General features: G+C 33.9%; 92 protein-coding genes, 4 long non-coding RNA genes, 8 other non-coding genes and 3 pseudogenes across 149 annotated transcripts in view; 48 read left to right on the forward strand and 59 right to left on the reverse strand.

Annotated features, from left to right (window-relative positions):
* The first annotated feature begins 1,824 nt into the window (after positions 1-1,824).
* On the forward strand, positions 1,825-3,646 carry LOC105650059 (Leucine-rich repeat (LRR) family protein). Its single transcript, XM_012236938.4, has one exon. The coding sequence runs from the start codon at positions 2,172-2,174 to the stop codon at positions 3,384-3,386; it is 1,215 nt and encodes a 404-aa protein (XP_012092328.1). The 5' UTR covers positions 1,825-2,171; the 3' UTR covers positions 3,387-3,646.
* Positions 3,647-6,434: 2,788 nt separating this feature from the next.
* On the reverse strand, positions 6,435-12,698 carry LOC105650060 (transducin family protein / WD-40 repeat family protein). Of its 2 annotated transcripts, XM_012236941.4 has the most exons (11): positions 12,398-12,698; positions 11,965-12,089; positions 11,317-11,843; positions 11,057-11,176; positions 10,885-10,962; positions 10,353-10,529; positions 8,918-8,995; positions 7,916-8,091; positions 7,502-7,660; positions 7,181-7,241; positions 6,435-6,832 (listed from the first exon to the last, which is right to left on the reverse strand). In XM_012236941.4, the coding sequence occupies exons 3-11, from the start codon at positions 11,743-11,745 to the stop codon at positions 6,641-6,643; spliced, it is 1,470 nt and encodes a 489-aa protein (XP_012092331.1). In that variant the 5' UTR covers positions 11,746-11,843; positions 11,965-12,089; positions 12,398-12,698; the 3' UTR covers positions 6,435-6,640. The 2 variants fall into 2 exon arrangements, with proteins under 2 accessions (XP_012092331.1, XP_020541246.1); XM_020685587.2 differs by lacking the exon at positions 11,965-12,089.
* Positions 12,699-12,935: 237 nt separating this feature from the next.
* LOC105650061 (retrovirus-related Pol polyprotein from transposon TNT 1-94) lies at positions 12,936-23,145 on the forward strand. Of its 5 annotated transcripts, XM_089722017.1 has the most exons (4): positions 12,938-13,553; positions 14,082-15,322; positions 21,871-22,042; positions 22,713-23,145. In XM_089722017.1, exons 1-2 carry the CDS (start codon positions 13,143-13,145, stop codon positions 15,204-15,206), a joined length of 1,536 nt encoding a protein of 511 aa, XP_089578143.1. In that variant the 5' UTR covers positions 12,938-13,142; the 3' UTR covers positions 15,207-15,322; positions 21,871-22,042; positions 22,713-23,145. The 5 variants fall into 5 exon arrangements, with proteins under 5 accessions (XP_089578144.1, XP_089578143.1, XP_012092332.1 ...); XM_089722018.1 differs by lacking the exon at positions 21,871-22,042 and having other exon boundaries at positions 12,936-13,547; XM_089722019.1 differs by lacking the exon at positions 21,871-22,042 and having other exon boundaries at positions 12,941-13,553.
* Positions 23,146-27,151: 4,006 nt separating this feature from the next.
* Positions 27,152-30,263, reverse strand: LOC105650062 (gibberellin receptor GID1B). The gene is made up of 2 exons (XM_012236943.4): positions 29,386-30,263; positions 27,152-28,702 (listed from the first exon to the last, which is right to left on the reverse strand). Exons 1-2 carry the CDS (start codon positions 29,422-29,424, stop codon positions 27,707-27,709), a joined length of 1,035 nt encoding a protein of 344 aa, XP_012092333.1. The 5' UTR covers positions 29,425-30,263; the 3' UTR covers positions 27,152-27,706.
* Positions 30,264-40,885: 10,622 nt separating this feature from the next.
* LOC105650064 (protein VAPYRIN-LIKE) lies at positions 40,886-42,548 on the forward strand. The gene has a single exon (XM_012236944.4). The coding sequence runs from the start codon at positions 40,985-40,987 to the stop codon at positions 42,407-42,409; it is 1,425 nt and encodes a 474-aa protein (XP_012092334.1). The 5' UTR covers positions 40,886-40,984; the 3' UTR covers positions 42,410-42,548.
* A 1,551-nt stretch (positions 42,549-44,099) lies between these two features.
* On the forward strand, positions 44,100-44,887 carry LOC105650066 (histone H2AX). The gene is made up of 2 exons (XM_012236946.4): positions 44,100-44,404; positions 44,499-44,887. Exons 1-2 carry the CDS (start codon positions 44,189-44,191, stop codon positions 44,718-44,720), a joined length of 438 nt encoding a protein of 145 aa, XP_012092336.1. The 5' UTR covers positions 44,100-44,188; the 3' UTR covers positions 44,721-44,887.
* A 139-nt stretch (positions 44,888-45,026) lies between these two features.
* Positions 45,027-46,398, forward strand: LOC105650065 (histone H2AX). Its single transcript, XM_012236945.2, has 3 exons — positions 45,027-45,379; positions 45,468-45,691; positions 45,928-46,398. The coding sequence occupies exons 2-3, from the start codon at positions 45,494-45,496 to the stop codon at positions 46,147-46,149; spliced, it is 420 nt and encodes a 139-aa protein (XP_012092335.1). The 5' UTR covers positions 45,027-45,379; positions 45,468-45,493; the 3' UTR covers positions 46,150-46,398.
* A 1,413-nt stretch (positions 46,399-47,811) lies between these two features.
* On the reverse strand, positions 47,812-47,884 carry TRNAA-UGC (transfer RNA alanine (anticodon UGC)). The gene has a single exon. It is a non-coding gene; the product is annotated as a tRNA-Ala (tRNA).
* Positions 47,885-47,929: 45 nt separating this feature from the next.
* On the forward strand, positions 47,930-53,047 carry LOC105650067 (uncharacterized). 2 transcript variants are annotated; one of them, XM_012236948.4, is made up of 12 exons: positions 47,930-48,084; positions 48,171-48,270; positions 48,365-48,473; positions 48,736-48,824; positions 49,525-49,581; positions 49,790-49,898; positions 49,982-50,083; positions 50,229-50,293; positions 50,788-50,891; positions 51,015-51,079; positions 51,858-51,912; positions 52,741-53,047. In XM_012236948.4, the coding sequence occupies exons 1-12, from the start codon at positions 48,027-48,029 to the stop codon at positions 52,899-52,901; spliced, it is 1,074 nt and encodes a 357-aa protein (XP_012092338.1). In that variant the 5' UTR covers positions 47,930-48,026; the 3' UTR covers positions 52,902-53,047. The 2 variants fall into 2 exon arrangements, with proteins under 2 accessions (XP_012092338.1, XP_020541371.1); XM_020685712.3 differs by lacking the exon at positions 49,525-49,581.
* A 1,089-nt stretch (positions 53,048-54,136) lies between these two features.
* On the forward strand, positions 54,137-63,504 carry BSL1 (BRI1 suppressor 1 (BSU1)-like 1). Its single transcript, XM_089721066.1, has 21 exons — positions 54,137-54,511; positions 54,599-54,659; positions 54,762-54,840; positions 54,945-55,024; positions 55,112-55,206; positions 56,580-56,679; positions 56,775-56,844; positions 57,691-57,792; positions 58,002-58,083; positions 58,163-58,333; positions 59,589-59,772; positions 59,878-60,082; positions 60,162-60,329; positions 60,407-60,645; positions 61,047-61,131; positions 61,223-61,321; positions 61,918-62,117; positions 62,200-62,275; positions 62,517-62,652; positions 62,728-62,867; positions 62,978-63,504. The coding sequence occupies exons 1-21, from the start codon at positions 54,307-54,309 to the stop codon at positions 63,059-63,061; spliced, it is 2,661 nt and encodes an 886-aa protein (XP_089577192.1). The 5' UTR covers positions 54,137-54,306; the 3' UTR covers positions 63,062-63,504.
* Positions 63,505-63,515: 11 nt separating this feature from the next.
* Positions 63,516-64,755, reverse strand: LOC105650069 (Nucleic acid-binding, OB-fold-like protein). Its single transcript, XM_012236950.4, has 2 exons — positions 64,438-64,755; positions 63,516-64,219 (listed from the first exon to the last, which is right to left on the reverse strand). Exon 2 carries the CDS (start codon positions 64,196-64,198, stop codon positions 63,773-63,775), a length of 426 nt encoding a protein of 141 aa, XP_012092340.1. The 5' UTR covers positions 64,199-64,219; positions 64,438-64,755; the 3' UTR covers positions 63,516-63,772.
* Positions 64,756-65,293: 538 nt separating this feature from the next.
* On the reverse strand, positions 65,294-73,562 carry LOC105650070 (sequence-specific DNA binding transcription factor ATNDX). 8 transcript variants are annotated; one of them, XM_020685568.3, is made up of 19 exons: positions 73,232-73,562; positions 72,050-72,092; positions 71,701-71,826; positions 71,460-71,618; positions 71,210-71,293; positions 71,003-71,131; positions 70,563-70,781; positions 70,049-70,180; positions 69,847-69,942; positions 69,291-69,452; positions 68,663-68,954; positions 68,441-68,566; positions 68,294-68,363; positions 67,389-67,452; positions 67,198-67,275; positions 66,345-66,875; positions 66,212-66,246; positions 65,870-65,958; positions 65,294-65,719 (listed from the first exon to the last, which is right to left on the reverse strand). In XM_020685568.3, exons 2-19 carry the CDS (start codon positions 72,089-72,091, stop codon positions 65,436-65,438), a joined length of 2,718 nt encoding a protein of 905 aa, XP_020541227.1. In that variant the 5' UTR covers position 72,092; positions 73,232-73,562; the 3' UTR covers positions 65,294-65,435. The 8 variants fall into 8 exon arrangements, with proteins under 8 accessions (XP_020541227.1, XP_089577189.1, XP_020541224.1 ...); XM_089721063.1 differs by adding an exon at positions 73,050-73,105 and having other exon boundaries at positions 65,294-65,958; positions 73,232-73,559; XM_020685565.3 differs by adding an exon at positions 73,027-73,105 and having other exon boundaries at positions 65,294-65,958; positions 73,232-73,559.
* Positions 73,563-74,153: 591 nt separating this feature from the next.
* On the reverse strand, positions 74,154-74,513 carry LOC105650071 (cytochrome c oxidase subunit 5C). The gene has a single exon (XM_012236954.3). It carries the CDS (start codon positions 74,511-74,513, stop codon positions 74,322-74,324), a length of 192 nt encoding a protein of 63 aa, XP_012092344.1. The 3' UTR covers positions 74,154-74,321.
* On the reverse strand, positions 74,154-85,533 carry SCC3 (sister-chromatid cohesion protein 3). Its single transcript, XM_012236955.4, has 23 exons — positions 85,194-85,533; positions 84,939-85,107; positions 84,081-84,193; positions 83,733-83,825; positions 83,383-83,546; positions 83,042-83,278; positions 82,764-82,908; positions 82,496-82,674; positions 82,249-82,394; positions 82,033-82,160; positions 81,536-81,709; positions 81,071-81,232; positions 80,730-80,930; positions 80,520-80,654; positions 80,232-80,435; positions 79,969-80,113; positions 79,168-79,274; positions 78,328-78,465; positions 77,754-78,016; positions 77,446-77,570; positions 76,692-76,976; positions 75,753-76,624; positions 74,154-74,542 (listed from the first exon to the last, which is right to left on the reverse strand). The coding sequence occupies exons 1-22, from the start codon at positions 85,236-85,238 to the stop codon at positions 76,611-76,613; spliced, it is 3,372 nt and encodes a 1,123-aa protein (XP_012092345.1). The 5' UTR covers positions 85,239-85,533; the 3' UTR covers positions 74,154-74,542; positions 75,753-76,610.
* A 512-nt stretch (positions 85,534-86,045) lies between these two features.
* LOC105650074 (NPL4-like protein B) lies at positions 86,046-89,489 on the reverse strand. The gene is made up of 2 exons (XM_012236956.4): positions 88,363-89,489; positions 86,046-86,517 (listed from the first exon to the last, which is right to left on the reverse strand). Exons 1-2 carry the CDS (start codon positions 89,341-89,343, stop codon positions 86,269-86,271), a joined length of 1,230 nt encoding a protein of 409 aa, XP_012092346.3. The 5' UTR covers positions 89,344-89,489; the 3' UTR covers positions 86,046-86,268.
* Positions 89,490-90,390: 901 nt separating this feature from the next.
* LOC105650075 (peroxidase 39) lies at positions 90,391-91,886 on the reverse strand. The gene is made up of 4 exons (XM_012236957.4): positions 91,677-91,886; positions 91,392-91,583; positions 91,081-91,246; positions 90,391-90,979 (listed from the first exon to the last, which is right to left on the reverse strand). Exons 1-4 carry the CDS (start codon positions 91,884-91,886, stop codon positions 90,573-90,575), a joined length of 975 nt encoding a protein of 324 aa, XP_012092347.1. The 3' UTR covers positions 90,391-90,572.
* Positions 91,887-99,010: 7,124 nt separating this feature from the next.
* LOC105650076 (Rho GTPase activating protein with PAK-box/P21-Rho-binding domain-containing protein) lies at positions 99,011-101,966 on the forward strand. The gene is made up of 4 exons (XM_012236958.4): positions 99,011-99,500; positions 100,235-100,355; positions 100,446-100,796; positions 100,943-101,966. The coding sequence occupies exons 1-4, from the start codon at positions 99,196-99,198 to the stop codon at positions 101,564-101,566; spliced, it is 1,401 nt and encodes a 466-aa protein (XP_012092348.1). The 5' UTR covers positions 99,011-99,195; the 3' UTR covers positions 101,567-101,966.
* Positions 101,967-103,267: 1,301 nt separating this feature from the next.
* Positions 103,268-104,057, reverse strand: LOC149496466 (myelin transcription factor-like protein). The gene has a single exon (XM_089721130.1). The coding sequence runs from the start codon at positions 103,983-103,985 to the stop codon at positions 103,509-103,511; it is 477 nt and encodes a 158-aa protein (XP_089577256.1). The 5' UTR covers positions 103,986-104,057; the 3' UTR covers positions 103,268-103,508.
* Positions 104,058-106,565: 2,508 nt separating this feature from the next.
* Positions 106,566-107,223, forward strand: LOC119369812 (uncharacterized). The gene is made up of 2 exons (XR_016320940.1): positions 106,566-106,987; positions 107,064-107,223. It is a non-coding gene; the product is annotated as an uncharacterized LOC119369812 (long non-coding RNA).
* A 2,098-nt stretch (positions 107,224-109,321) lies between these two features.
* On the reverse strand, positions 109,322-114,767 carry RBP-DR1 (RNA-binding protein-defense related 1). Its single transcript, XM_012236961.4, has 9 exons — positions 114,344-114,767; positions 114,072-114,154; positions 112,185-112,236; positions 111,879-112,004; positions 111,709-111,788; positions 110,757-110,936; positions 110,033-110,378; positions 109,797-109,940; positions 109,322-109,718 (listed from the first exon to the last, which is right to left on the reverse strand). The coding sequence occupies exons 1-9, from the start codon at positions 114,510-114,512 to the stop codon at positions 109,591-109,593; spliced, it is 1,308 nt and encodes a 435-aa protein (XP_012092351.1). The 5' UTR covers positions 114,513-114,767; the 3' UTR covers positions 109,322-109,590.
* Positions 114,768-122,766: 7,999 nt separating this feature from the next.
* On the reverse strand, positions 122,767-127,240 carry LOC105650079 (Mitochondrial substrate carrier family protein). 3 transcript variants are annotated; one of them, XR_016320894.1, is made up of 9 exons: positions 127,082-127,240; positions 126,865-126,984; positions 125,530-125,591; positions 125,207-125,443; positions 124,953-125,123; positions 124,734-124,783; positions 124,188-124,320; positions 123,552-124,021; positions 122,767-123,181 (listed from the first exon to the last, which is right to left on the reverse strand). XR_016320894.1 is itself a non-coding variant. In XM_012236962.4 (9 exons), exons 1-9 carry the CDS (start codon positions 127,116-127,118, stop codon positions 123,085-123,087), a joined length of 945 nt encoding a protein of 314 aa, XP_012092352.1. In that variant the 5' UTR covers positions 127,119-127,240; the 3' UTR covers positions 122,767-123,084. The 3 variants fall into 3 exon arrangements, 2 of the variants coding, with proteins under 2 accessions (XP_012092352.1, XP_089577588.1); XM_012236962.4 differs by having other exon boundaries at positions 123,552-123,589; XM_089721462.1 differs by lacking the exon at positions 127,082-127,240 and having other exon boundaries at positions 123,552-123,589; positions 126,865-127,024.
* A 148-nt stretch (positions 127,241-127,388) lies between these two features.
* LOC105650080 (C2H2 and C2HC zinc fingers superfamily protein) lies at positions 127,389-129,147 on the forward strand. 2 transcript variants are annotated; one of them, XM_012236963.4, is made up of 5 exons: positions 127,389-127,663; positions 127,770-127,812; positions 127,929-127,970; positions 128,068-128,296; positions 128,676-129,147. In XM_012236963.4, exons 1-5 carry the CDS (start codon positions 127,656-127,658, stop codon positions 128,921-128,923), a joined length of 570 nt encoding a protein of 189 aa, XP_012092353.1. In that variant the 5' UTR covers positions 127,389-127,655; the 3' UTR covers positions 128,924-129,147. The 2 variants fall into 2 exon arrangements, with proteins under 2 accessions (XP_012092353.1, XP_012092354.1); XM_012236964.4 differs by having other exon boundaries at positions 128,068-128,287.
* Positions 129,148-129,969: 822 nt separating this feature from the next.
* On the reverse strand, positions 129,970-134,283 carry LOC105650081 (BRCT domain-containing DNA repair protein). 3 transcript variants are annotated; one of them, XM_012236965.4, is made up of 8 exons: positions 134,124-134,283; positions 133,449-133,778; positions 131,388-133,309; positions 131,037-131,306; positions 130,828-130,908; positions 130,590-130,692; positions 130,438-130,504; positions 129,970-130,233 (listed from the first exon to the last, which is right to left on the reverse strand). In XM_012236965.4, the coding sequence occupies exons 1-8, from the start codon at positions 134,182-134,184 to the stop codon at positions 130,179-130,181; spliced, it is 2,889 nt and encodes a 962-aa protein (XP_012092355.1). In that variant the 5' UTR covers positions 134,185-134,283; the 3' UTR covers positions 129,970-130,178. The 3 variants fall into 3 exon arrangements, with proteins under 3 accessions (XP_012092355.1, XP_089577586.1, XP_089577587.1); XM_089721460.1 differs by having other exon boundaries at positions 130,590-130,688; positions 130,824-130,908; XM_089721461.1 differs by lacking the exon at positions 134,124-134,283 and adding an exon at positions 133,895-134,081 and having other exon boundaries at positions 130,590-130,688; positions 130,824-130,908.
* A 120-nt stretch (positions 134,284-134,403) lies between these two features.
* On the forward strand, positions 134,404-134,475 carry TRNAP-AGG (transfer RNA proline (anticodon AGG)). Its single transcript has one exon. It is a non-coding gene; the product is annotated as a tRNA-Pro (tRNA).
* Positions 134,476-134,794: 319 nt separating this feature from the next.
* TRNAP-UGG (transfer RNA proline (anticodon UGG)) lies at positions 134,795-134,866 on the reverse strand. The gene has a single exon. It is a non-coding gene; the product is annotated as a tRNA-Pro (tRNA).
* Positions 134,867-134,958: 92 nt separating this feature from the next.
* Positions 134,959-136,528, forward strand: LOC105650236 (F-box protein At3g56470). Its single transcript, XM_012237105.4, has 2 exons — positions 134,959-135,088; positions 135,392-136,528. The coding sequence occupies exons 1-2, from the start codon at positions 135,063-135,065 to the stop codon at positions 136,341-136,343; spliced, it is 978 nt and encodes a 325-aa protein (XP_012092495.1). The 5' UTR covers positions 134,959-135,062; the 3' UTR covers positions 136,344-136,528.
* Positions 136,529-137,128: 600 nt separating this feature from the next.
* TRNAY-GUA (transfer RNA tyrosine (anticodon GUA)) lies at positions 137,129-137,220 on the reverse strand. The gene is given in 2 exon segments: positions 137,129-137,164; positions 137,184-137,220. It is a non-coding gene; the product is annotated as a tRNA-Tyr (tRNA).
* Positions 137,221-137,861: 641 nt separating this feature from the next.
* LOC149496468 (NAD(P)-binding Rossmann-fold superfamily protein) lies at positions 137,862-139,707 on the forward strand. 2 transcript variants are annotated; one of them, XM_089721759.1, is made up of 3 exons: positions 137,862-138,127; positions 138,256-138,330; positions 138,781-139,707. In XM_089721759.1, exons 1-3 carry the CDS (start codon positions 137,901-137,903, stop codon positions 139,580-139,582), a joined length of 1,104 nt encoding a protein of 367 aa, XP_089577885.1. In that variant the 5' UTR covers positions 137,862-137,900; the 3' UTR covers positions 139,583-139,707. The 2 variants fall into 2 exon arrangements, with proteins under 2 accessions (XP_089577885.1, XP_089577886.1); XM_089721760.1 differs by having other exon boundaries at positions 137,864-138,127; positions 138,259-138,330.
* Positions 139,708-139,922: 215 nt separating this feature from the next.
* Positions 139,923-143,790, reverse strand: LOC149496469 (bifunctional 3-dehydroquinate dehydratase/shikimate dehydrogenase, chloroplastic-like). Of its 2 annotated transcripts, XM_089721758.1 has the most exons (10): positions 143,509-143,789; positions 142,310-142,424; positions 142,004-142,222; positions 141,554-141,894; positions 141,403-141,466; positions 141,143-141,251; positions 140,773-140,928; positions 140,525-140,673; positions 140,272-140,434; positions 139,923-140,184 (listed from the first exon to the last, which is right to left on the reverse strand). In XM_089721758.1, the coding sequence occupies exons 1-10, from the start codon at positions 143,706-143,708 to the stop codon at positions 140,141-140,143; spliced, it is 1,560 nt and encodes a 519-aa protein (XP_089577884.1). In that variant the 5' UTR covers positions 143,709-143,789; the 3' UTR covers positions 139,923-140,140. The 2 variants fall into 2 exon arrangements, with proteins under 2 accessions (XP_089577884.1, XP_089577883.1); XM_089721757.1 differs by having other exon boundaries at positions 142,004-142,424; positions 143,509-143,790.
* A 9,894-nt stretch (positions 143,791-153,684) lies between these two features.
* On the reverse strand, positions 153,685-154,707 carry LOC105642442 (plant/protein). The gene is made up of 2 exons (XM_012227267.4): positions 154,275-154,707; positions 153,685-154,196 (listed from the first exon to the last, which is right to left on the reverse strand). Exons 1-2 carry the CDS (start codon positions 154,557-154,559, stop codon positions 153,924-153,926), a joined length of 558 nt encoding a protein of 185 aa, XP_012082657.1. The 5' UTR covers positions 154,560-154,707; the 3' UTR covers positions 153,685-153,923.
* Positions 154,708-154,980: 273 nt separating this feature from the next.
* On the reverse strand, positions 154,981-161,235 carry LOC105642444 (auxin response factor 2A). 2 transcript variants are annotated; one of them, XM_012227268.4, is made up of 14 exons: positions 160,318-161,229; positions 159,764-159,876; positions 159,186-159,281; positions 158,987-159,043; positions 158,677-158,835; positions 158,305-158,389; positions 157,745-157,835; positions 157,430-157,594; positions 157,191-157,310; positions 156,866-156,950; positions 156,607-156,778; positions 155,822-156,468; positions 155,376-155,563; positions 154,981-155,264 (listed from the first exon to the last, which is right to left on the reverse strand). In XM_012227268.4, the coding sequence occupies exons 1-14, from the start codon at positions 160,400-160,402 to the stop codon at positions 155,186-155,188; spliced, it is 2,142 nt and encodes a 713-aa protein (XP_012082658.1). In that variant the 5' UTR covers positions 160,403-161,229; the 3' UTR covers positions 154,981-155,185. The 2 variants fall into 2 exon arrangements, with proteins under 2 accessions (XP_012082658.1, XP_089577063.1); XM_089720937.1 differs by lacking the exon at positions 154,981-155,264 and having other exon boundaries at positions 155,437-155,572; positions 160,318-161,235.
* A 2,685-nt stretch (positions 161,236-163,920) lies between these two features.
* Positions 163,921-172,832, forward strand: DEG2 (DEGP protease 2). 3 transcript variants are annotated; one of them, XM_037636597.2, is made up of 21 exons: positions 163,921-164,301; positions 164,420-164,608; positions 164,697-164,747; positions 165,186-165,259; positions 165,441-165,504; positions 165,733-165,777; positions 166,332-166,439; positions 167,052-167,129; positions 167,251-167,317; positions 167,511-167,569; positions 167,812-167,911; positions 168,583-168,662; positions 169,434-169,490; positions 169,964-170,067; positions 170,658-170,745; positions 171,191-171,276; positions 171,400-171,424; positions 171,527-171,598; positions 171,858-171,908; positions 171,990-172,050; positions 172,134-172,832. In XM_037636597.2, exons 1-21 carry the CDS (start codon positions 164,122-164,124, stop codon positions 172,379-172,381), a joined length of 1,887 nt encoding a protein of 628 aa, XP_037492525.1. In that variant the 5' UTR covers positions 163,921-164,121; the 3' UTR covers positions 172,382-172,832. The 3 variants fall into 3 exon arrangements, with proteins under 3 accessions (XP_037492525.1, XP_020538534.1, XP_012082659.1); XM_020682875.3 differs by having other exon boundaries at positions 163,922-164,313; positions 164,700-164,747; XM_012227269.4 differs by having other exon boundaries at positions 163,923-164,313.
* LOC105643285 (putative indole-3-pyruvate monooxygenase YUCCA10 pseudogene) lies at positions 172,672-174,421 on the reverse strand (annotated as a pseudogene). Its single transcript, XR_016320879.1, has 3 exons — positions 174,346-174,421; positions 173,164-173,702; positions 172,672-173,064 (listed from the first exon to the last, which is right to left on the reverse strand). The product of XR_016320879.1 is annotated as a putative indole-3-pyruvate monooxygenase YUCCA10 pseudogene (transcript).
* A 1,066-nt stretch (positions 174,422-175,487) lies between these two features.
* Positions 175,488-176,248, forward strand: AGP26 (arabinogalactan protein 26). Its single transcript, XM_012227270.4, has one exon. The coding sequence runs from the start codon at positions 175,590-175,592 to the stop codon at positions 176,028-176,030; it is 441 nt and encodes a 146-aa protein (XP_012082660.1). The 5' UTR covers positions 175,488-175,589; the 3' UTR covers positions 176,031-176,248.
* Positions 176,249-176,449: 201 nt separating this feature from the next.
* LOC105642447 (protein NETWORKED 3C) lies at positions 176,450-179,740 on the reverse strand. The gene is made up of 3 exons (XM_012227271.4): positions 179,585-179,740; positions 179,011-179,154; positions 176,450-177,462 (listed from the first exon to the last, which is right to left on the reverse strand). Exons 2-3 carry the CDS (start codon positions 179,105-179,107, stop codon positions 176,687-176,689), a joined length of 873 nt encoding a protein of 290 aa, XP_012082661.1. The 5' UTR covers positions 179,108-179,154; positions 179,585-179,740; the 3' UTR covers positions 176,450-176,686.
* A 2,100-nt stretch (positions 179,741-181,840) lies between these two features.
* Positions 181,841-186,988, reverse strand: LOC105642448 (sodium/hydrogen exchanger 1). Its single transcript, XM_012227272.4, has 15 exons — positions 186,776-186,988; positions 186,364-186,565; positions 186,102-186,220; positions 185,924-186,021; positions 185,682-185,741; positions 185,293-185,339; positions 185,005-185,199; positions 184,682-184,728; positions 184,227-184,293; positions 183,990-184,090; positions 183,758-183,859; positions 183,399-183,537; positions 183,261-183,323; positions 182,759-182,842; positions 181,841-182,391 (listed from the first exon to the last, which is right to left on the reverse strand). The coding sequence occupies exons 2-15, from the start codon at positions 186,535-186,537 to the stop codon at positions 182,062-182,064; spliced, it is 1,626 nt and encodes a 541-aa protein (XP_012082662.1). The 5' UTR covers positions 186,538-186,565; positions 186,776-186,988; the 3' UTR covers positions 181,841-182,061.
* A 2,708-nt stretch (positions 186,989-189,696) lies between these two features.
* Positions 189,697-194,018, forward strand: TLP3 (tubby like protein 3). 2 transcript variants are annotated; one of them, XM_012227273.4, is made up of 6 exons: positions 189,697-190,670; positions 191,863-191,950; positions 192,172-192,301; positions 192,381-192,560; positions 192,760-193,242; positions 193,631-194,018. In XM_012227273.4, the coding sequence occupies exons 1-5, from the start codon at positions 190,320-190,322 to the stop codon at positions 193,229-193,231; spliced, it is 1,221 nt and encodes a 406-aa protein (XP_012082663.1). In that variant the 5' UTR covers positions 189,697-190,319; the 3' UTR covers positions 193,232-193,242; positions 193,631-194,018. The 2 variants fall into 2 exon arrangements, with proteins under 2 accessions (XP_012082663.1, XP_012082664.2); XM_012227274.4 differs by lacking the exons at positions 189,697-190,670; positions 191,863-191,950; positions 192,172-192,301 and having other exon boundaries at positions 192,368-192,560; positions 193,614-194,018.
* Positions 194,019-194,528: 510 nt separating this feature from the next.
* Positions 194,529-195,515, reverse strand: LOC105642450 (uncharacterized). Its single transcript, XM_012227275.4, has 2 exons — positions 195,085-195,515; positions 194,529-194,855 (listed from the first exon to the last, which is right to left on the reverse strand). Exons 1-2 carry the CDS (start codon positions 195,318-195,320, stop codon positions 194,759-194,761), a joined length of 333 nt encoding a protein of 110 aa, XP_012082665.1. The 5' UTR covers positions 195,321-195,515; the 3' UTR covers positions 194,529-194,758.
* An 8,567-nt stretch (positions 195,516-204,082) lies between these two features.
* LOC105642451 (protein TRANSPORT INHIBITOR RESPONSE 1) lies at positions 204,083-208,290 on the forward strand. The gene is made up of 3 exons (XM_012227276.4): positions 204,083-204,780; positions 206,256-206,748; positions 207,052-208,290. Exons 1-3 carry the CDS (start codon positions 204,317-204,319, stop codon positions 207,847-207,849), a joined length of 1,755 nt encoding a protein of 584 aa, XP_012082666.1. The 5' UTR covers positions 204,083-204,316; the 3' UTR covers positions 207,850-208,290.
* Positions 208,291-211,482: 3,192 nt separating this feature from the next.
* Positions 211,483-212,157, forward strand: LOC110010423 (uncharacterized). The gene is made up of 2 exons (XR_002285409.3): positions 211,483-211,622; positions 211,758-212,157. It is a non-coding gene; the product is annotated as an uncharacterized LOC110010423 (long non-coding RNA).
* An 81-nt stretch (positions 212,158-212,238) lies between these two features.
* Positions 212,239-214,598, reverse strand: LOC105642453 (uncharacterized). The gene is made up of 3 exons (XM_012227278.4): positions 214,275-214,598; positions 213,212-213,321; positions 212,239-212,812 (listed from the first exon to the last, which is right to left on the reverse strand). The coding sequence occupies exons 1-3, from the start codon at positions 214,447-214,449 to the stop codon at positions 212,528-212,530; spliced, it is 570 nt and encodes a 189-aa protein (XP_012082668.3). The 5' UTR covers positions 214,450-214,598; the 3' UTR covers positions 212,239-212,527.
* A 2,834-nt stretch (positions 214,599-217,432) lies between these two features.
* Positions 217,433-219,804, reverse strand: LOC149496470 (uncharacterized). Its single transcript, XM_089720962.1, has 3 exons — positions 219,469-219,804; positions 218,406-218,515; positions 217,433-217,972 (listed from the first exon to the last, which is right to left on the reverse strand). Exons 1-3 carry the CDS (start codon positions 219,644-219,646, stop codon positions 217,688-217,690), a joined length of 573 nt encoding a protein of 190 aa, XP_089577088.1. The 5' UTR covers positions 219,647-219,804; the 3' UTR covers positions 217,433-217,687.
* A 1,088-nt stretch (positions 219,805-220,892) lies between these two features.
* Positions 220,893-222,358, reverse strand: LOC105643286 (bidirectional sugar transporter N3). Its single transcript, XM_012228393.4, has 6 exons — positions 222,233-222,358; positions 222,111-222,147; positions 221,806-222,016; positions 221,553-221,714; positions 221,342-221,461; positions 220,893-221,262 (listed from the first exon to the last, which is right to left on the reverse strand). The coding sequence occupies exons 1-6, from the start codon at positions 222,276-222,278 to the stop codon at positions 221,020-221,022; spliced, it is 819 nt and encodes a 272-aa protein (XP_012083783.1). The 5' UTR covers positions 222,279-222,358; the 3' UTR covers positions 220,893-221,019.
* A 3,514-nt stretch (positions 222,359-225,872) lies between these two features.
* LOC105642455 (uncharacterized) lies at positions 225,873-226,912 on the forward strand. Its single transcript, XR_016320779.1, has 2 exons — positions 225,873-226,260; positions 226,381-226,912. It is a non-coding gene; the product is annotated as an uncharacterized LOC105642455 (transcript).
* Positions 226,913-226,989: 77 nt separating this feature from the next.
* On the reverse strand, positions 226,990-230,130 carry LOC105642456 (zinc finger protein CONSTANS-LIKE 13). The gene is made up of 4 exons (XM_012227280.4): positions 229,293-230,130; positions 227,796-227,972; positions 227,480-227,706; positions 226,990-227,394 (listed from the first exon to the last, which is right to left on the reverse strand). Exons 1-4 carry the CDS (start codon positions 229,854-229,856, stop codon positions 227,304-227,306), a joined length of 1,059 nt encoding a protein of 352 aa, XP_012082670.1. The 5' UTR covers positions 229,857-230,130; the 3' UTR covers positions 226,990-227,303.
* A 1,019-nt stretch (positions 230,131-231,149) lies between these two features.
* Positions 231,150-235,761, reverse strand: LOC105642457 (zinc finger (C3HC4-type RING finger) family protein). Its single transcript, XM_012227281.4, has 12 exons — positions 235,600-235,761; positions 235,411-235,498; positions 235,233-235,289; positions 235,095-235,127; positions 234,926-235,003; positions 234,790-234,833; positions 234,648-234,688; positions 233,493-233,575; positions 233,323-233,414; positions 233,152-233,221; positions 232,412-232,450; positions 231,150-231,443 (listed from the first exon to the last, which is right to left on the reverse strand). Exons 1-12 carry the CDS (start codon positions 235,659-235,661, stop codon positions 231,321-231,323), a joined length of 810 nt encoding a protein of 269 aa, XP_012082671.1. The 5' UTR covers positions 235,662-235,761; the 3' UTR covers positions 231,150-231,320.
* Positions 235,762-237,977: 2,216 nt separating this feature from the next.
* LOC105642458 (membrane-anchored ubiquitin-fold protein 3) lies at positions 237,978-240,781 on the reverse strand. Of its 2 annotated transcripts, XM_089721985.1 has the most exons (5): positions 240,547-240,781; positions 240,021-240,171; positions 239,544-239,697; positions 238,825-238,995; positions 237,978-238,392 (listed from the first exon to the last, which is right to left on the reverse strand). In XM_089721985.1, exons 2-5 carry the CDS (start codon positions 240,120-240,122, stop codon positions 238,337-238,339), a joined length of 483 nt encoding a protein of 160 aa, XP_089578111.1. In that variant the 5' UTR covers positions 240,123-240,171; positions 240,547-240,781; the 3' UTR covers positions 237,978-238,336. The 2 variants fall into 2 exon arrangements, with proteins under 2 accessions (XP_089578111.1, XP_012082672.1); XM_012227282.4 differs by lacking the exon at positions 240,547-240,781 and having other exon boundaries at positions 239,544-239,761; positions 240,021-240,167.
* A 3,050-nt stretch (positions 240,782-243,831) lies between these two features.
* Positions 243,832-244,562, reverse strand: LOC105642459 (Thioredoxin superfamily protein). The gene has a single exon (XM_012227283.4). The coding sequence runs from the start codon at positions 244,313-244,315 to the stop codon at positions 244,010-244,012; it is 306 nt and encodes a 101-aa protein (XP_012082673.1). The 5' UTR covers positions 244,316-244,562; the 3' UTR covers positions 243,832-244,009.
* Positions 244,563-246,210: 1,648 nt separating this feature from the next.
* Positions 246,211-247,060, reverse strand: LOC105642460 (Thioredoxin superfamily protein). Its single transcript, XM_012227284.4, has one exon. The coding sequence runs from the start codon at positions 246,835-246,837 to the stop codon at positions 246,529-246,531; it is 309 nt and encodes a 102-aa protein (XP_012082674.1). The 5' UTR covers positions 246,838-247,060; the 3' UTR covers positions 246,211-246,528.
* Positions 247,061-249,867: 2,807 nt separating this feature from the next.
* Positions 249,868-253,616, forward strand: LOC105642461 (Cysteine proteinases superfamily protein). Of its 5 annotated transcripts, XM_012227287.4 has the most exons (4): positions 249,868-250,204; positions 250,535-250,629; positions 251,436-251,535; positions 252,374-253,616. In XM_012227287.4, the coding sequence occupies exons 3-4, from the start codon at positions 251,447-251,449 to the stop codon at positions 253,239-253,241; spliced, it is 957 nt and encodes a 318-aa protein (XP_012082677.1). In that variant the 5' UTR covers positions 249,868-250,204; positions 250,535-250,629; positions 251,436-251,446; the 3' UTR covers positions 253,242-253,616. The 5 variants fall into 5 exon arrangements, with proteins under 5 accessions (XP_012082677.1, XP_012082679.1, XP_089577935.1 ...); XM_012227289.4 differs by lacking the exon at positions 250,535-250,629; XM_089721809.1 differs by lacking the exon at positions 249,868-250,204 and having other exon boundaries at positions 250,226-250,699.
* Positions 253,617-262,156: 8,540 nt separating this feature from the next.
* On the forward strand, positions 262,157-262,715 carry LOC105642463 (monothiol glutaredoxin-S6). Its single transcript, XM_012227293.4, has one exon. It carries the CDS (start codon positions 262,248-262,250, stop codon positions 262,560-262,562), a length of 315 nt encoding a protein of 104 aa, XP_012082683.1. The 5' UTR covers positions 262,157-262,247; the 3' UTR covers positions 262,563-262,715.
* A 1,548-nt stretch (positions 262,716-264,263) lies between these two features.
* LOC105642464 (eukaryotic translation initiation factor 1A) lies at positions 264,264-265,069 on the forward strand. Its single transcript, XM_012227295.4, has one exon. It carries the CDS (start codon positions 264,420-264,422, stop codon positions 264,984-264,986), a length of 567 nt encoding a protein of 188 aa, XP_012082685.2. The 5' UTR covers positions 264,264-264,419; the 3' UTR covers positions 264,987-265,069.
* Positions 265,070-266,991: 1,922 nt separating this feature from the next.
* On the forward strand, positions 266,992-267,639 carry LOC105642465 (monothiol glutaredoxin-S6). Its single transcript, XM_012227296.4, has one exon. It carries the CDS (start codon positions 267,089-267,091, stop codon positions 267,398-267,400), a length of 312 nt encoding a protein of 103 aa, XP_012082686.1. The 5' UTR covers positions 266,992-267,088; the 3' UTR covers positions 267,401-267,639.
* Positions 267,640-268,787: 1,148 nt separating this feature from the next.
* LOC105642466 (zinc metalloproteinase aureolysin) lies at positions 268,788-271,065 on the reverse strand. Its single transcript, XM_012227297.4, has 2 exons — positions 270,824-271,065; positions 268,788-269,110 (listed from the first exon to the last, which is right to left on the reverse strand). The coding sequence occupies exons 1-2, from the start codon at positions 270,877-270,879 to the stop codon at positions 268,918-268,920; spliced, it is 249 nt and encodes an 82-aa protein (XP_012082687.1). The 5' UTR covers positions 270,880-271,065; the 3' UTR covers positions 268,788-268,917.
* Positions 271,066-271,571: 506 nt separating this feature from the next.
* Positions 271,572-275,947, reverse strand: LOC105642467 (BTB/POZ domain-containing protein At1g03010). 3 transcript variants are annotated; one of them, XM_012227300.4, is made up of 4 exons: positions 275,433-275,947; positions 273,794-273,890; positions 272,505-273,698; positions 271,572-272,388 (listed from the first exon to the last, which is right to left on the reverse strand). In XM_012227300.4, the coding sequence occupies exons 1-4, from the start codon at positions 275,522-275,524 to the stop codon at positions 271,849-271,851; spliced, it is 1,923 nt and encodes a 640-aa protein (XP_012082690.1). In that variant the 5' UTR covers positions 275,525-275,947; the 3' UTR covers positions 271,572-271,848. The 3 variants fall into 3 exon arrangements, with proteins under 3 accessions (XP_012082690.1, XP_012082688.1, XP_012082689.1); XM_012227298.4 differs by having other exon boundaries at positions 273,794-273,860; positions 275,433-275,946; XM_012227299.4 differs by lacking the exon at positions 275,433-275,947 and adding an exon at positions 273,944-274,327 and having other exon boundaries at positions 273,794-273,860.
* A 3,317-nt stretch (positions 275,948-279,264) lies between these two features.
* Positions 279,265-283,499, reverse strand: LOC105642468 (Zinc finger C-x8-C-x5-C-x3-H type family protein). Of its 2 annotated transcripts, none has more exons than XM_012227301.4 (7): positions 283,087-283,499; positions 282,770-282,912; positions 282,209-282,271; positions 281,961-282,080; positions 281,537-281,824; positions 281,151-281,456; positions 279,265-280,390 (listed from the first exon to the last, which is right to left on the reverse strand). In XM_012227301.4, exons 1-7 carry the CDS (start codon positions 283,178-283,180, stop codon positions 279,998-280,000), a joined length of 1,407 nt encoding a protein of 468 aa, XP_012082691.1. In that variant the 5' UTR covers positions 283,181-283,499; the 3' UTR covers positions 279,265-279,997. The 2 variants fall into 2 exon arrangements, with proteins under 2 accessions (XP_012082691.1, XP_089577577.1); XM_089721451.1 differs by having other exon boundaries at positions 282,770-283,002.
* Positions 283,500-285,561: 2,062 nt separating this feature from the next.
* On the forward strand, positions 285,562-291,475 carry APG3 (Peptide chain release factor 1). The gene is made up of 15 exons (XM_012227303.4): positions 285,562-285,934; positions 286,062-286,118; positions 286,424-286,504; positions 286,620-286,677; positions 286,825-286,928; positions 287,216-287,267; positions 287,713-287,762; positions 288,693-288,758; positions 288,844-289,008; positions 289,532-289,604; positions 289,758-289,890; positions 290,215-290,272; positions 290,773-290,820; positions 290,986-291,069; positions 291,142-291,475. The coding sequence occupies exons 1-15, from the start codon at positions 285,791-285,793 to the stop codon at positions 291,211-291,213; spliced, it is 1,245 nt and encodes a 414-aa protein (XP_012082693.1). The 5' UTR covers positions 285,562-285,790; the 3' UTR covers positions 291,214-291,475.
* Positions 291,476-291,937: 462 nt separating this feature from the next.
* Positions 291,938-298,118, forward strand: LOC105642471 (catalytics). Its single transcript, XM_020682769.3, has 15 exons — positions 291,938-292,333; positions 292,417-292,489; positions 292,595-292,616; positions 292,706-292,784; positions 292,896-292,928; positions 293,247-293,395; positions 293,637-293,793; positions 294,255-294,495; positions 294,650-294,891; positions 295,644-295,907; positions 295,985-296,095; positions 296,648-296,872; positions 296,971-297,174; positions 297,276-297,452; positions 297,566-298,118. The coding sequence occupies exons 1-15, from the start codon at positions 291,965-291,967 to the stop codon at positions 297,764-297,766; spliced, it is 2,547 nt and encodes an 848-aa protein (XP_020538428.1). The 5' UTR covers positions 291,938-291,964; the 3' UTR covers positions 297,767-298,118.
* A 370-nt stretch (positions 298,119-298,488) lies between these two features.
* Positions 298,489-300,037, forward strand: LOC105642472 (Mitochondrial transcription termination factor family protein). Its single transcript, XM_012227307.4, has one exon. The coding sequence runs from the start codon at positions 298,580-298,582 to the stop codon at positions 299,780-299,782; it is 1,203 nt and encodes a 400-aa protein (XP_012082697.1). The 5' UTR covers positions 298,489-298,579; the 3' UTR covers positions 299,783-300,037.
* A 917-nt stretch (positions 300,038-300,954) lies between these two features.
* On the forward strand, positions 300,955-308,521 carry PEX6 (peroxin 6). 2 transcript variants are annotated; one of them, XM_012227308.4, is made up of 16 exons: positions 300,965-301,507; positions 302,024-302,659; positions 302,751-302,994; positions 303,140-303,281; positions 303,571-303,754; positions 304,086-304,274; positions 304,862-305,146; positions 305,353-305,424; positions 306,123-306,209; positions 306,331-306,453; positions 306,562-306,672; positions 307,164-307,202; positions 307,300-307,421; positions 307,511-307,655; positions 307,894-307,974; positions 308,137-308,521. In XM_012227308.4, exons 1-16 carry the CDS (start codon positions 301,226-301,228, stop codon positions 308,224-308,226), a joined length of 2,832 nt encoding a protein of 943 aa, XP_012082698.1. In that variant the 5' UTR covers positions 300,965-301,225; the 3' UTR covers positions 308,227-308,521. The 2 variants fall into 2 exon arrangements, with proteins under 2 accessions (XP_089577889.1, XP_012082698.1); XM_089721763.1 differs by lacking the exons at positions 307,511-307,655; positions 307,894-307,974; positions 308,137-308,521 and having other exon boundaries at positions 300,955-301,507; positions 307,161-307,202; positions 307,300-307,393.
* A 6,125-nt stretch (positions 308,522-314,646) lies between these two features.
* LOC105642474 (cysteine-tryptophan domain-containing zinc finger protein 3) lies at positions 314,647-325,358 on the forward strand. 5 transcript variants are annotated; one of them, XM_012227309.4, is made up of 15 exons: positions 314,649-315,241; positions 316,123-316,195; positions 316,276-316,406; positions 316,543-316,953; positions 317,051-318,396; positions 318,602-319,014; positions 319,107-319,856; positions 319,929-320,917; positions 320,995-321,155; positions 321,784-321,944; positions 322,940-323,100; positions 323,507-324,328; positions 324,470-324,597; positions 324,691-324,806; positions 324,896-325,358. In XM_012227309.4, exons 1-12 carry the CDS (start codon positions 315,071-315,073, stop codon positions 323,699-323,701), a joined length of 4,962 nt encoding a protein of 1,653 aa, XP_012082699.1. In that variant the 5' UTR covers positions 314,649-315,070; the 3' UTR covers positions 323,702-324,328; positions 324,470-324,597; positions 324,691-324,806; positions 324,896-325,358. The 5 variants fall into 5 exon arrangements, with proteins under 5 accessions (XP_089577382.1, XP_089577383.1, XP_089577384.1 ...); XM_089721256.1 differs by having other exon boundaries at positions 314,647-315,241; positions 319,107-320,917; XM_089721257.1 differs by having other exon boundaries at positions 314,647-315,241; positions 319,107-320,917; positions 324,915-325,358.
* Positions 325,359-327,946: 2,588 nt separating this feature from the next.
* LD (Homeodomain-like superfamily protein) lies at positions 327,947-337,243 on the forward strand. The gene is made up of 13 exons (XM_012227314.4): positions 327,947-328,395; positions 329,051-329,078; positions 329,807-329,937; positions 330,114-330,613; positions 330,697-330,790; positions 330,880-330,973; positions 331,094-331,214; positions 331,293-331,344; positions 331,417-331,457; positions 331,543-331,628; positions 332,946-333,377; positions 335,193-335,722; positions 336,334-337,243. The coding sequence occupies exons 1-13, from the start codon at positions 328,222-328,224 to the stop codon at positions 337,099-337,101; spliced, it is 3,051 nt and encodes a 1,016-aa protein (XP_012082704.1). The 5' UTR covers positions 327,947-328,221; the 3' UTR covers positions 337,102-337,243.
* A 2,751-nt stretch (positions 337,244-339,994) lies between these two features.
* Positions 339,995-345,902, forward strand: LOC105642476 (Cation efflux family protein). Of its 2 annotated transcripts, XM_012227315.4 has the most exons (12): positions 340,000-340,388; positions 340,537-340,606; positions 341,338-341,435; positions 341,577-341,731; positions 342,147-342,262; positions 342,871-342,967; positions 343,396-343,480; positions 344,300-344,362; positions 344,499-344,604; positions 345,139-345,284; positions 345,409-345,500; positions 345,585-345,902. In XM_012227315.4, exons 1-12 carry the CDS (start codon positions 340,050-340,052, stop codon positions 345,721-345,723), a joined length of 1,506 nt encoding a protein of 501 aa, XP_012082705.1. In that variant the 5' UTR covers positions 340,000-340,049; the 3' UTR covers positions 345,724-345,902. The 2 variants fall into 2 exon arrangements, with proteins under 2 accessions (XP_089577681.1, XP_012082705.1); XM_089721555.1 differs by lacking the exons at positions 345,139-345,284; positions 345,409-345,500; positions 345,585-345,902 and adding an exon at positions 344,700-345,132 and having other exon boundaries at positions 339,995-340,388.
* A 232-nt stretch (positions 345,903-346,134) lies between these two features.
* On the reverse strand, positions 346,135-346,210 carry LOC119369825 (small nucleolar RNA Z155). Its single transcript, XR_005177379.1, has one exon. It is a non-coding gene; the product is annotated as a small nucleolar RNA Z155 (small nucleolar RNA).
* A 94-nt stretch (positions 346,211-346,304) lies between these two features.
* LOC119369824 (small nucleolar RNA R41) lies at positions 346,305-346,400 on the reverse strand. Its single transcript, XR_005177378.1, has one exon. It is a non-coding gene; the product is annotated as a small nucleolar RNA R41 (small nucleolar RNA).
* Positions 346,401-346,994: 594 nt separating this feature from the next.
* LOC105642478 (zinc finger protein GAI-ASSOCIATED FACTOR 1) lies at positions 346,995-350,457 on the reverse strand. The gene is made up of 3 exons (XM_012227316.4): positions 349,954-350,457; positions 349,059-349,455; positions 346,995-348,469 (listed from the first exon to the last, which is right to left on the reverse strand). The coding sequence occupies exons 1-3, from the start codon at positions 350,168-350,170 to the stop codon at positions 347,290-347,292; spliced, it is 1,794 nt and encodes a 597-aa protein (XP_012082706.1). The 5' UTR covers positions 350,171-350,457; the 3' UTR covers positions 346,995-347,289.
* A 3,519-nt stretch (positions 350,458-353,976) lies between these two features.
* Positions 353,977-359,355, reverse strand: LOC105642479 (arginine-glutamic acid dipeptide repeat protein). Its single transcript, XM_012227317.4, has 4 exons — positions 359,193-359,355; positions 358,998-359,043; positions 356,880-357,710; positions 353,977-356,212 (listed from the first exon to the last, which is right to left on the reverse strand). The coding sequence occupies exons 2-4, from the start codon at positions 359,001-359,003 to the stop codon at positions 354,440-354,442; spliced, it is 2,610 nt and encodes an 869-aa protein (XP_012082707.1). The 5' UTR covers positions 359,004-359,043; positions 359,193-359,355; the 3' UTR covers positions 353,977-354,439.
* Positions 359,356-364,284: 4,929 nt separating this feature from the next.
* Positions 364,285-365,189, forward strand: NF-YB5 (nuclear factor Y, subunit B5). The gene has a single exon (XM_012227318.4). The coding sequence runs from the start codon at positions 364,335-364,337 to the stop codon at positions 364,857-364,859; it is 525 nt and encodes a 174-aa protein (XP_012082708.1). The 5' UTR covers positions 364,285-364,334; the 3' UTR covers positions 364,860-365,189.
* A 1,909-nt stretch (positions 365,190-367,098) lies between these two features.
* Positions 367,099-372,413, reverse strand: LOC105642481 (potassium transporter 5). The gene is made up of 8 exons (XM_012227320.4): positions 372,106-372,413; positions 371,763-371,988; positions 370,428-370,676; positions 370,052-370,102; positions 368,953-369,213; positions 368,694-368,861; positions 368,339-368,593; positions 367,099-368,236 (listed from the first exon to the last, which is right to left on the reverse strand). Exons 1-8 carry the CDS (start codon positions 372,268-372,270, stop codon positions 367,278-367,280), a joined length of 2,334 nt encoding a protein of 777 aa, XP_012082710.1. The 5' UTR covers positions 372,271-372,413; the 3' UTR covers positions 367,099-367,277.
* Positions 372,414-376,649: 4,236 nt separating this feature from the next.
* Positions 376,650-380,923, reverse strand: WEE1 (WEE1-like kinase). The gene is made up of 10 exons (XM_012227321.4): positions 380,401-380,923; positions 379,816-379,873; positions 379,664-379,730; positions 379,227-379,493; positions 379,009-379,076; positions 378,803-378,912; positions 378,687-378,727; positions 378,443-378,591; positions 377,460-377,813; positions 376,650-377,019 (listed from the first exon to the last, which is right to left on the reverse strand). The coding sequence occupies exons 1-10, from the start codon at positions 380,688-380,690 to the stop codon at positions 376,912-376,914; spliced, it is 1,512 nt and encodes a 503-aa protein (XP_012082711.1). The 5' UTR covers positions 380,691-380,923; the 3' UTR covers positions 376,650-376,911.
* Positions 380,924-381,153: 230 nt separating this feature from the next.
* On the forward strand, positions 381,154-385,539 carry LOC105642483 (kinetochore protein). Its single transcript, XM_089721148.1, is given in 14 exon segments — positions 381,154-381,267; positions 381,365-381,395; positions 381,474-381,593; positions 381,596-381,768; positions 382,214-382,270; positions 382,408-382,615; positions 383,082-383,410; positions 383,489-383,617; positions 383,726-383,859; positions 383,973-384,070; positions 384,222-384,313; positions 384,717-384,847; positions 384,976-385,057; positions 385,129-385,539. Coding segments are annotated over 13 exon segments (1,599 nt in total). The 5' UTR covers positions 381,154-381,243; the 3' UTR covers positions 385,049-385,057; positions 385,129-385,539.
* Positions 385,540-385,981: 442 nt separating this feature from the next.
* LOC105643287 (phenylacetaldehyde oxime monooxygenase CYP71AN24) lies at positions 385,982-387,956 on the reverse strand. Its single transcript, XM_012228395.4, has 2 exons — positions 386,816-387,956; positions 385,982-386,693 (listed from the first exon to the last, which is right to left on the reverse strand). The coding sequence occupies exons 1-2, from the start codon at positions 387,755-387,757 to the stop codon at positions 386,091-386,093; spliced, it is 1,545 nt and encodes a 514-aa protein (XP_012083785.1). The 5' UTR covers positions 387,758-387,956; the 3' UTR covers positions 385,982-386,090.
* A 1,091-nt stretch (positions 387,957-389,047) lies between these two features.
* LOC105643288 (phenylacetaldehyde oxime monooxygenase CYP71AN24-like) lies at positions 389,048-390,800 on the reverse strand (annotated as a pseudogene).
* Positions 390,801-392,550: 1,750 nt separating this feature from the next.
* Positions 392,551-394,525, reverse strand: LOC105643289 (phenylacetaldehyde oxime monooxygenase CYP71AN24). Its single transcript, XM_012228396.4, has 2 exons — positions 393,501-394,525; positions 392,551-393,333 (listed from the first exon to the last, which is right to left on the reverse strand). The coding sequence occupies exons 1-2, from the start codon at positions 394,440-394,442 to the stop codon at positions 392,722-392,724; spliced, it is 1,554 nt and encodes a 517-aa protein (XP_012083786.1). The 5' UTR covers positions 394,443-394,525; the 3' UTR covers positions 392,551-392,721.
* A 1,215-nt stretch (positions 394,526-395,740) lies between these two features.
* LOC110010416 (uncharacterized) lies at positions 395,741-398,440 on the reverse strand. The gene is made up of 2 exons (XR_005177346.2): positions 397,702-398,440; positions 395,741-396,045 (listed from the first exon to the last, which is right to left on the reverse strand). It is a non-coding gene; the product is annotated as an uncharacterized LOC110010416 (long non-coding RNA).
* A 1,131-nt stretch (positions 398,441-399,571) lies between these two features.
* On the reverse strand, positions 399,572-401,532 carry LOC105643290 (phenylacetaldehyde oxime monooxygenase CYP71AN24). Its single transcript, XM_012228397.4, has 2 exons — positions 400,553-401,532; positions 399,572-400,379 (listed from the first exon to the last, which is right to left on the reverse strand). The coding sequence occupies exons 1-2, from the start codon at positions 401,492-401,494 to the stop codon at positions 399,768-399,770; spliced, it is 1,554 nt and encodes a 517-aa protein (XP_012083787.2). The 5' UTR covers positions 401,495-401,532; the 3' UTR covers positions 399,572-399,767.
* Positions 401,533-404,439: 2,907 nt separating this feature from the next.
* Positions 404,440-406,617, reverse strand: LOC105643291 (phenylacetaldehyde oxime monooxygenase CYP71AN24). Its single transcript, XM_012228398.3, has 2 exons — positions 405,402-406,617; positions 404,440-405,307 (listed from the first exon to the last, which is right to left on the reverse strand). Exons 1-2 carry the CDS (start codon positions 406,350-406,352, stop codon positions 404,696-404,698), a joined length of 1,563 nt encoding a protein of 520 aa, XP_012083788.3. The 5' UTR covers positions 406,353-406,617; the 3' UTR covers positions 404,440-404,695.
* A 1,205-nt stretch (positions 406,618-407,822) lies between these two features.
* On the reverse strand, positions 407,823-409,581 carry LOC105643292 (cytochrome P450 71A1-like; annotated as a pseudogene).
* A 773-nt stretch (positions 409,582-410,354) lies between these two features.
* LOC110008675 (cytochrome P450 71A1) lies at positions 410,355-412,101 on the reverse strand. The gene is made up of 2 exons (XM_020682866.2): positions 411,166-412,101; positions 410,355-411,045 (listed from the first exon to the last, which is right to left on the reverse strand). The coding sequence occupies exons 1-2, from the start codon at positions 412,099-412,101 to the stop codon at positions 410,434-410,436; spliced, it is 1,548 nt and encodes a 515-aa protein (XP_020538525.1). The 3' UTR covers positions 410,355-410,433.
* A 1,239-nt stretch (positions 412,102-413,340) lies between these two features.
* ATATG18A (Transducin/WD40 repeat-like superfamily protein) lies at positions 413,341-416,983 on the forward strand. Its single transcript, XM_012227324.3, has 4 exons — positions 413,341-414,526; positions 415,851-416,058; positions 416,226-416,352; positions 416,619-416,983. Exons 1-4 carry the CDS (start codon positions 413,648-413,650, stop codon positions 416,707-416,709), a joined length of 1,305 nt encoding a protein of 434 aa, XP_012082714.1. The 5' UTR covers positions 413,341-413,647; the 3' UTR covers positions 416,710-416,983.
* Positions 416,984-418,538: 1,555 nt separating this feature from the next.
* LOC105642485 (glutathione S-transferase F13) lies at positions 418,539-419,582 on the forward strand. The gene is made up of 3 exons (XM_012227325.4): positions 418,539-418,775; positions 418,873-418,921; positions 419,011-419,582. Exons 1-3 carry the CDS (start codon positions 418,629-418,631, stop codon positions 419,466-419,468), a joined length of 654 nt encoding a protein of 217 aa, XP_012082715.1. The 5' UTR covers positions 418,539-418,628; the 3' UTR covers positions 419,469-419,582.
* Positions 419,583-421,952: 2,370 nt separating this feature from the next.
* On the forward strand, positions 421,953-423,165 carry LOC105642486 (glutathione S-transferase PARB). The gene is made up of 3 exons (XM_012227326.4): positions 421,953-422,235; positions 422,329-422,377; positions 422,556-423,165. The coding sequence occupies exons 1-3, from the start codon at positions 422,086-422,088 to the stop codon at positions 422,999-423,001; spliced, it is 645 nt and encodes a 214-aa protein (XP_012082716.1). The 5' UTR covers positions 421,953-422,085; the 3' UTR covers positions 423,002-423,165.
* Positions 423,166-423,393: 228 nt separating this feature from the next.
* Positions 423,394-425,210, reverse strand: LOC105642488 (pentatricopeptide repeat-containing protein At5g66520). The gene has a single exon (XM_012227327.4). It carries the CDS (start codon positions 425,086-425,088, stop codon positions 423,682-423,684), a length of 1,407 nt encoding a protein of 468 aa, XP_012082717.1. The 5' UTR covers positions 425,089-425,210; the 3' UTR covers positions 423,394-423,681.
* TRNAG-CCC (transfer RNA glycine (anticodon CCC)) lies at positions 425,209-425,279 on the reverse strand. The gene has a single exon. It is a non-coding gene; the product is annotated as a tRNA-Gly (tRNA).
* A 47-nt stretch (positions 425,280-425,326) lies between these two features.
* Positions 425,327-427,413, forward strand: LOC105642489 (dephospho-CoA kinase). Its single transcript, XM_012227328.4, has 3 exons — positions 425,327-425,618; positions 425,954-426,099; positions 426,796-427,413. Exons 1-3 carry the CDS (start codon positions 425,511-425,513, stop codon positions 427,256-427,258), a joined length of 717 nt encoding a protein of 238 aa, XP_012082718.1. The 5' UTR covers positions 425,327-425,510; the 3' UTR covers positions 427,259-427,413.
* A 3,541-nt stretch (positions 427,414-430,954) lies between these two features.
* LOC105642490 (uncharacterized) lies at positions 430,955-432,452 on the forward strand. The gene is made up of 3 exons (XM_012227329.4): positions 430,955-431,188; positions 431,288-431,363; positions 431,483-432,452. Exons 1-3 carry the CDS (start codon positions 431,141-431,143, stop codon positions 432,253-432,255), a joined length of 897 nt encoding a protein of 298 aa, XP_012082719.1. The 5' UTR covers positions 430,955-431,140; the 3' UTR covers positions 432,256-432,452.
* A 5,092-nt stretch (positions 432,453-437,544) lies between these two features.
* Positions 437,545-440,262, forward strand: LOC105642491 (Amino acid dehydrogenase family protein). The gene is made up of 5 exons (XM_012227332.4): positions 437,545-437,757; positions 438,598-438,781; positions 439,154-439,311; positions 439,469-439,681; positions 439,897-440,262. Exons 1-5 carry the CDS (start codon positions 437,644-437,646, stop codon positions 440,125-440,127), a joined length of 900 nt encoding a protein of 299 aa, XP_012082722.1. The 5' UTR covers positions 437,545-437,643; the 3' UTR covers positions 440,128-440,262.
* Positions 440,263-442,282: 2,020 nt separating this feature from the next.
* LOC105642492 (desiccation-like protein) lies at positions 442,283-443,652 on the forward strand. The gene is made up of 3 exons (XM_012227333.4): positions 442,283-442,638; positions 442,816-443,041; positions 443,142-443,652. Exons 1-3 carry the CDS (start codon positions 442,322-442,324, stop codon positions 443,517-443,519), a joined length of 921 nt encoding a protein of 306 aa, XP_012082723.1. The 5' UTR covers positions 442,283-442,321; the 3' UTR covers positions 443,520-443,652.
* A 2,966-nt stretch (positions 443,653-446,618) lies between these two features.
* On the reverse strand, positions 446,619-449,686 carry GH3.9 (putative indole-3-acetic acid-amido synthetase GH3.9). Its single transcript, XM_012227334.4, has 4 exons — positions 449,314-449,686; positions 449,068-449,169; positions 447,596-448,419; positions 446,619-447,380 (listed from the first exon to the last, which is right to left on the reverse strand). Exons 1-4 carry the CDS (start codon positions 449,601-449,603, stop codon positions 446,800-446,802), a joined length of 1,797 nt encoding a protein of 598 aa, XP_012082724.1. The 5' UTR covers positions 449,604-449,686; the 3' UTR covers positions 446,619-446,799.
* Positions 449,687-453,053: 3,367 nt separating this feature from the next.
* Positions 453,054-454,548, reverse strand: LOC110010434 (uncharacterized). The gene is made up of 2 exons (XR_002285435.3): positions 454,410-454,548; positions 453,054-453,241 (listed from the first exon to the last, which is right to left on the reverse strand). It is a non-coding gene; the product is annotated as an uncharacterized LOC110010434 (long non-coding RNA).
* On the forward strand, positions 454,490-458,653 carry LPA1 (tetratricopeptide repeat (TPR)-containing protein). Of its 3 annotated transcripts, XM_012227335.4 has the most exons (9): positions 454,490-454,886; positions 455,199-455,302; positions 455,740-455,875; positions 456,107-456,338; positions 456,554-456,711; positions 457,116-457,304; positions 457,497-457,597; positions 457,886-457,982; positions 458,351-458,653. In XM_012227335.4, the coding sequence occupies exons 1-9, from the start codon at positions 454,641-454,643 to the stop codon at positions 458,423-458,425; spliced, it is 1,338 nt and encodes a 445-aa protein (XP_012082725.1). In that variant the 5' UTR covers positions 454,490-454,640; the 3' UTR covers positions 458,426-458,653. The 3 variants fall into 3 exon arrangements, 2 of the variants coding, with proteins under 2 accessions (XP_012082725.1, XP_037492549.1); XR_005177369.2 differs by lacking the exon at positions 458,351-458,653 and having other exon boundaries at positions 457,501-457,597; XM_037636621.2 differs by lacking the exon at positions 456,554-456,711 and having other exon boundaries at positions 457,129-457,304.
* Positions 458,654-459,730: 1,077 nt separating this feature from the next.
* On the forward strand, positions 459,731-460,363 carry LOC119369809 (rapid alkalinization factor). Its single transcript, XM_037636605.2, has one exon. The coding sequence runs from the start codon at positions 459,785-459,787 to the stop codon at positions 460,169-460,171; it is 387 nt and encodes a 128-aa protein (XP_037492533.2). The 5' UTR covers positions 459,731-459,784; the 3' UTR covers positions 460,172-460,363.
* Positions 460,364-460,923: 560 nt separating this feature from the next.
* On the reverse strand, positions 460,924-462,915 carry LOC105642495 (heat shock factor-binding protein). Its single transcript, XM_012227336.4, has 5 exons — positions 462,691-462,915; positions 462,215-462,268; positions 461,857-461,880; positions 461,739-461,781; positions 460,924-461,303 (listed from the first exon to the last, which is right to left on the reverse strand). The coding sequence occupies exons 1-5, from the start codon at positions 462,691-462,693 to the stop codon at positions 461,155-461,157; spliced, it is 273 nt and encodes a 90-aa protein (XP_012082726.1). The 5' UTR covers positions 462,694-462,915; the 3' UTR covers positions 460,924-461,154.
* A 563-nt stretch (positions 462,916-463,478) lies between these two features.
* On the reverse strand, positions 463,479-469,074 carry ALG3 (asparagine-linked glycosylation 3). 2 transcript variants are annotated; one of them, XM_089721631.1, is made up of 14 exons: positions 468,866-469,074; positions 468,463-468,786; positions 468,332-468,366; positions 467,987-468,124; positions 467,516-467,584; positions 467,247-467,404; positions 467,108-467,174; positions 466,951-467,004; positions 466,602-466,690; positions 465,566-465,682; positions 465,218-465,327; positions 465,002-465,080; positions 463,884-463,940; positions 463,479-463,777 (listed from the first exon to the last, which is right to left on the reverse strand). In XM_089721631.1, exons 2-14 carry the CDS (start codon positions 468,611-468,613, stop codon positions 463,606-463,608), a joined length of 1,296 nt encoding a protein of 431 aa, XP_089577757.1. In that variant the 5' UTR covers positions 468,614-468,786; positions 468,866-469,074; the 3' UTR covers positions 463,479-463,605. The 2 variants fall into 2 exon arrangements, with proteins under 2 accessions (XP_089577757.1, XP_089577756.1); XM_089721630.1 differs by lacking the exon at positions 468,866-469,074 and having other exon boundaries at positions 468,463-468,840.
* Positions 469,075-469,536: 462 nt separating this feature from the next.
* Positions 469,537-470,589, forward strand: TSPO (TSPO(outer membrane tryptophan-rich sensory protein)-like protein). Its single transcript, XM_089721633.1, has one exon. The coding sequence runs from the start codon at positions 469,729-469,731 to the stop codon at positions 470,293-470,295; it is 567 nt and encodes a 188-aa protein (XP_089577759.1). The 5' UTR covers positions 469,537-469,728; the 3' UTR covers positions 470,296-470,589.
* Positions 470,563-472,745, reverse strand: LOC149496472 (2-oxoglutarate (2OG) and Fe(II)-dependent oxygenase superfamily protein). Its single transcript, XM_089721632.1, has 4 exons — positions 472,471-472,745; positions 472,328-472,359; positions 471,745-471,951; positions 470,563-471,011 (listed from the first exon to the last, which is right to left on the reverse strand). Exons 1-4 carry the CDS (start codon positions 472,706-472,708, stop codon positions 470,697-470,699), a joined length of 792 nt encoding a protein of 263 aa, XP_089577758.1. The 5' UTR covers positions 472,709-472,745; the 3' UTR covers positions 470,563-470,696.
* Positions 472,746-473,637: 892 nt separating this feature from the next.
* LOC149496473 (Rubber elongation factor protein (REF)) lies at positions 473,638-474,938 on the forward strand. The gene is made up of 3 exons (XM_089721634.1): positions 473,638-473,794; positions 473,897-474,121; positions 474,212-474,938. Exons 1-3 carry the CDS (start codon positions 473,759-473,761, stop codon positions 474,659-474,661), a joined length of 711 nt encoding a protein of 236 aa, XP_089577760.1. The 5' UTR covers positions 473,638-473,758; the 3' UTR covers positions 474,662-474,938.
* A 419-nt stretch (positions 474,939-475,357) lies between these two features.
* Positions 475,358-479,899, reverse strand: TOC159 (translocon at the outer envelope membrane of chloroplasts 159). The gene has a single exon (XM_089721629.1). The coding sequence runs from the start codon at positions 479,738-479,740 to the stop codon at positions 475,520-475,522; it is 4,221 nt and encodes a 1,406-aa protein (XP_089577755.1). The 5' UTR covers positions 479,741-479,899; the 3' UTR covers positions 475,358-475,519.
* Positions 479,900-487,330: 7,431 nt separating this feature from the next.
* On the forward strand, positions 487,331-498,085 carry LOC105642502 (AAA-type ATPase family protein). Of its 3 annotated transcripts, none has more exons than XM_089721573.1 (27): positions 487,331-487,633; positions 487,763-487,997; positions 488,117-488,268; positions 489,906-490,022; positions 490,174-490,320; positions 490,538-491,223; positions 491,450-491,574; positions 491,675-491,766; positions 491,964-492,180; positions 492,357-492,405; positions 492,638-492,786; positions 492,886-492,956; positions 493,025-493,198; positions 493,326-493,397; positions 494,324-494,425; positions 494,506-494,595; positions 494,903-494,978; positions 495,098-495,194; positions 495,293-495,377; positions 495,476-495,655; positions 495,756-495,878; positions 495,969-496,052; positions 496,226-496,410; positions 496,500-496,638; positions 496,731-496,790; positions 497,301-497,405; positions 497,607-498,085. In XM_089721573.1, the coding sequence occupies exons 1-27, from the start codon at positions 487,550-487,552 to the stop codon at positions 497,718-497,720; spliced, it is 3,810 nt and encodes a 1,269-aa protein (XP_089577699.1). In that variant the 5' UTR covers positions 487,331-487,549; the 3' UTR covers positions 497,721-498,085. The 3 variants fall into 3 exon arrangements, with proteins under 3 accessions (XP_089577699.1, XP_012082733.1, XP_089577700.1); XM_012227343.4 differs by having other exon boundaries at positions 487,334-487,633; positions 495,293-495,362; XM_089721574.1 differs by lacking the exons at positions 487,331-487,633; positions 487,763-487,997; positions 488,117-488,268 and adding an exon at positions 489,026-489,204.
* A 742-nt stretch (positions 498,086-498,827) lies between these two features.
* Positions 498,828-503,044, reverse strand: TPK1 (thiamine pyrophosphokinase1). The gene is made up of 6 exons (XM_012227344.4): positions 502,768-503,044; positions 502,577-502,673; positions 501,037-501,109; positions 500,524-500,625; positions 499,946-500,195; positions 498,828-499,267 (listed from the first exon to the last, which is right to left on the reverse strand). The coding sequence occupies exons 1-6, from the start codon at positions 502,898-502,900 to the stop codon at positions 499,149-499,151; spliced, it is 774 nt and encodes a 257-aa protein (XP_012082734.1). The 5' UTR covers positions 502,901-503,044; the 3' UTR covers positions 498,828-499,148.
* A 4,669-nt stretch (positions 503,045-507,713) lies between these two features.
* Positions 507,714-514,669, forward strand: PMS1 (DNA mismatch repair protein). Its single transcript, XM_012227346.4, has 12 exons — positions 507,714-508,168; positions 508,591-508,914; positions 509,682-510,872; positions 511,004-511,096; positions 511,192-511,460; positions 511,547-511,679; positions 512,121-512,189; positions 512,371-512,444; positions 513,408-513,473; positions 513,597-513,700; positions 513,881-514,062; positions 514,333-514,669. Exons 1-12 carry the CDS (start codon positions 507,935-507,937, stop codon positions 514,456-514,458), a joined length of 2,865 nt encoding a protein of 954 aa, XP_012082736.1. The 5' UTR covers positions 507,714-507,934; the 3' UTR covers positions 514,459-514,669.
* Positions 514,670-515,803: 1,134 nt separating this feature from the next.
* LOC105642505 (sm-like protein LSM4) lies at positions 515,804-518,240 on the forward strand. 2 transcript variants are annotated; one of them, XM_089721575.1, is made up of 8 exons: positions 515,804-515,962; positions 516,153-516,220; positions 516,325-516,366; positions 516,461-516,592; positions 516,694-516,771; positions 517,168-517,207; positions 517,375-517,536; positions 517,855-518,240. In XM_089721575.1, the coding sequence occupies exons 4-8, from the start codon at positions 516,554-516,556 to the stop codon at positions 517,875-517,877; spliced, it is 342 nt and encodes a 113-aa protein (XP_089577701.1). In that variant the 5' UTR covers positions 515,804-515,962; positions 516,153-516,220; positions 516,325-516,366; positions 516,461-516,553; the 3' UTR covers positions 517,878-518,240. The 2 variants fall into 2 exon arrangements, with proteins under 2 accessions (XP_089577701.1, XP_012082737.1); XM_012227347.3 differs by having other exon boundaries at positions 515,805-515,962; positions 516,494-516,592.
* Positions 518,241-518,250: 10 nt separating this feature from the next.
* LOC105642506 (Transducin/WD40 repeat-like superfamily protein) lies at positions 518,251-521,730 on the reverse strand. Its single transcript, XM_012227348.4, has 8 exons — positions 521,451-521,730; positions 521,157-521,364; positions 520,978-521,073; positions 520,690-520,764; positions 520,129-520,239; positions 519,327-519,418; positions 519,048-519,132; positions 518,251-518,847 (listed from the first exon to the last, which is right to left on the reverse strand). The coding sequence occupies exons 1-8, from the start codon at positions 521,570-521,572 to the stop codon at positions 518,482-518,484; spliced, it is 1,155 nt and encodes a 384-aa protein (XP_012082738.1). The 5' UTR covers positions 521,573-521,730; the 3' UTR covers positions 518,251-518,481.
* Positions 521,731-523,586: 1,856 nt separating this feature from the next.
* LOC105642508 (HSP20-like chaperones superfamily protein) lies at positions 523,587-526,033 on the reverse strand. The gene is made up of 6 exons (XM_012227349.4): positions 525,892-526,033; positions 525,083-525,269; positions 524,614-524,767; positions 524,475-524,518; positions 524,299-524,389; positions 523,587-523,975 (listed from the first exon to the last, which is right to left on the reverse strand). Exons 1-6 carry the CDS (start codon positions 525,894-525,896, stop codon positions 523,890-523,892), a joined length of 567 nt encoding a protein of 188 aa, XP_012082739.1. The 5' UTR covers positions 525,897-526,033; the 3' UTR covers positions 523,587-523,889.
* A 9,732-nt stretch (positions 526,034-535,765) lies between these two features.
* ABCC4 (multidrug resistance-associated protein 4) lies at positions 535,766-543,220 on the forward strand. Its single transcript, XM_012227351.4, has 12 exons — positions 535,766-535,939; positions 537,007-539,176; positions 539,337-539,657; positions 539,788-539,874; positions 539,968-540,594; positions 540,701-540,865; positions 541,056-541,350; positions 541,465-541,679; positions 541,932-542,237; positions 542,326-542,389; positions 542,475-542,714; positions 542,795-543,220. The coding sequence occupies exons 2-12, from the start codon at positions 537,071-537,073 to the stop codon at positions 542,893-542,895; spliced, it is 4,527 nt and encodes a 1,508-aa protein (XP_012082741.1). The 5' UTR covers positions 535,766-535,939; positions 537,007-537,070; the 3' UTR covers positions 542,896-543,220.
* A 550-nt stretch (positions 543,221-543,770) lies between these two features.
* On the forward strand, positions 543,771-545,368 carry LOC105642510 (nucleolar-like protein). The gene is made up of 3 exons (XM_012227352.4): positions 543,771-544,260; positions 544,865-544,986; positions 545,085-545,368. The coding sequence occupies exons 1-3, from the start codon at positions 543,927-543,929 to the stop codon at positions 545,196-545,198; spliced, it is 570 nt and encodes a 189-aa protein (XP_012082742.1). The 5' UTR covers positions 543,771-543,926; the 3' UTR covers positions 545,199-545,368.
* Positions 545,369-545,453: 85 nt separating this feature from the next.
* Positions 545,454-546,643, reverse strand: part of NLA (SPX (SYG1/Pho81/XPR1) domain-containing protein) — a 3,087-nt gene continuing 1,897 nt past the window's right edge. The window contains exons 4-6 of the mRNA XM_012227354.4: positions 546,116-546,253; positions 545,881-545,939; positions 545,454-545,793 (exon numbers count right to left, since the gene is read on the reverse strand). Of these exons, the coding sequence (XP_012082744.1) occupies positions 545,688-545,793; positions 545,881-545,939; positions 546,116-546,253 (303 nt within the window). The 3' untranslated portion in view covers positions 545,454-545,687. The remainder of the gene's footprint in view (positions 545,794-545,880; positions 545,940-546,115; positions 546,254-546,643) is intronic.

Below are 546,643 nucleotides of genomic sequence, written 5' to 3' on the forward strand. Positions count from 1 at the left end.
GACCCATAAACCTTATGAATTAGTTAAACTAACACCTAATGATTAAATTTATATGCTAACTCATTTATAAAATTAACACATTGATTGTAACTATTATAGTAAGAGTAGCATCTTTTACACACATATATGCAATTCTCTGCGCTCGATTTTTTATTCTTAAATATTCATCATGGAAAATAAACTCTAATAAATAAGTACAAATTATTAAGCTGAGATTAACTGGATTAATCTCATATTAATCTAATAATCTTATATTGGAAGAGAAGTATCCAATCCAGTAAATAATTCATATAATGTGAGAAATATTGGTTTATAGTTAGGTTGAATTCAATTAAAAAATGTATCCTTTTGGCAGCTCCATATCACATTGGTGGAAGCAAGAGGCAATCAATCACCCTTTCTTTCCCTTTCTATTCAGTCTCAGTGCACATGCACATGCCCATATCATCACTCCCTATCACACATTAACGTGCTGAGTCCTCTTCTCAAAATTAATTAATTCATTAACCTATAAACATAAATTTCACAGGTTCTTTCTCCGAGTCCTGTGTATGAAGTGCCAATATGCAGTTGGACAAGTGAGTTTTGGATACCGGAAAATTAATAATAGGAAAAAAAAGTATATATTTATATATCATTAATCTGCAAATTAGAATCGAGATCGCTGGACGATAAGGACAGAACACGAAGATACATAAATACGGATGCTGTGATTATAGAAGCAAATAAAGCAAATCCCAAAGGATCCTTAGTTTCTCGCATTAGATGAACTCCAATAATATGCACAACAAACGCCATTGAAATGTATACTCACACCCTCCATATGATGACATGAGTGACTACCTTGGTTGTTGCGTTTGGTGCATTTACCCACACTCATTTTGGTACAAATTGTGAAAATTATTATTTTAAATATTATTATTAATAATGTGAGGAGGTGAGATTATTATAAAATATATATAATTTAGAGTGTCATAAAATTGATTTAAAATAAAAATAAATATAGACATAAATAAATAATAATTTTTAAAATCTAATAAATATCTTAAGTAAAACAATATTTAACCTTAAATATTCAAAGTTACAAAATAGGAAATTAGTAATTTAAATACTCAATGATATATAACTAATATAATTAGAATTTAGTGCTGAATAATTAGCTAACGTTACTTAGACATTTGCAGTATTTAGAGAGTCCTCTTGTCGGGATTAATTATTTGTTATTTATTATATGATCTAGTTTTCTTTTTACATTTTGCATTTCTTTGTCAGGAAAAAAAAAAGGATTTAAAGCTACAATTATAATAAATAAATAGTAATTTTAAAATTTTTAAAAAATAACTGTACAATTGAAATAGAAAATTTTTTAAAAATTTGGAGGAAAAAATATAATCAATAATTTAATTTAATTATTATTATTATTTTGGTTGACCAAATTGCACAAGTATCCTGAGAAGACAGCTGAAAATGAAGAGGGGAAAGCGAAAAAACGAAAATAGAACCCACGCCACAAAAAAAAGACAAACAATGTATGTTAGATTTTTTATGGGCTGGCACCTGCTGCTCTGTCGCTCTCTTTTCACTGACTTTTACGTGTCAACCGCTCCTTGCCCGTGACATTTATTGCCATGCCTTCTTTGTTCACCCTATCCTAATTACTATTTCTACTTGCAGGGATAAATCAGCCTCTCCGTCACGTGACCTTTTCCCGAACCAAATAGGTCCCTAACCACGTAGGCTCGGACAACCGTTTGTCTCCGAACCTCATTCCAATAAACGAACAAAAGAACAACTATACTAAAAATAAAAAACAATTAATAAAATACATTATAGACACTTACCACACTACTCCTTGTAGTTGTAGCAGAGACACCATACACGATACGCAGAGAGAGATACTTGATCTTCTTCAACAAGCCAAAATAATGAAAAAGAGAAGCTGAAAGATTCAAGAAGAAGATTCAAAGGAAAGAAAGTTGCTTCTCTTCAAAGCTACTCTGTATATTGTAATCTTTTGATGCTGATAGTTTCGCCATTAAAGCTTTCACGCCATTTCCCACGAGAAATCGGTACACTTGTTCTCTCACGGAAAAGCTTTCTTCTTACCTCAAAAGCTCACTCTTTTCTCCTATATATAACCCTTCATTTTCTACTTTCTTCTTCGCTGCAAAATGGAAATACCAAAGCAGAAGCTTAGAGCTATAGTATCTTACGTTTTCTTAGCTATCTTTCTTCTACAATGTAAATTCTTCTCTGTGCATGCAATTTTGGACCCTATTGATTTTTTGGCTTTGCAATCTATTAGAAAGGCATTAGATGATATGCCAGGCTCCAACTTCTTTGCGTCATGGGATTTTACTTCCGATCCTTGTAATTTTGCCGGTGTTTATTGTGAGGCTGATAAAGTTATTGCTCTTAATCTCGGTGACCCCAGAGCTGGTTCTCCTGGTCTAACCGGCCGGCTTGACCCTGCTATTGGAAAGCTCTCTGCTTTGGCTGAGTTCTCTGTTGTACCGGGCCGGATCATTGGTACTTTGCCGCAGTCTCTCTCCCAATTGAAAGACCTCCGATTTCTCGCTGTCAGCCGAAATTTCCTCTCAGGCGAGATTCCGGCCACTTTAGGTCAGTTACTTAATCTCAGAACACTTGATCTCAGTTACAATCAGCTCACAGGAAGTATTCCTACCTCTATTGGTACTATACCGACACTGTCCAACGTTATTCTCTGCCACAATCGTCTCTCCGGTGCAGTCCCTCCGTTTCTCTCCCAGTCATTAACTCGGCTCGATTTGAAACACAACGCTCTCTCCGGTTCGCTTGCACCATCTTCACTTCCTCCTTCGATTCAATACCTCTCTCTTTCATGGAACCGGCTCACTGGACCCGTGGACCGGTTACTGAATCGACTGGAGCAGCTAAACTACGTGGACTTGAGCATGAACCAATTCAGCGGCTCCATTCCGGCTCGGGTATTCACATTTCCAATAACTAATCTTCAGTTGCAGAGAAATCTATTCTCGGGTCCGGTTCAACCGCCTGATCAAGTGACAATAGCGACCGTTGATCTTAGTTACAACAGATTATCGGGTCAAATATCTCCCATGTTCTCCAGCGTACAAAATTTGTACCTGAACAATAACCGGTTTACGGGTCAGGTGCCAGGAAGTTTCGTGGACCGTTTATTGGCCGCGAGTATACAAATATTGTACTTGCAGCACAATTATCTAACCGGTATTCAGATCAATCCAGCGGCTGAGATTCCAGTGAGCAGCTCATTGTGTTTGCAATATAATTGTATGGTCCCGCCCGTACAGACACCGTGCCCGTTGAAGGCCGGAAAGCAGAAGACTAGGCCTACAGCCCAATGCAGCGAGTGGAAAGGGTAAAGTTGGAAATATGGGTTATATGTGAGGGCAAGATGATACGAATATATTCATATTTTGGGTGCTTTTAAGAAAAAAAAATTATTTTTGCGGGTAATTTTCCTATTTTATTGATTTATTTTTTTAAAGTGAAATTTTTAGGGTAAAAATGATAAATAATGAAGATTTGTGGATACTTTGACGAGAAATTGTATCTATTTATGGGATTTGGGATTTCAATGTCATTCTTAATTAATATATAGGAATTAATTTTTGTTCAAGAATATTTTAATTTTGATTTTGATTTATTGAACTATTATTAATATTTTGGTACTATGTAAATATTGTACTAGATTTCTCGTTAATGTACATCTTAGAAATAAATTTTATGTGCATGTGTTTTTACTTTTTACCTGTCCTTTTTGTCTCACAATGTAGACAGACGGTAAGCCTCTCCAAGCCCTTTATTGGAAAACTCAATATTAAAATAAAACTAGTTTTGGTCATGTGACGACTTCTTTGAATCATTAAAAATCGCCAATCAAACCGATCTAAAGCCGTGGGGTTTAATGTATAAAATTGATTGATTTGCCAATAAAAAAAAAAAAGTTTTACTTATAATACTATCTTATTATTAGATAAAAATGAAAAAAAAAAACATTTTTCGCTTTTTTTATATCGTGAAAAAAAAAAGAAAAAGAAAAAGAAATGGAGATAAGAAGCTAAAATCATAGAGATGGTCCCGTGCTTAATTACCAGCTTTAAAAATGCACGAGCTGCGACTGTAAAATCATTAACTTGGTTGGGACACCCACAGCTATTTCTCAACTAACATTCATAATATACACCAACAAAAATTTCATTAGACTTCCATTAGTTTATGTTCACGGGAATGAAATTAATTTTTCTTTTTTATACAATTAAATAAAAAATATCAAATATTACATTTAAAATATATTTTCTGAAAAACATAAAAATATAGTTTAGATATGAGATGATAGAGATCATTCTCCTTTAACAAAAAATCTTGAGTTCGAATCCTATATATAGCCTCCTTTTAAGTGATTTATCCGGACTGAATTTAAATTAATTGGATCGATGGGTTTTTAATACCGGATAATTAAAAAAAAAAAAAAAACGATTAGGTGGGTTTAGCAGTTAGCTAACATAGAAAGTCTTTTTGGGCACATGGAGCAGAGTGCCTTTATCGTTATTTTTTACATCACTCGTTGTCTGGTTTTAGTTAGGGATTTCTAAGTTGGCAATCTGTCAAAACATTAAAATATTGTTAATTAGTCATAGTTGGTAACGCTTTTTCACATTTTGCAGGTCAAACACTTTGATTATTTTTTAGGGTTAGTTTCTTTCTTTTAATGATTAAATTAATGTGTTTACGTTCTTTTGTGGGTCTCTTTTCATTTCTTAGAAGTTAGAATCTCATAGTCTTAGAGTAAGACAATGACATCAAAGATTTTACTAAATCCAAATTAAATTAGATAACCTCCTTGATTTACATACTAAAACAAAATCAAAATCAAAGCATACTAAATCTTTCAATGCATACAATATAAATAAGAATTTAAATTCGGTTTCAATAAAATTTAGAATATTAAAAAAATTATATTTCAATGACTCTGAAATGAGATTAGTCTTGTATTTAAAAAAAAATACGAGAATATTTGTAAGAGAAAAAAAAAAATTCAAAATAATTTTTTTTTATTTTGATTAAGACATGATATTATTATTTTAATACCATGATGGAAATTAAATATTCTAACAAAAAGTGTGGAAAATATGCTTATACTTTAGCCTTAACAAGTAGGTCATATATGCCATTTTTGAGGCATTAAGTGGGGGCCCGCAAATCAGATTCTAGATGTTTTGTTATGCTGCTTTTAAATTGATCCCATCTTTAACTTTAAGGTTCTTTCTCAATTAAAAGCCATTCATTGATTAAGCAATTATTCCCCAAGTGTAAATTCTACTTCCCCATGATGATGGGCCCCCAGTGTTTATGTCCCCTTATCATGACAATTATCATGGGCCTCGCTTTACAGAATCTTTTCAGGCCCTACCCATTTCACTAAAAATAGCAAGGGAACCGAACCCCTCTCTCTTTTATTCATTATTATTTTTTAATATTAATTTAACGTTAACTTTGGAAAAGAAATAAAATATTAAATTTTTTACTTCCAAAGTATTAAACAAAAAAATAAAAATACAAAAAAGATTATTAGGTAATATTTCCCTGGAAGGATCAAAAAGGGGGAAAAGCTGGCGGTGGTAGCGACAACTGTTTGTAAAGAAAAGAATTATTACTTAGCTGTAGCCTGTAATAGAGAATGCTTGTGATTTGGTTAAGGTTGAGAAAATTAGGCCCATCGGTGGTTAGGGTTTTCAATTGAATATGGCCCACGTGATTTTTTATTTCCATAACAAATCTATGATTTTCATTCCACTGGTAAAAAATCATTTTGAGTATGTTTTTGTTGAAGTTTCAATCTATTGTAGAAATTTTTTATTTTTCTGATTTATTTTATATATGATGAAATCATAATTCCATTGTCCTGTTATAATGCAGTTAAAAATGATAATATAAACACTTCATTTAGGATCTATTTATTAAAATTAACTGTTAGTTATTTAACTACGAAACAGTAAATGTATAATGTTGCGTAACCGCTTGTAAGATTTTACACCATCAAAGATTCTCTATGAAATAAACAGGTATTATGTTTCGTAGATTTCGGTTCACCAAATTTGCGTGCATATGCTTTGTTATATTAAATGAGTACAACACAATTGATGACAATATAAGAAAAATCACTGACAAAAAATTATTACGTCTAGCTGTCTTGTGAATAAAAGGAAAGAGAATGGAAATTTGAGAAAAAGAAAAATTGAAAAGGGAAAAGGAAAATGTTAAAACTTACTATAAGAAATGCTAGACAATGGGAGGTGTTAGACGGACTATAATTTCCGTAGGTGACGTGCCAAAGAAAAAAATTCAAAAGAACCGTATCAACTGTTCCCAACGGGCAATCAGACTGTTAATTTATGAACTCCATAAAATGCTTCAATAACTAAATGTATAAAAATCTTCAAATTGGTGTTTATTTATGTACAATTCGAATCTTGTGGATGTAAAAAAATTAATTATTCATGTTACACGCTAATTACATATTATTTGAGTTTGGAGAGAAAGCGAATTACTACACAAACAACATATATTTTACTTCATAATATTATAAACAGGAGAAGATATGACAAGTTATTTTTCAATCAAATTGTCGTCTCCAAGATCTTTTCTTTACTGCAGGAATTGGAGCTTCTCCATTTCCAGGAAATTCCCATTTCACAATATCACCATCCCATGAAGAGCTGACGAGCATTGGATAATACGGGTGCCAACTACAATCCCTTACAGGTGATTTATGGTGTTTGAGTACTGCAACTTGGTCTCCCGTAACCTGCAGTAGAATTCAAGTTACTGCTGAAGCAAGAGCAGGTTTGGAACCGATAAGAATAAGAACACAAGCATCATGGTTAGCATTCATGCCAGAATACCAAAACACCATTTGGTGGATGAACAAAGATTTTATCTTCTACTTTACAGGCATTTACAGAATGTATCTTCATCTGATTACACCCTATTTATAGCAGAAAATTTCTACAAGTATGCTTCTTAAGTGACGCCAACAAATTCATTTCTATCTTCTTTCATGCAAGGAACATAGAGCCAAGAGTGTTGAATGGTTCACCAATCCATCTAAAAGCAGGCAGATGGAATAAAAGTAGCAGTGGATTTGATTACTTACCAAGTCATATACATAAATGCAAGAGTCATGAGAGCCAGTGTATATGTACTTTTGGCCAGTACTGCAAAAGAAAAAAAAAACGTTATTATTATTATTAAAGAAAAATGGGAGTCGGATTAGATGCTAGATTCTGAGTTCTTATAACTAATAGATATAATCAATGCTGGATGAGATCAAAATATGAATAAATCCCAAGTCTGATGAAATTAGGTTACTCGTTCCTAGACTATGATTGATCAACAACTTCTGAACTCTCAAATGGAAAGTGACCATAATCAAGCTACTAGGAGAAAGGATGAGAAAAGAAAGGCCAATGCTCACCTATACGCGGGGGAAAAGTAGCAGCGAATGAGAGTACGCAAGACTGAATGACCTCTATATGTAGCCACAGACTGATCACCTGGGTGTTTCAAATCTCTTGCCTGTGGAGGATAGTCCATCCATCTGTAGTCCCATTCATAATTCCTGAGCCCTAAATTGCTGCAATAAAAGGGAATAAAATATAACTGAATATTTTTAAGGTTCTGAATAGTTTTCAGTCTGGACATTATTGTAATCCTTTTCCAGTCAACTCAATGCAATTTACAAGCTTGTCCATGATAATGCATTGGAGTTGGGTAAAATATGATGCAAATACCAGACATATAAACAACATGATGCATTTCACCATCTGGTCATATTTTCACAAGTAAAAGACAGAATTCGAAGGCATCATATGAGATGAAGAAAGCATACCAAGTAGCATTAGAAGCCATTTTCCGGATATCCCAAAGTTTGATGGTCTGATCCTTGCCATTCGTGATAAGATAACGACCATCTCCACGGCTGTCAAGGAATGTAATGCCTTCTAGGTGTCCCATTAGGACTCCTGCTGGCTTTCCTCTTGCAATAAAGCACCGCCTATCCCATACCTACATTTAAACGTTCTCAATATCCATTTTAAGAATCCATGGTCCACCATCCAGCAATAAATATTGCAAAATAAAACACATTTGCCTCCTGATACTTTTTAGTTTGTGACACTTGAGTTGTAGTCACATCAAGTTTTTATGCCACTAGCTTACTCTTTGATACAGAAACATGGGGAAAAAGAGATCCTCCGAGTTCCGACCCTATTGGTCAACATAGTAAGTGACTGTCACATAAAACAACTAATGAAAAGTCCTACAAACAACTGTATCAAAGTTCTAAAGTGAAAGGATCTTAGTAGTTAGTACACAGAAGTCACTTATATTGCACCATCAGTTGATGAAAACCGTTATATTACCAGTATTGCCAGACATTTTTCGCTTCCTTTGTCTTTGTTTCGAGAAATATAGTGATCAAATTCTGATTCTTTCTTTTTCTATTGATTCTTTTCCGATCGAGATGTCTGGCTCCATGAGTCTATGTGTCTATATAGATCCTGTTCATGGATTAACGAAAATGTGCAAAAGCTTACCAACGGTAAACCAACTTAGTTAGCACTTAAACACTAAATGATGCTTTTATTCTTGTGAGTTGTAGAGTGCTGAAGGATAACCGTTAAATATGTCTGATGCAATCTGTTTGATCAGTCAATGCCCTAGCCAATTTCACTTCTAAATATAAACCAAACTTAGACAATCTATTTCACTGGTTTCTCTCTAAATACCATTTTGTCACAATATTGAAAATTATTTCAGGAAACTAGCCTAACAAGTAACAACTAAAAATTTCAATTCAGCTAATGCTTTGTATACAAGAAATTAAACTCACCTTACAGAGATTATCATCACTCCCAGAATAGATAAGATGGCCACTTTCATCAGCAAAACATACAGTGTTAACATCAGACTGCAGCATTCAGAACAAAATAAATTTAATTTAAAACCTGTGCCAAGTACTCATTCCAACCTTGAAGGTAGGTGACTTATTGAAACCTTGTCAGAGAGGAAAAGCTGGCACGAAGAAAAGAAACTCAAATTGAACCAAACAAAAAGGTTATGCAAAATCCACTGGTTTAAAGGTCACATTTACAAAAGATCATATCCTATCAAGCTTCTTAGTTACCTTATTTCCCCTATAAATTCATATCACTTGATATTAAATATTAGTTTGGTGCATACACTGTTGGAATTACATTTTTTTTCCCAAAAACAACACAACACAGACACATGAGACAAGAATATGACACAACCTTTACCAAAACCATGTTAATTTTGACATAGTATGCTAATCCATATATCTCATGCACACGCCCACTCAACAAGCAATGTAGGATCCCAAAGGACCAGCTCCCATGCGCCACAACACTGTAAAAAACCACACCATACATGAGGGTGTCTTATCTTTTTTTTTTTTTTTTTTGGTTAAATAATATCACGCACTCAGAGGGATCACATTGTTCATATTGACTGACTTAGCTATTAAGTATACATGTAGCAGTTGATCAAACCAGTCAATATAAATAAGCAGCCATGTTATTGAAGGATAGTACTGTAATTTCTCACTAGACAATAATCTACCTATTTCTCTGCTTCTCTCTCCCCCCCCCCCCCCCCCCCCCCCCCCCCCCGCGATTCTGTTCTCTCCTATTTTCCCTTCCCTTTCTCTCTGTTCTTGCAATTTCTCAGTACACAAACAATGGTTAAAGATTGCATGTCTGCAAATAGTAACATGCATGGACATTTAAAACCTGTATGGCTGAATCATAATTATCTAGCATGGTGATTATGACTCTAAGCTGTACCTCTCAACTCGATGAAATACAGATTGTGCAGTACCAAAGGCAACATCATTCATATATGATACAAATGAATTTCAGAAAGAAAGGAGGTAGAAATGAGAAGTGTGTGAATACTTTCACAATTAAAAGGACAGAATCAAATTTTTTCCTCAGCATATCATCATTAGAATATCATATTGAGTTTGTGATGAACTTGAAACATTATGTGGCCCTTCATATGTTACTGGCTCTTTAATCTTCAATTATTTCCTACCACCAGTTGGAATAGACACTAAATGCTGATTCTGTATCTGCTGGGTCAGAGTCTTCACATTCAATATTCTCTGTTACTTGCAGCGAATACAGGAACGTCTAGAAGTTCAAGGAATTGATGAAGTGGAAACTTCAGAGAGAAAAATAATCAAGCTACCATTATGAAAATCAAATAAGGGACGATAAAGGTGCTTATCATGATTGTGAACATACTGCATGTGCTGAAATTCGAAGTGAAAGCTTATTTGCTTCAAGGTCATATACATATATTGAATCATCACTACTTCCTGCAACAAGCTCACGTCCATCAGTAGAAAATTTCACAGAGAAGATTCCAAAAGAATAACCTCCATCATCATCAGCAGAGAAGTCCAATCCATCATGGATATCCTGCAAAGCATAAGAATTATGCATAAATAATATACATATTAAAAATCTCAAACAAAAAAGATCAATCAGAACAAACAAAATTCTTGGATTAAGCACCAATTGTGAAGCTTTGCTGTCATTAGGTCTTGACTTGCATTCCAAGGGCAAAACTAATCTATATTGCCTCTACTCCCCACTTGAGATGGGTAAATCTCAAGTAAATAATGTTAACAAGAGCATGACCGAAATTTAGAAAGAGAGTTTAATGCTGACTGCTAAATGTAATGAGAAGACATCAGAGATTTGTGTTTATTCCATACTATCTTTATTCAACTAAATCTACATGTAACAAATACAAGCAATAACCAATACATACCGTGATGTTTGCAAGTGACTCTGTTGCTGAAGATCCAATATCAACAATATGGACAATAGGCGACATGCTGGCATAGACCTACAACAGCAAGCTAAATGCTCATTTAGGCATTTGAACAGTGTTGATATTAGGTTCTAGCATATTAAAGAGATATCCAGATATACAAACTGACAAGATAGCGTTGATCTGGTGAAAGAGATGTATCAGTAACTGTCCAACGCAAACTTTTGGCAAGAATGTTCTTCTGAACTTTCCATCCTTTCTCTACATTATATATTCTAATGTGGCTTCCCTGAAATGTATATTTGCAGCCCCCCAACAAGAAAGAAAGCATCAGCGAACAAGTGCAATGATTGTGCTTTCCTTGCTCAATGAACTGTCAATTTCCCATATCCAGTCCAAATGCAAAGCTATAAATACTAAATAGAATACCTGAAACCCAGCAACAAATAGAGAACCATCAGCTGAAAATTGTGAGACATAGGCCCTGCTCGTCATCTGGTCAATAAGCCAAGGGCCATTGACTGGCAAATATCTTCCAAGCATATGACAACGATCAGCTGCAGAGAACCTCCCTCTCCCTGAATAATTGCCCTCTCGACCTGCCAGCATCTTAACTGTGGAAACAGCATACTCCCTCTTTCCAGGTATCACTTGGGCTAGCCGGTCATGGGGCCTTGATTTCAACTTTGTATTGAGGGAAATTTCATGATCTAAATTAGTCAATGATTTATTGGATCTCTGGCCATTACCAATTTCATTTATGTTTCTACCTCCATCACAAGGATCAGAATCAATCTCCAGTCTACTCATGGCATAACCCATTTCATCGATGGAAGCCCAAGCAGGAACAAAATACATTGTAATTCAACACCAAACACAATATTTCGCACTACAAAAGCATTGACAACGCTGCCTACTTTTCATATCACGTCAACTGGGATTCTGTAATGCGAATCCTGCAATAATAAAAGTTTAAAACTCTCCTTTAGTTCCAAAACTAAAGGATTAAGAACTGTAATTAGAAGTTATCTATCTAATCCAATAAAACATGTGAAAATGCTAAGAAGCTTCCTTAACCTTTTTCGTTTTTAAGCTCGGGCCAAAATAATATCATGCGTCTTTAACCAGTTCCAAATACAAAAGCAAACAAACAGAGAGTACAATGAAAAATTTCCACCTTTTCATCAGCACTCATCCACTTACTGCAAAATATAACAATTTCTTAGACAAAAATATGTTTTCGCAAGCTATCCTCATATGTACTATCAGATTCGACTAAAGCAATCAACTAATTTTCAATTTCCGATTTCCAGTACATGTGACCAACTGAAATTCCACAGCAAGAAAAACTTAATCATTTAAAACAGTAACTAAATCATTAATTACCTGAAGCTGCAAAGAGAACACCTAAGTTGTATATCACTAGAAAGCAAAAAATGAAATGGAAAATTGAACCAGAAAATCAAGAAAATGTAAAGAAGAAGATCAAGACGATAATTTATGCACTTACAAATATTTCTTGGTCGGTAGCTAAAGGTTTCAAGGGAATTGCAGGACATAACTATATACAGAGATATAGAGAGAATTTTTGTTTTTCTTTGTACTATGGATATGCTGGATGGGATTGACACATCGAGTGCACGGTGGACGAGAATGATTGGATACGTGGAGTCGACAGGATCGCATATAGACTGCACCGATCATTGACATTTAGCCATGAGTTTGATCCCTGGAGGTTCCTATTTTATTTGGTCTATCTCTATCCACGGTTGGACTATCTTGCGCTCATTCGCTGCGTCCGCTTCGTTTTGATAACCGATACTATTTCTCAGCTACTTGCTTTCGTTGACCAACAAAATTGTAAGGGGTAATTTTGATATTTCAAAAACAAAAAAAAAAAAAAAAAAAAAAAGAAGAAAAGAAGAAAAGAAGAAAAGAAAGCAATGTTGTGGCTGGACATAATCCAACGACCGAAAAGCCTGCAGTTGAAGCCCAAGTAAAGCCCAGAGTCGCTTGTTGAATTGTCGCCTGCACACTGGACCGGTTCTCTAACACTAATTCCGGCTTTGATCACATTCAGATTCTCAGTCAACAAACACCTCACAATCTCCGCTACTGGCCAATGGCGACTATCTATCAATAGCATAGCGCGGCAGTCGCTGTCGCTTCTCTTCCTAATCTCATTGACTCTTTGGATAAACCCTCCTAAAACCCTCGAATATGAACACGTTTATTGTTGTGCTAATTACCAGAACATGAAGCGAGTACTCAAAATCTCAGACGCAGCCCAGGCGGAGCTGCTCTGCTTCCATAGATCCTCTGTAAAACCCCAAACCCTAACCCCTTCTATTTTCAATTCCACCAAGTCCCCAATTTACAGACTTTCCCGCGCGCAAACTCACACTTCACAGCCTACCAACTCTTTCGGTAACATCATCGAGCTTTTCTCTAACAAATTCGTCCATGCTGAACCTGAAGAATGGGAGGGTTTGAAAGAAACGATCTCGAATTTACGGGACGAATTGGTTCAACATGTTGGGGATTTTGATAAGGTTGTTGAGGTTTTGGAGGGGAATGTTAGTTCCTTGTTGAGGAGGTATCGCAATGGATCTGCTTTCGTTGAGCTCCTGCAGCAGTTGGTTTCGTGGCCTAACTTAGCCGTACAGGTTCTTGCTTTGCATTTATTTTGTTGTGTATACTGCTTGGCATCCATGGTTGATTTTCTTTTATGGAATTGGTCTGGATTGTTGTTTAGTTTGCTTCTTTGTCAGCCTATTGCTTGTGTGTTTGTGTTTTTTAAATTGATATGTTCCAGCCAGCATCCTTACTTGTTTAACCGTTGTTTCTTTCTGGACTTTTTTTTTTTTTTTCCTTTTTGTTACTACTTTACTGTGTTCGGGTCATAAGAAGCAAACAATTTAGTATGAAATTTGTTTATGTTAGATCATTTTTAGCTATTTATGCTTGTACTACATAATTAACTTGTTCTGATGCTTTTATCTAAAGAAATTTTGTTATTTTGTGGAAACATTTTTGCACTCTAGTGGTATATTGAAACTATGGAAGCTGTTGGGGTACAAATGAAATATAATAATTATTTGGTCTATCTATTTTTTGAGTAGAACATTTTATTGCCATGGGATTTTTTTTTTAAAAAAAAAGACATGGATATATAATTAAAGTTTTGTGTTCAGGTTTTTAATTGGAGAAGAACACAATTACCGTGGATCACTCTTATGACATCAGAGGAGTATGTCAAGGGTATAACAATTGCTGGCAGAGCTAAGAATGTCGATCTTGCAGTAGAGCTCTTTGCTGAGGCTAGTGGCAAGAATCTTAAGACAACAAGTATGTATAATGCATTGATGAGTGCTTACATGTACAATGGTCAAGGTGATAAATGTCGATCAGTGTTTCTGAAGTGGAAAAAGGAGCCAAATTTTGATCCTTCAGTTGCAACATATAACATTCTTATATCAGTCTTTGGTCGCTCACTGCTAGTTGATCACATGGAGGCTACATTTGAGGAGCTAAAGTATTTAAATATCTCGCCAAATGTATGCACATACAATAATTTAATTGCTGGCTATCTCACTGGTTGGAAGTGGGACAGCATGGAAAAAATTTTTAAAATGATGAAGGAAAGTCCAGTTAAGCCTGATCGTAACACCTACTTGTTAATGCTTCGAGGCTATGCACACTCTGGGAATGTAGAGAAAATGGAAGAGATATATGGATTGGTAAAAGACGATGTAAATGTTAAAGAATTGCCATTAATTAGGACAATGATATGTGCATATTGTAAGAGTTCAATTACTAATAGAGTTGAAAAGATTGAGTCTCTATTGAGGATTATTCCGGAGCAGCAATATAGGCCTTGGTTGAATGTCTTGTTGATTAGAGTTTATGCACAAGAAGACATGTTAGAGGGAATGGAGGAATGTATAAACAACGCATTTAAGCACAGCACTGCAGTAAAAACAGTCAGGGTGATGCGGGCCGTTATTTCTACCTATTTCAGATACAATGCAGTTGACAAGCTTGCAGACTTTGTGAGACGTGCTGAATATGCAGGATGGAGAATTTGCCGCTCACTATACCATTGTGAAATGGTCATGTATGGATCACAGAAGCGCTTGCATGAAATGGAGAGCGTCCTTTATGAAATGGAGAATTTCAAGTTGGAACCCACAAGAAGGACATTTGTGATATTATATAAAGCCTATTTAATGTGCGGTCAAAAGTACAAGGCTGAACAAGTAACAGGATTGATGTATAAGCATGGATATGGGATTCCTTTGGGTGCATCTCCATCATGACATGCCTACTAACACAGTTGCATTCCATGCATCACAAATTACAGAAGGCATTCAGTTGATTATGTGAATGGTTCATCAAAATTTTCTATGGAATTGAGATTTCCAATAATCCATAGGTACACATTGAGTTTCATACTATGCCTTATCTATTTACTTATTCTTTTATCCTGTTATGTTTTATTTGTCAAAGTATGTCGGCAAAGGTTGAAAATAAAACAAACATGTGGCAAATTTGCATTTGTATTCTACTAATCAACAAAGGCAGGAAGAAAATAATGAAGGTCGGTGGCACATGTTAAATTTGTGCAAATTGGAATTGGTGGCCAATTTGCATTTGAATTGCATAGCTCTTTCACTCATTCACGCATTTTTTCTCTCCTATAAATAGAGGATAGAATTTCCATTTACTCACACCAGATAGATAGAGTGAGAGCAATTGTGAGAGAGCAATTGTGAGAGAGAAAAATAGTGAGATTTTTCAAGAAGAAAAATTAAGCTTAATTTTTCGGGTATTCTTGAAAGAGAGTTGTGAGTGTATGTAAACACTTTATTTATTTTTCTCCTATAAAAGATCTGTGGCAGTCCGGAGACGTAGGCGAGATTGGCCGAACTCCGTTATCAAATTGTGTGTTATTTTCTGACTTATTTGGGATTTTGCGTAATTTTTTCCCAACAACTGGTATCAGAGCCGAAGGTTTCGGCAGGTCCAGCCGGTTAGATAGCGGTATCGGATTCGTGGATATATTTCAAAAATAAATATACCACGACGACGAAAAAATTACGACGAGTCTATCGGTGTTGTCCGCTCGGAAAGTCGTTGCAGAATCGACTTAGTGGTGAATAGCAAAACAATATCTCAAAGTTGGTGGTGAACAGTACTGTTGGCTGTTGCTGAACCCGTGACTATTCAGCCCAGCACTATTTACGTATAGTACTATTTACGTGTACTATTACTATTGTATAGTACTATTCACGTATACGGTTACTATTCACGTATACTAACAATCAAGGCGGAGTTAGACTCGAGTGGGAGCAATGGCTGCAGATGAAGGAAAGTGGAAAATTGAAAAATTCGATGGTGCAGATTTTGGCTTTTGGAAAATGCAGATAGAGGATTATCTGTATCAGAAAGGTCTTTTCCAACCTCTCTCCGGAATAAAGCCAGAGGCTATGAAGGAAGAAGATTGGAATCTTCTAGACAGACAAGCACTCGGGGTTATTCGTTTAACCCTCTCCCGCAATGTTGCCTTCTACATAGCAAAAGAAAAGACCACGGCAGGTCTTATGGCGGCTCTTTCCAATATGTACGAAAAGCCATCGGCCGCAAATAAAGTTCACTTGATGAGGCGGTTATTCAATCTACGAATGACGGAAAACGCATCGGTGGCCCAACATCTCAATGAACTCAATACAGTGACAACCCAATTGAGTTCAGTTGAAATTGAATTTGATGAAGAGGTACGAGCATTGATACTTTTGTCTTCCCTACCAGAAAGTTGGAATGCTACTGTCACAGCTGTGAGTAGCTCGTCCGGAAGCAAGAAGTTAAAATTTGATGATGTTCGTGACCTAGTTCTCAGTGAAGAGATCCGACGGAGAGAGTCAAGTGAACCTTCAACTTCTTCAGTCTTGCATATAGAATCAAGAGGAAGAAATTCAACCAGAGGAAATGGACGCGGTAGATCAAACTACTGAGGCAAATCAAAGGACAGGAGGTCCAAATCCAGGAATCCCAGCAATTTCAATAACACGAAGTCCATCGAATGTTGGAATTGTGGAAAAACTGGGCACTATAAAAATCAGTGCAAGAATGCATCTAAGAACTAGGAGGGGAAGTTAGAAGCAAATGTTGCCTCCACCTCAGGAGAAGATGATGCACTTATATGCTCTTTGGAGAGCAAGCAGGAGTCTTGGGTTTTAGACTCCGGAGCGTCATTCCATGCAACTTCACAAAAAGAACTCCTTGAAAGGTATACCCCCGGAAACTTTGGAAAAGTATACCTTGGTAATGACCAACCATGTAATATTGTTGGTAAAGGAGTTGTGAAGATTAGGTTGAACGGGTCTACATGGGAATTGAAGGATGTCAGACATATTCCTGACTTGAGAAAGAACTTAATCTCAGTAGGCCAGTTGGCCAGCGAAGGCTACACAACAACCTTCCACGGTGATAAGTGGAAGATTACAAAGGGTGCAATGATGGTTGCTCGTGGAAGTAAGAGTGGTACTCTTTACAGCACAGGAGGAGCAAGCTATTCCATTGCTGTTGCAGCAAACAGTGAAACTCCCAATTTATGGCATCAGAGGCTTGGCCATATGAGTATGAAAGGAATGAAGATTCTACACTCACAGGGAAAACTACCAGGTCTTCAGTCAATTGAAATTGACATGTGTGAAGACTGCATATTTGGAAAGCAGAAAAGAGTCGGCTTTCAGACAAATAGAAGAACCCCAAAGAAGGAGAAACTTGAGCTTGTACACTCTGATGTGTGGGGACCAACTACTGTCTCATCCATTGGTGGGAAACACTACTTTGTGACTTTTATTGATGATCACTCTCGGAAAGTTTGGGTTTACTTTCTAAAATATAAGTCAGAAGTATTTGATGCTTTCAAAATTTGGAAAGCTATGGTTGAAAATGAGACAGGACTGAAAATAAAAAAGCTTAGAACCGACAATGGTGGTGAATATGAAGACACCAGATTCAAGAAGTTCTGCTATGAGCATGGAATCAAGATGGAGAGAACCGTGCCAGGAACGCCTCAACACAATGGTGTAGCTGAGCGCATGAATCGAACGTTGACAGAAAGAGCCAGAAGCTTACGTGTACAATCAGGCTTACCAAAGCAGTTCTGGGCAGAAGCATTCAACACAGCAGCTTACTTGATCAACCGAGGTCCATCGGTACCATTGGAGTACAAAATACCAGAAGAGGTATGGAGTGGAAAAGAAGTAAAACTCTCAAACTTAAGAGTTTTCGGTTGTGTAGCATATGTGCATATAAGTGATCATGGCAGGAATAAGCTTGATCCCAAATCTAAGAAATGCATTTTCATTGGCTATGGCGGTGATGAGTTTGGATACCGCCTCTGGGATGAAGAAAACAAGAAAGTGATCCGCAGCAGAGATGTAGTCTTTAATGAAAGAATGATGTACAAGAACAAACATGACACAATTGCCAGCGACTCAGAGCAGAGTGGGCCAGTGTTTGTAGAGGTCGACGACATCTCAGAAAGTCTGCCGAATGAGTTAGTTAAAGATCCTCAATCAGAGGAATCGATTGACACACTACAAACTTCTCCTCCACAAGCGTTAAGAAGGTCTGAACGTCCTCCAAAGCCTAACAGAAAATATATGAATTATTTGTTATTAACAGATGGAGGAGAACCTGAATGCTTTGAGGAAGCATGTCAAACAGCAGATGCCAGCAAGTGGGAGCTTGCCATGAAAGACGAAATGAAGTCTTTAATCTCCAATCAAACATGGGAACTAGCTGAGTTACCCGTAGGAAAGAAGGCACTTCACAATAAATGGGTGTATCGAGTGAAAGAGGAACATGATGGTTCTAAGAGATACAAAGCTCGACTGGTAGTCAAAGGGTTCCAGCAGAAGGAAGGAGTTGACTACACCGACATATTTGCACCAGTTGTAAAACTCAATACTATCAGGTCTGTGTTGAGTATTGTTGCTAGTGAAGGGCTCTACCTTGAGCAGTTGGACGTAAAGACGGCGTTTCTTCACGGAGACTTGGATAAGGAGATATACATGTACCAGCCAGAAGGATTCTCAGAAAAAGGAAAAGAGAATATGGTGTGCAAACTCAAGAAGAGCTTGTATGGACTGAAACAAGCTCCAAGACAGTGGTATAAAAAGTTCGACAGTTTCATGCACAATGAAGGCTTCCAGAAGTGCAACGCCGACCACTATTGCTTCTTCAAAAGATACAGGTCCAGTTATATCATTTTACTGCTTTATGTTGATGATATGTTAGTAGCAGGTTCAAATATGGATGATATCAGAAACTTGAAGAAGCAATTGTCAAAAGAATTTGACATGAAGGACTTGGGTATAGCGAAAAAGATTCTTGGAATGCAAATCACGAGAGATAAGCAAAAACAGGTGTTGCAGTTATCTCAGGCGGATTACATCAATCGTGTATTGCAAAGATTCAATATGAACGAAGCTAAGCCGGTCAGCACACCCTTGGCTAGCCATTTTTGCCTATCCAAGGACCAGTCCCCTCAGACGGAAGAAGAGAGAAAAGACATGGCCAAAATTCCTTATGCTTCAGCCATAGGAAGTTTGATGTATGCGATGGTCTGTACGAGACCAGATATTGGCCATGCAGTGGGAGTTGTTAGCAGGTATATGTCAAATCCAGGGAAAGCTCATTGGGAAGCGGTGAAGTGGATTTTGAGGTATCTACGAGGCACTACTGAGAAGTGTTTGTACTTTGGTAAAGGAGAACTAAAAGTACAAGGTTATGTAGATGCAGACTATGGAGGCGACATTGATCACTGAAGAAGCACCACAGGTTATATTTTCACTGTTGGTACTACAGCTGTTTGTTGGATGTCACAAGTACAGAAGATTGTAGCTCTATCCACCACAGAAGCTGAATATGTCGCAGTGACAGAAGCCAGCAAAGAGATGATATGGCTTCAAGGTTTGTTAACAGAGTTGGGATTCAAGCAGGAAAAGAATGTTTTGTACAGTGATAGTCAGAGTGCGATACATTTGGCAAAGAATTCAGCATTCCATTCTAGAACAAAACACATTGGTCTTCGATATCATTTCATCAGGTCTCTGCTTGAGAATGATGTGCTAAAATTAGAGAAGATTCAAGGAAACAAGAATCCAGCTGATATGTTAACAAAAGTGGTGACCATTGACAAACTGAAGTTGTGCTCAACTTCAGTTGGCCTGCTAGAATAATAGACCAGAGAAGACTGCCACGTGATCGATGTGTGAAGACAGATTAAAATCAATCTTCAAGTGGGAGATTGTCAAAGTATGTCGGCAAAGGTTGAAAATAAAACAAACATGTGGCAAATTTGCATTTGTATTCTACTAATCAACAAAGGCAGGAAGAAAATAATGAAGGTCGGTGGCACATGTTAAATTTGTGTAAATTGGAATTGGTGGCCAATTTGCATTTGAATTGCATAGCTCTTTCACTCATTCACGCATTTTTTCTCTCCTATAAATAGAGGATAGAATTTCCATTTAATCACACCAGATAGAGAGAGTGAGAGCAATTGTGAGAGAGAAAAATAGTGGGATTTTTCAAGAAGAAAAATTAAGCTTAATTTTTCGGGTATTCTTGAAAGAGAGTTGTGAGTGTATGTAAACACTTTATTTATTTTTCTCCTATAAAAGATCTGTGGCAGTCCGGAGACGTAGGCGAGATTGGCCGAACTCCGTTATCAAATTGTGTGTTATTTTCTGACTTATTTGGGATTTTGCGTAATTTTTTCCCAACATTATTTACTTATGCTCTTAGCAGTTTGTAAGCATCTGCTGGTAGCCAATATTCTTGTTCATTGTGTTACGAGCCATAGTGGTGTAGGACAAGAAAGAACAAAGGCAAACAAGGAAAAAATCCTTAATAAGAGAAAACTAATTCTCCATTGTTTTATTCTCAGATAATTATCATAGCCATAACAAAGTCTGATTATAATGTAAATAATTTGGCCCATTTATAGTCTTTGGATAACCCTAGGAATGGATTAGGAATCCAGCTTAATCTAATTGGAATACTCAGTCACAAATTCCTGCAATTTCTACTTTTTATATTTATATATTTTTTTTTTTCCCTAAATAAATACTCTTAAAATCTCTAGGAATAGGATTTGCATTACAAAGATAAGAACAGCTGTAGGCAAGGGTTCCTGTTTTCATGATTCAAATTCAAGCTATTAATGCTGAGATTGCTTAGTAAGGAAATCTTTTATCTGCCTGGCTATTATATTGATCTACACTCTTTTTTATTTAATATCCAAATAAATATCTTTCACGGAGCTTTGTAACCTTGGAACCACTTTGGTTTCCTTTCACCTCCAAGTCAGTTTTCAAATTTGGTGATATGCATTCCATTTATTTAACATCAACTTTCTTCAGAACTGGTTAACTCTATATGTTAGTAAAAATTTCTCTGTCTTCATGCTTCTACCAAATTTTGGATGGTGATATTGCATAAATAAATTTAAGTATGAACTTCAGCAACTATTGACATCTCTTCCCTGAATTTCCATGTCATTGTCATATGGTCAACTGACTTTGCATATTACGGCAGTGAGTTTGCATTCATCTAAATTATATTTCCTTCCATGATTTCTGTCATGTTTCAGTATGATATGATATTATATATTCTTTTTCACTTTCTAATCAATGGAACATTGCAATGCAATGGAATTCTGTTGTCTTTATTGCTGTATATAACAATTATAGTGCCCAGAATTCTTCTTGATTGAAGGACTTGCGCTCAGGCATGTAGGAGGTTGTTTCCCATTTGTTGGGAAGAAAATCACAGGAGCCAGTGAATATGGATATTGTAATTCTAGTTGATGGAAAATAATGCTTTTCCCTCTTAAGATGTTTCTTACTTTCGTTCCCTCCAGGATCTAACCTTTTATCCCTTTCTGTTTTTTTCCTATTAATAAAGTTTAAGCTCTCAAACTAGCTTGATGCCCTTAGTATAAGCACCGGTTGCTGGTGTAGAAATTTTGTTGTTCCTAGAAGTGATTCACTCAATAACGTGATTCATAAGCAACAGAAGAGAAGGAAAGGAAGAAAAGGAAGGTGGTAGGGGGATTGGAGGGAGTAGTGTTTACAAGGTAATGTGGAAAACTTTTGCATGGTCATTTTAAAGTTAATTTGTGCCATTTCACTGTCGTAATGCATTAGAAGCATAAATGGTGACGGACTGGTGTGTTTGATATTGAATGTGAATATCGTTTACATATAGTAATGAATAACTTCTACTGCAAACCAGATGTAGTGTAGTTGGTCTTCTCACGTTCTATAATGGATATAGGGAGTGAGAGGTCTCATTTTGACGCCTTTACACCACAAAAGTTATCTCTAATTTGGCGAATGTTATTGAAAAGAGAGGGCTACTGCCTGACCCATTTAATTGCCTCCTATGAATCATAAAAAAAGAGTAACTTCTACCACTTAAATCTCAATGATTTTGTTTGTAAACTGTTATGAGCTTGATCTGGTTCTGTCTAATTTTTAACTATCCACTATTGCAAATAAGGTTCACTTTTTCCTCTTAAAGCTGGTGAAGGGAAAACATCCCGAGCATCCTAATTCTTTCACACAGAAACCTCTAGAATATATATTTATTTGTGAATAGGAGATTCAATTCAATTTTTTCCCTTGGAGTATATAAGTAATTTTGCTCAAAACTATGAGGCAAAAATATCAACTGTTTCTTTTTTTTCTCTACTTTTTTTTGGGCTGGCTTGATATTTAGTTGATTTGCTTTCTATGGCAATGCAGAAACATTGAACACTGTATGATGGACTGCGACAAAGCTGAATGCCAACAGAAATTGAATTAAAGATTGAACAAGGCATGCAGGATGGTGTGTTTTTTGGGCGTAAATTCCAGTTGGCCACCTGTGTTCTAATTAATTTGACCTACTTATGTTGAATGTTACAACAGCTGAGAATAGGGTAAACTTTTGCCTTCAGTTCTGGGAGATATAAATATGGGTTAACTTGCAAGAGTGTTGTTAGTGTTTGCTTACCATCTCATGAAAATTTTAGCTGTGGGTTAAAAGTGATTCCTTGGGTTACATATGGAGGTCACGGAATCGTATTCAACAACTTAGTTTTTTCAATTGCTGAAGTTATTATGTTCTAGGATAGCATCTGATAACACTGGAACTGATTCTTCTGGTACCAATCTAGATTCAACAAGTTTTATTCAACATATGCCCACCAAATTTTCAGTGATGCTTGAGGGTTTTGTGAAGTGATTTTGGTCTGGAGAGGGAGGTTAAGTTTGCAGAGGTGGACCATAAAGAACTCTATTTGTGTAATATTCTTGAGCTCAGAACCAATACAACAATTCCATTGAATGGACCACCTGAGGTGGTGGCCTGGTGGTAAAGGCCTTGTCATCCACCTGCTAGATCAGGATATGATCCTCCTTGAGCGCATCCTACATGGCCCACTTGACATGGGCTTCCTCAGACTGGGCTTTTGCTATCATGGATTGTAAACCACAATGTCATGATCGTGCGGGAAGGGGACATGGTCTCCCACCAGTGCTTGGGGTTTAGGTGCCTAACGGGTGGGTGTCTTAGACGTCAACATTTAACCGGTGGCTTGAGCCGGCGTAGACAATGACTAACACACTTAGTAGGCTCTTTTTCTGTTGTCAAAAAAAAAAAAAAAAAATTCCATTGAATGGCTTAAACTTGCACTTTAATCATTTTTTGGATGCACGGTTTTCTACTCTTCACGGGAACAACCTCTACAGAAAAGTAGGGAGAAAGCTAAATACATCAACTCCACACAATGTAGCATCTCACACACATGTAGGATGCTTCGTGTACCGGGTCACTCTTCTTTATGTTTTTCTACTCTTATATTGGATCGTGGAACGTTGTAGTTGGCATTGTAAAATACTAGTTAATGGGGAAAAAATGAATAAATTGCGAATGAGACTCTGGATTCCAGAGTTAAAAATGGTGTTGAAGTCTCTTCCAAGCTGGTTGTTTTCATGACATTTATGTGCACTCTTATTGGGGCTGCTTTTTCATGGTATGGTAACACTCTGAATGAGATTGTGGTTTCGTTAATGAATTGATCATACGGTGATGGCATTTTTTTTTCTTCTTTTAAAGCAAAAACTAATGGATTTTATGTTCTGTCAGAAATTGATATCAGCCTAGGAATTTTGATTTGTTTAATTCCCCAATTTTTGTGGTATATATTGGAAATTCTTGAAACAGAGATGTTGGTTCTGCTTCTACTGTCGTCTCCAACTCTGTATATTCTAAACTGTGGTGGATGATAAGAGTCAGTAGTTTTATGATAGGGAACGTGGTTGGCTGAGCCAAAGACCTGCAGAGAGCAGAGCAGACACCTCACACTGCTTGACTGAACCAGAAAAAAACAAAGTTTTCCGTTTAGTGAATTTGTCTTTTTATGGCCAGTTGGGTTTTTACTTCATATGTTTTTTTTTTTTTTTTCTTTTTTTCTGCATGCTTCTTTTTTTCTAACGAATTACACGTGTCTCGATCTTAATAATTATTTTTCATTTAAATTTATTATTTAAATTTATTATATAATGAAGGTAATTTCTTGTGCTATTTCTTCTGGTCTTGGACTAAAGCTAAAATGAAATTGTTAAAAGCAAAGACGGGGGGGAACGTATCTGGCCCAAAACGACAAAATTAAACAAGGCATGAAAGTGATGACATTTTTTGGCTAATCAATACAGAATTCATGCACCCAAAAGTGCTAATCTTCTTACTCTTCCAATTTTAGTAAATAAATTCATCTCCATCCCAATCTTGTATGCTAGTGCCATGTGACTCTAGACAATCTCATAAACCAATCACAATTTACCACTGGCTGCTCCGAATTAGGTTGTTATTTTTAGTTTTATCCATAACTTATTTCTTTGATGTAACAAGCTAATGTTCAAAAAAAGAGTTAGTGCACTCAGCTTAAAAAAAATGTTCTTCCAGTCTAAAAACTCCAACAATATATCTCTCTGAAAAATTCAAATCCCGACAATGTTTTTAAGAACTTGTCAATATTACCAAAAACAAACTTTTGGATATATTTTTTTTTTAAAAAAAAATATGGTTTGTTTAAAATTGAATATCATCGTTTTCCACGTGCAACAAAGCAAAGGCATTAGCCTGTTCCTGTATGGTTATTTTCATGTTGTATTATTCAATTCAATCCTTTTTTGTGTTTTTTCAGTTGTAAATATGTGAATATTTTTTTATGCTCCATCAGAGTTGTGTCAGCTACTACTGTATTTTCTCTTGTTGTGTTGTTGTCTAGATGTTAATGGATGCACATGAAGCTGTCCCTTTTGTATTATTAACACGACATTTTATTTTTCTTGTGGAATAAATCCAACAATCCCTATCACTGATGCCCCAGTTTGGGCCAGGAATTTTCTTGCAATCTTCTCATTTTCAAGGATTTGAAACACTAGGAATGGTTTGGTTTTACTGTTCTGAAGGGAAAAACAAAACCAAAAATGGCATTTTTTCAAAGGTAAAAATAAAAAATAATAATAATAAGTAAATTAAGATAATGGTGATGAAATGTAATTCTTGCTGTCAGATTTTTATTTAATTTAATTTCTTTTAAAACAAATAAATGTTTAATAAATAATATTCTTAATTCAATTCTAATTTATATCATCAATTGAGTCAAGTCAAATTTGTTACATGTGAAAGCTAAATCCAAATAAATTGCTTAAAAAAAAAAAAGAAGAGCTAAATATGCATGACCCACCAAATATCTAATGGGAGCATTTGAAACTGAAGCACTTCCAATCCTAATAATTATTAAAATTGATTTTATGTATAGAATTATTATATTTTAATATAAATATATTGGTGGGTCGATCTTGTAATAAATAAATCTTAAAAAATATATAATAAAAATTTCAAAAGGAGGAGGCAAATGGTATGAACGCGGAAACTGTAAGTGATGAGGCATTAAGATAAATTATATATAGTTTTAATAAAGGGAAAATTAATTATCTATTTTTATTTTAATATTGACGACAATGACTTTGCCGTGTCGTGTTAGTGAATATTTCAAAAACATAAACACCTAATTACATACGACAAATCATAATAAGACATAGCAAAACCATGCTAATCCGAACGAGAATTTCATTATTTTTTTTTTTTATTTTTAAAATTGAATATTGATGATAGATGCAAAACCGAAGCATATATTCTAAGCAAAAGCTCAGAAAGTCAATTAAGGACAGGGTTCCATGTCCTTGTCCAACCTTTAGCTGTTTGTACAACAGAGTAGCCATTAATAAGCCTCTTTTAAAAGCAATCCCAACAGCTTATTTAAAATAATAATAATAATAATAATAATAATAATAATAAGGTTTTGGGTTTTGTTTTGTGGTGTGTTTTTTCAAAGTGGTCCCTCATAGTACTTCCAAAAATCCCAACCACTAGAGGATGAGTTTCCTCTCATCAAAACAAAGCCAATTCCTGTATTTGCCTATTTTCCCTAACTCCAAACAAACCCAATTACAATGGGTAATCAGGAGCTGACAACATTTAATCAATTTGATGTTGAAAGATGGTGATCTCCACGATTTCGACTCTTTGTCCAATCATTCATTTCTTTTCTTTTTTCTTTTCCTGATGCTCTGCTTTTCTTTTCCTTTCTTTCTTCCTTCCTTTCTTTCTTTTTTGGCTTTTCTGTGTACATCTTAATGGTCCGCACCACCATCCCCACACGAGTCCTTTTTCTGCTTTTCGTTTCTTTTCTTTTCTTTTACCCATTTTCAAGTTGATAGCCATATATATACCAAGCCACAAATTTTCCTTTCCTCTTTGTCATCTGGTTCAGGCTTTTTCGATCCATTTTGAGGCCATTGTCCTTAATGGGATGCAACAGTGTGAATATGATGTTTAGATCATTCAATTCAACCACCATTTTTTCCCAACCACCGGACTATTATAGTCCAAAGATTGGAATAACAATCCTTATTTTTTATAATGTACAATTTGAAACCTTGCTCAATGGAACTCTGTTTTGGGTTAGTCTTTTTATACGAACAAAGGACATAAAAGAAACAAAATTTAACAACAATGCTAAGTTCCTCTGTTTTCCCATGTTACAACATGATCAGTCTAGAAATCTAAGCACCAAACCTGATGTAAAAACAATTAGCTCGGCTATAGAACAGAATTGAGCAAAGAAATAAGATTCAAGCAAAATCTTTATAGTATATTTATATACTCATATGTATATATATATATATATATTCTAGGACACAAGTATGACATACATTTTCATGACAACATGGATATATATTCCAGTTCATTCGCTGAAATTATGATTGTAAATTACCAACTTACTAAAACAAACTGATTAACCACCAAACACTACCCTCAGGCTTCTCCTACCCCATTATTTATGGGCACAAGTGAAGCAGGTGATTGTCTTTTTTTTTTTTTTAATAATTTGGTGGCCCAGCAGAATGCCATTAACAAGTTCTGAATCCTTGGTAGCAGCTGAAACTGGTTATCTCGGATAGAAAGAACACTCTCCGGACCAAGAACAAGTAGTTCCCAAAGAAACAGAACTGAACATATCACCACCCCAAGTGGTGACAATGGTAAGAAGTAATAGAATACTACAAATTCCTGTAAAACTACACACCATCACTGCAAAGTGGGAGGGGAAAAAAGAGAACCCAAGTGAAGTGTCAAAGCTTCTATTATGTATTTGGCTGCCTGTAGGTAAAGGTTAAGTTGTCTATTAACAGTTAGGATTAACAAAGGCTTTAATTTCCTCCATTAGGCAATAGAAGTGATCATTATTTGGTAAAAAGTAGAAACCTATTGTAGCTTGCCTTAGATAAAGAAGTTTCACTTCATGGCCAGCTTTCTGGAGCCCTTCAACATAAGCTAATTGCCAATCTTGAACAAGATCCAAACCAGCCACAACAACTAGACTTTTAGGAAAATTAATTCCTTCAAGGTTTTTCCCTCTTGGACCAAATATATTGCACGCTGGATGGTCTCTATCTTCCCCTTCGGGTAGATATGCTCTCCAATACCAATCGCGGTCTTGAGTTGTAACAAAATATTTTCCATCTAATCTTTGCTCCGATTCAGTTCTCATTTGCCCGCCAAACATTGGATGAAGAAGAATATTACCCAATACCTCAATTTCTGCTTCTGCTGCTCTAACTGCAACATGGTGAGCTATATTACCACCTGAACTATCCCCTGCCAAATATACATGAACTTTCGAATCCTTCCCACTTTGAAGCCAAGTTCTTGATTTAACCCACTTAAAAGCTGCCCAACCATCATCATATGCACATGGGTAGCGATATTCAGGTGACCGGCGATAATTAACAGATACTACAACAGCTTTGCAAACATTCACAAGGCGGCGACAAAAGGTGTCGTAGATAGCACTATTGGCAGAGGAGTGAGTGAAGCTTCCACCATGGAAGAAGATTATAACTGGGACAATCTCAGTTGTGCTCAAAGGCTTTTCAAGCTCTACAATGCCCCACTGAGCCTCATTTTCAGGGGCAGGTTGGTAAATCCGGTTAAGGAGGCCTGTGGCTCTGTCTACATGATCAAAGGAGAAAACTCCATCAACCGGAATGGTGTTGGCATTGACTTTCCGGTCAAGAAACTCTGCCAAATCACGATTAAAGCTCCCATCCGGGCGGCGAAGGAGATTATATGCTAGCTTGAAATTTGAAATGAGGACCCATGTGTTTAGTGGCACAACCCTCTACAAGAAGACAAGAGAAATTAGAGATTAGATGTTCTGTTCAATTAAAAGCTAAAAATTCACCAAAATCTTTGACTTCTGTGTTGAGAGCTAGATTGCTTGCATAAAATCTGTACGAGCAGAAAATATATGAAAAATTCTTATACACCCAAAACAGCAAAGAGAAAAAGGTTGAATAAACCCTTGAAACCCCACATACCCGCTAGAAATAGTTGAATGAGGAATGCCAAATCAAATCATACAAAGGAAAACAAATGGGTGGGCCTAAAATCCAATTCAAGTTTTCTTCAATTTGAAGTACAAGTTTGCAGACTCTCAAACTCCAAACCCCAACAAAGAAATAGTTGGAAAAATCAAACGAACATCCAACAAAGAACCCCATAAACCATAAGTTATAACGGCAAAAGAAAATGATAGCCATAGTAAAAGCAGCTTAAAAAATGTCAAATTTTCAAAACCAAATCCAAGGAGTTAACTCCATTCTTTTCGTCATAATCTAAGTAAAAATTCCCATACATCAATTTACAAGAACATAAACCCCAAACTGAGTGGTGAAGGAATGGCCAAAAGATTTAACAGAAAATCGTTCAACTCAGAAACCAAAAAAAAAATAGGCAAAAAAGACAATCGCTTTTAATCTCCAAAAACAAGGGAGAAACAGAGCAACAAAGAATTTTCAATACCTTGGATTCATTGAGGTTGACTTCATTACTACCAGCCATGACGGGATGGCCCTTTAAACCAAGAGACCAAAACCCAGGAGCCAAATAGGCCTAAAAACTAATATAAAGCGAGAACCCAGAAGCCAAAATAACCTTCAAATACAAAAGAACTTCATAGATAAAGCTTCTCATTCATTCTTCATTCATTTATTCCATTGAGTCAAGAACTATAATAAGAAGAAGAACCCCAGATAAAAAAGAACTCAGCTGCATCTATCTTATTTTCCTCTGAATATCTGATTTTGTACAGCTATTTATCTACGTACAAGTGTCTTTTTTGTACGCTCCTTTTATTTTCTTTTTTCTTTTTTCTTCTTTTTTCTTTTTTCTTTTTTTTTTTTTTTTCCCAATTGATTCCTCGTTTAGAGTTCTGAATAAAGAAGGAAGCGACAGTTATTTCTGAAATAAGGGAACAGCGAGTATTTGAGAGCGAGAGAGAGAGAGATCGAAGACAGATATAGTCTGGTGAGAAAACAGCAAGCAAGAAGAGAGAGAGAGAGATATTTAAGACCGCGATAAGAGAGGGAGAGGAGATGGGAAGAGAGTCAAAGGGAAAGGGTGAAACGGAGGCGGACGAGACGAGAGAGACGACAAAGCAGGCGGCCGAATTAAACTGTTTAAATGGGTCCCACCATCTCTACCCCTTCCTCCTCTCTATTTATGTATACTCGGCATTATCATGCTGCTAGCCTAAGTCTGCTACTAAGCTAAATTCTTCTTTTATTTATTTATTTTAATATTTTTTTGCAATATTGATTCATTTATTTTAATATTAATATTATTATAATTTCATATAATTATTTAATTTTTTGGCTTTAATCCGTTTTAACTTTTGCGACATGTGTGATGTGAATGGGAATGGCTATTGACAGAACTTTTGGCTGCTTCTGCTTGCTTTGACATCAACATAATAAGTTAGAGATTTTTTCTCATTTTACCTTCAAAAAAAAAAAAAAAAGTTAGAGATTTTCATTTTTATCTCTCTTTTTCCCTTTCATTGAGAACTTTTTGAAGGAAAAGAAAGTTTACATCTTATATATATATATATATATATATATTTTTTTTTATCTCTTCAATTATTGAACTCAGTGTCTTTGGGTTCAGTTTTTGAAATTGAAAATTTCTAATTTCTAACTTCTAATTTTTAATTAATATAAACTAATTTGCCCTAATAACTTTCTTTTTCAAATTTCAATCCTACCTTCGTTTATTGTTAATGAGATTAAATATAACATTATATGTCAAGCTAAATAATTAAAAATTAAAATTAAAATTAAAATTTTCATTAGAAATTCTATTAATATTCTTGATAGTTTATCGGTGAACACTAAAATAAAGAATGAATATTATTAAAATTAAAACTGTTATGCAGTTCATAAATGGCTACATGCATTAATATATGATTTTGAAACTATAATTTAAAATTAAATAATTTTTTTAATGGATTTTGAAATAATTTTTGATTAATTATAAAAAATAATGAAAAAAAAAAAGAGCAGTGCACCTTCTTGGACCGAAAAACCCTCAGGCCCAAACCGACCGCCTAAAATGGGTAAGTGTGAAAATAGCCAGATTGTTGGGTGTGGCAATAGCTGTAAAGTTTTTTTAAAATAAAGAAATAAGAAAATCGTTTTGGAATTTATTTCCGCTAAAAACAAATCGAAAAAGGGTGGCGGACGAAGACTTTCCTGCGTGCGGCCGACGCCAAGGCACGTGGCGACAAAGGGTTCCGTCTCGACTCTTTTGCCAAACCCCACCCTTTCTCCATGTCCTAAACTACCCCTTCATCTTTTCCAAATCAACGAACTAGCCCCTATTCGAGGAGGACACGTGTTTTGTCCTTTAGTGAAAAGCGCGTGACGGCATGTATTTTGTCAGGGCTTGAGCCTTGTGACAGAGCAGAGGAAGAAACTTTCCTTTTAAAATTTTTAATTAAAAATAGATTTTCCTGATAGAGTCATCCAATGTGGGCTTTGGATTTTGTCGTATTCAGTGGAGTCCTGTGTATCTTGTCACTCGCCGATTTAAGACACGTGTTCATCTCAGACGGCTCACATCGTCCGTTGGGTCCCACGTTTTAAGACGTTTCTCCTCAAAGACTTATTCTCAAAACATGTTGATACGATGATCTGATCAACAAACCAAAGCCTTTCTCTCCATCGGTGGGACCCAAATATGGGTGTTACAGACTCTGCGATGGCCACGTGTTTCATTGAGGCTTTTGCCTTTTTTTTTTTTAAGCGGAAGTGATTGATTGATTGATTTTTATTTTTTATTTTTCTTATTATTATCATAAATGTGGGTCCCGGAAGTGAATCTCTGCCGTTGGTTTTGGTTGATGAAAAAATCAAAGGCATGATGACGGTTCTGTTAAGAGCGGAAAGTTGGAAAGAAGAAACCAAGCAAGGAGAGAAGAAAAGTGCTAAGGTACTTTTATTGGAGACATGTTCATTTGTACATAAAGTTAATAGGGACCATTGGATTTTGCTTGTATGATGGGAAAAGTCATTCTGATCACTGATGGGGTAATCCTAAGATTCTTATAGATTTTATGAATTTCTTTGTCAAAATGGTGACCTCACTATATCACTGCTCCCTCATATGGAAGTTTTATCTTTATTTTATTATCTTACTATTTAGTTCTGTCTTTTTTAAATTTTTATAGACATAATGTATGTAATGTAGGTGCATAGGTATAGGTAGTATTGGTTGGGGCCTTGGACTTGGTCCATGTCCTTACAATTGAAGAAAAAATAAATATTTCAAATTTAATAAAAAACAATACACTTGTCACCCAGTCTTGCTTTTCTTTTCTTTTCTTTTTATGGGTTGAAGAATTATTGTTGGATTGTTGTAAATTGGAAATGTCTAGTAGAGATGGAGATTTTAAATTATTGGTGATGCTTCAAATTTGCAGCCCTTTGCTACTAACTTGCTTTCTTTATTATTATTTAAAATTCTATTTATTTAAAATTTTACTGTCTTTTTTTTTTTTGTTTAACGAGTAAAAATATATATTCAATTATTATCAATAAGGTATCTGTTAAAGGTAGTAACCCGTTTTATTTCTCGTAAAGATGAGAATAAAAATTTAATATTCATAAAATACACTTGTCGAAATAAAATATTTATGTTCTACAGTCTAAATGAAAAGTATACCTCCGGTTATAAAAAAAATTAATATAACAATATATTGTATTTGTAGTTAAAAAAATAATTTGTTAAAAAAGTTCTTTTTTTTTTTTTGAACATTTATCTAAATAAATAGGGTAAGAAAAAAAAAAAACAAAGGAAGAAATTGATTGATTTAGAAATTAATTTCCACATAAAAAGTCTATCTCTTCGTTCATACCCATCCTAAACCACATCACTCGTGACTCAACCCTAAAGAATATTTAAAAAAAATAAATAAATAAATAAAATAGCACGCTAGTGCTTTAGTGTGTTTGGAAGCATATGAGGATATGCATGTGCCACACACACACTCCTTATACCAAACATATTGCCGTGTTGCTTTACTCTTTCTTTCTCTTTCCCTTTCAATAGCTACCACTTTTGTATTTTTCTTATTTCTTTTCTTTTTTTATTTACATTTTTTTTTTCCCTCTTTTACGCTCAGTTTGTCTTCTTTCGCGTTAGGTCAACAACTAGAAAAATGCTTTTGGCTTCTTCTGCTGCCTGTTTGGGTCAATTCCACCAAGTCCTTACAGTTAAAATTTTTATTTCTCACACACTCCAAAAATAATATACCAGTATATATTATAATATTTCCAATAAATAAAAATAAAAAAGGGTATAAATACCATACTACTACTTGATGTTTTTTTTTTTTTTCCTACTGTATTTTTGGCTTTGATATATTGATAGACATCGTTTTTTGCTGTTTGTTCTTGTTATTTTATAATTATTTTATTTCATTGTTTAATCTCTACATTCATTTGTTTATTTGACAAAGACCTAGCGTAATATATTATTTCAATATTTTTTTCTCATGTCACAATTGTCTTTATTTAATTTAATTGTAGAATGAAAAATATATTACAAAATTTCCATATGCATTAAATATTTGGCTAAACATCCATTTGATTCAATCGTTCGGTTGCTAATTAAGTGGCGACCAATATAAAAAAAAAAAAAAAAAAATTTGAAAACCAACTACAACTAATTGAAATTTCTATCAGCTATCAATCGATGATTGAAATTTTTATTAAGTATTTACAATCTAATTGTTGAATATAAATAAATTACTAGTTGAAGAAGGAATCAATCAATTAAATCGAAAACTCTATTATAAGTATTTAAAAATCAATATTAAAACACATGTTAGAAGGAAGAGCTACAAATCTGAAAGTCAATTTCATATATATATGTATTGAGTAACCTAGGTATCAAAAAATTGAATTTATAATATTTTCCATTATGAATAAACATTAGTAAAGACTAAATTTAGATAGATGGAGAATGACATGATTAATGATGAAAATAGTTTTAAAAAAATGAAACGATTGCATTCGTTTTCAAATGTCTAATTACACGATGCACATATATATATATTTACATAGAAATGCGCCAATGATTGTAATAACATAGGACAAAGAATAGTAATTTGAGAGTATAGCTTTTCTATTGGCCAATGAAAGACAGAGGTATGTGCAATGAACATGGGAAGGTCTTTTGGATGGCTAAGTATTTTTCCCATAAGTTAAAAACAAATCATTACCTTTTTTTTTTTTTTTTTTTTTTTGGTCAGAATGTCACCATTCATTCACCAACCAGACTTAGTACACTGTATGTGTGTAATTTAATTTCCTTTTAGTTGATTAGGTTCTTCATTTTTGACCAATACCAAAACCCTCACATGCATGATTAATAGCACCTTAAAAAATTAAAAATAATAATAAAAAATAATAACTTCCTTCTTTGTCATTCATTTTATATATACATGTATGGTTTTTTTAATACTTCTTCGAATTCATAGTAAATCTGGTTAATTCTTGCTTGCTTTTTGAGACGAAAAAAAAAGCTAGACTAAGGAAATTAGTATTGCGGATAATCAAACCTATAACTTAAATCATAGTGATCAACCCTGTAAATAATTTTTACCACTAAGTTATCTCATTCGAATTATATATTTATTATTTTTTTTCTTTGATTAACATTTTTATGTTTTATATTATTAAATTTAAATGTATTTTATTATTTGAATTATCTTTTTGTAAATCACATTAAATTTTAAATTTTAAATTTAATTGTGATTAGTTGTTATTAATTTTAAAATCACGTAAGCTTTATTGAAAACCCTTTTTTAATGGTTGAACTTTACTTTTTTTTTTTTTTTTTTTGTCCTATTTATAAGGTGGGATTATGAAATTAAATGAATTTTGTTTTTGAAAAAAGAGGGTCTAAGTTTGATGCAAGTTATGATTAATCCAAATATGGAAATTGAAGTCAACTTGATGTAACTTTCAATCACGCCTCAAATTGCTTGACGATAAGAGGCATGTTTGGTTACATATCCCTTTATATCTTTCATCTCTTAGTTTGAATATATGCTCTTCTTTGTGCTTTGCCTTGCTCAAGAAAACTAAAGAAAGAAATTTTATTTTATATCTATTTTCTTAAAAATGCCCAACTTGATAAAAGATAGTTGCACTATGAGTTACATTAATAAATAAATAAGTTTAGACTATTTAACAAAAGATCGGACTTAGCTTAAAGATAAAATTGAGAATCTGAAAACCGAAAGATTTCAGGTTTTATTCGCCTTCCTCGTATTATGTTGCAATAGTTATATTCAATTAAATTAATGGACCACCGTTTAACTTATTTAATAAGTTCTTTAATGCTCAAAAAATAACATATGCTTGTCAATCATGTGTAGCTTAATTGGTCTTCTCATATCGTAGAAGACGTGAAAGGTGCGAAGTCTCAAATTCAAATAGCCAAATATGATTCGTTTTGAGCCTAGTCAGCACAAAATTATTCTTGGTGAGAACCTTACCTTTAAACCCAAAATATATAATGCCAGCATGAAGTTTGTTTATCTTTATGTACATACTTATACCTTGTTTATAGCCGATGTGAGATTCGCTTAAAGTGTCACATACACCCTTTTAGAGACTCAGCATCCTTGCTGAAGTTTACCCCACTACCAGCTATAGGGATAAAGCTTTGCTTTGATACTAAATCTGTAACATACAAAATTTAGTAAGATATTATTCACTTTGAATTCAGCTCCCGTGATCTGTTTGTGGGATTTTACATAAGAGATTCACATTGGAATCTTTTTCAACATAAAAGTTATATTAATTTAGTAAACATTATTGTTAATTGTATTTTGCAAAATAAGAAATTATAAATGCTTCCTGATATATAGAAATATCATTAAAAACACATTTGTTTTGCTTTACAAAATAATATTGTAATAATTGTGGTGTAGTGCAAGCCACATCCTAGTACTACCCATCTTGCAACTCAAATTTTAAAAATAGACGCAAGTTGATAGCAACTTGGTCTTCATGGTTGATTGCTCTTAATTAGTGGGACTCTGTCTATGATGGGTGTTGACAGCAAGTTTTTTCATAACATAATAACCTTAATTTACATTTTGATTTTAATAATTTAATTAATTAATTAATTAATCAATTCTCCTCAGTCAATAATTAAAAAAAAAAAATACAACTTTAATCTAATTATCCGAGTCAAATGCTATATGATATTTTTTTTTTTTTTTTGTCAGTTGGTAGTAATGACATATCATAAATTAATCACATACGAAAAATATTTAATTATTCCTTAAAAATATATATATTTAATTAATTGGAGCACGTTTTAGTTATAAGATAATTAAATTTGAAATCAGAACTGGTGAAGGGTGTAGAGAATTTATTATGGGTTTTGGATCCAAACCCAACGTTTCTAACTTTGTTTTCTTAGGTGATTGGCTATTTATTTATCCATTTTTCAATTCCGTTATCCATCACGGAGAGAGTGTCTATGTAATGTTTACATCACCACACCAACGTTACAGTTACTGTTAGGCTGCAAATTTAAATTTTATTTTTTTATAATCACGCAGTATTACTTTTATAAAACTATGAATATTGAAAAATTAATTAATCATAATATTCAATTAAATTGTGAATTTTAAATATTACTACTGAAGATAGTTTAAAAAATCATATCAAATAGGTAAAGAAAACTAAAAATAAAAAAGATAGATTAACAGATAATGGATGTTTGAGTCAGAAGCCATGTTATGTAGTAATATAGTAAGCAGTGTAGTAAGTGATTAATCAAGATTTAAGGATAAGTATAATTTTGATTTTTTTTTTTAATAATACGAATATTGAAGTGATGATTGACAGCGAGGATTTGTAATATCGGTATGATCGAAGAAACAAACCAACACCACCGGAACCATCATATGGTTCCCTTTCTTCATTACAATCCTTAGAACATGTCTTCAAACACCAGTTTTGTTGGATTTTTTTTTGTTTTTTTTTTTAAAATTATATGCAGGCATTTCAGTATACTTTTTTTCATGTGAGAATTTTCCATTACTGTAATATATATTCATTTGTAAATTATATTTTATGAAATATTATTAATTAAAGTCAAAGACACTATCGAGCAGAGCAGATTATGAACTGTTATTCTCTTTAATGTTTGATGAAACGTTGATAAAAATAAAATAGCTGATAGCTATAAAGATTGGCTAATGATTATTAAAATGATTAATTTTGCTGAATAGACTCGAAATATTATAAATTAAACATGAATAGGATTACTGTGGAACAATATGAATTGATTAAATCCATGGTGAGCCCAACTCTAATTCAGCCCAGACAGCTAATTCACATATTATTAGAATAGGCTGGTGGTGTGAGCTGTGAGGCCATGATAGAGCTGAAAACACACTAAAGGTCCAAATCCAAAACTAAGATTTATAACTAAGACCGACCCGAAAAGCAAGATCCAAGATATAGCCCAACCCCTTCTATCAAAGCCACAAGATTATAAGAACATTCTGGAATCCTAAAATTATAAAAATTTCGCAGAAGTTAAAAGAAAAAAGAGTTAGAATTTGGACAGCCACTGTCTTTTAAAGATTTCATATATACCAAAAGAAAAATACAAGACCATTCTTTGTTGAATTAAAACGTTAATTATTCAATGATTACATAAGATTTCACATGTGATTCATATATAAATGATTGTTATTGAACTAATTCCACAAATAATAAAGATGATAAGTATATATATGACCTGATAATATATCAGGTTCGAATCTCTCCTTTCCCTATACTAAAAAAAAAAAAAGAATTGTATTTCAGGATTTGCAATATGATTTAAAATTGGAAATAATCTAAATCGCAGAAAGCGAATAGTTTAACTTTTTTTTTTTTTTTTTTTCTGATTTCAAACTATTGACCATCATTGTATTTCATCTTCTCTTCAGCAACAGTTACCAGGAAAATCAAGACCTTGTTTCCTATAATACTGACACGGTTGACTTTGAATCAGGCAATATAAAAATACCGAGTCAATAACTCGAAGCTGGAAATAAAAGTTGAAACATCCATCCTAATATAACTATAATATCATTTCCGAAACCAGAACCTGTAAACAAGCCTAGAAATGACTAAATCTTTAATCCTTCATCTAACAACTCCAAATCCAATATTCAATACGATTGGGTCAATTGGTATCCTCTAATGTCAAGTTTATTTTAGAATCAGAAAATCAGTTCGAGGTTAATACAAAATATGAAAAAGCTAACAGACCAAAAAACACTTTTGCCCTTCACAATCTCAAGCCAACACAAATCAGAAAAAAGAACTATTTTATGCAGATGCCATTGCTCACCTTGTCCGTCAGCTTAGACTTTCTTATAAGCATGTCGTAGGCCTTGCTTGATCCCAACTAAACAATCTGACCCGTCAACTAATAATACCTATACTATGAGAAGAAAATTCAATTATAATCTCAAAATGAAGAATATTCCTCATATTATGAAATGAATGATGCAACTGTGGTTAGCTAACAAACAAATAAGCACTTTTTAAACGATCTGACCCTTCAACTAACACCTATAATATGAAAAGAAAATTCAATTATAATCTCAAAATGAAGAATATTCCCGAATTTTATGAAATGAATGATGTAACTATGAATAGCTAACAAACAAATAACCACTTTTTATCCTACATAGCACATAGTATCAAGTTTATTCTATGCAGATGCCATTGTTCAGCTGGTCAACTTAAATAGATTTCTTAAAGAACGACGATGAATTCTTGTGTGGTTTATCAGAGGTCGGGATACTGACCCTTCAACTCACCCCTAAAAATATGAAGATATTGATGTGTTAATTAGCATCATACTTGATTTTTATGAACAACCAACCATTTGATTTAGTGAAATCAGATGTCCTGTTAGAGTTTTATGATTACGAAATGTTTTGAAAGTGATTAAAATTACATATATATATATATATATATATATATATATATATATATATATTCAAATGCTCCTCTGAATTGATGTGTGTGATTATATATAAACAATATATAATCTAACAGAGAAATGCTAAGAGACAAATAAACACTTTTGACCTACGAATTTGATGCTAACACAGTAAGAGAACATATATTTATATTAGCTTTCCATAAAAAAAATACTTTTGGTTGGACTTCAAGGCTTCACCCTGCCATTTTCCTGGAGAGTAAGAACACAAAAGTACATACCAAAAATAAAAAAGGCAAAAGTAAATAGCATCAAGCTGCTAAGAATTCTAATCACGTTCTCTCTTGATTGGGAATTAAATTTGAAGTTGAAAATAAAGCACAAATCTAATATGAAATGCAAATAAACATCAGTTGGTTCTCCATTAGCAAACTTCCAGAGGTAACATCCAAACAATGATCCTGGGTCTGCAACTATAAATAAAAAAGATAACAGTGGGGACATGTAGAGACGTTAAATGGATTAAACAATCTGCCGCCACAAAGGATGAAAATACTTGCTTTTTACACAAGTGGCAGAGTGTTCAATTAACAAGTGAAGGGGATACTAGCATCCAATGAATGGTTCATGACAAATGTCAAATGGTATTATAAGCTTTTTAGATTTATAATAAGGTTTGTGGTTACTACAACCAGCCAACCACACACAGTATTATCAGTCAACTTGACAAACTGCTCTTATATTATGCATAGTTATGGACCCTTTTATAAATAATCTGCCCTTCTTTCAAAGGTTTACGCCAAGTCCCAGGGAACATTATGAAAATCACGACCTATCAAACTGAATACTACTAGTATAAGAATCTTTGAAAAAAAAGTGTTTCATGAAATTGTCATGCTTATTAATGCCTAATGGAGATGCATGCGCAAGAAATTAAATGTTCTCATATAATCTTTATGCATAAACACTGTACAAACACAATGATCAGCTTCCAATAACTCCAATGAAAGAATCCTTTCAAAAAAAAAAAAAAAAAAAAAAAATCAATGAAAGAAAATGCCAGAAACACAGTATTTTTATACATTAATAATCTTGGCACCATATATAAGTTGTGTTAATTGATTGATATATTAATAGTTTATTACTTTTTACAGTGGATTTACAATTTAATGCACATATTCATTATAATTGCATTAATTTAACTACGTGTGCCCGACAAATTAAATTAAAATTGATGCTAAGTTCAAAAGTTTGAAAATTTAAAAGGAATCATTACTCATATCCTGAAAATCTTACAACACATTATAATTTTTTTACGATTAAGATTTGTCTAGACCAATCTATTGGCCTATTCCTAGATCAAAATAATTAAAATAGTTATCTCTAAAAATTATTTTCACTTTATTTTTTTTCTTCCATGAAAATAATTAGAAATACATTCATTTTAATAAAAAAATATTTTTATTGATTTGGTCTATTATGATATCCATATAAGTTTGATCAATTGCAATTCAAGAATTCAACGCCATAACATATGACTACCACTAGTGATTTTTTTCTTGAAATTTTGGATATAATTGAATCCGATTACAAAATTTTTGGAAAAGTATTATCTTATTAATATTTCTTGACATTATACAGGCTATCCTGTCTGAGCAAATATGAATTCTGAGAAAGAACAAGTTGCAATTAAGTTGATGTTGAAGTGGTTGATAATTCAGCAATCGAAATACTACCTTTGATTGTCCTGTCCTTCATCTAGACAAGTCCTACTTTGGCTGCTTCACATTCAAATGAAGCCGACGAGACCGCTTCCTCTCGTTGTCAAAGTCCCCACCTTCGCCTTCACATCTTAAAGTTTAACCTAAACCAATAAGCAAACTATTAATTAATCCATTAATCACATCAGTTCACAAATAATTTAATTCATTAATCAATCAATTAACCATAATTAATTCTCAAGAATGCAAACAGGTTAAGTAATCAATCAACTAACCTTCATCTTCATCTGCTCCCTTTTCCTCTCAACTAAACAGACCCCACTTGGAGCTTTTCTGAGAAAGGGAAAAAAAACAGAGGATTTAGAATCGCCATGGACAGACTGGTCAAGCCAGACGTGAAAGAAGTAGAGATAGCTTTCAAGAGGGGCCAAAAATGCACCACAACTTTCAGGCTTACAAACCTTATGCACACCATGTCCGTAGCAGTTTCCTTGACCACCACAAACCCATCTGTTTTCTCTTTCACTCAAGTTTTCTCCATAATCCCCCCTCTTTCATCATCATCTTACAATCTAGTTCTTTCTCAGTCACCTGATCCACCATCCCTCTGCTCTCCACCTGACGTCATCACCGTTAAGTCCGCCATGCTCCCCACTGGAAAAGCTCACATGGAGGATCTCCGCCGCCTGTTTTCAAGACCTGGATCACATATATTTAGAGACGCCAGCATACCTATCTCGATCGTGGGTCCCCATTTTGCTGAATACCTCATCTCCAATCACGCCCAAATATCTGATGTCTATTCCTATTTTAACAGGGCTATATCCGGTTGTACAAGATCCGAGTTCACAACCCTGCTAAAATCCGCTGTTTTATCCGGTAATGCGATTTTGGTGGCTAAATTGCTAGATATTGGCGGAGATGTAAATTGTAAGGATTCAGAGGGGCAATCGTTGATTACTCAGGCTATAAAAGCAGGTAATATAGAGGTTGTTCGAGTCTTGATCGCGTCTGATTGTTTAATCGATAACTTAATAGATAAAGTCTTGCACGAAGCAGCAGCGATAAACAGAGTGGATATAATGGAGGTTTTGTGTAGTCATTTTAAAGATATTGATGCGAATTCGATCGATTTACATGGTCGAACTCCAATTCATGTTGCAGCAAGCTATGGCCATGTAGAAGTCATTCGATTCTGTTCGTCAATTGGAGGAAAAGTTGATTCTGTGGACTGTAACGGCTGCACTCCCCTTCATTTAGCTTCAGAGAAAGGGCATTTAGAAGCTGTGGAGTGCTTGTTAGATTGCTCTGGTTATATAAAATATGCAGTTAATAAAGAAGGAAAAACGGCTTTCGCTCTTGCAGTTGAAAATGGAAATTCATATCTATATAGTCTTTTACAATTGGGAGATGCATTGCATAGAGCAGCTAGATTGGGCGATGTTAATGGAATCAAGAGGTGTATTACAGAAGGCGCCAATGTTAACGACAGAGATCAAAATGGATGGACCCCTTTGCATAGAGCTGCGTTTAAAGGAAGAATTGAGAGTGTAAAAGCCTTGATTAGTCATGGAGGTCGAGTTGATGTGGTTGATGATCTTGGGTATTCTCCGCTTCATTGCGCAGTTGAAGCAGGGCAAGTACAGGTTGCCCTGTTTTTGATTGCTAATGGAGCTAAAGCCAATTTGAAGAGTATTAAGACTAAGAATTGCTCTCCTTCCGTCTTTTCCAAAGAGAAAGAGCCGATTTCTATAGAAGCAGAGTTACCGGTTGAATTTGAATTTTGTAAACTGTAAAAAAGAGAGAGAGACAGAGAACTGTGTTGTGTTCCGCTCCTAGCTACCGCCAGCCATGTATATGAATCTTTGTTGTATACTTTTGAGGATCAAATTTATCAGCAAATGAGATTAAGCTTTGAATTGGTTCTTTTTGTTACTTCTGCTGATCTTTGGACGAAGTATTTTTTGGATCCTTGCAGATTGTTCACTCAAATGCAACTCTTGCTGGTTTATGGTTAGATATGGAATGGATTGATGGGATTAATATTGTGATGTTAACCTTAAAAGAAGGTTTTAAACCTAGTTATGAAAATTGTTATGTCAGATTTAATTTCTTTGGACCATAACAATATTATAATAAGTAGAGGATGTTACGCAGTTTATGGTATTAAATTTCTGTCGATCATAAAAAGATTTTTTTTGCCTCATTTGGTTCAATTTAACTTACTTCTGAGGAAGGAAGTTCAATTCCCAGTAAGTACAATTATTGGGGAAGTAATTTCCGAAAGGCATGATACGATTGCGTTTGGTTGATTATTTGAATTCCTCAAAAACAAATATGCATTAATAATATTTGATATTAAAAGTGACATAAATATCTCCATTAGAAAAGTCCTCACATAAAGCCTTTGGCAAATAATAAAAAAAAGGAAATAGACAAAATAAGAAATGACAATACTTTAAGCTCGAGAAGTTAAGTTCATAGGTGAAGAGAAAAGTAATTTCCTATAGGTTAAAGGAGTAGGGTTGTTAAATTATCGAAAACTTCTCTTATAGCGACAACCAAACATATGACTAATTTCAACTTCCCTTCCCTACTTGCCTCAATCAAACATGGCCTTTTTCCTGTTACAAGTAATTGGGATGAGTGTAAGGGTTGGAAAAAAACAAAAAAAATTCAAATCAAAATAAGACGATTTAATTAATGAAATCTGATTTTAACAAAGCAGTAAAACATGTAGTTTAAAGTCATAAAAAAATATATATCACAAGGAAATTTGTATAAATATTCTAATTTTATATTGACAATTATTTATTAAAAGATAATCAATGTAAATTTTCCTCGTTTCATCTATTGAAGGTCAACTGATTAAATAATTGAAAGGGAAAAAATTCTTTTAACTATTAAAAATCAATTTATTGTTAAAATGGTTTCATGTAATTTAAATGGTTTTAATAATTGAATAAAATTATTTTAAAAAATAAATGGAACTAACATTTTTTTTCTTAATTTTCACACTAAAAATTCCAAGAGCAAGGATTTAATGGTAATTCACAGTTCATATTTCGTAAGGCCAGGCTAGCGAGTGGCGAGTTGAGCTTTTATTGTTTGAGTGGGGCAATAGTTGGCCCAGTCCATTAAAGAAAGAGTCCATAGCCCAGGCCGAAGAATTTGTCCTCACAAATAGAGAACGACGCGGTTTTGCAATTTTTAAGCAAAAAGCGAATTGATTTGCCACGCCCGCTCAATCTGAAATTTTCAAATACAAAGGAAAAATCAACTGCCACGCTGGCAATCCTCACTGAACTCAAATAAACCAATGAGAGGATTCCCTATTTTACTTCCAACTCCAAAACGAAACTTCTCGCGCTCAATCTCAAATTATTCCAAAATGCAAAAAATCCTCTTGCCGCTCTGGCAATCCTTGCAAAACTCAAATCAACCAATCAAATGGCTTCTCTGTTCCGTATTTAAACACAAACGACCCAATCTCTCGTCTCACAAATTCAAAGTCTCAAGTTCTCTCAAAGTTTTCTCCCAATCTAGTTTGCCAATATCCAAAATATAGAATCATCATGAGTTCCACCACTGTCCCTTCTGCCACAGCTAAAACAGCCAGGGGCGGCCGTGGTATATCCAAAGCTAAATCGGTTTCTAGGTCTCATAAGGCTGGTCTCCAGTTCCCTGTTGGCAGGGTAGCCCGATTCCTCAAGAGGGGCAGATATGCTCAACGGGTCGGGTCTGGCTCTCCTGTCTATCTGTCTGCTGTTCTTGAGTATCTTGCGGCTGAGGTTCGTTTGTTTCAAAACATCAAGTTCTTTTGTTCTATCTTTTGTCTTTATGTTTTGGAGACTTGTTATTGATTTTTTGATTCTTCGTGTTTAGGTTTTAGAGCTTGCTGGGAATGCTGCAAGAGATAACAAGAAAAACAGGATCATCCCTAGACACATTCAACTTGCGGTGAGAAACGATGAAGAATTAAGCAAGTTGTTGGGTTCTGTGACCATTGCCAATGGAGGGGTTTTGCCTAATATTCATCAGAATTTGCTTCCAAAGAAGACTGCAAAAGGGAAAGGTGAAATCGGGTCTGTTTCTCAGGAGTTTTAGGGGTATAAATGCTTTTTAGTTTTTGTTTGGGTGAAGCTGGGCAGTTTTACAGGTAGATAATAGTTTGATGGGATAAAAAAGTGTTGATAGCATGTGACGAAATTGCTCTTTGGCTTGTAAATCTCATTTTGGTTGGTGAAATGGGAAATTGATGAAATTTTTGCTTATATTTTTATTTTGGTTCCCTTTTATTACATGGACGATATGAATTCATTTGTTTGCGTATGAGATTGGCCCCTAGAATCGCATTGTAATTGCACAGATTCCAGCTAAAATCTGATTGAATAGGAAAAATGTTAGCAGGTTCCAACTAAAATTTGAGGAACTTGAAGAATGTTAGCGTTTGGAAATTCACTATTTTATGATGTGATATGCAAATCGATACTTCCGAAAAGAAATTGGAATTTAGCCAGATTTGTTAGGGTTGAAGTGGATACGGCGTCGTTTCAGTGCTTGCTATTGGGGCTCTTCGTTGATTCGTTACTCATCTTGGCCCATCAACAGAAAATGCAAATTATATTAGTACTTTTACCAGAGAAGCCCATCCTGGCAATGAGAGGATTGAGTTAATCCAGAATCATCTTTTACATCCCACCCGTCAAACATTCCACGTTGGCAATCTGTGACTTTGAAACTCACGGGTCCCTCACTCGCTTTAGGTATACTTCTCACGCCCTCTCTCTCCGAAGCCCTTATAAGCAAACATCTAATATCAGACTTCAAATTCTTTCATTTTCTTATTCTCAGGGTTAGGCATTAATCGTAAACCAGCAATGAGTTCCGGAGGATCAACCAAGGGAGGCAGAGGCAAGCCGAAGTCATCAAAATCGGTTTCCAGATCTCAAAAGGCTGGTCTCCAGTTTCCCGTCGGTCGTATCGCCCGTTTTCTCAAAGCTGGAAAGTACGCCGATCGCGTCGGTGCTGGCGCCCCCGTTTATCTCTCCGCTGTCCTCGAGTACCTCGCTGCTGAGGTTAGTCCTTGCTATTTCATTTGATCTGCTCTGCATTTGATTTTTAATTTTAGTATATATCATAGGTTGGAGATCCTCTAATGTTGTTGGTTTTTGAAATTCCATTGAATTGCAAGTGCAATGATGAAACAAAGGCTACCTGTGAAAGCAAACATAATTGAATTGAAATTATTAATTGATTGGCTTGTAGTTATATTGGATTCTAATATTTTTGGTACTTAATTTGTTCAATGCAGGTTCTTGAACTTGCTGGCAATGCTGCTAGGGACAACAAGAAAAACCGTATCGTCCCAAGGCACATTCAGCTTGCTGTGAGGAATGATGAAGAGCTTAGCAAGCTCTTGGGAACTGTTACTATTGCAAATGGGGGTGTTTTGCCAAATATCCATCAAAATCTGTTGCCAAAGAAAATGGGGAAAGGGAAAGGTGATATTGGTTCTGCATCGCAAGAGTTTTAAGAGTGTTGTTAATGTTGCTATGTGAAGTTTTATGTTTTGAAACTTCGAAATTTGGTTAAGAATGGGATTGGAGATTATCACAGTGTACTTGTGATCCTTTTTGCTCCATGTAAGCATTAGTTTTTGGGAGGGTTTTATGGTTGAATACAGAAAAGATAAACAGCAATTTTGTTATTACCCATCTCTATATGTGATGGTGCTGAGCTTTTGATTTATATAATTAATGGAATTATGTGTTTTAAATAGTCATTGATGTGAATTAAGAAGTTAATGAGAAATTTTATGGTGCAAAGTGGTCACAAATCAAACATTCAAGTATTCTCATGAATTGCATTTTTGGATCATTAGGACAATGTGTTGTTAGTTTCAATTTGAATGTTAATGGATAGGTAATGTTAACGAGGAGTTTTATATCAAAATCTATCATTATCTATAGTTCATTAGTTGCCAAAAGAAGAAGGTAATCTAGGAAACATTTACTTTGTATCTCCAAACTCGAAAAAGAGAAGGTAAACTAGGGAGCATGTCTAAATAACATAATATCTCCAAACTTGAAAAGAAGAAGGTAATCTAGAGAAAAAAAATGTTTTCCATTGGAGATTAAAACACAACTTGGAAGAGGATGCAGGGTATCAAACCCTATACCTCTTGCATGCAAAGCGAGCGCTTTACAATTTAAGCTACATCCCCATGTTCTTTTGGGACCTTATGAAAATTTGAACGTTACAATTTAAGCTACATCCCCATGTTCTTTTGGGGCCTTATGAAAATTTGAACGTTGATAGGGAGGTAATGTTAATGAGGAACTTCCAGAATCTATCATTAGTTTTCAAGCTTTTATCAGTTAGGAAGAAAAAGGTCCAAATGTGAGTGTATGTTATGTCATGTCTGAATATCATAGTATCTCCAAACTTGAAAAGGAAAAGGAGAACGTAATCTAGGGGAAAAATGATTGCCATCGGAGATAAAAACACAACTTTAATGGAGATGCAAGGTATTGAAGCCTGTACCTCTCGCATGCAAAGCGAGAGCTCTACCATTTAAGCTCCATCCCTATGGTTTTTTGGATCCTTATAGACAATTCGTTGTTGGCTTCCATTTGAATGTTAATGGAGAGGCAATGTTAATAGGAATTTTGTACTTGGAATTGAAGATCTGTGTGATCATTTATACCAGAATATGAAGCTTCAACTTCCAGATCGTTTACTTTAACTTCCAGATCATTTACCCCAGGAAAAAAAAAAGGTTCAGTGTCATTTAAAGAACAGTCTTATTAAGACTATAGTTGCCAAGCTTCTATCAGCCAGTACCTCTCGCATGCAAAGCGAGAGCTCTACCATTTAAGCTCCATCCCTATGGTTTTTTGGATCCTTATAGACAATTCGTTGTTGGCTTCCATTTGAATGTTAATGGAGAGGCAATGTTAATAGGAATTTTGTACTTGGAATTGAAGATCTGTGTGATCATTTATACCAGAATATGAAGCTTCAACTTCCAGATCGTTTACTTTAACTTCCAGATCATTTACCCCAGGAAAAAAAAAAGGTTCAGTGTCATTTAAAGAACAGTCTTATTAAGACTATAGTTGCCAAGCTTCTATCAGCCAGAGAAAAAAAAAAGTCAATGTCATTTAAAATATTTTGTTTTGTTTCAGGAATTAGATGGAGATGCAGGGTATCGAACCCTGTACCTCTCGCATGCAAAGCGAGCGCTCTACCATTTGAGCTACATCCCCATTTGTTGGGGGTGTTTATAATTACATATTTAACTGCTCTGTCATCAATGCAGCCTCATCTTCGTTATCGTTGCTAGTCGCGGGAGATTCTCTGGGCTGATTACCAGCAGAACGTGGTGAATTAGTCCTCACAAAAATTAAAATGTCAGTTCCTCTCTTCAACCTCACTGCTAATTTGACAGTTTCGAGGCTCTGCTTAGGTTTGACCTCCTCCTTTCTCCCTTCCTCTGCTCCAACTCTCCTTGTTGATTTATATATGGAACTCTAAACCTCTCCCAATTGTCAGGAACCATGACATTCGGTGAGCAAAACTCGTTGTCTCAGTCCTTTCGTCTTCTCGATGAAGCTTTCCATGCCGGAATCAATTTCTTCGATTCAGCAGAAATGTACGTTCCTTTCGGGGTTTTGAATTATGGTTTTTGTTTAACTTCCTTTTAACTTTGGACTATTGAACTGTTACTTTGTTTAACTGGTTGATAGGTATCCGGTGCCTCAGCGCGCTGAAACTCAGGGGAGGAGCGAAGAGTTCCTTGCCCGTTGGATTAGAGGAAGGAAGATTCCACGGGATCGCGTTGTCTTAGCAACGAAGGTATAACCATTGCTATTTATTATTTGCTGTTGCGGTACAGTAGCAATTGTCATTGCATTTAAACTCAATTAATTATTATAAAATGTTTCTTTTGTACTTGCAAAGTTAGTCATAGCTTATTGCATGTCTGTTTTTATCATTGAATTTCAGTTTTAAATTTCTAACTTGAATTTCTCATTCAAACTCAGCCTTGTCATTTACAGCAAACCTTTGCTATTCCTGATTTGGTTATGATAACTGGTTTGCACATTCTTTTCTCCAGGTTAGTGGACCTTCTGGGCAAATGACTTGGATTCGAGGTGGACCCAACTCTTTAGATGCCAAGAATATCACTATGGCCATTGATAATAGGTTGGTCTGCCTATGTTCTTTTTATTTGACATGCCATCATTTGTAATAGAATAATGGTGTCTTGCTGGTCACTTGTGATGTGAACTTGCAATAGATTTGTGGTATGATTTGCACGCCAGTTGAAATGGCTACCAAGCATTCTTTAGTATCACTGTCCACTTTGATCTATAACCTTCACATATTCTCTGTTGATTTCTTGCTCGACTTAAATTGTGTTTGCATGTTCACTTTGATATTGCAATGCTTTGTGTTGCATTTCATGTGACCTGCAGATATCAAATTGTATATGTGCTTTTGTTTCTACTTACTGCATGTCCATCAGTGGCTTTACCAAGCAACTTATTAAGCAACTGTTATGTTAAGGTTTGATTTTTAATTAAGTGAGATCCCAGCACTCTATTGTCTGAGATGTGAATACTGATATCAGTGTCCGTGATTTTGCAATTAATGTGCCATTTTATTCAGCCAGGTTTTATACCGAGCAACCATCAATCAAGATTTTATGACTTTCTGTTTTTTGTTAACTGAAACAAATGGTCTTTTGCTGTGGGTATGATTATGGCATTTTGAAAGCCTATTTGGTGCTTACAAAAATATCTCATGATATATTGGCCAGGTGCTTTTTTATGGACCTTCATTTTATATCTTTGCTATTTTATTAGATTTTTATAGTTATTATTATTATTTTTAATTAATGCAGCTTGATGCGTATGCAAACGGACTACATTGATCTGTACCAAATTCATTGGCCTGATCGGTTTGTATGTAGACCTTGCTCCATTTTCTCTTTTCTTTCTTTCCTTTCTCTAAATGAGAGCGGTGGTAGAGGAATAGTGTATTGTTGAATTTGGAGTAGATATTCAGTTAACATAATTATAGGAGTTCCTGCAAATATCTCTGTAAATTTTTTAGAGATATTCCTATTGTATGACGCCTTTTGAAATGATCTGTGGTTGTTTCTGAAGCTATGTTCCCATGTTCGGAGAAACTGATTATGATCCCAGTCGACAGTTCTGTTCAGTCAGTATAGAGGAACAACTCGATGCACTTAGCAGAGCTGTTGATGCAGGAAAGGTAAGGGATAATATCTTAGTAGACTGTTGATTGTTCACTACCATGACATTGAAATAATGCTGAGCTTTACTTTTCATGTGTAGGTCAGATACGTTGGAGTTAGCAATGAAACACCATATGGTATTATGAAGTTCCTTCAGGTTTCTGAAAGGGAAGCTTGGTATCCAAAAATAGTTTCTGTGCAGGTTGTACCAATTGCTGTTCCTGGTCTTGTCCTTGTTTAATTCCCTCACCTTCCCCCACTTTTCCAGCCTCCTCTTCCCTTTTCTCTCTCTGTTTCTGTGCTTTTTTTTTTTTTTGCTAATGCACAACTCATTGTCTTGATGATAGAACTCGTACAGCTTGCTCTGCAGAACTTTTGATTCTGGACTAGCTGAGTGCTGCCATCACGAGGGGTACGTTCAATTCTGGTGAATATGCTGCTGTTAGAAAAAAGTTAAGGGATAAAATGTACGATGATGTTTAAACATGTTAGAAAAAGTTGCAACAGTATTTTTGTTTCAATTGGTATGGTCTAGAAGCAAGTGAAATTTTCATTATATTTGATACTTCCTGTTGTGTATGTTGTTCATGGAAATTGGTGATCAGACTCTTGGCAAACAGACATTAGGAAGCAAAGCTATAATTCCAACTTAGGACACGGTTGCGTCACTTAGAGGAGAATGCTTTTCTTTTCATCAGAGAGCTTTGATTTGTTATGAGAGTTTAGCTTTTAATGGGAAGTAGCCTTACCTCGAGTTTAGTTTTTTGAGTATTTTGTTCAAATGTTTAACAAAAGCTTTCTTCAGCAGATTTTACTGTGTTCTATGCAATGTAACTTGTTGGATTTTGTATTGCAAAAGATTTTGATAGATTATCCTCGTCTCTGTTGGATCTTGAACTTTTTTAGGATCAATTTATTGGCATACAGCCCCCTTGCGATGGGCATACTTTCTGGAAAGTATTTTGCACCTGATGGTGGTCCAGCAGATGCCCGGTTAAATCTTTTCAAAGGTTGATTACAAAATTTATTTATTTAGTATCTGTTATGTGATATTTTTTTTTTTTACAATTGCAATTAAACTCTCCCTATCAGGTTCTTCTTATGTAGACTATTTTCTTTGTTTCTCCTTTCAGGCAGGTATATAGAAGGGGAATCAAGATACAACCTATCAAATAGCATGATAAAAGCAGCTACTATGGTGAGAAGATTCATATTGGCTAGAACTTCAGCGCTGTTCCCTGATGGGTTTGTTAAATGATTAGAAGAAACAAGGAAGTTATTTCTAATAGTTGCTTGAATTGGTTTTAAAGCATCCATGCTGACTAGTAATTGAGTTTGAAAATGGGAACTGCATTCGCATCCCCTTCTCCCCCTCTCCTTTTCCTTCATTGGCCTTGATCATGATAAATGGCACACTGGTACAACAGCACGAATCATTTTGAACTGATAATAAGAGACAAAAGGGTGTTCAAAAATTGTCTAAAAGGCCTTTAGTGCTCTGTCAAAGAGATAAAAAAATCAGAATACTTTGAGTGACCACTTGCAAATTACACTGGTAAACATGTTGATGCTCATTAAATACATCATTAGGACAAAATTGGGGAGTTGAGGTTCTCAATAGAACACATCTATAGTGTAACTGTGTAAAGCTCAATATCAACAGTATGCTCTATTTATGTGCTCTTTAATTGTTTGTGACTTTAAATATCTTTAGAATATAATAAAACCATTTATTGATGTGTCTTTGACACTCTTGTTATGGTTTTGGGGTTTGAGCTTATGTCATAACCTACAAAAAGAAAAAGAAGTGGGCTATGGAACAGTTTATACTTAGCACACAAGGATATCTGTTGAAGTCTTAGGTTTCCCAACTTATTTTTGTAAATTACAAAACACTTCTTTGCTTTCCTTGCATATCTGGTGAAAACCTTGCATTCTAATTACTTCTTGTTCCTTCCATATTCTAATATTTGCAGGAATACCTGGGCATAGCAAAAAAACATGGTCTTCATCCTGTATCTCTGGCAATTGGTATGATAACACCATCACTTTCTCAAACACACCATCTCTTTCTCAAACACCTCTATATATGCTTGTGACACTTGCAGTTGCATAAGTGCACAATTATTAATGTTTTTTTCTGCCATTTTTTTCCTCACATATACTCCACAGTGATTCACATAATCTGGATGTTCTCACAAATTGATGAGATATAAAGCAATTCTGAGATTGCAAAACTTGCGGTGAGTTATGGATCTGTAAACGCTGGAGATCCTGGTCCCTGGATATTTGGACCATCAGATGGCATTGGATTTATGATTTGTAAATAGCACAGGCACCATTATGAGAGTGAAACTGCTGTGCATACTTATTGATTTTACTTTTTAAGATAGGGTGGTGGCCACCTATAGAAAGGTTTAGCATATTAGAGAACAATAATTCTGGTGGCACACATCATAAGGAACTGACACAGATGCCTGTGTGGGGGAATTTATATCAGCATATTATCTTCAAAAAAATTGGCTCTACCATCTACCAAGACTGCATCCAAAGAGAAGTGTTTGCTCCACTTTGGTTCTATAACATTGGATTATCTACAAATGGACCCATCTGAAGTTAAATGATTTGGCATTGCCTTGCTTAAACATAGTATCCAATTTTAATGAATAGCTAGTCATGAATAATGTGCAATTGATCCCTTTGTTTATCTTAATCAATTAGATGGAAGTATTATCCGATACTCTTTGATATTTTATTATTTCCATATTCTCTTATCAGCCTACCCTTCTAACTCTTTCTTTCTCCAATTTTTAATATTAATTTATGAATTCTATTATTCATCAATTATCTCATTTGCAGCTTTTGTTTTGAGACACCCTCTTGTTGCAAGTACTGTATTTGGCGCTACCCGGACATGGCAGCTCCAGGAGATTCTCAATGGTTGCAAGGTGAATCTAACACCAGAAATAGTTGAAGATATCAATAAAATTCATGCAAGGTTTCCTAATCCATGCCCTTGATTAATTAAGAGTCATGTAATAGAAGTAGACAAATTATCTGCAATTGAGCCAGATAATGTAATTTGAATACTTCAAGGGTGCAGTTTTTTAACTCGTAACATCATAAATGCTAACAAAGAAGTGGTATCAAATGTTTCCTTTTGTTCCCCGGAATGTTTCAGCGAGGGCAGACAAATTCTATGTTTTGGCCCATAGGTGCAGAAATTGTCGAACCTGCTTAATATGTGGTGAATGAAAGCTTAGCAGGTACAGGGCACATAATACTGCGTCTATAATTTAGGCTTGGACGCGTGCATTTGGCTACTGACATTGATATTGTATGGAAAACACTGGTTCTAGGACGCTGGTAAATCATGACCTTTCGTCGGTTAATTCTCTGGAACAGAAGAACTAGGATAACGATCGTCGACATCAATGAAACGATGTTAGTTTTATTCAAACTGGGAAATAAAAAGTTCGTAGTAGTTTATATTTGGTCGTCTAGGTACACTTGTCGGAGGTCTGACAGAGGTCCCTTTCAATTTATTCATTGGGACCAACCAATGATGATGCACTGCCAATTTTGTCAAGCACCATTATAGTCGTTGCTTTTCTTTCCTTTTCTTTTTCTTCTGGATTCTTGTTTATGGTCAGCAACTTAAGGCCCACACGCAATCTGTATTATTTGTAAATGTTAGGCTCTCATTCAGAATTAATTTTGTTTGTCTTACATAATTACTGGTAGAGATATTTTGATATTTACTTATTTTTTAATCAAAATAATTAAGGAGGCATCCATTTATTCTTGTATTACATTAAGTAATAATTTTTATCAACAATTATTTATTTTTATAAAGTTAAATTCAAATACAATATAAATGCAAATTAACTAATTAATTTTATTTTGAACTGATTAACTAATTAATTGTCGATGGTCGATAGATAGAAGTGTTTAACTTTTAACTTATAGTTGACCTTTAATCAAGTAATTAGGCTAGGTATACTGAGAGTCTCTTGGGCTGGCGTGGCATTTGACAGTTGCGTTGAATATTAAAATTAAAATATTACTAATATAATGATAAGCGGGACCGGACCATCTCAACGGTTGACCTTCTTCGCGGAAAGAAAATTCCTCCAATTTTTTTATTTTTTTATTTTGTTATCATAAATAGTTAATTACCATTAATTATATTCCGTCCTTGTAATAATTGTTTGTGATTTTTATTATATGCGAGTAATAATAAATAAAGTATAAATTATAATAATACCAAAGAGAAAAGAAAACAAAGATGGTCCGGAGCGTTTAGCCCGGGCCGCACCACCACTACACGAACCTTGCCACCGTGGCTCCGATCTTAGGGTTCCATTGGTAACGAATCTCAGATTTCGTGATCCTCAATCCGGGTGAGCTTGTTTTGGCTCTGAAATGGGTTCGAAGCCATGGCTTCACCCGGCTCCAACCTATCGTCCTTTGGAGACCTACTGGGATACAGATGAAGATGCTCCTGGTCCCCGATGCGGCCATACCTTAACGGCTGTTGCTGCAACCAACTCTCATGGACCTCGTCTCATTCTATTCGGTGGCGCTACCGCAATTGAGGGCGGCGGTTCTTCTTCCGCCCCTGGCATCAGTTAGGATTCATCATTTTCTCTCCTATGCAAATATGTGTTGCCACAAAGCTGCTTGTTTAATCAATTGCTGTTTTGATTTCTTGTAGGATTGGCGGGAGTCACCAATTCAGTTCATTCTTACGACGTTCTCACTAGGAAATGGACCAGGTAGTTTATTCTCATTTATTTTATTTAATTTGGAGTGGAGTGTTAAACGATGGAGTCGGATTTTTTTTTTTTTTAAATTTTAATTACGTGTTACCTAATCAGAATACGACCAGCCGGAGAACCACCATCTCCTAGGGCTGCGCATGCGGCAGCTGCAGTTGGTACTATGGTTGTCTTTCAGGTGATTGAATTTGAACCTAGAATTCTGAAGGGAGATTGAATTTTAGTTATAGTTGGTCACTGTGTCTTTGACATTAATAACACGGGTTGGTGATCAATGGTTAGGGCGGGATAGGTCCTGCTGGGCATTCTACGGATGATCTCTATGTGCTGGACTTGACCAATGATAAATTCAAGTGGCACCGGTAAGTTTCTGTTGTCTATTACTCTGGTTTTTCTTTGTTATCCTGAACTGTGAACTAATTACCTCTTCTCATGCTTGGTGTGAGTAGAGTGGTTGTACAAGGACAGGGTCCTGGGCCTCGCTATGGTCATGTGATGGATTTGGTTGCCCAACGGTTTCTTGTTACTGTCAGCGGCAATGATGGTGAGAAGTTTGGCTTTTTAAACTCTTAAATGTTTATGTTTTGTTCTTCGCCTTTCCTTGTATGTAATAGAGAACGAAACTCGCATTTTTCAAATATTACTGCTAATGGAACTGAATTCATTGTTCAATAGAGGTGCAATTAGAACAATAAATTTGTGTTTGTAACTGTTCTCAGCATGATAATTGGCCTCAATTATCCATATTACTTTCATTTGTACAACATTTTGTGGGACCTATACTCTGTGGATTGCATTTGCATTCCTTGTTTCAGAATCTGTATATAATATTCTGTGGCGATGAAATTTATAGGCCTTTGAGGGTAGGACCCAGGTTGCTGATATTTTTCAAACGTTAGTTGAGTTAACAAGACTAGGCAAAATTTTACCAAAGTGAAGGCATTATGCTTTGATCTTGAATGATTGTAAGAAGTTTGATGATTTCATCAAGATTATTGAACTGGAAAATATTTTCATTGGATAACAAGAAATATTGAACCTTTAATAACTTTGTCTAAGGAAAGCATGCTAAGTTTTTATCCATTGTGCGGGGGATATTGCCTTCTCCATGTTAAAATCCACCAAAAGATGGTGGAATCTAGACCAATATATTTTCTAAGTGAACCTTTTTTTTTTTTTGAGGAAGTCCTAGATTATGATTTCTTTCACACCATCATGGTAAAACAGAATGGCTTTTCTGCCATAAAAGCAAAAGCCTCTGATGATCAGACTGAATCTGTCACTTTTTTATCTAATTATAATGTGTGTCATTATGTCAATGATTGCAATGTATACTGTTTTTTTATGTGTATTTCTTAAGCTGGTAGGCAAAACTGGAAGAAGGGACCGATACTTATGAATTGGAGAAAGGGAAATCATGATTTGTATGATTGGTTTGCTTTGAGCCTCGCTGGGGTATGAAAGCTTTATCTGAGCCTAAAAAATTCAGTGTGGGAAAGGTAGTTGGTGATGCAAGAAATTGTTGGTAGTTGGTGATGCAAGAAATTGTTGTAGTATCTCAATTTAGATTGCTTATGCTTTGTTTTCTTCTCCAATTTGGTTTGAGTGTGAATGAATGTTGAGAACAAAAATCTTTGTCATGATAGGAACTCATTCTGTTGCATTAAATGCATCTTTCTCTCTAATTCTATGGTTAATCTTTTGTAGATGAATTTAATGGTGATTGTACTTTAAATCTACTTGTGTCATCACTCCCTTTTGTAGCTTAGCATGTGATGGATATTTGTGTTGAGTTTTTGCATTTGTACGTTTATATGTGAATGAGCAGTAGGAACATATTCAAATTTATGGACCTGATGGTTGTGTATTTTGGCTTGCATCAATGAAGCATAATTTCTTATTTCCCTTTCTTAATAGGGAAAAGAGTTCTTTCTGATGCATGGGCATTGGATACTGCCCAGAAGCCATATGCATGGCAGCGGCTAAATCCCGAAGGTGATAGACCTTCGGCTCGAATGTAAGTGTACTCCAATTTTCAATAGTTGTAAAATTGTTGGCTTTGTTTCTTGATCAATCTATTTTTCACTTTTAACATGGTATAACATTATGTAGGTATGCAACAGCTAGTGCCCGTTCAGATGGCATGTTTTTGCTTTGTGGTGGAAGAGACTCCTCTGGCATGGTATGATTTCTTCTTTTCTGAGGGTAAAGCAATTGATTGCAGTATATGTTTTATACTCTAACGTTTACACCTTTGACGCATGCCACATTCTATTGTTTCCAGTCTGTCGATGCAGTATTGTCTTCTTTTTTTTTTCTTCTAATATCTCGTTTCCTTTGGAATTGGGCAAATCCTGATGTGCTCATTTATTAACTTACATCTAATCTGTAGATGCAAGGTAATCAAAGTAAATAATTTATTCTGAGTGTAATTTGTGGTACTGTAACATTTGACATGTTACAATTTTGGTATGGGTACAACTAGGGCATTAAAAGATAATTGTTGGAGTATGTGGGTAATCCCACATCGGATAAATACAACTAAGTAAAAGGGCATATAATGTGAAGGGTGAACCAACCAAAATGGTTTAGGCCATTTTGTGTTAAAGGTAAGCCCAACTCATTATAAGCCTAATATTAAATATATAATTGAATTTGATTTGATTAATTGCTCTTAGGGCCCAGATTCTCAACAATAATGATGGCTTATGGCTTGAAACTCAAAAAAAGAAATGACTTCCTTTTTCCTTTTCAAATTAAATGAGAAGGCTTGTAAAATTAACAACAAAGTGGGATGGGACTAATGCCTATTCCTCCTCTGCTATTGGGAAGCTGGAGTTTCTATTTAGTTATGAAATCATCTCCCCATTAGTCCTAAAAAGTATTACTGTAACTTTCATTTATTTCAAAATTGTATGCAACAAGATACTACTTTTCTTAAATCTACTTTCCTTTCTTGAGCTACAGTTATTGATAATAGTACTTTGCTATTTTTTCATTTTAATTCTTTATTGATGTGTGCTAACAGGCACTTGGAGATGCTTATGGGCTTCTAATGCATAGGAATGGTCAGTGGGAGTGGACTCTTGCTCCTGGAGTTTCTCCTTCACCGAGGTATCAGCATGCTGCGGTGAGTGATCAACAGAGACCCGAACTTTGTAACTACTAGGTTTATGTTCCCAGTTCATCATAGAAATAACAGGCTTATAATGTTCTCCGGGGTTAAATTATTAGAGGTTTTGAATTCTGATACATGTATCTTTTTCATTTTTGTTTTTCCCCATGATGAGACAACACTTTCAAGTCCTTGTTAGTGATCTTTGACATGCTTGTTATCAGGTTTTTGTTGGTGCACGATTGCATGTTTCAGGAGGCGCTTTGAAGGGGGGACGTGCAGTAGAAAGTGAAGCAGCTGTTGCAGGTAGTCTTTTGGTATTTTAGGAAATATCATCATAAATGGTAAGTTACATTTAATATCTGTGCTGTTTCTGTTTTCTCAGTGCTGGACACTGCCGCTGGTGTTTGGTTGGATAAAAATGGGCTTGTAACTTCATCAAAAACCAGCAAGGGACACACTGAACATGACCCTTCTTTGGAGCTAATGCGTCGTTGTCGCCACGCATCTGCTTCTGTTGGTGTTCGAATATATGTTTATGGTGGTCTAAGAGGAGGTAATGGTTGCATTCCTGAATTGTATCCTAGAACTGTTCATTAGTTCAGAGTAGTTTTGCATCTATGGTAAAGATGAATGTGATAGGATTAGCTAACATGAACCGAGAATCAAAGGGGATTAGGGTTTGTTCATCGGTAAGGGGTCTGTGATAGAAAAGAGAAACCAAAGAGAGGAGAAAGGAGAGAGAGAGAGAGAGAGAGAGAGAGAGAGAGAGAGAGAGAAGTAAAATTAGGTTTCGATTCATTGATTGAATAGTATTCTTCCAGCTCATATATATATATATATATATATATATCAATGGTTGTGTGGCATACATGTCATCAAAATAAGCCACATAACCTCCACCTAAGCAATGACTAGGCAATCTAGATAATTGCTAACAAGTACAGTAATTATCCATATCCTAACTTATTACAAATCAGTCCTTAGTTCCCATTACAATATCATATATAGCCTAACAATGTGCAGCTGGTTTTACCACCTATGATTGCACTGTATTAGCAAAATGACATAAAAATCACAACTTCATAATATTTGCATTATAAGGTTTTGCTTTCATGCAAATTTTTTAGGCACTTCCTCTGTTTTTGGGTTCCTTATTGATTATCTCTAGTATGCTGAAGGCACTGGTTTCATATGATTATTGCTACTTTAGGACACTTCACCATCTTTGGGATTGGAAGAACAATGACAGGTTCCAGTTCAGTTACAGGGAATAAGAGTTCAAAAAATTGGAAGTGAGCCTTCATTTATCTAGATATTCCATAATCTGATAAGTTAATTGCACTGAACGGGGATGGAAAAGCAAGTCATGGATATGTGAATGTCTGGGTTCCGATTTGGCTGTTGCTTTATGATCCTTATAAAGCAACTCTTTTATATGTGGCTGTGTCATGCTTGTGGCCCTCAGTTCATGGTCATTCTCTTGGTCTTAATTTTGAGTTGTTGTTACTGAATGTTTGCGAGTGATATCTATATTTTTTTAGATTTGGTTTGGCTTTAACTAATGGTAATTGAACTATACTCTATAGAGAACTAATTTGATTGCATTTTCCTTAGGAGTCTTGTTCATATCTGTGTGTTTGGTTGGTTACTCATTCAGTGAAGTCCTTGGTTCTTGTTCTTCAATGTGACTTCAATTGTACAGGCAATAAGTATTTATTGTGTGGAACTCATGAATCATGATACTTGACTTGTGCAAGTTGAGATGAGATATCTGCATTTCATAACCAATTAATTTGTTCTTTATATAGATGTGCTACTGGATGATTTTTTAGTTGCGGAAAATTCACCATTCCAGTCAGACATGAATTCTCCTGTATTAACATCTGAGAGAGCCTCAACTATAACAAGTCCCAGATTGAATCATTCTAATTTAAATCCTTATGAAACAATGTCAGATGGTGGGTTGGAGATCCCTTCATCTGGTTCTATCAGGTTTTAATTCTCTCCCCCCTACTCTCTCATATGCATGATATTTTGCGGGTGGGATTATCACAGTTCAGCTTATCTTGTAAAATTTTATTGATTTATGTTCTGTAGTTTTATGGACAAAAATTCTATGGAGAAACTTAGGGAGGCTTCTGCTGCTGAAGCTCAGGCCGCTAGTGCTGTCTGGCAAGCTGCTCAGGCAGCAACTACCTATTCTGCTGAAGTGACATCTGTGTCTGATGACAATTCACAAGCTGCAGAAGCTACTTCAGATGGTAGTGACACTGAGGCTGATGTTCGCCTGCATCCAAGAGCTGTATGTCCTCTCATCTGTTTTGCCTGTGGTTGGTACTTTAGTTGCCAAGTTGCAAAATCATACTGTTTAGCTGTTTTAGGTTGTGGTAGCTAAAGAGGCTGTGGGGAATCTCGGTGGGATGGTGAGGCAATTGTCACTAGATCAATTTGAAAATGAAAGCAGACGAATGGTTCCTGTGAACAACGACACACCCTATGCAGCCAGAAAGTTCACCAGGCAAAAGTCTCCTCAGGGCTTGCATAAGAAGGCAAGTCAGAAAATTTTTAGACAAAGTTAGTACTAACGTATATACAGGTTAGCTCATTACCGTTTGTTACCTTGCAGATTATTTCTACATTGCTTAGGCCTCGGAACTGGAAGGCTCCTGTGAATAGGAGGTTTTTCTTGGATTCCTATGAAGTTGGCGAGCTTTGCTATGCTGCCGAACAGATTTTTATGCATGAGCCAACAGTTCTTCAATTGAAAGCTCCAGTTAAAGTTTTTGGTGATCTTCATGGACAGTTTGGTGATTTGATGCGTCTATTCGATGAATATGGATTTCCATCCACTGCAGGAGACATCACGTAAGTGTGATATTGGAGCTCTTAGAAGATACTTGTCGAGAACAAAGTTGCATGATGCAGATTGCAGGGAACTAATTAATAGCAGCTTTGAATTTTGTATTCTTTAATTCAGAATATAAGCAATTAAGGGAGGTATATATGCATTTAGGTTTCACCCTTTGATTCAAATCCCTTTACCTGTTTGCCCCCATGATGAAGTTCTAGGATATTTTTGACATTGTTCTGTCCAATTACTAGTTGCTTTATTTATATGATCTGGGATGGCCGATCATGGGAAACTGGTTCTAAACTTGCTCTTTGTGGTCTCTCTAATGACAAACTTCCATTTGTAAACCTCTTGACTTGTTGTTTAACCGTCTTGGATTTGTTATTTAATCTACCTGTCCAATTTTATGTTGCAGTTACATTGACTATTTGTTCTTGGGAGACTACGTTGATCGAGGACAGCACAGTTTAGAGACTATAACTTTGCTTCTTGCTCTTAAGGTAAAACCTGTGCTTGAGAAATATCAGGCAACACTTATATTTCTGTTCTTATATTTGAGCCCTTGGGCCTTTTTGTTTTTATATTTTGCAGATTGAATATCCTGAGAATGTTCATTTGATACGTGGAAACCATGAAGCTGCTGACATAAATGCACTGTTTGGATTTCGTATCGAGTGCATTGAGAGAATGGTATGAGTATATGTGTCATATGCAGTTGTCAATTTTCTATTGGAGAAACTCAGTTCATACCCTTAAAAATTTTTGAGATTTGTATATTTAGCCCCTATTCTTTAATTGCATGAACTTTCCAATTTGATGACATTAAGAATTTTGTTCAACAGTAACAACAACACCACCACCAAGCCTTAATCCCAAACTAGTTGGGGTCAGCTATATGAATCCTTTGTTTCCATCTTGCTCTATTAAATACAGAAATTTGGTAAACAGCAGTTTTAAAATCATTAAAAAAATTCTTTTCTTTTCCCTTAAAGTTGACTGATCAATAAGATGAAATGAAGCAGTTTATATGCTTGGAAATGAATTTTTTTCTTTTCTCTAACGTCAATAATGTAAAAAAAAAAAAAGAAGCAATTTCTTATTACTTTTTAAACCTATGTTAACTAATTTTGTTTTATTTATGCTGTTAATGAACTTATTAAATTGGTATAAGTAGCAAATAATTGAAGAAGACAAGCTCAATAGACAAAAAATTAAGGAACTTAAAAATGTGTTTGTCTATTGTTTTCTGAAAATTTTAGCGTTGCTGATAACCAGTAACCTTGTAGGGAGAGAGTGATGGGATATGGGCATGGACTCGTTTCAATCAACTTTTCAACTTTCTTCCACTTGCTGCACTTATTGAGAAGAAAATTATTTGTATGCATGGTGGCATTGGGAGATCTATTCATTCGGTGGAGCAGATAGAGAAGATTGAAAGGCCCATAACGATGGATGCTGGATCTATAATTCTAATGGATCTTTTATGGTATGTTTCACTTTGATTTATCCATTCTTTTGCTATATATTATCGCATCCCTTAATTTTTCTTGCATCATCTCTTTACACAGGTCTGATCCGACAGAAAATGATAGCATAGAAGGTTTGAGACCAAATGCTAGAGGCCCTGGTCTTGTCACTTTTGGGGTATATATGTCATCATTTACTTGTTTTACTTTGCATGGATTATAATATTTTTGTTTCATGTGTCTATAACCATGTGCAATATGTTCCATATATGATCTAGATCAAAAGTTTCTCATCCAAGGCTAGCTCTTAGCCTCTATTATGTCTAGCATGAAGCAAACCTCATAGATTGAAACTAAGCAAGGGACTGCAATTAATTAAGAATTGCACATGACTTTTTATTTACTCATCATAATTGCAGCCTGACCGCGTGACGGACTTCTGTAAGAAAAATAAGTTACAGCTGATCATAAGGGCACATGAATGCGTTATGGATGGGTTTGAACGGTTTGCACAAGGTCAATTGATTACGCTCTTTTCTGCAACTAACTATTGCGGTAAGCAAAAATAGTTTGTAGTTTCTCCTCGTGATATACTTTGTATATGCATACTAATTCCCTATATCCACATAGGGACTGCGAACAATGCTGGAGCTATACTAGTGGTTGGCAGGGGTTTGGTTGTGGTTCCAAAGTTGATTCATCCCTTGCCACCTCCACTTCAGTCGCCAGAGACATCTCCAGAGCGCGTCATGGATGATACATGGATGCAGGTAAATTTTCTTGCATTCTTGACCTTGCAACTATCCCTTGGTGTCTAAATCAATCCACAGGAGCTTTTTCAGCGGCGAGCTTATATTTGCCTCCCTTTGATATCTGGCAGGAGCTCAACATACAAAGACCGCCCACCCCAACTCGGGGTCGCCCGCAACCCGACCTTGACAGGAGCTCACTGGCTTATATATGATGTGACTACACCTGCATTTGTAATTAGCCAGATTCAGATGTTTGCCAGGATGATGCTCAACGTCTATTACTTCAAGCAAAATAATTTCCACTCTGCATAGATTTGGTGCTTGTGTTGTACTTTTAGGTGTAAAAGTGCAAAAGATGAAAAAGAAAAATGCATTTTTATAGTGTACACAGCTTGAGAATGATAGTAGGTTTTTGCAGTGTAACATATTGTACAATTAGTACGAGGAAGGATAGCTTTGTATTTCTTCTGCTGTTGATAATTGATACGGAGGGAAGTTGGGTTAGTTTTGTGCATTGTAATTTGTAATAGACGGTAATGAGAGGCATTTATTCTTGTATTAAGTTAATTGAACATTTATTCTTGTATTAAGTTAATTGAATTTTGATGAGTAACAAACTTACAATTATAATGAGATAAACTTGAAATTATCTTGACTGGGATTGGATTTGTCTGAGTGAGTGAAACTTGAAAAGCATAAAACTTAAATTTGGTGAACTGGAAGGCTGTTTACATTGTTATACAACGTTTTGAAAACATATAGTGGTTGATGAAATGGATTGAGGGCGACAAATTAATCCTGACATTCTGCCACATGAACTAAATAGGGGGAAGGAAGCAGGTGGTGACATGAGAAATTAACTCATTTTTTGAAAAGTATCTTCCACAAATAAAAAAATAATAATAACTATAAGTTTTATAAATTTAATTTGAGGGAGGGAAAATACGAGAATGGGTGGAAATGACAGTCTCCTGCACATATTTCCTGGAATTATTAGGGTCCGGAACCCAACGAATCTCACTCATATTAGGTGTCTCCACATATGCCATTGTAAATTCTCCAATCTTCTCTATGGTTCCTCTTTTACCTGCTCTCAAAACAAGATTGTTTCTACTGTAGGAGAATATGCCATTAGTTAAACGGACGATGTCACCAGCTTCAAATGCATCACACTCATCTCCCCACAACTGGAAGTGCACAGCAGCTGTTTCATCAGCCACCAGAGCCAAGCATGTCTTATTCTGCCTTTCTATTGTCCTGGCTTTTTCCAAAACTATGAATTTTGTGTTTATGTTTGTTTGAGCTGAAGGCACTATGTCTTTTAGGCACACCAAGGTTTCTCCTTCCATAATTTCTTAGACTTCTTCAACCTGTTAAAAGAGGAAAATCCTTAAGATTTTTATGATGCATTTATGCAAAATGATAAGGTAAACATCTCACTTAGTCATTTTTACAAACACTTAGACAACAATATACAACAGATAAAGAAGATTAAAGAAAAGCGCAAAAGAATATTTTAAAACCATCTATAGGTAGGAATTATAAAATCAGCTTAATGTATTACGGCATCAATGGCAGAAAGACGTACCCTTATTCCGGAAGAGGATTGTTTGCCTGCACCTAAAGGTGTTATGTTGGAAGAGAGGAATCTGCGTGCTGTTATCGAGTTAGCGTTCGTAAACTTGGCGAACTTAAATAGTTTGATGCGGTACGTTCTACGACATGTCGTTCCCGTTCTAATGCTAATTTAACCGTTCTGTCATCTGTTATCATTCGGGAAAATTATAGCTCTGCTCGCTCGCTTCATTTGTTATAAGCCTATCAAAAGACGTAAATAGCCCATGACCCTAAGCCAGCAGTTTCGGGACTCCGTGGCGTTTGTGAGCCTGAAAGTGCATGTTGCGCTGTCTTCCCCTCCTCACTTTTTCCCATGAATTGACTTATGGCTCCACCTATGGATCTAGTTAATAAAATTAAAAATTGTTGTTGAAACAAAAAGTATTTCTAGTTATACACTGCAAATAAAAAAACAAAATAAAAAAAATAATTTTAAAATGCATATTTTAATTGGTTTAGTATATTGATTAAGCTAAGCATCCTGATTTCCTTCTAAATCATGATGAATTTAAAAAGCATCATGATTTTTGAAATTATTTTTTTAATGAGATTATCATTGTAAATAAATATTGCTTTGTATTTGAATATATATATATATCCATTTTAAAAAATGTAAACTAAATAATAAGAGAAATTAAAATTGAGACATGAAATCAAATCCTAATACAAAAGCACATAATTTGAAAATGAAATGGGAGTATTGAGACTTCACAACTTAATGATCCACTGTGAATTAATTCTTTGCCAATTAATCAATTGCTAAAAACCCTAATATTTGATCTTCCTCGCTTCAAAACAAAAGAGGAAATAAAAAAACTCATCAGAAAAACAATAAATCCTGAACCTGATTACGATTATGATTATGATTAGAATCTAATTAATAAAATTAAGGGGAAAAAAAACAAAAAGAGGAACTATATTGATGGTGACAATATGCTATGGGGCACTAAGATTCTAGCAAGGCCATCATCAAGGCCGAAACATAAATATTTTGTTTGAGTCCCACAACACTCTCATTACCCCAAGCTTTGTTTCGGCCTCACTAAATGAGGTGCCGGTGGCTTCAGATGGGTATGGAAGCCTCACCCATCTATCAGCCTTAAGCTCAGTAACATCCACGACACACGTTTCCGATTCCTCCAAATTCTTCCCATACCATTTACCTTGAACTTGATATACTTTGGCCTTACCAATCTCCTCGCCTTGCTTATCTACAAGCACAACATATTGACCTGGCTTGCATTGAACAAATTCTGCAGCACCAATGCCAACAAATTCAGCTAAAGAAGTCTCAGCATTTTCACTAGTTCCAATTCTCGACGTGCTTGGAACAAGTCTTGCACCTGATGGAGCATTATCTTCTCCACGACTCTCAGGTGAGTCGTGAGAATGTGTTGACATACCTTGCTTTACTGAATGAGCACTATCAAACTCTACTGGTGCACGAACATCCTTACCTGCACGTGCTAGTCTTGCTTTTCGGTTGTTGAGCCTGTAATAATACAATACAGAGACAAGTGTTTGTCAGCAGAAGATTAACAAATCAAAATATTAATCTTGCATATTTCACTGATGATCCATATGATTGCAAAAACCTATAGATCCAACCTGGAATAAGGCATTGAGAATAAAAACTTCCTTGATGTCATCATCTTCATTATAAAAAATTATATAACATTGAAGGAGAAGAACATTCTTTAAACATAGAATGCGGAATTTTTTTCAAAAAGAGCAAACTTCCTCACCAATTTTTTAGCTGTGAAAATGTAACTTCTGAACCCTGGAAAACAATGTAGAAATTTATTAGGCAAGTTAAAGCATGTTATTATGTAGAAATTAACCTACAATATGAATACTTCATAGGAACATTTTACATACATGAATACTTAATTTATCAGCCCATCTCTGTATAGAAGCTGAATTCCGCTGCATATCAGGTTCATCCACCAGGGCCTTCTCAATCAATGACATCTGATAATCATTCATTATAGTCCGTTTGCGCTTTCTTGGCTTCTCTTCAAACTGAATAGTTCCAACTTTTCCATCTTCTTGAACGCCTTGGCGACCATTTTCTTTCACAAGATCACTTGATTTGGCAAAATCTCCATTCCCCATTTGACCAACAAAATTCTTTCCTCGTGTAGAACTTGTATCTGAACCGCTTGTTTCGACATTCTGAAAATCCCTGTCCATCTCTCTTGAAACAGCAGAGGCAGTCCCACCAGCTTTACCCTTGTCTTCCTTCATTGCATCATCACCACGATTCATACGCTCATTTTTGAAATTAAGCTGCTCTTCTTGAAAAGCAGAATTTTCAGACATTTCTTCTTTCTGATTACTGCTTACATTGTTCAGAGTTGAAGTTTCCTTCTTCAGTAAAGGTGAGTACCCTACTGTACTCTGAGCCTCCTAAGAGTAATAAACTTCATTAAGGTTTATGAAAGGAAGGTGATGTTATCAATAAGAACTTAAAGGGACAACTCCAGAAATCAGCATCATTCTGGAAGGGAACTTTGATTTTCAGAGAGTCGAGTACTAGATGCTCCTAGACTCGCAAATTAATAGTCAAAATTGAACAGACAAAAAAGAGTAGAGTTTGGATCTTGCCATATTTGTTAACTCTTCATCTTAATGGAGTCTTACATCATATATTTTTACCAGAATGGGCTTTAATCACCAAACTCATATAACATCACTCATGAGAAAACTAAACTGAACTTCCAGAATTTACCTGATGATGCTCATTGATGTCAAGTTTAGAAAACTTGTCTAAGGATATTGATCTCTCAAACTTGATTTCCTGAATTTGCTTACAGAATAATTTGAAAACAAATTTTCATTAATAGAGAAACTAAAGAGGAAATTAGATAGTCGGATATAATAATAATAATAATAATAATCACTAAAGGAAAAATGACTTACTTGAGCTTGGTTTTCTTCAAAATCAGCAGGACTAATCAGTGAGTGTAACTGGTTAAAGAACACCCTGACAAGATATTTAATAATCAAAAGTATTAACCACATTGCACCATAACTACTGCAAGTCAAGGATGACTTATTTTAAAGCATATATACATCAACCATGAAGCAATACACCACCATATATGCGGACAAAAGAATTCAAATTCCATTTTGACATTACAGCACCACAAAGTAAAGAAACATCAGCATCAACAGCTTCCCATAATATGAAATGTATGCTATCCCAATGAGCTTACTATTTGAATTGTCTTGGGATTAATGCATTTCTGGCTCCCTTATTGATTCAAGGATGTCACAAAACCCAGAGTAGCAATATAATTTGCACATCATTGTGTAACTAAAAAGGCATTTGGTTCAGTTGATTCATACAGCTGATAGCTGTTTTGTATCCAAGAGCTAGGTTGTAGGTATTCGGTAAGCTTTTTAACAGCAGCTGATGTTGATAGAAGTCTCAATCAGCTACTGATTCCATCAGCTCCGTTTTGGAGCTTTTTCGTATCAGCTGGTAGTTGATTTGTATTTATATTATATTTGCACTCCATTAACCTCATAAAAATAATTGCTAATACAAATTTTAATTTTTCAAATTAATATTTTTTATGATTAATTTATTTATAGTTATTTAAAAATAAATTTTTTATGAAATGTTATTTTAAAAAAATTTAATCAATATCTGAATACCTCTATAAAGTCAAGAGTATCCTAATTATGCATGAGAAATCACTACAACAGTTGTTCAAAAGCAGTTAATGGTCATGATATTCACAATTAAGAGAAACATATTATATTTAAAAAAAAAAAAAGAACTTGTAGGAAGAAAGAAATATGACTGAATCTTGAACCACCTTAAAAGCTGTACATCCTCATCATTCAAAAAGTTAGGAGTCAGAGACTCTGCATGACTTAATAATGAGCCTACAAATGAAAGTCACTTGTAAGGAACACAACTTATAAAAGAATGTCTGAGTAAATCATGTGAGAGTCATGCTTACGCAGGTTCCTGCAAACAGTGATCGCTTTGTTAGCACCAGAAGTAAAAGAAAATCCAGGCAAGGATTCAGATGGATTCATCCGCATGCACTCACAGAACTTGTGAAGGAAGAGATTTCTTTCCTGTTCTGCGGAATACAACAGAAGGTTGATATATGTAATTAAGAGAAAGGGGGCATATCAAGCTTGTTATGAGAATTTCAGAATCAGCTGAACTAACTGACCTTCACAAATGTTGGGGACGAAACAATGAAGGTTGGCAATTACTTTGACAAATAATGATGTCCTCTGATGAGCATATGTAGCTTGGGGCATGTTGCTAGGAATTAAAGTAATCTCTAAATTTATAGCACTTGATTGGTCCAATGATGAAAATGTATCCAAAAACCATCCAGCCGCTGTAAATACATCGTATTCCAGAGTAGCATCCTCCTCCCTTGGTGGAAGTTCAGAGGAGCACCAAATGGATAAAAACTCTCCATGAGGGAGTGAAAATATGGCAGTCAGAACTTTGGTCTGCGGGATGTATTGAGGTTTGAAAGAGAGGAAAAAAAAGAGTCATGACAATTTTCATAATGAATGCTCTGAAGAAAAACATGATCATGTAAAAGTAATACACACATGAAAATCAGGTAAATATTGCAGTGACTTCATATTTCTAGTGAATACATCAATCATTTTTTTTTTCCCTCTGTAACCTCTCATGAAATGATAAATTATTAGAAAGTCACTCCAGCAAATTTATTAGAAGTAAAAAATGGAACAAAGCAAGTATCCATCCTATGAAATCCAATGATAGCTCACAAAGCATGTTGTAATATAAGATCGAAAATATGAAAGCCCATAGCTTACAAAGCATGTTGTAATGTAAGATCGAAAATTTGAATCATCTGAGAAAATATCGGCCAAACGCATTGCATTGAGTCGCAGAAGCCCCATGGGAAATGTTCTTTCAGAACAAGCGCTGAGATGTTTGGGATCTTTACTAAGTGCAGCCTTTAATAATTCAAGAACCTACATCATAATATTAGAGAAGCTTGATGGTAAAACATTTTCAAAATAAAAGAGTTGATCCAGGAAAAAGTAGGATTGGACAAATTTTGTTTGTAGGTGAACTCAATAAATCCAGCATCATTTTCTCCAGCCTAATAAGTTTGTAGCAAAACATCCTTTTTGCTAGTTACTCAAAAGCAAATCTCATATCACTTTATACTGAAAAGTAGGAAAACTGGAAGAAGAAAAGTCCTCAAAAGGATTGTGGTTGAAAAATCCATTTTTTGTCAAAAAAAATTCCAGTATAATGAATATGCCAGTTAAAGAAAAGAATATACAAGATGTGGATCATAGTCAGCAAGGCGTGGCAGATCATAAGGATATTAAAGGATCTTCATAACCATCAGAAACTAACCTCTAAAGCAACAGATTTGGCCAAATCTAGGCTTCCTGGAGAACTTGCAACCTCATCAAGGTAAGAAATGCTTTCTGCTTCACACAGATGCAATAGCTGCATAAATAGTTGTGACGACATATTGGTATTAACATAGGTCAGCAAAGTAAGAGCCTATAAAAGATTATAATGCACAGTAAGCACTGGTATCACTATGACTTACAATTGATAGCACTTTAGCTTTTAGTCTTGATACAGCAGCCACAACTGTAGATGACTCTACAAAGGGAGCTGTGATTTTTAACTTCAAGATGCCATGAGCCAGAAAAAGAACACCACCCTTTCCACATAGTTCCTGGGATAGTATGAAACCAGACAATTTACTAAAATAATTAAAAAAGATGAATTACATCACGAGAATATTAGATGTGATCAGCGAGATCATCCATTAAATACATTTACACAAATTAAAATGATCTCATGTTCCACAACTGTAATAATATTTTTCTTTTTCCAGCCTAATCAAAGTGTTATCACTGTAGATCTCATGCTTCTCCAAATGTATCTCCTCCCAGCTTTTTCACAATATTATGCACACATCAAAGAACCCTTAATTCCAGCTCGACTATAAAACAAGTTTTCTCCCATCTTATTTCCGACAATCCAAACAATATGACACCTCCAGAAAAATGACTTTTTAATCCAAACAGATGGAACAGGAGTTTTATTTCAGAAACCTTGTTTCTAAGAAGGCGCTCCCTGAACAACTTTTGCTGGCATAATGACTGAAGAAACTGTAAAGAAGCCTCGCACTGTTGGCATAGATAGTTAACTATTTGCTCGGCTGTCGGACTTGATGTCATGTGAAAATCAGTATATTGAGCTGACAGCTTGACCTGAAGAAACCTGATAGCAACATGTACTGCTCCAAAAGCTGCATCCATAAATATGTCAACCTATAACAGAAATTTCAAGATCAGAAAGTGCACAAATGTCTCAATCTCAAAATTATGAACTTCAAACACAAAATTGTCAAATGATCTAAGACTATTAAGGAAAAACCAGCAAATAGATGGAATTAAATTAAAGAAACAAGACCTTTCTCAATTATTTCAAAATGCATTCGACCATTTCTTTCAAATAGCAGCTTGAACAAATCATGTTGAAGGAGTTTTACCTTTGGGTGTGCAAGCAACACCTGAACAAGATCTTGCCACTGTGATGATATACAACCTGTTAATAGATATAGACTGCATGCTACCAATGCTGAATGCAGAAGGGCCACAGAGCTTGTGTTACAATTTTCCTATATCATGAAAGACAAGTTCTGGTAAAAATAAAAAGTATCCATAGTAAAACCTTAAATAAAAGAATTAAGGCTTACCTGTCTGATACCACTAAGAACAATTAGTACATAAAACACCAGATCTAACAGTTGTTCTGATACTTTTACATCATCAAGCAAAATCTGTAAAATCAATGAATATGAAATTTATTTAAGGTGTGTTTATTCAAGGATTTTACTCCAGAATCTTGTAGTCTGTCAAGTCCTTGCTGCTAAGGGAAACCAACAAAAACATGATACTGCACTAAAAGCTGAAAGAAAACCTTATAAAAGGATCACTAAAAGAAACCTGCTCAAGTTTAGTATGCCGAGGTGCTAGGTCACACAGGGAATGCAAAAGCCGAACACCAGATAATAAGTATCTCAAAAGCGATTCATCTTTATCAGATGAAATAAGCACTGCAATTAGATGCAAAGGAAGAAAGCTTGCCAGTTTTTCCACATCAATCTGAAAAATGACACAATTTAAGATGCAAGACAGTAGTAAATAACAAAGCATAAGGATAATGACCAAAATTTTATTTTCTGACCTTTAAATGTGTTCCTTTTTCAGTTTGGAAGTGAATTGTAAAATTTTCGGAGTCTCTTATTAATTTATTAAGTTCCTGGGAGCTAAGCCCATGTAACTCTTTCACTGCTGAAACTAGGTCAACAACCTATTCACATAGTCAGAAACTTGCCAGCATTAGAAAGAGAGAGAGAGAGAGAGAGAGAGAGAAATCAGGATAAAAATGGATCACTTAAACACAGTTCAATTACTAGAGAAAAAAAAACAAGAATATAAACATTGCTTAAATTGACTTATTAAAAAATGAAATGACAAACAAGATGAATGATTAGAAAAATCAAACAATTTATGTAGCCAAATTTTTCACTTACTTGTTCAGCAATGCATGATGATTCATCTTTCCCAAGCCTCATCCTAGAGACAAGACCATAAATTTTATTAGGAAAACAAAGAACTGAAGCAACTGCAAAGCAGAAAATAGGATATTTCTCAGTGCATTTAAGGTCATTGTTCCAACTAATTTTGGCCAAAAATTTCAAAAGGGTGTTTTCTCTAAAAGCAGCTAAAATAGCAGACCCAGAAGTGTCCTTGCCAACATGCACCTTAAGCAGCCTAAATACTTTAATTTTGTCATTTATTAATGTGTTAAAGGCAAAAGCAAAAGCGTCAGAGTACATCAAGCAGAGGCCAATAAGTAAAAATATTTTAAAAGGGAGGGAAATAACAGCTAGTAGAAGCATCTCTCTGCTGTCCAACAAATGATGCAATAGTGACCTTGCTCTAGTGGCTATCATCATAATAACTACCAGATATATGCTCCTAGCAACAGAATGATAATCCAATCTCAATTTTCGACATTTAAATGGTGAGCAGCAGGAAGGAGCAATATCACTTGCAGAAAATTTGCTAACTTTTCTATATAAATTTCAAAATAAAATAAAATAAACTGAAAATTTTCTTTTCTTTTTTCTTTTTAAGCATGAAGACGTGTTACGAGGTGCCATACCACAGTAATATCAGTCAAATTTCAATACAGAAATCATGGTTGTAACTCTGATATCACCATATATACTGAAAAATGCATATGCACAACTACATGCAGAAGTACATTAAAAAGATTATTTAACAATTAAAATTTGAAACTCGATTGTTCTTAAAAATTAAAATCACTCATTGAACTCAACTAATATCCCATAAACGAAGACCAGTCAATCATAACGGTCAAGTTCATTAAAAATTGAACACCCAAGACCAAAAACGTGAAAATATACAAGTTGGATTACAAATAGAAAGAATTCAAATATAAAAACAGCAGATAATTGCATGAAAACTAAACAAACTAACGTACAAGTAGAGTGTGCTGGAAACGACCTCAGAAATAAAACCCTAGATTTTCAAGCGAGCAAAGAGAATTGAACGTTGAAACCCTAAAATGCAGAGAATGTGAGACAGAGAACAATACAAGCCAAACCAGAAAGAAGGGACCCAAATTGCAAATAAAAACAAAAATTAAAAAAAAATGTAATTTGAAAATATTAAGGAAAGGCACTAACCTGGGAATTGTATCGATGAGATTGCAATTGCAAAATGAGAGAGTTAAAGCGCCAAAAAGAAAAAAAAGTTTTTTTATTCAGAGACCCAGAAAGGAATACAAATTCGCGGGTTTTTGAGGTTGAAATGTACAGAGTGTGTGTGTATATGATTGAAGACTAAGTTAATCTGGTACGGGTTTTTTTCTTTTCTTTTCTTTTTTTTTTTTTCTTTTAAATTAGGATTTGGTGAAGCGAAACTGCGAAAGTGAGTAAATTTAGCTTTAACCACGAGGAAGAGAGTCAACTGGTCAAGGTTTTTGCAGCTGTTTTGTTTTTGGGATTTTCTTTTCCGTTTCTGCCTTTGCCTTTATTTTCTCGTTTTGATTTGTCTCTTCAGTTTACATGTGCATGTGCTGGCACATGTAAATTATTCCATGCAATTTCATACAATTAACGATGTGACATTATATAATCTAACGAGAGGTTGAGGGAATTATCGACTTAAAAATTAAAAGAAATCCGATTCTTTATTTCTTTTTAAATTTCATTCGTGACTTAAATTCAAAATTTTAATTTATCTTTAAGATAAAGAAAGCAGACATAATTTGACGATTAAATGCCTTGATGATTCATATAGCGCATTATAGCAATACCCATGTACTGTAATCATTGAAAAACCATTGACATTGGTCCAATTATCAGAAATGTTGGCTACAAACATTCAGAACTGCTAATTCTAGCCAAAACTTCCAACAGGAACTGCCACAGCCAACCCTCTTTAAGGATTATTGTTTTCCAATTTTGGTTAATGATTGCTCCTCATAATAGAAGACCAAAACCGCAAATTATACCCAAGTTCAAGATTTGTTTGATGTGATTAAGCCAAAAGAAGAAACGATGTGCATAATAAAATCATTCCCCACAAAATCACATGTAAAGCGACTTGTGAATAATCAAACTTCATACATTTAATAAAACCAAATATGTGCTTCACATCTTAGAACAAAATACTTATTCTTCCGAGTATGCTCAACTCAGAGCCAACAAAGTTACATCAAAATCAGAATACTTTTAGAGCTGTCCACGAAACAAATGGAAGCATGAAAGGAATTTATTCATCTACGACGACACTGATCTCGCCTTTCTCCAGCAAGTCATAAAATGCTCTCACCTTCCTCTGTTCATTCCAGTGATGCATCTTCCAGAGACCACCTGCAGCCAAGCCAAGTGCAATACCAATACATATCTCCTTCACAACACTAGGTCCTTTCAAGGTAGCATGAGCAATCTTACCACCAGCCATTCTGCTTCTCTAGTTAAAAGCTAATGAACCTGCAGGAAAGATGAAGGGAATTAAGGAAAGCTTTAAATATGAATTGTCATTTCAAGGCAATTGCTAAACAAAAGCAATCATAAGAAAGCAACATATTATATCACAGATTCAAACTATTCTCATGCCTTCTGCAAAATATATATACAAGGTTACTTCAACTCGCCCTCCCTCTAAGAACATGGATCTTAAAGAAATAGAAATTAAGTACACAAAAATAATAAATTCAACTCAGAAACCAATCATAAACTAAACAACTAAAGTAAAGCTGCCGTAGATTCATCTAACAAAGCCAATAAAGGGACCAACTAATATATTTACATTGCAACAACTTGATTACCTCTGCACAAAAAAACATCCTAATGCAATACCTACAAGAATATTTAGTTTCATTGATGCATAAAACAGAGAAAGCTGAACAAAGTTGACAACTTCATGCCAGTTTACATATTACATTTTAAGACATCCCCTTCATCTAGTCATGTAAGTCGTTAGTATATGTCACTCATTTGTTCTAGCATAGGTATTTGAGACATTATGCAAAAATCAATATTCATCTTTCACATATTCTGCAATCATTTAATTCACTTACAAAGAAACTCAATTTATAGGTTTGACATAAACTATTTCTAGCATTTCGAAAGTCAACCAGATTGTCAAACATTTGTAGAGGGATGGTTATTACTATCTGTTAAATATCTTATAAAACATATGTCAACACAAAGAGGGAAAATTTATTCATAAACAGCTAGTGCTTCTCCCGCTAGTATGATTTAACCTATCTAACTTTCACAATCAGAATCTTCAGCGGAAATTCTTCACTAAACCTTGCCCAGTTGATCCAAACGATTTTCCTAGATCAAGATAGCCCATTTACTAATCAATTATAAGTGGTATAATTATCTCAATCCAATGGGCTCTAGATTATAAAATAAGCAGTGAAATCGTTCAATAACCGGAAAAAACTATGGCGGCTGCACCAACATTTTCTGGAAATAATATTTTCATGGGAAACAATCAAGCGAATATTATAAAAGCATGTTTAATTTTGAAAAAGCAAAAGGAAAAGGTGGAGAGGAAAAAAAAAAAGAAAAAGAAAGCCCACACCACAGAAACTAACAGATTTTATAGACAGATATCTGAGCGAGAAATTTCAAATCAATGTTTCTGTAGGTCAAATAAATCAGGATTGGAAAGGAAGAAAGCACTTACCCAGATCGAATATGATTTAATAAATCGCTTGATTTGAGGAACACTTGATTCGCTTAGAAAAGAGGTAGAGCGTACAGAATTCTGAAGAAGGAAAAGAGAATGGGAGAATGGCTGCGAGATGATGAGAGACTTGTTTGTATACCGACTCTCTATTGGCTGAGTGGCTGAGAGGCAATTTGGCCTCTGAAAACGATGTAGTTTTAAGCGTCGAAAAAAGCAGAAGAAACGGCGTCGTTATTGTTGGACAATCACAATATTATTGGTTTCGTCAAGCGCAATACGGTGGCACAAAGTTTCATATTTGGAGTCAGCATACAAGTACTGAGGTGTTTAATTTAAAAACAAGCAGTTAAATGTTTGGTAAAATCGTCTAAAAATAACATTTAAGTGTTGAAAAACAAACATACAATGAAATTATAGAATCTTCTATGATGCAATCACAGAAGTGAAATTTGACTTGTCAAGTGTCCAGTCCCAGTGATTATTCGTGGTGCGTCCAAGAACTAAATAAGCAATGAAGAGATTTCCAAACGAGTGTAAGAAAAAAGATTTCTTTGAAACAAGAGATCCAGTGGTGTTAAGTGTCCGGTATGATCCAGTGCGAATGTATTCTCTTGATGCTCTGGAAGCAGTTCAGGCAACTATTAGCATTCATAGAAGGCATATTTTACAGTAACCGACAGAAATTGTGTAATCCTACACCACATTATGTTTTGTTGAATTCAAGAAATACATGTTCTACCACTATCCATGGAACACATTGAGAAAGGACTTGAAGATGTACATTTGTGTCAAAACCTCCCCACAACTTTTGATTTGAGCCTTAAATATACACCATACCTCAGGCAAAGCCAATTACTAGCTTGATGCCCCTGCAAAAGAAACAAGGTTATTAGGTGAATAACATTATAAAACACTGAAACCTTATAAAATTCTTACCTGATGTCCTGGAAGCTGAAACACCTGTCTTTGCCCGACTTCTATTTTCATCCCTTGAAACCTTTAATGACCTCAACTTGGATGATGACCTAAAGGAATGTATTAAAGGAGCCTCTTCCTCTTCCTCCTCGTCTTGCTTCTCTTCTTCTTGTACATCTTGATCTGAACCACTAATTGAATCCTCCTCTTCACTTGAACTATGCTCATCAAAGAGTCTCTTTCCTTCTATGTTTTGCCTCTTCCTTGGACGACCCCTGCGTCTTACAGTGGTCCCCTCTTTCTCATCTGCAATATATTAGCAAAATTGGCATTATATTAAATTCTTAAAGCCAAAGTCTAAAGCCAATTTCATTACCCAAAGAAAAAGAAAAACCCAAAATAAGATGTGATCAACATCTATGCTAAATTTCTTCTCAAAACTTGATTCGTTAAACACTAAGACAGACAAATTATCTGTTCTCAAAGAAGAATTTCCTCTAAAAAATGTGATACCTGCATGGAAAGGAAATTAATGACCCAAGGTGTAAGCACACTTACACAAAGTGCATATGCACGAGCTTGCTTGTGCATGCACACACACACACACACACACACACAGAGAGAGAAAGCAAGATAAGCAAGTGTAATGGTCATCAATATCAAGCTGAGTAAAAGTACTTTCAACTTAATTTTACCAAAAAAAAAAAAAAAGGTTGAGATGACAGCTGCAACTATAAATAGAATAGATTAATCATACAGAAGGTGAAGTGCATACCTGGAAAGCCATCATTCTTTGCATACTTTTCTCGTAAGTTATCCACGAATGTGTGATAGGGGCGCCAACCACTAGGATCTTCATCAGTATTTACATTCTCTGTCCGACTTTGGACATCTTTTAGACTACATGCAAAACAATGAGCAGGTTAGTGCAGTATGTTTTCACAAAACTGTAAAAAGTTGCTAACATTCTACCCTCAAGCCGTTTGACCAATAAAAATAGAGTATAAATAGGGAGAGAGTGCCCTAATCAAAGTGAAATTGACTACGCCACCAGCTATCAGAATTAGAGAAGCTGATTCTTACATTTCCAGGACGTCAGATGTCGGAAGTTTGGATACAAAATGGAGCACTGCACCTTCCAGAAAAGATAGCTGTTTTGGAGAATCAATGAAAGCATATTCAATACCTTCCTTGACAATTTTTAATATGTCTGCTCTATGCTTGTTCCGAGCAGCACCCATGAATGTTGCAGAGAGTCGAGCAGCCAGGTCCTTACACTCCTGAAAAGATTTTCCTACGGATCCATCATCACTTCTGGAAAGTTCCTCCAAATGCCGGTGATGAGCCTAGTTAAACAGGCAATAACTATATAAACATTCATATTTTTCACCAGCACTTTTTACTAAAAATTTTAAAGGGAACTTTTAGACGCTAATTATCTTTACAGTAAGCCTGAAAAATCAAAGTTCCAAATACCAAACTTCAAAGCTGCAGGTACAGAAAACAGAAAAATTTTCTTGATTTAAGAAAAAGATATGGTGAACATACCAAGATCAAAGCAAGTCGTGTTTACCCATAAAATAAACAAAAATTATGAAGTCACACATGCATTCTATCTTTTCTCTAAGAATAAGGCACCAACAGGTACAAGCCATACCCTTTTCAATGCTTCTAGAAAGATATTGGTAGTATCATCATCCTTTTTCTTTATAACTGTGATAAGATGCTTTACAATCTCTGCTATACTAGTTCCATGCATAACAAAATGAGAAATGATCTCAGGAGCAAGATATTCCTGCACAAAAAGGAACAGATCCGATAACTACAAAATACAGAACATAAGGGCATGTTTATTGTAAAGAACAGTTTTCTTCTTTTCATTTTCCATTTTCTAAGACAATGGTTTTCTTAGAAAATAAAACATAGAAAACAGAAAATAAAAAATGTGTTCACTTGGTAATAATAAAAAAATATATATTTCATTAAAAAACAAAAAACATTCATAATTTTCATAATTAACAAAATAAAATATTGTAAAAATTGCTTAGAAACATCAATTTTGTATCATTTTGTAAATTTTTAAAAATACATGTTATTATATATATTATAATATTAAAATTATTTACATATTAAACTATAATATGAAAAATAAAAATAAAATATTTAATTAAAATAAAAATATATATAACTCAGATAATTTAAATTGTTCATGATTATTCACTAAAAATATTTTTCCAAAAAAGTCATATATATTATAATTTTAATTATGAAAATTATTTTCTTTTCTTTTCAAATGGAAAATGACTTTTGCCACAAAAGAAAATTATGGTAAACTTAGAAATATTTTATGCTACCCCAATCCTTCACCAACCACAAAAGGGAGGAGAGGGAGAAGAAAAAGAAAAGTTCATGAAAGAGTACGGTTGAGAGATACTCAATTTGTTCAACAAAAAATAAATTATCACAATACTCTTATGTTCTACATATGTATACTCGCCTTGGAAACTGTACCACTAGCAACCAACTTTGCTGCAGCTATCACAACCGCATCTCTATTTGTCTCCTCAATGTACTCTTTGTTCGAGTCTTCATCTTCGGTCTCATCTATCAAATACATTAAGATAAATAGAGAGAGAGAGGTGGGAAGATGAAACCAAAGAAAATGAACAAGAACTGAAACAAAATTGCTCAAGCAAGCAATCTAGTACATGTGAATAGAATGGCAATTTTACCAATCCGATTCTGGGCTGATTTTGGCGGGTTTAAGTAATGAATAAATGAGTTTACAACGGGTTGGGTTCAAGAACCCATTACTATTTAGTTAATATTCTAAAAATATTTAAAATAATTATTTTTCTCCAAAGAACCGTGCGTGAGCTGCCTCATGCGGCATTTTTGTTTTTCTAATTATAATCAATGCTATAATTATATTTAATATTTATTTTGTATTAAGTCAAAATAATAATTTTACAGTTTTTAATTACTTTTCTATTTTTGAAAAATAAAAATAAAAATGTATTTTTAACGTTAAATGAATAATTATAATCGGGTTTGGGTACTAAAGGTGAATTTTTTGTACCGGTTTAAATACTTAATTTATATTCGGGTTTGGGTAGTGTATTTTAAGCGGATACCTGACCCATAGCCATCCCTACATGTGAACAAGTAAAATTGAATCCAGATAGAATCACAATAAAGAGACAGCAATAAGAACTACCAATATCATACAATATATAAAACTATGACCAGCTTTAGTATATCAAACATTAGCAAGATAAAGTAAAAAAAAATAAGCCACCTGAAATGTTGAGCTGCTGTTCAGAAAGTCTCCAGAATTTTTGAAGAACAGAGGTATCGGGACAATATCCTAAGCTTTCCAGCTTTGTTGAAGAAAAATTTGTCTGTCTGAACAAACACCATGCTTCTGCAAGTATAATACAGACCTACATATGGAACACTTTTTATCAGATCAAATTAGAGAATCCCATAAACATCCAATGTAACATATTTTTACAGAAAGCTTGTGGTCAAATCATACCAAAGCAAAAGTGAAGATCTTACTCTGCAAGCTAGCTGATTAGCATATTTACTAACTCTCTCTTCATTGGAAGGGGTAATAAGAAAGTACTCAAGTTCCTCAAACAAGACATTGCGTTTTGAAAGTAGAGAGGACAACTGTGCTTCAGAGACAGTTTCGCTGTTCACAATTGACTGCAGAGACCATGCAACATGCAAATACATGTTGAGAAGCAGAAAACTGACAACCTAGATGGAAACAGCAATTAAATTATGGTTAAATGCAAGGAAAATAATTGGAAAAACAGAAGTCTCATGAAGAACATTTAATACCTCATCATCCACATTTCTGAAATAGTGGAGAATTCTAACAATATCATCATACAAACTCTCTATAGGTACAGCCCTTGATAACTGAAGCTCATATAACCTTTTCAAATTCACAAGAAGAGAGTATTCATCACCATCCTGCAAATTAAAGAATGTCACATTTCACGAGCTTTACCAGCATCGCAAAATAAAAGGTAAAAATAGTAACTGTACCGCTGCTTCTTTCAATGCAGATTTAAGTTTAGCAATTAGCTCATCTTCAAGATTCTTTAATTTATTACAGGCAAAATCTTTAAGCTCTCCTTGACTCTCAGTGGAACAAAATGTAATAGCCTTTACACAAGATCTCAATGCCTCCTTCTCACCATGTTTAAAAAACGCTTCTTTTATGAGCTGAAGAACATTTTTGAAATTCTGAAAGATGAAAAGAATAACAAGTAAATAGCCAAGATTTGATTGATTTACCAAATTCCTGTGCAAGAATTCACTAGCATCAAACTAAGTTGTGAAAAAATATCAAATCAATAGCATTGACAAGGAATTCTTCCACCCACCTGTTCTTGTCTCTTTAGGGAATAAAGCTCCAGGTTCATGTGCACAATAATCTCAACCAGTGATGGCACTTTTGCTTTATCAGCGGTGAATTTACGTAAAAGGAGAGGGAAGTTCTTCATCATGGCAATTGTTATGTCTCTTCTATTGTTTTCAAATATTTCCTGACATTTCAAAGGACGATTGATAATTTTATATAAAGTGACAGTATGATAAAGACCATGTTACCATGAAGACATCTAGCCAAAAAAAGAGAGACATGGAATCACGGTAAACTAACATGCTAGAGTTTGAATCCGAAATCAGATTTTTTAGAAAATGGATAATTAAAACTGAGCAAAAGTTATTGCATCATAACCAATTAGTGTTCATACAAAAATTCAGAATTCAGAGAGACATTTGATGTATAAATAATCACTTCTTTGACCTAAAATGATTTTTATATATATAACCAAGGAATCACGCACTTTTTGAGCTTTATTATAATATTGCTTTCGATTATCAGAAGCTGGAACTATCCTCTCTCCTACAGCCTTCCGGACAGATGCAAAAAGAAGTCTAACCAAATTTGTTGCATCATCATCAGTAAGCTCAACCTGTGGATTCTCATCCAAGAGAATGGAAATAATGCATTTCCAATCCTGCAATCACAGAAAAGTTTTGCCATATTGCTAAGCATATTGAATGTAACCAAAATATTTCCTAGTCATCATCAATGATTGATAAGCATATAAAATTTGCAGCACATAACTTATCAAGCAGGAAAATTCCTTTGTTCAGAACATTATCAGGAGCAGCGTACAGTAACAGTGCAAGTAGAATAACAGTGCAGGTGGACATAATAAGTCAACTTATTTGGCCAGAATAGCCTGTCTACAGGTTAGGGCCAGTAAGTTCTACCTTACCCTCTTCCCTTTATCAAACCCAAGTTTAATTGATGTTTCTGAAAGCAATAACAATGTACCTTCATTGCTTTCATGTACTCCCAAACATCATCTATGACATAGATACTAAGGATTGGGTCAGTCGAAAACTCCCTTAGAATTTGCAGCATTCTGCTAAGATGGACCACAGAAGAACCATTGTCATTGCCTGGAAAAAGATGGTTATGACTGTATGAGCTCTGGTGCTGTGCAATTTTGACAAAAACCATTAAAGTAGAAACCACAAGCAGAGTAACCTCTAGTGCCAGATTGAGAGCCATTAAACTTCTGAGCAATCAAGTGATCATAAACCAACTCTCCTATGGCACGTCTGATGTCTGCTGGATCATCAATGAGTAAATCATACAAAGGACCCAAGTCATCATCAGGTAGAAGCTGATGCCTGCAAGACACCACAAGGTCCATTCTCAGGCAGACACCTTTTTGAATAAACATCCAGGGGATTTGAAAATATATATGTATATAAAATATGAAAATAGTAACCTTAGTAATTGCTTTACGAGTCCAATGGCGCTTACAGCAACAGAAACATCAATGTCATCAGCAAGCTCAATCATACGGTTGGAAAATCGTTCAGTGAATAAACCAAGAGTGGGCACATTATCGTCCATGTCATAAAGATTTTGCAATGCAAGGATAGATGCCTTTCTTACACCAGCACTCTTCAAGCACAATAGATCAGAGGCAAGTTCTAATGGTGTACTTATAATCATAAATCGAAACTCAAAATTAACTTGTTAGCATAACTTACTTTATCATTCAATGTCCATCCAAGGTACTTCAAGTATAAATCCTGCAGGAAAAGTGATGGATATGACAAAATCCACACACCAAGTGACTCTATGCATGACATTCGAATGTTAGGATCAATATCTCTGTACCGATGGACAAATAACCTTCACAAAGAGACAAATAAGACAGTGAGAATGCTGTTTAAATAAAAACTAAAATATGTTGATGAAACAGGAAATCTATCATATCAGACACAATTTCTTTTAATAATAATAAGGACAAGAAAATAATTCCTACCCTGTAAATATTTTGCGCATCATGTCTTCTAACACAACTATTTTCTCATGAGTCACAGATAATCTTTTATTTAGTGACTCCAGACGAGGTCCCTCAGTTCGTTTCTTCTTTTCAGCATTTAACTGTCTCTGAGTAGTCTCTCGCTGTGCCCCAAGAGTTTTAGCAACTGATATGAATGATTTTACCAGCTGAAGCCCCATCAAGGAAGCAATTTGACGGTAAACTCTTGGAGGAGTGCTGATTACCATAAAATGAAGCAAATTGAATTACTTAAAAAATTCAGCAACAATTTGTATACATCATTAAAGAGAGAGAGAGAGAGAGAGAGAGAGATAACTCACCATGACAATGCTATTATGTAGTCCATGCATTTATCAAACAATACCTTATCAAACAGAGGTCCATTCTGGCATTCAACCACCAGAATGTCCCAAAATGAGACCAGGTTTTCTTTGAAGTTCTTGAATTCTTTCCTCTTTGTACTTTGATAATCTTCAACTTCTCCCTAATTATTCCAGAGAGAGAGAGAGAGAGAGAGAGAGAGAGAGAGAGAGAGGGGTTAAGAAAATAGTCTAAGCACAAAATCTGAAATGCAAGGTTTAATAAATTGTTTAATTGAATTTCCACAAAAGTATTCTGCAAAGAGATTTCAATAATTAAGGATCAGGAAAGGAACAGAAGTATAAGATACTTTTCTAGCGAGATTGACAAGAGCAACCACAACATCATCAACGTCGGTCTCATCAAGCAACTCTTCCTTGATATGAAATTTAGCTCCACATGCCTGTATAGTGCACATGCTATTAGTACAATATCAGAGGGAGAGTCAAAGAGAAATCATAGTGACTATGAAATTCCCAAAAAAAGGTTATTTCTCTCCTAGTGAGTGAGGATTTTATTGCCATCTATAATTCTTTTATGTTACAGGGCCACATTTATATCTCTAGTTTTTACTTTGTCTTCCAATTAAATGATGTTTTCACATTAGTGTCTTCATTTCTCTTCTTAGAATGAAATAGGTTTTCACTTTTAAAATTACCTCAAACAGCATGGTCAAGAGTTCAACCATTGCAGGTTTTGGATCCTTTTCATATTGCTCAACCCAAAGCTTCACCACTTGAGGAATTTGTTTCCCATTACCTTTGATAACCTCTACAGGAAAGTTATCAACATGCAAAGAAAAGAAAATTGCAACGGGTGAAAATGCTTAGCCAAAAACATCTCAGAAAAATAAAACTAATCGAGAACCCATTTCAAGCACGACAATGACATGATAATGCATCGAGTTAAAATAATTAATTAGCAACCAGCATTTTTATAAAAGGAAAATACTGCATGTCACATGCCTATGTTGAGTGGTAGTGTAGGAATTCAGATCTGTTCTACTTGGTCAGTATTGCAGCAGAATTTTCACTTGAACTAGCAATATTGTTATAATTTCCACCCCAGCAACAAATCGACAAATAAGCATCAGTTGTCTATGAGATTACCTCCTGGTTTTCCTTTTTATATTACCACAACACTCTCCATTTCGCTAAGATCATATTATTGTATGGGAAAAAAAAATGCTACAGCAAATACAAACCATTTCTAGTCCACAATAATTTGAATTTACTGTCTATGGATAAACGAGTGGAAAAACAAGTCCTCAGATATTATGACGACAGAAGGAATATTCATAATATATACCATTCAACAGAACACTATTAATGGTGATTTAGTTTTCCAAAAGACATGCTCGCAAAATCAAGTATTCGACAATTTAGATTCCCGCTTCCAAAACCAGGAAGCAAGTCTCTAACTAGTGATTTCCAGTCATAATTTAACATAAATTTGAAATTTGAACGAATCCGCAGTCATATGGTTTATAAATGTAATAAAAGTAAGAGCTACACACCAATCAAGCTCTGGTCAAACTTTAGTGTTTCTGGAGCTTTACTCCGTTTAGCTTTAGGACGGACCTCATCGAAATCGTCGGGAGAAGCCTCTCGTTCCGTCTGGTTTGGGCCATCGTCACTTGCATCGCTCGCTCTTTCGTAGTTCTGAAGTTGAGCTCTACTCCTCTTCTGTTCACAGAAAAACAGAAAAAGAAGAGTTCGAATTATGGGCTAATAAGAAGATGCAAGTTTAGAAAGAAAAAATTGAGACTCACCGGACGGCCACGGGAAGTTTCGGGGTCTTGGGGTGCGTCGTCCATGATCTAGGGTTTGAGTTAGAGTAAAAGGAGAAGAGAAAGAGAGATTGAAGTTAGAATGAAAAAATTGCGGGAGAAAGGGGAGAGTAAGCGAGTGAAATTTGATAGGAAGAGCGAAACAATTGCCGAAGTTTTGCAGAAACAGAAATGGAAAAATAAAATCTCCCGCCAAATGAATTTATATCCGCCTTTTTTTTATGAGATTTTGAGCGTTGCGATGGCAGAGCAGAATACTCTCATCTTGTGTTGCTTGTGTTGTGTACGTGTCCGTGTCCTCTAACTTCCTCCACAGTTCCGTTTGCCTAGTTTGATGCTTATTAGTTTTCTATTTTTTTCTTTTCTTGTACATGTCATTACCACTTGTACCCTTTGATAATATATATATATATATATATATATATATATATAGTATATTAATAAAAAAATGGTTTTTAATATTTCGAAAAAAAAAAAAGATTTATTAATTTGGGTCCAGACTCAATTTATTTGTAGTCTATATTCGAGCCGAGTTAAGCGTAAAAATTTCTGTCGTAGCATCCCAACAAATCAAGTCAAATTTGAACTTTTCAATCCACCTCATGTGTATACTTTCTATTATTAGAGCTTAGTGGCAGCCCAGCTTGATTTAGTTAGTGGCTTCAGGGCAAAACCAACCTGAACACGAACGGATCTGGATCCATGGAAATCAAATCATTTTGTCAATTGCAGAAACCTAACAGAGTGTAACATCCTGATTATTTAATTACCTAAACAAGTCAAACAACAAAAACAGCGTGATTTCAGCAGAAGATGAAGATAAATGTGAAACCATTGACCATCAGATACTAAGATACTTGAATATAGATAAATAAACACCGAGTACATATAGACATTGTATAATTTAAGATGCAGGGACACAGAGCCCTTCTTGGCCACCAAGCAGCGCAGGAAATCAATAACAAGTTTGCTCTAGGGCCCCAAGTAAGAATGCATAATCGCAATTTTGTAAGTCACAAGAGACAAGATTTCTGCCCAATAAAATGTATCAAGCAATTCAAGAAGTAGCCATGGACTCAATCAGGAGTTGGTAACCTTCTGGTACTGTCGTCTGTGTTTGCACACACTCTGCCAATGCTGGAACATCACTAATATCCAGAAACTTGGCTAGAAACAACAGCAGATGAAAATCAGAAATTCTTTTCACGAATGGAAGATTCTTTGTTCGATCCAAATGAGTCTTCAGTGCCCTCACTGTCACTTGGGTGATCCTGTTCTCAATGGGAAAGGAAGATGAAAGAGGACCCTGCATTCAGAAAGCAACAAAAATGGTTACCCAAGCAATCGAGAACGTGCAAAGCAAACAATATCACCCAAGCAAGAGAAAATCATCCAGGATTGGGGTGTTAATGTTAATGTCTTAGGGAATCACAATGTTAAGGTAAAGAAAGAGGAAGAAATGAGTGAACAATTATGCAATCAAATGTGAAAAATATTAAGTATTAACTCAATACTGTCTTTCTGCTTTGTTCTATATCCCCATCAAGACTACGGCTTCCTACCGTGATAAATATGAGAAAAAAAGTGTTGCAAACTCATGGTATTCTAAAGTATTATACTACAATAGAAAAGCATAATCTTAGCTTTGACTGAGAAAAAAAACTTACTCATAGAGAAAGCGCCTGACTGTTCAAAAGTATACATGTGAAGTTTATCTGACAACATGATCCCATTGGACTATCCCACAAAATGCCCACTGGAGTATATGTCATTGGTTTTCATGTGGTGGACCACTTCATTTGTGCACTTTCTACATTGAATAGATGAATAACACGGAATTTCAACTTCATACAGTTGATGGGCCAAATTTACTATTCCAACCTCCTTGTCAATCTATAAGAGTGTCATCACTATGCAACCAGGGGATTGATCCTACAAACTAAATTCACGCAATGGAAACAATACTCATTTCCCCCTTTTCCACTCAGAGATAATGGACAAACAACTCAATTTTTGACATGTATTTCAAGGTAACTAAGAAGAGAACAAAAGGCACACTGCTCACTCCATACCACTAGTAAATAGATGTATTCAAATCTGATATGTAGAAATGCAAGGATGAGTGGAAATGCAAAAGACTGCTTTTGTTCTATCAAATTCTTAAAATATTACAGCCTTGCACTTCTTTATTTCTTCGACACAATCAATTTCCAAGGCACATGTCATTATATAGCTAGATAAAATGCCTCAAGCAACATCACTGGTATTACTTGCCATCCCTCATATGTTACTCCCTTGGCTTGGAGGGAAAAATAAAAGTTGAGGCCAAAGTAACAAATTTGACGGAACACTGTTTCACAACTAAATTACTAGAAAGCTCAAGTGAATAAGCATTATTTCTAGATATTGGATATTTCTAGTTTACATCAGTATTCATTAAATCCTCATGGGTAAATACTAAATACTAGGTACACCTCAAGGATCAACATTCAGTTTGATTTAGCATATAATAGAAATATAATTGTAACAGCACAGCATGCAGGTACTTACACAAACATATGCCCTAGCTATCGGTGTCATATTTAGGTTCCCAAATTGTTGCATCTTTCTATGGGTCACAATTAAATCAGGTGTCCTAGCTACTTTACATACCATGAAAAATAATTGAATCAGTCACAGGATATTAGCAGCAAACATCAGCTCCTAATGCCTCGAAATATTACAGTCTTGCTAGATTTTGCCATTATTTCACCCCTCCCTCCCTGTGTTTCTCAGCTAGTTCAAATACCCACCTTTGCCAAAAATGAGGATTATATCGCAGCTCAATCTGAAGCAAGCCGCATGAACATCAGACAAGGTTCGTTCTGAGGCGACCAACTTGATCTATCTATATTATAATTGATGGAAAATCATATAATATTTCCAGGTAACCTATCCTGCATTAACCGTCATTTTTCCCAAGCTACAAGTCAAAGGGTCATTCAAGCAAAGAATGCAACTGACGGTACATCAAACCAAGAAAGTTCAATCAATAATAATCGTCAATCCTACAAATGTTTAATCAAGCACAACAAAATCAACCACAAAGTAGAACTCTGACAAGGACCAAGATCATAAAATGCACAAAGCGAAACAGACAAGAATAACGTACCTGGTGATCCAAAATCTTAACCACGACCAAGAAAAAATCATTATCAACCTCTCTAACATCCTTTCCTCCAACAACAACATCCTTCTTCATTTTGGACAACTTAGGATCAATATCCTCCCCAATCTCTGTCTCAAACCAATTTTCCTTAAACAGTCTAATGCACATATCACTTATCTGGAACGCCTCAAAATGAACATCAGCCACCCCATCTTCATTCACTTCCAGCTTCACCACCGCAGTAACCCACTCCTTCAGCTCACTCTCTGCATGAAATTCCGCCGCCTGCAAAACCTCTCTGTTGGATAAAGTGTAATCTTTCTTGTCCTGCGTTATAGTCTGTGTAAATATAAAGCCCACTCTCCTCATCCCTAATCCTGCTGCAATTGCATCCACCAATTTCTCTTCTTGGGGATCTCTCAAAAGCAACAGAACTTCCTCTGTGCCTTGCTGCGGTGGCTCGTATATATAATTCACCTCTACTTTCCCTTCCTCAGACACCGTTCCATACATAAACCCACCCCTTTTAACAGCAAAAGCTAGTGTCTCATTAACGTACTGCTGGAATGCATTGGCACAATCTCGATCGAACGAAACCGACTCGCAATGTGGATTTTCTTGTCTAGTAACTCGCATTTGTTTCGCGATTAAATCATCCATAGTCATCTTGCGGCCAAACGATCCAGCAGGATGAATAGCGGGTCCTGCGATGGTTCTCTCGCCTTCGTAAGCTAAGAAAACAATGGAGCCATGAGCGAGGTTGAGGGCAGAGAGAGAAGTATTGGGATCGGACATATCAGTGAATTTGAGGAGATCGGAAGGGGATTTAGCCAAAAGTAGATTTTGGTTAGTAGAAAGGGTTTGATTATGAATTGGGATTCGAAGCTGATTTTGGATTAGGGTTTTGAGCTGAGAGACGGTGGTGTTGGGGTTACCCACCGAGACGCGCTCGAGGCCGTCTCTGCTACGGATTCTAAGCATCATCTTGGTAACGTAGATGGAGAGATAGCAGCTGCAACGGCGTAAGAGGATTTTAAGGGTTTTATGGAGGGAATTGAAGAGAACTGATACTTGGAGTGCAGAGTCAGAGAAACTTTCTATGGAGTTTGCTTTCTTAATGTGGAAGACGGTGAATCGGACAAGGAAGATATAATGTTTGGCTAAAGAATGTGGGAAGGAAAACGACACCGTTGCCATGATATCTTTTTCTGGTTTCACTAGGAGTCCAGAACCCACCATGACCATCACATTACTGGGCCCTGTAACGTGTTAACCCATAATGTTGCCAGTGCTTTCGCAAAGGCTAAAACCTGTTAGGCCCAATATTAGGATTAAAACAATTTTACCACAGGATAAAACTTGTAAACACTTGGTGTATGGGGTTACATAAATGAAACCGATCCATTCTGGGCGTTTTTATTTTATTTTTTTCTCTAATAGTAAGAAAATGGGATTGATGTAATTAGACTAGAATTATGGTGCCAAATCAATAAAAATATAAATTTTTATTAAAACGAGTACATTTGTAATAATACACTAAAAAAAAAATAAAATATGTATAATTTTTTTAAAAAATTTTATTTTCATTAATTTAGTATATAAATAGGTCATGAATAGAGTCAAAGTAAGTTTTATTGGTTTGGGATATGAATCCGCGTTGACAGTAATTAATTCCTTCAAAATTATACACTCTTTTTTGTTTTTTAACAAAAGTGTCTTAGTGCTCAAATGGGAGGTGATATCTTTAAATAAAAGCTTTCCAACATTAATGACTCGAGATTTATAGTCTGAATTTTTTTTATATATATATAATTAGGAGGTTTAATCCATTAGAATATAGAGTGTGAAGATTTTTTGTTTTCCAGTAAAGTGAGATTTTTAGATATCGAATTTGTATTGTCATCCATATGAGAATTCAGATCTGTACCATTCCAACAATCATCTTATTGGTAACCCGAAAACTTTGGATTGCCTAATTTTGGACTTCAACTTTGGATAAAACCATTTACTTTTTATTGCCAGGACAAAAATTTTACAATTAATAATTTAGAAAATTCTACAATTATCATAGCTAATTAGCCATACGACAAACAATCACACAAACGAATCATAACACATACACAACAATAAATCCACAATTCAAGACATTACAAAAGAAAATAATTAATCAAGAAAATTGTAAATGCAGACAGAAAAACTCTTTCTGTCAAGAATCAAGAATTGATAACGCTGCACTTGTTCCTGATTTCCCCCTGAGTGCCAGTAAGAACCTGAATTGCTCCCATCCGTTTCATGGACTGTGAAAACTCTCTGAAGAAAACATTCGAACGAAGCAACTCTCCAGCAATTTTGCTTGCAATCTTGTTTGTTAGAAGAGCTGCGTCAGATTGCAAAAGGCCCTTGTTCTGCTTTAGAATAACGAAGTAATCATTATCGAAGGTTAAAGAGCTGTCAGGGTCCAGCTCTACAGTGGTGGTGCTGTCGGCAATACTTTGGCATTTTGTTTTCAAGAATTCAGAGTAGGTGGAGTTGAGAGTTGGATCTTGGTCGCCTTTTCCAGTGAAGTTGTAAAGCCTGTTGCTAAAGAGATTGCAATGTCCTCGTCCAATTGTGTGTCCACCTACAAGAAAATTATTCAATTATATTTGTAACTTGAATAAAAATTCCTATTCCATCTATCGTTCTTAGTATTTTTTTTTTTTTTTTTCTATATACAAATACCTGATAGCACGACTAAATCATGGACATTGAGTCCCTTGTTCTTGAAATTTTGCAAGAGAGTGGAGAAATTGGCGAAAGGTGAAGGAATGTTGTCAGAGACTTCGGAAGCTAGAGAAACGATGCCGTCTCTTCTGCCAGTAAGCACTGGCCACAATGGTTTTTTGAACTGCGGCAAGGGGTTTGGTTAGTTTTATATACAGTATTAGACACCAAACATGATAAGTAATGATCTTTTGCTTTTGAATTTTATACTTGTACGTCCCCTCCAAAAAAAAAAAAAATTATACTTGTACGTAGCACTATATATATACCTGGAAGGAAACCGAGTCTCTAGCAGCTAAGGCCAGGATGTCAGCACAGGATACAATTCCTGGACATGCTTTCTCTATCTCTGATTTTATCTCTTCAATAACATCAAATCCTGCCAAAGTTAGGTTTGGAATTGCATCTTTCTCCGCTGTGCTATTTGCAGTCGAATTTATTAAAATTGAACCATCACAACCCTGAAATGTCAATAAAAAAAATATACATATATTAGCATATTTGATGCTTAAAGTCAGATGTTTGCATGCATGGAGGGGAAAAACTGGTCTTACCCTGAGAAAACAGTCATGAAAATGCATTCTCAATAGCTTAGCAGGCAAGTTAGGGTTGCTTGGGACATGGTTCCAGGTGATGTTTCTGACAATTTCTTCAGCTTGAGGACATGTCTTTTGGTAGAATTCCTTCCTGAGACCACCCCCTCGACAAACCCCAATAACACTCAATACTACCAAGCAAACAAACACAAAGCTAGTGATCTTCATCGTGTCTAAGCCTAATTAATAATATGAATGGTTCTCAATATTCAGCTTCTTCTAAGTAAAGAATTGGAATACATTGCTTTGGACAGCAACTACTAGTTCATTTTATACTTGTCTAATGGCATATTTCCATCTAAACTTCCAGATAAGCAATGGATATATATTTAATATGAAAATGATTATTCGAGGGTGGTTGAATTTTAACTCGGTTTATGACTTTATATTATACAATATAAGTCCATGCATCAGCCACGACCTATTTCTTTTTCAGACTAATGATAAGTGTTCTTTCAAGACAATTATTAAAAAATTAAAAAAACAAAAAAAATAAGTAACTACCATCTCAATCTATTCTGCTATGATCGATTATCTATACACAGAATGAGGATATATGAACCTAAGCACGCAATATACGATAACTCATTGCAGCTAGGCCAGGCTTCTTAATGGAAAATACATGCATCTTTTTTTTTTTTGTATGTGTGTGTTGGGGGGTGCACGCTGTGGAGGGAGGACTTTGAAAATTTTGAAGTGTTTGCAAATCAAAATCAAATGTATTTTCGTTAATCTTTCACTAAAGTCTTATATTAATTCAATTAAAATAAGAAATTTTCAAAACTATTAGCACTTTATTATATTTTTCTCGTATTTTTCTCGTATGATAAGAAATATCATCATTTCAATAAAGTTTTATTCATAGTTAGAATCATAAACTCGATCTAGATTTTTCATAAGCATTTTCATATCCGTTTTGAATTGTATAACTTATAACATTAATCTCGTTTCAGAATTTATAACTGTCTCTCCCTATAATTGAGTGTCTAGTTGTTAATCATCAAACTTTAACTTTAAACCGGTGTTCTTGGCACCAATCAATGTGAACAACCCATGTATTTAACTCCTCATATTCATCTAGCACGTTATTGCAAGGGCAAGTCGACCTCTAATTATAATTAATCGTGCATAATCAAAAGAAACAGCAAAAGTCAATGTTGCATACAAGTAACAATATTCTCCTTTGCACATGGCTACTGTGATTTTCAAATGGTTTTTTTAATCCAATTATTAGCTTAATCTTTCAAGTTTCAACTTATTATGTTTGGCTAAGTTCGATAAATTAATTTATTCCAATGATTGGGCTACAAGCTATACTTGTGTAATAGTTCCTTAACTCTTGCCGTAGAACTTGTGTCTTAAAAGCCTGATGACAGGCAGAGTAGGCCAAAAATTGATAATATCATAAAATGGTTGTCTTAGCTTCTGCTTCTATTATTCTAATCTTTGTTTAATTTCATAATTATAGTTAATTATACATGATTTCCAAAACTGCTTTTCTTTTTCTTTTTCTTTTTTTTATTTAAGAGATTGCCTCCCATGATTGTAGAGGTTTATCATACTACATGTCAATTTTTAATTTTCTTACGCGTTTGACATTAGTTGGCCATGACTTAGGAGTGGAATTTATTTTTCCATTTAAAGAATTGGAGAATGGACAAAAAAAAATTAAATATCTAATTATTTATTCTTCCTTCATTCCACTTTAATAGTAATAAATAAACATTTTCCATTATTCCACTTTGAATAGTCATTTAGAATTTTGAGGCTATAAATTAATTGTGATTTTCTAAGTTTACCCATATTTATTATGTGTAATTCATTTTTATTTTTACATTTAATAAATGGCAATTTAAACATTTTACTATATATTTTTAGAAAATTAATGAATTTCAATCATTTTCTTAATTCTTATAAAATAAGCAAATATTACTATTAAAGTGAAACGGATGGAGTATTTGTTATCCAATGATTTTTTTTTTTTTTTTTTGAGAAGAAAATTTCTATTATGCTTTGGTGAAAATTGTAATGAACAAAAAAAAATATGTATCAAAGTTGAAGAAAACAAAAAATCATTTATACATGATAGAAAATTATGGGAAAATCATTGAAAAGATGTATAGTTTTGTCAGCCCATGCAATCGCAATCAAGCAGAGACTGGATTGCAAGGGCCCATTTTTTCTCCGCATCTGGGCTCATCATTTTATTCAAACAGTACACATAAAAAGGAAAAAAAAAAAATAAATGGAACAAATAAGGGAATAAATATTTTTTTTACTAAAAAAATAAAACAAAACAATAATAATGATTGAAGTTTTTTTTTGAATTAAATCTAACTGTTATTGAAGGTATGAGAAATGAAGACTGATGTTTTTAATTTAGTAAAAATAAAAATTTAAGGGCTTAATTTTAACATAATAAGAAAATCTCAGTCAACTTCAATGTGCAGTTTAGCAATGATGACTAACACTGTCTAATTCTCCAAGTAAGAACTTAATTAAAGGTCAACACAATTGATACTGACGTTGATGCGTCCCACATCGTCCGCGGAGTACATTCTAGACTAGTGTATAAGGCTGGATTCAGTCCTTTTTCCTCTACGAGCTAGCTTTTAAGGCGAAATTAGGGGTCCAGTCCCTTATCAAACATGCACACTCTATGAGTAATGTAAGATTTCGAAAGCCTACTAAAAAAATATAATTAAAGGACAACAAAATAAACATAGATTTAGTTGATTTTAAAATAAAAATTTCAATTTGTAAATTTTATAAAATTATAGGGATTAAATAATTATTATTTCTTGATAAAAAACTGCATACTCTAGCAAAAGTAAAATTAAAATTTGAAGAGAAAAAACCAAAAAAAAAAAAAAAAGAGAGAGAGAGAGAGAGAGACGAAAGATACAAATACAATCAAAGAAAGGAATGGAAAAGGACAGAAAAGGGACTGGCCATTAGCCAGTAGGAAGGCTCAGTAGCAAGCAACCAACGATCAAATGCTCAGAGATCTGAAAGTGCATTCGAAATTCAAATAGTGGCTTCTCTGGAGGGAATATCTCATTTAATGCCCATTGGCTACTATATGCGGGGCCCCGTATCGTATGGGACCCACATGGAAATATTTGCCGGTTGCGCTGGTCTGCCATTTTATTTATTTATTTATTTTGCTTTTAAGGGGGCCAAAAATTGATGAGGAAGTAAAACAGAGATCCACACAGTAACAAACGACAAAGATCGAATGCGGTCCGCTCCTTCTCGATTTCATGCACTTGGCTCCCAACTTTCCTTTTTTATACTATTTGCCCACAAGTCTATCGCGAAAATGCCCTTCTTTTAATAGTATTAATTGATCCATTGTAACACGTAACACTATAATAAACATGTTCCATATAATGATTATTGCGAGTCGCAAACTAGACTTTTTCATGTCTTTAAATGAGCTTAAATGCAAAAATCTCAATAGCAATTTTAAGATCATCATCATTTTGTAATTTAAAATTTTAGAAAGCCTACTATTTAAAATTTTCAATTTTCAAACATACACTTAGATAACAAAAGCACCAATAAAAATAATTCTACTAAGAAACAAAAATCATAAATACTAAAATTTAAACATATACATAAAATTTTTTTTTTTAACAATAGCAACACAAAAAAAAAAAAATGTAGATAAGGAGTATTGCCAATTTGTGAAAATGACACACTTATGGCCAATTATTGCAGAGTAAGAATCAATGATGTACACGAAATTCATATTGTAATAGAATCATGGATGTACCATATAAATTATATTAGACCGACAATAATTTAACCGAATGGTTAAATCTTAAACTTGACTGCAATATCGAGTCGTGGAGTTAGTATTTTGAAGAGGATTCTAAACATAATTGATTTTCGATCCGAAATGAATTAATCTTTTCATTCAACCATTAAACAGAATATAAATGATATATTTTGTGACTAAAAAAGAAAAAACATAATTAGTAATTTAGAACGATAGATTAATTAATTAAATTTCTTTTTATATTGGCAATTTATCTCAAAGTCACTGTACTTATTGAAAAAAGACAGTTAAGAGAAAGTACAGAAAAATACAAATGAAAATAGTATTGAATAAAAACTAAAAGGGAAAGAGGAAGGAAGGAGGGGAGGAAGGAAGGACAACGTTGTTGTGAATTTTTAATTTTAAATTATCTTTTATTGTATGATTTATAATTACGTATTCCTATTCACTCATAATTATATAAATTGATGAATATAAAATATATTAGTTTTTTTTTTTTTTTATTCATTGGAGGCTTTTTATTGGCCAAAATAACACACAGTAGAGGCAACTCTCTCATTGGCTTATCAAATTGAAAACCAACCGGACCATCATCTAATTGGCTTAAAATATATTAGTATTTAATAGCAGACACCGACATTAAAATTGGCTCCTCCAACTAGTTGTGATTCAAAAGAATTAAAAAGTTGCTTTTTAATTATTTTGTATTGTTATAAATATCAAATAAATGTGTTATATATTTATTGGCAAAAAAAAAGTTGAAGCATGTCGGTTAGTTTCTAATAAAGTGCAAGGGCAGCTCACCTATAAGTAATAAAAAAGATATTGTCATCTCGTTGAAATTGCAAGAGAATCCAATGTCTTAGATGTTGAAAATGAAATGTTCATGAGACCACATTTTTTTAAATATTTTAGTAGATTTTTAGTTTTAGATTTATCTTTTCTATTCATTTTTATTTGATGTTAATTTTAATTTGTCGTTTAAGATAGATTAGTAAGTAGAATTTTCTTTAATTTGATTAACTGCTATATTTTATTTCACATAATTATTTAATTTTCAATAATTCTTAGTAATTTGCAGCTAAAAAGAAGTGACTTAAATAGTAAAATGCACTTTGAATTCAATATATCATATTTTAATAAGTTGGAAAAATATTTATTTGGAAGGGCAATTACCATCTCTAAAAACAATTAAATTAAATGGTAACAAACACTTTTACCCGCACTACGATGTGAGCTTGCTACTGTATTTTTGTTTATTTAATGGTTGTTTTATTTATATTTTTTTAAAAATATTTTATTCATATAAATCTGCATGTCTTCATCTATTTTACTAATAGAAAATTTATTCCATCAATGCAAGTAAAATCATATTTTGAATAATATTTAAAATAATTTTATAATTTATTAGGGTATTATGCTCTCATATTTATTTATATTTTAATATTAAATGATTTTTTAAGAAAAATGTAAAATTCACACTTACTTTTTTTATCATTTCTTGCCATGAAAAAAATATCGAATCCAAAAAAAAAAAAAAAAAAAATTTGTGTTCCTCAATTTCTCAAAATTTATCTATCTAGTGATATAAATTTTTAATACTCTATCAATTTACCTTCATAAATTGCTCATGAATCTTTTAGTTCTAGTAAAAAAAAAAAATTTACTTAAAGTGAAAAAAATTAAAAATAGTCAATAGAACAATAATAATTTAAAAAGTTTAAAATTTATCTAAGATACATAACTTATTTAAAAATGGCTAAAAAATGGCTTATGAAAAAAAATTGGTGGTAATTAATTAGACCAATGAAATTAAAATAAAATATATGTTAATATGGGAAAACGACAAACACCAAATATGTCATCTTCAGTCCAAGAGAAAGATAAATCTATGTATATTACAAAATTCATTTATAGGGATAGAATAGTCAAAACATAAAACTCTAGGAATAGTAAAAATAAAATAAGATAAAAGGTGATAGTTTAAATGACAATTCACTGTAAAAAATGGTAAAAGTAATTATTTAGTGAATTTGATTTATGAAAATTTAAACTTATCAGTTATATATAAATGAAAAAAAATTAAACTAATTATCATAAAATTTAAATTAATAATACTAAATGTTAAGGTAACTTATTTATTAAAAATATTAGATTAATTTAATTTACATTGTGAAAATAATGGAGAATTAAGTACGTGGCTATATGAGTGTTAGAAAGACATTAAAGTGATGAAGTTCGAAAAATATTATTTAGTAAATATGACAAAGGGCAAAATGGTAATAGTATGAAAAATGATGTGGTTTTTGTGGAAAAATACTATTCATAGAATAGTGTTTTTAGGATTTGTGTTATTGTGTGTAAATATATATATTTTGTTGAATAAATAAATAAATTCTAAAATAATTTATTTATGGAAAGTAGTGTCAGCAACTCGCAGGTCAACAAAACCAAGGGCACGAGAAAATGGAAGTGAGTTCTGTGTTCTAGGCAAATACTCAAAACGACGGAAGAATAACCCAATTCCGTTTCCCTTTAATCACGCGAAAGACCTAAAAAGGACTTATCATTATTGGAAATATCAAAGTTGTTGTGATTTGATGTTCTTCTCCAAACCCCAACGGTCCCTTTCCTTTCTTCACCAATTCGAATTGCCTTTTTAAAACAACCAACCAAACAGGTACTTAGTTGCTGTAGTTTGGAAAAGACATTATTATCTTATCTATCTAATAAAATAAAAACACATGCTTGCTTATAATTTCTTTAACCCAACCCAGCTTCCTTCCATGCCCCACTTTGCATCTTCCTCTTATAAACCCCCAAACCACCATTGCTAAGGAATACAAGATCAAGATCAGGAATATAAACCCAAGGCTTCAATGTACATATGGGTTTCTTTGTTTTTTTTTTTTTTTTTGATCACTAGTGTCTGGATTCTATTACCGGAGACCGACTAATCCTGCTCAGGGTTTAATCACAATTAAACATATAGTCTTTTTTTTTTCAATTTTTTTAAATTAGTCTTATTTCTATTTTTAGAAGAGAATGATTTTTGTACTTTACTATTATATCCTTATCGATTGAAATAAATAAAATTATTATGGCTGTACCCTATATTAACAAATTTCATAACTTTAATTACTTTTTTTCATGTTATATTAGGAAAAAACTATAAATTTAAAAAAGTTAAATTAATTGTTAAATCAAGAAAATTTGGAGACATGAAATTTTTAAATTTGAATGAAGTCATTCAAACTTTGACAATCATGGAGTAAGTATAGTGTAGATTTAATTTGATTGGATTTTAAAACCCTAATTAATTATGATAGTAGTTGTGATTAGTTATTTGCAATAATAATTTTCATGGTATCAAGCATGAATAATTAAAGAAGTAGCAGATTTTAAATGGGTAATTAATGCAACAATAATGGCCTTCTTGATAAAAACCATCAAATTGGAAGGACAAAAATGTCCAACAAAGAAGATAAAGTGAAAAGTCCATTCAAAATTTTAAAACGAGTGGCCGTTTGAACACCAACTTCAAAGAGCTTCAAACTTCAAAAACCCCCCTCTTCTCTTCAATGCCATCTTCTCATAGCCCGAACCTGAAACACAAAAATAACTTCGTTACACTAGACAGAGCCGGAGAGCGAAACAAACTCGTATTTCATATAAATTTAGAGAGAGAAAGTTATGACAGGACTTGTAATGGTGACGAAGGGAGGTGTTAGGGGAACACCAAAGGGAACAAAAGGAACCGAAGAAGAGCAAAACCAGTTTTCTATGGTGGCCATTCTCTTAGCAGCTATAAGGAAATCGCTAGTGTCTTGTCGTTTTGAGGAGAGAGAAGATGTGATTCCTACTGTTCATCATATGGAGATCGGTTGGCCTACTAATGTTCAACATATAACTCATGTGACTTTTGATCGTTTCAATGGGTTTCTGGGTTTGCCTGTTGAGTTCGAAGTCGAGATTCCTTGTCGAGTCCCAAGTGCTAGGTAGATATAAATCTCCTTTTCTTGTTATTTAGTGCCTTGTTTCTTACATGAACTGGGTTTTGCTTAGAATAATTTGAACGTACTTGTTGTTGAGGGGGATTAGATCTGACGAATAGCAAGGAGCAAGTTGTGTTTGTTTTAATACTTTCTTAAAACATAAAGAGAGTTTTGAAAAATGATCTGAGATTCTGAATTGAATTTGAACTAATTTTCTCTCTATTTTTTTTTCCTCAGTTGTTGTGGATGTTAGCCCGCCTGTGGCTACTGAAAAAATATTGGACTAGATTACTAAACCCCAGTTACAAAATCTAGCTTTATGAAGTGAAATGAACTTCATTTGTTTCTTAACTCAAGCATATTCAAGTAGCATAATTTGGGTGTGATTAATCTGTAGGAAAAATTCTCTTTTCTTCCCACTATGAGTCCTTTTGTTAACTTATTAAAGTTGTAGAATTTCGACTGTTTTTGTTCCCCAATTCTTTTCTCACTTGGTTGGCAGTTGAAGTTATTGGACTTAGCTCAATTCTGGTTCTTGATGAGTTCTATAAAATGGAGATTGATTTAGGATGTTTAATGTCCCATCTGAGTCAGGAAGAATACCCAAAAATGTTTGTTCTCAGATTTCTTGCTTTGTTCAATTTCAATTCAACTGGGTCGGATGTACTGATTTATGCTGGTTATTTTTGTGTATATTTTTTCTACAAGGCTTTAACTTCATGCATTACATTTTGCAGTGCTAGTGTGTTTGGCGTCTCAGCAGAATCCATGCAATGCTCTTTTGATTCAAAAGGAAATAGTGTCCCAACAATTCTCTTGCTAATGCAGGATAGGCTATACTCTCAGGGAGGTCTAAAGGTATTATTTTTCAGCTTCCGTTGAAATTATAAGTGTTATGTTACCTTGAATGAATAGCCTTACAGTTTATATTTTTGGCATGGTTTCTAGGCAGAAGGGATTTTTCGCATAAACCCAGAGAATGGCCAGGAAGAGCATGTGAGGAGCCAGCTGAACAGGGGCATTGTGCCTGATAATATTGATGTACATTGTTTAGCAGGCCTTATAAAGGCCTGGTTTAGAGAGCTTCCTTCAGGGGTGCTGGATGGGCTTTCTCCTGAACAAGTTCTCCAATGCAACACAGAAGAGGAATCTGTTGAGCTTGTGAAACAACTAAAGCCAACAGAAGCTGCTTTGCTCAATTGGGCCATTGACCTCATGGCTGATGTTGTTCAAGAAGAAGATTCCAATAAAATGAATGCTAGAAATATAGCAATGGTCTTTGCTCCCAACATGACTCAGGTACAAATTCATTGTTACATTTCTTTCTTGCTAAAGGAAAATTACACAGGATACTAGTTTTGCTTTTTAAAGCAAGAACGTCAGTAGGTTTTGATTTTTTTTCCCCAAATATAATTGATGGTATTCCCTCCTTTTTCCTTGATCAGATGTCTGATCCTTTGACAGCACTGATGCATGCTGTACAAGTAATGAATTTACTCAAGACTCTAATTACAAAAACATTGAGAGAACGCGAAGAGACTGCAACTGGAGGATATTCACCTATGTCATCTCATTCATCTAGTAGGCAAACTGATGAGGATTTTGAAAGTCAGCAAGAGATGGATACCAGCTGTGAGCTGAGACAGGAACCATCAGAATATGATGATGATCATGCTCATTACAACCCTCGTAATGATGATGATGAGGATGAAGTTGAGTCATTGAGTGAGATAGAAGAATGCTTCTTGAGGCAATTAAATGAGAATAAAAGTGGCTGCAATATTTTCTTCCAGAAACCACCAGATGATTTACCCAGAGAATTTCCAAATCCCAGAATTTTCTTAGGGTTTAAAACGGAATCTGGCATCTCATTTACTGGTAGCAAAAGTGAAAGTTCTAGTTCAGCTACAAGTGATGGAGAAGACTCCAGGGCAAATATGATCGCTGCAGGACAAGAAATTGATAGGAGAAGCCCATCAAAAGAACAAGAAAACTCTGATGATGTGGATATGGTCGAGAAATTAGACGTTACCATCTTGCCTATACAATCCTCCAGCGAATCCGTTTGACTCAGTTTTAATTCTTGAAGCGCCTAGGAGAATACTTCATTGCAGATTTTGGTTTGCTCCCTCAGAGTGGTTACATTTGTACATTAACACTGGATTAACTGTGTGAACTTTGCTTGAACTAGGTTTTGGAGGATTCAGTTGTCGTCGATTGTTAGAGAGTCATGGTTCAGCTTTGGGCTGAACTTGTGCTTGTTTAATGAGTTTCAGCATGGAGCTGAAAACTCGCTGTCGATGTCTTAGTAATGTGGATTTCTAACCTTGACATTCTTAGGCTGCAATGAGTCATGTACCCAAGTCTTAATTCCTTGTCTTTATCAAACAGATATGCAGAAGTCTGTGATGCTGAATTCCTGTTTAGCTTCATTCAACTTTATCTAGAAATGACGGATATTACATGTTATATGTGTTTGATTTGCAAAAGCTGTGTGGTCCATGTTTCGGTTATTGATAAAATTAGATTATCATCTGTGCCTTAAAGTCTTGGAATTCTTGGAGTTGAATTATTCATGTATAAATTCCATTTGCAGGTCTCTATCAAAAGGTTACTCGGAAGTCTTTGTAATGCTCAATTCCTACATAGATTTTGTTGAATTTTATATGGAAGTCATGCATGTTCCAATGTGGTTTTTTTTTTTTTTTTATCTCCTTGGTAGTATCTCCAATTTTAACGGTTAGACAATAGATTAATCCATTTTAAATTTGGAGAGTGATCATATTGCTATTGACTCTATGGCCTCATCCTATGGTGACATTTAATGCGTTTCAACCAATAAACAAAGTTAACTCAGCACATTTTGATAAAAATATACGTTTTGCGTTAGAATTTCTGCTTTGGATTCCATTCTTATGATTTCCTTTTATATCAATTTTATGGTTTGGTTGGCAGTATTCGATCAAAGGGAATTCTGATAGACACTATTAACTTAGTGATCAAGTCTTTGTTTCAGTAATTAGAAATGACAGTTCGAAATACTCATCATTTCTTTGCTTTAAGGAATCTCCATGTCCCCCCAAATTAAATTCAAATAGTTTACCTTTTAGTTGAGTTAGTTAAATGGGTTCTTAATCAGAAAATTAAGCAAACACAAAAAGGGTATGCATGTTCAATATTTTTTATTTTCTGGCATAAGAATAGTTTAGATCTGAATTTGGTTTTTTAATTTGTTCTGGCAAGCAAATTTGCGAGGGAATATATTTACTTCCGTCCTTGTCTACATTTTATTACTCTCAGCGAGATAGTGGAATCTGATCCCATCAAGATCTACCATTAACAAGTTTTGTCTTATAGTCTCTGTTCGTGCTTAAGGACGATAAAAAAAATATCCAAAGATTTTTCCCAACTTTTGCAAGATAGAGGATTAAAGATAATGAGATTTCTATATGGGTTTTATTTGAACGTAAGCTCTCTCCGATTTTCAAACTTACTTTGGAGGTATGGTTCTCGAAAAGTTGCTGCTTTGGATGCTTTGATGGTTGCTGCTGTAAGTGTTACTCTTTCCTCTCCCTCTTCAATAAACTCCTGAGATAAATCAATAGAACAGTGATTTATTTTAATCCAACTTAATTAGTCTCTTTAATTGCATTCTCAGAGTAAGAACAAAAATAATTTATTATTATTTTGATACGAAAGAAAATAAAAAGAATTGTTGCTCAAATACAAGCAGCAAATAACCTGGAGAACAAAAAAATGAACCTCAGAAATGGAAAGGAATGATATAGCATATAATTAATATTCGCAGATTCAAACTTCCACAAATTACTAGTAAGCAGCAAGAATCAATATTAATATGTACAATTGTGTTATCCATCAAGGATTTGAACTGTGCTTGACCTCTTCTTCCTATCTTTTCTCAGACCAGGGAAGCTATGAAAAAATTGATTAAAAAAAAAAAAAAAATACTAAAGCCCCAGAAAATAGAGAATAAGGCGGAGGAAACAGAAATCAAGAGGCCAAACAAGTCTCCCAAAAGAGCTTGTTCTTCTCCTTTTCATTCATTTGCTCATTATCTGATTCATCAACAGAAACACGTGATTTCTGATTTACTGATAACCCATCACTCCATTTTTGACAACCATCGACCTTAATCTCTTCTTTTTCCTGCTCTTGCTCTTCCTTGATATTATTCTTATTATTATTAACATTTGAATGAAGAGGAGGTTCTTCTTTAACTTCACAGCCATTGAAATCCCCAACACAAGAATAATAACAACAATAATATGATACATCACAACTGCAAGATTCTGCGTCGTCATCATCATCATCATCATCATCATCAACAGAAGCAATATCTTTACTGGGTTTGTTGTTTGGATCAAAATCAACTTCAGAATCACCAGAGGCTTCTATCAAGAAACAAGAAGATAAATTACATTTTTTTGAATCCATTTTCTTGGTGTAGAAAGACCAGAAATTTTCCATGAGTTTGATAGTTTCAGGCAGACTTTCAAGCTGAAGATTTTATTACTCTCTTAAATGATAATGGCTCAAGTCTTTATATAAAAACATTTCAAACAAAAAAAAAAAAAAAAAAAAAAAAAAAAAAGAGGAAGAAAAATATTACTTTTTCTTTTCTTGAAAAGATGAATAATTAATTAGTTAAAACCAAGGCAAGGAGGAAGGCCTACCAAAAGAGATCCAAATGAGACAACCATACCATGTGTCTAATCTTCTAGAAGGATTGATAATTTAGGCAATTTAATTAATGGATTAATTAGGGCATCTAGAAGGTAATTAATCCCTAAATCAGTAAGCTGACGTGTCAATCTGACATATTTGGTAACCTTTTAAAAATTTAATTAAAAAGTTGAGTCGCTGTAACTTGTAGTATATGTTAAATAGTATAAAAAGGAAATATTACATTTATTTCATGATATATATACACATTTACTACACTTAATTTATCTTTTAAGTCGAAACTTAAATATTTAATTTCTATCGACGAAATGATGATAAATTACACCAATGAATATTTAATTTAATTTTATTATCATAACAAATTGTGACGTGTTAAATTAAATTGATACAACGTGTTAAATTAAATGATTGTAAAGAGTTTATGAATTAATTTATTATTTAATCGGTCTTAATTTATTACTTATGACATAAATCAGATAAAATTCAGCTTTAATTCGTTAATTTTACATGTAATCGTATTTAAAGTAATTAAACAGCTTCACACGACATCCTAAAGTAGTGACGTGGTAAAATGGGGGATAACCTCAATTCAAATCCCATATGGCACGCAATTTACTCATTCAATATTTTATTATTCTAATAATTGACTGGGCACATCGACAGCCATCAGAGCGGGTCATGGGCTACCTGCTAAAATTTTTATTTTTTTTTTTAAAAAGAAGAAATATCCGTTAAATAATCAATGAGCCAATGAGGCTTAACTTATTTTAAGCATTTATTAAAGAGAACTGCGAACACGATGCCCCTATAAATAATACGTCGACACTAAAAACGCTAGAAGTGTCAAAATCTTCTAGAGGAGGAAAACAAAATCAGGTATAACAAAAACAAAAATGTAATTTCCATATTATACCAAAAGTCAAAAATAGAGACTTGGAATATTTTTGTTTTTGAACTTTACCAAATATTATTCAATTCAATGTAATAAAAATTGACGTCAGTCAAATTGTCCAATAATGAAGCTATACCAAGTTGATATTTATTTTTGGTTTGTTTAAAGCGTGGAAGATTACCTTGTTAGAGAATTTTAACATAAAAAATTATAAAAACAAACAAGTGGCAAATAAAAATCCTGGCTTTATTTATTATCATTACTACTTGGGGTTAAATTGTATGCAACAGTCGCATCATGGATTTTCACTAATTCAACCCTCTAATCTAATCACAGATCATAAAGCACGTGTCACATCAAGTTTTTGGACATAAAGTAAAGTCATGGTCCCCTCGGCACAATAACCCAACACCCACCATTTTATTGGTTGCCATTTATTTATAGCAAACCTACCTCAATCACATGCATTTTCTAGTCACACATTGAAGAAAAATAGAGCCTTGTTCAGCTGTGATTTACGGTCTCTTCCAGCAAAAATTAAATGTTTTTTTTTATAGATATTAACAATTATTATTATTAACTGTTTGATTAATTTTTTATAAAATATTAAAAGACGATAAAAGTTATTTGATTACTCTTTTTAAAAGTGGATAAAAAGAAAAGGTATCAACAATCTTTTTCCTTACACCTAAAATATTATTATTCATAAAATTATCATATTATAATTTATTAGTCTAATTATGCTTTTAAATAAAATTTAAACTCCATAATTTTATAATTCTAAAAACAAAGACAAAAACGTCACATGGTTTTATATTATTGACTTGCGTGTTATGATATGATGTGATAAATTGTCATCATTTGCCCAAAAAGAGCAATGACGATAAACTTGTCAACCGGACTAATAAAATATTTAAAGCATTATTGGAGGCGTTTAATTGTGGTTATAGTAGAGCAGAACTCTTTTGACTGCCTTTGAATTCATCAAATCAAATGTCAATCGTTAGCGTCAGAGATCTATCACGCAAGCATTTTTACCTCGCAGTCAAAACCCTGTAAAAAGTAACCCCCACAGTCATACCACTATTTACTGTTCCACGGTCCATTGAATAAGAAAAATCAGCAACTTCTAGACTTAAAAGTCTGAAAGCGACAAGGACGTTGGAAGCTAGAACTTCTTTTAAACGTGGCCAAATCTGATATAAACGACAGGCTAACCATGGATAAGTTCGTGCCGCTATATTCGGCATTTTGTCAAAAAAATCCACAAATCACGTTTTTCCACCTAAAGGCCTAAGACGAATTGGTAGAGTATAATACAATATCATTATTATTATAAAAGATTAAAGATACAGCTAAAACATCTACCAAGGGTGCAGTTTCTGCCCGTTTTTCAGTGTTCCACCATTAGCAGTGTACAAAGAAAACAATCATTATCCCACTTTACATAAAGGGCTGAATTGAAAAGAAAGGCAAGAAGATAAGCAAGCGACCTAATGCATGCATAAAATTTGGAAACATGATTTAAGATTTTGAAATTCACTATTGATGCCTTCAACCTGTGATCCATCTCTTGAGAACTTGAAAAAAGTTCCGTTAGAGAAAAACTGACCCATGCATACTTGGTAGATTTTTGAAAGTCAAACTTTTCACAAAGTTTGTTGAGGGTCTCTATCAGGTGAAGCTCCCTTGATATTCCGGAAGAGTTACCTGGTACCTTACAAAGAAGATGTGGACCAATTACCAACTTTCCGCAACTCTCACCATCTATGAAAGCATCTCCAAGTTCTGTAATGCTCCTGATCTCCAGCTGTTTTGCAAACTGCAACAATGGCATAAGTAACCAGACAATGTAGGGAACAAGAATCAGAGCCTAGAATGAGCATAATAAGTGGTGCAGTAAGCATATCATGTCCAAATAAAATGTCAACACACTAACATTAACTTCATTGTTTTCTTTCATTGTGCAGGCTTCATAAATTTCAAGCGAGTAAAGGGATCGTCCTTTTTCATTCGTTGTGCCTGCATTTTTACACTAGCAAATCAACTGATAAATGTATCAAGCCAATCACTTTTGGATTGGAAGTTTGAGTTTCTGTCCAATTGTAATTAAGTTTCAGTTTTCGTTTTTGTGGGAGGTGGTGTTAACAACCCTTCAAAATAAAATGCACCAATAGGAAAGGCCAAGCAACATGTATACGGGATCCTTGGCCTCCTCATAAGAGGAAAATGAAAGGGATAAAACAATGAAACCAAAAGCAATCTTAAAAAATTGGACACCATTAACTACCCAGATAACTGGGAAACACACCCATATTAATGTTGACTGATGCTGTTCAAAATGATCAACCCTGAAAAGTATAAACTTCTAAACAGATTTAGTATACACTATAAAACAAAGCTCCAACATACACGACATCATGTTAAGCAATTTGAAAGACTTTGATCCACATGTATCAATTAATGAAAAACCAAAGCTCTTTTTGGTCCAAATCTTTTTGCTTTTTTGTCCTTTAATGTATTTTCTGCAGAATCTGGTGTAGTCCATGTGCACAGAGAAAAAAATGTAATAGCAAGAACATTTGAAAAATATATAAAATTTACTTCATGCAACACATGAAAAAGTCATGTACACAGAAAGTAATTTTTGCACATCATAAAAATAACCTTTTTCGTTTCTTCAATACTGTATTTGTTGTCTAACCCAAAAAAAAAAAAAAGTTGATCCTTTTCTTTTTTGCTTCCAACCAAAATAGTCAGCTAACTACACAAAGCCTGCCTCTAACTCTTTTTATTTATTTATTTTTTCTATCATTTTTGTTTTTCATAACTATCTTTTACAATAGCAGAAAAAAAAAAAATATTAAGTTAACCAAATGAAACCTATATAATAAAACGTAGGATTACAATTCAATAATTTCTGTCCAGCTTGGCCTTCTGAATATTTTATCTACGGCAAATCATCATCAGATCTCAAAGCTTTAAATGTAGCCAATCGCTCAAATTATTAGAGTTCAACACTCATTGAGGGAGGGAGGTAACCAGAGGGGATGAGGAAGATGGATGAGAGGGCAAAGCAATGACTGTTCCCACTCTGGTGGTTGTTTGTTTGTTTGGTCTAGGCACCATAAAATTGATACCTAGCAGTGATACAAAATGACAAAAAGGAAGCTGAGATGAGTTCCTAATCACAAACATAAAAGGTGCCATCAGCCAAGCGTAAAAGGGTTGTTTTCCAGGGTTAGAACTCTGCTAACCAAAATGCATAAACAGGTATTCATTCAAAATGAGAGCAAGTGACTAACCTTATAGGTCCAAGAGTTCATTTCATCATTTGGGCAACCATGTTTCTCTTCTTTCTTATCTCCCTCTTCATAGATGGGATAATCCTTTTCTATCAAAGTAATGAACGAAACCTGAGATGAATCGTTTTTGCTATCCTTGAATACTGTTTACTGTAACAATAGAAATATTCATGTAAATTAAAATGCACAGACCAAAAAACTAAATGCATGCAACAGATACAAAATCAATAGTACCTGAATCATATGAAAACAAAACACCAGTAGAACATCTCCAAACTTTTAGAATGCATAATTGAAAAACATCAGCACAAAGATGTTATAAAAGAATAGCATTCTTAAATCCTTGAGATTCTACCTGCTGAGATTCATCAAGATAAAATCAACAAAGGCAAAAAAGTATAAATCCAATAAATTTCTAAATTAAATCATAGCATGACCTAAACAGACATAATAAATACCAATGTGCCACAAAGCAACAAATGCTAGAAGATATAAAAATCCACTCACAAATCATAGGAAATCAAGATGATGCAGATAGATGCCACAATACCTGAATACTTGCATGCCTTCAGCTTAACACTCGAGGACATGTCACAGAAAGGCAGAATGCTTAGTATGGCTATACAACAGCCAAATTTCCAGTTGTGTCAACAGTTTTGAAATTGATGATGCATCTCGAAAAGAGAGAAAAATGTGAAAAATGCGCAAGGGTTCATAGAACACATGGGAAATTACATGCTTGATGCTCTCAAACATCATCAACATAGCATGTATTAGTTTCCCATGATTCATTTGATTGATGATAAAAGAAACAGAATATTTGATTAAAGAAAATAAGTTTTCAAACTGCAGAAAGGAAAAAAAGAATATATCAAGAAGCATTAAGTTATGGATGTTTCCACCCACATTATATTAACAGGTGCTCGAGGGAAAAATCAAAAAATTAATTGATCTCTAAAAGAACTTCCATGGTACAGAAATTACAAATTGTATCGGTGCAAAATGCACCATGAATTACAAGTTTTGGGAATTCCAATCCCATGAAGCAATTACAAGGATGGAATAATGCACATGACCACAAGATTCTCAATCCATCCTCAAATGCTGATAATGCAGTCACTCCCATATATCCAGGTTGCACGCGACCACATATCACATAAAATTCTGCTGGCTTCCATGACTCACATTTTGATCAATAAGGTTTACTCTGTTTATTGTCTCTCTTAAGCTGAACTTTCAATTTCTTACCACCTAATTGGCATCCATTCATCATATTAATTGCGGTTTGTGCTGCTGCCGGCGAGTCATAACTTACAAATCCTGCAAATAAATTCATATTAGAGATCCAAACTCCACTCGTTAAATATGGATTCAAAAGTAACTAAAAAATGTCCATACCGAAACATTTGCTAACACCAGTTGCTTTATCAACAAAGACCTTGGCACTCAAGACTTTACCAAATGGCTGAAAAGCATTGGCAAGTTCTTGGTCACCAAATTCTTGGGGTATGTGATATATGAAAAGATTAGCACCGGCTGGACCTAAGTCAAAGAAAATAGAACATCTAGCATAACACCACCACCAAGAATACATAACAAAGTGACAATGTCTAGAACTATTACATAGAACAAACCTTCTAATTGACCACCAGAACTTGAACTGACACCTGAAGATGTTGCAGAATTACTGCTTGCAACAACAGGTGGTGCTGTACCAGGTGAACCACTCAAAGGTTGGTGACTTATCATTCCTCCAGGGTATGCCATGGGATACTGAACACCTGGCACAGCAGGATAAGAACCGACATAACTTGCAGGAGGCATTGCATAATTTCTAGGGCCCATACCAGGGGCAAGATCAGGTCTGATTCCACCACGCAATGCATTTCCTTGATTTACAGGAGGAATCATACTATGAAAAGCAGGTTGATTCTGCAATGGTGGCAAGCGATATGGCACAAGTCCATAGGTTCCAGGAGCCTAAAAGAGAGCACCAGTTACACCACAGTTTGGACTCCAATTTGATGTTAAAAATGAATGAAAGTTGAATTAAAAAAAAAGGAAAGCAAAGAACAACAAAATGATAGTCAATCAAGAAGCTCAAAAGAGGTTGGCTTCGATGTAACGGTAAAGTTAATGGGTGTGACCCACGAAAACAGACTCTCTGCAAAAACAAGGGACGGCTGCATAATTCAACCTTCCCTCACAGATCTAGGATGCTTCGTGCATTGGGTCACCCTTTTTAATCAGGATGCTCGAAGTTAGGACAGCATTAAGAAAAGATATTGAATACAAACAATGGCTAGGCATTGCAAAAGTTGAACTATTTATCAACAAATTCATAACAGCATAACTGACCTGGTACCCATATCCATTATAGGGGGGAACATACCCCATTGGCAAGGCTCCAAACAATGAAGGATGTTGTGAATCTGCATTTGGCAGGCTAGAAGCCTGAGATTGTGCTTTCTGAGCCCTTCTAGCTTGCCTTTCCTTTTCTGTATCTGCCCATTTGACAACCAAAGGAACACTTGAACCCTAGTAGAATCAAAGATAACAATTAGGGTGCAAATCATTAAATTTAAATAAATCCACATGAATGCCAAGGTTCTGGTTTACAAGTAGAAAGGAAGCATAAACTCAACAAGATGGCTAAATAGCAAGGGTCTCATTGCTGAACTATCAGTTGGTATATTTAGTGATAAGTGAAACGAGTCACACATATTTGTTGCCATGGTATGGTCAATTAACACAATTACAGAATGATGCGCACACATTTTTCTGCTTCTGCAAAAAATTCATTTGGCCTTAATCAAAATGCTACCACACCCATTGAAGAGACTTTTGGACCAAGTTACACTATCTCACACTGTCATCAACTGGTCTAGGATTAATGTTGACCTCCACATGAAAAAGTAATTACTTAAGCTAGAGAGGCTTTGGACCCAGCAAGCTCATCAACTCACTACAACATAGATTAAAGTGTGGATAAGTATTATAGCTATAGAGAACAGCTGACCTTGCATAAAATAAATGATTGAGTTGAGGAGGGAAAATTTTTCAATAGACCAACACATTTATCATGTAACTGTTGTGATGCAACTCATCTTGCAACAAGTCAACCACCATAGTCCAAATGCAAATATAACAGGAAGAAATCTCCAGAATTACTTAGCATCCATTGACAGGTGTATAATTGAAATGAATATGGATTGGTATTTGAATTTCAATAAAAAAAAAATCATAAAAAGATTCAGACCCTAAATATTTTTTGCACTTTAGCAGAAAACACACATGCACACACACGAACCTCCATTTTATGCTTTCCATTGACAGCCTCCAGGGCAGCAAGGGCTTGTTCTTTAGTATCATACTTCAAAAAAGCACATCCTACCAAATAATTAGTTGAGATCAGCTAAAACATTAGATTATAGTACTTTTTGATAACTTGAAAGCAAATTAGGATTGTTAAATAATTACCTTTGCTTGTTTGTTGAGAACCCCTTAGAATTTGCAAGTCTTTTATACTTCCATATTTAGAGAATAATTCAGATACTTCAGCTTCAGAAACATTTTTCGGAAGCATACCAACGAAGAGTTTGTGTTCTGGTTAGAAGCAATGCATAAAATCATTCAAAAAAAAGAGAAAGAAAAAGCACATAAGCACAAGATAAAACCAAGTTAAAGATAAATGAAAACAAAATCAGCATCAAACAAGAAACAAGAATATCGATTGCAGCAATTTACAGCAATCCTCTTAAAACAGTCAATGAAATTATATTACACCTAGCCTTTCCAACTCGCCATCTGCATACTTCACTTGCAACGGACTAGATGCCTGAATTGGACAGAAAGAATAGGGTGTATTTCAATTAGAGAGACATGATGGTTGGATCAGAGAATAATAAAAGTAAGAAACACAATTCAGCACTGAATGAGAGCAATATGTATCCGTTGCTAGATTATCCAATTAAGTAGACTCAAATTTGCCCCGAGCTTTTGCAAAATGTTTGCATCAAGAATTAAGTCATTGACAATTGGTTAAACAGTGAGGCTTGCTCATAGAGGGCTCTTAATTCACTGTAATACCTCGGTCAAAAAAGTACAAAGTTGCATAGGAGTGCATATGCACTAATAGTTGGGACATGAAATGCTATTAATCATACATTTTCTTAGATCAATTGTAGTCTTCTTCTCACTTTGCTCATTTTTTATGCAAGAAGAGACAATTTGGAAGTATAATATGTAGCGAAATGCTCATTCCCCTAGCCACCTAAGCTACGCCTAGAAGCTTCAAATTGAAATTTTCTTGCTACAATATCTTAATAACGTAGACAGTTATTACTATCTTCACTGAAATCATATATTTCATCTTGCAACCATCAGCATTAAAACCAAATTTGAACTATCTATAGTGTCAAAGAGTTCTACAATTCCATCACAACTTACTCTCATAAAAGGTGATTTCGTTCCCATAATAAATTACTTGAAAACAATACACAGTTTTTTGCTTTGCATTTTACTAATGAAATCTAGTTATTCTTCCTAAAAAAAGGTTCAAGCGACTTCTCATTCTATTGCCGTATTTTTTTTAATATGTTGTTCCCTACATGGTATGGTCATGTCCTACATAGACCACCGTGAACCCCGGTTCACAAGTGCAACACATTACATTGTTGGTAAAGGATGCTAAAAGGGGAAAGGTAGACCTAAAACCACATCGCGGGAAGTTGTCTCATAAGATCTGCTATTTCTTAACATTAGTGTGGATTTATTCATAGCAAACATGAAAAGAAGAAAAGTAGGATTCATATAATCAACCCAGACTGGTTTGGGATCAAGACTTAATTATTGTTATTGTTGTTCCTGTTGATAAGAACAACCTTTCGAACCACTAAAATTTATCAAAATGTTGTCACTAAACATTAGTCATGACTCATGATATACATTTTGCAGAGTCAAATCTGAATCTTGTGGCTCCTTTAACAACATCTTTTGTTATGGCAAAATAACCCCTTAGCCTTGTGAATAGATAATGGACTCCAGATTAAAGCAACGAATGGTTCTACACAGCCTAAAACTGCATTATGTTCACAAACTTTATATAAACAAGAGTGAGAACAACTAAACAAGATACTCTTGTAAGTTCATTACCAACTTCACTGATTTATCGTGCCATATAGTGCATTAAAAAAGGTGTGGCCATATACCAAACAATGCAGGAATAATTCAATTAACCTAAAAGTGTGAGAGCAACTAACCCATATACTGTTGTAAGTTCATTACTTAAATGCAGTATTACAAGTTTAATATTTAGAGAGTTGATACAGTTTTGGTCCATCATTGACTCTGTAATTGCTCACTAACTTGATAAAAACCAACTTCAGTACGTTGTATAGTGAATTAAAGGTATGGCCACTTATCAAACAATGTAGGGATAATAATTAACCCAAGTCATTCTCTCTACTTCACTGCTAAACTACATTTGGCAATTGCCATAAACAGCCATTTTTATGAACTACTCAATTACTATTCGTTAATAAGTCACCGAGATCAGTAAATGACACTAAATAGCTAAATAGGTAAAATTCCTACCAACATTTATCCACAATGTGGAATATAATCAAGACAAAAATAAGAAAAGCAAGTGACAGAAACGAAATTTACACTAACCCCAGGAAGTGTTTTCTTGTTATGGCAAGCATTGACTGCTTTATCTGCTTCCTGCCGGGACGGACATATTACAAAACAACACCCTACAAACACACAACCATGAAATTAGAGTTCAAACCACAACAAATCTTGAACTAAATGGAGCAAATCACGCAAATCCAAAAAAAAAGAAACCAGAAACGGAAAAGAAAGAAAAGGAGAAAAAGAGGAAATGTGAGATTCGTTAAATGTGAAAAGGAAATAAAAAGCAAGCAGAAACAAAAAGAAGGAACCTCTTGACGCGCGCGTGGCTTTGTCTTTGATGATGTTAACCTCGTCGACCAACGCAAACTCTTTAAACATTGCGAGAAGCTGAGCTTCCGTCATGTGCTTCGGCACTTGACCTACGAACAGCTTAACGCTCTCTTCGCTCGATTTCTTCTCCTTTTTACCCTCCGCCATTAATGCCGATAGACCACAGACAGAGAGAGAAACACACACTTTCTTTCTCTCTCTTTCCGGTTTTTTGTTCCTCTCTCTAGATTCTTGTTGCCTATGTTTTTCTATTTTTTCTCCGAAGGGTCGTCGCTGGGAAATTGGGGAATTTCTGGATGGCAAAGTTGGATCTTCGATAGATATATTATAATTAAATTATTTGCAAATGGACTCCATTTTCGCCTGATTTACGGGCGTGACCTTACAGCTGTTTCGGTTTCATGCTTAGAGATGGGTGTACCTTTAACAGTTGGGAGGGGAAGACAGCGGTTGTACATTTGAGAAATTGAGGAATTAAAAGACGAGAATGCCCTTTGAGTTCTTGTGCTCTCTTCTCTTGCATGGCAAGTCTGAGTCTGGGTTATTGGGTCTCTGTCCCTACCCCGAAAAGGGAGGTCTTATGAGAAAAAGACAAGTAAAAGGGGAATACTAAAATTTGATAAAAGTGGACTCTTGGGTTAAGTTAAAGTGGGACCATACTTGAGTTTGCAGTTGCAGCAACATATCTTTGAACATAAGCATTTATAGTAGTAGTAAATATTATCTATTCTTAAAATAATTTTCACAATAATTAAATCACTTAATTTTTTAAATTATTATTATATTTAGTAAAAATAAAAATAAAATTGAAAATTTAATTAACTTTTTTTTTTTGAAAAGGAATATAAGTTGGTTACTATTTCATTTTTCTCCACTTGATTTTGGAAAAAGAATGAAAATAATTATTTATTTTAAACCTAATTACTAAAAATTAAGGGTAAGTAAATAATCCTCTATTTGTTTTGAATGATAGTTAAAAATTAATTATTATCACCGAAGATTTTAATATCATCTCAATCTTATAATAATATGCGTAATTTGACTCTCGTGCAGATTATGAAAATATAATTAAGATGATTGAATTATAATTTTATAATTTTTTCCTAACATATTCTTATATTAAATCACAATGATTAATATTTAAAAATTATATATCCAAAATATTTAGAGGACAAACTTAAATATATATATATATATGTCCGTTGGTTTTATTACAGTGACTGGGCAAGTTATGGCGCTTCACTCCCCTGAAAAAGACAAGTCTCCCTCTTGTTTCTTTTGGTATCTAACGCTAACATTTTCCCTCCTTCCTTTTTGAATTCTTTTTGCCATTTTAGACACGTACTCCCCTTCACCAAAAAGGGCAGGAAATATATTTGTCAATTTTTATTTTATTTACTGATTTGTCCCTACATGATATGTAACCATAAGATAACCACCATTTTGAAGTAGAAAATATTTATGCGGTTTGAGGTTTTTTTTCGCTAGGAAAATAAATATTTTTCATTAATAAAAATACTTGAGTTATAATATTCATTTATAAACATTTTCTTTTTTTTTTTCTTTTATATACACAATGAAACATACACCACTAATCAATTTTCATATTTAATTAGATCCATATATTGTTTACACATAAAAAAATTTGCTTGGAAGGAAAATGTTTTATTATATACGATTCAATATCGATAATTAAGATCTAAAGTTATGTTTGGTTGGATGTAATGCAATGCAATATAATAAAAAATGTAATGGAATGTAATGCAATTAAGATTCCATTACTATGATTAGTAATAGAATTGAAAATATTTATGGGAATAATTACCATTTCATTTTTATCTTTATTTGTAAATATGTAATGTAATATAATTAAACACTTATCACCACTAAACATATCGCCACCACAACCACCAGTCTACCACCACTGCCATTACCTCAAATAATTTTTTCATATTTGACAGATGAAAATAATGAATAACAACCGTACCAAAGAGATATATATATTCCATAAATTTGAACTCATTTGGTTCGTAGTTTATTTTATTTATATAAAAACAATAAATTATAGAATTTGGTTTGACATAATAACTAATTATTTATTTGTGGAATAATATATTCAATATAAGTAAATTTTTTATATGAAATTAACGCCAACAAGATATGAATGACTACAAGTTTGACAAATAATTTATTTCATTTTATTTGGTCAAAGTAATACACAATAATTTTTTTCAAACAATAAATTTGATAAATAACTGAGTTCCAAATTACTCACTTTTAAGAATAGTCCGTCTATTTTTTAAAACAATAGAAATTTATTTTAATTTTCATGTGGATTTAGAAACAATAATCAATATTATTTGAATAATAAATTTTATACCATTGTATAAATCTTTTTATTTTTCGGCTGCTTTGTTTGTAATTAGCTCAATACCAATATTCAATTAAAAAAATTCATTATTTTAATTTTTAACTTATTATTGGTTCGTTAAAAAGGAGAGTAAATCAAACTTGATTATTTTAATTAAATTCAAATGAGTTTTATTAAACCATTTTAAACTTACTTATAGCATTTTAGCAAATATATACTATCAGTAAATTTTCGTAAATCATAAAACTAAAACCAAAATTGTTGTAATTACAAATTTTGTAAATGAGAAAAATATCTCATTATTAATAGGTTGAATATTGTCAATTGAGTCGACTATTAGGATTGAATTTACTAATAGTGATTTTAGCACTTACTATTTTTACATGTTCAAATGCATACGTAAAATGTAAGATCTAAATACATAGGTGGTGGAGTGGTTGAGATGGTGACGGTAGTGGTGGTGGTGGTGGCGGCGACGCGGTGGTGGTGGTAGTTGAGGTGGTGGTGGAGCGATGATGGTTGTGGTGGTGGAGGATTAGTAATGGTGGTTGTGGAGGATTAGTAGTGGTGACAAGGGTGGTAGAGCAGTGGTTGCAGCGGTGATAGTGGATTAGTGGTAGTGGTGGAGCAATGGTGGTGGTGGTAGATTATTGGTGGTGATTGATGTGGTGGTAGTGGATTAGTGGTAGTGGTAGAGCGGTGGTGGTGGTAGTGGTGGTGAGGTTGTGGAGCGATGGTGGTAGTGATGGCCAAGGTAGTGGTGGTGGTGATACGGTGGTTGAGGTAGAGGTCGTGGTGGTGGTGGTGCAATGGTGGTGGAACGGTGATGATGGTTGTGGTGGTGAGGTGGTAGTGTTAAATAGCATTAAATGGTAAAGTTTTTATTGGGATAGTTCGATGTAATTGGTATTACATTTGTTTGATGTAATGGACAATATATGTGTTTTTTAATATAATGAATATATATCAATTTAAGTAATGAATATTACATATATAATTTTAATTATATTATATTGTCTAAAAAAAATTTAACCAAAGAATGCAATCAATCATATAATGTAATCATTATTCCGCTGCAATGATTGATTACATCAAACTAAACATGGTCTAAATAACAATGTAAAAGATAAATGTCCTCTCTAAGAATTTATTTGGTTTAAAATATTTGGAGTGATTGAATGATCAATTGCTAATAATTCATTATTTAAATTTGTTATTTTAAACTGTTAACCAATGTATTTTAAATTTATTAATCACACTTAATTAATATTTAAAAATGTAAATATTTAAAAATATAAATACTTACACATCAAGACATAGTCTGGTGGTAAATGTATATACGATCTAGCAACAGATTTGCATTTAGAGGTGACTACTACTCAGCAACAGAGAGGTAAAACACTTCCTACCAAGTTTTGAAGGTGTTCTACAACCGAAGATTTTCACCATAAAAAATGAGATGGAATGAAAAGAGTTTATTCTAATGGAATGATGTAATATGGTTATGGACTGTTTTTCGCTATGTAATAACAGCATTGATGTTGCTATTAATTGGGTTTGAAGATCAGCGAATAGTGTTGCTCACACTTTAGCACAGCATATTTTTATGTTGGTTTTCATATTTGGTTTGAGCTTCCCCTAATATTGAAGCTTTAGTTATTTACAAGCGGAATGACCAGCACGTTGTCATGGATTTTTCACGTTTTCATTTGAATTAGTTAGAATCACCCGCACGTTGTCACAGGTTTTCCTCTTGCCTTTATGATATCACAAAATATAGTAAATTCATAGTTAGAATTTAGATTTAGAAAGTTAAATTTGGGGATGAATTACTTTTATAATTGTCGAGTAAACTTTACATGTGCAACTCAAGTAGTAGAGCTCTAAAAGAGTCTGTGCACATTCATAAATAACTGTAAGATAAAATATGACAATGTGAAATATAAAGCATATAGTGTCATAAGCGCTTATATTTTTTTTAATAGTTGCATAAAGCTTATACCAAAATGTAAATTTTATTATTTAATAGTTCTCTAATATCTATGTTATTCAAAAAAAGAGTTTGAAGAAAAAAGAAAAGTACGTGTTAAATGAAAAATTATTATTATTATTATTTTTTTTTTTGCTTGTTTGACAATACTAAATAAAAAGTTTACATTGTGTTATTTAAACATTCCAAACTCTCACATAAATTGTAAAGTATACTTTACCTATATTGTTTTTTGTACACAACAAAATACGTTTGAAAAGTCTCAAACAGAAAAACATCTCCATCCCAGGCAATAGAATTTTAAAAGTGTACACATCTATAAATTAAACCAAATAATAACATATAAGAGATAGAAAAAGTTTTCTAGAAATAATAATGGTTATTTCGAGTCAATAGGAAAATACCTATTAAAATGCTAAGTAAAAAAGACTATTTAAAATTGCGAGAAAACGAATTTGTAGAAGGAAAGAGAAGTCGCTAGAAACAGAGAACGAAAAGTTAAGTGGTTGTTTACAATGTAAAGATTCAAACCAGCATTTAAAACAAAAAAAGAAAAAATCTAACCGACCTAAATAATAATAAGTTGACATGGTAAGGATAAATCGGAAAAACATGAAAAATAGTATGATTTTACATGAAAAATACTGTTCAATGAACAGAGTTTTTGAGTTTCATTTTAGTATATATATAATGATTTAAGTATTATTAATGAATAAGATTTATCTCTCCTTTTCAAAAAAGAAAAAAGAAAAGAGTCTCTTCTTTTTATTAGGAAGATAAGCAATAATTCATTGATTTGTTTCAAATATGAATTTGGAGGATGGAAATTTCATCGCAAAAATCCAAAAAGCAGCCTTTCTTTCTTTTCTTTTTTTTTGGGTGAGTCGCCATTTTTTTTTTTTTTTTAAAGAGAAGAATTATCATTAATTATCACATGGCAAGTCCACTCTCCCAGATCGGTAATAGCAGGTGTTACTTGCGAAATTTGTACCTGAGGCATATGCGGCTTTACCAAGGCATTCTTGAAGTCTTGAAAAAGAATAAAAGCTGTAGCACTAACATTGAAAGGAGTCCAAGCCATTTGTTGCCAAAGAAATTTGTTCCTAGCATCCCACACACTCCATGCGACATAAGAGATAAAAGCTAACTTGTCGGTATTATTTTGCTTCAAAACCTGCAGATAAAGAGTTTTAAAAGAAAAGTTAGTAGAAGCTTCCTCCACCCTACACACCTTCCAAACCTCCAACACCTTTGTGCACAATAATAATGCATGATCAACATCCTCCTCCAAATCACAATAAGGGCATATAGTGTCCACATTCACACCCCTTCTGCTCAATCTCCGTCGAGTAGGCAATAAGTTACGCATAGTTCTCCAAATGAAATCTCTAACTTTTGATGCAACATTCAACTTCCAGATACTCCCCCACCCCTCACCTTCTATACGTTCATCACCCCTTCCCAACACCCTCAAGTCAAGACAGTAACATGATTTAACACAAAATACCTGACATGCCCATGTGTAGCAACATCTTTTTCAAGTTGTCCTTTCTCAAAATTTATCCTTTCGTTGTTCCTCTTTTATTTGGGCAGTCACGCTCTGGTCTCTTAAAGTTTAAACAAAGCAAGTATAAACAAAATACAACCAGGTGCTCCATATAGATTCACAAATTTTCATTTTAGACTTGGTATTTTTTTTTTTTAATTTATTTCATTCTCTTAACAATTAATACTCCATTTAATGAAATGTAATAAAATTATAACCCTTAACTGCTGCAGATCATATCCCTTGTCAAAATGCAATTTACATATCCTAAAATGTAAAATCACGTTTAATTTTTTATTTTTTTGCATTTATTCAATGCTACCTTTATCTACTAAGTTCCTGTCAACGTTACAAATTCCACGATGGTCTTGCGTTACGAGAGTTTTATGTTTTTAAGTAATCGCACAATAATTAATAATTAATATTTTTTTAAAAAAAAAGAAATTAATAACAGTAATAACCGCGTGAAGAATGCGAGGAAATTGTCTGATGGGTTCTTTTAAACACACACGAAAATGAAGTTGTTGACCCAAAAAAAAAAATAAATAAGGATGACGGGCGGGTCATTTTCGACACAAAACGTACGGGATGCGTTTCCTTTTGCAGATGTGGCAGTGGCGGTGGATTCATCGTTCGAGTGCAAAACAAGGGCAGTATAGTAAATCGAAAGGGAAGGATATAATGGTAGTTAAGCGTAAAATAGGAGGTTGAATGATAAGTTCGCCAGACTGTCCCGCCAACGCCTCCTTTCTTCCTTCCCTTTGTTCCAACACTCTCTCATCTCCCACGTTGCAACTTGCGGACCTGTTTCTGACTTTCTCCACACACTCAAACAGTTGCTTCGTCATTCCCATTATAACGTCAGAATAAATCGAAACTAACTATTAAGCTAACTCTGTCGTTCTTTCTTTTTTTTTTTTTTTTTGGCGTGGTATACTTTTAAAAACATACTACTTGCATAATATATTTTTTGAAAAAGAAATTATTTTAAAACAAAACTTAAAAAAGTTTATGGTTTTTAGAGAGATTAATGAATAAAAAAAATCATAACAAAATAAATGCATAATATAAAAAAAAGATAATAGGAGAGATAATAAAAGAGTTTAAAAGTTAAACATTTAGTTTACTCTAACAAATTGTATCATAAATAATTATTAGATTTTTTTTTTCTTGAAAATAGCAAACTATATTATATAAAAATGGATAGTCATATATGTGTATTTACTATAAACTCATAATCGCATAAATTAAATAAATATATTTTTAAAAAATAATTTATTAAAGTAATTGATTCAAGTAGTTCTCATTAATCAGACAATTAATATCAAATTTCTTAGTTGAATGATGTCAGAACGTGTAATAAAAATATTCTTTAAGCATAGTTACACACAAAGAAGAAAAGAGAAATGGAATATGTGAGACGCACTTTCTTATTTGGTCTAACAGTTTCAAACCCAATTCCATTTGTTTCCAATTCTGTGGTGAATATGCCAAAACGGATTTGTCCATTGAAAGCAGACCAAAATTTACCATTATTGTTGCTTTTCTTTTTCCCCTGAACAGATACAATTCTTGTTCTTGCTCCATCCAAATTCATCAAAGAGGTAAATACTGCCTAGTGCCTACTGGCAAGCAAAAAGGCTATCTATCTAATTTCTAATATAATAGTGCATTTAATTTGCGGATTGGCAGCCAGCCATAAACAGCGAAACCACATAACTGGGCCCCTCTTGGACAATCTCAGAGGTCAAAAGGCTATAATATAAGTTGATTGATGATGGGTTCAGTACTGTTTCAGAGTTAGCCTGCTTGACTACATCTTTCTTAGACAAATAATTGGCCAGAGAGAATGGATTGTTTGTCCTATGGCCTCTTTTTGAAATCAAAATAGGAATACCTGTTTGTGACATTTTCAGAAAGGGAGAGCTCTCACCACTTGTCAAAACTCCAATGAGTTGGAACTGGCCCATCTCCATTATTTGGTTTTTTTCTGTCGGCTTGAAACAGCTGTGACTAAATTTAGACACAAGGGTTAGACCAACATGGTCCAAATACAGCAGAAATATATCATGAAACAAAACAACCAATTGCAGAATCTTACTTTGGAGATCAAATTCAGTATTTTAAATAAAATCTTGCGTTTTAACTGTCAATGGGAGACGTATGAGCATTCTTGAGGAAACACAAATAAAAAGTCAAATGGAAGTTAGTTGCGCCTAAAACTTTAATCAAGGTTGTCGGTTATACCCAAATGAACAAGTGTGAGTTGGTTTCAATTTCAAGTTGCTCCCAACAAACCTCCAACTGGTCTAGACCAAACCCAGAAATTTCATCTGTAAGGCAAGCCCAGTGTAGGCCTGCAGTCTGTACCAAGAAGGGCATTTCATTTTCAGTATAAGTCTGTTCTACAGGATGTCCTCAACCATTAATTCATCGAAGTTTAGGAAACCGCATACTGCTGTTTAAAGGGAAAAAGAAAAGAGATTGTTGCCCATTTTTGCAGAAAAACTAAATAAATTTATTATCTCCACATAATACAACAATGTGTAAATACAACAACACATTCCCCAGAAACAAATGCGGGATTGAGCAAAAAATCAATCATACTACAAGTCTGCAACTTTATTGAATAAATGGACCCCCTTCCATGAAAATTGATGTATTAGAATGGCCTTATAAATAAGTCATTGTAAGAACAAACTAATAAATTCTCCTCATTTGTGACTTGCTAGCAGCGAAGGCAGCTCTTTGGCACTTCAAAACAAAAGCACAGTAAAAGACTGCAAGGGATCATAGATAGACAATACCATTGCTAGATGGCATTCAATCCAGCAAGTTCACGTAGCTTCTCGCACAGTATAAATGTAATTGTAGTTTGAGGTCCCAACCTTGCAAAAATTGCAAATCCCCTGAGGAAAATTTAAATGTTAAAACTCTAAAACCATGCATAGAGACAAAGAAGAATTCAGATAGAAACTTTGCAAAATAAGTCTATGTAACTAGTGCTTTTTCAGTTTTGCAAAATGAGTACAAGTTATTATTTATTTATAACCCAAGGAAAAATAAGGCACAATGGATCTAAGGATAGCAAAACAAAAAAGGGAAATTGGTGATCATGATGTACTAGTATGGTTAAAAGCCAAAATTAGAATCTTCAAAGAAAACTGAATTATTTCCAGACTTTCTAAACTGAATTATTTCCAGACATAGAAAGAAACACGCCTTAGTTATGAATCTAATGAGAAAGCACTGCTCATGAAGGTCCGGATAGAAACTTACCCCTTGTAAAGTGCACTAGGGCCTTCTGTAAGCACAACCTGAAACAAGAAATTGAAAAAAAGAAAATATTAGCCAAGAAAACAAATTTCCTTTTTAACTAACTCATTTACAAAAGCTGACTCTTCTTAAAGCTTTTAATACTTTATATAAACCCCCAACAAAAGACATAAATCAAAAAGAAAGAAAGCAAAGGACAATTCAGTACACATATTCTTAGCAATTTTTGTTCTCTTAAATATAATTTCCTATCAGCAGTCATGTAATTAGTCCAAGTGTAGACAAAGCCAAGCAAAATGGCAAAAGAAGCCAAAAAAAAAAAAAGCAGACATAGTATCAGCATCCCATGCGTAAGGAAGACCCAACCACAGGACTCTTTTGTATGCTCTGCTGCAATTGCAAAACCATGTCTATAAGTCACAACACCAGCGGAGCCTGGAGAAATTCCAATGCTCACCAGATGTACAATTATCCTGTTACAAATCATCCAAAAATTATAGCAACCATTTTGATTCAATATGGATAAAATCAAACACGAAATTATTTATCCAATTCCGGTTTCAAATTATTGTTCGCTGCAATGTTGCCCTAATCCCCTATTTTAGATATCATCAAGTTTAGAGAGAGTTGAGTCGATGCCTGATATCCGCAATGAAATCCATTCTTATAGCCCCCAACTCTCTTGGATTCCCTTTGAAGCATGAGGCGAGTTTTAATCATATCCATTGGTGCAGTTACAAGGGTACTCACTGTCCCTGCTACTGTGCTTGAGCTTCACAAGACAAAACACACATTTAATTAATTTTTACAGAAGAGAAAAAAAAAAAAACTCATATGAAGTGTGCTTGTAAATTGTATGGGTTAAAAAAAAAAAAAAAAGTTAATTCTGCAAGTCAGGTTAAAAATAAAATAAGGGAGACAAGATTACCAGTTTATGGGTGTGCTTATTTACAAATGAGATATTACATGGGTTTCTTGCTTTATTAAAGTGTACATTGTTTCAATTAATATGTCCAAGAGAGAAATTGACAAAAATGTTTTAGTTTTTATCGTGTTCATAGTTCTCATTATAGAAAATGGATGACCATAATTGGTCAAATTCCAATCAATAAATTACATGTTTCTTTCATTATGCTAATCAATGTATTGATGAACATAAAAACAATAGAGGCAGCAGTTCCGTACGCTAGATGTAGATGAAATCCTTCTTCCAGAGGTGTCCATCTAATGAGAACCTGCACTGGTGGAGAATCAGAGAAAATTTTAACAGAGAAGGGAAAATTTAAAATAAATGTAAAGACAAGATTATTTTAGACTTCAGTTAGATATAAATCAACCATTTAAACGATGTGGAAATTACTTCGGGGATATTCAAAGTGAAAAGGGACATGCTTAGAACTTGACCCGCTTGGTTTCATCATATGTTGCTAGTTGTGATGCAGTCAAAGCAGCAGCTCTGGCCATGGCAGGGCCAACCCCCTTCCAGAGAGCTCTAATTCCCTCTTCAGAAACAATTTTACGCATTTCTGCAATTGGTCCTCCTTGACTCTGGTTTTTGTTCATTTGTAACCGAACCTGATAAAAAATCAAAAGAAAGTCCCTTAGATCAGAATTCAAGGGGAAAAAAATGTTCCACGATGTCTAAGATAATATCAAACCTTCAGAACTTCAATTGGATTGGTCAGCGCAGTGGCAATTGCACCGGCAAATGCTCCTGATGCAATCTTGACCAATATATTGGTGGACCCAAAAACCAAATCACAGGCATGCTTTGAGGGTTCATAAAGCCCTAAACGGAGACCTCCATAAAGAATTGACCTTGTTAAAGCAGGCGTCAATCCTTGATATAAAGCCTTTGGCCCTTCATTTTTCAATACATGAACAAATACACCTCCCTGCACATTGTATATTGATGTTTCACTTCGACATAATCTAACAAACGAAATGACTATTGTAAAGCAATAGTAAAAGCTTGCCACACCATTCCAGTCAAAGGACCTCTTTGCCCCACAAGTTGCATTTGCAGCCGAACTTTGAGTACATCTGCATTTCAAGTTGAATTATTAGGTATCAACAGATTCAACAATGTTAAAGAAACTTTCATGTGCATCAGTTGCTTGAAAATCACACTCAGTATAGTTTTTGTTTCAAACGAAGATTTTTAAGTATCACTTCTACATCTTTCCTTTGAACTGCTAAATTTTTGCTTTCTTCTACTAATTCTTAAAGATTGCAGTCAAATAAATGTTAATTCCATCCACTTCTTGCCTTTCATATTTATTCATCATCCAAGTGTGTAAAAACTTAACTTTGTGCATTCCATGATTAAAAAGTGAAGTTAATCTCCAAACTCACAGTTTGTTTAGTAGGCATACAGGCTAATACACTTGTACATAATAAACAATCAAAATGAAGTGAAGCTTTGTGTAATAATCATGGTTGTGCAGTCACATTCATGGCTCCTCCTTTTTCCTATGATGTAAAGAAGGATAATGAAGTTTTATGCACACCATCTACTAAGAGTAACTAACTGCACAACACAAATAACCTTTTTTAAGCCCAATATAAATTAATAAAAAAAATTATGCAGTAACAGTCTGCCACATCCAGCTACAGTGTTAGTGTACTTTGAGACGAAATTTACAACACAGTGTTCATACTTGACCCTATCTCCATTTTTAATATGCGTTTTCAATCAAAACATTTACAAGTACATCATAAAAATACAACATTTTTCAGCAACTCGATTGCAATTTCTCTCTTTTACTTAGGTACAAATTTGTTCAGTACTATGGTAATTAGACTATGTTAAATTGATACATGCATAAGAAGACTTTCTAGCAATTTGTGGCAATGATCCAGCATCATCTCAATTTCTTATTTATTTATTGATAATCGATGAGTGGTCAATTTGAAGGAAAGAAGAGAAAAAAGAAAAAAAGAAACAAAAAAAAAAAAGCAAATTGCAAAGCAACCCAAACCCAAAAATGAAATAAAACCAGCACAAGATAAGTTTCAATCAATAGATTTAAGAAAAAACCGCTATTTATCTCCAATGTAAAAACCTAGAAAACCATAAATTATAATATATCAATGTCATAGTTCCCAGCTGCCCCCATAAATTATAATATATCAGTGTGATAATTCCCAGCTGCCCCCTATCTATCTTCTTCAATAACACTAATAACTGTCAATTATAATCCAAAAACAAAGCATTTACCTTTGTGCATCTTCTATCAAAATTTAAAGAGCCCAGTATACAATAATAACCAGCTGAGGATGATATATATAAAGATCAAGATGGTGAAGGAAAAACCTAAAGGATGCGTGACGCCGGTGGCAGCCGCGACGGAGGTTCCACTGGTGGCAAAATGATAGAAGACTTTAGACGGGGAGGCTGCCCAAGCCTGCTTCTCTTTGACATTAGCAAGAGATTCTGTAATGATACAATTTTCACATAAGATTTTATCTTTCATTTTCGAACTAAAAACAAAGCAGAGAACATAAGCTGTTCTAATGAACGTAAAAGAAACCTGAAAGCGACGAACTCTTGGAACCTGAGTGGCTCATGGTCCTGATTTCCTGGATCGCAACTTTCCTCTTCCCAATGAAGAAACAGAAATGAATACTGCGATAATATACTAATTCGGCAAATGACACCGTATACTCTTCCGGTCTTCCCACGTGAGAGGGGACTATTTAATTAATTTTTGATATGAAGATCATGACTTTTAAAATTTCACTAAAATATAAGGACTAAAAAGTAATTCTCCTACCCTATAATCGAAATTTCGACGTTGGAGTTCAGTAATTTAACCTGACTTGAACGACAGTGCGTTTATTTACCGCCCTACTTTAAAAAGTAGTGGCATGTCGCTTGCAAATCAATCGAGTATGGCGCTTAAAACTGTTTTACTTGGGGAGGTTTATAGACATGTCGGTTTTCTCATCAAAGGTTGCAGTTTGGGATTCCAGTGTTAATTTGTTTAGACAAATTTGAAAACCCTTTTGTATCTGCGTTCCTGCTAGGGTTTTGCCTCAGAATTGTAATTCACCATTCTAGGGTTTTTGCTCTATCCTGTATTGCTGTTTGATTTTAAAAAAGCGATGCCTCGGTACATCTTTCATGTCCTTCTTTGATCTTTGTTGGATTTTTTTTTTTTTTATCTCATAATGGATATTAATGTTTTTCTGTTCATATTTCTGCTTTGAGGTTTGCAGGTACTATTGCGATTATTGTGATACTTACTTGACTCACGATTCTGTAAGTCTCTCTGTTTCTCTGTAGTTCAGTTCCTTTCTCAAGGTTTATTGTTTGTAATTTGAAGATATTTATTTTAATTTTTTTTATTGCTAAATGTTTCCTTCTATAAATTTCAGCCATCTGTTAGAAAGCAACACAATGCAGGTTATAAACACAAGGTACTTTTTGATTTATGTTCATCTTTCATTATTTATCGTTTTTGCTGTAATTAATTATTTATTATTGTTGTAAGCTGATTCAATGCATTAAATTTAGACAAATGTGAGAAACTACTATCAACAGTTTGAGGAGCAACAGACCCAAAGTTTAATTGACCAAAGAATAAAGGAGCATCTTGGCCAAAATGCAGCATTCCAGCAGGTTGGAGCTGCATATAATCAACATCTATTGGCACAGAGGCCCCACCTTCCAACGCCAATAATGCCTATGCCAGTCCCTGGATTTAGGCCTCCTGTTTTTCCAAGACCTGTTCCTGGTACTCCTGGTAAAGCTGCCATTTGCATGCAATTATCATTAGTTTGTTTGCATTTTGTTTCTAAATTAAACAGATGTTCATAGTATGATTATGTTGTTACTAAATGTTTTCATACTTAGAGAGTTATGATTAATAAATTAGTTTTTTTTTTCTTATTATGGCATTTTGTGAGTTATCAAATGCTTCTGCATTTTTGTAATTGTAAAATTACTAAAGTTGATTGTTTAGCTACTTTCTCCTTGTTCATATTTGTGTATAACTGTTTTAACAATATGGTAATCCACTTTTATTTCTAGTCAATGTTTGACCTGCATGCAAAGTATCATGTAGTGATCTATCCTGTTACGATGAATAATTATGATAATTAACATTCTCATTTTGTCGGTAGGTTATGTGTCAGGTCCAACACCACAAATGGTGGCACCACCCGGTGCTTCTTCCTTATCTGGTCAAGTAAATGGCATTCAAAGGCCTCCAATGATAATTCCTCCCTCAATGGCTCCTGGGAGTACTGCAGCACCTAGTGGTGCCCCTTCCATGGTTCCACCTCCCACTTATCAAACAAATTCAGCAGTTTCCACAAATGGAGGCTTTGATAGCTTCGCTAACACTCCGGCTCCAGGGGCTAATCATTAGGCTGATCAAATTGGTATATTTTGCTTGTTTCTTGATGAGGAAAGGATCTGAAAGCCACCTTACTGATGTTTGATACTGTTTTCTAGGATAAAGAACTTGAGTTCGGAAGTATAAGTATTCTTTGGTTAAACTTATGGTACTAGAGTAGAAGCAATTTTGAATTGCATTATTCTCATGGAACTAGAATTCCAATAGTAAAGTATTCTATTTGGATTTTGGTACAACTCACAAATGCTCCTTTTTTTTTTCATAATTTTTTTATCCACCCTTTATCCCAAGTTTACATGCCCCTTAATTATATATTTGCTGAGTGGCTTGGCTGCAGTTTCTATGATAGTATGCTTGTTTTGCTGTCAAGAAGAAGAAGTTGATAACAGTATCTCCACACTAATCCTTCATTAGATCTTATCATATCATATGCTATGTAATGTGCCATAACGTGGTGCTAAATTGAGAATTGTTTGTGCACCAACATCATTTTTGTAAACAGAAACATATTTTATTGTAAAATCATATCTACAATCACCTTAAAGGTCCTGCTTTTTCCCTGAATTTGAATTTTATATCATTTACTCAAATTCTCAGGTAGAATTCTAACTTAAGTATTCAGTGACTCTGGTGCGGATGGTTACAAGGCCAAGAATGAATGTGTACAACCAGAGATTAATGCCCCTGGTTTTACTGGTATTAATAGGTAGTTTCTTCTGGATTTTAAATTATGATACTTCAAGTCAATCGCCTTCTAATTTCAGTTTCTGGATTATGGTGTGAATCATTTGTGTGAATACATTATCGTTTAAATTCATTTTATATTGTTATTTTAGTCAAAAGCTTGTAGCATTGAGACTGGTAGATTTGTCATTTTTTTCATGGGGAAGGGAGAACACTGCTTATCCATTTCTTATGGCTGGTGGATTGTTGCTACATATGTTATTTCATTACAGCTACTATAAGCTAAGGTATATAATTTTTCAGACATACTGTTGTCATTCTTTGGCTGTGGCTCAATTTATCGAAGGTAGCATTTGATGATGAGATGTGAACTCTGAAACTTAATCAGTTTAGCATATTGCAATTTCACAAAAACCTGATGTACAACAGTGTTCTATAATCGCCATTAAACCGGTGACAGATGATGCTTCAATATTTACAATGAAAAGAGCCCATCTATATTCCATTAACTTTCAGGCAAAAGAAGAGAAAGGGGACAGTAAGTAGTTAATTACATACGTCAACAAAATTCACCTTCGCTCCGTCATCTTTTGCTGGAGCGGCGTTTTGTCTTGGCAGAACTAGTGAAGAGGTGATGCCTGTCAATTAGTTAAAAGCAAAAACAAATAAGGTAGCGGAGACAAGTTTTAACTGAATCTATCAAATCCCCTGATTCAACCTACTATTATCAGATAAGAACTTGATTATCTCCACGCACGTCATTAAAAAAAAAAGAGAGAGAGAGATAAATGTAGAACCCCAAAACTTGCACCAAGCTAACAAGAAGCTAGAATAGGCATGACCTTTCGTATTCCAATTTCTGTATAACTATCCCATTCAACAGAAGCTCTGAACTGTAAGCCGCTGCTCCTGTAAGCAGGATCGGATGCATTTTATTTTAGCAAAATTAAGAAACCTTTAAATCTACAAAAGAAAAAAAAAAATCATATTATACCTTTGTTAAGGAAAGGCAAGCAGATTGCATGATCTTCTTTGCATGTAAGAATTAACAAATTTTCTGGGATCTTCAGTGCAGATATTTGATCTTTTTCCACTACCTAAGGAGCATTTTTAAGGGTTTTGAGTAATTTCATCAAGGATTAATGCAAGAACTATAAACTACGGGAGACAGAGAGTTGTATATTGCTACCTCCAAAACTATTAGCCTAAGAATTATAAGCAAAACTACCTACCTGGCCATGAACTGCTTTGACCAAGCTAGTAATCATTTCTTTTTCAGGTTTTATGTTTGGAGTAATCAAGATTCTTCGACCCTGTTAAGAGACCATATGTTAGTGTATAACTTGGTCCAATGACATGACAATTTGATAATAACAATTTCAATGGAAGCTGCCAAGAAAAGAAGGAACATGGCTGAAGCATCGTAAAATTAGATGATCACCTTTAAAAGTGGATGCTGGCTTGCACGAGCCAGTGAAATAGGCATGCTAAAACCAATTTCCTTTTCTTTCTTGGCATCTCTCAGAATGTAATTTTTCTCATCAATTAGACAGTTTGCTTGCCCACAGCTTTCGAGCCACAAATGATTTACTACTGGTTTACCAACAGCAATAGTTTCCAACATATTCCTTGTACGAACGAATTTGTCTGCTATAAAATGTGTGGCATTCATTGAACATGACGCGATGGAAATGCCCAATCGTCCCAATATCTGTTCAAATAGAGAGAATACGTATGTGATATGTAAGCGATAATGCTACTAATTGGAAGGACAGAAGGAAAAAAGAACTACCTTTTTCTGTTGCTTGATGATATCATCATCCAGATGCTGGCTAAACAGAACTTGGACATATGCCTTATCTCGTCGGTTCCTTAAATCTTTCCACTTAGAATCAGGTTTTGGGTCAGGAATGCCTAATCTAATAAGCTCTTTCAAAAAAGATGATTTGGGAAGGTTTTTGTTAAATGGTTTCTTGTAATCCCCTTTCCGGTTTATTGCTATGAATGAGGTATACTGGTTATTAGCTCCATTTGAATGCCTTGGCCGTTTCCGAAGCGTTCTTTTCCCTTTGGGGTACATCCATGCATTCAAATTTAAATAACTAGTTAACGAAGCTACCTCTAAGCTTCTTTGATTTTGTTGAGTCGATTTGTTGTTTCTTGCTACCTCAGGTATATTACAACAGAATTTGGCATGTTTTTCTTCAGCATTCGACACTTCAGATAGCTTGGCATTTGAAAGACTCTTTCTTTTGTATGTAATCAGACTGTCCTTCATGATATCATTCATCCCTTTCCTTGAATTACTCGGCCCATCTTTAGTCTCCTCCAAATGACCACCTGTCCTCGAATGGTCAGATTGGTGAGCAATCGCTTCCCCTTGTATAAGTTGATTGCAACACAATTTAGTATGTTTTCCGCCAGTATCCAACATGTCTGATGGCTCAGTACCCAAACGACTCCTCTTTCTTTTGTATGTAAATGCAACTATACCACTATTCATAATATCATTCTTCATTTGCCCTACATTCTCTCTTCCATCTTTAGTTGCTCCTAATGTACCTTCTGTCATCCGACTCTCAGTTTGGTAAGCAACAGGCTTCCCCTGAAAACACTGTTTTCCAAGTAAAATATTTTCAAATGTCATAGAGAGACTCCCATAATTTTCAATCTCTTTACGGTCGTTTTTGTTATTACCTTTCTCTTCCTTTCTTTCCTTGGCTGGTTTTGGATTTTTTCCAGCTGAATGTTCATTTGGGTGTGTAGTGTTCATCCCATTTAACCTTCCAGCCGAGGATTGGCTCCTTTTCCTTTTTGTTGCTATTGTCAATTTATTATCCAACTCCTGATTACTTTTGTGTTTCAGAGATGAGCTGGAAGTTCCTTTTCTAACAGAGCTCTTTCTTTGCTTTGATGTTCTTGCAACGCCTTCTAAATTAGAGCAACCACCCTTTGGAAAAGGTCTTTTGGAATGAGTTTTAGTCTTTGTCACAACAGTTGAAGAATCGGTTTGCAAGTTCTGTAGACAATGATGAACATCGCCTGCACTGCTATTTGTGGAGAGACCATATGCTAAGGCTTCCATAGCTTCAGCTGCCATTTGAGTGCTAAAACCAACATCAGACATATCCGGTGCATTTCTTTCAATTCCAAAAGTATCCATCTCCTGCACCAATTGGACTTCATGCAATTGCTCATTTGGGTGCTTGGCAGAGTTGTTTTTGAAATCCATTAAGGATCCTTGCTCTATCCTGCTCATCTTCTTTGGACTGTATCCTGAGATCCTTAAATCTGAAAGGGGTGAACTTGTGACTTCCTCATTCAGGCTTATAGACTTTTCTTCACACTTGTTGCCCGTGCTGCTTCCTCCTTTACTGTCAGCATGACTAGCCTTCTGATTTTCCGACCTCTGCCTGGAGGCTCCAAGACCAAAACATGCATCCGTCCTCTTGCTGTCATCAATCCATTCAAAGGTTCCAACTTTTCCAGCTTGGTTTCTAGCTTTGATTTGTTTAGACAAACTTTGACAACCCTTTTTGCTCGAGACAGGAGAAACTTTCTTCCTGGCGGCATTTCTAGGCTGAGCTCCTGGAGATAAATCCACATTGTTAAGTGAAAGGTAGTGATTAACGAAGTTAAGTGCTTTTGCTTGAGATGACTCTCGAGGTTCCTCATCGTCTATAGGTCTATCACAGGCTAGCATCTGAGGAAGGTCTTTTCCGCATCAACAATGAATTCACAACAGAAATTTTCTCAAAATTAGTCATTTTGCCTGAGGATGATCCAAGAAATGCACATGGAAAACATAAATGCAAAACCCAAACTTTTTCAAATTAATACTTCCAATACTAACCTGTATCACCAGCAGACCCATAAGAAGCCTGACAAGACCACCCTTTTTGTGATTCTCTTCTTCTGTCTGTTTTATAAACAGACATCCCATTGGCAGCAAAACAGTTACCTTCATCTTCAGTGTCAAGGACAACTTCCTCTTCATACTCAGTTATTTCATGGGGTCTCACACCCTTGATACAGTCATCACCATTAACTACTTGGGTAACAAAATCGAGCGTCTCCAATTGGGTTGCATCAAAGTAACTATCAAGCACAACTGTATCATATAGAGGTTCAGTATCTTGGAATAATTGATGATCGCCTTCCATTGCATCCTTGCGTCCCGATCCTAAATTCCAACCACAAAATATACATTGTATCAATAGATTATTTCATTAGCTTTCTACCTCACTTGTTAACTAAATATCAAAAAATCGAAATCCCACGTACATAAAATCGACCTACCATGGATTTTTCACTTCAAATGTTTGTCTCTCACATAAAAATCCAAATAGAACACAAAAGGGATGGCATTAAGAATTTATCCAAAAAAGGGCAAATGCAGTTTTCTATTTTCCATTCAGATGAAACACAAAAAAAGAATCAATTTCCAGAGAAGGACACCAAACACTGTTAAACAATCCGATCAATAAGCATTTTTCATTGTAATCAACAGGGAAAATGCAAAAATTACCGGATGGTGACTGAGACCGAAAGTTCAAGACTTCGGCCTCAATGTTGCAATGGTCGGCCATGGAATATGAACAGAAAATAACAATTGTCTATGGCAATAGTAATAGAGAATCAAGAGAAGAGAAGAGGAGATCGCTGGTTCTGTATAAGGAAAGCTACAAATGTAGCCATTTTCTAATGGAAGTTTGGGCGGGAAATGAAAAGACGAGTGGGAAATATTTGACAATTATTTATTCGTTATTAAATATGAAATTTTATTTATGTCAATATAAATCAATGCAGGGCATTTGGTCTAGTGGTATGATTCTCGCTTAGGGTGCGAGAGGTCCCGAGTTCAATTCTCGGAATGCCCCATTCTCTTTTATAGTCTTCTAAGACATTTGGGTCTTTTCATATACTTTTTCCTTTCGTTGCATTTGTCGTTTTGTACACTCCCACTTCTTCAGTTCTGGTTTTTAGACCTCACTTGAGGTACATTTTTGTCTTTTCGGTTTCTTTTATAGTCTTCTAAGACGCTTGGGTCTTTTCATATACTTTTTCCTTTCGTTGCATTTGTCGTTTTGTATACTCCCACTTCCTCAGTCTGGTTTTTAACCCTCACTTGAGGTACATTTTTGTCTTTTCCGTTTCTTTTGGAGGAAAGAAAAAATGTTACTAAAAAACTTAAATTAAGGGGCGTTCCGAGAATCGAACTCGGGACCTCTCGCACCCAAAGCGAGAATCATACCACTAGACCAAACGCCCGTTGTTGTTGTGTTCCATGGTAAGTGCATTCCTATAACTTTTGTTATTTTCGGACTCATAGTTTAGATTTTGAATACTACAGTCACACAAATTCCACCGGTTTAAGGAAAACCAGATTGCTATAAATTCTCAACTTGCTATTCTGTCTTACGAGTTACGGTGGGTGTTAAGTCTCTGTTATTCAATCCAATCCAGTATGAGTTCTTCGCCAAAAGTCCGAAGGTAATATCAATATTTTGATTCTCTCATTTGATTTCATGTTCTTGGTTCCCACTACAAATTACTTTGTACGCATTACCATAATATTGCAACAGTTTTAGATTTTTTGTTTCAAACACCAGATTTAATCACCGAAATTGATCGTCCTATGTTGAATCCTTCTATATAATCTACCTGCAATCTTAATTTTTCAATCCAAAATTGCAATTTTTCTTCCTCTAATCTAGTCTATAGTTGCAATATATGATTTAAAATTTTGTTTGTTATTATATCTTCTTGTTTGTATTATTATTGTTGTGATGGCAGGGCTAGCAATGTTGACAATACAACAAGACAATGGTCTGATCTTCCTCATGAGCTTTTAGCAAAAATTGCTTCTCTGTTAGGCATAATTGATCTTCTGAGTTTTCGCGGTGTCTGCAAAGACTGGAAGTCTGCTTCTAATACTGCTTCGGCTGAAATTGAATCCATATCTCGACAACCTGGGTTTCTACTCTACGGAGAAACTCATCCATGTGTTCTGCTTACTGAATCAGGCAAAAGGTACAAGATCAACATCCCTGAGTTAAACGATAATTCAAGAACCACCACCTGCATTGCCTCACAGGGCGGATGGCTGCTTATACTTACCCAAGAAAACTCTGCTGTTTACTTCTTTTGCCCTTTCTCTCGTTCGAGAATTGATCTTCCAAATTTGCCTCCTGATTTGAACTTGTCTAATTATGGTGCTTCCTTCACATCTCCCCCAACTTCCAAAGACTGCGTGGTTTCCTTCATTTGCCAGGAGAAAGACTCATTAGATTTCGAGTTGTACATTCTCAGTCGCGGAGATAAAGGATGGAAGAATTACAAGCTCGAGAATCGTAAAGGAAAATTGTTCAAAAATATTAAATTTGCAGGCTTTTTCGAAGAAGAATTCAATTTTTTCGACGACAATGATAACCTAGTCACGTTTTCCGTTAAGGATTCGCAGTGGAGAAAATATAACATAGTTCCTCATCGTGTACCTGCTGGAAATGTCTTACGATTTATGTTGATAACGAATCATTTTGAGAAGAAGGATATGAAGCAGCGATTGGGATTGGAAGGAGAAGATGTTTCCATTTCTGTTTGTGGAACTGCAGTTTATCTACCAGAAAAGGATTTCGCCATGTTTTCTGAAACAATTACTGGGTCTCCAGATTCTCAGAGCAAATGTCTCAAAGGAGTGTGGATTTATCCTCGATTCTTTTCTATTCCTATGGACCAGAGATGGTAGATATCACATAGCTATGGATAGGGTTTAGGAATCTTACTTCAATTTTGGACTTTCTTTTTTTTTTTTTTTTTCCCTTAAACGATTATGTTTTTATCTTTGGTTTTGGGTAATCAATTTATGCATTTCATTAGTTATTTTGAATGTCTCCTGCTTATGATTCAGTTATTACTTCAATGTTTTGTTAATTCAACGAGTTGATTGACTTTGGTTTAATTTATTGTTAATATATTAATGTTTATATCAATAATCATATACTTTTATTTAATATTTTAACGCAACAAGTTTCACAAACTAAAATATGCACGTATAATGAGAGTTTTCATGCAATGAGCGACAAGTATTCAGGTCGAGTTCTCGAATATGAGTTTTTACTAATTTTATGCTTTAGAAGAAGGATTATCCTATTGTATTATTTTGATTTATTGATCTTTCGTATGAATTAAAAAAATAATAATAATTTAATTTTAATATTTATATTGATAATATTTTAAATTTTGATATTTATATTTAAGATTACAAATCAAAGTAAATTAACTCAAGAAACTCATATAATACTATTATTTATAAGTCGAATCAAATTTACAAATCTACTAAGATAACTTAGTGTTGGATTAAAAGTTTAATCCAAAATATATTTTAATTTTTATTAATTCAAAAAATATATCGTTAATTATTTAATTAAATATTTTGGGTCTGATAAAGAATTAGATTAAAAGTGATTAAAAATTGATTTTATTTTTTATATAAATAAATAAAGCATATTTTAATTGTCCAAAAAAGAGGTTTCCGACCTGCCGGATTCGAACCAGCGACCTAAGGATTAGCTGTGGATCTCTCCGACTACAGTCCTCCGCTCTACCAACTGAGCTAAGGTCGGCTTTAATTAAGGAGTCCACAATAATATTATTCGAGAACTAGGTAAAAATACATAACCATAATTTATCTTGACAACATTTGTTTGAATTCGTTGTAGGCTTTTTGTCTGAACAACATTGAATTAAATATTTAAGAGTTTATAATACTTTCTCGTTCTATAATAATAAATCTATGGTTATTTTCACACAAATTAAGAAATTGTAATTTTTATGATTAAAATTAAGCATTTTTCTCTCTTTACTATAATTAGAAATTTTAAAAATATTAATTTATCATTTAGAAATTCAAGACTAATGTTATTGTTGGTTGGCTAATATTCTAAAATATGTATATAAACATAAAGAAGATTAATCTGTAATGTAGTTTTCTAATATTATATTTAATATTGTTTGCTTGATAATAAGCAAATTAAACAAGGATATAATAGAAATTAATAAATATATTGTAATCTTATAAAAAAAAATTATCTATATTTTTGAAACGACGAAAAATAAAGATAAAATTATCAGAATGGGACGGAAGGAGTATAAATTTGAAGTTGGAAATATGAAAAGGTTTAATTTAAGGTTTTGTTTGGAAATAAAAGGGAAAAAAATAATAATGAGACCGGAGAGATTATTTTGCCAAATACTGTAATAATTACCCAATCATTGCTTTACTCATCCATTTTACCCCTGAAAGATGGCAATATGGCCGGCACAATACGAGAAAAGAACTCAAGAAATAGTCAATTGCAAAGGGCACATGCTCTGTCCGTCAAACAAATTTTGTAGAAAAACTTGTAATATTGACACCTTTCTCTCTCTCTCTCTCTCTGCCACTCTTGACTTGAGCCTCTGTCTCTGTGTTTCACTTCACAGTTCTTCTACTCGTTCGATGTATAGAAGCATGTTCAAAATTGGATTTTGGTAAGTACTACTAATTGCAGCTTCTTACTGTACAATAAGGAATAAATTTTGATGTTTTAATTATAACTGCAGATTCAACTTATTCTGATTTGTTAAATTTGATTATACTCCTTTTGCCTTTATTAAAGCAGTAGAAATTCATCTATTTCGAGTGCTCCTCTTCCTCAGATTTTCAGTAAGGGATTTTCTACTCAGATTGGAAGGTGTGTGTTTCAATCTTAATTATTTCTCTCTTTTTATTATTATTATCATAACCATTTTTATTTTGCTGTATTTTGGGTTTTTCGATATTATCATAACCATTAAAATCAAGTGGGGTAGGCGGCCGGCTAGTAAATTGTTAAGAAAAAAAAACATAAATCCACATTTATACACACACACTAATCGTCTTATCTGCAACTGTGACCTTGGAAAAGGTAAAAGAATAAAGGGCTATAACTGTTTTTCCTTTTTTACCCACAAAATAATGTATTCAGAAGAAATATTTCCTTTGATATGTTCTCTGAGCTATAGCTTTTTTTTTTTTTTTTTTGGACATTTTTTAATGCGTTTTGAGCTTGAAGTTAAAAATCGTTAGGATACCAACATTTAATGGAAAACGTAAGTTTATATATACACTGGATGCATAACTATCCTTTTATGGTGTAACATAGGAAGCTAGAGGGCAAAGTAGCACTGATAACTGGAGCAGCAAGTGGTATTGGAAAGGCTACTGCAGCTAAATTCATCAGCAATGGTGCTAAAGTTGTCATTGCTGATATTCAACACCAACTTGGCCAAGAAACTGCGAAAGAACTTGGCCCGAACGCAGAATTCATTGCCTGTGATGTAACTAAAGAATCTGATATATCCAATGCTGTAGATTTTGCTCTCTCTAAGTTCAATCAACTCGATATCATGTACAACAATGCAGGGATAGCCTGCCAAAGTCCTCCAAGTATTGTAGATCTTGACCTTGCAGTGTTTGATAAAACCATGAATGTCAATGTGCGAGGAGTAATGGCTGGAATCAAACATGCTTCTCGTGTGATGATCCCACGAAGAACTGGCTCCATTCTTTGCACGGCCAGTGTTACAGGAATCATGGGTGGGCTATCACAGCACACATATTCTGTGTCCAAGGCTTCTGTTATAGGCATTGTTAAATCTGTTGCAGCAGAGTTATGCAAGTATGGGATTAGAGTCAATTGCATATCGCCTATGGCCATTCCAACTCCATTTGTCATGGAAGAAATGAGTCGGCTCTATCCTGGTGTTGATGCTGAAAGACTTGTGGAAATAGTACAGAATTGTGGTACACTTGAGGGGGAAAAGTGTGAGCCAATTGATATAGCGAATGCTGCATTGTATCTTGTATCGGATGATGCCAAGTATGTAAGTGGGCATAATTTGGTGGTAGATGGAGGTTTTACATCATTCAAGAGTCTGGGATTCCCTGCGACGAATCAGGTATAGTTTAGTACACTACTATACTTGTTTTATGAAGATTTTGAAGACTTGAATATTTTGAGTATGGCACCAATGCCAATTTTCATTTTTTCTTCTTTTTTTTTACGTTGCAACTTGGAGGGAATTTTCTATCTTGCTTCTCCTGCTCTAGAAATTATATACTGACTTGGCATTTTAGATCAATTTAGAGATGATTAGTCATTTGTCTTTCTGATTTGCATATCAGAAAAAGACAGAAGGAGATTTTCTGCTATTCTGAATCCAAAACAACATTGCAAGGGAGTTTTCTTTGAGAAACTTAATTCTGAAAATAGAATTTTGGCGCAGTACTACGACCTCTAGCACATAAACCAGAAGGTAGAGATTTTACCGATATAACATCATTATTAAGATTGATTTTTGGATACATATTAGCTATACGGCTGCTCCTTCTCAATAATTTAGCTCAATATAATACAGAATTTGATGTAATAGTTTAAACCAAACTGGTCTGGACTTGAGATAGGTGGTAAGCAGGCTCCTGGCAGTTTTATTACCTCAATAGCTTAGAAAAGCATGGAGAAATTAGAATTGCTCCAAAACCAGTTTGCGCATGAATGCCTCAGGTGCTGCAAAGCAATGCAGTAAAGATGAATTTTAGGGTACAGTTATTTTCATAGTGGCCATATTTTAAGAATAGTTGTAGAGATTAAAACCTAAGCCACCAGTGAAGAGTCTGAATTGACCAAGAGCCTGCCTGATAAACATCTCAACACCGCTTACTACAATTGCCCCAACCTCTCTAGCCTCTTGCAAGAGCCTTGTATTTCTGGGTGTGTAAACCGCATCGAATACCAAGTCATATGCTTTTAAAGCATCCTAAAGACACATTTTAAAATGTGAAAAAATATATACATGAGTATAAATTCTTTATTACAGAGCAGAGAGAGAGAGAGAGACAGAGAGAACCTTAGAAACAGGAGTTTGGTCTGGATTGGGTTCCATTCCAACAGCAGAAGCATTTGCAAGAATCATTCCGTTTTCAGGGCAGAAGCTTTTCAAACTTTCATATGGTAATGCTTTTCCTGAAACTGCATGTGCAAGAGCCTTTGCTCTCTCTTTTTAACAAAGAAATGTAGCAAACCATTGTTAGACATAGAAAAAATGTCAAATATTTTCAATAATATAAATACATGAATAACTTAAACTTAGTTTACCATAATTACGGTTAAAAATAACAATCTGAGCTCCTCTACTTTTGGCACCAAAAGCAAGAGCTCTTCCTGCTCCTCCTGCTCCAACCAAGACGAAAGTCTTCCCTGCTAGAGGTGAACCATCTGATGCTCCTCTATTATGGCTACCCATGGATCTCTCTGCTTTTCCACAGCAGTTATGAATGAGTTTATTCCATTTTTACTTTTACTTGGATCAAAACCTATTAACCAAATCACAAATCTCATCATCTGAAGTACTAACTCACCTGAGTTGCTTTCTTAGAGATCATTAATTACATTACTAATAGGTACTAGAAAAATATTACTTAAAAAGAAAAAAAAAGCAATATATTATTGCAACAAATAAAAGTACCTCTTAGTGCATCTTCTATTGCAGTAACAGCAGCTTCACAATCTGTATTATATCCAATCAGCTTCCCATCAGTAGGTCTCCTTACTATTGTATTTACAGCTCCTATGGACTGATCCACAAAATAATACACAGTTTGGATCAGATAATTAATCCAAAAATTGAAACTTCATTATTAATTAAAATTAATAATGGTTGATTAGTCAATAATTAGCTGAAAAAGGAAAAGGAAATGCTAACTTATATTTGCAGAGTTTTCTGACCTTAGCTAGTGGATGGACTTCATCACAGCATCCAACTGCAGCTTCTTTGTGTGGGATTCCAACACTAAAATCCATCAAACAAAAAGTTAAAAAAAAAAAAAAATTTGGTGCCTATATAATATTTTTGATTAATATCAAAATGGGTTTATACCTGAAACCAGCAAAGTCAGTGCTTGTGAAGGTCCTAAAGAATTCTTCGATATCATCAACTTGCATAGGAACATAAATCCCATTATATCCTGTGTGTCTGAAGGCAGGATTATGCAAGATAGGACCTTTACTGTGACCAACTGGGTTTGAAATTAGTCCAAAAACTTTAGTTTCTGGATTTATATATTCAAGCTTATAAATATGCCTAAGACTAAACAGAGTTGGCATGCCAGGAATTGGTTTCTCTTCCAGTGATCCATACACCAAAAACCCACCAAATTTTGGCCCTAGCAATTGGCTTATGAGGCCTCTACTGCCCACTGCAAGAGCAATTAATGGCACCTGCAGCCAAACACGAGACCATAATTTCAAAACAAAATTAAAAAAAAAGGATTATAATCTCAAAAATTATGTTTGGTTCCCAATTCCAGAGTGAACCAAATAGAAGTACCTGGCAATGAGCAAGCATTTTAAAAATAGGTGCCAAATCTGTAATATAATCCACATTGATTACTAGCTTAATTACATCTGCTCCAGTAGACTGCATATGCACAATTAGATTACCCAGCTTCTCCGCGGATGGCTTCTCGCCTTTGACATAGCTTGAAACAATTAATTTAGTATTGGATCGGTTGTATACATATTCAGCCATGTCAATATCAGAAACCACCTGAATATATATACAGTTCCATTTCTGAGCAAGTAAAATGAATACCAGTGACTGTAAGTTGAAAGGAAAAAAAAAAAAAAAAAAAACCTGGTGGTAGTCAATTTCCACAAATTCAACATCTAAGTTGACAGCCAGTCTCAGTACTTGTCTGCAAGTAACATTGAAGTAGTCCCCATTGCTTGAAATCTTCGATAATTTCGGTCTGTGAAACGACGAGAAACTTATTGCTTGAGATTCTGTGGTTACATTAATGTCTAACGTATGTTGTATTTTGGACATCGCCTTCCAATATCACTGAAAAATGCTTTATGTACAGTACCTAAACAGCTCTCCCTATCCACTTAAAAAAAAAAAAAAAAAAAGGATCCTTTGTTTTTTTGTATCAACTATCAATGGGGTCGTGGCTGGGTTTTATCGGTGAAGGTCAATCATTGTCCTGTATCCTGCCTCCTAGTCTTAGGAAAGCTATATGATAATTGATACTTACTGTGTTTTTACACAAATAGGAAGAAAATAATTAAGTCTTCTGGATTAAAATAAAATTAAAGGTAATTCAATTAAATTATTTTTTTATTTCAAAATTAATAGTTACTAGTAAAAATATTTATTATATATAATGTAAATAAAAATAATATTAAAAAATATCATTTATTACTTTTTAAAATACTCAAAAAAATTTATATTTTGAATCGAAATAATCACTCAAAAACGATTTATATTTATATTGTGAGACAAACAGAGTAACTGGTAAGGGCTATATTTTATTTCATTTAAAAGCAAAAAGGAGCTCTCTGGGACAAGGATACAATAATTTAATATGGAAATTAAACTATGTCTCTGTTTTAAATTTTAATTATGCACCTCAGGCGTAAGGTGCTTGGTCCCAAAAATTTGGAACTCGCAATAATTGACTCAGTGAGCCAAATCTGTTCACTAAATTGTTAACGGTATGGACCAACTCCCAACTTGCTTAATAGGTAAAAAATCATGGCACCAACCCCAATTAACCACACGTCAGCAAAGTTCCTAACTTTACCCATAAAATTTGTAACTTTACAGAAATCGTCTTGAACTGAGCTACTGTAAGTTTACCTTACCAAACTCTTTATGAGTAGTTGATACAATGTTTGTTCATCTAGTGCTGCAACATGTTTTTTAATATAATTGTAAGACTCTTATTTTCTTTTTCTTGTACTATTCAAACTAAAAAGTATGTAATCATTTGTAAAGCATTTGGAACTTACAGATAGTATTTTTTATTTAAGAAAATTTGGTTAAATGCGTACCTGAAAGAAACAATAGCAGGGAGAGTTCTTAGTTTAAAGAGATTCTCAGCTTGAGAAATGTGAGAGAAAAACATAGAATCAATGTGAAGCTCAACAAGGTCAGCTCCTTCTGCTCTTGCTTTCTCCATTGAAGATAGCATTTCTCTAGCTGTTTCGCATTCTAATGGTGTGCAAACCACCACATCGTTCTGTAGTGCCATAACAGAGAGAAGCAAGGAAGAGGATGATAGGAGAGTTGCTGTAGACTGTAGTTTTGGCTCTGGCCTCTAAATCCTTCATATGAACTCAAGGACTTCCTTTATAGGGGAAAAAGTACATTTAAAAAAAAAAAAATCTAATTGTTTTTAATTTTTTAAAATAAATATTCACTAACTTTAATAGGAAAATAGGTCAGATGAACGGGTTTGACTGGAAGATGGAAAATGAAAATCTTCTTTTCTACTTCTTTTATGATATATATCGAAAAAAAATATATATTCCAAAAATTTATTCAATCTCTCTATTCCATTATCCCCTGTATAAAGATTTCAAGATTTTCTTTTTTAGTTTGAAGGTTGGACTTAAATTTGGAACATAGCATTAGACATTTGAGTTTCGACTTTGGTCATCACGTAGTTTGTAATTTAATAAAAAAAATTGCGGCACCATAAATTTTTATTTTGAAAGATTAACCGTTTCAAGTTTAAAAAGTACATTTATTAAATATTTCAATTCATAAAATTAGATCAATTATATATTTATTAATCACATTTTAAATTAATATTTTACATATAAAAATTAAAATTATTAAAAATTTATTATTATTAAGATAATATTATAAAAATTCATAATTTTAAAAACATAATAGCTTGCTTAAAATAAGGTTATCGTCTAAAGTACTGATATCAATTTATATTTTCTTGGCAAAATTAACAAAAAAATTTTAACTTTCTATTATTACTTAATTTGGGTTTAATTGTGGGGCAGTTGTCCGGTGGCTTAGGGACCACCGTATGTGGGACTATTGCACAAAAAGTAGGTGAGACTTTAATTATTGTGTTAAATAGTAATCAATGATTAATGAAAATGAATGGTCAATAATATTCCATGCTCACGTGATGGGAGAAAGATTCATCTCTATCAGAGTAACCTTTGAAGCTATGTCCAAGTGATAATGCTATTGAATTTGTTGGGTAGAGACATTATATAAGCCCAGTCATAAGAAAGGAGTTGTATTTTTTTTTTTTGAATAACATTCGTTAAATCAGCGATAAGCTTATCAATATAATTGAAATCACATATTCATATTATTGCTTTTTTGATGTGAGTCTAAAATATTTTTGAAATTACCTTCTCAGTATGAAACCAAAACATCAATTATTATTCTCAAAAAGGAAAAAAAAAAATCAACTATCAAAGTTATCACATGGACTGCAATAATACAAATAGAAATTTGGGCTGGCTGTGGTAGGAAAGAGGAGGACATGTGAAACAATAATGAGTATGGCATGAAAAATTATACACCTTATAATTAAGCAGAGCCGAATACGTAATTTAGCCAATAATTTCATTCTTTGTCACATTAGCAATGGCACTTTTTTAAGTTTTTGAATTTTATATATAAAATATTAATTTTATATGTGATTAGGATAGCTTTTGGAATTATAATTTTTATATTTATTTAATTATTCAATAAAAATTTAATCGATTTAATTTTATAAATTAAAATATTCAATAGATCAATTAAAATATTTAATAATTATAATTTTATAAATTTAAATATTTATTAAATTAAAATAAAAATTAAACATACTACAAAACTTATTAAAAAAAATATAGAGATAAATTTATATATAAACCATTCAACAAAGACGATATATAAGCGCCACATTCTTTGAAAAAAAAAGTTGGCATAAGTGGAACATTGTCCCATCTCGTATCGCCATAATTGAGGATACGAAACGAAAAGGTAAAATAGACAATACAGTTCGAATCTCAAAGTTATTTGCAGCAAGAAATTATCATGGGAATATCACCCTGACCCTTGTAAATTTGAGTCCGCCATATAAAGGTAGTTTTCATGTTTTTGGACGGGGATATACATATAAAAGGAAATAAAAAAAAGTTATAGAAAATATCAAATAAAATGAATTGTCTCTTATTTAGAAAAGCAAAAAAATATAATAGAAGTGTTGGGATTATAACTTATCCCGAGTGGAGCCCCAGAAAAATGCTCCAATAATTATGTATTGGATATTGACGATCGAATCCACCAGAAATAATAATCACGGTAAAAATTAAATAATTACGGTAAATGTCAGATGAAAAATAAGAACACCGAGATTTACGTGGTTCACCCTTCAACTGTTATGGGCTACGTCCACGGGACAAAAACTCTGAATAATTCTTCTACTAAAAATAGTAGGTACAAAAGAGATTACAAAAATAGTGGCACTCTAAGTGTTTTCCAAAAATACCCCAAAATTATAATCCTCACTATTTTCTCTCTTTCCCAATTTTAGGAACCATTTCCTAAAATTTTCTATACACTTTATGTATTTCTATGCTTTTTGTTTTTGTACGCATTAATGAAGGAAAACCTTCCCCTTTTTATAGGAGAAGGGGACGCAGTGGACGCGTTAATCACGCGTCCACTTTTCCTTTTTTTCTTTCTTTCTTTGACACCGTCCTTTGAATAACAAAATGAACGTGTTTTTTTTTCTTTCTTATTTGTTCGGCAGTCTCTCTCACCAAAACAAAAAAATGTGTTTTATATTTTTTTCTTTTCAAATGTGTGTGGGTCCCACATGTCGGAGGGACCCCACAACAAGAAGAAGTAAAATTAACTTATTTTTCATCCAAATTCATATATTTAAAGTCTGTTTAATTTTTTTGGAAGGGATTGTAAATATAATCATTTTCCAGTGTGAAATGAATTAATCTCTCATCTCATGTTAAATCGAAGATAAAAAACACATTTAGTAAAATAAAAAAAAAAGTTTTTTCAATTGAGATAAAAACAAAAATCAAAGAAAGTAAACGAGAATTTCATTATATGGCAAGTCTAAGCCAATGACATCTTACATCAATGTGCTTCATCCGTGCATGATACATAGTATTTTTGCTCAAGTCTAACGCACTTTGACTATCACAATAAACTATATATTCTTCCTGCTGCACACCCAATTCTTGAAAAAATCGTTTTAACCAAAGCATTTCCTTTCCTGCTTCCGTTGCTGCAACGTACTTTGCTTCGGTCGTTAATAACGAAACACATTTTTGTAATCTTGACTGCCATGAAATAGCTCCACCTGAAAATGTAAATAGGTATCCTAATGTAGATTTTCTTTCATCAAGATCACCGGCCATATCTGCATCTATGTAACCAACAAATGCAGTCTTTTCACCTCCAAAAGTTAAACATAACTTTGAAGTTCCTCTCAGGTATCTGAAGATCCACTTCATTGCTTCCCAATGTGTCTTCTAGGGATTTGACAGAAATCGACTCACAGCGCCAACTGCATGAGCGATATCTGGTCTTGTACACACCATTGCGTACATTAAACTTCCGACCGCTGAAGAATATGGAACATTTGACATATCTCCTTTTTCTTTCTCTGTTGATGGGTAGGATTTCTTACTCAACTTGAAGTGAGCGACAAGCGGAGTGCTAACTGGTTTAGCATTCTTCATATTGAACCTCTCTAGAACTCGTTCAATATATTTTTTCCTGTGATAACCATAACCTGCAGGACTTTCTGTCTTGAATAATCTCCATTACGAGAATTCGCCTTGCCAATCCCAAATCCTTCATGTCAAATGCTTTTAACAAATCACTCTTTAACTTGCTAATCATGTGTGCATCTGGTCCAACGATTAGCATATCATCAACATATAAGAGAAGGATGATAAATTTACCATCAGGGAATTTTTGAACATATACACAAGGATATGCATCTGTCCTTTTGTATCCTTGATTCATCATGAAAGAATCAAACTTTTTATACCACTGTCGCGGTGCTTGTTTCAACCTGTACAAGCTCTTCTTCAAGCGACAACCCATGTCCTCTTTTCCCTTGACCTTGAAACCTTCTGGTTGTTCCATATAGATTTCTTCCTTTAGATCCCCATGCAAGAATGCGGTCTTTACATCAAGCTGCTCTAACTCAAGATTCAAATTGGCTACAAGACCTAGTACAACTCGAATAGAACTCATTTTCACAACTGGTGAAAAAATCTCATCAAAGTCAATACCTTTCTTTTGAGTGAAGCCTTTGACGACCAATCGAGCTTTGTATCTCACTGGGTTGCCATCATCTTTCTTCAATTTGTACACCCATTTGTTCTTGAGTGTTCTCTTCCCTTTTGGAAGTTTCACCAGCTCATACGTGTCATTCTTTTTCAAAGAATTCATCTCTTCTTGCATGGCCTTTGTCCAGCAATCTCTATCTTTGCAAGATTGCACATCTTGAAAGCTCTCTGGCTCCCCCTCATCAGTAATCAAAATGTAATCAAAACTAGGGTACCTTGTAGATGGTTGGCGTTCTCTGGTTGACCTTCTCAACTGAAGTTCAACTCCTTCTGGTGTAATGGGGTTCTCTGGCTCCCCCTGCTCAACACCCTTTGCATCACTGTTATCATCTACAATTGTCTCTTGATCCCCTATGACTGGCTCTTCTTCTTCTTCTTGTTCTTATTCTAGCATTCCTCCTCCTGTGGCATCATCTGTAAGAATGCTTCCTGGTGTAATATCAATAACACCATCACTTATGGATTCTTCACAAGTTGTATCTGCTACGATCTCATTCTCGTGGAATACTACGTCTCGGCTCCGGATAACTTTCTTTTTCACTGGGTCCCACAACCTGTAGCCAAACTCTTCGTCTCCATAACCAACAAAAGTGCAAGGAACTGACTTGTCATCAAGCTTTAATCTCTGCTCCTTTGGAATATGCATAAACGCCTTGCAGCCAAATACCCTCAAGTGAGAGCATGAAATATTCCTACCTGTCCAGACCTTCTCCGGGATATCAAAATCCAATGGTGCTGAAGGTAGTCGGTTGATTAGGTAGACAGCAGTATTGATAGCTTCTCCCCAAAATAGCTTAAGTAAGTTGGCCATTTTGAGCATGGATCTGACTCTCTCAACAATGGTGCGATTCATCCGTTCAGCAACGCCGTTGTGTTGAGGCGTACCAGGAACTGTCTTTTCATGCCTGATACCGTGCTGACTACAATAATCTCTAAACTCCTTAGAGATATATTCACCACCATTATTCGTGCGCAAACACTTCAATGCCACTCCAGTCTCCTTTTCCACCATCGCATGGAATTGCTGAGAGTGTTTGAATACTTGGTTTTTGTGCGCAACAAATATATCCATGTTTTTTGCGAGAAATCATCAATGAAGGTAAGAAAATACCTACTTCCTCCAAGTGATTCTATTTCCATGGGACCACATACGTCAGAGTGTACCAACTCCAACTTGTTGTCTCTTCTTCTAGAGCTTTTCAAAAATGAGACCCGATGTTGCTTCCCAAATAAACAATAATCACAAGGGTTTATTTTACCTTTGGCTAATGGTATGAGGGACTTCTTAGCCAACATATTCAACCCTTTCTCACTAACATGCGCCAGCCGCCTATGCCACAAATTTGGTGAAGCATCATTTGCAACTGTATTTAGTTGACTCGCACATATTATTGCTTGCGTCTTATATAGTGAGCAACATAATTTTCCTCTCGTCACCACCAATGACCCTTTGGTGAGTTTCCAATTACCGCCACCTATATGATGGTGATAGCCTTCCTTGTCCAGTACACTCACAGACAACAGGTTCAACCGAAGATCGGAAATATGTCACACATTTTTAAGTGTTAATGTGCACTCGACACTTGTCTTTATGCAGATATCACCGATTCCCACCACTTGCGAGACACTATTATTTCCCATTTTAATGGTGCCAAAGTCTCCTGCTTTATAAGTGGAAAAGTATTCCCTTTTTGGAACACAGTGATATGAAGCACCGGAGTCTACTATCCACTCGATATCTGCATCTCCAACATGACAACAATCTGCATCATGAGTGACTAAAGTCACCTCACCATCTTCTCCTGCGACTGTAGCGGATGTATTTCTGTCATTCTCCTGTCTTCGGTCTGCATTATCCTGTTTGAGTAAACGACAATTTCTTTTGAGATGACCCTCCTTATCGCAATGGTAACATTTTCTCATCTCTCTGGACTCGGATCTACCACCTGACTTTACATACCGTGGACCTCTACTCTTGCTCCGGCCCCTATTCTCTGTGACAAGGGCTTGTGAATTGGTACTGGCAACATCTCTTCTTCGTAGTTCTTCATTAAGTAGTCTATTCTTTACCATAGACATCGTTACCACACCATTTGGAGCTGAGTTACTCAATGATACCACAAGAGTATCCCAGCTATCCGGTAGAAATCCCAACAGTAGACATGCTTGCATCTCGTCTTCTAAGGACATACCGCTAACTGCTAAATCAGTTACGAGTCCTTCAAAATCGTTCAGGTGTTGTGTAATTGATCCTCCCTCTGACAGCTTCAAGTTCATGACTATACGCATCATGAAGACTTTTCCTTGAGCATTCGTAGCCTCGTACATATTCTCTAATTTCTTCCAGAGAACTTGGGGATCTTTTTCATTTCTCACATGGTTGTATAGGCTAGCATCTATCCATTGGCGTATTGTACCCAATGTCTGCTTTTTTAATTTCTCCCACTGCCTTTCTTTCATTTCTTCCGGCTTTACACTGTCACCTTCAATTGGATCATACAGATCTTTACAATTAAGGTAGTCTTCCATTCTGGATTTCCACATTGAATAGTTCGAATCCGTCAATTTGATCATTGCCCCGTCGTTAGCCATGCTGAATTCTGAATCTGACAAAATTTCACTATTCACGAAATTCACTATTCACGTGAATAGTAACTTTGACAGAATTTACCAACCAAAGGCTCTGATACCAGTTGTTGGGATTATAACTTATCCCGAGTGGGGCCGTAGAAAAATGCTCCAATAATTACGTATTGGATATTGACGATCAAATTCACCAGAAATAATAATCACGGTAAAAATTAAATAATTACCGTAAATGCCAGATGAAAAATAAGAACACTGAGATTTACGTGGTTCACCCTTTAACTGTTATGAGCTACGTCCACGAGACAAAAACTCCGAATAATTCTTCTACTAAAAATAGTAGGTACAAAAGAAATTACAAAAATAGTGGCACTTTAAGTGTTTTCCAAAAATACCCCAAAATTATAATCCTCACTATTTTCTCTCTTTCCCAATTTTAGGAACCCTTTCCTAAAATTTTCTATACACTCAATGTATTTTTATGTTTTTTGTTTTTGTACGCATTAATGAAGGAAAACCTTCTCCTTTTTATAGGAGAAGGGGACGCAGTGGACGCGTTAATCACGCGTCCACTTTTCCTTTTTTTCTTTCTTTCTTTGGCACCGTCCTTTGAATAACAAAATGAATGTGCTTTTTTTTTTTTCTTTCTTATTTGTTCAGCAGTCTCTCTCACAAAAAAAAAAGTGTTTTATATTTTTTTCTTTTCAAATGTGTATGGGTCCCACATGTCGAAGGGACCCCACAACAAGAAGAAGTAAAATTAACTTATTTTTCATCCAAATTCATATATCTAAAGTCTCTTTAATTTTTTTGGAAGAGATTGTAAATATAATCATTTTCCAGTGTGAAATGAATTAATCTCTCATCTCATGTTAAATCGAAGATAAAAAACACATTTAGTAAAATAAAAAAAAAAAAAGTCTTTTCAATTGAGATAAAAAAAAATCAGAGAAGTAAACCAGAATTTCATTATCTTTAAGAAATTACTTCCTAATTTTCAATAGTTTTCAATTTTCAAATCTTAATAATAAAATTTTAAATCCTTCCAAACACGAAGGTAAAAATAATTAGAGAAAGAAAATTAACACTTCTTTATTATTTTTCTTTCTGCATTGTTTTCTTTTCTTTCCTTTCCAGTCAAATAAAGACTTGGAGAATTATGGAAATGATGGACAAGATACAGGGTAATCATTAAAAAAGAAAAAGATTAGAATGAAACGGACACATGGCATTGGTTTTAACTCAAATAATGCACACAGTAAGCATTAGTACACGTGGCGGAACGACGGATGTGGTAAAGCAAGAGAAAATCCACTAAGATCCCAACTTCCAATCAGAAAGAACCAAGATGTGAAATAACAGACTCAAAAATCACATTATTCATGCCACAAATATAAATTATATAATATTTATAACATGGGCAGCTATAGAAATAGATATTTAAGGTCTAAAAGATTTAAATATTTTGATAATTCATGAATACGTATTTCTTTCTACTAAATATTAAATATAGTGTAACATATTGAATTAATTGAACATTACCATTGGACAGTCATTTCAATGGCAGCTAATTGAATAATTCAGTGGCCCACAGGGATGTATATAAATTGGCGGGTTGTTGGCAAGTTAAATGTAATTTTACTACTAGTCTCCGGGTACTGGTACTAGAAACACTTTAAACTGGCGGTGCATTAGGCTTTGCTAATTATAAAGTGAAGCAATTTAACAAATATCAAAAATTAGGATTCAACGTCAATGTTGGTCAAAAATAAATCCTTATACAGCTTCCATGATTCAATTACGGCGAGAAAAAGGAGACAGCAGAATTGGCGAAAGCTTCCGAGTCCACAACGATGACAACAATTGCGACAGTGACAACTGGCGATGGCAATAAAGGCCACAATAAATGGATAAACTAGTAAATAAATAATGAAAATGATATTATTTTAATATTTAAGGTCAATGTGACATTTTTTTTTAAAACATAGTTTCAAATCCAAATCAGGTAAGTAATTTTTTGCACCGAAATTTGATGGTGGACAGAAAAATTTTAAATTGAGATGCCCTTCCATGTATTAGTTATGACACTGCCACTGATTTATAAGCATTAGTATCTCCAGAAGAGAGTATAACGCCCTGCCCCAAATAGCTGTTCCCTCTTTAATATGGTAATGCAAATAGATGAAAAGCTAGTAGGAGACCAAATGCTCAGGCAATAATAGATTGGCACTTTAATATGATATTTCAATGTCCTTAAGATTAAAACTCCCCCTGCTAGACATCATCACCAAATCATATATCTTGTTCTACTGGAAAGCCCATCAAACCATGCTTTTTGCAGCAGCTCTTTCCAATGGACAGGGTGGGGTTGTTTTTGTTATAAAGATAAATCTCAGATATAGTTAAGCACTTATCACGGCAACATTCACCATAGATGCAAAATTCTTAAAACCGGTGAAAGGGGGACATCGTACAAAATTGGATACAAACTTAACATTCACTGGGAGCTTTCAAGAAAAACTGGTGCCGTGCAGCCTATTGGAATAGCATAAGTAGGAACTATTTTGGGTAATGGTTGTAATTATGGTCGAGTTCTGGTGCAAGTAGACATTCTAGCAGTTATGGTTCTACTTATACCAGCACTTTTAGCTTTCTAAATGTATAACCTTTATCTGACAACAGTTAGTTCATGAAGATCATGGAAAATCGGTACTGAAACATAAGTTGAGGTAAACTTCACACTTGACATGGGCTAGCTAAGAAGTTGTTTCTGAAGCTTGCATTTTCTTTCTTCCAGATTGTGCATGAGAGGATTCTATAAATAGGTTTGTTAAAAAAATAAATTGAAATATTCAAGTGAATTAAGTAGTTAATTACATTTGGAGTTTTTTTAAGTATTAAATGTATATTTTTATAGGTCATCTATTGGAGCAGTGAAAGGTTACACTTCCTCAAAATCGAACAAGGTTTTGGGGAATGAGTTGAAATACAAGACCATCATTTATCTTATCCTTACACTTGATGTCTAGATAGAAATAGGAGCCCCAAGAATTCAAACGCTATAATATAGGTTCAGGTCAAAGAGATTAGTATACAATGCAGTAATACTGATGTCCTGCACAGCGAGCTTAGGTAACACCATAACCTAGTAACATTCAGAATTATCCAATCTCCTCATTCCCTTTCAAATTGAATCAAAAAATCAACCACAACAACAAATAAAATGCTGAGATTCATTGTTGAAGAAATCATTGTTAATAAGGTTCAACATAACATAGAATTCTATGAAAGCCACAGAGCTAATGCTAAGCAATAATTTTGTATGTACTGACACATGCTTATCTATACATATAGGTTCAAAAGAGCAAACAATTCAACAAGTCCGTAATTATATGAGCATGTTTTGTTGCCCTAGAATTTTATTCCTCCTGTGCTTATAAACAGAGGTAAAAAGGAAAGAATTCCCAGTATTGCAATTAGACAAATACAGAGAGCAACGAAAATTGGAGAACAAAATAAAAAGGTAACCGGTAAATAACTCATAAACTTTTACCTTGAAGCTCTATCCGCTGGGCAATCAAATTCACGGCTGCATTTGCTGAAGAAAATGCCCCATGAAAGCTTTCTTGATAAGAAATAGATTCCAACTTTCTAGCCATCGTCAACAAGATCTCACCCAAGTCAGTTCGTTTCCCTACCAAAGACTCGTAATAAGACTGTGCAGCAACTTTACTTATTTCTACGTTGGTATCCTCGGGGCAGTACTCATCATCCAGCCATTTGTGCAAGGTGACCCTAAGCCATTCTGATTCCTGCACACGCGCCATTGAATTTGTTTTGACTCGTGAACAAACAGGAAAAAAAAAACACGGGAATCAGTAAAATTCGACCTGGAGAGCCTTCGAAGGGAGCAGCCAATGGTCGGGGACACGGAGGTCTTGAACTTGGGCTTCCGCGTCGTCTTCTTCTTCTTTGCTCCTGCTTTGCGGGTTTGAAGGAGACTGAGATCTGACAACTGTGGGCGAAAAACGAAGTCGTATTGGAGGACGAATTCGTTTTGAATTAGACGAGATTGGGAAATGGAGAGCAAGTATGGCAACTGGAGAAGTACAATTGACAATCGAGGAAGAGATGGTGAGATTGGTAGGTTTTGGTGTGGATAATGAGTAGCTCATAGTTTCTGAAAATTTCTGTTCTTCTTTGGCGGTGGCGGGAATAGGAGTGGTATTTCCAAATCGCTAGGGAAGATTGATTTCAGATTTGACAGTTGGCCCCTTTCGGATATTTCAGGCATTCTGCAATGTGTATGGATGATAAGGATTTGGTTTAAACTTTAAAACCTTTCTGTTATAAGAAAGAACGGCGTCGTTAAGGTCGTGCTACGGACAAAAAGTGATGTCGTTTTACAGTTGGGCTTTGTTTGTCGGACGAGACATTTAAAGGGAAGGTATACGTTGACCACCAATAAGCTACTGGCTTAATTGATTATTAAAAAAAAAGAAAAAAGTAATTGTTCGATTCGCTTACATAAAATCAATTGTTTAATAATATGTCCACCATTATAAGTAACCGGTCGAAACAAAATAAACTTTAAAGTTTTAGCAAGGAAAAAATTTTCCTCTCTAAAAATAGGCATAAAAAAGTGAAAATGTGACATTCAAATATTAGTTGAAGTGCATATCTTGAAATCATATTTAGCTGCAAGCTACAACACACGCATTGCTCCATGCACTGTCTCTCAGATTTATTTAAGGAATTGCATGAAAAAGGAAACAGAAAAGACAGTGAATTGAGCAAGATATCACACAGACTCTTGATTCACTTGGCCAATATCTTCCTTTGGGCAGATGAACATCTTTTGAACCTTACACTGGAACTTCCTGCATAAATATCACAGTACCACCCAGTTATATCTCCCAGCTAAACAAATTACAAATCTAATTTACACATTGTTTCAATCCACACAGCCATATCCAGTTTTTGTACTTAACTGCCATGGACAATATCCAAGAAGCATTATGTCCCCCTCAGCATCCGTGTACGTCACCTGCCACCCGCTGCTCCCATCAATTAAGCTTCCCTCGAAGTCGAACATCTGATCGAGTTCATAAATGAGTGTATCATATCCATCAAATTGTGTGATGTCAACTGATCTTCCCGCAGCTCCATATTTAAGCACCTAAATGTTCTCCAGAAATTCAAACATAAAACATTTAATCAGGAATAAAATTATTTGCCTTGCCCCATATATGTTCCATCAACAACAATGTCACTAACCATCTAATATAGTAGTTTATATAGTACAAAGGTATTATCAATACATGACATATCTAATCCATTATGCATTTCCCTTGTGGAATTTAGATTTCTTTAGCCAGTCTATACGTCTATATCCACGAAATGTCCAAGTCACGAGTATATAAAGAAAATACAGTACCTTTATGCAATGCAGATCAGTGACAGAACGACAGTTGTTGCTGTGATTTTCTGAATTAATGCCAGATGTACTCTTGGATGCCTCTGAAACACTGGATTCAGACATGTGGGGGACAGAATAAAGACTTTCATGGTCACTAAAAGTGGCAACTTGTGGTGAAGGGAGCTCCGGTGGATTTTTAACTAAATTGACTCCAAAAAGCATGTACCTGCCACCACCATCTGGTGGTGCATGTAGAATTTCATTCGCATCTTTTGGTTCTAAAGTTTTGCAGTCTTGAGACCCAGATCTGTAAGAGTTGAGATTCAAAACTGACAAGTTTCGGCTTCCTGCAGCCTTTTCGGGGATTCCAAAAGAGCTGAGTGGAGGGCAACTGCTACTAGGAAAACCCAACCTTGTTATGTTTCCACCAGGAAATAATAATGTTCCACTGGGACACCGATAAAATGTGCCATGAGTGGAAAGGCACAACTGATTCCCTAATCCCAATGTAGTGCTGTTTGAATCAGGATTTTGTGAAATCAAACATGGTATGATTGGAGGTATAAGCACATCGAACTTATTAACATCTGTGTCCCCTTTTTCTTGACCTTGCAAGACCTCCATGTGATTTTGTGTTGCACACTCAATTGGACCATGTAGTAAGCCTGGTATTGAAAAGACGTTTTATCAGCCAAAAGATTTTTCTTATCAGTCTGAACACATTTCAGAAATAAAATGTGAGTTCTATATATTCGGAGAAAAGAGAGAGCTTCGACCAAGAAAATGATAAACAACTAACTCACCATCATTGACCATGCTAGGAAAACCAGACACTGATGCATCCATGGGACGTGCCTTCTTTGGTGGGCATAGAAAATAATTCTGCTTTCTTTTTATAGGTTCTATGGATTCGATGCTCCAAGGAGAAACTCTTTCTGGTCGTACAAATCCATCCGATGTGGCATCCCATTTCACCTGAAAGAGATCAAAGTCTTAAATGAATCAAACAGAACATATCTAAGAAGAAGAAAGTATCTTCAATATCAAAAGAGAGCTTTTCACCTTAAGACTTCTCCATTCTGAATTTGGCCATCTAATGTGATCAACATCTTCATTGCCAACAATGGTGCCTTCAAATCTCTCAATCCTTGGGATAGAATGACTCACTTGGTTAACATATGAAAGAGTGAAAGAATGTTTAGACCACCAATATATACATCTTTTGTTATAGCATGTACAATTCACTATCTTATTGGATAATGTTTTTTCCTAGAAGTTATATTCTACTTAGTAAGAACTAGAATATGCTATTCAATAATTGGCAAATATAGGAACTCAAAAAATGAATCAATTGTGTAAGAGCTAAATGTTTCACAAGGATTTGCACCTCTGATCCGCACATTCGTCACCTTCAAACAGCATTCTGAACCTTGTACCTACAGAATAATCGATTTCAGCTGATTTCATATATTGGTCAAACGGAATGATGAATTCAGTGGGACTCGTCCTGCAAAAGGCCACATAGTTGTTCATTGCTTAGTATTTGGCTATACCAGGTTGCTCAGTTCACCTGCTTTTTTTTGGTGAAAATATTCAACATTTCTGTCAATATGGCTATAAGCTTACCAAGGATGGTAGAAGACAGTAAATCTGGTTCCAGTATTGATGGCATGGAGAGCAGTGGCCAAAATGCCATGGTGCATGCTATGAGCAGAGATGACAGTTGTCGATGCGTTGTTCTGTAGTTTCATTGCACGACGGACCCCAATGCGAAGTTGTCCATTTTGTCCTCTGGAAAACAATTATTCTTAGTCATCTGACAAATAGAGACCTTTATAGACTGAAAACAACAAAAATATCATGGTGCAAACAAATTTTTATGTTTAGCAGAGACAAATGCATGAAATAAAGTCATTCAGAATGAGAGAGGAGGAACAGAACCTAAGGAAGATAAATGCATCCCCAGCAACAAGCTTTTTGGAGGTCACAAATGTGCTCCAGCCAGTAGTAAGCAAGTGCCTCTTCGGCTGACCTACAATTTTGTTGAATAAAATAAGCAAATTGACTCAGAAATTCAACAGAGAAAAGTTTGTTGCGATTGTGGCGAAACTAATCCTGCAAAATTTTTATGGATGAAAGGCATAATGTGCAGTTGATGAAGTATATGTGCATTCATTCACTCTTTTTACAAAAAATACTAATTAATAATCTCTTATAAAGTTGCTGCACAGCAGTTTAGTTGCTGCCTCCATTATAAAAATAGACGTATAACTTTATGAAAAGAAATGTCCAACTAGAATACAACTACATGTAAAATGCCTAATGTCTTTTGTATCCAGGCTTTCATATTACCGTATTGTCCTGATCCACTGTTTGCCAATTCATTTTCAAATACAATAAACATTTCATTATATTTAACTGTATGTACATAGAAGACTCGTATGGCTATGCTAGTTATTTTTTCTACAATCAATAAGGTAACTAAAGAAAAAAGAAAGTACCACGAAAAACATGACGAAAGCACCATTCTAAACCATGTAAATCCTTTGCATGAAGTTTCTGTTCGGGGGTGTCTAGAGACATATCCTGCACCAAAAAGTATAAATATGAACTTGCTCCTTGTCCAAATCTCATGGCACATATGCTTGCCAAATAATTAATTCAGTTCGCAAGGAAGATGACTCCATACAGGAATTTCCGATGGCAAAATCTCACATAATGCTAAGAAACTATATAATTAGTTCTTAATGTTGCACATATAATGAGCAATAGAGGAGTTCAATGAAGGATTACCAACCATGCAGATATAAAACTATGTAAGTTTGTGCTATAATCACTGTGTTCTCATCATCTAAATCAACAGGGTTACCAACCATGGGTGGAAGGCAGTCTTCAGCGTGTCTTTTCAGAACGGAGAATCCACCATGTGTGCTTGTGTCAGATGATGTTAGTTTCTTGCTAAAGGATTGTGGATAAGTTTTGGGAGGCAAACGTGAGAAATATTCATCCTCGTTTGAGCTCAACTCATCTTGCTGTAAGAAATCGATGAACTAAACATGAATTGCCACGACAGAAGAAATGAACAATTAACTAATAAACTCTTTGTATAAATAGATAAAGCCAGGATTACAACATTGAACAAACACATTAAAATATCAGATGAATCAGCAGTCAGTAGCTAACCTTTGCCTCAGGAAGCAAAGTTATTTCAGCAAACACCTCATCTGTCCCAGCTTCAGCCTTCAAAACCACAAAAAATATTAACAAAAAATATAATTGATGACTCAAGATTCACAAGTCAGAACCCAAGAATCCATCCGTGTGTCTCAACTCAAACACATTGTTCAAAGCGAATAAAACATACAGTGAGAAGGCAGCATACCTTTAGTTGCACAGAGAGGACCTTGCAGAGGATCTTGGAAGGTATGTTGTAGATAGGCATTTCCGTTACATCACTTTGGTTCATGTGTGCCTCAACCTAGCAGGTAATAAAAAATTAAAAAAAATATATATATTTTAAAATACCACAAAAAAGCAAAACAATAATTATTAGTCTACTAAGTTATGTCCGATTGCACTGATATTATATGGGTAGTCTAATAAGTGAACAAAAAGTTCAATTGAATTCATTTTAACTAATTCAGTCAATTATAATTCATAAGCTCTAACTAATAGAATTCTAATGAATTTAGCTTGGTTCTGAAAGATCAAAAGTTAATTTTATTGAACAAAATATAATTAAATTCCTCAAAGCTTATGTCAAAGACTCCGAGTTAACTAGAGTTCATCTACTTCGACGCAAAAATAAGGTAACCGCAACGATACAGTACTTAATAGTCAACTGATTTTTATATGCAAAGGGGATGGAATAGTTTCCAGTTCATTCGAGGGTGCACAGGACGAGGAGTTGAGACAAACTATAAGAAAAATGTAACAGCAAAATACAGGGGAGAACAGTACCTGTTCCATGTGACCTTGAGGGAAGTAGACAACCTTCTCTCCAGAACGAGGTACATAAACAAGGGGACCAGCGCATGAGTGCCATAATTTAGTGTACAAGTCATCTGTATCACCTGAGATATATAGGGCAACATTATAAAAATTATAAAAAAAAAAAAATATTAGAAGATTTTATAAAAATTAAAAATGGGTTAACAGAAAGGTCAGCAGATAATTTAAAGAAATGCAGAACATAAAATGGGTAGCAACAAGGAAATGCATAGACGGCGGTGTCTCTTTGGTGAATGAGAACCAGAGGAGAAACCGATAGCATAATAATCAAATTCAAACTCCTTAAATTTCTGATTAACAAAAAATAATGTTAATTAAATAATTTTTTTTATAAAAATTAAAATATAATTTTAAGATAAAATGACATGCTTCATAAATCAAGATAATCGAAAATTAAAATAAAAAAAGGCGAAAAATTCCATTGAATAAATAAATAAACAAAAGACCACCAAAGCTTTTTTTTTCTTTTTCGAAAAAAAAAAAAAATGAAAGCGAGACGTCACCATGGGGGTAGGTAGGAGGCAATCCATGGACGCGAACCTCATTGCTCGACCCGTCTACTTCACGAACAACGTTACCTCTAGTCATCTCTTTCTCTCTCTTTCTTTCAATTGCGATAGACGGAGGAGGAAAACAAATAAACAGAAAGCACGGAAAAAGGAGAAGAGAAGAGTACTGCAGTACTGTATAGGCGCTAGAAGAAGACAAAAGGAGGCAGAGAGAGGCTTGAGAATCAGGTGAGTCGAGTCCACCTAAACAACGTGGAATGTGGCGCGACCTATACAATTTTAACCCACTTCCTCCGCCACCGTGCCACGAAAATCCGCCTTCTCTCTATAACAAACTTTTATCAAAATGAAATAAATAACTATTCTTACTAATGTAACGTTTTATTATTATCTGTTTCCTTGAATCGCTGTGGGTTTGCACCTGCCGGAGCCTTCAGGCACTGAAGTGTATGGGGGGCGTCGTTCGTCCACCTGTAGAGCGTGCTCTGTGTGTGTCTGTGTATATGGATGAGAGAGAAGGACTTTCTACTTTCTACTTTCTATTTGATGATATCATATCTCTTTTAACTCATGGCTTGCCTAGTAAAGCCACGGATGGTCAGTGTCGTCTTTATTTGGCCTGGCGATATTTGCTAGCTTTCTTTATCGTTGTCTTCTATGTGGGTATATTGCCTGCATTGTTCATCTCCATCATCTTCTTCTCTTTTATGGTTATCTCCGCCCTTTACTGATTCTCTTTTTATCTTCCTTTGATATCTTTATTTCTATTTTTGTCCGAAATACCATACGTATTGTGAGGCAGTTCCTTCCTCGCCGTTTCATCAATCAATAATCAATACTGTAGCTCATGTATCATGGTGCTGAACTGCTGGTACGACTCTACTAGGCTCTACGGCTCTAGCATGTGTCATCTGGGATATGGGATACTGTATGATTGCGATTCTAAATTTTTACATCAGATCAAATTTTAAGTGTCATAGATACTTTAATCCTGCTTGTGCATTATTGGACTGGTAGGGTCCCGGATTGTGATTAAAATATATATTTCTCTTTTTTTTTTTTTTTTTTACTTTAAAGAGATAAAATATATATATACGTATGTTAATTTAAAATTTATAAATAGATAAATGATAGGTGTATTAAGATCTATACGTAGAATAAATTTATCTTACATGGTTTCATACACTAAGTCAATTTAGAATTTTTAACATAAATACACAAAGAATTAATCAATTGACAGTTAGACAAGTGAAATTAGATTATATTTTTTTAAACGAATTTTATACTCCAATCAAAATTACCTTAATATTACTCTTGCTTGAGCTTGTAAGCATCTTTAAAAAGATGTGACAAATTAATCAATATCTATTATATATGTACCTTTGAAATTTTATCATTGATCTGTTTTCAAAATAAATAAATAAATAGGCGGAATTGTCTTATGTTTTCAAAAATAAAAAGGTGTGTCTTGTAACAATGAAAACTTTAATTTTGTCTGTCCTATTAATAGACTTGTTCTTTTCGTTCTTATTACCCTAATTAATTTAAGTTCAGAAAGAAAAATCCAGATAAAGAGTTGTCCGCCTACAACCCCTGCATGAATAGCAAGCGTCACTGTACTCATTGTCCTCTTCACCCTGTAGATAGACAAGATATAACAGCCAGGACAAAGTAATTAGTATTGAAGCTAACCCTATTGTACATAGCTGGCAAGCTTAAACATGGACCAATTAATGGCTTGGTTGATGGCTCGCTTTTCATTTGCTTCTCTGTTATCTTTTGCTTCTCAAATCGCATTGTTCACGTCAAAATTTTCAATTTCTTTTCTTGATTATGAAAGCGACTGGTAACGGTTGTCCGTGGACAGACGGACATTATAAAAATTTAATACCATTTTAATGTTTGTCGTTTTTTGCCTTCATTGTTTATGCAGTGAAAAGCCAGAATTGAACGTCTTAAAACGACAAACTGCATGCAGAAATTACAGCGGTGAAAGCGACGTGCTTTTCATCGGCGATGGTGAAATTCAGCATCTCCGTCGTCGGCCGCCCGACCGTTTCTGAGACAAAGCAGGTCCAGACAAGACAGATGGTTAAGAGAAGCCACGGGGCCAATGTCATAACGCGTGTCGCTTGGAGGGGGATTCCGTATAAGGGGACGTTACTTTTGCCTTGTTATTAGAGCGGAGAGTGGAGAGACATGCAAATCAAATGGATAATAATAGTGCCGTGTGTTTAATTATCTGTTGGCTTGTTCTCGTGTTTGATTTGAGTGCGTTACTACCTAATACAATAATACCAGAGCACCTGTAAATTGTAATTAATTGCCAATGTTCAACGATAATGGTACATTAATAAGATAATTTAGTATCTAAAAACGGATTTATTCTAATTATTTTGAATCATATGATGTTATGATAAGGCATTCAGCCAACCATAATTGATGACGTACTCTCAATTAATTAATTTGGTACTCTGGTGCCCAATAGTTTCAAGTTTAAATATTGGAGCTAAATAATGTATTTAAAGTCAAAACGGATTGTCAAAATTTGGTAGTATCACGTCGGATTAGAATACTTAAGTTATGTCATATAGGATTTCTAGAATTCTGAATTCTAAAATGTTTTAACAAATTTTAATCATTTTCATATTGATTGAAATTAATTTATGAATAAATACAAAAATATAAAATATCAAGACATAATCAATCATATAAAAAAATAATCATTTGATTAAATAAATAATTAGCAATACAAATTTCTCCTCCAAATGAAATGTATATTTCAAAATCATAAAATTTTATCATATGTTTTCTAAAAATAGTTTAATAATTATAATTTACAAAATATTAAACTTAAATTAAATTTGAACATGCAAATTTCAAAATTATTTATCTACAAATCAACTATATAAATATTAAAAATAAATATTTTAATAAAAAGAGAGATAAAAATTTAAATTAAATATTAAAAATTAATATTTAATAAATTAGTTGTGCATAGCACAAACATATAGTTAGTAATAGATATAGATATAGAAATATGAGTTTTAGTCCGATCTGCAAATGGCAACGGGTCGAGTATCCACTTAAAATGCAATATCTGAGTTCAAAATCCAATTATTATAAATTAAGTACACAAATTCATCTCAAACTCATTTATAAATTCACCTTTAGTACCAAAATTCATCATAAATTCAATTATAATTACTCGTTTAACATTGAAAATATTTTTTATTTTTATTTTTTAAAAAGTATGACTTAATAAAAAATATAACAAAAATATTTAATATAATTATAACATTTATAAATAAAAGTGTTTACGCGCTTTTTTTTTTAAAAAAATATTTTTTAAATATTAATTAAATAAATAATAGGTAATCTTTGAATTCGAATGTGTTCCCAATTCAATACAAACAGTAAACTATCCAAATCCGTATCAAATCTATTTATTGACCGTTTAAACTCGCTAAAATTCGACCCGCTCGGGAACTTGCCAGACCCGGTAACTTTGCTATCCCTAATCGATCAAGTTGATCCAATATTAAAACGGATCTTCGTTATTTAGCCCCTTTCAAGTATATCGGGTTATTCATTTTGGCTTGGGCATCGAAGAAAAGAATCCCATTGGTCAAAAACATGCAGGCGCCAAAAATATATGACCTAATCGAAATTCGTTAATGATAGAGAGAGAAAGCAAGAGATAAGGAAACTGCAAAAACCGGAGCAGCTGAAGTGAAGTGAACTGATCAACAATCAATTTAAACTGTTAAAATTTCAATTTCCACAAGTCGCCGCAGTATGACCATAGCTGCCTCTACCTGCTGCTTCTCTGTACTCACCTCCACCGTTAAATTCCGCTGCTACGCTTCTCCCCAACTATATCTCGCCGTGTCTCATCGATCCATCTTCGTCACTTCTAAAGCTATCAATCATAGAAAACGGCATTCGAAACGAGCTTCCTCATCGTCCTTTGATAAAGTTAGCAGAGATGTAAACTCTCATTGCTTTTTTTCTTTTATATGAACTTATTTTGGTACTAGATTCTCCTCTAATCAAGTAATTAACTATTGTGTTGCTATCTCTCTGGTACATTTAGAAAGAAGGCGCGCAGAAGAACTCGTTGGGAAAATCGAAAGATGATAGGTACTATTTATCCGATAATGGAGATAGTGGTGCACGGGAGGCGGGGAAATCTCAGTCAATGGCTTATAAGTCATTTGGAATGCAAAGGCAAAGGCAAAGAAAAGATAAGATGAAGTTTGGGTTTAATTTAAAGGAGCATGAGGTATGATACTGACCATTCAAATTCTTGGTGGAATTCCTTTGCTCTTTTATCAACTAACTGTATACGAGTTGTTGTTATGAGTGTTCAGCAGGAAACTGGGAATATTCAGGATGAGTCTTTTCTAGATGCGGTTGTCAAGGTAAATTAACAACTAATTTTGATTTCATCTATTCTGTTAACACTTCAGAATTTAGATGGTCTGTCTTGTACTCCACTTCCACTAGTAGTCATGTGTTATTTCTGCAATACCTAGGACAGGTGAAATGTGGCTATGAGGTTGCCCCTACTTCCACTAGTCATGTGTACTTAGATGAGGATATTTCTCAATATTTAGCTTTAGGTATTAACGCGTTATATATTTTTTAACAGATTTGGATTGGTGACAAGTGGCTATGGGTTTATCCAATAGACGCATGTCTGCTTGTTCAGAATCCAAGAATGATTGAGAGATAATATTTAGTAACTTGCAGTAGAAATTCCCATCTTGATAGATACTGATACGCATGTGTATGGTTAAACATGTCTATATACACTTGCTAGTTGCTAATTAAGGATCCTACTTCTTTGGTTTTTCTAGGTTTACTGCACACATACCGCGCCTGATTATTCCCTTCCTTGGCAAAAACAAAGGCAGTACACAAGCACAGGAAGGTGAGATTTTATATTTAATTTTTAATTTTACCTCTTAAATCTTCCAAAGCTTTATTTTATTTTATTATGAGTTCCTGATGGCTCTTTACAAATTTTATCCAGTTTATGCATCATTTCTTTAGTGTTGTTGATCTGTTCTATTAAACTCATATCTTCATTTGTTTTTAAATTAATTTTGCAGTGCTTTTATGATTGGGGATGGAAAACTTTTGACAAATGCGCATTGTGTTGAACACGATACACAAGTAATATACTTTCCGACAACTTTTATGAACACATTTGACACACTTTGCCAGTATTCTTACAACATCATACGCGAGTAGTTTCATCTATTTATGCATTGGTTTAGTGGAGTGGCATTTTCTTGGCTGTTCTCTTAGATTCCCAATTTGGTTGAGGCGCTCATGTTTTGATCAGGCTGCAATATGATTTGTGGGCTAAGATCGTCTGATTCACCTCTTTATGTGTTGTAGGTCAAAGTGAAGAGAAGGGGAGATGATACCAAATATGTGGCTAAGGTACGTTTGTGTTATCTAAAAGTTGCAAGATCCTGAATGGGTTGCAATAAAAATGTGCTTAGTTACATAAAAATGATTGCAGATCCCGTTGACAATGAAGTTTATTCACCATGATGCTTCTCTTCTTATTATTGTTATATGTTATGTCAAACTTCTCATGGTTTTGAACATGTGAATTCATTGTTGAGCAAAATGAATGATCTTATTGAGAGATTATTTCATGGTGCAACAGGCAAATTAGATCACTTGACTAATTAATCCATAAGTCTCAACAGAGGGGTAGTCACATTTTCCTGTCATTGTTGCATGATTTGCATATTTAGTATAGATAACCAAAATTCCTCTTAGAAAAGTTATATTTGCAATTAGCTAGTAAATGATTGTTATATGCTTCATTTCTGTCTCAACATTTAGCTTTGAACTCCTAAATATCCTTGGATCCTTTCATTTGTGTATGTTTACTCATGTTGCTATGCTTTTGATTTTTACCAATTATCCCTATCAGATATTGGTAAGTTTCTTCCATAAATTCCTCTTGGTGATTTAATGTGCAGGTATTAGCCAGAGGTGTTGACTGTGATATCGCTCTACTATCAGTAGAGAGCGAGGAATTTTGGGAAGGAGCTGAGCCACTCCAATTTGGACGATTACCTCGTCTTCAGGTTTTAGTTCTCTCTTTCATGTAGAGTCCTGAATCATCTTGTGCACATGTGGGCATGTGTGCTTGTGTGTTTTACTTCCATCTACGGATTCTTTGTTTGTATTTTCACTATAATTTTAAAATTATCATACTTTCCTTAGATGCCAAGTGCTGAACATTGAATGTTAACATGCATTTCATGATCTCTTAAAGTTGTATAGGAGAAGCAACACTGGTTATTTGATTCTATAAACTTTAAACCACAGTGGCATCTAATATCACATGATGACAGATGGTATAAATTTGTTATGTAATCTAAATCCACATCGAATATTTTGGCTTGATGAAATCCCCTCCTCTTTTCTTGCTTCCAGGAAGAAAAAACACCCCTTTTGTTATTATAACAGCTGTTTGATTTTTTCTTTTTGAAACTAACAGCTGTTTTGATTAAAAGGTATCCTGTTATGCTGAGTTTTTGTAGTTGTATAAGTTTTCAAAATGCAAAATGGCAACACATTCATTTGTAGTATATGAAGTCATTCCAATTTATAAGTTGGATATTGATGTTATGCACAATCTGCATATTTTTCTCCACATTCTAAACTACCTTTTATATTTCTTTCTACATGGGCAGGACGCAGTGACTGTTGTGGGATATCCCCTTGGAGGAGACACCATTTCAGTGACACAAGGAGTTGTATCGCGCATAGAGGTTTGGTTTAATCCTTATGACTGTTATTTCAGTTTTGATACGTCAGTGTCAATTGGATATCATTTGTAATCTTGTTGGTCACTGTTTGAACAGAATCACTGTAACATGTTTACCACTGCAGGTTACATCATATGCTCATGGTCCGTCAGATTTGTTGGGTATTCAAATTGATGCAGCAATAAATCCTGGTTGGTAGATATTGTCTTGTCAATTCTCTAATCCACATCGATGTATTTGCATTTTGAAAATGGCTTATGTTTTTGTGGCTATATATATATATATATACACTTCATTCTCTCCCTCCTCTCTCTGATCTTTCATTTAGTCAAGGTTTTATTCATATTTTTGTCAGAGCCAATGCTTATACCTGCTATATTTTAGGTAATAGCGGTGGTCCTGCCTTCAATGACCAAGGGGAGTGCATTGGAGTGGCATTTCAGGTATGTTATCTGGCATTCTGTTTTGGTTAATTTATTAGTTTTTGTCTGCTGTATTAATGTTTGTACATTTGGCCTGATCTGAAGAACTTGAGTTCATCCTTCCTGGTGTGAAATGCATCATGCTTGACTGTAGAAGTCTTCATAGTTTAATCAACTGCAAGTTCTTGCCACTGCTTGCAAAGCCTTTTTTTTTAAGATGCTATTTCTATTTCCTTATTATCTTTTCATGAGACTTCTTTTAGGTTTACAGGTCGGAAGACGCTGAAAATATTGGATATGTGATCCCAACAACAGTTGTATCTCATTTTCTAATTGACTATGAAAGGAATGGGAAATACACTGGTGAGATGCCCTAATTTCTGGTGAACTTTGCACATTTTTGTGATGAATGTTCTTATATTTAAACTCGGTGTGTGGATTAGATGTTGACAAGTAACAAACTGCGTGCCAATCTTAAGGACCAAGCATCTAAAAGCTTCTTCTGATTTTCCCTTATTCCAGAGATGGAACTGCTTTTTATGAAACTTTTCTAGATTGAATTATCAGTGTCATCATCTTTTTGTCAATTGACTTTCTTTAGGATCCGCCTAGTAGTTGTGTTTTACATAACCTATGAATAGGCCACTGCATCTATAAAGGTTGTCTCCACTATCAGAAAAGTAGTTCATATTTATTCTTATTGCTGAGATGACATTTCTTTCCATCTTTGGGCTTTTGGAAATTAGACAATTAAATTTATCCATGCTCTACATTATGGTAATTGAAATGTTGTACTGTTATGAATGGTTTTTGAATTTCTCTGTAATGTCTACCAATGCTTGCTGCTTTCTGCATTTATTTTTGTTGATATATATATATATATATATATATATATATAACACCAACTGCTATGGGATTGATCCACAAAGCATTTTCCCCCTTGTAAAAACCTTATAATAGAATCCCTTAAATGGTAATAAATGAAATTTCCTTGAATAAATCATGATTGAACTCTCATTGATCTTCATTTTCAGGCTTCCCTTCCCTTGGTGTACTGATGCAAAAGTTGGAGAATCCAGCATTGCGTGCATGCTTAAAAGTACAGTCTAATGAGGTGTGTCTTAATTATTTATCAAACATCAAATTTGTTTGCTTTGAAAATTACCTTTCATGTTATGCACATTGTTCATTTGTTTCTTGATGCCTTTTGTGGAGTGTGCTTTTAGTGATTCATATTAGTGCCTTGGTCATGTTGAACTTTCCTAGATTGGGTAGGATTAGAGTTTGATGATTGATGTGGTTCATTTCTTGATGGATTGAGAAATTTGGGGAAGAATGGAGTGCGCAATTGGATAGCTAACCATCAGATTTGTTGGAGCGAATGGAAGTAATTGAAGTGCAAGGTTGGATGTTATGAAGATGCTGAGGAAGTAAGGTGGAATCCTAATTACTGTGAGGGGATTAATTGAAATTTGCATATTTTCCAATGCTAAAGGGGTTTAAACCTCAAGTTCTACATTGTGTCAAAATTGGCAAAAATGATGTCGTTACTGATTTATGATTGTTGGACACGTATGCTTGTTCCATCTCACAAACAATTCCCACATGTTCCACACAAGGAATGGAAAATTAATATATTATGTGACCTGAAGCGCTGTACTTTCTTGTGGATGCCATGAGAAACTTGCACATTTCAAGGTTGTGGGCGGGAGTGAAGTGCTTATGAGAATACAAAAAATTGAGAAGTTTAGTCTTTGCTTAATTTTTCATGTTTTAAACTTTTAATATTCATTTGCAAGATTTATTTGACTGGTATTTTCCTTTTCTTCCCCTACTACAAATGATATACTTCGCCCAAGTTTCCTCATAATTTTGGTTTGAGCAGGGTGTGCTGGTACGGCGAATTGAACCAACCTCTGATGCAAATAATGTCCTAAAGGAGGTAACTTGGTCCTTGCAGCTTCACAAATTTCTTCTAGTCCAATAAGGAATCATAAATTGTTGTGATGGGGTTTCTCAAGATCACTAACCTAACATTTCTTTGAATAAATACATATCTTTGTTAATGGGAAAGGGAGGAGCACTAAAAACAAAAGTCATAGTCATGAAAGAGAAGTCAATAGCTATATGATGCATTACATGCATGCAGAAGGCTCTGAATCAAGCTGAGCCAAGTTACAAACTAATTCCAAACGGGCAATTTATTTTAGAAGAGGTCTGGTCCATGTTGGAATTGAATTTGTAACTTTTTTTTTTTTTTGGCATGTCTCCTGAATTATCATTGTTTGATGTGATTATGATGGAAAACTAATAAAATCCACCAAAAAGCAAGCCTGGCACTGTAATCTTTTCTCAGGAAAATCAATTTTCTCCATCCCGATTTTGTCAGAACTTTGATGCTGTTGTTATTTTCAGGGGGACGTGATTGTGAGCTTTGATGATGTTCATGTGGGTTGTGAAGGAACAGTGCCGTTCCGATCAAATGAGCGCATAGCGTTCCGTTACCTTATTAGTCAAAAGTAAGGGGCCTTATTCTATGTGCCAAAAAGTTATTCCTCATCATCTTGGAAAGTTTCACATTGCAGTCAATCTTACTATCTTATATACTCTAGTGTTGATATACAAGTGTGTAACCCCAGTGGCTTCATATGGGATGTTGGATTACTCTTCTAGCTTGTCAATCCCGACTAGGTGTTGAAAGGGTGTCTACAGTTAGAATATGTTATGCTAAAGATTTTAATACCAATTGATGCAGAATCTGATCAAACTATTTTAATGCTAACGTAAAGGAAAGGAAGTATGTGGATTGTGGGTAGCTACATTCTGCAGTTATGTTGTTGCATTACAGAATACTGTGATGGGAATTGGCTTTACTTCAACCACTGATCTGTTATTGCCTATTCTGTTGGCGGCTTTTGAGTTTTTGTTTAAACTGCAATGTTGACAGGTCCTGGTATTTGAATTAGCATTTTTATCGTTTCTTTGCCCACCTTTTACACCCTTGATAGTCATGCATGTTGAATTCTGGCCTTTGTATATGCAAGTTCTGCTGACTATGATATTTAGGCTTGAAAATGTTACTTATATTTGTAAGCATGCTTTTACACAGATTTGCTGGTGATGTAGCAGAGCTTGGTATCATCAGAGGAGGCTCACCCATGAAGGTTAAAGTAGTGTTGAATCCAAGAGCACATTTGGTATACTATTAAGAAAGTCAGCTTCTTACATGATATGTGAAGGGTAAAATATAACTAAGTCCCTAAATTATGTTCGAATTAACACTTAAGTTCTTCTACATTTGAGAAATAATTATGACGTCCGTAACTTATGTTCCGCCTCACTATTAAGTCATTTCATGTAAAAGTGAACTCTTTACCATTAGTTAGACATGCTTTTTGAATAGAATATGCTCACTTTGTGGATGGAATAAGCTCACATTGTGGACGGAAGGACCTGATAATGAGATAAAACATAAGTTAGAGACGTCATAATTATTTTTCAAATATAGAAAGGAGTTAAGTGTTAAGTTGAACATAATTTAGGGACTAGTTTTATTTTCCCATATGTGAATAATTCTATCAGTTTCTTTTCCATTTTTACATAGGTGCTTACTAATTTCAATTCAAATGTCCTTGCTTCTAGGTTCCCTATTATGCTGATGGAGGCCAGCCTTCTTATTTAATAATTGCTGGTTTGGTATTTACCCCTCTTTCTGAACCACTGATAGAGTATGTAATGGTTGCTTGCTTTTTGGCATTGCCATAGATGAAATTCTTGTTGCAAGTAATATGCTAATGCTAATAATGAGTTTTTATTTTTTTTATTTTCCTCCTCTTCCTTTCTAACGGCAGTGCGGAGGGTGAAGACTCTATGGGGGTAAGCAGCAAAAACTAGAGGATAGCTTTTTTTTTATATATATATATATATATATATATATATAAAGATTTTCAATTTGAGTTGTTCTACCTTTATGCTCAGTTGAAATTACTAGCAAAAGCACGTTACTCTTTGTCAAGATTCAAAGGAGAACAAATTGTCATCCTATCACAGGTAAACATTTGTACTTTGTCATCCAAAAACAGCTTCATGCTAACATCTCTTTTGTTTTGCATTTATCTTGAAAGCTCTTTTTCTTTTTGACATTAAAAATATATATATATATGTCCAATGATATACACTTGAAGAAATATATGTTCAATTACATACAGTTGAAGTTCTGTCTGTTCTCCGAAGAAATCTATTTTTTTATCTTAGTTTGATTTGTAAATTCACTTTGTTTATCTGTTGTTGTGAATGTTCCTTTTTATAGGTCCTATCAAATGAAGTCAACATTGGATATGAGGATATGAGCAATCAGCAGGCAAGTTATCTATTCATTAGAATTTTTAAACTCCCAACGCCTTCCAGCTTATTATGCATATACTTGGACAAAAAATTTCAGGTTTTGAAGTATAATGGCACTCGAGTGAAAAATATTCACCACCTAGCCTACCTTGTCGATTGTAAGTGGTGTGCGGTCCTTTTTCCATATTCTCTGCTATTCTTCCCCGACTTCCCTCCTGAAATATCTGATTTTCTTGATCAGCATGCAAGGAGAGATATTTAGTTTTCGAGTTTGATGACAATTATGTTGCTGTATTGGAGAGACAAGCAGCTAACGCTGCTTTATCCAGCATACTCCGAGATTATGGGATACGATGTGAACGATCTCCTGATCTGTTGGAGCCATACGTGGACTCACCAGGTGATAACCAAGTAAAAGAACGAGATCCACTTGGTGACGGTCCTGTTTCTAATCTGGAAATTGGCTTTGATGGACTTCTGTGGGCGTAACTGCTAAATGTGTTGCGTCAAATAGCTGTAAGGTCTTTGTTGTGGCTCTGCTGTACACAATTAAGCTTACTTAACCTTTAAAAAAATCAAGTAAAGCCTTAATTCCAAATTAAATGGGACCGATTATATGTGAGATATGAATTTAAACTTTATTATAGCAGTTGTAGAGAGTAAATATTAATAAAGTTTATTGCAATAATTACTCTCTATAACCGCTTTAATAAAGTTTAAATCTATACCCACGTATGGTCAATTCCAATTAGTTTAAAACTAAGGCTTGATTATTGATGTTTTATTTTTTTTTTTTTTTTTAAAGGTCAAGTATATAAGTGTATACAGTACAGCGCAATCGAGCCTTGCAACCATTTGACTTAACGATTTATAACATTGAATAGTTTAATTATTTAATGATTTAATTCGAAATAAAGAGCACGAGGGAGCATTCAATTTTGGGATGAGCCCAAGTTGGAAATAAGAAAAAAATCATCCTAACGCAGAACGGCCCAATATTTTTTTTTTGTTTTGAGAAAAACGGCCCAATATATATTAGAAACTCTATACTTGGTCAAATCTCCATAGACAAGTTTGCTAAGCAACACCATGAATGAGTCAACCATCCCCAATGGAAAATACTTCGACATAACCAATCCCAAGAACACCATCTCTCTGTATAGAACATGAACCTGATAAATCAATTTCAAAAATGATAAAACTCAGAATTAGTAAATTCAAGAAACTAAAATATTTATAATTCGTAAGGTAGGAGTTGAAGATATGTTTACCGGGCTACGGACAACAATGGAAGTTTTGGCACCATGGTGGGCTAGATCTAAAGCAATCTCCATACCGGAATTACCAGACCCAACAACCAAAAGATTCTTGTCTCTATATAAGCCTTGCTAATTTTTGAACTGTGTAGAATGAAAGAAATCGCCATTAAAACTACTCAATCCTTCAATCTCAGGTATGAAAGGATCACAAGTTTCTCCACTGGCAACCACCAAAAAACTTGCAGAATATTCCTCAATATCACCAGAACTAACATTCTTGGCCTTAAGAATCAATTTCTTTATCCCTTCATCATAAGTGGCCAACTCAACGGATCTTTGATAGATAGGAGAAATCTTGAAATGAGAAACGTAATCGTCTAAGTATTGGATGAATTGTCGTTTTGAGGGATAAGTAGGAGATGAGGCAGAAAAAGGAAAGTGAGGAAGTTCACAAAATTGCTTCTTTAAGTGAAGATGTAAACGATAATATTGCTTCTTTAATTGAATTGTACATTTTCTGGTAAACGTTTTGCTAAACTCCTTCCTAGTATCTAAGGACAATTTTTTTAATCATTTTTGTTCTTGCCAAGGAATTTATTCGGCAAAATTAGCTGTTTTGATAGTTGTTAACTGTTTTAGCAGTGTTTAGCTATTACCTGTTTGAGTAGTTTTTTATAAAATGTTACATGAATTAACTTTTCACGTAACATTCTACTAACCTCTAAAAGTTAATCCAAACACTATATTATCGAACAACTTTTTAAGTAGTTTTTAGTGTTTTGATGACTACTTAAAAAGTTGTTGCCGAATACATCCTAAATCTTAAATTTAAGATTCGCTAAATGCTACTTAAAAAGTTTCCGAATAAAGTCTAAATTTTAACCTAACATTCTTTTTATTTTGAGAAAAAAGAATGTTAATTTTGGTTTTCTACATTTAGCCTCTTTTTTTTTTTTTTTTTTTTTTGGAGTAGTAGAAGAGAGGAAATTTGAACCTGGATCTATTGTCAGATTGTATACGCACTTACCACTTTTATGTCTTAATGTGCAATTTTTAATATATATATCTTTAATGTAGAAGAAGAGAGCCCTTTTATATTGAAATTACGAGAAGAAAAATGTAAATATAACGGGATGTAAACAGGCTCTGCTTTGGATTCTTCCATGAACATTGAAGGCCAGGATTTCAAATTACAGGCTTTCAAAGGGCCCAATGGATTGTGGTTCCATATTCCTTTGAAAATGACCAAATCTGATATGGGCTCCACCATGTTCTTAGATGAGGCTCCATCTGATGAGTCAGGCCTACACTACACTCGTATTAAGTATTAACCAAACCAAAAAAATAAACTGAATTATCTAAAATTTCAAAACAAAACGGCACCGTATTCTATACCCAATATTATTGATTACTGTACATATTGTGACAAAAACCATCTGCCAGCAACAAAATTAATTTACTTATTTTATTTGAAAGAATGGGAAGGTGAAAAGTTTTTTTTCTTTTTTTTTTTTTAATTTGAAAACAAAAAGCTTGTGATAAAAGTCCAAAAGCTATTATGGTGTACTGACCTGTCAAGTGTCAACTAGAAACATGGTTAGTGACCTCTATATATCTTTCCCCTTTGGCCACCAATCAAATTGTTGACCTTACTGCTATAAATCAATTATCATATCTTTAGGAAAAAAAAAAATTACCACCATTCTTTAATTGGGAATATGGACAAACACACAGTGATGGGTACATAACCCATTCTCCTTCCACTGTGATTACATTATCTAATTAATTAATAATAAAGATTAAATCTCTCCTGCAAAGTGACAAAGGGAACAGAATGACCTGAGTCATGGGAAGAGTTCTACTAGTACTAGAAACAGAAACGGTATCTGGCTATTATGCACAGATAAAAACAGCATTTTTAGCAAAACCCAGATGAACTAAAGCTTCTAATTATGCATTTTTTCCCATATTTTGGTGTCACAGGGAAGATTGAACCCACATAAGGTGTCACGGATTAACATGCAACCAATAAAGCATCATTATTATTATTATAAGAATTTGTAGTCATTAGAGACATGTGCTGGGAATTTTTTTCTTAACTAAAGAATTTCACGGACCAGAAAAGGATAAAACGCATAAAACCATTCATGTGATCCTATTCACAATCTGCATATAAGTCTTGTCCCTTAGCTAGAATGCAAAGCTGTATTCACAAAATCAGGACCGATAAGCTTATGCCACGTAGCAATTACAGCCAACAACCAGACCTTCCCATCAAGAACCACCCTTTTTAGCCTTAATAATGAACCTCCTCATAATTCTCTCATAATAGCTAATTCTTTCCCTCTCTCTCTCTCTCTCTCTCTCTCTCTCTCTCTCTCTCTCTCATTTCCTCTTTCTCTGCAGTCTGCACATTTATTGAAGTTGATATTAGGTGAATGATTTTATCATCATTAATGGCTTCGTTTTGGTCATTCTTGACAATGTTTATTATTTTCATGGCATATTTTGCTTCACTAGCTTTTACAAGTCATGTAGTACATGTACAATTTTCTACTATATCAGCAGCACCAGCATTTTTACCTGAAGCTCCTCTTTCTTCCCCACCAACTTCAAGTTTGTCACCAGACATTGAGCCTGTTTTCCCTACAACGGGAGTGGCAGTGCCTTCTCCAGCTGAATCATCACTACCCACTATTCCTTCAAGCCCAAGCCCTCCAAATCCAGATGTTATTCATCCAGCGCCAGGTCCTTCAATGGCATTTTCGCCGTCTGGGTCTTTACCAGCTTCTTCTGCTACTTCTGTAAACCAAGCTGCTGTTTATTTTCTTGGTTTGCTGTTGGTGGTGTTTTCTTTGATGCAGCTTTCTGCTTTTTAAGGTACTATTACTATTGTTGGACGCTCCATTCTTGATTGTTGCTAGTGGTTTCACTTTCTTTTTTCTTTTTTTTCCTGTTTTTGATGTCTTTTTCTAGTATATAATAGTGTGACATATTGTGGGGTTAGGTGAAATTGAAAGCGTGCCATTGTTGTGAGTTTGTGACAGGATAGTGTCTTCACAAACAATAAATAAATAAAGTTGTAGTCTCGATTCAATTTCTTTTTTTATAGTTCTCTGTTTCTTCTGGTTTTTTGAGATTAATTACAGAAAGAAAACGAATCTCTGCTAAAACTGTAAATTTTATGTTTTATATTTTTGCTTGTTCCTTTCCCAATCTTTTAGAGATTATGCACCCATTTATGGATTTGTTTCTATGAGACAATTGAACTTACACATTCACTGAAGAGGCAGTGATATAAAAACACTGAATATGTTTTACCTGCGATTAAAATTCTCAAGATTACATGCCTAGAAATATTGAACTAGTATTAACGATAGCTATAAATTTAGCATGCTAAAGATTAGTCTTACATTGACTTCGTAAAATAGAGTTCAAAAAAAACTATGTAATGACTATCTAAATTTAGCACATGATATACACACTATTCTAGATATAACCTGTCTACAAGTATTTGTTGGCTACAAACTTATATCTAAACAGCTACTAAAGTGCCTCGAGAATTTGAAGATCCGTTGAAAAGCTTCCCTGCAAATATATCCTTCAATTTCTCGAACTCAAAAAGGCTCTTTCTCTTGGTCTTGGGGGAGTCTCTGGCCACACTCTTCCTTAGCTCCACATTCTCTAGCTTAAGCACATCTACAGCCACACTGAGCTGTCTTATAACTTCTCTCTTCTCTTCATCTTTCTTGAAAAGTTGATCCCTCTGAACTCTGTTCTCTTCTTTGAGTCTTTCTATTTCTTCCTGCAATTTCGCCATTTCTTCATTGGAAACTGCACTTGAAACTTCTATTACTCTAGTTTCTATTTTTTGTTCTGCTTCCTCAACTTCTGGTTCCACAACTTCGCCCATTTCTGCGTCAAGTTCAGTTTCATCTTCCAGCTCAGGATCATCAACTTCAGACTCTGCGGAGTCTTCTGGGTCATAAGTTTCAGAGCTGCTGTCACAAGATTGATCCATCTCTTCCATTAACTTCTGGGGCTGACATTTGGTGTAAAATGGGGACTCCATTGACTTCTGGGGCAGACATTTGGTGTAAAATGGGGACGCCAATGTTGTTAGGAGGCGATTTGCGGAGTCAGACTTCAGTTGATCATATCGTTCTGCTAACGAGCGATATGTCCTGTAAAAATCTTCAACCATGCTAATTAGCTCAGGTCGTTTCTTGTAAAACAGCTCTGCACGTTGGGAAAAGGAATCTGCATCTTCCTCTATCAGTTTCAACATTGCCTTCGTCTTCACGTCTAGCTCTGATAGACACAGATTTTAGATACCACCAATCAATCATTTAATCAAGATAATAGTTAAAAAATTACTCATTGAAATAAAAAATCTCAGAAATGTTAGATTGGAAATACCAATCCTGGGAAATACCAAAAAAAAAATGCATTATTAAACACCAATTTAGAACCTTGGCATATTTATGACAGTCACTCATGCCAAAACATATCATGACTAGTTCAAGTATATCAAACTAAATATCAAGGTTTATGTATGTAACTATCGACATCCCAGGTTGACTAGGACTAAAAAGAAATGGGAAAGGAAAGAAAAAAGACTCATTAAGTTAGTTTATCAAAGGGGTCCATGCAGGAATAAGAAAATTTAAAAAGAGTGCATGACCCACCAACTTTCAGAGTTCTCAAAAGTAATCTTCATTTTATACTTCAGAAAGGTTGGTTTACGTTTAACTAAATACCAATGGGGTCCATTATTAGGCTATAACGAATGCTTTTAGAAATTTAAAAATGATAAATAAACCTTCAGAAGCAATTCCTAAGTAACTTATAAATACAAAAAAAGAAGACAGTTGCTAGTGACTTCAAGTGCCCTCCGCATCAAGGACCTGCCAGACCAGGATACCAGGCCATCCACACTATGATATTTGCTAATGGTCATCAAATCACAAACATAATAATAAGTTGATAACTTGTATCTCCTAAATCTTTATTCTTTTTGTAGTTAAATTTTAACACTTCTTTGTATAATCAAGTCCTAGTATTGTTATTTATTTATTTTCGAGTTTATCTGAATAAATAGGACTCGTTCAACAAATTTTAGGACCAGATATAGCCGTTACCCAAATCCAACCGCAGAAGACCCTCCTCAAGGAGAGAAGATATGGCCCACATCATAGTGTCCAGAGGTTCTCTCCCAGTCAGTATAATTCCATTTTCAGTTGCCACTGTTATCCTTTCTCATCTAATTTTAACATCTAATCTATTGTTATGCAATAGCGTCCACTTTATTTGGTAGAACCTTCCTCTCGAATCCAAGAAGTGACAAGAAACTATTTCTTGGAATAGTGCCCTACGGTTTCTGCATAACAATTAACTAAAGAATTGTACCACTGTAGTTTCTTAATCCATCAAGATCCAGCGGCCATATACTACAATTTTTTTCATTTTGCTATCGGGAAACCAAATTTACAAAATTAGAAAACATATACCAAATTGAATCCATTGACTTAATCTAACCCCAACAAGGTAACACTAAGACCCGTTCTTTACTAGTTACACTGGCCAGTCAATTTCTAATAAGAATGGCACTGAAAGACAGGGAATTAAAAGGAAAAAAAAAAAGAGTAAAAGAAAAGGAGCTAGATTAAAGAAAAAATTCAAAACTTCAGATTTTTTTTTAAAACACACGCATACTCCCAAAACTGTCAAGAATCAAGAGAAAGCGACCCAAGATTTCAAGAATCAAATGCAAGACAAACCAAACACAAACCAAGAACAGGAACCACAGCTTTAAATAAACAAACGAAAAAAGAAATATGGGTTCAAAAAGCTTTTCACCGCCAAGAGTAGACTGTAGCCAGGGAGAGCGCCTGAAGCTATGGTGACTATCAAACCACCACCGATGTGACGTTTCCTTCTTTGTCATCTCCATCATCTCTTCTCTTCTTTTCTTGTTCTTGATTTGATTACCCTCCTCCTTACCTATTTTATATAGAACAAGACAGCAAAAAATCAGGAAGCTCATCAATTTCCGTCCTAATCCACAAAATATAGAGCCGAAAATCGCAGAAAACAAGACAAACGTTACCGCTTGTACTACTGGTTTTATTGTTAAGTACAAAAATGGGGTAAAAATACAGTTATTAAGTTAAAATGTCCGGGTTAGTTTAGTCATTACACCACTAAAACCACAGAGGGAAAACTGCAATTTTGAAAACGCCAAAGCAGTTGCCTGAAATGAAGTTTTTACCAAAATTCAAAATAAGAAAACAAGAGACGGAAAATCCGCAGCAAGTTAGGGAAGAAGAATAGCCATATAGACAGTTGAATAGTCAAATGGAGGTCAATGAATGGAAGAAAAAAAATTGCAGACATCGCAGAAAAAATGTAAAGCACAGATAAGGAAGTGTACCCGAGTAGTCTTCTTTTCTTCTAATAAGAGACGACAATGGAACCTCTTTCTCTCCCTCTCCTCCTCTGTTTTCTCAAAGAAGCTCACTGCTCAGTACATTTGGCATAGAATGGAGAAAGACTTGAGTTCTGACGGAATCGTTTAAATAAAAACACAGTTTGTTGGAGTTTCCAATTAGCCTTTGTCTCTATTTAGTTATTTTAATTATGTTTTTTGCCAATAGGAAATAGGCACGTGTATGAAAGCAGTGTTCAGCAGATCGCCATTTTATATTACTAATCTGTGGCGCTTGGATTGCACATCTGGCTCTGAATCTAACGGTAAGAAACTGATCCAAATATTTAAAAAAAAAAAAAAAAAAATAATGAGAAGGATGCAGCTGTGAAAGATGAATCACGCGGAGCGTATCGCTGGCCGCAAAAGAGAGCGGGAGCAACGGTCGAAATATTGGTCAATTACACCTCAACTTGCCTTTGCGTGTTTAACTAAATTTGGTAGGTTCATTATTTTCTCTGCACATTATATGCCAAATATATGCTCGAAAATTAACTCCGACTTTTCTTTTTAAAAAATTCGATATAAATTTAAATTTTATTTTAAAATAAATTTAGGACATGATTGATTCTTTTATTAAAACTAGTTTTTTTGAATGTGTGTTTTAAGTTATTTGTAGACGTTGACTTTATATATTGTGAATAAATATAATTTCATTTATATATAATTTTTATCAATTTTTTCTAATAAATAATTTATATTAAAAATTTTAGAGCATTCACAAAATAAAAAATAATATTTTTAAAATAATAAAATAAAAATTATATAACTTTTTTAAAAAAATTTTATTTAAAATAAAAAACTTTAGGAAATAATAAAATTATTAACAAGGTATATGTTAACAAAAGGATCTCTAACTGCTTTAACAGCTCTTAAATTTTATATAAATTGTAATGTTATGAATAATTTATATTATTTAAAATCTAAAAGCATTCACAAAATAGAAAAAAATATATATTTTATGAAATAATAAAATAAAAAAATAATAATTAAATAACTTGTTAACGAAAGAATATATTTTATAAATATATTATAATTTAACAATCTAATTTTCATAAAAATAAAATTACTTATCAAGCAATTTAATTTTTTATAATAATATAAATTTAATTAACTTAATTTTTTTGGATATAATATAGAAATATAAACTATCTATATTACTAAAATATGAAAAATCAATATTAACTTTCATAATTTATCAATTGAAATAATAAATTTTTATTACTGAATTAATGTGAAAAAAAAAACTAAAAAAAATTATTATTTTATACCAATGAATTTTCTATTTTACAAAAGCATGAAGAGACCCATTATTAATGCAATATGCATAGTGAGAAATCTATTTTTTGTTTTTTGTTTTTGTTCCGTTAATCTCTAAGACGAATTAAGAAAATAACAACACAAATCAACTAAAAAAAATTAATTTTCAAACTAAGTATTTAGAATATGAAAAAATAAAGTAAATAAAAATAATTAAATAATTAAATAAATAAAATAAAGAGAAAATAAGACATCACGTGATAAAATTTTCTCAAAATAAGGATTAACTTAACTTGCATTATTATGTTTTAAATTTATATTATAGAATAATTTATATAATATTAATTTAATTAAATTATATTTATTTTTTCAACGAACTAAATTTAAATCTTTAAATATATTATATTGTTACCATATTTAATATATACCTTATATCTTATTTAATATAATTTCTTATTTTATCCAATAAAATTCAGATTTAAATAGAAAATGAGCATCACCAATCAAAAAACTTAACATCTTTTTTGACTAAACTTAAAACGGCAACAGAAACAAAAATTTGAAATCTTGAAAACTCTGTTTGCATTTAGAAGCTAGCTAGCTGGAGTCCAAAATGAATGTCATAGGGAAAAACAGGCTTTAAAGAATGCCCAAGTGACGGTGAAGCGCCTAAAGTTGCTTGGAAACTTTGAACTCTAAGCAGTTGACAAACAAAAGGCCTATATATTTTTCAGAATTCAACTCGAAGGGACCCCATAAGCTTCTCCGCATGACTTCAAATATCAAAGAACCAAAAGATGCAGAATAATACAAACAGCAGCCAAATTAATATAAATGCAAACTAGTTGAGATCGTTTCAAATGTCCACTCTGATCAAATTATTATCAATGCAAATAAAAATTTAAGTCGAGAACCAATTTTGAAATACTTTTTGTAAATACATTTTGAAGGGGAATTTTAAAATCATTTGATATAAATCTTGTAACCTGCAAATTACTCTAATCCACAAGGATTAAAAATGTTAGCTTTGGAAATGCAGCCTCCAGTTTTCAAATTTGGCGCTCAATAGCACTTTTTTCAATTTTGTCTAACTATTTACAAGCATGAAAAACCCTCTTTATTCTATCTACTCGTTATATCCTAATTTCCTGTACTTGTTGCCATTAGTGAAGACTCCCCTCTGTTGGTGAACCAGGAACATATGGCGTAAATCCTCTTCCACCAAACACCGGACGCATGAAAGAATCATCGAATTTCCGCCAATAGTAATGGACAGTGTAAGTTGGGGTTAGAAGCATGCGTAGGCTTGCTGGACGATGAATAATATCACCAGAAGGATTACCATCACCGCTCATTTCTGATTCTAGATCTTTTCCATTAGCAATAAGAGGTAAATCAAGAGACTTTGAGTCCAAGTAAGCAAGCAGAGCATGGCTTGTGTGTTTCTTGGGTAACAGCAGCCTTATAAGAGGCTTGATCACTAATCCGAATACCTGGAAAGACAAATAATTAACCATCAAAGCACACAAGACCAGGATTTAAGCTTAAGATAATCAAATTTATCATTCTCCACAAAAGGATGAGCCCAAGTTACAAATTCAATGTCCACCATTAAGTGAGCTTCATGCTCATGCCAAAAAACTGATAATACACACTAGTATGAAACCTTGTCCATCCAAATAAATATTGTAATAATCAAACTGCTATTATACCAGGCCAGTTGGTTACCCTAAATAGCATATCTTGTTATCTACTAACTTATATTGCCAAACTGGACAGTATGCTTTCCTATATATATACATATATGATGAATGCATTATTTTCAGAGAGAAAATTTTGAACCAGGCTCAGGTTTCTTACCACAGTACTAAAAAGAACAACCGTGATGGTGCTGGTTATCATGATCGCATTTCCAGGCAGTTGGGTATGCCCTGACTGGGTAAACTGCATGGACGTCGCAAATACAAAATTGAATGCATGGTAGCATCAAATTTAAAAAAAAAAAGCCAATAACATCAGAATCAATCAATTTATTCTTAGCTCTGTGTATCATTTCAGTAAAGTTTTGTGTAACAATATAAAATTAGAATAATATTCTCATGTATAACAGAGAGTGCAGCAAAATCTAGATGCAGAAACCAGGATAACCAAACAAAGTGAAAGACACAAAGAGAACTCAATTCCTGGTACTATTCTTGTTTAGACTTTTCAATTTATTTCAGTAGCAGGATCAAACTACAACTTCCATAGCATTAAGAGCAACAGAATGATCGGCTTGGCCAACTTTTAAACTGATTGTCCTATCTATGTCTCTGTTAAACGGAAAACATCCTAGACTTATGAATCTTTGCCAAATATTTACCTGATTATAAGCAAGTGCCATAGATACAGCTCCTCGCATGAGCCCAGCCCACCATATTACAACCTGTTGAGTTAAAAATTAAATTATTTGTTTTCATTGGGATGAAAAACACTAAATTATGGGACAATAAATGCCTACCTGCTGCTTTAATCCAATTTTGTCACCTTGAGACTTCCTGGTCAGGTTGGATATAAAAGATAAAGGGAATATAAAAGCAGCTCTTCCAATCAGAACTAGCCCAAGAAGAATTGAACTCACACCAACTGAAGTACCAGGACTGTGAAAAGCAAGTGCAGAGTCAATACATGCTCTTTCCAATCAGTAAATTACAAATCTCAAATTATTTAGCACTCAAATTATTTAGCAGAAGGCAATAATAAGAGATCTTAGATAGTATTAATTTTATTCCATTGATAATATTTAACAGTGAGGAGCAGAAAAAATGTAGCAAAGTTAGAGATTTGAAGGAACTATCCTTGTGAACACTGTAGGATTACCTCTTGCTCACAATTTTCCACTTCTCCATGTCCAAAGCATCCATACCAACATAGAGAAATATGTAAATTTCTGCAATAAATGACAATGTTGCAAAAGAATGTCTGCAGAAATAAACGAACAGCAGATGAATTTTAGTAACATGGAATCAATAACCCACAATGGGGAAGAACTTGACATTATGAACCAAAATCAACTTCTATACTGAGGAACTATATAAAATATTTGAATTACTTGGTAGTGACTCTTGAACTTTCAGTTACATTATGCCAGGTGTAGTGAGACATGACAATCCCACAGAAAAACACAGTGAGGATGGCACTTAAATTGAACAGCTGGATGACAAATAGATTTGCACAACAATATCATTAGAGCAGGAACAAATATATAATATTTGAAAGTAAACACAGATTTTAACAAAAACGTTTATCAGGATCTAAGAGTTTCTTAGCAAATCAATGGAAATCTTACTTCAGCCATAATATATGAAAGATAAGCCATGAGAATCATCAGAGCAACTTCACGATCAGTAGAGTGCCTGAAATTGTGCATGATTTAGCTCATTCAGTTTCCAAAAAAAGTGGAGAAACTTATTGTAGATACTCCTTGACCATACCATACAATTTCCTAACCATGTAAGTAGCCAGATATATGCCACAATTTCATAAGCATAATACGCTATTTCTTACTCATGCAAAGTTCCAGATAAATTATAGTATTATGTTTCAAATGAACCAAACTTCTGTGTGATTTTCAAAATGAACAATATAGCAAAGTCTGAATATTAAGGATAAGGAGGGTTGCAAATCCTAGGCAACCAAGCCCCAGAAATAAAACCATCAAACATTTATCTAAACCTGGAGGTTTCATCTGCATATCTGAACGACAAATCAAGGACAAAATAATTTACTATCCCTTAAAAATACCTTCCAAAATATAACTTCTTTATGATGTAAGCACTTCCTAATCCAACCTGAAAGTACAAAGAAATTAAGTTGGAAGATATTTCAAAGTTCACAAAAGCATCTGGCATGCGCAATTGATGCATTCTAGAACTTAATACAAAATAACAGTAGTTATAAAATGGATAGAAGGAAAAAGGAAATTTGCTAGTAAAATGAAGGAAAAATTCAAAACACCAATTAAATGAAGCAAGATTAAGAAAATGCCCGCAAAGGAAATGAAAGTAAAACACGGAGATGCAAATAAACATTAAACAAAAGCATATCACAGAGAGAGCGCAACTCACTGCCACCCCAAGAAATGTGCTTGTAACAAACAAATATAAGAAATTGCCAAACAGTTGCACAGCAATACTTGAGGTTATGTGGGAGAGGTCAAATCGCTGGATCGCATTGAAAAGCACAACAACTGTGGCATCATTTACCACACCTTCCCCAAAGACTAGACTGTATAGCAAAGGTGTTTCTTCCTGATCAAGCACCTGTCATATCAATTACAAAAACTCAGCAAAGTACATCATGTTAATTCTTATTTACTTCTCATCGTTAGAAAGAGAACTTCAAAGGTATTATACCTGCAAGGTGCAAACAGAATCTGTGGCAGAAAATATTGCCCCCAGTGCTAAAAGAAAGGAAGGGAAAATATAACTAATGAGTGTGTAGCAAAAGACAATATTATATAAAGCAACATGGGTTTCAACAGCACTAAATTTTCATGCTTGTAATTATCACACATGTCATGATGTCAAAGCCAAACAGCAGTATATGATCTAGTCCAGCACCCAAAAGGGGCACAAAGGAAGTAAAGAGATGTAATTCCAAAATGAAAAAGGAAGGAGAAAAAGTTGGCTTCCCTTCTTGAATAGGTCCAGGACAATAGCTGCATCTAGGTGTAATATTTCCCTTGTATAAACATATGTGAGAGAACACACATAATTCTACAGAAACTAGAGTGCGAGAGTACCTAGATAATCCACTGTATCCAAGAAGTCGATATTTAATTTTTTGAATAACTTTGCTGAACCTGAAGCAACGGCAAATAAGTTATGGCCATGATAAACTAAAAATCCTTGAAAGAACATAAGCCAAGTTGTAGTATATCACGTGACTTCACAGTTCATTCTTGAAAACATGAATGCACGTAATGACTAACAAGTTACATCAAGAGTCCTTGAAATACAGTGCGTCCAAAGATTCGGAACATACCGACTGATATGATGATAAAGGATATTAAAGTCCCAACAGCACCAAATAACACGATTGTCATAAAGTTTCTAAAAAACTGCTTCTTTTTAACCTGGAACCTGTTACATGCAGGTGCAAAAACACCAAATCATCACCCTTTAAGCACATAGGAAGGGAACAGGTAAAACGCATCACTTACCCGGCATTAAAAATGATAGGTGGAAGAACATATATAAAGAAAAGATGTTCATCGAATAGAAAAAGGTGTGAACTTTTTCCTTGAGTAGTTAGGAGTATAATAACCCCAGTACAGAGTCCCTGCAATCAAAACAGCCAAATAATCATCGACCTCCTTCCATATCCACAAGTTCACCTAACAATATCACAATTAAGGCAATAAAATAAACTTCAGCATCGTAATCAAAAGCCAACTGTCTCAACAGTAAAACAGAGCAACTCACAATGGCAAGGGCAGTAATTGACTCATTCATCCATCGATTCTTCTCAAGAAGATGACCAATGATAATGCAAGCACAAATAAGTGTAACAAACAAAGTTATAGAATCAACATGGACTTCATCGGATCCTGATTTCAGCCCCAATCTCACAACCAGCGATCCCAAATTGAAACCCATTTCACCAACAATTGGACCAATAAGTTCACTGTTTTGAACACAGAAGTCAGCAATGATAATAATTAAAACAAAAATATAGATTTGAGTAAAATACCAAATGAACCAATCATCGAGTCTCTATTTTAAAACTGAACCAAAATAAAAGCTAACAAAAATCTATCAGTAAAAATAAAAAAACGAAGAAAAAAAAAAAAAAAGAAAGCTTAAGGGCTAAGACTAAGAAAAAGCAGAACCTTACCTTGAATTTCCACCTAAGCATCGTACAGGAGAGAAATTAGGATTGGATTTTGATGGGAGAGATTTATTCCAAACAAACAACAAAACCAAGAGAATTTTTGATTTTTTGATAGATAATTTCGAAGGAGGGAATCAAAAGAGACGAGTTCAGAGCGCCACCGCGCGAAAGTAATGACGAAGTTTTTACTATGATATGCTCGCGACTACTGAATTTCATGAATGCGTACCGTCCAATTTATCAAATCCCACTAGATTGTGCTTTGTGGGGCGGTGATGTAAAAAAGTACCTCGTCCTTATTTTTGTAGACTCCACGCTAGTAATGCCATTGCCGCTTTAGAAAGGAATTGAGTTGTCTTTTGTTTTATTCTACGGCGGGTCGTTTAATTAATTCCCATGTCAACGACAAAGTAATCGTCAACGGTTTTTTTAGTACCTCTTATCTTTCCATGTTTTACCTACCCGTATTTTTCTATGTTTAGGTGATTTATTTTATTCCATTGCTATAAAATATAATATACAGATTAATTACTTTATACATTTTCAAAAAAAAAAAAAGATTAATTACTTTATACAATATGAATTTCCTTTCTCTTAATGTATTTATTAAGAATTTATTAATAAATCAAATAATAAATTTTGAAATGGACCAAAATGGAAACTTACAAAATGAAATTACTTTATTTTGAGTTTTCCACCTTATCTCGTGGTGTTTGTTTGATATTAAAGAAACTATTGATGATGTAATATAATAATATATTCAAATGCAATTTACCATAATTTCTGTTAAATTAAATAACAAGAAACAATTCAATTTAACTTTACACTTTTTATCAATTCTTCAAATTAAATGTACTATCATAATTTTAAAAAATTTTTAATATAAAAAAATATAAATTCGCGAGTTAAAATATATATAATGACTTCCCAATAATAGCCCCTAATAGAAAAGTATTTCTATTCCTTAATTATTTTTATTAAAATAATTAGAATTTTCATCATTCATTCTTAATTCAAACCGGTGCATTTAGAAGGCTCAAGTTGGTGTAATGGGTCCCATTTTTCGATTATTATATTGTAAATTTTAAATGTTATTTGAATTTAATGTATAATATATCCAATTGTTTAAATTGTGTCAGAAGTACAAAATTCATTTTAGAGTAATATCGCGACAATCTATGAATTTTGAAATATTTTTATTATCAAATAAGCTTTTTCAACATAGCTTTATATATAACATTCATTGTAGTTGGATGAATTTATTCATGCCAATTATATCAAGAGGGATTATATTAAGAGGGTGCACATGGGATTGGCCCCCAAACTCTTTATAGAGACATAAAAATAAAAATAAAAATGGAAAAAAGTTAAAATATTCCCTGATATAAAAAATAATCTATAAAGGGATTAAAAATATATATATTATACTAAATTTTTTTTTTTCATTTATATTTTTTTATTCCAATGTATTAGATTTAAAAAAAAAAAAAAACTACTAAAATTGAGGAGATGTTAAGTTCAATTGTTGCATATAGTTGATAATTAATTTATATTGAACAATTAGCTATATGTGTTTATTGTTGATTTTATCAGTTCAATTCGAATCAAACTGAATCAAATCAAATAAGTAAACTAATTTTTTTTTTTAAATAAATCTAATCAAATTAAATTAAAATAATTCAATTCAATCGATTTAGTTTGATTTTTGTCTATTTTGTAACGGTTTAGGGCTTAATTTTTGAGGTTTATAAGAACAAAATCCAGTTGAAAAAATCTGTGTTTTTTTATAAAAATTAAAATTGGTTTGTACATGTTAAAAAATGAATTAAGCTCATCCAGTTCAATCAATTTAAATAGAAGATTTAATTAGCTGATGATTTCATTAGTTGCATTATTAACTTTACAAATATAACTATTAATAAAAATATTTTATAGTACAAATACCTTTTTTTTAGTTTCTAATTTTTTATTTTAATAAAACAAAATAAATTAACTATTAATTTTTTAGCGTGTGAATGAATTATCCAATTATAAATTGATGCGAATAAATCTTTTAACAGTAAAGAATATACCGAGCAAATTTTAGAAATTTATACTTTGAAAAAAATTAATATTAAATTATATAAATCACCAAAAGCGAATGAGATTATTTTGTAATCCCAACTCTATATTCTTAGAGTAAGATTTTATATATTATATTTATGTCAATTATTTTGGAGAATGATTTTTTCCTACATGGTTAAACTACTCTATTCCATTCACTTGGGAAACTATGTTGAACTTCCATAAATAATTTTAATTTTTTTAATATAACCTAAAATACTTTCAAAATAAATTTAATTTTATTAGAATTATTATAATGTGTAGGAAAAACTTGAATATTCAATCACTATCACGAGCTAATAGGAAAAATTTAGAATTATATACAAATCAGTGTGCTGCATCTTCAGGGTTCGAACCCTAGCCTTAAAGGGTCGCTCTCATGATGGTCTCCTGCAGAATCCGAATAACCGACGGTTTAAAAAAAAAAAAAAAAGTTGTGTTTAGGACAAAACATGAGATTATATGTGTTATGCAAAGTCCGGTTAAAACAGGAAAATGGAACCAAACTAATATAGCTAGGTTAACTTATTCGGTTTTGATTTATAATTTTAGTTTTGGTTATAAAAATAATAAGCTTATTTTGTCCAAAATTGAATTGACGCAATCAAACTGACCTGATTGATTCGGTTTGATTACAATACAATTTTAAAAAACTTTAATTTTGGAGTTTTCCGGTTCGATTTTGAATCAAGCCGACCAATTGCACGCCACTAGTTCCATGTCAGTGTTTAATTGCCTCAGGTTTGTAGTAGGATGGATCAATACATTGGGTACATAGTGGGAAGTGGGAACCCAGGCGCGCAGATAGATGGAATGCAACTATTGGATAGGAAAAACGGGGCCCATCCAAAGTAAATTCTGGTCTTCTCGGCCTGACCCCCCTGGCTCCATGACAGACACGCACATCACAGCGCATACCAAACCCTAATCTCTCTCTCTCTCTCTCTCTCCACTTTAATCCCTTGTTTAACCGCAATGTGCTTCAATGCCCTATCCCAAGTCCCGATTTTACTTCCCTCCAGATCCCTTTGCATCGTTGTTCTTTTGAGGTTTGCTCATCCCAATATCTGTACACTTCATTAAGTTATTGGAAATTGTGGATGTGGATAATACTGGTTTATGTTTCAATGTCCTAATTCTCTCGGATTGTGGAACTGTAGATCTGACTGTGTTTAGTTATGTGTTAATCCCCTTTTTGAAGATGTGTTGTTATCGATATTCACATTTTTGGGGCTGAATTAGCGGGAATAGTAACTTGCTTCCATCTAAAGTATAGATTTATAGCTTTTGAGCTTCTGGGTATTTTCTGTCAGTGCGATTTTTGTCTACGTAAATGTGACTGATAAGAATTTTCTGAGGATCGGACATTTGAAGATACTTTTTTTTTGGGGGGGTTTTTTCTGAGGGCCTTGATTCTTGAGAGTGGAAAATTTCAGGGGTAAATATGTCTTTCAAAAGCATACTTCAGGACATGAGGGGTGAGTTTGGGAGCATGTCTAGGAAAGGGTTCGATGTGAAATTTGGTTATGGGATGCGATCCAGGTCTCAAAGAGTGGTTCAAGATAGCTCTTTTGTGCCTGTTGATGCATTTAATCAGAGCTGTTGGGCTAACATGCCGCCCGAGCTTTTGAGGGATGTACTAATGAGAATTGAGGCATCGGAGTGTACTTGGCCATCTCGGAAGAATGTGGTTGCTTGTGCTGGTGTATGCAGAAATTGGAGGGAGATTATGAAAGAAATTGTGAAAACTCTGGAGGTTTCTGGCAAATTGACGTTTCCGATATCCTTGAAGCAGGTTTAATCTTACCCCTCTTTTAGCTTTTAAATAACTTCATTTTCTGTTATTTTTGTGTTTAGCAATTTTTGTTCCATATCTTATCTTTATATTTTAACTATGTTGTGATAATGTTTTATGATGGATTGCTGAATTTTGGTGTATCAATATGAAGGGAAAAATGGCGCAATAGCGTTTTAAGGGCAATGCCAACACAAATAAATAATTGCTTATAAAGATGGTGTCGAGTAATTATTGCCTTTTTCCAATGCTGATCATCCTAATGTGATGCATAGTTTAGTTGAAAAGAGTATTTATTTATGGGAAGCTGGGTAGAGCTAGGACTAGCTTTATACTTGGAGTGGCTCTTCTCTAATATTCAATAATGCGCAGAATCATGTCACTGTGAATTTCTTGGCTGAAATGTAGACTGCTTAATTTATTTATTTATGTTTTCAAAAGCATGATCTCAAACTGTGATAAAAATACGTGTTATGCTGTAAGAATTTTATTTGGGAAAACAAATTTTCCCCTATCTTACTTTATATCTTTCTTATTTCTGTTAGTTGTCTGCATAGTATATTGCTCATTTGGTTGCTTGCTATCTGTTTGTAGAATTTCTCCTTTGACATCCTAACAATGATATGATTTGAATTCCAAGTTTCTGGACAACCCACAAACAGAGAGGGAAGAACATGAAGTCAAAGTCTGTCATGTGATTTTTGCTCTTCTATCACTTCCTTCCCCATCACCCCAAAAAAAAGCCCCACACCCATTTTTTTAATATCACTAAAGCTATCCAGGTCTAGATTTAAATTGGTGAATGAGATGCTTTTATAGAAGCAATGCGCACTTCTCTCTGATTTCTCTTATTAATTTGGAAGACCTGTTATAATGGGCTCCAATCTCCAATAAGAATCAGTGTAGAGCAAGGAATGGCTTTAGTTTTATTAGCATGTGACAATAGTGCTGGATTGTCACACTCATACTTCTATCAGTTTTAAATTGATACTCTTTCAATGATTATTGAGTCCCCTTCATGATCATGAAGTTTTTCGCTTTTCTTAGGTGGTTTAAGGTGCTATGAATAGAAACTATTTAAGGGTGTCAATCTTTTATTGTAAACCTGTAAATGAAAAATTTTAACTTCAGTGGCACTTGTCCTTTCCTCTTACAGCTAATGAAGAAGTCCTTGCGTTGTTTTGTTTTGCAGCCAGGTCCCAGGGATTCCCTTCTTCAGTGCTACATCAAACGAAATCGTAGCAACCAAACATATTATCTGTACCTCAGCTTAAACCAAGGTGAATACCTGTATCCCTTTTTCTCACTTTGTATGAGTTCATTTGAATGTTTTTGCTTTCTATTCCTGGAGATGAGCGTGGCTGCATTCAATTGAATGCAATTTTTCGGATGGTTATTTTCCCTATTAACAAGTTTGGAGTGTAGTGTCCTCTTTTGGTTTGAGGATTCACTTTAAGCTCCTAGCATTGAAATGTTTTACTTATATACTGTGTATTGTCAGCTTCAAACGATGATGGTAAGTTTCTTCTTGCTGCACGGAGGTGCAGGAGGCCTACTTGCACAGATTACATTATCTCTTTAAACTGTGATGATGTGTCTAAAGGGAGCAGCACCTACATTGGAAAGTTGAGGTATTTTCACCCATTAGATGGTGGTGACTGTTTTCTCGTCTTTAAGTTGAAATTTATGAATTTATTTCCCTCACAACAGATCCAATTTTCTGGGAACCAAGTTCACAATCTATGATGCACACCCTCCAAATTCTGGAGCCAAAGTTTCTAAAAGTCGCTCCACCAGGATAGTTAACATGAAACAGGTTTCTCCTAGGGTCCCTGCTGGGAACTATCCTGTGGCCCATGTCTCATACGAGTTGAATGTCTTGGGTTCAAGGTAAAATGAGGTGTTTCTCAAAATTTCTTCTTGTTTTCTAGGGAAAAAAAAAAATCTTATGCAACAGGAAAGTAAATACTAAAGCAATTGTGGCAAGTATAGTTATCTCCTCTCGCTCTATGGAGGATGGGTATTTATCTTGTTGGTTATCATGTTATAATTTTCTGAGTTCCAATTTGTGTGATATTTTGGAATTCAGAGGTCCAAGGAGAATGCAATGCGTTATGGATGCCATCCCTGCCTCTTCAGTTGAGCCTGGAGGAGTGGCCCCCACCCAGACCGAATTTCTACATAGCAATTTGGATTCCTTTCCATCACTTCCTTTTTTCAGATCAAAATCCACCTGCACAGAGAATTTCCAATCTGGTCCTTTGACTGGCTATAAAGATGGAATGCTTGTTTTAAGGAACAAGGCACCTAGGTGGCACGAACAGCTCCAGTGCTGGTGTCTGAACTTCAATGGACGGGTGACAGTTGCTTCAGTTAAGAACTTTCAGCTGGTTGCTTCTCCAGAGAATGGAGTTGGCAGGCAGGAGCATGAGAACGTTATTCTCCAGTTTGGAAAAGTGGGCAAAGATGTTTTCACAATGGATTATCAGTATCCTATCTCAGCTTTCCAGGCATTTGCGATATGCCTTAGCAGCTTTGACACTAAGATTGCCTGTGAATGACAGACGAGCAGGTGTGAATCCAGTGGCTTACTTGAACTCACCATTTCTGTTTTCATATTAAGAGACCTTTCTGATAATATTGATGATGCTCTTCTGAACCTGCTCAAAATTTCTTTTATTTACTTCTGCACTTTTATTGTCTTTTATGCACATGTTTGTGGCTGTGATTGTTTGATAAACTCTTCATCCAATAATCGCATGTCAATCGATTAACTCTCAACCTCATGGTTAACTGCTGTAATTTTTTTTCTTTCGAATGAAATGAATTCTGTGGCGTCTCTTCACATTGTATTGAATTTCAGATCAATATTGATGATATGGCTTTGGGCATTGTTTTCTTATCTGTATGAAATGATTGAAGTTCGTGAATTTTTCCTAACAGGTGTTCACATGGTGCAGGAAAAGTTGGTTGTGGAAGCAGTTGTAGGTTTCTAGCTCTATGGCAAGGGGCATTCTGCAGTAAAGCTTCTGGGTAGTTCAATCTCCTTACTTCTAATCACGCTTGAAGTATTAGGACTTTCACTTCTTTTTTTTTTCATATTTTTTCTTCTGTACATATTAGCCCTTCGTATTATGAGCCAAATGTGCTCCACTCTGTAGGTAATGCCATGGCTGACAAAACATCATCTCTTGGTTTTGTTGAATGTTAGCTGCTCGACACCTTAACTGGGAGTTGTTGCATGAGTTTGCTTGTAATTTTCCTAATCCAGGGCTGTTGTATCTTTGGATGTTGTATTTCTGTGTATTGTGTAGCTTTGAAAATGTTTCCCTTAGCCAGTTGGTCATACACATTTGTGTTGGTGTTCTTGGTAGAATGTCACTGCATAACTGCACAGATTCATGGCTTTGAGAAAGGTTAACCATTTCGCTTTTCCTCTTGGTCTATGCTGGGGTTGGTGCTGTTTGTTGGACCAGGAAAAGGCGTGTTCTTTTTATGACTTGTGGGGTAATTTCTTTGCAGTTCACATATTCATTGCTCCTAGAAAAGAAAGTCAAATCGAATATCATTGAATCTTAAGTAAATTTTCGTTCTTTTGGACCTCAATAGATCCTCAAGTTCTTTGTGACGGTGAATTCCATGCGTAAGAGAGAATAATTATAGAAGCTTTGAATCAAAATGATATTGGAGTATAATTATATTATCATCACTATAAGATTATGAGTTTAAATTTTCATTTTAAGGATTGAAGGAATGAGCTGAGAATCGAGATATCTGATCTTCCAATGAAGCTAAGCTATGTTAATAAATAAAACCAACCTGAGCAGACTTTTTAAGTGTAATCATGCACGGCTATGGTAAGTAATATTACTTCCATTTTTCTTTTTCATCCAAATACAAATTATACAATCAGAAATTACAAATTAAAGGGTGAAGAGAAGAGCCTTCAAACCTCTGACAATACAATACTGATGAACAAATAGAAGAAAAGAAATCAAATAGGTGTATGTCTTTTCTCTTTTCTGCTGTGAGTTTATAAAATGCGCAAACGTTATTCCATCACTGTATAGATAGAATGAAGCAGGTGATCAGAATCGAGGGGGTCCACCAGGAGGAGGACCATATGGACCACGAGGCCCACCAAAGCAATCTTGTAGCAACCAGCAGCAGCACAAGCAAGACAGTCTGCAATTACAATTAGAAATCCCAGTTTATTGTCTCTTTCTTTCTGAAATCATAAAACAAATTTGACATTTGCTGCTTTTAATTTAATTTTATGAAAAGTTCAATTCAATATTAACTAAATCATATTTTATTATTTATACATGAATTTTTAAACTTTAAAGAAAGCCTTGCTGATGTAGAAAAGGAACAAATTATATGTAGAAAAAATAAAATAAGAGAGGCTACTTACAAAGAAGATACCATACTGCATAAACCATCAGCAAACCCTCCGAAAAAACCACCACCCCAAGGTCCTCCAAATCCAGGACCCGGACCCCATGGCCCTCCAGGACCCGGACCCCCCCAGCCAGGACCGCCAGGACCGCCAGGACCAGGTCCCCAGCCTGGGCCTCCCGGACCGCCTGGTCCAGGTCCTCCAGGACCTCCTGGTCCAGGGCCTCCAGGACCTCCTGGTCCGCCAAACATTGGTACCTTCTTACCTTGTTACTCTACTGTATTGAATTATCTCAGCCACACTCTAACACAAGGAGTTCTTCTTGAGCTTGGAAATGCAAAATTTGGAAAATAAGATCCAACGAGAAGACAATCACCCCAAAAAAATTTCCTTTTCTTTTTGGTGGACTTGAGAAACTAGTGTTATTGAGACAGAGGAAACGTGACAGTTCCTTAGCATTTATATAATAAGAAAAAGAAAAAAAAAAAAAGAAGCAACCAACATTTCTTTCAAAGGTTCCAATCTGACCTATCATTCAAAACCTACAAGACTGTAGCTACTATTCTTCTCTCAACTACCGTCAAACAAAACTAACACAATCACATTTTTTATGCCTTACCCTCTATTCTACATTTCTTTTGCCAAGAGATGGAGAGGAGAATACTGTGCTTAAAAACTTACCAGCTCAATTATAAATCTTAAAAAATAATATTTTATAATTTACATACTATTATTTAATTATAATTTTAATATTACAATTAAATTATAAAACTAAATGACTAACACTTGAACTAAATATAATGATGACTAATATTTATATCTAGTATTAAAATAAAAAATTATATTTCAAAAATGTCAAAATTTTAATAAAAAAAGATAAATATTGTTAAAAATCAATTAGGAATTTTTATATTTAAATTTAAATTTTTTTATCAAAAATATTAAATCACGAGTGCGAACAACGTGTACGATATGCAAGGTGTTAGCTTGGCCACGTTAAGTTAAGAGTTGGTTTGATTTCTTTGGGGTCTTCCTCTCCTTTGTATCCAATAAATAATAAATAAATAAACCTAGTTTATTTAAATTTGTGTAATTTATTGGGCTTTGGCCCAATAAACAATACATATTCAGGCCATAGCCTTTCTACAATGCATTACGGTTAACTAGAGAAGAATTGGGCCGTCCATGTTGTCCCTAAAAGGAGCAAAGGTGAGTGTGTTCTGCTTGTTTTTCTTTTTATTTAGGCTGGATTGTAATCTGTTCTTCAGGAGAAATTTTTTTTTTTTTTTTTCCCAAAAGTGAGAGGAAACCTTTTCATCTGCCAACAATAAGGAAAGTTTTCCTCTATGGTTTGTAAAGGAAAGGAAAATTTTCTGTCATTTCTTTTAACTTGTTTCTAAAATGACAAAATATTTTTAGAAATATCATCGTCCTTAAATTTTATTTTGACTGAATATAATAATTTTATACATTCAGCCTTGTGATTTCATGCGATAGTGCATAAAAGTTTCAAGTTGGCAAGAAAGAAAAGAAAATGGCAGCCCATTGACATCATCAGAAAATGTAAAATGCACAGAAATGGGCCTTTCAACTCGGACATCAATGTCAGCCTCTCGTCAAAAAGAAAAAGAAAAGAAAAGAAATGGTCCCCAAACAGCAAAACGTTTGGACATATTATTTGTCGTTGGTTTGGTGGTCCATTCCATTAGATCAATGTCCAAAAACAGGTTAATCAATGAAATTATTACAGCCATTGGATCAGGCTTTTGACAATCTGGATTATTTAATGAACCAAAGAAAGGCCCATGACAAAAACTGTTCAAATGCTACTCATGGATTTGATATCTCAATTCTTTTGGTGTGAGAGATCACCAACTAGTGGTCCCCCCATTTGGATGTTACACTTATTTATTACCATTTCCTCAAAAACAGAAACCCAAATTTCAAACCCAATTCTTGATATTTCATTTATTACTGGTTGTACTCTTGTTTCTTCTTCCTTCATTTTCTCAAACTATATGTGTCTGTTCAAGCCTAACCAATCTTGGTGCTAGCAGATTGGAGGTGAATAGCCACTTTATTAAATGACTCCATGTTCAACTACATGTCTCACAGTGTTAACAATGTCAATTCAGATCTTGACGTTAGCAGTCTTCTTCCAAAAATTTATTATTCCTTCCTATCCAGAATTTTAGAAAATTGATTAATATTCTTTATTTTCTAGCAAATGTTGACTTCTGAGTTTTAATCAAATGAACAGAAAAAAAAAAAAAACAACGAAGCATGCTAAATCTAAATTTATCATACAGTGGATCAATTTATTTTGAAAGAAGCTTTTAGAAAATACATGTATATACCGTAGAACATGATTATTTCTTGATCCCTAATTTGTTGGGGGCAAAAAGCTATCAATGAACCAACCCAGTTTATTGATTGATTCTTGATTTAGACCTAAACCTAATTGGCAAAGGCATGAGTTTGGTTGGATTATGCAAATTGGATTTGTCTATACCTTTTATCAATATTTAATTATTCTAACTTGTTCTTCACGTGCCCAAATAGGAACAAAAATTTAAATATATGCATGTGTTGTTGTTTGAACAAACCCATTTTCATTTTTCCCATGACTAAATTTTCAGGCCACCTTCATAACCTAATGGATAAACTTATCAGTAATTGCAGATAATTAAGTCATGGGTTTATATGAAAAAATAATAAAGCAATTTGCCCCTTAATTTAATATTTATCAACAAAAATCGATCGCTTCTCCTTATTAATATTAATATTATATTATCTCGTGAATTTATAATATAATATTAATTTATTCTTGAAATCTAATGAATAACATCATTTCGACAATAGTTTGATTTATGATTGATATCAGTGAATGTTGATAACCAATGGACACCGTTGGTTATCCCTACATAAAACACAATATGTCAAATCTGACAAATGGCTTCTCCTTATTACATGTGACTGTGAATTGATTTAAGCAAAGTCTGAAAGAAGCCGACCTCTATTTCTTGAGTCTCCATCTCTTTGCTAAGTCACGTTGCACATAAGACATACATACAAGTCTTTCATTCAGATTTAATTATTTGCAGGTCACATCTATTTATTTATCATCAAATTTGACTTTCAATAATTGTCCTTGTGTTTTTTTCTTTAAATCCTAATAAAAAATTTGCGAGGAAAAAAAAATTAAAATACCTCGTTATATTAGAATTTCATAATGAAATTTTTTTTGTGAATTAACTTGTGTTTTTTAATGAAAATCTTACTAACTTCTGTTGATCCAAATATCCAATTGTATGGAGGAGCCCACCCATTCTGAAAAATACTAGACTGAATGTTAATACCCATATTGCCACGTGGAGTTCCATCTTGGAGAAAGATTAGGTGAAATAGCAATTTCTTTTTAGTTACGTAAATGTAATTTCACACGTTTGCATTGATGAGGATAATACATGTACCTAAAATAAAAATTAACAAATTGTCAACTCGAGTATTATATCATTATTAAGAAGGGATTTATAAGCAAATCAAAAGCGGACACGCAAGTTATCATTACATCAAAAGGGCAAAAGAGCTTACGGTCGGTGACGATCGCTGTCGGAGCTTTTTTTTTTTTTTTTTTCAAATTCTGTTTACTTATTTAGTTAATTGAAATTACTAACTCATACTTATTGTTCAGTAAAATTATTGTTCCACTCCAAAAAAATATGAAGAATTAAATAATATTACTATATTAAATTGAAAATACGAAATAATTATAATTCTATGAATAATAGAAATGAATTTATAATTTCGGATTTAGTAGTAAGTTTCTTTCTTCTTGTTTTTTTTTTAAGAAAAACAAAATGTTGCCTAACAGAACAGAGACATAAAGCTAACGGTAGCTCTTCATTTATTATTATTATTATTATTATTTTTTAAAATTTTGGGGTCCACTTCCTCGCCCATTAACTTTTGTGGGTTTGGTCTGGCTTACAATTCTGTCTCTATTAGGAGAGAGTCATAACTAACATGTAATCCTATGCTCCAACGTCCCATCACATGTGCGAGTGGTCCAATTAATTCCGGTTCATACACCACCTTACTTAATTCGAACCAAACCGGCTTTTTCATAGCTCAACATTCCTACTTATCTAGGGCTCTGTATTTTGCCCAAAATATATATATATTTTTTAAATTATTCTTTGTTGAAACAACTAATTAAAGGGTTTTTATTTATTTTTTAACAATACTAATTAGAGTTAATGTAATTATTTAAGTTATATAATAATAATATCGAAAGAATAAGCTGGTTATAAATGCATGCATGCCAATTAGCAACTCTTTTGGATTAAAAAATATTAACATTTCACTCTTACACGTCTCCAAAAAGAGGAGGGGCAATGCTTTTATATGGAAAAGTAAAAGAGAGGAACAAACTTAATCTAACGAAAATAATTAACTTTTGGGCATAACTTTGCTTTACTTCAACAAGTTATTCCTTTGATACCATTTTTAATTATTTGTCACTGTCTTTTTCAAAATTACAATTCAATTTCAAAACTTTTCAAATTACATTAATTAATTATATGCATTACATTCAAATTAATAGAAAAAAAATTTTGAAATTTTGTAAAATGAGATCCTAGTATGTCAAAGCAGGATCTTCTAATGATTGGGCTCACGCTTTCTTTCTAACAGCTCTCACCTAACTTTAGACTAACTCAAAAGGCAGAACCTATATCAATATGCCATCCAAAATACCCTCGTAGTTGGATATAACTTCACTCCCACTTGCAAATTAATCTCTAATTATAAATTAACTTTTTTCAATTTTAGGTGATTAATTTGCATACTTTAATAATAATTATTATCATATCCAGTTTTGCAAAACCATTTTAACTTTTTTTTTTTCTTTTGCAAAATAATAAGTATTTTTTTATATATTATATAAAGAAATAATGATGCTTGTAATATTTATAGATTGTAAAGATTCTCTATGAAGTGGGAGCCATCTAATCCAGTGTCCCTCTCAATCTCATTGTTGCTTATTCCCTTTCAAGCTATAGTCAACAAAAGTTGGCCTGAAATCCTCCAATTGCTTTTTTAAGTAGCTCTTATCGGATTTTTTCGCGTAGCATTTTTTAGTTAGTACAGATATATTGGGGAGGTTTGATATTCCAAATTTATATGCTTGGCTGTGTTAAATTTTTTCAGAATTTTAATGATAAAAGAAATTTTTGCTGATAAAAAAAAAGTAGCTATCTTATTGGCTTCCCAGTAATTATTAGCTATAAATGTTAATTAATTTTACATACAAATTAAAATAATTACATAACATAGTTACATACAAATCCTTGGCAACATCAGATACAGTACTATTAATGATGTTGTATGTTTTGGAGGTAAGCATAATTGCCTTAGTAACATCAAATTAAACCTTAAACTATGATTAGTTATTAATCAAACAATTAAGAAAGTCATTAATTAGTATTATTAATACCAATGTAGGTATAGCTTTCCATCACGTGCAGCTTTACTTACATCATTTGATGTACAAGAAAGTCTTTGGATTCATGGTTTACAACAAGGAGATAGTAATAATTAATTTATAATTCCGCTCCACATGTCTCTAAATTAGGGGCCCCCCAATTAATTTTTATTTTCAAAATGAATTTTACTTTTTATTGCAAGCGACTTTTTTTTTTTTTTGATTTGTTTGAATATAAGATTTAATTTTCATAATTAGTGATTTCTTTATTGAAAATTCAATTTGATTAACACTAAAAAATTTTGATAAAATAATTATGGTTTAAGTGGTAAAATATATTTAAATTTAACGGATAAAATATAAATGAAAAAAAAAAAGAAATAAAAAGTTCCTTTGCTTTTATTAGAAGTAGATTGATACATTTTCCAATTTCCAGCTATTACATGTTTGGCAGATTGTATAACACGGAAGCTTCAAAAAGCGTGTATTTGTTGAAATTAAAATGTGACCCCTAAAAAGTAAATAAAAAAAACTTAAAAAGTGACCAATGGAAAGCGTGAAACGACACTTCCATGCGTTAACGCTTTAACAGCTTCTTAACGTTTTCCCCTCCCACTCTTTTTTTTTTTTTTTTAATTTTATTTTTTTAAGTTTTGCATATAAATACAAATCTATGAACCATGCATTGATTTCACTCTATTATGGCTCATAAATTTATTTTAATCTTGTGCTTTTTATAAAAAATCTTCCTCGTCTTCATTTTTTAATTTAATTTATTGAATATTTTAATTTATAAAATTAAATTTATTAAATATTTTATTTAATTCAAAAAATCAAATTGATTATGTATTTATTGGATAGTTTAAAAAATATATATAAAAGTTATCGTAACATCAAATTAGAAGGTAGAACGCTCTTGATAATATATATATATATATATATATATATATATATATATATATATATATATATATATATATATATATATATATATAAAAGACATTTGGGCATTTAATAAATTTAATAATCAAATTGTAGCCTTTTCAATTTAATAAATTATCTACAATAGTTTTTAATATTTGCACCAATTCTAATTAATCATAAATGGAGCCTACCTTCCAATTTTGTTTTAAACTTACCTATCTACCTTTTTTATACTGTTGCGTGCACCAATTACACCTATTAAACATCTACTCCTTCTATCCATAAAAGCAGATTTTTTTTTTTTTTTTTTTGTCTTCACACAAAATTAATAACCTATTTTCATATTTTTTTAATGTATTTTTATTTTAATATTAAATATTACTTTCAATAAAAAATGAAATGGGAAAGTAGTTGGTATTAGGACACATTAAATATTCCCTCCGTTTACAAATATAAGCCGTTTAATATTTTTTTTGCGGTTATTATAAAACAATCAAGTCCCTTAGATTAATAACAAAACGTTTTTTAATTTGAAAAAATTACCATCTATCTCACATCATTTATAATTAATATATAAAGATAAAATTGAAAAATTTTCATTAATTACTACTTAATACTCTCAAAATAATTTTAGATAAAAAAAACTCTAAAACGATTTATATTTATGAATAAAAGAGTAAGAATATATTAGAGAATTAAACAATTAACTTTTTTAGAAACGAAAGTGACATATTATATACGAAAAAAGGACAAAGAAAAGTAAATTTATATTTTTGAAAGGAAACAATACTAGTTAAATAAAAATTAGACATTATAATTCATTTAATCATCTTATTTTTTATTTGGAAAATAAATTATCATTAAATTAAAAAATTACCTATGCATTAATGCATATAATTTATTTATTTAATTTGTTCATCTTATTGATCCTTGGAAGCAGCACATTTCACGTGTGGGCTGCTTATTATAAAAATATAAAAATAACAAAACCAAGCAAAGGGACGTAATACATTAGTATAAATAAAGATATGTTATTAAATGGTAATTAATTCAGCATTAATCAACGCAAATAAATACTACTATGATCATCATTATTTCCCAAAAAAAAAAAAAAAAACAAATTAAGCTGCAGGTCAGGTGGGCGTATGAAACACCCCGCATATATATATACAGCAAAGTCCAATCCATTCCACTCGAGGGGAGGAGAGATTCCCGGAGAACCGTGCGTGGGCTTAATTATCAATTCTCTTAATTAATTAATTACATCTTAATCACCAATTCTAACTCCTAACCAATTAATAATTACCTTTACGTGCTCGACAACTCACCTTCTTATTACTTTATTCCATTAATATTAAACTCGTTAATACCTAAATTTCTGAGCTTGAAATCAAAATTAATCTAATTTCCTATACTCGAGTACAGACAAACCTTTACGGTTACCATCGACAGGGACGCTTGTCAACCGACGGCTCTGATCTTTCCTTTTTCTGACTTCAAATCTCAGCCGTTCAGTTCTTAAACAAATCAGCTTTTCGACATAACAAGGACAGGTCTATGGACTCCATGCTGAGACAGCGCCAACCCATAATACCATGTCCTTTTCATGCACTGACAATAGTGCCCTTCATTTTTATGGAACCCGGAGTATACTGTGTCAACAGATAAGGGTTGTTTTCGTCATTTTACTACACCCAAAAACAGGGAATCAATAGTTTTATGTGTTGCTACGTACGGTGCACCTGAGGTAATTATAGACACTTCTTTTTACCTTTCACAGCAATTAAAAGGAAATTTAATTACTATCCCTCCAAAAAACAGGGGAAGAAGAGGAAAAAATAATAAAAATAAAAGAAGTTTGCTATTACGAGCAGTTCGTACACTGTCAAAAATCGTTCTCATCTGACGGTCTTGATTAAGATGCAACGTGCACTCGTTTGTACTTTGATTAATATTTACTGTAACATTTATTTTTACTTTTAGTCCCTGTTGAGAATAAATCAGGGCCGTTGGAACCGAATAAGTGTGTTTCATCAGTTCGGGTCAATAATAGTGCATTTACATTGTACCTATTGGGGGAGAGACTGACTTACGGAGTGAAAGAGTCAAATATGATTGGACGGTCATGATGTCATCATATGCAAAAAAATTTCACATCAGATCATTCCTCATTATTTTAACTTTTTCTCCTCTCTCTTACTGTGGTCCCCCTGATATCCCGATTCCTCAGATCCAGCCGTGCAACGCGAATCATGAGATTCCCTCTCCACCATTTCTCTGTACACATCATCGCACTTTATAATCGCCTTACACCCCCCCTTTTTTAAACTCCCTTATGACAAAATGAAAGAGAAAATAAAAAAGCCTATCAATTCAGCGATACGAGAAATTGAAATTCTCTCCACGTCTGCCAGTGGCTCCACGCTCTATTACACACACCCGTTTTCTGCGGCTCCGCTTCGTCTCCAACGGATAAGATCCCTTTCTCCACCGTCTATCCAACGGTCAAGGTTTACCTAAATCCACGTTTCGCAATCACTGGAGGCAGTCTTACTGTTTAACCCTAGTTAAAATCTAACCGCACCGGTTACACAACATAAAAAACTCTCCTTATCCTCTCTTTTATCTCTCTCGGTCTCACTTTCTCTCTCTATCTCACTTATTTCACACATTCTCTCTCTACAGCACCTATAAGCTCCTTAGTTGATGGCCTTTCAGATCTAGCAACAATAACAATCGGAGTTCTCTCTGTCTCTTCCTCTCTCTAATATCCGTGTAGCTGAATCGCGGAAGAACAGAAGAAACGACGTCATTTCGGATTCATAACAATTGGCATTAATGTTGAGAATGACGAGCTCGTTCCCTGAGGAGGTTCTGGAGCACGTGTTCTCCTTCATACAGCACGACAAGGACAGAAACGCGATATCCATGGTGTGCAAGTCGTGGTACGAGATAGAGAGGTGGTGTAGGAGGAGGATTTTTGTTGGCAACTGTTATGCTGTGAGTCCATCAATGGTGATACGGAGGTTTCCGGAAGTGAGATCGATAGAGCTTAAAGGAAAGCCTCACTTTGCTGACTTCAATCTGGTGCCTGATGGTTGGGGTGGTTATGTTTACCCGTGGATCGCGGCTATGGCCTCTGCTTACCCTTGGCTTGAAGAGATCAGGTTGAAGAGGATGGTGGTTACAGACGAGACCTTGGAGCTGATTGCTAAGTCCTTTAAGAATTTTAAGGTTTTGGTGCTTTCTTCGTGTGAGGGTTTCTCTACTGATGGACTTGCTGCCATTGCTGCCAATTGCAGGTTTTGATCTTTGCTCTCCTTTTTTTTTTTTGCAGTTATTTTAAAATCATTTTTCCGGGTTATCTACGGCCGGTGAAGAAATGTGGGTTTGGGAAGGGAAGGGGGTGAGAGTTTTTGTTTTGTTTGGGGGAGAGCGAGTTTTGATGTGAAGTGAAAGGTGAAAATTTTCTTTCTCACCTTTTGTTGTGGCGAGTTATAAAGAGCAATTAGGCCCGAGTTCAATAAGGTTGAGATAGCATCTCTACTGCGGAGGTGGCTCTGTGTCTAGGTATCAAATTATGAAACTTGGTTACAAGTGGACTTCAATTCCTTGGATTTTTCTACTACAACTCTGCATATAAGCAAAGACTTTTGCATATCGGGGATTTTGCTATTTGTTTTAATTTGGCAACGTTATATTTGCTATACATCGTTGTATTTGTGTGTGATGGTGGTGAATGTGTGTAAAGATCTTTCCTCTCCTTTGTTTCTTCTTCAGACAGTTTCCAGTTTGGAAATTGAGAGACTTGCCTTGTTTTCCTCCCTCATTTAATGCACCTTTGTGCGTGTCCGTGTGTGTGCGCGAGAAGCCGGGGTCGGGCAATGACGGGGACGCACACGAGACTCTGTCTGAGGAATTTAAACTCAAGAGCAGTTTCAATCGATGCGTTTGTGATACTTTTTCATGTTTTGTTTTTGAACAAGATTTTGATGCGATACTCAGATTTAGTTTCTTGGATTTTGAAATTGGAACCCTGCAATGAAAAATCTGTTTCTGTTTTGGTCATCTTCTCTTTTTTTTGTTTATCTTTGCTAGATCTGGGATGTGCATTTCTTTGAATCACTAATAATTTGGAAAATCTATTCAAGTTGCTTTTTCATATGCCAGTTTGTTTCTTGCGGTTGAGCATGATGTGAGAATTTTTCTAGATTTTTGGATGCCTGCTTCTTGTGCAATGCAGGTTCCTTTTGGATTCCTCGACTAGATTCTCGTTACATTACTTTATGTTGCTATACTAAGAAATTGTGAATCTTTTATGTTTTGCCTTTTTTGATGTCTATTTACAAAGTAATGAAGATTTAAATGTAATTTTATTGTGAAGTTTTCTTTTTTTCTTTTAAAGGATTTGGCAGAGAACGGCATTTTTAATGTGCTTTCATACGTGAATTCTGGATCTGTTGATTGAGAAGATTTTTTCCTTAATGTGGTTATTTTGTCTGGCTCATAGATCCTACAAGTGAAGGGTGTTTGTCTTCTTTTCTGGGAAGTAGCATATGCATAGAGGAAAGTAGCTTTAACAATGCAGTCTGGTCATTTTCGATGATTGAATCACTGGACCACAAATTTTATCACAAATTTCAGTTTTGCTCACTTTTTTTCTTTCACTATCAGGCTAAATTTAGCGGGATAAATTTATGGCAACTTTTGTGTTTGAATTTTAGAATATTCCAGTGTCTTGGACCTTGTTCTTATTAGTTAAGCAACTTGCCTGTAGGAATCTAAGGGAGCTGGATTTGCGGGAGAGTGAGGTGGACGATCCTAGTGGGCATTGGTTAAGCCACTTTCCAGACTCTTTTACGTCACTGGTCTCTCTTAACATTTCCTGCTTAGTTTCTGAGGTGAGTTTCTCGGCCTTGGAGCGTCTGGTGGGTCGGTGCCCCAATCTGAGGACTCTTCGGCTCAACCGTACCGTGCCTCTTGACAGGCTTGCAAACATACTTTCTAGGGCACCCCAGCTAGTTGAGTTGGGCACAGGAACCTACTCATCTGAGCTGCGGCCTGATGTCTTCTCAAGCCTATCTGGAGCTTTTTCTGGGTGCAAGGAATTGAAAAGTTTATCTGGATTTTGGGATGTGGTTCCAGGTTACCTTCCAGCAATTTATCCTATTTGCTCTGGCCTAACATCGTTGAACTTGAGCTATGCTACTATCCAAAGCCCTGATGTCATTAAACTTGTCAGTCAATGTCAGAGTTTGCAGCGGTTGTGGGTGAGTTTATCTTTGTAACTCTAGTTTTAGATTCCATTAGGATTCGATTTGTGAGTTCCTCTTTTCTTTTATTCATGCCAGTTGATGGCACAAATTAAAATTCTTGGGAAGTTTATGAATCCATTTGAATGTTATCGTCAGAAGTTAGATTTTATTTTTTACCATTTATAATTGTGTGCTGGAAGCACATCAGGAGTGGATGTAGAAACATTTTCAAGTTATCAAATTTGGATATTGTTTTGGATTTTACTTTCAAATTTATGTTAGCTCTTGTTCTTAATCTAATAAAGTACGTGAATGCAGGTGCTGGATTACATCGAAGATATTGGACTTGAAGCTCTTGCAACATTTTGCAAGGACCTGCGAGAATTGAGGGTTTTCCCATCTGAGCCATTTGCTGTGGAACCAAATGTATCCTTGACAGAGCAGGGCCTTGTCTCTGTTTCTGAGGGTTGCCCTAAACTCCAATCTGTTCTGTACTTTTGCCATCAAATGACCAATGATGCCTTGATAACAGTTGCTAGGAATCGTCCAAACATGACTCGCTTTCGGCTTTGTATTATGGAACCACGTACCCCTGATTACACAACCCTTCAGCCACTAGATGATGGTTTTGGAGCCATTGTTCAACACTGCAAGGATCTCCAGCGCCTTTCCCTGTCAGGTCTCCTCACTGACCGTGTTTTTGAGTACATTGGAACTTATGCCAAAAAGTTAGAAATGCTCTCTGTAGCCTTTGCCGGAGATAGTGATTTGGGGCTCCATCATGTGATGTCTGGATGTGAAAACCTACGCAAACTAGAGATTCGAGATTGTCCATTTGGGGACAAGGCTCTTTTGGCCAATGCTGCAAAGCTGGAGACAATGCGATCCCTTTGGATGTCTTCTTGCTCGGTGAGTTACGGAGCATGTAAATTGCTAGGTCAGAAGATGCCTAGGCTCAATGTTGAAGTTATTGATGAGAGGGGACCTCCAGATTCAAGGCCAGAAAGTTGTCCAGTTGAGAAGCTTTACATCTATAGGACTGTCGCTGGGCCTAGATTCGACATGCCTGGTTTTGTTTGGACAATGGATGAAGATTCTGCATTGAGGCTTTCTTGAAAGGCGACGGGCTTTACCTCTTGTGCATCTGGCCCCTTGCCTGTGATGAATGGATGCAGCAGGGTACATGCTCCATATGCTACTCAATTGTTGCATATTTAATTTTCTGTAGCTTGATATGATTGCAGACCGATTGATCTGGGAACAAGATCTGGAGGGTATACTGAGGCTTGAGAGGTCAATTGCCATCCATTTTTACACTTGGCTGAGCCATTGGTTACCAATTACTGGTTAATAAAGAGGGGGAAACTGCAATTGTTGTAGTATGTATTGATCGGAATTGTTATTTAATTTGAGATAGTTGCCATGTATACTATTTGCAGACTTGGGGGAATTTTTATGAATTTATTTATGATTTTGGGATAGGAATTAATTTGTGGACTCCTTTTATGTCATTTTTAGGTTTACTTGAGGAATAAAATCTCAGATTCATGTGCATAAGGAGTGATATTTTACTTGCAAATTTCTTCTGCTGCTACTAGTAATGATAACAAGTATTATAGCTAGATTCTCACATTTCTTCTATCCATTTAAAGATGTGCAGACCAACTGAAAACTGTGAAATGTCAACATTGAGAGCTCTCACTTTATATGTAATCATGAAGCTCTCTCTTTATTATCTGTGCTGATGTCGCAGTCATAATTATTTCACTGATGAGGCATATGCCTGATTCCAGGTTTCTAATAATGAATCCAAAGGCAAAGAGAAAAGCTTTTCTTTTTATTAAAGTTTCAAAAGGATGCTTTTGCTTCTAAATCAATATTTCCGTGCCGTCAGGTGAAAGTTCTGAGTTTTGTAGGTTTATTTTTCAGGACATGGTTTTAATTATGCAAGCAATCCAGTTGAGTTAATTCACCACCTCCACCATGTTTCTTTTTACTCCTTTCTCCCCCCCTTGTCAGCTACTCCACTCCACTCCTGCTACAAGTGGCTGCTTTTCTCTGCCAGATGGTCGCATTTTCTTCCTGGGTTTCCCTTAATCTGAGAATTACAAATTGAAAAACCCAATTCTTGAATGTTAAGATTTAAGAAACTTGGTTAAATGTCGATATACAAAACCAAGGTCAGATGAGATAGACTTGGCAGTTGGGAAGGGGGGAACCAAGGAATTGACCTTTCTTCACCAAGATTAGCGGTACGCGTTGAAGAGAATAAGGTTTTAGATTTTACTACTATGACTATAACTACTAGCAGGTATGGTAACTTTCGCTTTGTTATTCGAATTTATTAGCCTCGACTGTTGTGCCACGTGATAGATTCCATGACATTGGTTCTTGTCCACAACTTTTTGCTTCTCTCTTTCCTACCTGATCTCCGATGCACAATACACTACTACTTTTCTTTTCCTCTTTTATAAATACCAAAAATAAAATAAAATAAAATCAGACACATAATAATACAATTCATTAAATTTGCATTAATAGACCAAATTCATATCTTGACATATAGATAACAACACATCACTTACTGCCTTCAAATACAATAATACTGACCCTCCTAAAAAAATTAAATAAGTTAGGTGAAATAAAAGAAAAGAAAAGGACCTGTGTGTGTGTGTGTGTGTGTGTGTGTACATGTGCATGTGTGAGTGGGGCAATTTATTAAAGTTACCCAACATTTTTATTGGTTTATGATGGCCACACGTTTGATGTATTTATTATACATCACAATGCATATTCTCTGTTACTATGATTCTTATTGCTGATTTCATCTCCTTTTTTTTACTGTTTTACACCTCATTATGACTCACAGTAACTGGAAATGGTACTACTATTAAGTATTACTAACTGGTAACTCTAGTGACTATACTAATACTATTCCATTGCAACATCACAACAGTAAGTAATAGATACTAATAATGGGTAATGGTCCAGTAAAAAACAGTAGTAAAAATTTGGTCTGGCCCACATCTATTGGGTGATGAAGACTTGAAAAACAGAGCCATACCATACCCTTTCATTAAGGGAATCAAATCAATGATTGTGAGATGGTGGGTTCTGGGCTACATGAATTATTATTATGGTGTCAAATGATTTTGTTACCTTCAACTTTATCTCCCTAATTATTTCAATTCAGCTTTCCCTCCCTAAACCTTGTGTTTTATGGTAAATTTGTTGCTCAACTTGGCTCCACCAACTAATTTCTGAAATGGGTGAGTTGGGTTTGATTTATTTCCTCTTCAGGCCCAACTCAAAGGTTTAGTTGAATCCCTCTGTGTAGTCCAGCCTAAGCCCATTTCGGCCCACATACAATTGAGAGTCAGACGTTGCGTAATTATCAACTTAACTTAACACAGTACTTTACCGTTGCCACCGATCATATTGATATCAAAATAAAAATTCCTTCCATTGTCGTTTCTTCCGAAACGGTCGCCGCCCTCAACTATTCCAACTGCTGAAACTCAGGGCAGGAATTAAATTAACAACAGGGGGTGATTTAGACTTGAGACGTAAAAATACGTTAGATGAATGGTCATTGTCTACGAGTCATACCATACGAATAGTCGTCGCGATGTAATGAAAGCGAAGCTTCTGTTTTTTATCAATTTTCAAATGTCGGCTTGACTCTAACCATATTAATTAGAGTAAATAAATAAATAAAACCATCTTAATGGTTCCTTTTTTCCTTCAACCTATTCATTCTGTTCCATTCCGACTACAGAGAGGGCAAAGCAAGAGGCAAACTTCAATGGGGAAAATCGTTTGCCAAGAGATAAGCGAAGGCGGCGATGGTGTGGATCTTACAGGACTTCTCATGGCGCTCGTGATTGCTTTGGTTCTCATGGTCATCTGCCGCCCAGTCCCGCGATCACCTGCTCCAACTTTGATCATGCGACGCATCGCTTAGTTACTTGTCTTGTATTATGTATTCTAGTCGTCCAACTTACTACTGCTGGTTAGCATAGCAATACGCTGATGTTGTTGTATAGTCTTCTCGGTCTTTGTTGGATCGTATTGGTCCATGGATATCCGTTTTAATTAAAACGTTCATGATCATCGACTGTAAATCAGCTCAATTGTTTTGAGTATTAAAGAGTTTCAGATTGATTTTGACAGCGTCTAGTTCAAGTTCAATATTAAGTTCCATCTGTTTAATATTTGAGTGAGTTTGAAATTGTTCACACAACTATTCAATTAATTAGAATTATAAATTTTGATATATTCTTAATTTAATAATAATAGCAATATTTAATCTAAATATTACATATTAATAGATATTGCAGAAGCTTTAATTTATATTTAATTAAATTTTATAATAATAATAATAATATATTAATTACTTTTATTTTAACAAGCAAACTTTAGTTAAACATATAAAAGGATCAAATTTAATTGTGAAAAATAATCAAATTTCAAATTATGTTTCAATCTCCGGTGTTCAAAGCAACATCAATTAATCCAGATTTGCGTCGGGTATGTTTACAAAAAGGGCAAAACGCTTACTACTTAGCGTTTAAAGAAACTCTATAATAAGAGTTTAAACTTAAGACTTTTAATTAAAGGAGAATTGATTTTTATCATTTCATCTCATCGTCTCCGTTTGTGAATTATTTATTATTTAACCAATTAAAGAAGTTAGGCCATATATACCTTTATATTAAAATTTATTGACACTATAACTTTCACATGGTTGTGAACGAAAAGCCAGAAAACTGATGTACCTAATAATTACAATGGGCTGGTGAAGTTAACTAATTGGTAGCTAAGCATCCTATTGTTCTCCTTGCACACAGATGAAACCTTGACTAGACTTTTCTCAGGAAACGTTGAGGGTCTGTTCGAATAACGCGTGAACCCAAACCAAACTTAATTTACACTTTCCGCGCTGACTTGACTAGTTGACTTAGCTTCAACTTAAGTATAATCTAATATATATTGTAGTCTTGATTTTTTGCTCTTCATTTCAGGAGATAACAAAGAAGAAGAAAAAGAAGAGGAAGAAGATCGGAGGGCGGATAAGATGGGGAAACTTGTTTGCTCTGAATTGTGTAATGACGATAATGCTTTCGATTTAAAGGGACTTCTCATGGCAGTCGTCATTGTTCTCGCCATCTTAGCCACCTGTATGCCTCCACGGCGCCGTTATGTGGCCATCTGTAGCCCCGCGCCATGTGGCCATCTGTAGCCCTCCACCACGCTATTTAGTGTTCCGGTGAGTCGTCTGAGGCTGTCTTTCTCAGCTAAAATAATGTTTCAAGCTTACCAAATGTTGTTTTTGTTTTCATTTGTACTGTTAGTTATACCATTACAATTCAGTGATTTTGCTACGAAGAGTTTAATGAACAGATAGAAGCAATGTTGTGATGAGATTTTTTCCCATTTCCTCCTTTAATTTCCTATCTCAATAGCTCTAGTGATGAGATTTCTATCTGCTTATGTAAGAAACAATTTCGTAACATGAATTCACAATTATGTGGATCTTATTGAGGAATAACTGATCCAATGTTTCATATAAACTAAGAGAATCAATATCTTTAGCATCACATCAAAATTGTTTTTCCTCACTCTCAAAAATTTTCCAACAACAACCCAGCTTGTATAATCATGTTTCGAGCAATAACACCACAATCACTCAAAACTCTAACATTCAATTGCTTTTGTTAGCTACACTAGCATCATAATAGGGGCCAAGGCACAAATTAACAAAGCATGCGCGGTTCAGAAGGCCTAACCAAATTTAATTTGAACCCTGAATTGTTTGCAAGAGATGCTCAATTCTATACTTCATGACTGGTTGACCATGCCGGGTCTTCTTGAACATCTTCTCTCTTTCAGCTTTTCTACGTGCTTCGGCCTTTTCCCTTTCTTCATTCTTTGCTTTAATAAATGCCTCCCTCTCAGTTCTTGCCTTCTCTTTCTCTTCGTGCTGCTTCTCATATAATTTTTTCAAACTGTATGAACCTTTTTTCTTGTTATTATTCTTTTTGATGATTTCACTACTTTCTCCAGTTTCATTATTATCCTGTAACCTTGAAGCAGTTAGTGACTAGTTCAAATCTTGCATGCATGTAAACCTTGACTCCTCGAGCGCATTTGGAAGACAATAACTTAATTTAAGATTTATAGCTGTAATTCTAAAGCCAGAAATATTACCTCTCCAACTATTTGACAAAATCAAACTAATTAACTATGAAAGTTGTTATAACAATCCATTTCAATTTGGAAACCAGCCCAAGACCCAGTAATCTTTAGTCATAAATCCAAATACATTATAATAATAGGATTTATTACAATCCAAATTCAAGCGGATAACAATTTCCCTGATCACATGCTTACAAATAGGATTTATGATGTTGCTAAATGTGCTATGAAAACAGAAACAATAGTTGGATATAAATGTGGACAAATTAATGTTCCATACCTCTAGGTTTGTCACAACTGAGGAGGTTTCAGTCTGCTGATTTTGTTGCCTTAGCTTTTTCTTAAACTTGCTCACGTACTTTGCATTCTTATAGAACTCTCTTTGCTTTTCTGGTAGGAAACAGAGATATTTTGCAATAAAAAAAGGTGCAACACCAACCCATATAAAATTAATTGAATAACAGAAACAAGAATTCCCTGTCACCTAACCCATTCTTGTTGAACAAAAAAGGCTTTAAACAAAGAATAAAGACATTAGAGACAGTACTTATTCTTCTTTGATTAAGAAAGAGCAGGAAATCTGGTTAATACAATATTCCACCATCCATATTGGTTGGCATGCACTAAGAGGCTAAGACCTTTGTCCCACGCTAAAAAATTGGTCTATGAGTACTTTGCTGGCGATTTTATTTGGTCATTCATTTTCTGATATAAACTTCCATAACATCTGAATCACTCTTCAAAATGAGTTCTAAGTAGAGCTATGTAAGGCTACATTTTGACAAGCTGGAAAATACATCCGTGCAAAAATCATTTAAGTACAGATTCACCCTTTCTTCCTGCCATGAAACATATAAATTCAACAAAATTTAAGCAGCAAGATGATACATTATACAAACAAATTTTCACAGTCACGTTCAAGAAAATCTGCAATTTTTATAAAGTTTTTCCCCTTAAACCAAGAAGAAACATTGCCAACTATGATTCCATTGCAGAACGAACTGTATTTGAAACGTTTCAACTAACCCAAAAGGGTCAATACCAATCATACATTTCAGCGTCACAATTTGAAATATTACTAAGATAATCCGCAGCAAACTATAAATGGAAAAAAAAAAAAAAAGTTCGAGCACCCTATTCAATTAAAGACTCAGGCAAGAAGCAAAGCTTGAAACTTGCACGCCAAATTAAGCATCCTATTCCAGCAAACTAAATTTGAGCTCAATCCAACATTCCATTTCTTACTGAAAGTACCACTGATTTTTTTAAAATCCTTATTACCAATTAGAGCAGAAAAAAAAAATGAAAAAACGAAAAATAGAAAGAGGAGAAGAATTTTATACTTATTAGAGCGGGATTGTACTTGTTTCTGGTGGATTTGGCATTAGCGAATGCTTCAAGGGAAAGAGCAGGCCCTCCTAATCTCATCATGTTCTTCTTCTTCTTCATGCTGATAGATGCTGAGCTGTTGATCTTCGTCTTGTTTTCCTCATCCTTTCCTAAGCTCCTATTCTTCATTGGTCCTAAGAAGTTATCTTAATTTTTTCGGCAATTGATCGATCAAATAAAGGAAACAGGGTCGATTTTGGAACCCTAATTTCGCCCGGTAACTAAACAAAGAGACGAGAAAGACGAGGAACGGTGAACCAACTCTCCAGGGCCCACAAATGATTTAATTTATTTTCACTGAAGTCACCTAGTCCACCACAACGACATCGTAGAGACAAATTCTGCCCCCGTATCCGACCTGTCGTTCAATGACCGGGACAAGAATGTCCTTTCTGAAATGTAAAACTGATTTCCTTCGAGACAAAAAGACGTACTCCACGTTAATCAGTTTGAAAGAAGATAGAAATTGCGCTGTAAAGGCGACCTGTCGTTTAAGACTGGGAAAAAAGGACACGTGCTATAAACATGCAAAGGTATAGATGTTCTAGTTACGTGATTTTATACGAAAGGAACAAAAAGTTTGTTGTAAAATTCTGCTATGAAACAGAGGAGTTTTTCTCAACCATTACTCCAATATCAGGATTCAAAGTATTTATAAAGTGAAATATTGTAAATTTTCAATATGAGATTAGTTTCTTCTTAAAAAAAAAAAAAAAAAAAGAGTATCGAGAAATTTAATGTATTTTAGGATTGTATATCTATATATATACAGTTTGTAACATACGTACAATATTAATTTCTTAACTTTGTACCATTTAGGATTAATTACTTCTTGTTTTGGATTTAGAAATAACAGAAAATGTATTTTTCTTCTTTCTATGTCTTTTTCGATTTTGTTTTGGTTTGTTTTAACTTGAAAAAGAAAGATTGAGGATTCAAGAAAACGAGTAGCAGAAACTATATATTGGAACCTTTTATGATGTGGAAGATTATGAATTGTCATTAATTAGGACATATTTGGAATATTACACATGAAAAATATTTTACAAAATAAAAAGACAAAAAATGCAGTTATATATTTTACATCATATAAATAATAAAGTCAATTAAAATATCTCACTTGCTCAAAACATCCATTCTACTTTGCAAATAAGCCTTGCAGAGGATTCACTTTTGCGTTGGCAAATTGCAGCATCATAGAATTTCTATTAATTATGCATTTTTCACCTTAATTTTTTGTTCAAAAATGACAAGAACCCTTTTTAAAGTTTTCCTCGCCTTAAAAGAAACTTGAATTTAGTTAATTAAATTGATTTGATTCGCAAACGGAACTGGTGTTTGTTTACTATAATTAATTTATTCGAGAATGAAATTATCAATAATTAATGGAACCCATACAATCATTTAAGTATATAATAAAAATGCTACAAAAGTGTATAATTGGACACAACCCACCTTTGACAATCAAGCATGTGAATGCAAATTAACTCATTCTAGCTCATTAATTAATTAAGCGGTCACACATATCTTGAGTTCACTTGATTCAGCTGCGGCTTTGTCCATGTTGGCTACTGATCGTTCAGCTTCTTCCTCTGTCTGGTTAGAATTGTCATCATCTTTGCACATTTGACAAGGCTCACTTGCTAGCTCTTGTGACTTTGTTTCAGGCAAAATCTCGTTCTTTTTCTTCTTGTAAATCAAGTACAATATCATCTGAGCTATTCCAAACCCGAACCCGAAAACATTTGGCGTCTGAATTATATATATACAAGCATTAATAACATATATAGATAATCATTGATTAAGAAGTTCTAATTAATTAGTGACTTACAGCAATATAATAATCTTCCACAGCAAGGCCATATCCCAACCAGGAAGCAGCACAGAGGGTCAAAAAGAATGATAATGAGAAGGGCATGTACTCTACACTCTTTGTTCTTATAACAAGCCTCTGAAATTATAAGATTAATTAATTTTCAGACATTAGCATCAATTAATTAGTACTAGAATAAGATATTATAACAAGCAAACTTTAGTTAAACATATAAAAGGATCAAATTTAATTGTGAAAAATAATCAAATTTCAAATTATGTTTCAATCTCCGGTGTTCAAAGCAACATCAATTAATCCATATTTGCGTCGAGTACGTTCACAAAAGGGACAAAACGCTTACTACTGAGCGTTTAAAGAAACTCTATAACAAAGGTTTAAACTTAAGACCTTTAATTAAAGGAGAATTGATTCTTATCATTTCATCTCATCGTCTCCGTCTGTGAATTATTTATTATTTAACCAATTAAAGAAGTTAAGCCATATATACCTTTATATTAAAATTTATTGACACTAACTTTGACATGGTTGTGAACGAAAAGCCAGAAAACTGATGTACCTAACAATTACAATGGGCTGGTGAAGTTAACTAATTGGTAGCTAAGCATCCTATTGTTCTCCCCGCATACAGATAAAACCTTGACTAGACTTTTCTCAGGAAACGTTCGAAAAACGCGTGAACCCAAACCAAGCTTAATTTACACTTCCGCGCTGACTTGACTAGTTGACTTAGCATCAACATAAGTATAATCTAATATATATTGTAGTCTTGATTTTTTGCTCTTCATTTCAGGAGATAACAAAGAAGAAGAAAAAGAAGAGGAAGAAGATCGGAGGGCGGATAAGATGGGGAAACTTGTTTGCTCTGAATTGTGTAATGACAATAATGTTTTCGATTCAAAGGGACTTCTCATGGCAGTCGTCATTGTTCTCGCCATCTTAGCCACCTGTATGCCTCCACGGCGCCGTTATGTGGCCATCTGTAGCCCTCCACCGCGCTATTTAGTGTTCCAGTGAGTCGTCTGAGGCTGTCTTTCTCAGCTAAAATAATGTTTCAAGCTTACCAAATGTTGTTTTTGTTTTCATTTGTACTGTTAGTTATACCATTTCAATTCAGTGATTTTGCTACGAAGAGTTTAATGAACAGATAGAAGCAATGTTGTGATGAGATTTTTTCCCATTTCCTCCTTTAATTTCCTATCTCAATAGCTCTAGTGATGAGATTTCTATCTGCTTATGTAAGAAACAATTTCGTAACATGAATTCACAATTATGTGGATCTTATTGAGGAATAACTGATCCAATGTTTCATATAAACTAAGAGAATCAATATCTTTAGCATCACATCAAAATTGTTTTTCCTCACTCTCAAAAATTTTCCAACAACAACCCAGCTCGTATAATCATGTTTCGAGCAATAACACCACAATCACTCACAACTCACATTCAATTGCTTTTGTTAGCTACACTAGCATCATAATAGGGGCCAAGGCACATATTAACAAAGCATGCGCGGTTCAGAAGGCCTAACAAAATTTAATTTGAACCCTGAATTGTTTGCAAGAGATGCTCAATTCTATACTTCATGACTGGTTGACCATGCCGGGTCTTCTTGAACATCTTCTCTCTTTCAGCTTTTCTACGTGCTTCAGCCTTTTCCCTTTCTTCATTCTTTGCTTTAATAAATGCCTCCCTCTCAGTTCTTGCCTTCTCTTTCTCTTCGTGCTGCTTCTCATACAATTTTTTCAAACTGTATGAACATTTTTTCTTTTTATTATTCTTTTTGATGATTTCACTACTTTCTCCAGTTTCATTATTGTCCTGTAACCTTGAAGCAGTTAGTGACTAGTTCAAATCTTGCATGCATGTAAACCTTGACTCCTTGAGCGCATTTGGAAGACAATAACTTAATTTAAGATTTACAGCTGTAATTCTAAAGCCAGAAATTTTACCTCTCCAACTATTTGACAAAATCAAACTAATTAACTATGAAAGTTGTTATAACAATCCATTTCAAATTGGAAACCAGCCCAAGACCAAGTAATCTTTAGCCATAAATCCAAGTACATAGTAATAATAGGATTTATTACAATCCAAATACATTGTAATAATAGGATTTATTACAATCCAAATTCAAGCGGAAAACAATTTCCCTGATCACATGCTTACAAATAGGATTTATGATGTTGCTAAACGTGCTATGAAAACAGAAACAATAGTTGGATATAAATGTGGACAAATTAATGTTCCATACCTCTAGGGTTGTAACAACTGAGGAGGTTTCATTCTGCTGATTTTGTTGCCTTAGCTTTTTCTTAAACTTGCTCACGTACTTTGCATTCTTATAGAACTCTCTTTGCTTTTCTGGTAGGAAACAGAGATATTTTGCAATAAAAAAAGGTGCAACACCAACCCATATAAAATTAATTGAATAACAGAAACAAGAATTCCCTGTCATCTAACCCATTCTTGTTGAACAAAAAAGGCTTTAAACAAAGAATAAAGACATTAGAGACAGTACTTATTCTTCTTTGATTAAGAAAGAGCAGGAAATCTGGTTAATACAATATTCCACCATCCATATTGGTTGGCATGCACTAAGAGGCTAAGACCTTTGTCCCACGCTAAAAAATTGGTCTATGAGTACTTTGCTGGCGATTTTATTTGGTCATTCATTTTCTGATATAAACTTCCATAACATCTGAATCACTCTTCAAAATGAGTTCTAAGTAGAGCTATGTAAGGCTACATTTTGACAAGCTGGAAAATACATCTGTGCAAAAATCATTTAAGTACAGATTCACCCTTTCTTCCTGCCATGAAACATATAAATTCAACAAAATTTAAGCAGCAAGATGATACATTATACAAACAAATTTTCACAGTCACGTTCAAGAAAATCTGCAATTTTTATAAAGTTTTTCCCCTTAAACCAAGAAGAAACATTGCCAACTATGATTCCATTGCAGAACGAACTGTATTTGAAACGTTTCAACTAACCCAAAAGGGTCAATACCAATCATACATTTCAGCGTCACAATTTGAAATATTACTAAGATAATCCGCAGCAAACTATAAATGGAAAAAAAAAAAAAAAGTTCGAGCACCCTATTCAATTAAAGACTCAGGCAAGAAGCAAAGCTTGAAACTTGCACGCCAAATTAAGCATCCTATTCCAGCAAACTAAATTTGAGCTCAATCCAACATTCCATTTCTTACTGAAAGAACCACTGATTTTTTTAAAATCCTTATTACCAATAAGAGCAGAAAAAAAAAAAGAAAAAACGAAAACTAGAAAGAGGAGAAGAATTTTATACTTATTAGAGCGGGATTGTACTTGTTTCTGGTGGATTTGGCATTAGCGAATGCTTCAAGGGAAAGAGCAGGCCCTCCTAATCTCATCATGTTCTTCTTCTTCTTCTTCATGCTGATAGATGCTGAGCTGTTGATCTTCTTCTTGTTTTCCTCATCCTTTCCTAAGCTCCGATTCTTCATTGGTCCTAAGAAGTTATCTTAATTTTTTCGGCAATTGATCGATCAAATAAAGGAAACAGGGTCGATTTTGGAACCCTAATTTCGCCCAGTAACTAAACAAAGAGACGAGAAAGACGAGGAACGGTGAACCAACTCTGCCCACAAATGATTTAATTAATTTTCACTGAAGTCACTTAGTCCACCACAACGACATCGTAGAACAAATTCTGACCCGGTATCCGACCTGTCGTTCAATGACCGGGACAAGAATGTCCTTTCAGAAATGTAAAACTGATTTCCTTCGAGACAAAAAGACGTACTCCACGTTAATCAGTTTGAAAGAAGATAGAGATTCCGCTGTAAAGGCGACCTGTCGTTTAAGACTGGGAAAAAAGGACGTGCTATAAACATGCAAAGGTATAGATGTTCTAGTTACGTGATTTTATACGAAAGGAACAAAAAGTTTGTTGTAAAATTCTGCTATGAAACAGAGGAGTTTTTCTCAACCATTACTCCAATATCAGGATTCAAAGTATTTATAAAGTGAAATATTATAAATTTTCAATATGAGATTAGTTTCTTCTTAAAAAAAAAAAAAAAAAAAAAAAAGAGTATCGAGAAATCTAATGTATTTTAGGATTGTATATCTATATAGAGTTTGTAACATACGTACAATATTAATTTCTTAACTTTGTACCATTTAGGATTAATTACTTCTTGTTTTGGATTTAGAAATAACAGAAAATGTATTTTTCTTCTTTCTATGTCTTTTTCGATTTTGTTTTGGTTTGTTTTAACTTGAAAAAGAAAGATTGAGGATTCAAGAAAACGAGTAGCAGAAACTATATATTGGAACCTTTTATGATGTGGAAGATTATGAATTGTCATTAATTAGGACATATTTGGAATATTACACATGAAAAATATTTTACAAAATAAAAAGACAAAAAATGCAGTTATATATTTTACATCATATAAATAATAAAGTCAATTAAAATATCTCACTTGCTCAAAACATCCATTCTACTTTGCAAATAAGCCTTGCAGAGGATTCACTTTTGTGTTGGCAAATTGCAGCATCATAGAATTTCTATTAATTATGCATTTTTCACCTTAATTTTTTGTTCAAAAATGACAAGAACCCTTTTTAAAGTTTTCCTCGCCTTAAAAGAAACTTGAATTTAGTTAATTAAATTAATTTGATTCGCAGACGGAACTGGTGTTTGTTTACTATAATTAATTTATTCGAGAATGAAATTATCAATAATTAATGGAACCCATACAATCATTTAAGTATATAATAAAAATGCTACAAAAGTGTATAATTGGACACAACCCACCTTTGACAATCAAGCATGTGAATGCAAATTAACTCATTCTAGCTCATTAATTAATTAAGCGGTCACACATATCTTGAGTTCACTTGATTCAGCTGCGGCTTTGTCCATGTTGGCTACTGATCGTTCAGCTTCTTCCTCTGTCTGGTTAGAATTGTCATCATCTTTGCACATTTGACAAGGCTCACTTGCTAGCTCTTGTGACTTTGTTTCAGGCAAAATCTCATTCTTTTTCTTCTTGTAAATCAAGTACAATATCATCTGAGCTATTCCAAACCCGAACCCGAAAACATTTGGCGTCTGAATTATATATATACAAGCATTAATAACATATATAGATAATCATTGATTAAGAAGTTCTAATTAATTAGTGACTTACAGCAATATAATAATCTTCCACAGCAAGGCCATATCCCAACCAGGAAGTAGCACAGAGGGTCAAAAAGAATGATAATGAGAAGGGCATGTACTCTACACTCTTTGTTCTTATAACAAGCCTCTGAAATTATAAGATTAATTAATTTTCAGACAATTTTGGTCTGTATTAGCATTAATTAATTAGTACTAGAATAAGATATTATAACACATACCATGATACTGAGAGGAGCAGCAAAAACACTAACAGAGAAAACAGCACAGATCCATCCAACTACGTTCACTCTTTGAGAGCCATGAGACAAAAAGGTTGTCAATACAACGATCAATAGATAAGCGATTGTGTTGAACAATACAAGTATCTTCAACGTATAAATCTGCAGTCAAATGATAATATATACAAATATTAGTCTAAATTAATGATAAAAAAACCGATATTTATATATGCTATATCAGTATATGCATTACCCTGGAGCTCTTGTTGGCATATATCATGTAAATGATAAGGTATAAGGCTTCAATGACGCAGCCAACAGAGTTGATCGTAATAAGCATAAAGCCATCTGCTTTGAGAGTGCCATAGTAAAGCGTCAACATTGCACTAAATAGAGCTACTGAATAGGGTATGGATTGGAAGCCTTCAGTTGATTTTTTCTTGAAAATTCTGTAAAATGTTGGCCTGAACACAATGCAATGAAAACGATAAATTAATAAAAATACATAGTTGAGGAGAAAGAACTGAGTTATATTATATATATGCAATTGTAACTTACAATGGAGCCAAATATACAAAGAAGGAAATCGCATTGCCTGAAGATGTGAAATGTAAATGGAAATCATTAATTGATTAGAGGGTAATTAATGAATTAATTAATGGCAGAGATTAGAGAATTACCAAGAAGACCAAAGACAAGAACTAGATGAGAACTGTGCAGTGCCATTCTGGGTTTCAAGCTAATGATAATGGGAGGCCAATTAGTATAATATAATAGAAGAGCGAGCTAGGTAGCTAGCTTAAGTAGCAAGAATATATGAATTGTGTGAAACAAGTTGCATCCTTAATCCTTATATAGGGGTATAAAGCAGACGCTGAATAGGAGATGACTTGGCAACAGCATTTTAGACATTTTTGTAATGAGCTAAAGCACAAACCGTTCCCGGATATTTTGTAAGCTAACTACAAATATGCATATGCCGCGTTTTTCATTTCTCAGAAACTCTAAGCTAATCACTTGCTTTTTAGCTTCAACCAGCTTAATTTATATACATAGCCAAACCGTTCAGACTCACCCTATTTCTTTTCACTTGTTCTATATTTTGCTATTGCCAATTTGCCATTAACTCTGCAAAGTTCAAGAATTGGAAAAAAGGAAAGGAAAAGGGAGTTTCTTGTCCAAGAATTATTGAATTATAAGGAGAATCCAAATTTATTTCATTGACTAATGGGTGACTTCATTGATATTTATTGAGAGTAGTAAAAGTTGAACCTTTAATTGTATACTAACGCGTTTGTTCTTAAATATTTGTCACATTTAGAATTTCAAGTTTTTTAAAAAATCATTAAATTTTTCTAAGTTATAATAAATTATTTAGTAAATTAACTATATTACTCTTAATTTAATATATTCAAACACTAAATTTTTTAGAAATTGCAGCAATAATTATTGCTTATATACAAAAGGTAAACCTAGAAAAAATAATTTATTAATTACTCATTGAAACCATATACGTGATAAGTATTTTGAAATATGGTACTTTCTCAAATGTAACAAGAATTTATGAACATATTCCACCATTTAAGCACAATTTATGAACAGATTCCACCATTTGTGCTTAAGTTCCTTCTCCAAAATGGAATATTGGGATAAGTATATGCAGCTTGTCTCTTCATTGTAGACCACAATGATTTTTAACTGTAATTAAATCATTTCTTCGCTACTTTGGCAAATTTTTTAACCATTTGAGATTATATATGAGTTATATAATCGGGTTAACGTTTCTTATTCAGTAAGGCAAATCTACTTTATAATTTGAGAGGCGGCGAGATTTTTAAATTTTTCAAAATTTAATTTTTTTTTTTCTAAATTTTATATGTACCTTTAAAAATATCCATATTGGTTTCCCAATTTTACTTTCATTTTTTTAAGAATTTTTTGACCTTAAACTCTAATTAATTCTGCCCCTCCTATATAAAATTTGAACTTAATATAATAGAATATAACTCTTATTTCTCCTAAACTTCCCTCGCAACCTCCTGAAAGCAACATAATAAATTACAAACATGTATCTGATATTATCATATTTTAATTTCACGTATAATTGTAGCAGTAAACTGCATGCATTCACCTAATAATTTTTTATAAAAGAATCTTAAGCTATTGCCAGTGGGCCAAGCCAAGCCAAGCCCAATTACATAGGGCGAAAGATCGGCTCGTGGCTGGCACTGCAAAGGCAGCTCGAGCCATTCCCTGACGTGAAGCAAATGATTGAGAGCAAAAGAAGACAAAAAAGGAAGGCTATGATCAAACTCAAAAGTGTAATTTCTCCGTTAAACGTCTGGCAAGGGTTGGAGTTTGCACGTGAGAGACGGACTTACAAAGACCCCACTAGCCGTTACATTTTGAACGCTTTTCTCTCCAATACGGGCTCTCCACAGGGTAACTTGGTCAATTTATATAGGAGAGAAACTATTCCTCACAATACATTTTTCTAGCGATTGGACTGGTAATTACATTCTATTACAGTTCTTCAATCATAGCATAAATGTATATATTACATGTCTAGTCAATATAATTTATTATATATTTAAAAAATATTAAAATATAAAATTTTATTTTTCTATTCCATTGTTTATTGGATTTTGATTAAAATAAAAAAAGAAAACAACTAAAGAAAATTAGAAAATAAAAGCATATATTTAATTCTTATATGTTGCTAATTAATTAGAAAATAAATCAAATAAATTTTTTTTTTCTTTTTTCTATCAAAACAAAATAATATCAATAAGAAACCTATTTACTTAGCTGTTATGTATATTGCTTACTGTAACCACTAACCACTACCAGCAAAGCAATTTCCCGTCTAAATAAATATATAAGAAAAAGGCAAAACTTTAATTTGAGTAGAAAAAATCAAAATAAATGATTTCATATTCAATCAGTTCTTCATGAAAACGTTGCCAACAAGCAAATCCACCATTGTCGTTTGTCATTTTCTCCACCAACTCCAAGAAAATAGGTACTAGCTAACTCAACTTTTTTCTTTTCGTTACATTATCTTTGACCAATTTTCACCCATTTCAAGATTAAAATTCTAATTATATTGCTGTTATTTTAATTAATTATTAGAGAATCAAAATGAGAGTGGTGTAGATTTTATCTCTGAAAATATCATTGTTTTATAAAATTTATTGTTAATTTTTCATGATAGCCAAAAAAAAAAAAAAAAATACACAACTCTCATACACGCGTCGATAGATAAAAGAAATCTAAAAATAGAAACAACTGTCGTTAACTAATATATGACCAAAAGGCAGCAGCATAGGAAATAATGAACATAATGTATACTATATATAGTTTCATTCGTCACTGTCTATCAAAAAATGTCTAAAATGATATAACCAAATAACCTTTTTAAGGCTTTTTCCAAAATTGGGATTGGTCTTTCTGTTAAGGGCTACTCTTCCTTCATTTTCATTTTTATTTGTCCGCTTAACTAGAAGATCGATGGCCTGGTCATTCCTGTGCAATTGCTTAGAGCTAGAGAAAACTCCAAATTCCAAAAAAAAAAAAAAAAAAAAAAAACCTCAATCAGTATACTTTGACTTAATTAGTAATATTAGTAATTTTTTATACCATTTGACCGCTAAAATATAAGGAATAAGACAAAGAGAAAATTAGTTTTTTTTTTTCTAATGTAACGGAAATATTTATAGGGTAGTAAATCTTTTTTAGACGAAAATGAGAGGCGTAATTCCTTTCTTAAAGCTTAAAGATTTTGCGCTTTTTTTTTTTGGAGATTGTATGCTTTGATGGGCCTATAATTGTGCAATTTGATTGAGCCTGCTTTCAGTTGTTGAATGGTTCATGGCCCAATCAAACGGCCCGTCACTCTCTAAGTTTATGTCAAATGGGCCATTATTGATGTCTGATAGGCTGATAGTGACAGCTAGCTATAGATTTTCTTTTAAACAGGTTTAAAAAAAAAATTTAAGACGAAAAGCTTGACATTAGATAATTCATTAATTAGGAAAGAGAGACGAGACGTTTCTGGTGACTTTGTAGTTAACTAGTGGTGGTTGGCTGATGAAAGTTGGTTTCGACGCTTTCCCTAATAAATTCAATAAAAAGTATCAAATGGAAATAATTTTTAAAATATTTTTATTATAATTGATTTAATTCATAAATAAATATAAATATCCAGTATAGATTTATATTTATAAAGTTATAATTAATTATATATATATTTTTAAATTATTGTCACTTTATTTGTTTCTCAATAAATGGACAAACATATCTTATTTTTAAAAAGTTATTTATATTTATTTGTTTCCTTCACGGGATTATGAGAATCACCTTCAAAGCTTCCAACAACTCGATTGTTTAATCTCTCTCTATAAATCCAGTTTGCTAAATAGTAATACAGGCCATATGCTAGACGCTGTTCTCTTCAGTGCTTTGTCTCTATAAACATGAATAACCAAGTAGAAGTAGGAAGCAATGTGAAGGTGGTGATGGAGGACTCTAGGAGAATAAAGTCGTATCAGATAATCCTACGGATTTTAGGGTTTCTCCTTACATTAACAGCTTCCATAGTGGAGGGTATTGATAAGGAGACAGCTATTGTTCCTGTAACCATTGTCGAAACTCTACCACCTTTACAAGTTCCTCTTACTGCTAAGTGGCAATATGTATCTGCTTTCGTGTAAGCCTCCTTACGTCTTCTTCTTCTTCATCTTCTTCAATTATCTATTGTCTTAACATTTCTATTCAGAAATTAGGTCAAAAGATGAAATGAAAATACATTTTCTTATCCATGTTTTAGGTACCTCCTGGTGTCAAACACCATAGCTTGTTCATATGCAGCAGGATCTTTAATATATACAATGGTTGCTGCCCGGAGCAAAAAAATGGATAACGGAACAGGAACCTTAGTGATAATAATCCTAGACATGGCCATAACGGGGTTGCTACTCTCTGCCAATGGAGCTGCAATTGGTATAGCAGTGATTGGTCGTTTTGGAAACTCGCATTTGAACTGGAAGAAGGTATGCCATGTGTACAGTGATTTCTGCCACCAATTAACTGCAGCAGCTGCACTATCTCTTCTTGCTGCGTTTGTGTTTTTTGGGCTAGTAGCGGTTGCTGTTTCCAACCTCCACAAAAGATTAATGGCCTCCACATGATAGAGACTAGACAGTTTATGTTAGGTGTATTAATTTAATAGTATATTTATATTTATTATTATAGGATACTGATATGATGTTCGTCGTTCTTGCCAAGTAAATCCTTTCTGTTTATCTTGTAATAAATAAAAATAAGCTGCTCTAGCTAGTTCTACTGTGATTCTTGATCAATGCTTTTCTTTGTGCTAGCTAGTACTTGTAAATTTCATGCCAGATAACTCACACTTTATACATATATAAAGTACAAATTTGAGAAATTTGATTTTTCTTTAACATTCAAATGCAATAGTTCTCTGCTGCTCTGTACATATCTTACATTCAAAATTTTCTGATACAAGAGAAAAAGAAAGCTAGCCTAGCTATTTTTCATATCTATAAAAGCTACAGACAACAGTAAAAGCTCTAGCTTCCAAAACTACATACAGTAGTCAAATACAAACAAAATATGCAGACAGATTATTATACACACTTTGTATACTTCTCAATAAGCTAAGATAACAATAATATAATTGTGAGGGGATGGCCGCACTGCAGAATCTTGATGACAAAACGTTCAATTGTTTCAACGGTCAATCTTAGCAAAGCGTCCCTTAATTCTTGTTCTGCTTTCTGCCCGAACCTTCCGCGATTCGTACCTGATATGCTTGTCATACCTATTGATTTTTTTTGACAAAAGGAACGTTAGCTTTACAATCATAAGTTCTATCATGTGCAGGCATGAGCAAATCAAACTTATACCTTCTCGTCTTCCTTTTCTCTTTGTACCGGGAGATTGCAGAGTCTCTCTCCTGGCTGTTTAACTCATGTGATCCAATTTTTGGAACTCTAGTTGCTCCATGACTGCCATTGACAAGCTTATCAAGAACAATAAAATTTTCTTCTAAATCGCTTCTCGCTGCTGTACAAGGAACAGAAACTTGAACTCCAGCCTCACCAGGATCACTAATCCACTGAAATACATTTTCCTGCAAAAAAAACGAGAATACATTATTACATTTCATATCAGAAGCTCTCTGCAGAATGATCGGCAAATTAAGCAGGAAAGAAGCATTACCTCACATCCTGTATGCATGTTTTGTAGCTGCCTATTTTGTCCTTCTGCTGATGACTGGAATACATTAATAGGTTCAGTGTGTGGATTTTTCCAATTTGAATCAGGTTCTGACCTTGCTAGTTCACGAAGCTGACCAAGTATTTCTTCCTTGTGTCGACCACAAACAGCATTACGATTCTGATTTAAGAATTATTTCTCAACCAGGTCAAAATCACAATAGTCTATGGGCAATTTCAACAATATTTTATCACCTGACAACTCTCAGGAGAATGGGAAAGATAATTGCAGGCGTGAGCATACTCAAGTAATTTTATGTGAAACGAGTCACTAATACAAAATACTAAAGAAGTGTAATAGCTGATCATTAAATTTAGCAGATTCCATTCCATCTAATAAGTAAATCGTAGCAAATCTCAGGAACAAGCTTTTCTGTTTTGTCAAATGCCTACCTTGGAGTCAAAGCCAAAGATGCAACTGCAATATGTCTATCACAAACAAAACTTCTGTCAAAATAAAACAAAAACAAACAATGATCCTAAAACTGAATCAAGATCTGCACCACTGATACTAAAACTGAATCAAGATCTGCACTAATGATTCAACATATTAGGAGTTAACAGGAATTAGTTGAGTCAATTGTAATATGTGTCAAGCTTGGCTTGGCTCATATAAATATGGGTTGTTCTTCCAGCTTTTATAGGTCCTTTCTGATGAAATATGTTCTATAGTTGCTATAGCAATTGGGATATTTGTAGTGCTGGTAGTCATCTTGGTTTGCTACTAAAAAGAAAAGATAAAAAAAATAGGGCATTGCAAGGGAGAGCTAGGAATGATAAGCTTCATGATTTTGGAAGTGGCATGTCAGAGGCTGAGGAATTACTTGATCTTATAGTTTTCATGTTTGAAGGCTACTCTTATAACTTGCAACTTGAGGAATTACTACTCTTCTAATTTGTCATTTTGATTCTTGTTCAAAAGGGAGGTAATTGTTAGGAGTTAATTTTTGTAATGTGGCGAGCTTAGCTCATATAAATAGGCTATTGGATAGATACAATTGTAATTTTTGACAAATCAATATACCTTCAATATTCTGTTTTCCTCTCTCTTTCTGCAATCTTTCTTGTATTTTCTGTCTTCCCTCTATTTTCTCTCCCCTCCCAATCACTCTGATTAGGTTGGTTCCTAACACAACACTATGACAGCAGGAAAATAACATTTTAATAAATATGGTAGCAAATGCACACAAACATATCAATCTATGATTCAAAGTGTTAGTGAGACTAATTTTCTTTTTTATTTTTGAAATAAAGAAAAAAAAAGAAGAAAAACAAAGTGTAGGCATATCTGGAACCTTTATAGGTTATAGTTGATAAAAAAATAAGCTGAATATAACACAAGTAGTTACTCTCACGAATAATATCTTAAGAACCAAAAATAATAAGCTGAAATTTGCCATCTTAGGTTAAAACACGCAAAGAAATGCCAATAAAAACTTGCCTTAGGCAGAGGAGGGACTTCTAAGGCCTGGAAATTTTGACCTGAACCGCTCAAACCTATCAAATCATCAATGCTAACAGCAGGACTCTCCCAGACCAATAAATCTGAATACCCATCTCCAAAACCAGATCCATCAAGCCCAGAACCCACCAAACCACTGTCTTCATTCAAAAACAGTGCTTTCTTATCACCAATATCTTCAAATCCCCAAATACTAACCAACTCACTAACAGAACGACACCCACTAAACCCTTCAATTGGCCTCCGATTATGCACGGAAGACACAGAAAGACTGTGCCTTTCCCAGTCACAGTTTTGGCACAAAACAGAGTGCTCTGTTTCGCAGAAGATTGAAGCAGGGGACGCATCGCAGGCATCACATAGCAGAGAGCGAGTGTGCTTTGAGAAGAGCTTGTTAGTTTCATGAACTTCGCGGTCACATGAGATACAAAGCTTGGCTGAGTCAGCTCTACAATAGAGAAGAGCTGTGTTGACATTACAGTAATCACAGAGTCGGCTCTCACCCATTTGTGGCTGTGAGCTATTTACCTCTAATCCTTTCATCAAGAAAATCTCTGGTGCTGTGGTGGACTGGTGGTTCGTTTTATTCAAAACGAAATAAACAAAACCAATTTTAACTCTAAGTCTAATAGATACACAAAGGATGAGAAAATCTTATCATTTCCTGTTTCTTGTTTTGCAAGAAGTATCTTGAAAGGCATTTCTGGATTTTTTTTTTGGCTTCAAAAGAATTGACATGATCTTTATTCGCTTTTTACTTTCTAAAAATCTTTTTCCCTTTTTTTTTTTCTTTTTCTTTTAAGTAGAATAGAGGAGGGTTCTGTATCAAAATCAATTATTAAATGAACTGGGACCAGGTAGTGAAGAACATTACAGGGAATACAATTCTCAAGCCTAGAAAAGGACGAGTTGTTGAATTTTACACCGCTTCTCGCCTTCTCCGCTGGAGTGTCCTCGTTGGTATTTTCATGCAGTAATATATAAATATATATATATATTTTTTACTGAAATAATAGTCTATAATGTTAATTTTAAATGTTTTAAACTAGTTAATTATTTTTTAACGTGAATTATCCGATATGATTTTTGATAATGTAGAGCAACAAGTATCTTTCTTGGCTACTTTCATGTCAACGACAGACTTTATCAATACTTGATTTATTTTTTCTCACCAAACCATTAAATTAATTTAGTTTATTTTAAATTTTAAAATTTTTGATTTATCTTTAAATTTAAGTTGATCTAATTTTCAATTTTAATAAAAATAATTGAATAAAAATCTAAAAACTTTATGGAACCTCATCCAACTAAACTAAATGCAAAGCTTAGGACATTATCCTCACGAAACTGTAACAAAATTATAACCACACAATATTACGTCATATGTATCCCACCAGTTTGACTTTACCATGGCGGCGCATTGTCAATGTCCCCATTAAAATCCTATTCATAGATATAATATAAAAATGCAAAAAAATATAGTTAGTTAACAAAAATGAAAAAAATGAAGTAATAAGCATTTCCATTTATAAACTAGCATTTCCATTTATAAACTAAGAATTGTTATTTATGTTAATTTTAATAATTTAATACCTCAAACTCTAAATATTAATATAAATGTTACAAACTATTAATCAAAACACTAAAAATTAATTGCCCAACATAAATTTTCCCCTTCAAACCCTATTCCTACACCCTCCCACGATGCAAACAATTTTCATCTCCTCGATGTGAAATCAAAATACCACCACCTCGCCCGTCAAATTCCAATTTCTAGCTCCGCCCGTCAGCATGAGTCAAAAAATAGAGGAATGAATTGGTGATGCCAACAAGTAATATTTCAAATAGGAGAATAAGCAATCCCCTTTCTTTCATTATTACTAACTCTTCTGAGGCTGTCACGTATAATACGAATACAAGAATTTACGAAAATGAAAACTATGCCTGTAACAAGGTTAGCTGTGTAAGCAGCATCTAACATGCATTGATGATTAGTTAAAACCTCCATTAGTGATCATCTGGCGTTGAAATTCTTCGGGTGTTGTATGAATTGCATTGACTGCACTTTAGTCCAACTATGTGAAATGCGGTTTTGCTAGTTTCATTGCAATCATTGCATAGGATTGAAACCTGCATAATAATATTCATCAATGAGACTCGGATTGTTGCTTTAAGTAATTTGCTTACAAACACAAGTGGGCATAATTTACCCATCGTCCTTGAATTTATCACTTGTGTATATTAATATGCCAATTTCAATTTGTAACAAAATAACAGATTGAATATCAATTTATTTAATAATATAAACCTTGAAATCAGATTTATACAAACTTATGCCGTGGCCATATAGTTGTTTAAAATGACTTTTTTTTTTTATCTCATGTTATTCGTATTATCTTGTCATTAAAACTTGTAAAATCTGATAACAATATTTGCATTATTATATAGACTGATATTCAGGGTGTCTATATTACAAATTGAAATTTATGCATATTAACTACACCAGTGACAAATTCAGGGACCATGGGTTTTTACCCATTGCACATTTATCTATATATGTACCTAGCATCCATAAGTATAATTATGAAAATAGAATCAAAATTTTGTGCACATACCAAACCAAAGATGAGGATAGGTGTATTCCAATAGCATTATAAAGTACCCTAAGCAATGTGTTTTTTTTTTTTTGGTTCATATTAGTCGCAAATACTATTAACCTAGGAAGACTTCTGGGAAAAGCTTTTGGGGGATTAATAGGTGACAACACTTTAGGAAACTTATTCCCTATAACCAAGGATGCAACTTTTCACAATGGCTTATAGAATACATTATATCCAACCTTGATCACTATTAGGACTTATGGACAATGGTGGAGAAACATGCATAGGCATTCCGCTCTTAAGAATAAAATGAAAAGGAAGGTTCCACTCATTCAAAATGGGACACTCTAAATAAAGCTTATTGGCCTTTAGAAGCCCTGGAATATGATAATTTGCAATGACAATTAATTGAAATGTGTGCTCATGTGAATGAATAGCAGAGAGGTGTCATTAGATGTAGCAACTGAATTAAAAGGGAAGTATAAATGAAAAAACTACCTCATATTGGTATTCCTCAGGCATTTGAATAGCTTCAATCTGTCAAAAGAAACCTCACAATGTCATTGCAGAATCACTACTTTACATATGAAAACAAAAATTCACAAGTAATTATAACAAGAAAAAACGACTACAAAATTAATGTTGAAACTAAAGCTATCAAGAGCTCCTTCACTATGTCAAGCTAGTCTAGGCAAAGAGGGCGACTGTAAGTAGGAACATGGTCATGTACAACCAAGCCCATAAGACAACTAGAAGCATGATTGACGAACAGCAATTCAGAATCAATTCTATTTGCTATTTAGGATGACTTTTGGCATTCTATGTCATCCATTGTCTATTTTACTTGCATTTAATGGTCTGCCTCAGATTAGTTCAAGAATGTATTTGAAAAACATAAATAAAGAAATGTACCTATTAACTTGATACAGCCTGTGTTCCAAATTGTAACTCACAATATACCAACAGTTCTCAAATCACAATATTAAAATGCCTGATATGAAAACACAGCTTAAGGGTTTTTGGCATGACATAAACAGGAAAATAAAGAAATACGACTACCATCCAAATCTGTAATAGTTTGTTACTAAATAACTTAATACTTAAGATGCCTCCAAATTTAAACTGGCAGATAGAGACAGCTACCACTCAATGCATGTTATCACTGACTTGATATAAATTCAAACTTCAATTCCAATTTTGCATTATTCTTAAGCTTAAGAGGGGTAAATTTTTCATACCTCCTGGTCTAGCGTTCTCCAATAATGTGACACATCCATCACAGTCTTGGAGCATATTGGACAGCGATACCTGGATAATAGATTCAACACATTGCATTCAATCTGTAGCACATGGACTTGTCAAAACTCAATGAAACAAAATAAGCACTGTAACATTTATTAGAAATTTACTGATTTTGTTCAGCCATCTGTTTAAAGCAATCCATGTGCATGGTGTGTCCACACTTCAGAACAGCTGCGCCTTTAACCGAGTCAAAAAGATACTGTTGGCACAACACAAGTTTTTTATAAGACAGAACTCTGCCTAATATTTTAAAAATTACAATGACCAAATTACAAACCTCATAACAGACTGGGCAGTAATTCTTCATGGAGTTCTCAAGGCATAAGTGATTCTCACGCAGTTCCACTTGATAGCAAGAACCTATATTGTTAAAATCATTAGAGAAGTGAATGCACATACACATATATTTAGTTTTTGGTGGTAGTATGACACAGCATCCTTCTTTATGATGTACAGAACTGTTCAGTTTAGGGTGTTAGAATTCTCTGCTTTGATCCCTTTATCATAAAGACCTATAATAGTCCATCAATCATAGAAGATATTCCAGACTTCCTAAAAACTCTCTATTTTCCTTCATTTGAACATCTGTAATGTCAGAATAGTAATTCTATGTATTCACATGTCTTTGAATACAATATTTCATAAAAGCAGAACCTGTGTAAGCCTCACAGACTGAAACACATTTATATGCATTTGGGAGTACTACAAGCACAAAACAGTTGAGTATGATGGCTCAATGGCTCATGAAGCAACTCTCAGGTTTGAAGACTGTATGTAGACCAGATATTACTCTGGAGATGATTGTATAGTAAATTTCAACGTGATAAACCAGCAAATGCAGATTCATAACCAAAAAGAAGAAAGAAACAATACATCCGCAACCCAATATCTGACATTAAGAAGAATAATCAGCAGTAACGGCAGGAGGAGAACTCTGTATTTATAACCCAATAACTCAAAATTGAAACTACAATAACTATTGTAATGGTTGAAATCAAAATGGGCAGTATTCCTTCCTCCACTGCAGTCTATGAATTTCATTGCAAAAACTCAGTTAAAAACAAACTGAAGCTACATACGTATTACTAAAAAACTGGGCCATTGAACCACGAGTAATCTGATCCTAACTCCTTGAAGTCTGCCATTAGAATTTTATGTAGTGAATATCCAATTTAATTACATCAGGTGAAAGAATATATAATTGCTTTTAGAATCCCTATATTGATGCATGTTATCCGAATCCTCCACCCAAAAAAAAAAAAACTCAATTATCAGTAATGACCTTTCCATAAAGTTACTGCAATGTTAAAATATAGATTAGATTATAAGTCTTGAAAATGAAGCTCTCTTAATAAAGATGGCAGAAAGCAGAGGAAACATCAGATTCACACCATAAAGAACTAAGAACGTAACAATTTGTGAGACTACATACCACATTTCTCGCAGTGGAAGAATTTATCTCTACCTCCAACTCTAAATATCACATTTCAGATCAAATTAAAAATTTGATAGACAAAAAACACACAGCCCTAACAAATGAAAGTACATAAGAAATAAATGATTCTGCTGCTAACCTACAAATTCCGCATCCTTCACAGTGAAATTGCCCTTTGGTTGTCTGCAGTGAATGCAAGCATTAGGTATTACCACAATTAAATCGTTGCATTCCCAATATTCATCTAAATGATTAATTAATTAAACTTTTCTTACATCATCATCATAAAATTTGCATGTATCGCAAAAGTATTCACCCATCTTGACTCCACACTTCGTGCAAACTTGAGCAACCTGATATGTACCAAGGATAAGGAAAATATCCATCATTTTCTTCTTATTAGTAAAAAAGGAAGAAGAATAAGGCAACAAAAGCAAATTGCACCTGCTGCTCAGTGTTGCAAAGTGAACAGATAACCTGTAACATCAATTATACAACCGAAATTAAAGCAGGCATGAAAGTACACCAAAAATAATCTTCGTAAATATATTGACAAAGAGAACACAATAAAATGGAACATACTTGTTTAATATCATGCCTAACAATTTCATGCCGATCCTTAGGATTGCTCAACGCGCTCTGAAACGCACAAGCAAGGAACAAAATACATCACAAAAGCTATTTCCCAAAAGCATAGTAAGAATATGAGCAAGTAGAGATTTCCCAGAAGCATAAACAAGTATATGAACAAGCATATTACGGTGGCTTCGTTATGACAGTGACGGCAGGTAAAGATTTCCTGACAACATGGAGCTCGGATTTTGCATCTTCTACGGTAATGTTCGCATCTATAACAATCAAATTTGAAAAAAAGAAAAATCAAGCGTCCGCGAACACAATAAAATCAAAAGAAACAATTTGTAGATAGTGAGGAGAATTTTAACGGTACCCAAATTCCAGCTTTCCAATATCCTCTCCTCTCGGAGGCGGGGAAGCTTCTTCCTCCGCCATTGATTGTCCTTTGTTGTAGTATTAGGTAAGGGATGACAAGGAAAAGCGAGACGATGAAATTGAAGGAAGAGAAGGCGAGTTAGCGAAAACGAAAGAGGAGCATATTCTTCTGCATCTCCAAGGATTAGCTTTCGCCGTACGGGGCCCACAATGCTGCCACAGTCAGTTTTGGGCCTTTTGGCCCATATACCAATTTTCCAGGGCCATTAAAGGTTAAACGACCAATCGTAATTTGTTGGGAGAAAACGACGGAGAAAAGCAAAAACGTAACGTTTGAGGTTCAAAAGAGTCATATTATCAATAAAATAGGGTTTAAAAATATATCCGCCAAGCGCGAAACAGAAGACCAGTCCCAATAGAATAGGGTTTTCTTTGTTTTTTCTTTTCTCTTTCTATATTTAAGCCGTTTTAAACCCTACTTTTGTATTTCGTCACTATTAAGCAACAAAGCAGCAAAGAAGTATTTTATGTCAAAACAATGCCAGAAAATAAAGAAGCAAACAAGAGAGAAGTAGTGATCATAAACGACGATGAAGACGAAAAGCCAAATATTGAAGTTACTGGCAATGAGCGACATCATATTAAGTCCAGTAGATCCGAAAACCGAGAAATTGTACTTGCACTGAAGGCTAAACCTTCTCCGGTGAAATCTGCTACCCATAAGTCGTTGAAAGTCAAATTGGGAAGTTGCAGTAAGGTTGTCAGCGCCAGTGAACAGGAGAACATTGTGCGTAAAGAGAGTAGCAGCACGCCAGATTATGCCTGTGGGGGTGATCGAGATGAAGACAGATATGGTGACTGGGCAAAGGACTTTGCAATGGAGCTTTTACAGGAGCAACCAACAAAATCAATGAAAGAAGGCGAGATTGAAATGTTAGATAATAAGTATTATACGGAAAAATGGCTTGACTGGGAACTGCTACCTTAGCTCTTAGAACCTGTAAATATTTTTTGGTATGGAAATAAGATGATAGTATATTTTTACTCTTGAAAATTGAAAGGTTTTATTTGGGCATGGAAACGAAAATGTGTACATATTATAAACAGGCAACAGAACATGTTCTAATCAAGAAACAAAATCGACACTTCAAACCTATGTTGCATGGAAACGGAAACGTGAAAGCGCCGAAAACGAAGGTACTTTTTTATTTAAAGTGCGAAATTTCTAAAACATGGGGAAACAAAGCGCGAAGATGATATTTAAGTCTGAAAAGTCGAAGATGATTAGCGCGAAGATTATTTAAGTCTGAAAAGGCGAAGGGCCAAGTGCAGACGATATTTAAGTCTGAAAGGGCGAAGACGATATTTAAGCATTTTTTTTTTTTTCATTTAAGCACGAAGACCCTTTTTTTTTTTTTTTTAAATCTTAAATCTAAAAGCGCGAAGACGATATTCCAAACTGTGTATTATCTCTCGGTTCTTTTTTTTAATGGCAGAAGTTTTTTTTTTTTTTTAAATATAGGAAATAGAAATGCGGAGAAACGTTTTTTAAAAGCATAGGAAACGCGGAAAAACGTGTAAACATGAAATATCTCAATTATAAATTTTTGTCTAACTCAACTAATTCAGTTGGGCCCATTTTGCATATGATGACCTGACAAAATGGCTAAGATCAGAAAAAGACTAAATGGAATATTCATTTCCGAATTTTATAAATTCAACTATAGACACAAACAGTTTTTAGGACTATTAATTTTTATATGTAAAGTATTGATATTACATATAATCAGTACAGCTTTCAAACAAGGAATTTTACTTTTTGCAATTATATATTTACAATTATCCAGTAAATATTTAATCAATTTAATTTCACAAAATAAAACATTTGATACCTCTGAAATATTTTTTAGTGGATCAAATTAATTTTACAAGTAAAATAATTTTTACAAATTAAAGTATTTAATAAATATAATTTCCAAATTTCATAACTTGAAAGGTTAAATCCACACAATTAAACGCATAAAGATTAAAGGCATTTTTACGTATTTAAGTATGTACGTCCACAGAAAATTGTAGTTCAATCTGTCCAAATCAACACAGGCCAAAAAAGATGAGCAACAAACACTTTTAACTGTAAAGAACTTCAATACTTGAAAATTTTTCCATTTAGGCAATAAAATAACAAAACTGTGAAAGTTTTCAAACACTGTTAATATAATTAACTCTTTTCAATACTATTGCTAACTTTTTTTTTTTTTTTTTTTTTTATTCATGCTATAAAACTAAAAAAGTTTAAAAATAAAAATAAAAAAAGAACTTAAAATTGTCTGGCTCTAATTCCAAACTACGATCGAAATAGAACCGACCATTCTGAAATTGCATAAAGAAGCTTCGATTCATATTTTTCACATGTCAACGTTTTTACTACAAGGTGAAAAAAACCAGAACGGAAAACAGTTCCCGAGTAGATAGTCTAATTTTGCTTATAAGAGATTGAATACAACAGGAAAACAACAAAAGCAATTAGAAATTGCAAATGCAACCCTCATATATGAATGCCATATAAAATGTGAAACTGGACTAGTATCACTAAGTAAACAAAAAATTTGCCACCATGATGCTGTCTACAGTTGTAGTAAAGAAGCATGCTTCCCAAGTATCAAACCTTCCAAGAGTTCAGTGAAATGTCAGGATTAGAAATCTCGAGGCAGCTGCAATAATACACTCCTTGCATATCAAAGGATGACACATGAGCATGAATTTGGCTTTTTCATCTCGTCTAGGTTCTTATCTGCAGCGCAACAAACAGTAAAGCCAAAGTAAGTATAAGTTGGAGGCAGTCGAGCAAATAGAATTTTGAAAACTGAACATGGAAGCAGCTATCTTCAGTTCTTTAGAATTGCCTTCAAGTGGCTCTACCAAATTCCTCCTCTCCCTACTCTCAAGGCAAAGAGATGCTAGGTAATTTAAACAGTAAACAACATTGGAAATTAGGTGTAGAATTGAGAAATTCTGGGACTGGAGTAGCTTAAAACATTATTGACATTGAGGTGACTACTTAAGTTTTCATGAAATCAATGCTCAGTTCAGCATCACTAGCATTTATCACCAAATCCAAGTTTTGCTCAAGGTCAAATAAAGTGGTCCAAGCATTCAAGAAAGATTCCACAAATTGCATTAAGACATGAAAATCAAGAAACAAAGTAAGTGAAATTGTATGAACCCATCTTCTTTTTTGCTGCAGGAGGCTGTACTACCACATGCATGGTGATAACTCCACCAGGAAGGTCACCATAGGTTATTCTGGAATCAGCAAGTGTCTTGTTATTCTCCAACACTTTACCAGCGTGTATCACTTTTAAATCATTTATCGACTTGGGCCATACTGTTTTATCTGTAAATCCAAAGGCTCCATTACAATCCAGACATGATATAGCGCAAGAGAGTACACGAAATTGCAATATGAAGTGGCTAGTTTTCTGAATACAAACATTCAACAAGATCAATCAAACAAGAAATAAAGTGATGCTAAAATTTGCTACGTTATCCATCAAATCAACCACTAACAGATTGACCTAATGACCACAGTGTGTTAGCCTGGAAAAATAAGAAATAAGCCAAAGCCAGCAGTATTACATCACAGGCTAGTTATGATTGAGATCATTAACAGTAGAACATATACACACAGAACAAAGATATTAATATTAGAGATATCAAGGAGACATTTGGTTTTGAACCCCTAACCTCCTTTACCTCAAGATGTTGTAACCGGGGTTGGTGCCATGATGGCTAGAAACAGAGCAAATATAATAATATACAAGCCCAATAAATTTAATCCTTCGAACCTTTGCAGTTAAAAAGCAATTGCAAATTTTACTAATCACAAATGCAAAACATTTACATTAAAGTGAAAAGGGGAATAGAAAGATCTAGTTAAATAACCTTGGGGCCACTCTGTAACCAGCCTTTGCTTTAGAGTTCCAACAGTCATAGAGGATGCATAAGTACTATGCCCTATATCTGTTCCATCATAAATGCGGAATTTAAGCTCAATCCGCTCCTCTCCTTCAGCCATAACAACGTTTCTGCTCTTCCACTCAGCTCAGAATTCCCAAACAATACCAAATCAGTAGAAGAAAAATCAGTCTCTGACCACTCACCTGCAAAAAAACACACAATATCTTGATTTAAAGTCAAGGTTTTCATACATCACTCTGTACCCAGTTATTCATATCGCTGACAATGAGATGATAAACCTCAGTTAAGTTTAGCTGTGCAAAATTGTGGCAAACTAAAAAAAAGCATGAGAATTAACCAAAATTTTCATGAGAAGCAAGTTGAAGTTGATTTTCCAAAATTTTTATGTCAGCCAAAGTCAATAGCAGAAATCTAAACATTATGAAACTTTGTTGCACTAACCTCCGTGAATTGGCTAAAAAAATTGCTGGGTATGAGAACATGCAAATACAGTACATCAGAATCAACTGTCAGAGAACCAATCCAATCAAGTAACCATGTCATATGATCCAAGGGGTTCTCCGTGTAACAGCTCTAATCTTGCCGCTTGTTTCTGCAATCAAATGCATAACATTGATTTAAAGAAATTAATAAACAAGCAAACGAAATACAAAGATCCACAACCATGGACTTAGATTAACAGAAGTGTCTATAACATTAGCATGCACAACAATCTTTAACAAAAAAATTTAAAGAAAGGAATCAAGAGAAATAAAAAACCCTAGGAATTCAAAATATGAACGCAATAAATTACCAAAAAAAAGAAAAAAAAAAGTTGTCTTCTCTATCCGTTGTTTTCTTTGCCACGAAATGAATAGAACATAACCAAGAGAAATCAAATTAAAATCCAAGCGCAAAAATCTTATGAAGAAGACGAGGGATCAAAGTAAACAACAGCTAAGAGAGACAGGAAATGATTGGTAAGTACCTTATCAAGATCAAGAATCCATGAAAGGAAGAAAGATTACTAGATCAGTGAAGAACCTCAAGAGAAACGATCGAACAGATCCCTTTCGAGTTCTCAGTTACAGTGTCGGTGCTTCAATTGAGGGAGAGAATCGTTCTCTGATAGTTAATTTGCCTTCACGATCCTTTTCTTTTCTTTTCGTTTGTCTCTCGTTCGCCATTGAAAATCTGAGTCTTCGGATAATAACCTGTGGTTATTGGCTGCATTTCTCGTTTTCAAAATCTAGTCAAAGTTCTTTATTGAGCCCAATGAAATCTCTACACGTATGTTCAAGCACGATTCACACTCCCAGTATTTGACTAAATTACCCTCATATAATATACTGAGCGGTTCAAGTAACGCCGCGGCGAAAAATAGTTGAGTAAATTAACTGTTCTGGTTGATGGGTGATTATTCGATCGCAAAGTTACAGAAAACACCAGAAGAAAAAGCGGTTGATAATCCGACGGTCCATATTGCGCGTAGACTAGAAACTTCCCATAGTGAGTCGTTACTGTTAGTTATGTGAACACCAGAAGAAGAGAAATCACAGGGGAAAATAATTCCAGAAAATGATTTTATAGGTAAATAATTTTATAGTGATCAAAATTCTAACTCTACAAAGATTTTCCATTAAAAAATTATAAGGATTTCTTTGTTAGAATTTTTAAAAAAATCTGATTTTTTAAAAAGAGAAAGCAGTAGAAATGGGATGAAAAATAATGAATTAAGTAACATTGAAGTCGAAATATTAATAGTAATAAATAATTAATATTTTGAATAGAGGCAGGGTTAACTGATTTTGAAAGGCAAGTAAAGGTTCCACAAAATTAATTTCCATCGACAAAGACTTATGTCCTAATATGCAAAAGATCTAGTCGACATAAAATGGGATATGGAAAAGAAGAATTCAATTCTTTTTAATTTTTTGAAGGGCATGTTTTAGATCTTGCATTGACCTTGCTTTTTCTTTAATGCTTTGGCCACAGCAACCTTTTCAACCGAAAAAACACTATATCATGTTTCTCTGTCACGATCGGTCTTATTCATGTCGAATCGGTACACCAAATGGTTAAATGCGTTCATTAGACATTGTTTATACTATTATCGATCTATTAAAATCAGAATAAGAGTGTCAAACCACTGATACCAAATAGCCGGATAAGTTACATCTATTTATTCCATCTATGCATATACCATATGTGTTGTTATTAGCTCAATTATAAAAAGCTTTTGGTTAACCTTGTGTATATCATTCGAGGATTATTGGCTATCCATTGTAAATTATATGCTAATTAAATAATGTAGTTTTGATCATTACCAAAATGCAATATTTGTTTTAACGAAATTCAGCAAGGAACACGTGTACGGTTGAGATTTTTTCTTTTTCATATAATGATTGGACCTCTTTTTTCTTTTTGCATTCAATATGCATTGGAGGGAATATATACATATATATACTTTAAAGAATAAGATTACATTTATACGAGAAACCTTTATTTTCTTTTTACCTTCAGTGGATTGATCAGAATCCATTTCCGAGAAAAGGAAGAACCACTAGGATGGAATCTGAATTATCATAAATGGTGTGGGTATATAGAATCTATATATGAAATTCTGCAATGGTTAATTAACTAAGAATTCTTTCTAATACTTCTACCGAAATATGCATGATTTTAAAATTCAAATGATAGAGTATATTTCAAGAACAAGGAAGCTAAAAATAAATCTTTTCATATAATTCTTCCAACATTGGTTTGAAAAGTTGTATAATCTCCAACCAAGTTTAAAAATAGAAGCAAAAATGATTACATTCTGGCTAAAATGATTTCTGTTCATGTGCAGAGGATAGCAGAATCCTCTGTTTGGGTTGAAAGTTTCAATTATTACACCATTAGAATAATATTTAGTTTCTAGTGTTAGGGCTATATAAACAGACAACTTTAGCATTTTACGATTCCCATGAGTCAGGACTCCACCTAAAATGATTTTGCGCCTTTCCCATTCTTTCTTGCTTTATTAGAATTGTATCTTTGTGCTATTGAAGAATCTTCTTCATATATATATATTTGTGTATAAGGTTTTCATTTAGTCTGTCCATCGATATCAATAAAAGAATGAAATATCTTTGATGTTTGTGGCACATTCAAGAATTGTTTCAATCCTGCAGAAAAATCAAACAAGAAACACTAAATATCCACCGTCAATCACATGAATAAAACAAGTGGGACTAGAAAGGTTTGGTCTGGGGTGGGAGGGACCAACCTTCAATTCCAAAAATCTCAGTGCTTGTTGTTCTCAAGCTGTCCATATCATTCATTAGGGTTCAAGATTTCTTGTCTTACTGTCATTTGCAGTTTAGGGTTTTTGGTTGCAACAACAATTTTCAATACCTCTGTCACTAAAATGAACATAAAAAATCCTGCTATTTTGTGTTCAACAAAATACATTTATTAACTTTTAGGCTTAAATTTAATAAATTCTCACTCCAGCCTTTTGCAGATCAGATTAGGATGGAAATGCATATATACTATTCATCATGATATAAATAAAGAAAGAAAGAAATGTGAGGTTTTGCTGATAATCTTCAATAATATACAAGTTTGGTTCTGTGCATGAAATTTTTCCATGTGTAAGTTAGAAGAAGGATATGTATAAACAATGAGAATGAAGATGCTATTTGGCTAAGTATAGCTTCAATCTTTTATTGTCTTAATGTTCATAATCATGCCACAAGGCTTGCTTCAAGTTTCTGTTAGACTAGAAAACACTATCACAGAAGAAAAAGAGCAAAAAAGGAAGGGAATGTAATACCTTTCTTTATCCAAGATAAAGCAGACGAATCGATAGCAATACAAACAAGAAAAGTTAAGAATCTTGCTTTCATACTTTCTGCATATGGTGGAATACAATAGGAAGTTCAAAAGTTTAACACCTCAAAATTCATTCCCTCCTTCCCAAATTGTTCTCTCCTTTTTCCTCTTTTGGTAGGGCCCCTTCAAGAATTTATTTCTTAATACATGGTGCTTATTTAATTTGAGGAATTTATCATAGTGTATTTGAAAATTTCTACCAGAAAATTCTACATGCGATCGATATTCTTCTTTAAGGAATTGAATTATAAGTTGTTGCTTTTCTTTTCTCTGTGGATTATATTTTAATCTTAGATATTGATTCTTGCCTTGGAATGTATATGGTAGAAGAAAATGGTGCAATGTCGAAATTCTGTATTGAACAAACAGAAAAAACTAGTGTTATGTATGTATGTAATTATAAAGATAATTAATTTCATTAACAAAAGGGGAAACATATTACACACTAGCTAATGAAAGTTAAGAAACACTTAACACAAACAACTACACATACTAACTCAGTACAATAGCACACTAGACTACTAAATCAAGCCAATTTTTATTACTTGACAGTGAACTATAAGTAGTAAAATTTAAGATAAAGTCTGATATGGCTTGAGCATTTGAACGAGATTGCCACTTAGGTGGAGGGACATGATTTCATTGGTAGAACCCATGAGCTTTCCACCGATAAAAACAGCTGGTACAGGCGCAGAACAACCCATCCTCAGGAGAGCTCTTTCCATTTCCCTGCCTTCAGGGTCTTGGTCAATCTCATAAACGAGAGGGTCAACTCCAATTCCTTGAAATAGTATTTTCACTGCATAACACATGCAACAGGAGCTCTTGCTGAATATCACTACTCCTTTCTCGGAGGCCAATCCCATCACCTTTTCCATGTTAACGATTTCTTGAAGAAAATGTTTCCTTAAATATCTAATATGGAAATGAGTCCTTTACCTTTTATTTTTCTTTCTTTCTTTTTCCTCGGAGTTTACTCAGAACCTCAAGACCATCAGACCGAATTCTGCTCTTATTCGATCCAATGGTACTGTAAATATGGAAGGGGCTTGAAAGGAACTGGGGTGGCTCGAGAGAAAAGGAATTTTAAAGCTCAAGGTTGTTTGAACTTATGCCCTATAATGCTCGACTATTTATAGGGACAATATCCTGAGTAGTATAGGACTTCTTTGTTTGAATAAGAACATTCAAAAGTAGAGTAACTTTACTACTTAGATGCCCAAGTTGATGAAAGTTACTTTTAAAGAAAGTGACTACAGTGTGCTCTAAACAAGTTGAAAAAAAAAAAAAAAAAAAAAAAAAAAAAAAACACAGCCTTCTTGTGTATTCAATTTATCTCTCTGATTTTTCTAGTGGTGTAAGGCTAACAGACTGTAAACTGTGACACCCATTTGATATTATGACTATTTTCCTTACTTTTTTGCAAGATTGAAGGAGTAAAGCAATGTTTTTGGCGGTGTTACATCTTATAGACCAGTTATGCAGATTTTATGACAAGGCAAACAAAAAAAAACTAGAAAGAATTTCTCGAAGGCTAGTCAATTTTTAGTAGATTCCCACAATCATCTTCTTTGAATCCTAATGTTGAAAGATTAGGAATGAGATGGCTTTCGGTGCCTGTGATTCTTTGTGTTGCGCCCACCAACTTGTGCAGGATTCCTTCTTGCTAGCACACAAGCATGTGATAGATGTGAGTACCCGTTCTATAAAGTACTTCTGCAAACTACAAACGGTGCCCTCTCACATGTGTGGCTGAACAAGCTAAGCTCTTACACGTGCACATTCGAAATGCAAGTTCTTACAATGTTGCTGATTGCTCCTTGTTTGGACAGGCTCTCCCTCTCTCTCTCTCTCTCTCTGAAAGCATCAGATCAAGCATTCTTGATTGTACAATTAATCATCTAGCGGTATGTACTATATATATATAAACATCTGCATAACAAACAAACTTATGGTTTAAGCAACTTATCCATTTCTTTATGTGCATATATTAAATTAATGTACAAACCAATTATATTATATGTGTGTGTGTGTGTGTGTGTCATATTCGCATTAGCTTGTCTATATATACGATTAAAAAGCTGCATATAGGAAAAGTTTTTGGCTCTTAGGATATGGAAGAATACATATGAGAGGCGTAAAAAGTTCAAGAATCGCCTTTTTGCACTTTCCCTAAATTAATTAACGAATATGCAAAAGGCTTAATTACCATTGAAAATGCTTAGAAGCTTGTAATAAGGCCATGTGGGTGACAGAATCTAAAGATAAAGAACCCATCAACCGCTAAATATACCTTTTCCTTAGACGTCCAAAAAGCCTATATGGAAAGCCGGGGAAAAAAAAAAAAAAAGGAAATTAGAAAAAAGGCGCGAATTCCATCCTCGGCTGTTTCCTACGAGTTGATGGTTGTGCAGAGGAATTTCTGCTGACTGTTGCAATTTTCAGGTATCACTTTAAGAAATAGATGAAATTTTTCAGTTGGAATATTTTTAACCACTTACCGCCAAAGTGAAGTATTGTAGAAAACTTTAATTTATTCTGCATGTTAGACTAGTTCTAGTCATTTTAGCAATGGTTACACTCTGACCCATTTATTTTCTTGTTCCACATCTTCCTTCTTATTTCAAAATATATATTTAAATTAAAATTTTGATATTATTTCTGCTAGTATTCTTAATTAAAAAGGAATTGACCTCGGATTCTGTAAATCATGATATTTAAGAATTGAGCATATATTTCAATTTAATGCCTGTTTAATCTTAATCTACAGACAAACACGAACTAAGTAATAATTAACTCATCCAGAAAGATTAAATCTGCACATATGTTATGGAAACTCTTTGATTAGCCTGTCTTAGCATACAGTGTAGTCAGGGAACTTCAAAGGGCAGAAAAAAAAAAAAAAAAAAAAGGGAAAGCTGAAAGCTCTTAATACAACATTGTTCTCAACACTGTATTAGAGCTATATATAACATATATATATATATATATATATATATATATATATAGATATTCATAGTACTACAACAAAAACTTGAGTAGTACTATAGGTTATTATTTGCAGAGAGCTCAGCTAGTAATATACTAGTAGCTAGAACCAGATAGCTTTAGCATCTATAAGCATTTGCTTCAATGAGCCATCCAAATGAAGGGATAAGACATCTTTCGCTGAACCTACATATTTTCCACCAATAAAAACAGCAGGGACTGAAGGATTACATCCTAGGCCTCTTAAAGCCCACTCCATTTCTCTCCCATTGGCGTCGCGATCGAGCTCATGAATCGCAGGGCTCGCACCAAGCTCATAAAAAAGTGTCTTGATACTGTGGCACATGCAACATGAACTCTTAGTAAAGATGACTGCAGCCCTAGTTGATGCCAAGTCTCTCACCCTATCCATTTCTTGAACTGATCACTAACAAATCAAGAAAACAAAAGATAGTTTCTTTTGCTATACAGTCAAGTTCTTTGGCTAAAAGAAAGGGGGAAAAAAAAAAGAAGAAACTATGGCTAATGTTTCTTGGCAAAAGTCTGTAATAGGAAAGCTTATTTGTTTGTGTTGGGATGAGCTACGGTGGAGTATGAAGATTCATCAGGCCTTATTTATAAGGGTGTGGTGAGTGTGGTGGGGATTGCATTGTTTAATCGTTTACGGGAAAAAAAAATATAAAATGTAGATAATTAAATAAAACAATTAATGTTCTTTGCAGATATTTGTTTGGATAAGAAAAATGCCTCTCATGATTTGTTTGACAGTGACTCTTTGTGCTATGAACAAGTTGCATATTATATGTAAAACACATTCAAATAATCAAATCTCTCGAGAATGTCCGTACAGGCTGATTAACAGTTTTGGAATAAGAACAATTACTTCATTAAGTATTTAATTACCAGAAGGAGTTTATTATATATATGTATATATATAACTTTCGGCTCCGGGAGGTGGCATCTTGGAGGAGATTAATTAAATATACATTCAAGATAATGATATATCTAAAATAGTTTCTTCATTTGGCATGCAATTAGATGGATGCGAATATATAATTGATACACTTTTTCTTTATATCAGAACGATAATAATCTTCCAACATGAAGAATTTTAAGAACTTTATTCTCGTATAAATTTTCTATGTTAAATGTATAATGGAATGTCAAAGGCCTGGCAACTCTCTCGACCATTCAATTCCTTTACTTGCTATAAATATATATATATATAGTTACACAATTATCTTTTGGTATAAAATTAATCTCATTTCGAAGTTTATATGTTTCTTTCTATAAATATTTTTTCACAAATCCATCTGCAAACTTCATAGAGGTCGTACGTTAAATGTTAGAATTGAATTGTGTCTTATCGTTTTAATTAACTTGAAAATAAATATTGCCAGTTTTATTTAATTATTTTCATTAAGGAGTAGAAATAGGACTAAAGAGATTGCATATACGACGCATTTGATGAATATATCAAGAGCTTTTCTTGCGATATTTGCATGTCAAATTGGGTCAACTGTCATTGTAGCATCTGTTGGCTGATGTGGAATGAGTTAGAGTTTATCCAATTTTTTTTCCCATTTTAATTTTCCCTATCCATATTATTGGTCCCCATTATCATTTCCATCATGGCACACAAAATTCGTCACAGGGATTTTTTTTTTCCAAGCAAAAAAGAATTAAAATATAACAAACCTAGAGGAGGAACATTCCTTTTCTAGTTATTGCATTAACACTATTTCAAATGACATAGGTTTATGAAGTCAAGAAATGTAACTGTACAGTATAGATTGTTTGTTTTTCTGTTCTGAAATCTGAGATCATCCATCTACAAGAAAATCAAGATTATATTCTGAGATTTCCTTTCCCTTTCAAATTGAAATTAAGGTAGTATTAACTTTTTACTACACACACACACATACACACACACACATATATATATATATATTTCTCATCTCTGGATGATAATTTTGTGGGTGTGTGGATAACGAATGGCCTTAGGAAAAAGGGAAAGGCCAACACACAAGAAAGACAGTTGGAGGAATAAAAGCAGTTAATCGAATCTTATTATATATAGTGAATAAGTGCATCTTCTTGCTTGTTCTGCCTCATCTCAAAAAATGTTCAAGAATCCTTATATTGAATATCAGCGTCTTGAGAATATGCAGTATTCCTTGTTCTTCATGCATATGTCGGCCAATTTCGGTAGAGCTGATGATGACACGCAATTATTTCTACCTTTATGCATGGTGAACGTGTACATCTACCATTTGCCGTCACTTTGCTCTGTACATCCACTTGCAATTTTCCCACTTTTTCATTTTGTATTTCTTTATTTCTGTGTTTGTAGCTGGGGAATGATGGTCAGGCCTGAGTTGTTACGGATAATTTCCGTTTCTAAACTGGTTTAGCAACGGATCTTGTTCATTTAGAAACGGAAAATTGCATTCTATTCAGATTTTTTCCCTTCTAGTGCGGTGCCTGCCTCTTAACCCAAAATTTTCTTGAAATTTATTTTATAAGTTGGGCGTTCTTTTTTTTTTTTTTTTTTTTTAACTTCATCATTTTAATTGTGGAAATATTTTGTTGCTCTCTAATATTATTACAAATCACAAGTTACTGATATAAATAGAAATAATTATTTCATTAATTCTATAAGCAGCACTGCTTACCGTTAGGTTAGAAGATCATTTAAATATATTTACTTGGACATTATACATATTATTAAATCAATCTTATTTTTCTTTCTTGATAATTTTCTTAGGTGAAAAAAAGAATGAAAGAAAGCTTCCATATATGATTGAAGGTTTGTGCATTAGAGGTAGCCCCATTATTTGGAGCAGATTGAAACGGAAACCTCAGAGTGGGCACAAAGAAATTGACTCAGAGTTTGGTGGAATAAGTAGAGAAAGATGGATTGACATAGCAGTGAGATACTAAGACAGTCAAGGTATACCAGCCAAAACGTCTTCCTCTGACTTTTCACTATAAGGTATCAATTATGTTAGCACAATGTCCAGTTCTTCGTCAATGTGTTGTAGAGATATTCATTTTGGAAGTTGAAAGATTCCAAAGCTTCCATTGATGTGGCTTCTTGTGATTAAAGAGACCAATACTTCTTCAACACTTGCAGAGAGGTGTCCGATTTTGATGTTTAAATTAAAAACTTAAAAGTCTTGTTTTGATGTTTATGATTTATTATAAATAATTTTAATTTGTAAATAAATTATATCCCCACTCCAAAAAATTATTAAAGCCCATTGAAGCTCTTGGTCTCGGGCTTTTTCGTGGAATACACACACAACGAGCGCGTTAAGCATTAATTAAGGGACAAAAGAACTAATTATTAAACGACATGTCAGTAGATTTTTTTTTTTTTTTTTGTGTGTGTGAATTATCCTAATAACTACAGGTCATTTAAGTGTAGCAAAGTCCTCTTATCCAACCAAGCGCTATTGCAAGCGCTGCCCAAAGCCACTACTCTCTCTTTGACCCATCTCCTAATCTTTAGGAACTGCAGAATCGAATTCGAAGCAGTCTATTGACACAAATTGACTGACCTGGAGGGGATTGGAGAAAATGACATCGTTGTCGCGTTCGGAGAACCAACTGCAGTGGAATTGAGAGATCGGTGCCTGGAGAAGAGTATAGAGGATAGCAAGAATATAAGAGAAGAAGACATCGGATTACAGTGATCCTATGAGGTTGACCCACAAAATAAGGAAAATAAATCTTTAAATCAGAAAATCTTCTCTTCAAGCTTGACGCCAGTAGAGGTATTTACTTCCATTTACAGTTGAATTCAATTATTAGAAAAAGTGCCTATGTTAATTAGGTTGTAAATCTATAAGCCCAATGCCAATAGGCTGAACTGTGTGCATAAACCATCATTTTGCCATAGGAGCCATCCTTAATCCGACGGTCTTCTTACTTAGAGAATGAAGGCAAAATCTAAATTTGCCGTCGTGATCGGCCAGAAAGGCAGAAAGTAAAATTAAATATTGTGAAAAAATTAGTAATATAAAAATAAAATAGTAGTTTCAGCTATGCGCGATTCATAGCCAATTTTGGGCTTAATTGTACATAAAATTTAAAGGCCCATTTAGCCCAGGGATATTCGTTGAGCGCCCGCTAAGCTTTGTTGATTTCACGCGGAAACCCTAAACGCAAAGATCTTCTCCGTGGCTCAGTCCTCTCTGAGGTTCGCTCTTTCTCTTTCATTTCCTCATTCTTTTGCTGCTATTTTCTCCTTCATTTTTCCATTTGATATGGTGAGAAAGCTGACAGAAAGAATAAGTGAAGACGTATATTTTTATTTTTCCTTTTCCTTTTTATCTATATATAGGTGGCATGTGTATTTTGCTTAGTCACTGTTATTTAGCTTTTCAAATTGATTATTGATTTAGAGTTTAATTTGATTTCTTATTGACTTGGCATGGTGGAAATTGGCTAGTAGAACATATTTGAACTCATTTTCTTCTTTGAAATTACTGGATTGCATGTGTTGTTTGCTTGCATAATATAAGAACTTACGCTAGTTTCTTACTTTCTGTTGGTTGGATCACCTTTTGGGTAAATAAAGTTAAGGATATGCTATTCCGTGTCTTGCTATGCTGATATGATGATGGTCAAGCATGTCCTTATACTTGCCAAGCAGAAGAAATTAGTTATTGATGCTCATGTCCTTTGTGTAAATTTGTTTTGTTCCTACGAGATCGATCCGGGCGTGTCTGATGCTTTGTGAGTGATAACTAGTTCAGTGTCAAAAAAACTGTTGTAGAATCGATGCTAGATGAAAGGCAGCTGGTACTGAGAAGTTGAAAGTCAATATAACATGTTTGCCTTTCTTGAAGCACTTAGTTTCATTATATGGATTAAATGTTTGAAATGCCTTCTTCTTTAGTTATTTGATTTTATTTCTTCCGTCCTTTTGCCTCTTTCTATTCTTCTCAAACATGCTGATTTCGGGAGGTATATAGGCCCTAAGTTATTCCTATCTTGATTCAGGTTTTCAAGTAATGGACACACTGGAGGAAATAGAGGAGAAACCATCCAGCGGCTTCCAAGAAAAGCAAGAAACTCGTGATGAAATGCTATCTAGGCATAGGTAAAAAAATTTGTTTTTGATCTATATAATCATTGCTTCTTCACCTAATTATATGAGCAGCTTCCTTTGTCTGAATTAGTTTGATACTACATTGGAGAATCTGCCTGTTCCATGGTAACTAGATATATTCTTTAATTTTCGATAGCATCCTAATGAGGTTAATTGGAAAATCCTTCTAATACCTGTTCCAACAGTCAAGACTGTTCGTGAAAGCAACTTTATGGCTGACTCTTTTACCAAGCAGGGTATACAGAGAAAAAGAAGGCTGCATTGTTGGTTTTAGGCTTGTCTTAATCTTGCTTATCCTCCACTTTTTAGCAGGAGGTGATGAAGGATTTTGTTTCATACTTAGCAACTCTTCTTTTTGCTGTCTGTTCATGGTGAGAAGTATGGCTTTTTTTTTTTTTGAATGCAGTGATCTAGGTCAGATTGATTTAGCTGAAGGCTTCAATTGAAGATGTGCTTGATATGCTTTGTGTTGATTGACCTGTTGTCTTTTTGGTTTATGTCTCTTGCTATTTAATTTTGCTGATATTATGATTTATGGTTTGCTGCTGCCTGCTGTATTTCTGGTTTATCTGAAAAAGTTCCAGCTGTTATGAACTTTTATCTTGTGTACTGGCCTTCTCCACTCTTTCTATCTGCAGTTAAGCTTCACTGGTATTTTAATTAAAAGACCCTGCTTAGCCAAAAAAAAAATGTTGTTTTTGAATGTTCTTCAAGGTTTGCATTTCATTATCCATTTGGAGAGATGCTTTAGTTTGTTTTTTTATTAAATCATATATTTAATTTGGATAGATTCTTATTGAGGCTTGTGTTTTAAAAATTATGCATGCAGGAAGGAGATAGCACAGCTGCAGAACAAAGAAATTGAACTGAAAAAGGCTGCAGCAAAAGGCAGCAAGGCTGAACAAAAAGCTAAGAAGAAGCAGGTTGAAGAGCAGATATCTGAGCTTTCGACTAAACTAAAAGAAAAGCATGCTGAAGAACTTGCTTCATTAGGATATAGCACCAGCAACGTGAATGAGAAAAGCAATCTTGACAATTTGGTGAAGGCCATTGCTGGTGTTTCTGTTACCAACGAACCAGAAAATGCCAGGATCAGCAAGAGTGCAAAGAGGCGGGGAAAAAGAGCTCAGCAAGAAGCAGAAAGAGAGCAAAGAATTCAAGAAGAGCAGAGCAACCTTGTAAGTGATCGGATGATTGAAAATGAGAAATTGAAAGAAAAGCTTGAACCCCTTGGCTTGACAGTTAATGAAATAAAGCCAGATGGACACTGCCTCTACCGAGCCATTGAAGATCAGCTAGCTCTCCTTTCTGGAGGTGCTTCTCCCTATACTTACCAAGACCTTCGCAAAATGGTGGCTGCTTACATGAGAGAACATGCATCAGAGCTCCTTCCGTTTTTCCTGTCAGAAAATATAATAGGAGGAGACTCTGGTAACTCACTAACTGATGTATTTGAAAGTTACTGCAAAGAAGTGGAGTCTACATCTGCCTGGGGTGGACAACTCGAGCTTGGCGCTTTAACTCACTGTCTCAAGAAATCTATAAAGATATTTTCAGGATCCTTCCCGGATGTGGAGATGGGGAAAGAGTACAAATCAGATGGTGGTTCTGGTTCATCTGATGGAAGCATATTGCTATCATATCACAAACATGCATTTGGCCTCGGGGAGCATTATAACTCAGTGGTGCCAAATTGATCAGGCGGGAACCATTATAACTCCTTCAAACAGTTACATTTTGCAATGCAGGTTCACTATTCTGTGCTGTTGTGAGAGATAAAGACAATTTGGAGCATTATGAAATAGTTGCTTCTTCTCTTATGATATTATTAGTTTGATGAAAAGAGAGCTCTTTCTATCAACGCAGGGGAAGAAAATTTAAATATTAAAGCTGCACTTGCTGAAAATTTTCAGGTAAGAATCCGAAATGCTAGAGAATACGTGCAACGCAATGGTTATGTTCACCCATTTTAGCTGTTGAATACAAATTGAAGAATCAAGATTTTGTTGCCTTTTATATAAATATACAGTTTCTGATAAATGATAATATAAGATTTTAGCGGTTGTAAGTAATTTTATGTGATGTAGATAAAATTACATTGATGCCCAGATTCATTCATGTTCATGTCGACCCAAAATGTAGTGGTTATAAGATTTTACTCGAGCCAGTTCTATGCTTCTTGAGAGCCTAAAGGCATTGGGGTTTGAATCGTATGATTATCGCAGCTAAAGTAATTGGCTTATTGCATACTACAAGTTTGGAGCGATTCTGAAGAAATTTTGGGCTTATGACATCCTGGATTTCCTTTATCTTTTCTCGTGCGGGCCTGGGATGCGGATTTCCTTAGGGGAATGTTTGGACTAAATAAGTAAAGATTTTGAAATTAATGAAATTTTGTAAAATTCATGGAAAGTCTAAAATTTTAAATTTATGGATATGTAAGCTTATATAGTTTGATATAAAAATCCATTAATTTTAACCCCTTTTTTGGGTAAACAAACAACAATTTAAGAATTTCTCATGAATTAAAATGAGAGGGTATAATTTCTTATGTGAGATTTTAAAATCTATGACAATGAGGAGTTGTAGGAATTTTGTAATTTTTGTAATAAATTTATGGATTGTTAAAAAAGTTCTTCACTCAAATTAACATTTTGACGATCATTGTTACAGATCTCCGAAATATGAGAATTATTATTTTCTTGTTGCCAACTTCAAAAGCTTCTTTAGAACAAATAGAAGAAAAAGCAAAAGAAACCACGCAAGAGATCTTTACCTCAGTCCTATAAATTTGTATTAATTTCAAAATACAAATACAATTTCCGATAAGGACATATTATTGGGATTACACCTTGTCGTTATATTAAAAAAAAAAAAAAAAAAAAGAAATAAGTAATAAAATTACGACACTTCCCTCAACTGAAGCTTAATTATCCATGAGATGGATGACACAAGTGGGAAAGTGACAGAAATAAAATGATCACATCATGCATAAAGACGACATGTATGGAATAGTTATAACCTAACCACGTGCTCGACCAAAGTTAGAAAACAACTGCTCAAAGATAAAATATATGCTCATATCCACCCACTCCCTGCTACGAATTTCTTGACATTGAAATTTCTTCTTTCAATTATTTATATATTACCATTTAATCACAATTAAATCTTAAATATCTCAGATTTCGGGAATATATAATCTAGATTTCGAGCAATCTTAATTTGCGTTGTGTGTTCCAGTTGTTTTTGTATCAAAATTATATAAAAAAAAAAAGCTAAACATGCAATTTGAGTTGTGACTAAGGAACCTTAACCCAATCCATGCAATGCAATGCAAATATGTTATGCGAGGAACCGACGTCGATTGCCCGCTCTGCTTTATATCCTTGTTCTAGATAGATATAGATATGTATATATCCCTACTCCCCAAAGTTAAATTCCTCTTTCACAACTTTACCTATTCTTTCTCCTTTTTCTTGTCTCTTTGTATCGAACTTTCTCGATATCATATTTAAATATCTATCGGATATCATTTCGCATCAAATAATTAATTTTTTTTTTTGAATTAATATAAGAATCTTCACACTCAAATCAGTATAAAATTCTGTCAATAATAATAAATATCTAGGTTTTAAATCTCTAATTTTATAACTAAACTTTCTATAAAATATAATCCGTTTTTGGATATTTTACGATCTTAATTAGAAGTGATATGAATATTCATAGACAAGACAATAATTAAGGTTTTATAAAACCCTAGAAACAAAGCATAAATAAAGATGAAGTGGCCCTTGGCGTTGTCATGAGCCGTTTAACATATATAAGGAGATCGTACGTGTGTGTACGTACTTTTTTTTTTATTATTATTTTCTGGGTGTATAAGTAACAGGAAAGAAAGGAAGACGACAAATATCTCTATCTGATATATATGCTTCCCTATGATTCCTTCCAGACACATGAATAAGTTCTACATTCTTCTCATCACTCTCTCGCCAGATAAAGAAGAAAAGATATGCTGCCTTTTATTCTCATGTACGTGATTCAACTTGGTGACGCCTCAGAAGGGTTGAAGATAAAAATACACTATTGATTGAAAGATTTCGTTTTAGGAGTCTTGATCCTGCATTAATTCTCAAGAATATATTTCAGTTCTTTTTCAAATGCAGAATATTAGATTTTCTTAATTACCACCTGACTTAATTATTTTCACTAATTAAAGAAAAAGTCCTGCACTCGTATAATGAAGTTCTTGATCACCAATTATGTTTCAAGAACGTGTTTAAATCTCTCTTCTTGATTTTGTGATTCAACTAAGCTACGTATACGTGGTTTCGTCATTGTCAATGGCTGTAAAGTTAATTTACGAAATCACATGTTCAATACTTAATTATTTTATGAATTAAATAGGAAAATCTAGAAAGAAAATTAACTTTAAGAATCCTGGATGTTGCTGTTAGTGCATCATTTAGTGTTATTAATTAAGTGTTAACATATACTTAATTAGTAATTAAATGGAGATACTAAAAGCAAAGAAAAGGCATGTAGCCGTATATTCGAGTGCTTAATTTTAAGGCAGTGCTTGATTAGCAGTTTTATTACTGTTAATAAAGAGTATTAACCCAGTAATTAATTAAAGGAAAAATAGATTTTTTTTTTTTTTTTTTATATCAGAGAAATTCTAGATGGGTCGTCTCTGTCTCTTGGAGAAAAATATATATCCGTACAATGAAGGGCAAAGCATCTTTGCTTTCCAAAATTCACCTTTCGGTTTTTCTTGGAAGCGAATCTCTTATTGTGCCATTTTAAACATAAAAAAACAAAAAAAAAAGCTATCAATTGGATAAACCCAAATTCTCTTTGCACCTCTACAGATATGCTTCTTTCTTACATTGTTTTCTTTTCCCTTTGTGGTGAAAACTCAAGACAACACCAATTTGTGCGATAATAAATTTGTGGTTGAGTGAATTTTGGAAAAAAAAAAAAAAAAAAGTCTCTTCAATTTCTTACAGGAGCTTCATAAATTCTGAGAGATCTCTAGAAGACACAAGTCAAAAATTGAAATTTCCCAATTTCACTACAGATTGGATAGCAAATTGGATTTCTCTCTTCACTTATCAGCTACAAGAAGCTTTCCTGAATTTTTTATTTTTTTTAAAAATCGATTATGACATTATTGATGTTTTGCAGAGTTCCTTTTAAACTTCGACTCACACTTTGTACTAAAAAAAATTATAGTTAATTGCTATTTAGTCAAATGTATGTGTTTCAAAATCGCAAATGCTGACCAGGTTCTAGTAAATTTAATAAATTTAATAACAATAATAATAATAATAATAATAATAATAATAATAGGGTTCTAGTAAGAATATGGATGTTCTTTTACTAGAAAAAAATCACTAGTCTTTTTTATAATAAAATCATATGTTTTAATGTTTATATTGAGACTAATATTTAAATAAAATCCTTTTAATAATAGATTCATTTCTGATAATACTAATAGCCAAGCCCAAACCCATCTGTATAATCTATTAGCAGATGATGAAAGAATATCTGTTAGAAAAGAATATTTGCAAATAATATTGTATCCCTATTAAAGTGGGATTTGATTTTCAAATTAGGCTAGTTTACATCAATAAAAAATATTTGTTGCAGTAACATTGTTTTAGTCTTTTATGGTATCAGAGCTCCAAGACAAACGTCTCTTGATCCTTTTCCTTTCTTCTTTTTCTTCTCTTCCACAATGAGTGATACATCTATACAATTAGTAACATTTAATGTAGCTGCACAAGCTCCTCTAAAGCTCACAGGATCAAATTACCTTGCTTGGAAACTTCAGTTGCAAAGCTTGTTAATAGGTTATGATCTTCTTGGCCATATAGATGGCTCTTATCCTTGTCCATCTCCCACTATTTCTGGAACTTCCACTCCCAATCCAGAATATAGTCATTGGATTAGGCAAGATCATCTTCTCATCAATGCTTTCATTGGTGCTCTCTCACCTTCTCTTATTCCTTTCATTGCAACAGCCAAAACATCCAAACAAGCATGGGATATTCTTGAGACTACCTATGCCAAACCTTCTAGCAGCAGAATCAAACAAATCAAAGCTCAACTTAAAAGCATCACAAAAGGTAGTTCAACAGTTATAGAATACATGCAGGCAATTCAGATGAAAACTGATGAACTAGCAATGTTAGACTCACCTATGTCTAAGGAAGACATCACTGATCGTATTTTAGAAGGTTTGGAAGATGCTTACAAAGAAATCATACAGGCTATCAATGTTCGTGATTCTGCTATACCCTTTGATGAGTTATATGAAAAACTCATAACTTTTGAGGCAACTCTTCCTTCTGCTACACCAACATATTTTTCATCCACTGCAAATTATTCACAAAGAACTCAAAATAAGAATAGTAACAATCACCGGAAACAGCCTTTCAATCACCAAGCCAATCAACAAAGAAGCCAGCTATATAATCAAGGAAATCAGAACAACAGAGGTTCTCAGTATCCCACCAATCATAATCTCCATGGGCCGAATAATCAGCAATCTGGTCGTAAACCTTACCTTGGCCGTTGTCAAATATGTGCTACTCAAGGTCATTCAGCTAAACGGTGTCCTTCCTTTCGAGCTGTTCCAGTTGCAAGTCATCCACAAGCCAATTTTTCTGCAGTTTCTTCTTTTTCATCAACCCCATGGCTGCTGGATTCTGGTGCTAATCAGCATATTACTGCTGACCTCAATAATTTGTCTTTACACAGCCCGTACACGGGAATGGAGGATGTGATGATTGGAGATGGTTCAGGTTTGAGTATCAGTCACACTGGTAGTGCTACTCTACAAACAACAATTAAAGAACTTTCTTTAGAAAATGTTCTTTGTGTTCCGCAAATGAAAAAGAATCTCATTTATGTTTATCAATTCTGCGTGAGTAATAATGTTTCAGTGGAATTCTCACCTTATTTCTTTCTTGTGAAGGACCTCTTGACGGGGAACCTACTTCTAAGTGGCACGCCTAAGGATGGAGTTTATGAGTGGCCTACATCAACTCCTTTGTTGGCTTTTTCATCCACCGTTGCTTCTGCCATTGATTGGCATTCTCATCTAGGTCATCCTGCATTATTCACATTCAAAAATATTATTTCTAATAATTCTATTCCATTACATTCCAATTCAGTCCAGTATATTTCTCAATGTAATTCATGTTTGGTTAATAAAAGTCATAAATTGCCTTTCTCTATTTCTACGCTTCAGTCTACTCAACCATTAGAAATTATTTTCTCTGATGTGTGGACATCTCCTGTAATTTCTACTGCTGGTTTTAAATACTATGTCATTTTTGTTGATCATTACACTCGTTATACGTGGCTTTATCATTTAAAACAGAAATCTGAAGTGCAATCAGTCTTCATTAGATTTAAAGCTCTTGTAGAAAACTTCTTTGATAGACAAATAAAAACTTTGTATTCTGATAATGGTGGTGAGTACGTTGCCTTAGCCTCATTTTTATCTACCAATGGTATTTCTTTTAAAACTACTCCGCCACACACACCCGAGCATAATGGCATTTCTGAAAGAAAACACCGCCATATTATCGAAACAGGTTTAACTTTATTATCTCGTGCTTCCATGCCTATTTCTTATTGGCCATATGCTTTTTCTACAGCAGTTTATCTTATTAATAGAATGCCTTCGAAAGTTTTGAATATTTCAAATCCATATTTCTGTCTTTTTGGTTCTAATCCAAACTATATGAAACTCAGGATCTATGGTTGTTTGTGCTATCCTTGGCTCAAACCTTATACACATAATAAATTGGAACATAAGTCTAAGCCATGTGTTTTTATTGGTTATTCATCTTCTCAGAGTGCATATCAGTGTTTACATCTCAAAAGTTCCAAAATTTATACCTCTCGTCATGTTCAGTTTCTTGAAACTGTTTTCCCCTTTGCTACTTCCTTCAAGTCAGTGTCTTCGTCGTCGTCTCCAATTTCCGCATGAATAAATTCATCCAATGCTGCTACTTTTTCAAAAATTCCCATGCCACTCATTACTACGCCTATGGTACCTGCTACACCTAGACAAGAAGGTTCCACTGCTTAGAGACTTCTTCACAGCACAGACATGTCAGCTGCTATTTATGCTGAGGTTCCAGCTCATGTGCCTAATCTTGATGTTACAGTTGGTGTTGCAGCTCTTGTCCCTAATGCTGCTGTTCCTCCTCCTGTGTCTCACACTCAAGAGCAACATTTTGATGTTAGTATTCATCAACCAACAGTAATAAGTAGTCATCATATGGTCACATGAAGCAAAAATAATATTCATAAACCCATACAAAAGCTTAGTCTTTCTTGTGAGTTCACATCAAGCACTGACACTGAACCTCGCACAATTTCACAAGCATTCACAGATCCTAAGTGGAGGAAAGCCTGTTCTGAAGAATTTGATGCTTTGGTGAGTAATGGGACTTGGAAATTAGTTCCTCCTACTGATTCTCAGAATCTGGTTGGCTGCAAGTGGGTGTTTCGGATCAAGCGTAATTCAGATGGTACGGTTTAACGATACAAAGCCTGGTTAGTGGCAAAAGGCTTTCATCAGCGTCCCGGTGTCGACTTTCATGAAACATTTAGTCCGGTTGTTAAACCAATAACTATACGACTAGTTCTTAGTATAGCAGTTACTAATGGTTGGGAACTACGTCAACTCGATGTTAGCAATGCTTTTTTACAAGGGCCATTGACAGAAGATGTATTAATGGCCCAACCATAAGGGTTTCAAGATATAGATAAACCCCATTATGTTTGTCATTTACAGAAAGCAATCTATGGGTTGAAACAGGCGCCTAGGGCTTAGTATCAAGCTCTACGTCAACATCTACTGGATACAAGTTTTGTCAATTCCTTATCAGATGCTTCTTTATTTATAAATCAGTCATCAAAAGGTATTTTGCTTCTTATTGTGTATGTTGATGATATCATAATCACGGGTAGTTGTACAAGGCTTATTCAAGATTATATCACTGTTTTGGCAACGAGGTTTTCTCTCAAAGATTTGGGCTCACTGCACTACTTTCTGGGTATTAAAGTTATACCAAATAATACTATTGTCACAACGCAAATAAATTTTAGAGCTTCTTGAGCAGACACATATGAGCAATGTAAAATCAGTATCCACACCAATGGCAAGCAATTCCATATTGACGCTCACAACAGGTACTAAATTGTCTGACCCGGCAGAATATAGAAGAGTTATAGGAAGCTTACAGTATTTATCTCTGACTCGTCTAGACATTGCCTTCTTTGTCAATAAACTCTCTCAGTTTAATCATCAACCCACAACAGAACATTGGGCAGCAGCAAAGCGACTTTTGCGGTATTTGATTGGAACTTTGAATGATGGACTTCAGCTGTTTAAAGATTCTCCATCTGTCTTGCATGCTTTCTCTGATGTAGATTGGGGAGGAGATCGTGATGGGTACCATTCGACGGGAGCATTTGTTGTGTATTTTGGTTGCAACTTGATTTCGTGGAGCTCTAAGAAACAGAGATCAGTTGCGCATTCTTCGATGGAGGCTGAATATAAATCAGTGGCAAACACAGCAGCTGAACTCAATTGGGTATTGCATCTTCTCTCTGAGTTGCAGGTTCAATTGAAGAATCGCCCTGTGATTTATTGCAACAATGTTGGTGCGACACAACTGAGCTCTAATCCGGTATTTCACTCTCGTATGAAGCATGTAGCGATTGGTTTTCACTTTATTCAACGCCCTAGAGGAGGAACACAATGATACACTGTAGATGATTTTATGTATTCTATTGCCTGAAATTGGGTTGACACTGCTCCCAATTGTTCACTTGCACTCTTTTCTTCAATGGAGCATTGGAGACTGGTCTTCTGCACCTGTGCTTGCTGCCCAACTTTGATAATTGACGAATTCTTAAGTTGATGCCGCAGCAGGCTGGTAAAGTGGGGTTGTCTGCTATAATCTTGGACAAACCAATACCAAGCTAGCCAAGCCCAAGCCCATCTGTATAATCTATTAGCAGATGATGAAAGAATATCTGTTAGGAAAGAATATTTGCAAATAATATTGTATCCCTATTAAAGTGGGATTTGATTTTCAAATTAGGCTTAGCAATATGCTAGCAATCTGTATAAATACATATAGTTTACATCAATAAAAAACATAGGTTGCAGTAACATTGTTTTAGTCTTTTAAATACAGTCGTCTGTCAATTTTTTAAATTGTAAATAAAAGAATGAAAAAAATCTAGAATGGTCACTGCTGTTAGGACACAAATGTCCTTAGGAATCTATAGATTTTCCTATGGTGACAGTTTGCTTGCCAATTAATTAATAAAAAAGAAATGTCTATATCAAGTAAGTAATCATCAAGAGCGTATGTTAAGGGAATCAAAATTTGTGACACACGTTTACATTTTATTTTGTTTCAGCAGCCGATATTCTGCATATCACAAACAAAGTCATTTTTCTTTTTCTTTTCTTTTCTTTTCTTTTAAAAAATAGATAAATTTTCTTTTTTAAAAACAAAAATCCAAATTCCACCACCATAAATACATCTCAAAGGGCATCAACTCTCTCATCAACTAGCAAAATTCAAAGCCTTCTACTACTACTACTACTTCTTCTTCTCTCAGCAAAATATTTTATCTGCAACTGAAAGGTTGAAAGCCAAGCCATGGAGGGAGTGACAAGATTGGTTGGAGATAGGCCACTGGTGATCTTTAGCAAGAGCACATGTGACATGTGTCACTCTATCAAGACATTGTTACATGGATTTGGTGCAAACCCTACAATTTATGAGGTGGATCAAATTGCAAATGGGCAGCAAATTGAAAGAGCATTGCAGCAATTAGGATGTCAGAACTTACCCGCTGTGTTCATAGGAGGTGAGTGTGTGGGTGGTGATAGGCAGGTGATGAGCCTTTTGCTCAAGAACCAGTTGGGACCATTGCTGAAGAGGGCTGGAGCCATTTGGGTCTGGAATGACTAGTCCTTCTTAATCATCACCAACCCTAGCTACTTTTACTATATATAAATGCATTAACATACAATAATAATAATAATATATAGCATGCATAAATTGTGTATCGAGAGCAAGGTTTAGATGTACTTTTATGGAGAGAAGTACTTTTAACTTGTGACATATGAAGTTTGTTTTAGCCTTATATATATATATATATATATATATATATATATAAATAGAGTAAATTAAGGTATGGCTAACTCCTTTTATGTTAGCTAATAGCTAAGTTCTTGCCTTCTTGGCTTTATTAATTAACTTGTACTTTATATATATATATATATATATATATATATATATATATATATATATATATATATATATATATTGTAATACCTATTTTGCTGATGATAAATAAATTAGTGGCCCTTATTAATATTTATTTATGATGCAATGGTCAAGTAGCTAAAATAAATTAAATTGCTTCTGATATAATGAACAATCCCTGCTATATATATTCTGCATTTTCATTAACTATTAATTATTTACGTCTATTCTCTGTATCGATATGTGCTATTATTTTTGTGAAGGCAATGGAGAAGTTAGCAGCGAATGGTACATTTTAAAATTCAAATTAGATACATTTAAAAAAAAAAAATTGCAATTATGTTCTCCAATTGCATTAATTCAGAAACAATTTATAATTTAGATATGGTAATTCGAGCTTAACTTATACTAACAAATAAACTCCTGGAGTTTAATGAGTAAACGTCATTAAGTTTAGGAACTTAAAAATATATTTTGTCTAAATTTTTTGTAGTCTAGATGTTTTTTCTTTTAATTGAGTAGGAGGTATTCCCTTTTCTTTTTGGTATAAACTAATCTCCTTCAAGTCAAGTCGCGTTTTAACTCTTTCAATAAGTGCACTTTTCGCCGGCAATCAAATTGATCTTTTCATTCTTATAGGAATTATAGACAACTTATGTTACTTTAGCCAACATTTTAAAATTTGAATATATTAACTAATTTCTTTTTTATTTTCATCACATCATATATAATTTTATCTAATTAATTTCACCATTGTCTATACTAAAAAATTATTCTAAGTTCAAATCAGAAGGTTTGATTGCTAATCTTACCTACCTCATTGATTGTGAATAATTTTGGAATATGGAAGGGGCACATAATAAGAAACCAATGTGACTTTAGAATATAATTTACTCACTTTCTTAGATTAATTGAATAATGAAATTAAATAATACTTATTTCGAAATAAATTAATTAAATACTTAAAGAAAAGATCAACAATAGTGTTGGGTAAACCCAGTCTACAGTGAAGGGAAGCTTATTTGAAAGTTAAAACTCAAAAAATCTGTTTGACAAGAACAATATATGAAACTTTAAAGAAATGTATAGTAAGAAATGAGCAATTAGAAAAGCACGTGATGATGAAAAAGAAGAAAATAACGGCTTCATAATCTAAAACAAATAGAGAAAGATGCCTCTCTAATCACTGATATTGAAATTCTTGTTGATAACGATGGTGAAGCCAACCAGATTTAGAGAATATAATTTTTTTTTTCTTTATCTTTAATTCATTATCAGAATATTTATGATAACAGACAAATGATTCTGTTGTGTGCTTTCGTTGAAACTACTCAATATTAATTGCTTAGATATTATATATATATATATATATATTTCTATAATTTGGAAAATTACGTACTAACCTCTATCATCATCAACTTGTTTTTCTTTTTCTGGTTTTCCTGCGAGTTAAGGAATTGAAACTTATATGAAATAGTTAGTGTATGGGTAATATAATATATATACCAAACGGAGTTTGGATTAACGTTAACAGTTCAAATCCTTTTTGATGTTGGATTGATGAAAATTAATTCCCAGTTGGAGTGGGATAAAAAGATTGATTTGTATAAAAAGAAAAACATGCAATACTTTTATTTATTGTTTTGTTTTACATTAGACAAGCACAAACTAAACAAAGAGAAGATGCCAAAGAATAAAGGAAAAGGAGGCAAGAAGTGCAAGAAGGGAAAGAAGTCGAACGAGGAGAAGGATGATAAGCGAGAGCTGATATTCAGAGAGGACGGTCAAGAGTACGCTCAAGTTCTCCGTATGTTAGGCAATGGCCGACTGGAAGCCGTGTGTGATGATGGCATCAAGCGGCTCTGTCACATTCGAGGCAAAATGAACAAGAAGGTCTGGATAAACGCTGATGATATCGTTCTTGTTGGCCTTAGGGATTACCAGGATGATAAAGCTGACGTCATCCTAAAATATCTGCCTGATGAGGCTCGTCTCTTGAAGGCTTACGGCGAGTTGTCTGATAACGTCAAGTTGAACGCTGGGATTGATGATGAGGATGCCGATGCTGGCGACGATTACTTCAAGTTTGGGATTGAAGATGATGAACAGAATATTGACAAGATTTAAAGGGTGTCTTTCTTTCTTTCTTTTTTTTTTTTAATGTAGTTTGTTAGTTAATATTAATATTAATAGATTATTGGTTGATTTTAGATTTTCTTTTCTTTTTTCCAATATACTTTTGTTTTGATAAAATTTCAATTATTATAGATTTAAAACTAATTAATAGTTTTTACAAAGAGGAGGTATTGTTTGATATCATGTGTGTAGAATGTTTTTACTCTTTTCTTCAAAATAAAAAAAAAATATTTAAGAACAATTTAAAATTAATGCTTATATTTAAATATATTAAAAATTTTGAAAAGAAAATAAAAGAGAGGAAAATTTTGAAAAAACTGCTTGCGTATTGGAATATAGTCGACCATGACTCAATTAAAAATTATTGTATTTGAATATATATATAGAGAAAGAAAATAAAATTATTTTCCCTCTACTAATTTGTAATTTACCTTTTTGTCCTTGAAAATTTTCAAAGAAAAACAAGTCTTCTTATTTTCTTTCTTATCATATTTTCCCAATATCCAAACGCAGCATATAGCCTATTGTAGAGTGACTAAGGTCCACGTGGGTACCCCCCTTTGTTGTTCCTGCTAGGCTATGGCTTGAAAAACATCACTTTGAACTCTAAATTTGCACTCTTTAGTCTGCCTTTGAAGGCTGGCCACAGAGAACATCAATCATTTCAGCCGAAGCAAAGAATGGTTAAGATCAACGATCAACGAAATTTCTTTTGTAGTTTGGGAAAAAAAGGGCGGCTGCCATGAAATTGATGGTTAAAATTAGCCCCCACCAACTTTTAACTTTGAAACTAAATCTAATAATTACCTATTTTCCAACATGTGTCGTTGACTAAAAACTCTTTAACCTTTAATTAAATGGGTAATTAGGGATCCTAATTAATTTAATTCGTAGCTAGTCTTGGACTCTTTTGGGAAATTCATATTAGCCGCTCGATAATCCACCAGTGGATGCCTACACATAAAAAAATGTACGCTTTTCCATGAAAAAAATAGAATAATTAACGTGATGATAATAATATAATAATTAATTAATTAGCACTAACCTCCCTCTCCCTGTGTTTTGTGATCATGAGCATATTTTTTGAGTATCTTGTGCACACTGTCGAGAAGAAGAAATAGATAATTTTCAGTGGGCTTCAAAGGTATATCTTCAACTGCTTCTTTTCTTGTACGGATTTTGTAATCTTGCCTGCAACTAAGGGCCAGATTGCCTCTTAAAAGGGCATTGTTATTTCCTTCAAAAGTTCAAAAAAAAAAAAAAAAAAAAGAAAAAGAAAAAGAAAAAATCTTTGTCTCTTAGAGCTTTCGGTTTTCTTGAACTGGGGTTAAGGCGAATCTTGCCATAGGCAAGAAACAAGAAAGTGCTTCCCAATTGGATAAACCCTATTCTTTCTCCGACTCAGCAGATGCTCAAAAATAGATAGAAAACACAGGTTCTCTTCTCCCTGATGTTGAAAACAGCAGGAAAATATTATTTGAAAATGCAAAAAAGGAAAAATTCCAATTAGCCAGAATTACTACCTTGATTTAGCCAGATGAGCAGCTAAGCTACCTTAGAAACGTGCATTAGCTTCTTATGGTAAGCCGCAATGGAATGTAATAAAATATAATGAAACGTATTTCTATTATGTTGTATAATGTCTATGATGTCTATATTACCATTAGAAATGCTTTTATTACAATACATTAATTACTATATGATTTTAATAAATAACTACAAGCAATAACATAACATGGGACATTTTACAAGATAATAATGTCCTACTATGCAACTTAATATTCAAAAAAAAAAAAAAAAAAAAAAAAAAAAAAGGAAAGAAAGAAAAAGAATGTAGATAGACAAGTCTTGGTCAAGCAATCATGAAAGCTAATAAGGGGATCTGTTGACACGTCTCTAAAACAGTTTATTCTTTTCATTCTTGATATTCTATTCTGGAATTGCACTGTCCAATGTCCACTTCTCTAAAATCTCCTGTATAAATAGACCTCATAGTTGTTAAACTTCCTCACAGCCAGAACAAGAAATACTCTCAACAAATTCCATAAAATATATACTGATATTGTCAATTTTTAGTCTTTCAATTAGCAGCAATGGAAATGGTGAACAGCATGGTTAAGGAAAAGCCAGTAGTGATATTCAGCAAGAGTTCTTGTTGCATGAGTCACTCTATTAAGTCATTAATTTGTGGATTTGGAGCAAACCCAACAGTTTATGAGCTTGACAGAATCCCAAATGGCCAACAAATTGAAAGGGCACTGGTGCAGCAACTTGGGTGTCAACCAAGTGTACCAGCTGTTTTTATAGGCCAAAAGTTTGTTGGTGGTGAAAAACAGGTTATGAGCCTTCATGTCCAAAACCAGCTCATTCCATGGCTTATGGATGCTGGTGCTATATGGATTTAGTTTCAACACATCTACTGATGCTAAACAAGCTTAAATAAGTTTTTTTTTTTTCCTTTCTTTTTCCCCTCTAGCTTTGTCTGGTTTTGGTTACTTAAACCAGCTCAAAATCTCTGTTCACTTGTGCTTTTTTGCATCGGCAGGATTATACTCATTTTCTGTAACTTATAAGTCATGAGCCTGTATTTTAATTCACTTTCAGTTGTAATATCATTTATAATGATACACTAAAACTACCACTACCTATATCCTCAACTGAATGTTAAAACTCTGTTTATCATTACAGTAGACTGTATAAACTTAAATTTTACAGGAGACATTAAGAAAAGAGCTGCTCTGCAAAATTTTAGAGTATAGATGTCAGAAAAAACCATTGAACTCTTCCTTTTGGATTTGCATACTTAATTGAGAAATTTAACAAACTGCAGGAAAATTCAGATTTCTCCATACTCTTGATAAGTGATGCATCAAATGACTGCAACTGTGAAACACGTGTTACTTGCAAATTTGTTCGAATGCTCACATCAAGCACAAACTGACAAACAACAAAATGAAGCTGCATCAATCCATGGGAATTCTGCTATCTGAATCTCAACTTGCCTGTCAGAGAATAATATATGTTTTGAGTGCCAGCTAAAGGAACGGAGGCTAAACTAATCTTTCGAAAGTTCAAAAAAGTCGCATCGTCTTTTTAAGGCCGGATAAGTCACATTCTTTTGGATTCTGATATTTATTTCTCTACGATAATTGGAAGGACAATTGTTAGAGAATTGTCTCTGTTCTCCACCAAGAAAATGCAACTCACCTACCTTCCTAGCATTGGAATTTCATCCAGTTGCATCATATCTAGAAAAGGCATTGGAAAATTCGTCCACCAATCAATCAATTATGCAATGATATACACATTAGGATTGAAAATCCATAAATAGATTAAATCAATCAAACCCCACCTTATGTTTATTGGTGAAAACAAAGACAGACTTGATTTCTGGAGCTGAAATCTGCTATGTTCAAGAAAAGATGAAATTTTGAAGAAGCATTCAGAGCAGCTTCAGAACAGCTGTAGTATCACTAGAACAAACTTGAAACTTTAACAAAATAACCAGAAACAGAAGTATAGAACTATTACAAAGCATACACTAATCCAATCATTTTAAGACCAAATTACAAGTGTTAAAACATTCTCATCATGATCAATAAATAGTGACCTTGCATTGCAGAACAAGAATTACATGTAAATCCACTGCCTTCATGCAATCAGCCATTGTTGTTCATATTTTCATGATCACGGAAAAATTGACTTGACTGACACTAAATGAAAAATGCCCCAAAATTACAATCATAACAAAAGAACAATAACAGAGCATAACAAGCAATCCAACAAAAATCAGAAAGTAAATTTTTTTCAGTGCTTTTATTATTGATTGAAGTAAGTTGTGAAATAAATAGAGAAGATCTTGAAAAATCTACACAAATTTATATTTCCATCATCCCTGAAAAGCAATGCAGAAGGTAATTTTTCACTTTTGAATGAAGTCTTTCAGAATGTCACTTCTCTGCTCTAGCTTTGCATTTCTTCGCCAATTCGCAACTGCCCTCGATACAGTCGCATTTGCCTCCCGTATCTCCTCAACAGAGAACTTGTGCTCCACTATTCCCAAAGGTCCAGGCTGCAGTACCTTAACCACAGTTTCCATCTCTTGCTCAAGCTGCCTGTGCAATAGAAAACAGTAAGTAATCTAAAGCAAAGAGAGAGAATAACATAAAAGAAAGGGTAAATTATTATTTAGTCCCTCAGGTTTTACATAATTAACCAACTAATCTCAAGTTTTGTGCAAATATCTAGCTAGTCCCTCAGGTTTAACTCCGTTTAATTAAAAAGTCCTTCCGTCCGAAAAGTTGATTTTTTTCCGTTAATTGAAGACTAAAAGACTAAAATACCCCTCCCTCGCTGACGTGGACTAGTATGAAGCGATAAGGGAAAATTATTATTTAGTCCCTCAGTTTTTACATAATTATCTAACTAATCCCAAGTTTTGCGCAAATATCTAACTAGTCCCTCAGGTTTAACTCCGTCTAATTAAAAGGTCATTCCGTCCGAAAAGTTGATTTTTTTCCATAAAACCTCAAATATAACAAGTATTTTAGACCAAATTAGATAAATATTTTAGAACAAACTATTTTCTCTAATCTGACAAGTATTATGGAACAAAGACAGTATTAAAAAAAGGATAAAAAAATTAATTTGATGTTCTAATTAAATATTATTAAATTTAAGTGAATCATGAAAGTAAATACCTCTTCAAAAAAGTAAATACCTCATTTTTCTTTTTACCCCAAATTATCATCATAGTTTCTTTTTTAGAAAAAAAGTAATAAACATAATTTTCTATTTTATTCATATTTAATATGCAAATTTTACCAAGAAACATTACTATTATCATTGATAAAATCTAGAAAAAAAAAAAACAAAGTATTTCATCTATTCATAAATACTTTTAATGTTTTTATGGTAATTAAGTAAGTAAATTTATTCTTATAAATTATAACAAAATATTAATTAATTTTATTAAGTAAGCTTAAGTAAGAGAGGAGATGTTATATGATTTTGGAAAATTATAAAAATAATTATTAAATTTAATATAAATAATGATAAAATTGAAAAAAAAATTACTTACTCATTAATATTCACAAAAAAAAAAATATATATTTGCGGAGAAAACACCGGCTCTAAAACAATAGTTATTTATAGATAAAAAAAGTAATTATTATTGCCACCTATATTATTATAATTTCATAACTTTGAATATGAATATTAATATTTAATGCAAGGTTATCTGTGCAAACGATAAACTAGGTATATCATTATGGCATGGAAGGAATAAAAGGGAAAAAAACTAGGTATATCATTATCGCTTCATACTGGTCCACGTCAGCTAGGAAGGGGTATTTTAATCTTTTAGTCTTCAATTAATGGAAAAAAAATCAACTTTTCGGACGGAAAGACCTTTTAATTAGACGGAGTTAAACCTGAAGGACTAGCTAGATATTTGCACAAAACTTAGAATTAATTGGTTAATTATGTAAAACCTGAGGGACTAAATAATAATTTACCCTAAAAGAAAAAATAGTACATACAAGTAATACAAATAAAAAGAAAAAACCATTTTTAACAAAATTAAACAAAAACAGTTAAATTAATAGATCTACAAATATTCTCCGTTAAGATTCCTCCAGACTAAGCCCTACAACAAATCGATAGTAACCACCAACTTATAATTCTGTTATTACAGTGTATAATCTATACTTGCTGAAGAGGGAAAAGGGCATTCAATTTCTTAATTAGCATTAAACAAATTTAAAGAGAAAACCCCAATTGGCAAAAACTAAACACGAGTAAGAAGTGCCATAGGCAAAAATTTTTACCTGAAGATTCTTGAAAACGGCAACGCATTCCCCAGTCCAGAGAAAGATATGCGCATCTCGCTCGTCTCTTTGTAGTCGCTATTCCAGATTCGACGATAACAAGGGAGGGGAAGACAAGGGCTGTGTTCAGTGTTGAGCCCAGAGGCAGAACTAGATGTTTGCTTCAATGTTGGAAAGTGGCCTTACGGAAACGACGATGTTCTTGGCTTCTCAAAAAGGCAAGGCAAATACAGTGGAAACTTTTTATAAAGAAAAAAAAAAACAAAAATACAAACCGCCCATACCGAAAACGAACCCGGAACTTCTGAGTCTTGAGACCGGACCCACAAACTTTTAGGGATTTTTTTTTTATATATAATCATTATGTTCGGTGATTAATAATATTGATTATTAAATAAAATTTTAATAGCCGGTTATTAAATATAAAATTGTCATTAAAAATTTGTACATGTATATTTTCTTATTCTTCCATTTTATTAGTGTTTTTTAGTATTGCGACATGTCTTTCTTCTTTTTTTTTTCTCATTGCTTTTTATTTTGTTTTGAAATAACAAAGAAAAATAAAATAAATTTTTTAGATTTTTTTAAAAGAAGAGATGAAAAAATGAGAAGAAAGAAAAAGAACTTCTAAAAAGAAAGAAATGGATTGAATGTACCTATCTATCACAAATTTTGATGTTATGCCTAATTGTTCTAACTCTAAGTCAGAGCTAAAAAACACCATTTATGAAATGTTTAATGTATAATATTCTAAAAAAAATCTTCATAAATGCCTTTTTAGAATACAAAGTCTGATCGAGTGCCAGCCTTCAATAGTTCCATGAATGAAAAACAAAAAATTATGTCAAAGGAGCAATCTCACTAAACATGGCAACTCAAATTCTAACACTCCAAATTCCAAAAGCCCACCAAGCTGACATTAGACATACAATTAGAAGACTTAAATCACACTACACTTGCTATACTATACACTCTTTTTTAAAAATAAAGTTACTATCGTTGTACACACAATAATTGATTTACAGTCAGGAAACTGAGTGACGCCTTCTTTTCTGAAAGAAGAATCTTGTTTCTGAATTAGCTTTTCCTCCTATAGGCTTGAGACCATTAATTCTGAATAAAGAATTGAGCTTGCTTAATTTTTTTGTGAATGATTTGAATATCTTATTTGCCGGATGAGACTTTACAAGTTCTTGTTTCATAGACACATGGTCTTTTTCAAGATCAGTAAGTCTCATTCTCATTCTCGCAACTTCAAGCTTCAATTCTCTGTTCTCTCTTCTAACAGATGCATAGTTATCTCTAGGGGAGATAGCCCCACTTCCTGCTCCGCTGCTTGATCTTTGAGGGAACTGACCATTTATTGCCCCAAAAAAGAATTGATTGTGCCCTCCATTCATGGCATTTCGTAGCCTTATCTGCTCAAAGTACAGCACTTGTACTGCCATCTGCACCGGCAGCCTTTCATTTTGTGCAGCATGGCTGCAGGCTTCCTGTGATAATTTTTGACAGTCTATAGTCTTGCATAGTCTGTACCTCTCAGAGTCTTTAATGTTTGGATGAACCTGTAAATAGAAGCCTAAGATCATTTTATACTTGATGCTGAAATAGTAATTAACAAGATTTTTAACAGTATCCTAATGATATTGCTAAATATTAATAAGAAGATGAAGTTGCTAACCTTTAGGAAGATGTCCGCAGCTCTGTACAATCCATCACTGACTATACGAGCGTGGTCTGGAAGTAGTTCTGCTAGTGCTATGAACTTTGATGGCATCAAGTTTGAGTCTAGTGCAACTTCTGCAAGATAGGTGTCTAGTAATTTTGATACCTTAAGGATTGAGCTTTGCTTAGGAGATCCAGGACTGTCAAAATCATAAACCATCTCACTCTCATCGCGCAAGTGATTGTCCTCTTCATCATCCTCATCCAAGTTGAGAAACATGGAAAATATTCTCAATATTGAATCTGTATCATACATAGTGCTATGGGTATTTCCATGTGAATTTGCAGGAATTAGAATGTCTTCAAGAATTGCTTGATCTAGTTGAAGACCGATCCTTCTTTCTAAATCAGATCTACAAGAAGTAGTTGCTGATGCTGCTATTGCTGTTTTCAACAAACTCGAAAGAAAAGCCATTGGAACAGTACTTTTTCTTGATTGGGTCGGTAGTAAGCTAACAATTGCTTCAACAATGACCCTTTGTTTCTTCTGCAACTCCAAATCTAAAAGACTTCCTTTAACCAAATGAGGATCTCTTACAACTAGGCCTTGAAGAGAATTATGAGCATAATTTATCAAAATTTTGCTGATCATATCCTGTTTTAGACCCTTAGATTTCACTGCAGATAAAACTCGTTGGAAGAAATCAAGATTTAGCACTGTAAGTGATTTGCCCCACCAATCTGATGGTGTTTCTGGTTCTATATTTGCTTGTTTTGCTGGGAAGTTATGGTCAAGCTTTAGTAAGCCAGAAGTGAGCTGCTCTTTGCATGCATTGCTTGCAATTGCATTTATAAGTCTACTTATCAGGTTTATCTCTTCTGAAATAGGCAAGAGTGCTTCGCAGCGATGAAGGACAGATATTGAACTTGATATGTTTGGTAGAACCATCTCCTTTAGATAAGATTCAGCTCTGGCTTCCAGATTTTTTTCTGCAAAATCTTCTGTCATTTCTAGGAAATGTGCTGCGCATAATAGCATAGCAACATTTGATACTGTAATTTCCACATTTACACCATAGCAGAACTTTGCTGCTAACTCAAAGGCTTCTGCTCCACCTGGAACTGCAGCTATATTTATGCGTGAAACTTTTGAATCTTTTGCTTCCAACAACAATTTCCGGATTCTTCCGCTCCGAGAAACTAGTGGAAACTGCAAAAACCATATAATTAAAGTTCTTCTCTTTCTTTAAAACATATATTCATTTGCTTACACACATATCTTCTCAAGAAATAGATTCTGCATACCTTGTGAAGTGCAAAGCTAGATGCTCCAATTTCAACCGTGAGATCACTAGAAACGTCAGAAATCGGCCTGCAAGATGGTAGAATGATTGAAGTGGAACTGGAAAGGGACAAGAAAATTCCAAAATAAAAAAGGAAATAATTGATGCATACATGTTAGTTAGAGCCAATAATTTAGAGACCATATAAGAAGTCCTACTGCAGAACTCAACTCCCATTTTTGAAACCATTGATTTCAAAACAAGATTCACTTAAAAAGAAGTACTCTCTGTCCATAAACCACACAATAAACTTTAAAAGGCTACGTAGTTGCTTCTGCTACAAACCATAAGACATACCATCTCCAACATATGGACAATGTGATCCTTCTTGATTTTCTGAATTGACAAGGATGGCCCAGATAGAAAAATGGCAACTCAATTATTACAAAATGAGTGGCCAAACAGTAAGTTAGGCAATAAGGCAATATTTCCTAACTGTAAAAAGCTCTACTGAATGTTGCAGAAAACAAGTTATGGTTTCTGCAATGAGAACATTTTTAAAATTTTACTGAGATATAAAGACATTTAGACAAGAAATGATAATCTAATCTAACCATTGGATCAGATGAGAAGATTGTTGACCAACAAGGCACTTAATCTACTGGGCATGCTCAAATCAGATGAACTGTTGTTACTTATCAGTAGATATTTCAGGGCTTATAGAGAGTAAAAAACACTTTGAATTATTGACCCGCAAAACGTTGATAATACACGATAATAATGCATATAATGAGGCTCATGCTATTGTCCTTCAAGTGGAAATTTTGCTTTGTCAGGATCATAAAGATTGATTTGTCATACTCTGTGCTTTGTCTTTTGAAGGGGTGTGATGAAATGTAGTTTTCTTGTATTAATTAGGAGTTAGCTGTGACTGAAGATGATCAGATAACAACCCATAAAATTGCTTGGACCTACCAAAATTGCTAGCTGTTGGGTACTTTGAGGAAAACCTAATAAATTCCTTGAATAAATAGACCTTTTTTTTGAAAAAAAAAAAAACCAATATTTTCCCACCATCAGATTCTTCTATTGGCAAATCAAATCTAAAGTTTGAAATCAGTTAAAAAATAAGTCAAAACCATGATTTAAGCTCCTATCTATTTCAAGAAATTCACTTTCCTGTACTTTGCTATTCAAATTCTAAAAAAGAATTTGTATTGTATTGACTTTTCTTGCCAAAATTAAAAAATTCTACTGTTTTGCAAAACTATAACCACATTTTCACAATTTTACTGCTAAATATAATAAGTCTCTTATAATTATAGAACTTCAGACATCATATTCTAGAATGCACAATTAAAAATCACAAGAACACCAGAATACATATTAACAGTCATTACTTCAAATTCTTCTTAAATTCCTCTTTCCTTCTTTAATCTTTTATTCCAGGCAATACATTAGCTAACTATTTCAAGTTTATATTTTTTTTCAAATTCTTTTTTTCCCAAAAACCCAGGATCAATTTTTTTTTCCCCACAGTAAATTGAAAAACAAGCACAAAATCATACGATTTCATTGATCTAAATGCAGAATTCAATCACTAATTTCCATTCTTGAACTAGCTAGACTTGTATATGTATAACCCAGAAGCAGAAAATTACCATTCAGTGGCATGCCTTATACTTGAACTTGGACGAAATGATCTTTTCCCTGAAATGCTTGGCTTCAATTCAGCAACAGTAACAACACCCATCTCTTCCAAATTCTCAGTCTTAGATTATTCCCTCAGAAAGTGCTGCTCCACCACCAGCACCACCAACAACAACAACCAACCCACTAAAAAGTGTCTCTCTTAGGAAAAAGAATGTAACTGTTCTTTATTCTTTTTGTAACAACCCAAAACAAGATTTTATTATTCAGCTGCTGACATTTGGTTGTTTAAGGACACATGTCTTTCTCTTTTCTTCTTTTTTCCATGTAGAATAAGAAAGATAGGAAAGAAAGAGTGAGGGTAAAGTCACATGAACCCATGCAATGCAAGATTACTTTGTAATATAACTTTAATCGAGTGTTTATAGTGTGGCTTAATCTAAAGTCAAGAGTATATGCTCTTTTCGGTGAAAGGAAGTGAGAGGCGAGAATACTGTTTTTTTTTTTTTTTTTTTCCTTTACGGTGTTTGCGTTCTGAGAAAATTGTTGCAGGATTCCTGAAGAATTGCACTGCTTTTAGGAGATGTAATCATGGCTAGTGAAAGCTACCCACAAAAAGATTAGCTTAATTTAATTCTGTATTATGTGTAAAGCATAGTTAAAGTTGAGATTAGGAGTATGAGTTGGATTACATGTTATGATGACAACCACAGTACCTCAACTTAATCTCTGCTTTAATATCAGAAATTAATTTAATTGTAGCTTATTTTAGTCTAAGAAAGGTTGCAACCACGTAGGCTTTTGGGAGAAAGTTTATTCATTGATATTCCATTTATGGACCACCCACATCCTAAAAATTTAATCTAAATATTTTGTTAAAAAAATAAAAAAAGAGAGGATAATATTATAAAAAAACGTATAAAATATTTTTATAAAGTTATAATACACATATTTACTATTAAATTATATTTTGATATGTTTTTAAAAAGATATCATAATATATAAAATATAGGTAAGAGAAAATAAAATTAAAACAGATTGAATGTACTAAAGCAGAAATTATAAAAAGTAGGTGGCAATTTAAATGGAGACATAATAGTGAATTAAATGGCTAAATAATATAAGTACATGTTACAACAGTTACACTCAAACATAATGTAGAAGTCATAATTAGCAGGTTTGCTATTGGAAATATGACTGTTGGATTAATCATAGCTTAAGATTGCACGATCAGATGGTAATGATGAACCCATCAATTCATGCTTTTTCGCTGCGGCCGGATGGGCTGGTAGGTTATAATCACCCCTATTTATAAGTTAAATCAAATGACCAATCCAATGGTTAATATTTATTGATTGAGATGATAAATTACTTTATTTAAAGTAAAAATATAAATTCAATTTGAATAAGCACAATTTGTTAGAAAAATTAAAAATTTTTATATTTTATTATCTAAGATGGATTATAGTTCTGATTATAAAAAAATTATAATTATTAATTAATAGGCTAATGGCCTAATTGATTGTTAATTGCAGGCAAAGGAAGGGCTTGGATTTGTTTTCTAAGTTTTTGTAATCCCTAAAATTGAAACAGTTGGCAAATGAGAAGATGTTATTGATATTTGCAAATGTATGACCTAAAATTTGGGACTGAAATTGTCTGATTGAGAAACAGCAAATGCCCATGTTTTGTGGCCATGCCCAATTTTTTTGACAAGATGTTTATACTATTCTCCAAATTTGCAATTTCTTTGTTATTTTCCACTTTCATTTGACATATGAAAGATACAACAGAGTAAAAATGTACTCTACTTTATTTACATCGGTAACAAAGTGTTTTTCTTTTTTTTACCTTTTCTAGGAATACAAAGAGCTTTTAGTTCAATTTTTAATTTCTAATTTATAATTTCGCCCCTGTTATGAAAATATAAATTATAATTTTTGAAAAGAAATAATGAGACGGCCACTTGAAGAATTAATTATGAGACATGCCTGAAAAAAGGTAGCATAATTTGAGTAGCTATGTTATTAGCTATCTCGTCCCATTGGCATGGGGATATTGTAAATATAAGGTATTGTGGACCAAACAAAGATTGGCCTATAACTAGATGGTGACGGTAGCTTTAGCTTATACATAATACATTGGGAATCTTACTATATTATTCTAATAATTTGAAAAAAAAAAGATTATATTAATTTCAAAATCCTTTTAAATGTTTGATTTTATTATAAGTTGATGGGTGAGGAGGCATGGATTTGGAGCAGGGAAAAGAGTCACATAGCAAAAAGACTCAGGGAAAAAGAGTGTTTGAATGATTAGGGCAGGTGAGGAAAGGGTTTGTGGTTACAAACTTACAATTATGATGTACTCTACTGTACACAGAACATGTGAGCCCTATCCCTCCCTTCTTTTCTCTTCTGTTCTGTTCTTTACCCTTCTTAAGTTTTGATGTCTGCTCAGGAATTAACATTGCTAATCGTGCGGGTTCAGAGATTAAATTACACTAATTATCAAACTGTCCCTTAACCACTCACCCATCACCATTACTGTCATTTCTTCTTCTTCTTTTGTTCTCATCTTTTCTTTTCTTTTTTTTTTGGAATTTCTTCATTAGGAATAAAGGAAGGAAAGAAATAAACTAGGATAAGAGAATTTATACTTGCCATAATCTTTTTCAATTAAAAGAAAAAAATAAGAGTAAAGGGGTTGGAATTTCTCAGATTAGGGTTACATGTAGGCCCGTGCCTCTGTTTGAGTTAGACCATTAGTCCAATCCAAGGCCTTTTCACTTCACATCCGGGCCTTATAATAATGGGCCTTACTTAAATGTCCCATCACAAACCTGTATGAGTGTGACCCAAAGAGGTTAAAGGAGAGTAATCCCTAATTGAATGATTGAATGATGTTATTGACTATTTTGTTCAGTTATGACTCATCTTTATGTTAAAAAAAAAAATAAAATTGTTTTTTAGAATGCGACCTCTGTAAACAGAAGGAGTTACAACTCACAACTCACTGTAGAGATTTCTAAATTTTAAATATCGATATCTCTAATAGAGTTGAATTTAAATTCATTATTACATCGACTCTATTTAACTATATCTTTATTTATATATTTTGTCCATAAAAATATAAAAAAAACTTATCGAATTGGGTAGGTATGGTTTTTAATGTCATTGAACTGATGGATGAATAGTGAAAATTCCTCCTAACCTTTTCTCTTTATTCAAGTTAATTTGTAGGTAAGCTAGAAAGATTTTTTTTTTTTTTTTTTTTTTTTATCTTTATTAAAAGAACGCTTTTGATTTCTCTAAAGTTTAAAAGTAAAACTTGTAGCATAAGATTTTTGCCTTTTTGGTATAACCACAGTAAGGTTGGCTGTTGCTAGAATACTGTATTTTGGCGTTTGAGATGAAAATTTTCTAGCCGGGTAGACTTTTAGAAATCTATCACAAAATTTTTATTTTATGTTTTCGTTCGACCTTGCCAACCGGAGCTTTGCTTGAGATAATTATTTTTTAATTTAAAATTATATATCATTTACAAATAATACTCCTTCCATCTTTCTTTTACTCATATCAAATTAGTCTTATTTTTTTTTTTAAATAATAAAATTTTATTCTATTCCTATCTAATGTTCATTTTCATCAACAAATATATTGTTATTACTAGTAATCAAGTCTTGAAATGAAGACCTGATTAAATCATGCAACTTCTATATTTTCACATTAGCAAAAAAAACCAATTAAAAAATACAAGCAAAGGAATCTATTTAAGCTTGCTTCCTCTATTCAATTCATGCTTTTATGTAGAGATGACTGCTACAGGCACAATTAGTCAAGGTTATCTGAATTCAGAATTCACATAAAAGTTATAATCTTAAACTCCACAGAAATCTTTGCTAAAATAAAGGCAGGAATCCTGAAGTTTCAACCATTGTCACATGACTAAAAACAATGCAAAATAATAGACATAATTTACAGTTAAAGGACATCTCTGTCTTTCCACTAAACATGAAGAGCTTATACTTGATGACACCTTGGGGTCAACATCATATGGCTTCATGCCTACTTGTAGTCTTCAAAGTATTCTCCATAAATGCCCTCAAAAAAAAGAGGCAAAATAACACCTTTTGATCCCTCTGAAATCAACTAGATAAGCTCGCAATTACAAAACTGGAAGTTTGTCCTGAATTTTTAGGAGAGAAAGTGAAAGATGGGCTGACTAATAAGTGGGGATTTGACTAATCTTTCCATCACAAAAATTACCAGAATCAGTATAAAGAAGACTTTAAATTTGAGAAAATGGTGTAGGCTAGCCTGTTACACTGAGATTATTTGGAAGCTTTGCAGAGAAGTTCATATGGTGACTGCTACTGAAGCTTATTTGAGAGCATATTGATGAGTACAGATAGATAATTGGTCCTATTATGAACTAAACCAGATTGGATGATAAACCTTTACGCAGACTAATGAAAATTCCGGACAAACTATAATTTACTAAGCTCTATAAACAGAAAACCAAATGAGGAGTGGTGAATCTGATGTCTACTGAATGGTGATTTTAGGGTTTTAAATCAACTAGAACGACGGACCTCACCACCTTGTCTTGTGCTTCTGCCACTGGTTAAAGGAACAGAACTCTGACCTGATAGTTGCAAATCAGAAAGTGGAACAGACCCAGTCTGGGAGAAAATCAACCCAACTGAACTGCTTGATGTGTTTCCAGACGAAGGAATTCTGCTCAAGTAACTATCCTTTTTTGTTGCTCCAATCAGTTCAGGTCGCAATTCAGAGGAAGGGGATGAAGGGGCCAGGGTAGCCAGCAAAGACCCAACATATGGAGCAACTGGCATATCAATAAGAGAGGATGCTGATGGACTATATCTCATCATTGGATGATCAAATTTGCACGTGGAACCAAATTTGCAGTGCCCATTTCGCATATAGAAGGTGCAATGTTGCACTCCCTGTTTAAAACAAAATGCTTCATTATTTAACAATAGTCTGAAAGGAAGATTATAACATGCATGGATATTACATTTCAGCATCATAGATCATTGGGTGCAGGGAATAAACAAGTTACTCGAACAGAAAAGATTTGGCAAGATTGAATCAGGGTAACTGGAGATTTGACAAGATTGAATCATGAACTGGCAGGATGCATATATTATGCAAATAGTTATATGACAAGTCACAAAAAGTAGCTACTAGCTAGTTAGTTCCAGCCCATTATGCTTCTCTACTTGCCCGTTACAATAATGAAAATAAGACATAATGATCGACAACATGTAAGTTAGCACATAATCGCAGAAAAACAGTTCTCATATCAAACAAAATAATTAAAAATAAAAAAAACCATAAGTTTTACTAAAAGAGAGAAAGTTGAACATGAATGTATTTATAATTAAAAATATAAGAAAATAAATTGGCACCTTAAAATCAGAAATGCAAAGTGCTCAGAGCATTATCTCAAATTTCACGTTTTGCAGGCATCATCAGAAACCCACTATACCCAATCAAGTGTAGAAGAAAAAGAAATTAAAATTCGCAGAGCACCTTTTCTTTGGCAAGGAAGAGGGCTCCACCGCCTCTCTAGAGGGATGGGGGTTTGAGTTTTCATTTGGTTTGGACTGAATTATTTTGACTTCTTTTGCATTTTGGTCCTCTTTGGGTTGGGAATTTGAGATTTATATGTATAGAAAGAAGAAAATGCATAAATTCACATACTGGACGTAAAGGAAGACCGAGTGGGCTGAGGACACAATTTGTTCTTGGCACAATCCGATCCCGAGGGTGATGATATCTACAAGATGATCCAAATTTACAGTCTCCAGTCCTCAGGTAGTACTGGCATTCAGGTTCGCCAGGTCTCTCTGGAAAAGTTAGCTCCTTTTGAGTACCGCTTGATAGGCCAGCAACAGAAGAGGGTGACGGGTAGGTTCCGACAAGTGCAGGTGTTGAAGAAGATACATATAAAGAAGTTCCTCCAACTGCTGGCTGTGCACCAGGAGACATAACAGGGCTTACAGGTGCCTGAACCAAACAACACAAGCCAGCATAAGAAATGCATACAATTTTGCAACAACTCAAAGCAAATAAAGCTGTAATATTACCGAGTAATGACTCCAACCCGGAATTGGAACCACTCCAGGGGAAAACAACACAGGACCATAAGCCCCTTGCACATATGAACCAGGTAACAGCTGAGGCCTCACCCTCAAGCTGGTGGATGCACCCCCATATGGTTCAGGTATAGGAATTGAAGGTGACTGCACCGGCTGATAAAACTGGGGTGCAGATTCTGGCATAGATGTGCCAGCTGGTGGAGGATGATGGAATTTACAAGTTATGCCAAATTTGCACTGCCCCGTTTTCAAATAGTAGGAGCATTCTTTCTCACCCTGTAATGATAGAAAATACATCCAAAATAAATAAATAAATAAATTTTCTTATAGGTGCCTTGACAGTTTAGTAAATATGAATTTTAATATTGATCTCGTGCACATGTTGAAGGAAAATAAAGAGGAGAATTTGTACCGGTCGTAATGGGTATCCATGTATATTTAGTGGAACATGGCTCAAGGATCCACCTCCATGTTTCGGATGGTGGAACTTGCAAGAAGCACCAAATTTACAGGTTCCAGTCTTCAAATAAAACTGCAAAGAGAAAAAAATAATACAAGTGGCAGACATTCTTTCCAGAGCATCGATAGTGAAAAAAGAGACCGATTATCTTAGTAATTATTTTAATTCCAAGTACATTTGCACCCCAATTAATATTATACCTGACAAAGGGGTTCCCCCGCTCGTTCTGGGTACTCCCCGGTAGCTCTTACAGCCGCCTCAACCTAAGAAACATTCCAAATAAAGAAGATACGAGAAAACATTTGTTCGCATTAGTTGCAAGCTAATAAAAACAAAAACAAAAATAAAGGTGATCCCAACAATGGATTTTTGCGTTATATTTCATTGAATAAGACAAGAATTCAACTTCACAGAGTCCAGAAAAATACAATCTAAACCATGAACTTCCAAAGATTCTGCTCTCTTCTTTTTCTTGTTTCCCATAAACCAAAAAAACTTGATTATGGAAAAATCAATGAACACCCCCCCCCCCCTCCCTCTCTCTTCTTTCAACTTAGACCAAAGTCCAATGCATAACTGGCACAATAATCATATGCTTTGTCAACACAGATTCCACATTCTATTCATTCTACTGTAGCTCTAGCACAGTATAATAACTTGCTCATTGCATATAAAATTATATGCAAAACGGAAAACCCACAACGAAAGACCACCAGCAACTGGTGATAATACAGTTAAAATACAAGTGATTAAGGGGTTACCGCAGCGCGATTACGAGGGTGGTTATAACGGCACCTGGCACCATACCCACAACATCCAGTTCGCATATAGTACACACAGTCAGGCACGCCGGACCGCTCCGGATACGATTCGCTGCTAGCCAGTCCCAATCGCCACATCGATTCTACATTCAACGAAACCATAGAATCAAAAGAAAACCCTAACCCTCACTTCACATTTCCAAAACCCTAGAAATCAAATAAAAAAAGGAGAGCTGCACAATCCAAACCCAAATAAAAATATCAAATGCGAGCGAAATTAAACCAAATTTAAATGAAAAGTAAAAACAGCAACAGACCTTCTAGCCCGGTCTCGCCGGCCGCAGGGTTCCATTGGGGTTGCTGACCCGATTGGGACCCATTCCTTGCTTGGTTTCGACCGTAAAACTCCATCAAAACGGGGTTTTCTTGTTTTGGGGAGAGGAGGAGAGAGGATTCTGTACACTTTACAAGGAACTAACAACAAAACGTTACAGTTACAGAATGTTCTAGAAGGATCGGCGGAGCTCGATCGAGTGAAGCTAGTACAGTAGTCTAAGCGAAGAAGAGATTTGATTTTTGAGATGCTTTAGCAGTATGGAGCTTCTGCTTTCTCTCTCTCTCTCCAACCCCTTTTTTCTCTCTCTAACACTGTACGGGTCTGGCTTTGGTCCTTTTTACCTTTTTTTTTTTTTTGTTTTGTTTTCTCGCTCCTGAACTCTCCCTCTCTCTCTCCCTCTCTCTCCCCCTTTATTTTTCCAATTTTGAAATATTTTATATTTTATTTATTTATTTTTGGGATGTGTCTGTTTGTTTCCGTACCCGCCAAAACCACCTCCGGAAGGGGTAATTTTTCGCGGAAAATGTTTAAAGACGCGGTTTGGGCCTAAGCAGGTAACCGACACTACAGTTTCCTGTAATTACCAGAGTAGCCTTGTACGGCGTAGGGATCAATGGAATAGACAAATTGCATTTATGTATTTATGTTTTATGTCTTTGGTCTGTGTTTTAGCAGTGGAGTGTTGGCCATTCGTTGCAAGCTAGAAGCTATAAGCTACTTTAAGCTTCCTCATTTTGGACTGTGGTATTTTTGTAATAAATTTGACTGAAATGCGCTTGTTACTACTAATGTGGCTTCTAATTATCAAATAATTAGATATTGTGTGCTTGGCTTTTATTGTCTATTGTGAAATTTTGTTTTATAGAGGTATTATCTCTTTTCTGTGTGACAATTTTGTAATTTAATGGAAAAAGAAAAGCATTGAACGTCTTATTTTGTCTTGTCCTAATGCTAAAGATGTGTGATTTGAAATTATTTGAATTATTATATCTCATCTAATTACAATCTATAGCTTTTTAAATTTTGGTTAGAGGCTATTTTAGTTGCTTTAGTGCAAATAGGGGAATGAGAATTTGCTTTCTTAAAACTGCATCAATTCATGCACATGCCATTTAAAAAAAAAAAAAAATAAGCCAAACCCTCAATTTGTCAACCAATTCAAATTGCACCTTTCACCTTTTGATCTAATTATACTATAAAATTAAATTAAGGTGAAGTTTACGATTTATTTGAATTATTGCATCGAATATGAAATGCGTCATTTTAACTTTGAATTTGGGTTAGGTAAATTCAAATTAAGACAGTAAATATATTTTACTTTAATGTTACTTTTTTTAATGATAACCCTAACTCTAATTTGATTTTAGAGTGACATTAGACTGAAAATTTGAAAATTGGAATGCTTGAGAGGTAAAGGTCCACCTCCTTTGCCTTCTCATTGCTTAGTTATTTTTTATTTATTTATTTTTTTTTTTAAAAAAAGAAGAAGCATATGTTTGGTTTGATTTAGAGGTTATCACTTACCCTTCTCATTAAATACCCGCTTAAAAGTTGAAACTTGACTTTTAACTCCCCCTGAGTTTTATTAAGTCTATATTCAAAGAAAAAAAAAATTGAATCCGGACTAAACTTTATTATTCCAATCTCACAAGATATATATGAGTATTAGAAAATCTACCTCAGCGGCTATATCAACCCACGATTCGCCTCTAATCTGGTTCATACATAAATGTGGTGCAATGGTAAATTTTATGAGTTCTAAATCAATTAATTTATATCATTTTGAAATATGTGACATTCAATTTACATCCATTATATTAAGATTACATTTTAAATTTGGTCACATTAATTTTGAAATATGTGACATTCAATTTACATCCATTATATTAAGATTACATTCTAAATTTGGTCACATGTGAATTTATAATGGAACGAATTACCTTTTGCGATTCGGTTTTAAATGTAGAGTATTATAAGTAATTAATTAGACACTCATTAAAATAGCATTTTAGGCCAATCATTTCTAGAATATTTTTTTTTTTAGAAATGCAATTGTGTCTAGGTTTAATTGTCTTATAAAAATAAATGATTCAAGAATTAAAATTTATCCATAGATTGTTATGATAATAGTACAATTCATTTATGCAATACAATTAAAATTTCATTGATAACTTTATCCATGGATTTAAATGGTACTTTTTGGGCGAGAAACAAATAGTTCAATAAATAAAATTTCAAGAATTAATTTACCAATGAGACGGATAAATTTAATATTACGGTTGAATTTGAAGGATTAAATAGTTATTTATCTTGAAAAATTATTATAACGGTAAATACCAGTACATAAAATTTCAACTACCCATATTCTAATTAAAAAATTATTAAAGTAGTACTTTCTCACTCCCCCATCCTTTCCGCTGTAATGAATACAGTTGTGTATGTGGTACAGGCGTCCACCGTTTCTTCCTGACTTCCCTTTTCAGAAGACTCAGAAAGGAAGCAAGTGTATTCTAAACCGGTTTACGGAAAACATCAGCCCGTGTTCGGTTTAGACCAACCAATTTTACCAAACAACATCTTATCAGTTCCGCGCGTTCACCCTTCATCAGTCTTTTACAGCCTCTGTAGACTGTAGCTCTCTTCCCCGTCTTTCCGTTCTTGAGCTCCTAAACTTACAGGACACCATGACCAGCTTAACGACGAGCTTAACAGTTGCCAATCCCAATCAATGTCCAGTACAACAGCATTTTCGCTTTCAATTTAGAAGAAGTTCTTTGCTCCTTAGACCTCCGCAGAGACGCAGAAATCTGAGAATCGTTTGCATGGCTGTGCGTATGATTTCCGTTACGGAAAACTTTTTGAGAGTCGTTTTATACAGTATTATAATTAGCATCGCTCATAGTCTTGAACCTAAGTGCTTTTATATATATATATATAATCTGAGATGAATTGCAGGAGCCTTATTTGATAACAAAGCTGGAATCTGCAGAGAAGACGTGGAAAGAATTATCGGTACGCTCTTCTATTTGATATTTAGGTACTGTGGAGTTTCGATTTTTTTGAAGCATGAAATTTTTGTGGTATTGCTTTCGTATGTGTGTTGGGGGTGAAGTTCAGTAAGTTCAGGATTGGTTCTAGACTGTAGTTGAACCAAATCTGGGCTATAACTTGTACAAACTAGTTTTTGGTGGGTTTGGCTTGTAATTTTTGAGAAGGCACGTTGAATGTCTGATATCGCATCTGATGTTAGTGTGTTACCACCATATTTATTTACTTGTATAAATATTTAGTTTTAACTCACACAAGATAAATTGCAGGTCAAGCTGGCTGATCCAGATGTCGTCTCAAATCCAAGCGAATATCAAAAGCTGGCACAATCTGTGGCTGAGCTTGATGAAGTATTGAAGTTCATCTTTCTTTTTCCCTTTTCAAGTTTTCCTCGAAACACTTTGTCGCAGTTGATTATATTTTCTTTTGCTGAACTACGGTTTTCTGTTGTAATTGGGAAACTAGGTTGTGTCGACTTACAGGAGATTCAAGGAGTGTGAGAAGCAGTTAGTAGAGACCAAAGGTTTAGCCTCAGTTTGCTTCTTCTGTTAAACTCTTTCTGTTCTGTTTGTCTGAACTTTGAGATAAATTCCTTCTTCTGTTAAACTCTTTCTGTTCTGTTCTTTGGTCTGAATTTTTTCACATCCTTTTTCTTCCTGCGATGTGACAGCTTTAGCAAAAGAGGAAGGAAATGACGAAGATATGGCTGAGATGATAGCATATGAAATCGAATCTTTATCCAATGAACTTAAAGAGCTCGAGGAGAAGCTTAAGGTGTCATTTTCATGTTCTAACTTATTCCAATCTTACCAAGTTATGTTTGCTGTTTGCTTGACCTAATGCTTTGGCCTCTTGCTGACATTTTATATTGCTTCAATGTATTCAACCAACTGCTTATCTTATTTCAATTCCACAATCCCGAGGCCAAATTAGTTCTTTTGTGAAATTGTTCATTAATATTAAGCATTGTTGTTGTAGAGGAATTGCCATTTTCATCTCCTCTTACTCGACATTGAATTATGACCTGTTTTTTCATTTATATCATATTTGCCATTTGACAGGTACTACTGCTACCCAGTGATCCTCTTGATGCAAGAAATATAATGCTTGAAGGTTGTTATACCCTTTTCCTCTTCATAAAATTCACTACATCTATCTCATTGTTTGTGGGTTATCTGCTGCACAGAAAGAGGCGACGATGCTCTGCATATAATATGTATTTTCTTAAATGGGATTTTTATTGCATCCTTTTGAATTCTTTTATGTGGGAATTCTGATATTACCTTAAAAGTTTCTACAACTAAAGTAGGGATACATTTGACCTTAGATTTCTTGAATCCTGTTTACTTTCGTTGTACTAATCCTTTGTTTGGAATTTTGTGAATTGCCTTCCTATGATTTACTTTTATAATTTAATGGTTTCGTGTTGCTTGTTATGCTACAAACATCGTCAGTATGGCATTGAAAAGAATTGAACATAGATGCATGTGCTACTGATGGTGCCCATACTGTTCTATTTCACTCATGTTATTGATTTAATTAGTTGGCTCATTTGCAGTAAGGGCAGGTACTGGTGGCGATGAGGCTGGAATCTGGGCTGGTGATCTTGTAGGTACATGCTCCTCTTGTCCTGCCAAATCTGTCATGTCTTTGTTTTGAGCTCTCATGCTCTAACTTTTCACTTTACACACCTGTGTGTATCAGATGCTTAAAATGTGTATGGGAATACGACTGAAGGAAAATAAAAGAAATAAAAGGGAAAAAAGAAGAAGACACAGAAGAACATACCTGTGGTGAGCATGGATATGCATTCAACACCTGACTGAAATTTGGGCAACATAAGCTCCAATTTATACAATTTCTGAAATCAGAGAGAAAACTTATTTATCTGCGGATGAAAAAAAAAAAAATAATAGAGCAAACCTGAAAATTGTGGTTGAAATATTTAGCTAAAATTGCTCGACATGCTTAAGAAAGTATATGAGAAAATTTCTGAGTGATGTTTTCTAAGGTTTTATCTGGCTCAAAAAAAATCTCTTGCCACATAACGTGATGCTTGGTGTCGTAATTCACACCGTTCCCCGCTTAATGAAAAATGTTGCATTATCCAAGCCATCTTTCTAAATGGAGTAAAGGTGCTGTGTGTTCAGTGAGCTGGATAATATTTTCCTTCTAATTTCAAAATATGCTGGAATTTTAAATTTGTGAAGTGGTTCATTGTGAATTTGTATGTAAACTGTTTATCTGTTAAAGGCTCAGATTATTGTTAGTCAATACGTTATAGATTTGTCCCTGAAAAAGAAAAAAAAAAGGGTATAGGTTAGATGTAGAGCTTACTATTGAGGGAATGAGTTCTACACGTTTTCACTTTTTTATCTTCTCATCTTCTCTCTTGTATTTTTTGGTAAATAAATGGCTGGAGATGTATGCAAAAATGGTCCTTTTTGCTTCAAAAGCAGTCATTATTTTGATATTTTATTTGAATCTGAATGCTTCCTGACGCAGATTTACTTCTTTTTTCCCCTTCTCAATTCTTAGATCCGTCTGTATCAGAGATATAGTGAAAGAAACTCTTGGAAATACTCTTTAATCTCAAGTTCTGAGGTAGGCCTCAATGATATATTCAGACACACAACTGTATGTTTGATGCTGTTTGTGTTTTGACTGCAAAGTCCTTTCACTAATTAAGGCCGAAAAAGGCGGATTCAAAACCTGTGTGATGGAGATAAAAGGCAATCGTGTTTATAGCAAATTAAAATATGAGTCTGGTGTTCATCGAGTTCAACGTGTTCCTCAAACAGAAGCACAGGGGCGCGTGCATACTTCTACTGCAACTGTGGCTATCATGCCTGAGGTAGAGTATATTTCACTGATAGATTAGGCATACCTCTTCTAGATCTAGGATGTGAAAGTTTGATTTCATGTTGTTTTCTGTTTTATGTGAAAAATGCCAAGGTATGGATCTGGATAACCCTTTGAGCTTTGTGGACCCTTGTTTAAACTAGGTTATCATGCCCCACAGATATTACCAGAATATCAAGTTCTGCTTGAATTTTAAAATATTTGATGGGTATGGTGGACATTTTCTACTTGAAATGTTTGATTGGTGATTAATATATTTTGTTGAACTTCTTAATAGATGCTGTTGCCTCATCACATTAAGGTCTTTGATATAGATCTAGAACTTTAATTCCCTTTTGCTAAAGATGCCTGATGTTGAGTCTGATGGTCTGATCATAGTATGATTGATCTTGATAAATGTCATATGGAATGATGCATCACTTAGATCTCCTTAGCACTATCTATATCAGATCTCTTTTACATCCTCTTTGCTCAGTGCATGGCATTCTCATGCTTATGCTTTGTAGTAAATTTAGGCAGATGAAGTTGAGGTGGTAATTGACCCGAAGGATATCGAACTTACAACAGCTAGGTCTGGGGGTGCTGGAGGTATGTAACAGCTGGTTTTAGCTCATATATTAACATAATGAGTTAGTTCTTCTCTCTCTCTCTCTCTCTCTCTCTCTCTCCCCACCTTTCCATGGGCATGCCCAGGAAAAAGGAAGAAAGATATCTCTTTAAACATTTTTGCGCATGATACAGGGCAAAATGTCAACAAGGTTGAAACAGCAGTCGATCTCTTCCACAAACCAACAGGAATCCGCATCTTTTGTACTGAAGAAAGAACACAACTTAAGAATAAGAACCGTGCTCTCCAGCTTCTACGAGCAAAACTGTAAGTACTTAATCGCTCAATGTATCTTTTGATTAGTCTGGCAATCTTGATGATTTCAAGTCACACAAAATTCTCCTTTTTACAATAATGTTCTGCAATCCTTCATTCTTGAATTTCATCATAGCAAAAGTGAATTCTTGAACTTTTGTTCGAAAAGAGCAAAGTTAAATGTAAACTGAAGTATCTATTTGTCCTTCCATGTTCAAGTGTACTTTTTTCACTACTGATCTTAATCAACTCTTATATTATTGGACTAGGATATGAACTGAACTCCTCAATATTCCTTCTTTTCTGGTAAATTAATGATAAAACATGACCCTACAGGTATGAAATGAAAGTAAGGGAGCAGCAAGAGTCAATTAGGAATCAAAGAAAACTACAGGTATATATTGCTTTTAAGGTCATAGAAGATCCATGTGAGATTGCATGATTGTAGGAGCAAATATCATGGATTTTAACCTTTTGTTTTACGTAGTGTCTTTGTTTTCGCTGTTGGTTTTCAATTCGAAGGGAATCATTATAGTTATAATCATAATCATGGATTGTTAATCATGGATTGTCACTAATGTTCTCGGTGGCTGTCCTATCTCTCATCTTTATTTTCTGCTGATTAACTGCATGTTTAATAGAAGCATAGTTGAATGTAGTGGAACATAATTATTATTCAAGAAAAAGTTTAATGTAATCATTGGTTGAAAATTTATTTCATTATATTATATTTTGCTTCTCCAAAACAACCTTCTAGAATCAACTATGTATTCTTTCCATTTTCGCATAGGCATGATGTGATTTTAGTGGTCGAACTGGCATGGAATATACATCTCAAATGATTCTTAGACGTTGGACTAAAATATGGTTTTTGTCATATTCTAAAAAATGCAGGTTGGCACAGGTGCTCGTGCAGAAAAGATTCGGACATACAATTACAAGGTGTTCTATCATCCTCATCCTATCCTTACTAACGACTCTTTAAGTTTTGATTATCAAATTGCTTAATGGTTTAAAACTTGAAATAAGCTGTTTAGTGAGTTGAGTTTAGTCTTAATAACTGTATGTTTTCAGAAGGTTATAACATTTATTGTTTTGTTTAATTAGGATAATAGAGTCACTGACCACAGGTTAAAGATGAACTTTGAGCTCACTTCTTTTCTTGATGGTGACATAGAGAATGCAGTGCAGGTACTTAGTATTATTTTCTTACTTTTAATTATTTTCTTTCTCCCGTGCCTCTGAGGTGCTTGCTTCTTGCAGGCATGTTCTGCTATGGAGCAGAAGGAACTTCTGGAGGAACTTGCAGAGTCTGTAGGCGTCCCAGCTGGCTGATTCACGTCATTTTGTCTGTGTGATTGAGACATTCACGGCGTAATCTTAAAAGCCCTTTAGAGGAATTGATACAACACTAAGCAATACGGAGGACACAATATTTGTTGCCACTGTGGTGGTGTTTGCTACATTGTCATTTTTCCATAGCAACATTCTTAAGATGGAAAATTAAATCTGTAAATCTGTATTCATATTACATCTTACTTGAAACCAAATATATTGGAACTATCTTTTCCAGTATTATATGATTATTATATCCCCACCCTCGTACCGTTTCATTGTAAGAAGCATCAACAAAGCAAAAAGCTAGTGATATAAAGTATGAGATAATTCCCATCTTTATCATGATTTTTCTAATTAATTAGATTTTATTTGGTTAAAAAATTAATTAAATTCAATTACAAATTAGCAGGGATTTTTACTAAAATAAAATAATAAAAAAATCTTTCTCTGTTTTGTTTGATTATAGCTATTTTATTAATTTTATTAATGTTTCATCAGGTTACCTAAACTCAGTCGATTGGTTTATCTATGTATGAATCAAACGTGAAAAGTACTATTTTATTTTTTTAAAAGTAAGAATTTTTAAGAACTTCTTTTGGGTGGGCATATCCGCACATGGACCTTCATCCTATCTTGAAAAGCAGAAAGGTAGAAAGGACAGTTGTCAAGAGGAGAACGACTTCCAGTGTCAAAAACTGTCCCCAAAACTCCACATGTAAGTCATGACTCATCGTTACGCTCCTCACAAATGGCAAAATTTCTAAAAGCTCAGCTGTCTTCTCCACCGAACCAGCCTCTTTTTATTACGAGTGCCAAACTTTCTTCACTCTCTTATTTTCTTCCACGCCAATCTGTTTCTTCTCCTATGCTCAAAACACTTATCCGTTTTTCGTTCAGGAGCCACGCAACTACCACTTCGTCTTCGTTAATAGCAAGAGACTGCATTTGTCCAAGGCCTTTCTCGAAGTTTTACCCTCGCTTTGTTGGTCGTTTTCACACGCACAGAGTCGTCTCCATGGCTGAACGTCCAGTTGAAACGACGTCGTCTTCTCACAAGTACACCAATCGTCTCGCTACTGAACACAGTCCTTATCTCCTCCAACACGCCCATAATCCGGTAAATTGCTTTGCCCTTATCTTCTTTCTTTGAAATCTAAAGTCTTTATTTTGTAATTCTTTATTTGTTTTGATGAATTGAAGGTCAATTGGTATCCGTGGGGTGAAGAAGCTTTCGCTGAAGCGCGTAGGAGAGACGTGCCAATCTTCTTATCGAGTACTTTATATCTTATCTTCCTTAATCTTATCTCAATTTGCGAAATTGATGGCTAATGTGAGTCGTTTTTTGGTTATTTGGTTATCTGATGCTTTCTCTGTGAAGTTGGATACAGCACCTGTCATTGGTGAGTTTCTTCGTCAGTTTTTGGGAAGTTGATTGACACCTATTAAGAATTTGATTATTCAGTTGATGGATAGTACTTGTGTGAATAAGGTGTCATGTTATGGAGGTGGAGTCTTTTGAGGATGAGGGAGTTGCAAAATTGTTGAATGACTGGTTCGTTAGTATTAAGGTGAGTTCACATTTGTTCGACATATGCTTTTTTAACTTTCTAGTAAGTACGTTTCGTTGTTGAGAAATACAGTTGTCATTGTAAACCATTATAAACATGTCAGTCCTGCAGGTGGATCGAGAGGAACGACCGGATGTTGATAAGGTAAGTTTGCATTTTGCTTGCTGCTGGCTGCTGTAGAAACATTGGTGATTATTTTTTTGAGAAGTCAACTTCAAGCTTAAAGTCAATTATTTGATAATGCCTTAAAAAGAAGGCAACGAGTTTCTTTGCTGTTGCCCTTTTTGAAGATCGATGGACTTGGAAACTGGGTTACATTAAACAAGTGAAGCAGAGGACAACACCTATACTATACATTTTATGTTTTTTTTGGACTTTATGTGATTCAATGTTCTCCAGTAGTGTTTCACATTTTTCTCCCTTTTTCCCCTAGTGAACTGAGCAAATGGTTTATCTTTGTAGGTTTATATGACATTCGTGCAAGCATTATATGGTGGTGGAGGATGGCCGCTAAGCGTCTTCCTTTCACCTGATTTGAAACCTTTGATGGGTGGGACTTACTTCCCCCCGGATGATAATTATGGAAGACCAGGATTTAAGACTATACTTAGGTGAGCACATATTGATTCTCATCTCCCTGTTGCTGCTCCATTTTTCCTTTGTTCGTGTATTTTTTTTAATTTATTTTTCAAAGTTTTTGGCATTGCTGTTTGGGTGTCCATTGACTGCACAACATGTTATATTTCAGTGAAACGCACCACCAACTTAAAATATGTTTTTATTGAGTTGTCAAACATTACGACTTACTGCTTTAGGCTCGGTTTGGTCAGTCTTGTTTCACTTTTGTTTCAGAAAGGTGAAAGATGCTTGGGACAACAAGAGGGATATGCTTGTCAAGAGCGGAGTCTTGGCCATTGAGCAGCTGTCTGAAGCATTATCAGCAAGTGCAAATACAAATAAATTGCCAGATGGGCTTTCACAAAATGCTTTACGCTTATGTTCAGAACAAGTATGACCTTGTTAACTGTTCTAGTTTGTGTTACTTTGAATTAAATGATATTTGAGTTTGAACTTCTGAGTCATCTGATTGGAAAACAAAAGGAATGAGATTTTTGGCCCTTCCTTTCTAATTGTTTTCTTATTATTATAATCATTGTTGGAGAGCTTGTGCATTTTTACTGTTTGATAATTGATGGACTTCTGCAACTTTAGTCTGTTTCTGGCATCGGAATCTGGCTCAAATCTAGATTTACTGCTATCTGTTAGATAGCATTTGTGCTTATCCATCTTTTCCAGATTTCAAAGATTATTTTTCTTCCTTAATTGGCCATTATTTGTTATCTTCAAAAATTATGTTCGTTTTGAGGATTTGTATGCATTGGTGAGGATGTCTTGTAGATTTTCGTTGATTCATAGCTTTACAGCCATTTTATGCCTTCTCTGATGTTTTCTATTTCGTTTCTCTTGCAGCTTTCTAAGAGTTACGATTCCAGGTATGGTGGTTTTGGATCTGCCCCAAAGTTTCCTAGACCAGTTGAGATTCAACTGATGCTCTACCACTCAAAGAAGTTAGAGGATGCTGGAAAATTGAGTAAAGCAAATGAAGGCTTGAAGATGGTTTTATTTAGTTTGCAATGCATGGCAAAGGGAGGCATTCATGATCATGTTGGAGGTGGCTTTCATAGATATAGTGTGGATGAGAGATGGCATGGTCAGTATATTCTTAGAAAAATGTCAGTTTATGAATATCCCTTGTGAAGTTCCAAAAAGAGGGGTTGATCAATCTAGGCTATTGGCTTTGTGCTGTAAAATTTACCCTGCTGTGGAGGTGCTTAATATGTTTGAGTTGTTTCCATTATTTGCAGTTCCTCATTTTGAGAAAATGCTGTATGATCAAGGGCAACTTGCTAATGTTTACTTGGATGCCTTTTCCATTGCCAATGATGTCTTATATTCATTCGTATCGCGGGATATTCTTGATTATTTAAGGAGAGACATGATGGGAACAGAGGGTGAAATATTTTCAGCAGAGGATGCTGATAGTGCTGAGACTGAAGGTTCTAGAACAAAAAAGGAAGGAGCTTTCTACATATGGACCAGTGAAGAGGTTTACTTTCTTTTGAGAATACTTTCATTTCATTTTGGTTAGATTGATTTATCATGTTTTTAATATAAGACACTAACACAGCGTGTCTTTCGGTTTTCCATTTATGATGGGATACTTGTGTCTGCAACTTTTGTCAATGACATTTAGGAAATCTGATCTGCTATGTGATTTTCAGTGTCTTTATGAATTGAATTTTTGTGTATCTTTAGGTAAACAAAGTAGTATGTTTTTCAAGTATGACCTTTCCTTCTATGGATGTTACATGTTACCCCTGGAGCGTTCTGTATAAATTTGTCTGCAATCTAGACTACCATCAACTACTTGATGAGTACTGCACAATTACGAAATTCCTGCCTTGACCTCTTCTACGTATTTGAAAAAGCTCAGAATATTTTTTTGCCAGTGACTGTTGGACAGTTAACAGCATGATTCACTGTCTGATAGGATTTACAGCAATAGTAACAATTGAATGATGAGAATGTGAAGTAATGTGCATCTTTGATTCGAGAGTGAGTTGTCTTGACATTTACAGAATGAGATCTAATATTTGCAACCTCTTTGTTTAAATAGTTCCGTCAGAATTTTGCTGCAAATTCCTCTGATGTCCAGGCAACTCTTATTTTTCATGAAATCCCCTTTTTCTTTTTCCAATTTTTTAAGGATGTTTTGAGAGATCTAGTTGCACCCTACAGAATGTATTTATTTACTTCTGCTAACTCTGGTTCTACTTTGTTTATCTTTCTCTCTTTAAGATTGATAACATCCTTGGAGAGCATGCAACACTTTTTAAGGATCATTATTACATAAAGCCTCTGGGGAACTGTGACCTTTCTAGGATGAGTGATCCTCACAATGAATTTAAGGGAAAAACTGTGCTCATTGAGTTAAATGATGTCTCAGCATTGGCATCAAAACATGGCTTGCCCATTGAAAAATATCTTGATATATTGGGTGAATGTAAGCAAAAGCTTTTTCAAGTGAGATCAAGACGGCCGAGGCCACATTTGGATGATAAGGTACTTCCTGACTTGAGAGATCTTTATTTTATTATATTTTTTTCCTGTTATAAATTTAATGGACCGGTGCTTGCTAGGTAATTGTATCATGGAATGGGCTTGCAATTTCATCTTTCGCAAGAGCTTCTAAGGTTCTCAAGGGAGAAAATGAGAGCACTAAATACCACTTTCCTGTTGTTGGCTCTGATGTAAGATCTACCATCTTTTTCTGGAATATTACACTATGAAGAAAGTGTTAAATGCTTATGGTTTGATAACACTAATTTAAAGCCATTGCATATGCATATCCCAGTACTTGTAGGCATGCTGACTCAGTTAAGCATTTCCATCTTGTTTCTAGATTTAAAGCAGTGTTAAGCAAAAAATTGGTAAGTACTTTCAGTGTGCTGAATCAGTGGGATAATTTGTATGTGCATATAATGTTTGATGCAATCCAAGTATGAGGAGTTTCAAATATGCAAAGAAGTCATCCATCTTATTTTAAAAACGTTGAACTAAGGCCTGTTTTCGACAAGTTGCATTTTGTCACTTTATCGTGAGGCCATATTGTTAGATGGGGAGAATATACTTGTCCTACATGATAGACATTGCCTGCATTGGCTTTTTGTCATTTCTCTAGAAAAGGGCTTGGTGCCATTGGTGCATGTAAAAAGTTGGAACTTAATGGGATGATACGTGATATATGTGATAAATGTCCATATTGCACGAAAATTCTGGGTGCTCAATTTTGCAAATTCCAGCCCAGGGAGTACCTTGAAGTTGCAGAGAAGGCAGCAACATTCATCAGAAAACATCTTTACAATGAGCAAACACGCAGGCTTCAGCACAGCTTTAGGAATGGTCCTTCCAAAGCACCTGGGTTTTTAGATGATTATGCTTTCCTTATTTCTGGGCTGCTCGACCTTTATGAGTTTGGTGGTGGAATATACTGGTTAGTGTGGGCAACCGAACTGCAGAATACCCAGGTAAAGACTATCTAAATTCAATTCTCCTCCTCACCCACCCCACTTTGCCTCCCTTCTCCCTCCCCCAAGTGAAAATTTATTCAAAAACACCTTTCCAGGATGAATTATTTCTTGATAAAGAGGGAGGAGGCTATTTTAATACCCCAGGTGAAGACCCTTCAGTCCTTCTCCGAGTAAAGGAGGATCATGATGGAGCAGAGCCCTCGGGAAATTCAGTTTCTGCAATTAATCTCGTTAGATTGTCCTCTATGGTGACTGGTAGTAAATCTGATTATTATAGGCAGACTGCAGAGCATCTTCTGGTAAATACTGCTTTACTGAAAAGGATTCTTGAAGTCGAAATATTATTTAAGCTTACAAAAGCTCCTGAACTTGCATAATATTTTGTTGTATGGTGATTCAGGCAGTTTTTGAGAGAAGACTAAATGAAATGGCTATGGCAGTACCTTTGATGTGTTGTGCGGCAGACATGTTCTCTGTGCCTCATCAGAAGCAAGTTGTCTTAGTTGGCCACAAGCCATCCTCGGAGTTTGACAATATGTTGGCTGCTGCTCATGCATCATATGATCCCAACAGAAGAGTAAGTAAAGGGATTTCAATAGCAAGCCCCTGATCCTGAATTCCTCTTTCCATCTATTTTGCCTTGTTAGTTTTCTACAGTACGATGTCTTTATGTAAGAAAATTTATTGCAGGTAATTCATATAGATCCCACCAACAATGAGGAAATGGAATTTTGGGATGATAATAATAGCAACGTAGCACTCATGGCAAGGAATAATTTTTCTGCAGATAACGTGGTAGCTTTAGTCTGTCAAAACTTCACCTGCAGTCCTCCAGTCACTGACCCTAAATCTCTTGAAGCTTTGCTTTCCAAGAAACCTGTTGCTGTATAGAACTTGGCTGGTACAGAATTTCAATGGAAACCATTGGCAGATGTTTATGAACATGATCTTCGGTAGGATATAGTGTTAATGGTTAGGTCACCATCATGATTTGTACTCGAGGTGTTATTTATGTAGACTTGATCACATCAGATGTTCCAGGTGAACGGTTGACCCTATGTAGGTTGGTGGTTTTGTATTATGCAGGAATGTTTTAATTACTCTTGATAAATGTTTCTATATAAACATGTTTCGAAGGGTTGAATTGAGCCTTAAATGAGGAAGATACTTTTGTAATGTATTTTTAGAAATAAAACGTTCAATAACAATGAGCTAATAAAGTTGTCCCTGAGCTCTTGCAAGATTTGTAGCATTGCAATCTGTGTTAGTATTACGAAGGAGGGGTTCTTTTTTCTTTATTCTCTTTTCTGTTTTGTTCAAAAGTTAAAGTTCTCTCTTTGTTCGTCAATATATTTTGATAGTCTCATGCTCTGACTAAGGACGAGAATATAAATTTTCGGACATGGTCAATTTAAGAATTTATCAGAGGCTAAGTTTTTTTGGTTGCCATTTAATAACAAGACTTGCTGCTTGCTTGAAAAAAATTTTAAAAAGCAGTTGTTTATTGAGACTCAACTAATCAACCACTCATTTAGGAATTACGTCGCCTGGCAGAATGGGCTCGGGCCCATTTCTCGACTCTCGTGTTCATCCCCAATTAGTTGCACAAGCAAATCTAGAAACCCTTGTTATGGAAGGGTTTAGATATAACGAACGCTCGCGAGCACAATACAAACACGAGCTTTCTTGTCCCCAAAGTCCATCATGGAAGTCACTCGGATTGTCCCTGCTTTCCGATTGTACTGTCAAGCACTCTCCTTCCAATTCATTTCCAGAAAACCCTTTTCAATCAGATCCTCGTGTGTCCTAAAGACCCAATTTCTCTCTCTTCGGAGCGAGCAAATTCCTAAAGCTATAGCCACCAAAATCTCAACCGATGAGGACTCCTTCACCGTCCAATACCTCGTACGTTCATGCGGGTTGTCTTTGGAAGCTGCAATTTCAGCTTCAGAAAAAATACAGTTACAATCTCCAGAAAAGCCAGACTCTGTTATTGCGCTTTTGCGAAACAGCGGTTTCTCCGAATCCCAGATCTCAAGTCTTGTCAAGAAACGGCCTCCTCTCCTTTTAGCTGATCCTGTGAATACCCTTTTGCCCAAAATTGAATTCTTTCACTCTATCGGGGTTTCCAGCTCTGACCTTGCACGAACTCTTTCATCAAACCCGACCCTTTTGACTAGAAGCTTAAATAATCAAATAGTACCCTCTTATAACTTCCTCAAAAGTATATTGCTTTCTGATGAAAAGATTGTTTCTGCTTTCAGGCGCAGTACTTGGATATTTCTACAGGACTATTCAAAGATTCTTTTACCAAATATTATGCTTTTAAGAGAATTAGGTGTTCCACAATCTTGTATTTCACTGTTGCTCGCCCATTTCCCTGAGGCAGTGATGCAGAGGCATGAGGAGTTCAGTAACAGTGTAAAAGAGGTTAAGGAAATGGGATTTGATGTTGAGAAATCAACTTTTGTATTGGCTGTGCATGCGATTTCCGGTGAAGGCAATAGGTCATTATGGAACAGGTGTTTTGAGGTTTATAGGAGGTGGGGTTGGTCTCACGATGATATTTTTGCAGCATTTAAAAAACACCCGAATTGCATGATGCTATCAGAGAAAAAAATCATGAAAGCAATGGAATTTTTGGTGAATAAGATGGGTTGGCCCTCGAAGGCGTTTGTTCAATCACCAAGTTTATTATTTTTCAGCTTAGAGAAGAGAATTATCCCTAGATGTAGGGTTATTAAAGTTTTGGCATCTAAGGAATTGGTAAAAGACGATTTGAGTTTATCTAGTGTATTGCTTCCATTGGAGAAGCATTTTTTGAAACGGTTTGTGGCCAAATTTGAGGAGGAAGTACCTCAATTGTCGCGTGTGTATGAAGGAAAGGTGAACCCAGATGAAGTATAATTTGAAGCGTATAAAATTGGTAAGATCAAGCAGAAGGTTAACACCGATCTCTCTGTTTTTTTTTTTTTTTTTTTTTTTTTTTTCTGAGCGAGCTAGAAAGTTCATTTTATAGTTGAGAGTTCTGGGTTATCTAAAAACTAACTGGTAGCACCTATATTTTTGTTCTGCAAATGGCAATTTTCTACGTTTTTAAGAGCACCGATTGTTCAGTGTAGTTCTATTGTGAATGATTTTTTATGTGCTTTGATTATTGAATTGGCTTTCTGTGTTGTTCTTTCTCCACTACACTCTATATTTGCATATGCTTTTTTTTTTTTTTTGGGTGGGGGTAAAAGTGACAAAACCTTATTGTAAGAAATTTAAAAAATCACTGCTATTGACATGATTTCATATAAATCTGGATTTTGACCATATAATACATAAATGAATTATAAGAGGAAAAACGTTATGACACGTAAATTTGCCTGAAAACTTAAAAGGCATAAAAAAAGATTTATTATCTCCCTAAAATTATAATTATGAATCTTATAATTTTAAACAGTTATTCACACTATCAATAATATTTCTTTTTAGTGTTCATAATTTTTATATATGTGAAATATTAATTTAATATTTAGTTTACATTTTTAAATTATTTAATAAGAATTTAATTCATCTAATTTGATGAGCGGAGATCGAATATGAAAGAATTTTGTAAGTTGAATTAAAATCCACAAAAGTTGTTTTATGTCGAGTGCAAGAGAGAGATTATGTAACAATCTTCGGGCTAAAAAGATAGCGTCTAAATTGGGCCTCAAAGCGAATCCAATGAGGTACCGGCTTGTTGGTCCAATCCATGAGAGAGAGCACACCCGCTGCTCTGATAAGCCAGCCATAAGACTTGCGTTTGCTGCAAGCTTGCATAGATCGAACCCACCGTGACAAGTCCGGCGGTAGGATACTACACAACAAACAATGCTACCCCATCAAGGAAATGGCAAGCCAGTAAGGGCCCACTTGCCTCACCAGATTACGAGGCACAATTCGTCCGAACTATCTTTAATGCCCTCACATGAGTCAGAGGCCCGCGTTACCGAGCCCGGCTGACGATTCGGCATCCAAGTCGAATTATAAACAACCTGTTATCCTTTTATATTTCGATGTGGGATTGATTGACATGCATGCCCTGTGGTTCACAAACAGCGCCATTCGAATCACACCCGAACCCGGCCCGAGAGAAATTTTGATGCTGACGTTAAAACGGTTAAATTTTGGGGTCCGTATTGGCAAGACCAACGCAACTTACATCTAGCTTGCATCGATTAGCGCTATTCGCAGTTGTATCCAACTGCAGTAGCAGCGCAAAGAGTTGCTGGCCTTTCTCCCACTTCGAATGCATATTTTCATTAGTGTGTTTATGGCTCTTTCAAGAGAAGCTTAGGGTTTTAGATTGAGGCTTGCTCAATGGTGGAGACACGGAGAAAGCCTTTGGTCCTTTCTTCGACCAAATTCCTCGTGGATTCCATACTGAGTTCGTCCAAACTTAGTGAACGGGATCGACTCGGCGAAAATAGGCTTCCCGGAAATGACGTGTCACCAAGTTTAAAGTTACCAGCAGGAATTCTCCGGTTATCGAAGGATAAAATTGGAGTTTCGGGCTTCAAACTAACTTCTCTTGACGATTCTGCTTTGGTCGGTCTTTCGACGGCTGTTCTCAAGAGATTGGGAATTACTTCTGGTTCGCTGGTAAGCTTTCCCTTACTATAATGTGTTTTTTATTAAATGGTGCTGTTTGGTTGATAGGAAAGTTCTGATGCTGAATTTTTGTCACTGGGACCTTAGATAATATAATATTCACTCTATTGAACTCCTCTCGTTATTTGCTGTAGTTGAACGGGAAATGTTTCAAAATTAACCTCCTTTTTGTTGTTATCGACGAAATGGCGGATTCACAATTAATTTTGTTTTAGCTTTGAAATTTTTTCCTGCTTCTTTTTTCAATGGGAAAGACAAAAATCGGCCTCAAAGAGGTTGGTGTTGGTCGCTTTTCAAGTTCATAGAATGAAATGTAAATTGTTGCTATTGTTAATATTTGAATTACCGACTGCAGACTGCCATGCTGAACGAGCTTAATTACACAGCAACATAATACATCTTATATTCTTGTGTGCTAAAAAATTATATATATATATTTCCACTCTCCTTGAAAACCCAACAGCCCGATGTCTTATTTTCTGTTTTCCTCCCCCACTAATCTCACAGGTGCTTATCATGAATATTGAGACAACGGTGCACAGGATTGCTCAAGTTGTCATTCTAGATCCTCCCAGAAATAATGAACATAGATTTGGTGTTAAAGGACCAACTTCCAATTCACCCCATACGATGCTTGTCTTTCCTTCTTATAAACTTCCTTCGGATGAGATGCCTTTGTTAGACCGGGAAATTGCGTATCTTTCTCCTCTATTAGCTTTTAACCTTGACTTGCATGTATCTTGTTTAAAATCACTTGTTCACCAAGGGAATGAAACTTTAGCATCTCTTTTTGACCCTAATGTGGATGCTGAGACTTGTAGAGAAGTTAGCGATGGTTCGTTAATCAGTGTAGGGCTCAAACCCTTGTCTCAAGTGCTAAAATATGCTTCACACTTGAGGGTTTCTTTCGTTAAGATTCCGGAATGTGGTACTCTGGAATCTTTGAAAGGAAGTTCATCAATTGAAGCTGAAGCTCGCCAAGAAATGATTGATTTGGCATTACACAGCTACTTTGAAGTTGATAGGTTTCTAGCAAGAGGCGATGTTTTCAATATCTTCATACATTGGAATTGCAAATCAGAAATTTGTATCCCTTGCAGCCAAAGGTCACAAAATAGAAGTGATAATATTATCTACTTCAAGGTAAATTTTCATAAATTATTCCTTGGTGGCACCAAATGCTCAGGGATTGTTGTAGCATGCCAGGCTCTCATTCAAAGGTTGGTGTCCTCAGGTTATGGCTATGGAGCCACCAGATGAAGCCATTCTTCGAGTCAATTGCACTCAAACAGCCCTTGTGCTTGGAGGGAATGCCCCTTCAGCTCTTCCTCCAGATCTGCTGATTGATGGTCCCAAAGGTTTTGCCCCTTTTCAAGGGGACACAATAAAAATCTTGGCCTCCATACTTGCACCACCTTTGTGCCCTTCAGCTCTCTCTTCAAAATTCAGAGTTTCTGTCCTCCTATATGGTCCAGCAGGTTTTCTTCTTGCTTTATACTTTGCTGTTAGCATCGTTATTCTTCATTTAATCCCTTCTTACAAGACTTTTTATTATGACACAACATGATCTGCAGTGCAGATTTAACTACCAAAGACAGCTTATTTGATTATGACTTTTCGCAGGATGTGGGAAGAGAACTGTAGTTAGATACATTTCTCGTCGCTTAGGCCTTCACGTTGTGGAATTCAGCTGTCATAATCTTATGGCATCCTCTGACAGAAGGACAACTGTTGCACTAGCTCAAGCTTTCAACACAGCTCAAAGGTGAAGCAGTTGAATGTTGGTTGTGGTTTATGCAAGTCGTTCCATGATTTTAAAGCTATGGCATAATTGAGTTTGATATATGATGGCAGTACTAAATCATTAGGACATCTTGTTGCATGTTTTAATCTTTCATCATTAGCTTTTTTCACGTAATATCCTCTATAAAAAGAATCAAGAAAGGGAAGAAGTTAAATCATTTGTTGTCAGTTTCCATGTTGAGTAAATATTCCATGTTTATGTGCCATTGCTCTTTGAAATTTTTTTTTCTCATGCCATGATCTGATGACAGATATTCACCCACAATACTTCTTCTCCGCCATTTTGACGTCTTTCGAAATTTGATGTTGCATGAGGGTTCACCAAATGATCAAATTGGTCTCACCTCAGAAGTTGCATCGGTTATTAGGGAATTCACCGAACCAGTTGCTGAAGATGATGACAATTACTCAGATGAAATATCAAATGGTGATCTTGTAAGATGTAATTTTGGGTGTAGGAGCATTCTTTTTTCTTTTCAATATGACTATGGTAAAGAGACGAACAAAATTTTGGGCTAACCGTCCATCTTTCTTTTCTTTGTCCTCTAAAACGTATTGGGATACTCCTAGATAAATTGTAAAAATACTCATAGTAGTCTCCACACTCGAGCACTATTACTGCTGAAGTTTACAATTTTAAGATGTTAATGCAATTTCCCTACATAGGAGGGCAAAAAAAAGAATTATGCGCTAGTTACTTGAACAACAAAACTTTGCAATGTTAGGCTTTATCAGGGATGGTTACTCTTATATCTTATTGCTGCAGCCCATCAAGGATACTGGAAAAATTAAGCATCAGGTATTGCTAGTTGCAGCAGCTGAGAGTTCTGAGGGTCTACCACCAACTGTAAGGCGTTGCTTCAGCCACGAAATAAGTATGGGTCCTCTCACTGAAGAGCAAAGGGTTGAAATGGTGTCCCAGTTACTGCAAAGTGGTTCTGAGCTCCTCTCTGATGTATGTCAACAAATTAAATTTCCTTTTGCTTTTCCATAATTTTGATGATTAGTCGCTGTAACTCAAAAATAAATTTGGTGACTTCACCTGTGGGATCAAAACTTGGGTTATATTTTTCCTATACTTTCATTTGGCCATTTGTAACAATAGAACTCAATACTTTATTCTTCTATAAGAAGCCATTGGTGGTCCTACTAGTCTCAAGCAATGTTAATCGAAAGTTAGTTTCTTCTTTATACAAAATGTGCATTCATTGTGACTACACTCTGCAGTTCTGGGTGTTCGTTGTGATTATTCAAAACTGTACATCTTTGATATGTTTTTTGGCATGTTAATTTAATAAATTAGGACATTTCATGGACTGTAATGTCTGTCCATTTGAGTAGCTTGGTTGATTATTCCAATGTCTATGAGTAAGTGAGTAGGAGTTCTCTGAGTAGAAGATGTGCTTTATTGCGATGATTCAGGTCAATAAGGATACATGCATATTAATGTAGCATCTTGTTCTACGTCACAAATGATTTTTTTTTTTTTTTTCTCAAGTCATGATTTTGAATCTGATGGGTTTTGATAGTTGCTTCTTGCAGACTCGGCTAGAAGATACTGTGAAGAACGTTGTTGGACAGACTTCAGGTTTCATGCCCAGGGATTTGTGTGCATTAATTGCTGATGCTGGTGCAAGCTTAATCCAGAAAGGCAATATTCATGTTGGTGAACCTGAGGTTAAGAACATGGATAGTTCTTTTGGAGACAAAGTAGTACAGAACCATGAACCAAGGACAGCTTTACCTCAGGTTTTGGGGAAAGAACATTTGCCTAAAGCCTTGGAGCGGTCTAAGAAGAGGAATGCCTCGGCATTGGGTACTCCAAAGGTTAGTTAGCTCATGGATGGTCCATAAAACCATAATGTTGCATACTGCAAAAAATGTCAAGCAGAGAGTTGCATTCTGCAAGGGTGTTATCTTTTCATTTTGCAGAACTTTTATTTACATGGTGAAGTACAGCCTTTTAATGGTAATCCTTTCTTTGGAATGTTTCATTGTGGACAATTTTTTAAGTCTGAACTTTTCTACTACAGGTTCCTAATGTAAAATGGGAAGATGTTGGTGGCCTTGAGGATGTGAAGAAATCAATTTTGGATACTGTTCAGGTGGGCCTCTTCTGCTTATACTTGTTTCAAACTCACATTGCACTTGAGCATCTTTGAACTATATTAGCTTATAAGACCAGGATAGACTGCAACACCTGCTGTATCGACCACCACCAAAACAAACACCCCCCCCCCCCCCCCAAAACCCCCAATACCAACCCAATAAACACCCTCTCATCTGTCTCCTTGAGTTAAGCTGACTTCCAGTTGGTTATTCATGCTTTTTGTATTATTTCTAATTAGCACATTCCTCAGTTTTTCTCTTTGCTTGTACATACTGCAGAATTTCAGCCTAATTTTAAAACTAGGACATCGTGTTCTTATTTGTTTATGTTTGATTTCCTTGTTCCCTTCAATGCCAGCTTTGACAAGAATGAAATAGGAATTGATATATCTTCTATATATGTTCTGTAACTGGAATCTTGAAGAGTAATGGGGATGAAGAAATTACCTGAATGAAGGAATGAAGTCCGCTAGTTAGTAATATTGGGTCCTTGTTTGTTCATTCAGATATAACATAATTTAAAATGGTTAGGGCATTATATTAGTTTGATCATCTCTTGGTTAATATATTCAGCACATATTTCTATGTCATTTAATCTGTTAAAATCCTATAGGAAATTGTGATTTCAATATGCAATGATTAACTTGTACTCTTATTGGATCTAATTCATTATACCCATTCTTCATATCTCCAGTTACCTCTCCTGCATAAGGATTTGTTTTCATCTGGGTTGCGTAAGCGCTCTGGTGTTCTGCTATATGGTCCTCCAGGAACAGGAAAAGTGAGTTCTGAGCTAGCAAATTGTTATGACGTTTTCTCACTTTTTCATATCCCATTAAATATCTGAAAGAAAGAAGTTACTTCAGAACCTTTTTTCTTCTTATTTTGGTTTTGAATCTCAGACTTTGTTGGCAAAAGCTGTTGCAACAGAATGTTCCTTAAATTTTCTAAGTGTAAAAGGGCCTGAACTGATCAACATGTATATAGGAGAATCAGAGAAAAATGTCCGTGACATTTTCCAGAAGGTGAGAATTTTATTCCCTTTTGAATAAATTCCCTCTAAAATGTATACATGACTTATGTTTCAGAACCCTTTTTTTTGGCAAACTTTTCATAAAATGCCTTCTTTATAGGCAAGATCAGCACGCCCATGTGTAATATTCTTTGATGAACTTGATTCACTCGCCCCAGCTCGGGGTGCCTCAGGAGATTCTGGCGGTGTTATGGACAGAGTAGTTTCTCAGGTGGGGATAAATGTGCATTCATTTAATTTACGATTATTGTTTGGCAAAATAAATAAATTCACCCCGCTGAACTTTGTTATTTTAACCTTATGGAGCCTTCTTTGACCTATCGAACACTCAACTTATTAAACACTTTAACTTGCAAAATCATTTTGTTGAACATTTCAACTTGCAAAATTAGATCAATTAAACATTTATTAGATAGTTTAAAAATGTGAAAACTATTGTTCCAAAACTTGTCCTAATCATATATCAAATTAATATTTTGCCTATAAAAGCCAAACACCCTAAAAATTATTGTTATTAGTATGAAAAGGTGTATAATGTTATTAAAATTTATAATTTTAGGGGGTATAATAGATGTCCCTCAAAGTTAAGAGTGCCATAAGGTTAAAGTAGATAAATTTAGGGGGTGGATTTATGTATTTAGCCATTATTATTTCCAATGACTTGACTAATGGTTGCATAATGTCGCAATTGTTCCTCAGTAGATGCTTGCAGAGATTGATGGCCTAAATGATTCTACACAAGTAATGTACTACTGGCCTCTTTTAGTAGAATAGATTTTCTTTTCCCTTCCTGTTTCTCTAACATATAAAATGCCTCTTGATTCTCTCTGGTTCTTAGGACCTATTTATCATAGGGGCAAGCAACCGACCTGATCTAATTGACCCAGCACTCCTCCGGCCTGGCCGATTTGATAAACTGCTGTATGTTGGAGTTAATTCTGATGCATCTTACAGGGAGCGGTTAGTGCCTTCACATTTTTTACCTATTTGTTACTAATTTTTCATGTACTTTTTCATTCTCACCTCACCCACGTTCCTGAACTTCCTAGGGTCCTTAAGGCACTTACCCGTAAGTTCACATTGCATCAAGATGTCTCGCTTTACTCAATAGCAAAGAAATGCCCTCCAAACTTCACTGGTGCAGACATGTATGCTTTATGTGCAGATGCTTGGTTTCACGCTGCAAAGCGCAAGGTGGGTCAATTTCAATGCATTTGATGGAAGCATGGTTACTGGGTTACTACCTGTTCAGTTTGTCTGACTGTAATGAGCAATCGTGTGATCTTTAACATGGCAAAGTGCATTATCTTCTTGACTAGCAGCATAATTTTAATTCTTTTTTACTCCTTTTGTTTAGTCTTGTACCATTATGATGAAATGATGTGTGGCTAAAGAGAAGCTTGCAGTTTTAATGCTTTTCTCTTCTGGACAGGTTTTGAGTTCGGATTCAGAGTCATCTTCAACTGTTCATGCAGCTGACTCAGTGATTGTTGAATATGATGATTTTGTGAAGGTATGCAGTTGATGGTAGAATAATGAGTTTCGTTTAGTAGAAGATGACAATGATGGTTTCTAGTGGTGGTAGTAGCAGTAGTTTTTTATTTCTCTAATCAACTCAAAAATCTACATAAACGTTTCCAATTAAGTAACAACTGAATGCCGCCTCCTAACACAGGTCTTGATGGAGCTGTCTCCCTCCCTCTCCATGGCAGAACTCAAGAAATACGAGTTGCTACGGGATCAGTTCGAAGGATCTTCAAAATGAGTTGTTGGTGAGTCGCAGTAAGATTATTTATCATGTAATAGTAGTGGTCTGCAACTGCAACCATTTATCCAGTAAAATAAATTTTGGTTTATACAATAAAATTGAACCACAATGTACCGACAAAATAACTCCATACTTAGTGTTTTAATTGCCCAGGATCTGTAAAATCTTTAGTGGGACTACTGGTTGGCATACAACGTGGTAGCTTAATACAGCTGTGACTTGGTATTTAGAGTGTCATGGTGATTGAAGCAATTAAATTACAGATATTCATATAAACACATTTTCTTGTCAATATTATGGACATCAGGCTATTTGAAATATTTATATTTTCTTTATATCATAGACTTGAAATCATTCAATTAAAAAAAATTATATGCGAAGCCCTTCCAAAGTTTCGTACATTGACAATTCTCGGAGGCCAATGATGATTAATTCTTTTAACCGTCTAATTATATTGAATTTCATAAAATTAAATTTTATAACAATATTAAACATAAAAATTATAAAATTCTGTGTAATTTTTTTTTATATTAAATTTTTATTAGGCATTGCTATTAAATTAAATTAGATAAAAGTACGAATAATTAACTTTTTCAGAAGACCTTAAAAGGTAGAGTTAGAGAGAGCAGTGACATGGTCAATGCTTTTTATTAGTTACTAAAAGATTAGAAAAAGGAAAGAATAATTAAGAATATTGGAGAATCTACGCTATGAAGAAATGCATGTACGGTTAAATTGAAGAGCATAGGTAGAGTATATTCTGCCTGTAGGAAAAGGTATATCCTTCCTGGACGAAGGAAACCTTCGGCTGTACAATATTAGATATCTGTAATGACAGTTGACTTCAAATAAACACATTCATAACAGCTATTCTGTTTATTTCAGACTCTAAATTAAATGTTGCATAACTCCAGGATTGGAATTGATTAATTGTCAAATATTTAATGTGATTTATGGTTTATGTTTAATAAATTAACAGAAACCATAGTCTTTTATCTATTTATTTATTTTTTTTCATTTTTTGATGTTTTTGCCTTTTCTTAATCTTATTAACAGAAAAAAAAAATATATTACTTTCCTCTAAGGCTCGCAAAATTAGAATCTTTTGAAATTAAATAAAATATGAATAAATGAATTGAGAAATTATATTATTTACTGTGAAATAAAAAAATTCCATTTCGGCATGTAAAATAATTTTTGAAGAACGTAACATAAAATGACAAAATTCCTTGATAATAACGTTGACAAGTGATGAGTGTACATATGTAGCAGTACAAGTTTAGAAGAAGGAAAATGTCAAAAGAGTAATTAGCAACTACAAAAGTTTTGTTGCCACTTCCAATTCAGTGCCAAAAGATGCACATATCATTTGATTGGCCACATGTTCCTTCTTACCCCGACACAAATTTTATGTGGTGGTAATTAATTTTTTTTTTCCAACACACGATTTATTCAAAATAAAAATTAAAAAGCTATCCAATTAAAATTTACTGTTACCAATTTGTAACAAAGTTTAGTTTAAAGATTACCGCGGATTGAAGTGATTAGTGAAATTAATTCGAGTACATGTTTGATTTCTGAAAAATAGTAAAAATTTTTACGTTCTATTAGCTTTGTTAAAAAAACAAAAAATTTTACATTTTACGACTGGCTATCTGAGTAAAATGGATTTGCAAATTATTACTCACGTTCTCATAAATTCAATCATGTACATTAAAAAAAATTAACTTTTACTTTATTCATTAAATATTTTGATTAATGAAATTGCACTTATTGTGTCCTAAAGTGCCAAAAGATTTTTTGCATAAAATATATAAAGCATCGTAAATCTAATTATATATAGGAATTTGATTTGAGATATTATAATTAATGGGCAATGTTTATAATTTACAAGGTCAATAATTCGATTTATAGAAAAATATAATTCCAAGCATCAAAATCGAATTAATATCATGTTCAAAAATACTTTAAAATACTGGGAGAAAAATATAATAATAATAATAATTATAATAATAAATTCATGCTAGTACATATATGTGTAATAATATGCATATAGTACCAGTGAAGTGTTATAATGGCTTTAATGATACTGACATTTAAAAAAAAAAAAAGGAAAGGTAAAAATCAGAATGCATTATTGCTCTTTAATTCAAACTTACAAATGCAAAAGTGGGCCACTGAGTCCTTTAATTTTCTTTTTTGGTTGAATTCCTTTTCATTTAAAATTCCATATTATCCTATCTATTCATTAGAATGAAATTTAAACACTTACTCAATAGATATGATTTATTTTATATTTTATATATTATATTTAGGGAACTTTATCCATTTTTCTATTCAATAATGTCAGAATAATTACAAATATATTAGAGCAAAATTAAAATAATGCAAGAGCTTCCTAATCATCTTAATTTTGCTATAATACATTACTTTGTTTAATTAAACAAGTAATTAAAGTTGAACAGTTACTGTAAAGTGACGTGTTTTGGTGGGAGGGACTTTTCTGTAATTCCACAAAGGAAGTCAGGGCTGTGATTAGCATTGAATAATGGATAAGGTGTTAACTCACTCACGCCGATATCATAATCATCATCCCAAATATCCTTTTTGACCTTTTTTAAGTCTTGTTTTAAACAAGCAAATATACATGCATACATACATATATACTCCACGTGTTGCAATTAGTCATCAACTCAGATTTGATGGAATAATTAATACAAAATATTCTGCAACTAAATTTAAATTAAATGCTAATCTTATTGTCAACTGTGATAATAATTTTGGTGAAAATCCTATACCCTCGATTTATTTGAAAATAAATTTTTAGAGTACTAAATTTAAAATATATATTCTCTCCGTCTTAGAATATAAGTCGCTTTAGAGTAATTATTTTATCTCAAAATATAACACGTTTTGAATATTTTAAAGAATAATAAATAAATTTTTTTAATTTTACCCTTATTTATATTTAACACAATAATTATTTTCATAAATGATATTTGGTTTTGAGTTAAAAAGTAATTTGATCAAATAAATTGTTCCCTTAACCCATGTAATTGTTCCCTTAATCCATGTGTAAAATCTTAAAAGACTTATTTTTGGGACGGAGGGAGTGTTGAATTAATACAATTATTATTGGTATGAGTTCTTGGATCTGTTAAGTTTTAAAATTTTTATCTTTTTATAAAAATTAAGAAAATCACCGTGTCACCTTAATTCTAGAAAAAAAAAAGGATAATTGACTATATTATCATTTAATTAATGTTTATTTAATTGAAAAATAATAATAATAAATCTAAATAAGAGTAAAATTATAATAAATTAATTAAATGCTACTTTAATTTTCTAAAAGTTTCATATAAATTTTAAAAAAAAGTTAGAAATTATCAAATTTAATGGAACAAAAAGAATATATTTGAGTGACAAATTCTTCTCATACAAAAACCGAAATTCAAATTTTATTTTGACTAATTTACATTTTATTACTCCAAAATAAACAATTTATGTCATTATCAATTGCTTTTTTAATAATATGATATCATGGATTAATGTTATGCATAATATTAAAATTACACGTGATATTTAATTAAAAAAATAACTCCTATAGATATTAAAAATTAAATAAAAATATTCCATGTAAATATTCACAACATTAAACCTTAATTAATTCTCAATAAGACGAAGAAGAAACCAACTCTTTGGATTTTATTTTTTGTCCTAATAAACCTTGAAGTTGACAAAAATAATCTTAAAAGCAAAACAAATTTGCCTTGTCCTCCTATCAATCATAGCCACACAAACAAAAGGGCATTTTGGTCAGAAAATATAGGTGTTTGTTTGGGTCAAACAAAGGAGATGGTTTTGGTTTGGTAGAGTTATTTTTCTTACCAAACAGAACGGTAACTCACTTTTATTTATAGAATTTCCATAATTATTGAAAGGAATTCCAATTGAGGATTTGGAATTATCCATCCAAATACCTAAATAAATATATTTAAATTATTAACTTTTAAAGAAAGAAACAACGAAGAAAATGATGTCGGGTAAGATTTAACATGTTGGATTCCGCCACCTGACAAGCATGAAGCGCCCAAGGTTTAGGAGGGCTCTTCCCACGCTCTCTTCAAATAAGCCTTTCGCGCACGCGCTTCAACATTTACTTACTAATGTTTTTGATGGTGATTATTATTTTTCAAACAAGATATTTAATTATATGAGTATATTTAATACAAGTATTAGAATACCAGAGCAGAAATACATATATTGTTGCCAATAATATTTATTTGGGATTTTTTTAAGTTAAAAAAAATTATTTGGGATTAATCATGTAATGATCGAGAACTGTTTTCTAGTTTAAGGCTTTAAATTATATATGGTATAAATTTAATGATTTAAAATTTTTTATAAATGCAGTTATTTTATTACATGCTATCTATAATTTATTATATTATTTGTTATCTCATCATTTTGATTCCAAAAATGGTTAGGGAAGCTGATATAGTGTAACAAGAATGGAGATCCCTTTTTGTCGACATTTAAAGATTTCTCATTTAATTAGCTAACCAAAATATAAATTATAAACTTCCAATTTAGCAAATATAGTACATGTTTTATTTATTTTTACATTTTAAATTACTAATGTCTATCATTAAATCATTAATTCATGAATCTATTAAGATTTTACTGAGTTTTATGATACATTCTTTTCATTGTTTAACTAATGATTATAGTCTAAATAACGAGTTATGCAATGCATATTTTTAAATGTTAGTGTTCAAAAACTTAAAAGCAAAAAAGTTATTTTATTATAGGAGCTCTTATAATGATTTTTTCTCAATCAATGTTAATGAAAATAAAATTATTAAAACAATTTTACCATAAAGTACCATATTGAGAAATTTATATTTAATAAATATTTCAAGTGGTAAATTCTAACAAAGAACCCAATTTCATATTATTATATATTTTTGGTAAACCTGAAAAATAGAAATTTAAGAATTGAGTTTTAAACACTCAATAATACAAGTGTCAAAATTAAAATATTTTATTTAAAACTAAAACAAATTTCAAGTTAAAAATATTGGCTTATAATTTTAAAAGCAAATTATAATTTAATTGAGATTTTTACATGGTATATATGTAAGCACTATAAATGACTAAAACATTGAAAAATTAAAAATTAATTTTTTCGGTATTATTAAATATCATCCCAGTTAATTTTATATCTCGATGATCAATTATTTTCTTTTAAACTAGTCACATGTCCATGTATCGTGTAATTTGTGCAACTTTATTATGTTACTTTTAAGAATTCAAATACTATTTTCATTTCATAGTACTTGTTATATTTGAGAAAATAGGTTGTTCCAAAATATTTGTCACATTTGTGGTTTTAAGGATAATAAATATCTTTTTTCCATGTAAACAAATAATTATTACTTCAATTTAATAGTTTTCTTATAGAATTAGTATTGAATTAAGTGTAATATAGTCAATTTACTCAATAATTTATTATAATTTAGATAAATTTAATCATTTAGGAGACATGAAATTCCAAATATGACAAGTATTATGAAACAGAGGCAGTAATATTATATAAATTTATTGAACAATATTACTAATTTCATTAACTATGAGAAAAGAAAATTTACTGTTTTTATTATTTGAAAAAACATTAATGATATTACTAATTATTTAATTAATTATTAAAAAATAAATAACATTAAATACTGCTAATGACATGAATAATAATTTTAACTGAATCAATAACTAAATTTTTAAAAATAATTTCTTTTGTCGCCTCAATATTTTAATAATTTAACATTATAGTACGGATGTAAGCGAATTTGCTTCAATTTTTATATAGATAGTTAGATATTAATTAAAAAAAAAGTGAACTTTTAAATTTAAAATATCATAAAAAAATATTAAGGTAGTAATATTTTTAATTACGCAAGTAATTAATAGTTAGTATCTTATCAGAAATATTTTATTTGTCTGCTTTATTATAATAATAATATTATGAAAATGATTGGCTTGGATCTGAATCTTAGATATGGATGGAAATTAAGTTTGAGGAGTGAAAATATTTATTGTTGGATAATGCCTTAATATCAGTAACAGCAGTTAATTAATCTGAATAAAATAAGGAAGCAAATCGCAGTCTGAAGAACACGCGCTATTAGCCGCCATGTATTAACCGTGAGTTATAGTGTATATGCGTAAGTTTCAGACAAGCTTTGTCAGTAAAATAAAATAACGACGGAGCGGAAGGCCAAAACGCACCAAAAAATTACAAAAAAAAAAAAAGAAAAAAAAAATTTTCTCCATTTCCTTCCTGGTTAGATCGGTCCGTTGCTTTGGGGACTTAAAAATAATAATAAAATTAAGTGGAACGAGTTTTATTATTCGAAGGAGAAAATAAAAAGAAAGGGAAAAATAAAATAAAAAATAACGGGGAAAAAAAACGCGGCTGCTCTATGCACCAAAAAACCAGAGAGAGAAGAGACTCTTTCTGCTAATCGATTCCAGCTATAGAGATCGCACCAAAGCGACCCCAAAACTTCAGGTTCCAAAAATCATTCTGTTTTTGTTAAAGATCCTCTAATTTGAATTGGTTTAGTTTTTGGAATTTAAACATCAATTTTCTAGTCGGTGCCGTGGATTTGGATTTTGTGATCGTGTCTGGTTTTGATCGTTCCATTGGAATCCTCGGTGGGTTTTCGGGTCTGTGAAATGGGTCAGGTCCAGTTCTATGGTTGGATTTGCGGAGGGGGAGGTCTGAGGTTGTGGGCTTGATTGGTTGGTTCTTTTTTGAATTTATTATTTTTGTTCTTTTTTGATGATTTCTTTGGAAAGGAGAGATGCGAGAAAAGAGCTAGGGTTAGGGTTTGGCAGTGGGAGAGAGATGGAGGACACTGAGCTTGAAGAAGGGGAGGCTTGCTCAGACCATAACAACAACGATGGTGATTATGATGCAAGCATGGACCCTGATATTGATCTCTCTTACCTAGTGAGTTTTTCTTTTCTTTTCTTTTTGAAGTTTATTTTGCTTAATTAATTATAAGAACGATAAATATTTTTTTTTGAATTTTATTATTGGCTTTGTTAGATAAGTTGACTTTTCTCCAATTCATGTTGTTTGGGGTGTGTATGTTTTAGATCCGAATTATGGATACTAATGTGATTTTGAGTTTTAAGTTTGATTGGTTGGAATGCAGAGTGTAGTTGGCAATGTCAGATTAATATGCTAATGCCGTTCAACAAAGAGAAGAAAAGTACGTGGTGCTTTTGTATTCTGAATGTATTTGGACATGGGGACAAAGATAATATTAGGAAGTTTTCTTCAGTAGTAGAATTTGTTAGCTGTAGAGCATATTGATAGAGAAATATCTGTGTTTCCGTATTTTGGTTTACTGGGTTCTCGGTGGCACAAGACATTTGTTTAAATGGTTCAGTTAGTTTGAAGTGCTAATTACTAGATGCAATTTTCAAGTTTGAAGGTTGAAGAATTGAGCTTATAATTTCTCCATTCAGGTTCAGTAATGTGCTTGTATAAAGCATGCAAAATAACTACAAGTTTTAAATTGTGGGGTATCTTGGAAACTTGAGCTTTGCATTCAAGCCATGTGAAACTTTGTCATCAAAATATGAATTACAACTTCTTGAACTTGGATTCCAAAAAGTGCACTTGAAAGCTTACGTTTGTAGATTTTTGAATCATCAATGCTTTTGAAGTTATAGCAAAGAGCATACAACATTCAATATAAACCCTTGTTTCCGGTTCTATGTCTTGTATGCTTTCAGTATTTGTCTCTATCATCAGTTCATATCTCTGTACATCTACAAAAATCTTACTCATGATATTTAACTACTAGTTCTTTTTCTTTGAAGGATGAGAAACTTCAGGATGTCTTGGGACACTTTCAGAAAGATTTTGAAGGTGGAGTTTCGGCGGAGAATTTGGGTAAGTCCAAACACACAGCAATATGATTACTGGAAGCCCTGCTCTGATATTGATTATCTAGATGGTTACATTTCAAACAGGGGCCAAGTTTGGTGGTTATGGTTCATTTTTACCTACCTATCAGCGCTCTCCTATTTGGTCTCATCCAAGGACTCCGCCAAAAATTCAGCACCACAATGCACCAAAGTCTCCAAACAATTCCGAAGTGGAGGTATATATATTTTTAATATTGTAATATTGGGCATTATTTATTTGCTTGTTTTGATTTAAAGGATGAAAGTGCAGCTTGATTTTAGTTGATTTAGAAAGTTTCTTTGTTAAGTCTGTTGTATATGTTTCTTATATAGGGTGGCCGGCGTGTCTTAGTATCTTCATCAATTGCACCTCAATCAGTAAAACCTGAACCTGCGTGTGCTACTGTGGTGTCACTGACAGCATCAAAATCATCCTCCTCCTCCATGATTACTTCAGCCAAACAAGAAGTAGGCATGCCATCTACTAATCTTGCTAAGGAACATATTGCAAGATATGAATCGGTAAACAGGAAATCTGCTAATATACCGGACCAAAAAATGCTGAAGGTTCGAATTAAAGTGGGTTCCGGTAATTTGTCGACACAAAAAAATGCTGCAATCTACAGTGGTCTTGGCCTTGATGTGTCACCGTCTTCATCATTGGATGATAGCCCTTCTGGAAGTGAAGGGCTGTCTCATGGTCCTCAAGATTCACCATTTGAATCTCCTGCTCATATTCTTCAGGTGAAATGTCTTCCCACAATTTTGTACTCTTTAATTTTTCCTTAACTATTTTGTTGGAAGTGATCAACTCTGTTTCTTTTATCTTGTGTTCAAGCAGATAATGACTTTCTTTCCAGTGCATGGGGGCATATTGCTATCACCTCTTCCTTGTGATTTGATTCAATTGTCAGAAAGGGAAAAGCTTCATAACGGCGCATTGCCTGCCCTTACCATTGGCCCAGAAAGTTCTGGCATTATAATTAATGGGTTGGAATCTGTGAGAGGTGATGGAAAAGTGTTGGGAGAAAAGAAAATTAAGTCACTGGAGAGGAATGAAGTATCAGCAGAATCAAAAAGTGAAAATAACAGGGATTTTAGGAGCGGTGTTGATGCTTTGCCTAAAAAGGAGTTAGATCTTGACACTTTGGCCTGTGAGGAACTTGTTTCTAACACATTAAAGCTCCCACTCCTCTCCAATTCATATTCTGTTCCTGATGAAACAAAAGGTACAATTAGGGCATCTAATGTACCCAGGGAAGTGTTCAAGGGTGGAGTGAGGGACAAAGGATTTTCTGATGTAATAAAGGAGGAGCTGTTGGGGCCAATGTATACACATGAAGATGCCTGGATTGAGAATTCCAAAGCCACTTCAGCTGGAAAGATCTGGGAAGACAAGAAAGCTAGTTCTTTTGACAGTGTTTCTGTATATCCTAGGAAAGATGGCCATCGAAAGGGAGAAAAGCCTTATGGCTCTGTCAAGAGCGACTCAATTATTTCAAAGGGGATGAAAGCTGTGAGCTCTGAACTGACAGACACTCCCAAGCAGAAGGCTGATCAGAAAGTTATGTCCCATGAACAAGAAGGCACCAAGTTTCATTCTGGAAAGGAGCGTTTATCTTCTGAAGGGAAAAAGAAACTAAAAGGAAATCAAAATCGTGGAAATGTGGTTGCGGAGATGCTAAAAGATGGCTTGGCAGGTGGCTCTTCTTTGGTGACCAAAATTAAGAAGAGCGCCTCTGCAGATGACCATACAACTAAGGGAGAGTTGGAAGACACAAAATCACAGAAGAATACTGGAAAAGCTGGGGATAGGTACAGAGACTTTTTTGGGGATATTGAACTAGATCGAGAAGAAAAACATATGAGTCCACTGGCAATGAGTCATGAAGATAGACAGAAAGAATTTGACTTGGGTGAAAAGAGTGTATGTTTCTCAGAGAGATCAAGTGGTAAGAAAATTGATAAGCTGTCAACATCTGAGGTGCATCCTAAAACAGCTACTGGCATTGGTTCCTGCTCTGAAAATGGGCCCATATCTGATGCTGGTCCTGCTGCAACTATCCCTGCTGCAACACAAGATAACTGGGTCTGTTGTGACAAGTGTCAGACATGGCGGCTTCTTCCGCTTGGTAAAAATCCTAATGACTTACCTGAGAAGTGGCTTTGTAGCATGCTTGACTGGCTGTAAGTTCTCCAACATCATTTAAATCTAATACTTCTGACCATTCATAACTTCAAGAAATAGCTAATCTAGATGGATATTTATAAAATAGGCTGAAAGAATTTTTTTTTTTTTGAATTCCTATAGAAATTTTGTTTTTGAATTCCTATGTCTTTCTCTTCTCTCTCTAAAGTTTGATTTTTTTTTTTTCAATTTTACATGCTTTAGGCCTGGTATGAACCGATGTAGTTTTAGCGAGGCAGAAACAACAAAGGCTGTAATGGCATTGAACCCTGTTCCTCATCCATTGAGTCAAAATAATCTGCAGATCAATCCCAGTGGGGTTATATCCAAAGTAACTTTGGTTGACGATCAGCTGGATCGGACTCACCAAAACTTTGGTTTGCATACCATGCCCACTGGTAAGAAGAAGGCAGGCAATGGTCCTGCTCCATTGTCAAACTCTGTGAAGAAGGGAATACAGTCATCAGTGGCAAATGGAAGCTTGAATGGTGTGAACCAACCTATGGTAGGTGAACCTGATTTTCTAAAATTGTGCAATTCTAGTGACTTGGCTGCAGAAAAACACAAATATAAGCAGAAAGAGAAGCATAAAGCACTTGACAGCTGTTCTGATGGAGGTATTGCATTTGATTTTTCTGCCATGCCTCTCTGAACTTCCCTTTCCCCTCCTTGAGTATGAGATTGACTTTATTGACAAACTTGCTCGCAGGTGATGTTAGGCAATTAAAGATGAAAGGCAAAAGGGATTCTGAGCAAGATTTATTCAGGGCCTCCAAGAAAATGAAAACTGAAGGTTTGCCACAAGATTGGATATCGGATCAAGTTAACATTGAAAAATTAGGTCCTAGCTCAAGTAATGGTTTACCTTCTATGTCATCAGAAAAGAATTTGCCCAAAAAACAGGGCCGCACTGCTTCTAAGGATCAGACGCAAGTTTCTGCCAGAAAATCAAAGGATGAAGTTCTGATGTCCTCAGATGATGTTCCCACAGATATAGGAAAGGGGGATGATAGAGAAGTTGGCAAGAAGAGAAAAGTAAAGGAAAGTCATGATTCTCAACGTAATCCAGGCTCCCTTTCAAATATTCTCCAGGATAGCAGGGCCATAGACAAGGAGGAGTTCAGTGAGAATGAATACAGGAAAAAAAAGAAGGCCAGGGTATCCAGGTCTGATGGGAAAGAGTCCAGCACGAGCAAGGGCAGTGGTAAAACAGACAAAAAAGCTAGTCATAGAAAGAACCGGCAATTAGGGCAAGACATGGGGAGTTCTGTGTCTCAACGAAGCTTGGATGGCGTGGATTCTTTGAAAAGGGATTCTCGATCTCTACCTCCTTCTGTAGCAGCTACTTCTAGCTCTTCTAAGGTTTCTGGTTCCCTCAAAACTAAAGTCAATTTTCACGACACAAAGGGGTCTCCAGTAGAATCAGTTTCTTCATCTCCTCTAAGGGTTTCAATAGCAGGTAAGCTCACATCAAGTCAAAAGAACTTCACTGAGAAAGTTGACAGTACTGATGCTGGTTTTTTTCCCCTAGGTGGTCGGAGAAGATGCTCAGATGGTGAAGATGATGGTGGGAGTGATCGATCTGGGACAGCAAAGAAGGAAAAAATTCTTGATGTGCTTAATCATTTTAATCATGCTTCTGGTGGTAAAGCTAAACAGCAAATTGTGCCTTCTCCTGATGTCAGAAACCATCACTTCGAAAATGGTGGTGCAGATTATTTAGGTCAAGACACTCGGTATCCTAGTAAAACTACCACTTCAGACCGATGTCGTAATGATGATAGACAACATGAAAATCATACTAATGGGTCCCGCCAAAGGAAGTCTGGAAAGGTATCTTCTTCGAGATCTAAAGACAAGAACAAAAATTTAAATTCTGAGTTTGACAATGGTAAAGTTAAGGCTTCTGATTCTGTTAATGAACAACCACCTTCCTACGAAGTGAAACTGAAAGATGGTAAAAATAAGATTGCAGAGAAGTTTGGGGTCAGTTCTGATGAAGGTGAGAATAGATATGTTGATAAAAAGGACTCTGTGGGACCATTGTCTAGTGAGAATAGCAAGAAAGAGGGCCAGTCAAAATTTCGGGAACACAATGGTCCTGATATTAAAGAACATGCTATTTCCAGCCATGATACAAACCCTACTCCAAAGAAGAGTTTGCTGTTAGATGGTGAGGCAACTGGGAGGGGGAAGTCACCATCATTACCTCCCTCTGCTGGGGCTCAGAATGAAATGTCATCTCATTGTCCTCGACCGGTTTCTGGGTCTCACAAAGAAAATGGAGCAAATATTCCAGTTAATGCTTTCGACAATGGTAATACATCTAGAACACCAAAACAAATCAGAAAGGTTGATCATCCAAATGGTCATCAAAACAGTTCAAGAGATCCGCTTTCAAATGGACACAGGAGGGATCTTGATGCCCCAAGTCCAGTTAAAAGGGATTCTTCCGGTCAAGCTGCTACAAATGCTCTGAAAGAAGCTAAAAATCTGAAGCACCTGGCTGATCGACTTAAGGTTTCATTGTTCATGCTTCTTGTTTGTATGTTACTATCCTTCTGGTTTTGTGCTTTCTAAAATTAATTTTTTTGCAGAACTCTGGGTCAAGTCTTGAAAGTACAAGGCTTTACTTCGAGGCAGCTCTCAAGTTTCTTCATGGAGCCTCCCTTTTGGAAACTGGCAGCAGTGAAAATGCCAAAATGGGAGAGATGATTCAGTCAATGCAAGTGTACAGTAGCACTGCAAAACTCTGCGAGTAAGTTAAAATATAAAGTTGTATGGCAACACTTTGTTGTGTCTAGTTAATGTTGCAACTTGTATGTTACTCAAGTAGTCAGAAATGCTTGCATCAAAAACTGGAAAAGGCACTTAAAATACATTGATCTGTTCCTAACTTGTCTGCTGGAATTTGATATTTTAGTTTGATTCCAGAGGCCATAAATGTCATTCATGTCAGAGGTTTTGGTTAGACCTGATTCAGGCTTGTTATGGCTGGTACATCAAAAGCTGTCACTTACATGGCCCTCATGATATTTTTCTCTTTCCTTTGTTGATACTAAATAAATTTCTTCAATGTTGTTATACCACATCTTGCATTTGTTAGTGTTTTGCTCAAGTACTCTAAAGCAAAGATTGCAATCTTCTAAAAATTGGAACCTTCTATGAACACACTTGTCAACCATGTTTTGAAACATGGTTATCTGTCCTGGATTTATCTCTCTCTTTGAAGTTATATAAATAGATTCTAAAGAAAGAAACAAAGATTAAGGGCAACATCGAGGAATATCCAGAAAGGAATTGTTCATGCTGTTGCAGCAATCAGATCATTTGCTGTTGTCCTGCCGCTGTTTTTACCCTAAATTATCTAATACCTAATTTTTCAGGTTTTGCGCCCATGAATATGAAAAATCCAAAGACATGGCTGCTGCCGCCCTGGCTTACAAATGCATGGAGGTGGCATATATGAGGGTGATTTATTCTTCACATTCCAGTGCAAATAAAGATCGAAATGAGTTGCACAAAGCTCTACAAGTGGTTCCTCCAGGTAACTACAAATATTAGTTTTCTTTGCAAGCTGGATGAAATTCTATTTGCTGGAGCCTATTTTATATGCATCGTATCCTTGTGTTAATATTTTATGTTTGGACATTTTTTGCTCCCCAAACATGACAAGGTGGCAAAATAGCCCTTACCTTCTTTGATCATTAGGAGTTGCTAAGTTGCCATGCATAAAAGTTGCCACCTGCATTTGCTAAATACTGAGTTCTTTAATGACGCATTCTTTGTTGGAGGGAAGGGTGAGAAAGGACTATTACAGATCTTTAAGTGTGAAGAACCGCATATTAAGTGTGAGGCCTCAGCTCAAATGTGGACCAATTGTTGGATGCTTGAAGCTTGATGCAATTTGTCAAATGAAAATGGATCTTCTAACATGCTCACATTTTTCTTCTTCATACAAAATAACTATTCATTTCTGTTTGTCCATCTTCTTATTCTTCTTTTATGAAAAGTGGAGGTAGTATTACTGGTTAACCCTACCCCATTCGTACCAATAGGCAGCATAGAGGACGGAGTACTATGCCTAGGAATCAACAAGAAGAAAACTTTGTTAAAATTTTACATTTTCTTTATTTGGATTGGGACTAGGAAGAATGGTTGAGACAACAAGCATTTATTTATACTTTGGATACTCATATGACCGTCGAAAATCATTGAATTGACTAATTCCTAGAAATTAAAGAAGATTGTGCAAGTGTCTTTGTATTATTTGTTTAATGTACCAATATATTGTCTAGTAGTTCTGTATTCCATGCCATGGATACATTTGGCACGTAAGATAGCTTGTTTACTACATTGTTCTTTGGTATGTTTAAGGACCTGCCTGATAACAGTAAATTTTATCATGTATTTTCATGATATGCACAGATGCTTGATCATCTCAATGCTAACTTTTTCTCCTTTCTTTCATCCTAAAAATAATTTTTTTTTAGTTTGGCATTTAGCTTTTCAAATGCTTAATCTTGTTTCATTCTTTATCAGGCGAGTCTCCTTCTTCTTCTGCCTCTGATCTTGATAACTTGAATCACCCAGCAGCAGTGGACAAGGGTTTCCCAGCCAAAGGTATTAGCTCTCCTCAAGTGACTGGAAGCCATGTCATTGCTGCACGAAACCGTCCCAGTTTTCTACGGTTGCTCAATTTTGTAAGTACATTGTTTTTCATTAAGAAACTTCAAGTTGTTATTTGATTATCTTGTTGCATAAATTCTTCCAAAAATAAAACTGTGGATAAGAATTAGACCAAGGAACTTATTATGATTTGGAATTAAATTACTAAGAGAAAACTTTATGATCATGTATGGGTATAAAGAATGCGTAAAGCTGAAATTACCTATTCTTTTGCTTTTCTGATGTCCTTGATGCAAAAACATCATATTTGTTCTTGTGTATCATGTGCTGTGAAAATCAGTTGGCAACATTGATTTGGTGTCAGGCAACCCAGAAACCTCTGTTATTTCATTTTAGAGCATTTAATGCTTGATAGTTTACTTTGCTTCCTAATATGTATCCATATACATATGGGCATCACCAACTGTGATTATTTTGCAGGCTCAGGATGTAAATTTTGCTATGGAAGCCTCCAGAAAATCACGGATTGCCTTTGCGGCAGCTAATGTAAGCTTGGGAGAAACCCAACGCAGAGAGGGTATTTCTTCCATTAAAACAGCTCTTGATTTTAATTTCCACGATGTAGAAGGATTACTACGTCTGATAAGGCTTGCAATTGAAGCCAGTAGCCGCTAAGGAACCCAGTTGTTTGTGGAGATTGTATCAATTTTGGGAGAAAATGAAAGAGAACTATTTTTGGCCCAGATCTCCCTGTTGAAGTATTTGAAACTTCTGTTGTGAGACCTGTTATCACTGTCTCACCAGCTCAGTGTTCTATGTACATGTGTATTATACAGGAGAAAATTCAAATTGAGTATATTTCTTCATCAACTTCAGCTGCTTTCTGAGACAAATGAGGACCATACATGTCAAATCCATTTGAGGATTGCTATTAACGAAATCTGTTTATCAACTTCTAGAGAAATGGTCTGAGGTTGTAAAAAGTGGCAGGTTTTTTGTGGCACTGTAGGATTGTGTTTGAAGAAATAAACTAATAAACATAGACAAACCCAATTATAAATATGTTCGGGGTTGTAGAATTCTGATAGCAGAGTGAGCCATCTTTCTGGCAATTGTTTTTCCCCAGGCGGAGGTCAATATAGCTGTCTCTTAATGCGCTAGTTACAACTTGTTTGGATACATCTTAAGGATGCAAGCTGTAAAATATGTCTATTGACATGACATCTTAGTTCTACAATGAGGCTGCATTAACTTCCTTGGTTCAAGCATTGTGTAAGGATGGCATTGAGGTGGCAGTCTCAGGTCAGTGACCTAGTTTACTATATTGTTACCTTTTCCTTTTCTTCAATTTTCTTATTAGATGATATAGGTTATTTGTCTTGGTTTCTTCTACATGCTATATGTGGACGTTTTATTTATCTCCTTGTTTATTTATTTCTGCAGGTTATCTGATAATTGCAGTTAAGACAATTTTCTCTTTGTTGTTAACATAGAAAAGCAGGAAGAAGTTGGACTAGTTGTGGATTCAGAAATAATTTTGCAGGCATGTTACCAAGTTATTTCCTTTTAAGGTTCGTGTACTATATTAGCTGCAAAAGTTTAATTGGATTGACTACTGTTCTTACATGAATTTGCCTCTCAATGTCTCCTTTTCTCTTTGGCAGTGACTATCGTAATTGTATATATGCAATCAAGTAGAATGCGAGCTTCATTTTTTTTCCCCTTTTTTAGGGTGGGGAGTTAATTCATGCCATATCCGCCAGTTGTGAGGATTTAACCGGTAAAGCTACTGTAACCCATTTCTAATGGAGTTGAACTGATGTTTAAATGAGACATGGTTTTGATGACGTGCTTGTTTAATTTCTGAAGAACTTCATTCCTTCAGCAGCTGCCTGTGCCTTTTATCCTCATTCTGCGTGCTTCCAGAACTCAAGATCAGACTTCCCTCGACTTGTTGAGCATTACTTGCAGTTCTGAAATGATGTGGTGTAACTGTTGATCAGATGATGCGAAAGAGGTGGTTTTGGTTTCAAGTTCAGCCAATCCGGGCAGTTTTGGCAAGCATACCAGCTACTGGATATTGAAGTATTAATCTTGATGAAGTGCTTGTATTTATATTGGCCCCTCAACCCAACTGCTGATATTGCTTTGTTCATATTAATTGTAAAGTTAGCGACACGTTAGATTCTGACCAACCCCTGCCCTTCTCCAGGCCATTCCCACCCCATAAAAAATAAGAAGAAAATCCAACCAACTTACCTCACCTTCACTGTTACTTGTATAAAAGCAGCAACATTTATTTAAAAAAGTTTTGATATTCTTTTTTCTTTTCCTTTTTGTCTGTTTTATTTGAGATTTGCTCACTTTGATGCATGATGTTCAATTCTTTAGATTATCGAGTCTTGGTATCAGCTACTGAAATGCAAGCTGGAAAAAAAAAAATGTAAAATCAAATTATTCAACTTCAAGGTTTATTGTGTAGTTCCATTGAAAATCCCACTACTGTTTAAGTTATCTATATTATAATCTGCACACAAATTTTTTTTTTTTAAAAAAAATTAATATAGTTAAATTATAATTTTTGATTTATTTTTTTTCTGTTATACCATTATATTAATATCTATTAAATTTAAATTATCTATATTATATTATTTTTAAAATTAATTAAACATTTGACCAAATATAGTTTTAGATAAAATGTTAATACTTTAATTTTTTTTATATAGAGATTTAATTAATAATGATGGTAGTTTGACAACCATTATAATTATTATTGATGACGAAATATATTAAATAAGAGTGAAATGATAAACTTCAAATATTATTCACTTAAAAAAAAAAAAAAAAGAAAGATGGTATTTATTACGGTTCAATTTTAGAAAGATTAACTTATTTTTTTATTAATAAAAGTGAATTAAACAATTGTAGAAAACATGTCAATACGATTTAAATACCAAATATCATATCTAATTGGCGAATTATTAAAAAATTCATTGTTTAATTAATTGTTAATACTTGTAAACATATATATTTATTATTATATATAACTAATTGGCGTGGGGAGATCACTGTTCCCATAACAGTGATTTTCCCACTTAGTCCCACTTAGTTCATTAATTACATTTTAGCCTATGATGTTTTTTAATCCTTTTATTATTTTTTAATTAAATTCTTACCACAATAGCATTTTATCCACTTAATCCTTTTATAGTTGTTTAATTACATTTCTGTTCAACATTGTTTTTTCACTTAACCCTTTTATTATTCCTTAATTACATTCTTTTCATAATTTAAATAATTATTCATTTAAAATTTCTTAAATTAATTTATTTAATTTATATAAGCAAAACTTAATATGAGTTTTGTATTGCGATTTTTGAATGCTTAATTATAAATAATTTGAATAGTTATTTTCCTAATATATAAAATTGACATACCAAAGTTACTAATGGCTTACTTTTTTCATTAATTTGATTTATTTTCATATTTTTCAATACATTTCTCTCGTGATATGGAAATCATTAGAATTTGAAAATTTTGATACACATATATATGCATACATACAGCTAACATTAAGCGTTATCAATATGTGCATTTATAATAAACAATATCCATAAACATTAATTATTAGATGTCGATGATAATTATTCTCTAGCAAATTAAAGATTAATATTGTAAACATATATAAAGCTCTGCTAATACCATTTTTCAAATAATGTTTATTTATTCTTTTATTACTCCAATCAATAAAATAATAATTTTTGATATCTTATTGAAATCCAAAAATTATAATATCCATATAACTTTATATTTTTTTTTTTTGTCTAAATTGATTCAAATTAAAATTTTAAAAATAAAAAAATTAATAAATTTTAATTTCATATATACAAATTGCCTATTTTCATTTGAGAAATATTATATATTTAATAGATTCACATTAAAAGACTTTTACTTTATATATATTCATGTTAAAACTTTATAAATGGATAAAATATTAATTTTTATTCAAAATAATGAATTGTAAAATTACAATGAGTAACTTACTTAAAGATAATAAACACAACACTAAATTTAACCTTTACTATATATTTATATATTTAGATGTACATATCACTTAGTATAAATGTAAGGAAAAAAAATAAAGTTTCTTATTGTCTATTATATTTTATATACTTATTTTTTAATTAATTATGAATATAAATTGTGTTTGATGATTATTTTAAATAACAAATTAATGATGAAATTAATTTCATCAATAATTTTATTAATTTTTATTTTTATTTTTAAAAATATTTTAAAATTATTATAGGTTGAAAATAAAGTTGTATTGTTAAAAATTTAGTAATAAAGTTGTGCCAAGTAAGACAAAAACGAACATATATAGATTTTTAACTTGAAAAAAAGTATTTGTATTTATGTGATAATAAATATTTTAACAAAACTCTACTAGAAGTAGCATTATCAAATTGTTGTTGACACTATTATGGTTTATTATATAATTACATGTATACGACAACGTTAATATAGTATTCATAATATGGTCTACAAGTTAAATTATTACTTACAAAGTCAATAAATATAAAGTATCACACGTAAAATTTTATTGTAAAATGTCAAATTTTATTATATTATAATACAAATTTAAAATTATATTTATATATATATATAATTTATGATAATTAACTGGCAAATCGCGCTCGGTGATGGGTTGGTATTTTTGTGAAAGGAGTTCTAATAATTTTGAATGAAGAAATTATTTCTTTTTAATATTAAATTTTAAATTAGCAGTAACATCTCTTATTGTTACGTGTCTTATGACTTAAATAAGGTTTTAAACAATGAGCGAGCTAGCCGCAAACTCAAACCTACCGACCTGCCCGACCGTCTCACGAGTCATGACCTCGTTTAGGCGCGTAGTTTTGTTTTTCTTTTTCGCCTGTTTCATAGTCTCACGTGCCAACTGGGGCTTTAGTTTGCTGCTCCAATTCTACCCTGTTCGCAGCCATCACCTCCCTCTCCCCTTTCCATCACCCGCCCTCAAATTACCAAACCCTAACCCTAATCCTAACTCTATTTTTGTTTAATATAATTTTTGCAAATTAATTTTTGTCTTGAAACTTGTAATTCTTTACACCGAACTGTAATGCGCTGTTCTCACACACAGAGCTTCAAGACTCCAATCTTCCACTTCGACAATGGAGGCGTTGAAGGGAAATTTAGAAGAAATAGAGATTGGGAGCTCCGTCGAGTCGTTTCAGAAGTTTTTGGATTCGCAGAAGGAGCTCTTTCACAGTCAGATCGATCAACTTCAAAGCATCGTCGTCGCTCAATGCAAACTCACCGGCGTCAATCCTCTCTCTCAAGAAATGGTGCGTTTGTAGTAATTGAGAATTTTAAATATCGAAAATAACTACCGAAAGCTTGAATTACACCCATAGAGCAGAATTGTTTTTAGTTTCGGTTGTTTACGAGCTGCTCTGTTTAGTTTAGAGCCTTAAAGGGCAAGCAATTATTTATTTGTACCAGAAGTTTCTAATTTTGTTCCGTGTTTAATTCAAATCCTGGGGCATTAAGATATTTAATAGGGTTCTTTCTCTATTCTGTTTGTTCTGTTTGTATTTTTGGTTCTTAGGACGGTATATAACATAATGCAACAAGTTATCTATATATAACTACATAAATCATTTTTGTAGTGGTAAATTATGTTTTTTCCAATGCATCATGGATATGGAATTTCTTTGAGCACTACTTCCTAAATTGAATTTTACTATGTATGGTCCACAGGATAGTGATATGATTAGTATTTGAATTCTAACGCCTCTTAAAATCATGCCAAAATGTGAATTAAGATGTTGTTCAAGGTTCTAAAAGCTTCAAACTTGCTTGAGTTGTCTATTGGGCAGAAGCGTCATACGTTTGTTCGAAAGATGCCCTTATTCTTTTGCTTCACGAGAAAATTAATTTTTCCATCTATTATGGATTTAAGATGTTCACTAATACAATCATTTTCTGATTCATCTTCAGGCAGCTGGTGCCATGTCAATAAAAATCGGTAAGTTGTGGATACCAGATTTCTCTATCTGATATATTAACAATATTTAAGGAGTCCTAAATAGGTATTCTTAACTCAGCAACAATAACATATGCATATTGTGTATGTATATTTGCCTTTTTGAGCTATGTTTGATTGGCATTATCAAGTTACTTCAGCTGTTGGTTGGCATACTAGGTTTATCAGTGATGAACATAATATTTCCATTATCATGATCCTAGAATGTAACAATTGAATTAGCTTCAAATTGCATACTGATATACACAGGCATGTATACAATTTCATGGCTGCTTTCTGGGCCAAGTTTTCCTCTGGGAAAACCAAGTGATCTTAGATGCATGCCTTTTTGATCCCTCATAGTGCATTTTCTTTATATTTCTGGACACTGAAAATTGTTAGGAATGATGTGCTGTAGTTGGATTGTATTTGGGCTTAGCTTGTAATTGTCAACACTAGTCCATTAGTTAAGTACTTTCTTATTAAATAGTTTACAGTCAAACAATAATACAAATTCGTAATACTTCTGTATCGATCTCTTCTCTTTTCTCTGTTTCTCTCCTTCCCTCTCTTTCTCTTCTCTTTCCCTTATTTTCCCTATGTTTCTCAGCAAAACAAGCACAAGTTAGGATTGTATTTTCTTCAAGTTCCGACCAAAAATCTATAATCAGACATCTTATGAATTGTGCTACTTTTTCATCATTTTCTAACTTCATTGGTTGATTTGGCAGGAAAAAGACCTAGAGATTTGCTAAATCCTAAGGCCATAAAGTATATGCAAGCTATTTTCTCAATAAAAGATGCAATCAGCAAGAAAGAATGTCATGTGATAAGTGCTCAATTTGGCGTAACAGTCACACAGGTATTTACCTTTTTCATATGTTTTCAAACATCGAAGTTTTTCATCTTTTTTCATGTTAGTCTGCTTTGCACAAAATGTTTTGCCTTCCTTTCCTTTCATAACCTACATGGGACTTATATACCTATGTATCAAGAAACCTGTGAAAGTTTACTTTTATGGTGTAAAATTGACTACAGGTTCGAGATTTCTTTGCTAGTCAGCGTGCAAGAGTGAGGAAACTGGTCCGGTTATCAAGGGAGAAGACATCCAGAACAAATGTATGTAAAGAACCACAAGAAGGGGCTGCAACAAGCTCTGATTCTATGATGCCTATTAACCTGGCTCCATTGAATTCTGTTCACCCAGATCCAGTTCCCATAGGCTCTCTTGGATGCAATCCAGTTCCCTTAAACTCTGTCAGTCCTGATTCGGCTCCCTTAAACTATATTGGGCATGATCCAGCTCCCTTAAACTCTATTGGGCATGATCCAGCTCCCTTAAATGCTATTGGGCATTCCAATGTTGAGGAAGCACCATCTTGCTCAACACAGGATGACTTAATACCTGGCTTACATGATTTAGACAAACATTTTGTTGAAAATATTTTCTATTTGTTGCGAAAGGAAGAAACATTTTCTGGGCAGGTGAAACTGATGGAATGGATCTTGCGAATACGAAATCCCTCAGTGCTAAGTTGGTATTTTTCTAATCATTTTTGTGTGTTTAAGATTTTTATTCTTATCTCTCATGGCTATTTAACTGTTCTGTCATACGTTGCAGGTTTTTAAATAAAGGTGGTGTCATGATTTTGGCTACATGGTTGAGTCAAGCAGCTGCTGAAGAACAAACAAGTGTTCTTCTTGTCACCCTCAAGGCACAAATATGCTCCTTATATCCTTCTTAATGCTCACTAATTTATTTCTCATAACCTGGCTTAAGATTGATTAATTTGCTGCTGTGCAGGTTCTTTGTCATATGCCTTTGCATAAATCTCTTCCTGAACATATGTCAGCCATATTGCACAGTGTTAATAGGCTGCGATTCTACAGAACATCAGGTGTACTTTTGTTCAGAGACTTGTACTTTTTGACTCTTGATCTCTATTTCTCTCTTCCACCGTATTGCTTTATATCCCTTGTGATAATTTTGAATCTCATTTATCTGATTTTAAGATCAGACATATCAAACAGGGCAAGAGTTTTGTTGTCAAGATGGAGTAAAATGTTTGCTAGAAGCTTGAAGAAGCCAAATGGTATAAAATCTTCTGTTGATGAACAGGAGATGATACTGAAGCGGAGGTAAGTCAATTTCCTCACTTATGCTTAAACATTTTTTCCAATTAGCATCTCATTTTTTTAGTCTCTAATTTCGTGCAGTATTGATGAAATTATGGGAAATGAATTATGGCACTCTGATGTTAGTAACCCTGTAAGTTCTTGACAAACTTAATATTTGGTGATATTTATATGATGTTTTCTTATAGTTGTTATTGCCGTACAGGAAAATGCTATTACTCTTTCTGAAAGTTCTGAAAATATCAGGTACATATATATTTTTGTCTGACTTGCTTCAGCCCATTGGATCTTGATTATTTGATGAAATATTGAGCACAAATTTCCTATTTAGGAAAATGGAACCCTCACAAACGTTGAAGCTTTTGCCAGCATCAGAAGATTCAAGTAGGAAGCACATCCTAGGTGTATCTTCATCCCGTATCCTCAAGATTTTAATTCAATTTGTTAATTTTGTTTGGATTGTGAAGTAGTAGCAGTGCATAACACTTAAAGGAAACATCAACCAAAATCATAATTCTTTAGGCAAGGGGTGGAGCCATTTATCAATATATTAAAGGAAACATCAACAGAAATCATAATTCTTTAGGGAAGGGATGGAGCCATTTATTAATATTACCACTCAGTTGCATCAATCTCCAGCTGCAAGGTTATCCTTAGTAAACTTGGCTTTGCCTGGTCATTTGAAGTGTTCAAAAGTCTATTGATGCTCATCATATCATATTATTTGTGTTACAGTTAACATATTCATACTTGGTGTAAAATTGAATGCATTCTACTATTAACTAGAATATTTTCGTTTTTCTCAAAGAAAAAAAAAAGAATACATTTTCTTCCAGCCAGCTCTAAATATTAAAGTTGTGGCCAAAGAAACTTTGATAACGAGATTGGATGTGCTTCTTTTGCTATACAACCTGATAGTGACTATCTAATGTTTTGTCACTGTTATGCAAGAATTACCATTGCTACTTTATTTGATTCATCACCACTTGCATTTTAATATGTAACCTTCACAGTGGGTGCATGAAACTACAAAGAAATTATTTGTTCACATTTCTTGTACAGCAGCTTGTCTGCCTTGTCTAATGTTTACATTTCTTGAGAAGAATTCCATGATGATAAACCAGCTGTGAAAACCGAACTAATATAGTCACATTGTTGGTGACAGTGAATTTGAAGTGTGATTACTTGATGGTTTCAAATCTTATATAAAAAAGTCATTGCATGGAATTTATTCTCATGCAACTTCACTACCTCAGAGGCAAAATCAAGGTTTACAGGGACCTATAATCTTGAATGATCTTACCTGTAATGATTGGTTATCCATTCTGGATATTAATCATTTTGCTGGGTGTATTGTTTATTGATTTCATTAAACAGTTAATTGGAACTTAGCGAGTCATTTTGAATGATACTATTTCCTCTTCCCAAAGCTTACCCTTAAAATTGCCTCTTTAGTGAGTGTAGTGCAGGAGGAACTAGATTCTAATGATTCATCTCCTTTTTGCGTCTCTGGAGGTCATTGGCACTTTTGATGCCCTGTTATTAATTTTCGCAAAGTTTTTGGTCAATTTGGGAATGGACCTTGGAATTAGAGCTCACAATTGAGGCTGTTCATCTTGGAAGTTGGTAAATCTCATTCTGATTCAAAATTTACAGGCTCCCTAAATGATTTATATGCAATTGGATTTTATTCTTTGTATGTTCGGATGTATTACATTCCTTAGCTAGTACCAGATACCAGAGAACGCAGAAAAGTTCAGCTTGTGGAACAGCCAGGGCAGAAAACAGCTGGCAGAAGCCCCCAGGCTACAAAACCTGTTTCTGTCAATCAAGGCCGCCCAATGTCTACTGATGATATCCAAAAGGCAAAAATGCGTGCTTTATTCATGCAAAGCAAGTATGGGAAAACTGGTTCCTCATCTAATGGACCTAATGGTACAAAGACAGAAGGTCTTAATAAGCCTTCAAATACTTCATCTGGTAATTTGTTCCCAGCATCTAAAGTTCCTCTTCGGCCTAAGATTGAGGAACAGAAAAAACCAGTAATAGTTCCCACGGTAATTTCTAATAAGCAAGGTCCTCTTGATCCAAAACATAAAATGGGTTTGAAGGAACCTTTGGGAGAGTTTTGCAGGAGGGTCCAAATACCATGGCAGACACCTCCAGGTAAATCCATCTTTGGTGTTTGTTTGTTGGTTGCTTTAAATATTTGCCGATAATAATAGTTTGGACAGATCTACGGTAATGTTTTACTAATAACAGAAAATATATATATATATATATATATATATTATTTTTTTTTAAAAAAGGAAATTTTTCAAGAAGGTCCACGGATTTTATGAAATAGAAAGATATCTAATGTGACTAACAGCTGCACATTTTGCGAAGACTTCAGTTTTTGCAAACACAGATGCTGAGATTTTCTGTCTCCCCTATGTGGCCTTCATTTTTAAATATTTGCAAACTTGGAGAGGATTGAAAACAATTTTGAACTCCATAATACTTGGTTATCTTTTCAATTTTTCTGTGACTCTGCCATTTTCAAGAATTATTGTACATTGTCTCATGATGAAATTAATCACTTCGATGACCCTGTGCAGATTCCTGGTTGTTTGAAACTCGTGGGGCACCCCCGCTTCCCATCTTGTTTGTTGCTCAATATAATAATTTTCAGCTGTGGCAAAATTGTTGTGGCAAAATTGTTAAAATGACCCAATTCAATTCTGCACCTACATTAGCATAATGCACTTTGAGTTTTTTTTTTTTTTTTTTTTTTTTTTTTTAAAAAGTTTTTCAACAGCCATCTAATTTGAAAAATGGATAAACCTTTAAATGCATTGGAGACGCCAATTTACTTGGGCTTGGCTCAAAAAGTGAGCTTCTTGCATATGACTTGTTCTAACTTTTAAGTGCAACGATAAAGAAACCTTCTGGTTTTGGGTTGCTTCTTATGAAACAATGTTGATGTGATGGATGAAAATATCGAGGGTACTATAAGCTAATTTCTTTAACTTGACAATCAATTGTTAGTCTTAACCAGATTAAAATGAAAAAAAAAAAAAAAAGAAAAAGTCAAATAGATTCAAGCAGTGTATGGGTTTGCAACTAGTGCCCTAATTGGAGATGTAAAATTCCAAGAGAATGCTCCTATGTGATGAAACTGGGATTCATTTTTTTTTTCTTTTGGTCTATCATGGAGTTTGGGTTTTTCCGTACTATACTATTCATTTACTGTATATTACAAGTGACCCTGTTTACCTTAAGCCTGCATGCTCCAGGAATATGATTATGCAATTGGACATTGCTGAGGATTCGTGTATATTATGTGATGTGATGGAATTAGAAGTGATAAATTTTCGCCAGTTGGTGATTGAATACTCATCACTTTGGTGACCGGCATTAGGTGCTTCTTGGGCGTCTTAACTTGAAATTGAACTTACACGTGGCTTTAAATTACGATTAAAAGAAAAGGAAGTGTGATTTTGTCAGTTGGGGCTAAATAGCTGGCTACAGACGTGGGCCAGTGAAGTACCAAGCATTGAATATTGGTCTAAAATTTTTAACTTCCTAACCAATTAACGGAGATCTTTTTTTGGACCCGGAGCATATATGGATAATCAGTCTAATCACCTCTGAACTCTTTGGTTAGTTTATAAGTTGCCATCAGGCAAGCCAAGGGAGGCAAGCGTTGCAGATTAGCTGTGGCTGATCATCGTAGCTCACTTCTTTTCTACCTTTTCTTTAAATATTTTTTAATTTATTTTCCATTTTTTCATATTTGTTTATGTCATTGGCAATGAATATGCCCTGCTCTTTCTGCTAAGTTCTTTCCAAGGGATATGTCACCTGGAGTTCACTGGTCCTGTGAATGACAAACTATTTTGGTTATCTTTTGGCTTTTGTCGTCAACTGCTTGCTGTTTTCCTTCCACACTTTGTTGCCTTATTGTACGCTCTTTTTATTCACATTTCCTTTATGCAGAGATAAAACTCAACAATCATTGGAGAGTCGGCACTGGTGAGAATAGCAAAGAAGTTGATGTTCAGAAAAACAGAAACCGTAGAGAGATTGAGACCATCTATCACACGGTCCAGGAGATACCATTTAATCCCAAGGAACCCTGGGACCTAGAAATGGACTACGATGACACATTGACCCCAGATATTCCAATTGAACAGCCTCCTGATACTGATGGATCAGAAGCACAGCTGCCCAATAATGAAACTGCAGCTGCATCAGTAGCACCCTCCTTACCCCAGATTGGTGGAGGGAGTGCTTCGGAGCCTGATCTTGAGTTGCTTGCCGTGCTGCTCAAAAATCCGGAATTGGTTTTTGCATTGACTTCTGGCCAAGCTGGTAACCTATCAACTGAGGATACTGTGAAGCTGCTTGATGTAATCAAGAGAAGTGGAAATGGTTTAGCAGGTAGTTTAAATGGGTTTAGTGGAAAAGTAGAGGAGAAGGTTGAAGTTTCTCTTCCGTCGCCAACACCTTCAAGTAATCCTGGAACGGTGCGTGACTTAGGCTCATGCTACCACAAATCATTCAAATTTTGTCTTAGTTCCTGGGGGCAGAGTGATTTGCTCCCCTGTAGTTACATAGTGATATAAATACAGGAATGCATGCTTTAAAAATGAAAGAAATGGAAGTCACAAATTTTATCCATCAACAGTCGGGTCAGTTATTATTATTAATTTTTTTTTCCCTCAAAAAAAGGAAGTTAAAATTCGAAGCAAATTATCATGCAATTAGAGGCCTAATCAGTATTAGGACGTGGAGCATTTCTAGAATAGTTGGTGTCAATGGGGGAAGCTGGAGCAAGTGTCTGGTAGGGTTTTATGCTTAATGAAATGTGCTTTTCCTGCCATTAGAGGTCCTGTGAAGAAGATTATGGTTGGTAAATTTCTTATTGTCTTGAGAATGGCGGGCTGGTTCCGTTATGAATTTATATGAAAACTGTTCCTGGATTAACAATATAACTGTCCCACTCGCTAAAGATAATATTTGCAGGAAAACAATTTTGGTAGTATAATTATGTCCTTTCTTGGCTATAATTCACCATTGCTAATATGTACATATATTTTTTCCTCTTTTTAAAATCTTTTAATTTAAAAATTTGCAGAGTGGATGGAGGCCAGAAGTTGCCAAGAATCCCTTTTCAAGGGAAAACAGAGTCCCACAAGTCCAGACCAACATTTACTCTAGCTTACTGCAGCCACAGAGTCATAATCAAGGCAGTGACTTTAGAACATCTCAACGGCAGGCAACCATGCAATTGCTATCCCAGCAACTGCAAGCAGCAATGCCTTCCTTCTCATTACCTCAAACAACTTCCACTATACCAGATAATCGACAGCCTTCTATGCTTCTTCCATTGCACCAGAATTCTTCAATGTTACAAACATCAGCCTCAGAAATGGGCTTACAGAAGTACTCCTCTACAACTGGGCCTTCATTTGCAATGAGTACTCCAGAAAGGCGACCAGTTTCATTTCCAATAGCAACACCAACTCCGGTTGTTCATTCCTCCTCTAGATTATCATCTACGGGAAACATGGGTTCAATGCCTGGTTCCTGGAGAGCTGGACAAGGTTTAGCTTCCAATTCAATATCACAAGTTAAGCAAAACAATTACGAACCACCATCATATAGAGGATCAGTACAGCCCCAGTTACGGGCAGGTGCTCCTAATTGGGAGAGAAATGAGGGGTTTGAATCCTGGAGTCCAGAGAATAGTCCTGTTAGGTCACCGGAGTACATTGCAGGAAGCAACTACCCAGGATCCAGAGTAAATTCAGGGAGGAATTATAATCCTGATAATAGGAACAGGCAACGGAATTATCCAGGGCAACGGGAACTTAATAGGAATGGAAACAGAAGGTGGCATTGAAGGGAGGAAGAAAAACAGAGGGTGAAACATGAGGCTGTAATTGGAAATGTTGGGATGTGGAAATCTTCCTATTTTTATTGAGTTTTGACAAGAAGCATCTAATATTCATGAATTTATACCATCTTCATTCTTTTCCTCTGAAGTCTGAATTCTCTGTCACTCTAAATTTTCTTTTCCTCTGAAATCTCTATCGCTCTAAATTTTGGATGGGCCTGTGTTCCAAACCTCCAACGGCGGGTTTGGGCTATAGACTAACGATGGAACACTATTCCACTACCTGTTGTATTTTTGAAAGTCAACACCTGAAAAAGTTTTTTTTTTTTTTTTTTTTTTTTCTAGAAAAATTTGATTCAACTACATTGTTGTTTATGCGAACAATGTTATAATTTCCTTCTTATAATAGTCGATATAATGATAAATTTGGTTGACAAGATGGAAAAAAAAAAAAAAAAAAGGAGTGAGAGATAAATGATGAGTAAGTTTTTAGTGAACTTAAGAATTTAACATCAGTCTTTCCACTTTTTTTGTCAACTTGAAATTTTTTTTATGCGGGCGAGCAATATGTTTTGAGTTCATGATTCTTTTGACGAAAAAAATTTTAACACCATGAAGGAAAAAATTATTTTATATTATGTATTTTATTATATTATTTTCGACTTGTTTGGCATTTTTACCTCACAATAATTATGATTAAAAAAGAAAAAAATTTAATGAATTTATTAAAAAAAAAAAAAATAGAGAACAATATGCCAGCGCTACATAGGAGACGGGAGAATCCGTTGCCATTGGTGCACATTAACTTGCAGTCTGAAAGCTGCTGTCTTTCTTTTTTGCATCGAAATCCTTTGATTCATTTACAAGCAACTAGTCTTTTATTCGAGCGATTCATTTGTAAGCTACTAGTCTTTTACACGAGTGCATTGCACGCTTGCTGTAATCGTTTTATGTTCATTTTTTTATCTATATATATATATCATAACTTTTGTTTAAATTAAAATAAATATAATATTTATTATATACTTAATTCTATTTTTATATAATAAAATGATCTTAAAATAAAATTCAATCAAATCTTTAGACCTAATTTCATAATTTATAAATACAGATTTTTAACACTTTAATAGATACTCGAAAATAAAATCAAATCATCCCTCAATCTCCAACCCTCTACTCTCAACCTCATGTATCAGACAAAAAGAATATATGCACGTACATAGAGATCCTTGAAACATAAAATGTGACCGAAATAGAAATATATAGTTCTAGTTTTTTTTTTAGCTTCCTAGACATTATTTTCTTTTAAGTCAAACGGATTTAGAATATAAAAGAAAAAAATATCAAGAAAATTAAAAATGTTTAACTATCAATAAGCCATCTATTTATTGCAAGTGAGATATAAATCTTTTGCTAAATTAAAGTAATAGTAGTTACAAATTATTCAATAACGAAAAAGAAAATAAAGAATTATTATTAAGAATAAAGCTCTTTCAAAACTCACCCAACAAAGAAAACATTTCAATGTATATAGATATATAAATATATCAATAAAATATTATATATATTTTTTAAAATTAAAGTTTCAATTAATTATTTACTATCTCATGTTTAATTATGTAAAATCTATTTGAAAGCTTACTTTTTAAAAAAATATATCTAATCAAATATGACAATCATAAAAAACAAAAATATAATAAAAATAATATTTTTTTTCTTCTTTTTTATCCCTCTCCTAAATAAAACATTATATTATATATATTTTATTTGAAATTTTATTTTTAAAAAATACATCCAATCATATCATACAAGCATTAAAAAAAAGAATATTAATAAAAAAGTATATATTTTTTATCTATATCTTAAAATAATTAAATATTTAATAAATAAAATATAAAAAATTTTCAATTGTCTCATTATCATATATATTCATTAAAATAAATTTAGCAAATATAAAAATTAAAATTTTGAAATGCTTAATTATATATATGTATTTATTTAAAATATTATTTTTTTGATTCATTGTGAGGCCTGATTGGCCGAAATAATATTACAGGTCATACAATAATCAAATTGGTAATTCACCTAAAAAAACATTTTAATATGTATAGATATATACGTATATTAATAAAATATTATTTTTTTAAAATTAAAATTTTTAACTGTTTACCATCCAGGTTTAATTATGTAAATTTTATTTGAAAATTTACTTTGTAAAAAATTTATCAAATCAAGTCTTACAAACATAAAAAATAAAAACATTAAAAAAATAATATATATTTTTTATCTCTCTCCTAAATAAAATATTATATATATTCTATTTGAAAATTTATTTTTTTAAAAAAATATACAATCAACATAAAGGAAATTTTTTTTCTTTTTTTATATATCCTAAAAGAATTAAATATTTAATAAATAAAACATAAAAATTTTCAAATATCTCATTATTATTTTTATTCATTAAAAAATAAATTTAATAAAGATAAATAAATTTTAATTATTTATACGTATTTATTTAAATTTTTTTATTCATCAGGAGGGTTGACGGGCCGAAATAACAACGTGAGCTACACAATAACCAAATTGGTGAAAAACTTATGGTCGAAAGGATAATCAAATTGGTAAGAAACTTATGGTCAAGAGTATTCGAACTCGAGACCTCTCACTCTTTACATAAGTGAAAAGATAATCAATTGCACATGATTTGCTAAAAAAAAAAAATTATAAATTATATACAATCTACTAATAAATTATAATTTTTTAATTAGCCGTCAAGAATATTTTAGAACATTTTAAATTCTATCAAGAATGATATACAAAATCTCATTAATCTTTTTATTTCCTACAGTACAGATCGTTAAGGGTGATATAGAAATTCGCCCCTATTCTCAATTTTATATATATTACAGACTATCAAACCCAAATAGCAACTTCAAACGCATAAACTACTAACAATGGGACTCAGATTTCTCTACAAATCCCATCTCCTCCCTGCACTCTCTTCGCGCCATAAAACTCTCCATCAAACCCTTCTATTCCAATCCCTTAATTCCCACTTGCACAGCCCTTCCATTGATGTTCCGCTTTACCATATATCTAGAAGGTGGCATTTTGGCCATTCGCATGACCACTCCGACAGCCGCCGCCACCGACCCTCCGGCCAAGAGGGTGAGAAAATATTCCGTTTGGGCCTTGCTTCTGATATTGGCTTAGCTGCTGGAAAAGCTTTGACCGGTTATTTATCAGGAAGCACTGCAATTATAGCTGACGCTGCACATTCAGTCTCCGATGTGGTAATAATTATCATATCACATTTGATTAATCTTCTGTTTTTTCTTTTTTCTTTATCAATGGTTTTCTTTATTGCTTTATTGCAATTAAAGCTTCGAGACCTAGGATCAGACCTATAGCTGAAAAATGTTGGCCTCTGATACTTTGCAGGTTCTTAGTGGAGTTGCTTTATGGTCATTCAAGGCTGGGAATGCTCCTAGAGACAAAGAACATCCATATGGTCACTTATAATTTGTACCTACACGCTACTCCATTTATCTAAACATATGCATATATGGTCTATCTTTCAGTTCAATCCACAAGCATAATTGCCAGGGTGAAATTTTTCATTTTAATGGGGTTGTGTGACTCCCTCTTTGCATTAACACTTAAGTTATTAGGATTTCAGAATTTTATTTGCCCATTATAATTATATAATGAAGTAAAGACAATATAATGTCTTCTTGTTTATTTTTTATACAATTTATGCTCAAAATATGATGATTATTGGCATTTTAAGTTTGTAAGGGTACCTTGTGCCTTTTTTATTAAAGGCATTGACATTACTTATGGCAGAATCTGTTCTATTTAGCTAGGCAGATAGTGTAATTTTAAAAGGAATATTAACAATATAATTCTAAATTCTGGTATTATTTTAGGGCTATTTTGAATTTAAAGGGAGTCCTGATCTAAAAGACATCACTTCAGTGTTTTTTTTTCTATTCCCCTCTTTTGGGCTTATGTGTGATTAGTTATATCTGCAAATAATCGAACTAGTAGGGGAGAAGAATAAAGCTGTATGAGAAAAAAAAGAGTCAGCTTAATTATTCTTTTTCTTTTCTTTCTTAAAATTTTCAGATAGCATATTTCCATATCTTTATATGGTGTCTTGGGTTTTAAATTGTTATTATCTTGGGTGATGCTTTTGCTTCTAGGTTTTGTAATTCGTTTATTTTCCTTTTCTCTGCTCAGGGCATGGGAAATTTGAGTCATTAGGAGCCCTTGGAATTTCTTGCATGCTTTTGGCAACGGCTGGTGGTATTGCTTGGCATGCTCTAGATATTCTCATTGTATGATTTCTTCCCTCTTATTTCCCCATTTGAACTGATATTGTGACGTTGAACTGTTATCCTGATTCAAAAATTAGCTTCCTCAATCTAGACAGCACTAGGAGTTAAAAAAGATTTTTAATCACACTTAATAATTTGCAGGGATTGTTGTCTGTATCTCCTGAAGCAGTAAATCATTCACTGCCTCAGGAACATGTGAATGGTCATCATCATGGTGGACATCATCATGGACTTGACATGGATCATCCCATCCTTGCGTTGAGCATGACCATTGTGTCGATATCGATAAAAGAAGGGTAAATAGTGATTTTGGTGAACAAATCTTTGCTAATTTTGCTATTCCTTTCTTTTTGAAATTGTATTTTTCAGCAAACACTAGTAGCAATCAATCTTTCTGCATGAAATTAATCTTTCCATTTTTCCTGTTTTGGCAATCTCTCTCTCTCTCTCTCTCTCTCTCTCTCTCTCTCTCTCTCTTGCCTTTACTGCTTACTATTTCACCTTGTGTAGAGCCATCTTTTCTTTTATCTTCCCAACTGGAAAGATTTTTAATCTATGGACCTGCCAGATTATACCATCTCTATGCCTTCTGTACTTAAGGCCAGTCCTTTGCTGCAGATTATAAAGCAGCTCAGTCTATTTTCAATTAGTATTATCACCTAGTCTGGCTGGCCTTTGCTTTATAATGTGTAGATCTCATGTGTCCTTCAGGCTTTACTGGATAACGAAACGAGCTGGGGAAAGGCAAGGCAGTGGACTTATGAAAGCAAATGCATGGCATCATCGTGCAGATGCCATTTCATCTGTTGTTGCACTTATTGGGGTTGGTAAGAAGCTTTTTTGCATGCAATGATCACTTAATTTGGCTAAGTCAACATGAAGCTAATTTTCTTACATAATTGTGATTATTTGGCCTGCTTTGTTCTGTGGGTTATAGTTTAATTCGCTAATAACCGCAAAATTAAAGATTATTGATTTGTGTTCTGTACATTTGCGAACAAGTAATTAGTGAATTTTCCTCTTCAATTTGATATCATACCACATACTACTTCTGAATAAATTCAGATTGTCAAGTTACACCAATAATCTTTGAATCCACTCCCATTCTTAAGTTCTGTGCTGTGTCCATCCTCTTTCTTATAAGTGATGTTTTAGGGAAGGTTAATTAGCGGTAATCAAAGAGTGCTCATCTTTGAAGAAGGTTCTAAGCTGAAACTAATTTATAATCTATTGCAAATCCTGAGCAAAACTGCGATACTGTGATTCGTCTTTGGTGATATCTGCTTCCTATGTCCTTGTTAATGTTTCTCTTGTCTTGTCCTTTCTTTCATTTACTTTTTCATCCTCCAATTAATTTTATTCTCAGTTGAAGTGTTCTTAAATTATTTAATGGTTTTCAATCTTGTAAATGTTAGCTTACCGTTCATGATTTCAGGGGGCTCTATTCTTGGAATTAAGTTTCTGGATCCTCTTGCTGGACTTGTTGTCTCGGGCATGATACTGAAAGCTGGACTGGAAATTGGATACCAGAGGTATTGTGTCAGTTTCTATCGGTATATGCCCTAGTTAATTTCTGTTTCGTACGTACCTCTATTAAGAATTTTGACCATGTATGTGTTCTCCATGAATATTTGAATATGAATAATGGTCATTTTAGGTCTGATTATATGTTGGATTAATCTGTCTTCTGTTGAGACCTCACTGTTCTGCTCAGATGCTTAGTTATATTAGCCGTATTTGTTTGGTGAATTCTCATAGTTTGGCCATGGAATTTCAATTGCAATTAATTTTTGAAATTGGGGTAGAGGATATTGCTGCCAAGAATTCCCTTATTTTTGCGATGGGTCCATTCTTAACATTATTTAATCATCAATCCCCATTAGTGCTTTACTCATCATCAGATAAAATATTTTCTGACAATAAGAGTCTCCTTGTTTGACTTCTTGGTATGGGTAAATAGTGTCTTTGAATTGGTTGATGCTGCAATTCCAGCAGAAGATTTGGATCCTGTAAGGCAAACAATACTTCAAGTTGAAGGTGTCAAGGTTGGTATCAAAATTTTGTTATTTAAACATTTCCTTGCAAAAATTAATAGTTTTACTAATTTATGCTTTCCTTGTTTACTATGATGTGACTTCACTGATGGGCGTCTCAATTCTGCTAACATTGATTGATTGTACTGGAACTCTCTATTTGACTATCTTAAGAAATAAATAAGCTAATGGCAGCAGAATGGCTTTTCCAACTGTTACTGATTAATTTTATGAATCTTTAGAATCATATTCGAAATTTAGCCTGCATTCAGCCTAATTAAAATTTTCAAGACTCTGGTAACAGTATGTAAATGCATGCTTCCACAAATGAATGAAACTCAAAGAGGACACAGCAACAGGCTTGAATGACTATTGTGCTATGAAGTCTTCTATTGGAATAAATTCCCAACTACGAGTTATCTCATTCTTGTGGTCGTGGATGAAACTCACTGAAATAAGTTCCAATTTATTCTCTGGCTAGACAGTGTCATTGTGCTGTGAATTCTTTCTACAAAAACTGGGATATAAGTCTGCCTCCTTCCATCAGGACTCCTGACCAAATAAACAGTTCTGTGAATTTAACTCTTCTATTATCTTGTTAGCAGCCAGTTTGTACCATATCATTCTATTCCATGCTCTTGAACAAGACCTATAGCAAATCACTAACCACTACATCTATAGTATCAAATTTAAGATTGGTTTTGACTTGTTATCGTAAGCCTACCCTGTAATATGCAGTACTGTTGCTATGTCTATGAAGTATCATTGAGTGTTTGGCAGGTCCTTACTGCCTGGTTTTCTTGCTGAAGGACCTTTTGGAATTGTCTGCAGGGATGCCATCGCTTGAGAGGGAGGAGGGCTGGTTCATCTTTACACCTTGATGTACACATTGAGGTTTGCTCACCTTTACATATATATATATATATATATATATATATATATATATATATATATATTTGTGTATAGATTGAGAATGTGGTTAGACACAGTTTCACCTCTGAATAATTTAGTCATGATTTCCGAATTGCAGGTTGATCCTTTTTCTAGTGTTAGTGCTGCCCATGGAATTGGTGAGAAGGTCCGCCAGGAAATTCACAAGTGCCATCCTGGAATAGCTGAAGTTTTTATACACATAGGTATGAATCCTATTTTCATAATCTTCTAAATCTATCTTGAGACAAACTGCTGTAGAATTTAGATTCACCATATATACTCACCCATTGCATGGAAGGTGTTTTTTGCTTAAAAAATTACACGGAGCTGGGTGATGACCAACAGAAAATATGCAAGGGGGGCCTCCTGTGGCTATGCTGAAAGTTGTCCAATCTGAAAAGAGGTTCTCAGTTGGTTCTCTGTACCTATAAATTTAACTGATGTTAAATTAATCCTTTCATTTTAAGCCTGTGATTTCTTGAGCGCTAACTAATGATTGATTTTGGATATGAGAAATTGCACAACGACCATATACCTTCTTACTCATTGTATACTTATCTCTATGTTTCATTATCATCACTGGATAAGCAAATACTTACTTATCCCGTTTAGAAAATTAGAAATTGACGAGTAGCTATCTAATGCTATCTGGTTCTTTTTTGCAACTTCAATTTCTAAACGCACGCACACCTGATTTCATAATTGTCTTCCTATTAAATTTTCCAAAATGGATGCAGATCCTGCATTTTTAGGCTTTTCTCCCTGCGAAATAGACCTGCATAATAATGTTGAAGAAACTGCAAATGAGAATAGAAATGTTTCTTTGGAAGACAGGGACATTGAAATGATCGTTTCCAATGTTTTCCAGTCAAAATTTCCAGAGGTATTTATTCTTTTTTGTATTTTAAGCTATAAATATGTGTTTCAATTGTGCTCAACGAGACTTTGCAGTCGAATCATTCTTTGAGCTGTTCTCATGATTCTTAAGAAGAATTTGAATGTTTCAGAGAATGGAGGTTGAGCGCATAACACGCCACTGTCTGCAGAGCAAGATGTTAGTTGAAATTGAGGTTTCCATGCCTCCTGAGATATTGATACGGTATATAATCCAACCTGCCCATGATGTCTGTTATTGTTCTATGCAACATTTGCCATTGTTACATGCATGTGTGATAACAAACAGAGATGCAAAGGAGGTGGCGAATGCAGCAGAAAAGGAAATACTCAAGGCAGCCTCTAATATCATGACAGTGCGGATTCAGCTGAGGTTGGGACATCCATTTCCCAAGTTTGTCTATGTCAAAGGGGAGCATCATTACTAAACTAACACTATCTCTCGATTATATTAGCAATTTTTGCATAAATACAACTCTGAATACAATTTGTCTCCTTTCCATTCGGAATGAAGAATGGATATATCAGGTTCTTATACTTGGAATGTGGTGTTACATTTATATAGACTCAAGTTCAAACTTGAATTATGAATTATTGTTTAAAGTAATATATATATATATATATATATATATATATATATCTCCCCAATCTGAGCAGCCAATTTTACTTTTATTCTAATAGGTTTAAATTAGGAAGGATATATAAATTCAAAAATGTTGTTTACTCTCTCACATCTACAACAATGAAGAAAATAATCAATTCTTTAAAAAACAGAATTACTAAAATATTAATCTTTAAAAAAACCACCTTGCCCGTATAAGGTGAATTGGAGAAGAGCCAGATGATCAGATAATTGTAGTCTGATTTTTTTTGTCGACATTATACTTTTCCGACAACGATATCATCACATCATTGGCTTTCGTTCAATCACTAACAAAGTAGTATAAAAAAAAAAAAAAATGTTTAAAATCGAAATCAAAACCAAGACCAAAACCGTTTTGGGAGAGAGTTGAGGCATCAGAAGGATCCATTGGTGTTTTCTAATCATAAGGGAAAATAATTCGTTCCCTCATAAAATAGGTAGTTTTACACATCATTGCCCTTTCTTCTCTTTCCCAAATCAAACACAACAAAAAAAAAAAATTTTAACTATAAAAAAAAAAAAAAAGAAAAAGAAATCAAGAGATTGAGAGATGACGACGGACCAGAAGGCAGCTACCGATTAGTACTTCGGACACAAGTATTTCACATCGGCTTGCGCAGCTTGAAGATGAACAAGTAACGTGTCTACCAGTTACGTATATATAAGCTTGGAACTCGTAAGCCAGTGCAATTAGGGTTAGGGTTCGGCGGCGACTTTGTTTTTAAAATTACCATACACCCCTCTCGACCTTTTTGTTTGTGGACTGCTCAGTTTTTTGCTTTAGGTTCATGGGCTTCGCGATAGGCCAATCTTCTTTGGACTAATGCCCCAATTTTGAGTTGGACATTGGTCCACTAGCATAGCACAAAAGAATCTTCCAAGAAAAATGTTTTGGAAAATTTTAATTAATTGAAATTGGCATTCAGGTCTTAGTTTATTATTTAGAATGTTAAATCTAAAAATTAATAATCTTTTTTAAATCAGTAATTATAACAATGCATAGCTTTTTTTTATTATGTAATACCCTAGTAAAATAGAGAAACTTGGGGGAAAAAGGAAAGAAAAATGAAGCTTTTACTTATAAACAAGCTTATTCAAGCAATAGGAAGGGCAATACTCAATAGGCCAGGCCCAAGCCCACATAGTTAATTTTAAAAGAACAAAGGCTTGCAATTCTAGGCATTGCCTAAATGGGTCTTTAGTCTTTTCCCTTCCAGCAGGCCCATTTTCTTGTTTGTGGCTTTGACAAGAAATTTCCAATAGCAGAAGGGTAGGTAATGGGCCTGCTGGAAGGGAAAAGACAAAAGACCCAAGCCCACATAGTTAATTTTTTTTAAAAAAAAATGCAAATTCATACATCCCAAATGGGTTTCTCCATAGCTGATTCCCCAAGTGAAATCTGTTGTTGAAAATGATTCATCATTGGCATTCTCTGTTGTTGTTGCTGCTGGTTCATTGCTTCCATTTCCAGTCTCTGTTGTTGCTGTTGTTCATGCAAATTTACTGGTCTTGACCCTCCAATCCCCATAAAATCACGAGTCATCATATCATGAACACCTTCACCATTACTCCCAACGAATCTTGACGGTCCTGTATTAACAGCTCTTCCATGAATCAAAGTGTTACTGCCACTACTATCTTCATGTTCTATGCCTTTCATAAACCCTGGATTTTGGTCAGTTCCGATGAACATACCACTAAAAATTCCCATATTATTCATGCCTGAGCTAGCCATGGCACTGCTCGTACTATTAGTTTCAAAATATTGTGACATATCTTGTGGGCTCTTTTGCATTGTTTGGTTATTATCATTAAATCCTCCACTGCTCATATTATTGATTCCAACCATGTTTGCTTGATTTTGATGATCAGGCTGCGATAAGAAGTGATGGTGATGATGATCGTATGACGAGGTGGCGCCATGCTGCTGCTGCTGCTGCAGATGACCATAAGATTGTGGAGGTCTTATAGAGGATATTTGCTCAGGACCCGCCGTCATGCTACTTGCAAAGCTTTTTTGCATCATAGGAGAGTTCATGGTACTGTTACTAGCAGTAGCACCCATTTGTGCTGCCTTTTGCAACAATGCTGTTGCTGACATATGAGCTGACCCTGAAATTTGACACCCATTTTTCCCTTCTTGCATATAATTATACCCAGATGAGCTATTTGAGCTTAGCTGCAGACTAGAAGAAGTTGAGGAAATGCTTCTCGGACCGGCGAAGAGAGTACCTGAACTAGAAGAAAACATACCTCCTCCAGCTCCCATGTTCGTGGACTTGAATGGCATTGGCACAAGTTCTTGAGGAAGAGACTTGAGAGGGTTTTTAGGCTCAAAGCTATTGAAATCTGATATTCCAATTGGTGTATTATTGTTTGCATTAGTCGTTAAAGGCAAGGAGGACATAAGATCAGGCATTTGGGTTTGCAAGTTGGATCCTGTATTACCCATTAGTCCTTGCTGGTTTACTTCGTTGTTTTCTTCAGCTAATGCATCGCAAAAAGCTCTATGCGTAATGAAGCTATCTCTTCTGCGCATATATAATATAATTGGTCACACGTAAAAGATTAGGAGATATATAGTATATATATATATATTGGGATAAAACAAAAAGACTAATAATTAAGATCTCCAATTCAGAGCTAGAGATTTGAATGAGTTGATTGTTTGTTCAAACTTCAAAGTATATGCATGTACAAAGGTGTCAAAAAGGAAATATGAAAAGTGTATTAATTTGTCGGCCATTGTCTTGCATATCTTTTAATGTGGAAAGCGACTATGATTATCTACCACAATTTTTTCATTTTTCATTTTTTTTTCATAATTCGTAACTGATGCAACCTGATACAGCAATAACTCATACTTGTGCCAATGTCAGTTTCTGTACCAAGTAGCATTAACTTCTATCTTGTTGTATATACATGTCAAAATTAAAACTTAGAAAATTTGTTTTATATATGCTGTATGTCCATATTGCTTGATAATAATCTTTTGTGAAAATAGTGGTTTAAAAGTTAGATTCTTTTTTTGTCAATTAAAAAAAGGAATTAAACCCTTTTGGCGAATCAATTAAATATATATATATACACACATGGAAAATATAAATGTGATGTGCTAACCTGGAAAATATGGTACCACAATCGCATTTATATTCTCTTGTACCACAAGTCTTTTGATGAGCTTTCCAATCAGATTGCACTGCATATTTTTTGGAGCATTTGTCACATTTCCATTTCTTTTCACCATGTTTTCGGCTAAAATGCTTCTTAATGCCTGTTAAATCTCCCAATGCACGAGCTGGGTTGTGGTGAACACAAGTTGGTTCAGGGCATATGTACACTCTTTTTCTTACCTCTGTGGTAGTTCTCTGCCTGAGCTTCCATGGAAGGTTATGACCTCTCCTATGCAATTGCAGGTTTTGGTCCCTCTGAAACCCTTTGTTGCATATCTCACACACAAACCGATTTGTTGCCATAAGTGTTGTTGGTGATAGAGCAATAACTTCTGCATTAGGATCTGATACATAAAAGATATATATACATATATATATCAAATTATTAATTTTATTTAAAATTTTAAGTAATTACTATATAAGGAAGTACTGTAAGAATTGATCAGTGAAATTTATAATCCATTCTTTTTAATATTTTCTATGTTAAGTAAAATTTATGTCTGTGTATAGCAGAAGACAGTGGGAAACAATAAGAGCAGACAGATAAAAAGTGGAATCAAGAAAACAGTTCAAAGCAATTGTTGCAATCTCAAAGCAATAATTGAACCTTTTGATTCATATACTTAATTAATAATAACTATTCCTTCCAAGAAAGAAAACAATAAGCTTTAGTTCCCCAGTGAAAGATAGAATATGAAGCCAACTTCAGAAATCCACTTTTCTTTACTTCTCTTTTCTTTACTGATCTAAAAGCCAAGAACCCATTTATTTATCTTTTTCTCTTCTCTCCAATAAAATTTATGGTAATAGGAAAAAGATTAATTTACAGTAATTGAGTTTACCTGGAGTTCCTGGTAGATTTCTTTTCTTCTTGACTGTTTGCGGTTGTTGTTCTTGAGAGGTAGAGCCATTGCTGTTAGTAGCAGCAGAATTATTAGAACCATGGAAGTGATTTTGAAGCTGCAGGTGTTGTTCTTGCTGCGTTTCTTGAAGTTGTTGTACTTCATCTCCAGTATTACCTGAAGAAAAGCTACCTTCATCACCTGTGATATTTGACATTCTGAAAGTAAAAAGATTGAGATATAATCACAACAAATTTAGTTTGTCTTTTTTTTTTTCTCAAAGTTCTTTGTTTGTTCCAAAGAATTTTTACTTTCTTTTCTTGTTTTTGGTGCTATCTCTAAAAGGGTGGGCTTGTTTTTTGGTGAACATGAAATCAGGAGTTTGCTCTTACTAGAGGAAGACAAAAATCCAAGGAATTCTCCTTCATTTCTGGTGACTGGTAAGGAATGGGTGTCTATTGCTACTATGAAGACCTAATTAATTTGGAACCTGCTCTTCTTTGGCCTTACATACTTATATATAGTGTTTACAAGAAACCATTGGTAAATAAACTCAACATTATGGGTACTTAGGTAATTGCAATTTTCCTCCCCATCTCCAAAAAAAATAATAACAATAAGAGATTTAAATTGCATATTTAGATTTAATATCCCTATCTATAATTATAAATAAAGTGAAATCCCTTCCTACAAATGCATTAATATTTAGGAGAATTTTACTTGCAAAGTAAAGAATTTGAAATTTAATATGGTCACCATGAAAAGAATTTTATTTAAAGACCACAAAGCTTGAATATAAAACTTAAAGCACATCAAATCAATCTATATATGTAAGAAATTCTTCAAAGGGAATTCATTATTCCAATTTAAATTCGTATTCTTATAAGGTTGTACTAGAAAATAAATATTTTATAAAATTGATATTTTATATTTAATAGAAAAATAAATATTTATTTTCTTCTCATCAATACAATTTTAAAATAATTATATCAAATCCTATCATTTGTTTATACTTATCTAAATTATTATAACTTCATTATAAAAATAAATTAACTATTATTATGTCATCGTCACAAGCAATCTTTTTCAAATTAAGAAACATTTGGCGACCAAATACTTAGCTTTAACCATGCATCTGCCTATCCCATTCTCCGGTAATTACGTAGATAAGCTCCAACTAACATTATTACGCACCAAAATAACAATTCATTTATTTATGGTGTGAAGAAGGTTATTTTGTCATTGGATATAGCTATCAGAACTCTTTAGCTCTTTGTCTCATTTGATCCAAACGGTAGAAGGAAGCCAACAATGTCATTATCCATCTTTTTAAACAACACTAATCAATTCGTGACATAAAAGAATATTTCTGCTTTATTTTCTAGGTTCTATTTTATACTATACGTTGATAGCTACAATTTGTTCTTTAAATAATAGAAGAAAAGGTTTTGCTTCACCCACAATTTATGCACTATCGTCACTACAAAATGTTTTGCCCTCCTATTTCTTATTTTTTTGAATACATAGGACGGGTATTTTAATTTGAAGTATTTGCGGATTAATTTATGCATTAATCGAAATTAAATTTTATTTTCTACGTATTATGAATTATATAAAAAGTAAGCCAATCAGGTGGTGATATAATTGGTCCTCTCACTTAGTACGAATGGAAGATCTTCAATTCGAATCCTTTTCACTATAATTGTTTTTACCAGTTTGGTGAGTTAAGGGGAGCGGTACCCCTTGTTGTGTAGCCTGCAGTATTATCACGGCCTATATAAGCCTTCAATGAATTAAAAAAGTATACAAACAAGTACAAAATTGAATAAACATTGTACTACTTTACTTTGTAGTCTAGAAAATAGGAACTATTACGCACAGTGAAAAATATAGTGTTAGGTCCAAATAGGTTTTGGTTATATGTGATTTAAAAGTGCATTGGCCATTTGCCTAAGTGACAACTTACAGTTGAGGAAAGACAATATATATGTATCTCCAGATTCAGTCACTACTGAAATCATCTGTAGAACTACAAAATAACTAGTTTCGAATTACAAATTAACTAATGGTCAAATAAATGGATAAATAATTAAAAAGATTTACTTATCTAGACAGAAACAACAAGGAGACAGGAATTAGAATATGAAACATAGGCTAAGATATAAAACTATAGTCAAAAATTATCTCTTGAAGCATCGGTTTGCAGCTAGCAGATGCTTCTTCTCCATGACAACTAGTGATGAGTACAAGTTCATTGCTTAGTTATCGTCGATGAATTAATTCTCATCGATGCAATCTATGAAACCAACAATGTACAGACACTCAATATTGCTCAATATATGTTTTTTTTTTTTTTTTTTTTAATTCTCGATTGATTAGTTGATAATTAAAGACAAAAACAGATAGCTAATTGACATGAGGAAGAACCCTATGGATAAAACCAATAGAAAAGACGGCCAACGACCTTATAATTATTATATATAGTGTTCAATGACAGACATTGATGTTTGATAAAAGAAATACAGACAATGGAATTTCTATTCTTGAAGATACAGACACATTTATGTTAGAAAAAGAAGAATAAAAACAAAAGGAAATGTTATTTCAGGTGTGTATTATTAATTGTCAAAAAAATAATGTTACCTTGCATTATTTTTCAGCATCGCATGAAACATAGTTTGCTCGGTTTTCTGATTGGTTAAGGATAATTTGCATTTACTATAGTCTTGATGTGTGCAAGAGGACTATTTGGTAATTGGAGCTAGAATACATATCCTAATTATTTTGTTCAACTTTAAATCAACCCTATTAGTAATAGTATTCGATTAATCATGTTTTCATCACTTCTAGATTATAAATAGAATAATTTTATTATTACTTTTAAAAAAAAAAAATACTTGGAAGATATTTCCAGCATTTGATATATTAAAAAAAAATTCAATTTTCACAAAAACCTAATAAAAATATTTAAAATTTTATAAGAAAAATAAATAAAACATTCATAATCACGATTAAAAAATCTTTTTAATGCATTATCATAAATTGTTAGTATAATAATATATTGGGTGTAGGTAGTTCTTACCTAAAATTATAATATAAAGCTAATTTTTGCATGTGGTGGGCTCCATATCTCATATCCTTACTTTAAGAAAAATGTTTTCCCATTTAAAAAATGAAAAGTTGTTTTCTCTAATTTTTAATTTATTTTCCTAATATTTATTTTTTAATGAAAAATAGCAGAAAATTATGGAAAATTTTTCCATAATTTTTTTGAAAACAAACGGAACCTTAACTCTTTATTTATTTATTTATTTATTTATTTATTCTAATGGGAGACCGATCAAAACATTGGCCACAGAAGAAAATAGATTTTGCTCATTAAAATTTGAAGCCTTTTATCTTACAGGTATCTCCTTGGGAAGAAGTAAGAACCCTAAGTTGTTTGTTATTAGTGTGGCTCAATGATTTTGAAATAAAATGGTAGGACCAGACGAGAAGAAAATAGAAAATCCACTTGGACTTTTTGACCCAAAGTAAAAGATGATCTTGGAAGTGACATATCATAAACTTTTATTCATTGTATTATATCATTAATCATAAACACTATCATTGGTGCTGCCAATCTTATGACATGACTATTCAAATACACTGCCTACCTCTTCTCTCCAAATCTCCAACCACAAAAAAAAAAAAAAAAAAAAAAAAATCTAAAATATAAAGATTTTATTTATTGAGTCGTAATGAAATGTAATATGCATTTGATTATATTACATTACATTACAGATTCACCAGGTGGAACTAAGCTTGTATTTTTTATATTGTTATCTATCTAACTCTTTGAGAACATACATCAAGTAAATTAGCTGCATTCTGGGTTTGTTAGGAAGGAAATGTGTTTTGAGTTTATGTAAGTTCATGTACATTTCTTTCCCTGAACGTATAAACAAGTTCCTCCTTATCTATCTTTATTTCCTTTTTAAGCCCAAGTGTAGGTTGCAATGGGACCAAAGAACTTTAAGCATATATATCTAATTATTATTTCATTAAGTTCTATAAATAAAAAAAGAAATGCTATGTCTTTTTTATTATGGAATGATATGAGCATTTACCTGTACATGATGAGGATCAACAAACTGAATCACAGTTTTATATTCCTCCATTAACTTCAAGGTTGGGGATGGGAAATCAAACAGAATCTCTCTTGCAAAGCGTCTGTCATTTATATCAGTTACTCCTAGCTGTAAATACTTGCTCTCCCAGCTTTTTCCAACTTCTGTATCATTGTCGACTAGTTTGATATTCGAATTTCCCAGCAAACATATTTGCTTGATTGCAGAAGGCATTCCTTTCTGTTTAGTCTTTTCTAATACTATTAGGAAAGCATTTGAAATTTTCTTAACTAGTAACTTGCGACAGAACATAGAGAAAAACCAAGATTATGACAAAAGTGAGATTTAGGTAACTGCACAGGTCTTCTCTCTATGCTTTAAAGCATGGAGTCATTCATTACGCAACTACCACCATGGAAACCATCCAAAAACTCAATACTTCTAGAGTCTGCTATATAATTTGCTGCAACATCCTTGGGAGTTGCTTTAACTCTGATCCTTTTACGAACTTGTCTAGAAGACCCTGATAATGAGTTACTTTCTGATATGTCTGCACCTTTTCTCTTTTTCTTTGGGCTGAAAAATCCTAATTCCAGAGCTTCCAATGCCTTCGTAGTCAATGGCCGGTTCCTTGTACTTTGCCTCCGGCTATTTGCAAGAGGCTGTTGCGCTAGATGAGGCCCAGCATCAGGGAGTTTAAATGGCTCAGGTTGTTGGCCTGTTCCAGATAGAAAGACTGATTTGTTCTCACATGAATTGTCATCATCTTGCTCCCTATCCGTCATGATAGGTTCAGTGACTGGAAAATCTGGTGATACATGAGGTATGTTCAAGTCAATCAACTTTGGGGATTGAGTGTTTTCAGGATATGCTTCTCTACCAAGGCAATTCTCACCAACAATTCCTTCATTGCTCTCAACTGGACTGTCTTTAGCCAAAGAACTGGCAGGTGACGAATTTTGCATTGGGCTCTCCTGAACAACCATGTGCTCACATGTATCATGTGATTTTGCAGTGCAGTGAGACTCGTCTTCATTTAACTGCCTCTCTGCGGACATGTTTTTATTGCTGCAGCTTGAATCTTTGGGATCACAAGCAATGTCACTTTGCTGGTTGGTAATAGGAACCAAATATTTTGAGCAACTAGACTTTACCTTCCGGCCGAATTGATACTTCATAGTCTTCTTTTCCTCCTTGGCATTAATTACACTTCTAATTTTATTTTCATTATTTTCCTCAGCTGCAATTGTCTGACAAAGGTAATTATGTCTATCAATATTTGGAAGATTATTTGCACAATCTGATGAACTGACAGTCACATCCTCTGCCGGATATGAGGTGTTAGATTCTTCTGCATTCTCTTGTGAGTTCTCAGATGTATCTTCTTGAGTTTCACTAGAAAGACTAGAGGAGGTTGACATACCAGTAGTTTCAACAGGTAAACTTCTGAGTTCTCTCACCTTGTGTTGTTCTGCTCCATGAGCCAAACTGGTATCCACTACTGTAAATTTAGGTACATCCTGACTATAATTTGACCTATGAGGCTGGAGATAACATTGGTGTTGCTTGTTTATCAAACCATCTTGGTCCAGTTTTAGGGATGGGTCCCAATTGCATTCTTCCTTATGTTTGCTACCTTTGACTTCTTCAATTTCAAGCTCAAGCAGTCCTGGGTCTGAAGCAACTTTGTTCAAGACATCACTAACAGAATCAAAGTAGTGTTTACTTTTGACAAGTCTCCTCCTTGAAAACTTTTTAACACCAGGAATGAGAAATACCAAGGAATGCTTGGAACCAGAAGAGCCATTATCCTTAGGCTGCTCGGAGTGCCATCCTCTAGCTAAAAGTCGGGGCCAAACAGCTTCCCAGAAGAGATGATTGGATCGGGCTTTGCTCAACCTAAAATCCCCAGTTAGAAACTTGATAATGTCTGAAGATGTAAGAGAGGAGCAGGCCTTGCCAATTGGTATTTCAGGACGAATAGAATTTATATGACCGGGCTTTGTTGGTTCCATGGCGATGCCAGTGAGGTCATGCTTCCCTTTGCCAATGCCTACTGCTTCTATGAACATATTGATGCCAACTGCACTTTTTAAAGTGAAAACATATTCTTCAAATGAAATCTTCCCCTCTGCAAATTTCCTAGATACCTGCAGCATACTTTTCATCAGTAATGGAGCAAGCCCAGCCGTCAGAATATAGTGAAAGCACAACAGCTACCATACCAAGGTGTTCTTTGATTCAATAAAAAATTGGAATCAATTTTGTCTTTAATTTAGATAATTAATTAAGACTGGTAATCAAAGAGACCTCCCCATTAAAGAAAAAACTAAAAGCAACTTCCAAAAGGAAAGGAAACTGCAATAATAAACAGAGACTGTTCTCTAGAGGATGCAATACAAAAAGATTAGGCAAATCAAAGTGGACATCTTTTATTGTATTTTCACAACTATTATAAGCTTGATTATGGAGAAATGAAAAAACAAAACAAAAGAAAAAATGAACAGACCAAAGAAATGGAAGGAGGGAGAATCCCGAAAAGACATTAACAGTCAATTACCACCTAGTGAAAAACTTGTTATTATTCCATAGATGAACAAGCATGACTACCATGTGTCATAGGGAAGGTAACCAGAAAGTATGGATTTATTGCAGTAAAATAATAACCAAGCTGGAAGAAATGGGATCGCTTAACAATTAAGAGGGATGTGAAACTCTGTAAGATCAATGCTAATAAGTTTGAGATGGAATTTAGTTGCTAAGAAAATTACATATCATAGGCATGTGACTAATATAGTGCCGACATCAAGTAGATACCTCGAGTAACATACTCTGACATTCCTGTGAAACATGAGAAAAAAACCGTGATAGTAGTTCCTGTTGCCTCCACCCTGTAAATATCTTTTGGCCATGGATACTCCATCTACTTCTTAGTTTCCGGCACTCTGACCATCTGCGATATCCATCAGACCTGTAAAACTTTCCATAATAGAAAGATAGTATATCCCCCATATCCTTACTTTCAACAAATTTCTTCACAGCAATAAGATTCCTCCCAAAGATGTATAGACCAAGAAGAAAACTATCATGCTCAACATCCGTCCATGATTCACCCATTGAGCCAGGCAGAGGACATGAACTTCTTTCTACCCGATTGATTTTCATTTCAAATTCCTGTGGCAAGATTGAATCAGCTTGCATCTTATTGGTTCCAGCTGCCTGTTGAATGCTTGAATGAACTCCTTTGTTTTCCCCATAGCCTGATAGACTTTCCATAGGTTCAACTTTAAGTTCTGGATATTCATTGTTGGAAGTGATCTGGCTATCTTCACTATTTTCAGATTCTGAAGTCCTAGTAATATTTTCATCTCCAGTATTTGACCACATGAGTGGGATGGGTAATCCAAGATTAAAAGATTTATCAATATGAACCATGGATTTTGAATTTCTTGTTATACTTATAAGCTGTAGCCTTTCACATTTTGCAATTAAAGGAGGAATTTCGGCTTGATACTCATCTCCAACACGAGGAAGCACCTGCTGATCTCCAAAAATATCTCCCATTGCAGAGGAAAATAGAGAAACTGATTGCTCACCAAATTCTTCTTGGGCATCTTTCATGTCACTATCCAAATAAACAGCATCATTCTGCCCATAATGCAGGAGAAATTTAAGTCAGAAATCAGAATGTGCAAGAATCTTCCTTCTTAGCAGTGCATAATATATATAGTTCAATGATAACTTGTCCATGCTTTGAGATTGTTCCCCCATTCCTTGCCCAGTATAGTGTGTGTGTTTTTTGGTTGAGGGGTTTTGCGGTTAGGAGCATGCTATGTAGCCATATTTGTGTTGGACTGAAACAACAAAGATAATATGTAGATCAGGAAGAAAAATCTTTCTAGGAAAATATTTTTGTCTTCAGTACCATTTTGAAAGGCTAACTGAAACATCTCACTATTTATGATGTAAATATGTACTAATTCTAAGTGCTAAAATTTTAGACATCTACCTCCAGCCATTTGCAGATGCCTTAGTAAGAAAAAATCCATTCACTTAAACAAAAAAGCTGGATACTCAAGATCATAGTACAGATGCTTTGCATAAATTTTTAACTTGTTAAAAAGCTGGATACTCGAGATCATAGTACAGATACTTTGCATAAATTTTTAACTTGTTAAACGGGGAAAACATTTATTGCAGAACAATGCAGGTGAGCAATGGCATTGATTCAATTCCATGTAATTCAACAAACTGAAAATACACAATTTTTATTAAATTCATAAAGGTTTTTTATTTTGTATTTTTGCTTTTTTATATGCACAACCTACTCTAAGAGGACCAGAAATTCCCTAACCATCAAGGAATGCACAAACCCATGAACCAAGATGTTTTCATCACATAAGAGGGGGGAACAAAACAAAAACATTATTCAATCAATTAAACTCGGCATGATTACTAAGTGGTCGCTGGGTTTTCTATATGATCTATAAGCAAAATTCTTAGTAAGTTCGTATAAATAATTATCCATGTAGAACATCAGAAGTGATACAGATAAGCTTTAACAATCAACACTGGTCATATACGAATTTTTGCCATATTTAATTTAGCTCAAGAAGAACCGAACTGAGGTTTGTCAGCGAGTCCACGTCCAATATAAAAAGCTAACATACAAGTTTATTCTCCGGTTAAAGTTAATAACAAAAAACATTACACAATCTCGTCTACACGATCAGCATTCAAGTGAAAAGGAAGAAAAAAAAAAAAAGACTTCCCATTCCTTCGTGAAAATTCTTAAATAACCCAGTTATATTCAGGTTTTAGCGAGGTAAATAACTGTTTAAACAGTAAGAGAGGTACATTAAGGTATATCTAAATAAATACTAAATAAAGTAGAAAAGACGTAAAAGAATGGTTTGAAGTAGACATAGAACTAACCTCCATGGCAGAACTTGAACGTTAAAACCCACGTAGAAGGAAAAACCTGCGCAAATCGGTATTCTTGGTTATGCATCTATTAACCTCGATTGCCAACTTCTTGTTCTTCTTTAAAAACAATTATTAAAGCAATAAAAAATTTAAAAAAAAAAAAAGAAAAAAAAAAACGAAAAAATGAAGAAGAGACGTGTGTACCTTGTAGGAGAAAGTAGAGCTGCCATGGACACCAAGGTCGAATTGCGGAGACCACGCTAAGCCAAGAGAGGAATATACAGAAAGCCAAAAAAATAAAAAGAAAAAATTCTTTTGCGAGAGAGAAAGGATTAACGCTTGTTCGGTTGGATTTATGAGAATTGCGAAGTGAGACCACGCATTCGCTGGTGGGTTCTTCTATTTCTATTAAAAAATCAATTTACTAAAAAGTGCATGCTGTTCTTTGATTTTCTTATTTATTTTTCTGCCCTTTCTTGGAATTTATTGGCTTATTTGGTTTGTTTTCATTACATGCAATTTTACTTTTTTTCTTTACTTCTCTCTTCTTCTACCGGAAATCTTTTGCATGAATCTTCTATTTTTCTGATGAAAATAAAAATCTTACCCGCTGTTGTTTAAATAATTATATTTTAGTTTAATCTTAATTTTATCCGAATAAACATTCAATCATCCTTAAACTTTCATTATATATTTAATTAGACAAAAATTAATTTTTAATAAATTTAAGACATATGTAATTATGAGTTTAAGGTCAATATCACTCATCTAAAACCATTATCATTCAATTAACAAATTCCATTTATATGCTGTTTATTAGTCGCATAATATCAATTAATAATTAATTCAATAATTATTATCAACACATCTAGTGAATATACTAATAATATTAAGGAGAAGAAGAGAGAAAAAAAATAGTCTTAATGATTGTAATTATGTATTATTTCCAATTAATTAACGTAATTTCCTTTTGAAATGTTAATTAATTAACGTAATTTATAATGTTTGATCAATTGGTTATTTTATTTTGCATTAGGATGCTATTAAGTTGCATTTATATGCTTGACTCATTCCTCATTGACTTCTTTATTCTATTTGAGAAAGAAAAAAAAAATATTCATGCCATTAAATTAATTTCAGCGTGTACTTTTTTTTTTTGATTATTATGCTGACACGTAATATATTCTTTTGGACAGAATTAAGGGTGTTGGACTTGGACCCACTATCTTCGTGTGGGACCCATTCTTGGGAGCGTTTCCCAAAGTCTGCAACAGTTTGCATCAAATAAAATTTTATACGACTAATAACAATGTCAAGCTTTTACATTATTAAAAAAATAATTAAATGAATAAAAATATTATTATTTTCATTTATGATAATATTTTATTTTAAAAAAAATCAATTATCAAATTGAATTGAATAATATAAATAAATTAATCATAGATACAATAAATATAAAATTTAGATGGTAACTTTATTTATGCGTCGGACTTTCTTTTGTTTTTTTTTTTTTTTTTTTTATGCAAATTAAGGAGTGTTTGTTTGATGGAATCAAAATGAGAAGGAAACCTATTGTAGAGGACTGTGCACCAAAATTATGGTCCATTGGACCTCAAAAGGCCCATTTTGGAGGCCCATATATTCTACTTTGGGTCTAATTATTTGTTAGGGTGTATGGATTAGAGATTTCTCATGTTATTGGACCACTTGGGCTCTGAAAGACTGAAACCACCCTAAATTGATGGTTGTGATCTTTTAATATTAACATTCTCCACTGTGGAGATCTGCTGTCTTCATGGGCTCTAAATACCCTTCTGTAATTCTTTCCTTGAATTTCATTTTTAGGGTATTTAATGGCTCAAGGAAAGAGGTTAATTGATTCATTAAATCTAAGTGATTTGGTCATGTCTCCACAGCTTTGGCTGAACCAATTGAACCAATCTACAATTATTTTTCAACATAATTTTTTTCATATTTTCTCTACGAGAGAGAGTCAAAATGATCTTTGATCAATAATTTATAATCTGCTAAAATAATTAAGTTTGTACAGTCTATTCGATAATTTCACTATTGAGATATTTTAGCTGTTTGTATTTTTTTTTTTTACCTTTCTATACACGCAACTCGGGACAGGAACACCGTGTAAAATGCTTTCAGCAGTAGCGACTTCAAGCGAAGATTACCAAATAGATATAAGAGAAGAAAAAAAACTTTAACCTTGAAAAGTTTGTGAACCTAACCCACGTATAAGTCATTAATTTTTGAACTAAAGGTACCAAAAATGGAACAATATATAGAGAAGAAGCATCTAATAAAGATATAGTTGAAGCGGTAGAGACAGAGAATCGACAAACATTAACTGAAAATCTATATACTTAATGCTTAAAGCACACACTAAGTAAGGTTAAACAAACAGAAACAAGACACACGGTACATAGACTTTGTAGGATTGGTACAAAAACCCACTCAAACAAAAACTTTATTAATTAATTTAATTAGATCCTCTAAATCTTTAATCAGATCAGCTAATTAAGATGCCCACTAGCTGCTTCAGGGAATCTCAACAAAAGTTGGAATATTGCCTTTTAAAAATCATTAATGTTTATTCAAGCTTTTTCTTTTTATTTAAATAAAATTTCTAGGGTTTGTTCAAGTGAATGCAGTCTCCTTCCTGTTAATAGTTCAGTTACAACTTCTACAATCTTTATTTATTTTCTTTGTTCATGATTAGTGCTCCAATCCATACCCCAAGAGCTACTTACATATGCATAATAATAATTTAAAATTAGGGTTTTATATTTGAAAGTGTGACTAATAAAATTTAATTTTTCAACTCGATTTCATATATTATGAAACAAACATTCGAACATTAATTGAAATAAAACTAACATTTATTACTTCCTATAGTATGCAAATGTTATAAAGTAACTTTAAGAAGAGGAAAGTGAGGTTATGAGACCAATGAGTATGTTTTTTTAATAATTACTTAACAACTTAATTTGTAATTATTTAGTAAAGACGGACAACAAATCATGTTCTTGAACAGTGCATTCACGCAGGAAAGTACAGGTTGATCCACAAGCTTTGGATAATTAAGTAATGGAATATAAATTTAGATATGTTAATTAATTAATACATATAGAAATGCTAATGGGATATATTCGTCAATTAATGTTGTAGAATATATGTCCACAATGGCATATACGTGAATATTTTTTTTATATTGTACGTATATGTATATGTCTATACGTATATGCATTATGTATATGTACATGCAGATATGGAGAAGGGTGTAGATTATACCTAAATTAAGGTAAATGGAGGATATGTGTCCCAATTTTATGGCATGGAGATAGGCAAGTTTACATAGCAAAAAATGTTGAAATATTAATAAAAATATATGATATGTTAGTGCACAGATTTTTAAACTTTTAACCCTCTTGATAACTCTTCTTTCTAAGGGTTTTGTTGTCGTTTACCGCACATGTTTAGTCGTTCATAGGTTCTTAGAATTAGACCTCAATCTATGTGATTTTTATCATCAAATAGCTGCTATTGTTATGCCTATTGATTAGGTTTTGTTGTCATACCACTCAACCCGTAAAACTATATCTCAAAATTGAAAACTATTCATGAGTTTTCAACAAATTTTTCATATATTAATTAAAAGAATCGAATTTCATCGTGACAATCAATTATGATATCGAATAATTTTAACAACATCTTTTAATTTTATATTATTTCTGAAATCTTTTGAGTCACGGTATTTAAATATATAATAATTGAGTTAAAACGTATGAGATTCCAATAACAACTAACATTTGTTAAGTAATTTATTTATTTATTATTAATTACAGTAACTTAAACCTTCTATTTTATGAATCATCAAATAAAATTTTAAATCGGGTCATTTTCATAGTACATGTAGGTAAGTGGGGATGGCTTAAAAAAGCATAATGATAAAGATTATGACCCATAAATGAATTTGCACCAAACAAATAAAGATTTGGCTCATCAAAAACTGGATGACTGCCACCTATAAATTGTACATTAAGATTATCGCCAAAGCAAAATGATTAGCTAGTAGTCTAAGATGGATAAGACAAAAAAACAACCCATTAATTAATTTACGGATTATAACTAAGTTAGGAACGCATGCTGTACATATTGGAAAAGCTCTTCCCATTAAATATATCTATAAAAAGAAATGAAGAGACCTTAATGCGACTAAGTTTCGAATTAAATTAAACGGTTTCTGATAACAGAGTCTAGATACCAATGGTTTATAAAAAAAATTACCATTAAATAGGTAATCCAACACTAAATTAGGGTTTCTATTTTTATAATTAATTGATTCTTTTTAGGTCTAAATTTGGTTATATGTGCACAATTAGAAGAACACGTGCACATATATCGACCACAAGTTCAAGTTCATAGAAGTATTTAAATGTTATCTATTTTCAAAGTTATTGAGAGCATTATAAACTGAATAATCAAATCGGAAGAGGAAAGGGGGACCATTAATTTTGTTTATATCTAATAAATTTCAGTTCTTTTCCTTTAATTAGGGTTTAGATTTGCTCCCACATGCCCTTTAATGGTTATGCTTTCAATTTTTTTAAATTTAAAAAGTACCTAACTCATACCAACTATAGAAGCTTACCCGTCATTGTGTTCCCCCATAAATGTTGACTAAGTCTATGTCCCGACACGTCATGTTAATTATAGTCTCACTGCCATCAGCATATTTTACATGGATATATTTTATTTCATTTTAATTTTTTCAAACTATTTCATATCTGAAACTTGCCTAATCTGACAGGTCTATAGAGAAGGGATATGAAATTTTAATTGTTAGTTAATGTTCTTAATTTCAAACTCGTTATTGAATTTCTAACTCTAATTTCAAACGGCCATATAAATGTGTTGCAGCTAAAATAATTATAAACTTATTTTAAGAAATTACAGTATCAATTATGTGAATATATCATAATCAGCCTTATAATTATACGTATATGTTTGGTATTTGGTAATATATGCTTAGGCATTTATTGAAATTAATAGATCATTATATTATATAGTTTGAAGTTCTAATATTAAAAGTTCCGCTCGTTTGAATATTTATTGAAAATTGTTAAAATTTTAGTTATTTTCCATAACATTTATACTTTAATTGCTAATTAAAATGAATATGATGTTTATAATTTACCTACTAATTATAACAAAATTATATTATATATATATATATATATATATATATATAAGTATCTTAGAGCTACATTATAAGCGACGTGTCTATATTTAACAGGATATCAGCTTCTCTCTTTATTGAGACTTGAGAGAGATATGGTTGACAATGCAAGCAATAATTCAGACAAATCATACCAAAAGTACAACTTTGGAGGAGCTAGTAGTGGTTCAGGAGAAGATGGCATAATAAAGGAGCAAGATAGATTGCTTCCAATAGCTAATGTTGGGAGAATCATGAAGCAAATTCTTCCTCCAAATGCAAAAATCTCAAAAGAAGCTAAAGAAACAATGCAAGAATGTGTATCTGAGTTCATAAGCTTTGTAACAGGTGAAGCATCAGATAAATGTCACAAAGAGAAGCGAAAGACTGTTAATGGAGATGATATTTGTTGGGCTCTTGCTACTTTAGGGTTTGATGACTACGCAGAGCCACTCAAGAGGTATTTGCATAGATACAGAGAGCAAGAAGGAGAGAGAGCTAGCAATAAGGGGAGCAACAATGAAGAAAATGATGATTCCTCGAATTGCAGAGGCGATCAGCCATGGAAATCTGCGGTTCCTAGTGCTGCTCCATTTCAGTTTGATGCAAGCAATAACAGTTCTGTTTCCAGGCGATTTTGAGGTCTAAATATCAGGTAACGTAATCTCTTATTCTTAGATTAATTAAGATGTTGATCTTTGTAAGCTTAAATCTGGTGCCATCATTGCGAGGGAAACTAGCTTGCTTGCTTGAAGCATGTGGGACTTTAGTTGTTTCAAACTGGTGTCCGCCTGAAACTAATTTTTCTGGTTTGTCTTTTTTCTTTTTCTTTTTTTCAACAAGTATTTCCACATCCTTCTGGTGTATGTTTGATTAATTGTTGTTAAAAATATTTACTTTGCGTGGAAGAGGAAACTAATTCCCTGTATCTTAATGAGAATTTATTTATAAACTTTCACATAATTCACTCTTTTCTGTCTATTGTTGCGGCTGGATTTAAATTTAAAATTTAAAGTTCTTACTTTTACATAATTCACTCTGTTATGTCTATTGTGGTCTAGATTTAAATTTAAAATTTAAATTTAATATGTAGATTTTAAAACTGAAAGTTTCAATTTTTAAAATATGGAAAAAATATTATTTTGTACTTTTTAACTATAAATTGAGTCTTTTAGTGTAAAATTGGAATAATAGTCGAATAAAAATTGATTCTTTGAGAAATAAATGTGTAATTGAGCCTTCTTCCTTTAAAATAATTGAAAAAGGCTGAATTAGATTTTTAAAAAATATGATTTCAATTCCATGATTTTTTTCATCACTGGAACTTCAAAACTTTCATTTTAATTATTAAATCATTAAATGCTTAACTTATCTAAATGATGGATTATTATTTAATACTCTGTTTGGTATAAATGAATTTAAAATATCAAATTCATTTGTAAATGAATTTTTTTATTTAGCGCTGATTAACTTAAAGCATGTAATTCAATTAAATTCCACTTAATTATGTATGAAAAAAAATCTATAATTGCAAATTCATTTGCTTTATTTTGTAAAATATCATTGAAATAGTATTTCACAAAAATAAATAATAAATACCAATTATATTTATATTATACTGTATAATTTTTTTATATTTTTATTAAAATAAATATATAAAATAAAAAATATTAATAAAATTATTGTATTAATTTAGTGATAAATTTACATTAAACTTGAACCTCTGTCCTCAACAGTAAAAAATGCTAAAAAATATTAAAATAAAAGATGAAAAATACTAAAATAAAATAATAACATAATAAGAAAATTTTTTTCTCAAAAAATGAATTTTTAAATGGTTTTCGTCAAGTTTGATAAAATAAATAAGTTAAATAAGTAAAAAAATTGAAAAATTGACTTTATAGAAGGAGAATGGTAGTCTTGTCATAAAAAGTTGGATTACTTAGTTTTGTAGAATTCATTTGAAAATTCCACCTATTTTTGTAGAATTTATGGTAGTTATGTTTAATTTCATAGAATTGAATTCTTAAAATTGAAATCTACTTCTTTTCATTCCAAATACAAAAATATGAATTTCTAAATAAATTCCATAAAATTTTGCGGAATTCATTTGTCTAAAAGAGTTGAAATTCGTATATATAAATATAAAAATTAATCATTTGAAGTTGCTAATTATTTTGTTTGGAGATTTTTTTTTACTGTAGTAACAGTTCTATTCTAATTGGTCGTTATTCAAAAATTCTTGTTTAGGCAGTTTAGATCATCCATACGGCTCTTCCCTTGGTGCACAATAAGAACAATACATAACGAACTCAGCAGTGCTGGTGTTCTACAAGAAATCTATAACCAATCCTCGTACAATATAGTTAGAACGTTAGTGTAATTATACAAATGTTCTATGTCACAACCTGAACCTAAAGATCTATGACAATGGCAAGGGCAAAGATAAGCATAAGGCTTCTAGAGCCTCTAGTGAAGCATGATCTGATAAACATACACCTGCTGCAATAACACAATACATAATCCACAAAAAAATAATTATGGGTCCATCTATTAAGCAGAATTTGTAATCACATACAATAATCATAAATTATCCAGCATAATACTTATTTATAGGTCAGTCTGCGAGTTTCAATTTATAAAAAATGTAAGTAAGACCAGACGAACTTTTGAAAAATTTGATATTTTCTAAGTCCAAGCTCGTTATGTACAGTAGTTGCAACCAAGTGTTTCATAATTTGATTTTGAATGAGAATAAAAAGATTGTTTCTTTAAAATCAGAATCCTCAGCCCATTATATATATATATATATATATATATATATATATATATATATATATATAAGTCATATATAACATTATGTATTATTACAAACTGAAATATTGTTTCATCCATTGAATTGGATGATCTGCTTCATATCTCTTCAAAAGTAATCTTCTTTCTGTTACTACAGTTATCAGACAGTTTAGTTGTAGTCACTGTATTTTACTTTCTGAGGCTGTAACAAAGTTGATCAAACCTTCCATATTACCTCAATATATACACATACACACATTATTCTAAAGCTCATAAGTCATGCCCACTTTTAGCATCCGCTTCTGAGGAATGTCAAACACCTTTTCGCTCTGTCTCAAATTTCTCTTCAAGAAATTATAAGCATAGTCTATCAAAATCTTCTTACCTATATTTGCTCCTCTGCCTGCAACAACCTCATTCTCTCCGATCAAGTGAACAACGCCACCAGACCACGCTTTGTCTATAATTTCAATCCTTTTATCCACATTTTCCTCGTGATTTACATGCATTGTGCTTCTATTTTCATCAATTTCTTGATTCTCATCTTCCAATTCTTCATCAACCTTCACAGTCTCGCCATTATTATTAGGAATTGCCTGACTCAACCAATAATCCTCTCTGATAAACTCTTTCAATTTTTCAACCAACACTCTCTCAAAAGGTTCTTGCTCATTACGGACATCCGTATAACCGTATCTTGCTACGCAGCGAAACACGTTGAGCTCCTTTGGCTCTACTCTACGGAAAAGAAACCGCTCTTCCACTGCAACTTTTCCGATTGGAAGTGATTTGATGGAGACGAAGATAAGTACTGAGTGAAGTGCAGGCACATTCGCTACGTAATGGTTGAATATTGGTGGAATACCATGAACAAGCTCGGAGTAGAACATGGCAAGTCCAGGAAGTCTATTAAAATTGGTTTCGTTGGCAATTATCTCCTTCAGCTTATCTGGCGAAATCTTGTTCTCTAGCTCATAATAGTATTTTCTTCTGTACACATCATTCCAAACATACATTATAGTCATCAGAACTGCAGCAAATGCTAATGGTAAATATCCTCCTTGATCGAATTTGTAGAGAACTGAACTTAAGTATACGAGCTCCACAACCACAATGGTTAGAACATAAGCAATTATATAAACAATGTTGGTTTTCCATATCATTAGCATGATTAATACTAGAAAGGACGATGTGAGAGTCATCACAAACACCACCGCAATTCCTGCATACAGTCATCGATTTGTTAATATATTAGCAGCTCAAACAATAATACAAAACAAGCTTTAGTTTATAAAAAATTAAATAAGTGAAGGTTGCTGCTTACCATATGCATTGCCAATACGTGCAGTACTCCTAAAACCAAGAGTAACTCCTATACAAGCAAGCATAAGAAGGTAATTGACTTCAGGAATGTACACTTGTCCTTCGTATTTAGTCGATGTGTGCACGATTTTCACACGAGGGAAGCATCCGAGAGAGAGGGATTGCTGGATAATGGAAAATGTCCCAGAAATCATAGCTTGACTTGCAATAATTGAAGCCAACACAGCCACCACAAACATTGGCCAGTACAAAGGGTCTGCATATATATATGTGTGTATCACCCTCATCAGTCATCAGAACAGTTCATAAATTGTAGAAGATTGAGAAATTAACTGACAAATTAACACAAAATTAACCTGGTATGGACTCATAAAATGTCTCTGAGACAAGATTGTTGTTCTTTCTAAGAAAGGCAGCCTGTCCAGTGTATGCGCATAATAGAGCAGGGTAGGTTACAGTGCACATGCTTATTTGTATAGATTGAACGGTGAAATGACCAACATCTGCAAATAATGCTTCAGTTCCTGCATTTTTGTCACAAGAATTGTTAATATTTTGTATTTTGGTTTAACTAGGTAAAAAAAAAAAATTAAATAAATAAATAGAATTTTTAACCTGTAATGGCAAGGACAACGCCTCCTAAGGAAATCCATGCTTTATCTTTGTTTCTCCTGAAATAATCTACTATATATTTTGGGTTTAAAGATTTGAGAACCGTTGGATCATATTTGATGAAATTGTAAACCCCAATCCCACCGATCATTGCAAACCAAACACAAATAATTGGAGCAAAAGTGTAGCCAACTTTATCAGTTCCAAACCTTTGAACCATGAACAGGCCGATCAAAATCACCACTGATATCCAAACAATCATGTCTGTATCCAGACACAAAGGTTAAGTTCCGTCAGTTGCTTCATTTAATTAAAGCATCCATGAAAAACCTCAATCTATTATTTTTAATTTGTGGATCAATATAAAAATATATATTTTTATATGTAAATTATAATAAAAAAAATAGTAAACAAAAATATTAATTGATGCATAATTGGTAAAATCATTTAGGTCCCTAAATTATACTTTAATTAATACTTTCGTCTCTTTATTTTTAGTAAATTACTATAACACCCTTAATTTTTGCTACAACTTACTATCAGTATCATTCTTTTTGATTGAGCATATTTCATTCAAAAAGTGAATTTACTTTCTAGATAGACCCAATAATTAAATTAAAGCAAAAATTAAAATTAAAAATATCGTAGTAATTTCTCAAATACTCCGAGATAAAGTTAGAATATAACGTAGAGATCCAAATATATTTTTTTTCCTGTGAAATTAAACGAGAGACATAATTTAATCTGGCTAGTTTTGTCGTTTTGTTAGGCTGGTCCACTAATTAAATAGGGAAAAAAATTTTGAAAGCCTCAATTATTAGTTATAGTAGTATTTTTCGAAAAGGTCAACTAGGCAAGTTGCATCATGCATGTACCAGCTCCATTGACCAAATGTTAATTACTCCATCTAAAATCTAACATATTATCTATCTAAGATTTTTAAATATTCTCAGATTTCAGATCTAAAACTTAGAAAGTCTATTAATTACATGAAGATTCCATTAATTCCATTCAAAAAAAAAAAAAAAGATTCCATTAATTTATGGTGCGCTATAATGATGCTGAAAGTATAAAAACGTGGTTAGAAATTTTGTTAACGTACTGTCGGTCATTTTTGTTGTGGCTTGCTTGACTCCTCCAACGGCCGACAAGACTGCAATAAGTTTGGAGTAGATGCATTTGTTAGTCATACAATGTTGGCGTAAGAGGAGAAATTCTAACACCATAGTCTTCCTCGAAGTTTCTAGGAATTCCAAAGGATATGGACAATGGAAATATCGACCATATATACAGAAAATATCAAATTTAAAGATTGATATATCATCATGGCCAGAGTCACTATGACTAGAGGCCGCTGTACCTTTTTTAAAAAAAGATTTAAATACAAATATGTAAAACTCAAATTGTAATTCTAAATTCTAATATAATCAGAATCTAATTAACCTTAATAACGAAAAGAACAGAGTTATCTTTGAGACCTGAAATGCAAGGAGTAAGAACACCATCACCGATGACCATGGAAGTGCCAAGCATGGTGGCAAAGAGCAAAAAGAACTTGGCGAATTTGCTATTCTCCAGCTTAGTTTTCACTTTCGTTGCTCTCCGTAGACGCCTGCTTGGCAACTCTAGCCGGAAATTGGAGACATCGCGGTCCTCAGCTTCTTGACTTGGGATTAAACCCACTTTAGCATATCGACATATTAGTGAATACAAAGCAAATGTTCCTCCTGTAAAATTTAATTAACACCCATCAAAATTAAAATTTATTAGTTTAGATTTTCACTCCTAACAAATTAGTCTATGGTATTTTAATTTTTTTTACAAGCAATAATTTGGTAGTTGGGATTTTTTTTGGTTTTTCATTGGGTTGTCACGTTGGTTTCTTTTTCCTCGGTTGTGACGTCAGGGTTGTATTTTATTTTCCAAGATTGATTTAATGCTTTTTGGCCACTTCTGTAGATAATTCTTTTACTGAGGTAGCCTGTATTATATTATTTATAATTGCTCATAATTCCACACCAAAACGAATTACGGCACCCTCCGGCCATAACTTTCTGAGACACTAAATTAAAATTAAAATAATGGAACATTTGAGAGCTAAAATATTAAAAAATAAAGACATTTCTGATCATTTGTTGATAAATTGAAAATAATATTTAAAAAATCTCTCTATTCTCGTCTGATTATTTATGGTAAATTTATAAATTGGATTTAAATAAGTCTAATATTTCAGTTTATGCGTTCACAAAACAAAACAAATCGATCAGGATTTTGTTTTTTCAATAAAATAGAAAATGAAATATATATCAATCTATAAAATTAAGAAAAAAGAATAACCAAAAATATAGAAACTGTCAAAATTATATTCTTTTAAATTTTCAGCAATAAAAAACTATCGCATAGGAAAATCAATGCGACCCAGGAAAAAAAAAAAAAAAAAAAAAAGGCATTTGTTTTTTTAATAGACGTTAACAGGTACTCCACCAAACACAGGAGAAACGACTCATTAAAAGATGACAATTTGTCACTTCCAAAGAAATTAATATAATTACGAGGATCGTTTCCCGATTCAGCCCTAATTGCAGACCTTACTGGCGAGCAAAGCTTCTCCCTAGATAGCACATCGCTAGCTGGTTTTAAAAATACAAATACTCATATGAATCTAAACATTTTATTAGAGTAAACCATTAACCACAGTGACTTGAGTTTATCTGATAATTGCTTGAATTCAGTGAAAAAATATTCTAAATCCTTTTTTTTTTTAAATGAAGAAAAATGATCCTAAATATATCAAAAAAGCATAAAATAATTACCGTCGCCATTATCGTTGGCACGCAAGACGATCAAGACGTACTTGACGAGAGGAATGAGAGTGATGGTGTAGATAATCAAAGAAAGAACACCTAATATATCATCGTTGTGGCGAATACCATCCGTGAACGTGCTGGAGTACACGTACAACGGTGATGTACCGATATCTCCGTACACTATTCCAATACTTTGGAATGCCAAGTGCAAGATCACCGACCAACTCACCGCCTGAAAAAAATTCAAAAGAAACAGCAGTTAGATACTACCAATATTTCGAAGGACGGGGCGATAACAACAACGGCAGGACGATTTAATTGTTGTATTGGAGGTGCGAAAAAGACAGACCTTAGAGCCGTGGATTCCATGGCCGTTAAATGAACGGGATTCGATTTCCAAAGAGTCAGCTCGGCGCAGTTTTTGCCACGAAAGTTTTTTTCCATTGAGAGGCTTATCGTGTTGGTCGCCTTCATTATTATTGTTTCGTTGTATTATATTACTTTGATCAGACATTTCTGTTGTCTTCTCCTAATGAGCTAGGTTTGGTTAGGAGGAGGGGAAGAGAGGGCGATATATTTTGACCTCGCTGTTATGGGGAGTCGGGCTCCTGGAGATGGGGATGGAAATGGTTATTATATAAAAACCAAGTGTGTGAAATTTGAATGGAATATGCGAATGAAAACAACTTTTAAGAAAAAAATGTGTGTGAATGAGCTCACTAGAGTTACAACGAGGCCTCCGAGGCTAGATGTTAATGTGGCGATGTGTGGTCCCCTTTTAGGATCTTTTTACTGCATCCGGTGTTTTTATATACACCAGATTACCTCAATTTCTTTTTTAGATCAAGTTAATTCTTTCGCTCTCTCGTCACAGTACAGCATATTTTTGTTAAAAAAAAAAAAAAGTTAATTTTGTTGCCAAAAAACCACATAGTTTCAAAAAAAAAAATATTATTATTATTATTATTATTATTATCAGTGCGATTAGAAAATAATTAAAAAAAGAATTATTATCAATAAAAGTAGAGAGAGAGAAAAAAAAAGAGAGAGCAATTAAATAATATGTGAAAACAAATTGCAGGTACGATGCAATAACAAATTGGTCGTGGAATGGCTTAAGGATAGGGAGGCTCCAATGAGTGGTCATAAAATATTATTACCTCTTTATTGGTGTTACGAACACGGGACACTAGTTGAGATGTTAAATTCATCCATAATTATTATATAAAATTAATTTCATTGTTGATTAATGTGAAATCCATAATAAACAATTAATTGAGAGTGACATGATTTGCAAATTAGATTAGAATAAGAACATTTTTTAAAATTTTAGAGGGACCAAATAGGATTTTCTATATTTTAGGGGATCGAAGTGTAATTTTTATAAGAGATTTTTTTTAAAAAGGAAATTTCTTGGCAGTCGTGTCCTCTTAGGTCTTTCCATAACTGTAATGTCTGGGAGAAGTAATTAAGATACAAGGATTAAAACTAAAAATAGAAATGGAGAAATGAGATTGAAAAATGAGTCGTTCAGTAAGATTTTATCTATTACATGATCGATAATCAAAATTATTTTTTCTAACAATGTCTAAATGGCATTCAAATGAATAAATAAATTATCAATTTAAAAACATAAAATAATTTAAAAAGATTATATAATATTATTATTTTTTACGTACATAAAAAATAATAATTTCAGAAGTAATATATTAAGAAATTTAATTTCTCAAATCACTCATTCCTAATATTCAGATAATCAAATAATCAAACACAACCTCAGTTGAATTGAATGCCATTAACGAGGAAATTGCTTATGGAGTAGAATTGAAGCGTGCTTTTACACAAAAGAAATAAAAAAAAAAAAAAAACGTCAAAGATCCCTTCACTACGCTCACGTGTGCAATGCTTTTCCAATTTGATGGCTACACATGCCTAACTCAGCTGTACAAAAGTCCACATATTTACCTCTAATATTGCCGCCACTTGGAAATAATGACTTGCTAGCTTCTCGAAGTGCCACGTTTCAGTAAACTAAGAGACTGCCTCGTAATTTCCAGTTATTAGAACTTACTCCATGTATAGTATTTGGTGACTTCTTTATTTATTCCATATCACTTAAAAAAAAAGTAAAATTTATTTTATTTTATATAATTATCTTTATTAAACTTTTTCTCTTTTAATTAGATAATAATTAATATTAATAAAGTTTATCAAACAGATTCTCTAGCTTAGGTTACAGAAAAAAGAATCTTTAGTATATATATATAATATATAAATTATAAATTATATAGCATAATATAAAGCAACAAAAGTCAATCACGCTATGCGGTTATAAATTGATCAAAATATTAATTTTCAAACAAACTAAATTAATATTCGATAAAAGTTCAAAAAAAAAAATATAATGAATTAAGGCGAGAAATGAAACATCACGTGTGAGTTTGGTTACCGTCACGTGTTGCGTGTGCATGACTTCAATTCAATGCACCTTCGCAAGAAGAATGGCCGTTCAAGTCCTACAGTTTGACCAAGACAAAGGGAGGTTAGCCATGCGCATCCTCAAAAGTGTAATAATTATTTTTTTTTTTCCCATAAAATACCTGAATGAATTTATACATGTGTATATATCCGTATGTGTGCATGCAAAAAAATTACATAGACAAAATTAAAAATAAAAAGTGATGAATGCCGAGTGTCATGAATTATGGGATGATGATGGGCTAAATGATTCAGTTACATAAGATAGGGATTTGACCAAAGGCCTTTTATTGCATCTCACTATAGTAACAAGTTATAACAACCAATAATAAATTGGGATTTTCATGAAAATAATATTTTTGATAAAAATAATATACCAAAATAATGCAAGATCGGAAATAATATTTTTGAATTAATATACACCTTTGTCCACGATGTTTAAGAATTAGTGATTCTAGTAATTAATTATATCATATTTATTTATTTATGTTTTTAGTATTGGGAGACGGGAGCTGAAGAATCTATTGTCAGATCGAATATGTACTTATCACTAAATAGAAAGGTAAAAACTTGAGACTGAATTATTTTTAATAAAATAATTTTAAATTATAAGACATAATTAGATTTTAAATTTTAAAGAAAGTGTAGTTTATTTTAAAAGATAAAGAATTAAGGGGTCAAAGAAAAATAATAGATTGGCAATTATGGATTAAAGTGTAGATTCATTTTTAAAATTTTAAAACAATAATCTAAGTACATATTATAATAAATAAGAACCTTTGCAAGTTTAGAAGTTGAATTAATGAAAAAGTAAAAATTTGATTCTCACAAAAACACTTACAAAAAGATATATTTATAAAAATAATTTTCTTGAAAATACACTTTCTAATTAATAAATATATTTTTTAAAAAGTAGACTCTTTTAAACGAAATGCAGCTTTAAAATGAGATTAGTGTCATATTAAAAAATATTGCGGATATTTTGAAGAAAACTCATATAAATTTGCGGCTTGGTGTTAGCTAACTCTATAGATTTCTCCAACCAACACCTCATATTCTGTCTCATCCTATCACCACCGCCAAACATATATGTTAAATTTTGTCCTTAATTGTAGCAAAACACAACAAAAATTTTCTTATTTCATAGAATTTTAACTTAATGAAATATTATTTCTATTATTTATAACGCTCGGCGACATACCATTTATGTTAGTGTTTAAAATTTAAAGAAGCAGATTACGAGACATTAAGACATTTTTAAGTGATTATTTTGTTCAAAATATAAATTATTTTGAGTATTTTAAGAAGTAATAAATAACTTTTTTTTAACATTACTGTTATTTATATTAAATACAATAACTATATTTATAAATTACTCATAGTTTGAAGATAAAATTATATTCCTATACGTGAAGACGTGGAAAAAAGAATAAGCGAGAGGATATTCTGATTTCTGAACCGAATTAGAAGAAAAGAGTTGAGGAGTTATCATAAATAACAAACAAGTGGTACAAAAGAAAGGGTTGGAAGTTGGATTGTGTAATTAGGGTTTCATGCAATCAATCGGCCTTAATTAAATGGTTGCTTCCATACATGTACTGATAAAATTCACCATCAAGCCACGTGGTATGAGCAATGAGCTTTTTCTGATGCTAATATGCCATTATTGGATTTGGACTCACTTATTGTTAAATACTTCAATTATCATTTTTAATTTGTTACCTTCTGCAATTGATAGTATTATTGGTAACATTTTGATTTGTAGACTTAATATTTTATTGATAAGTGAAAAGAAATTCTGGTTTAGCCCATCACATCACATGCATTTATCAAATTAAATATTATTTTTTCTAAAATTATCTTTTTTTTTTTTTTTTTTTTTTTTTTGAGAGGGAAGGTGAGTAGACACATGGGATGGGGAACAACTCGAATCTTAGTCATTGTGTCTTATTATATTTCTTTTTTTTTTCTCTCTTAATTTTAGTTGCAAGTTAACGAAATAAAATTATTAAAATTGAAATAATTAGAGAGATAAAGGAGAGTCAAATTAAAAATTTTATTTATAATTAAATAATTTAATTTGTTTCCTTAATGGTTGCTTAAAAATCTAACATTTTGTAGGTACAAGAGGACCCAGCTGTTGTTGTAGGCGCAAGAGGATGGCATCCTCTAACGGCTCCATTCGACTAGAGAACTAGTATACTAATTAATTGTGGTTAAACATAAAATCCTCAGTTCTGTTCTGGTGGAATAAGTTAGGTCTGACTAGTTCATTGAATCAGTAGTTTGAGTCTTCAAAGCTATGAAGCTGACTCTAGGGTTCTTTATTTTGATTCCAATTTAATTAGTTTTAGCTAGTTTCAATTGAGTAAAATACATATAAGTTAATCATGAAGGAATATAGCATTTATACACTTTTCCAAAGATGACAATTTTAATTGGAATATACGTAAGTCCAATTACTTTCTGTGGACATTTCAATAGAATTGCATACCCTTAATCCATAATACATGTCTTTTGAAGTGCATGCTCTTAGCTTTTGACGACAACACCTTGCTGAGGCAGAAAATTTGGTGTATGTACTGCAAAAGGAACTTTTCTTACAAAATTGGCCATTGTATTTTAATCATTAGTGGCCAGTCCAAAAGTACAAAACTTTCCTGTCCCAAAAATTCAACTAAGGCTTTTGCAATATCCTCAGATTTCTTTGAACCTTGTCAAATATTGGATTTTCGACCAACTCTTTAGCAGAAGGCCTCTGAACTGGATCTGGATCTACCATCACCTGATCAAATTACCAAATTATCATATTATATAAATCTAGGCAAAGAAAAAAAAAAAAAAAAAAGAAGCAATTACAGGGCAGTTGCAATTTCAGGTAAAATGCAAGTTTTAAAGGTATCCTAAACAGGCTAATTAAACACCAAATAGCTTATTCTCTTTCACTGATGATATGAAAATCCAATATTCAGAATCAAGGATAAGAAAATATAGCAAAAAGAGGACATGGTCATTGCAAACCCCTTTCCCCCTCTCATCATAAGCATTTTGCTCAACACGCAGCATTATTCAACATGATAAAGGAAAGAAGAACTCAAAAAATAGTCATTCTTTCTTTAAGATGCTGCTTTTAGATTCTAAAGAAAAGGTCTACTTCCGCAGTTCTAAAAGATCACACAAGGATGGTGAACCAAAAAAAAAAAAAAAAAAAATGCAAGTATTTACCTTGAGTAAGTTCTGAAATTGCAACGAATGGCTAGGAAGAAGTGGCAATTTCCCCTCCCTGAGGTTAAAAAATTGAGATCCTGACTGGGGCAAAGGTGATCCTCTAATAAGCTCATAAATAGTGGCTCCCAAAGAAAAGATATCAACTTTGTCGAGATGATTGTAATTCTCATTCAATATCTCTTGAGGCATATAACGTGCGTCACCTTCTTCAATTGGCAAGTTTTGATTAAGGAGAGTTGCACATCCAAAATCACCTAGCTTGTAAATTCCATTCTTCACATAAATATTATCAGGTTTTACATCTAGGTGAGCAATTCCTCGTTCATGTATAAACCATAATGCCTTTGCAATCTGTTAAAAGTTCCAATATGAGAATATCTTTAAATAAACAGGAAACTCTGTAGAATCAAAATATTTTCAGATTGGTTTGAAGCATATCAATAGCTATCCGAAACTTTTAGATATTTTCTAACATGACTGGGGTAAACTTGATTTTAAATCATGATAAATGTGTGGGACTCTTTCATAGTTCAATTAAGCATGATCATGAAAAATATCTTTCTGTGCATCGGTGGAGTGTTGTACATCTTCAGTGAGATACGTATAGCTATATAGAAGAAATAGCTAAAAATTGAACGGATAGAAATATATACCTAAAAGCTATCCAGAGCGCCTATACAACTATGTTTCAACTAGAAATTGAATATCTTGCATGTGAATCTGAATAATTGGGCTTTTACAAGCACACAGGGTGTTGCATTAGAAGGAAAGCAATCAATTTGGGGATAATCTTTACAATCCATCATATTGTATCAAAAAGAGAATAAATTGGAAAAAGGAAATCTTATCCCTCATAATTTCTTCTTTTACTATACTTTTGAAAGAATTGCTTGCGTTCCTGTACCAGTCTATACGTGAGAATTGAATAGTCAATAATAAAGCACTCAAACTTTTATGAAAAATGCTACAAAAATGCTCACCTGCTGTAAGACTTCCAACACTTCCAACTCTGTGAATGCTTTGGAAGACTTATTGATAGATAAGCTGTGATCACAGAGTTCCATCTGAATGTAGAGTTGCTCATTTTCAAACCATGAGGAGTAATAGCCAACAATGTTTTCATGATATCCTATAGAAACATGATCATAGAACCAACTAAGAAAAATGGTTTAGTGCCGAAATGTGAAGCATAATGAAAAACTTGTATAGATATTGCATACAAACCTAAAGCTGCCAAAGCTTGAACCTCCATCAAAGCTTTCCTCCTGAAAAATGCAAACAGTCTAAGCTAGTTGATTGAACAAATGATGAAAGCATCTTAAAGAGCACAAAGAAACTACCTGTCTGCCTCTAGATGTAACTGCCTTGTGCTATGTTTCACGGCATACAAGCAACCATCTATTCTCTTCAAGACTTTGAAAACTCGGCTGAAGTTTCCAGTGCCAATATGCTACATGGAAAGGAAAGTATTACTATTTACGCAAACGCAAAAAATAATGATTCTGGTCTCTGAAATAATTGAGAATTCTTGAACCTTGATGGATACCTGGATCTCATGAAAATCTGTGTGATACCGTGAAAGGCCATCTCCACCAACAATTGTAGAAAAGAAACCTGAAGATTGCAGCATTCATTAACTAAAACAAATCTCTAAGACCTTTCAACAGGGCAACAATTTCGGCACTCCAAGAAGAAAGGAATGGAATGGAAAAGATATTCCGTTTTTACACCAAGATCTAGCTTGACAATTGACAATGATTGTACCTGCACATTTTGATCTTTGATTGCCAAAGGGATCTACATCCACTTCCGAAGCATCCATTACGTATGGGTTCTTAATGCAAGGAGGGGGCATAACCCGACAGCGCAAAGCAACTGCAGATAGTGATACATAATTTGGGCGCTTCTGAGTGTCAGTTACCATTGTTTTCTCAAATTTCACTTCATCTATACCATAATTATCTTTTGCAATCTCTATATTTTGTTCTTGATCAGACATAGTAGGGCTGATAGGATTCGCTGAGATAACATCTGAGAGCAGTATGGATGGTCAATGTGAAAAATAGGGAGGGAATAATTAGTAGCTGATAGTAAGTGTGACCAATAAATAGGTAAAAAACAATGTGCTTCAATCTAAAAAGCATTCTCGTAATCATTGAAATCAAGAGTAAAACTCAAAAAGAGAAAACAACTAATCTTACCCAATCGAAGTTTTTTGGTTTTAGTGGTGTTTAGCTTCTCTGGCGAGTTGGGGCATGATATGTTTTCCTGCCACAAACAAAGCATAGATACTCAATGATGATACTTTGCACATATCAAACTGAACATATTGCTCAATCTTCAGAAGCATTACCTTGTTGTCAAAGCTGTTGAGCAAATTTTGATCCACTGGTGTTATATAATCTGGAGTGCTGTAATCACAAAATATAACAATGAAAAAAAAAAATCTAATTACATATTAAAAATATTCACAACTTTGATTTCACTGATTGTACTGGCATATATTGGAATAAAATATCTAGCCACAAGCACGAATTTTTCTTTGGAAAAGGCAAATTAATTTCTAAATTCAAGCCTATGCAAACATGCTTATAATAATATTGCAGTATTATGTGGGAAAAAAAAAAGTTGTCTTTGATTTCAAAAACCATCAGAAGAAGCATCATGAAACAAGTTTTGCATTTGTTTGCATGTAAGTGGATCTAAACTCAATCTCAACTTCTCAAATGTTCTCTGCGATTTCGAGCAAGGATTTTTCATTTCCATTGTAGACCCAATAACATAGAATGAATCACTAAAATTAACTTAAACTTAACCAATTCTACAAATTTCTCAAGAAATACCAAAGCCCATTATTAAAAACTGGAAAATCACAAGAAATTTCCTAAATGCAAACTCTCAATAATCTTGTATAATAGCAAATTGAAGAAAAACTTACCAAAAAAAGTCCTGACTGAGAATGAAATCCTTCTCATCAATATCGACTTCTTTAATACTGGGGTTATCCAAAGAGGAACGGAACTGTAGATCGGCGTCTTCAGAATCTATAAGGTTCTTGAAACTAGAGGAAGAATTGGAAACTGAGGCTGAAGAAGAAGATTGCTGGTACTGGAGAGGAACCAAAGAGACTTGTCCTAGCTGAACCTGAAAGTGCCTTGCTAATGTGCCCTTCATTTCATTACTCTCTCTTCTCTTTTTACTGCTTCTCTTTAAGGTTTTTCTCTTCATCAATTTAGCACCAGCACCAGCACCACTCACCTCTCACCTCCTCTCTACCTCTCATTTCCCTTTTATTATCAAATAAACCATTGCCCTCTGTCTTCTCTTTTTATTTTTTTAAAAAAAATTTCTACAATTCAAAATTGCGCGGGTGAGCAATCTTCTTCGGCACGGATCAGAAGAAAGAAAGACTACCGTGCACTCTCTTTGTCATCGAATCGTCACCATAAGAGACGCGATGTGATTGATTGAACTTTGAGCCTTTCACTGTCAGCGTTAAATCGATGGTCTGATAGGCTGAATATGTAGCTTAATTTGTGTTGCGTACTACATAAGCTTTTTTCCATCTTCGAATGGTCATTAGTGGCGGACACAAAAGGCGCGACTTTTCAGTATCTTTTTGTTTTTTGTGCTAATAATACTCATTTTTTCAATTAAAGAAATTATCAATAATAAATTGGGCTGAGGCCCAATCGGAAAGCACGGCGGCCCAAAAGAATGCCTATGGGTTCGGGTTCCAACTGGCGTTTGGCTCGACCGCGTACAGTTGCAGCTATGCCAAATGTGGCGGCCGAATGCTTTTCCGGTGAAACTCTTTCTCCTGAACCTAACCACACTTTTGTATTATGCTTTTGTGCCAACACCACTTGTTAATCATTTATTTATCTTTACTTTGTTCTTAGGGGAATTCTGATTCTGATCAGAGCATTTCTGGTAATTTTAGCTGTAAATATGAATTTGCAAAGCTATGTTAGCGTTTGTTGGTTGATTTTGGTTTTGGAGATTTGTCAGATGAGGATGACTTAAATGGCGATTTGGGAAACAATTGCATTTCTTTGAATACAAATATAGAGAAAGAGGCAAGTGCTTTCCTTTTCTATTTCTCTACTCGATTATTGAATTTTTTATTCTGAGCCCAGCATTTACAGTGAAGCTATCTATATATGTAAATGTTGTTTGCTTTTTGGTATTTATTATCATAATATTTATTGACAATGGGGTATATATCTGTATGCCTATCCTTACTGTGCTTTTGTATGTCTATAGCAAGGATTGCTACTTCAATCACGACTGGAAATACTTAGAGGTATATATATAAAGTTGGTGTTTTTGTCTTCTGGTGCATTTGAATTGATCACACATTAAACTATTTTTTTGAGTATTTCTATTCTTTTCTGTTTCTTTTTTGTTTTTTAAACAATTTTCCTTTCTCCTTTTAAATCTCAATATGATATGATTTCTAAAGGGAATATGCGCACTGCTTACACTGTTCATAAATTTCATTAAGTTACATAGCATTGGAAATGCAGATGCTTTCTTTTTCTATAATTCTGAATTGAATTGTTTTTAATTCTGTTTTAACATCAGTCATAAAAAGAGTTCTAAGATGTATCTTTTATCTCAGGTAAAGGTGATGTAAGGTTTGGAAGGGAATTAGACATTTTAACAAATGAAGTATGTGCAATTGTAGGTCATTTACAATATTCGTTTTTCTTATAAATACAAATAAAGTGTGATGATGTTTTGATCAGAACCAAACAACTTGCTTTGACCAAGATGAGGTTGAAATTCCTGATTCTCCAAATGAGGTACACCTTTTTGTTTTGCTAAAGCTTTTATCCAGATATCATTCATTTTTAGTTAGATTTTCTCATTGTACCTTTTAATCGTAGGTTATTTAGTGCCAAGTGCAAGACATGCTTTCTTATGATAGTTGTTTGTACAGGATGACTATGCACTTGCAAAGTCTTCCAATACATCTAGTGCTAGGAAGCTCCATAAAGATAACAATCTTGATAGTTCTAGGAGTGAAAAACGAGATGGGGCATGCACATCATCGACAGTGAGTAAAGAAGCTGAGGTGCTTACTGATTTGTATGGGAAATCTCTGGCTTCCTGTTCTGCCTTCTCCAATTCAAGAAAATCATGTAAAGGTAGTTTCGAAGTTGATACCTGTTGCTTGATATCCACATATGCCTTTTCATTAATTAAATACTCTTGTCAAGTTGCATTTTTCTCGTATTTTGACCTAGATGGAGCATCTTCTTAATCAAATATGTGGATTCAAAAAAAAAAAATTTAATTGTTTTTTTGGCAAGAGAAATGATGAATTTTAAATTTAGACAGCACAAGCAAAATCCCAGTTACAGCCCTTACGGACTCACTCTGCTCTATCTAACTTGGGAAATCCTGAATAATTTAGTTTGTGTGATATTCAGTTGCTAAGATGGATAAGTAAAAAATGCTTGTGTTCCTGATTTAATCTGTACATATATGGTCGAAATTAAAGTTTGCTGGTTCTTTGACTACAATCAATATAATGAAGCTCATCATTTGAGTTCATTTTTTGGCACTCAGGGCGCTTAAATTCTTCACCTATTATTACCTAATGGTTTGCAGGTGTTAGAGGCAAAGTCAAGCCAAAGTTTTCTCTTTGTTTAAAATTGCACAAAGATGAACTCTCTGAAAATTGTATTCCTAAGAACAAACATGTTATGCCATCCAAGGCGAGAGCTGTGCTTGAACAATTGGAATCAGCTGGGGACGGGGCTGTAGGAAATTCAAATCTTAATTTTCCAGAAGAGTTTCACAGAGAAACTGAAAATCAGTTAAAAAATTTCCCTTATGAAATAGAAGCTCATGCGAATGAGCTTATTGAGCCTTCAATGGCCGAGCGTTTGGATGGCCTTCAGGACAGGAATGTTCCACCAAGAGGAAGTTCTGAAATGGTTTATTTTCTCTTGTCAATTAGCATAATTTTTCCTCAATGATTTATGCACCCAGTTTGATCCCAGTATTTGCTGCAGTCTAGAAGAATGAGAGGAAAAAGCACACAGTATTTTTTGAAGAAAAGTATATCGTCAGTGGGAGACAGAATCATTGATAATCAAGAACAGCCTGAGGGGGTAATTACTGAATCATCAAGTGATGATGAGGTATTACTTCATCTGATTGGATTTTATTGCTTGGCTTTGGTGCTTTTTGTTGTTTGTTCTTGTGTTGTTTGTTCTTGTTAAAATTACGCACACATTTGTACTTTTAAGGTCAACTATCAAAATCTAAATCTAGCAAACCAAGAGATGAAAGGGCAGACTATGGCAGATAGATTTCAGGAGGCTTTAGCTGCTACATCTTTCAGCAATGAAGGGGCCCTTTTCATGGCTGTTAAACTGTCAGGGTAAGTAATATAACTAGATTTTCTTGTTATCAGGAGTACTTTCCATAATTGTTTAAATGAAGTTTAGAGAATAAATAGCATAAAATCTACCTTTTTGCTTCCAAAATCTGTAGTATTGGGTTGTTTGGGAAGTTGCAGAAAGTCATGCAGAATGAAAAGGAAAGAGATGCTGATTTTCTTAAAAAGCTACAGATGGGAGATGTCCCTAATGGTAAAGCATTTACTGGTGTAATATTTTTATTCTTAAAACCATATCTTCAAACTGACTTGCATATATGAACAGGTAAAGATGATAGGCTTGTTGTACCTGCAATTCTGCAATTTTCAGCCTGCTACTCATTTTTGGCTCTTTTTTGATACAGATGAATCACAATCTATTGTCGTAAAGATCCTTTCAAGATACCTGGAAGCAAAGTTGATTGTGTGTCACTGTTCTTTTCACAAGAATTTAGAGGTTGTGCTAATTTTTACCACTTCAGGCCTAGAAATTATTAAAGCAAACGATAAGACACTATGGTATTAAATTAACATTAAGTTGTTAATTCATTATACAAATTTCAGACTCTTTAGTCGGTTTCTAGAAAAGCTAGGTCTTGGTTACTATCACTCTAGGTTATAGTTTTAAATTTATCATACTATGATTCCAAGTGGATTTTTTGGTATGGATTCCTCTATTGTGGCATGCTATTGTTGTAGTCAGGCCGTGCTCAATTTTGGAGGGTATCTACTTAAGGTTACTGTTGTTTATCCTGCATTGAGAATTAGATAAGAATGTTCTTTTAGTAGCAGGACCCTGGTTAAGTGCATTCACATGTGTGTTTATACTTCTGTAATTTGCAAAAGGTTCATATCTGCAGGACTCCCAGTTGCCAGAGGGAGCTCTAACTGTTTTAGATAGAGGAAGGAAAGGAACAGTTATATTTAGTCCAAGAGTTTGCAGTGATGTTGAACTTGAAATTGGGAACTTGATTCGTATTCATCCTCCATGGTATGTCTACCAACTCGCAAATACTAATTAGAAGAAAACTATTTCTTATTTCTTTGTCTGTGCTGTTCATTTAGAATGATATATAGCATTTTGATCAATGAAGTTTGATGGTGAACTTCTGTGGACAGGAAGGAGGTTCAAGTGATGGGCAATAATGAGGGGATTATCTTATCTACATATTTCTCCCATATTTTCATGTGATCATTTCAGGTTAGTTTGCCAGGAGATCTTATTTACGAAATTTCAATGGATAGAATTGTTTATGATTGAGCTTTATGCAGATTTCACACACTGGCCATCTTTATTCTTGGCCCAAATCTCTTTCATTGAACAGATGGTAAGAGACATGACTATACAGTTCCACATTTTTCTTGCGTTCTGCATCCATAATGTTCTGCTGAACTTGCCTCTTGAAGCTAGGAAGACTTCCATGATTGCATGGAGCTGTCGAAACATATTTGCCAGAAGAGCCAATAGAATTTTTGAGTTCATCTTTTTATTATCGTCTTCTATGGTATTATGCAATTGTAACTTGTGAGAAAGATTAACATGTGAACTGGCCAAAACAGAAAGTGGTGTAGTTTGTATTCACCCAAGAAAAGTAATTAATAGTATTTCTTCTTGGTAAAAAAAATATTTACATTGCAATAACTAAACTTTCTTTGCACTAATTATTAAAAATTGCTTCCTAACTAATGTATTGAAACTTTTCCCATTTTAATTTTATGGACTCCCTAATTAATATATGTTTTTAATTCTTATTATTTAATTTTATTGAGTCGTTATAAATACAGTTTTCAATATTATACATGTATATATAAAAAGCAAGTATATCAATTTTTGCACAATAGATATAATTTCATTTTTTTTTTAAAAGTATATATATTTAATAATTTAATCTGTATATAATCTTTAAGTTTTTCAAACTATGATGCTTTTGTCACATTGTACACTCTGTTTTGATATCCTGTTAAGAATCCTTTTTATGTTTTTCAAACTATGAATAACATTTTCCCAATCCTTAACAATAAAGGGAACATTTTTCTGTCGCATGGCAGCGACAAAGAAAAGCTTTCATGTTGTCTGTCAACAAGAGGAAAAGGAGAGAACTGAACCACCTATTTATATTGATTATTGGAAAAGAAATACATTTCTTATTTGGACCCGACTGAATCAGATTTCAAGTTCCCCAAAATCAAGAAAGACAAAATAAAATACATAAAAATGCAATTTCCCATTCAAATCAAGGAGAATAAGAATGTGCCACAACCCAAAGAGGTGATTTCCTGTGAATAACAAATGTATAAACTTCACTCATGTCCAAATCCTCTCCTCTTCCTCCATCAGGCAACTCCCAATCAAACCAATACAGCAAATTAGCCATTGCATATTCAACTTCTGCATATGCATATGACATTCCAGGGCAAACCCTTCTTCCGGTTCCAAATGAAAACAACAGCTTCTTGTGTTCTTCATCTGAACTATTAAGAAATCTCTCTGGCAGAAACTCCTCAGGCCTATCCCACAAGGCTGGGTCCCTCTGAATTGCCCATGTATTAATTAGTACTCTTGTTTTTGCTGGAATATCATAACCTTGAAGTTTAACACTTGCTGATGTTTGTCTAGGCATCATAGCGGAAGCATGACACCTTACTGTCTCTTTCATTACGCACTTCAAATATTCCATTTGACTTATGTCAGACTCGGTTATCTTTGATTTGGAGTTTCCAACTACTCTCCTTACCTCTTCTTGAGCTTTCTTCATGATTCTGGGATTCTTCACAAGCTCTGCCATCATAGACTCCATTGTTGCTGCTGTTGTGTCTGTCCCGCCAACAAACATGTCCTGTGTTAATCAAACACCAATCCTAATGTTAGTTTACCACAAATATTAATAAATCAAGAAAAAAAAAAAAAAAAAAAAAAAAAAAAAAAAAAAAAAAAACTAGTAGAAGAGCAACTGGCTACCAGAAGTATTGCTTTAACGTTGTCTTTAGAGAGATCAAGCTCGAGCCCCTCCTTTCGAAGATAAAGAAGAATATCTACCAAGTACTTCTTATCTTCGGCTTTCTCACTATCATTCATTCCTGCCCCGCGTTCTTTGATCACTTGATCAAAGAACTCGTTTAATTCTTCTGTAATCATTTTTAAGTTTCTAATGAATCCAGTAAGGTGATCAATCCATCCCAAGTAGGGAAAAAAATCTTTAAAGCAGAAAGCTGATAAAACAGTCATTGTCTTTCTTGCTAGTTCACTGAAACTCTTACAATTACCATTTTGATTTTCATGCAGGGAACCAAAGGCTGCTCTTGATAATGTATTATATGCAAGACTCATAAACATATCACTTATATTAACTGGAACTCCATTCACGCTTGAAAGGCGTATCTTTTCAACTACTTTCCCTACTTCTTCTTCTCTTATGAAATGAAACTGTTGTACTCTTCTGTGGCTCAAAAGTTGAAGAACACAAAGCTTCTTTGCTTCCCTTGAGTGGTCACAATAAGGGCCAAATGCCATGTCAAGGCATCCATTGAACACAATACCTACACCAGTCAAAGAAGGTCTATCTGCAAAAATAATATCATGATTTTTGGTTATTTCTTTCGCGATTTCTACAGAAGAAACCACAAGAGTAGGAACTTGGCCTAAGCGAAGAAACATTAAAGGGCCATACTTTTCAGAAAGGGATCTGAAAGATCTGTAAGGAAGTGCACTTATCTGGTGAAGGTTTCCAATTATGGGTAATTTTGGTGGAGAGGGTGGTAGATTTAGTTTGTGAGTACTTGTTTTGGGTTTAAACAATAGCAGAAAAGAAAAGAATATAACAAAACAGAAGAAAAAGGGATTCAATAGATGTGTTTTTCCTAGTTCTTGCCACCATTGTTGAAGAAAAGTAAGCGGATCCATATCAGGTACTGATTTTTAAAAGGTAACAAAAAGATGGGTTTTGTTCTTATTCATAGCCATAGTTGTTTTAAACTAATGAAAAAAAAAAAAATTAAAATGAATTGTGTTTTTAACATTCATGGGCTTGTTGTCTGTATTATTAGTGAAAGATGCTAAACATGAAACAGAGGATCTGTAAGTTGAGACCTAACGATTTTTGTATATAGTCTCCATCTTCTAGACGAAGTACAGGACAATAAAGTGTGACATTGCAAAAAATATTATAATCCTTTTGTATTTCCAGTCCAAACTATAAAAAACGTTTTCTTCTGATGCAAACAGCGAGGAAATTTTTGCTGACGTCAAAGAAAGTTTATTTGTCATTCATTAATAATTTCCTTTTTTTCTAATTCCAATTTTCATATATCTCTCTGCTTTCTTAAGTCAACTTCATGATCTATCTCTGTATCATACTTCTATGAGGATAAAATTTTCATTCAATCAATAATCAAGATGTTTTTTTTTTTTTTTTTTTAACCATAGAAAAAAAAAAAAAAAACAGAAAAAGATACAAACTGTACCACTGATTTATATTGAAAAGACTGGATTAGCTTTCAAGTTACCCCCACCAGCAAGAAAGACAAAATATACAATATACAAATGGAAAATTTACAATTTTATCTATATATTTTCACACAATTAACTACTTATATTTTTACATTTTAAAAAATAAACTATTATATTATTATAGTACGTCTCTGTTAAATAAAATTATTCTTCCGTCCATTATTTGAGATTTAAATCATTAATGGATCCAAATTACATGAACAAAATAGTGTAATTTTTAAAGATACAAGGACAAAATAATTAATTATGTCAAAATATAGGGACAAAATCCCTATTAGTTCATACATTGATGGAGCTAGGGGTGAGGGGTGGCTCCCGCCCCTAACAAAACTTTTTTTATAAAGAATCACCCATAAAATATTGTAACTTCTTTATTTTACCCTCTAAAATAGTAATTTTTTTTAAAATTTCACCCCTTTAACACTTGAATTTTTTTTTTTTAGTTCCCTTAACTTTAATTTATGGCTTCATCACTGAGTTCGTATGTATATAGGGTTAGTCCTGTAATTTACTAATACTTAACGACTTAAATCTGAAATAAAAGGGTAATTTTTTTTAATAATCGAAACTATAAGGATAAAATAGTGTAACTTTTAAAATACGAATACAAAGTAAGTAATTATCAAAATATAGGGATAAAAATGTAATTTTCTCTATACAATATAAATGAAATTTCCACCCAAATCAAGGATAACAGGAATTTGCCACAACCCAAAGAGGTGTTTTCTTGCGAATCGCAAATGAAACAACTTCGCTCATATCCAAATCTTCTCTTCTTCCTCCATCAGGCAGCTCCCAATCAAACCAATACAGCAAATTAGCTATTGCATATTCAACTTCTGCATATGCATATGCCAATCCAGGGCAAACCCTTCTTCCACTTCCAAATGAAAATAACAGCTTTCTGTGTTCTTGATCAGAATCATCTGAAATATTAAGAAATCTATCTTGCAAAAACTCCTCAGGCCTATCCCACAATGTCGGGTCCCTTTGAATCGCCCACAAGTTAATTGGTACTCTTGTTTTTTCTGGGATGTCATAACCTTTAAGTTTAATTGCCGATGTTTGTCGAGGTATTATTGCAGATCCATGAAACCATACTGTCTCTTTCATTATGCACTTTAAATATTCCATTTGACTTATATCATACTCAGTTATCTTTGATTTGGAGTTTCCAACTACTCTTCTTATCTCTTCTTGAGCTTTCCTCATTATTCTTGGATTCTTCACCAGCTCCGCCATCATAAACTCCATTGTTGCTGCTGTTGAGTCTATTCCTCCTACAAACATGTCCTATACTGATTGAACACCAAACCTAATGTTACTATACCATGATGTAAATTAATACAATAATAACAACTACTACACCTTAATCACAAACTAGTTGGGTCATTACCAAAATGTAATATATATATATATATATATATATATATATATAGAGAGAGAGAGAGAGAGAGAGAGAGAGAGAAGGAAAAGATAGACTAGATACAAGAAGTATTGCTTTCAGGTTGTCTTTAGAGAGATCAAGCTTGAGCGCCTCCTTCCGAAGATAAAGAAGAATGTCTACTAAGTACTTCTGATCTTCAGCTTTCTCATTACTGTTCATTAACGCCTCGCGTTCTTGGATCACTCGATCAAAGAACTCGTTTAATTCTTCTGTAATCGTTTTCAAGTTTCTAGTTAATCCAGTAAGATGATCAATCCATCCCAAGTAGGGAAACAAATCTGTAAAACAGAAAGCTGATAAAAGATCCAGTGTTTTTCTTGCTAATTCGCCGAAACTCTTATAATTACCGTTTTGATTTTCATATAGGGAACCAAAGGCTGATTTGATAATATATTATGAGAAAGACTCCTAACATGTCACTTATATTAATAGGAGCTCCATTCACACTTAAAAGGCGCATCTTTTCAACTATTTTCCCAACTTCTTCCTCTCTTATGAATTGAAACTGTCGAACTCTTTTGTGGCTCAAAAGCTGAAGAACACAGAGCTGCTTTGCATCCCTTTTGAATGGTCGCAGTAAGGACCAAATGCCATGTCAAGGCATCATTCAACACAACATACTTGCACCAGTTGAAGAAGGCCTATCTGCAAAAAGAATATCATGATTTTTGGTAATTTCTTTGGCGATTTCTACAGAAGAAACCACAAGAGCAGGAACTTGGCCTAAGCGAAGAAACATTAAGGGGCCATACTTTTCAGAAAGTGTTCTGAAAGATCTGCAAGGGAGTGCACTTATCTGGTGAAGGTTTCCAATTATGGGTAATTTTGGTGGAGACGGTGGTAAAATTTAGTTGGTAATTATTTTTTCTGGGTTTAAATAATAGCAGAATAGAAAAGAATATAACGAAACAGAAGAAAAAGGGATTGATTAGAGATGTTTTTCCTGGTTCTTGCCACCATTAATTGTTGAAGAGAAGTAAGAGGATCCATTATTTCAGGTACCGATTTTTTAGATACTATATAACACAGGGAACAAGGACAGAAAATCACACGTATATAATATAACAACAATGTTTGACATTGCCAAAACATATTATAAAACTGCAGGATTCCAACGATGAATCACGTTATGTGAGATTTTGCTACTTTAATTAAAATTGAAGGCGCAGCCCAAAACATATTATTAATTAACTTTTCATATTCTATATTTATTGGAAGATGCTAAAGGTAAAACGGAGGTTCTGTAAGATGAGGTCTAAATTTCAGTTACATCCACATCTTCGAAGCGTAAGAAAGGGGAGAAAAAAAAAAAGTCTTCTTCATTTTCATATATATTCTACGTCTTTTAGGCAATTTTTTTTTAAAATAGATGGTGATTATAAGCAAACAAACATAATAAAAAGGGCTGAACATATCATAATACCTTAAATTTTATAGATTTTTGCAATTTCACACTCTATTTTGATATCCAATTTTGGCCTTTTCTAGGAAAACAGTACCATCAATTTCTATTAAGGGTGAAATTGCAAATAAATAAATATCACACATTGTAAATAATTTCACTGAATTATTATTTTTATGTATTTCCCCATTAATTTAAATTTCTGAATTTACCCTCTAGGTATGAGAGGACCCTAGACATGATAGGATTTAAAAATAATACACTGATCGTTTAGGGTTTAGATATTAAGAGCTCATTTGGAACAAACGAATTCCATAAAATTTTATGGAATTCTTTTGGACATCCAAAATGTTGTTTTTTCAATAAAAAAATACAGATTTAAATTCTACGAATTGAATTTCATAGAATTAGATATGTCTAACTCAAACCCTACTAAAATACAGATTTAATATTCTTAATAATTTTTTTAGTTTCCAAATTAATTACTTGAATGAAAAATTTTTTTTACATCAATTAAAAATAATTATCATGATAAATGTTACTACTTATATAATTAATTAATTAGCATGTAATATTAGTATACTTATTTATATAAAATTTATTATTTACATTTTAATAAAAAATGACAAGCTTTTATATTGTACATAATAAATATAATTGATGTTTATTATTTATTTTTATTAAATTATTATGTCAAGGGTGTTATAAGAAATAAAGACAAATGAATTTTCATGAAGAATGTATTTCAAATATAATTTTATGGAATTCAATTGAATCATTTATTTTAAATTATAGTATATCAAACATGACAAATTTATTTGTAAATGAATTTTACAACTATGATCCATTTGTTCCGAACGGACCATAAAGTTTTATGGTTTAGAACTTAAGGTGTTTTATTTAGGATTTAAAGGTTAGTGTAATTTAATTATTTTTAATTTTAATATAAAAGATATTTGCTCCTTTTTCCAAACAGTCGTTTTTTCACTTAAAGAAGATGCAATTACGCTTTTATTCTTTCCATTATAATACGTCTAATTTCAAACCCAAACGTACTATGTCTCCCTCTAATTTATAATTAGACCCCACTTCAGACTTTTCCACATTAGATTTACCATAGTGATTCAGCGCGATTCGTTCCATCTAAACTGTCCAAAAAAAAAATAATAATAATTGCCGAAGCATGAGAATGTCAAAGAAAAGTTTCCTTGTCACACATTAATGAGAAGAAAACTTTCCTTCTTTTCTAATTCCAATTTGACTCTCATCTGGCTGCTTTCTGAAGTCAAGTCAGGATCAAATCAGTATGATAATTGATAAATCTACTGGGATCAACAACTGAAATGAATATTATTATTCTTAACCACATAAAAGAAAAAAATACAGACAAACAAATTATACTGAAAATGAAACACATTCCTTATTTGGACCGGTCTGAATCCGATTTCTAGTTACCCAACATCAAGAAAGACAAAACATAGTACATAAAAATGAAGTTTCCCACCCAAATCAAGGACAATAGGGCTTTGCCACAACCCACAGAGGTGTTTTCAAGTGAATAACAAATGAATAGAGCTCGCTCATATCCAAATCCTCTCCTCTTGCTCCATCAGGCCGCTTCCAATCAAACCAATACAGCAAATTAGCTATTACGTATTCAAGTTCTGCATACGCAAATGTCATTCCAGGGCAAGCCCTTCTTCCAGTTCCAAATGTAAGCAACAGCTTTCTATGTTCGTCGTTAGAATCATCTGAAGTTTTAAGAAACCTCTCTGGCAAAAACTCCTCTGGCCTATCCCACAACGTCGGGTCCCTTTGAATTGCCCACATATTAACAAATACTCTTGTTTTTGCTGGAATGTCATAACCTTTGAGTTTAACATCTGCTGACGTTTGTCGAGGTAGTATTGCAGATCCATGGAACCTTATTGTCTCTTTGGTTACACACTTTAAATATTCCATTTGACTTATATCAGACTCAGTTATCTTTGACTTGGAGGCTCCAACTACTCTTCTTACCTCTTCTTGAGCTTTCTTCATTATTCTTGGATTCCTCACCAGTTCCACCATTATAAATTCCATCATTCCTGCTGTTGCTTCTATTGCTCCTACGTACATGTCCTGTATAGTTCATTGAATACCAAAAGTAGTGTTACCTTACCATAATGTAAATACAATAACATCAATAACTATCTCTTAATCCCAAACTTGCTGGGTTAGCTACGACAATGTAAATAATTTTTTTTTAGAAAAAAAAAAATTAAAGAGTAAAAGGAGAGACTAGCTACCAGAAGAATTGCTTTAAGATTGTCCTTAGACAGATCAAGCTCACGCCCCTCCTTCCGAAGATAAAGAAGAATATCTACCAAGTATTTCTGATCTTCAGCTTTCTCATTATCATTCATTAATGCCTCGCGTTCTTCGATCACTCGATCGAAGAAATCGTTTAAGTCTCGCGTAAGCATTTTCAGGTTTCTAACTAATCCAGTAAGGTGATCAATCCATCCCAAGTAGGGAAACAAATCTTTAAAGCAGAAAGCTGATAAAAGATCCAATGTCTTTCTTGCCATTATGTCGAAACTCTTATGCTTATCATTTTGATCTTCATACAGGGAACCAAAGGCTGATTTTGATAATATATTATGAGCAAGACTCATAAGCATGTCAGTCATATTAATCGGAGCTTCATTAACGCTTAAAGTGCGAATCTTTTCAACTATTTTCTCAACCTCTTCCTCTCTTACAAATTGAAACTGTCGAACTCTTTTGTTACTCAAAAGTTGAATAACACAAAGCTTCTTTGCATCCCTTGAGTGGTCACTGTAAGGGCCAAATGCCATGTCAGGGCTTCCATTCAACACGATATCTACACCGGTCAAAGTAGGCCTATCTGAAAAAATAATATCATGATTTTTGGTAATTTCTTTAAGCATTTCTAAAGAAGAAACCACAAGAGTAGGAACTTGGCCTAAGCGAAGAAACATTAATGGGCCATACTTTTCAGAAAGGGATCTGAAACATCTGTGAGGAAGTGCAGTCATCTGGTGAAGGTTTCCAATTATGGGTAATGTTGGTGGAGACGGTGGTAGATTTAGTTTGTGAGCATTTCTTTTGTGTTTAAATAAAAGCAGAAAAGAGAGGACTAGAACAAAACAGAACAAAAAGAGATTGAATAGAGATATTTTCTCTGGTTCATGCCACCACAGTTGAAGAAAGGTAAGGGAATCCATTTCAGGCACTGATTTTTAGATACTAATGTAGGGACAGAGGCAGAGTTTTTTTGGTATTGATAGCAACAGTACGAGCGCATTACAGATATATATAACAATAACGTTTCACATTCCCAAAAGTATATTTTACTCCATCGAATAAAAATGAAATATTTTTTATTCTAAATGTAAAAATTTTAAATTTTTTAGATAAATTCTAAACTTTTGAACAGAATTCATTTATTTTAAGTAATAATTTATATTTTTATATCACTGTCGACTATGCTTACGAAAAATTATTTATATTGAATATGGATCCATCAACTTGCCTAGGTCATCTTCTTCCTATTCATTCACCAAACATGGGCTAGCTTGGCAAACGCAATAAATAGTGGATCAGAGATTTTGCTAATTTAATTAAAATCGGAGGCGCAGCCATATTTTTTTAAGTATTTTCTTTACCAATTCTATTCTTATTGGAAGATTCTAAACATAAAACGGAGATCCTGTGAGACAGCTACAAAAATTATCTACATCTTCAAAGCTAAAAAGGGGTGAAAAAAAAGTCTTCGCCATTTTTATATATATTCTCGGTCTTTTAAGTAAGTTTTTCTTTTTTAAAAAAAAAAACGGAGGTTACAAGCAAACAAACAAAATAAAAAGGGTTAGATTGTGTTCACTCATGGAAAATTGAAGTAGTTTTTCAAGAAAATTGAAAAATATGGTTTTATGTTTAAATCATTCAATTTTTTATTTGGAAAACTAGAAAACAGATTTTCAGTTTTCCAAAATTTAACTAAAATTTAGAAAACAATCTTAAATTGTTTTCCACAGTTTTCCTTTACAACAAAAGACATGTTTTTAACTATTTTTCATTTTTATAAAATGACATTTTCATAACTATAAAATATTTTTATTGATTAAATAAAAATATTTAAATAACATAAAAAAAATATTATGCTTTAATATATAATTAATTTTATCATTACAAATATATTATATTCTTTATTTTCAAAAAATTTTAAATTGATATTATTATTATAAATAATCGATAATAAAAATTAAAAATTTTTTAAAAAAATTTTAAAGTTACTTTATAATATTTTATTTTAATTATGAAAGTTATGAATAATGTTTATGAAGTTTTTAAATTAAAATATAATTTTTTATTGTTACTAAGTGTCACGACCCGTTTCCATGGGCCGGACCGCATTAGGGCCCAGATAAGCTTAAGGCCCCCAACACTAGTAGTAAGCTTGAATCACTAAAATTCAACTATCTTAATATGAATTTCTGCCATTCAGTCCATATTACCATACTCAATAAACCTCATAATTATATTATATTTCTACCCCAAATTCAACATTTTACACATTTCATAGTCCGTGCCCAATTTATAATACATTAGATTTATAATATGGGCTCATAAAACCATTTCACCTATGTTAATACACAATTAGAGGTACATAAAACCTACAACTGCGGAGTTTACTAACAGATAAATACCAATAAGTCCTCGTACATATAACTAATTAATGAATTAATTTCTGAAATTAGAAAGTTCTTTCCTAGCTCTGTGGTGAAAGGAACAGAGCTTTAACCAGGATATAGAAGAATCTACTTCCTGAAAGTTTAAACAAGAGAGATGTGAGTTTATTAATGAATAATAATTATTGCATAACACATGCATTCACACGAATATGTAAATATATCAATCTAGTCATCCGACTAGATATATGAGCATGCAGGCAATCACGCAAATGGCACAATAATAGCAATCACAATTATTAACACCTTCACATAATCACATCATGTGGAAATTGGTTTGTGGCGTCACCGAAACTCCTGATGAGCCATCCTCCCACATAACCCATCCTCTATTGACGTGTGCACCAGGGAGCCGATCCCCCATACATGGTCGACCGGTCTGATCCTCACTTGACCAGCCCTCTCATTTCTTTTATACTCTCTTTTCTTTTCCATACCAACAGGAGGCCACCCTGTAGTTTTCCAAATCATCCATATCATATAATCAAGTATCACCCATATCATATCATCAGGTGCACACGGGGGCGCCGATCTTCCCATTCCTGGCCGAAATTCCATATTTTCATCATTTCCAAGACCATCCTCATAAACTCATGGTGACCCAATTCATCCCGATTCCACCCAAACAAAGCATAGCAATGCCACAACACAAATAATCAAATATTGTAATTACATGCAAGCATATCAAGTAATTAAATATCATAATGCAGGTGCACAATTACACATTCATATTCAAATACAGATAATTACAGGAGTATTAATTAACAATATAATATAGTAATTGATTTTAAGAAAATAAATAAATAAATAATAATGATAAGAATAAATAACTAATAAAAATAAAAATAAAACTTTATATATCAAGTTAAAGAATTAATCTAAATAAACCTATTAACTTAATTATTAAATATGACTAACCTAGATTCTATCGAAATTTCGACAAAACCTTCCCTGAAAATCGGATTAATCCGCGATTTAATAGCAAATTCTCAAAGCTCATCAATAGGGCAAGTCGCAACAACTAAACCCATCTGCCATAACCATATTCATCTATCATTCATCTCACACACACATATATGCACTTAATAATTCCAAACCAATTAATTAACAAATTATATCAACCTCCGAGCATGTTCTAATGATATTATTAATTGTTTTATAACTAATTACCAAATAACTAAATAATTTATAAATAAAATAGATTTCGACGAGTTAAATACAGCTACTCTCACTTGATAATTTCTAGATTTTTAATCATTAAGAAACTTTTCATTACGCCTTTACTTCTTCATCCTTACTTCAGGTATAAACCTTATTTACTTAAAAATTCTATGCTAGCTGCCAAGAACCAATCTCATTAAAGCTTCCACCCCTTAGAAATCCTAAATACTAACTTAAACTCATAGCCTAACATATATAATATCTATATCTTACTTGTCTAAGCCGTAGATTATAACTCTCCCTAACATTATTTATTAAAATTCCTAAGTTAACTAAACATAATTATTAGCTAAGAATTCTCATTTCAACATCAATCTTCTAATTATAATTAACATTCATGAAACATATTTAGCAATATTCAAAATTAATTTGCAGCTTATAATATGCCACTAACTAAATCCCAGCAAGAATTGTATCTAACTAATTATTTATTCAAATTCAATTTAATCAACTATTAATTTTAAAATTTGAAATTTATAATAAAATTAGAAAAATAGGACTCAGGACGTACCGATCGAAATTCGGGGATGATGCCAGACTCCAAGAGAGGAAGAATCTGTCTCATGGTGCCTCACCAGAGGCTCGCGGCCGATCGCCATACTGCCGTCGCAGCCGCCGTCCACGGTGGCCGTAAAAACGTGACTGCTCAGAATCAGGAGCTCTTCACACCATCTGGCTCGGTTTTCTGTCAGGAGTCCATTTTTGGTGTTAGTTGCGCGGGATCAGCCTTCTTTCGACCGGAGCGGGCTCGACAGGAGCCAAGTGCCACTGTTGATGTCGTCGTTGACCGTCGAAAAGGGACTGTAGCTCGCCTACCTTGCAGCTCTCGCCGGAGTCGCGAGCGAGCAGAGGATCGACGTTGAGCAGTGGCTGGAGGCTGGTGGCGCAGCTGCGATTCGCTTGAATGGAAACAGAGGGAGGAGGGGCTGACTGGGGACGGCAGAGAGAAGGCGGCGCAATGAACTTCATCCCACTCGTCTCCGGTGATCGGAAAAACAAGAGAAAGAAGGAGAGGAGGAGGTTGGCGACGGGACTGTCGCTGTACCCAGAAAGAAGAAGAAAGAAAGAAGAAGAAGAGGAAAGAAAGAAAGAAAAAAAAAATCTGGGCTTCTAAACTATTCCGGTTCAATTCGAACCGGTTTAGTCCAACTCAATGATTTGATTCAATTTTTGTTTGGGTTATGAGTTTTTCTCTGGGTCTTAAAAAAATCCAAACTGGTTTACTGGTCTGGTTTAACAGTAATAAAATATTTTCCGCTGAATTTCATTAGTTGGAATAAAAATTTAGTTTTTAAATGAAAATTCTACGAAATTGAATTTTCGGGTCATTTCACTAAGTGAACGTATTTTTCATTTTCTGCTTTCTAATTTTCATTTTATAAGAAAACTGTTTTCTGTAGGTAAACACACCTTTAACATGTGATAATACCTTGAATTTTTTAGGTTTTTACAATTTTATTCTATTTTTTTACTTCAATTTCAATATTTTCTAGCAATAGCACACTCATTACAATTAATGAAATTACAATCAATTACAATTAATGAAATTACAAATAAGTAAGCATTTTCAATATTTTTAAAACAAATATAATTTCATTAGTCTTATCCAATTAATATTGCAAAGATTAAATTTTGATTTTTAAATAAAAGTGATAATTAATAATTTAGTAACGTAAATTTTTGTTACTTAACAAAAAAAATCAAAACATGCATAAAAATTAATTTAATGAAACATAATCTTTTTAATTACTTATTTGCTTTTGTATTATCTATATTTTAAGGAGAAAAAAGAAATTCTAATTATTGTAATTTTTGGATTGATAACATAATATAGTCAAATTACTAATTTATTATTTTTATGTCTTGTCCTATTAATTTAATTTTCTAAATTCGCCCTCTCACTGTGACATTGTAAAATATATTATAAAAGAAAAATATAAATGACAGAACTTTTGACATTATAGGATGTAATTAAAAATAATAAAACTGCGGTTTAGGTTTTAAATATTAAAGTTTTATGGTTCAGAATTTAAGGCATTGTATTTTAGGATCTACAAGTTTGTGTAATTTTATTATTTTTAATTTTATTCTGTTTTACAAGAGTAAAAGAAAAAAAAAAATTGTCAAAGCACGACAACGTCAAAGAACAGTTTCCTAATCTCATCTGGCTGCTTTCCAAAGTCAACTCCAGGATCAAATCAGTTTTATCATTGGCTGAATATATAAAATAATTCTTTGAATTTTTATGAAAAAGTCTTGTGATCCTCTAAAGTAGCAGATTTGTTACCATTGTACCCCTATAACAAAGTGACCCTGAAAGTAGAGGAGGTCAAAGTCCTTTCGATGAAAAAAAAGATTAAGATGATTTTATGTATTCCGCTTATTATTATTATTATTCTAACAACAATTGCGATGAATATTATTATTTTTAACCACATAAAAGAAAATAAAACTGACAAACTGATTATACTGAAAACGAAAAACATTTCTTATTTGGACCGGACTGAATCCGATTTCTAGTTACCCAACATCAAGGAAGAGAAAAACAGTACAAACAAATGCAGTTTCCCACCCAAATCAAGGACAATAGGAATTTGCCACAACCCACAGAGGTGTTTTCTTGTGAATAACAAATGAATAAAGCTCGCTCATATCCAAATCCTCTGCTCTTGCTTCATCAGGCATCTCCCAATCAAACCAATACAGCAAATTAGCTATTACATATTCAAGTTCTGCGAATGCAAATGTCATTCCAGGACAAGACCTTCTTCCAGTTCCAAATGAAAGTAACAGCTTTTTATGTTCTTCATTAGAACCATCTGAACTTTTAAGAAATCTCTCTGGCAAAAACTCCTCTGGCCTATCCCACAACGTTGGGTCCATTTGAATTGCCCACAAATTAATAAATACTCTTGTTTTTGCTGGAATGTCATAACCTTTGAGCTTAACATTTGCTGACGTTTGTCGAGGTATTATCAGAGATCCATGCAACCTTACTGTCTCTTTCATTACACACTTCAAATATTCCATTTGATTTACATCGGACTCAGTAAGCATTGATTTGGACTTTCCAACTACTCTTCTTACCTCTTCTTGAGCTTTCTTCATTATTCTTGGATTCTTCACCAGCTCCGCCATCATAAATTCCATCATTCCTGCTGTTGCTTCTATTGCTCCTACATACATGTCCTGTATAATTCATTGAACACCAAACCCAATGTTGTCTTACCATAATGTAAATACAATAACAGTAACTATCTCTTAACCCCAAACTAGTTAATGTAGTTACCAAAATGTAAATAATGAAAAAAAAAAAATGAAAAAAATAAAAATAAATAAAAAGCAAAGGAGAGACTAGCTACCAGAAGTATTGCTTTGATATTGTCTTTAGAGATATCAAGCTCGCGCCCCTCCTTCCGAAGATAAAGAAGAATATCTACTAAGTACTTCTGATCTTCAGCTTTCTCATTATCGTTCATTAATGCCTCGCGTTCTTCGATCACTCGATCAAAGAACTCGTTTAAGTCTCGTGTAAGCGTTTTCAAGTTTCTAACTAATCCAGTAAGATGATCAATCCATCCCAAGAAGGGAAACAAATCTTTAAAGCAGAAAGCTGATAAAAGATCCAATGTCTTTCTTGCCATTTTGTCGAAACTCTTATTCTTACCATTTTGATTTTCATATGCGGAACCAAAGGCTGATTTTGATAATATATTATGTGCAAGACTCATAAGCACGTCAGTCATATTAATTGGAGCTCCATTAACGCTTAAAGTGCGAATCTTTTCAACTATTTTCTCAACTTCTTCCTCTCTTATAAATTGAAACTGTCGAACTCTTTTGTTGCTCAAAAGTTGAACAACACAAAGCTTCTTTGCATCCCTTGAGTAGTCGCTGTAAGGGCCAAGTGCCATGTCAGGGCTTCCATTCAACACGATACCTACACCAGTCAAAGTAGGCCTATCTGCAAAAATAATATCATGGTTTTTGGTAATTTCTTTAACCAGTTCTAAAGAAGAAACCACAAGAGTAGGAACTTGGCCTAAGCGAAGAAACATTAAAGGACCATACTTTTCAGAAAGGGTTCTGAAAGTTCTGTGAGGAAGTGCACTCATCTGGTGAAGGTTTCCAATTATGGGTAATGTTGGTGGAGACGGTGGTAGGTTTAGTTTGTGAGTATTTCTTTTATGTTTAAATAAAAGCAGAAAAGAAAGGACTAAAACAAAACAGAATAAAAAGGGATTGAACAGAGATATCTTTCCTGGTTCTTGCGACCACAGTTGAAGAAAAGTAAGAGTATCCATTGCAGGTACTGATTTTTCAGATACTAATGTAGGGACAAACGCAGAGTTGTTTTGGTATTTATCGCAGAAGTCCGAACGCGTCACAGATATATAACAATAAAGTTTGACGCTGTCAAATCATCATAGTAAATTGTAAAACTGAAGAATTCCTCATCTGCGTGAGATTTTTCTAATTTAACTAAAATTTACAATTGGAGGCGCATCCCAAGTTTGACATTGTACGAACACATCACACACAGAGGCGATGAATATCGAGTTGTTATATGGTGAAATCGAGTTCCGTGCAAGATTACATAAAATGGAAGTCAATAGTAAATAAATAATTATAATATCTACTTTAAAAATAACTATCAATTACATATATAAATATTTTTTTTTTGAAATATGTTTTTTTGTCAGCACAATTTACTTTATTAATTAAAAAATTCAAGAAAAAATTTTACTACACGTATTACACAACATTAACTCTTTCTTAATTTGAAAAGAGATGAAGAAAAATATTAAAAAAAGAAAAACAATAAAAGAAAATAATAAGAAATTATCAAATTTATTAAAAAATTATTATTATTGAAAATTAACAATTGTTTCATCACTTAAATAATTGGGTACTTAAGAAATAGTTAAAATTTGTTAATAATTGAGGCATTTAGGTAATTTAATAAAAATGAGTCAAATTTCAACTTTCCTTCATTATTTCCAAAATAAGTGAAATATTACTGACATTTATATTTTGCTTCTAAAGCAAGAGTAATGTGAAATACTCTCGTCCAAATAAAGGGTAAAAGAAAAATATATAATGTGAAATGACGAAATTATATATATATTCTTAACGAGATTAGGATTTTCAATTATGGGTTTTACTCCTTTTTATATGTGGTAAGAATATACGTAGCGTTTTATGATAATATTACCCGCAAATATTTTTACCCATAAATATTTCCTTTTGAGTTTTGGAAAAGAGATTTAAATTTAAATTTATAACCGGGGCGTATATGCACTTATTACTGGATTGTGCTTTGGCGTGCCACAAATATTTCCTTTTGTTGTCCTTTTTTATTTTTCCACTTCCTAAAACATTAATAACTTGTTCAAGATTTATGTATAGAGATGCAATAAGAATCATTTGAAAACGAATTAGTATTTGACATTGTTAAAACATATTATAAAACCATAGATTTCAACGGATAGGATCATCTGACGTGAGATTTTGCTAGTTTATTTAAAATTTACTTGTGGCGGTCAAGTTCCGCTGTCTTCTACCTGCTATTGGAAACGCAACCCAAGTTTTCAGCTCTTCTATCTCTTTCTAGTTTTTATTTATTCTGAGAAAGTTCTTTTCGGTTCAAGCAAACGAAAAAGCTTTTCCAACAATTAATTAACAATATAAAAATTGGACTATTTGACTCTTTTTTTTTAATAACGAAGATAGGGAATAAAAAAAAATTACTTATTAATTGTATTGGTGAATAGAATGGAAGGAAAATTTTTACAAATGTATTTGGAATTTCAGAAAATACAAGTGTTGTAAGCAATAATGGAAATATGAAATTTTTGTTATCCGGAGGATCTTACCTGAATACTATCTTATCCCATACTATTTCATCCCACACATGAAAACATGTATTCAAGCCAAAAAAAAAAAAAAATCTTAATTAAATAGAAATATAAATATATTACTTCACCTTTTGTATTTTTTTTTATTTACATTTATAATTATGCTTATAAGTTACAAGTCATACACGTACAAATTTAATTTATTAATTATTATAAAAGCTAAAAAAAAATTTTCCATTCAGCAATAAGATGGTATTATGAATTAGTTTTCATTCACAGTTTCTCAATTAATTAGTGGAATGTCAATTAATTAATGTTTGCTTGAGAAATTATTGCAGAGCTATCTTTCATAAGGCACTTTAAATGTTCTATTTGACTTATATGTATCAGCCTCATTCACCTTTGATTTGGAGTTTCTAATCAGCTGGTTTCAATTATTCTTGGATTTTTCACTAGTTCTAGCTCTAGCTCTGGCATTTGGATTTATCCGTTTTATTTATAGATGGAATATAAAATTACAGTAAAAAACAATTGATCCGAGAGAGTTTGCTTTGCAGAAAATCAAACTCATGACCTAAATTATAGTGATCAATCTTACAAGTATTCTTTACCTTTGAACTATTTTGTTCGGATTATGAATAGGAATTTATTAACAGCTAAATATGTTAATAATTTTTAATATTTTATTTTTTATGTTGATGTTTACCGGTCAGTGTAAAACGGATTTGTGTTTACTTTTCTTCTCTTGGTCAGAATTCAAAAACTTAATGCCAAGGTGAAAGGGACACAAATCATATAAAACTAGCTATAGATATAATGTTTCTTACTTCGGTTTGAATTGCAAAAACTTGACAAAAAAGGTGAGAGGACCAGAAATGAAAGAGACAAGAATATAAATAAAAGAAAAAAAGTATGAAATATATAGAAACTGCTTAGATAATCAATTCAATTAATTTAAAAAAAAAACAACAATTTGACTGACTTCTTAACGTCTGTGATTAAGTTGATTATGTCATGGGATATAATTTAGAAATATAAAAATATTTCATTTAATTTATTTCATAATAAATCATATCCTCGCTTGTGGACCAAATCAATGAAAGTAAGAAAAGTTGTGTTCTGACTTTATCCTTTTTTTTTTTTAATATTAGTCAAAAATATTCTGATTTCAATAAAAATTCTTAACTTTATTAGTTTGGTTTATAAATGTATTATGAAATCAGTTTAAATAAAATTTTTCCTTATCTAACCGACAATGTTTTCCTCTCTATCCATCTCTCTCTTCTTTTCCCTCTTCCCTTCATTTTCTCATTAAACAAACAGCAGGTTAGGTCATTGCATGTCCACAGTAAAAACAAAAAGTTTCATCGTCGTCCATTGACGAGGAAAGTTTTGTTTCCTGTCTAATTCCAAGTTGAACTTAGCGTGTCGTCCACAATTAACTCCATCAAATTCGTTATGACAAGTTGATTAGGATAAATTTTTCATTCAGCCAATGACTAAGATGCATATTTTTAACCACAAAAAAAGAAAATAAAAAGGAAATTCTGAATCACTAATTTCTGCACAGGACGGGATCAGATTTCAAGTTCCCCAACATCAAGAAACACAACATACAGTGCCTACGAATGCAATTCCCCATCCGAATCAAGGAGAATAAGAATGTGCCACAACCCAAAGAGGTGTTTTCTTGCGAATAGCAAATGTACAAATTTCGCTCATATCCAGATCCTCTCCTCTTGCTCCATTAGGCAACTTCCAATCAAACCAATACAGCAAATTAGCTATTGCGTATTCAATTTCTGCATATGCATATGCCATTCCAGGGCAAACCCTTCTTCCAGTTCCAAATGAAAATAACAGTTTCTTGTGTTCTTCTTTAGAGTCATCTGAACTATTAAGAAATCTCTCTGGCAAAAACTCCTCAGGCCTATCCCACAAGGTCGGGTCCATATGAATTGCCCATGTATTAATTATTACTCTTGTTTTTGCTGGAATGTCATAGCCTTTAAGCTTAACATTTGCGGACGTTTGACGAAGTATTGCTGCAGAGCCATGAAACCTTACTGTCTCTTTCATTACACACTTTAAATATTCCATTTGATTTATATCAGATTCAGTTATCTTTGATTTGGTTTTTCCAACTACTCTTCTTATCTCTTCTTGAGCTTTCTTCATTATTCTTGGATTCTTCACCAGCTCTGCCATCATCCACTCCATTATTGCTGCTGTTGTATCTGATCCTCCGAGAAACATGTCCTGTATTGATTAAACACCAAAATCTAATGGTATCTTACCACAAATATAAATAAATTTATAAAACATATATACAAGGGGAAGAGAGACTAGCTACCAGAAGTATTGCTTTAAGGTTGTCTTTAGAGAGATCAAGCTTGAGCCCCTCGTTTCGAAGATAAAGAAGAATATCTACTAGGTACTTCTTATCTATAGCTTTCTCATTATCATTCATCAATGCCTCGCGTTCTTTGATCACTCCATCAAAGAACTCGTTTAATTCTTCTGTAACCATTTTCAGGTTTCTAATGGATCCAGTAAGATGATCAATCCATCCCAAGTAGGGAAACAGATCTTTAAAGAAGAAAGTTGATAGAAGATTCGTTGTCTTTCTTGCTAATTCGCCAAAACTCTTATAATTACCATTTTGATTTTCATATAGGGAACCAAAGGCTGATCTTGATAATATATTATGTGCAAGACTGGTAAACATGTCACTTAGATTAATCGGAGCTCCGATATTCACGGTTGAAAGGCGTATCTCTTCAACTATTTTCGCAACTTCTTCTTCTCTTATGAAATGAAACTGTTGAACTCTGTTTTGGCTCAAAAGTTGAAGAACACAAAGCTTCTTTGCATCCCTTGAATAGTCGCTGTATGGGCCAAGTGCCATGTCAGGGCTTCCATTCAACACGATACCTACACCAGTCAAAGTAGGCCTATCTGCAAAAATAATATCATGGTTTTTGGTAATTTCTTTAACCAGTTCTAAAGAAGAAACCACAAGGGTAGGAACTTGTCCTAAGCGAAGAAACATTAATGGGCCATACTTTTCAGAAAGGGATGTAAAAGATTTGAAAGGAAATGCATTTATCTGGTAAAGGTTTCCAATTATGGGTAGTTTTGGTGGAGATGGTGGTAGATTTAGTTTGTAATTATTTCTTTTGGGTTTAAATAAAAGCAGAAACGAAAGGAGTATGACAAAACAGAAGGAGAAGGGATTGAATAGATACGTTTTTCCTGGTTCTTGCCACCATTGTTGAAGAAAAGTTAGCGAATCCATTTTCATTTTTGTAGATATTGATGTAGAGAAAAAGATTTGTTTTTTGTAATCATAGCAAGGTTCTTTAAACCGATAACAATGTATATATATATATATTGTAACCGGCTCTACTGTCTGAATTCTTGTTGAAAGATGCTGAAAATGAAACGGAGAATCTGTCACGTATGACCTAATGTTTTAGTGCCAAAACTTGTCTACGTCTCGAAAGTGGCGAAAGAGAAAAAGACACATCTCCGTTTTTATTACTATTTCATCCCTATATTTTGATAATATTAACTGCTTCATACTTGTACTTTCTAAAATATATAATTTCATCTTTAACTTTTAACTCGTCTAACTCTTTGGTCCTTCAATCTATTTTTTTTTGAGTTTTGTCATTAATTTATATTAAAAAGACAAAAACACCATTGGTTAAGTCTCATAGCAATGGATGACTTGACACCAAAATAAAGTCATACAATTTTTTTCTGAAAAATGCTGATAAAAAAAATTATCTGAAAAATCATGATAATATAAAATACATGATGAGTAATATATATATATATATATATATATATATATATATATATATATATATATATAATTTTAAAAAATATAAAATTAAGATATGAAAAGTATCTAAATAAAATTAACAAAGAAACAGAATTAAGGTAACAAAAAGTTTACTCTCATTCACAAATTTTGTCTAACGATATTTTAGTCTGTGATAGAAGTGGACATACAATATGTGAAAATTTAAAAAACAAAGACTCTCCATTAAAATTTAAAAAATATACAAGATCTAATAAGAAAAATCTAAAGCACACTAATTCATTATTAAGCGATAAATGCATATACAATCTGACAATAGATTTAATTTCGAATTCTCTTTCTAATACTTAAAAAAAAAATTTAAAAAACAATATATTCTATATTCAGAACATTAAAAAAATAAAATAAACACAACTTTATTATTATTAAAGAGAATATGAATAAGAGAAACTACATTTCTTTCAAAAAAATATTTTATTTTGAAAAATATTTTTCTGCAGTTATTTTATAAAAACAAATGAAGCCAAAATGTATTAACTTTTGCTGATAAATAAATATGAATAATTAGATATCTCTACCTCATCTTTTATTCTCTCTCACTTTTCTCTTTAAATTTTTTCTCTCTTGATCTCTGTCTTCTCCTCTTCTCTATTATTTTCCCTCTCTTTCCTTCATTTTCTCAGTAAAAAATCAGCAGGCTAGATCGTTGCATGTTTACAATACTTAACAAAAAGTTTCCCCATCATCATTTGACTAGGAAAATTTCCTTCCTGTCTAATTCCAAGTTGAACCCCATAGGACTCATTATGACAACTCCATTGGGATGAATTTTTTGTTCAGCCAACAATTGAAATGAATATTTTTAACCACACAGAAAAGAAAAGATTGAACCACCGATTTAAAATAAATTTGTATATTACACAAAGGAAAACTGAACCACTGATTTATACTAAAGAAGACTGAAATATGTTCCTTATTGTTTGGACTAGACTGGATCAGATTTCAAGTTCCTAGCATCAACAAAGACAAAATTAACTACACACAAATGCAATTTCCCACCCAAATCAAGGACAATAGGACACTGCCACAACCCAAAGAGGTGTTTTCTTGCTAATAGCAAATGTACAAATTTCGCTGATATCCAGATCCTCTCCTCTTGCTCCATTAGGGAACGCCCAATCAAGCCAATACAGCAAATTAGCTATTGCATATTCAATTTCTACATATGCATATGCCATTCCAGGGCAAACCCTTCTTCCAGTTCCAAATGAAAATAACAGTTTCTTGTGTTCTTCATTAGAATCATCTGAACTATTAAGAAATCTTTCCGGCAAAAACTCCTCAGGCCAATCCCACAACGTCGGGTCCATATGAATTGCCCATAAATTAATCAGTACTCTTGTTTTTGCTGGAATATCATAGCCTTTAAGCTTAACATTTGCTGATGTCTGTCGAGGTACTACTCCAGATCCATGAAACCTTACTGTCTCTTTCATTCCGCACTTTAAATATTCCATTTGACTTATATCAGACTCAGTTATCTTTGATTTGGAGTTTCCAACTACTCTTCTTATCTCTTCTTGAGCTTTCTTCATTATTCTTGGATTCTTCACTAGCTCTACCATCATAAACTCCATTGTTGCTGCTGATGAGTCTATTCCCGTCATGAATCCTGTATTAAGTAATCAAAAAACATAATGTTAACTTAAGTACCACGATATAAATAAATTAAAAATATATGTATACAATAGGAGAAGAGGGACTAGCAACCAGAAGTATTGCTTTAATGTTGTCTATAGAGAGATCAAGCTCGAGCCCTTCCTTTCGAAGATAAAGAAGAATATCTACTAAGTACTTCTTATCTTCAGCTTTCTCATTATCATTCATTAATGCCTCGCGTTCTTTGATCACTCGATCAAAGAACTCGTTGAGTTCTTCTCTAAGCATCTTCAAGTTTCTAATCAATCCAGTAAGATGATCAATCCAACCTAAGTGGGGAAACAAATCTTTAAGGCAGAAAGCTGATAAAAGATTCATTGTCTTTCTTGCTAATTCACGGGCTTATAGTTACCACTTTGATCTTCGTACAGGGAACCAAAGGCTGACCTTGATAATATATTATGTGCAACACTCATAATCATATCGCTCATATTAATTGGAGATCCATTCACGCTTGAATGGCGTAACTTTTCAACTATTTTCCCAACTTCTTCTCTTCTGAACTGAAACTGGTGCACTCTTTTGTGGCTCAAAAGTTGAAGGACACAAAGCTTCTTTGCTTCCCTTTAGTGGTCACAGTAAGGACCAAATCCCATGTCAAGGCATCCATTGAACACAATACCTACACCAGTGAAAGAAGGCCTATTTGCAAAAATGATATCATGATTTTTGGTAATTTCTTTAACAATTTCTATAGAAGAAACCACAAGAGTAGGAACATGGCCAAACGCAGAAGCACTTAAGGGCCATACTTACTAGAAAGGGATCTGAAGGATTTGTGAGGAAGTGAACTTATCTGGTAAAGGTTTCCAATTATGGGTAACCTTGATAGAGATGGTGGTAGATTTAGTTTGAAACTATCTCTTTTTGTGTTAAATAAAAGCAGAAAAGAAAAGAATGTAATAAAACAGAAGAAAAAGGGATTGAATAGAGATGTTTTTCCTGGTTCTTTCCACCATTGTTGAAGAAAAGTTAGCCAATCCATTTTGGTTTTTTTTTTTTTTCTTGTGCTGTTGCAGACGAGTTTGTTTTCTACATATCGCAAATGGCTATATAAAATGATGACGACAAATAATAATAATAATAATAATTTGTGCTTTTAACATTTTTGTGACCCTTTGTTGTCTGTTTTCTCATTGAAAGATGCTATCCCAACCTGAATCTGATGGATAGATTATACTTTCTTAGATTAGATCTACAGTGATCACCCATAAACTAAAAACCAAATTAATAAAAATAGAAATTTTTAAAAAATTATATCTATTTTATATTTTTTTATTATATATAATTAGAAATATTCTCGTTTTAATAAAAAAATTTTTATTTGATCCGTTGTCATGGGTGAGGCTGTAGATGCAATTGAGACAAGTGGATCCTCTGTAATCTAAATCTAAAATATTATTTTAGTGCCAAAAATCAAAAAAAAAGTTTTCCCACATAAATATTAACAGATAATTAAGATGGATTGGACCTGCAGAATGGCGCATGTGAACCGCGAAGCCAGCATATCGTTTGAAAATAACATAAAAGTATTTCCTTATCGTCAGTCGAGGAAAGGAAAATTTTCCTTCCCGTCTAATTCCAGTTGAACTCAACTCGCTCTCATCCACAATCAACTCCGTCAAACTCATTATGACAAGTCGATTAGCATTAATTTTTCATTCAGGAAACAATTGAGATAAATATTTTTAACCACACAAATGAAAAATATTAAAAACTGAACCGTTGATTTATATTGAAAGAGAAATATATGTTCTTATATATTGTTTGGACTTTGGACTGGACTGTAACAGATTCGAAATTCTCCAACACGGAGAAAGACAAACTAAAGTCCAAATCAAGGAAAATAGGAATGTGCCACAACCCAAAGAGGTGTTTTCTTGCGAATAACAATGGTAATAACTTCGCTCATATCCAAATCTTCTACTCTTGCTCCATCAGGCAACTCCCAGTCAAACCAATACAGCAAATTAGCAATTGCATATTCAACTTCTGCATATGCATATGACATTCCAGGGCAAACCCTTGTTCCAGTTCCAAATGAAAATAACGGATTTTTTTGTTCTCCATCAGAATCATCTGTACTGTCAAGAAATCTCTCTGGCAAAAACTCCTCAGGCCTATCCCACAAAGTGGGATCCATATGAATTGCCCATGTATTAATTATTACTCTTGTTTTTGCTGGAATGTCGTAGCCTTTAAGCTTAACATTTGCTGATGTTTGTCGAGCTATTGCTCCAGAGGCATGAAACCTTAGTGTCTCTTTCATTACACACTTTAAATATTCCATTTGATTTATATCAGATACAGTTATATTTGATTTGGAGTTTCCAACTACCCTTCTTATCTCTTCTTGAGCTTTCTTCATTATTCTTGGATTCTTTATCAACTCTGCCATCATAAACTCCATTGTTGCTGCTGTTGTGTCTACTCCTGCAACGAACATGTCCTGTATTGATAAACACCAAACCTAGTGTTACCTTACCACAAAAATTTAAAAAAAAAAATTGAAAAACTATGTATATATATATATATATATATATAAGGAGAAGAGAGACTAGCTAGCTACCAAAAGCACTGCTTTAAGGTTGTCTTTAGAAAGATGAAGCTCCTGCTCCTCCTTTCGAAGATAAAGAAGGATATCTATTAAGTAATTCTTATCTTCAACTTTCTCATTATCATTCATCAATGCCTCGCGTTCTTTGATCACTCGATCCAAGAACTCATTTAATTCTTCCGCAATCATTTTCAAGTTTCTAATGAATCCAGTAAGATGGTCAATCCATCCCAAGTAGGGAAACCAATCTTTAAAGCAGAAAGCTGATAAAAGATTCATTGTCTTTCTTGCTAATTCACCAAAACTCTTATACTTACCATTTTGATCTTCATATAGGGAACCAAAGGCTGATCTTGATAATATATTATGCGCAAGACTGGTAAACATGTCACTTAGATTAATCGGAGCTCCATTCACGCGTTGTATCCTTTCAACTATTTTCTCAACTTCTTCTTCTCTTATGAAATGAAACTGTTGTACTCTTTTGTGGCTCAGAAGTTGAAGAACACAAAGCTTCTTTACTTCCCTTGAGTAATCACAGTAAGGGCCAAATGCCATGTCAAGGCATCCATTCAACACAATACCTACACCAGTCAAAGAAGGCCTATCTGCAAAAATAACATCATGATTGTTGGTAATTTCTTTAACCATTTCTACAGAAGAAACCACAAGAGTAGGAACATAGCCTAAGCGCAGAAGCATTAAAGGGCCATAAATATTAGAAAGGGATGTGAAGGATTTGTAAGGAAGTGCACTTATCTGGTGAAGGTTTCCAATTATGGGTAATTTTGGTGGAGATGGTGGTAGATTTAGTTTGTAATAATTCCTTGTTGTTTTAAATAAAAACAGAAAAGAAAACAATATAATAAAACAGAAGAAGATGGGACAGAACAGAGATGTTTTTCCTGGTTCTTGCCACCATTGTTGAAGAAGAGTAAGTGAATCCATTTTTTTTTTTTTTTTAGATACCGATGTAGGGAAAACAATGAACTGTGTTTGTGTTCATAGAAAAAGGAGCTTTAAAATGGTGAGAAAAAAAAAAATAACGTTTTTAACTTTGTCACCTGCTCTCTGTATTTTGTTGAATTGAAGATGCTAAACATGAAACAGAGCATCTGTCATACGGGCCTAATATTTTAGTGCCAAAATTCGTCTGCATCTCATAACGGCAAAAGACAAAAGTCTCCTCCATTTTTATATAATATATTCTCCTTCTTCTAAAACAAGGCAATGATATATATAGTGTTGGACCAATCCAGGAGCGTTGAGATCATGTGTTTTGGTATTTTTTTTTAAGTGAGATCGAAAATTTGATCATCATTGATTAAGCAAATACTCACTGAAAACACTATACTATTTTGTGAACAGACCAGTGCGAGAAAGATCTAATTTTAACCTAGTCTTATACAGATACTTGTGCTCAAGAAAAAAAAAATGTTTTGACATTGCCAAAATACATTATAGAACTGTAGAATAGGATACCTACAATCATCTGATTGTAACATTTGTCCAACTAAAGTTGGCACAAGCCATAGGTTTCATCTCTTTCTACCCTCTTGCCACCATTGTTGGAGAGTTTTGTACTGGATTTATTTTTTTCAACACGTATAGTATATTTTGACTGTGGGTAATATTATTGGGGTTAAAAGATAAGATGAGTTTTTCCAATATTCTATAATAAAATACAACATTCTGTAAAAAAAAATTTAAGACATAATGATCTAAAGATAAATATTTTTAAATTTATTGTTAAAGGTAAGTGCAAATAAAATATCCTTTTATTATGATTCCACATAATACATTATTGTTTTGTAAAATGTGGATTCTTTTGTAAAGTGATAATTAAAAAATACGTACTTTTGTTAAGATTACAATTTTATTTTATGAAATGTAATTTTTTTAAAAAGTTCATTAAACTTAGTTAAAATTCGTTAAATTACAAAATAACATGTACTTTTGTTAAAAATTCATAAAAAAACGTTATTGTTTCGTAAAATGTGAAAAAACACGTTCTTTTATTTTAGGTCTGTTTTGTAAAAGTTATCATTTGTTGTATAAAAAGCACTTTTTTATATATATATAAATTTGGGCGACTTAAATAAGAAGGGCTGGGCCTGGTCCTGGGCCTGGGCTTTTAAAAAAACAGGATGTTTTAAACCTTTTATCAGCGAAATTTGCGTTAGGACGAAGCGAAAGTCACCCAAACACAGACACGATACGTGTCCTTAAATAAACGAATAAACTCTATCCTTACATATTTCCCTCTTCTGAGTTTGATTCATCAACGCTGCTTCACCCTATTATCGCAATGACAAAGCTGTCCCTGCCCTGAACTTAACACTTTCGAAAATCATTCTGTCCACATTAAGGACAATATCGTCTTTCGATCCCAATTCCAGCTTCATCTTCCTTATCAATTATCATACCTATCCCTATCGAATTCCCTGTCAACCCTAGAATCGTCGAAAATTCCATCTAGATCCTCGATCGATCAATGGCGACTCTCTCTGCTTACTCCTCGCCTGCATGGCCTAATCCAAACCCTAACGCTACTCTTCTTTCTCCTTCGCAAGAAGACACGGAGAGTCTAGACTCCCAATCCCAATCATATGATTCTCTTTCTTCAATGATGCCTCAAGATCACCTTGCGGATCAGCTTTCGCCTGCGAAACCCAACCCTAATTACCACGCTCCGGTATCTTCGCCACCACCAGACTCCACGTCTCCTCTAGTGCCTGTTTCTTTACTCCACCTCTCTTTCAACCAGGATTTTGGATGTTTCGCGGCGGGTACCGACCATGGGTTCCGCATATACAATTGCGACCCTTTCCGGGAGATCTTCCGCCGGGACTTCGATCGCGGCGGCGGTGGTATCGGAGTTGTCGAAATGCTTTTCCGTTGTAACATTTTGGCTCTCGTTGGTGGTGGTTCCGATCCTCAGTATCCGCCAAACAAAGTCATGATCTGGGACGATCACCAGAGTCGCTGCATCGGAGAGCTGTCGTTCAGGTCTGAGGTTCGATCAGTGAAGCTTAGACGGGATAGAATCATTGTGGTGCTGGAGCAGAAAATTTTTGTGTATAATTTCGCAGATTTGAAACTGTTGCATCAGATTGAGACAATTGCAAATCCCAAAGGACTCTGTGCAGTGTCGCAGGGGGCGGGTTCATTGGTAATGGTTTGTCCAGGATTGCAGAAGGGCCAAGTTAGGGTAGAGCATTATGCGTCCAAACGAACTAAATTTATTATGGCTCATGATTCGAGGATCGCTTGCTTTGCTCTCACGCAGGATGGGCAGTTGCTGGCAACCGCTAGCACGAAAGGAACTCTGGTTCGGATTTTCAACACAGCTGATGGCACCCTGCTCCAAGAGGTAGTGCTTTTTTTTAATTTTTTTTTCTCCTTAGATTTCTTGGTATATGAATTATACTGCTGAACTCAATTGAGTGCATTTAGCTGCTTGTGTTCATTATAAAGTCTTGTTGGGACAATGAAATTGGCCTCAATGGAAGTTTCTAGTAGTTAACTTCGTTGCAGATAACGTGCTGTTAAGGCTATCTAGAGCTGATTAGATAAGACAGAATTAGATATGAACATTGCTTAGAAAGATAGAGTTAGCATATATGTTAGTTTCACAACTAGTAGAGAACCTATCATCTCTGGAATTCTTTGCAACCACAAATATTCTTTGCCATTTAACTTCAATAATCTTGGCAATAGGTATTGGATTTGCATCACACTGTTTTGAATTATCTGGTCTGACATTACGAGAATTTTGCATGGCATTTGTGCCAAAGACATCTGCTAACTGTTACTTTTTAGAATTGCACAGGATTTGTTAGGTTCACTTTTGTAGACATTGATTTTGAATGGTCAGATGCTTCACTAAAATGGCTTTTGAAGGTAGGACTTGGGATAAAACAGGATTTTACTAAGTTTGGTATTATTCCAGGAGATTTAGTGTTCAAACTGGGACAGTTACATTAGAGGATATTTATGCACACAGATGGATTTCTCAGGTTATCTAGGTAGTTGATTAAACTTTGGAAATAACTTTGTGTTCTTATTTGACTGATTGCTTGCTAAATTTAACAAAATTAAATGTGTGTATGGGATCTTGTTTAGGGATTTGAATTAAGTTTTTCCTATGAATAATTTGTAGACGGTCGTGAATTCATGAAATCATTTAACAATTGATAGTCAAGGTCTCAATTTAACGAAATCTGTTATTCTTCCTGCCATCTCACTTGATATGAGTATGAAGGATTTGTTTTACGAGTGTCTTCAGTGTGTACGCCCAAAAATGCAGTTTCGGAAAGAAGAAAGGAGCAAAGTAAAGCTTTACATTGATTATAATGGGGCTTGCGTATGCTAGTTACTTTTTGAATTCACTGCTCAGTAAATCTTTGATTTGACATTGTGAGGTGAAATTTGTTGTCTTTGTTTAATCAAATAGATGAATGAAGTATAAATCTTTAAGGTTTTGGTTCTAATAACAGTTCATATTTATTATTAACTTACAAAAGTATTCTAACAAATCTTTTCATGGTTCAGTGGGTATAATTCTTTTCCTTTTTTTTGGGGGTGGGGGGTGGGGGGTGGGGGTGGGGAGGCAGGGTAGGGAAGGTAGATCCTGATTGATAATTATTAGTTCAAGAAATTTCACCAATTGAATCTAAATGGATGATTACCTACAGGTAAGAAGAGGTGCAGATAGAGCAGAAATTTATAGTTTGGCTTTCTCTTCCACCGCCCAGTGGCTGGCAGTGTCAAGCGACAAGGGCACTGTCCATGTTTTCAGCCTTAAGATTAATCCAGGATCCCCAGGGACTGATAAGTCAGGAAACACAACCGATCCCAACAATGCTGTCACATCCCCAACCTCATCTCTCTCGTTTTTTAAAGGTAAGATTACCATCTTCTACCCAGAGCATGAAATATTTGTAAGTAATGATGTTGCTTTGCACATTCTTGCAATTGAGTTTGTGTGGAATTTCTTGTAACATGCCATCCCTAGCTCCGACCCCCACAAATACAAAGACAAAGCATATTAAATGGCTTTCTGCTTGCAGGTGTTTTGCCCAAGTATTTCAGCTCAGAGTGGTCAGTGGCTCAGTTCCGATTGGTTGAGGGTTCTCATTACATTGTTGCTTTTGGTCACCAAAAGAATACAGTTGTGATTCTTGGCTTGGATGGAAGGTAAGGAAATGATGGCGTTTGTACTTGGTTGGGGGAATTGTGATTTACACTTTACAGTAACTCTCTGGTGCAGTGAATTTAAAAAAAAAAAAAAAAAAAAAAAAAAAAAAAAAAAAAAAAAAAAAATCAGATGTATCAACCAAACTAGTTAGGCCTGTTTGCAAGAATTGATTATTTTCTTACCCCAGCTTTCCCTTTACTTGCTATTTAGGTTATTTTCTCCTGGAGGAAATTTATTATTTATTTGAAATTGGGTGTGATTGCAGCTTCTACCGATGTCAGTTCGACCCAGTGAATGGTGGAGAGATGACTCAACTGGAATATCACAACTTCTTGAAGCCAGAAGCTGCATTCTGAAAGGACGTTCATATTATAAATTTCTTGGGGATACGTGCATATATATATAATGTAATTTTCTGTCCGTTTTTGGTGTTTCCTGAATTAACTTGATCTAGAAATGACTGCATTATGCTGTAAATATGTAACTATCTATCTGTAAAGTACGTCAAAAAGGGAACCCAAAAAAAAGAAAAAAGAAAAAAAAAACAGAGGTGAGCGAATGAGATCATTATCTCTATTTATGTTGTAATTACATTATAATCATAATATTAGACACCCTTAGTTATTCCCATTTCCCAGAATTGAGCTCGAATTGTGTTAGGGGCACAAGGTTTTGCAGACCATCGCCTTCTTGTTTCTTTCTTTATCCTCCTCTTTTCCTTTTTTTTTTTTATATATATATTTTAACTGAGCTCTGGTGCGAACTATTGGGAATAGTAGTAGAGAGCTGTTATGGAGGATGCTGTGGAAATTTAAGAATGGTGGTAGTGCGAGGAGACATTTGGCTTCTAGACTGATTTTCCAGAACTGAAAATCAATCTCAACGACTATAGAAATGAGGAATCAATTTATTTTATGAAATTTTTGATTTAATTAAATATGTAACGACACTAGCAGTGGTCAGAATGAACGAGCAGATTTTGAAAGATGGAACATATGATATGATGTTTGTTCCGTCTTCAAGTGTTGGATATGTTGCTAATTGAAATCATTTTAGTTGTTGGCTTGTTATTATGGTCACCTGTTGTTTTCTGTTTGTTTATTTATGCCTGACATCATGGTATGGCATGGCTTACCTAACTGCTCTCAGCAAATCAGGCGAATATTGCACGTGACTTGTCACAATCGCTTTTTATTGGGTCTTGGGTCTCGGGAGGATCTTGCCGCTTGCCTTCGCTGTAGCCACTTCATCTTTTTTATTTTATTTTTCTATTAAGTATATATTTCTATATATATATATATATATATATATATTGTTGAAAATAAAATTTAAATTTCACATCCTACCAATCAAATACGACTCTGTTTAATACAAGCTCGATTGTGGACTCACTGAGAAGGGGGTTAAGGTAAACGAGTGATTCCAATTTGACGTTTTTTACTTGAAATTCTGTGTAATGTAAGAGATACAAATCTCTAGGCGATTCCATAATTTTAATATGATGCAGTGGGAATTGCAGTTTGACTGCCGCTTCTTCTTTGTTACTAAGATGAATATTTTTTAATTACTTTGACAGTTTTTTGGTTTCATCGCCCATGTGATTCAGAAGTCTAATGGTCAATTATCATCTGTGTTACATCATTTTTCCTTTCTTATTCTTCTCTATTTTATACTACTACTACTACTTAAAATTTCTATTCCACTAACTTTATGCAATCGACATCTTTGATTTCTATTTTCATAATTTTACCGCATTATCCAAACATTCATTTTAATTATAAATAATTAAATGAATGAATTATAAAGTGTTTCTCCAAAATTTTTTGAATTTGTTGGTTATTAACTTGCATTGATTACCCACAAATAATAATAATAATAATATTTTTTTAGAAATATATTACTCCCTCAGTTTCATTTTAATAATAATATTTTATTTTTTCATAAAAATTAAAAAAATAATTATAATATGTTGATTTTCTCAAATTTTATTAACATATTTTTAAAATTCAAAATAACGTGTTAAAGTGAAATAAAGTAAAAATACAACAGGAGTAGATTATAAACGAAGCATTCATTAATGTAATTAAGCGAACGGATCTTTAATTAGTTTAATAAATGAAATAAATCTATTAATGAATTCATTGCTAACAATCTAGAGCAAACACATTATAAAAAGGAGAAGAGGGCTTTCATATCTTTGCCTATACGTATATACACCTAAAACTAGGTCAAATCCATCTTCTTTGATCTCTCTCACACACTCACTCACAAACAGATGGCGCTTAAGCTATATGGAGCGGCCATGTCCACAAGCACCTCCCTCGTGCTAACCTGTCTGCACGAGAAAGAAGTAGATTTTGAGTTCATCCCTGTCGATCTTTTCGCCGGCGAACATAAACAGCCTCATTTCGGAGCCAAAAATGTACGCCTGCAAATATTTCCATTCCTATGAACATATATATAGCAGCTCAATCTTTTTTGTGCATTTAATTAATTACTTCTGTGTAATTTTCATGCAGCCCTTTGGTCAGGTTCCAGTGCTTGAGGATGGTGATCTCACTTTATTTGGTAACCTCCATTAATTTCATTTCTTTCTTATTTCAACTATAAATATTAAATTAATACCATTAATTTTTTTTTTTTTTTTTTTTGACCAGAATCTAGAGCAATCACAGCATACATAACTGAAAAATACAAGGAACCAGGGTATGATCTAACGAGGCATAAAAAACTTGAAGAAGCAGCAATGGTGAAGGTGTGGATAGAGGTAGAATCTCAGCGATATAACCCTGCAATAGCTCCAATAGTGTACCAACTTTATGTGGGGCCACTGAAAGGCGTTGCACCTGACGAAGCAATCATAGACACAAACATAGAGAAGCTAAGAAAGGTGCTTGACATATACGAAGAAAGGCTGAGTTGCAGCAAATACCTTGCAGGAGATTTCTTCAGCTTAGCAGATCTTCATCATCTTCCTTACACTTACTATCTTATGAAGACATCTGCTGCTTCTGTCATAAATGAACGTCCACGTGTCAAGGCATGGTGGGATGATATCTCTTCTAGGCCAGCTTTCAAGAAAGTAGCAGAGGGTATGAATTTTGGTCAGAAATGAAATTTTCATGAATAATCTACAATTCATGAGCTTCTTTATAATTAAGTTTGTAGGAATGTTGATTTTGATTTACTAGTGTACTGAAATATTGAAACTACCTATTTGCTGTTTTTAGTTTTTTTTTTTTTTTTTTTTAACTGAAATAAATGAAATATCACCTTCCATCTTTTGATTGAAAAATATAAATTCATAAAATTAAAAGATCTATTATTAATAAAATCAACGTAATAGAGAAAATTTATATTAAAATTATTATGAAATCTATAAATTCTATAGATTATAATCAATTTTCTATCAACTAAATAAAGAAATCTATAATTACGTTAGTATTTATTTCCGGCAGGAAAACAAGTTCGAAAGTTTTTTTTTGATTGAAGATTGTTATTCTTAGTTTTTCTGTCTTTTAATAAAAAAGACGCATCATGAGTAGAACCAATTAAATGTAATTTAGCTGTGGGCCTGTGGCTCAATTATAGTATACGTTGGACTGAAAAATAAGGGCTGGAACAGTCCAATAACTTTGGGCCAAAATATCTACCAAAGCCCTGACGAATTATCTTTTTTTTTTTTTTAATTATTATTATTAAGACTTTTTTTTATATATAACCCTGAAATGCTCAATGGTCCCTAAATCTTTATTAAATAACAACAAGTACATGTAATGGATGCATTTGCTCATTTAGATTAATTAATTAGTTATCATAATTAATCCAAACCATTAAGAAGGTGTACCTAGCTGTCCACTAATTAAATAGACATTAGTGCATTATATTAATCTTAATTTATTTTTAATATTATATTTTTGTGGGGTAAATGATCTGAAAAGCATATTCCCCTCTTTTTTCTTCTTGACTTCCACATATCGATAACCCTAGTTGGGTTGGATTGGGTTGATGATTTAGTTTTTGTCGGCCACGTCCATGTACCTAACCGTTGTGTGCATAATCAAGTAATTTTTTATTTTAAAATCAAAAATAATTTATAAAGGTAGTTATTATATATAATATAATAAAGATGATATTTAAAAAAATATCATTTATTACTCATTAAATTATTCAAGACGATTTATATTTTAAAATAAAAAAATTATTTTAAAATGATTTATATTTTTAAATTGGGGGAGTACTATTTTAATTTATTTCATTCATTATTTTTACAAATTTTAATTTTTGATTTGATAATTGAATTTACTCGTATTAAAATGATTAAAATGTTGTATTACGATTAGTAATAAATTTGTGAAAAAAATTAATATCAGTTTTAAAATTCAGATATAACTATAAAATTAAATCCCCATGAATTTTGCTTCTAAAAGGAAAGAAAAAGAAAAGAAAAAAAGAAAAAAGAAAAATCCCATTGTCTGTTTACCAACCGACATCTAGAATACTCTGTTTGATGTTTATCATTCTATTTAGCTTCTTTTTTAATCATTTATTTACATTGTTTAAGGTTTGGAGGCTTTGATGCAACTTTTGTTCCTGTATTCCTTTCCTTTTTAGCTGAAATTCAAATAACCAATAGGAAAAAAGAAAAAAAAAAAGGTTAGATTTGAAATAAATTAATTTATCTTAATCTTAATTTAAAATTAGAATATTAACCCACATTAAATAAAATTTTGTACATCACCAATAAGTCAATAAATATATATATTAGAAGCATTTGTTTCTTTTTTTTTTTTAATTTTCTAATTTTACTCTATATTTATTTACCCTTTTCATTCAAAAAAGATAAATTTGTTTTTATTTTTTTATTTGTCCAAGGTATAAGCAGTTACAAATTCATATTGAATACCTCCTTTAGTATCAATCGATCCAATTTCAAGTAAGTTTACATTATTCGCTTTATTTTAATGGATTTTTCTTTTTTAAAAATATAATTGATTTGTTAATTTTATATCCTTATTTAATATGTTTCTATCACCAATTTGAAGTGATATTTTTAAATATATATTAAAAAATATAGATAAAAATTGTTATTTAAATATAAATTAATTTTTTATTTTTGTGAAAATTGTCTTTCTGGAATTTCACTCACCGGCTTTGATGTGAGAGAAAGCATTGACTGAAGGCTTATTGAGCATTGACCAGCATATGAGTTTAGACTTTGGACTTTCTGCACCCACCGCCCCACTCACCGAACTCAAGTAAGCATTTTCTGCGTGACATTTATGACTCTTCTCCACCAATGTCTTTCTACCTTTGAAGAAGATGAAGAAAAAACAAAAAATAAATAATCTCCAGATAAAATAATCCTTTCTTTTTTTGTTTTTGTGTTAGTATTTATATTCTTATTAAATATACGAGCAGAATCTGTTTAATGTATCTCCAATCACATTGAATAAGGATAGAAATTGTCAATTTTTGAAAAAGATTTTTTAAAAACTTATTTCCATTTTATTTTTATTTTTTTATGAATATATGGTTAGAAATATTCTATTTAATTTAAAAATTATTTTAATTAATTTGATGGATGTATTTAATTAGACCACTTGTGTGGAAAGGAGAAGGCCGTCTCCACCCTTTCACCCATTAAATTCCGTCCAGGACTCAGCTTCTAGACAGAACCATCAATCAAATCCTCTTCTTTGTTGTTCAATCTTCATCATCCCACTTCAATCATGGCTGTCATCAAAGTCCATGGAAACCCTATTTCAACCGCTACACAGAGAGTTCTAGCTACCCTCTACGAGAAAGATTTAGAATTTGAGTTTGTTCATATCGATCTTGCCACGGGAGAGCACAAGAGGGAGCCTTTCATTTCCCTAAATGTAAGCAAACATGTCCTTGTTCTTCTTCTTTTTTGTAGTTTCAATAACTTTCTTAACCTCTTGTAACATAAAACATCTGTCTGGATTATGCAGCCATTTGGTCAAGTCCCAGCTCTAGAACACGGAGATCTCAAGCTCTTTGGTATTTTTTCTAATAATTTCTTATTTTTCCATTAGTATTTCTTTTATATAAATTTAATTCTGGCTGTGGTTCAACAAGCAAATTCAGAGCTGTGGAAAGCATTTTAATAGTATTGAGCTTCTTATGGCTAGCGTTTTTAATTACTTTTTGAACCACTTTGAATGATTACGGCATGCAGAATCAAGGGCAATTACCCAATACATTACCCATGAGAATCCTGACAAGGGAACCCAGCTTCTTTGCCCAGGCAAGGTCAAGATGCCAATATTAACAGTTTGGATGGAAGTGGAGGCTCAAAAATTTGAACCAGCAGCCTCAAAGCTCAACTGGGAAGTGTTTTTGAAGCCAATTTTTGGTTTGACAACGGATTCAGCTGCAGTAGAGGCGAATGAAGCTGAGCTTTCTAAGGTTCTTGATGTTTATGAGGCAAGACTAGCTCAATCTAAGTACTTGGCTTGTGATTGCTTCACTTTGGTAGATCTACACCACTTGCCTAACTTACAGCTGCTGTTATTGACACAAAGCAAGAAATTGATCGAGTCAAGACCTCATGTTAGCGCATGGGCTGCTGATATTACAGCAAGACCAGCTTGGGCTAAGGTTCTTGCTATGCAGAAGAAGTGAGAGGAGCTGGGGTTGCATGGCTATGGTCATTTCTCTTCCAATAATTAAAGCTGTGTTCTATTTCCCTTTTTTGGTGTCTTCTGCTGTGTGTGTGATATCAATCTTCACGCGGAGATTGATTATGTCGGTCTTACATTTTAAATAAAGTTTCTAGAATTTTATTAGTTTTTCTTTCCTTTTTTTTTTTTTTTTTTTTGTCTTCAAATATATATATAATATTGAGAGGATTAGGTTGACCATGAACCATACTCACAATAAGTTTAGAACCTATTTAGGTGAAGGTACTTAATACAGGATTGTGTCATTATAGATTCTCATGTGAGCTCTGGAAACTTCCCCCAGGTGATGAAGATAAAAATTGGTAAACATTTAAATAAAAAAAAAATTGCAAGTTATCGAATTTCTGGCGTATGCCATTTGCATTTTCATTTCTTACAAAAAAGGTATATTTTGACCAAAATTATTGTCTACTTGTTCCCAGTTCGAACAACCCCCGTCCTACGCCCAAGAAGGGGCGAAGAAGAAGAACTCTACCACAATAATTCTTAGCTTTGGTGGTTCAAATTTAATTATGATCACACTTGATATGCATATATGGTCCTATCAAACAACACAAATATCCCCACTCAACATAAGGGATAACTCGTTTAGTGCATTCAAACACAATGAAACATGTTGTACTAACAAATCATAATTGTATCCTTCAGATTGGATTCCACAGAACTAGAGCCCGAGTCCTTCTTAAGTCCCTTCTCCTTCATTAGCTCTCTTATTTCTGCAGCATCAGACCATCTTCCCATCTCTGAATACAAATTAGACAGAACTACATAATGAGCACTATTACCTGGTTCCAATTCGACAAGTTTCCTAGCAGCAAATTCACTTAATTCTAAATTTCTATGGACTCTACAGCCAGTCAACAATGATCCCCACATAGACTTTGTAGGCTCGAAAGGAATTTCTTTGATGATTTTGAAAGCATAATCAAGATGCCCAGCACGAGCAAAGAGATCAACCATACAAGCATAGTGCTTAGCATTTGGTGAAAATCCATACTTCCCAACGACCAATGAACTAAATATATGTTGGCCCGTATCAACCAAACCTGAGTGACTACAAGCACTAAGAACATTCACCAAAGTGACTTCATCTAGGTTTACACCTTCTTGCTCCATCCTTTTGAAAAACAGAACAGCCTCCTTTCCACATTTTGCAAATGCTAGTCCATTAATAACTGAATTCCATGTGAAAATGTTCTTCTCTTTCATGCTTTTGAACACATTTAAACCCTCATGGATTCTGCCACATTTCACATACATATCAATCAACGAGGTCCCTAGAATCACATCTAATTCCCATCCATTTTTCCTTATAAAATCATGTATCCAAACACCCATTTCAATGGCTCCAAGACTTGCACATGCCCCTAACACATTCACTATCGTAACACGATTAGGCACTACACCTTCATATTGCATTTGCTCAAAAGCAATCAACGCGTCAGCATAGTTCAGAGCATCCCTGTATCCCATGATTAAAACAGTCCACGAAACAACATCTCTTTCAGGCATTTCATCAAACAGTTTCCGACAAAGAGCCACTCGACCGCATGACGCATAAACATTTAACAAAGAGTTCTGAACATAAATATCATTTAACTGACCTAACTTTATAACATGGGTATGTACGCATTGGCCTTGGTTGAAATCCTTAAAGTCAGACAAGGACTTGAGAAGGAAAGGAAAGGTGTAATTATTAGGAGGAATAGAATTGTTGTTCATGTAAATATATATCGACGAAGGAATATCAGGACATTGAGAGTGAGAGAAGGCTTTTATAAGAGTGTTGCAAGTGAAAACATGGGGTTTAGTGTGGTGGGTGAAGAAGAGAGGGAGAGAAGAGTGCAAGAGGGATAAATTATGGTATTGGCAGGCAGTGATGAAATCGAGGGCAATGGTGGTGTTGAAATGGAGCTTATGGAGGATGATCTGAGCTTGTATTTGGTGGATGTGAGACTGAGAAATGCAATTGTTCAAAAGATGAATGATTCTGTTTGCTATGGCGTTGAACTGAGAATAAGGTATCATCGCTGTTTTTTCAAATTTCAAAAACAACTAAAGCGTACGCTATAGCCACGGACTGACGGACGTAAATTTTTTGCTGGCCGCCGCCATTAGCAAGTTTGCAAAAATATTCGACAACAGCATTGCGCATCCAGGGAATCGAACCCTGGTCAGTACCGTGGGAGGGTACTATGATACCACTACACCAGATGCGCAATCGATGCATTCGGTTTAGAAATGTATTTATTTAATATAAAAGATGGCGATGACGGCCCTGCAATAGGCTTCTCGCCCCCCAGTCGTCGCGATAGGTCGTTCGGTTTATAGTCGAGTTTCACTTACGTCCTTCGTGTTTGTAACCTGTACATTCGTAACAGACCAAGGAGAAAAATCCCCAAAATAGAGGGGAAAAAAAAGGTAGTAAGTAGTGAAAAGTTAGATTGAGAATGAGGATAGTGGGTTTGACGGGCGGAATAGCGTCCGGAAAGAGTACTGTCTCCAATCTTTTCAAATCCCATGGGATTCCCGTTGTTGATGCCGATCGCGTCGCTCGTGTAGGCTCTTTTTCTGCTCTGTTCATTTTCATTTTCTTAATCAACTTCTTCTACTGTCCATTTGAGCGAATTCAATTGAATGTTTTTTTTGTTTTATTTTTTGAATTTTTGCATATTCTAAGATGAGACCAAGGTTTTTGTTTGTTAATATTGAAGTTTTTAATGCTGAATCATTAGCACTAAATTCTGAATTTTTGTACCTTCGAAAATTAGAATTTGCCTTTCGATTAAAATTAATAAAATTTTCCGATTGGTGCATTTTTTTTTTCTCCGTAAGTTTTCATTGCTTGACATCTGTTATTCTGGAATTTTCCTTATACCTTTTCTCGTTGCAGGACGTTCTGAAGAAAGATACCGGTGGCTATAAGAAGGTAGCCGCAGCATTTGGAGATGATATCTTGCAAGTTAATGGGGAAGTTGATCGAGCAAAACTGGGCCAGATTGTATTCTCCGATCCTGCAAAGCGCCAACTTCTTAATCGGTAGAGATCGCTTTGCATTGAGTGTTCCATTATCAACTGAAAAATTGTATGCTTTAATACTTTTAATACTTATCAGTGTATGAAGTAAATATTGAATGAATGAGTAATAGATAGATATATTATAACTGAAAAAGTTTTGGTTCCCATCATGTAACACAGAGGTTATTAAAACTTTTCCATATGATTTCATCTGGTTTATTCAGAATTGAGAATCATGCTTGTGAATGCTGTTTTATAAAATCACCATTTTGATGTGAATCTATCTGCCTGGTTCTGCAGAACGACATGAGCTGTGTAGTTTTTGATGTTCCATTGACATTTGGTTAATTTGGTGCTTGCTGGCTTAGGATAAATGGTTTAATTTCATTTGTTGAAGCATTTCAACAAAAGAAATCAACTTGATAGTTCAATTTAGCAATCATGAATTCATGTTCACCAAGCATATCATCTACATCTACATAACCTTGAAGCAATTTCTTTTGAATGTAATGTCCTATGCTTGAAGTTCTAATACCTGAGTTTCTAATTGCGTCAGGTATATATTCTCATTATCTGGAATACCATGCTGATAAAGCAGTATTGGCTTTGCCTAAATAAGCCAAGGTATTCTTGGTAATTCGTCATAGTGTAGTTGTGTATAACAAATGTTATGGAATTGCTAGTTACGCTACTTCTTTGGACATTATGTCCTTGCAGATTATTGGCGCCCTATATATCTTCTGGCATCTTTTGCAAGATTTTGAAACTGTGGTTAAGGGGGTGTAAGGTAATTGTCCTTGACATCCCTTTGTTGTTTGAGGCCAAGATGGATAAATGGACAAAACCCATTATTGTTGTATGGGTTGATACAGAAATACAGCTTCGACGGCTCATGGCAAGAGACGGATCCAGTGAAGAGGATGCCAGAAATAGGATCAATGCTCAGATGGCTTTGGATTTAAAACGAACTAAAGCAGACATTGTTATTGATAACACTGGCTCATTAGAGGAGTTGGAAAGGCAGTTTCAGAAGGTATTATTCCAGGTTACTAGGCCCTTGACATGGACTGAATTCTGGCTTTCAAGACAGGGAGCCTTCATGGCTCTGATTTCCATTATAATTGGGGTTGTTCTTGGTAAAAAGGTTTATGGACATCATAATCAAGAATCTCAAAACTAGATAGCTTCATAATTTCAAGCATCTTGTTAATCAAAAAGAAATTTTCAGTGTATTTGAACTCAAGCTATTTGTATCTCAAGCCAATACCTGTAACATTCAATTTTTCTTGGAATGTGATATTTGATCATTGAATGCATTTGTATTTGTTTAAACAACTTCTTAAGATGTTCTTTTTATTAGAGAATCAAAGGAAAATGTATTTTTAAATTCAAATTTGCTAATCAAATGATAGATACGGAATGCAAGTTCCTGAGTATGAAAGACATTTAGTTTCATACTTATTCATAATGATTTATTAAAGTTAGAATCAATTTCTTCTGTGATGTTAAGCGGTTATTTTGGAGGTCAAGAATTATTTTCTAAGCGAACTCTGGACTCATCAAACTAATCCTGCAAGATACTGTGAAATCTTGTTGAAGATATGCAACTCAAATGTCTCTTGGTGTATGGAATTGCCGATGAAGCTCAATCTTCTAGAGCTGATTGGTTGGTTGGGATTCATTGAAAGAAATTCTATCTTAGCCTTTTACTTCTGACTGTTCCAGGTCTTCTATTGCTATGATCTTATGTAACCTATTCCAGAATTCAGTTTTCCCTTATTTACCATTATTACTTCAGTATAATGTACTTTAACTTTGAACATCTAGTACGTACATCTAGTACTTTCTGTTGACTATACTCTCATATAATTGCCATTGCTGTCAATTTCCATTAAATTGAAATTACTGTTCTTTATGTTGTTGAAAATTACAGCCATATCTCCAGCTGCTGTTTCAATTGGTCAAGCTGAATTTGAATCGCTTTTGGTGTGTGATGTCGCCTTTTCCCTTGGATGTTGAAAGATCAAGGTGTTGTCGAGTCCGAAGTGAGCCTAATCCATTTTCAACGAGGTTGTCCACTGCATTAAGATTCTTATAGACATCAGATGTTATTAATTTATTATTCAGGTTTGAATACTCATCTTTTTAATGGCACAGCATTTTCATATTGACTATTAGACAAAGAAAATAAAGCAGGAGTATTCAGTGCCAAGTGTTGTCACAAATCACACTAGCTGTAACTTGAAGACCATTGGCTTATAAAAAGTGGGAGACAAGTAGGATCGACTTTATTAACCATTTACATGCTGCTTTAAAAATTTTAATCACACTTTTTGCCCTGTAATTTACAATTATATCTTGAATGCTAAATATAATGGAAACAATAGTGGTAACTGACAATTTCTTCTGCAAAGTTGGCAAGTATGTGATGGCTATAGTTTTATATTGTACATAATGAATGCTTATCAATTCATAATTCTTTAATCTATTTAATGTTAGTAAGTGTTTATTCTCTCTTTTTTTCTCCCCTTTTCTCGTCTTTCTTAATTTTGTGCTCAGATGCTGAAAGTTGTTTAAAGAACAAGGTTACAGCGTCCGCCTTCTTAAAAATTTCTTCTCAGGTTCGTTTTGTGACCATGCATTTCAGTCTTCACTTCCCAGGTCGTTTTTGTGATAGTGATCATTCATTGCTGAAATTTTGGTTACTTCTACTCTAAAACTCATATGTTGCAATCTTAAAAAAAATTGCTAGTTGTTGATGCTGATGTATCTACAGTTCAAAATAAGAAAAGAACACTGTAGAAATGTACTACTACTGAGTTAGAGGTCATGCAAAAATTATTATTACTTTTGTGCTCTGAGACAGCATAATGTTCATGATTGAGAAAAATAATGTTTTATAATTTAAGAAATGTTTTTTTTGAAGTCCTTACCTAACTTTGCAGAAAAAAATCTGGACCCGGTCATTCAAGGAACAATATGTACTAACTACTAAGGGAATTTGAATCGAAATGACAAAATATTAGTTGTCCTGCAGTCCCCAGTGAGTCTGGTTATGGTATTGTTGGCATCAGAACTGGCTCGAGCTGAATAACCAGATTATATTTAGGGAAAACATTGGGTTTTTGGTTCCACATTAGCAACATGTTGCATCAAGTATAGAATCTGTCAGAAGTACTAGCAAGTAACACTATTTTCATGCTTTGTTAAACTTGAAATAGGAATTTGGTTATTGAGAAATTGAATTTTGAGTGGTCAAGTGATTTTATTTTCTTTTTATCTCGGACCTGACCTCAATTACAAGTTAAACACACAGTCACTAAGCTACTAACTGAATAGCAGTTGAGTTAGTTTTAAAATTAACCTCATGATTAGACTTCCATTTGAATAATATTGTTTCAAGCTTTTTGACAGTCCTTCTCCTTCCCTCATAGCCTTCACATTGTTTTCCTGTAATACTGGCAACCCACAATCTTTTTGCCAAATACAAAGAGAACCCAATGATGGTGTATCAATAATTGATGAAGCTTTTCTTTAATTTGGAGTTAAAATGAGACTCTTGTGCATTTGTGGTGTCCTGTCCTCTAAATGTCTGTCAAATCTATATATATAGCTTTTATCTTTCACGTACTGATTTTTTCTTTTTTTCTTTTTTCTTTTTTTTTTTTTTTTTTTTTGTTTTTTTCTAATCATTGTATGTGCCTTTGAGCAGTCTTCTATCACTGAAAATTTTTTTTTCCAAGTTTTTGTTCCCCAACCAGGCAACCAACTATCCAACGAGAGACTTGTATTGGTAAGCTAATTAGAGTGAGTTGAAAAGCCAGGAAAAGACCTTTTGCTATTATGCTAGTTAGCGTCGTGGAGGTTAGCAAGGTAGCAAGAACAGGGCCTTCCAGTTTCTGGTTTACTTAAATTAAGAATTTTCATGAAGAAGACTAGGGGGCTAGCGAACCAATCATTTGGGCTGATGACTTGGAAGTAACTGCTGGTGTGAGAGAAATTGTAAAACAAGAGAGAGAGATGCTTCTATTACACGTCTAACGTTGTAACTCTTTTACCTTGGACTGAAGATACCTATCCGGTTAGTATCAATATATAAAGAATTATCTACACCATATATATGAGACCATGCATATACGCTGCACTAAATCAATTAAAAATATTTTTTTCTAAAAAATAATTATTATTGTCTATTTTTTTCTCAGTCCTGTATGCACTCATTTGAGTACAAATCTGTTTTTAATTAGTTTGAGGTGTGTATATATCTATCAAGTCTTTAATCTCAACTATGCCAAATTCTTTAAAACTGGAACTTTTTTTTGTTAAAAAAAAAAATTAAAAGGATTAATTTGAATAGCTTTCTTTTACTTACTTTTAAAGGATTAATTTTCTAATAATTTAAATAAAAAAATTCAAAGGGTAGATATGTCCAACATTTATAGTAGCATCTAATAGTAGGCAGTCCTTTTCTTAAAGATCATAAAAATTCTTTTTTATTTTTTCACCCTTTTTTATCATAAATTATCACTCAATTAATGTAATAAATATTTGTAGTGGAGATCTAAAAATGAAGTGATATATCCATAGTGCTTTTGATGGTCTTATCCCTCAGAATGGTGCTGGGAGTAAGTCTGTGACAAAACCAATTAACAATTTCCACCATACATGCTCCTGCTGCTTTCGCATTGTACAAAAGGAGCAAAGTAATTAAAGGCCAAAAGGCAGTCCAAAGCGAATTGCCCTTCCACATGAGGAGAGGATAGACTAGGTACTAGACAGTGGCCCTGGGTATTCACGTGACTCTATCACGTGACTAATTATCTAAATTCTGATAGCGCAATCATAGATTGATTCAATAGCTAATGAAGCTTCCTTCTATTAATATTTTTGGGGTGACTAGCTTCCACACACGCACACACACGATATATCTCTTTTATTCTCTCTTTTTTATTTTTCTGTTTGAGAGCTCTTTTTACTTCCATCTTACTCTATTCCCTCTTCTTTACTCCCAATTCATAAACATCGAACCTCCCCTTTCCTCTCAGCTCTCTCTCTCATCAAGATGACACCAAAACCAGCTGACGGGCCAATGGAGCAGCTGAAATACCAGGTGAATATATACATATGTGGTCTTTTTCTATGTCTATTCATTTTCTTTTCTCAACTGTTATTTAATTTCCAATCCATTAACTTCTCCACTTTTTCACAGACATGGGTCTTGAAGGTCTCAATCCACTGTGAAGGCTGCAAGAAGAAAGTCAAGAAAGTTCTTCATGGAATCGATGGTATTATTATTTTTGTTTATGTAAACCATTAACCATAGTTGATCTTTCCTTTATGTTTCTTATTCTGAATCTCCACTTTATTTAATATGTATATTCCCTGTCATTCCTTGAGCATGCAGGTGTTTATATGACAGATGTCGACTCTCGGCAGCATAAAGTTACAGTAACTGGGAATGTAGACGCGGAGACTCTTATCAAGAAACTGGCAAGATCAGGAAAACATGCAGAACTTTGGCCTGAAAAGCCAGAGAAGAAAGATAACGAGTCAGGAAAATCCAAGACCGATGGAAAACAGAAAGATCATCAGGAAGTTGGCGGCGGTGGTGATGATGGAAACAATGATAATAATAATCCACCAGAAAAGCCTGAGACTGTCACTAAAAGTGGCGGTGATCAACTTTCACGGGATAGAGAGAGCGAAGAGGCTGGTGGAGAAACCCCTGCTGCTGCTGCTGATGGTGGTGGTGGAGGTGGAAATGGAAGTAGTGGAGGTAAAAAGAAAAAAAAGAATAAGAAGAAAGCGCAAAATGGTAATTCTAACAATGTTGACGGAAATAGTGGTGATAATCCCGGTGGCGCACCACCATCGGATGCAGGATCTTCTTCATCTGCCAGTTCAGAGCCAATGCCTCCAAAACCAATAGAGCACAGCCCTCCGATACATCAATATGTATATCCATATCCACCAACATATTATGCACCTCCTCCGGCATACGGAGTAAACTACAACACAACCTACTCGGGTGCTAGTGAATCTTACTATGCACCTTCCGTACATGGTCATGTGTTTTTTTCTCAGCCTGAGTGGTACCAGCCACCAACTCCACCATCTGAACCGATGAACAAGATGGATCATCGAGATGATTATGATGGTGGATGCTCAATTATGTGATTGATGAGGGTGTATGTAACAATCTGTGTACTAGCTTTATAATAATTACTTTTGTAATTAGAAGTTTAGTGGAAAGCTGCGGGAGAAATTTGCACAAAAAAAAAAAAAAGAAAAAAAAAGTGGGGTGTTATGACTTATATAAGGGGATTTTGGAGGCGTACGTCCTTAGTTTAATAGAATGTTTGGTTATTTTTAAATTTATTCTCCTGGAAATCTTCCTTTTCCTCTCTTTAACGTGTGACTGTGAAGGATATTTTTGTTCATCTCACTGCCATGGAAAATGGCACAAGTATATGAAGGTGACTTGACGCGGCGAATAGTGCGGTAAAGGATTAACACACAATTAAAATTTCTTAAAAATAAACAAAATCTAACCTAAAATTTTCAATTCAGAATTTTAGGAAAATAAACCAATCACAGGCTTTTTGGAAAAAATTACGAATAAAAAAATTTATATAAAATATAAAGAATATAAAGATTTATATCGATCTATGGATCCTAACCTAATAAATAGGAATGAATTTAAACTTGTAACATAAAAATTGGTGGAACTTCTGAACCATTTTACCTTTGGGGAAATGCTTAAAGTTATCCTTTATGAACTTTCTCAAAAAAAAAAAAAAAAGGAAGTTTCTTTTAAGAAAGCAATCTTTTCCTCTCATCTCTGTATGTATCTTTTGCTTTCAATGCTAGCCAAAGGGAAGAGATACGATCAAATGGACTCAAACTTTTCGTAGAAAAGCTTGTTTCTGTTAGTAATTTTTAAGTTCATGGAAAAGCTTTTTTTTTTTTTTTTTTTTTAAAAAAAAGCATTATCTTTTGCTAATTAATGCATGTAAATCTTAGTTATTGTAATAATTAAGCAGAGGTTTAAACTTTAAAAACAGCTTTTTTCTTTTATGACAAATCTATAGGACATGCTTCAACAATAATGATAAAATCCTATCCACAGCAGAATATTCACAGTGGATTATACTTGTTCCATGTCCTGGAAAAAGAAAAGGGAATGTAAATTATATGTATTATTTTTTAGCATTATATTATTCTTTCTAGAAAGCTCTTTCATTTTGATTCCAAGACTAGGGCTAGCCAGTCAATCACCGAGTATGGAAATACCTGATAAATCTTTTCCATCAACTTTCTGTTGCAAATATATAGAATGAATCATAATTGATTTCTGGGCCCCAACATGAATTCAATTGTATAGATTCTAGAAAACACTCCAACTCCTTTTTTTTTCTTTTTTTTTTTTTTAATAAAAAAATAAAATAACAACATCTATAAATTAATCCCCATGCAGGTGTTTTTTTTTAGGGTTCAATCAAATATTAGTAATTGCTACAAATTAAACACATTAAGATTAGAAATGAAATGAAATGGAATAATATGTATATAGCAAGTTAAATGGAAGGGACAGAACGAAGATATTGTAAGATATTTGATGTGAAAGTAATGAAATGAACAGAGACGATAAATGCTGGGTTGTTCATTTTCAACTTATGTATATATAAAGAGAATCTTACACAGTCCAAAAGCAAATTCAATTCTCCTCTTTTCTTTCTTTTCCTGATTTTATCTGTAATTTTTATTATTTACTTCATGTAATGCAATGGTAATTCAGAAATTTGATTAATTAATAGTTTAATAATTAACTATTTCCTTGTGTAAAATTAGAATTTAAAATTTGAAAATTTCATTATTTATTTTTTATATTTCATAATAAGAATAGGCGTATTTTCCTACTTCTAATTATATATCCTTTTATTTTGTAAATAATATTCTCCTATTCAATTTAATTTATTACCAACATTTTTTTCCATATTTACTGTTTAAATTATATTAATTAATTTTTCTTTAATAAGTAGAAAACAAAAGTAAATTTATTTTTATAAAACGAGGAAAATGCTAAAAAAATCATGAATAGTGATAACATAGGTGGTGGGGACATAAAAAACACGACAATAATGATGGCTGAACTACATCACCAACAACATTCATAGCCAAAGTGATTTGATAGATTTGATATTAATTGATTAAAAAAAATAAGTCTGTGTTCCTATGAAGGATGGCTCACTCACTCACGTCGATGTGACTTATTGGATCGGACCACAATTCCAGCCCACAATCCGTGATTCTGAATTCGTAAGAGTTCATATTGGCATTGGGCCAAGAAGATTCTTAACTATAAATGGGCTTAGCCCATTAACCTGCAGTAGAGGAGAAGGTAAAGGTAACATAGGTGCAACTCTTCCATATTGGCTGTACATCCCTTTTGTCACATCGCATGTGGCTTACATCACGGCATCAGCAATTGGTTGTCACAGAACAAAAGCACAGAAAATGGTGAATAATGTCGTAACATTTTTTGATATCCAAGTGTCAACATAAATAAAAAAAATTCTGATTCGAAAGTGCCATTTAACTAACAAAATTCCAAGTATATATTTGAAAAGAAGAAAGCATGTTGCATTTATTATATTCGAATATTTCATTTCTCAATTTTTTTTATCATAATATTCGAATATTTTCATTAATTGATTTTTTATTATCTAATAATTCATAATTCTAATGTCAATATTCATATTTAAAACATGAATAAACATCCTACATTTTTACTTATTAAGAAATATTTTAACTTTTATATGGATAAACCAATTAGCTATGTCTGATCAGTCTACTCATTTATATAAATAGTCAAAGATCTCAAGTTTGAGTATACGATATTCTTGTTGAGCCTCCTAATCAAAAAATTATATTGATAAATTAGAATTCTTTGAAAAAAAAAACAAACAGCACATGTATAAGCTATCAACCGGATATTGAATATAAAAAAATTGACTATTTTCTTAGAAAAATTTTATTTAGAAGCACAAATATAAATTATTATTTCAAGCAAACTTTAGGTATAATTATAGGTGTGGATAAAAAAAACAAATAAATATATATTTATGTATTAAATTTTCTAAATTTAAGCATCATAATTACCAATGAAAAACAAATAAATAACGAATAGGAAATGCTTTGTATAAAAAAAAGGATAAACATACATTTATGCCGTATTAAAATTTTTAAATTTCATCTATGAGCTGTGGTTTAGTTGGCAACACAGATTAAGTGTGTGAGAAAAACTTTTGGATTCGAGCCCCGTTAAATGCATATGTAGGAAGACATATCGGTAATGGTGTCTATAAAATCTGAATATTAGTGGTTTAAAAAAAAATCTAAATTTCAATATCACAATTAAAAACGGAAAACAAATAAATGCTGAATAGGAAATGCTTTTACATTTTTCCAGGAAAGATACCAAAAACAAAAAAATCTTATCTTCCATTATACGTTGCCAAGCATATCCAATTAAAATATAAGGCAATAAGGAAAATATAGAGCCAAGAAAACAGGTGGAAACAATTAATAATGCAAAGAAATATAATAAAATAATAAAATAGCAAGTAGACAATTATTAAGCTGATCTGTCTTCCACAACACGAAAGAAAAAGAATCTCTAAAACCCTTATCAGAATAGAATATGATAAGACACCATTTACATTATCAGTTGATGCTCTTTTTCTTTCTTTGTCTATATAAATCTCCACCATTTCTTCTTCAGCTCTGATATCTTGGCCACCAAATTAACCAACTCCTATTGCCAATTATGAAGCCTCACAGTCACAGCCTCACCCTCTCCAACGATGCTTCTTCTCTAACCCATGATCATCAGTCCAAGAGAACCTTTGGACAGAAGGTCAAGCAGGCTTACGATGCTGCAAGAAACAGCGTCGTAAAGGGAAATAATACTACAACTACTAGTCTTCGGCTTCCAAAAGAAAACGAAAGACGAAACTGGAGCTATTGTGCAGAAGATCCCATTAGAACTATGATGTTCTTGGGATCTTGGGGTCACACTTGATATCATCTTCTTCTAACCTTCCTTACAATGAACTTTCTTCAACTTGGATCCAAACAGATTCAAGAAACTGTTTCTTGAATATATATATACGGTGCTGATGCCTAATAATTTGTCAAGAAACTAAATCTTTATTGGTAAAAAATATGATGTACATGTGTATCAGCTAAAAGAAAAAACTCCTTAAGGATCTAATAATCTAGAGTGTAATTAAGCTTTGGATTGTAAAAAAATAATATAGCAGTGATTATGGTGATATCTGGCATTGTATAATTAATTTCCTGAATCTTGATTCTATATTCAGTATTTTGTTAACTGCAGCTGCTATATACATATATATGTGTGTTTTATGGATTTTTGGATATATATGTATATATATATTTTATCAATTTCAATTCAATGAACCAACGGTTCAAATTTCTCCAAACCTTGAGCTTGAATCAATTCTTCAGTTAGTGGTTCTGATTTGAGTCAAATCTGTCAGCCAATGTTATGACACATTGGCACCACACATGTTCTTTTCCCCGAAAATAATAGTCTTGGTGTTACGTGTAACCAATGGAAATTTGAATAAATGTTAATAAAATTTTAAAGATTCTATTAACCTAACAAATTAAAAAAAAAATTATAAATATTCAATCACAAAGAAATTATGATTGTTGTTTACAAAAGTTCATTGTTTATTAATGTAGAAAAGTCGCATCGTTTTTAAATTTGAGCTTGAATTAAATTAAAAATACAATTAAAATATTGAGTTTTGAATTAAATTAAATTAAATTTGTTGGTGCCATTAAAAAAACGCGATTGCATTTGGCTAAACCACAATTAATTAATTTTTCTTCTATTCAACCGAAGGTGAATTGAATAGTTGGCTTTTGAATAATAAAATTATTAAGCATCTTAGGTTTTATTTATTAATAAATGAAGACTTTGACCATTATATTTTTTGAAAATTAGTAAAAAGAGAAAAAATAAATTAATTTTTAAAATATAATTAAATTAACACATAACAATTTTTATTTGTATTTTTAAATATTAATTATAATATTTTTAATTTATATCATATATTATTATTCCAACACACTGAATTAATTAAGACTAAATTCTGCTATCGAATTTCGACCTCACTTGTATAAGTGAAGAATATCAAATCACTCGTTCAACATGTATTAGTATTTAATTTTTAAAAATAAAGATTATCATGTAGTATTAAATTAACTATGGTTTAAAAACAAATTTTAATAATTTTCAAAAAAAATTAATTTTTCTCTTAAAAAATTTACCGGGCTGAAGTCCAGAAAAGGCATCACTACCTAACAATGAAATCCACGTGTCCAACATGCGTGGGACCGACAGAAGTTGCTAAGTCACCGAAGTGAGTGCCCGTTTAGGGAGAGTTCTTTTGTGAACACAGTGAGCTCACTGTGGGCTGCGGTTCCTAATCTCTAACTTAGAAACCAACCGCTCCATCTCCATCTCTCCAAATGGCGTCACCGTCAGATCACAAAGCCGCCGTAATCGACGGTAAGGCGATCGCCCAGACCATCCGATCCGAAATCGCCGATGAAGTCCGTCAACTCTCTGAGAAATATGGCAAGGTCTTTATCGAACTTCTCGCTCTTATTCTCTGTCTAGTAACTTGAATTATCTCCTTGTTCGTATATGTTAGTATTAACCTCATTTGCTTGCTACTGAGTTCAAGCGCATGTAACCTGGAAATGAAAGAATCGAAAAGGTTCTGTTGAGTTGTTCGGAGTAGATATTTTGCAGCCAAATTTAGTGCGAAATAGAAATATTAATTTCCGATTATATGGAATTTCATTGTGGTCTAATTCGAACTTAAAATGTTGAATTTGCTTGAATTTTGTTACTTCTCTGATTTCTTTGGTCCTTGCACAGTGCTGTAGATTCTTGGCTATCCTATAGGCAGATTTGTCAATTGGATTAACCTTGTTTCTTTTGTCTTTAATCTAAGAGAACATTTGGCCTTTCAGTTCAATGCAGCTCGTGGAGCCTATTTTCAGTCCAAACGAGGTTGCATTTCAAAATTTAATTGCAAACTCTGGCTATTCTAGTTGCAAAGAATGATGTATCTTTACCTTATATAGAGACGCAGAATGAGTTAGCTAGAATGCATGTTCTTGATCTTCTGTTCTTTTGCTCTCTAACTGCTTAATTAACTATCACATGATTGGCTCTAAAGATTCCTCTTTCTGAACTATCAAACCAAATTGATTCAATTACTTGAATGAAACATGTTCCTGCTACACTGTTCTGTCACCTGTGATTGCTTAATTAAACTGCCAAGCTGAAAGGACACTTGCTTCTGAAATATGAAGCCTAATTGGTTAAACTTTAACCAACTGTCAGCATGAAATATTAGTCTGTTGTTCTCTAAGGCTTGGATTCTAATGCTTTTCATCTTTTGGTCTGTTCAGGTTCCAGGGTTGGCTGTTGTCATTGTAGGCCACAGAAAGGATTCTCAAAGCTACGTGAGTATGAAAAGGAAGGCATGTGTTGAAGTTGGGATAAAATCGTTTGGTGTAGACCTTCCAGAACAAATATCTGAAGCTGAATTGATTAGCAAGGTCCACGAGTTAAATGCAAATCCTGATGTACATGGTTGGTTTGTTGTTAATTGGAACAAATATATTTTCTCATCTAATAGCTTTTCTCTTGTTTAATGATTATTTCTATGTTGTTTTACTCATAATAAGAAGAAGCCACATACGTGCATATGCATAAACAGTAGGAAAGGTCATCATTTTCAACATTGTAATATCTAACTTAATATATGTGACTGAGAAGGACCTTTGAATTACTGTGACATCTATTTTTGAACAGCTGATGAAACTTGAGCTATTTTTTTGTTTTAACAAAAAGTTTAAATGTTAAAAGAGGAGTAAGTAGGAAACTGCCCTTACTTCTGTTTGTCACAATGTTCCTTTTAATATTGTCAAAAAATTTTGAAGCAATCTTTTGGTACATTGACAGGAATATTGGTTCAGCTGCCATTGCCAAAGCACATCAATGAAGAGAACATTTTGAGTGAAATCAGTCTTGAAAAGGATGTAGATGGTTTTCATCCTTTAAACATTGGCAAACTTGCGATGAAAGGCCGAGAACCTCTTTTTGTTCCCTGTACCCCTAAGGCAATATAGCTGGTCTCAAAATGCTTTCAATTTAATTTGTTGGAAATCTACTGTGTGATCAATCCTTCCGTCCTTCTTCCATGATATACTTACCAATGATATTAACTCAGAAATTTATACATTTCCTAAGAAGAAATTTCTTCTTTTATATATACAGGGTTGTCTGGAACTTCTATCGCGAAGTGGAATTAGTATAAAGGGGAAAAATGCAGTTGTTGTTGGTCGTAGCAACATAGTTGGATTACCAGTGTCACTGTTGCTTCTGAAAGCAGATGCCACGGTAACCATTGTCCATTCCCGCACTGATGATCCGGAAAGTATCATTCGTGAAGCTGACATCATTATTGCTGCCGCTGGGCAAGCAAAGATGGTAAGTGGACCCAATTCATTCTTGCTTAGTTGCAGTGGAATTGTTGAGTTAAAATTTTCTCTTCTTGCATACCTTTTTTCACATGTAAGTTATAATAGATTGCTGTTATTTACTCCAAATAATAGATTGATATGTAATGTTACAGGTAAATCAACAATTTGGAAGTACTTTTGGTTGGCTTTGATATATGTATAGTTCATTTTCTTAACTTTCAGGTCAAGGGCAGCTGGATTAAACCTGGTGCTGCCGTTATTGATGTTGGGACAAATGCTATTGATGACCCAAGTAGGAAGTCGGGTTATAGGCTAGTGGGAGATGTAGATTATGAAGAAGCATGTAAAGTGGCCGGATGGATTACTCCTGTTCCTGGCGGTGTGGGTCCAATGACTGTTGCAATGCTACTGAGGAACACCGTGGACGGTGCAAAGCGTGTATTTGGGCAGTAATATGCTCCATACGTACTCTCTTTTAATATGTTTTGCCAATTTTCTTCACAAGTGTTGTCCTCCGTGTTCACTCCATAATAGGCCTAGCACATCCCAACCTTTACTTATTGCTATAATCAAAGGATTTTGCATCTATTTTTATTAGCATGATGATACATTCGCATGAAGGGCCACTACAAAGTATGTTTAGAAGTCCTTCTGGAGGCAGAGTTGTGAAGAGCCACCATATAGTTTAATTCCAGGCAGGGACATGTGAACCAGCAAGATTACCCGTACCTATTTTTTGTTATCCCTTCAATTATATCGTCGTAATAACACTTTTCACAGGAAATAGTGTCCACCTAGCCCAAGTCCAAATAAAAGACCCAACTCTTTATTGGGTCTACTTTCAATCTCCTCTTATTTAAGCATGATCCTGTGTTTACATCTGAGAAAGGATAAAAATTATGAGACGGTGAGAGTAATATTTATGATATTAACATGCCCTTACATTAATATTATTATCTTGTCAAATTTGAATTTACATTCTCTAAGAAAGCCATTAAATTTGTTTAAGTTACAATAAATTATTGAGTAAATTGACTATATTACATTTAATTTAATACTAATTCTCTAAGAAAATTATTAAATTGAAGTAATAATTATTAGTCGTATATAAAAGATAAATATGGAAAAAAATATTGAAATTACGAATGTGACGATAAATGTGATAAGTATTTTAGAAGAAAATAATGTGACAATAAATATGATAAGTATTTTAAAATAAACCATTTTCTCAAACATAACAAATATTATGGACAGTAGATATTATTTTTAATAAAGAAATGAGTGAGAAAATTATTGATAACTGGCATATGAAATGGGGGGTGTATCTAGATATTAAGAAACTAATTGTACGGTTAAAACGAAAATAGCTTATAATTTGAGGTAAATGAGAGAATGTAGGAAGTCTATCTTTGTTGGACTAAGGGAGACTGCTCCAGTCGCTGTGGTTGACTATTTAGATAACCGTTAGCCAAATGGTATATAACCAATGATTCAATTACAGTTGGTCGTTTAGCGACAGCATCCGAACAAGCAATGTAACCTTAATTCATATGCTGGCTGAAGTCGTAGCCAGAGACAAACAATATCTTAGACTTAAAGAGAAAGAGTGGGAGATCCGTGAAGAATGACAAAAGTGATGAGAGTAGTAATAACAAATCTTGATTTTGATAAATACGCAATTGAAAACTTATCCATAAATTATTCTCTTTGTCAAAAATGTTGGTTGTGGAGCATTTGGAAATGGAGTCTGAATGGGCAAATCCCCTTCCAATATAATTAATGAAGTATCAAGAAAATAACAAACAACAAAGCAGCGTTATATTTCAAAGAGGCGTAACTAGAACCACAAGAAAATTGAGTGAAGCAATCAAGAAAAGGAACTTGACCCACTGCCCTTATTACTTGTGAAGTTAGGATTTAGGAAGAGGAATTATAATTATATTATATTATAATAACAATCATTCACATACTCATACAACAAACCCATTAATATTTTAATCGTAATAATTAAATTAGATATAAATAATACCAGTGCATGTATTTAGGAAATATTGAAAACAGCATATATTTTTGGTTTTACCCTGTATATACAATCATATTGTCTAACATAAATTCATTATTCTTTAAAAAGAAAAAATTAATATTCATGATTTCTTATAAAAATAATATAATTATGAGTTAATAGGAAAAAAAAATAGACATAATTAGCTGAAGATTAGGAAATTTGATAAAATTTGCATAAGCGTAAATCTACGGCATGAAATTGCTAATTAGATTGTCCTGATTAACAATTAATTAATGTAATCAAACATTAACGGATGGACCTAAATTGCCAAAGAAGGTTAAGAAGATGGCTAACTTTTCTACACTGTAATTCCACGAAAGCTTCAAATTCAGAATTCAACAGCTACGTTTTACCCAATCATGTCATTATGCTCAACATCAACTGGAAGTGGTTACTTGTACTAACTAACTCTCTGACAACTACGTAATTAACAACTGCATAGACTACCGTTAATTAGCGTACACGTGCGATCAACGTGTCTCTTATATATTCTTATATATATATATATGCTTAGTTGTTTACTCCATGCACGTAGCGGTTGAGTGTTGAACCTTTGATTTTATCAAGTGCTGTACAGGAAAAATGGGTAACAGAGAATCTTTGTTCTTCGCGCTTGTTGGTCTTGTCGTTTTGGCTCCTGCCATTGTAGTTGCAGTGGGTTCTGGTCGCTGTGAACCGATTGAGGCTAACGATAAAGATTTGGTTCAATTTGCTATGAACTTGGAATTCCTTGAAGCTGAATTCTTCTTGTTTGCTGCACTTGGTAAGGGTCTTGATGCTATTGAACCGGATTTTGCCAAGGGCGGTCCCCCTCCAATTGGAGCCCAGAAGGCTAACCTCGATCCTGTCACCTGTTCAATTATCGAGGAATTTGGCTATGAAGAAGTTGGTCACCTCAGGTTCTGAGATTTATCTTTATTTTTTGGATTCAATTTCTATTAAGTGATGAAAAAACTAATTAGATTAATATTATTACTCTCAGTTAATTTGATAAAAATCTTTGATTTGCATTCCAATGAAAAAGCTATATAAATAAGTTCAATATCCATCTCAACGGTTATTTTTTTTTTCCCTAGGGCTATTATAAAAACAGTTGGTGGAATTCCAAGGCCTCTGTATGACCTAAGCCCTGAAACATTTGCGAAAGTGTTTGATGAAGCACTTGACTGCAAATTGGACCCGCCATTTAACCCCTACCTCAGCTCGGTCAACTATCTCTTGGCATCCTATGTTATCCCTTACGTAGGACTCGTAGCATATGTTGGCACCATCCCCAATCTAGAAGACTACACTAACAAAAGAGTAAGATCACATATCTATGTATAATACTAGAAAGTTGTTTGGATTGACAGAATTTAAACAATATTTTTTTAATCTTTTTATAATTTTTCTTTATGAGTAGCTTGTTGCAGGGTTGTTAGGCGTAGAGGCAGGACAAGATGCAGTGATACGAGGATTATTGTATGAAAAAGCTTATGAGAAAGTAGAGCCTTATGATATAACAGTAGCAGAGTTCACTAATGGAATATCATTTCTAAGGAACAAGCTTGCAATGTGTGGGATTAAAGACGAAGGCCTAATTGTACCTCCAGAGCTTGGAGCTGAGAAGAGGACTGAGAGTAACGTATTATCAGCAGATGAAAATTCCCTATCTTATGACCGTACACCACCTGAGATTTTAAGGATAGTTTATGGAACCGGCAGCGAATATAAGCCCGGTGGTTTTATGCCTGACGGTGCAAATGGTAGAATTGCTCGGAGTTTTCTAGAGAGCCATTAAATAATTAATTAATTAACGAGGATGTTTGTTCGTGTGTTATAATAAAATAAAATGTATAGTAGTCAAACATCTCTAGTATTGTGTTTACGCTTAAAATTTCTTTTGTTATATAAAAATTTTATGTTTCGTTGTGTGAGGTTTACCAAAACATAATAAAAATTCGTATCAACTTGGTAGGTGGATTCTGAAGATACTTGTTGGGCCAAATGTATTGGTACTAGCAAGTTCTGATCCACGTCTGATGGCCCATGTCGCTTGTCAATATTATTTCTTACAAAATGTTTTTTCAGTTTTCTTATTTCTACAATTTCAACTGTTGTAATCAAAATGGAAGTTCAAGATATTAGTAAAAGAAAATTGAAAAATTTAAGATTTTTTTAATCATTTGGCCTAACCTTATCCTAAATTTTATTTATTTATTTATTTATTTTCTAAGATCACCAATTATGCGTGCTCAAGGGAAAGACAGTAAGGCGACCGAATCTTACCTCGTTCGTCCCAAGTTTCATTAGATCATGATTTAGTTTGGTGAGTTTAAGGATAAGAAGATGGTTAGTTGTTAATAATGCAATGCATTTCTACAATAAAAGCGATTGTAATGATTTATCCTCCATATCTAGCAATCATCAAAACGACATAATTAAGAACATAATATATATAATGATTCTATATCACATTTTTAATCCGTTGCTATAATATTATTATTTCCATACCAATTCAACTTTTAAAACTAGAATAGATCGATTTTATAGTTTTACGTTCAATAATTTAACTCATGTAATCCAATTTAGTTAATAACTAAGAGTACTACATTTAAATGAAGAAATTGATTCAGTTACTCATGTTGATGTCAAAGTGGAAATTTTAATATCCATCAGCCTTCTCACACTCACTTATGTGAAGAATAGGAGGTCTCGACCTCCTGTTGTGTAGCCGCTAGTGATTTTTAGCCTATAAAACCCTCAAATGTAAATAAAAAAAAAAAATTAAAGACAAGTAAATCCAAAATCGCACAGGCAAGGGAAGCGTGAGTGACTGATGATGAGGAAAAAAGGAAAGGAATGACCATAAGCTGCGGTGATTGATTAGAGAAATTGCATTGGAGAACCGTATTTACTTGGGCGGTTATTTTCATGCTGGTGGAATTAAAATCATGGAGAAGGCACTCTTTGTGGTGGGGAGCAAAGAAAGGAGTGAATTTGGGACATACGACTCCTTGAAATCAAAATCCATTATTAATGTATTATGATCTGATAGGCCCCTTCTTTCTGGAGATTCTTTTTTTTTTTTTTTTTTCTTTTTCCTTTTTAAGCATCAGATTATGTAATCCGAATATTCCCTGATCTTTCCAAGAGGCAGAATGAAACTGACTTATAGAAATTTATTTTACACTACACAGCCTCATATACCTTTCAACCCATCAAATTATTTTATCACTAAGTTATGTCATGGGTTTGATGTTTTCTTTATATATATAGATATATTTTTCCTAAGGTTTTATTTTTCCTGTCTCATAGTAATTTTAAAAGCATTGTTTTCTCGTATTAATATTCTAAGTTCAAAAATGTAATATCGAACCCTAATTAATGTCGATAAACAAAAAATTGCCAACTTAATGAATTGGACCAATCCTTTTAATTAATGAGTAATTCTGATAAAAAAATTGTACAAGTTATTTTATTATATGATCGTTTCATTCCTCAAGTAAAATATTTCCAAAACAAAGAAAATTTGTTTTTAAAGAGATTAAAAAAAAAAAAAGATAAAAGACATGAAACTAAAAAAGAAACTAGAAAGAAAATCACAAGTAAAATGAAAAAGAAGAAAAAAAAAAAAAAAAGAAAGAAGAGGTTATTGGCTTTTCCCATAAAGCAAAATCTAGTACCTTATCAAAAACATGGATAAGCAAGTCAAAGGAATGGACAAAATTGTGTGAAGAATAAAAACAGCATTGACAAAGAAATGTCCTAACAATTCATGCGCCCGTTGAATGATTTCTAGTAAAATTATGATTAGGTTAATTTATGATTATTACCAATTTTTCCTTTTTTTTTCACTGTCTAAAAAAGTTTCATGTTATTTCTATTTTTAAGTTTTGTTTTTTTCTGAATTAAAATTTTATTTTTCGAAAATCAAGCTAAGGAAATTATTTTTCATATTTTTTCCATGTTTTGAAAATTTATTTTTCTGTCTTAAAACGCTAAAATAATATTATGAATAATAAATAATAAATCTTTCAAATTGAAAAATAAAAAAAATAATAATACCAAGTCAATCCTTAAATTTTGTGTAATGTAATGTCCATATAATAGGTGAGGCTATCTATCTATCCATCCAAATTCCAAACAGTGTCGTTTCTTGATTGGATTAATTCATAATTTATTCATCCCCAAAAGCAAATATTCATGTCGTATCAAATCGTACAACAGTGGACCTAACTAATATGATGTTGGTCCGCACATCTTAGGACAGCAGAGCAGGGAATTTTGCAATTTTATTTTTGTTTTCAGCCAGTGCTGAGAGTGCAATTGACTCACATGTGCATACGTTAGTGCACTGAGATTTTTCTACCAGTTGGTAAAGTTTGACAAGGGATATAACAAATTTGTTGAAGCTCCTCCTATAAATTTTGATCCAACCAAAAGTTAGTTGCTTGAATAATAGAGATAATATTTTGATACTAATCAAAAGACATTCGTCGGCAAAACGAGATTATTGAATAGGTTAAAATTTTAGCAGACAACAGTGCAACAATGAGTGGCATATCATAGGAAGGAAGCAAATAAAATCCAAAGGCATTTTGCTTGTTTTAGCCCCTGTGTTGATGAGATGACTAAGAATCCTAGTGGGATAAAATCATTAAAAGAGACCAATCAAATGACTGAAATGTGCCATCATTTTCAGATTCTTTCATTTTTGTCTCCAAATGCTGCAATGTGTGACCTAGATTACTTCAGGTATCTCCATGCAACAATTAGTACAAGATTAAGTTTATTCTATAACTAGCTTTTTTCCCCCCCAAAACCTTCATTATAATTATCCATTACTTGCTCTATTACTTCATTTTATTGGTTTGCAATTGCTAATAAGATTAGGACATTAAAAAAAGAGAAACATTGAATTCAAAGATTCTAACTTTCCCTTAACAATAGGAATGATGGCACAGATTAAACCACCCTACATCATGGTCATGGGCATCACCCTTGAATGTCACCTAACTAGCATTAGCAGAACAGAGAGATTAACAAAGGAAAAGATCCAAATTTTTTATGGCACACTGTTAAGGAATCCAAGTAGGATCTCTTGAACTAAAGAAAGATGCCTTGACATGAGAATTAAGTAACTTGAGAGCAGCATTAGACTTGATGCACCTTGGCGTTTTATACTGATTGATTGATGCCCCTTGGCTGATGAACAAATCCATCAGCGCCTCGAATGTACCAGGCTCCACTACACGTATCTCCAGTGGTCCTATGGACTTGTCATAGGTGCGGCATCTCCTGTACACATAATCAAGTTCTTCTTCCACAGCAGCACAACATTCATGGAGCACCTTAGCGTCAAGTGGGGTCAGAGAATTGTCAATGACTGATGATAAATGATGTAGGATTTCCCAATACAATACATAGTGCCCTGGTACAGATGATGTATCTGCATAGCTAGTGTATTCCACGAGTAGCGCATTGTGGGGTTCAAGTAATTTCTTTGCAGTTGTGATGCTCTTGTGAAGATCTTCCTCGTTGGTTTTGTCATTGTCAATGCTGAGAACCACGTTTCTCCTGCAAATGAAACGGAATTGCGGGGCTCGATTGTGGAATCCAGTCACTTGAAGCACATCACCGATACGATAACGATATAATCCTGGATAATTTACAGAAAGAGTGTGAGTGGCAATATTTTAAGTCATCAAAGGAAAAAAAGATGAGAGAGAGAGAGAGAGAGAGAGAGAGAGAGAGGGAGCAGGATAACCCAGCAAATAACAGAAATTCCCCAGACGGCATTTCAGGCAAAAAGTTCTACTGAAGGATATCACACACTTAAAAGATTAAAAAGCCAATGCAAGGATATATTATTACCAGCAAAGGTAGTGACCACCAACTCATAATAACAACCTCGTCTAACATGCACCAGATCGACGAGCTTATCATTAGGCACCTCCTCTTCCTCCTCAACAGCCATTAACCATGTTCCATGTTCTCCCAGAGGTATAAACTCAAAATAACACATATTAGGCATGAGGGTAAATACCACATCTGCAGGATCAGACAAGGGTTTCAAGTTCACACCAAAGTAAGACTCCGAGGAAGCATACATGGTACACACCAAAGGCAACTTTCCCTCACTGTAGTACTCAAGGGCTGGAATATATTGTGCCATAGACCCTGTCACCACTGCTTCAATATACTTGGTCCTAGGCCAAAGACGACATAAAATACCCTGCCATGATGAGAGGCTGCAAATTTCCTCAATTTCATCTGCAAGCCAAGGATTAGGTGATGATAGTATCATTGACATGCATGAACGGCATTCAGGATCTGTGATCATAGCATCTAGTTCACCATTGCGTATATCATTGCATAGGCGAACCCAGTTGTGTTCCAGGAATGAAATGGACCGGAGCAAGGCTGATGCAAAAACAGCTCCTATTCTTAGGACTTGGTGACGGAGAATCAAGCCAGATAGCAACTGGCAATACATGCTCTGGTTGCTATCTTTGCATAAGATAGCTTGGTCCGGGCTAGTAAAATCATTGAACGAATCTCTTGTTCGACACTTAAAGTGCTTACTCTTGTAGTAACTCGTTAACACAGTTCGAGCTGGTAAGCCACAAGGAGTGGACATTTCAGCCTTGACAAAGTACAAAAACATGGCCTTACCTTCATCCAAACCAGATACATACCTGAAATTACAATGTTAAGTTCATCAATAAAGCTGGATTCTAGACCTTTGCAATAAATTGTTGCTCATAAAGAAAATAAAATAATGATGGATGGTGCTAGCTAAGTGAAATCCATGATTCCACTAACACCAGACAGCTTCAGTGCTAGCTTATCGACTTTCCATATATGCTGCCAGCAGTTAGGGCATTCCGCAAGATGTCAGATTCCCATGCTAGGCAAATGTAAAAGTAATATACCTCATCAGCATATTGCCTGCTTGTACAACAAATATGAGAAGATAATTACTTTGTTTTACTATTTCTGAAGACTATTCTATATTGACTTTTGAATGCAAGAGGGGAGTTCTAGCAACTTCTACCCACTAATGCATGGTATTAGATCCTTCCCGGTCAAGGTCAGTATGTCCACAAGCTCATCATGTCACACCTTCATTCCATAACTCATACAAGAAACATTAATTGTTTGACTAATAAAAGTGAAAGAATGAGGGAGGTCCTACATAGAATTATATATTTTCCTCGGAAGATAAACATGCATAAATTAGGACAACTGACATACTAGTTGTTAAGACACAACATGTAAATTATAATTCGCCTTTAAAATTGCATCTGCATGCAATCATATAATATATAGGACATGTAATTAACTGGTTCATAATTGGCGTGATGAGGTTATATATAAATGTGCGCCTGTCTAGATCTTCCGCTATTGATGGCATTAATTTAGGTTCTCCAGCAGAAGTCCCTGAACTGCAAATGAAGAAAGTCGAGTCAATAATGTAAATAAAAAAATAAAAGAAAAGGAAAGGAAAGATCCATATCCTAATAATATAAAACAAGCTCAGATGGTAAGGCTTGCATAACAGAGGGGAAGGGGGACAGAGAGAGAGAGACCTGCATAACATTTCAGTTATAGGATGCCCAGTAATAAGAGAAGAGTCCTCTCCATTAGCAATTCTTTGGATATAGGGATAGATATCCTTGTATGTGGTGACAGGGACACAACGCTTAAACTCTTTCACATCTTTTGATCCTTTAATATGCTTGCTCAAATACTCAGTTTTCCCATTTTGCATTAAGATCTCCTTCAATATGCTTTCCTGAATTTCACCAGCCTTCTCTGTAAGTTTCTCAATCTCTGACAATGCATCCTCACCTTTGTACTCCAACTTCTTTCCATCCATGATATCAAGGAAGGAGCAAGAGGTGTAACAAGGTATTAGTGTATCCAATACTGAGAGCCAAAGGGGTCTATATATAATATGATAGTTATGGGATGCTGCTTCTTATATATGTTCTTTACTTTTTCAACATCATTTCAAGCTGATTGCGGAAATAAAATGGTATAGATTCCATCTATAATGTGGTCCCTCACTAGCTTTATATGAACTAAGAACCGAGACTTCACCATACCATGACAATTATTTTTGTATGCAAGAAATATAGCGACTTAAAATACTTTTTTAACACCTGATCATGTCACTTAAAAAATATGAGCAGCAAATTCTGAAGTCCTGCACACAACTGTGATGCAGCATCAAGTATCATTGATCCTTATTTATTTTGAGGATAATCTCAAGCCTTAATTTCCTTAGTTGTTCCATTAGTATAAAGCAAATTTTAAGGTTCAAAATTTTAGTGGGAAAATATCATGTTTTGTGAAATCTCTCTTAGGATAAACATTTTGTAAGTAGTTTGGTTTCTAACACAGTTCCAATCAGTGTACTTCAAACTGAGATTAATAATACTATGTTGGAAAATTTTATGTGATTGTAACTTGAAAGCCTTCAGGTGTTACAACCATGACTAGGAGTACCAGCTAGAAATGCCATGTTCTGTATAATAATATAACATATTCATGTGAAGATATATATCCTTAGTATGTGACTCCTTGCCTAAGCACACCGGAATATAAAACATGATTTGAGATGATGGCAACCTATCAGAAGTCAGATTCCACTTTCCATGATTTAATTGTGATTCAATTGGAATGAACATATCTTAAAATTTCATTTTAAGACGACTGTAACCTATTTTCAATTTTTAACATTTTACAATCTAGACAAAACAAAGTTTTCAGAATCTGGTTCTATTTATTGTCCACATATTGCAGTCCTTTGCTTATGTCTAATCTCAAAAAAAGCATGAGAAAGCTAAACAAATCAAATCTTTATTTAAAGTATCAGTTCACTCCCTCTCAGTAAGAATGTGATGCATAAACACACACATGCGCGCGCATATGCACAAAAAAATAAAAGAATTACAAAAAATGAAAAGAGTCCTTTTAACGGGGGCTCCAGTGATTAACAACTGCACCAAAAAGATCCTATGCAACAATTTAAGTGTGCAGGTATATATGGTCATTCAACAGCCTCCATTAACATAAAGTTATTCCTGAGCACCATGTTAATGAAAATATATGGATTAAGCAAATTGTGGCCTCTTTTTAGAGGATGGAATTTTAGCGGAAGTCCTATAGTAACAAGGCCAAAAAAATCCCAGCCTCTCAACAAGTTTAAGATGCTTGATCGAGGGGTCTGCATGTCTGCAAAATCCTTATCCAAATGTAGATGATGCAGTGTCATGATCAACATCTTTAGCACATGTACAATTAAATAAGATTGATGCTCGCCGTATACATTGATGATCTTTCTTTTATTTCTTTTTTTTCTCAAAAGTGTGAACGACAAAGTGGATCTCTGCTGACGCCTCTGATCTCCACCATCAAAATTACATGGAGACAGCAGTGCCAATGCAAAAGAAATATTTTCCATACCTGGAAAACTTGAGATAATGCAGGAGAAAGTAAACTTTATTGAGCCTTGTTTTTTTCCACGACTAGATGGAGCACATCGCGTGCTGTCACTCAAATCATAATGTCGTCCAATACATGTTGGCAGCATTCTCCATACGAATAATGGTTCAGCACTCATCAAACGTCTCACAGTATGATCTTGGTCATTTCCGTATGTACTGCAAAATCATTAATTCATATAAATAGTTTGGATATTGCCTCTTGAATTTTATTGCCTGCTGATATTAGTCTATGGACTTGTCATCAGAAAAGTAAAAAATCTAGACAGGCTTGGAAAAAAAAAAAATGCAATAATGGCATATGGGTAGCCTCCCATGGCCAACTTTTTCTTTCCCTTTGATATGACTTGCAAAAATTTACTTGACACTGTTAATGAATAAGAATATGAGAAAAGCAATGGAATTGTAACTATATTTATTAGCAATTCATAGTTGTTCAGTAATTGAATCAGAGCCAATAAAGCAGGGTTTAGATGTAATTGAACTAAAATTTTCCGATGAAGTACTGTGGTCCAATATCCTACTGCTCCCATAGAACTTCTATGCGGATAGGGTTTTACATGGGCCCATCTAGTTAAATAGACCCTACTCAACATGATGTAAGCCACCTAAAAAGATTTAGTTGGAGTCCAGCACTCAGGACAAAAAAGAGCAAAGACACATGCTTCCTATAGAGAATGCCTGGTTTAGCATTCTTCTAGCAACCAACATATGGGAAGCAGCCTTTTGGACAGTGAGGTAAAAAAATGTGACAAATAAGATGTACAACAATCTTTCACAGAAAAAGCAGGTTGCTTGTAGGTGGTAATGTTGGAGTGACAGGCTGACCGGCATGATAGGGCTTGAGATAGGAAACATGGAAAATAGGGTGGATCTTGGACTCTGCTGGAAGGTCTAGTTTATAGGCCATGGTGCCAATGCGTTCCAGAACCCGAAAGGAATGTAATGTTACCAAACCCCTGCAAGTATATTCCCGTTATACCCATGGTCCTAAGTCCAAGTCACCAGTAATTGAGTTGCTGAATTAGTCAGCAGTAGTTGTTCTCTTTCTGTTTTAATTTTGTTTCAACATTCCTGCATTGTAGGAGGGTATTCCTCCATTTCCCTATTTTCTTGTTGTTAGTGGGAGGTTATTCCTCCATATAGAAGTAGTGCTCCTTGTATGTAGGGAGTAGTTATTTCTGCACTTGTATATATTCAGCAAATCTGATGGAATAAAGTGACTGTTAGAACCCAATTTAAGTCTTCTTGACTGAGGTTTCAGGCTCCCTTTAACGAGTCTTGACTTTTCTTGTCTTCCACCATAGGTCGCTCAAGGAAACACCCTAACCCAAACACCCAAACACCAACCCCTCCTACTACCCATCGACCCATAACTAGATCCGTTAGCCAGGACCATAACACTTTTCTTTTGGAAGTGTGATGTGATGAAATGTACTAACCCTCTATGAGTTATAGCCAATTGGACATAGTTTGCATTGTAGATTATCACCCAGTTACAGTCATCATCCTCAATCAGGAAAAGGGGTTGTGCAATAAACATATATACATTGTCTGTCAGCAAATTCAATGGCTTTACCTTCACCTTCCTGGCACTTTCATGGTTTTAATGGAATGCACGACTTATGTGCATCCTTCCATTTATCCACTTTATATGAATTTACTTTCTATTGAATTATAAGGAAAGTAAAGTAATTTAGACTTTGTTTGATTTAATTTGATAGAATTACTTTCTTTGCCTTTTCTTATTGTAAAATATCATAGCGAAAGAAACAAAAGAAAAAGCAGCATGCTTGACAATTGCAAAAGGCAAAAAGAAAGTAACTTTAACCAGCTAACCAAACATAGCCTTAATTATTATTCACTGAAACTAATTACAAAAAGTGATGGCTCACTATTCAATGAGCAGAATATTTTTGACTGAGATAGTAAATTATGCTTACAGTTACAATATTTTCAACTGATTTCTCTTAGTTTTTTGAAAGTTAAGGAGATGATCGCTGTCCACCTGCAAGATAAGAAACCAAAACTTGTTTAATCAACATTATAAGATTGACATGTGAACTTTAATTGTTCACATTTATTTACAAATCATTGATTGATGCTTGGCAGGTACAGCATTGTATAAACTCCTGCTGGTGCTCAGGCCTCATATCATTGATTCTAATGTCTACAGCCATAATTGTTCAGTTCTTATATGATAATGCTCTCTCTTACTGCAAAAGTCAACTAATGTATGAGCCTATGAGGTAATCATTACTTTTAGTCTAGAACTGTATCCAAGTGGTCAATCAACAGAAGAGAGGTACAAAGTAAGAAAAAGAAAATCTAAAAGATAAACAATAAAGACGAAGCATAGTTTCAACTAGTGTAAAAGAGACTAACACAAATGTATATACACATTGGAATACAGAGGAAGAGCACAGGGTCAGGAAATGGATGTGCAATATGTACAAATTGCTTTATTCCAAATACTAATATTATGACTACGGAAAATTGGTTCTTTGGAATAATTTGCAAATTTGCTCGTCCATGTTGCTGGGCTACAATTCCAAGAATAAAAATTATTCCTTGTTCTGGAAGGGTTAAGTCACCTAATGTGCCATTAAACCTAGCTAGGCATGTAACGATAACTCTTAACTCAGTACTAGAAAACTCATTGAAGTTTAGATATTCTCTTGGAAACCAATTCAGATTTGCGTCAAGGGCAACAACACAGAGATACAAACAATTGAGAATACCATCATCACAGAATCTTAAAAGAAAATGAACAATTTCTGATAATTGGTATTATAATATAAACTTAGAACCGACTTCCTACTTTCTGTAGCTTTGCTCTGCAGCTAAATGAGGCCATTGTCGCAGGGCAGATTGCATTTCCGGTTTGGCTTAGAGTTAGAGCCCAAACTCAGAAAGGTTATGTTTAAAGTTTAAACCCTAATGAAATGAAATCAAAAGAATTGCATGATTTTTTTCATTATCAACTGAAATCAATTAATCTAACGTAACATGCTGTGCATACGTTTATTTGTACGTATAAACATACACGTACATACACGTATAAATGCCAGAGAGAGAAAAGGAAAGAATCACGTGAATCGTAGAAGAGCTCTGGAATTTCTTTCTTTTATCCATTAAGCATATACGTATACAAATGCGAGAGGGATAAAAATCACCTGGTATCGTAGAAGAGCTCGGTAAGAAGACGTAAGGATCTTATTTTTTGGATCATTGGATGATAAGGATAGAGAACGACAGCGTTTAGGAATACACGACTTCCATAGAAATAGCGAGTATTAAAATACCAGTACTCGAGCGAGTACCCGCATCTATAACACAGATGCAGGGAACAGAGTTTTATCTGAAAAACTGTGTATTCAGCTGAGCGAGTGACGTCTAAACGCCTAATGGCTGTAGCTGCTGTGGCGCTGAACAACAGTCTGCTATGCTTCTCAAATTCAACAACCAGAGCAACAAGAAAACCGCCATGTGCATGGTTTCCTGACGAAACAAGCTTGTTGGTACCTCGAAAGAAGGCCCATTTCACTTTAACGTCTTACTCTTCTTCTTCGACTTCTCAGTCCCCTGAATCCGGTACACAGACTCCAGAATCCTGCGTCAATTTGGGTCTCTCCCTCTTTTCCAAAGGAAGGGTATCGTATATTTTCTGCTATTATTCTTTTTTTTTTTTTTCTTTTCTTCCTAGGATTCTTGAATTTACGCCCAATTTGTTACAAAATTCTAGTTTTGTATTGAAATGATTGGGGATTTTGAAGGTTATAATCTTGCTTAAATTTGTGGATAGATATTTCTTCCTTACCTACTACCAAGCAGTTGTTTTCTGAAGCATACCCTTTTTTTTTTTTTTTTTTTTTTTTTTGTGGATAATTGATTTAATATAATCAATAATCAGCAAAAAAAAAAAAAAAAAAAGTGAAGTTGATATTCTGTTATTAATTTTTCAGGTTAAAGATGCTTTAGTCCAGTTTGAAAAGGCTCTTAGCTTAGATCCCACACCTGTTGAGGCCCAAGCTGCACTATATAATAAAGCTTGCTGCCATGCCTACCGGTAGTTGTTATTGTTTTTTTTTTCTAACTTTTGTGTAAATTGGATTGCAATTTTCTTTCAGTTTCTGATAATTGACCGCACTAGAAATGCTTGTTTTGTTTTAATGTGATGTTATTCAACATTGAATTGATTAACGTGCTGAAGAAACTATATGACTATATGAGTGATCAATTTGCTTATCACAGCTCAAAATAGGATGCGAATTTGAGGGAGACCATCAGTTAGTTGATGCCAATTGTACCTATAAGTTCTATTCTTTATTTCGACTTTCATATCAAACCTGATAAAAATCCTTCAACTAAGAGGCTGCTGAAGGATTTTGGTTCTTGAAGTTGTTATTTCTTCTATGCAAATAGCAACTTGTAAGTGTAAATGTACCTTCAATCATTGCTCCATTTAGCTGATTAACTTTGTCTTTCATTCTTGTCTTGAGGAAGAGGGGAAGGAAAGAAAGCTGCTGACTGCCTACGTACTGCTTTGAGGGAATATAATCTTAAATTTGGTACCATATTGAATGATCCAGATTTGGCTTCCTTTAGAGCTTTGCCTGAGTTCAAGGAATTACAAGAAGAGGTTTTTCACACTATCTCGGTTTTATTTCATGTGCTAAGGATTTCCTTTTACTGCCTACCTGCCAGAATATGGAAATCATATACGTACTTTATATCCAAATCCTATATTATGTTTTCACTACTTGAGCAAGATGTGTGAGGGCACTAGTGAGATCTCGTGATATTTCAGCTATTGGCAATCGATGATTGAAATCCTTAAGCATCAAGTCTTATAATATAATGTTATGTACAGGCTAGGCTGGGAGGGGAAGATATAGGATACAGCTTTCGTAGAGATCTCAAACTTATTAGTGAGGTCCAAGCACCATTTCGTGGGGTTAGGAGATTCTTTTATGTGGCATTCTCCGCGGCTGCAGGAATTTCATTGTTCTTTACAATCCCTAGGCTCTTCCGTGCAATTAATGGTGGGGATGGTGCCCCAGATCTCGGGGAAACTGCTGGAAATGCTGCCATTAATATTGGAGGTAGACACTGGAACCTTTTTCTGTAATACAAGGAAACTAGGCTGTAATTTATGTATAAAGTCAGTGGTGAGCTAGTCTTCTTACCTTTTTATAGAATGTCATCCCCCCTGTCTTCTGACTTGCACTGAGCATTACTGCACTGAACATGATTATTCACCAGAGGACTTTTAGCTTGCTTCTTAAAATGACTAAGGTTTTGAATCAGCGATCTGCAGGCATCGTTGTTCTTGTGGGCCTATTTCTCTGGGACAATAAGAAAGAGGAAGAACAAATTGCACAGATAACCAGAGATGAAACTCTATCAAGGTTGCCTTTGCGCCTTTCCACTAATCGTGTTGTCGAGCTTGTACAGCTTCGGGACACTGTTAGGCCAGTCAGTATCGGCAACTTCCTTTTCTCCTCTCAAATTACTTGTGTTATAATTTTCTTGGACTTGAAATTCAACACTTTAACCAAACATTATAAATTGCATACGCCTACTTAGCTGAAGTAAAGTATTTTACTGAATATATGAATTCAGCAGTAAGAATTAGATATTGCTTCATGAGCAATTTTAAGTAATTATCTGTTTGTTCCTTTACACATCAATTAATATAGTGCAATAATTTTTTTGCTCTGATGAACTTACTGAAATGAACCAAGGAATTATAATAACTAAAACAGGACAGACTTTACCAGTCATCTGATTATCTTTCATCCATAAAATTTGAAGCATCTCATCATGTTGGAGCATTCAAGTCACTATCTATCAATGCCCTTATTATGGATTGGAATTAGGTAATCTTGGCAGGGAAGAAGGAGACTGTTTCCATAGCTATCCAGAAGGCAGAGAGGTTCCGAACTGAGCTGCTTAGACGAGGTGTCCTTTTAGTTCCTGTTATCTGGGGTGAAGGGAGAGAGCCAGAAGTGCAGAAGAAAGGGTTTGGTGCTCCTTCAAAGGCAGCTGCTGCTCTTCCTTCTATTGGGGTAAGATATATTATTCCTTGGGCTTCTAAGACTATGTGGGGAATCATTACAAAGTACTAGAACTATTTGTGATTATCATGTGACATCAGGGATTGTCAGAATAGAGGATTGGTTTCACTTATATAATTTTGAACTTCGTTGAATGTTGGTTTCATTCCATTTTTAACATAAAATCTGATGGCGCAATGGTAGGAAGAATTTGAGAAAAGAGCTCAGTCTGTAGTTGCAAAGTCAAAGTTGAAATCCGAAATTCGCTTTAAAGCAGAAGTTGTATCTCAGGTGGAATGGGAAAGGTCAGTTGTTACTTTATTGTTATTATTGGTCCCTTTGTTTCAAAATTCAACTTGACAGTGGAGTACTCAAAGGTACATTAGTGAGAGAATGCATATTAGCATTCATTTCTTCTGGTCTCTCACATTCATCATATTGCTATTACGCTTATTTACTTGCTTGAATGCTTGAATCCTAAACTAGTACATTGAGCCATTATAATTATGAACTTGTTTGTTAGCTTATAATAATAATCTACCTTATTAGATTTATAGTACATCCTGGTTGATAATATTTCCACACATTTTTAGGTGGTTAAGGGATCAGCAGAAGTCAGAAGGAGTTACTCCGGGTGAGGATGTGTACATAATACTGCGCCTTGATGGTCGAGTTCGAAGATCAGGAAAAGTAAGTGCACATTGTGTCAAATAATCAGCTTTTTGAGGGAATATTGAAATATATGCTATTGTTTTAACCCATTAATGCTGAGTGAGATAGTAACGATTGAAATTCTTGAATTCGTCAATATTATTTAAACCTTAGATTGATTCAAAATCTCCACCTTCTCTAATTAGTTACCCAGCAGTAGCATTTGAACTTCATATAGAAGTTAGAAAAAGACAACTGAACCCATGCATGTGCCCTCATGTTGCCAGTCATGTTGCTATAATGCTGTACAAAACAAAGTAAAAATCATTAATTTTCTTAAAAAATATTCAAAAATTAGGGTGTCAATAAGACACTGAACATTTTCTCACGTTCCAATGTTACTGCAGGGCATGCCTGACTGGCAACAAATTGTGAAGGAGCTGCCACCTATGGAAGCATTATTGAGTAAGCTAGAAAGATAAAAGCTCCTGCTCAGTTCCCAATTCTTGAAATATTTTTTGTTCTTTTTATTAGTTGTTATTGGGTAATCTTCATACCACTGTTACGATCGCTCATCATACCATCTCTTTTGATATTAGAAGAAGGAAACTTGTTCTCTTGATCCTTCTCATTGCTGAGAAATCCATTATATGTGTGTATATATATATAATATTGTAAATTTCACTTTGCAAGATTAGGTTTTATGCTTTTGATGAGAGTTTTCATATATTATAGAAAACTAAGGTCCCAAAACTCCACGCCATTTCCAATTGACCGTTTGTTTTGGATTCTTGAAAACGATGCTCTCCCTTTTTTGCAAGATTTGAGAGCACTATCTATCTACATCATAAACAATATGATCTCGTTTATCTGAACATTTATTGGTCTGTGCGAAACGGGTCAACTTCCATATTTCTTCTTATGTAAGATTTCAAATTCCAATTTAAGCAAAATGCACTCCATCTTCGTATATGAATGATCTTCCAACCCTTTTTTTTTTTTCGGGAAAAAATTACGAAATGCTTTGAGCGGCAAACTATAAATAATATCATGAATGAGGTTTATATATATTCAGTAAGACTTAAAAAATCTAGAACACATCTTATGGTGGGATAAGGAAACATCTCATATTTATAATTATAAGCAAGGGCGGAGCTCTATGGGGGCTGAAGAAGGCCCTGGCCACCCCAATAAATTTTTTCGAAAAAGTCCTATTAAAAATTACATTTTGATCCTTAAAAATATAGAAACACTATATCTAACCTTTTAAAAGCTTTAAAGATTTTATTTGGCTCCTTCAAAATAATTGTTCTAACTCCATCTCCGTTCAGAGGCTTTGACTCGAAGAAAGATTCACGTACTATGCATTAATCTTTCTGTTGTTTTCTAAGAGGCTATTTCTATGGTTCAAATTTATAAAATGCACATTTTTCTGAGCGCTTGGCATGAACTTTTAAAACGGTTTTTCATTAGAATAAGTTGTATAAATACAGCAAGTCTCCTCTTTTCAACACTTCATTTTTAATAAGATTCAAATTTAAAAATTCTCAATAGAGATTTCACAAAAAGAAGTTGTTTTCTTATTAAATTGCATCATCTTTTATGGTCATCAGAGCAATTGGCATGACCTGAACTTGATTAAAGATTTAAAGTAAAGAATTTCATGAAATTAAAATAATCCTCGTCCTTCCATTCTTGGGTTAGGTTACACTTAACTAATATTATTCTTGATTAAATCAGTATTATTATTATAATCCTCGGAATAGACAGCTAAAGGTTCTTGGACAAATCCTAGAGAATAGCTAAAACGTTAACCATATAAACAAGAGAAAGAAAAGTAAATGACAGATAAAACGTTAACAATGGCGGAATGTAATTCCTCAGTTCATTTGATCGCTTTGTGCATATTCTTCTCACTTCTGATCACCATCTTCTCATCATCCACAGTTGAAGCAACCGGAGAGAGTAAGCTGAGCTGGATTCCGACTAGAAGAGGACAATGGGAAGGGTCCATAGCGGAGTGCATAGGCGAAGAAGAATTGGACATGGACTCTGAGATACACCGGCGTATTCTCCAGACGACACGGTACATAAGCTACGCAGCGCTGCAGAGAGGATCAGTGCCATGTTCTCATAGAGGTGCAACTTACTACAATTGTCAACCAGGTGCAGAGGCTAACGCCTATACTCGCGGTTGCAATGCCATTACTCGTTGCCGTCACAGATAGATGATTTATTATTTGCAAGGGAATTTGTTGCTTCTTCTGTATTATTATGATGTTACTTTTATAAATCCTAGTAATTAATTATCGTTTTACGAATTTCAGTATGATTTGATATACGAAAATGATCACCGGATTTCTTGATCATAGACTTGCATTAATAAAAAAAAATAAGCAGCTGGCTGCTTTTGACTGTGAGGTTGATCGAGTTTTTGGATTTCCATTTCATTTTTTTTGGAGAAATTTTCTGTCTCTAACGTTTTCACGTGGAGTAGATACCACTAATTGTACATTGAAGGCGTCAACTGTAAAAGTGCCTCACCGCCGACTGTCATCTGTGTCATCTTATTTTTCAATTTTTAATTTTGTAACAAATGAATAATAATAATCGAATAGTATTGAAAAATACTAACAAATTTCAACGAAAAAATTCTTATACTTATTCAAAAAATTATAAGAAAATAAAAAATAATTTGGTTGTAGATGATTTTACAATTTTTTAAAAATAAATTCAAACAGTACTACCATAATATATGGTTTCACAATTTTTTCTTTTTCACGATTTGAATCACAGCATTTCAGCCGATTACACTACAGCTGAGGCTGGAGAAAAATTGAGGAAAAATTGCTCCAACTGTATCGGAATGAAAGTAACCTATAGTTTTTCTGTTGGTAAGTTACATATATTATGTAATCATATCGAAAAGCAAAACATTGTCTCATCGGACAACCTCAATGAAAATGTGAACAGGGATCAATGACCATGAATCAACTCAGATTTCTAAGTTTTCCTCTACAACAGCAGCGGAAGCAAATTCCCATAGAGATTCTAAGAGAAACATAAATTTTGATATTCCAGAAGCAGAATCGAAACATTGTAATCACCGATTGTGAACACAAATTTTGACATCTCAAACCATAATAGAAGAAAACAAAACTCAGGATGAAATAAACTTGTCTGCCACAAGACAAATGAACTTGGAATAATTCTAAGCTGAATCTTCCTCTTGCTTCTCTTCACCTGGCTGCTTTTGCTTAGATGGAGGCAAAGGAGATGGAGAGCCCTCCACCCCCATCTCTGCTCTCAAGTCATTTATACTCTGCTCCAAGTCGTTTATGCGACTTCCCATCTCATCGAGTGCATTGAAGTTAAGAAAACAAATAATCTTATAAATTTTAATCAATCATACTGCTATACAAAGCAAATATATTTTACTTCAAAGTTGCTCAATGACAAGCACTGACATTTTTGAAAACCCAAAAAACTAGAGACATAGCTTAAGAAAGTTCATAATCAGATTATTCCCATCAAAATACTTCTTGTAAGAATGTTGACTCAAACCCATATTATGTCAAAGATGAAGGCTGATATCAACCATTCTGTTGAAAACTTTCAACTACATGTTTAATTAATTTCCAAGATAATATGAAGCCAGAAATAGTGAAAATCTCAGGCGAGAATACTATAAAATATTTTCCTTATCATGTATGCAGGATCCATCAATTTCAATGCCGTAGCAATTTAATGCAAGCATATTCTATTATAGACTTTTTAAACAAACAGAAAGGATATTCTTTGTAACAATGGAGTCAGACATTGTTTGGAACCTGGATTGCTGCAAGCAAACTTAAAGTCAGTAACAGTAGCACAAACAAAAAACAAGATGTCTGAGTACAAATAATAACTCTACCATCTGCTGAAGAAGATTCTGCACCTGAAAAGTTGATGCAAACGAGTCAACATTACAGATATCAAAAGAAAAGCATAAACAACCTCAAGCAAAACCAAAACATGCTCAGCAGGCAATGATCTAATAAATGTTAGCATAAGATAAACAAGATGGATTTGAATAATTTAATGAAACCACGGCATCAAATGCCAAACCTCAGTTTGAGTTTGGACTGTGATCTAATTTCATCAGTAATTAGACTTAACACAGAATGTTTGCCACAGGAAGGAATCCCCAAAGACGGGTTCCTCCAAATTATTAATAGAAGAATTAAGTAATAACAGGAATCAGTCAGTATTGAAAATGTCAATAAACTCACAAACGCAGTCATATCAGCTGTGCTCTGCTTCGGATCTTCTGAATCATGTCCATCCTGCAAAAGCAAAAATAAATTAAAAAAAAAACAATTAAATCACACGCAAAACCAAGATACTAGAATGCAAGACAAGGAAACAGGGATAGACGGTTATAAAGATAATTGTATTAAAAATTTTGGTAGAATTTTAAACGACGGACTCAGAATTGCCATTAACAGCTAAATCATACGATTTTATGCCTCGAAAACAGAAAAAAAAAATCAAAATCTCAGAATGAAATTTAAACTAATACGAAGACTGAAATGATCTAAAACAAGCATGAGAATGTGCATTTCTAATTAAATTGATTCTCGAAAGTTGAAACCCTAGCGGTCCTAAGATATGGAAAACCAAACAATTTACTCAAAACGGACCACAAAAGCATTACAACAGAGTTTGATGATCGATTTTAAGTAAAACCAGCAGAAAAGATCTTCACCATTGTTTGCTAGCTGATCTCTAATTTCCGCTGCTTTGCTCGGCCGATATTGTGCAATTCCTGGGGAGCGTTTGGTGGAGGAGTAGGAAATGAATGGATCACGCATATACAAGCTTGGCCGTGGGCAATCCTTTTGTTCCCCAATCCAAAATTATGTCCCGCATTTACCAATATGCCATTGTTCGTTTTCAAATTTTGAACTTCAAAATTTAAAGTTTCCTTTCCTTTTGCGTTTTTGCTTTTTTTTTTTTTTATAAATGGAAATATGGTTAAGCTCAGCTCAAAAGCAATAATCATAGCACCGTATCAGTATCATTGCAATTTTTAATATTGAAGACTAATTCGGCAAATATGAATATAGACAAAAAAGAATACTGCCCTTTTTTTTCCTAATCCCATATAATATAATTATGAAATTTAAAATTATATAATACTTTTTGAAGAAAAAATTATATATTACAACAGCGCATTTCGTTTTAATTATACAATTATATCAATCAGATTTGCATTAATTTATTGTATGCAGACTGCAACCCTTTTTTCTTGACCTTTTTGAAAAAGAAGTTTTTTTTTTTTTTTTTTTTTTAAGAAAAATCATCTCCTAAACTTGAAGGAGGATACTTCTGTCTTTTCGTTGCGTAGATCAAAACCCCAGGTAGCATTTGAAAAATAATCAACAAATATTTTATGCAAGGAATTGAGGCGCAATTTTTATTCAAAATTTCAAATGAAGATGTGAAACTCAATCTAAAAAATAAAAGAAAATGCAGTCGAGAATTACTCATCAGTTTCCAAAATCTATACCTTTTCTCTCTGTTTTGCTGGTCATTGATAAGTATTTTGTATATTCAGTTAAAAATTGAACAGAAGTTACATCTATTAAGTAAAAAAAAAAAAAAAAAAAAGAAGAGCCCTTTATCTGTCCTTCCCTCTAGTTGATAATTTATCCTCCACATAAGGATATTTAGATGGAGCAGACCATAAACCCCAGAGGATAACTAAATGTAGACATAAAAGCAGTGCAGATGAATAAATATTTGAAGGATAAACATTCCAGCAAAACTCCACTCCTAAAAACAGAAGCAAACTGCACAAGAAAAAATCAATTTTAAAAATAATAATAATCATAGTAATATAAAAAATTCATATAATGATTAATTATTATAGAATGTGCAGCAAAATGCAAAAGCTACCGCAGCATTGTAGGGTAAGGTGTTCTCCACAAAAGATAAGGCAAGCTATAGAAGTACCTGCAATAGCATAAATACAATGAAATTAAAAGAAGTCCAAGATTATCTCCAAACATAAGATTCCAATTGTCTATGTTTGTACTTCTTATTTCTCTTATTAGAATGTTATGATGTTCTTAAACTATGTTTATCAATGAATTGCCAATTTTCTAAGAAAGGAAAAAGTCCAAATTGTGAGATTCAAATTGTTTAGCCATATAATATTGGAGTCATGACCACATGATGCACATGCATATATATCATCTTTACAAGTTTTCTGTTTTCACGCTCGCAGATACAACACCAATCATAATTATCAATATACACATTTTAAAGAAAAATGCAACATGGTTGTAAGGATTCCAATGATTAATAAGAAATGAAAAATAAAATAAAAGGAAGAATCAGAATAAGGAAAAAAATCAACAATGATTAAGAATAGATTTTAGTAATAGGCAAAGCTTCAATATCATATGGAGAGGAAACAATCTAGTTGCTTAGCATAAAGAGCTAATAGCTAGAGAGAGTACATCACCATCAAAATGAAGAACAAACATTGCTCACAGATAATGTTCAATTAAGATTAGCGGCCTTGACATATTGCAACCAGTGCTTTAGACCCACAATCAGTGATCCATTTGCCAGATAATGTGGAGCAGTATTACCTGTTTTATTTCTGTTTAAAGTCCAAGAGATAGTACAGACAGCTTTCTACTTAGACATAGAAAACCGCATCCAACATGTGCAATCTAATGGTAACTAAAAGTATCTAAGCTAAGCTTTCATAAAAATTTTCCCCACACACCAACTGAATTATATTAAAGAAATAAGCACCAGACATGCCCCGCCCTTGTTGGTTGGGAACTTCATAGGCAATTGTTTCTATTTTAATTAGCCAAGGGATCCACAAATGGTTGGATTTGTACATGGAAAGATGAACGAGTGTATATGCAGTTGGATGGAAAGAAACAAGAGATGAGGGTTCCATGACAGGGACAAACAACACAAACAGACGCAGACAAGCATGAAAGCAACAAAAGATAAAAACAAGCAAAACCAAGAGTTGTGTTAGCAGACATTACCATGAGTAGAACTGATAATGCAGAGATCGGGCACATATAATGCCAATGAAATTCCCCACAAACAAAGTTGCCACAATATCTGAATTAATCTGACCAAGATCAGTATACAAGACAAAGAAAAGAGAAAGAGATAGGGAACATTAAATAGAGTAAGCAATAAAGTGAAAATATTTCAAGCTATACTCATAATTATAGTCCAGGATAATTAAAACTCACGTTCTTCATTGAGAATCTTAATGGATAAACTGCTAGAACTCATAAGAGAAGATGACTGCTTAGTAGATATGAATCTAGAATGCAAAAAACTAAAAAGTCCTCCTTCATGCCTGCAAGTGACCAAAAACAACAAATAAGCAACTTCAACTGAAGCCACTGATTTTTCTAAATTCCAGGAAGCATTTCTAAAATCACAAAGAGCAATTAGCACCATACTTTGTTATCTTCATAGCTTCTTAGAAAATTTTTTATTATCATAGGAAAATGCAACAAATCCATAACTCCACCAATGCTTTGCACATGATGAATTCCTAGTCAGAAATAAAATTGAAAGAATGGGCAACTTACTTGCACCATTTGTAGTGGGCAAAAGCTGCAAGCAATCCGAGGTGAGCAAGCAGCAGTAAGAGTGCAAATTGCTTTGATACGAAAACTGGTTCGGGGACAAACTTGAAGTTCACGGACCTGATGGAAAACATTGAAAAATGACCATCATGGAAGGGTATCATACAAAAGCCTCATATGATGACGAACATTAAAGTACCAGTATATGCTCCCACGATCTCTCTAACTGTAAAATATTGAGCTACAATACATTCTAGCAACATTATGATTGAGATGACACAACATAGATTAATCAATACAATTATGGACCACGAAGTGAAGAGGATCCCAGAGGACAGGGCAGTTGGAATGCTATGCGCTACCTATTAAATAGTATACGCTTCAGCAGCCCATGACATCAACATCTATTTATTATTAGTATGCTACAGCTCCTTAATTGATTATCACCTGAAAGAGAGGAGGTTCTAATCCTGAATTTCCTAGACTCAAGTTATACAGCAGGATTAAACAATTGTGCTCTCCATCTTTTCTCCCCAAATTTGTGATAATAAAGGACAATAAAAAGTGAACCAATCTTTTTACCATTTAAAACAACGCAGAAAAATATGCATCCTTACATGAATACCTTGCAGTCCAAATTTAACTTCTTTACAGGATTGTAGCAGATCTTGGACGTAAATGAATATATTGTAAGAGAAATACGAAGGATAAAAATAGGTCCTCGCTCATTTTCCATTGGCTGGAACTAATCTCCCTTCTAGTAACTAATTCAAGGAAAGGTCCTTGAGCACACGTTTAAAATCAAACTTCAGGAAAGATTACCTCTATTGGTCAAATGTGTGATGAAAATTGGTGAATATGAACCACATACATACACTCAAATCTCGTATTCTTTCAAAAAAACTGTCTAGTATTTATAATTTTTTAAACATTTCCATTAAAAAAAAAAAAAAGAAAAAAAAAAAAAGAAAACCTCAGTTTTCTTTAGTTACTTTTAACTAAAAGATGAAATTAACTTATGTGAAGAAATATGAAGTACCAAAAGTGGATGAAGACACGCCCAAGGTTGAATGCTCTTGATATATATGCAATCGGATAGGAGACTAAAAAGGGCAGCCCCAATAGAATCTGCAGAACCATTCATCAAGCATGTGGAAATGAATGAACTATTGCTAACATAACGCCCTCTTCACAACATAAATTTCAGTGCAACTCCATCTCACCTAACAAAATTGGAAAAGAAATTAAAACATATGCTCTCTGAATTCAGACACTATAAACATTGTAAGTAATTTTATTTTTTTATGGCAAAAATCAAAAAGAATTTGACATGCATTCCATGCCTGCATAGAAAAGAAGCTTTCCAGGGGATAAAAGTTGATTGGTACCTGCACTAGCGCTGCACCAGCTAAAGCCAATACCACTCCGGTAATATCCATGGCCTGTAAAAAGGTGTTTGCAAGAACAAGGAATACTAATTGAGAATTGCAATACATAACTATAATACAAAAATTAAGATATTTAAATAATTGAATGTTAATGTACCTTTAACATAAGGAGTAACAAAGGTGGAGCATAAAGAAGGACATTCATCTTTATTGAAACAGCACCACTACACAAATAAGAATCAAGTTATACTATCTTAATTTAATTAAACATCTTGCTGTGAGAAAGTATACGTCACCTGAAAAGAATCAGCCCCAGATACCACCGTTGGCAAAGAAGCAAGGCCAATGTAGCGTGGAGAAGTGTCATTGCAAAACAATCATTAAAGAGACGCAGCACAAAGATTGAGTGCATTCTTTTTGAGAGGCAAAGCAAGATAAGAGCCCACCATGGAAGCTGCAAGAAATTTCATAGAAAAAACCTCGACTTATCAAGGTCAAGACTAACAACAGAAGCAAAACTGGCAAAGAGTGTCCAACAACAATGTAAAAAGCAAAACTGTCATACCACATCAGTTTTCACGTAGATGAATAAGATGATACCCAGATTAATGATGTATAACATGCCAAACAATATCTGCAACCACAGAGTAACTAGTCACTATGAGGTGATAATTTATAGAACATACTTGTTGCACACACATATAAAAGCATGCAAGGAACAATCTTAACATGCGACATTACAAAACTTAAGTGATGAAAAACAGACAGGAAAATTAACCCGATCAATGATGTAGACTAGGCCAGCATTTAGTCAAAGATGCATTGACCAAACCTCTAACTAACAATCAGTCCCTAATTTCAACTTTAGGCAGCAGAAGTCCAATTAAGCCAGACCAATACTCGTTCAAAATTTAGTGTTCAATGAGATGTACAAACATCAATTTCATCCTGGTGGTTAAAAATCATACCCTGAGAAACAGTTATTAATGGTCCAAGTTCTCTGAGAAATGAACAAAATGATAGCGACCTAGATTACCTGAGCTGGATAGACGGCCCCTCCTGTAACATACTGAATGGCTGAGTATATATATAGAAACCCAGCTGGGTATACTAGTGGCCCGGTGTCACCCTTCAAATTGCTGTAGTCCCTTTCTCCTTGAAGAAAACCAGTAACCTGTTCATTAATCAGACCAATTTGTATTACTGCATTCATTTCCAACTAAAAATTAAAGCTGACCAGAAAGCAATATTAGCTAATGAAGCGTTTGAACACTGGAAAACTAACGAAATCATAAACCAAATAAAAATTTATTAGTTTCGCTAAAAAAGCAACAAATTTCCCAACGATAGCAAGAAATGCAAATTTTATCGCATAATGCACCTGTGACATGTATGCGTCCCAGTCAATCTTTGTATCTGAAAATCAATCAAATAGTGATATTGTCACAAAAATACTAATTTACAGAGAGATAAGAATATTGAACGATGGAGATGTAGAGTCGTTGATCTTACAAGGAACGTAGGCAATGATAAAAGCGGTGAGGAAAGCATCCACGAAAATTAAAGCCAAAGCGACGGCTACCTTCGGATTTTTCAAAAATTTGGCTGCCAAAGCCTTGGGTCTTGAGGACGATTTCACCTTCCTTGCTGATTTAACTGCCATAGATTAGCTTCGGCTCTCTCTGTCTCGGTTATGATTGAGAACAATGAAGAACCAGTTGATATGAATTTGTTTTCTAGTCACATGAGCTAAAAGAAGAAAACACTTATTCTCGCCTGAGTAATTAGATTGCGGCGAAGAAAAACTCCGGTATTAGGAATTAGATCTCAAAAACCCTGAAAATCAGTGACGGTATGTCAGTGTCGAGAAACAAGTTGCCTTTGTTGTAACAGCCAAGGCATTTACGTAAACGACCTGCAGTTTCGTGTAACAGACATGAGACTACTATCAAAGTTGAACGCCGTCGTTTCTTGTGTGTGAACGACAGAATTTATCAGATCCGGACGATCAGTTACTGCCTGTTATTGCTCCAGACAAATTAGAGATCGTTTCAACAGTAAATCAGTAACAATAGAGAACCAGTCAACCATTAAATAGAACACGCTGTCGTTTCTTTTGCACGAACGAAGGATTTATCGGATCATGTCGATAGATACATTTTTTCTTTTTTTTCTTTTTTTTTTTTTCTCTCTAATGTTTTGCAGGCTTACTTTTGAGAAAGCCACAGCTATAAAAACAGGATTTCAAGAATTGGGATATCAGATTGAGAAATTAAAAGGATTTTTTAAGTTTATTAATTTGAAATTAATCATTTTAATAAATTATTACTAAATTATACTCCTGATTTCCAACAGTTTATCCAAACCCGCCCGTCCGCCCGCCCGCGGCGAAAGGCTCAGGCCTTATCTAGCTATCATGGAAGACACAGGTGTGATACAACTTGAAGTCCACGTGTAATCACTGCACAGTACTTTCCATTCCATTAATTAATTAATCATTTGAGCCACCAAAGCACAAACAACAAGGACCATCTTGAAGACTTGAGCTAGAATTTAGAACATGCAAGTAATGTGAATGCCCGAATGACCAAGTCCCCATGTTTCTCTGCATTGCTGGCACTTCTCTGCCACACACGTGTAACCTTCCCACGTGTCATTCATTTTCCCACCTCCCAAACACAACACTCAGAAAAACACGCTCTCTTCTATAAACACGCTTACTCCCTCAAATTCCTCCCGCAACACACATTCACTTTCTCTCTCTCTCAAATATCGGTTATGGATTCTCAAAACATCACACACCGTACCAGAGACGCAGACGAACCCGCCACCGCCACCGCGAATAGAGATATGAAAACTAGGCAAGACAAAAGAATGGCTATGGCCAAACGCGGTATAAGATCACTAGCCATTGCGGTTGCGCTTCCTCTCTCTTTGACACTATTTAACTTCTATTTCTTCGGCTCTAGTAATGGATATGGGATCGCATCAAAACCCTCATGGTTTCCTCCTATATGGGCTCTACATTTCTTCTCCTTCGTTTCGACTTTCTTGATGGGTCTGTCCGCTTGGCTCGTTTGGGCTGAAGGAGGGTTTCATAAAAAACCAAGGGCTATTTCTCTTTACTTGGCTCAGTTAGGTTTGGGTTTGGCTTGGGACCCGATTGTGTTCCGGATGGGAGCTACTTGGGTCGGGTTGCTTGCTTGCTTGGCTATGTTTGGAGCCATTGTTGGGTGTTCACGCCAGTTCAAAGAGGTGAATCCCATTGCTGGAGATTTGGTTAAGCCTTGTTTGGCCTGGGCTGCATTTTTAGCCATTGTAAATCTTAAGCTCGTATTTCTTTGAAGTGGAGGCTACAAGGGAAAGGGGATATGCTGTTGATACTTGACGGTGTTGTAACCATATCCGCGAATCCAACAGAAAGATAGACCTGTAAAATGTTTTGCCTTGTGTTTTTTCTTTCTTTTTTTTTCGGGTTAAATTAAGTTTTTCTTTTCATCTTTTTTTTTTGTTTTTCCTTTTCTGGGTCTTAACCATGTACATGCTATATATGGTATCTGTCAATCTGTGTTAGAAAGGATTTTGTTGTTATTGTAAAAAGATCTTTAGAAATGTCATAAGTATAACTTTTTCTATTCACTGTCAAAGGGAAAATCACAAGCATACAATAAAGAAATTCACAATTGCGCCAAACTAAATCTTGCCATTCTACTAAAGAAAAAAAAAATCACACATCACCCACCTGGCTACTCAACGCGGCAAAGCTTTCTCAGGGTTATGGACGTTCTCCTTTTCTGGTTTAATTCCTGCCCCTCCCACATTTGAATCCCTGGCTTGCGATTAATCTCATGCTTCCAGAGGTAGCGAGCCTCCCCACACAATAGAACAAGTGATCCAGGAGTCAAGCAAACAGGAACTCTCGACATGGGTTCATTCTTTTCTTCATTTCCATCGTCAGAAACTTCTCCAACTTGTGTGAAATGCATCACGCATGATGACTCCAGGGAGACAATTGCTATTCCATCTTCAAAGCGCAACAGGTCAACATGTGCACAAATCCCCTGCGGATGTAAGAGTCAAGGCATTGAAAGGCAATATGCAGAGGAAGGAAGCTTCTCAATTCATCCCCACAGAACTTGCACTACATTGCAAATATTGATCTAAAACAAGATAGTCAAAGATGCAATCAGGATATCCCAATTGCTAAAATGGAAAGCAACAGATCAGTGGACGCAAAGCGAGCATTGCTGACGATCTGATTTGATGGTTTAAGAACTCATTTCTCTTGGTTAATATCAAGGGGTTTAAGAACTCATTTCTCTTGGTTAATATCAAGGGATGTAAGACGTTAGTTGATGCATAACAAAGAAAAACATTCGTGTCCAAAGACATCTTACAGTAAAGAAAATTTAAATTTATGTCGTCTACCTTTAGGATGGTCTATAACATAAGGTAACTAGTTTGCAGTTTTGCGCTATCACAGCTACACTTGCTATCAAAAAATACTAGAAGTTAAGTACATACATGACTGTCATTGTATCCAGTTTTCTTCCTTTTGGAGTATCATATGAAGAAATCTAATCCTCATGCCATTTCCAAAAGAGACTAGAAATTTAGTGACAAATCAAGCAGAGACAAGGAAATAATCAAATATTCAAATATCATTATGAAAACATCTGATGCAATCATGGACTTCAAGAAGTCCTGCTTAATAGAAAAGGAGAAGCTAAAAGTTTCTTGTATACAATTTATGTGAACTACGAACATGGTTAAACTGAGAGGGCTATATCGCACCTCACCTGGTTGGTATATGTTTACAATTAGTTGATCAAATAGTGGCTCCCTCCAGAACAAATTTGGTGGCAGAAAAAGGGTGTCTTTGTCTCCACCATAGCTAACTGATTCTGCAGATTCGGAAACCTGATCACCAAATAGCACCACTTCACGAATAGAATTAGAAAGTTCAATGGCCCAGGATGGGAGATCTCCAAACCTCATAGCCTGCAAGGAACATCATAAATACATAAAACCCTACAATGAATATGATGACTGCAAACAACCAGCATTGTGTAAGACCAAGTTATACTTTTGGGGAAGGGCTGAATCGCATAATTTTTTAAATAAAACTGCATACTATAGCATATATCAATCACTTTGATTCACCAACTGGCAAATAAACCATACTTACTGTTTTCCACCATGTCTAGGCCTAGCTCATTATACACCTAGTAAATTTCAGAATCATGAAAACAGAAACAAGCGTCTGTTTTAACTAATTTAACAAAAAAAGAAAACAATCATAAGCACCCATTCATTTATTATAGTGAAAACTAAAAGAAATTGTCAATCCAAGTTCACGATCATTTCGAAGAAGGACCTGATTGTTAGAGGCCTCTGAGAACCATCCCTCTGCACCCACAGATTAGACAATTGAAAATTGATTATGCTCTAGCCTCTACCTAATGAACGAGCAGAGAAAAATATCTAACTGAAAGCAGAATGCAGTGAAATAAAACGCACCCTTTTGAATAGAGAAAAGCAGGGCATTTTGCTGCTGAGGAGACAGGAAGTCTCTAAGCAACCATAAACCTTTAATTTCCTTTACTGGTTCCCAGTTTAGGGTTTGATCGATGGTTAAGTGAGACCCACCGCCGGAAAATAGCGAATTTTTTGGTTTTTGTGGCCGCTCGTCGTCTTCGCTCTCCGATGACTCGCCAAACACTTCTGAGAGAAGAGTCTTTTGATCATCTATTTCCATTGAGTGGATATCTAACAAGCATTCCTCGATTTTTAGCTTTGTTTTGGATGTTTTGGTCAACTTTTATTTGAAAATTAAACATTCCTTTAAACGAGATGTCGCTTAAACTCTCTTGCTTAAGTCCTTTTCGCGAAGTCAGTGAACGATCGCTCGTCTCCGTGTCTGTCATTGAACGACAGGACGTAGCTCATGCATTATACTGCTGTCAAATTTATTTCAACTTTGGTCTTGAGAAAAATAATTCAAAATTTTATTTTCAAATTTTCTCCGACAAGTTAAATATTTTTTAGAGTAATTTTTTTAAATAGAAAATCTTAAAATTCTAATAGTGAGTTCTCTATTCACGGTAATTTGGGATTCTCCCTTGATATTTACTTTATTAGTCAAGCACAACAGAAACACCAAAACCTTATGGTGGCCTAAATAGCAGAGTCCAAAGCCGACTAGATCCTCTTAAGAGCAGGTGATTTTGTTTCTGAAACAGTATAAACATTCTAAATAACATTACTCATACTTTATTTTATTCCTGAATATAAGTAAGTGATAATAACTACAAATGGTGCAGAAAATTGGGAGAAAAAAATAACTCAGTGACCAAGAGGGGTGGACCCGGATAGCCAACAACAACTTGATAAAACCTCGTCCCTCGTGCCACAACGAGGTGCATAGTGATCCGTGCCATGCACAGGACATTTACTTTTCATCACTCATTCCTCGACACGTAACGGTAACAGCGCCATAGAACATTGTCACGTATGTATAAATTTTTACAAGCATCACTGGAGCAATCAACGCCCTCCACGTGGCAAGCACATGACAGGTGTTTCATACAGGCTTGATATGAACCGTCCACTTAACCCAACGACGAAGTTAAAATTCGGATTGAATTAAAAGTGTTGACCCTTTTGACTTATCCACAATTATTAGAATCGCTATAAAAGAGGACTCTTGCAACATTCAATATCATTGATTCCAAGCTTTGATTCGGAAATTTACACTGGTTAGCTTTTTCAGAGGAAAGTTGCAGAAGGTGTTACGAAACAGAGGGTAATGGCGGAAGCTGAAGTGAAACAACAAACAGAAACGGTACGCAGTGTGTGTGTGTGTGTTTTTTTTATTTTTTTTTCTTTGTGCATGTTGGCGCGTTTTAGGGTTTTTATTGATTTGTTTAGTGTTATTCCATTGAAGGTTCAAGATAATGATACGAAACTCAAGTATTTAGATTTCATTCGAGTGGCAGCGATCTATCTTATAGTTTGTTTCTCAACCATATATGAATACGCAAAGGAAAACTCTGGTCCACTAAAACCGGGTGTACAGGCCGTTGAGGGCACCGTCAAAACAGTGATCGGACCGGTTTACGATATGTTCCGTGATGTTCCTTTTGAACTTCTCCGATTCGTCGATCATAAGGCTAGTTTTCTTGGATTAATCCTGTCTACTTGCTGAGATATACTCTATATTGTGCAATATCGTATTGATTTGAAAAACTCATCTTTTCAGGTTACCAACACCCTGAGCGAGTTGGATAGGTATGTACCGTCACCGGTGAAGCAAGCGTCAAGCCAAGCTCGATCCATGGCTTCTGAGGTTCAGCGCGCTGGGGTGGTGGACGCAACGAGGAGCATTGTAAAGATAATGTATTCACAGTATGAACTGACGGCTAAGGAGTTGTATTGCAAGTACGAGCCGGTGGCTGAGCATTATGCGGTGTTGGCCTGGAGGTCATTGAATCGGCTTCCTCTGTTTCCTCAAGCAGCACAGATTGTAGTCCCTACTGCCGCTTACTGGTCTGAAAAATACAATCAAGCCGTTTGTCATACAGCAAATAGAGGATATACAGCGGCGACGTATTTGCCGTTGATCCCAGTCGATAGGATTACTAAGCTTTTTGATGAAAGCGTGAATGGGCCCAACGGCTCAATCAGTGGAGAAAGGATCACGGCCCAGTGAAAGCTATTTGTTTTTCGGTCTTTTTTTTCTTTTTTTTTTTTTTAATAATAAAAAAAAAAAAAAAAGACTCCGTATAAGTTATAAGGGCTAGAAATTTGATTGAGCAACGGAACTTTTGAATTTTGATATAAGGTTTTTTTTTAATTGTTTTGTAAGTTGCATCGCCTCTGCAGTTGTTATCAAATTTTTTGAAGTTTTTTTAGAGCGCCAGTGGAGGACTTTTGTGGAATTCATGAAACATCAATTTGATCATATAATTATAATTTCATTTCTTTTATACAGTAGGGAACATATTAATTAGCTTCTGAGATTGGTTCCGTTAAAACAATGCAGTCTATATAAATGTAAATATTTGACAAAGGTAATACCTCTAGCACATAAGGTTAGTTTCGTCCCAACTTGGGATTAAAAAGCTGAAAAGCACTCTGCTACGACAAATATCACAATTCCGAGTTCCCTTGAAACGTAAAGTTGGATTCTTCAGTTGATAACTATGATGTTTCCAACTGAATGCAAGGTGAGATTAAAATGATGCGAACATCAGTAAGAAGTCCGAGGACAGAGCAGAATTATTACTCAAGCAGCAATTCTCAGTCACAGAAAACACATACAATAAACATCAAGTGCAGAAGAAACAATAAAATTATCAAATTTCCTCGGTAACCCATCTTATATTTCATACATTTCATCACGCAATTAAAATGAACCTCATGAGTGCATTAAGTTGTACGTGAAAGAAAATTCAGCATTATTGAAAACTTTTAATCAGGCTCAACGTATCTCTCTAACCTATGATGCTGAAGCGGAACAAATTGTAATACATTGGCAATGACCCAAAAAATTAAAAGCTAACAAGAACTAGTACATAGAGTAATTCTCACTAACCCCTGGCCTGAAGCTTTTATAGATCGACATTGCGATTGGAAGAAGACCCACAAGTGCAAGCTGAAGCTGTTCAGAGCTGCTTGTTCGAACAGTAAGTTGGCCACTCATCTTGTTGTTCAATCCTGCACGAACAGCTATCTTAGAACTTCGTCCGATTGAAAATTGAGACTGAAGGTTTGCCCCAAGTGCTAAGTCCCCTCTCCACTTCACTAAAGACAGGCCCAGAGATGATTGATCCTGGCCAATTGGATAATCTGCTTCCCTCAGCCTCACTTCCAAATTTGCTCCATATGCTGAATCACCCTGAGAAAGAACAGTCCCAGTGCTACCAACCAATATCAAACGCTTTCCAAGTGCAATCTGATCCTCTAATTTGAAACCGCTAGCCACATTTTGGCCCAAAAATGTAACAGAAAACCCAGCAGCTGTCTTGTTCACCTTGAAATTTTTGAATTTTGTCTCTCCTCTAAAGATGTAGGCAAGCTGCTTTCCAACATTTTGAATGTCAAACCCTGCCATGCTTGATCCATTCTCCCCATGCTTTGCAGAGACTGAGGAATCCAAATGGACACTGAACTCTTTCTTATCCTTGGTTACTTGGACAGCAACTGCTGCTGGAAATCGATTAACAACAGCTAGACTATGTTCGACATTGACACCATCGTACCCACAATCATGGTCCCAACCATGGGTGTCGAGAACTGGCCTCGCCAGAAACTGCGAATTTGGTTCCAAAAACCGGTACCTATAAGCTGGATTATCACCATCAAATGAGGGTGGCAGGACCATATCAGGTAATGGAACCGGAATAGCAGCTGGAGCTCCATTTTCTTGATCAACATCTTCTCCATTATAACCATATTCATCAGCAGCAACCTTTCCTTTCTTCTTGATCTCTCTCATTCTCCTCAACTCTTCCCTCCATTGCTTTTTCTGGAGAAGCTTCACACGATAATCATACTCCTCAAGATATGCTTTCTTCTGTTCTTTGCTAAGCTTTGCAAGCTGAGTTCTCCTGAGAGGCTTGAATGGCGGCAACTGGTCATACTCATCCTCTTCTTCTTCCTGATCAGAATCAGATAAGTCAGCCAAGTCAACGTCAGAATCAACATTATCACCTCCTTGGTCGGTGGACAGTTTAGGGTGTGAACGAGACTGCAACAACCAAGACAACAGGTATGGAAGGGGAGGAGCACGAGAGCGGAAACCAAAAAGCTTCCGATGGTCAAATGGATCTTGAGGTTTTGAGAGAGAACTTGCTTCAGATAAAATCTTTAGAGAGTAGCACAACAACAATAACTGAGATCTCCAACTTTGACCATTGGGAAGCACCTTTTGTCCATCTCTATTTTTACGACACGAGGGATGATTCTCTACAAGAGAGACAGGATTCATCATACTTGGATTCATCAATCGCAAATCACCAACAGCTTGCCCAATAGACTGCTGAACAACATGAGAACGTTGAGCAACAAACGTCTCATAGTTCAAAGGGGAACCCGAAGGTCCATCTGGAGGTGCTGAAGCAGCGTGGGTTAGAGTAACTACAGCATTTCGCCAAATTGAAGATCCAAGAGAGCTAGTGATAGATCTCAATAATGGCAGATCATTAAGGTCCCTGGTCTGGGTGTCAAGCCGGTCAACATAGAGGACAATATCTGGGGGACATCTCTTCGTGAAACTCTTTATGGAATTCAAGACTTTGCGGTTTAAACCTTGTTCTGAACCAGAGGACTTGAGACCTGGACTATCAATTATTCTGATCTTAACTCCATCTACCATGCCAGTTATTTCTCTAACAGAATTAGTGGCAGGTTCAAATGCATGGATTGGGGACTTATCTTCACCAAAAATGGAATTTATTGTTGCACTCTTGCCCACACCTGGTTTCCCAAGGACGAGTATGTTCAAGGAAAAGTCCAAATCATCTTTACCCTCCGTCTCAAGCTGCAAAGCTGTCCTTTTTGCTGCATCAAGGCTAAACAGTTGATTAGTTTGCCTCCCTGCAATAAGGGCCAAACGATATAGAACTTGTCCTGCTACTGGTTCTTCTGGAGAATGACCAAGTTTGTGAACAAGCCTCAAAAATTTCACCCTTATCTGCTGCAATTTCTCCAGTTTCTTTTTCTCTTCTTCAGTCAAGCTGTTATCCACATCTCCTCCAGTTGTGAGACCGGAAGGACTAAAAAGACTGGGACGAGTTGGTCTTACAGCAGGTGGTTTCATTGGTCTGAGCGAGGACCCTAAACCTGCAGGGCGCTCAACAGAGTAAAGCCTCGATCCATCTGAAGAGGTCACAGTAATAGTGCCATCCCCTGACCCAGCACTAGTTGCTGCTTTCAAGAGGGCTGCCAAAGCAGAAGAATCAAACAGCTCCTTCCCCTCACCTTCTTCATCAGTGTCCACTTCTTCATCTGAATCTGTCACAATTTGACCATCAATTCTCTGTGAATTATCATGTGAACTTGCTGCACCAGAATAAGAACCACCACCCGACCGCTCCAACTCATCTAAGAATTGTTTGGCAGCTTCACGACTTTCAAAAATCATCCCTTCTGTCTCACCATCAGTAACTGATCCTTCATTCTCAATCTCACCTTCTCCACCTGAATGATTATTTTCTTCATTTTCAGCATCCAGTTTAACATCCCTATTTGTGACATCAATTGATTCAGCAATTTCATGTAATTCCAATTTGCCTGAGATGTCATCTTCCAATTTTTCATTCACAAGATTCACATAACGATCAACATCATCATGAACACCAAGGTTTTGTGCAGTTTCTGCAATAGAATCAGTTGCCAGAGTTCCATCCGTATCCCCTGCATCTACTTGGTTATTAGCTACAATATCCAAACCATCAGTAACTGTCACCACCGCAGGCTCAACCTCTTTTATTCCTTTAGCAGCCTGAACCACATCATCAACAACATCAGTGATGTCTGAATTTTCCCCCTCTTCCACATGAAGAACCTCAGTTTTCTTTCCATTACACTTCATTTCCGCCACTTCAGCCTCATAATCAATTACTTCTTCGAGATTTTTCTCAGATTCAGAACCCACATTAACTGCTCCTTCCACATCACCGCTAATCTTATTAATACCATTATCTAGATGTAGACTACCATCCACTGGAACCTCCACTTCCTTAACTTCAGAACTACCCTTACTTCCCTCCACATCTCCAACAACAGCCGCTCCCAACTCTGGCAAAGCAACATGAACAGCCTCCATAATTGAATTCCATCCACCAGTTAATCTCACACCATCAGTTTCAACTAATTTGTCACTATCTAGTCCAGAAGGACCGGTGTCCACCTTTTCATTTCCAGCACTCAAAACCTCTGTCTCTTCAATCATCTTGCCCTCATAATCCTCCACTCCTTTCACTTCAGAACTACCCTTACTTCCCTCCATATCTCCAACAACAGCCACACCCAACTCTGGCAAAGCAACATGAACAGCCTCCAGAAATGAATTCCACTCACCGGTTAATCTCACACCATCAGTTTCAACCAATTTATCATTATTTAGTTCAGAAGCAAAGGTGTCCACCTTTTCATTTCCACCACTCAAAACCTCTGTCTCTTCGTTCATCTTGCCGCCACAACCCTCATTTTTCTTCCCTACATCAATTTCTGCATCCAACTGACTCTTTTCCACGCCCAGCTTGTTAGGGTCCCCCTCACCCAAATTCTCATCCACCGCAACCCCCTCTCCTTGAATACCCCCAACCTCAATTCCATTTTTCTCCTCTAAACCCTTATCCCCATTCCCAACTAATTCACCCTTCTCAAAGGTCCCCATTTTCGACTCTCCTACAACATATTTATCATCATCATCATTTTTGGCCGATACTTTCAACAACGGCTCTTCCCTTTTCAGTGCCGGAAATTCCATAGGGTCTACAAAAGTGGAAACAGCAACACCCCACTGAACTGGTTTCCACGGAGTTCCGGCGTCAGCGTTCGCCAGAACCGACTTCTCCGACTCCACTTGATACTCCTCTTCACCACTCACAAATCCCCCATTACTATTCCCACTAATAGCATTATTATTATTGATGTTATCATCATTATTATAATTCTTAACTGAATCATCAATAACATTATCACTGTAAGGATAGGAAGATGACGAAGAAGGAAGAGAACCTGATGAGTTTGAGAGATGCGACGCCGTTCCCTTGGATTCCATGTATATTTTAGGGTTTTGGATTGGTTTAGGGAAGGTGATGATTGGATTGGTTGTTGCGATACTAAGTCGAAAGAAGAGAGCAACAGAAGGAGAGAAAGAAAGAAACAAAGATAAGGTGAGCGAGCGTATCTTTCAGAGACTCTCTCTTTCTCACCCAGCGTTAGTGGTTGGTACTTTAAAGTTGGGCTTTTTGGGCCATTCTATGTTAGTAAGGTCAATCAAATTACATGTATATCCCTACGCACGCAGTGCTTCCTCGTGAAGGCCGATTTATTCATTTGTTGGAATTCTTAGGTATATAGAAATTACCAGAAGATGGCATAACTTTTATGTCAATACTTAAAGAATGAGAGAGTAGATTGTAAAAAGCTTAATCTTCTAAACGTCTCGCTACAAATTAGTGGCTAACAATTTATAGTAACTACGAGAGTAACAAGTTTTGAATTCGAATCCTCTCCACTATAAAATTATTATTAATTTAGCGAATTTACTATATAGTTTACGTGTTGTTTCAGTCTATTAACCTTTTACATATATATGCTAAGTTAGGGGTAATTTATAAAAAAAGACATTTATGGGGTTGTTTGAGTATATTAGGGGTTTCATAGTGCAACATATTTTAATTTGGTTTTCTGGGAAATATCTTATGTTTAACATTCTAGTTGCTTGTGTAAATGCCTAACATCTTCATTTCAAGTGTCTTCGGTTTGGTTGCATTTGAAAGATAATTTTAGCGATCAGGTTTTTGTTTGTTTTGATGTGTAGGTTTTGTTTGTCTTTTGGTTGGTACGTGTTTCCATTTACTTCCTCTCCCTCCTCATCTAAAATGGTTGGCCAAAAATTGATTCTCCTCATCTTCAACCCCCATCTACATTTATCTTCAAAAATCTTAAAAAGAATTCAACCTTTTAGCTGCTTCTACAAATCATTGAGCCATTTATTTTTTATTTTTTAAAATTTAAAATTATTAATATTTTAATTTTCACACGATGATAAAAAATAAATATTCATAAATTTATTACTTATTGGCCAGCGCTGACCTGTTATATGTGAGCCCACATTATTAGTTTTTAATAGTTATGTATGCTCAATTTGGACACTAATAATCAAGTAAAAATTATAATCATTATGAAAGATGAAATATTACCTATCAATTGCCCCACGTGTTCAGTCAAAAGAAAGATTGAGTTTTTGTTGAATTGTTAATGGATTTTTTTTTTTTTTTATAAACTACTGGTGTCCGGAATTCATTATCAAAGACTGCCTAATCTGACTCGGAATTTAGTCACTGTTATTAATTTATTTCTTATCTATCAAATATGAGCATCACTAATGTGCCACGCCTAAGTCGAACTATTAATTTGGGTGTCAATTGATAAAAATTAAAAAGAAATTGTCCAAAACTGCACAAAAAATATATATTTCTCTTTTTACTTCTTACCTCTATATAAAACGAAAATTACAGTCCAACGATTGGGAATGACAATAATGGAATTGGAATGGGTATTATTGACTAGGCAAAAGAATGACTAGACATTTAAGTTCAACGAGATGGAGATGGAGCTGGAGGCCCATCATGATCTGAAGTCCACGATCTAACATCATAGCAAGACAATAATACCCTTGAGCGTATTGTAACGAAGATAAGCTGATTATGCGGTGTCTTAAACAGCTATTGATTCCATAAGATATATATTTTGACGCTTTTTCGTATGAATATTTTTTGAACTAAAAAAAAAAAAAGAAAATACTAATAAAATTTTTAATTAATATTTTTATGATGATTTTATTTATAGTTATTTAAAAATATTTTTTTATTGAAAAAATATTATTTTTAAATTAATATTATTATTTTTGTAGCCACCTTTATAGTACGTGAGTTTACTTTAGGTCCACCTAAAAGATGCCAATGATTAATAACCTAATCAGATCCTAATTAATAAGTCTGTTTTGTTATTTTTCTCACTTTTATTAACCTAATATTTTCTCGTGGAAATTTTGCTTCAATTATGTCAATGAATTATGTCTCGCTGACTCGTTCTATTTGAATTTTTTTTTATATAATTAATTGACTATTATTAGAATTTAATTTATGATATAATAATTTGAAAATTGACTTAAATAAAGCTAATCTTCATTGTTGTCAAAATTACTTATGCATCACTTAAAAGTACAAATCAAACTAAAAATTTATTTGAAATGACGATTCAATCAAATTTTTTCTTCAATTTTATATTAAATATACAAAAAGATTAAACTTTTAGGCCATAAATATAATATAATATAATCAAATGAATTTATATTGTAAAGTTTATACTAAATATTTATTTGATTATGTTCATTCCATTTTTATTAGAGTTTACCAATTGTAGTCTTAAATACTTTTACAATTTTTTTAAAAAATATATATATATATTACTTAAATTATTCAATTATTATATTTTCAAAGCTTCTCAATTTTATCAATGCAATTCTCTAAATATGATCATAATTCATAGCTATGGGGGGTATGAATTTTATATACAGTCAACCACAAAGTTAAATCACCAGAACCAACCCAAATAGTTATGGGTTAAAAAATAATTTTACTTAATTATGGGTGATAATTTTTTTTTTCAAAAATTTTTTACATTAAAATTTGAATTTTTTATTTATTTATTTTGGGGGATCATAGTCCACTTGGCTCTGGCCTGTGTCCGCCCCTGGGCGAGGAACTTGCACTATAGTCAAATGGCTTTGAAATTTTTAAATTTTTCATAATTTACATATATTTTAAGTGGTGATGCCATCAAAAATTTTAAAAGTATCATATCAAAATTACCAAAGATGGATTTTTATTTTTATAGTTATTAATTTTTTATAGCATATAAAAAATCTTTCAGAAAGGCTTTCACGTCTTGCATTATAAAATAATTAGTAGTTTCTAATTAGATATAGTATAAAAGTTTTTTATCATTTACGTGGAAAATGAAAAGTTTCACATTCAAATTAATTTGACAGTGAATGGAAAGATTACTCTATTGCGAAAGCTACTAACCAGCTATTTGATATTCCCTGGAAAGGATTTGGCCGGAATGGACATCTTGCGGCGGACGTAATATGGGGATTATCAGATGACAAATTGACAACTATATAACTAAAAATTGTACATGTTGATTGAATGAAGCCGGATAGAGTCGCTTTGCGCGACCGCAAAGCCAGTGCATTTTCACACTGAGGTGACAACAACGACACAAGTTGCTTTTCGGTACTCTACTTGCTACTAAAACGATAATTAAAACAAACACATCACTTGCCTTTTGTTTTGCTACTAAATACCAGCTATACCTATACCTACTTATCTTAAATTATTATAATAAAATTAGGATTTATTAATTATAATTTAAATTTTTTAGAAGGAATATTTTTTTAATAAATCTTTATCTTAATAACAAATTAATTTAAGATAAAAATACTTGTATAAAATGAAAATGTAGGTTTAATATTAGGAGTTTGATTAAAACTGATTCGTGAATTAGTTTGAGCATTGAGATGGGATACCTTCAAATACTCCAAAGTCTAATAAATAAATAAAAAAAGATAAGAAAAGTTGCAGGATTATACCGTCTCAAATGCTAATATAGATTGTGACCGAGGTGTAATGTAGAATAGAATGATAGATATTAAATTTTAAAATTTTTAATACACTGCTTTCATATCCTCTTACTTTCTCTTTCTTAACTTATTTTTCATATACAACCAATTACTATAGAGCAATAATTGACCACTAGACCCTCTAGAAATAAAAGGTGCAGTAGACAATATCTATTTACTTTTTTATACCTCAACTTAACATGAAAAATAGACATTAACATTTAAGAGTTTTTTTTTTTTTTAGATCTTTCTATTTTTCTAATGTGTCAATTGAATTATGGCACTCCACATTAGATTGGGAGTTGCTGTGATGTAAAAGGTGGAAAGTCATGGAATTTTCAACAAAGCCCCTGTTAGATTAAGTGTAATAACAGTTGGCGATCCCACACAATTGAAGTGTCAAGTGACCATTTATTGATTCCACATCCCTACAGGCATTGGTCGGTTAGCAACTTCTCCAAATCGTGGTTGGAATAGAAAATAAATAAAGGTATAAAAATTTTGTTTCTGTTTCTCATTCATTCATTCATTATGGATATAGTTTGATTTGATTGTAAATATAAATTCCAAGTTGGCTCCAAAAAGATCAACCCAACCAACCAACCCCCTCTTTCTTCTTTCCTTATCATGATTGTTCATATCATGATTTATTGCTGCCTTTTATGAGAGGAGATAAGAAGAAAATGAAACTGTAATTTTCAAGTTGGATGGGTATAAAAGCATCACAATGTGAGGTTCATAATTAAATCATACAACTCATAGCCTGCTTATTATATTGCGCACATTTATCATCTGCATGTCAATAGATATAATTCAACATGCATGGTTCTTGAAACAACACAGTGGCCGCCATTTAATAAATTTATTTTTTCTGCGTGACAGATTTATTTATTTATTAGACCGTAGAAATAACTAATAGATTTAATTTAATTGGATCAATTTAAATGAATATATATATAAAATAAAAAGCTCCTATTATTATTTTTTTTGGGCTTGAAATCATAAGATATCATTCAATTCTCTGTACAACAGTTTGATAAAAAAGTAATCTCTTTCATATTGAAAGCGATTATGTTTAAAGATTTTTTCAAGAAAACTTTAATTATCAATTCAACTAGCTTCGTCGTCTATATTTTAGATTCTTTTGATATCAATTGTTAACTGATTTATATTTATATTATATTTAATTTTATAAACCTTATAATTTTAAAATTGAAATTTAAAGGCTAAGAATCAACCCCATGGCTCTCCTCCTCTTTGTATAAGAGAATTTCTATTCATTACAATCATTTTTTTACGACTAAATGAGGAATACGGTCGCGCACACAAGTTAATAATAAAACAAATTTTTTAATAAAATAATGATAATTTTATGAAAGTGTATTGACCTCTATAATCCACAAATCCTTGTCCATTTGACCAAATATTATAATATTTAATTTATCTTATTTTTACAAAACCAAATGAAAATGAGTAACGAACTTCCATTTTGTTCTTGATTATTGTGTTAATTAGTTAAGGCGGTGCATGAGTCCTTAAATAATGATGCATTGTAGGACATAAATGCCCAACTATAAACTGACAACATGCGCCTTCTTCGTCTTTCCCCAGTTGCCGAGCCACCTATTTTGAACCAAACTCCAAACTTGTAGGCCCCACAACTTTTTAGTTTATAGCACTAAAAGCTTTAATAATACTAATATTACTATTATTAATTTTAGTAATAAAAAGCTTAATGGCCCGTCGACATGCATCCAATTAGTTGCGTGGCAGCAGTCGAATGAACTGAAACTGTCCTACTCGACCCTTACACGTGCGCTCTAAAAAGTAAAACTGGCTTTTTTTTTTTTTTTTTTTTAAATTACTATTTATTCCTTCTAGTTCTGTCAAAATAACTATTTTGTCCCCTTGTACCGAGATGGTTCCATCGCTTAGTACATCTAATGGAAATTTCTCCAAAAAAAATTATTTGGATGATATTATTTTTTTAGAAAATAATTATCTACACATGGCATATATGTTAAATAAATCTGATGATAATTAAATAAATTTGATGAAAATAATAGGCTATTTTTGTTTTAAATGGCAATTAACTAATTTCTATTAATTATGTTGTCTTCGACAATAACTTTTGAAATAGTTTTTAACATTTTGACTAAGTTAAAATTCTACCATTCTTAATAGTAGCATTCAATAATATAGCTTTCATAATAATTTTTTATGAAACGTTAAATAATCAGCATTTAGCTTTTAATTAAATTTTTTTGACAAGTATATCCATTGTTTTTTTTCTTTTGAAATCAACTAATTAAACAACTAACGTTATGTTCTTGTCATTTTAAATTAAACAACTAATTAAACAGTTATTTTTACTAAACACTTATAATTTAAACAGCTAATAGCTAAATAAACTCTTACTACTCATATTATATAAGTTCAAATTTAATTATTGTCCTCTTGATTTTAAAAATATGATTGGATAACATTGTTATTTTGGAAAAAGATTTACTTATACAAGATGCATACACCAAATAAATCTAACGATAATTAAGACATATGAGAATATAAGTGATTTAATAAAAAAAAAAAAAAAGACTAAACAATAACAAGGGGTTAGAGAAATATATATATATATATATATGTGTTTTTTTTTTTTTTTTTGAAAATGGAGAGCAAAACTCTAAAAATTACATGCAAAATATATGGTAAGTATATAAATCATGGTTAAGCCTCCAAATTATACCATAAGAGGTTACAGCAGTACACAGTTTAAATAATTTCCTTTTTTATATGGTAATCAACTTTCCTTTATTTAGTAGTCATATTGTATAACGCCAAATTTAATCTTTATCTTCTTGATTTTAAATTATATTTTGCCTTTATAGAATTTATTATTCCACTTTGACTTTGAATACAAATGCACACACATAAAAAATAATTCCATTTTAAATCAAGATTCACTTTCATATGAAAAAATTACTTTGGAAATATCAAATTATCATATTTTGATAGTTTTAGGAAATTTTCAAGAAAATAAATCAATTAAGAACATTAAGCCATTTTATTTTTTTAAATTATATTATTTTTTTTATAGAAAATCCAGCTTTCTTACCATTTAAGATGCAAAAGTAGGGATAAAGCACATCTATTTAGAAATGAAAATTCCCTAAATATATTGCATTCATGTAAGGCAGGCAGTGCCAACTAAACACATAAATTACCTTTCCAAATTATTTTCTTATAAGATTACAGCAACCAAACCTCTCTAATGAAAATTTATTCAAAAATTCAATAGTGTAACTCCACCCTCCCTTATGTCAGTATGCTTGCAAAATTTACTGTTTTAATAATAACTGTTAGTTGATTTAATTTAGTAACTATTATTTATATAATAATTTGAAAAATGAAAATGTTTGATATTTAAAATGACTAAGGAACAATTTTAGATTAAAGATAGAACTTGTTAATTTATAAACAATAACGTGTATAAGTGTAAAAAAATTATTCACTAATTATTTGTGAAACGCTAAACGATAAACGAGACAACATTTTTGGAACTCGTTTAGTTCAATTGTTCATATCAGCTAAAAGTTGATAACTGGTAGCTAATGACTAATTATTATTCGTGTTTAATAGCGGTTGCCGATAAAATATAAAATAACAATTAAAGTTATAAATATGATTATATATATATATATATATATATATATTAATTTAAGATGAATATACTATTTTTTATTTTAATATATTAATTAAAATTTAAAATTATATTTAAGATAAAAAATTTATTTTTAAAATAACTATAAATAAAATAAATTGACATAAAAATATTAATTTATTCACGTTAGGCTAGAGCAAAAATCATGTGAAAAATATCCTCTCCAAATGCATACAAATCTCATCCGAACCCCAACCAAACAGTCTGCTCGCACCTCCGACCGGACCACCGTCTTTACATAATAACAGTCCTCTCCAATTTTTAATTAATATGATAATAGCGTATATATATAAAAAAACACAATCCTGATAAATGCTTACTGATCTCCTGCAATCATATACCCTCTTTTCTCCATCTCTGTCTCTCTTTCAGCGAAGCAAACAACCATCCGCGTCTCTCCCCCGTTGGATCAGAAGAGAGAGCACAGAGTCTCGCTTAACACACCAACCGCCAAGAAGATGGTTGAAACCAGGCGCAGTTCCTCTTCCTCCAAGCGCCCTCTTCCTTCTTCACCTCCTCCCTCCTCCTCCAAAAGATCTAAGGTACAAACAAATATGCAAAACATGCAAAACCTGTTTTTATTGATTGATCCTTTGCGTACGTGTTTCGCTTCTCTCTTCTGTCAACGTTTTTATCACGTGATTTGATGTTTATTGTTGATGGAACCCTAGGCGGCGGCCGTTACCGCAGCGGTTACGGCGGTGGCTTCATCGTCATTGAACGAATCAACTGTGTCGCTGCCGGTCGAAACCCTAACTTCGGTCAAAGAATCCGGCTCCATACCTCGGGACCCTGAGCTGCAATCGTCTGATCCCCTTGTAACTGTCGTTTCAGAGCCGGTATCTGCCGATGCGGAGAGATCTCCTGACCCTGAAGGCGAGGGGTTACTGTCCCCACAACCTCTAGGTGCGATCTTTCTCTAATTGCATGTAGCTTTGTTTGTCATGTTACTTAAGTCTTCTTGATGTTTTTGTTCTCGATTTGTGTGTGTTTGATTTTTTGTTGGTTTAATTGATTGATTTTAGGCGAAACAAATTTGAATGCTGCTGAGATATCCAAGGCAGTTGGTGCGACGCTGAGTCGGGGCAGGAAGCGACCAGCCAAATCAGCTGTAGCAAAACCCGTGAAACCACTAGATAAACTTGCTTGGGCCAAGCTGCTTTCCCAGTGTTCACAGGTCGGTGGGTTTTACCTGGACATAATTATTTTACAAAATAATTCTTGGCTACTCAGCTTTATGTGAGTTATCCTCAAAGGAGACTAAATATCAGTTCTATTTTTTCCATACATAATCCCTTCTGCCTCCTTGTTTGTGTTTAGAGTTTAATTTGGTTAGCTGCTATTAGCTTGGTTTCAATGTCTTGTGGTGGTGTTTGTCCTATTTGTTGCACTTAATGGGACTGTTTGTGTAGCTGCTTGTTTTGTATGAGTTACCTATCATCTGCAATCTTTTGTCACTTTTGCCTATCCAAGTGACTTTAGGAAGTACTTGTAGAAATGGGTATTTTGATGTTCGCCACTCTGTGTGTTTATGTTTGTATTAGATGAGCTTCTGAGCATGAGTGTCGCTGGAGACAATGATGTAGCATCTCTCTACGAGTATGTAGATGGTTTTTTGACATTCTTGAGATGCTGCTTGATTGACATCTCACTTGATAACCAATCATTATATGGCAAGGACAATTTTCACTAGTTCACCTTGCAGTCAACATTATTAATCTTTGAAATTTCTGAATTCTAGAGGGTAGGAATAAAGAATACTAGTTGAGATGGTTAAACGACCTTTCCCATTGTGAGATTAAGAAACAAAATCCTTAATGTGAGTTGGCGTTTTCGTGATTGCACATGACGTTTCATGCAGGTAAAGAGTGTGTTTTGCTTTGAGGCATAAAAGTGAGGCTTTGTTCATGTCTGGAACATGTGGCGGTTTGGATAGTTGGTGGGAAGTTTGGTTGAAGCTTGCCTTGTGAGGCTTCAAGTGCTGTCTAGTAAGGGGCCTGAATTGGTCAATTAATTGTCACTTAGGGATGAAAATATTCAAGAGGGGAGTGAATGAACCTCTGGGTATCTTTGCTTATTTCAGCTCCCCCAGTTCTTCACTCTGTATGATAAGGTTAGTGATAATGATCAGTTTAATGGTATCTCTCTCCTAACAGGGTTAATGATGTGTTGTTATTTGTATTCGAGCTAAAGTTTATCGGCATTGAAGTTGAGAACTTGTGTTTGAAAAGTGTCCTTTTAAATGTGTTGCAAAAACAATAGTTAGAAACTGCCATTAGCAACTTTGGAGTTTGAATGACTAAACTAAATGAAATTTACCTTAAATCGTTTTATAAATGGTCCCTAATCAACATGTTTAATGTGCCTGCTTTTCTATTGGATGTTTTCAAATGTGTTTAGTAAGAGGATGGTTCATGTTATATTTTATGGTTTATTCTCTTGAGCTTAGACTGATGATAATGCACGGGTGGCATCTCCCAATCCTCCGCTGATGAATTCAGCTTGCTTGTTTAAAATAAAAAAAGCAGGAAAAGAAAAAGAAAGAAATTAAGGTTTGGATGCACGTTAAAAGCGAATTTTTAGCTGTTGTTTTTTTGAGTGAAAGTGGGTTCTTCATTCCTGGTAAAATTATCATACAGTTTTAGTGTTCCCTCTTCCAAGAAGCAATTATGAACTGGAGAATTATATGGATGTTTATAATATTCTTTTCTTTTAATGGGCATAATTCTGAATATCTATCAAGCATTTTGATGGTCTTCTGGGACTAATATACTAACCTGTTCCTGATGCTTTTATATGTTCTGTGAATTCCAGTACCCTCACAAGGAAATGCGCAGCACTCTTTTCACTGTTGGTCAAGGCCGTCATTGCGATTTAGTAATTAATGATCCATCCGTCAGTACGATTTTATGTAGACTAAAACAGTTAGAGGTATCACTTGTGCATTTTTTATTTAATACTTAAAGGTTTTCATCTCTTAAAAACAAGTAAACAATTCAATTTCCCAAGTTAATTGCACTATTAAAAAAAATACGTCATAATCATTTACCTTTTTTCAATTCCTCATAATCACTTTGTGTAGAATGGAGCTGCATCAGCTGCTTTATTGGAAGTAATTGGGGGTAAAGGAGCAGTCCAGGTAAATGGTAAACTCTTACAGAAACCGGGAATGGTAGTGATTAATGGAGGCGATGAATTAGTGTTCAGTTCTTCTGGCAAGCATGCTTATGTATCCTTTTTGCTGTTCCTAATATAACTATTGGCAATAATTGCTTTGGATTGTGATATTTTAATTTTTTGTTAGCCATAAGCCCATGTTGTTGTGAACAAAGAAAATAGTAAAATATATCTGTTGCAGTGACATGATGAACGTTTGCTTTTTATGTAATTGATTTAAACAAGCCACATCTTCAAAAGATCAATGAATTCCTTAATGGGAACATCAGATTTTTCAACAGCTCACTAATGATAACTTAGGTGCTCCAGGCATATCATCAGTAAATATCTTAGAAGCCCAAGGTGCTCCAATAAAAGGGATTCAAATTGAGGCAAGATCTGGGGATCCCTCAGCTTTTGCAGGAGCATCAATATTAGCCTCTTTATCTGATATCCAAAAAGATTTATCTCTTATACCGCCTCCTGCCAAAGCTGATGAGGATATGCCGCAAAATACTGAGATTTCCACTGTACCTTCTCTGTGTGGAGCTCCTGATGATTGCATTCCAGAGGTTAACATGAAGGATACAACAAGTAATAATGAGTTGGACGGAGTTTCTTCAAGGGAGAAAACTGTTGTTCCATCCTCTAGTTCTGCCAGTCAAAATCCTAATCTTGATAGTCTTGGTTTGGATGCATCTGTTGATGTAGGAAACAGAAAGATTGCTGGATCACCATTTGAGTTAAGGCCGCTCTTTCGGATACTTGCAGGTTCTTCATCTGAATTTGATTTAAGTGGTAGCCTTTCTAAAGTGCTTGATGAGCCAAGGGAAATACGAGAGCAACTGAAGGATTCTGATCCTCCAATGATTCTGATGTCAACTAGACGACAAGCATATAAAGATAGTTTACAGCAGGGAATTCTGAATCCCGAAAGCATTGATGTTTCATTTGACAGTTTCCCATATTATCTAAGGTGCAGCCTTTTCTCTCAGTTGTTAATACGTTGCACTTGACCTTCACAGAAAATACTGTTGATAATTGCATGTGATTCATTAAGTAATTGTACATTTTTTGTTGGTTGTCTTTGCCTTGTTCTATGGGGGTGTAGATGGTGTTTTACAACCTCATCTTGTATCCAACAAAGTATCTTATATGTTGAATTTGATTTTTTCCTTTTCTGACGGTGAGATTTGTCACAGTGATACAACAAAGAAAGTTTTGATAGGGGCTGCATTCATCCATTTAAAGTGTGATAAAAAAATTCCAAAGTTTTCTTGCGATCTTCCGACCGTGTCACCCCGCGTATTACTATCTGGTCCTGCAGGTGGTCTCAGCATTACTTTGTTGATATGCATCAAAGGTTTTGTGATTTTTAATTTAGTTCTGATGTATCTATATATCTTGTCATTATGAATTTCTTGCAGGGTCAGAAATATACCAGGAGACTCTAGTGAAGGCACTAGCTAAAGATGTTGGTGCTAGACTGCTAGTCATTGATTCTCTTTTGCTGCCTGGAGTAAGCTTATTTAATTTCGCTGAATTTTTTTAATTTTTGTTCTTTTTCTACAGTTCTATACACTGTTTTCCCTTGCTGTTTGAGTCTTAAATGCTAGCAGCCTCATTTTGATGATGCGTTTTCTTTTTTAAATGGTTGAATCTTCAGTTTTCTCAGGTTATTGAACTTCTCTGTTTCCTTTTTTGTAATAATTTTAGGGATCAGCACCAAAAGAAGCGGACTCTGTGAAAGAAGGTGCAAAGCCTGACAGAGCATCCGTTTTTGCCAAACGAGCTGTGCAGGCAGCACTACACCATAAGAAACCACCGTCTAGTGTTGAAGCTGATATTACTGGTGGCTCGACAATAAGTTCTCAGGGCCTTCCAAAGCAGGAAACCTCTACTGCATCATCGAAAAACTATACATTTAAAGCAGGCATGTTTTAGTTCCATAGCAGCTGTACTACACACACATGTATACTGATAAATATGGATAATTAAATGGATAAATAGTTGATGAATCAGCCTTTAACTTGTCCTTTTTGTTAACTGATTTACCTATTCTTTACCAATTAGAACCTTTAAATTACTGGAAAATTTGTAATGTAGCAGGTGACAGAGTAAAGTTTGTGGGGCTATCTTCTCTGCAACATTCTCTAAGGTACTTGTTTATCACTTTAAATTCGTCTTTTTAACTAATTCTGGTCTATTATAATTTAATTGCTCGAGCTTCCACAAGTGCTCAAGGGATGAAGCTAATACAAGATTCTTCATTTACCTACACCTTTATGTAACAAATTCATGCATTCACATTTTCTTATGTAATGATGATATGGATATAAATCTATATTTGATTTGTTTTTGATTTTTTCCCTTTCATTTCTTTTCAAAAGGGGACCATCAAATGGTTTTCGAGGCAAGGTCGTCCTTCCTTTTGAAGATAATGGATCTTCCAAAATTGGTGTTAGATTTGATAGAGCAATTCCTGAAGGCAATGATCTTGGTGGTCTCTGTGAAGAAGACCATGGTTTCTTTTGTCCTGGTGATTTTCCAGAACCAGCTGCTCCGTCTTGTTCATTTCTTAGGAATTTGTGCCGCATTCTTTCATCTGCTGTTGCTGAACATATCTTTAACCCTGCAGCTAATTCACTTCGCTTGGATGGTGCTGGAGGTGAAGATGTCGACAGGCTTGCTGTTAGTGAACTCTTTGAGGTATCTGCTAGCTGCTGCCTTTGCTACTGCTTCTATCTTTTGAGTTGCTGAGCTTCAATTTTTTATAGGTTGCTCTAAATGAAAGTAAACAAGGTCCCTTGATATTGTTTATAAAAGACATAGAAAAGTCTATGGTGGGGAATCAAGATGCATACACGGCTTTAAGGAGTAAGCTTGAAAATTTACCTGACAAAGTTATTGTAATTGGATCACATACTCAAATGGACAATCGAAAAGAGAAGGTAATTTTTTGATGGATTGCTCCGTTTGTTTCTACCCTCTTTTATTCGTCTCTCTTTCACACGCCCCCCCCCTCCCGGCGGGGGAATTCGAGCAGTCTAACAAATTATGACTTTTCTTGTTTTTCAGTCCCAACCTGGTGGCCTTCTATTCACAAAGTTTGGGAGCAATCATACTGCTTTGCTTGATCTTGCTTTTCCGGTATGCTGACCGTTGGTGTAGTAGTTCATTTAGTTATTAACAAATTAATTATAATTAATTGTGTCCTGGTTGTGTATCTTGTTGTTATGCTAGCAAACTGCTTGTTACTAGCATGTTTACTATCTTTCTAGGTAACTGATTTACTATTTGAGTACACAAAAAATTCGAGTGCACTACAGAAAATTGATTAAGCAGCCAGCTAATGAACTATTTTCACTGCAGTTGCAATGATATAATTCACTTTTCTTTTATTTCCATCACTGGGCTTGGAGTTTGCTCATTATGTTGATATGTGAGTGAGTTGAACTGGACCATATATGGATTATTCATTTGCAGCATGTGGGTGTTTAATTCCATCTCATTCCAAGCTGTCTCGAGCAAGATTGTGGATGTGGTTTGTAATGATAGTCTTGAACTTTTCTGCTATGCACTATTGCTAATACAATTTGTCAATATATTGGTTTATGGAATACAGGCCAACCTTTGAAAGATATTTGGAATTTCCTCTGTTTTGTGTTCACATAACCAGTGTGTTGCCTGTTGTTTGGTAGCCTTCTTATGGCTTTATGGCTTATTTTTCTTTTCCTCTCTAGTAGAAGATCCATTGTTTACTCTCATTTTGAATATTCATATTTAAAGTCTACCGTGTATGATGAGATTATTTGTTTAGTTGGTTGTTTTGCCTTGCTATCTTTTAGAAGACAACAATATTTTTTTTTTTTTTTTTTTTTGCGCAACCCTCATGCCTGTACCCCAGTGATGTTAGTCATTTCGTTGGTAATTTGTTTTAAATGATACACACACTATTATCAAGCTTACATTATGAATGTTAATGGTGGTGGATGTTTTCATGCTTTTTCTTCCTTGTTGATGGTATTCTCAGTCCCCTGTGTATTTAAAGTATGTGAACTATTTTTGTCCTCTAGGATAACTTTGGTCGACTGCATGATAGGAGCAAGGAAACTCCTAAGACTATGAAGCAGCTTGCACGGCTTTTCCCTAACAAAGTGGCAATACAGCTACCTCAGGTATTGGTCTTGCATTCATTCTAAGATTTCTTGTTGCTCGTATCTTCCCCAAGTTATCTCATTTCTGAGAGTCCTTGCAGGATGAAGCTTTGCTTTTGGACTGGAAGCAGCAGTTGGAGCGTGATGTAGAAACTCTGAAAGCACAGGCCAATGTTGTTAGCATTCGTTCTGTGAGTATAATGTTCCAAGTGGATTGATCATTACTTTTTATTTCATCTTTACTTTCTTATATTATACTGGCTTGTGTGGACAACAGTAGCTCTCCTACGTGCATGCTAGCTAATCTTTTTGGGGTTAATCTTATTTTTCTTCTGATGGTCCTGGTCTGCTAGAACACTTTTATGTAGCTCATAAAGCAGTAGCTCTTTTATCACCTAATTTTATTTTTCCTATTGTTTTTTAAAAAATTCAGAGGCATGTATTAGTTGTAGGCTTTTTGCTAGTTTTATTGCATTTATAAATTGTTATTGGATTTAGGTCCTCAGCCGAGTTAGTTTGCATTGCACTGACCTCGAGACTGTATGCATTAAAGATCAGGCCCTTACAACTGAAAGTGGGTATTCTTAAACTTAAATCTTGCTGTTCCATCATTTTTCTTCTTTACATTGATTTTTACTGTTTACACCTTACACTGAGTGCTCACTGATACTTTTTCGTTTCTACTTTTGTTAGGTGTAGAAAAAATAATAGGTTGGGCTTTAAGTCATCACTTCATGCATTGTACTGAAGCTTCTGTTGAAGATGCTAAACTTGTGATATCTACTGAAAGGTTTTTCCTCCTCTTCTCTGTTATACATGTTATTGTAATAATTGTGTGAACCTTACCTGTATAAACTGTTGATACTGTCTTAATGATCTTTCTTGTAGCATTAAATATGGGCTGAGCATTCTTCAAGGTATACAAAGTGAGAGCAAGAGTTTGAAGAAATCATTGAAGGTAAAGTTGATCTTGGTATATCAACTATTACCATTCTTGAATGAACAAGTTTAAAAGGTTTACTGTCTAATATTTACCTTTTCACCATCAAGTTAACTTTTAAGTGGCTTCAGGACGTGGTAACTGATAATGAATTTGAGAAGAAACTATTGGTGGATGTTATTCCTCCAAGTGATATTGGAGTGACATTTGATGATATTGGAGCCTTGGAAAATGTGAAGGATACTTTGAAGGAACTGGTGATGCTTCCTCTTCAGAGGCCTGAATTGTTTTGCAAAGGACAGCTTACTAAGGTTAACTGCAAGTTATATTGTTTGTACCCTAGCCCATATTCCCCCTTTCTTTATCAGGTGGGTTCTGTTGTATGCTCATCGAATGTTGCTACTTTCACAGCCATGTAAGGGAATATTGCTTTTTGGGCCTCCTGGTACTGGCAAAACAATGCTTGCTAAGGCCGTCGCAACTGAGGCTGGTGCAAACTTTATCAACATATCCATGTCAAGTATTACTTCAAAGGTATTTTCCTTCTGCCTTTTATATCAGTCACCAGTGATTTTTGTGTGAGCTTTCTACTTGGAATTTATGATATCTCTGCATTGATTGCAGTGGTTTGGTGAGGGAGAGAAGTACGTCAAGGCAGTATTCTCCTTGGCTAGCAAAATTGCTCCTAGTGTTATTTTTGTTGATGAGGTTTGATCAGTTGCTCAACTTGTATTTCCACTTGTTATTCTATTATTCTTCTGTTCCCGTCCAACTTACATGTTTTGAATGATCACTGCATCTTGTGTTCTTCACAATTTGTATTTGCATTTTACCTTTGGCAAATTAATTTAACAGCTTTTTCTGCTTGGTTTTTATTGTAGGTGGATAGCATGCTGGGAAGACGGGAAAATCCAGGAGAACATGAGGCTATGCGTAAAATGAAGAATGAGTTCATGGTGAACTGGGATGGTCTTCGTACAAAGGATAAAGAACGAGTATTAGTGCTTGCTGCCACAAACAGGCCCTTTGACCTTGATGAGGCTGTTATTCGTAGGCTTCCCAGAAGGTGCTCCGTCTTTTCCTTGTCCTTTGTCCCATCAATGTAAATCTGGCATACAGTTATATTTTACTTTCTTGCACAATCCTTTTCTGCAGATTGATGGTCAACTTGCCAGATGCACCTAACAGAGAGAAAATTTTGAGGGTTATTTTAGCGAAAGAGGAATTGGCACCTGATGTTGACATTGAAGCAGTTGCAAATATGACAGATGGTTATTCTGGAAGTGATCTAAAGGTTGGTGTTCCTCTCTCCTTCCCTTCCCCACACCCCACCCCCACCCCCCCTTTTCTCCACTTTTTGTGTTCTGATTTTTTTTCTCGTGTCAGAATCTTTGTGTAACTGCTGCACATTGTCCCATACGAGAAATACTGGAGAAAGAAAAAAAGGTAAGTATTTTCTTTAAAATAATACCTGATTTTGGTTTTGTGATGCTACTGTTTTTTATGACTTAATTGCCTCATGTTTAAATTATGATATCCTGTATCTTGTCTTTTAAATGCATGCTAATTTTCTTCCAACTGTTGTAACTGGCTATTTATAAGATTGGATTCTGCTGTTAGCATTTAGTTGATATACAATTTCCCCCTTGAAACTGTTAGCAAGCTTAGGAGGCCAAATTCCGAGTAATACGTCAGCGGCCTGTTGGTAACACAGGCTTAATGGTCAAAGTTGCTAAATTCATGGCACATTGATGTTGCGCCCATAGCATTGAAAGAGAAAAGAAAATAACTTGTGTAGATCAAAGACTAGTGCATGTTCTGTTGTTACTTGGGTAGTAGGGATTAAGACTTCAGAAATACTCCTAATACTTTTTAGATGTTGTGTGCATTTTGTTTTCTTTTTCTTGATTCCTATTTTTGGCAATACATGTTAATTCAATTTTCGCACAACTTCAGGAGAGAACTTCGGCCTTGGTGGAGAACAAACCTTTGCCTGCATTGTACAGCAGTTCTGATGTCCGCCCTCTTAGAATGGAGGACTTCAGATATGCACACGAACAGGTATGAAAATTACCCTGTCGGGAAACAAATTAAGTATGAAAATACCCTGTGGTAAAAATTATTATTGTGGTTCCTAATAATGTGGGAGAAGCATAAAAAAGTTTGTTCTGTTTGGTTGGCACTTTTTTGGTCCCATGTGTCCATGAGACACAGTTTAGTAGTGTTGTAATGTTCTGTAATTTGGGTTAAATGCATTTACAGGTGTGTGCAAGTGTGTCATCAGAGTCAACAAATATGAATGAGCTTCTTCAATGGAATGAACTATATGGAGAGGGTGGATCAAGAAAGAAGAAATCACTCAGCTACTTCATGTAGAGGAATTTATCCAAAATGTGTATAGCAATCCATGCTTTAGTTTATTCTTCGTCACCTAAATAGGTGGGCTAGATTAGGGACACCCCTATTTACGGGATTCCTTTCCAGTTTCTGTCCCCTTTGTATTATAGATAGGTTTTTCAGTTATTTTCTGTAGAAATTTCACAATATTTACCAGCCTTGTAAACCTTGGAGCTAGTGCCCTGACAGGTTTTTTTTTTTTTTTTCCTTTTTTCTTTTTTTTTTTTTTTTGTCCCCCTCTTAATTTATTTAAATTTTATTTCTTCACTTCTGGCCGGCCATCATCCTGTACATTGTTAATTTTGATAAATCAAATAATAAGCATTGCTAACTTGTTTGTTTCACTTCAAATTGCAAGTACCTATTCCAACATTTCTACTAGTGGTGTACTTCCATAGGAAAAATGTTTGCTGCTGGTTCATATATAACTTAGATTTTGTTTTGAACAAATGATCGAGTCAACCTGGAGTATAAACAAAAATAAAAATCTCACCCAATTTGAAATCTGAAACATAACATTTTGTCTAGCTTTAATTAAAGTCAAATGATATATTATGTTAAACACATCCTTATATTCAATTTTGAGCGTGGTGCTGGAATAATGATAAAGCAGTTGTCCTGATGTTTTGTATGCAACTCTTAACTTGGGAAATTCTACAAAAATATTAAATGCACTAGACAGGCACTTCGCAATAATAAATGTTAATTGGAGATTCGGGGAACCGATCCCTCTCGCATGCGAAACGTCGACGCTTTATCATTGTCTATACGAAAAAAATATTACAACTATCTAACATAAGGAGGCCCCCTAAGTGCAATAACACTTGCACTATTTGTATCTTCATTTTTTCACGATTACTTCATATAATAATTCTTGTGAACAACTAATATTATTTGATTTGCCAAATAGTGAAAACATAAGTCTTAGATAATTAATTTTAAAATTTCAATGTACTAACAATTCATTCTATTTTGAAGGTCTCGAAAAATCATTAATATAGAACCTTTAAGATTTTTAAGGGTATATGTGAAAAAATAAAAACAATAAAATTATAATTTAACTGATTATCCTCGGACTGACTATAATTTTGAGATGGAAAGAGTAATGATTATAATGTCTCCCAATCTATTTTCCCATGGCATGATACAAACAGCAAAAGTTAGAAATATATATTTCAAACTTAAAAGCCTAATCTAACTTGAAATAGGATTTCCCGTATAACAATAGGAAGAAAATATTCAGAGTTGAAACTGCTGCATAATTTCTTCCAAATAATAAAATCATATATGGACACAGAATAACCTAAAATGCACTGATTTTATTGAGAAACGCCATCTCAGTGTAGGTTAGGATAACTTATTATCAAATCTGCTGCTAGTTAGCCTTTATCTTCGAAGCATAAGGCATTATGCCTTTTTAATGGAGATTGTCCAAAGAAGATCTGAACTGGACTGCACTGTCACCTTTCCTCCTTTGACTATGTTTGATGTACTTACGAGACCACCAAACCTCATCTCCATGTCAGCTGAAACAAACAAAATGTCTAAGAATTTACAGTGGATAATACTTGTATAGCAATGGCATAATCCAAGAACCAACCTATTAAGGTATCATGTCAAAGTAAAACTGTGGACACACTTATTGCATTTGCTTGGAGCTCTATTTTTACTTTTCCGGTTAGGTCTCTAAATGTCAGTTTGTCAATCACCATCATTGGGTACGAGAGCACTAGAGTATTCGTGCAAGTATATAAGGGAAAATTACTAATTTTGTCATTGTATTTTGTCAAAATACACGACTTTGCCCCTGAATCTTAAAAAATGTACAGTTTTTCCCCTATCTTTTGCCTTTTATATTGTTAAATCCTTCTGTTAATTTTTTTGTAGTTTTTCCATCAAATATAGGAATATATTAGTTAATTTTGCCAAAATATAAGAACAAAATAGTAATTTTGCAATTTGTTGACAGGGAAAGAACACAAAATTGATAAAAAGATAGTAATAGAGGCAAAAAATAGACAGAACATTGTTTCTAAAAATGTAAGGGCAATGTTGTATATTCAGCAAAATATAGACAAAATGGTAACTTTTCCAACATATAATTAATAGACACTGGCGTCCAGATAATATTAGAGTGAGCTCAGCCTGTTTTTGTTTACCAGCTAAGAAAGCAAGTAGAACAATTTTTAATGCAATATACTTACTGAGATCCCATTGGAGTCCAGTTGTTGTGGTACTCCCAGATGGCATCCCTATGGGAATGAGTCCACAATGTGGGCCCTCAACAGAAGATTGGATATGGATTTCATGATAGTGAGTCCTTGGAAGGAGGTAGATGAGGCAGTCATCAGATATAAGAATTATTCGCATGGCTGAGAACCGATATAGAACATTAATGTTTCCAGCCTCATGGTCGAATCGTCCACCAAGGGCCCCAGCTACAAGAATGCAAAGCTGCCAATTAAAACAAGAGCCAAAGCCTGTCATAATGCTAATCTAAGCATGTAAACCATTGACCGGGTGCTGTATGCATAAATGTTTGGACAGCAGACTATCATTTGATAAATAATTTTTCACCAGCTACCAAGTAGTTCCTACGCTAAAGTTACAAGGACAGAATGTTGTAAGAATGCGAAACAAAATATATATATATATATATATATATATATATATATAACTAGGAAGCAACAATAAGTTCATGCTTAAATAGATAATTATATGTGCACATAGAAGCAGAGACACCAGAATATAGGAGCCTCAGATATGAATTTATGCAACTTACATTAGACTTGTCTGAATCTGGAGTGAAGTCACGAATATATGCAATGCACTTATGTAGATCTGTGGTGTCTTGATCATGAGATTCGTCGACCACCTTGGTTCCCTGCATTGGAGCAAGCAAGAAAGACATCTGAGACAGTCCAGCTCACCAAAGTAAGGCTTGATTGGCAAAGGGACATAGGTAAAGACAAGCTCTTCAAGAGGTTTCACATATACATATACTTATCATACAAATAAGACAAGAGAACCTACACCTACGCCTAAGAAGACAACAAGTTCATCATCAACCGAAAATTCAATAAAACAAACAATGCAGGCCCATTTAGCAAATAAAAAGCAGAAATGAAATTTGAATGTAACATGCTGCAAATATAAAATAGAAATAATTCTACATGTTTGTGCAGATTTAGCAAGGTCAGTACAACTTGGCAAACCTTGAATGATGATAGTCAGAGGCATAATGGACCACATTGCCTACACACTATCAATCAAATGTTCAAGCAGGCCAGCTTACCAGGCTGGTATAGAAGTCCAGTACTTCTCCTCTGATTGAATCCATGTCTCCCTTAATTACATCCGGCTTATACCTGTTAAAACTTAATGTCAGTATTACAAGCTGATAGCCTGATACAAACTTGATGCTTAGCAAGGAGCTAAAGATAAGAAAGGAGCTATGCTGCCATGATGTTTTCTTTTGATCAAATGCCACCGCTAGCAGCAGGCATTCATGAAGTTCTGTTTAGGAGTACAGATAATAGCAAGTACTAGTTGTTAATCTCAAAAGGCATGATCACACTCATATTATGTTACTTTAACAACTCCAGAGAATGCAAGATCCTCATGACTGGGGTCAGTGTGCGCTATCATATTTAACCCATCTCAACCATTGAATTGAGATGAATGGTTATGATTTCTTTGTCGAACATATAACTGCCGACTTCATGAACTCTAAAATCAATTTCTGGAAATATCCCAACTGCTCATTTTAGATTGAAGAATTGAGATTTTGCAATCATGATACGTCATGTTCAAAGCATGAAAAATCCTTCAAAGAATTTCTAAATCATCCAAAATTTTAGAGTCATTGGCATTATCACAATAGCATCACATTCGTAATAGTAAAGTGCAACTAATCAAATCTTATTCTGGCTATGTCAGACAAGCGTGCGTATATATGTATACACACACACACACACACACACACACACACACACACACACACACATATACACACAAAAAAAAAAAAAAAAAAATTGCTGTACGCTTTCTTCCATAAGCTATATCAACTTCAACCCTATCTCTCAAGAACCAAGAGAGACGACTGTATAACTTTACAGGTGCTCTCTTTCTTTCCTCCACAAAATCAGAAAAAGGAAAGAAAAAAAAAAGTTTCAGAGAGGTCAGGGCAGATCTACAATGGGAGCACTTGTCCCCACTGCTGTCAAAAACTTTTGCACTGGAATAATTATCTTTTTTCTACTTATTCATCTCATTTGGGTTTGCTCCCCACCCCCACCCCCCCCCCCCCCCCCCCCCTCTCTTCTTTTTCCCCCTCTCTCTCCACTGGAAGGTTTATATTTGCAACCTTACAGTTTTTTTTTATTTTTTTTGCCCCCACAAGCTCACATTTGCTTTCAAACTTCAATTAAGAGGGAGTAGATGCATTTGTGTGAAATTAAGTAAAACCTCCAGGGAGTTGTCAAAGCTACACTCTAACAGACTAACACCAAAACAGAATTCTTGGTAAATGCCCTTTATATGGTACTTTTGGCCACGCTTAGCTTATCTTTTTGGAACAACTACTACAACAAAACCATTTATTGATCAATAATCAGTAGACATTTAAAATATAAAATCAGTTAAGCCGTCCAGAAATTCTCACATTTACAAAAGAAAAAAAAAAAAAAAAAAAAAAAAAAGAAAGAGAGTCCTATCTAAATCTAACTGCTCACATCAAATTTCATTCGAAATCAAATCCAATTATATTGTTTCACTTAGATTAGATTAGAGATACCGAAAATGGAAAAAAAAAAAAAAAAAAAAAAAAAAAAAACCTGTGTCGAACGTCAAGAGCGTCTTCATCTGGGAAGAACATAGGCAATTCATCGTAAACACGATTAGCACCTCCATCCGCACAGAGACGTAGCTGTGCTGTTCTACACAGAAAAAAGAAAACAGACAGACACTTGTCAAGTAAGCAATTATGCAAACTTAAAAAACAGCCAAAACAAGGAAGACAAAGTACCGTGCTTCCAGAGAAGAGGAGCGAATCTGGGGAGGCGTTGGTTAAGCACAACAAGTGCGTAAGTAAGAGAAGAACAGTTGTCGGTGGAGACCGGCGGGAGAAGAAACGACGAAGAATGGGTCATGAGGTCCATATCGGCTGGCCTTTAAAAGAGAAAAAAATAATAAAGGTTTCCTTTCTATTTCGGTTGTATGTAACTATATCAAAAGAAGGAGAAGGAGGAGGGTTGCGTTTTGCTTAAAGCCTTAAAGGTCAAAGCATGCGACTCTTCTTTGGGTCCGAGTTTCACGCTCTATAAGACTATATATCTTCTTGTTCTTTGCAAAGGAAAAGAGAGCTGACTTGGAAGAGCTATGATTCAGTGCATCCCTGCTGTCTGTACACCCTCCAGTTTGATTACTCGACCTCTGGTTGTCACGCAGCTAAATTAGCCATATTTATTTAATCTGAAATTCCAGCTCACTACACAATTGTATATTTCTGCTGATAATTTAATATCAACATTGTTACTCATTTTTTGAGATAATATCAACATTGCCTTAAAAAAAAAACGATAATATCAACATTGTGATACTTGACAATTTATATTTAAATATAAAATATAAATAAAGAAAATTAAATTCTTTTATTTAAAGATGATTTGACAAAAGAAATTTATCTTGATCGTATTACTTTTATAAAATACTAGTATTTTTTATAAGGTGTCTTATTAGTCGACTATGTTGGTTATATATTTATACTCTTTTAATTATTTTATCTATATTAAATTTATAATTTTTTGTTTAGATTAAAATAAATACAATTACTTAATTATATTTGACTTTGTCAGACAAGTTACTTGTAAAATTACTCCTTATGTACTTAATTTTATTTTATATATAAAGAAGTGGTCTTAAAATAAAATTTAACTCAATCCATAGACCTAATCCTTCGGTCCTTAATTTATAAATACAGATTTTTTAACTAATAAGTGTCTTAAAAAGAAAATCAAGTCGTCACTCAATTTCCAATCTCCTTCCCTCGATCAAAAATCAATATCTATATACAACTATAATAAAAAATAATAATAAATTATTTTTTACTGCTTGGTAAAAAAAAATGAGTATATGATCTAAATTGATAATGGTAATTACATTGGCTACAACGACAGCTTACCCATTAACATTAGAAAAATAAATATATGCACATACACACAAATCCTTAAAACCCTGAAATGTGACTAAAACAGAAATATATAGTTCTAGTTTTTTTTTTCATTTTTATAAATACTATTTTCTTTTAAGTCAAATAGATTTAGAATACAATAGGAAAAATATTAAGAAAATAAAAAATGTCTAATCATCAATAGACCATCTATTTATAGAAATGAGATACAAATCTCTTACTAAATTAAAATGACAGTAGTTACAAATTAATTCAGCAACGAAAAAAAAAACAAAAAATAAAAAAATTGTTATAAGAATTTTTTGCGAACTCAACATCATATAACAAGAAATAAATTATATTAAAAAAATTACCAATTTGAATTTCAAAAATTAATGACTTCTTTAACTGAAAATGTTGTAATTTAATGAAACTTGACGTTGATAGATGAAAAAAAAAAAGGTTATAGCAACGTCAATAAATGAAAATTACAAAGTAAATAATGTTATGATCTAATTTTATTTCTTTATTTTTCTAAGCTTTCAATTTAAAATAGACAAATAAATAAGTTAATTAATTAATGAAAAGAATTACATAAAAGAAATATTATGTCCTCGCTAAATAAATCCTCAATTTTTCCTATAACCATACAGGAAAAAAAAATATACTTTTTCTTTATTATTATTATTATTATATATATATATATATATATATATATATATATATATATATATAAAAATTATATTCAATCAAATAATAAAATGTATTTTTCTTTTAATCACAAGTACCCCTAGGTTCAATAGGGTGGAACTAAATCTTGTTTGCACAAGTTGGCCAAGAAGGGGTAAAGTACTCAAAGCGAGTATTTGCTCTATCCACGAGGATCGAACTCTGGATCTCATTTTGGAGAAAAGAGTGTCGAACCACTTATCCAAACATTTATTGGTATTAAATGTAAATTTCAAATTAGTTATAACCAAAGCTATTTTAGGATATTTTAAATTTCATTAAAAGACGATATCGAAAATCTCATTATTCCTTACTCTATTTCTACGTTTATATACAGTATAGGTATATAAATTATTACTGTGTTGCACAGTAATCATATCACTTTATAAAATATTATTTTTTTTAAAAAAATATAAGAATAGGATTATAATTTTTTAAAACATAAAATTAGAATAAAAGATGATTATCATGAATATATAAAATGAGATGCTAACTTACTATTTACTCCGTCCCATAGTACTTGTCAACGTTATTATTTTTAGATATTCCAAAATGTTTGTCCACTTGATTTAAGAGATATTTACTTTGCATTTATATCTCTCATTATAAATAGTTTTAAGTTATAGGAATATATATTTTTTTAAGGAGGATAATTTTAAAAAAGTATGGATATTTTATATGACTTGGCACTATAATTAATGTGTTTTTTTAAACTTTATACAAAAGTCAGGACAAACATTTTGAAAGGAAGGGAGTATAATTTTTCAATCACAAATATTATTTATTATGGATTAGTTTAACATTAAATTTCAAGAGGTTTTAATTGAATTTTTTTTTTTTGAAAAGGTAAATTTTAGTTACTTGATATATTTACCTTGTGAAATTTACAAATTTAATATTCAAAAATTAATAAAACTAACGAAAAGATGAGAAAATGATGCGACCGGAACAGTCGTGAAGGTAGAGTACAATAGAAGGTTTACACGAACGAAGCAAAGAGCAGCAGCATTATTTTGAGTGCTGGCACCTTCAATCGAAACTTCGATGGTGGGCTCCACTCACAGCTCACGCGCCTGCCTTTTGCCATGATAGAGACAAATATACTTATGAACATTATAAGTTATTGCTGATAAAATATTACTACTAATAGTTACTGTTTAAATATGAAATAATGCTTAAATCTAACGTAGTAAAAAGATTAGAGTGTCAAAGTATGAAGGGAAAATAAAAGGGAGGATTATAATGCAATTGGCATTTAAAGGACATGAAAGGAATTTTTAATAAAGTTTATTATATAATTTTATTGAAGAAGAGGAAAGAACCACGACACTTTACTCATTGTTGCAGGCCAAACCGTTCAAGAAGAGAGGAGGAGGATTTTGAGTCAAAACCAAGCAAAAAGAAGGTGAAAATCAAAGAATTTTCAAGTATTTCTTAAGAAAAGGTTAGTTATGTTCACTTCCTCCTTCATTTCTATGGATTACTTTTTGAAGTCCATGAACTTTGAAGTGAGGTGCTTGTTTGTGTAATCTGATTTGGTGAAGATGAAGTGATGAGAAGTGATTTTAAGGTGATTTAAGATGATTGAAAGTAGTTATGCATGAATTCAAAGTCTAAGTTGCATAAGTCACCAAGATGGATGATTTTGAGCTTGTTCTTGATATGCCATGAACTAAGGATTCTGATATATCTTATATTATGATGTTGTGTAAGTAATAGAAGAGTTGAATTGCATGAATTTGTGCTGGAAGTGAGTTGAGAATGCTTGAGCAAATATATCATTGTTAGACCTGTTATAGTTGGGCTGTCTGAACTTCAGCTTCAGTAATTGACCTATTTGGCTCAACAAATGAACTTCAAAATTCATGAAAAGTTACATCGAGATAGGCTGAGATGTTGGGTAGGTCGTGGTAAAAGGGGAAGGCCATTGGATAAAAGGAAATGGAGTTATAATTAAATTAGTACAGGCTGCTCACCATGAGAAAAACTGAACTTCAGATTCTATAATTATGTCATTTAAAAATGAAAATGAGCTTTAAAAATTATGAAATTTTCCAGAACAGTACCCTAAGATGTTGGGAACATGCTGTCAAAATTTCAGGGCAATTGAATATGGGGAATTCAAGATATAGTCAACGCAATACCAACTACTCAAATGCTGAAATTCTGCATATCATAAACCTTGAACTATTTTCTTTGCCTCTTAAAATATTTATAATGTTTTTAAATTTATATGTAAATAATTATTTTTTTCATAAAATTTTTATGATCATTTGTTAAATGAATAACTTTTATCAATATCTCAATAAATTAGAGATAAAAAATAATAAAATAATTTTTATTGATTAAATTTTTAATATACTTGTTTTATCAATAAATGCAAATAAAGTGTGAAAATATTAATATATTATATTTTATGTTACAATATACTACGTCTCCATAATACTTATCACGTTTATAGTTTCGATGAGTAATAATTTCTTTTTCATATTTATCCTTTATATATGATCAATAATTATTATTTTAATTTAATAATTTTTTTAAAGAATTAACATTGAAATAAGGGTAATATAATCAATTTATTCAATAATTTATTATAATTTAGATAAATTTAATAATTTTTTTAAAGAACGTGAAATTTCAAATATATTATAGACAAAGATAATAATGAATTTAAATTTTTTATAATATTTTAGTCTGATTTTCTTATGATTCCTGGTGTGTAGTTTATCATTATTTTTGTCTAACATTTTTGCCTGACTTTGTCATGATTTTTTTTAGGCACAATTTACCCTCAGTTTGATTATGGTGAATATTTATTTTGAGAAATATTTATTATTTTTTTTCAATTATCTTTAATATATTTATTTCAATCAAATTAAAATATTTTTAATTATTTTTACTTTAAATTAAATAATTTATTTTTCAGTAAAATATTGACTTTTTCTTCTGTTCCTGCAAACTTAAAAGATAAATTGCACAAAAAATTTAATTTGTAAATAAATTGTATACTGTTTCCAATTTTAATTTTAGAGGAAGCCTTATCCCTTTTTAAATTACTAAAATGGCAATTAGCAAATAAACGAGCTCTATTTCCCTCTAGTATTTTTGGCGGCAAACCCTCGGCCGCGACGAAGCAGACCCTCTACTCTAGTCTCTATCTTGTCACAAAATCGATGCCCTAATCCCTTGACTCTACAACATTCAATTCTTCGCACGAACCAATTTGTGTCGTGGATTTCTGGGGTTTATCACTTTGATCCGCAAATGTTCAATTTCTCTTAGTACGGTTTAAATGGAAGAAACAATTAATGTAAGTTCTTCGATTATTAGGCCTATAAACAAAGGTGTTGTGCATAGAATATGCGCTGGTCAAGTGATTTTGGACCTTTCATCGGCTGTGAAGGAGCTGGTTGAAAACAGTTTGGACGCTGGCGCCACTAGCATTGAAATCTCTTTGAAAGAGTACGGTGAAGAGTGGTTCCAGGTCATCGACAATGGATGTGGCATTTCCCCGAACAATTTCAAGGTACGCGATACACGCAAGAAAAGATTGATTACTTATATGCTATACCTGTAGAGGCAGAGTAGAAGTAATTCGCTGATATGTACGTATGCGAATGGAATCGGCAGAAAAATTGGCAGGTAGTTCTTGACTGAGCTTCTGTGTGGAGCCGCAATGCTTGGTTGGTTTCCGTTTTCCACCGCTGTGCAGTTACCCGATTTTAATGTACCCATAGTTGGTCCAACTTGATTTGATATGGACATTCATTAACAAGTGTATTGTGTTATTCTAGAAAATAGGTTGACACCGTAACTTTGGTTCTTTCTCTGCTATTTGTTAATTCGGCTACTTGGAAAAATCTCGGCAGGCGGCAGCTGAGACCCCTTTTCTTTTTCAACATCGGAAAAATGTGTTTGGTTGTTTATTGATTTTCTTGCATGCTGCAGGTTCTTGCGCTCAAGCATCATACTTCTAAATTGGCAGATTTTCCTGATCTTCAATCTTTGACAACATTTGGTTTTAGAGGGGAGGCATTGAGCTCACTTTGTGCATTAGGAGACCTGACTGTTGAAACACGAACTAAGAATGAGGCGGTAGCAACACACTTGACTTATGATCGCTCAGGTTTACTAACTGCTGAAAGGAAAGCAGCTCGTCAAATTGGCACTACTGTCACTGTTAAGAAGTTGTTCTCCAATTTACCTGTGCGAAGCAAAGAATTTAGCCGCAACATTCGCAAGGAGTATGGGAAGCTTACTTCTTTATTAAATGTGAGTCTTTCTTTTTGATGTAACTTCAATTAGTTCAATATCATATAATGTTCTGACTGGTGGCTGCAAGTGTGGCACCGAGTGTTCCTTTGGCTCCAGAAGCAGTACCATGGTGGAGGAAGCAAGTGTTGAATAGAGCTTTGTGGGTGCTTATACCGACTGTTGTTATCAATCATAAACCTCCTTTTAGAGTGCCTATTGCTGTATGATGGCATTAGTTGTGCATGAATTTGACATACATAAACCAAAAGCAGTTGTTGCCTTAAAATAAATGCATTACTTCTATGAAGTGCAAATGTATTTAGCTGTATAATTGCATATCAGTGATTAAAGTTCATGTATCTGTCTCTGGCAAGTTCATTCTGCCTATTTCTAGAATGTACAATGTATCTGTATCAAAATTCCATATCCTTTGATAATATTTTGATAAGATTTACATCATAGTTCCTCCAAGCAAAACAGCCACATCATTTTGATAGTATGCCTTTTTACATATTGATTGGTGTTATTAAGATTATATACTATAACATAATGTTATTTTCCTCTGTGTTCTAGTTTCTTTTGCATTCTTATTGTCATCTTTTTGTTGCAATGATATCTTACCATCCATAAAATTAAGGATTTGCATGTTAAGGGATCTCTCAGTTTGATAGACCACTCTCTTTTACTATACCCTTTATTTTCTATGTGGTATTCCTTGATGGCTTAACTGTTTAATTTTTTGTTGGATTTGCGGTGATTATTCACATTTCTTTTCTTATGTGCAGGCCTACGCGCTTATTGCAAAAGGTGTTCGGTTAGTTTGCACCAATACAACTGGTAAGAATGCAAAGTCGGTTGTGCTTAAAACACAAGGAAGTGACTCGCTTAAAGATAACATCATAACAGTATTTGGCATGAGCACCTTCAGCTGCTTACAGCCTGTTAACATATGCATATCAGACAGTTGCAAGGTTGATGGCTTCCTTTCTAAGCCTGGACAAGGTAGCGGCCGCAATTTAGGAGATAGACAATACTATTTTGTAAATAGTCGACCAGTGGATATGCCTAAAGTCAGCAAGCTTGTGAATGAATTATACAGAGGAGCAAACTCTAGGCAATATCCCATAGCAATCATGAATTTCACAGTTCCAACCAAAGCCTGCGATGTGAATGTAACTCCGGATAAAAGAAAAATATTCTTTTCTGATGAGAACTCCATATTGCTTGCTCTAAGGGAGGGTTTACAGCAGATTTATTCCCCAAGTAATGCCACTTATTTGGTCAACAAATATGAGGAGCATATGAAGAAGACCAGTGGCTCTCAGTCTCCTCATGAGAAGTCTAATGTGTTGCCAAAAAAGATATCTGTAGTTCGCAATGACTGTGAAGAAATTCACATGAAAAAGCATACAGCAGAAGGCAGTAATCCGCAACAAACAGTTGAAATCAAATCTGATACCTCGGATGTTGGAGAAAATAATGATGAAAAGTACACAGCGAAGGACTTCAGTCTGAGAATACATGACATTCAAAAGGCCTATAGTTTTTTGAAGACTAAAAATGGGCAACCAACAACTTGCCATGATAGTCTAACCAATCAAGATGTTACTTCCCCTTCAAGTGCGGCTGGAAAAGATATTTCTGAAAATAGAGATTCTAATAGTTCTCTACGTTCTGTTCAGTCAACAATTAAAAAGTTCGTAACTGTAAGTAAGAGAAAACATGAAGATGATAGAACAGCACTATCTGAAATTCCCATCCTAAGAAAGGAAACTCTTCGAAATCCACTTAAGAAAGGCAACTCTGAGCCTAATGCTGCAATTACAAGTTCTCCATTTAATCATCAGCTCGCTGATAATTCTGCTAAGGTGAGTGAAGCTGAGCCGTCCAAGTTTCATAGAGCAGACATGAGCTTCAACAGAATCAGAAGTTATCTTTCATATAGAGGGAATGACAATGATGAAAAACATGGGGAGGTATATGACCTTAAAACTATTCTGAATCTGTTTCCTGGAAGCTTAACCAGCATGGCTCACACGCATGCACACCTCTTTTTATTCTTGTGGCCTCTATCTTTGATTTTCACATTTGATCAATAAATGTGCAGGAACCGATGGCTGAAGAAAAAGCTACTTATGTGGCTGATGTTGTATCAATTGCTTCTCATGAAGGTCTTGAGAAAATATCTGAAGATCTTATGGTGATAACTACATTTCAATTTCCATTTCATTGTTAGAGATATGGACATGTGCACACAGGATATTTGATGTTTTAGTCATATTAATATATCTGCAGGATCCTGCAGGTGAAGAAAAAGCCTCACCTATTGTTAGTGTTGCATCTCTCACTTCTCCAAGGAGGGGCCTTGACAATATGTCTGAGGATCTGATTGCCACTTCTCTATTACAATCTCCTGGTTCAGCTTTAGATGTTCCAAAGCCTTCTGCCCAAAAGATATGCTCCACCTTGCAATTTAGTTTTCAGGAACTGGCAGAAAAAAGGAAGCAGAGGCTGTCAAGATTACAATTCAGCAGTTATGCATCTGGAGGCATGAAGATGAAAAGGTTTAGAAAGTAGAAACTTCTTAGGGAAATTTGGGAAAACATTGATTCTATTATATTCTTCACTAACTAGAATTTTTAATGGTCAGCCATAGGAGTTATGCTGCTGCAACACTAGAGCTCTCTCAACCAGATAATGAGGAGCGAAAGGCAAGGGTTTTAGCTGCAGCTACTACAGAGTTAGAAAGACTTTTCAGAAAACAGGACTTTGGAAGAATGAAGGTTGTGACATGCATTGTTTTGTATGCACACACTTATACAGAAGCTTAAGTTTGGTCGTGCTTGGTTCATTGTCATTGTTGCTTGTCCCATCCCATCAACTCCTCCATCATTTTTCTTTTAACCTTTTTACTTATAAAATTCTTGCCTTGATAGATTACATTTATTTCTTGTCAATGAGCTATCAAATTTCAGCCTTGACTCTATTGACCCACCTGAACGTTACTTTGCATCTTTTATCCTCTCGCTGAGGTTGGAACTTGGTTTCTACCTGTCAGAAGAACTAATTCAATGTGTGACAAAAATTGGGTAAACTAAAAGTCAGATAACACTGATTATTGCACATTGTTGGTGGTAAAAAATTAGTCTGGTTGTTAATAATATATCTATCCCAGTCAAATTTCAAAGTCTTTAGTTCATGACCAGCAGCATTTTTGTTTATAGGTGATTGGCCAATTTAATCTTGGATTCATTATTGGGAAGTTGGACCAAGATTTATTTATTGTGGATCAGGTAACCTATGCATGCTTCTAGACTATCTTTGTTTTTCAACACCTTCATGTTCTGCTTTCATATATTACAGAAAATGTTTCTGTTCTGTGTCACAAGCAACCTATTTGTATTGTGTGTTTAATTTTTTCACTAGCATATTGTTCTTATAAAGTTTTCTCCACTTTTTTTTTCCCCTTTTCAGCATGCTGCTGATGAGAAATACAATTTTGAGCGGCTATGCCAATCGACAATCTTGAACCAGCAGCCTTTGTTGCGGTGAGGGGTTATGACCATTCTTGAATTTCTTTTAATTTCTGAAATATAAGATTGTCCATTCTTTATTGCCAACTTATAATGATGACAAAAACTAATAGATAAATAGAAAATTGTCCTCTAGATTGTTGAGGTGTTCCCTGTTATTCTTTTATCTCTATTTGCTCTAAGTTTGTATCCCTTGTATAAAGTTTGGCATTTATCTTGATGCTTCTGAGTTTACTTTCTCCTTGTTCTGCTTTTAAAAAGATAAGGTTTGAATGTGCATGAGACAATGATATATAATTGTCCCACTGAGAAGATACTACAAACTAATAGAAGAGAACTCAATTTTTTTGTCCCATTATGGAATTCCAAGTTATGCATGTTTGTTAATCTGTTAGTTGGTGCTGGATATACATATACGATACCATAACGTGCCAATGTTATGTTGCTTTTCCATAAAGAAATATGCAAAAAAAGAAAGCATGTCAGTTTCCTAAGTACGCATTATATTGATTGTTGCTGCTTATGGCTGGGAACAAACTAAAACTCGACTATAAGATTATGAGCACCTTTTTTAAAAGGAATTGGTGTACACTTGTTTAACTGTGAAGTGGAGAATTGGCTCTTGGAGTCTCATAATCACCAATGCGGCTGTACCCATATTCACTGGGCTTGTCATAAAATTGGTGCTTCGACAGTGAGACCATTGATCTGAAAGCCAATGTGCTTTTCTTACCTTAAAACTCCCCTTGTAATGGTTGCGAAACTTCATGAAGAATGAAAATGAACACCAAATAGGTTTATAACTGACTCATAGGCCCAATCCCCCGATTGACAAGTAATAAAAGCTTTAATAAATGAAACATTAAAACAGTTTGTTTCCACCTTAACAGGTCTTAATCTTCCAAATTTCTTTTCTTATGCCAAAATCTCTTCATTGATCATCGTATTGAGATCCTTCTCTTCGAGAGTTGTGTGCAGGCCATTGTGGTTGGATTTATCTCCAGAGGAGGAAATAGTTGTTTCAATGAACATGGATATAATCAGGTGATTGTCATGCTTCATCACATTTATTTTTTATCTTTTTTTGTTCTTTAGTAATTTTAGAATTGAACCTCTGCAGCTGTTATATGATTGTGGTGTTTGTTCTGCTATATTTCCAATTACCAGGAAAAATGGATTTGCTTTGGAAGAGGATCTTCATGCACCACCTGGGCAGCGATTTAAGCTAAAAGCTGTCCCTTTTAGTAAGAATATAACTTTTGGAGTTGAAGGTAATCCTCTTTTTTCGTTTTTCCTTTTCCTTTTCCTTTTCGCTTGAGACAAATATAATGCTCTACAACTCCATGGTAAAGAATAGATTGACAGTGGTTTCTCAATTTTATCTGCTAAATATGATCCTGTATTAGAATAATTATGGAAAAAGTTGAATTACTAATATTTGCTTGAAACAGATGTCAAGGACTTGATCTCTACGCTAGCCGATAGTCAAGGGGACTGCTCAATAATTGGTAGTTACAAAATGGACACACATGATTCTGTCTGCCCATCAAGAGTTCGTGCAATGCTGGCATCACGGGCATGCAGGTCATCTATTATGATTGGAGATCCTCTAGGAAGGAATGAGATGCAAAAGGTATTCTACGTAGAGTAAGATAATATTCCCATCACAAAACATGATCAATCAACTAGAAGCTTAATATTGCTCAACAGTGCAGATGTGTATAATACCTTTTGAATTCAAGACTGTGTTCTCGGTCATTAGTTGCAGTGGTGATAAAGCTTAATGTGCATGTTATTTCTCTTTATTCTAGTCATTCTCTGCTTTAATGATATCAACATTTTACAGAATACATAGAGAAAAGTGAAAATTTACTAAATTATCTGTTCTGCATTCCTTTCTCAGATACTGGAGCATTTGGCAGATCTAAAATCACCATGGAACTGTCCCCATGGAAGGCCAACGATGCGCCATTTGTTAGACTTAACATCCATTTACAAAAGATCAGAAGAAAATGATGGAACATTGTGATGGACCCTTTAAATGACAGTTGCTAACCAGAACTTTTCTTAATTTATTGTACATACACCTAGTAAATCATGCAGCAATTTTATGATAGATTACAGGCATAGAAACCCTGAATTCCTCTGTGATCAATCAAATTATTTTTTTGGCGTAATTAAACTGTAAACGCTTGTACAAAAAAGCAATTTCATGAAATCGCGCTTCGGGCTTTTTGAAATGCTGAGTGCGGTGGTGTTCCAGGTATATATTAGGGATTGAACACTCAACTCTTATTTAAGAACCCTGAGTCTTTTTCATTTAGACTAACTCCTGTCTATAGGCCTAGTATTTTTCATTAAACGAAACTTTTCACTCCAGTGTTAGAAGATAAAAGGAAATTTTTACAGACAGCTGAATCTCTTACCGTTGCTAGGTGGAACAAAAACATTTTCGACCATATATGGAAATGGAAGGCTAGCTGGCGCAGTGGCGCTTAGTCTCTGAGAAATTAAATAAATATTTTAATATTTGTGTTTGGACGAAATGATGAATATGTTAATACGTTGTCTATCTCATACTGCACATTTGATTTTTCATTTTTTAATTTTTAAAGAAATCTTCAAATTTTCAGTTGGTTTTTGTTACGTGATATAACATTTAGTTATTTCATTCTTTAAACATTTAATAAATAGAATATTTTTATTGAATTTTTTTAAAATAAAGTTATATCTCTATCTATAAAAATATATGATAGCTATATGTAACTTGACTTGTCATAGTATATGAAGCTGAGTTGACATTTATATTTTTTATTTTGGTTTTATTTTCTTAATAGTTTTTAAAGCGGTTTAATAATATTTGTTAACATTAAATAATATGGTTGGTGGATATTTTCTCGGTTCCTTTAAATTTTGACAGTGGATAATTTCTAAACTTACCATTGAGGAATTTTTTATACAAAGTGTTTTCAGAATTGTTAGTGATGTTCAGAAGCCAGAATAGATAAAATCAGAAGCGGAGCTATGTAGATGTTCCTTTAAGATTTATATTTTAATCCATCAAAATATTGAAAAAATTTATATTTGACTCTTAAAATAAAAAAAAAAAACTTCGTTTGATCCCTTCAAGTAATCTTTCCTAACTCCATCCTTGGATAAAGTTTTGCTAATTGTAATGTAAGAATTGAAAATTGTTTGTCCTGCTATTCCTAAATTTAATGCTACCCAACAGACCTATAAAAAAAAAAAAAAAAAGGGTAATTTAAGGGATGAAACTTTTTCGAAAATAAGAGGAAAAATTAAAAATTATTAGAATTTCAATACATAATTTATTTTTAAAACTTTACCGGCTTCTCTCCCCCACCGTCTGCACTGATAAATATAAATAAGGGCTTCAAAATAATTGACAAGCTAAAAAAAAACAAAGAAAAAAAAAAAGAAGGGGGAGGGAGGGAGGTCTCCTCGTGAAAACCCTGCTCGAATCGATCGCTTAAGAACGAGGGAGGAAAGATCGAAAACACGTTCCTTACTTGGTAATTTCAAATTAGGCTTACTCTCCTCCTGGATTTAGGGTTTAACGATTTTAGTTTTGTTCTCTGTTAGTCTCACGAAACTGAGGTTTTGGCCAACTGAAAGATTTTGAGCCTAAGCCTGGAGTTGTCTCCACTGTTATATTCTCGATCTGAACAAGATTTGGAACTTTCTTTTCTCTTTTTTTTGTAGATTTACTTGCTTGTCGCAGGTAAGGTCGCTGGAGTTCGCTGGGTTCACTTCCTGTGCCCTAAAAGATGGTAGCTATTTCTACCGAAGTAGATTCACGAAAATAGGGTTCTTTTCCATTTTTTCCATTTATTAGTTTTAGCTTTATTGAGATACTTGATTTTGTTCATTGCAGCTTCCTCTTTCTCTACTTAAGACTGCACAGGGTCACCCCATGGTAAGAGTCTAAACTTTCGCCGTATTTGACCTTAATATGGATGTTTAAAGCTGCAATGCGGACTTTGTTTTACCACTTTTTCTTTTTGCTGCAGCTTGTAATTCATGGTGATTGTATGTTGTAACAGTTGGTGGAACTGAAAAATGGGGAGACTTACAATGGACATTTGGTCAATTGTGATACTTGGATGAACATCCATCTCCGAGAAGTCATCTGTACCTCTAAGGTACCCTTGTCATAACTTACTCCTTGTGTGTTTTTGTTTTACTGGAATATGCTTTTTAATAAGGGTTTCTTCGAATGATGATTGTTTTTTGGAAATTGAAGGATGGAGATAGGTTTTGGCGAATGCCTGAATGTTATATACGTGGGAATACTATTAAGTATCTTCGAGTTCCTGATGAGGTAAATTACTGCGTGTTTAGGCTACACTTATCCCCATTTCTTTCCCCAATCATTAAAGCATTTTACTTAGGGTACAATTGAAAGTGTACCAAGTTCCAATATGCCACGAGAAAATATTTACCTCCACTTTTGTAAACAATGATTCTTTTGTGGAATTTTGATCAATTTCTAATTCCAATCTCCACTAACCACCAAAAATGATAGAAAGAAGAAAAAGAAACATATGAATGCTTTCTGCTTAAGTCAAACACCATACGAAGCGTCTGAGTATAGTGATATTACTCATCTTTGGTTTCAAAGTGCAAGCTTTTCTAAGTTATAGATGGTCTTTGTGTCATTTCCATGCTTAAATGGGCTATGTTGCTCATCTAATAATGTAACTTTCTTCATGTTTAGGTGATTGATAAAGTTCAGGAAGAAACCAAGAGCCGCTCAGGTATGCTTTAACATATTCATTTATATTGTATGGTTATCTATCATACTTCTATGAATGAGAAGATGAAATCAAAGTTGTACTACTTTGAAAGAAGCATCTTTGCATTCAGGAAATTAACTATTCCACTTCCGAGATAAAATAAAATCCTTTTGGCTGACCTTTTTTAGACCGGAAGCCACCTGGTTTAGGACGTGGAAGAGGAAGAGGTAGGGAGGATGGTGGAAGACCAGTGAAAGGCATCGGGCGTGGCCTTGATGATGGAGGTGCTAAGGCCACTGGTGGAGGCCGTGGCAGAGGTGGTTCAGGAGGAAAGACAGGTGGAAACAGAGGTAAGTTTCAAATTGTGTAAGATGAATATAACTTGAGAAAGAGCTCTTATCCGTGCATGAGTGAATTGGTAGATTATCTACCAATTGTGGTCCATCAATAATTTGTTTCACCATTGCCTGATGATCAAGATATTCAAATTATTTTTTCAAAACAAAAAATAAATTCTTATATTTTTTTTATGTTGGCGGACACCTTTTGGCCAGTACTGTGTATAAACTCTTGATTTTAACATATCAGCATATTCATAGTATTTCAAGTGTACCTCTTGAATGAGTTGATGCCTCGTATCATAACGGTCATTTTGCTTTTGGTGACAGGTGCTGGACGCGGAAGGGGCTGATGCAAAAATACGGAGCCAGCCACTTTTGGGCCAGTTGCTACTTTTAGAGGCATTTTGCGCCCAACTTTCTTGTGAAATGTTATTTTGCGTTTGAAATGTTACTTTTAGAGGCAGATTAATTCTCTTCATTATTGGCATTATTTTGCGTTTCCAATGTAGGTGATTTCTTAAAATTTCTCGAGACATAGCATTGTGAAGCTTCTGTTGTGAACTTGTGTTTTATCTTGTTTAGCTTTAGTACTAGTTTATTCGGTCATTTATTTTAGGACAACCTGTACTGTTGCACAGTCTTTGACAATCCTAAATTCTTATCTATGTAATGGTCTCTATGACGAATTTTATGGTTAAGAATATTTTCTACAACGATCAAGCCTTGAGAGGCAAAATATGGAGAAATTAATTATGTGCCCAACAGCAAGGCGGTAGAGGGAGTTTGAGTTCTCATTTTCGAACTCGTTAACAATGCTAACGATTCACAATGTCTTTAGACCTAAAAAGTGTGGAAGTTCGTAACATTCTCTTCGCCTGCAATCTAGAACATTATATCTGAAAAATAAAGGGAGACGATATAAATAGCCAAAAAAAAATAGTGTACAAGATACTGCTAGTAAGGGTGATGCCTATTTTTCTTCTTCTGGTTCTTTGAGGATTTCATAACAAGTTCACTTGAAATCCAGGCGCGATTAATCTCTGCAGAATCATCAGATAACCAGCAACATAAGCGGCCATCTTCACCACCTGTCCATCCAAAAATGCTCAAGCTTTGGGCAGATCCGCCCTTTGTGCTTGACATGGGCAATATGCTCCGAACAACACCTGTATGGCCACCCCCAAGAATTGCTTCCGGAGATCCTATTGCCCCCGATTTATAATTTACAGGAAAATAACCCAAAGCACCAGCATTCGTGCCACCAATTACCCATAAACTTTCACCTTCTCCTGGGTAATGACAATCAACAAAATAATCAACCTGTGAAAAGAAAAACAATTGGCATAGAGAATGTGAGTTTGTGCAACATGATCACGGCACTCTTGTACCCATAAAGCTACTATGCGTTATGAAACAACTCGGTCATGATAAATCAGAGAAAACATTTCACAGAATGCCAAGGAAAACAGTTGACTTGCAGCATATACAATAAGCAAAGGGGGGAAAAAAAAGAAACATACGTTATCTAATGTCCAGCTGTCGGATGCTAATGTGCGGGCTTCCTGTAAGTTTGCTTCATTTCTTGCATCCTTCCAATCCCAAATGCTGTAATTTTTTTTTAAAAAAAAAAAAAAAAAAGACAAAAAGTAAGTGGCAAGACGCAGGGTGCTAATGCTTAACTTTTACTGAAAGGGACCCTGTGGCTTGATTGTAACAAGCCCCATATTTTATACTGGATAGCAACATAACAAAATTTATCTTGCAGTAATCATGAGCACCAGAGAGACATCAACTGATACCTTAAACTTTCAATATGTGTCAAACACCACAGTTTTTGATAGTTCTGCTCAAAAAATCCAACTTTCCCAATTGAAGTTCCAACATTAATCACCTACAAGATTTTACCAATTCATCTGATCAAATATCTAGAAAAAAGACTAGACAGCAGTTGTGAGAGACTAATATTAACTCATCAAATAAAAGACAATGTATGGTCTTCAAACATTAATGCACAAAGATACTGTGATATGAGGAATTCAGCATAGATTGTTTTGCAAGACACCATGCAATGAGAAATTACCTTTAGAAAATTATTATCATCTTGATATTAGGTCACACGGCATAATCTTCTCAGAATAGAATCCATGTGACAAACTAGTGCAAGTGCCGAAACAAAATGTATGCAGACTATATGATATAAAAAATGGGGGAAAAAAAAAAAAGCAGAAGGGTAAAGGAGGGAGGAGGGAGGGACAGAACTCTGCTTGATCAAAGAAAATGAGAATGCAAATCAGTTTAATATACAAACACAACGGAAACCAGTTATTGTCAAATGGGAATTCTAAGTACAGATCATTTTAAAGAGCATGATGTTTCCCAGCGTATTGCATGAGAGTTTAATATACAAGCACAACCAAAACCAGTTATTGTCAAGTGGGAATTCTAAGTACAGATCATTTTGAAGAACATGACATTTCCTTATATTTGACAGAGATGTTTTAACAAAGACAAGCAAGATGTCACCTGATTGGACATGATTCCAACCAATTTATCACATTGCATCAATATATACAAAAAAAAAAAAAAAATGTCAACACTTACAGATTCCAGATGATCATCGTCATTGATATCCCCATCAGTATTAAATATACACATCAATCCATCAACAGATGCAGAAAGAAGCTTGTCACGATGGCCTGGGACAAAACGAACCTAATAGTAATCATACAGTTAACAAAATAGAGTGTAAGGCCATATTTCATGGATGAATACAAATCCAACAATATCTGAAAGAAATATAGAATTATAAACAAACATAAATTTGGCAAATCTTCACGGGGAAGTCAGTGACAGACTGACAGCTCAACTAAACGGGATATGCAACAGCATAGGTAGTCTAGTTTAAGTGCCAGAAAGTGATAATGTTGTTGGATGTATTACAACTACATCGCAGTAATTGAGAAGAGATAGTTGGCTTCATTTTTCCTGTGTTGTTATTGGCAGAGATAGGTGGTCCCTTGGATATTCCAATAAATCACAGCTTTTGGACTGTAATTTAATTTCAAGTTCAAAACCAAGTTGCTTTTGAAAGTAGTCATAAGTAAATGCAATAATAAAGAAATGTAAATCAAACTGAACAAGATTTGCAATAAACGAAAGTACCTGAGTAACATCGTCCACATGTGATTCTTCTAGACACGCAACTTGTTTCTTATTTCTCCAGTCCCAGAAAAGTATCTGAGTTAACAAGGAACTCATATCAATATAAACTCAAGCTGTACATCAAAATGTCTGTAACAAACAGATGATGGCAGCACATCATGCTCTCAAGTTTTTATCCTGCAACTAAGACACTCACTACCTCACCAAAGAAATATCGCATTATACACATCCTAGTAAATACTAATTAAAAATTCTAAAAACAATTCAAAGAAATCAAAATCGCAGAACCTGAGATTTAGTCCCAGCTGCAAGAAGATTATCGGTAGAGCCTCCAAATGAGAAGCTGAAAATCTCTTGGGAAGAACCGGCAGTTATACAAGATACCTAAAATTTTTATAAATAATCAAGCAAAAATTTTCAATTCAAATAATTAACCCCCACATAAAATACACTTCGAAATAGAGTACCTGATGGAAGGTTCTAGTGTCCCAAGCTCTAATGGTACCATCAGAAGAGCAAGCGTGCAAGACGTGCGGAGTCGAAGAAACAGAGAAAGCAATTTCGTTGATAGTACTGTAGTGACCCTTGCACTCTCCATGGTACTGACCGGTCACCGGAGAATAAAGCTTTACCACGTTCGTCGATAGAGACACCGCCATTGAAGTCCAGTCATCCCTATAATTTCGTAATTAAAAAAAAATTAATCCTAGAATTAGAAACTTGCTCTAAACAAGTAAAGAACTGAAGATTAGGAAGCAGACTTGGGGACGATTTGGAAAACGTAGTCATCGCCGAAGTTCGTTTGGATTGAGTTTTTGAGTCCGAATCGCTTGATTAAATTTTGATTTGGATGCTCCACTTCCATCTCCGTTGTCTCCTCCATCTCTGCTAGCTTTGCTCGTCGATGAGGCTTTTCTCCTTAATGTCTGCTTAATTGGAAGGACTCTGTAGCAGAAAAAAAGAAAAACAGGCGTACGTTCAGACCCAAGGGTTTTAGGGTTTTAATCCTATGCGGTCAACTTTCACTGTCAATAACTTTTTTGTTTTTTGGAAACCATCAATGAATTTATGCTGCGTCGTCAAATTACGAAAAAATACTATATATTTCCATTTCATAAATCCCTTCCAGCAATGTTACAATTTACAGTTGAAATTATTTTATTGAATTATTACAAAGTACATTTTTTCATCTTATTTTGGAAGCTGCTTGGGCAATACATTCTTGAATCTTGTTAAATTATAAAAAAACTTCGGGCTTACCAAATTAGATAGGGAAAATAATTATTTAGTTGTTGAGGTTTGATTGCATAGTATTAAATGGTCTTTTCGACCAATTTTAATGGTTTTTGTCGTTGAATAACTATTAAAAGACTAAAATACTCTTATGATAATATGAAAATTTAAACACTATCCTTCTTCATCTTCATTTCTCTAAAATCCCACTTCTGCAACTACACAAACTCAAATAAATAAATAAATTTAAAAAATTATTAAAATTGTTGTATCTCCCTGCATCTCTCCAACCATTATTTTTTCAAAGATATTGTTTTAACGACATCTCTCTTAAATCCCACTTCTGAAACTATATTTTTTTTCAAAGGTCTGCTTCGGCGAAACAAAAGCAATGGCCGGTGATGGTCGAGATGGAGGAGCTTGAAGCCGGTGGTAGTCGCTGCAGTTGATTGAGGGTTTAGATCCTGACGGAGGGGGAAAGGGGAACGAAGCGGGTTAAGTGGGTCCTTTGAGTTATCTGTTCCGCTTTTCACCTCCATTTATCCCTCACGTTTTCACCTTTTCACATATCTCTCTGCACGTCGTTCGTTGAGGAGGCATTATCTTTCACATCGGTTCGTTCCATATGTGGAAATCATATACCGTTTTCAATTTCTTTTTCCTTCGGTAACGAAAGAACTTGGATTGAAAGGAGAATTGAACTCACTTCTATCTAATAGTAGGACAGCAAGGGGAAAACACCATTGGATTTTCTCAATTTGAGATTTGAATCATCTCAGCAAGTATATATATGTATTTGCCCATGTATATTATATATAAATATGAGTAAATATGTCTATATGATTTCGTGGGAGAGAGTTATATCTTTCATATGAATGTTGCCTTTGGATTTCCAATTTTACCTTTATTAACCCATGCTTTTAACTTTTAAATTTATTTATTATTTGAATTTCTATAGTTCGAGGAATGGGGAGTTAGAGAGATGAAGAAGAAGAAAAAAAAAATAGTGCTTTACTTTTTATCTTATTATAAGGGTATTTTCATCTTTGCAAAAATCATTAAAATTGGACTGAAAAACCATTTAACACAACAGAATCAAATTTCAATGACTAAATACTTAATATACAAAGACATGAAAATGAGTTAATTAATTTTATAAAACTCAAGGGACAAAATAATTATTTTCTCAATTAGATATGCACTTAACATAAAAGCAGTCTAATACATGAAGTTGAATTTTGAATTTCAATTCGAGTTAAATTAATTTTTTTGCTAAAAAAACAGCTCTACTCCCATAGATAAAAATTTCCAATAACATACAAGAATGAACTTTGGAATTACCATAATGTTTTCTTACAATATTCTTGATCATAAATTAAAGTAACACAAACAAAAAGTACGTACATTTCTCTAAACATAATTTTTCCTCTGTTTTAAAGTTATTTAAGATTGTTCAGGCCAGGCCAATAAAATATCGCAAACCACCAAGAGCTCCGCTTATTTCCCATTCATTCCTCTTTTCCTATCAACGAAAACGGAAAGACGAACCAATAGAAACAACTCACGCGTCCTCTATCCAGAGTAACGTAATCATACATACAGTGTGAGGAAATTAGGTCCTCAAACCACAGAATATTGGGGCAAAAGCAATGAAAACAGATATCTAAGTTCAAAATAATCATTCAAGAAGGAATGACTAAAAAAGTACAACATTAAAGCTATGGAGCAATTTCGGATGTCTACATGGCAGAAACGAATGTTTGCAAGCATCTAAAGACTAGGCAAATTTTTAACTCCCACTCAACTAACGAAAAAAAAAAGACACTCGTTCAACTAGTCATGATACCGAAAAAATGTAGAAAGCACAACTATCCCTTCAGTAAATCAACATCTTAAACCAACACCCCCATTTGTTGGCTTTTAAAGCAAATTCTGTTTGTCCTTCAGTGCTTTGGGCTTGGCGAAGCTTACTTTTTCTCCTCTACATTATCTGTACCGTGTTCATCTGGCTTTGAAGCTCCTTCTGCTGTGTCAGGCTTTGCCACCTCTTGCTCTACAATAAAAATACAAATTAATAACTTCTCCAAATACAAATAATATGGAGATTTAATAAGGAACATCAGAAAACAAACAATGACAAATGACACGTATACACATATATTCAAGAGAACAATAAATAGATGAAAATATTAATCAGCAGAATAATATATTGAGAACTTAAAATTTCCAACATTCAAGTTAACCAGCCATCAAAAATAGCCATTTCTAACATGCATTTATCACTAGTTAAAACTTCTAACCTCCACACCAACTCTTCCAACCAAAAAATGTTAAAAGTAACAATGTATTTGCAAGAAAATCTGAAAGCATTCTTACCTTCATCATCACTGTCCTCAAAATCACCCATACCATCATCACCCAAGCCCATGCCGCCCATGCCCCCCATGCCGCCCATATTACCAAAATTCTGCAAAATACATCCATCAATGAAAACAATGATCACATGTTACAAAAACACTATTCAAAACAGAGGCCACAGCACAAATCCTTACAGAAAAATCCATCCCTCCCAGGTCCAAGTTGCCACCTAAGCCACCTAAACAAACCAGACGCAAATCCCAAATTATAAGCATTAATCATCCATCAACAAATTCAATATGCCATTTAGGAAAGAACAAGACTGGCAAATACCATCATCTTCATCTTCATCCACCCATTTGTCCCAATCTACCTTGAGATAATGTGGTGGCTTCCCATCTCCACGTAATAGCTTTTTCCACCACACTTTCTCTGCCTTCTCTACAATGCAGAATATGCTCCTCACCCCAATATTAATCTTGCTTTCCTGTATCAATTATAAAAGGAATTATATAAATAGAGAAAAGGGAAAAAAAAAAAAAAAAACAAGTTTAAATGTTTCCCCAGTCAGCAAGTACAAATGAACCAAGAGAAAACACAACTGGTCATGGAACCCCAATGAAATCAACACATGTACACAGTATGCCATAATTGATTTTAGTAAAGAAGTGCTAACCCCAACAACTAAATCTCTTTCAAGTGTCAAATGTCAATGCAAAGCAAACCATAAGTCATCAATAAGTCAAAGCAAACGTCCAGATAAACCAAAAGAGGTTTTAGCTGTCAGCAGTTCGTATTTTACCTCCACATTAACCTTATCAAAGAGTTCCAACTTCAGTTCATAAACGTGGTTTTCAGCTCCAGCACTAGCTGAGAATGTAAACACACCCTCTGGTTCAAGATTAACCTTGGCATTTTTAGCATCTGGCAATAGCACAGTAATGAAAACTTTGTCCACCCTCTGGGCCCACTTCACCTCAGGATGACGACTGAAAAAGACAGATTATTGTCACGTAAAAGCAAAACCAGCGAAAATAACAGAGTGTCAGAATAGGAGAGTACTAATCTCAATAAGCATATTTCTTCCGCTTAGATATAAAATCATTTCTTTCTTAATTTCTTTCAGGAGTAAAGAAAAGGTCAGCTCTATCCGCGAAACTGGAACTAGCATAGCACAAAGCACACAGTTCCCAGTACCTACTCAACACTAACAGTAAAAATAGAGAAAAGCCCAAAGGGAAAACAGCACTTTCAGCAAATATAAATTAAATATATACAACACATACACGGGCCCTTTTCCTGTACAGATAAAATGTAAACCCTAGCTAGAAGTTATAAACCCTAAACGAAAATCTTAAGATTACGCCGTTAACCTCCACAGTAAAGGGAGAATAAACACAAATGAAAATCAAAGCACCTGAAAGCAATTAATTCCAGACTCCAAACAGAACAAATATTAGAATAAACCAAGACATACAAGCGAACCAGCGCTCGAGAAGACCCAAAAAAAGAAAATGAAAAAGAAAAAAATTGCCGGAGCGCGAATCAATGAAATCAAATGGTCAACTATGAGAATCGAAGCAAATTCTAAAGAGAAGAAGAGCAGCTTACCTCATATTTGGATTGGAAAGAAAACTGTTATAAACCCTAGCAAGCACAGGACAAACTAGAAGCAAAGGACTGACCGTGGGAGATTTTATAGGCAGAGATAGAAATAAAGCGTGAGCGTCATGCTTTTCTTTCTAGCACTTTCTATTAGATTTTTTTTTTTTTTTTTTTCTTTTTTTAATGTTAATTTTTATTTATTATAGGTACGAGTTAAAAAGTCGAAGCTTGGACCTTAACTAGCATACTTTTAGACTGGGCCTCAGTTATGTTTGGATGGCCTAAAAAATCAGAAAATCAGATGGTGCGAGTCACCTAATAAATGGGCTGCGTATTGGTTTAGCAATTGGATGATTCATCGCTCCAGTATTAGTGGACCTAATGGGCTGAAACCGAAAGGAGGAGTTTAAACTACATGATTTACCTCAATTTTACCATTCTTTAATTAAAAGGAGCGCTATAAACCCCAGTTAAAATACTAACAAACCATTTTTACCATTTTGATGGAACTTAAAATTCTTAATTTTTATTTTCTCAAACATAATACGAAATTTCCTCAATCCAAAATTTTATATTACATTGTTTTGATTGAAATGAATTATTTTTTACTGTGAAATTTTATTTATTCTAATGGAAAATTTTTAAAATGATGAAAATAATTATTTTAAATTATTTTTTTCTTAAAGAAAATTTAAAACGATATTCAAATAAATAATTATTTCAGTTTCAATAATAGCAAATTTGTAGTACGACCATATTCATTACAGCAAGTCCTAACTTTCAACAAACAAATAATGATTTTTGCAATCCATTCCGTAAAGTATATTCCTTTTCAAGAAGATTTTATTTTGGCCCCCACAGTAAGCATATCATCTCAGTAAAAGAGAATACAATCAGATCATGATAGAATTATGAAAGCATGCAATTTGAATAAATGTCTTCCGTTCTAACTTATTTTATTTTATTTTATTATTCAATAAATTAATGGGGAAAATAAAGAATGTGAAGCGGCAAGAAATGCCCTTTCTAGTTGACTGCTTCCGTGATTGAAAAACTAATTCATGATGATGTCCTTTTTTATATATTTTCTTATATAATAATAATAATAATTTTTTAATTATTCAATATTATCCATGGTACTCGTTAAGTAGAGTGAGTGAATTTTGAAAAAATGAAAATTACTCTGCTGTAAAGAACGAGTAGGTCCATAATAATCATAGCTTTCACGTGCACTGTCTTTGGATAAAAGCGGAAAAATAAATTAAGAAATGACAAAACAAGGAAAATAAATAAATTTTTGATGGCATGATTAATAAATTAGCAATAAAACAATGATAATAAATGATATGCCAGCACCCAATTTAATTGGTGGGAACTGGGAAGTTCAGGTAAGCAGAATTGTCAGAATTTTTTTTTTTTTTTTTTTTGAAAAGAATTGTCAGAAATTTTTATTAGTATTGTCTTATTGTGGTTTCATGTGAAATATATTGGTAAAAAACAAAAAAAAAAAAAAAGTTTAGGATTATATAACTCAATCGGGGACCAATTCAGAATATATTCAGCGGGAATAAGGTAAAAAAAAGATTACTACTGTTTCGCGAGGATAAAAGATAGTAATAATTAAATAGAAAATTTAAGTTACTGTAATTATATATAATAAAATGTAAAGAACTATATATTAAAATGCGAAAACAATTTATTGGACAGTTATTCCCAATATTCCTATTTTGGATACGTTCCTGAACTTAATTAATTGAAACGTTTGAATTTTATCATTATTTATTAATTTAGAAAAAAATTATGAGAATAAGCATTCAATCATATATAGTGTTTTAATTTATTATAAATGAATTTTTTTTTTTTTTTTGAAAGAAAAGAATTTCATAAAATTTTAGAGAATTCATTTATAAATTTAATTTAATTTTGGTAAAAAAATAAAAATTTAAATTTCACGAGTTTAATTTTATAGATCTGAATATAATAAAATCAAAATAATTTAAATTTTCGTATCTTCTAAAATATTTCACATTTTGAATATATATATTCGGAAAAGAAAAATAATACTCCTTCCATTCTAAAAAAACAATTACAATTCATCTTTTTATTTTGGTATGTTTTAAAAATATAGTCTACTAATTACACTTTATTTATTTTTTTACATTATAGTTGATCTTTAGGTTGTTTATTATATCTTCATCAAGTTTTTATTTTGTTTTCAATAACCCTGGCTAATTCCTTAATTTTTATTAATCATTATTCAAATTGATATATTATTGAATAAATAACTTGATTTTTTCCATTTTTTTTTTTTAATTTTAAAAAGTGATACATCTTGGTCGCGCTTATTAATTTGGAGAGACAAAAAGGAAAGTTAAAATTTGACTCAGTTTTAATAAATTATCAAATTCGGTAATTAATTAATAAATTTTAACCATTTTTTAAATATTTTATTATTTAAGCAAGGACATAATTATCAATTTTCAATAATAATATTTTATTTCTTTTAAAATTTTATCATTTCTAAAAGAAGGAAAATTATTTTATTTCCTTTATTATATCCAAACACAATGGTAAAAAGTAACTATAGAAAACAAATTGACAATTACTGATCATTTTCGTCTATTATTCTTTTTCCTCCGATATTTTCCTTTCTCTCATTTTCAAACAAGGGTTAAAGGAAAAGATCATAAATTTCCCACGATAGAACAAAGTTTACTGTATTTTCATTTGAAAATTTACTGTATTTTGATTTGAAGACATGTTAAAGTTGTTTGCAATAACTGGTTTGAGTATCTCACCTGCCTTTTCTCTCACAAACTTCCATCTCGAAAGGTAAGAGAAGAACTGAATTCTTTTATTTGGAATATTCACCAAACACCAATAGAATATGATAGATACCAAATTCACAAACAAGTATCCAATCAACATTTAGGTGCTAAAATTAAAACAAGATCCTCTATAGTAATAGTTAACATTTTAGATTTTTTTTTTATGAGAAAATTTTAGATTTGATTCATAATTCATTTAAATCCTAACACACAAAAAAGAAAACAAAACTAAAAATAATGAATTTTCAAAATTTTTATAATAAAAGATGAAATGATAATTGTTAGGAAAAAATTATATACATATATTAGTATTGAGTAATAGTAGATTCGAAACTGAATATATTGTCAGGTCATATATACATTTATAATTAAGTTATGCATTGCGCGCTCGAGCATATATATATATATATATATTCTTCGGATGCAAACAAAGACATTAGGTTTATTATTCAAAAGTTAGATTTTTTATCCAATAAGTTCCAAGTATTAGAATTTATGAAGAAACTCCATCTTTGACAATTCAACAAAGAGATATTATTAGAGTAAGACAATTCAAGTTGTGTCGGCGGAAAAAAAGGTATCTGGACCCAATTTAAATCCATCTAAATTGATTTAAAACTGCAATTTTAAAAATTAATAATTTAATTTTGTTTGTAAAATTTAAAAACTAATATTTTGATTCGATTTATAATTTTAAATTTACAATCATCTTAATCTAACCAAACCAATATATATATATATATACACACTCAATTTTTGAATGAAAATTTTCTATGCGTTGATTAGTTTATATTGGATAATAAATTATGGAATTAGTTCATAATGATTAGAATTAAATTATAATTCATATTAATTATGTAATTATAAAATTACTATTTTATAAAAATTCTTATAAGACTGATGGAAAATAGATTAGTACATGTTATATACAAATTTGTACTTGAGCAAAACCATATATATTTTTGTAGTTTTTTTTAGTAATAAATGTTGAATTAAAATCAATATTTCAATTCTATATTTATACAAGTTGTTTAATTAACGTCTTATTGAATATACAATATTTTTAGACCATACTTAAAATAAATGTAAAAAAAAAAATTAATTTTAAGACCGCAAACAATTACTTAAAATCATATCATTTCATGTCGTAGTTTGCATTAATTCATTTTTTTTTATTTATTTTTTATTTTTTAGCTATATAAACGGATAACGACCATTAAAATATTCAAACCACCATTAAAGGTTTAATTTATTTTGAAGTTTTTGATATCGATTGATTTTGATTTTTTTTTTTTAAGCCATCACTTTAAATTTAGTTTGATTATTACTTCAAACCGAACCAACCACCAACTGCCATGGTACTTCGAATGCTACAATTAAATTCAAGTCCTCCTTTTTCCTTTTTAATTATATTATTGCCAAATCTGTTTTCATAGTTCATAAACCTCTAACTAACTTATAAGACAACTTTAATCTCTCACGTAACATTTTTGTCAGCCCTAAGCAAATCTTTACCCTTTTTGTTGCTTTCACTTCTCCACCACCTTTTTTTTGTTACTTTCCATATCTTAATTTTCATACTTCCAAATGAATGACGCCAAAATGATATATAAACTATTTATATAAAATTTTAAATTATGAAATTAATAACACTAATAATTTATATTATCCATTAAATTTAAATTTTCTTGACTATGAGTCGATTTAATTAATTAAAAAATATTACACTTCTTGTTGTATTGACGGTCTCCCATGAATAAAAAAAATATTTTTTCTTATTCAAATTTCATCTCTAAACTCAGGTAAATTACACTAATGGTAAACTAACTTTGCACTTAATTTTATAAGGTCACATAATTTTAATTTATCATTTTTAGTTATTAAACTTTGATATTTGTTTCAACGAGTGGTCACTCACTAGAATATCATCATCCAAAATATTATTATGGTACTAAAAATAAAATATTTATTTAAAAAATTCATATTTTCTCCTAATACATTAATTTTGAATCTACCTATTAGTTTTATTAACAAATAATTTCATTTATTTATGAAACGAGTTTTTAAAAAATAAAAGAGAATATTTTCACTCTATAATTTATATTATTTTAGCAGTTTTCTTTTATTTTTTTACATTCCTTCTCAATCATGATTTTTTTTTTTTGTGATATATGTAATTTTCAGTGTTATATTTTTGTTCTGATTATTGGATTCCAACAAATGACCTCCCATTAAAATAAAAATTAAAATCGAAAGATTAGAAAATGATAAATTGAAATTAGGTGACTTAAATAAAATTAATTACAAAAATTAGATAGTCATTCATATAATTTACCAATCTAAACTCCATCAAACCAACTTTTTAGTTTAATTATACAAATAAATCGTAATCACGTTACAAATGGTTACGAAAAGCACGTTTAACTACATCCAATCAAGGCCGACCAGAATCAGCCACTTCAATAAGTCAAAAACGCAACGTATTAGCAGCAATTGTACAAAGAAAGAAAATGACACTCTCCAAAACTTATTGAATTGCTCTCTTGCTGTTACCCATACTCACAGATTTTGTACACTAACAAATTGTCTCATTGATTAGAAAAAACCCAAATTCAAAATATTTTACAATCCCAACCCAAATCCATCTCTTCATCTTATTCTATTTTATTCTATAAAATTATTTAATATATATATATATATATATATATATATATTTGACGGAGGAGTGTGCGGTGGTCATTTATTTGAGTGATGCCGTCAGTGCAGTGGTCATTTATTTGAGTAATGACAAGAATTTTGTGGTATCCGCTTTATTGATGTTTCGGGGTTTTGTAGTGGAGTGCATTATTGTCTATTTGCTTTAAAAATGTTGAGATCCGCAAGTCGGGTACCATCAATCTATGTATGGGAATTCCTGCTAAACAACAACCACTAGGTGCATTCCTTTTGTTTAAAAATTACAAAAAGCAAAGTTGGACTTTGTTAGTTCCGGGTCAATTCCAGTTTAGTCTAAGGGCTGACGTCACTTGTGACGGATTTTGTATTTTTATCCATAAATTTTATTATTTATTTTTTTATTGGCGTGTTTATTTTTCATTGGCCCAAGGACTATAATACTGGTCCTGCGGCAATGATCCCTTGAGATCCCAACCCCGGAGTCCTCCCGTTTTGATTCGTTTAACTTGTATTTTTATTTAAGAGGTTAAGATTCTATTTTTATGAATGAAAAAAAAAAAAAAATTTGGAAAGTGCTTTTCTTTTTTTATGGGTATGATTTAAGGCGACCGAGATTAAAGCTTAGCTCGATGAAGCTACTTCTCGTGTAAATAAATCGAAAAAAAAAAATTTTCGAACAAGTATTATTTCAGATCGTATGCTGAAAAAAATAAATGATATTATTTTTTTTAAATAATTATTTTTATTGATTTGATTTAAAGTGAATCTATAGACTAAATAAATTTAGGCAAATAACCCTAAGTGATTAAATGAAAAAAATTATATTCCCTCGTTCGTGTTTTTTAGACACTCTTTCTATTTCATAGAACAAAATTAGTTATTTAGTTAGAAATGTAAATGTGTATGTATTTTTTTTATTATACTTTTATTTTAATGTGAGATATACTCGTTAATTTATTATTGACTTTTTACATTGATTAAACTTAATTTTTTAAAAAATATAATCTATTAATAATAATATCAAAAATTACAAATATTCATATTTATTTTCAGTAGTTAATAAAGTTTTTTGACTTTTTAATAAACCAAAAGAATTTATATTCTTTTGAATAACAAAATTAAAATTAAAATATATTATAATAGATATTTTTGTTTGAAGATGATCTTGATAAAAAATATAAATCATTATAGTACCAATTAATTCGTTAATTAATTTGAACATTAAAATAATAATTTCTCTAAATTTTCTATACCTTGATTGTTTTTTTCAAAAATTTATAATATATGATAAATACATATGAGTTTTCGCTGTTATGTGTCAATGCTTAGTAAAGTATTGATCAAAGATCTACATTTATAAATTAATATTTAAAGTCTCTAACTAAATAAAATCAAATATCATATTTTTATTTAATACCTTGCAAAAAAAGGATCAAAACCCCACAATGAAGATTAAAAAAAAAAAAAAATCTCGAAATAGGGAGACAGCACCAATAACAAAAACAAAGAAATTGACTAAACTTGGTAAATAAAAAAATTGTTTTGACAAATAATATTAAATATAAATATAATAGATATTTGATATGTTCACTAACTAATTGAAATAGGAAGTGAACCATAATTTAGAGTAGTAAAAAAGAAAATTGTGTTTATTAATCGGGGACGGAGGCAGTAATAGTTTTTACTTGATTGATTGTTAATAATTTATTCTAACATTAAAATTATTGCAAGGAAACGTGTCTTTTTTTTCTACTACTAGTGTGAAATTACTGTAATGACAGTGGGCCAGCGACCACGACCATAAAATGAAACTTACAACCTGGAAATATTAATGCAATAATTGAGTAGCAGGTGATTTGAGAAGATGGATTTTGTTTGTGTTTTTTTTTTTTTTTTTCTCAGAAAAAAGAAAAAAAAATAAGAAAAAAAAATTTTCTTTAAATGATTACGACGGAATGGATTTCATAATTCCACGGAAACAGACAGACAATCATACAATTCCAACACTAGAAATATAAAAATACCTTTTTATTTATTTTTTCTTGCTGTCCAAGTTCCGACTATTCAAGTTGAAAGTTCAAATTATGAATTTGTCCAAGACTAGATTCACTTATTCTAGCAAACAAATAAATGAAAATACCATTTTAACCTATCATGTTTCTCAACTTGATTGATTTTATAATTTCTCTTATTCATATCATCAATTTAATATCTTAAGAACTAAAATTATTCTAAAAACAAAAATATGATTATTTTAAATTGGAGAAAACATTCTGCTGATCTGCATTTGTTTATTTGTTTTCTTTCAAAAAATCACGGAAGCTCTGGTCTCAATAGATACGGAAGCCATTAACAAGTGGAAAATAAATAAAATGTAAGGGGCGGTGGTTGTAAGCTTTGGTCTCAGGGAAGTCTGTCTTACGATCAGAGGCGGTTGTAAATTCGTCGAATTGCACGTAATGATACGGCGCGTTATGTTTTTCTCTCAGTATTGCCATAGTCTCTCACAGCCACAGCCTTCATTCATTGGGTCAATCAGCTTATTTTCGTTCCAATATTCTCCTTTGGAGATCAATATTTTCAAAATAATAGTAATTTATTTGTAAAAATGTTTTGTTTGAAAAAACAATTTCAAAAAATTTATAAGACTACAAAATTTATTTTTTTGATTATTTTAAACAATAAAATTCAAGTAAAATTTATCACTTCAACATTAATTTATGTGAAGTACATTTTATTGAAATGAATTATATTAACCAAAATAAAATGAAACTTTTGTATAGAAATTTTTTATTGCTTGATTATGTAATTATATAGAAACTCATAATTGTTTTCAAAAAAAAAAAAAAAAAAAAAGAAACTCATAATTATTTATGGGTCAACTGGAGATTGGTAAATAATAATTTTTATTGAAAAAAGATGCGAGGGGCCGCGGTGTAGACGTGGCAACTCCGGCTACACGATTCTCTATCTCACTCATATAGGGACTCAATCTTACTATATTAGGCAATGCGATAAGGCGCGCTAGGTTTTTCTCCTCTTAAAAAAGATTTTAAAACTTTTTTTTTTTTAAATTCTTATTACTATCTATTTTGATAATTTTCGAGTTTTCACAATAATCAATAAAATAATTGAACAATATCAATTATAGGAAAATTAAAAGTAATTCATATTCAGTGAAAAATATCTAAATAACTGTAAAATTAAAATAAAATAGCTAATAGTCCATTTTTTTTATTTGTCCTAAAATATAGTCCACTTTCATTTTTTCATTGTAATTAATTTTTAAATTGTCTACTATACTCTTATTAAATTATTTTATTTTTAATATCCCTCATTAATTATTAGTTACTATTTCAATAATTATGTGTTATTTAAAATGTGCATAATAGAAAAGTTATATAAATAAATTTATCTTTTAAATGTAATTTTTAATTTATGTGAAAATAAAAATTAGATTATTTTTTAGGACGGAGATAATATTATTTTAATTTTATAAAAGTTTCATTTAAGTGGAATAAAAAAAATTAAAAATGTCAAAATTAACTAAACAGAAATTGTATTAGCGTGTTAGCTGTCTCTTTGCGCGAACCTAACAAGTTTGCCTTCACTTTCATTAATTGAATCAATTTGTTCAAACAATGCATTGACCAATCAACTTAGAATATTCCTATTAGTTGAATAAGTTAAAACTTGCCAATCAAATACAGATTGATTAAATTTTTTTACTTCTTATAGTTGTATGAGAAGAAAAAAAACATTGTTTTAAAAATAAATAATTGAATTATTTCTCATCAATTTCTAAAATAATTAATATTTATTTAATAGAGATATCAAACAATAGAAACAAAATTGAAAAAAAATATTATGTTTTCAAATTTTTAAAATAACAAATGAAGCAGCATAAAATAATTATTTTAAATGATATTTACAGTGGGATGGTGGTAAAAAAAAGGTATTAATTAGAAAAAAAAATGTTAATGTATTGTTTTTTAAAATTAAATGATTAGGTTTAATAAAAAAAAGTTAGATTTATTTGTAATAAACACGTGTAATTAAGTTATTAAAATTTAAAAGTGCAATGTATTTGGTGTAGGATGCACACGACACGTTGGATGCGTTTGATCTAGCGAGTGCCTCTCACGCGAGACTGTAGGGGAGTTGGATTAAATTACTCATCCAATATTACGGACATTGATTGACAAGCCGCCAAGCTTTTTAATTCACACACAATAATCAAATCAAAATTTCAAAATAAATAATTCGAGAAACGAAGGAACACGTAAAAACAGACAACTCTGTAATTTTTATTTCTATTTGTGATCCTATTGATGTACCTATCTATATATGTCCGTGTTTGTTTCTGTGGCACATAAAAGATTTTCTTTTCTCCATATATATCTTCCTGGAGAAAGGAAAAGCTGTTTCTTCTGTCCCTATATCTACTGCCATGTGAAACTTCATTAACCTCTCCATTATACTGCACCTCGCTCTCTTCCTCTTCTCTAGCTTCGAGCCAAACTTCCGTATTTATTGGTCCGGCGGTGGAGGTAAGTGAAGTTAACGGCGGTGCATATGCTTCTGCTTCCTTTTTCTTTTTCTGTTTTATTTTATTTCTGGATATTAACTGGAACAGAAATGTTTCAGTACGAGCAAAAGTTGTCTGTGCTTATTCTCTGGTTTTAAGTATAATCATTTTCTAAGAATTGTTATCGTTTTTGTTGTTTTGGTATCTTTTTCTGTTTTTTTCTTTAGCTGTTTATAGCATTTTGCTGTTTATCTTTTTTTTTTTTTTTTTTTTTGTCTCTAATTAACATGCCTATTTTTTGTGTCCTGTTGTTAATTAAAGAAATAGTTTCTGGGTTGTTTTCAGCCTCTCTAATTCTAGAACAAAATAACAATATATATGCCTAACTTACCCTGGTCCAGAGGATTTTCTATATGTATATAGATAGATTATTTATATTCATATTTATATTTTCTCGTTTTATTTTGAAAATTATACACAATCCCTACTCTGCAATTGCAATAGTTTTTCACTTCATGTTTTTCGTTGACCCAAAAGACTCATTTCGTTGACCTGATGATATAGAATATTGACTTTTTAATAATTTTTTCATATTTTTTAGCTCATCGATATGTTAAATACTCTTGGAAGTGGAAATCCGTGACTTGAGAGTGTTTAAAGATTTAATAGAACAATAATTTTGTATTACTTTCTCTTATAGCTTTCTGTCTCCTGATTTCCGGGTGTTTAAAAGCTTGTGAAAATGCTTGAAAATGAAAGGTTCAATTATTTCTGCCATTTTTTTTGCTCACAATATGCATGTGATTGTCATTTGCCCTTTTAATGGGGCCATCCGCCATCCCGTTGGGTTTAGTGCTTTTTCCCTTTTCTCTGTGGATTTTTGTTTATTTTTCTTTAGATATTATCTTATCAATGAGTTAATATCAGGCTATAATTTTCTCCTTTCTACGATTATAATGGCTCCATGCTTTTTCATTATAACCTGGTGGTCCATTTCGTTTTAATGATCAGAGTATTTATCACGTCCCGTTACAGAATTAATGTTCATAGAAATATTTTATTTATTTGTTTTGGGTTTAAATTTTACAGAGAGCGCGAGGAAGGAGATTGATCAGTGCAAGAACAGTGATTTTTTGTTAAATTTTTATAAAAAATGTCTTCTTCTCCGCCATGGATCACCTCTCTTTCTTGCTCGAGCTCTGTGGTAGAAGCTTCTGGGGAAAAATACCTTCCATTGATATTTCAATGGCTAAGATTCATTTTCCTCTCTCCTTGTCCTCAAAGAGTTCTACTATCCTCAGCTGACCTTCTGTTATTGCTTGTTCTTCTTGTTTTCGCGCTTCACAAGCTCCTTTCAAGATTCACTTCTACTGGCCAATCCAGCTCTGACATTAACAAGCCTCTCATTAGACACAACAGGGTTCATATTATTCAAACTACAATCTGGTTTAAGCTCTGTTTGGTTGTGACAGTACTTTTGGCATTTGGTTATACTGTTACGTGCATTCTTGCATTCGGTGTAACCACGCAATTGCCATGGAAACTAGTTAACGGGTTTTTTTGGTTGGTTCAAGCAATAACTCAAGCAGTAATTGCAATCTTGATAATTCATGAGAAAAGATTTCAAGCTATCACGCATCCATTTTCTCTTAGAATTTTCTGGGTTGCAAATTTTATTATAATTAGTTTTTTTATGTCATCTGGGATTATTCGTTTAGTGTCTCAAGAGACAAATCTAATATTAGATGATATTGTTACGATAGCAGCTTTTCCTTTGTCCATTGTCCTTTTTTCTGTTGCCATTAAAGGGTCAACTGGGATTATAGTAAGCGGAGAATCTGAACCATTACTACTAAATGATGACGAAGACAAATCATATGAAGCTCCTTTGGGTAAATTAAATGCAAGTGGATATGCTTCAGCGTCAAAATTTTCTAAGACCTTTTGGCTTTGGATGAATCCTTTGTTGAGTAAAGGGTATAAATCTCCTCTAAAGTTAGATGATGTTCCAACTCTTTCACCAGAACACAGAGCAGAAAGAATGTCTAATCTTTTTGCTTCTAATTGGCCTAAACCTCATGAAAAATCAAAGCATCCAGTTAGGACTACATTGTTGAGATGTTTTTGGAGGGAAATTGCGTTCACTGCTTTTCTTGCAATCGTTAGGCTGTGTGTAATGTATGTTGGGCCTATTCTGATTCAAAGTTTCGTGGATTATACTGCTGGCGAAAGAAGCTCCCCTTATGAAGGATGCTACCTTGTCCTTATTTTGCTTGCTGCAAAATTTGTTGAGGTTCTAAGTACTCATCAATTTAACTTCAACTCTCAAAAACTTGGAATGCTCATTCGTTCTACTCTTGTCACTTCTTTATACAAGAAGGGGCTAAGATTATCATGTTCTGCTCGCCAAGCGCATGGAGTTGGACAGATTGTGAATTACATGGCAGTTGATGCACAGCAACTCTCTGATATGATGTTACAGTTACATTCTATATGGTTGATGCCATTGCAAGTTACTGTTGCATTAGTCCTCTTATATAATGCCCTTGGAATCTCAGTTATTGCTGCTCTAATTGGAATTGCTGGTGTTATTGTGTTTGCTGTCTTTGGAACTAAAAGAAACAATAGATTCCAATTCAATCTGATGATAAACCGTGATTCCAGAATGAAAGCAACAAATGAGATGCTTAATTATATGCGTGTGATTAAGTTTCAGGCATGGGAAGAACACTTCAATAAGAGAATACAAAATTTTCGAGAATCTGAATTTAGTTGGCTTTCCAAGTTTATGTATTCGATTTCTGGCAACATTATTGTCATGTGGTGCACACCATTACTAATATCAACCGTCACATTTGGTGTGGCACTTTTGTTAGGAGTGCCACTTGATGCAGGGACAGTATTTACAACCACATCTATCTTTAAAATCTTGCAAGAACCTATTAGGACTTTTCCACAATCTCTGATTTCACTTTCCCAAGCAATGATATCTCTTGAAAGATTGGATAAGTACATGTTGAGTAAGGAATTGGAGGAGCATTCAGTGGAAAGAGTGGAGGGTTGTAATGGTAGAATTGCTGTGGAGGTTAAAGATGGAGCATTTAGCTGGGATGATGAAAAAAGTGACAATGAGGTTTTAAAAAATATAAATGTTGAAATCAAGAAAGGGGAGCTTACTGCTATTGTTGGGACTGTCGGTTCTGGGAAATCCTCTCTTCTTGCTTCAATTCTTGGTGAGATGCACAAGATATCCGGAAAGGTATGGTTCACGAAGCCAAAAATCACGAAACTTGACCTTTTCTTATATCTCTGGTTTAGGTGTTCTTCATTAGTGTAATGGAAATTAAATGAAGCTGTTGAATATTTTTAGTTACTTCCGTGTTTTGTTTTTATGAAGTTGTTTTCTATTCCTTCAATAGGTCAGGGTTTGTGGAACAACTGCCTATGTTGCTCAAACATCATGGATTCAAAATGGAACAATTCAAGAGAACATCTTATTTGGTTTGCCAATGGACACAGAAAAATACAAAGAAATTATCAGGGTATGTTGCTTGGATAAAGACTTGGAAATGATGGATTATGGAGATCAAACTGAGATTGGAGAGCGTGGTATTAACCTCAGCGGAGGGCAGAAGCAGCGGATACAGCTTGCCAGAGCTGTTTATCAGGATTCCGATATTTACCTTCTTGATGATGTTTTCAGTGCTGTTGATGCACATACTGGGTCTGATATATTTAAGGTAACATATGTAGTGTATTTACTTGCGTTCAAGTTTGAATATTCCATGGAAGTGAAATTTGTAGTTTCTGTATAATTCATGCTGGCAAATTGGACAGGCAACTAAATATATATATACATTTCATTTTCAGCAATGCGTCCGAGGAGCATTGAAGGGGAAGACTATCTTGCTTGTAACGCACCAAGTTGACTTCTTGCATAATGTTGATCTTATCATGGTAAGTGCCTTTATTTGGCTCTTTCTCTCCTTCATACACAAACACATATATTTATGAATTTGTAATTTCTGACAAGAGGTTTCTTGATGCCAGGTCATGCGTGATGGAATGATAGTACAGTCAGGAAAGTACAATGATCTAATGGCATCTGGCTTGGATTTTGGTGCACTAGTGGCTGCTCATGAAACTGCTATGGAACTTGTAGAAGCTGGTACCACCATGACTGGTGAAACTTCTCCTAAGCCACCAATGTCTCCTCAAGCCCCCTTCAATCATGAAGCCAATGGTGAAAACAGACATGTAGATCAACCTGCATCACATAAAGGAACAGCAAAACTCATTGAGGAAGAAGAAAGAGAAACTGGTAGAGTAGGCCTGAATGTGTATAAGCAATACTGCACCGCAGCTTTTGGATGGTGGGGGGTTACAACGGCATTGTTATTGTCCTTAATATGGCAAGCATCACTAATGGCTGGTGATTATTGGTTGGCATATGAAACTTCAAGTGAACGGTCTTCATTTTTCAATCCTTCTCGCTTCATTTCTGTCTATGCAATTATTGCAGCTGCTTCATTGGTGCTGTTAACAATGAGAGCCTTTTTCACAACAGTTATGGGGCTTAGGACAGCCCAAATTTTCTTTACTGGTATTCTTTATAGTATCTTGCACGCTCCCATGTCATTTTTTGACACCACACCATCAGGAAGAATTTTAAGTCGGGTAAATATAAAAAGACTTGATCCTTGTACTTCATTTTGTATTGCTTGTCGGTTGAAGATGCTCAGGCTGATGACAATTTTTTCTATTTTTCTCTGTTTCTTTTCAGGCATCATCTGATCAATCTAATGTTGACCTCTTCATTCCTTTCGTTTTGAGCATTACAGTTGCCATGTACATAACACTGCTCAGCATTATCATTATTACATGTCAATATGCTTGGCCAACGGTGTTCTTATTAATTCCACTTGGTTGGCTCAACATCTGGTACAGGGTATGAAGTTTATATTTCTTCTCTGCTATTTCATATTAAGGAAAGATAGCTCATAAATAAGTGGATCTTCACATGATCTTCTAGACCATAATTGTTTGTGATTTTCTTTATTTGACCGAAAGCAAAGTCCTATATATATTGGAAATTATTTGCCAAGTTAGCGATGATTTCTTCATTTCTTGTGTTGTAGGGATACTTTCTTGCAACATCTCGAGAATTAACTCGCCTTGACTCAATTACCAAAGCTCCTATTATTCATCACTTCTCAGAAAGCATCTCAGGAGTCATGACAATTCGTTCTTTCAGAAAGCAAGATAGTTTCGCTCAGGAAAATGTTAACAGAGTTAATGCCAACCTGCGCATGGACTTTCACAACAATGGATCAAATGAGTGGTTGGGTTTCCGTCTGGAACTTATTGGGAGCTTTATCCTCTGCATGTCTGCTATGTTCTTGATTGTGCTACCTAGCAGTATTATAAGGCCAGGTATCTACATATGCAACACTTCTCAGACATTTGGCTCTTCAAATATGTAACTTCTTTTCAATTTGGTTCCTCTAAATTTTTTTAATAAGACTAACTGACTTTTTAATAATGTAGAGAATGTTGGATTATCTCTTTCGTACGGATTGTCCCTCAATGGTGTGCTATTTTGGGCCATATACATGAGTTGCTTCGTGGAAAATCGGATGGTTTCTGTTGAAAGAATTAAGCAATTCACAAACATTCCATCTGAGGCAGCATGGGAGATAAAAGACCGGATTCTTCCCTCAAACTGGCCTACCCATGGCAATGTTGATCTCAGAGACTTACAGGTAAATGGTCAGAGTTGTTTTGATTAAAGCTTGAAAACAAAAATTAGTCCATTTCAGATTGTGTTCTTAGAGGTGGATTCATTTACCATGTCTATTGCTAATCCTTCTTTCAAGTAATGCAAACAAATTACTGCAGAACATTATACATGCATTCTAGAGCAGATGAATATCATTAACAATATTGCAAGTAGTGTCTTCATTTAAATAGCCTCTTCTAACCAATAACACAAATTTTGAACTTCTGGCTAACAGGTCAAATATCGTCCGAACACTCCTCTGGTTCTCAAAGGTATTACTCTCAGCATTTATGGAGGAGAGAAGATTGGTGTTGTTGGACGTACAGGAAGTGGAAAGTCAACTTTGATCCAAGTCTTCTTTAGGCTTGTGGAACCTACAGGAGGGAAAATAATCATTGATGGCATAGACATTTGCATGCTGGGACTCCATGATTTAAGATCTCGGTTTGGGATAATTCCTCAAGAACCAGTCCTTTTTGAAGGAACAGTTAGGAGCAACATTGACCCCATCGGACAGCATTCAGATGAAGAGATATGGAAAGTAAGCATCCCATTACTCTTCTAGATTCCTTTGTCATTATTTTCCTTTGTAATTTTCCTTTATTTGAAAACTCTATTTCATTTTATAGAGTCTTGAACGCTGCCAACTCAAGGATGTAGTAGCTGCAAAACCTGAAAAACTTGATGCTCCAGGTATTTTAAAAGTTTTCTCTTCTTTGCCCTGAGCATTTAAATATAAACTGAAAGCTAATGAAATATTATTACTGGAATCTCACAGTGGTTGACAATGGAGAAAATTGGAGCGTGGGTCAAAGGCAGCTTTTATGTCTGGGGAGAGTTATGCTAAAGCGGAGCCGCCTATTGTTTATGGATGAGGCAACTGCTTCAGTTGATTCAAAAACTGACGGTGTAATTCAGAAGATTATCCGAGAGGACTTTGCAGCTTGTACAATTATCAGCATTGCTCACAGAATACCCACAGTCATGGACTGTGATAGAGTTTTAGTTATAGATGCAGGTACGTAAATTTACCTGTTTCTGTAACTTAGCTAAAATTTTTATTGCTTTTCTGATGCTGATCACCTTTTATTCATGCAGGACGGGCGAAAGAATTTGATAAACCGTCTCGTTTACTTGAGAAGCCATCGCTTTTCGGGGCTCTAGTTCAGGAGTATGCCAACCGTTCAGCTGGAATATGATAAGCCATTTTCAGCTGCTAATCTTGGTAAAAGAAAAATAATTATGAAGATCACAGCTTGCAGAAGATATTATTAGTCTACTAGTCAGTTCAGAAAGAGGCTTTCTTATTTTACCCAAAAAGAGAACTAAAAGCCTCTTTCTTTTACACGATGTAATACAAATTGTATCTAGATTTTTACTTGATAGAAAGAATTCCATGGTTGAAATTTAGAAGAAAGATTAGTGTTATTAACCGTATATGCGAGCGGAACTCTTCGTTCTTTCTGATCTATCAGAAAAATCGATTTTCTGATTTGCCTCCAATGATAAGTTTTTTATTCTGGATCTTCTTCTTGCATTGCCTGGAAGAATTTCTTAGCTAAAAGCATAAAAACCTTCAATTACATCATTTAACATTCACCATTCATTAACATGATTAAAACGAAATTTTAAATGGTTTGATATTACAATTTAAACAAGATTTGAGTCATTGTATTGGCTCAACTGCCCTTATTTCTTGCTCCAATTCTTGCTCCAAGTCTTTTGATCTTAATTCTAACGAGCACAAACTAATATGGTTTAAGTATTTGATTTTTTGTTTTGGTCTTAACCATTTGTTATCCGAAACTCATTAACCCGATTAATCTGAATTCAAGTCGGATAATTTCAAAAAAGGAGTGCAAAGCGAGCTCTTACTAAATGTTTAAAAGCACTATATACCGCACAAACAAATATAGTTTAAATATTGATATACTCTGATTTTAAATACAGTCAGTTTACTAGTAAATTTTTTGAAGATGGAAACGTTTACTCTGTCAGCGGAAAAGATTCCCTGCGGCATGTTTCGCATTTTAACCCCTCTACGGTCCTTTGTGGCATGTTTAGCATTTTAACCCCTCTACGGTCCTTTGCTCCACCGTTTTGAAACGAGACAGCCAAAGCGCAGCGCACTGTCTAGCGTGAATCCCTCCTTTACCAAAAACCCTTGAGAAACCCTAAAATGTTTTAATTCGCCCTAAACACAGAAAACAAACAGCCAAACAAGGGAGACATGGGAAGGTCAAGAAGGAAATACAAGGAATCAAGGCATAAGGTTAAGGTGGGTCTCCCCAAGAAGAATCCAGGCGTGTTCAAGCCAGCGTTCAATATCCCTCCAAAGCTTCGTTCTCTCTCCGATGCCGATCGCTCCAAATGGGACGACAAGGCTAGCGTTATTCAAAACTATAAAGCGTTCGGCTTCGTTTCTAACCCTAACTTGCTTGGCGTCCGATCTCGCACTTCTCATATCATTGAGACCGAATCGCTTCAAGTGCCTCCGCCTCCGTCCGAGGTTGCTATAGATGAGTACGAAACCATCGATTCTGGCAGCGAACTCGAGGAAGATGGTCGGTGGCTTTCTTCTTGTCTGAGCTATGAATTTAATTTTTAGTTGTGAATCAAATTGATGATTTATTTTTCTAACTGGGTAATTCAATTTTGTTATTGTTTCCCTTTTGTTGCGAGTCTGTCTAGTTGGAGTTCAATTCCTATACGTAAAACTCAGAAAGTGAATAAGTCGTTTAGGCCTATAAATTTAGTTGATTGTTGTTCTATGGAATCTAAGCAACTGCAGGATAGAGCAGTAGAGTTTTCATATGCTTGGTTTTTGACCATTTGCATCAGCATTTGAACTCTGAACTTCAAACATGCTCGTTTTCTTATTGCTTGCCCAGCAGAATATTTGTATTACAAACTAATATGTTCGTTGTTTTTTTTTTTTTTTTGAACAATTTCCCTTCAGCTTTCTGGTTTCTTCTATGTCAGTTAAATTATAGGCATTCAACAGTAGGTTGTTTACCATCTCCTCTGTTAATTATGCAAAATTAGAGTGGAGTTTGTTGGTGTAATGGTCATGTTGGTGTTTGAAAGTTGGAAAAAAAAAAATTTGCGCTGTCAATCTGGGCATCCCTTGATAAGCACATGAAACGTTTTGTTTGTTTGGCTGTGCAGATCTGAAATCAGCCCTTGGGAAGAAGCGGAAGGATGGTAAAAGTGCTCCTCTACAGCCTTTGACCACCATGCAACGGGTTCATATTGGTCGGCTAGTTGAGAAATATGGAGATAACTACCAGGCCAGTTTGGGGTTTCTTTTTCAGTATTATTTTATATTAGCGACATTTCTTTTCTGGTGCCTGTTGGACTAAACTTAACCCTTTTTCTTGTTTTACAGGCTATGTTCATGGACACAAAATTAAATGTGATGCAGCATCCGGTTGCAACTCTGGAGAAATTGTGCAAAAGATATCACACATACAAAGATAAGAACCCCTTGATTTTGGCTTGATTGAAGATGAATTTGGTTTCCAGGATGATTTTGTAGAACTGTGAATGTATGATGTGGTACTTTCTAAGCCCCTGGATGGTTTGTTTTCAGTTCTGTACGTTTTCTCAGATTGAAGTTAGCATATGTAAAATATAATTCTCTCTGATGAGCCCAGTTAAATCTTCTTTTTATTTTTTTTCCCCTCTTTTTTCTGTGTCATTTTAATCATTATTCTTATTATTTTGGTCTTTCAATTCATTGATACTGGAAACTGTATTCGCAGCAGAAACACAACATTCCATTTTCTGTCCCAATTTTTGCGTCTAAACATTTATACATAAACAACTACATATAAAATTTTTGCCAAGTCAAGCACCTTGCCAAAGAGCATAACATCCACACAATTTAAATCAATCCTGTCGTAAAAAAGAGTAAGAGGGAGAATTTTATGGCAAGATCTGCAAAATGTTATTAGATTTAATCTAGTTTCTAGCTGAAGTATTTACTATTCTACACACCCATGAATGCTCGACACTGAAATTCCCAGTGCTCCTTTGCCTGTCGAATCCTCTCTGTCCTTTCCAATTGCAACCGTTCCTCCCAATATTCAGGGCAACTGTTCATGCATGCATTCCAGGACAGTCAGGAACTAGTAAAAGGAAACTTGCATCAAAGTATATTAATAATAATAAGAAAAGAATACCTCTGGCTCAGTAAAATATTAAGCTCTTCCAGGTGTACAGCGCCTTCATAAACTCTAGCCTACAATCAGGAAGGGAAAGCAATCATTTCAAGCCAGGAAAGACGACTATCCATAGCTCTGATTAAAGAAACAAAGGATAACACAGTTTAAGTTAAAAGCTGTGTACATATGAAGAGATTCATCGTATATTTATCATAAGAGCAAAAATAGTATTGCAAAGAAAATATCAACTAACCTCTCGGCATAAAGGGCATTTTTCTTTAGGCTCTGCTGCCTTTAGTCCGTCAATTATGGTCACTTTAGCAGCGGAGCAGGCACACAGATAGCAGAATATATGGCCACATGTGAGAGAAACTGGATCAAACACTGTGTCCTGTCACCAAAAGAAAGATCAAATCATTCAGGGCCCTATATAATAACAAAAGTAATATGCATTTTGTTCTAGTTTTGAAATTATTCATCTATTACTAAAGAAGAGACCTGATGCTGGATATGGCATGTCTGGCTGCATATTGATTATTGTTCTTCCTACTTCACCGTAGAATGACAAATCATGTTAAAAGAAAGATCAATCTAAATGAATAGGAGCAGCCTCGGCAAGTCTGTATTTGTACCATTTTCCGTAAATTTATTATCCTTTAAACAGAAGTCAATAAATTCTTCTAATTTTCCTTATAGACAATCAGATAACTCTTCAATCCAATTCCACCGTTCCTTCATGTGGTTCACCGTTACTTTTTTGGTGTAATAAGTGCATAAACAT

Source organism: Jatropha curcas, chromosome 5, assembly GCF_041381405.1.
Source record: "Jatropha curcas cultivar XTBG-Jc1 chromosome 5, XTBG_Jcur_1.0, whole genome shotgun sequence".
NCBI classification, from domain to species: Eukaryota; Viridiplantae; Streptophyta; class Magnoliopsida; order Malpighiales; family Euphorbiaceae; genus Jatropha; species Jatropha curcas.

Coding starts and splice junctions, on each gene's coding strand:
- LOC105642444 (XM_012227268.4), bottom strand. CDS start 160,402: ATGACTAGAGGTAACGTTGTTCGTGAAGTAGACGGGTCGAGCAATGAG. Junction 159,282..159,763: donor CTCAAGGTCACATGGAACAG/GTACTGTTCTCC, acceptor ATTACCTGCTAG/GTTGAGGCACACATGAACCA. Junction 156,469..156,606: donor TCCTAGCATGGTCAATGATG/GTGAGTTAGTTG, acceptor TTTCAATACCAG/GCTTACTACATGGTCCAATT.
- LOC105642450 (XM_012227275.4), bottom strand. CDS start 195,320: ATGTTTGGCGGACCAGGAGGTCCTGGAGGCCCTGGACCAGGAGGTCCT. Junction 194,856..195,084: donor TGCAGTATGGTATCTTCTTT/GTAAGTAGCCTC, acceptor TTGTAATTGCAG/ACTGTCTTGCTTGTGCTGCT.
- LOC105642486 (XM_012227326.4), top strand. CDS start 422,086: ATGGCTGTCATCAAAGTCCATGGAAACCCTATTTCAACCGCTACACAG. Junction 422,236..422,328: donor AGCCTTTCATTTCCCTAAAT/GTAAGCAAACAT, acceptor TGGATTATGCAG/CCATTTGGTCAAGTCCCAGC. Junction 422,378..422,555: donor CGGAGATCTCAAGCTCTTTG/GTATTTTTTCTA, acceptor TACGGCATGCAG/AATCAAGGGCAATTACCCAA.
- LOC105642459 (XM_012227283.4), bottom strand. CDS start 244,315: ATGGAAAAGGTGATGGGATTGGCCTCCGAGAAAGGAGTAGTGATATTC.
- LOC105650064 (XM_012236944.4), top strand. CDS start 40,985: ATGGACAGACTGGTCAAGCCAGACGTGAAAGAAGTAGAGATAGCTTTC.
- WEE1 (XM_012227321.4), bottom strand. CDS start 380,690: ATGAAGAGAAAAACCTTAAAGAGAAGCAGTAAAAAGAGAAGAGAGAGT. Junction 379,731..379,815: donor TCAACAGCTTTGACAACAAG/GTAATGCTTCTG, acceptor TGTTTGTGGCAG/GAAAACATATCATGCCCCAA. Junction 379,077..379,226: donor TCAAAGATCAAAATGTGCAG/GTACAATCATTG, acceptor TGCAATCTTCAG/GTTTCTTTTCTACAATTGTT.
- LOC105642463 (XM_012227293.4), top strand. CDS start 262,248: ATGGAGGGAGTGACAAGATTGGTTGGAGATAGGCCACTGGTGATCTTT.
- LOC105642478 (XM_012227316.4), bottom strand. CDS start 350,170: ATGTCAAATATCACAGGTGATGAAGGTAGCTTTTCTTCAGGTAATACT. Junction 349,456..349,953: donor AAATCTACCAGGAACTCCAG/GTAAACTCAATT, acceptor TTTATGTATCAG/ATCCTAATGCAGAAGTTATT. Junction 348,470..349,058: donor TGTGGTACCATATTTTCCAG/GTTAGCACATCA, acceptor ATATATGCGCAG/AAGAGATAGCTTCATTACGC.
- LOC105650081 (XM_012236965.4), bottom strand. CDS start 134,184: ATGGCCGACCATTGCAACATTGAGGCCGAAGTCTTGAACTTTCGGTCT. Junction 133,779..134,123: donor TCGGTCTCAGTCACCATCCG/GTAATTTTTGCA, acceptor GTTGGAATTTAG/GATCGGGACGCAAGGATGCA. Junction 130,234..130,437: donor CAGAAATTGGAATACGAAAG/GTCATGCCTATT, acceptor ACTAATTGACAG/GCATCACCTCTTCACTAGTT.
- LOC105642460 (XM_012227284.4), bottom strand. CDS start 246,837: ATGGATAGGGTGAGAGACTTGGCATCAACTAGGGCTGCAGTCATCTTT.
- LOC105642476 (XM_012227315.4), top strand. CDS start 340,050: ATGGGACTCAGATTTCTCTACAAATCCCATCTCCTCCCTGCACTCTCT. Junction 344,605..345,138: donor TGAAGTTTTTATACACATAG/GTATGAATCCTA, acceptor AAATGGATGCAG/ATCCTGCATTTTTAGGCTTT. Junction 345,285..345,408: donor TCCAGTCAAAATTTCCAGAG/GTATTTATTCTT, acceptor TGAATGTTTCAG/AGAATGGAGGTTGAGCGCAT.
- LOC105650075 (XM_012236957.4), bottom strand. CDS start 91,886: ATGAAGATCACTAGCTTTGTGTTTGTTTGCTTGGTAGTATTGAGTGTT. Junction 91,247..91,391: donor GAGACTCGGTTTCCTTCCAG/GTATATATATAG, acceptor CCCTTGCCGCAG/TTCAAAAAACCATTGTGGCC. Junction 90,980..91,080: donor TGATTTAGTCGTGCTATCAG/GTATTTGTATAT, acceptor ATTTTCTTGTAG/GTGGACACACAATTGGACGA.
- LOC105650069 (XM_012236950.4), bottom strand. CDS start 64,198: ATGGAAGGAGAAACCTTGGTGTGCCTAAAAGACATAGTGCCTTCAGCT.
- LOC105642471 (XM_020682769.3), top strand. CDS start 291,965: ATGGCAAAATTTCTAAAAGCTCAGCTGTCTTCTCCACCGAACCAGCCT. Junction 292,929..293,246: donor AACGACCGGATGTTGATAAG/GTAAGTTTGCAT, acceptor TTATCTTTGTAG/GTTTATATGACATTCGTGCA. Junction 296,096..296,647: donor TTCCTGTTGTTGGCTCTGAT/GTAAGATCTACC, acceptor TGCAAATTCCAG/CCCAGGGAGTACCTTGAAGT.
- LOC105642453 (XM_012227278.4), bottom strand. CDS start 214,449: ATGAAGAATAGGAGCTTAGGAAAGGATGAGGAAAACAAGACGAAGATC. Junction 213,322..214,274: donor GTACAATCCCGCTCTAATAA/GTATAAAATTCT, acceptor GTTTCCTACCAG/AAAAGCAAAGAGAGTTCTAT. Junction 212,813..213,211: donor CAGTTGTGACAAACCTAGAG/GTATGGAACATT, acceptor TCAAGGTTACAG/GATAATAATGAAACTGGAGA.
- LOC105642505 (XM_012227347.3), top strand. Junction 516,593..516,693: donor AAGTCATCTGTACCTCTAAG/GTACCCTTGTCA, acceptor TGGAAATTGAAG/GATGGAGATAGGTTTTGGCG. Junction 517,537..517,854: donor AAAGACAGGTGGAAACAGAG/GTAAGTTTCAAA, acceptor TTTTGGTGACAG/GTGCTGGACGCGGAAGGGGC.
- LOC105642448 (XM_012227272.4), bottom strand. CDS start 186,537: ATGGGTTTCAATTTGGGATCGCTGGTTGTGAGATTGGGGCTGAAATCA. Junction 186,022..186,101: donor CCTATCATTTTTAATGCCGG/GTAAGTGATGCG, acceptor TGCATGTAACAG/GTTCCAGGTTAAAAAGAAGC. Junction 184,294..184,681: donor AAGAAGTTATATTTTGGAAG/GTATTTTTAAGG, acceptor GCACAATTTCAG/GCACTCTACTGATCGTGAAG.
- LOC105642464 (XM_012227295.4), top strand. CDS start 264,420: ATGAAAATTAATTCCCAGTTGGAGTGGGATAAAAAGATTGATTTGTAT.
- LOC105650061 (XM_089722016.1), top strand. CDS start 17,403: ATGATGGTTGCTCGTGGAAGTAAGAGTGGTACTCTTTACAGCACAGGA.
- TLP3 (XM_012227273.4), top strand. CDS start 190,320: ATGTCTTTCAAAAGCATACTTCAGGACATGAGGGGTGAGTTTGGGAGC. Junction 191,951..192,171: donor GTACCTCAGCTTAAACCAAG/GTGAATACCTGT, acceptor GTGTATTGTCAG/CTTCAAACGATGATGGTAAG. Junction 192,561..192,759: donor TTGAATGTCTTGGGTTCAAG/GTAAAATGAGGT, acceptor TTTGGAATTCAG/AGGTCCAAGGAGAATGCAAT.
- BSL1 (XM_089721066.1), top strand. CDS start 54,307: ATGGGTTCGAAGCCATGGCTTCACCCGGCTCCAACCTATCGTCCTTTG. Junction 61,322..61,917: donor TCGAGTGCATTGAGAGAATG/GTATGAGTATAT, acceptor GTAACCTTGTAG/GGAGAGAGTGATGGGATATG. Junction 62,276..62,516: donor CTGGTCTTGTCACTTTTGGG/GTATATATGTCA, acceptor TCATAATTGCAG/CCTGACCGCGTGACGGACTT.
- LOC105642458 (XM_089721985.1), bottom strand. CDS start 240,122: ATGACATGGTTACTTGATTGGATTGGTTCTCTGACAGTTGATTCTGAT. Junction 239,698..240,020: donor TTTTTAGCCAATTCACGGAG/GTTAGTGCAACA, acceptor TTCTGAGCTGAG/TGGAAGAGCAGAAACGTTGT. Junction 238,996..239,543: donor GGTTACAGAGTGGCCCCAAG/GTTATTTAACTA, acceptor TTGGATTTACAG/ATAAAACAGTATGGCCCAAG.
- LOC149496470 (XM_089720962.1), bottom strand. CDS start 219,646: ATGAAGAATCGGAGCTTAGGAAAGGATGAGGAAAACAAGAAGAAGATC. Junction 218,516..219,468: donor GTACAATCCCGCTCTAATAA/GTATAAAATTCT, acceptor GTTTCCTACCAG/AAAAGCAAAGAGAGTTCTAT. Junction 217,973..218,405: donor CAGTTGTTACAACCCTAGAG/GTATGGAACATT, acceptor TCAAGGTTACAG/GACAATAATGAAACTGGAGA.
- LOC105642489 (XM_012227328.4), top strand. CDS start 425,511: ATGAGGATAGTGGGTTTGACGGGCGGAATAGCGTCCGGAAAGAGTACT. Junction 425,619..425,953: donor ATGCCGATCGCGTCGCTCGT/GTAGGCTCTTTT, acceptor TTCTCGTTGCAG/GACGTTCTGAAGAAAGATAC. Junction 426,100..426,795: donor AAGCGCCAACTTCTTAATCG/GTAGAGATCGCT, acceptor ATGTCCTTGCAG/ATTATTGGCGCCCTATATAT.
- PMS1 (XM_012227346.4), top strand. CDS start 507,935: ATGGAAGAAACAATTAATGTAAGTTCTTCGATTATTAGGCCTATAAAC. Junction 508,915..509,681: donor AGCTTACTTCTTTATTAAAT/GTGAGTCTTTCT, acceptor TCTTATGTGCAG/GCCTACGCGCTTATTGCAAA. Junction 512,445..513,407: donor AACCAGCAGCCTTTGTTGCG/GTGAGGGGTTAT, acceptor AGTTGTGTGCAG/GCCATTGTGGTTGGATTTAT.
- LOC149496473 (XM_089721634.1), top strand. CDS start 473,759: ATGGCGGAAGCTGAAGTGAAACAACAAACAGAAACG. Junction 473,795..473,896: donor TGAAACAACAAACAGAAACG/GTACGCAGTGTG, acceptor ATTCCATTGAAG/GTTCAAGATAATGATACGAA. Junction 474,122..474,211: donor TCCGATTCGTCGATCATAAG/GCTAGTTTTCTT, acceptor TCATCTTTTCAG/GTTACCAACACCCTGAGCGA.
- LOC105642474 (XM_089721256.1), top strand. CDS start 315,071: ATGATTTCTTTGGAAAGGAGAGATGCGAGAAAAGAGCTAGGGTTAGGG. Junction 315,242..316,122: donor ATATTGATCTCTCTTACCTA/GTGAGTTTTTCT, acceptor TTTTCTTTGAAG/GATGAGAAACTTCAGGATGT. Junction 316,954..317,050: donor CTCCTGCTCATATTCTTCAG/GTGAAATGTCTT, acceptor GTGTTCAAGCAG/ATAATGACTTTCTTTCCAGT.
- LOC105643286 (XM_012228393.4), bottom strand. CDS start 222,278: ATGGCACTGCACAGTTCTCATCTAGTTCTTGTCTTTGGTCTTCTTG. Junction 221,462..221,552: donor CTGCTCCTCTCAGTATCATG/GTATGTGTTATA, acceptor TTATAATTTCAG/AGGCTTGTTATAAGAACAAA. Junction 221,263..221,341: donor TGGAAGATTATTATATTGCT/GTAAGTCACTAA, acceptor TATATAATTCAG/ACGCCAAATGTTTTCGGGTT.
- PEX6 (XM_012227308.4), top strand. CDS start 301,226: ATGGTGGAGACACGGAGAAAGCCTTTGGTCCTTTCTTCGACCAAATTC. Junction 303,282..303,570: donor GCTTTCAACACAGCTCAAAG/GTGAAGCAGTTG, acceptor ATCTGATGACAG/ATATTCACCCACAATACTTC. Junction 307,203..307,299: donor GCCTAAATGATTCTACACAA/GTAATGTACTAC, acceptor TCTGGTTCTTAG/GACCTATTTATCATAGGGGC.
- LOC105642488 (XM_012227327.4), bottom strand. CDS start 425,088: ATGATACCTTATTCTCAGTTCAACGCCATAGCAAACAGAATCATTCAT.
- LOC105643289 (XM_012228396.4), bottom strand. CDS start 394,442: ATGGATTCCCTTACCTTTCTTCAACTGTGGTGGCATGAACCAGAGAAA. Junction 393,334..393,500: donor ATCTTAAAGCAATTCTTCTG/GTAGCTAGTCTC, acceptor TGAACTATACAG/GACATGTACGTAGGAGCAAT.
- RBP-DR1 (XM_012236961.4), bottom strand. CDS start 114,512: ATGGCGGAGGGTAAAAAGGAGAAGAAATCGAGCGAAGAGAGCGTTAAG. Junction 111,789..111,878: donor TTCTCAACAAACAAGCAAAG/GTAATTATTTAA, acceptor ATTATTTGGTAG/GATGTGCTTTTTTGAAGTAT. Junction 110,379..110,756: donor ATAATGGATATGGGTACCAG/GTCAGTTATGCT, acceptor GCTCTCTTTTAG/GCTCCTGGAACCTATGGACT.
- LOC105650236 (XM_012237105.4), top strand. CDS start 135,063: ATGAGTTCTTCGCCAAAAGTCCGAAG. Junction 135,089..135,391: donor TCTTCGCCAAAAGTCCGAAG/GTAATATCAATA, acceptor TTGTGATGGCAG/GGCTAGCAATGTTGACAATA.
- LOC105642465 (XM_012227296.4), top strand. CDS start 267,089: ATGGAAATGGTGAACAGCATGGTTAAGGAAAAGCCAGTAGTGATATTC.
- LPA1 (XM_012227335.4), top strand. CDS start 454,641: ATGGCTGTAGCTGCTGTGGCGCTGAACAACAGTCTGCTATGCTTCTCA. Junction 456,339..456,553: donor TGCTGCCATTAATATTGGAG/GTAGACACTGGA, acceptor AGCGATCTGCAG/GCATCGTTGTTCTTGTGGGC. Junction 457,598..457,885: donor TCTCAGGTGGAATGGGAAAG/GTCAGTTGTTAC, acceptor ACACATTTTTAG/GTGGTTAAGGGATCAGCAGA.
- LOC105642457 (XM_012227281.4), bottom strand. CDS start 235,661: ATGGCGGAGGAAGAAGCTTCCCCGCCTCCGAGAGGAGAGGATATTGGA. Junction 235,004..235,094: donor TTTGCAACACTGAGCAGCAG/GTGCAATTTGCT, acceptor GGTACATATCAG/GTTGCTCAAGTTTGCACGAA. Junction 231,444..232,411: donor CTGAGGAATACCAATATGAG/GTAGTTTTTTCA, acceptor ATTATTATGCAG/GTTTCAATCCTATGCAATGA.
- LOC105642456 (XM_012227280.4), bottom strand. CDS start 229,856: ATGAAAGGATTAGAGGTAAATAGCTCACAGCCACAAATGGGTGAGAGC. Junction 227,973..229,292: donor AAGTCCCTCCTCTGCCTAAG/GCAAGTTTTTAT, acceptor TTCTTAAATCAG/AATCGTAATGCTGTTTGTGG. Junction 227,707..227,795: donor ACATGCATACAGGATGTGAG/GTAATGCTTCTT, acceptor TTTTTTTTGCAG/GAAAATGTATTTCAGTGGAT.
- LOC105642491 (XM_012227332.4), top strand. CDS start 437,644: ATGGCGTCACCGTCAGATCACAAAGCCGCCGTAATCGACGGTAAGGCG. Junction 437,758..438,597: donor TCTCTGAGAAATATGGCAAG/GTCTTTATCGAA, acceptor TGGTCTGTTCAG/GTTCCAGGGTTGGCTGTTGT. Junction 439,682..439,896: donor CCGCTGGGCAAGCAAAGATG/GTAAGTGGACCC, acceptor CTTAACTTTCAG/GTCAAGGGCAGCTGGATTAA.
- LOC149496472 (XM_089721632.1), bottom strand. CDS start 472,708: ATGGAAATAGATGATCAAAAGACTCTTCTCTCAGAAGTGTTTGGCGAG. Junction 472,360..472,470: donor GCTTTTCTCTATTCAAAAGG/GTGCGTTTTATT, acceptor CTGTGGGTGCAG/AGGGATGGTTCTCAGAGGCC. Junction 471,012..471,744: donor ACATATACCAACCAGGTGAG/GTGCGATATAGC, acceptor TTACATCCGCAG/GGGATTTGTGCACATGTTGA.
- LOC105642510 (XM_012227352.4), top strand. CDS start 543,927: ATGGGAAGGTCAAGAAGGAAATACAAGGAATCAAGGCATAAGGTTAAG. Junction 544,261..544,864: donor CAGCGAACTCGAGGAAGATG/GTCGGTGGCTTT, acceptor TTGGCTGTGCAG/ATCTGAAATCAGCCCTTGGG. Junction 544,987..545,084: donor AATATGGAGATAACTACCAG/GCCAGTTTGGGG, acceptor CTTGTTTTACAG/GCTATGTTCATGGACACAAA.
- TOC159 (XM_089721629.1), bottom strand. CDS start 479,740: ATGGAATCCAAGGGAACGGCGTCGCATCTCTCAAACTCATCAGGTTCT.
- LOC105643290 (XM_012228397.4), bottom strand. CDS start 401,494: ATGGATACTCTTACTTTTCTTCAACTGTGGTCGCAAGAACCAGGAAAG. Junction 400,380..400,552: donor ATATCAAAGCAATACTTCTG/GTAGCTAGTCTC, acceptor TGAATTATACAG/GACATGTATGTAGGAGCAAT.
- ABCC4 (XM_012227351.4), top strand. CDS start 537,071: ATGTCTTCTTCTCCGCCATGGATCACCTCTCTTTCTTGCTCGAGCTCT. Junction 540,866..541,055: donor GGCTCAACATCTGGTACAGG/GTATGAAGTTTA, acceptor CTTGTGTTGTAG/GGATACTTTCTTGCAACATC. Junction 542,238..542,325: donor CAGATGAAGAGATATGGAAA/GTAAGCATCCCA, acceptor TTCATTTTATAG/AGTCTTGAACGCTGCCAACT.
- LOC105650076 (XM_012236958.4), top strand. CDS start 99,196: ATGACAGGACTTGTAATGGTGACGAAGGGAGGTGTTAGGGGAACACCA. Junction 99,501..100,234: donor TGTCGAGTCCCAAGTGCTAG/GTAGATATAAAT, acceptor TACATTTTGCAG/TGCTAGTGTGTTTGGCGTCT. Junction 100,356..100,445: donor ACTCTCAGGGAGGTCTAAAG/GTATTATTTTTC, acceptor CATGGTTTCTAG/GCAGAAGGGATTTTTCGCAT.
- LOC105650067 (XM_012236948.4), top strand. CDS start 48,027: ATGTCAGTTCCTCTCTTCAACCTCACTGCTAATTTGACAGTTTCGAGG. Junction 48,474..48,735: donor GCGTTGTCTTAGCAACGAAG/GTATAACCATTG, acceptor TCTTTTCTCCAG/GTTAGTGGACCTTCTGGGCA. Junction 48,825..49,524: donor ACTATGGCCATTGATAATAG/GTTGGTCTGCCT, acceptor TAATTAATGCAG/CTTGATGCGTATGCAAACGG.
- LOC105650070 (XM_020685564.3), bottom strand. CDS start 72,091: ATGAGGCTTGGGAAAGATGAATCATCATGCATTGCTGAACAA. Junction 68,364..68,440: donor CACTGTTTGCAGGAACCTGC/GTAAGCATGACT, acceptor TTTCATTTGTAG/GCTCATTATTAAGTCATGCA. Junction 66,247..66,344: donor CTGATAAATTAAGTATTCAT/GTATGTAAAATG, acceptor ATTGTTTTCCAG/GGTTCAGAAGTTACATTTTC.
- SCC3 (XM_012236955.4), bottom strand. CDS start 85,238: ATGGACGACGCACCCCAAGACCCCGAAACTTCCCGTGGCCGTCCG. Junction 82,675..82,763: donor GATGGACATTGAATGATAAA/GTAAGTTATGCT, acceptor TTGTGCTTGAAG/AGTGCTGGTGTAAGAAAGGC. Junction 80,114..80,231: donor CTAATCAGCTAGCTTGCAGA/GTAAGATCTTCA, acceptor TTCCATATGTAG/GTCTGTATTATACTTGCAGA.
- TPK1 (XM_012227344.4), bottom strand. CDS start 502,900: ATGGACCTCATGACCCATTCTTCGTCGTTTCTTCTCCCGCCGGTCTCC. Junction 501,110..502,576: donor GCTCTTGACGTTCGACACAG/GTTTTTTTTTTT, acceptor AAGTTTTAACAG/GTATAAGCCGGATGTAATTA. Junction 500,626..501,036: donor TGGACTTCTATACCAGCCTG/GTAAGCTGGCCT, acceptor GCTCCAATGCAG/GGAACCAAGGTGGTCGACGA.
- LOC105642502 (XM_089721573.1), top strand. CDS start 487,550: ATGGTTGAAACCAGGCGCAGTTCCTCTTCCTCCAAGCGCCCTCTTCCT. Junction 487,634..487,762: donor CCTCCTCCAAAAGATCTAAG/GTACAAACAAAT, acceptor ATGGAACCCTAG/GCGGCGGCCGTTACCGCAGC. Junction 495,195..495,292: donor CTTGTGATATCTACTGAAAG/GTTTTTCCTCCT, acceptor TCTTTCTTGTAG/CATTAAATATGGGCTGAGCA.
- LOC105650080 (XM_012236963.4), top strand. Junction 127,813..127,928: donor CTTACTTGACTCACGATTCT/GTAAGTCTCTCT, acceptor TATAAATTTCAG/CCATCTGTTAGAAAGCAACA. Junction 128,297..128,675: donor ACCTGTTCCTGGTACTCCTG/GTAAAGCTGCCA, acceptor TTTTGTCGGTAG/GTTATGTGTCAGGTCCAACA.
- LOC105642485 (XM_012227325.4), top strand. CDS start 418,629: ATGGCGCTTAAGCTATATGGAGCGGCCATGTCCACAAGCACCTCCCTC. Junction 418,776..418,872: donor CTCATTTCGGAGCCAAAAAT/GTACGCCTGCAA, acceptor ATTTTCATGCAG/CCCTTTGGTCAGGTTCCAGT. Junction 418,922..419,010: donor TGGTGATCTCACTTTATTTG/GTAACCTCCATT, acceptor TTTTTTGACCAG/AATCTAGAGCAATCACAGCA.
- LOC105642481 (XM_012227320.4), bottom strand. CDS start 372,270: ATGTCTGATCAAAGTAATATAATACAACGAAACAATAATAATGAAGGC. Junction 371,989..372,105: donor ATGGAATCCACGGCTCTAAG/GTCTGTCTTTTT, acceptor AATTTTTTTCAG/GCGGTGAGTTGGTCGGTGAT. Junction 368,862..368,952: donor CGTTGTCCTTGCCATTACAG/GTTAAAAATTCT, acceptor ACAAAAATGCAG/GAACTGAAGCATTATTTGCA.
- LOC149496466 (XM_089721130.1), bottom strand. CDS start 103,985: ATGGAAAATTTCTGGTCTTTCTACACCAAGAAAATGGATTCAAAAAAA.
- NF-YB5 (XM_012227318.4), top strand. CDS start 364,335: ATGGTTGACAATGCAAGCAATAATTCAGACAAATCATACCAAAAGTAC.
- LOC110008675 (XM_020682866.2), bottom strand. CDS start 412,101: ATGGATTCACTTACTCTTCTTCAACAATGGTGGCAAGAACCAGGAAAA. Junction 411,046..411,165: donor ACCTTAAAGCAGTGCTTTTG/GTAGCTAGCTAG, acceptor TTATCAATACAG/GACATGTTCGTTGCAGGAGT.
- LOC105650060 (XM_020685587.2), bottom strand. CDS start 11,745: ATGTATTTTGTTCCTGCTTGGGCTTCCATCGATGAAATGGGTTATGCC. Junction 8,996..10,352: donor TTCGAATTTCAGCACATGCA/GTATGTTCACAA, acceptor TGAATGCTGCAG/TCTGATGTTAACACTGTATG. Junction 8,092..8,917: donor GTGATGATAATCTCTGTAAG/GTGAGTTTAATT, acceptor GTTTAAATGTAG/GTATGGGATAGGCGGTGCTT.
- LOC105642492 (XM_012227333.4), top strand. CDS start 442,322: ATGGGTAACAGAGAATCTTTGTTCTTCGCGCTTGTTGGTCTTGTCGTT. Junction 442,639..442,815: donor GAAGAAGTTGGTCACCTCAG/GTTCTGAGATTT, acceptor TTTTTTCCCTAG/GGCTATTATAAAAACAGTTG. Junction 443,042..443,141: donor AAGACTACACTAACAAAAGA/GTAAGATCACAT, acceptor CTTTATGAGTAG/CTTGTTGCAGGGTTGTTAGG.
- LOC105642447 (XM_012227271.4), bottom strand. CDS start 179,107: ATGATGGAGATGACAAAGAAGGAAACGTCACATCGGTGGTGGTTTGAT. Junction 177,463..179,010: donor GCTACAGTCTACTCTTGGCG/GTGAAAAGCTTT, acceptor TGTGTCTATCAG/AGCTAGACGTGAAGACGAAG.
- LOC105642468 (XM_012227301.4), bottom strand. CDS start 283,180: ATGGAGTTTTACGGTCGAAACCAAGCAAGGAATGGGTCCCAATCGGGT. Junction 281,825..281,960: donor ATGGATACCCATTACGACCG/GTACAAATTCTC, acceptor CTATCATTACAG/GGTGAGAAAGAATGCTCCTA. Junction 281,457..281,536: donor CGGGTTGGAGTCATTACTCG/GTAATATTACAG, acceptor TGTTTGGTTCAG/GCACCTGTAAGCCCTGTTAT.
- ALG3 (XM_089721631.1), bottom strand. CDS start 468,613: ATGGCAGTTAAATCAGCAAGGAAGGTGAAATCGTCCTCAAGACCCAAG. Junction 468,367..468,462: donor TATCATTGCCTACGTTCCTT/GTAAGATCAACG, acceptor ATTGATTTTCAG/ATACAAAGATTGACTGGGAC. Junction 466,691..466,950: donor CTGGTGCAGCGCTAGTGCAG/GTACCAATCAAC, acceptor ATGGTTCTGCAG/ATTCTATTGGGGCTGCCCTT.
- LOC105643291 (XM_012228398.3), bottom strand. CDS start 406,352: ATGAAAATGGATTCGCTAACTTTTCTTCAACAATGGTGGCAAGAACCA. Junction 405,308..405,401: donor ACCTTAAAGCAATACTTCTG/GTAGCTAGTCTC, acceptor TAATCAATACAG/GACATGTTTCTCGGAGGATC.
- APG3 (XM_012227303.4), top strand. CDS start 285,791: ATGACCAGCTTAACGACGAGCTTAACAGTTGCCAATCCCAATCAATGT. Junction 286,678..286,824: donor GCAGTTAGTAGAGACCAAAG/GTTTAGCCTCAG, acceptor GCGATGTGACAG/CTTTAGCAAAAGAGGAAGGA. Junction 289,009..289,531: donor CTGTGGCTATCATGCCTGAG/GTAGAGTATATT, acceptor TAGTAAATTTAG/GCAGATGAAGTTGAGGTGGT.
- ATATG18A (XM_012227324.3), top strand. CDS start 413,648: ATGGCGACTCTCTCTGCTTACTCCTCGCCTGCATGGCCTAATCCAAAC. Junction 414,527..415,850: donor ATGGCACCCTGCTCCAAGAG/GTAGTGCTTTTT, acceptor GATTACCTACAG/GTAAGAAGAGGTGCAGATAG. Junction 416,059..416,225: donor ATCTCTCTCGTTTTTTAAAG/GTAAGATTACCA, acceptor TTCTGCTTGCAG/GTGTTTTGCCCAAGTATTTC.
- LOC149496469 (XM_089721757.1), bottom strand. CDS start 143,708: ATGGCACTACAGAACGATGTGGTGGTTTGCACACCATTAGAATGCGAA. Junction 141,467..141,553: donor ACTGACTTTGCTGGTTTCAG/GTATAAACCCAT, acceptor GATGGATTTTAG/TGTTGGAATCCCACACAAAG. Junction 140,929..141,142: donor AATAGAAGATGCACTAAGAG/GTACTTTTATTT, acceptor GTGGAAAAGCAG/AGAGATCCATGGGTAGCCAT.
- LD (XM_012227314.4), top strand. CDS start 328,222: ATGGAGGCGTTGAAGGGAAATTTAGAAGAAATAGAGATTGGGAGCTCC. Junction 329,079..329,806: donor TGCCATGTCAATAAAAATCG/GTAAGTTGTGGA, acceptor TTGATTTGGCAG/GAAAAAGACCTAGAGATTTG. Junction 331,458..331,542: donor GAAAGTTCTGAAAATATCAG/GTACATATATAT, acceptor TTTCCTATTTAG/GAAAATGGAACCCTCACAAA.
- LOC105642508 (XM_012227349.4), bottom strand. Junction 524,768..525,082: donor TTGATAAGGTTAATGTGGAG/GTAAAATACGAA, acceptor TAATTGATACAG/GAAAGCAAGATTAATATTGG. Junction 523,976..524,298: donor TGAGGACAGTGATGATGAAG/GTAAGAATGCTT, acceptor TTTTTATTGTAG/AGCAAGAGGTGGCAAAGCCT.
- TSPO (XM_089721633.1), top strand. CDS start 469,729: ATGGATTCTCAAAACATCACACACCGTACCAGAGACGCAGACGAACCC.
- LOC105650065 (XM_012236945.2), top strand. CDS start 45,494: ATGAGTTCCGGAGGATCAACCAAGGGAGGCAGAGGCAAGCCGAAGTCA. Junction 45,692..45,927: donor TCGAGTACCTCGCTGCTGAG/GTTAGTCCTTGC, acceptor TGTTCAATGCAG/GTTCTTGAACTTGCTGGCAA.
- AGP26 (XM_012227270.4), top strand. CDS start 175,590: ATGATTTTATCATCATTAATGGCTTCGTTTTGGTCATTCTTGACAATG.
- LOC105642479 (XM_012227317.4), bottom strand. Junction 356,213..356,879: donor GTCAGAGTATGTTACTCGAG/GTATCTACTTGA, acceptor AGTATGCTGCAG/GTATCTAGGAAATTTGCAGA.
- LOC105650062 (XM_012236943.4), bottom strand. CDS start 29,424: ATGGCTGGTAGTAATGAAGTCAACCTCAATGAATCCAAG. Junction 28,703..29,385: donor TCAACCTCAATGAATCCAAG/GTATTGAAAATT, acceptor GTCTTCTTGTAG/AGGGTTGTGCCACTAAACAC.
- LOC105643287 (XM_012228395.4), bottom strand. CDS start 387,757: ATGGATCCGCTTACTTTTCTTCAACAATGGTGGCAAGAACTAGGAAAA. Junction 386,694..386,815: donor ACGTTAAAGCAATACTTCTG/GTAGCCAGTTGC, acceptor TGATTAACACAG/GACATGTTTGTTGGCGGGAC.
- LOC105650066 (XM_012236946.4), top strand. CDS start 44,189: ATGAGTTCCACCACTGTCCCTTCTGCCACAGCTAAAACAGCCAGGGGC. Junction 44,405..44,498: donor TTGAGTATCTTGCGGCTGAG/GTTCGTTTGTTT, acceptor CTTCGTGTTTAG/GTTTTAGAGCTTGCTGGGAA.
- LOC105650079 (XM_089721462.1), bottom strand. CDS start 127,024: ATGAAAGATAAAATCTTATGTGAAAATTGTATCATTACAGAATCTCTT. Junction 125,592..126,864: donor CGGCGTCACGCATCCTTTAG/GTTTTTCCTTCA, acceptor CTTGAAATGCAG/ATGTACTCAAAGTTCGGCTG. Junction 123,590..124,187: donor GATTTCATTGCGGATATCAG/GCATCGACTCAA, acceptor TTCTTGTTTCAG/GTTGTGCTTACAGAAGGCCC.
- LOC105650071 (XM_012236954.3), bottom strand. CDS start 74,513: ATGGCTGGTGGTAAGATTGCTCATGCTACCTTGAAAGGACCTAGTGTT.
- LOC105650074 (XM_012236956.4), bottom strand. CDS start 89,343: ATGATGCTTAGAATCCGTAGCAGAGACGGCCTCGAGCGCGTCTCGGTG. Junction 86,518..88,362: donor TTAAGATTTTGGATCACCAG/GTACGTTATTCT, acceptor TTCTGAATGCAG/GGTCCTCTTTCATCTTCCTT.
- LOC105642472 (XM_012227307.4), top strand. CDS start 298,580: ATGGAAGTCACTCGGATTGTCCCTGCTTTCCGATTGTACTGTCAAGCA.
- LOC149496468 (XM_089721759.1), top strand. CDS start 137,901: ATGGCAATATGGCCGGCACAATACGAGAAAAGAACTCAAGAAATAGTC. Junction 138,128..138,255: donor ATGTTCAAAATTGGATTTTG/GTAAGTACTACT, acceptor CCTTTATTAAAG/CAGTAGAAATTCATCTATTT. Junction 138,331..138,780: donor TTTTCTACTCAGATTGGAAG/GTGTGTGTTTCA, acceptor GGTGTAACATAG/GAAGCTAGAGGGCAAAGTAG.
- LOC119369809 (XM_037636605.2), top strand. CDS start 459,785: ATGACAGATAAAACGTTAACAATGGCGGAATGTAATTCCTCAGTTCAT.
- LOC105642451 (XM_012227276.4), top strand. CDS start 204,317: ATGTTGAGAATGACGAGCTCGTTCCCTGAGGAGGTTCTGGAGCACGTG. Junction 204,781..206,255: donor GCCATTGCTGCCAATTGCAG/GTTTTGATCTTT, acceptor ACTTGCCTGTAG/GAATCTAAGGGAGCTGGATT. Junction 206,749..207,051: donor AGAGTTTGCAGCGGTTGTGG/GTGAGTTTATCT, acceptor ACGTGAATGCAG/GTGCTGGATTACATCGAAGA.
- LOC105642442 (XM_012227267.4), bottom strand. CDS start 154,559: ATGAGCTACTCATTATCCACACCAAAACCTACCAATCTCACCATCTCT. Junction 154,197..154,274: donor TCCCTTCGAAGGCTCTCCAG/GTCGAATTTTAC, acceptor GCGCGTGTGCAG/GAATCAGAATGGCTTAGGGT.
- LOC105642490 (XM_012227329.4), top strand. CDS start 431,141: ATGACACCAAAACCAGCTGACGGGCCAATGGAGCAGCTGAAATACCAG. Junction 431,189..431,287: donor TGGAGCAGCTGAAATACCAG/GTGAATATATAC, acceptor ACTTTTTCACAG/ACATGGGTCTTGAAGGTCTC. Junction 431,364..431,482: donor AGTTCTTCATGGAATCGATG/GTATTATTATTT, acceptor TTGAGCATGCAG/GTGTTTATATGACAGATGTC.
- GH3.9 (XM_012227334.4), bottom strand. CDS start 449,603: ATGGATGGAAAGAAGTTGGAGTACAAAGGTGAGGATGCATTGTCAGAG. Junction 449,170..449,313: donor ATAACTGAAATGTTATGCAG/GTCTCTCTCTCT, acceptor CTTCATTTGCAG/TTCAGGGACTTCTGCTGGAG. Junction 447,381..447,595: donor GGTGGTCACTACCTTTGCTG/GTAATAATATAT, acceptor TAAATTATCCAG/GATTATATCGTTATCGTATC.
- LOC105642495 (XM_012227336.4), bottom strand. Junction 461,881..462,214: donor CAGCTGATATGACTGCGTTT/GTGAGTTTATTG, acceptor TCAACTTTTCAG/GTGCAGAATCTTCTTCAGCA. Junction 461,304..461,738: donor TGACTCCATTGTTACAAAGA/ATATCCTTTCTG, acceptor ACTTCAATGCAC/TCGATGAGATGGGAAGTCGC.
- DEG2 (XM_012227269.4), top strand. CDS start 164,122: ATGACCATAGCTGCCTCTACCTGCTGCTTCTCTGTACTCACCTCCACC. Junction 165,505..165,732: donor GTGTTGAACACGATACACAA/GTAATATACTTT, acceptor TATGTGTTGTAG/GTCAAAGTGAAGAGAAGGGG. Junction 170,746..171,190: donor TGAATCCAAGAGCACATTTG/GTATACTATTAA, acceptor CCTTGCTTCTAG/GTTCCCTATTATGCTGATGG.
- LOC105642466 (XM_012227297.4), bottom strand. CDS start 270,879: ATGCGCATATCTTTCTCTGGACTGGGGAATGCGTTGCCGTTTTCAAGA. Junction 269,111..270,823: donor CCGTTTTCAAGAATCTTCAG/GTAAAAATTTTT, acceptor TCTATTGCACAG/GCAGCTTGAGCAAGAGATGG.
- LOC105650059 (XM_012236938.4), top strand. CDS start 2,172: ATGGAAATACCAAAGCAGAAGCTTAGAGCTATAGTATCTTACGTTTTC.
- LOC105642461 (XM_012227287.4), top strand. CDS start 251,447: ATGGACACACTGGAGGAAATAGAGGAGAAACCATCCAGCGGCTTCCAA. Junction 251,536..252,373: donor GAAATGCTATCTAGGCATAG/GTAAAAAAATTT, acceptor TTATGCATGCAG/GAAGGAGATAGCACAGCTGC.
- LOC105642506 (XM_012227348.4), bottom strand. CDS start 521,572: ATGGAGGAGACAACGGAGATGGAAGTGGAGCATCCAAATCAAAATTTA. Junction 519,419..520,128: donor ACGATGATCATCTGGAATCT/GTAAGTGTTGAC, acceptor AAAATCTTGTAG/GTGATTAATGTTGGAACTTC. Junction 518,848..519,047: donor ACAGCTGGACATTAGATAAC/GTATGTTTCTTT, acceptor TTCTTTTCACAG/GTTGATTATTTTGTTGATTG.
- LOC105642467 (XM_012227300.4), bottom strand. CDS start 275,524: ATGGGTGTTGTTACTGTTGCTGAATTGAAGCCAAGCATTTCAGGGAAA. Junction 273,891..275,432: donor ATAAGGCATGCCACTGAATG/GTAATTTTCTGC, acceptor GTCCCTTTCCAG/TTCCACTTCAATCATTCTAC. Junction 273,699..273,793: donor CTAGCTTTGCACTTCACAAG/GTATGCAGAATC, acceptor TGGTTTTTGCAG/TTTCCACTAGTTTCTCGGAG.